Below are 576,716 nucleotides of genomic sequence, written 5' to 3'. Positions count from 1 at the left end.
TCAGTGTGATTCATGTAGGGTTCGTTTTCCTATACATGCCGAGTCAAGTTGGCCTAACTTTCTTTTCTCTTGAAAGACAAGTATGCTACGCAATCATTCAACAGCCCAAATCACCCCCCAAAACCAAAGGTCATCACAACTTTCTCAAGACCTGGCCAGTCACTAAACACGTGTCACATGTACGTAAAACAAATTGCCCCTTTGGGGATGATAAAGATACACCCTCTCTTTCCCATTAAGTGTATGTGCACTGTACTCAACTAATTGGGAACTTCTCAGTAAGTTGATATTATTTATCTTATGTAATATTCTTTTTTTTCTTCACATATAAGATAAACACAATATCATTTGAAACTCATATCCTTGTTCAGGATGACACCACAAAGCATTGCATCATTCTAATTAGTTCTCTATAGGTTGTATATTTATTTAATATTCTTAATTCAAAAGCATCATACACATTTTGAATTTGTTTGCCATGGCCAATCCTCCATACCCCTGTTTATGTTAAGATGTCATCTATAGCCAAAGCTTTCTCAGTCCTAAGAGACTGGAATTTTCCCAGATGCATTAGATGAACACTGAAAAAAATATCCATCTTGTAGTCCCAGTTGGTTATCGTAAGTACCCTCCATGCTCATTATCAAGGCTTAGTAGAGAATTTTGCCCTTTTAAGACAACAATACATTGCCTTCCAACTACTTTAGCTCCTATTAAAAGCATGCTCATTACTGTAGATCCCTCATTATATCATTAAAAAGCCTAGCCCTGCAAGGAAAACCCTGGCAATAAAGTAGAACAGTACATTTCGTATTTAATCTTAAAATGTATACAAGTAACAATTCATTGTTCTGTTTTCATTTTTCTATTGCTATGGAGACTTTTAAAACATACTTTCATCATAGTGTTGTTAAACCTTCTTTTGGTAAAACAATTGGAAGTGAAAAAATGTGCAAGAAGTGTTCCTTGTTCATTATCTTTATAAACCATCTGTTTGACACAGTACTAAAAAAAAAGTATTATTGTGTACGTGTATGCACCTGTAAAATTGCAATATGTATCTTTCTGCAGGGTTAACAGAGTATATTGAGTCTACATTATTGTCCTAAATGTAGAAATCTTTTGTGCCTTTTCAGCTTTAATGATAAGACAAAACCAAGACACTTTCTGTTCTCTCTTTTCTTAGAAGTGAAAGCATCAAATCAGCATTTCTGTTGAATATGAAATATAATAAAGATAATAGTCTTGAAGTCCTGGTTCAAAAGTATGGAAAAATAACCATTACCCTTTTTGAACATTAATATTCTTGCCTTAAGATCTTTGGCTTTCAGTCAGTTCTCGCCATAATACTAGTCAATCCCCTTTTTATCATCAGTAAAAAAACAACTTTAGAAAACCTACAATGGCCCCTGCATTTATTCTCCGCCTCTGCATGTATCCCATAAGGCAGAACAAATTGTATTTTACTATTTGTCTGACCCCATCCAATTGCCCACAAGAGAAAAAACAGAATGATATCTTAATCCCTCTGTCATGGAAGGTACACATCATAAACTGGCCGGACAAGCAAACACCAGGCAAAGGGTCAGAGGTTAAGTACACACTTTCAACCCCAGGGCCAGTGCTCCACAGCTCATTTAATTTGCTCCTGCTCTCCTGACCTATTGATCCAAAGTGTAGCACGCTGCCTGGGCATTATATGACACTTAGTACTGGAGATCATTTTTGTGATTTAAAATCAATAGAATATAGGAAAACATACCCTTCTCCTGAGCTTTTCACACCCCTCGCACTATTAGTTGGGCTCAGAGTGAAAGTGTAACATTACACCAGTGCGAACCAGGAAAACTGAGTGTGAATGTACTCACTCAAACAGGTATTTTTATTTCAGCTTTAAAAGGTGTAACTCGTTCACCCTACTGACCTACAGTGTTGCTCACAGTTGCTCTCACTTTGGATCGGTTTAATTTCGATGCGTGTGTTTATCGTCTCTTTCCTTCACAGCAGCTCTCTGCACCACTGGATCTGGGGAGCCGCGCTCCTGCAGGTTGTAGAGGCAGCCTTAAGTGGCCGATGAGCAGAGATGTGGAAAACATGTCAACTCTTCCTAATTAAGCAATTGATTGATCCAATGAACTCATTGCTACATCATCTGAAATGAAAGCCAGAATAAACTATAGTTTTCCAGGACCGGGGTCATAGACACTGCATCACAGAGCACACTCTTATGTGCATCAGAGTTAGACCTAATGTTATTACTGTATAACTAATACGTATAATATATATATACACACTGATATTACTATCAGTACTAATATATATATGGTATAATTAGCATATGGTTTGTTACAGAAATAGTACTGTCTTTAAACATGCTTAATCCATCAGAAATATTTGGGGCAAACTTTACCTAACTTATTTTTAGAAATCCTAACTTTTGTCAGCTTTACTCTTGTGTTTTTTTTCTGCCAGGCTTCCCTTTTGGATTGAATGAGTCACCCAAACATCAAAAAGGTAGGTATATGAAGTGTTAATGGTAGAGTGTGAGCTGTGTATTGCATTGTAGACAGTACAGTGCTAAAAGATATTTTCTTTCATTTTTTGTTTTGATATAGGATGTCCAATTATAGGAAAAACTCCAAGCTGTGCTTCTTCCTCAAGAACATGACAGTATTTATTGACCACTGTCCTCGCCCACATCTGTCAGATGGTAGGAAAGTCACTGCCGTTTTATAAGACAATCAGTTTTAAGTAACACCATCCATCACAAAAGAGAAGGGGAATGTGTAACATTTCCTCGTCTGCAATGAATTATACAAGGGTCAGCAAGCCGGAGTCGCGGTTGGCAACACAAACATTGGCCTCAGGTAGCAAACTCATCTCTCCAGCTGTTCTTCTCCATATGGGTTCAATGAAGTGCTCGGAGTCTAGTGGCCCACTCTTATTGATGGGCTTTCGGCTGTGCCTTTCTGTATTTTTCATCCCCCCTCACCGTTGTACAGCATCCGTCTAGAAAGGTGGATGCCATTCATCTAAAAATCATCTGGCAACCAGCTGCTAATAAATCTGAATCTAAATATATCAGGAAACAGCCATATGTGATGACAAGACGCAGGTGTGTTTATCTTAAATACATCCCAGGCCTGGGAAGCTGAGTGTTAGAAACTCTGGCTACAGCCTGATCTATTCTGTGTGTCTGTATGAGATTCAGGTGGGGGAATGTCTGTATGTGAGCTTAGACACATCTCAGACTCTTGCCATTTGCTTACTCTGTATATCTACACTGGATTGACATGAAAGGACTAATTATACTCACTTCAGCAATGTCTACTTTTTCTGCAAACACATTTAGAGTCTAAGTTTTGTGCACGCTTCTTAAAAGGGAAATGTAATGCTATTTTTATATTGCGGGGTCAGAAAGAATCAGCATTGATGAGTGCATTTTCAAACCACAATGAAAGTACAATGTACACAAGAACTTGTAAAACCTCCAATGTACATGACAAAATAAATTCAATTTCCAAGTATGTGCAGTGCCATATTCTGCAATTCAGAATGAGGCAACAAAACTTCCGGTGACATGAAGTGGCCTTATTACATTGTAAAGAATCAGGTGTTTGAGTACATCTCTTTTAATCCAACAGAAATATTGCTCTCGATTCCGAGATGGTTTTGCCGACAAAATCTACTTACTTGTTAACTCTGCATGCAGATCACCCTGGAACATTTCTGCAGTGAAATGTCTGCTGCACAATTTGTACTTATTTACTTGTGCATCGCATTACAGTAATCATTACAGTGACTAGTGAGCAGGAAGGGCCACTTAATGGCGCTATTCGCCAAAACTCTCACTCCCACCCATGGTGAGACCAGCGGTTTGCGACAACATAGTGACTCACACTACTTTCACAAAGATCACGAAGTTTGTGAAATGAAGTTTGTGCTTCATTCAAAATTTGTAAAATGTTTCTATACCAGAAATGAATTTATTTTGTTACCAAGACTTAATAACCTGTCTTATTACACAGGAATGGCATAAGCTTTCATTCTGACATTAAAATTGAAAATGAACTCATTTGTAGGAACTTTAGGTAGGTTTGCCCAGTACTTGGATTGTTTCGCATTATTATTATTGGTGGTAGAAGTAAAAGGAACAGTGGATAGTAAATTGGTAATTACACTCCCCAGATCCTTCAGAACAAAAAAGACTACAGTTTTATATAGTTTTAAAAGTCTTTATTAAGTCCTTTTCTCTAGATGGATACAGGTGACGTGTATTACCCATAGCATTACAAATATAATAGTAAAAACAATTAATGGATTCAAGAACCAATTACAGTCAACAATTACAGCTGGTTGGGGAGTCAGGGGGGAGGGGGGGCACGATTAAGTGTTTAAAAACCCTTCCCATTTGTTTACTTATTGCTTGACTGACTGAGTTTGACTGAGTTTTATATGTGTGGGATTTAGTTTGTGTGAGCTGATGAAATATATGTAACTTATACAGATGTGTTTGTGAGCATTTCGGAACGTGGTGATTTTAAGTTAGAAGAGTTCACAGCTAGGCTTTGTAGTTGTATGAGTAAACTACATCGAGAGCTGTCCAGGGTGCTGAATTGGTTTGGGAATCCCATGAAAGCATATACTGTAGAAACAGCAAGAAATACAGCTAACAACCATTTAAGGAACAGCAAAATACAGTGACAAATACTATAGTTAAGTCACTAGTACAGGACGTCTGTGATACTGCTGCAAACAGGATATGTTTTTTTGTTTGTCCAGTACTTGATTCTAATCATAAGTTTAGCATAAGAATGTTATACAAGTGTATAGTTTGCTCTAGTTTAACACAGGGACGTAGAAATGCCTAGCATTTGTAATCTTGACAAACTGTTCTGTAAAACGTTATCTTCATAATGTCTCTGACTGCATGGTTGTTTACTTCTGAAAAGCAAAACTGTGATAAATGTACTGTATTACACTCTGGGTAATGCTACTTATCTTTTTTAGAATTTAATTGAATTTGTACAAAATGCATTTAAGTGCTAAAATGAATTTATTCTTAATTAAGTAGTCCCTTTCTACAGAGATTATATGTATATAAATATTTTACCTAATGAATGTGGTAATATTGTCGAATAAGAATTGTTCTTTTATCATTTTATGTATAAATGTTAGTGTGTGAATATTTACAACTGATGCTTAATTTTGAATGTATTCAAGCGAAAAGAAAGAGAGATGTTACTTACCTTTTTGGTGTGTTGAACTGGGAACCACATCTCTGCTGTTATTACTTACATTTACATAATTAAGTACATTATGTGGAAAGAGACTCTGAAGACAGCACATTTTCAGTGGCTATTTTAATACCTTTTAAGCAGCTGAAGGCTTCAGGCAATCAGGAAGGGAACAATTTATTTCCTCAAGAGGCGAAACTCAGATCACAGTGTTTGAAACAGTTAATTCTGTCAACGGGAATGTCAACATAGTCAATAATGTTTGACAGGTGACTTCTCTTCTTTTCTCAAACAGCTTGAGGGATGAGGATGATTTACTATTACCCCTTTGAAATACATACACTGGGACATAGATTTGGTTCTTCTAATACTATTTTGAGTTAATTTGCGCATAACATCCATAACTTCAAAAACCTAGATCTTCAAAATACAGAACATTTAATCCAAAAGGCCTGAATTTGAAACAAAACACAAGTAACAAAAATTAATGTATTTACAGTTGTGAATACTGACACAATTTTAAATTATATTTTAAACAGCTTTCTAGCCATTTCCCTACTAATACAACACACACAAAAGCTTTAGAATGTTGAATGCTAACGGTAGCGATATAATTGTAGTGTGAACAAAACCAGGTTTAAACTTTTTTAAATATTTTACAGTTTGTCACCCAGAAAAATGTTTATGTTCATGGCTTGGATTAGCGAAAACATGGCTGCATCATAAACTAATAATGTATAAATTTTGTGGATTCTACTTTTCCAAAATCTGCTCCAAAAATAGTCATTAAAAGTGAGTTTTTTGTTAGCATGTTAGGATAAATCAAAATATTGAAATTGACAAGAACAATAGGGCAAGATTATACAGCATTCACTCAGATTGGGGTCATGTAATTAGTGGAGTACCGCAGGGATTTTATTAGGATCACTGCACTTCTTATATCAATGATTCATATTCTGTTATAGTTTGCAAAAAGGTCAACTTTATAGATCATACCAAACTGAGAGGATTCGCAAACATGTTTAACCTGCAAAGAGTATTATATAAAGATTTAGACAGAATTCAAGACTGGGAAAACAGCTGGATGATGACATTTAATGTAGACAAAAGCAAAGTGCTGCATGCAGGTAGTAAAAACAAAAACTATTAAAAATAATATGGAAAATACTGAGTTTGAAGAACCAGTCTATGAAAAACGACTTGGTTTTTATACTTACACAACATTTTTATCTTCTAAGAATCTGAAGAAGCAATGAACAACATACAGAGTGTTAATGCATATTGTGAAAAGTGCAAAATGTGAATCTAGATATGTTGTGCTAAAATTAAACTATGACTTCTTTTAGATACTGCCCACAAGTATGGTCACCATGTTACAAAACACATATATTACTGCTCTAGGTTCAGTCCAGAGACGAGCCAGTGGATATAGTCCTCAGACGTCTTGAAGATATATTCTGCTCTCCCATGATGAAAGAACCAAATCTTTCCTTGCTCAGAGGAGACTGAGAAGACCTAATTCAAGAATTCTGAATCTTCCAAGACACTGTCAAGGTCAACAAGATGGACACAGCTAGAAATTATGGTGGCCCTTTTTTTGGACAAAGGGTTGTGGAGGTTTGGAATATGCTGTGGAACCTCCACATCACCTTGCAGCTTCGACATGGTCCTCCTGTCTGAAACACACAAATTAATTTATTAATATTTTGCTTCGTGTCGGATAGCGTTTCTAATCTATACTTCATCCCACATTTTACATTGCAACTATTGTATCTAGCACCACCTGATGGTCATATAAAGCCATGGCTTTAATTGACTCATTTATTGAGAAATCGTAACGATTCATTCACCATTCAAATGTGATAACTGGTCATTTGAATGATGACATCGTTCTTGCTTGTTGCGGTGCACCAGCTGTGTATATAACTCCGGATTATCCTCTGAAAGAAACGGTACGCCTTGCTCTGACATGAGCTGTGGGCAGTCACCGCACATTCAGTTTGCAAGCTGTAGGCACTAAACCAGTTTTAACCTCCTTTTGATTTCAAGGTTTGGAGTCTTTTTAAAAACTGTTTCTTCCCCTTTGGTAGACGTTTGGACAAGCCTCAGGAAAGAGACAACTTAAATGTATTTCTTCTCCAAAAATGACCTCTTTAGGAAGAACTCTTTCTCTCCTCCTCCGTCTTACAGAATTTAAAAGGGTGGTTGAGATTCGTGAAGAGCTGCGCGTGCTTTATTTACTCTTAATTAATCATGCTAAACTGTAAACAAAGTGTCCGCTTTACTTGTGCTGACAATTATCTGCTTGTCAACATCTCCCTCAAGTGCCTCTAACAGCTGGTAAACACAGCAGAGCAAGCGAATCAAAGTGAACAGTTTGCCTAAGTGGATTGTACCTCTTTCATACTCGTCTTACCAGTCTCTTTAACTCATTATCAGATCAGATACTGAGAAATTGGGGAATGCGTGGGATTTGTAAAAATATAAGCATTTCTCTCTTACGGTTGCAGCTTACCGTTTACTGTCTTTTAAATTCCTTCCGTTTTACGTTGTATGTGTAATAATTATACATAATTATTTTGAGGAAAAACTGTATTTCCCCAGAAGCACAGATCGCGTCATTTTAGCTCTTTTTAATTTTTTATTTTAGAAGATTATGCAATGTTTTACAATTGTTATTAAATCTTGATTGACAATTTCGGGAGGAAAGGCGTTGTTAACACCTTAACAATTGTGCTTCACAGTGACTTTCATTAAAACCTCTCACAGCCGTTTCCGCGCTTTACAACGTCTGTGACTCAGTGTACTGCTGTTGAGAAAAAATAGTTATAATTAAAAGAAAGCGACACGTTGAACTTTTTTTGAAGCTATTGAGAACCCATGAAGGGTTTTAGATCGGTTGTTTTAATCGTTAGCACAGAATCAGGAGGGTGCGCGGGGGTGTTACTGAGACAAAAGCTAATCAATCTTGTGCTCTGTAATTGATTTTAATGAACTATTTTTTTCGCATTAATGATTGCCTTAGGTCTTTTCTCTATCCAAGCGCACCAAAGACGTCTTACTCAGTTTAGGCTTTGGCTCTTCAACGTCAAACTTTTTTTTTATTCTTTGCAAAAAAAAATATTATTGGTCACCTGATAGATAGTCATAATCGCCCTTTTTAGTGTAACCTTTTATGTCTTGTGTTCTTTAACATCCTAATTTATGCACAATTAATTGAGATATCTTATATACTTGATGTGTTCTAAAACTAATGCCTAATTTATGTAATTAGTCAATTAACTATAATTCCAGCATATGTTCAAAATGCCCAGAAGGTGTTCTTTTCCTAGGTGCTTATTTTGATGTCACTGGAAAGCAGCTAATTAATTTTACATGCATATTAATTTGGGATCTGTTTAGCGGCACCCCTTTGTGAGAGCAGATTTAATATTTATTTTTCTAACCCTTTTCTGGTAAATTGCACTTTTTTAGAATTTTTGTCTCTATTTTCACTTAAGATTTTATGTCTATATTTATTTAGTTGTTTTATGTTGCCAAATATATCCTGGTAACTAGATTGGGATTATGATCAGTATAATATAGTTACCGACAACTTTCTTTCTGGGTACATAGATCATTGTGGGAAAATGTGCAAGAAAGCAAATACATGAAATTCACAAGTACAATTATATGAGTTAAAGATTTTTTTCCGTTTCTTTCACTCTTAATTAACTTTTATTAAGAAGACTGACCGTGGTAGCCACCATGTTAAGATATAAGAAACAGAAAGAAATTCAGAATGACATCAAATGTTGTTAATTGAACATAAACCTATCCTAAAGTGTGTTGTGTATGTTATTTAATAAGGTATTATCTTGGCATTATATAAATAACCTAAACTTGTATGTATGTATTTCTGCAGGAAGGGGTGGGTGAACGACAATATATTTTTCGGGGCTGAGGTTAGTTTTCATAACACATCTGATAAGAATGGAAAACGAGTATGGTTTGTAGTTCCTTTTCCGGATTTCCGGTACATCTAAACTGCACTCTGACAGTATGTGCACTCTTATGTAGACATGCCGATATGAGCGATTACGCTAACCCCTAAATTTTCCTTTGTTACGGCTAAATCATAAAAAGTTACTTTTACAACTCGAGATTGAATTGACTCCTCTTAATTAATAAAATAGAACGGCCATAAAGAAGTCACGTATTAAAAATAGAAGCATAAGTGACCGGTAATGACGATGATAAAAGTTGGCAACATCTTAAGTTATCCTCTTTACGGGCAAATTAATGAGGATTTTTAATTAACGAAAATCTGAGGGCATTGTAAGTGCTATGATAATGAAGTTAAATGAGTGTATTGTAAAATCTTCGCTAAACCTAGTACATTGGCAACCCCCCCTTAATTCTGCTTAACACTAAAAGGGTTTTGAGCACCATAATGAGATCCCTCTGTCTGCTAATTAATTGACGCTCTCCTGAATATTCATACGCACTAGCACCAATACGTTCCTAATTGCACTGTGGAATGGATCTCAAAGGAAAGTAAATCGCCATAGACTTCATTAAAATAATATATTCCAGATACAGGATGGGAAATGAGTCATGTGCCATCAAACCGTAAGAGAGTGACTCCTGGTTTGGAAGTTTGAACTGGATCTGGCGCCGCCGCAGACGTACTTATAATAATGAGGATTTTAATTCTATTTTAACATGTTGAGATAACGACAGAAATTCTGTATTGGATTCTTTTTGTTAATAGATTAACTGGATTTCTTTCAGGTTATCTGTAATATTTGAAAAGAGTGATATACTTTTTTCACCGCCACAACGTTTAATTTTTAGATCATTGTGAAGTAAACAAAACAACAAGCGAAAGGTCTGTTGAGGAATCGTACAAATAATAAGATCATTTCCCTTATACTACTAATATGTAGAAAGTTATTTTCAAAATAAAAATGCTATATAGGAGGAAACGCCAGTAGTTTATAACTAAGAAAATAAACTGGAAAGAAGGTGGCTTCTGACGATTAAAGCAAATAGCAGTAAGGGTTTTCTACAGTATTAAAATCTGCACACTGTAATTAAACTTACAACAGCTCTCAGACACTTGCCAAAATCTTAATAGAGTAGACGAAATTATAATTAGAAACCTTTTAAACTAATTTTCGGTTGTATTCTGATATTGTGTTACCGTGATTTTGTAAGTACTGTTCTTAAAGACGTGCTCACTGCAGGGCCTGTCAGGTACAGTTGGCATACACATACACTAGATATTAAATGGGGATAAAATGTATGCGAATAATGAATAACAAATGAGTAACATATAAAGGTTTTCTAATTGAAAAGGCTGAAACAGTATTGAAAGCAGTACTGTACTGCAACTCTAATAATAATAATAATAATAATAATAATAATAATAATAATAATAATAATAATAATTCTGTATTTTGAGCACGCTTATCTTGTAAAATACAAAATAACATTCTATAACATTTCAGCAGCATTCAGGCCTTTCGTGGATTAAAAGCTTAGCGGGGTTTATTTAAAGGTTTTAATTGCATATTTATACAAATGTTTGCATTAACAATGTAAATTACACTGCCAGCAGTTGCAAGTTGTTTATTCATTAGTTCTTTAGAAAATCTACATTGCCCCCAGATACGGTAGGGAAATAATGCGAGGAAATACACACGCAGTTTACAGTGAGCGCAGCAGGGCTCCGGCCTCAATAACAAGGTGACATCAACAGGTTTAAAGCACAGACTGAGCTAGAGGACAGCCACTGGATACCCAAGACAGATAGAGGTGCTCGTGTTACAGCACTCCTGTTGACGTTTACTTTGTAGAAAGTGAACGTGACGCTATTCAGAGCAGGAACTATGCAGACGGTGAATATAATTCACAGTCTGGTTCGCATTATTTCTTTTTTCCTTTAAGTGGTTTCGTTTCACATGACAAATTCGAGGTTGTGTGTTGAAAAGACGTGTTTTACTTTTAGATTCATCACAAGCAAGTGTTAATTTACAAAAAAATATGTTTTTTTATATAATGTCGGTATGACTCGATTAATGTACATTTTTGTGTGGTTTTTTTTTGTGAACGGTAAAATAATGTCAGTTTTATCGCGTTTGAGTTTGTGTGAATGAGGAAAAAAAGGTTTCGTTTCCTTGCAAAATGACACGGATATCAGGTATTCTGTTGGGTTGCACAGATGTAGTCTCCCGACTGTAGAATCATCTGTGTCGTTTGTGTGATTAAAAATCACAGGTGCGCGTTCGTACTTAATAGTTCGTTCGCGCACAGATCAGTGACTAATCCACAATCCTTCGGTATTCAAATGGAGATTTGTTACACTGAATGCCGCCTCATTTAATTTTTGGCTTTATATATATATATTTTTCCCGGTGAAAAACATCCCCCTCTCCCCAGAGAGCAACTGGATTTTGAAGCAGAATCATCGTAAATTAAATGAGTAAATTGCTTCGTACAGTAATCGCAGTAAGTCTGTAGGAAATAACTGATATCAACTGGGGAAGCGGCATGGAGTAGTGGTCAGGGCTCCGGCCGGGAGGAAACTCTGTTCACATCCCGGATGAAACGCTGCTATTGTATCCTTGTGGATAACTCAAATTACTCCAGTAAACGTCTTACTGTATGAATGAGTGCTTTCCATGTCGTCTTTGTAAATGAGAATGTGCTCTCAGTTGACTCTTCTCGGTTATAAAAGTAGGAAATGTAGCTGTATTGATACAGAGTGTCCGAGAAGTTACTCGTGTTTTAATTGATATAAGTATATTCTTCTACGACAGCGCATCCGTTTACCATTAAGCTAATGTGATCGCCGTTGTGTTTCAGTCTCACGTCCCATTATAAAACCTGTTGATTGTGCCACATCAGATCGTGCAGGTGTCGTTATTAATGTCCTGGTGCCAAAAGTAGACATTTTTTTCTAGCAATGGTATAAACGAATGGTTGTATTTTATAAATGTAAAGACAGTAGGTGTTTGATATAAACATTAAAAAAAATAATTTTACTTAAGACCTAAATACGAATTTATTGGCGTTGGAAGAAATTATTTGGAAATTAAAATAGAAGCAACAGCATGAAATGTGAGCAATATGGAATAATATTCCTAGAGACAACATCTCTATCGCTCGTGTAAAAACATATCTTGCAGGGTAAAAATATGAACCAAGATGTATTCTAGTATTCAAATAACTTTAGGTTTATTTTTTCAGTATAATACTAACACGGCACCTTTCATTTTATGTAACACTTGAAAAAATATTTAACCAAAAAAGCCTGTTATTCCACAGATTCTTCTGTACGAAAAACACTAAATGCGCACATGCATAGGCCTAGCTTCGGTTAATTTCAGTTAACATAATTAACTGCGAAATGTAGACGGAGAATGTTAACTTTTATAATCGCTGTTAGTTTCTTTTTTAACCCCTCGCAGAGCTGTTTTAAGGTTTTCTTTTCCTGGTGCTACAATTCGGGGATCTGGGTGGCAGTGCATCGCAAGTTGATTCAGTTTTGACAATGTTGTTTAGCTATCATTTGGTGCTTTAGAATGAATGGAAGCAATCCTCTTTTTAACAACATTTGTTTCCTATTGTGTCGAGGTGCCGCAGTTAAGGACAGACATGTGAAAGTGGTTGTTTGATTCCCTTTTTCATCCCCATGACCTCAGCCTTTGTGCTCTCTCACCCTGGGAATGTCACGCCTCACTACTTTACTTTGAGATTCTTCAGAAAGTGGCTTTGTTTTTCCCCCCTTTTTTTTAAAGACACACACAAAATTGTCCTCTGTCCCCCCGCTGTAAAAGATACTTCAGATTGGAGCTTGGTTCACAAGTGCAATGCAATTTGGCTTAGCCCAACCTTTGTTCCGCTTGTACAAATGACCAAACAGTGCACACATTATGCAGTTGATCTACTGCTGCCTGAACACAAGAGTTTAGGAGTTGGGAGAAAGGCGAGTTAATCTATTCAGTATCAAGGTGGCATTTTCAGTGTGCCATTGGAGCAAAACAATAGCTCCTGCGCGGCGTGGAAGCACAACAAAACTAAAAAAATCAATAAACAAATAACCCAAAGCTACTCTTATCCCTTCCTCTCAATTAGTTAACCGTAAGAACTTAGCATGCTAAGTTAAAGACAAATTGAATCTCACGAGAACAGCGTGACCAGCGTTTCTCTAAAATCCCCGTTAAATTTTGACAATTGAAATTCACTGGGTGGTCTGGGAACTCAGGTTAGTGTTGCACTATTCTGCAAAACTGCTCTTGAAGACATTCTGACCCAATGTAACTGTTGGCCCCGGTCCCGACAGTGCGTTAAGTACCACAAGGCCACTGTGAAAATACTGTACACGAATGGAGTGGCACCCTACAGGCTGTGGGACTGCCAGGCTTACATTATTTTGTGAATTTGATATGAAGCTAAGTTGTACATGTGTATTTTAATGAAAAACTGGATTCATGGCTTAAGAATTCTTTTCAAAGTTGAAGCAAAATATTAAATCGCGAACCGATTTTGCCCACGTATCTCCGTCACAACCTCTACAGTCAGACTGCAGACGGAATTAATAAATCCGATCTAAGGACGATTATGCCCAATTAAACTTGTTGCTTCCCTCACCATTGCATTTTAATAACAGTTTTAACGGCTTCGCGATAATGATGATTAATGACATTATTATAATATACTTGTTTACTTTTAACGTTAGGCCTGCCTTTCTCATCAATTGGATTCTGGAAAAAAAATCTATGATACAGAGTGCTTTCTATTTACATATGCTTAAAATCAAAAAACACTCTAACATAATTTCAAAATAAATGCGTTAAAATATGCCAGTGCCCGTAGTCTTTAATTCTAACAATGTAATATCTGTTTGTATTTCACCTGGAAAATATAAACCCGATGCATTAACTTTAAAAACGCCTCTGTCACAGCAGTAACACACGCAAGCACACACTTCTGATTGGCAGTATAGTTTGTAAAACCTTTTGTGTAGAGATCTGATAAAAAAAAACCCGAAATGAAAGATGAGTGCTTTCACGCCACCAAAGTGGCAGACTTGGTAAAGAATACTTGCACTGTGACAAAAGAGCCTGCGTGTTTAACGCCGGTTCCCATAGGCAGCTGGATCACTTTGGTAAACTTCATGTGAAAAGCTTGGAAAATCGAAATCCATTGCCCCCTTTCTGCCAATACACGAACAGAAGAAAGAAAAGTAAAAAAAAAAGTAATTCGTGAAGAAGCCGAAAAAAAATCCGCGAGATAAAAGCTTCGAGCTCAAGACTCAGCGTGGAGTTGACTTTCTAGACGGGAAAGTCTGTTTTTCAGCCCGTTATTGTTTGGCAACCTAGGAAACCATAAGACGCTGGTTGGTACTTTTTCCCCTGTTTTGTAAATATTAACAGCTTTGTGAGACACAGCCCGTCTTTCTCCACTCCCTACCAACCGTGAGCAAAAGAACACCAGAAAGTTTCCTTTAAACTTCTCTACCTGGGTCTTGGGTTAAAACCCAGTGGCATCAAAATCAATATGGTGTTTGACACCTGTCTGCCTCCTTGCTCTTTTTCTGAATCGGTTTGAATGCTGGTGCAGTGAATTGTGGATTTATGTGTGGAAAATTAGCATAAATTATTAGCAAATCTGTAAACGTGTGTGGTCCTGCTTGTAGGAAGGGGGCTATTGCAAACTCGCCAAGCAGAAAGGTGGTCCTTGGCGGGCTTAAAAAGATTGAATACCCATCGCTCAAAATAGGCTTCCATTTGGTTTTCACATTCATATAATTGACTTATGGGTATTTTATACAGTTTTCACAACGCCACCCTAAAGACTTTATTTGCATTTTTCTCAAGTACTCTTCAATTTGCTTAACATAAACACAAAAGACCCTGGCTTTCCTTATGAAGTTTTACTTAAGTCAAGCTTTCGATTGCTTTTGTGAAAATATCCTTTTTCTTTTACGCAGTGTTTCGCATTGCGCCCTTTTCTGCTTAATACGACGAGGAACTCCGTTCTTTTTATTAGTCTCATATTGTTTTGTTATTTTATTAAAATTGGTTGGTAGTACGCGTTTTGTTCAATGCGTTAATTTATTTATATTCAAAACGATACTTTAGTCACCAAAAACCCTCAAAATTCACTTTATTATGTTATCTCTGTTAATGATTTATTATGATCTGAACAAAAGTACGTCTCATTCAGTCGCTCTCCTGCTTTATATATCAATCTGCTTAAAATATTTTTTTCTTCTTTCCACTGACCGATATCTCTTAAGTCTCATGCTTTCCGAATACTCTGGTGCATTTTATTTGTTTGTCATTTATTGTTTTATAACATTAAAGATAAGGCCTTTAATTACGTTCCCAGTAAATTTTAATGGTATCCAACATATTTATTATCGGGTTAATAATATAGAAACTAGAAGATCGATAAATCAGGTGTGTAGTCTCTGCAGTTGTGGAGAGGTGAATTATAACACTGGGTGTTTTTTTTTTTCAAGTACTTCAGTTAATATTGAAAAACGTGCCCATGCATTTATAGTGAGACACCCAGACCACCGTCTGGAGTCATTTTAATATTAATGAAACAGTTTAATCTCCTAAAATGTGCCGAGTTTAAGATACGTCTTAGAGAGTTACTGACCAGATGCACAATAGTGTGGCTACATAGAGAAAACACGTGAGACTTTTCCAATTTTATAAAGTGACTTTTTCTTATACAATACTCATAAAACCAATAGCAGGAGTTAAGCTTATCATCAGTGGCATATATTAAAATTATTATTAGCCTTAGTAATTCACTTAGTCATTTTATGCGCGCTTATTAATGCATATATATATAGGTTTCATGACTCAAAACATTTATCCTAAATTGGTTCCGTCGTGTTTTTAAAAATAGCATCCGTTTCGGACATATACCAGGAATGCACAAACATCCTTACAAAACAAGCATTTCTTCAAATAAAAACTAAAATGGTATTTTAAAAAAAAAAGTACGGTGAGATGTTCGCGAGATTTTTCTAAAACATTCGGTATCTGTAGTTATTTGACGCAATAAAAAGTCCCGCTTCCAGATTGTTAAAAAAAAGCAGTGACGTGACAGCACTAAACAAAAACTCAGATAACAATGCGGAACAAACAGAGAGCCAGTGCCCACCAATTTCCATGTCAAGCATCCCATTGCTCAGGACCTCCATTTGTAAGTGTGAATTGTAGACTAAGCATCCTGCAAAGTCCACAGAAAGGTTAGTGCATACCTTCACACACTGTTACTGGGTGCCATCACTCTTCAATTCCGGTTGCTGAGCCTTTTCACCCCCTTGCTCTGTCTTCAAATGGAAATGATTTCTATTGGCCCAAGGTGTCCATGTAAATAGGTGTAAATGAAACCAGATTATGCCTTTCTCTCAGCCCCCTCCTCCCAAGGCGATTGTCATGTGATAGCAAAGAAGTGGCACATTAATGAAGCGCCTCTACAGGGGTCTTTTCTGCTCATGTCACCACATAAAACTATCAGATGGTTAGAGGAAGGACATGGAGGTAGCTACTTAGCTCATCTTATCAAGAAAGGGAGAAGAGATCTGCTCTATTCAGCCGGTTTGTGGGAAAAAGAAGCTTACTGCCGCTTGCTTAAGTAAAGATCACAGCTCATCTACGAAAAGCAGACTGTTTTCTTAGGACGACTTACAAGACCCACAACCTCCAAACTCCGGACTTCCTACCTTGTAAACAGTGAACAGTTTACTTCAATTGCGAACTTTAAACAACTTCGAAGCTGGGACAGACGTTACCGTGACTCTCTCGAGAACGATAAACAAGACCTATGTATCAACAGATTTTCTGTTCGCCCACGTTCAGGTATTGAGCAAACAACTATTCAGTACAAATGAAGTTTTGATGTATTTATTTTAATGAGATTTCGCGAGAAGAACGGCGAGAAGCTTTCATTTTTAGACCTGTCAAGGATTAGCGCTGATTAGACGTCTTTCGCAGAGTCTGAAGAAGTACATACGAAGATGCCTCGACCAGGGAGAAACACGTACAGTGACCAGAAACCTCCGTATTCCTACATTTCTCTGACTGCCATGGCTATCCAGAGCTCGCCGGAGAAAATGCTGCCTCTCAGCGAGATATACAAGTTCATAATGGACAGATTTCCTTATTACAGAGAAAACACCCAAAGGTGGCAGAACTCTTTGCGGCACAACTTATCGTTTAACGACTGCTTCATTAAAATCCCACGGCGACCGGATCAGCCGGGTAAGGGAAGTTTTTGGGCACTTCACCCCAGCTGTGGTGACATGTTCGAGAACGGAAGCTTCCTGAGACGCCGCAAACGCTTCAAGGTGATGATGACATCAGACCATTTGGCACCAAGCAAGCCCTCTGATGCTGCCCATTACCTCCAACAACAGGCCAAACTCAGACTGAGTGCTTTGGCAGCCACGGGCACACACCTACCCCAGATGTCCACCTACAATTTAGGAGTGTCACAGCCATCTACTTTCAAGCACCCTTTTGCCATTGAGAACATCATTGCCAGAGAATACAAGATGCCCGGAGGACTCGCCTTTTCCACCATGCAGTCCATGTCTGCTGGCTACCCTCTGCACAACCAATTGACCACAGTTGGCACTGCCTGGCCCCATATGTATAGCACCAGCGTGATAGACACGGCAGCCCCCATTTCGATGGCCAGCAGTGATTACAGTGCCTACGGCGTGCCTATCAAGCCTCTTTGCCATGGAGGACAGACTTTACCAGCTATCCCGGTGCCAATAAAGCCAACCCCGGCCTCCGTGCCAGGTCTATCTGCGTTGCCTGCGCCCATTCCGGCTATCCTGTCGAACTCTCCGCCGTCGCTTAGTCCAACTTCTCCTCAAACAGCTACGAACCAAAGCAGTCCTGCCACCCCGAGTGAGACTCTGACAAACCCCTCTTCGGCCCTGCAGTCTGTGGCAGTGCACTGACAAGAACGGTTTTCCGGGGCTTGACACTGCAGGTTTTTATCAATTCCAAAGTTTTATTTTATTTTTCCATCCATGAAAACGAAACAACTTCTTAGAGGCATTAAGGCAAGAAATGTGCTGTTTGCATTAATGTTTATTTTGAAGCTTGGCTGGGAGTTTCACCACTCTGTTTACAGGAGTTTACGTACATAGTTACGGTACGTGGTTTTTGGAAGCACAAAGAATCAATAGCGTTTACTATTTGCCATCTGAAATGATAATTGTCTAGTGGCTTTGAAGATGGGATACCATAATTGTGGTTACTATAATTATGTATGTGGGAGCAAAGGCAATATAATTGTTTCAATTGTCGTCGAAAGCGTTTTTAAATACAAAACTCAATCTGAATTGCTAATCATCCCAAACTTCCGAGAGAATGTATTTCCGTTCGTCATTATTGTCGAGTATCGCTTTAGATTAATAATGAAACTATGGATGATCTTTGTTTATTCATTAAGTTAACGACCCACAGACGTATTCCCTTGTTGTTTAGAGTTGACACTACAGTGGGTGACAGCAGAGTAATTTAAATAAAAAAATAAGAAAGGCTACTTTTGTACATTAAATGTTAAAGACAAGACACATTTCATTCAGCATTCGTCCTGGTGGCTCATAATTGTTAAATAAACATTTTTGCAAACTCGGTTTTCTTTGCAAGGTTTATACATTAACACTTAAAGGTCTAAGAGTGCTTGTTGCTTTTGGTATACCAAATACCTAGTTATTAGATTAATAGTCATAAATTATGAAAACATGAACAATCACAGTATAACATTTCCTTAAGTATTCAGACTTGAAACGTAATGATATATGAAGACGTAAACGGTGCTCAGTGCATTGGAAATAAAGGTGTAAATTATTGCAAATAATTGATATTAAAATGTGTAAAATGCACTTTTTTAGTTAAATGTTTTAGAGTTTCTGTAGTTTACAGAAAAATGTTGTTCTGTGAACCATTAAGTTAAAAGCTGTGGTGACCATATGTAATAAATCATGTACATTTTTACCTTTTCTGTACAGATAAAGCATGCTATTTCCAAACTTTGTGTTGTTTTTTGCTGCAAGCATGCGTGCTTTTAAAAAGTGTGCGAAGTGTCTGCATTAAATTATGAACTTGGTCATCAAAATATTTTCTCATTAAAAGTTACACAAACCTAATAACATATCCCTGTGTATTTTGTAAGGATACCCATTACGTGTTTCATAATAAGAATACGTTTGTATCATAATATTGTAAAATTAATGCGTATGAAGTTTGAAAAGTTTAGGGTCAACTTTTCATCTGAAAAAAAAATCAAGATTCTTCATAAAGAATTACTTTATAACTTGCCTGGCACGTGGAAAATTATTTTTTTTTACCAAAGTATTTTTTATTTCACAAGTGTTCAACCGTGATCTGTAAAAAAATAACTACAAATGGGAGAAAAATGTATTGTAATTATTTTGTGTAGCGTATTCAGCTGTTGAATTTTAAGTATATAAAATTAACAGCTTTATAGTGCCGTACAATAAAAAGAAAGCATTTTCCTTTTCAAAAGTCCACTAATGCTGATGTTTTCGAAAATGTGATTATTCTTGGTGTTTTGATATGAGGAACCTTAGTTCACAAAGAACAAAAGTATTTTAAGACCCGATACAGTTAAGCTTTTTGCTACTTTGGAAATAATTTTGCTTCTACCAATTTTAAGTTACTATAACGGTTATTTGGAGGGGCACATATAATTGCAATAAACCTTCAAAAATAAAATTCTGCTTGTCTTCCAATTTAACACCGCATACCCGGAATAACTTGGTTCATTACTTATTTTTTATTTTCGGTATTTTGTCGTCATAACAATGCAACCAAATTATAATATTTTGAATCCTCTTTCTTTGAAGGATAAACCTTTCTGCTATTTACACACACCTGAACACAAAAGCTGTGATTTAGTTGAACTGTACGCAACTCAAATAGATGTTTTTTTTTAAATGTCATATATATATAAGAATAATCTGTACATAATTCGCGTTTCTTTAAACAGTATAGAAATGTAGCCGAACCGTAAAATAATTCAATTATGTAATTTTAGTGACTTGTACTGTTCCACCTGTTTTAGTTTTTGGGTCTTCGCAATCTTGTTTTTATCTTACGAAAGGAATGATCAATATCTTATTGACCTTTTTGCGGCGGCGCTGCCGGAATCTCGCACGGTGCCCTCCGAATCCCACACAAACACTTAAATGAAAGAGCGAAAATAAATGAATCAGCCGGTTGATTAAAATGCATGAAGTTACTGCTATAGTCACAGCGGAGACAACTGCGCTCATTCATCAAGTTCTACATACAATCAGCCCAACATACTCCAAAGAACTACAGTCTTTTCTTTAAAAAAAATCTGTAACCTGTGTATGTACATAAATATATCTTTATAGATAAATCTTCATAGATAAGCAACTAAAATCGTTTTGGAATATGTAATTTACGCGAAATAAATACATTAAAATAATGTAACAATTTTCCGAGCTTAATCATGTTTTCAGTAATCAGGGTGTGAGTGATGTGTGTGTGTGTATATATATATATTATACGACGTTGTTTTTAAGCAGTTAAAATGTGTTGTTTATTCTTTTAAACTAACAACAAATTATCTAATTAATATGTTTCAATTACAGCATAAAAAGAGGGGCTTTTGGACCGCCTGCAGTGGGACTAACAATACCCTCAGACCCCACTATCGGAATTCACAATTACGACACATCTGCTTCTCTTTCCCTCCACCATTTGCATGCAAACCGCTCTCGAGAACACTTCAAACATGGGCCAAGTTATGAAATATGCTCTCGGGCCAAAATGCGACCCAAACTTGAATCTTTGTCTGCTGTTCACTATACGGAAAGCAGAAGCCTATCGTGGAGTATTAAACAAATATATTAGAATTCCCTCACTTTATGCAATTGAGTTGATCAAATAAAGGGTCCCGGGCCACTTCATTCACCCTCATTCACTTGAATAGAAAACGCAAAGAATAGCAAACTTAGACTAGGCCACCGATGTAGATTTAGCCCCTTTTTTCTAAGAGACAAAAAGGCTGAATTTTCACAAACACATTGCTGACTGGGAGACTGGGAAACGAGTTCTGAGACCCCTTTGGAATTTAAATTCGTTCTGTTTTCCTTCCTTGCTTTCTCGGTCTGTTTGCACAACAGCGCAAGTTTTATTGGCAACATGTACAGCGTGTCTACCGCCGTGTGTTCTTCGTCGACGGCGGAAAAGAACGCGCTTTCTGTATCAGATACAAAGGCAGCGCGGCTATAAAAAATCAAGAAGAATCTTGCTAACCTGATGTGATTCTTAGTTGTTTTTTTTAAGTTTGCTTTTTCTCTCTCCAAATACCGCGTGGCGTATCCAAAAATCTAATTTTCAGAGTGAAGAAACGTTTTCAGATCTGCAGACGTTTTTCCTTTAGAAAACAGATATCCCCTTGTGTTGTTTGTATTGTTTTGTTACTGATTATTACGCTTTATATTACACCATGATGACTGTGGAATATCTCTCATATTTGTTTTGCATTTAGAATTTGGGAGTTTATTATTATTATTATTATTATTATTATTATTATTATTATTATTATTATTATTGACGTTGATGAGCAGTTATTTGTTTTATTCGGAGTTTGCGTGAATCATGTTACAATGACTTTTTAACCCCATAAAAGTTTTTTCTTTTGCGACCCTTTTTATTCACGTACTACAGGTAGCTCTGTTTTTTCAGCGTCTGAAATAACAGTACAATTGGTCGAATGCCTTTTCATAGTTACATTAACTATTATTTTTGTTGATAGTAGCTACATTTTGTCTAATGTGTCCCTCAGACTTCAGTAGTTCATAACCAGAAGAGCCCATTTCCATCAGTCTCCCGTGAAATCAAGTGAAATTACGGGAAAACACCAAGTGTTAATTTAGTCTACACCAAATACACCTTCTGAGTCTCTGATTCCTCTGAATTTGTCTTTTGATTTACTAGGGTACCTGACTGTGTGTGAGTGTTATCTTAAACGATTGTTCTCAACGTCTTGCGTAACAGACCTCCTGAACTAAAGCAAGAACTCGGAAAACAAGGAATATAAAAGCAAGCTTTGGTGAACAGCTGAAAATGATATTAATTTTAATTATTCTTCGTAACTGTTCGTTATCATTTCATTTCGTGCGGGCCTGTGCAGAGTTTAAAGTGCTAAGAATTTAGGAATTTACTCAGCGAGAAAATGATAAATGTAGTTTGAACGCACAGGTTCTGGCGTTTTGTGACAAATAAAAAGTGAAAGATCATGGTCTATGTATTTGTGTGTATGTATTGACAATATTGTCACCTAAAACTACCCAGACAAAATGTTTGAATATATATTGGCATATAGTCATTTTAATGCAAATTACCTTTTTTTTCTGTCAGGACTGCCATATGTAAAACTGTGCTATATGTAATCAGACTTCTTTTTAACGTCACTTGCACATTCTTGCTCTGCATGCCAGTAGTCTTGTTATACCTCAGGACATGAAGACACAATACTAGGGTGCTAGTAAGAACATGTCCAATCAGTTCACTGCGTAGACAACTAGATTGCAAACCAAACGTTAGAATAGTGCGTTAAACTGGAGCACGAGTTCAGCATTGATTTTGACAGATATCGAGCTACATTTCACCGGATAGGAATTAAAAAGGAAGACACTAAAACTGAACTCTTTGTTATTGGAACCTTCAGTGAGAGTCAAAGATGCTACAAAAGTTGTCTAAATAGTTTCGTTATTATGACTATTAATTATGATGATGATGGTGATAACGATGATTATGTTTTTCCCAGTACCTGGAAGTGATCAATAAAGTAATTTAAGGCATGGAGAGATAAATAGAGGGATAAATAAATACATGCAAATTAGATACAAAATTATACTCTATAGGACTACCTGTTCCATTTATTGTCACTCAATGAAAATGTATTTTATATAGAATCCCTCATTCTATTGATATATTATACAACACTTGACATGGTTTTACTGGCGGTGCCTTCGTTTACCTTTGTCCAATCAAAATGATAATTTAGATAAAGTGTGGACGGTGATGTGCATTATCCAGCAATATCTCATTATAATGCAAAATAATCAGATATTCACAGCAACTGTCGCATCTATTTATTGTTTGGTTACTCATCCAGAAATTTTAATACTTTTTCAGGGGCAGGGACTGGCAATAAAATATAGATCTATACATCAAGCCTTTAACTTGCAGCTATCATTGTGTGCCATAATACAGATGGAGTGGCCATCAGTTTTGTTTACCATATTAGTTTATTAACATTTCCATTGAAAAAGAAATCAAGGTAGAGAGTGACTTCGAAGGAGCTAGTACTGAGTCACCAGTAAAAACAATCACAGTCAGGCAAGAGTGTGTAAAGGTTTTAATAGTAATTGTATGGAGTATGTATGCACTTTCCATTAATATGTTCTTTAATGTGGTTTTTAGATGGAGGGGCACCAGTACACTAAACCTTGTTTCAGCCTGACCACACTCTCACTTTCAATCAAGTAAACACCCATGGCTGAAAATGGAAACAAATATTCACCTGGAACTATACATGGCTCTAGCAAAATCTGAAAGTAATAAATACTTTGTGGTGCTGTCCTTTGCTTGATGTAAGTCATCACTGATGGTGAGATCAGCATTCTTGGTCTACGTGTTTACAGCCCTGACATGGAATCTCTAGTAAAACCTTTGAAATGGTGTTTACCGAGTGGCTTTTTCACAGACCTTTTGAAGATTTTCACAATGGGGACTGTATCCAGGGACTGGCCAGGCCATGGTAGTTTTGTGATCCTTTCTCTCCTTTATATTTTTCTTTATTGCTTGCTTCTTAGTGGTGCATTGCTGTGATGCCACTTTCTGTAAAAGCGTATCCGTCTTTGGAAGGATGCCCCGTGGTGTAGCAAGGCAGGCATCTCTCCTGGCAAATCGTGATGCGTTACGCAGAAGTTACATTTTGTTTTGCAGACCGCCATCTCTACCGATCAAGTAGCCCATATCGCAGCTCCACAACGTGATGGACCACCCACCACAGTGTGTTGTGCCTTGTGGATGATGCAATGATCACAGAAATTAATCAGAACAAAATGGTGATATGTACAGTACGTTCGAAACATCCAGGAGGGTGTGGTAGCATCTATCAACAAAGAAAAATAATTATGAATGCTTACAAATAAGAAGAGGTGATTTTACCCATTTCTGCTTGTTTGGCTTATATTACATTATTGATCCAAGCGTCTCATCCAATCATTTCTTTAAGGAATCGAATGAAACATTTGCTCCTCACTGTCATTGTAACTTAGTTAAATGGGCTTAAGAAGCGGTCAGTCACCTCTTCTCTCCCACTTCATTTTGTGCTGTAGCGATCATGGTGATAAAGTTCTCTATAGGCTCCCATATACCTTCTGCCACACTTGCAGGCTATTGATGGAGTTTACAGCAAAAGTTTAGGTGGGATGACATCAGCCAAGTTCTTTCTCACCTCAAGTGCCATAACTCAGAATCACTCCTGGTGACATGTCCCAAGTTAAAAAAAAACATAAATATTGTTGTCAGCCTTTTGTCCTTCACATTCATCTTTTGCATCTCACCTTCTCCCCATCTTCCCCTCTGCAGCTGCCACTTGGTCTCTCGTCACTCTACATGGGGATCCCAGCCTCCTCGTCCTCTGGGCAGGAGGTCAGTCCTCAGCCAAGCAGGTTGAGCCATCTTTTTATAACTAAACGCGCAATGGATATTTTAATACATGTAATTCTTGAGTGGTGTTATTCCTCAGGGATTGGTGCTTGGTTTTCCAAACTCCTTGGGACTTTTTTGCCTTTGCCTTTGGGTTAGCAGCACAAGGTTGAGCAAGATCACCTCATTCACTGCTGGTCATCTCTTCAGGGCAGACAGTTCTTAACAGACTTTGGTTCAGGCATGGTCAGATTGCCCTGTTAATTTTCTTAAATCTTATAATCATATCTATCCAGAGCTTATGATGGCCTATCAAATTCCAGGAGCTGCCTGTTTATTTTTAGAAGCATGTGGTCCTGTTATTCAATATTGTAATTAATATTCTGAGATTTGAGATTAGTTTTAAAATCAAATTCTAATTATTGATTGAAATAATTCAACCCCACATCAATATTTAACAGTGTTTATGGGTCTGCTTATCTCTGACATTCAATCTCAGAAGAAGCCCAAACATCCAGAAATTAGCCACTTTCCCCTCTTATATTTTAATGTAGGCTTTTTTTCTCTATCACTTGGAAAACAGATGAGAGCAGTCATGGATTAATACTTAACGATTCAGATAAAATATTCTTTCTTCTGCTGCAGTATAGTGGAGACAATCCAGACGGCAGGGAAAATAATATTTTTACACTGAGAGAGAGAGAGAGAGAGAGAGAGAGTACATTTGTCAGGATACAAGTTGGAGTGCTCCCTAATTAATCCCAAAAGACGGGGATAGTTTTCAGCTTAAAGGCCCATCCTTTTCTGTCTTGTTAAATATGTACTTCATCTTTCCACCTATTGGTTTCCTCACATGTTATTTTAATAATCTTGCGGTAATGGACAGAAATAACAGTTGATTCACCAGTTCTGCGACATGTCTGTGCCTATATTCTTCCAAATGGCCCTTCACACCTTCCACATGGTCTTGCAATTTCACGCTTCCCAAATATTATTTTAAATAAATAATAAAAATACATCAACCAAACCTACTGTATATTTAGGAAATAATCTCAAAGCAAAAATATCAAGAGACTGTGAAATCACAGTTTAAAAATTCTTATCTCTTTTTTACATTAAGTCTCCCTTTCAATCATTTTAGCTTTGTTTTAATTTCCAAAGGCTCATCCAATGGAGACCTGAGAATAAAGAGTGTTTGAACGTTTCCAGTAATTTCGATTTTTAGCTGACCTGGCCTATCTTACAGTTGTAGGCTTGCATGGTACACTGAAGTAGAACAGTTAAACTTGTTCTTTATTGTTCACTACCAGATTTCTACCTGACTTAATGGGAATCACATTTTCACTGTAAGACGATTTTTATTTCTAAACATGATATTGTAACGCTTACGGCCGACAAGCACTGTGTGTAAGAGCTGGCGTACCAGAGCGGGTGACGTCACCGCCCTTCCCTGTGATAGCAGGACCACAGCTACTGGGCTGTAGAGAGATCTCTCTTTAGCTCACGGGGCTAGGTCGCTGCAGAGAGACGCGGAAGTCCCGGGTTCGAGCCTCCAGTCGGGATGGGGCCGACCAGATGCGGCAAGGGAGCCCCCCTGAGCCCCCGTTGCGTTACATTGGTGCCAGCAGTGGGGTGGAATAGCCCTTCGCCGGGAACGGCGATTTAAGCAGGGGAGAGTGTAACGCTTATGGCCGACAAGCACTGTGTGTAAGAGCCGGCGTACCAGAGCGGGTGACGTCACCGCCCTTCCCTGTGATAGCAGGACCACAGCTACTGGGCTGTAGAGAGATCTCTCTTTAGCTCACGGGGCTAGGTCGCTGCAGAGAGACGCGGAAGTCCCGGGTTCGAGCCTCCAGTCGGGATGGGGCCGACCAGATGCGGCAAGGGAGCCCCCCTGAGCCCCCGTTGCGTTACATTGGTGCCAGCAGTGGGGTGGAATAGCCCTTCGCCGGGAACGGCGATTTAAGCAGGGGAGAGTGTAACGCTTATGGCCGACAAGCACTGTGTGTAAGAGCCGGCGTACCAGAGCGGGTGACGTCACCGCCCTTCCCTGTGATAGCAGGACTACAGCTACTGGGCTGTAGAGAGATCTCTCTTTAGCTCACGGGGCTAGGTCGCTGCAGAGAGACGCGGGAGTCCCGGGTTCGAGCCTCCAGTCGGGATGGGGCCGACCAGATGCGGCAAGGGCGCCCGCCTGAGCCCCCGTTGCGTTACAATATAAAGGTATCAAAATCGGTTTCCACATAGTTTTAATTGTACAGTTGACTTGATGAGTAGTATAAATCTACAAATATATCTAGATATGCAAACATATATCTGCTGCAAACAGTATATTTGTGAATATGTATGTGATCTATTGTTCCTTCAAATTAGCTTTCTCTTGGTCTACAACAGTCTTTCCACTGATATAAGCTGTGTTGTGTAATCAAAAACATTAAACTGGTGTCCTTGTTCCTTCAGCTACATGATCCATCCAGACAAAGATGAAGGTTAACTGAGGCAGGGAATGAAATATAGATCATCCTGTGCAAAACCACAGTGTTGCAGTTTAATTAAAAGAATTCATTAAAGTGGTAGCCCATCCAAGGTAATTAGTATGCATAATTTATGTTTTGCTTAATGCGTGAGGGCAGTGGCCTGAATAATAAACTCAACTTAACCTTAAGTAGCAGAAAAGAAATGGACAGGCACTTATTATTTATATTGTGTTTACTGTGGCGCTAATGTCAAAAGGGTAAAAATTATTTCTAAGAACTTTAGCCAGGTTTTGGGTTGAGTAAAGGAAAAAAGAGGTTAATCGTTTTCTTGCTCATAACTGTAACTCAACGTAAAACATAAATTTAATTTCTTGACTTGACTTAGTCTGTTGCGAGCAATTTCATTTGAATATAAGTAGAGCTGTTGTAGTATTAACGATAACTTCCTGCTTTTGAGCAAATAAAAACAGGAAGTTTTCAAGCTTTTAAGGTAAAGGCTTCCATTTTCATATTTGAGGTCGATTTGTTCTGCTCAGTTTAATTTCTGCTGTGCCTAATTAGTAAACTACAATTCAAGCATAAAGCATGTTGACAACATGGAACATGAGAAAGAGAAGAATGTGATGCGCTTGCTAAGTAGTACAGGCAAACCACAGTACTCTCTCAGCACCAGGAACACCCACCAGGACATGATATGGGCCACGAATAATATACCCCAGGCCTGAATAAGCCTGACCCCATGTCACAATGGGAATTCCATCTAGAAAAACTTTTTCTAGGTTGAATAGCACACAGGTCCTCTTCCTATCGTATGAATGCATTAACACCAATGGGGCAGAGCTTAAATAAAAACGTTGATGAGGTATTTTGGAAAATCAAGGTTACTTGCACTTTTGTTTGCTTATCTCTTTCAATCCATTCCTAGAGAGTTATCAGAACTCCAGCGGCCACTTGCAAAGACCTAAAATAAAATGGCATCAAGAACTTGGTTTGTCCTTCTAAAGTGTTCTTTAGCCCACGGGGGTCACAGAAAACTGCTGAACATGTGAAAGTCAAAGCCCCAGTTAGGGGACGATACAGCTTTAATCATTGACAATGTGGCCCAGGCCTTTCAGACACACAGGGTTTTGATGTTACATCATGTTACACAAGCACTCGTTCATGTAAGTCACACAATTCTAGCTCTTTTAACTTGAAATGAGATTTGTTTGCATATGTACTCATGGACTCATGGAGTGTTTTAGGACAAGCCGTGGTCTTGGAGAGCTCCAAACTATTGGTCACCTTAAACCTTCTTTTCGTAAGGATTTGGGACATTTGAAAGTTATTGATCAATTAAGTAAGTACTTTGTTCAATGCAAATTAGGGCAAAACTATGTTCTGAATACAATAATTATTGCAAATAATTTAGGATAACCATCTAATTTAACACATCATCTTTTTAATTGAAAAAAGATTATTGAAAAGAATCCCTATTCTTGAAAAATTGAGAATTTAATGGTTTCCTATAAAACCTCTACTAGACAGGCACTTTTCAGAATTTGGTTTGATCTGACTCCTAGTCCAGGACACATTTCACAAATACTAATATAAACTATGCAGTATGCCACAGGTGAAGACAAGGCATCAAATCAAAGTACATATTTTGTTTTTCACTTACCTTACACTATCATTAAAGTGTCTTTTCCAACTTCTGTACAAACAAAGAAACCTGAATTTTTATACATGACTAACATTCTTGCAAATGCAATACTCCAGTCCATTTTAAAGTATTTCTTCAGCAGTTTTTAAATCAAACTGAACTAGATTGAAAACTTTTTTAGGCATTTTCTACACATCAGTATTGTCCTACTCGTTAGCTGTTTTAAAAATATTGTTAAACTCGTCGTTCACTTGTCATTTTCACTTACAGTACATACCTTTTTAAATAATCAGAGCCGAACAGGTTGCTATCTAAATAACTTCTGATATTCACAAACAAACAACTGCCTTCATTGCAACTGGGCCAAGTGCATTTAAAAAATTGACAGCATTTGCTGTTCTCTCTAGAGACAGGAGTAATATGACATTTATGGAGGTAATCTTTTATGTTGTTTTGATGGCTGTGGCATGATGAAATGAGAAACTGGATGATTCTGTCAGGCTGCTGAAACCACATAACACCTAACAGTACCCAGAATTGTTACCTGTCATCAGTCTGCATGAGTACTCCAAGATGACATAGTCTGTTTTACTTCCTGTGGATTTTTAGACAGTCTGTTTATAACAGGCTCCTTTGCCTTGTGTAGTACACCTGGGTCATTGAATGCGATCAGTATAAGGTTGGAGCCATGGAATATATAGTGGCCTTTATATTTCTAAAAATAATCATATAGTCCCATAGACCTGAGTCTCCATTTTTTCTCACACGAGTCTCCATTTTTTCTCACATGAAAATTGATGATCTAAAAGTTGATAAAATGGTAGAAAATGTAAGTAAAAGTAATCTTTTCTGCAAATATGGAACCTTGCGTTCATTTTACTCTTTTTAAAGTGTTAGTGCATCCATCTTCAGCCTGGTTGTCATTCCTGCAGGATGTTACATATGTTTTCACAGAGCTGAATGGCAGAAGTTAAAGTTCTTAGATCGTTGCCACAAAGTCTTGGTTGGCCTCCAGTGAGGACACCAAGGTCTTCACACTTTTTAAAGTGCACTGTTTTTACCTTGGTGGTAGTCACATGTACTGCAGTCTTTTCCAAAACAAACTGCTTGGTAATTTATTTCCAAATGAACAATGCAGACCCTGTGGAAGGAAGATGTTTGTGATTTATTTATTTATATTTTAGATCCCAAGGAAGCATGAGCCAAAATGTCAAATTCATACATCAGCCAATTACTTGTTATGTTTATTGTTGAATGTGTTTTTTATATATTTACTTTGGATGCCTGCAGGTTCCCCTCCAAAATAAATAAGGGCTATAATTCATTTTAAAAATCAACAGTTCCTCGCAGCCTCTCATCAATTTCCAGTAGCTTTAATGAGGAAATGCGCTGAGGCAGATATTTTCCCCATCTTTATTACAACTATCACCTACAGGACAAATCAAGATTAAGGACAAAGCAATGACACTTCAATTCCAAGTACTGCTGATTTCTTGTTAAATCAGTTTTACCTACTTCTATTAAGCTTTTCAGGTTGGTTAATTATTTTTTAATGTACCCATTCCTGTACAACTTTTGATTTATAATATAAAGTCATGATAAGATTTTAGTTTTTGAATTTGTATGTTGATTCTTTGCATGCTGATATCCATTATCTAAGTTTAAGCTTTGTCAAATCAAAAAGTAATTCACGTTAGCCCACGTTTATAAGTGGTATCGACTCCTTTATGTTAACTTTTTATAAGTAAAATGCAGTGGAATAAAAAAGTCAAAATTAAAAAAATCCTTTATTGCTTTCCATAAATCGGGGCCTTTATAGGCATTTTGATTAGTATATCGATGCTTAAAAGTGTTATCAACTCTAGGTTTAATGATGGTGTGCTTTTTTTGGAAGCCAAGGCTTAAGGAGATCTGCAGTGAATCAGATATGTTGAAGAGAGTCAGGTAGAGAGCAGGAGTAGTAGAAGTCTAGGAATCTGAGTCCAGCTCAGCCAAACACCCATGTGTGCATGAAATTAGAATGTCAACATTTGATTCATGCTGCCAGGCTGTGACTGTGAAACAAATTATGTCAGTGGGTGGCAATTGCAATATTAGTCTAAGCAGATAACACAGCTAAATGGCGGCTGTAGTTAACTTGCCTTTTCCCCTCTATGATTCTAATGTCAACATCATTAGAAATGGAATACTCTGATTTCTGTAGGCTTTAGGAAATACCACAGTAAACACATTTTGTTTTTTTGCTTTGACAGAAAAATCATATGTGCTTTTTCCAATCTGGTCTGTTCAATATTGGACCAAAGGTCATTGAGAAATACATTCTCCCACATCATCACAGAGCACTGATTTCAGGATGATGCTTTCACTGAGTTCAAATTGAGGAAACAGGATCAGTACTTAAGAAAACAACAAGACAATGTAGAAAAGCCTTTTAATTGAGTAGCTTTTTTTATTGCTGAAACACTTGTTCTTGTATTAATTAAAAAAGCTTATTTGAGTGTCCTACATTTGTAATCCATGTGAATGGATTGTTTTTGGTCACATGTAAGTATAACTGTTGTGTTTTGACTGAATTACTGGGTAGAATATTCTGCGTGCAAAGTACATTATTATTTTGCTTAATCTTTGAAACGACTGTCATTTTCATCTTTGAGTAATTACATCTCCATGTTTTGATTTTTCATGAGAATCTTTGCCTGCATTTAAGAATTATATATTTGAGAAAGAGCAGCTTGTGTACAGTATGTTTCTCTTTGAGCCCCTTTTTAAAATGATTTTCATCTGGCAAGCTTCAATCTTTAATTCTAGACTTTGTATTTGAAACACTGTGTTCCTAGAATTCAAATGTTATACCCTCTTCTCTCTTTACCACACTCTTAATCTACAATAATAAATAATATAATTCATGTAGTATTTTCTTTCCTAATACTGTAACTGGGTTTTATAAGTAGATTCGGCACACTTATGAAGTTCCTTCCTAACTTGTTTATTTTTCTCTGTCCTTTGGTAGCTACCACAAAAAAGAGAATGTCACATAAAATCTAATATTTTATGCCATATAGTTCCTAAGAACATGTTGATGATAGAGTTCCTCTATGCCACCGATTAATTCAGATGTTTATTTTTTCTTTTTGCAGAAGTTCTCTTTATTTAAACTAAAACCTTTTTATACAATACTATTTATATTTTGAATCATGTCTGTCATTCTCTTATACTTTAAGTAACAGAAGAATAACATTCTTTTAAAAATTAATACTTCAAGCTGCTCACTTGTGCAGTACATAGTTTCTCAATAGAAATGCAAGGACATCTTTTTTGTTATGTTTAGATAATTCTGTAGTAGCAGTGCAAGCTGAGTAACTTGTTATCTTGTACCTAGTACAATATCTATATTCTTTCTTCTCTCTGTAGAAATCAAGTAGCTTTGCATGAACATATTTGTTTTAGCAAAAACAAAAAAATGCACTCTCCTAAGTAAACAATGTTTGGTTGTGTCGAGAGCCCAGGAATGGCAGCAGGCACCGTCTGGTCAGCTATGGAGGATTACTGAGTTAACACTTCCACAAAGTCAAGACAATTGTGTGGAATCAGTGCATATAGAGCCTTTCAGTGTGTTGCTAAGTTACAAGCAGTGTTATCATAAAAATGTGAGACTCAGGCAGCATCTCCTTCCCAGATGTGGCAAAAGAAAAAAAAAACTAATAACGTTATTGTATTTGCTTTTTTTGTTTTTAGGAAAGTTAAATGAACATTTTCACTTTACAGTGCGTATGTAAACTCTGACTTCAATCGCCAACAAACACTTTGTGTTTAAGTCAGGAACCAGCCAGCAGGAGTACAATAGTGTGGCATTTGGTTAAGTAGGAAAGACAACACAGCAGGAGGCTTGCCAACATGCCATTCAATTGAAAACTTCAATTTCATCCCCCTTATGTTTAGAACAATGGACCTCTATAACAAAAAAAATAAGGGAAGCAAACATTGACGATGATTTACAGTTCCAGAACTAAAACCCACAGACAGTGGGGGTTAAAATAAGAATGAAAATTGTATGAGAGAATATTGTAATTTTGTCTGGTGGGTTTAGCAGAGCTATTTGTTTCCCTGGATGTCAGTTCAAGTGTCTGAAATCCATTTTTTCTGTATCAAAGAGTTTCAAGTCTCTTAACCCCACTAAGAATCGGCATATATTTAATGACATTATTATTCTGATTTTAACCACGATTTTCTGATGATTTTTTTCTGTTTTGAAAGTTTGCTGTATGTTGTTTAAAGAAGACAACTTTGCTGGCATGCTAATAATGTTAAAATCTTAAAAATATGGAAAGATTCATCTTTAATTCTTTAACCTTGCCTAATCAGATAGAAAGTAAATTTGGTAAAACAGAAGTTTAACTCTTAAAAGTCTGGGTAAAAAAATACTACCTTTAAAATTTCTTGCTTAATTGGTTGCTGTACAAAGAAGTCAAGACGTTTTGAGTTCAAATCAAAGATTCCAAACAAATGTAATTTGCAGCTTCAACAATGTGCATTTAAACATAACTATTCTATTGTTCAGCTGTACTGTTCTATTTCATCAATATGCTGTATTTGTAGTAACTACAATACAAATGATTAAAATTCTAATGATTGATCAGTGTTTGTGAGAAGCTCCTCATTGTGCTTTTAAGGAACTAAGCCATGGTTATTTGTAATTCAACATGGGCATGTATATTGGAACATGTGAGTGATGATGGTAGCAATTAGTCAAGCAAGTAGCTGAAATCCGTGTGAAATGAATCACTTTTCACTTCAGTCCCTGTGGCTCTGCTTGGAATGAGGTGTTGCCCTTTGAGACTGTCAGTTTAATATATACTGAGCATTGCAAGAAACCTATCACTCTATTCATGCATATATGGTTTTAAAAAAATAAACTATCCACATTTTAGATATTGACATTTTTTGGTGTCATATTGATTGTTCATAATTGACCAAGATACACTCGAAAAACATTGATTGTTGCTTTAAGCCCTAAATCACCTCATTAGTGAGAATGTTGATTGGACACAAGTGATGAGGTGATTTACCCAGTTGAATGTGAAACCTCGTAAAAATCGAGAGAGATAAAAATAGAAAGGAACCATGCTTCCCCACTTATCAAGTGAAGAAATACCTTCTTAATAATAATAATAATAATAATAATAATAATAATAATAATAATAATAATTGCTTACACTTATATAGCACTTTTCTGGACACTCCACTCAAAGCTCTTTACAGGTAATGGGGATCCCCTCCACCACCACCAATGTGCAGCCTGGATGATGCAATGGCAGCCATAGTGCGCCAGTACTCTCCCCACACACCAGCTCTCAGTGAGGACGAGAACAGAGTAATGAAGACAATTCATAGATGGGGATTAGTAGGAGGCCATAATTGGTAAGGGCCAACGGGAAATTTTTCCAGGACACAAGGGGTTACACCCCTACTCTTTTCAGGAAATGCCCTGAGATTTTTAATGACCAAAGAGAGTCAGGACCTCAGTTTTACGTCTCATCCAAAGGATGGCACCTTTTTTTACAGTATAGTGTTCCTGTCACTATACTAGGGCATTAGGACCCACATAGACCGCAGGGTAAGCACCCCCTACTGGTCCCACTAACACCTCTTCCAGCAGCAACCTTAGTTTTTCCCAGGAGTCTCCCATCCAGGTACTGACCAGGCTCACACCTTCTGAGCTTCAGTGGGCTGCCAGCTGTGAGTTGCGGTGTGATATGGCTTGCTTGTCATCTGTATGTCAGAGGTGGGACTTCAGACAGCATATTGGTAACCTGGAAAGGTGTTACAGGCAAAACCAGTCCTTCCAATCTGGGAGAACATGAGTCACAGTACCTCATTAAGATCAGTGAAATGGTCCGAGTGGAATGGTCTGGGAAGGCATGTTTAATACAGAACTGCTCGTGTAGAGATTGGCGGTACCCTGAACTGCATGATGCTACCGAGTCCCGGAGCCTCGCGTGCTGCAGGACCATTTCCAACATGACGACATTCCAGCAGGCCAACACACGCCCACATGCTGCTGATGTGGAAGAATGGCTTTCTTGCAACATAAGAATGTGACGGTTACACCACGGTTGCCCTTCTTGCAAGACTTGAACCCCCATTGAACCTCCCAGGCATGTGCTGGGACAAGGTGTGGCACCTAGGATTCAGAGACCGGAGGACCAACTGATTTTTGTTCAGGCTCTATGAGACAGAAACCCAAAAGACAGCATCTGCAACCTGGTGCAAAGCCTGCTTTCCAGGTATGGAGCTTGCAGAGCTTCCAACTTACACTACGAGCTTATACCTTTCACAATAGATCTGCTGTTGATGACAAATGTTCATTTAAGCCATATGGTGATCAAGTCTGGTCTCAAGTCTAAAATGTCAGTACACCACCTACAAACAAATGGTGTGGTTTTAGAGATTCTAACTTTGAGAATTGGTAGAAGTTATAAGTGATGTGGGGGAGGCATGGTGGTGCAGTGGTTAGGACCACTGCCTTGTAGTGCTAAGGCCCTGGGTTCAGTCTGCATGGAGTTTGTGGGTGTTCCCCTCATCTTCATGTGGGTTTCCTTCTGGTGCTCTGGTTTCCTCCCACAGTCCAAAGATGCATTGACATGTGAATTAAAAAAAAAACTGGTTAACTAGGAAATCTAACCCTGGTGTGAGTGTGTGCGTGTTTGTGTTTGTGCTCCTTGTGCGCTCTGTGGACTGGTATCCCATCCAGGGTATATCCTGCCTTGTACCCATTGCTTCCCTGTCACCGATTAGTGGATAAAGCTGTTCGAGAACTGATGGATGGATATAAGTAATGTTTTTTGTGCCTAGTATTTGTTATTTGAATTTGTAATAAGGACTCTAAGGACTCAGTACAATCAAAAAGGTCCCAATAGCGTGTAGGATATATATTTTAATTATTATGATTTTGGATAATAATGGTTAGTACATTTGAAAAATATCTCATGTGGTGTATTTACCTTTATGTTAAATGATTGTAGCTTATCAAATAGCGTTTCTTCTGCATTTTCTTTTAAAAATGACTCAAAATAGCAATACTTTTCTGCTATTGCTACATGTATGAAAAAGCAGACTTAATAAATAACAAGTAACACGGTCCAAGGGTAAAACAAACTGTATCATCTAAAAAAGGGTGTAAACTGTTGTTGTAACACAAGTATGTAATATTGAGCAGCATTTATTAATTTTTAAGAGAAGAACACTTATTTTCTTATTTGCTGAGAGGGACAGTGTTGACGTGAAAAGGCCAGTGATAATATTAATGAGCTATTTATGCATTTTTTCTTTCCCACACTGTTGTTCAATATGCAATGCTTGGGGGAGATGCCCTCTGGAGTTTAGTAATACAAGGTAAATTGCTTCATGGACACAGGCTTCAGATGTAATAAAGTTCAAAGCTTGTGAAAAACGACAGCATACCTGAGCCCAAGCATGCACTGACAGGGTTCAGAGCCTGCAGTCTACTGCACTTTCTGAAACACCCAACATACATCATTTCAGTCTCAGCTTTGCATTGATTTTCACTTCTAGAACCACCACACTTTAAATTCAATTTCAGTTGGGAGACACGCCAGGAAACTTCAGTATGTTCTTGAGGTTTAATTAAGGCCACAAGATAAATGAGATTAAGGGCATGTTAAAATAATTAATGCTTGGTATTATTAAATTGAAAATGACTATTTTAGCTATTCTAACAATATAAAAAATGTCCAAACATGTATGTATTGAACACCACAAATTCATTTGGTTTTAAAAAAATAAAAGAAAGAAAGAAGTCTTAGAAAAATACCTAGTCATTAAGGATGGATTTTAGATTTTAAATAATCATTGTAAAATATTATTGATTACCAGTTTAAGATACTGTTATTCTAGAAATCCCGATAACACACTAACATACATTTGCATTAACCTGGGGAAGTCCATCTTGAAATGAACTCCAAGTTGACAAGAAGCTAAAATCAACTGATACTTCATTTAATTGCCAATACAAACAAATCTCCTTAATGAAGGCACTTACCATATTTGACACAGAAGTGCTTGGTGTTAAAAGATGTCCATTGTTATTTGCTTTGCGAAAAAGTATGTGGCTAATAACAGACTTTGAGTATTTTACTGCCCTACTATTTCCCCTGCAACCACAGTGTAACAAGTTAATTTATCACTGTCTAGGAATCTTATCTTTTTTTTTTACAGAACCATAAACTAACACTTGCAAGACAGCTTCAAAGCTCTTCTTGGAACTAAAGGTGACAAAAGGCATGGGTTTGTTGTGAACAGGATCAACAGATAGATGAGATCTCACTGATTAGGTGCTTCATTGTAACTGAGGACAAAGCCTATAGCTGTGCAGCTGCAGCCCCTCATCCAGCTGTCTTTAGGTGTTAGTTGTGAGTGCGACACTGGCTTGTTCCTTTACATCAGGCCATTCAGCTGACCAATGCTTGCATGCCAATAGCTTAATGACCTGCGGATCTCATGTACCTGTTTTGTTGAAGAATTTCATGGAATTGGATTCATTTACAATGTGACAAAACTTCTAGCAGTCCTGTGGCACAAAACAGATAGGAAGTTGCCAGCAAATCCCATTCGATTGTGGGGAAACAACAACATCAACACCGTCGTTAGCTAACTAAATACAAGCTCATATATTTTTGTGTAAAACCATCTGTAAAGGGAGATTATACCCCAAAGCAGATAAGATAATAATAAAAAGTACATGTACCTGACATCACCATATTCTAAAGAGGTAAATCTGACTGAAAGATTTGCCCAGAACAGCAGACCCTTTGGATATAATGTGAAGGAAGTTTAAAAGTCATTCACTTGACAGTGTGAAGTTAAATCACTTTGTTTACATTTTTTAAAGAACTTTGTAACTTTGTGGTGTGGCATATCCAGACATTTCTGTCAGTTGCCCTGCATCTTGATGTTCCTGCTGTACAAACACAATCTGTGTAAAAACATTCACCCTTACTATGGGATTCAGTAGTTCGTCTTTTATTATGCAGTCTTGGTTATAGTAATCACATCAATTTATTTTTTTTTACTTTGTTCTTGTCTCTTTGTTTGCAAATGCAATGTAAAGTTAATTAGTGGTTGCTGCTGTGTCCTTCACTGAGGGATACCTGCTCACAGATTGTACCCAAGAGGTATCACCAAAAGAATGCATGTCTACATTAAACAGAAATGTTGTTACTGGCACAAGACACAGTGTTTGTGGTACCAAACTAGCATATCAGAATACTTGATTAAGTATTCACAAGGAGCACATTTGTTCCAACTATTTGTCATGATAAGGGTATGTTTCCAGTGTTTTGCTCTCTTTAACCATCCACCCTGTGATTTGGCTTTGTTATTCAAGTATGCTGTCTGTATTATGTATGTGAAAGAAGTACAGTACTTTGGCATCTTTGTGCGGACTAAGCAATAATTAACATTGCAGTCAGGAAAAGACAGCTCTAAAATATAGTAGAATCCAGCAAATAATTTTCAATCATTGTGAAAAACTTACAGATTTTCAGTGCCAAGTAAATTTAAATGAAGGTGTCACCACTCAAAGTGCTCCTAATTTTGTGATCCACAACTTTCTGCATTGTCTATTCGTCTATATTTCTGGCATCATGTGTTCGATCCTAGAATCCCCAGTGGCCTAATTTATGTTAAGTCATATACCTCCCCCATGGCTGTTTTGAAATTTCAGCATTAAGATTTGCTAGCCAGGTTTGTACTAGTGCCAGAGTCCCTTGTGTAATTAGTCTCTGTGGAAAGCACATCATATTGAAACCATCTGAAAGTCCATGGGGTGATTTTTGAAGAAAGAAACTTCTGGGGGGTTCCTCTGCAATCCAATTTCTCATGTGAAGCAAGTAATTAATTCAAATCTCACTAAGTTGATAGCTCCTTGGTTTCATACCATGCTGCATACAGCTGCCAATTCCAGAGAGGGCATTGTTTATCTTATGCCCTGGAGTGTTTGTACAAAATTTCTAAATAAAAATGATGTTTAGAATACTGTGCAGCCCTAGATTTAAGAGGTGATTATTACAGTCTCGAAGTGACACCAAAACTGCTGTGAAATACACAGATAGACATCATACATTCATTCACAGGAGAGCTAGATGTTAAATCCTTGATGTCTGAAGTCATCTCATTATACACATGTATTGCATTTGCTCTTTCTGTTATTCCGTCTTTTCTATATTAAACATTGGTTACACGGTGCCTGGAGCTACAGTTAATGAGTGTTTGTGGGAATGGGATGGTATTTTTTGTTAATTATTTCAAATTAGCAACACATTTGAAAAAGACGGCAATCTCATGTGCTTTTATACTTCTTACATTGAAATAAAGACATTTGTGTTATAGTAGCTGTTATTAAACACTCTACATTATATAGATGGAGGATTGGTGGTACCAACACATGGTCTAATTTATATGACTGTAATGAAAATAAAAAAACAACAAATACAACCAATAATAGGTTAGCTTTTTGTGTACCAACACAAAACATTTGCATTTTAAGGTTTATGTTAATTCATTGGTGCCTAACATACTTGATGTTACAGAAAGGACAAATTTATAGGGCAAGTGAGTGTACAATTGTACAGAGAATAATTCTGAGTCACGGGACCTGCTTTTCAAATATGCTTCTCAAGAATATTTGAAGCTTGACCTGAAATTTTGTAATTTGTTGCATGTCTAATGTTTATAGATTCCTATAAACAAATAAAAAATGTAGACTACCTTCATGATGACATACAGTAAATGATCCCCTTAGTTTAATTCACCCCCTTATGAATTAAAACTACCGCAACCTGGTACCACCTCATGGTATTTGCTGCACAGTCAGAAAAACACGATCGGTATGAAAACCATTTGATTTCCTCATATGAGGCTGCAATTTCTATAATCTCATCCTAATCCTACTGATGGATAGACACATATGGTTACTACATATAGCCTGGACATAGCACAAAGAAAACTGCAGGGATGTCTTAGATGGATAACAGGGAATAATGATAAAACTAGGGGGTGAATAAACTCCCTGTAGACTAATGCAGTGTGCAGGTGTATGAGCTGTGGATGACTGAGGGTGCTGCAGCCCAGCAGTAGCTGCCGGAATAAGCAGTGGATGTGTGAAAAGAAAACGACACTAATTCATTGGCAGTAAAACTGCTCCCATTCCTAAACTGCACTGGAATGAATACCACCCTGAGCTGCGAGCCATGGCTAATTGTCATACAACTGAGAAAGGAAATTACTGCTGTGATTACTGCCAGCCTCTGACAAATGTAAATAACTATCTAAATAACAAACAATGGAAGGCAAGGTCTGCATGTCAAAGTGAACTTCACAGCTCCCAGTTCAGCAGGGCAACAGGCACCTTAATGACACATCAGTGAGGACATACAGGAGGCTGCTACTTATGTCTTTTCTTTAGGTTGGTAAGGTGGCAGTGGAGACAGATGAAATGAGATGATGAGAGAGGCACTAGATGTCATCTCGTTAATAGGATGGGTAAATACGTTCATAGAACGTGATAAAAAAGTCCCATTCTCAGCTAACTTAAATGTTTTAAAAACTTAAACTGAAAAAAAAACAATCGCCCAAAAAATCCACAGTAGCAAAGTGGTAGATGGAGTTCAAATGTTGGTGTGAACCACCTGAAGTTGATTCAGGTGTTGGGATAGGCTTATGATGTGCTCAGGCACAACTGACCGCCTGGGTCAAGACTTACAGATTTGACAGAAAATTGCTCCAAGATAGGTACAAGGCAGGAATTTATCATGGAAGCATTCTCATAATTATCCACAAGCAAATCACCATACATCTGACGCCCCATCAATACTGGAGACCAACACCCTCAGAAGTCATCACTTCCTAGAGATGGTCCTGCAGGAGAGACGTTAAGTTACATCCCAAGACAAATAGATAGCCCATGCAATGGAAGCACCAAATATTCCTGTCTCCTTAGAAATTCTGAGTTCAGGCTTCAGCATGTGAGGTGAAAATAAAAGGGTTGCTCACCAGTTCCGAAGTTTGACAAAAACCTAAGGATGTCTGCCGAGGCAAAGAGTAAACCTGAAGTATTCTGTGTCGCTGTGACTGTTTGAAACAAGTCAATTAAAGATCAAGGGGAACCATGATGAAAAGTAAAAGATTTGTGAACAGAACTTCGCAAGAGCTCTTTTCAATAGGCCGATTTGCTCCGTCACATTATTCACCCGCATAGGTACATAACAGCAGGTCAACAAAATCAACACTAGCTGAACAAGTTGTTTAAATCAGATATTGGCTACATATCTGCTCGCTAGCAGATTGCTTCTTCATAAACCACCACGAAAACACTACAGCAACAAGTTCTGCTGTAAAGAATCTGATGATCTGTAAATACACAAAATAGAATTAAGAACAAATAAAAGGGAAAGAATATTGCTCTTTACTAATAAATAACACCTCTATTGCTATGCTTGAAATGCCTTGATATGTGTGAATATATCAAGTGTCCTGCCAAGATATTAGAGAATGACCACTTGCACTGGCAGTTACAGCTGCAGTGTTGCGGCCTTGACTCCACAAGATGTTCAGAGATGTCTTATCTCTATATGGGGCCACTCAGGTACCAGCAGTGTTCACCTGAGCTCTAAGCAAGATGTGAAAAATTGATCAGTAAGTATCCGGTGCCTGAAATCGGGTGCTTCATGTTGGATTTTTGTTTCATCTATGCCAGTGCTTGCAAGCCCTATGGACTGTGTGAATGAACTGCTGGCCTTAAGTGATGCCCCAGAGTCACATGTACAAAACTACATGGCTTGGGTAAGGCCCCTTACATCAGCCGTCTTTCTTGGAGCTCAGTACGCTGAGGAAACTGCCTACTACTAATTTATCCATACAGTTTCCATACATTGCAGGATATGTGCTGAGCCAATCTCACGACTGGGCAGGACTGGTCACACCTATGGAAGACATTATTCTCTAATATGTTGGTATGTCAGTGTATATACAGTACATTAGAATCCATATTCTCTAGAATACTTCATTTTAACAAGAAAAAAGAACTGTTTTCTTTTTAAACTTTAACGGAATATTAACATATTTGTATGAATGTGCCACCCCTAATTAGTGACTAGAAAAAAGCCTGGCATTCTGCAAGTCATTAAAAATATATGAGGAACACCGTGTCTCTTCTCTTTGGGAGTGACATGATTTATGAGCTATTTGATAACAGGCTCTGTAATGTTTTTTTTAATTTTAGGTGTGGGGAGAGCACTTCATTCTCACTACCTGTAGCGCAGTTGTCAGGGTCAAAAGTCCAAGCTCCAGATCCCCAGCTGAAGGATAAATCACAGGCTGTCACAGGCAAAGCTGGCTACGTTGTAGGGGTAGTCTGCTCTCCTAGTTTCTGTGAAAAGTTAAGCTTCAGGGAAATAGTGCAGGATTTCTGTATATAGATGACGGAAGTGATAATTCTGTTTACACCATATAGTACTATTCTATCTATAATGTGTTCCCAAGATGCGTGTGTCTTGTTCTGATCAAAATCTTTTATTTTAGCAAAAAGAGTCCAGATATACTAAGCATACTTCTCCTCTGTGAGTATAAACTGGAATTCATCTGGGAGGTGCTGCAATAAAGAGGTAATAAAGATGGGACACAGGATTGCATGAAACTCTTAATATTACTAATACTCACCTAATGATGTAGCTTTCAATGTATAATTTATTTTTATTTTTTGTTTCATTTTTGTTATTATTAACATTTTAAGATTTTAAATGAGTTCTGCAATTTGGAGCATGCAGTTCGATAGTCAGTTGAAACTAGTGTTTTAAGCTCCATTTTATTCTGTCACCTACATGACAGCTAAGCTGTGAACTTGTAATAACATCTCTTGATACATAATGAGAAGCATTAAAAAAGGGTATGCTCTTTTTGTTTTTCATAAAAAATATCGATCATTTTTATTGCTGCTCAGTATATGCATTTTAATATATATTATTTTGTATCCATCACCATCCTTTTGTTAGACACCACTGTCTTGTACATTCAGAGCAACACACAACACACTCTTAAAGGTAATGCTTAAAAATATGCTTGTCATTAATGACAGACTCTGTGATTTGATCGAGGAGCCTTAAATAAGCTTGACGGTGCTTTGGTGTTCTTCACACCTTGTCTGTGAACCCGCTGGCTGCAGCCCTGTAAACGCTTGCCTGAGTGACCACAAATCACAAGTGAAAATAGGCATGCATCTTCAAAGAGAGGGCTGCTTTAAAGTGATTTACGACCCCCTGTCGTGAACAAGTTAGACATGGGCTCTGTCCCTGCACCTGGGCCATTATGAGGCAACAAGGATGATCTCTCTCAAGAAGCAAAAGACATTCAAATGTACAAGTAGAAGATTAGGCTGATTCAATCTTCTTTCCGTAAAAAAAACCCTCAGACTTCAAAAAGGCCTCCCCCTTTCCTTCTGTCTCTCCAAACAGTGAAAGGGAAAGGAGATAAAACAGGGCCTTGTGTATTGAAAGTGCTAATTCAGAACTTATTCTACTAATGCACTCATGAAACACTTTTAATTGTCTGACTTTGCATTCAAAAGGCATGTTTGCAGCTTTTAATTGCAGGCTGCTTTGAACAAATAATTGAAATGCATGACTTGTGGGGCCTACTTAAACAATTCTAATGTGCTTTGCGCTAGGCGCTAGGTTTTTTATATTGCCTTCTGACAAACAGCCAGAATGATATTTAGAGCCGAAGTTAAAGCCTGCTAATTTGCTGCACACAGAGCTGGGGAGTGTGACAGTGGCCAACTATAAAAATACCCAAGTTATTGCTTGCGCCAGCAAAAATGGTTTTAATAGTTCAAATAAAATGCTAAGAAGACCTTTTCATTTCTGCTAAGCACATCCCAGAGGGAGTCAACCTATTTCTTTTTTAACAAACCTTTTGTTTGTCTGTTAGTTTTGCCTTTATACACAATTTATTAAATTCCAAAATACTATTCGAAATTGCACATACAAATATTTAGAATGGCATTAAATTCTTTTATCAACACAATTTACATTCACAATTGTGTTTTAGCAAAATAATTCCTCATTAGTAGCCTATTAAGAAGAAAGGAAATATTCACAGCGAATTGCTAGACAAATGAGCATGTTTTCCTGACTGATTTTAAACCTATTTTTATAGATTCCAGTAATTAAAAAAAAACTCTGCATTTCATAATTCTTTTTGGAACAAAAGATTTAGCATTTTTGACAGCCTCATAAAGCGGTCTGCAGTTACATAGTAGGTCAGAAAGGCTCGTTGGGCTCACTGTAGCAGTTATTTCTTCAATTTCTTAATGGTTCTGGTAGATCATGGGTTAAATGTGTGGCTTTACAGTTAGTGTGATAAGTTTAATTAATGTGCTGCATCTGTGAACATAGTGTATTAGCAGGATACCTTAGCGTGCATAATTTCAAGGAAGGAAAGCAAAGATAATTGATTACCAACACAACTTTTTGACAAGTACTAGGACAACTTCAGAGAAAAAGCTGTGGCTTCCAGTTTTTGATGCTTAATCTAGTTTAATCTGATTCCCTGCACTTGGTGTTTCATTGATAGGGTGTCCTCTAATAAAGAAAATTAAAGACTCGAGACTCAGATTGAAAAAAAGATTACAAAACATCAGGGTTTGGTCACTTCACAACTTTTTATCCGTCTTAACAACATACATTGCAAGCTGTGAGTAACACTTAATTTCAATACAGTCATCCACAAGAGCAAGTGCATAATACAGAATGTTACTGAAGGAAAAAAAATAGCTTTGCATATAATATGTCACATGCATCTCTGTGTCTCAAATGTCAACATTTTAGACTAAATTCTCCCTTTGTTAAGATGTGTATCATAGCCACCTCATAGGAAGTGGAATTAGCTTGTTTCACATACAGTTATTTTAATATTAATATGTATATGTTGATGATATATTTATGCTACAGAGGATTGGCATTCTTGACAGGTGCAGGATAGGCAGTGCTTTTACCTGCCTTCTGCTTATAGAGCAGGCCAGGCAGGGGCAGTTGTGTTAAAATCTCCTTTAAAATGTGTCAGCACTGCACGTTTACCCCACTGTGATGGGACCACCCACTTAGGGGTGAGAGGGTAGTTTCAAGGCTCCATGCCTGTTGAGTTCTTTACTCTCTGCTTTTGAGACATTTACAGTTGTACCGATTGTGCCAGTCACTGCATCAGTTTTTGCTCACTGAAGCTAAGCGGGTACTGTCAGGTTCTTTTTCTTTTTTTTTAATCCATGCTACACTTAGGAATTGTAGGAAATTTCCATCTTCTAAGGAGCAGTCATTTTGCATAAACGTTACTTTAAGTGAAATGTGTTGAAGACCGATAGATGAAACTGTCAGATTTTTGTATCTCTTTTCAGTTTCAGCTACTTCTGTTTTTTTTCTGCACATTTCCATTCACTAACTGCATGGTGTGGTGGGACTCAGCTGTGAGACATGACTGCAAACAAATTCACACAAAACTATTTCATTTTATTTACAAACTGTACTCCAAATCTGGAAGTTGCTGTGCGCAATGTCCTTTCAAGTAGTCCTAACAAATTATCAGCTGAAATGTTTTAGCCGGCACAATTTTCTCAGGTGCCAGCAGTGAAATGTGACATCTTGTTAAAAAAGTGATTTGTGCAAGAAAAAAATAAAACTGCTGCATTGGTATCCATTCACGAAACAGATAGAATAAACACTTCAGAAATTTTTAAATTTAAAAATTAAAAAAAACATTGAATGGGGTTTTCAATGCCTCTCAGTTCTTTTAGACTTACATCTGTTAATAGTGAATTCTAAGATTTACAAACTCTGCATAATAATACCAATCAAAAGATAAAAGTAGGTGGAATTGTTTTTTCTTATACATCATTATAATCACTTGTGATCAGTCCATGTACAAAAGCTCTTCGGTCTACCGGGATGTCTGTTACATTATCGGCATGGCACGGTGAAATTTGTATTCTGCTGTGATGACCTGTCTGTTGAGTCTTACCCCTGAAACACAGTACCTCACCATGTTTGCTCCTAGCTCTCAGTCTTCGTTTACAACCTTTTTTTATCATCTTTTCTCACAACACACAATAAAGACGGGGGAGGGGAGTAAAATCCCGGTCTGCCCCAAATCCCTACAACATTGTTGATAACCACATCGCATTTTCATTCCCAAATACAACATACAAACAGTCCTTTCCATGGGCACCGACAAGGGTCAAGCCGTAAACAAAATAAGGAATGCTTTCTTGGGGAAATATTGTTCAGCATTGACACAGAAGTAATTTGGGTCTTACTGAGGGCTTCTATCAGCTCTATTGTGGGCTCAAAATGTTTGACCCAGAGGTCTCTGCCCCCCCCACCCCCCCCCCCCACCCGTCCGTGCAGCAAAAGCAAAGCGACAGTCCCGGAAAGTAAAACATTTTACAACTAATAGCTGCCCTTTAGTGGCTTAAGTATAAATATTTAAGCTTTCCTCATTGTCCCTAATGCTAGGGGGTCTTCATGCTACTTTTGTATATAATACAAGTAGGAGAACAAATATGTATCAGCGTATTGGCACATCCTTTGCCTCACGTTTGACGCATTGCTGTAAAGTCTTGGAAATAAGGCCGAGCCAGATATGTTGAGGACATGATTCATTTCAACTGCTCGCTAACTTTTATATAAGCTTTAATTTCTAGAGAGGGGAATTTCTGGTATTGCCATTAGAGAAGAGAAGCTTCTTTGTAAATATTTATGCTGAATACTTGTCAGAGCTTGCATTTACAATTGTTGAATTTGCAACACGTTAGTCTTTAGAATATACCACAATAGTGACTAGTGATTAGTCAAATGATTGTCAATAAATTAAAATGCAAATGTTTTGAATACCTATTGTTGTAACCATCCCATGGTTACAGTAATATTCTTTTACACTGTTATTAAATACAGAACCTAATTTTAGGATTATTTTAGTATTTTATATATTTGTTGTTCTTCATTTGGGTTCAGATTATTAAAAACCTCTCACTGGTGTTGGAATGGGGTCAAATGTATTTGTTTATGCAGAAGTAAAATTAAGTGCTGACCATAGGTGCTATCATTTGACAAGCTTTGAAAGAGTATTTTCAGGAGCAAAGTCAATAAACAAGCCTGTTGAATTTTCTCCTGTCAAACTTTGGGAGTAATCTGAATTGATCCTCAGAAAGATATTTAAATGAAGACATTTGCACATCAATGGGTGCTATGGCAACTTTGTGTACATGCCTTGGTTTCAGGATGCAACATGTCAGAAAAGCACACGCAGCATTTCCAGAGCAAACAGAATATGTATTATTGTATTGATTGAGCAAGAAAGCTATACAAAATGAAATTATAAAAAAGAGGTTTTGGTATACTTATGGATGTATTAAGGACAAATACAGTGACATTTGCAGTAGCAGTAACAAATATTCTTTCATTGGTATTTTTACCTTTTCCATAACTCCGAAATGCAGCAAGCTCAGATAGCAACTTGCCTTAGAATGATTGTATTGATATCTCTTCCTGTGAGGGTCTTAATCTCTGTGTGTCTCTGTTCATCTGTCCAAGCAAATTAAAGGGTAAGTACCAGTAATTTAAACTTGTATATGTTCCTAGTTATCCTTTGATTGCATATACTTTTAAGACGTACTCTCCTGGTATGGTAAAAGACAGTATAAAAAATAAATGCAAATCTGGTGTTTCTTACTTGAAATAACTGCTGGGAACATTTCTCCCTCTGGTGGCTGGAAAGTTTGGTATCTTTTTGGTTACAGGTGCTCAGACAGCTGATATTGAAAGGCACTGTTGTACAACTGGTTTAACTAGAAACATCAGAGTAATTCTGAAAAGGCTGTGTACCATGTAGTCTGCATGTCAGCTCATTTAAGTGTTGCTGGGCCTGCTAAATTGGGCTCTTAAAATGTAAAATAAGAAGACAGTTGAGCACAAATGTTTAATTACAGCAATTCCATGCAAATACAAGTAGTAGTTTAATACTTCATTATGGATTATTTATTTCATTTGACATTATGCAATATTTTCACTAAGTCACTGGTAGTCTTTTTTAAATCATTGTTAAATTCCTCTGTATTTGGCTTCTGAGGTCCTTATATTGGTTTGACGGCTATATGACTTTGTGAAATATTTTGTGTGCAAAACATTTGGTTGGATACGTAGTAAGATCTATTTTTTTATCACAATATCACATTTTCCAATTCTATCATTTTGATTGTATATCTATTATGACATCAATGAATAATAATTACAAGACTATGCGGTTCATTTCCATACTGCAAAATGTATTACATTCTTAATATAGCTTGTTTCTTAACTTCTGGTCTGGAAATTAGATGAATTCATTCTTAGCTAAGAGGCACAAATATTAGAAAATAAACTTCTTTATACTGTTACAGTGTGAGCAGGATTTTCTAGGGCAACCGAAGTGAATTATGAACATTCTGTTGACTATATAGTTTGTTTAAACACTTTCCCTTAATTACTTTGTAGAAATCAGTACACTCCCATAACAGCAAGTGAATATTATTCAATATAAACCTGTATTAAAAATCAGCATTCAATGTTTTCTCTCAGTTTCATTTGGTTTCATATCCATGTGATATACTGTTTCCAAAGACGGTTTTATGTTTAATTCAGAGCAGCAAAGTTATTTATAGAACATAATCTATTGCTTTTCTTCATGTGTTATTTTTCTTTTGATGTTTATGCCATTTATCTGGAATGAAGCTTCATACAAGGACACAATGCTTTACACAATGAAGTGTATTCATGGAAATTGTTTGAAATGTTTCAGAATTAGGAGCATTAGTCATTGAATTTCACTGTTGAAATCATTTGAACCTTCCTTCCTTTAAAATAAATGGGAGATTCCCTCTACAATTGTTTTTGTCAGAGCAAGCAGTTCACTTTTCTCACATTGTTATCACGTTGTTATCATTATAATATTATTTCTTCATTTTCCCAATGTCTGTTTAATTGATTTTAAATAAACATGATTGCTCTAGAGCATACAAGAGGACATGGAATCTTTCCACGATGTACTAGTTCGCAGGTATCATTCTATTAAGCACAATAGAAATGTTGTTATTGAGTTACTTAACCTCTGACAGTGGTCACAATAATTGAGTGGGGAAAACTGATGTCATGACAGAGTATTAAAATGGAAGCCGCATAAAGGGTAATAAATATAATGGAAAAAATGTCTAAGTAATGCACTTCATAAACTTTTGTGGAATTTTTATTTTTCAATTTGCACAGGTTTAGCTATTTTGTGAAACTGAATTTTGCAACCTGTGTTGTGAAGTCTGGGTAAAGTAGAGAGAGGAAATGAATCACTGCCATCATCACACATTTTCACTTGAGGTAAACCAACTGTGGCAGGGGCGGATCACTTTGTGGAAGCAATTCATGGGCTTTAAATTGATAGCATCACAGAAATAGATACTGCAATCGCCATCATCAGCAGAAAATCTGCTCTAATCAGCAAAACAGCAATTAACAAATGGAGAAATGTCACTTTGCCATTTCAGTGAAATGGGGCTTCGAGCTGCTTGGTTCTTCCTGTACAGATTTGTCAAGACCTGCAGGAGTTTCCTATTCAAGAGTAACATGTCTGCGGCCTGTCTACCCATGCCTCAGAGAGGAACCAGAATGCCCAGGAACGAAACAAGAATGCAATGGACAGGTGCAGTTCAGAGAACATTTAAAAATACTTTATATACTGCATGTTTTTACATAATTTCACTCCCTAAAAAATGAAATAGAGTAGTTACATAACCTTGAAAAATGCAAAATGTGTTTTTTATTTATTTATAATTTTTTATCAATTATAGTGTATTGTTTCTGGCACATTGGCATTTGAATTAAAAGAACAATATACTTAACCTTCCACCAACTATACACCCCCACCTGATAAAACCAGCAAAGAAGAAGCTCTGACTTTGTAGACTTTAAAATGTATTTCTGATTTGTACCTTGATTAGAAAAGGAAAAAAAACAGGAAGCCAATAAATAGGTGAAGTTTGAGTTGTCTTTAACATTATTGAGAATGCTTTTTTCCAATGAAAGAGCATGCAGTAAGTGTACACTCAGGAAATTGCCTAATAATAAGTAAAGATTAAAATGATAAAGGCTGAAATTGGTAGAAATAATACATACTAAGAAGCGTTACAAATCTATCAAGTGAATATTTAAACCAACAGCATTTATTACTTTCTTTTGCCTTTGAGTATAGAATGTTTTATTATGCAGTATTTTGCACTTAAAAAACTGGTGCTCTTACAAAGATTTCATATTCCAAACATTTTTTTGGCTTCTAATCCCAGAATTACATTTCCAGAAAATATACCATGTAGGCTTGAGCCTTCACCCAGACACAAATAAAGCTCTCATTTTTTGCATAATTCACTTAGAGTTGTTAATAATAACTGTGATGGACTCTGTCCAGGGTCTTACAACTTACAACTGTTTCTTAACAGAATACGCTCTGGCTCCTCCACCACCCTGTATTAGATAAAGTGGTTAGAAAATGGATGGATGGAGATTAATTCCAATAACTTTATTTAAGAGCACTTATGTAAAGTAAGTAAATAGCACTACTGATTATTTCTTCATTTAAGCAAAAACTGAAATACAGCATCAGCGATTAAATCAGTCTCATTGCAACATATCCTTACACCAGATCAAGACCCAAAAAAGAAATAAATGAAATTGACATGCACACAGAAAGACTGACTGACAGATATAGGGTGTGCAGTTTATAGTGCTCATAGGTAGTCCTATATTAAAAATGTTCGCTGTTGTTCAGGTGACACATTGGAGAGGAAATATAAATCAGTGAAGTTCTTTACATGCAATAATTCTTAAAAGTTAAACATCCATAAAAGGCTAAAGAACTCTGACCTTCACAATCTAACTAAGCAGGAAAAGTCAATGGTGTGAACAAGGCTAGCTCTCACCATGGAGATTATGATAAAATATGTCTCAGCATAGCAAAAAATAACTGTATGTCTCCTATGACATATATAGGGCCAGTATTTCAATAAGACCCCAATTTATTTTGCACTAAAATGTTTTATTGTTGGCCGTAAAACATATGCAAAAGGAGAATAGAGGTTGGGATTGTCTGCACAGATCAGTCCATGATTGGTCCAGCTTTTCTTTTTACAGTTTAGGAAATGTATGGAGTTCCAGCTCACATTTTAATAATGCTTCGCAATCCTTTCCACTGAAGTACCATAAAATCTCAGCATCAAAACTTATAAACCTTGCCTTTCAGTATTAACATTGACCTCTGAAATTTAATTTTTGAAAAGATTGATTTGACAAAGAAAGGTGCTGGTTTCGTATCTATTTGCTTATTTTTCCGTGCTCTATTTGTGATTACGGGTCGAAAAAGAACACAGTGCGTGCAGTGTTTAAAGGACACATACAGTATTACTGCCAGATAAAAACAACCGCTGGAAAAAAGACACCACTGGAGTGAAGATATACAAAAAAAGGTCAAACAATAATGCACTAAAAACATTTTAGGTACTTAGCAGGTAAAAAAAGATAAAGCTATGCAAATAAAAAAATATTCTAACTGAATATGTAGCAGTTCATAACTTTTGCATATGTAAATGATCTTGCTATCCCTGTGGATATGAAAATCGGATGTAGTGACTTCCCAGTTTGGATGTGTCTATTATATATGACAATTATATTTTGTTAATTGAGGGATCCTTTCTGAGTGCCACTATATATATATACACAATCTTTCTATGAATTGATGTGAGTGTTTAACTTAGCGTGGCTTTAAAATATTTCAATCCTTATAATATTCTTAGACGAAGTAAAGATCTGTTTTGACTTACTGTATTAGTACTGCATTCTCTTTGTTCTCCTTAGAAAATGGCCTTTTTGAAATTAATGGATTGCCAAAATAAAGTACATTTATCCCTTTGACCCTCACTTCAAAATTTTGCTGTCAGTCCTCTGAAATACAGGAAAGCAGCTCTTCAAAACTGACATCCTGAGGCCATTGTCCCATGCTGATCGTATGCCATATGTTAGGGATATCAAGTCAAACTTGCCAGTGTGTATTTCTCTGCTGATTTGCCTGAGACTGGCTTAATTAGCACACACTGAAAACCCTTTTGAATTAGTTGTTGACCTATTTTGTTACTCTTCAAAGCTATGCCACTTTGTATGTCAATGGTATGAAACTATTTGACACCTTAATTGTATACAAGCTAAATAACTTTGTGTTTTGTGTTTAAATGGTGTCAGTGAAGGCCTCTGTGCCATTCATTATAAGGATGTTATAGGATATTATTAAATAAGAGTAGGCATGCACAAAATCACACAAAAACCAAGTCAAATTAAAATAATAACATGAATGTGAAGAAGACAAGAAGAAAAAGAAGATTAATAAGAAAGACTGTTCTTTGAAGAGAAGTGAAGTTCTTTAAAGAGATCTGTATCCCTTTATGCATTATAATTATGTTAAACACAAGACTTTCACTAAATGAAAGGCAAAGTAAATACAATAGTGCAGTTGGGAACCAGGGGGTGTTATATTAATACCTTATTGCTACAAGCAAGATCCCCATTATTATCTGGGGTCATTCAAATCCCATAATGTATTCAGATGTTGGGTGAATAATCCTGTGATAAATTCTTTTCCATGCCCTTCACAGTTGTCATAGCAAGATCATAAACAGCATTTATAACAATCTAGCCTTAGGAAAAAGGCTTCTAACGGTCTCTTTAGAATGCAGGAAATATTCAGATTGGATAGGCCTGGTTAGGAGCTGGGTGCAGCCGTGACGGAGCCCAGTTAAATGTACCATGACAGGTCTACAGTTTCTCTTCAATAGCAGGCCACCCAAAAAGTACTGCAAACCAAAGGTGCAAAAGAAAAATAGCTAGAAAAAGACCAAAGTCACGTGTCTAAGCTGGGCTTCGAGGAACGTTTTCGGTTTCACCTGTGGTTCCTGTGAAGGGTTAAAAATGAGAACACATCTTTCCACCTGTTCTGTCAGTCATTTGGATGAAATATGGAATCAGGAAAGCACAGTCTCCATGATCAAGATTAAAAACCATGTAGAGATATTGTTCTGAGTTATTTCTCGATATGTTATTCTATGCAGGTGCGCCCCATGTTATTCATAACATGTCTGAAAATGAAATAATTAATGTGATTCTCAATCAGCTCACTTTAACATTTCTTTTTATTAACATAACTGCAAGATTTTCTGTAGAAGTGCCCCGTGTTTGGTGTTATTTTTAGCAAGAGCAGAGCAGATCGATCAAGCCATGCCCTTAACACTGTATCTAAAGTTCTGCTGAGCTCCTCTTAGCACAAATTAAAGCAAGGAATCAAGCCCCAGATTTTCCAGGCTCGTCCATCTCCAATCCGCGCGGTACCTCAGAACACAAGTCCCAGTTTCAGATTAACCGCCTCGGCAGCTGCCGCTGTGATAATATTTAGCAAGCATATTTGATAGTAAACTCTATGAAAGCAATCTTCCCGGGTACGTGATTAATCATAATTAAGCGGCCTGTGACAGTAGCGCAGAGACAGGGATAGTGAGAGTCCCCCTTTTCCTGACACAAATTCCTCTAGGAATTCTCCCTTTCTTCTGCTCCCCGTGGATTCCTGTAGCACCGAAACAGAGGTGCAGCAGAAACAAAAAAGGGAAAAACATATCTAATAAGGAGCGTGCCTGCTGCTTCGAGACGCACTATTTCTTATTGTCAGGGGTCCCAACCTCCTACAAAAGGAGGCTAAATGGCCGCAGGGAGGGACAGTATGTTTTAGATTCCTGACATTGTTTCAGTTCAGATATATTACAATGTGCTTCACAAGGCTAAGTACCATTTAATTTACTTAAGGTCCCATATTTATCTTCTTTGGTTTGATTTATTGAATTTCTTTACGTGTGTCATGAACGCTTTGCTCGCTTAAAAAGGCAACACAAAAGCAGGCTTGAAATGGCGACAGCCCAAAATAACTAAGACAAAAATGTTGCCAAAAGCAGGAATATATTTTGAAGTTTTTTTTTTCTTTTTCTGAGTATATTTATACTCTGGAAATGAATCAGCAGGACTGTGTCATGTAGGATCAGTGTGATGTTTGACAGTTTTTGATTTAAAGCAAGAAGGCCCTACGAGTGAAATTTCATTGCGATTTCCTCATTCCCACTTTTTTTTATGGGGAAGGGACTTCTGTAAATCAGACTTTTAGTAGCACATTAGGTCAAAAAGCATGTTTGTCTATAAGAAATGGTATGTTTTTTCTTCAGGTAAAAATGAAAAAAGAGTTATTTGACATGATTTACTGTCGTGGCATCCAGCCATGTGGTTTAAGTAATACTCGAACATGTTTCAGTTAGATGTTTCTCCCCACCAGATCCCCAAAAACATTTTTCTTCTACTTAAAAAGGTCATTAACAGTATAGTGTTCAGCACAGAGTCCATTTCTTACATTTCAGACCATGCATAATGTATGCTGACTGCTTTGTAAAGAAAACAAAGGGCAAAAAAGCAATTAAGTAAAGTAATAAAAACGTAAGTACCATAACATGCAACATTAAATACTTATTGGAGTTCATAAATTACACCAAGCACCTCTACCATAGCCGCATATTTAATTTAGATGTTTACCCTGAGAAACTTTTGAAGTTTCATGCTTTAAGAAAACATATTGTCATTGTTTTATCTGTATCGTGTTTTTTTCAGCATTTGGGGTTTCCTCATAAGTAGTCTAAATGAATCAAGGCCTAAAGTAGTAAGAGCAATACAAGAAGTATTTATTGGTGGCTTTCCAAGGGAGCTGTGATAGGTAAATTTGTTGTAGGCCTGTAAGTTCTGGTTGTTACTGGATTATCTTGTTTTCTATGTACTGTATATGTATGGTACAGACCTCAATGTATTTATTCATAGATCGAAAACATCCATTTCTATGTTGATGAACAGGCTTATGTTTATGTTTGCAATATTACCGAATGCAGGTCTTTTCATATCTGTTTCTGAGCCATTATATTTCATTGACTCCCTGTCCCCCGGAGCAAACACAAAACACATCACTACAAATGATAAGGTAAACATAGTTCATGAAAAATCCTATTCATTCTAACTGTCAAACACAGCCTTCTTCATCATAATCTGTAGAAATGCATACCTTATATTCACATTCTTTTAAATTAAAAACACTCACATCACTGTGTTAATTCTTGACGAGTGACCAATTGTGTTTTCTTACACTCACCTGCTTCAGGGTTCTGCCAATAGAATGACGAAGCAGTGTGCTAATAAGGAAAACAATGGTTAAAAACATAATCCCACTCTTACTTATGGGACCTGTTCCTTACAATAAGTAACTGAAGAATTCTAATTCATTCTTATTAAGTGAACTATCATCCATGGAATGGAAACAATAACATCTTTTTATTTTTAAAGAAACACACTCACCATACAATACTGGCTACAGCAATACACGTTCAATACAAATACAAAATTGCACAGCTGAAAATCATCTCATATAGACATTTCTTGAAAAAAAAAACAGAATATCAACATCAACAGCCGTGGGCAAGCTTATTCCATGCTCCTACAGCCCTACCTGGAAAAAGAATCTGCTTTGGACTTTGTGTATTATCTTTACCCAGTGCATATTAAACTCTTCTGTTTAGAGAGGATGTACACTAGAGTGAGGATATGTATAAGCTGCAAAGAAACAATTGGATGTGCATTCCACTCTGAGTGAAACATTCTTTAGATGTATGGAGTATTCTTAGGGTGTATAGGCTCCCCACAAATGTCGTGTTGTTTCTTCTTTCTTTTAATTTATAGTATGGAATTAACCTCTTCTTGTTCTGTACGAAGTCTGCTCAGACTTAGAGAAAAAAACCCAGTTTAGAGAAAGTACTCAGTTATTTAAAGATAGCAGGATCATTGTGCTGGAGAAGCAAATTATGTACTTAAGGAAACAAGAGATGTTATTCATACACCATTAACAAAACTCTTCCAGCAGTCTCTCGAGACAGGGGTAATACCCACTGACTGGAAAATTGCTAAAGTAGCGCCCATCCATAAAAAGGGCGACAAAACTCAACCAATTATTGACCAATACGTCTTCCTTCTGTTACATGCAAGGTTATGGAAATAATAATTAGAACCAGGAGAGTATCGTCTGTGAAGTAATAGGATTTATTAAAATTAAGATGTATTGTAAAAGGAATAGTCAATTTGGATTTAAAAACAGTAGTTCTTTCTTAACTCAACTATTGTGAGATACAGGGTGCTTATAGCTGGTTTATTCAAACATAAATTACGAGAAAAGCAAATTAGGTGAATATTCAGGCAGCACCTTTACAGACTTGTTCCTGGTTCGCTGCAGGGGGCGCTACATTGCCTCAGTGTGAGCCATGTTTGTAACTTGGTACATGTCTGCACAAAGCAGCTCATTGTGCATTAACATTGGCAATGAGACCATACTACCCATGCATCTGTGTGCATGTGTATACAATATTCAGTATTGCTCCATGATGCACAGTTTTCACAATACAGCTGTTTGCAAAGGCCAACTGACTTCACAAGCATGCTTTATTATAAATTCAGAAGTACACATGAGTGCACAAGGTAGACAGTGAAAGAGTGAATAACAGATCTCTTAGATGAGCGTCTTCTAACAAACTAGTCCTTATCTAGACAGCACTACTTATTTCATTGCTTGTATATGGAAGGAAATCCAAGCGTTAATTGCCTTCCTTCAGTGAAAGAAAGAAGAGACTCTATGGAGACGTATGGAAAAATGAAGGAACCATCTGTATTAGACATTTACTGGAGGCGAAAAGCCCTAAAAACGTGAATTTTACAGTGATACCCCTGTGTGATTTAAATTAGGAATAATAATCTCTAGGTTAAATAATTTAGCCATTTTTATTTTTAATAATCAGCGGCAGCCAGAGAACATTCTGGTCCCATCAGAGTAAATATGTGAGGAAACTCTGGCATGAGAGCTAATTAGGGAAAAGTTTGTGGTGCGAATGGAGTAACGTTCGCCCTCGTTTATTCATCTGGTAGCGAATTGTCAGCACAGCAAACCTTTTAAAAGGTGATGATTCTGAGAAGGGCCACAACATTCTTATTTGCGTACTGCTCCAAACGCTTAAAACACAAAGCCAAAACTCTGTTAAAAATATGTATTTAAAATCTGGAAACAGTGGCGTGGATTTAATTTGTTGTGTAAATTAATGATAAGAACTCCTACAGCGTTGCAGCATGCTGTGTGTCAGATTGACGTCTCAATGCATAAGGTGAATTCTGATAGTATACTGTATGTGCTGGGAAAGGATAGATCTGAACGCTCAGAACTGGAGACTAAGAGAATACAGTGAAATCCCATTGACTATGTGATTCCTGGTACAATTCTCTTGTCACCGAAGACTCTCCATAAAGCTAAATAAAGTAAAGTTGTCTATGAAGAAAAGCTAATCAGTGTTTTTGAACTGAACTGCAAGCAAGAGTCTGCAGAACTTGCAATTGGTCTTGTAGATAGTTACAAATAATCTATCAGTTCACAACAATCTGATTATCTCAAAGTGTCCCTCATAGTAAACAGCCTAGCTCTGTTTGATTTCATAAATAATTACAGTCATCAGGGAAATACTTTGTTTTAGGCTTAAATATGTTGTTTACTAATGCCACATGTTAAAGGGACAGCCAGCGTTGTTGCTTCACAATGGGGACTCTTCTTGTTTGCAGAAACTGGGAATCTCACTCTGGACTCAAGTGTCTGCCATTAAAATGAAAGTGGCTCTTTCAAATTGTGAGTGTGAATTTGCACTGATCCAGAATAGCTGGGGGTGTCTTCAGTTCCCAGCTGATAGAGAGAATCCTAACAGTACATTATTTTTGCAATCATAATGAGTTACTGTCCTTAAGAGCTTATGATCAAAGATAATCTTGGAACAGATCATTTCTGCAAATACTCCATGTCCTCTCACATACCTTCACTTCTTCTGCTGAACGACATTAGTACAAAACTTTACACTAAACTATCAAACAATCAGTGAAAGATTCTTGAACTTCTTCTTTATTAGATAGGACTAAAACACCTGCAAATAATTTTTGAAATGAGGTATGTTTTTCAAGTTGATGAAAAAAATACTGTTGTGCCTCTTTTATTATTTTCTTTTTTTATAATCTGCAATGCTAGAGAAAACAGAAGTAAGCAACATATCCGAAAATGTTGTTACTTTTTAAGTGAAGAAAGTTTTTTTTAAAAAAAGCATGTATTTTTGTGATTTCTTTTTCTCTGTTTTGCTTTACACAAAAACTGTACCCAGAACTACCAAGACATAAAATAATGAAAAGCACATCCTGGGATGAGGCTTGTGCTCGTGGGCACTATCTGACAATGGAATCTTAACAAGAGGAAAGCCTGCTGGCAGTATTCGAAAGAGAATATTCTCTCTGCTCTTTTGAGCACATCTTTCAATTTGTTTTCATCTTAGAAGCTGACATTTCAAGACATTCTTCACCTGCTCTGTATGTCTTGCTTGCATGATGCATGATGTCTTTAAAAGTTTATCAAGAAAGCTTGCATGTTGTTTTTTAATATGCAAGCCTTTCAGATACTATGAATCTATATACATTAACATATATAACATTAACATGGTGGTAATTAAGCTTTGATTCAGCATGGCTTTGGTGTGTACAATAATTTGTATGCTTATTTTCAATAGGTTTGCCGTGGTGACTGTATTCTTTATGCCTGAAAGTATATCCTACATCATAGTTATGTATTGTATCAAAACAGTATGTACATTTTATATCTATATACTCAATATAAACTGCTTGTAATATTTTATGGTTTAAAGATCAGAGCCAGATTTCCCTTTATTCGTGCGATATTCTTAATGAGCCCAAACAGTTGTGCAGTCAGCCGTTATTAGTTCTAATTTGCTTGAGGAAGCAGTTTAAAGATGCTGGATTTTGATGTAATGTTGGGTCAGTGAAAACAGGACCTCATCTGTATTTCTTTTTATGGTAGAATGTAGATGCAAGTAAATTACCTCCAGAGAAGCTTTGCAAAACAATACAATTCATTGGAGTATTAAAGCATTAAAGTACAAAGTATTAAAATCTTTCTTAAAGATGGTACTCACTAAGTGATTCTAAATTATCTGTTATAAAATAGCATATATATTAAAATAGATCTCTTTTCTGAAATTCTAAATCAGTTTTAATAATTCTAATAAAGAAGTATTGGTCCATGTGATAGCTTAACTAAATTATTGCAAAACATTTTAAATGGTTTAGAGCAGCTTGTGAGAAAAAAGGACATTAGATATCACACTTAGTGTGTACATATTGACAACTTGCAGAGTGTTTTTTCATTTAATTTTTGCAAACTAAGCAATGAGCAAGACCAATCTCCATTTATAACTATTTTAAACATTGAATGTGTTAGTTATATAAATGTCCACAAAGAATAACAAATGTATCATAAATAGTACAGGAAATTTTGTAGACTCATTTCAAATTACCCGTATTATGTAGTATTCACATCAAGAATATACTTATAGCCCTGTTTTTACAGTTAGCTATTCTCTAATGGCAGTTACAAGTTTTTAAAAAATACTTTAATTTCAAATTGCATAGGATTTATTGAAAGAGAGCAGTTGTATCTAGTTGACAATGTTGAACTATAACCTCATGGGATCCGAGTGGAAGCAGGGATCTAACTTAATCCTTATCTCCTTTGTTAAAGGACTGAATGGAAATGCTCCATATTGCTTCAAACGGTGTGGTATTTTTCCGGTTTGGAAATGGAATATATATGCAAAACATATGTTTTCTGTGCTAGTCAGTTTCTGCTCGTTTTTCTTTCGCAGTTTTCATCTTAAATATTTTTCTGCAGGAATTCCCATGCTGATCCCTGGCTTGTCTATTTTTGCTGCAAAGTTTACAGGGTTCACACAACTTTCAGATGCACGCAGTTCTTCTGTGTTGATGATGTGTTTATCACTATATGGGTTTTGTCACAAGACAAATTGCATGTTAAAAATGGCTCTTGATGCCTCAAAATCCACAGCAATTAACAGCTTCTTATTCATTACAGTAAACAGCCATACATCTACATCAAGGGGCCCTACCACACATTCTCATTGTGGTGAACGGTACAGTGCTGCTGAGTTGCCATATTGATTTTTAGATTTATCCTGTACATAAAGTAACACAGATTAGGATGCCAGAGTGATCAAATAGTATTCAATGTATCTGCCTTGCAGTCAGTGTCATTTACAGCAGATGTTTTTTTTTCTAGCTTGTACAATGTACAGTTTTTGCATTTCAAATATTTTTATTCTTGTACTATATGTTAAGGGGAAATATACCACCCATATTCTCTTGTTGAAACTAATTTCCTTCAGGCTGGTTTTCAAAACCTATAACTTGATTGCCACTCAATTTTTTAGTTAGTGGAGTGTTACTTTGTTTCTCACTTACCAGAAAAGCCTGGTTAGTAAGTTGTGTTTTGTTTAGATTTGTAGAAAATTTGTTACTGAACAATAATAAATGCATTAGTAATGAATGTGTCAGGGAAATATAGGAGTGAAATATGCTTTCTGCATTCCATGTCGGTAATGATGTATGGATATTTGGGGAAAATGTAATTACAATTTTAAGTGTTCAAATTCTTGTTTATCTATGTATTTGCATTCCCTTTTTCTTCTTTATGCCCAAACACAATTCTATGTCCAAATTCTGCTGGAACTTTACACAAATACATTTTTTTATTGAAAGTAAATCCCAATCTGTATTTTGAAGTACAAAATAAATGTCCTTTTAACTCTATGAAACTGGAGAGAACACAAATTATGTTACTAACAATGAGTATCTGACAATGGGCCATTTAGATTTGATTGCTAAAGTTCTGGATTAGCTACTACAATACTTGACGTTTACTGCTCAGTAAAGTTTACCTTGAGCTGTTGTGATTACAACATGATGATCGTATAAATTTGAACAAAACCAAATGATGAGCAATATGAATTAAAGATTGCTACCTGACAAACGTGGTTTGTTCTCACCCTGACGAAACCGGGTAAAAAAAAACACAACATTTACATAATAATAGTGAAGTATAAAATTCAGTTCTCATAGAATTTATATTGTTACTCAGGATTGTGTCTACGATGTGTACAGCCGTTGCGCAGCAGTGTAGAAGCAGCAAATTAAAAGGCATGAAGTTATCATTTTCGTCAGTATGTTTTTACCTCTCTTTGTATTGGATTATCTTCACATTTCTCAATAATGTCTTGTCTAACACGATCATTGGTTACACAACTAGCAGTGTTTCCAGTCGTGGCAAACAAGCGCGTTAAATGAAAAAATAAAACAAGCAGAATTTTAATTTTACAAATAAATATTACCAAGAAAGAAAGAAATTGCTCATTGGGGTAGCATTTAGAAGCGGTCACATTCTTTTTATGGTGGAAATAGATCTGTATGTGCAGACATATTTAGTTCTGAGGAAGTTCAGAGGAAGAAACGGGCAAACATGGAATCCCTCTAGTGGACGCAAATAAAACTGCAGGCATCAACCCTCATTGCAGATTCTAAAAGCTTCTGTGTCTAAAAGCTTCCAAAAAGTCTGCAGTAATTTTGGTTCTGCACCGATTCATTAAAAAATAAAATATGTAGTTATAAAAGGAAAAATGGCATAAAATTCTGCCGTGTTCATTTTCTCGGACTTTTCTTTGACAGCGCTGATGACCGTATCGTTTCCGGGGTCTGTGATTGCAGAGGTAAGGGAGGAGTTTATTTAGTATTGTGTAAACTTGAGGTTGTATCTTCCTTCTGCTAAATGATCAGCACAAGGATCATTCTCTGTGTTTGCTATTCCATGTCTTTGACCTTTTTGCAGTTTTACTCAGATGCACACTTTATGTTGTTTCATGTGTATCACGCATTAATAAAAATACAACAGATTTATTGAATTGTGCACATTTATCTGAATATGTAGAACATAGAATTTGTTTTGTGCTTGCTTCTTTATTGGACAAACCAAATATTTTTATAGCATCAGATATTACGAAACATACAGTAGGAGGTAAAAAAAAATAGACATAGCACCAGTGTTAACCTACACAGATACAAGCGTATTGATAACAGGACTTTTTTGGGTAATGAAGTAGCTCCTCGTGTATTGATTTTCCTCATTTCTACATTTTATGTTCACCCTTTTAATTTAGAGAGGGAGTTTTAAGAATTATGCTTTCAATTTTTGTTCTCCTTGTTTCCCATTAGTTCTTTGAGCAGTGTAAATAAAAATTAAGAAATTATAACAGATTTCTTTATGACTCCCTGGTTTCTATTCTTTAGTTATTCTAGGTCGGTTCAGAGCCCGAAACAGAATAAGGCTACCTTCTATTTAAAAACATAGACCTTTTTATACCAGTCACATGACTCTTCCAGATACTTTAGTGTATTAAGTTATGATGCATTGCTTAGAAGCTACGTTCCTTTATGTTTTCAGAGTGTTTCAATTGTTGTTTGTGCAGGAAATCACACCTCTCAGAAATAAGATAAGATCGCTTTATTGGCCATATACAATTTCTTGTATTAGGAATTTGTCTTTTCGCAAACCCCAGCTTGCTCTCCATGAGACATACAGACAAGGGAGAGAGAAGCTTGGGATCAGAGCGCAGGGTCAGCCATTTATACGGCACCCCTGGAGTAGCTGGGTTAAGGGCCTTGCTCAGGGGCCCAATGGAGTAGGATTCCTCTGCCGGCTGCGGGATTTGAACCGGCAACCTTCCAGCCACAGGCACAGATTCTTAGCTATGGTGCGATGGGTCTGTGGCAATGGATGCAGTGGTGCTGTTAATTACATCAAAAGCCCCTGATTGAAATATTTGACATACTGTACTGTACTGTACACTGTCCTGTTCAATCCAGCCCAACACCTGTGCTAAGGGCCAGCATGGTGCCAATTAGCATGTTACAAGCAAACATATGCCCCTCCTGTAGTTTCTGATTAAAGTGCATATTGATGGTATGAATTACCTCAGAGTACAATACATTGTTCCACACATATATGTAAATGTTTAATTAACCCATGCCTAAATCACTGCACTGCTTTGGAGCAGAGGTATTAATCTACTGATATCACCAATATTATGTATCTCTAACACAAAGTGTTACTACATTTCTTAGATTAATTGAGGATACAGAGGTAGTTTTCCTCATTTCATTTGCATGCTAGTTAAACCAATTTATTACCAGCTTCCTCCGGCCTGTGTTCTCCACAATTTGGTGAGAGAGCTGCCCCTCTTCATTTCAGACTTCATTCTGAATCCAGTTGTACCTGCAGCACATATTTCTGTGAATCAATTATCACAGAAAAAAGGCCTCTAATGCAAGAGATAGAAGCTGAGATTTGTTAACAGAGTCAAAATCAACAAAATCTTTCAAATCTAGCAAAATATTCCTTTTACTAAATGATCAGCACTATTTTTCTGTTTGCTATTCTATGTCTTCTATGCCTTTTTGCAGTTTTACCCAGATGCGCACTTTATGTTGTTTCATGTGTATCACTCATTAACAAAAATACAACTGATTTATTGAAACGTGCACATTTATCTGGAGATGTACACTGGTTGTGGATCAAATTGGAAAGCAATTTTGAAACATTCCTTACATATCTGTAATTCTTTGTTTTTTCCTGCCCCAATTGTTTTCATTCATTATAATATAAATTCAAGATTAACCTAATCATAGATCAAGGAGTACTACTTACTCCTAGCTGTGAATGTGCTAAATGATCCCTGTAGTAGTTGGATATAAATTACTAGATTAGAAACGGATCTGATACCACCATTTGAAGATAATTTCAGGAGACAAACAAGATGCCTTAGACTTAGTCGGGTTTTAGAAGACACTAAGAGTGCAAAAATTTGCAAATTTACTTTGCTCTTTTTCCATAAGTGTGCCAACATGAGAAATGTTGCCCTGATATGTACACGTCTTTCGATATTTTCGAAGGACATAAAACAACCACTTAAACTCTGAAAAACAGTGGGATCTGCAGGAAAGAACGCCTACACGTCCACCACTCAGCACCGTGTTCTGCAGCCCTTGATGGACGGAATCGGGCGGATTTTAATTGATTCAACCAGGGTGCTCATACTCAGGGAGGCAGCGGCCCACCTCTGGGATGTCACTGCTGAAGATCACAGAGGGAGGTGTCGGCTCACTGGCAGAGAGAGCCCCTTCCCAAAGGAGCGTGCTGTTTTGCCTTTAAGGTAAGTCGGGATGCAATGGATTTTAAAATTAATCATCACGCGCCGTGTGTGTATTTCAAGAGATCGTAATTATTGTGCCTTAAACTTGCACTCCGTGCTCAATGACATGTCTCCCCAGGCTCTGCTGTTGAGACAGTGGCCATATCAGGGCACATAGTTGGAAGCACAGCCATTGAATATCACAGAAGCAGCCCTCACACTCCTATTGCCTCGTGTTTAAGTTTTCCTCTCTTGTTTCAAGGATAGGAGATGGGAAGAGTTGAATCTTAATTAAGCAACTGAAATTAAATCTTAATTTAAAATCAATGTTAATGTGTTTCTAAGATGGCTTATTATTAATTTATTTGGTTACTTTGTAGCTATTTGATTTTTACCCCTTCCGGAGACCCACATTAGATTTTGGCTGTTGTCCTACTGGTTTTCCAGAGTCTTGTTAAAGGCCATCATGAAAATTATATCGCCTTTATTTGACATTTTTGTTCTTAGTTAAAATAGAAAGCTGGATATTCCTTTTGAAATGTGTTGCTGATAGATCCTTATAAATAATTCTTTCTTACCTTTTCCAAAAAACATTATTCTGTTATATAAGTATTCTGTTCTAAAGAATGTTTTCTTCTATTTTATTTTTGCTTGGGGGTAATTACAATTATAATTGTAGTTAATGGTAAGCCTTTTTTACCACAGCATTCTCCTTCTCCTGTCTTCCCCTTTGTTAAGTAACAAAATTTGAAGCAAGGTATTTTCATCTTCATGTTTGAGAAAAGAAATAAACAATAGAATCTGAAGTGTTAGGTCTATGTGTTGTTTCATATTAGAATAATCCCAGACCTGGCTTTCAGATTGTGAACTACAGATCATTATATTGAAAACAAATGCCTATGTTGTTGCTTTAAATATTTGCAGTCTCCTTGTTAATAGGCAAATACCCTATTGACACTTCACACACAATGAAATGTGCATTAATATTTAATCGCCTTTAATATAAAGACTCTAAAGACTTGTGTATGCATGGTATAACAACACTGTTGTTTGTTCCCTCAGGAGATACCAACATTAAAGCTAACATCTCTGCTGCTAAAAAAAGGCCAATGTTATTTTGAGCATGCTCATTATGAGAAGGGGAGGGGGGATTTCTGAGCAGGGCTGAGCAAATAAATACCAGAGGTATCAACTTTGTTTTCTGAAATAAAGTATTGAAAAGAAATGTGTAAAATAATGGAAAGAACACTTTTTGATTAAGTATCACCTTATATTTTAATAGTATAGTAAACTACAGTAAATTAACAAACATGTCAGTTGTACCTTTTTTGTTGTATTTGAAATATTTTCTTTACTAAAAAAAATATTTACTAGATTTATTTTGTTTTCTTAATAACAGTTGAGTTATTTAGTTTTGTTTCCAGCTCCTTAAAGAAAGAACAAATCCACACTTCCCAGGAATGTATTTAGACACTAAAATAAATGTTTTAAAGCATTATTCTGTTGTTCACTTAAATTATACTACAATTCTGGGAACACATAAGAATGTGTGTTCTCTCTCTCTAAAAGCCATGGTCTGAAAAGTATGAGTTTTATAACTTTTTACATATAGCCATGTGTACACCTCATGTTAACTTTGAAATTCATTGGTAGTACTGTATATGTTTTTGCTCCAGATTGTAGAATTATATAATATATGTACAAAAAGGTTTAATTTAGTTTGAGCTGCTAGCATTTTCTGTTTTAAAGAAATTGTGTGTACAGCTCTTATTTCTCTCCCTTTTCTAAGATAACCTTTGTCATTACATTTGGTAGCCCTGTTGTTAGTTTAATAAGAGTCCAGACTTGGATTTACAGAACTAGGCATGACTGAAGATACTGCTCTTGGTCAGATTGAGGATTTTAACACTCACCTTGTCTGTTAATGACATTTTTATTTTATTAACCTATCAACATGTGCTTCTAGACAGTTTAGAAAATAAACTATATGCACGCTTTTTTATGTTCCAGTTTTGGGTTGAGATAAGCACCGACTTCGGAAACCTTCCTGTCAAAAAAGGCAGTCTAACATCCTGCGGCTGTCTTTGAGAGCAAAACATGTTCTTCACAGCGCTCCCCGAAGTAAGTCATATATTGCGAAAGAGTGCTACCCTTCCCTCTCTCTCCCCGTCTCGCCTTTTTTGTGCTCAAAATAATTCTTTCAGCCTACAGCGATCACTTTAGACTTTTTAACACGCGTCCGATCGTTACAGAAAGTACGAGTGATCTGCTCATCCTGTGTTTCGCTCGATGGGGAAAGTGACAGGCTCTCTAATTGGGACTAATCAGCTGGCAGCTCAGGTTGAGTGGCACTGCAGCGATCTGAAGAGTAATGGCATTGACCCACAGATATAGGTGCTGCCTTGGGCAGTACTGATATCCCTCCATCTCCCACCACATTACACACGGGCTCATAGCATATTCAAATTCAATGAGTGTCTTTTTTTCCCTGGTTCTTGGGTCAAGAACAAAAAACTCAACTAATCAAAAAGAGAAAAGAGAGAGAAGGAGAAAAAGAGCACTGCTTGACAATTTTTCTACTGCACATTAAAAGGATCAGGCTTGTTCTCAGCAGCATGCTACATTATTCTTTTTTACTATATCACTTACAGCTATTGCTTTGAATTACAGAGGAATCTCTGTTAAGAAAAGGGAGAAGGAATCAAAAATTCATCAGAAAGAGTTCTGGAGAGGGCGAGGAGAATGTGTTTTGTGCTGGAACCAACATTTGCAAAAGTTCCAGCTCCTTAAGCAATTATTAGCGGTGATAGTTTGACATGCTCAAGAGTTGTCAACAACTGGCTTTAAACAAAGTACAAAGCAGAAATAAACAGTGCTCCAGGCAAAATTAACTTGGGGACATGCTGCTCCATAAATTATACATGCAATCTTTTACAGCAGTGCATGGTGATATTATGAGGCTCCTGTTCGTCTGAATGCTATTGTATCAACACATATATATATGTAAAGCAGCAGGAATAAGAAAATGTAATGAGATAAGAAAAAAATGAAATGTTACTGTATAAGTCAGCTATATCATTGTCAGTGACACCTAATGAACAATCTTTTGTGGAGTTTTTGTTGTTTTTAACTTGTTTGCTTTTAAATAACTCTTAACTCGTTCATCCCATATTCCTGTCCCAGGGCCCCTATTAATCTAGCTAATTAGCCCATTGCCTAGAACATAAAAGAAATGTTTTAGCTCTTTAATCTATCTGCATCCCTTCCAGTTCTTAGAAACATAAAGAAGAGTAGGATTGTACAGATGCTGTTTTCCCTGTGTGCAGGATACAGTGAAAATAATTTCAGAACTTGCTTGTTTTAATTTCATATGCTTCTAGACAACTTACATAATATCTGCTTGTACTGAGTACTTTAAGCACACTGTATCTACATGCCATTATAAAAACTAAATCATACTCCTCTTCAAGAATAGTCTGCATCAGGTAAATTGAATAGTATTCTTAACTGATTGGTTACACGAACATGAACATGAAAGAGAAACAGTTTGCTCAGGTTTACTCATGAAAATACATACCGGTACCAGTAATGTTACAATTCAAGTTCTATGTAAAACTAATATAGCTAAATCAGATATGTTTTCATATAATATAGACAGATTTGAAATTATTCTTGTTCCCTAACTGGATAGATACACGAAGAACATTTGCAAACATGGGTTTATTCAATTCTTTATACAATTGTGGAGCCATTGTTATTCATTCCTCTGCTGTTTTAATCTAAAATACGTTCTTCATGATAATGGTATTACCTCTTAGGGAAGATGTATGGGTGTAATATGTCTTTACTGTACAATATGAAACAAAGTGGAAACTATGAAGTAACTTAGTTTTTATTCAATTTCTATTACTGGATAGTTTACAATTAGGAAACTTAATTGAGTTACATGAAAAAAGAAAGATTGCTTTCAGTAGTTGATATATTTTATATATTTCTTTACTAATTTATATTCAAATTTTGTAAAATCAAGTTTACATTTTTCAATCTAAAAAAATTAAAACAGCAGTGTTAACAGCACAAAGTTTCTATATAGTACATATTCCCATCTTTTTTGTACACACTTTTGTATTGTATATGACAGTATAGAATTTCTATGCAATCTTCCCTTACACTACTAGAGTCTTAGTTTTATTAAGAGTCATTGTATACAATAAGAGGACAGTATTTGAATCCTGGGCAGAACAACGGTATAGATATTAATTACTATTAATACTATAGGTATTTTCTATATTGGTAATAGAGAATACAATGGTATAACAACAGAAGAAAGGTGAGGACTAGATGGATAGGTACATGGATGCTTGGACAGGTAGAGAGCAGCACTACCACATACTGTATGTTAAATAAATTGGCGCATTAATGAAAATGCATCACATTTCATTCTAAAGACCTGCAGTAAATCTCAAAACGCTACATTATTTATGATGTTACCTACAGTATATACTGTATGTATTTTAACTAGGTCAAAAAAGACTGTCATACTGTAAAACAGGAATAGGAGTATTTTATTTGCCTGATGCCTTCAATGTGTTACCATTGTTTTTTTCATTACTCCTACAGCTTCACTATAACTCTCTGGGTCCAGGGAATGTAATTATAATGGTGTTGCTTCCTAGTTGTTCTGACGCATACCGGTTGTCCTGATTAAGAGAGAACGCTGGCCTAATCCTGTCCCAGAAATCTCCCCATAGAGATTCCCTTCTTCTTTTCATCTGCTGCTGTCGAGTCTACCTGGAAACAGTGCTGGCTGGTGTACGGATGCTTCTGTGCTTTCAAAAACATACAGCACCCTCATGGAGTCTAGCCCTGTCAGCTTACAAAACTCCCATGACTGTGGCAACACGAGGAGCTTGCAGACAAACATTTAAGTTCATGAAAGTGCTCTTTTTCCCATCATATGGATTTTACTTACTTTTGTAACACAGGCAAACAGAAGTTAATGATATAAGTAAATATTACATTAGTAATACATTAGCTACATACAGTATTACATTTTCTCATAATAACGACACAATCCCAAATTGCGGTATCTTTAAAACTCGAACCAACCAATGCAGTAAATGGTCCAGGTGTGTACAAAATGCATTCAAATGAAAATGAACAAGTAATAGGTTTATTCCATGCTGAAAAAAAGAAGAAAGAGAACACAACATTTCGGCCGTGGAGCCTTCTTCAGGTGTGAGAGAGACAGGGCAGTAGGCAAAGGTAAAGTAGCGGGAGAACAAAGGTTGAAAATATATTGGCCAAAATGTTTAGATATTGACAAATGTTCACTTTGACAATAAAAGTCGTGTTTTTGCAGTTCTGCTGGACTTACTTCTTTTTCCACAGTGCAGAGATTGAGGCTGCTTCCAATTGAATGCATAGCAATAATAAAGTAGGAATTCCTTTACACTGTGCCAGTACGCTGTTCATAGTTATATATGGTGTGTCTATAGCCTTATAAGCTAAAGTCATTTTGTAGAACTAAAATATGTCTGAGGTTTTCTCAACAATTTAGCAGTTGTCATTCAAATAACAAGCTGCCATGCAACCTGCAACTGCTTCAGTTTTATGATTAAATCAAATTTAGTTTCATTGGAACTGAATAGACATAAATCTTGTGATACTGAAAACTGCTTATTTTAAAGTACATAAGGTGTAAAGTACAGAAAACTGAAAATTTTGCCATTGATGATATAGTATGATGAAAGATTGATGAAATACAGGGACTGATTTCAGCTAGCTAACCAGGTGCAGAATTCAGTAAGACCCATGCTTGTAAAGTAGACAATATTTGTCTGGCTTTCTTTTCAACATACTTTACTTTCAAAAAGTAATTTTATTTTAAAAAATTCTCCTCTTATTGTGATGTGACATCAGTAATCAAATTACTAGTAGCCCATGAGTAAACAGAAAGAGCTGGCCTAAGCATATTTAAAAGGAGCATTTTAGCATGCAGCATTAAGTTATCTCTTGGTTATTTATTTCCTTTCCTTGTTATTAACGCTGAGAGCAATATTATTCTAATTATATCAGCCCAATCAGCAGTATTGCATGTCCAGGCCCATTTACATTATCAGGAGCTTTGTCTTTCACACTGTGATACTAATTCAATGAGACATCAAACATTTAAATCGACCCAGGACGCTGAGGTCAGCCGTTTTGGTCCTTTCACTCTATTAGCACTCGAGTGTAATTGTGTTTGTCACTCTTGGATGACTGATAGCACTGTAGTGGCTATCTGAGCACAGATGAACATCGCACTAATACATTAGTTTGCTCTATAATATCAATATGTGTTTAGTTCTGGGGGTGTGTCTGCCTTGTTTACTGTGCACTCTTATAGCTAGCACAGAATGAGTCGATTTCTGTTGTAAATGGTGAGATTCAAAGGCCACCCTGGCAATATTTTAGGCCCGCTCTTTAACAGACATGCTAAACAGCAGACAGATTTGTTGTCATGGTTGCCTCATTTCAGGTGTTCATTGCAACAGAGTGAACAAGAAAAAAAAAATTTGCGATTATTGATTGTGGTGTGTGAGGCTGGCATTAATCAAATTTCTTGGAGATCAGAAGCCATATTCTAAATCCTAAATCAATGTGTTACAGCCTTTTCAGGCTTGTTAAATGTTTCTTCTTAATGGTACAATGTAAGATTAACAAAAGGAACCTATAGCAGATATGGTAGAAGTTCTAAATAAGTATCACATTTTGGGTGAGTCTCCATTCTCAGTGATATCCCAATGCCTTATTTGTTATTACTGTTTAGTGCACAACATGCAAAGCTGTAAAGCTATTGTCTTGCACGGCTTTTCCTAATTAATTTGTATTATATAAGGTTCTCAGTGATGTATAATTCACACACAGGGAATATCCATATAAATAAAAAGCAAACGGTTTTCCTCAAAACAGAAGATGCATTTTAGTTTCACATCATTTACCAATCTCAGAATTCCAGAATGAATTCTGTAAGAAGAAATATCTCCTATTGTTTGTGGCAAGTGCAAAGAGACACTTTCACTGCTGATAATAGTGTTTAATTTATCACTTACAACATTGTCTGACCTCTGTGTGTCCCAACCCCTTCATCACCTTCACAGCTGCTCTAGTTAATTGTTAGAGCCAAGAGTAAATGAAAATCAACTGTGCTAATAATGAATGGAGCCCATTACTCTCAGCAGTGCGTTGACTTACAAAGGTTCATCAGGAAACATTACACTCAGCACCACAACCAACCCTGCCCCCCCCCCCCCCCCACACACACACACTCACACTTTGGAAATTGATTATTTTAGGACTTCTGTAAACTTTTGCTGTTCTGTATTTTCTGCCATGAGATTTATTTTGATCATTTATATCCTTTGTTACTGGTCATATCCTCCAATGATTTGGTCTGCTTTCACCACAATTGTCATGTTTAATGGATCACAAGCATGCATTCCTAGGTAGCCTTGTTATTAGCTCTGTAATGCAAAGGTTGGTGCTGAAGTAGTGAGAGACAACAATAATAAGAGATAAATGTATTGAAAGTTTCATGGTTTTGCAAGATATTGGCTTTGAAATTGGTGCCGTGACATGCTGTTTATTAGAAAGGTGTAGTTTGTGTTCACTGAGGACAAACAAATCAGTGCTTAACTTGTATGTGCCCCAGTGTGGATTTTGTTGTTAGACTGACGTTTTATTGTTTTTCACAGCTTACTGTCGGACATTCGCTGAGGTTTGACTAGCTAACAACATCTGGATGATCAGCAGGCCTTGTGCGACCTACAGTAACTCTGTAGGAAAACAAACTGAACTCAGTCTTGATGGGGAAAGGTGAGGAGTTTGTCACTTTGTGTGTATAACATGTACTTCCACTAACTTCATGCCTGTTCTGTGTTGTGGGGGAGAAATACAGCTGCACTAACAAAGCACTTCAGAGAGTTTATAAAGAAATAATATTTTACACAAAAGGGAATCATATTCTTGAGTGTACAATGCCACTGTGACTCTTACAAAAAGTAGTTGTGTAGCTGTGCTACACGGGCCCAGAAGTGTGCCCTATAACCATACATGGTTTTTCAATGGAAGAAGGGACTTTGGTATGTCATCAATCCTTCATTCTTCAGAGGCATTGCATTCATCAGCAAAATTAAAAAAGTGTCATGTCTCAAGTGATTTGTATTCTTCCATCAAAAACACACACCTTCAGAGGATTTCAATTTGCATATTCTTAGGATGTAATAATAACTCATTGGGTGACCTAAGTCTATAAAGAGCTGGGAGTAGATTAGTCCCATAACATATTATTTCAATGAAAATATGAAAGGATGGGGTGGTCAGAATTGATAAAAGGCTTCAGTTGTCTCCTGACTGAAGCCTTGTATCTTCAGCAGCTAGGGAGCTCCAGATTTAATAACCCACTTACACAGTTTGATTGGGCTCAAATAAGAAACTAAGATGGCCTCGCTTAAGGCCTTCACTTTCTACAATAATGTGCAACTCTGACTTCAAGTTATGCTGCACAGGGGAAGGTGGGGGATTTTACTGTGGACTACCTGGGGTGTAACGTTCTGCATTAGAGAATATTGGATACCCCTTTCTCATTGAAAAAGTCAATCCATTCAGGACAACAGATGGAATTTATAACAGAAGGTGAGGAGGATAGTCTTGCACACTTTCTCTCAGTATATACATCCCTCACCTAGGACTTCCCTTCGTGTTTCTCTTTCACATCCTTCCTGCCTCCCCATCTACACCCCTGCGGCAGCTCCCTGGCTCATTCCTCACAATAGTGAGGGGAGTTTGGGCAGCCTATTCCTTTGGCTAGGCTGCCACTACCTCAGATTGGCAAGTCACACCTAATATGCTCTACATGTTTCTTCCCTCTATCGCATTCGTTAAGATCTAGCCAGACTACTGAAACAGTGAAACAACAGCATTGTGTACACTACCTTAAAAAGATTAGCTTTGCAATTATCTAAATGATAAACAGAAGCCAAGTCTAGAGGAGTCAAAAAGTAAATTCTCAGTGTGACTTGTCAAAGGAACAAAGAGGAATAAATATAAACTTTTTTTAGTTTGAGATGCAAACTGCAGGTGAGGAGGGGGAGTGAGGAGGAGAGAGTCGAGAGCCTTGTTTTCCCAGTGTTGGTGCTGTGGGAAGAATGTGGCTTTGCTCAGCAATTCTGTTTACTTCAAAGAGCGCTGTAGTTTCCAATGTGTTAAAAAATGCAGTACTTAAGAATGGAATTTGCATACACACATAGTAATATACATACTTATGCAAAGAAAAACAATACTGCCTGAAGGCCTCCAACTTGCAATTGTCAGATGTTTCTAATTCATGCATTTGACAGGTTTTTGTGTGACTTAAAATAATATTAATACATACACTAATTGTCATAAGGCCTTATTCTGCTGAATTTTGTTCAACAGATTTTTGTACTTAGTGAAAATAATACAGACACATTTATGTTGACAAGGCTACTGTTCTGTGTGTATAATTCAGTAATTTAGAAATAACAGTTCAGCAAAAACGGCATATCATTTTCTGGGTAGAATTGCTATATCTGTGCACAGTTCAAAATTTGATGTTTGTTTCATTTGGTAATGAAGTAGATACATGAATCTATTTAGGTGTGTAGCTGCGTCAGCATGCGTAGGCTGCAAAGGAACAAGTAATAGGTTTATTCCATGCTGAAAAAAAGCATGGAATAAACCTATTACTTGTTCACATGAATCTGTTTCCTAGAGAGCTTACAATCCTATCGCCAGATCCTAGTGGATTTCAGAAGTTAAGCAAGTTTGGGCTTGCTCAGTAGAGGGACTGGAGATTTCTAAGAAAAAACACATTTTTGAAGTAAATGTTTTTTTGTTGAGCAGTATAGTTCCTCTGGACTATAATTTCCAAACCAATGTCCCAGTAGAGCTAGAATCCTTCAGAAGAAATGTTAAACTGTGGTCTTGTTAATTTGGTCATTAAGGACCCATGGTATAGTTCCTAAAAGCTGCAATGCTACCCTGGTCTCTTCTGCGTTTCTACCCTGGCCTACCTAAACTTCCCCCTTAAATCAGCTGGTGAGGTAATTCCTCACTTCTTTCCATCATCTACTTTGTGGTGAGACTGCTGCTGCATGTCTCCCAGGTGGGTGCAGCACTTCTGAGGTGAACACAGTGGGTCTGTGAATTCTACCACTGCAGATTGGCGGTTCAGTGGTTGAATTCTCACTCGTCACGCATGAGGTCTGGGATCGATTCCCAGCCAATCCACAAGTTGTGCTTTGGGTAGAATAAAGTATTTTGAATTGAATGTAAAGTATTGTTTTGTGGAATAATTTGGGAAAGTGCTACATAGATGCATTTATTTTTTTAAAGGAAAAAAGTAGTTGCTAGAACTATAATCAATATTTGATAATGATTTTATTTCTTTACATATTATGATAGATCATTTACATGCTATCATTATTATTTCAGTGCATTTATGGAGCTTACTGAAGTTGTCAGCCTTGAAAATGAATCAGATCATCTCTAGATTTCTGATACTATAGGAAAGCACACTGAAGATATGGCAGATGAAAGGAGAGCAAGGCATGATGAGGGACACTGACAGTGGCTTGCTCTGCATCACATTAGACGTCGTTGGAGGTGTAAGTGAGCAGATATAATTGTGTAACATGCCTTCAAGTTAAATAAGCCAGCACTCCAAAAGCTTTGCTGTCTTTTGCATATGTTCCGCTTACTTTGAGGAGATGAAGGAAACCTGGGTTCTAGTGATCTTCTCTGAAATCTTTGAGCCACTTTGTTTATTATTAAAAAGAAAACCTTGTTCCATTAACCATGAGGGAGCCACAGTAATGGTTTTAATGACCCCCTTCCATCACTGCACTTGGAAAAACCTGACAGCCACCTTTGTATCTCTTTGTGGACGGTTCTCACTTGATGGGGGATTAATAAGGAGGGGGGGGGGGGACGTCTCAGGTAATTACTTCATACATCTAGTTTGAGAGAACAGGATCTCCCTAAAGAGTTCAGTTATTTTATTTATAATTGCACCACACATGCCAAGGTCTCAACATTTTTGAGGTCACACAGGCGTTAAGCTTTGATGAAATCTCGGCTGCCTGACAGTGACATGACTTGACTAGATCACAGCTGAACCATAGATTAATAAATCCTGGACTGAGCTTTAAACATCTCATGAAAATCAGTACTGTTGTCATGGATTGTCTTCCTGTTTCTCTGTGTATTTGATATTCAACTGATCATATGGACAAAGGTATTTGTTGTGGAATAAACTGGCCAATAAAAGAGTGGAGTTAAATGCATATTTTATCCATATATTCAGTTTGGACCAACCATGCTGGTTAAAGCTATGCTGTATCCTTAAAAGAACAGGTATTCCACATTGTTTAATGTGTGTTTTTTCTCTGTGCTTCCTATCCTTAAACATTTTTATAGAGTATAAATAGGAGCCATGTATCTTTTCATGTATTACTCCTAAAGCACAGGCAACCAATACATTTCAACAAGTTGTTTTTTGAAAAAAAAAAAAGGTTCTAGGCTATATCAGTTCTATCAGCATTAAAGTTTTAAAGTTATCAAGATAGTATACTGGGGGGTGATAGTAGTAATATCAACTACTCTTAAGTAGTATTACGTATCATTGAATGTTTTGAATGCTTCAGGGATGAAATATATTTTATTTGAAGTATTTAATAACAAATTGCTAACAAATCTAAACTATTAAGAATTAAAAATGTTAATTTGTTTATTAACAGAGAATATGCCAGCTATTTCATAAAATCATATAAATAGTAGATCTTATAAATGCTGCATTAAAATTCAAAACTGTTTCTAAGTAGGACATCCATTTCAGTTCTATGGGACTTCCATGATTAATGACTAAATAATCCCCTGATAATAGTTTTAAGAAGCAGAGAGGTAACAGCTTACATGCCTGGTGTCTGAAGTAATATCAGTCAGTAACATACTGATGTCTCCTGTCCTTGCAAGTGTTAGAAAGGATCTGTTTCCAGTCAGCTACAATTCCAGGTAGAGTTTTTTTTAATTATGAGGGGGTACACATTTACCAAAGTGTGGAAAAGTACACTTTATAGAATCAGAATACTTTTTAGATTCCAGTTAATACTGACATTTTCGGAATCCTTGCAGCATGAGCTGGGTTCCTCTCAGCCCTGTACAGCAACACAAGCTCAGACGGAAAGATTAAATATTTATGCTAATTGTAGAGAAACTTCCCACAAAAGACAATCAAATGAAACCGACCTGTCAAAGCTGCTGTCATTATTAGAGGCATAACTACTGAGGAGCAGATATCAAAGCATCCTTTTTGATATGCTGCGTCCTATACAGGCCCACGGAGGTCTGCTCTCCTTTAACAATATTTATAATGAAGGGATGGCATCAGGAGATTGTCAGTCTAGATTATGAGCGTTGCCTTCTTCTGCCTGACTCGAGCCTTCAGGCTCTTTCATGGTGTACCTGATTCTCAATTCTCCCACAAAAAGCTAATGCTGAACTTGAAAGCAAGAAGCGGCTAATAAAGTTTGCATATTCCCTAGAACAAGAGCACACAATGTAGAAGAAAAGGAATAGTGTGATTAAACAAGGGTAGCACAGCAGGCGGGAAGGAATAAAAATTTTAAAATGCCAGGCCTTGCCTTCCCAGTTTAGAGACTCATTTGCATTGCTTTAAAAACAAGGGAGATATCATAAGCACCTGACACCAGGGACATTATAATACGGACTTCTAACTGAACATAATAAAACTGAGCTTACAGTCTTCTTTCTCAGGCCTACATAACATCATCTAGTACGTCATGATTTTTGAATGCAGCAGCTCTGATTGTAAAGCTTTTGGTGTTGACTTTCTGTCTAAAGGTTTGACACAGCAGAGTAAATGTCCTGGTTTGCTTAAATATACTGTTTAAGGAGATAATATTTTATACAATTATGTTATTTCATTTAATCTACTGTTTATATATACTATACATTTGAACTCCGTGTATCTATAAGTAACGTGCAGAAACGTACCACTGTATTAAAATGGCTTATTGTTTTAAGTTCGCTGCTAGGATTGTAGGAAGTAGTGCATAATGGCTCTTTCCAGTATTCTTTTAAATGCCTTCTGGTTCATGCAACTGGTAGACATGAGGTAATCTAGTCCCTAGTAGATCTCATACAGTGGTCAACATTGGTAAGATTTCCCCAAAGCGAGGGGAAAACAGAGCTCCAGTAATGACCATTTCTGAGTACTTGCATATAAATAGAATTTGATCAATTCAATTTACATTTCTGGAAATTACAATAAAAAGCTTTTGGAAAGAGTGTTTGTGTGCAGGTAGGTTGTCATTTCCCTGGACTAAGTGATGATTTAAATTAACAAGTCAAATGTATCATGAGAACTACTGTATGTGCTGCATGACAATTAAAATAATCGCAGGTAGAAATGATAATGGGGAACAGACTCCAATGGACATTGAAACTCAGTAACTTAATGTAGCATGCTCCCCATCATGAACATAAAGAGTGGCCAAAGAGAGCTGATGTAGTTCTGTGTCTCAGGAGTTTGCAATTGTTGTCCACACAGAAGTCTCCTATAGTCCTATAGGTATGTCTGCAGTGGTGCACAATATCCACAATACTGTTGTGTGAACAGGCCAGATAACTTTATAAGCCTCATCTTATAACATGTAACCCAGTTAAGCTGTACTCCTCGGTGGTGATTTAAAAAAAAATATTGATATGATTCATTCAAAGGCATGCATATTTACATTGTGGAGTATTGCAAAATTGGGTGCTTGCTGTTCTGTTTTTATGGCAGTTTTTGGTGGATTGTTGTTTCCTGCCTCCGGGTTAAGATATATGAAAACAAACTGAGTAAACAAGGGTGGATGGAATGAATAATTGGAAAAGATGAGCGGATATTAAATCAGTTGGAAAAAAAGAGCTTTGTAAGTACATGGGCTGTGTGATTAATTAACATGCTCTGAAAAGTCCCAGCAGTAGCTATATTTGTAGTGCTGACAGGTAAAGTATTTTAGCTGTGTAGAGAGCTTTAGGAAAGGAAAACAAAACAAATGTTATTCTTAATAGCTGGCTCTAGAGCTCTATTCCCATTCTTGGACATGTGTGCATACACAGAACCTCCCTGACATTGTGAAAAAGGAACCTTTTCCACCTGACTTCACTGTTGCTATTGCTATTAAGATGCTTCCTGTATATTTGAGTCTTAAATATAAGGAAATGCAGCATTTTTTATTTGTTAACATTCACTATTCAAATGTACAGTATTTGGTTTGGAATGTTGCAAGCAGAAAACCATGCTAAAGATATACTTGCATTTTAAATCACAGAAAACTGTATTTAATCTCTGATGATATCTTTTAACAGAGGGTGGAATAAGTGAAAGCAATCTAATACCCAGCTCTGATTCTAAAAAACAAGCGTGTAACATCTGAAATAAATGGACAATATGTGTAAATAGATTAAACTGCATTGAAGTGGATTATATATTTTACAACATACTGTAAAAGCCCATATAATGCCAGCAACTGGAAATTAAGCTCACACTTGATACTTGTTGCAGGGAATGCTATAAAAATTGATTCATTTAAGTAAGTAAGTCATCGGGTATGTGAAGAGAACAAAGTTATGCCTTTTATTACTTCATCTAATTATTCCAATCTTCTAATTATTTTTAATTAAAAAGTGGACACATATTAGAATGCAATTTCAGCTTAATTTATCTTTTCAATGATAGTGCAATGGGCGTGAGTCACATGAACACCTGATCCAGTAAAAAAGCCTTTTAAGTTCAAAAAGGATTCTAATATGCATTCTAATATTTTTTTACACAGTGTACAGAAAAATTATATATGAAGGGTTTATATAGCCAACATTTGTATAGAGGCTAGTAATGTTATCTGAAATAGCTGTATGTTTTATATCAGTGTGTAAACTTGATATAAAAATCAAAACAAAATAAAGAAATAACATATTTTGGGTTAGGTTTACCTCAAAACTAAGCAACAAAGTTTTTTTTGCTTCTTTTTGATGAGAGGCCTCTGACAGTCAAACTAACCTTGGTATCGTGTGCCTATTTTTCCAAACCTCTGTAGCACCAATACACTCTTATTATAACAGACCCTCACAAAAGCCAGTGTTCGGGAGGAAAGTTTGAAATGTACTGTAGCTCTGTGACTGTGCAGGCAGCATAGCAGGAACTGGGAACTGCTGTACAATGTTGTATTTTTCCCTGGGCATAGCTTTGATCAAAGACATATACCACAAGAAGCATCCTTGGGGTTATATTGCACTCACATTCATAAATTCTAATTATGATTTCAACCCTTTTAATCATGTGCCTCAGACAGGATTGAGATATGGGGGAAATAAATTCTACCTGACTATGGGAAATGTTTTTTGTGAAATTACCCCGAAGGTATGTTTGTGTCCTCCAACACATATAGCCCTGTTACATTACACAAGTCTAAAAAATTCAAAATAAAAGTGTTCCAGTATTGTGGTGAAACAAATAATTATATTTTGTTTCTTAAAATTGCTTCATGTAGAATTAGGAGTTGATCTCTTAGGTTATAGTTAGTCACAATTCTCTAACCTTAATATATCTACAGAATTTTGTAAGGTAAAAAATGTCATTTCTTTTCATGAGAGAGTAAGAAAGAAATGGTTAAATCGTAATTTTGTGTCAACTATATTAAATGCAAAGTTTTATTTACTTTTTTGCAGTATATGAAATATTTTCCGATTTAACTGAACTAATCAATCTAATGTTAAGCTAACAATTATCAGAATAATGTGACCACATTTTCTGCATGAACTGCATTGACCTTTTAAATTACCTATATTTTCCATTTCAAAGCAGGTTGTCTTTTGTTAGAAATGTTTTCGGTTGAAAAAAAGTCAATAGTTGTGTTTTTAATTTGAAGAAAGTCAATAGTTCAGTAACTGTGTATGGGAAAGTATATTTCAAGCAGTCCTAAGTGACCCACACTTCAGTTTTGTTGTTCTGGCTGATAACTGATTTTTCTTTCATTGTATATCTATGTGGAATTTCGCATTAAATGAATCCCATCAGCCAGCAGTTAGGTTTTGCAATGGTCTGGGAGTAGGAACAGCGCTAGTGCCCAGCAGTATGAAAACATCAGAGAAATACGCAGTGAACTGGTTAACAAAATAATTGCACTGGAACATCTTATTTTGGGAAGTTTAGGCAACATAATTGTGTTTTCTGCCAAAGGCACTTTTTTAATTTGCTTTGTATTGTCAAGCAAGTGTAAAAAAATACCATTTCCCTAGCAGCCAAAAGTAAAAAAGAGGAAAGACAAATCTTTCCCTTTTGTATGGAAGCTTTAGGCAATGACCATCATCTCACGAGCTATTCCCAGGCTGATTTGCATATCCAAGGCCACCTGAGGCAGACTGGACGTTCCTTTCCAGGTCTGCTGTGAGGGGGAAAAGCAAGAAGTCAAAGAAGGCAGGGAGATGACATCTTGCTGAGATCCAAGCACCCCCATTCAAACAAGATCCTGTCCAATCTCTTTTGAAATCTTCACTGGCAACAGACTGCAAATCATGTAATGTACAGTGGGAATGTAGCAGAAAAAAAAGAGAAAACAACGGTTATTTTTTCCTGATTCCTCCTCTTCAAAGCCTTCAGCTGTTCTCAGTGCCCTAGGGTTAATTAACATGAACCAACAGCAAAATGATCAGAGAGAATAAGAAATCTCCAAAGGTTAAGTGTCATCTGGGAAACGTGCTGTCAGCAGTACAGATATTCTTGCCAAAGAATCAAAAAGTGGGCCACTTTATAAACTGGCAATTTAAAATGCATAAATATTTGGGAACTAATTATTTTAGTTTTATTTGTAAGTTATTAAGAAATTATTAATTATTAAGGAAAATGTACACTAATATATTTAGGAACTACTTTCATTATTTTCCTAATAATCATCATTTATATTATATTTCTACCACATGCAAAATCCTTTAGAATTCAACAGATTGTTGTGATATGGAAAAAAAACCCAAAACATTGTTGTAAAACTAAACATTTGTCACATTACATTATCGTTGACACTAAAACTTAACATTATGCAGTATTATAGTGGTTTTGTAAATTGATCTATAGATTAATTTAGTAAAGATATGACACATTCTAATAGTTTAAAGACAAATATAAAAACAAAATCCAATACTTTACTATGAAGTATCTTAATGAAACTATTGACACTTCTTGACTTAAAACAACTTATATCCAGTGAAGCAAGATATAGGAAGAACTATCTGAATAACATGAAATTATTTAAATTTCTGTAAGAGGTGGGATAGTGTTCATGTCGTTTAATTACAGTTTTGTGCACTCATTTCTACATGTCTTCACGTTGACTTTTCGCTCATGCTTGAGTGCCTGTCTGGCTGATTTGCACCTCTTGCATGGAGGTGAAGGTTTCCTCCTCCAAAGTCGGCATGCAGTTTATGCCTTGAGGGAAGAGAGAACACAAAGCTTGTCTGGGATCTATGCACTAGGGGCTGCTCTTCTGAATACAGGATTAGGGTGCCATGACAATTCTGGATTATAGAGGTTTTAGAGAACCTGATAGCTATCGTAGGTTAAATTGAAACATTTTAAAAACATCTGTGTGCCAGTAAAAGAACCATAGTATACTAAGTGATTCCATGGTATTTTTTCACATGACATAGAAATATGTTTTTTATTTTGGTATTGATCATGTACAGATGTCTTTAAAATACTGTGTGATTATTGGAAATTTATCTCCTCAGAGATTACAAAGCATGAATACTGTAAACGCAAACCTGTTTTATTTCAATGGCACAGCTGGGAACATACATAATGTTATTACATTTGAATTAGTAAGCAAATAGATGTGCTCATTGTTTAAGTAGCACTGTTACTTAGAGTAGCAAAATACTGAGCTTAGGTCATCTGATTTTGTAAAAACCCCAGGTGCTCGGAGTCTGGTCTTTGAGTTGTGTTAGATTAATCCAGAACAATTTAATTAAGCCTCTATATAAATACCCATTCAAAATAACATGAAATAATGCAAGGGAAGAAGATGATATCAGGCCATGCTTCAGTAGTGAAGATTGCCTTGTTTCTATTGACATGATTGAAGTTGACCTTCAGCAGACTAGTCAACTGAAGGCTCAGTAATGGACAGGCCACATCCTGGAAGGCACAGGGTCAGCACTCCCGTACAGCACCATCACATCCATCTGATCCTTCTTTTTCAATCTGCAGTGGCAACAGCACAGGGAACTCCTATCAGAAAGGGTTATTCATGGTGTATATGAAAATGATCTGAATGATCAGAGCCCATCTAATAACAGAGGAAATATAAGATGGAAGAGAAGAGCATGGCAGATCGCTAAATGCAAAGTTGAATGCCACTTTTTCCTTTGACAGGTATCTCCAGTTGCATGAAACGCCCTGGTGAGTATGATGCTGTCTGCTAAATGTTTCTAGCCAATCGGTTGGACAGCGGTAGTGGGTCGAGGCAGGAAGATGTCTCCACTGCCACAAAAAAACAGGAAGAGCTGTGAAGAGTGTCACACTGCAGTCTCTCCAGACTGGTGTCCAAGTATGTGTCAAAACTACCAGGTCCTTGATTTTTAATATGCTTTCATTTTAACCGTGTGTCACATTTCATACCATAAACATGTGATGTTACCTGGGTTTGGAGGTTTGGGTGCATTTCCTGTGATTTTGAATGACATCATTGTTTTGAGTGTTCAAAACATTTGATGAATCCATTAGATCTAAGTGTTGCTTTTCTTTTGTGCAGAAATGGATACTGAGAAGTAATTATGTACAGTAGATACTATATTCTCCTTTATTTCTGTGCTTGTCAGTAAAAATGCTTAGCATGTTCTTTTTCATGATCTGCTCAGGAACTGCCTGTTGATTTAAATTTCCCAGTGGTCAAGCCTAGTTGCTCATCAGGTGAGAGGCAATCCCAGTTCCTGTAGTACTAGGCAGACTGGGAAAATGTGTGACTTCCCCCTGGATAGGAACTAGTCCATTACAGGATAACTGCCAGCAGTTTTGATACATTTATAAATTTGGGAGCACTGCAGCAATTGGACTAAAGTACCTGGCTCCAGGCTACAACAGCAGTGTCTGCAGTGGAGATTAAGGACTGATTAAGACCCCAGAGCCTTGACCAAACCTCTGTGCTGCCCATGGCTTTATTTCAGCTAACCTTAAAGTTAAGGCTTAAAGTTTAAGACTGAGGTATAAGTGTTGAAGAAATGTCTCTTGGTTATTTAAGATGCTTGGTTATTGTCCCACTTATCAATCTATTTTGAAAGACATAAATATATATATATATATGATACTCTTTTATAGATATTTATTAATATCTATAAAAGAGTATCATGACACTCTTTTAATATAACCTGTTACTCATGTTGTATGGTGGGTAGAATTGTTTTTTGTCATTGGGTTTCTTTTTCAGATAAGTTCCAAGAAGCATTTTTATGGTAGAAAAGGTAGAAAGAGGAAAAGAGAAAAGTGGTCTTGAAGTTGATGTTTGCACTACTTGATTGGCAAAGCAGGAATCCTTGCCTTTGTAAGAAGGCCTGCTTGTTCAGACCTTGAAGTTTGGTGTGTAAGATTAGATCAGTCAATGTCCGGTCTGTTTATTTGATTTGGAGACATCATCAATGGCTTCTGGGGCACCTTCTGTAGATGAACAACCTATGCCAATAAAAGCTGAAGGTTTCTGGCTTCCACCATAATATGAAGAAAAGCTATATGTGTTTCTAGCTTCATTAATGCTTTTTTGTACGGAAGTATATAGAATTCAAATATTTTGTGTATACTGTGTGTTGGCCAGCATCCTGGCCAAATTTCCCATTGGCCCTTACCAATCATGGCGGCCTCCTAATAATCCTCCTCTATGAACTGGCTTCATCACTCTGTTCTCCTCCCCACTAATAGCTGATGTGTGGTGAGAGTACTGGCTGATGTGTTATGGCTGCCATCGCAGGTGGGGCTGCACACTGGTGGTGGTAGAGTGGAGTTCCCATTACCTGTAAAGCGCTTTGAGCGGAGTGTTTAGAAAAGCTCTCTATAAGTGCTAGCAATTATTCATTATTACTGTGTTATATGAATGTAGGGCCACATGAATGCTTGTTTGAGAAGATGAATAAAATCAATTGGTTGTTTTGTAGGCTATATGAAATATTTCTATGTATATATAAAAGAAAACCAGACAGCAAGGAGGAGCAGAGATTAGCATTGCTGCCTGGGTTCACTTCTGGATCGGGGTTGCTTCTTCTGGGTCTTTTGGTTTCCTCCCACAGTCCAAAGTCACTGTTTTTTTAACAAAATAAACTTTATTTCACAATGTACACCAATCTTACAACGAGTACACATTCTAACATATCAAAAGGTTATAGAGTACACTTTCTGAAAAAGATCATTGTCCTTTTTCAATTATTTCACTGCGCAAGTGTTTGTTGTGGCTGGATTTTGCACGATAAGAGATTCCCTCCAAGCCTTACCACTCGCTGTATTCCGTGTTTATTTTCCCTGTCCTGGCTCTGTAACTGCGGTTGTCCAGTCCTTTGCAGGAGCTCAAAGGGACAGGTTTTCCCTCCTCAGATCTTTTAGAGGGCCCCCTGTCCTTTCCAGTGCTCCTTTGTCGTGGAAAAAGCCCACCTGGCTGCATCGAGCTTCATCCTCCTTCTGAGGTCCTCCAGGATCCTCTCCTCCTGCTCCCTCGCTCCCCACTCTGGGTTGTGCTGGATGAGAGGGTTCCTCGCCCTCCACAGTCCTTGTTTTGTGAGAGACACCAGCAGCCACGGCGGGTGCTGAGTCACTTTGTCCAATCCATTCAGTGCCAGCTCCAGCAGGGTGCAGTCGTGGCTGAGCACCATTCCCGCTCCCAGGAGTTGCATACTGTTGTCCAGTCTGCCCCACATCACTTTAGCAAAGGGACAGCCCCAGATCACATGTTCCTGCATCTCCTGCATGAAACACGTGTCCCGGGGGCAGTGTTCGCTCCTGGTGAGCGGCCTCCTCTCTGGCTGCTGGTACTGTAGGTTAATTGGCTTCTGGGGAAACTGGCCCTACTGCGAGTGTGTGCGTGTCTGTGTCTGTGTTTGCTCTGTGATGGGCTGGTGTCCCGTCCAGGGTGTATCCTGTCTTGCGCCCCATTGCTTGCCAGGATAGACTCTGGCTCCCCGGCAACCCTGTACTGGTGGTTAAAAAATGAAAGGATCTATCAGAAAAACGTACTCTCAAAGAGTGTTGAATCATTTTAAGAGTGCTAGATAATAGTTCCTTTAAAACTGGGTAAAAGTCATCAGGGAGCCTCGGAGGAGGAGGAGTGGTAGTGGGGCGATAGCTACCAGAGGGGCTAGATGTAGCTTCAGTCTGTTAAGACTCTGTAGCTGCAGAGGGGACAGGAGCTGCCAGCAGTATTAAAAACTCAGCATGAAGTTCTGCCCAGAGCACAAAATGCTGCTGAGCTGATAAACTGCAGAACAGTATGTACAAGTGTATGTATTAAAGTGAGAATTGGGGATAAACCTAACTAACAACTAGCTTTAAAACAAGTCTAGAGCAGTTACAGAGAGTCAAATTCATGATGATACAATGGCCTTTCTCTCTTAACATATCCTTTCTGTGCAGGAAAATCCTGTCCTTACAAGCATGTGCCAAGACGGTTTGCAAAAAGGAGAACTTCAGATATACACTGTTCTATATCATTGTAAATTAAGGCTAAGAGATTATGAACCAGGTATTAGTATTAAAAAGTTATAGTTAATGCACACAATGTTAACCCACAATCTAACTTAAAAAAAACACATTTATTTATTTGCAACCTCTCAAAATGCCAATCTGGATTATAGGGAGATCAAAAGAAAGAGAGAGAGGATATTTTGAGGACATACAGTAATTACTCCCTGAAGAAAAATAAAAAGATGTCTGTAGAATACAAAAAAGGAAAAAAAGAATGAGAAACAATATTAGATATAAAAATGACTTATTTTCTTATATCGTTTTGAAAATACGGATTATTACAGTTGTAGTGAGTGAACTCTGATGACGACTGCTTTGAAGTATTGTTCATTGTTGTTCTGTTGATGGACTTAAAGAGAAATATATATTTCTATCAAACAGAAATAACTTGAATACACAAGGACTGGATTTATTTTTCAAGAATATTGCAATTTGCATTTTAAAAGACATCTAGTTCCCCAAAACTCATCTGAATATTTAAGGTACACTTTGATGTACAGCCTTTTTTTTGTTATTTGTTTTAAATTAAGAGGAAGACTATATGTTTACACTGCACAAAGGAATAAAAGAACAGCCAAGGGCAGATCATGTTCTGTAGCTGGTACATTATAAAGAACTCACTGACCAAACAGAAATTACCCCATTACGTCACTTCCTGACTGCTAGCAGATGAGAAAGATGACGATACCAATAGACAGCCTTATTTTTGCAGTTTTTGTCCACTGTCTATAAAGAAAGGATCATTGAGATCTGCACATAAGCAAACTGCCTTTTCTCCTCTCTCATGAAAGGAGATAGCCCTGACAGCACCAAAGACAGGAAATGCTCTTGTTACCCAGAAAAGGGTATCTGTTGTTATTGCTCTGCCAGTGTGCCTTGGGGGCATTAAAGATGGCTGTAATGATGGTGGTGGAGGAGGGCAGGAAAGCACATCCTGTCTATTATTTTCAGTATATTCAGTATATTGGGCTTGTAACAAACTAGACTTTATTAATTTTTTCTAAAAAAATTGATGCATCTGGAGGATGCTGAAGATCAGGCAAGGGGAAAAAAACACCAGCAACAGGGAACATACAGTATTCAAACTTTCAAAGCCTTCTGTTCCCCAGTTTCAAAAAAGGAGCAGCTCTTCTAGCTTAGCCAGTAGGAACTTCCACTGACAGTGGCAGATCGACATACTCTCTTCGTGAGCACGGGAATCATGCAGAGGACCTCGATGGCTATGTCTATTATTAAACACCCTGTGGTATGGTGCAGATGTAACTCTCTCCTCTTAAGCAGTGGTAAAAGCCTGGATAAATCCTGTCCTTACAAGCGTGTGCCAAGACAGTTTGCAAAAAGGAGTGCCAGGCTTTCACTGTGCAGTCAGAGCCGCCGCCAACCCGTCTGCAGCTCAACAGCTGTGTTTTCAAATTTTAATTTGGTTGCTCCTCTCAGAGATGTACCTTGCCTGGGGCCAATCCAGATACCCGGCCAGCATCCAGTTTTCCTGCTAACTGGGACAGGCTACTTCGATAACAGTGCTTTTAGTTTCGTTTCATTAAAGGGATCCCTTTCAACGTTTAAACCCCCTTTAATTTGGTTAACCACTATTAATCAATTTATTAAAGCCTACAAGTTTTCTATCTGAGAAGGCAACTTATGGGTTCCAGTTTTAAATATAAAGATATTACCATAACTGTAAACAAAAATAGCATTCCCTTTCAGTGACCTTGCTTTTGGACAGTAGGTCTTGCAAATATTCCATCTTCAGTTATGACTTTGGTACTGAAGTGTAGTTCTACTGTACTGGTATGCAGTGTTGAAGATTTTGGTTTTATTGTTGGGGATACTCTTGTGTTATTATCAGTCCTTGCGAAGGCATGGCATTTCTCCTACAGCATTTTTCTGACACTACACTTGTGTTCTAAGCTGAAATGACTCTGAATCACAGGAGGGTTCCCTTCCTCTGTATTTTTGTCACTTGGGAGACCTTCAGGCATGTTCATGGCTGTTGCTCCAAGGACACAATTACTATTACTTTGCATTGAGTGGTTTCCTTCTGACTGAATCCTGCCTGAGACATGGCAATATTGTTTTAATGACTTGAAGACTTGAAGGTTGGTTAGACCGGGAAGAAAAATATTTTGTTTTTCTGTGTTCTATACTATTATTGTAATTTAATAAGATGTATTCTTACAGCCAGACATTTCTGATTATGTGCATACACATGTGGATGACCTGCCTTCTCAACACCCACCAAGCATTTTAGACACTTAGTTGCCAGTGTAGCAACAGCATTCCTAATAAGCTGCGAGATTGGTTTAATCATCAGCCTGGATGATTGTGTAGTTTCCACAGGCAGATCATCCTCTCTTTAGTGTTTATCAGTACTGTATTTACAGTTGTATGTTTTCGGTAAAGATATTTCTCCAGGAGTTTCATCCACTTGGCTTTTTCATCCACTTGGCTTGCAAGATTTCATCTTTGGTATTGGGATCAGATATGTATAGTTTCATTCCTCTTCTAATCCATATTTAGTCCATGGTAAAACTGAATACAGGAACACTCCCTGTACTAAACCTTATGGTACCTGATCCCAGGCACTTGTAATGAGAGCAGAACTTTCCGTTTAAGTTCTATCATATGGAAAAGAAACTGCTGTGCAGGGTCTCATTTTTGTCCTGCTTTGCGCTGATAAGCCCTTGAAAGTGTTCTGGTGCAGCTTTTCCCTAAGGTGGACTCTCAGAAGGTTTCTTAAGTAAGGGTTAAATCTCATTTATTTAAAAGCTTATCTTTGAATATCCCAGGCCTAATTATTCTAAGAACAGTCCTTATTATTTCTGCTTTGCTATGGTTCTTTTAACACCTTAATTAATCTTGAAGGTGATATCTTGATTAGTCTCCAATTTGGCCACTGTGAGTTTTGAATTGTCTGCATTGCAAGTGAGCTGCCTTCGGTCACTGGCACTGTGTTACAACTACACAAGGTAGTTAATCATCAGCTGTATTAGTGGATAATTTGTCTGATTTCTTCTCATCTTTTTTCATTTGGATTGCCCGCTGTATGATTCAACTGTTCAATTATCTTTATTTAAATTCTCATTTTACAGTTACTGTAGAATCTTTTGAAACTATCTGAATGCATGTAGACTTCCAGTATCTACAGGTAAAAGTGAATCTCTGGGTTCTGGAACAATTTTCCTGTCTTTTGCTTTTTAAATTTCACTTCTGTCTTAACAGTTACTTTTTGTCCTTTAAGTGAGGTAGCACTGACACTGACCACCTAATAATTCACAGCTTTGCAACTCTGACTCAATGTTGCCATCTAAATCATTTTTATTACAGTCATTCTCATCAGGAACATACTCACTGGATGGCCCCATCTACAGTCATGCTCCTTGATACAGTTTGTCTTCATTCTTCTTTAGCAATAATTTATTTATGTTCCAAAAGATCTGGTATTGACTGTTCCTTGAGCGTTTGTAGCTCGACTGCCATCAGCACACAAATTCATTTACATCAGCTTGAGCTGAAGCAAACTTTGTCTCTGTGCATGTTTTTATCTTTCAGAACCATAATTGCAGAAGCCTGTTAGCACGGCAGAGAAAGAAATATTTATTGCATTTAAACAAGAAAATATAACATTTAAATAAGATAATTTTGTGCCTAAATGAGATACTTATTGCATTTCAACGAGATACTCATAATAAACACGAGAGTGCTGGTAACACACTGACAACAGTCGTCTCTTCATAAATGTGTCACTCTGTTGGCTACAACTTGGGTGCCATCCTGGAATTGTTTTTCATTGTGTTCGACATTCCCATATCTCTTTATATTTATGTCTGTGCATAGTGGCGTTTTGCTGTGTAATTCCAAGTTCAAAATGTATTTGATATAAGCATGTGCTAAAAGCTTCTCAGAATTGTGTGGTTAACGATTCAATGATCCACTGACAGTATGGTAAACCAACAGTATGTATAGGTTTTGCTCTCAGGTCATAGTAAATGTATTCTGTTCAATGTTAAATGGTGAGGCAAAAATCAATGTACAGTACATGTTTCTGCAGTATTACATGAAGAATATAATGCTGTGTCATTTCTGTTTTTCACAGAAATAATGAAAAAACACTCAAGTAGCCTAGGAATGCTCAATCACAGGGTATACAAAAGACAATATACATGCTCCATTAGACTAGTTTGTTTGCACAAACAGGAGTGTGACAAAATTCTTCTGTGGTTAATGAAAATTCTACTTTGCATGGGACAATATCATTGCATTAATATATTAGGCATTATTGTTTACAAAGTAACTATCACATTTTAAGGTAATTTTTCTTGTTTAAACACAATAAGTGTCTAGTTTAAACACAATATTATAATAATAATAATTAATAATTGCTTACACTTATATAGTGCTTTTCTGGACACTCCACTCAAAGCGCTATGGCTGCCGTCGCATCACCCAGGTGGGGCTGCACACTGGTGGTGGTGGAGGGGATCCCCATTACCTGTAAAGCGCTTTGAATGGAGTGTCCAGAAAAGCGCTATATAAGTGTAAGTTATTATTAATTAGTATTAAATATACTCACACTTTACAATGATATCTGTAAAGATCTTATAAATTACTTTACATTGCTAGGAGAATTGTGGCCAAATACTCTTTGAATGTCTGTGAATGTCAGGAACTAACATTGCACAAAGTCCAATTATATTATTCTGTGGCACATAAAAGCATAATTAAAATGAATAAAAAGGACTGTGCAGACTCCAATATACTGCTTCTCTTAGTCTCTCATCACCCATAACTACCTGGTATGGTTTCTAAAGTAAACCATATCTATGGCTGAAGGATATATATATATATTTCTCAATTTGCTAAAGTCTGCTAGATATTAACTGTGCATTTGACAACTGTCCAATTTAACTTGCTGTTTTGTTTGAATGTCTTATTTTTCTTTCTACAGACTCTAATTGTAGGAAATTGTGTTGCTAATGTCAAGATTGTTTTAGAATGACCTTGTAGTTATTGTAGTTATTACAGGTTGTATCTGTTAATATTCTTCTTATGACTGGATTGTACAAGTCATTATGAACATCTTCCAACTATTCAAACTTAGTATAGAAGTATGATTGTGGTTAAACTATCCAGACTTTAATGTACAAGGTACATTTACATAGGTAATTTCATATACCTATGGCCCATGTGCAAATTGTATAGAATTACATATTTACATAGTAAATATATAAACATGGATGAGTTTAATGTATTTTTTGACATAATGTAGAACTCCAGTGCCAAGGTCCGCCCTATAATGAAGTACTAAGAAGCACTCTGCGTTGTTGCAATTGAGCAAAAAGTTACCTGGGACTTGGTGAAGTCCCAGGGGGCTTGTCTGTAACAAAGAACAGCATGTTGTACATGCACATAAAATGAAAAATATGGGAGGTACTCTCATCTTTATGACCTAGAGATTAATCTGTCAATGGATCCAAACATAAATCTAACCCCTGCTTTACAAAATACTATTTTACCATCCTTTAAACTATATTTTATCTTTTATAGGCAATAAACATAAAACATCACAAAGGGGTAATGTTCTCATCAATATTATTACTTAATGATAATAAATTTTAAGCCTTATAAAGTTCTGAAGGAATTTCTCAAGGGGCACACGTTAAATACTGCATAGTACTTCTGAGAGCAGATCTGAGACCATATATTTAATATTAATAATTGTTGTCTTAAAATAAACTCCAAGGTTATTTTTGTGCAAGTAGAAGGGGGAAGGGCACACGTGACTCAGATTGCAAACTCTTTATGTTACTTGTCTGAATACTCCTTTTATCTCAGTAATGAATTGGTGTTTAAACTGTTTCTATTTTATGTCTTCTGCATGACAATCTGTCACCCAATCAATTCCATACTTTCAGGCAAGATCTGCAGATTTCCAATATTTTTCAGAGTTCATATTAATGAACAAAATAACAAGTATGGTTATTATCCTTTGTATTATCCAATGTATTATTCAATACATTGATGAGCTGGAAGGGTCTTGATTTCATTGATTTGGAGATGAACAAGACTGAAATACAGTATATCTGTATATTAAGGCTTGACTTTAACAACACCAAAAATGAAGATAGGTTGACTCAATTTTATCACCCTCAGCCATGCAGTTCTGTCCACAAGAGTAAAAATGGTACCTCTTTCACATGACATTGCTAATGTTTCAAATTCTGTTCAAATGACTTTATTGAAATACAGTAAATTTCAATGAAGATGTGCAAGTTCTGCTAGCCTGCAAGAACAGTTCCTTCCATCCTGGGAGACCACAGACTAAACAAGAGTTATATATAGATGCTGTTTTGTAATATGCAAATGTTGTAGCTTCAGGTTAAATTAACATTTTTAATTAAAAAATTAGTGCCAAACAAACAAAGCAAAACACACTAACGATTAAAAAAATCTAAAGCGTCTTCACTGAAAAATGAGATAAGGAAAAAATGCTCTCAACCCTTTTCAGAAAATCTTTTGCTCTACGTGCTGTATGAAATGATTTATGATTTCTACAGATGTATTGCAAAGGAAAATCTACTTCACAGTTAATAAATTGGAAAAAGAGGCATATGAAATTTTAGTTTATATTTTTGGGATTTTAAATGGTCTTTTTATATTTAGGTAAACTTAGTTTTGGAGCTCAAGTCTCCAACCTTGGTCCTGAACAGCTCTAATCCTGTTAGCCTTATAGGTCAGAATAAAAAACCTTTCTAAAAGATTAGGGGACTTTTGTAAATTATTGGTCAATTAAGAAAACAATTGGTATAATTAAAGGAGCACTGGTTCTTTGGAGCTGAAGGATATTCTGTTTTGGGATTCAAGGGATCTCTAAATTACTTAATTTAACCACCTGTTTAATTATTAACAGTTAAATTCTTCCAGATCTTTAACAATTGATCATTTTGAGAGTGTCTGAGACCTGATGAAATCATAAAAAATCATAAAAAAACAACTGGCTAGGACAAAACAAATTGTATAAATTATAGAACTAGAAAGGTGAAAAAAGAACGTACTGTGATATAGCGCAAGTTTATCAATAATAATATGTCGATGATACTACTAGTAATATTAATACGTTTTGTGTTATTAGATGTGTATATCTTTTAGCCATCTGAAAAAGCGTATTACAGGGCTATTAACGAAAACATTCTGTTTCTGAAAATACTGTCTGAAATGCAGCCTCTACTGCAATATAATTGGTTACCAGGAATGTACACTTGCTGATCTAAATTGTAATAAGATCTGTTAACATAATGATAACGTAACTGTATATTTAAATAAATGGAACTCTTTACAATTTGAAATGAAATAGCTGACGTTAAAGACAAACTGTACTATCATTCAATGTAGCAGTTATGTATTGCTAGAAATGTCATTTGATCGCTCCAGTTAGTGCGCTATTGGTGGTAATGTAGCGTGCCAGTTGAAACGTTGTTTTCCTGCAAGTTTGTGTAATTATTTTCATTGTATTATTTATGAAGCTAAAGTATTGTGATATTGGTATTACATTTATTTTCCATAGTTCTTATATATGGCAAAATTGTCGAGCAGCTCCTTCGTGCAGTGTATAATATCGTAAACCAGTAACAATAATGCAGTGTTTTAAAACAATGTTAATTCTTTCAAGAAATTTTTAAAAGCGAATATGTCTCCATAACAAAAATACGTTGTATACTTTTTTGTTCACAGGTTTTTAGTTCCAAAGTATATTTTTCCTCGGGTTTAAAAAAAAAACAGTTGAAGGACAGGAAAACAGTTAAAAAAAACATAATAAAATGAGTCGAATTAAGAGTTTTCAGATGCTTCAACCTTTATAATTTATGCAAAATCTCAGACTCACACTTTGTATATTTAAAAAGGTCTAGATTCTGCGATATCAAAGAGATGCCACAGTAGGCAGTCGATGGTTTTAGGCTTTTTTCACCAATTTTGAGTTTTGCATTGTTCTAGCGCACTCTAGTGAGAAAGACTTAAAATGCACCACCACTCCAAACTCGTATAATAAGGGGAAAAAAAAACACGTATTTTTCTCAAAGATTTTTCTCAAAAACAGAAAAGCTCATTCTTTCCACATTAAGATAATGCAGTTACCAGATAAATTAATGCCACGACACTCTTCCCTGTATATCTGACAAAAGTCTGCTTCTTTAATAATGGAAAAACAGCCCACAGATAAAATGTCACGATGTTTCATTACCAACACAACAAATTATGAAGGTAAGACTTTGTACACATTTTTTTCTTTGGCATGTTTCTTTATTTTTTCCATCGAAACATGATTTGCTGTTTTTTAAAAATAAAAACACAAGTAATAACCCTAATACAGAGGCATGTCGGATTATAAATGAAGACATTGGAATATGCTCTGCAGCAAGTTGCGAGAAATACACTTCTTGGCGTTATTTGTCTTGCACTTGTTGAGATAGAGTACAATAAAGGCAAGTCTTGATATTGGCCTAATTTGAGGTGCGCAGCCTGGGGTTTGGATTAATCGTCCCCTCCACACAGGCTCAACAGGGCCCTCTGGTAATCTCCCTTGGTGTGCTCCTGGGGGAGGGGGAAGAGACACATAATATTTTAGGATTGCTCAGAAAAAAAAGAATGACAAAAATATTTACTTCCTTATTCAAACTTTTCTCAGTACTTCATTTTCTTTCTTGTGTTTCCAGTAATTTCATCACATTCCGTATGATTAAACATTCTGTATTCAGCAATTTCATATGCTAAACTAGGTACTTTGTTTTGTTCATGGCAACTGTATTACACTTGGGAATGATTGTGAGGTATTAATTCACATGATAGAAAAAAAAGTTCATTTAATTGATGATGATACCAACATTTATAGGTTCTAGTACATGAACTGTGCTAGAGGATCTACCGCTGTAGAGTCACTCGGAACCACCATATTAGCATAGTGGTGGCTCTGTGGCTAAGGATCTGTGCCTGCGGCTGGAAGGTTGCTGGTTCAAATCCCACGTCAGGCAGGGAAATCCTACTCCGTTGGGCCCCTGAGCAAGGCCCTTAACCCTAACTGCTCCAGGGGCGCCGTATAAATGGCCGACCCTGTGCTCTGAAAATGTTCTCTCCCTGTCTGTGTGTCTCATGGAGAGCAAGCTGGGGTACGTGAAAAAGACAAATTCCTAATGCAAGAAATTGTATATGGCTAATGAAATAAAGTGATCTCCCTTAAAGTGATATTACACCAAAAAACAAATTAGGAGTAATCTTGCTCAGGTTAGCCCCAGGTCAGCAGTAGAGCTGGGGCATCACTCTGGAGTCTTACAGTAACAAAACCCCCCTTTTAACAGGTGAGCTAACTGTCACCACTTGATAAGCCAAGACATTGGGTTGCATACAAACAGTGGTCAATCAGACATGAAAGTCATAGGTTCTATTCCAAAATATTGGTTCCTGGCAGACGTGGCACTTACAGCAATGGTCTGATAGAGGGATTTGCTGTACTGCTTCTTGAATTCCGCTCTGATCTTCATCAAGTCAACCTCGCAGCGGGACAGCATGATCCTGGTCAGCACCTTCTCCTTGGCTCCCTTGCTCTGAAATTAGCAGTGTAGGTGGGTAAGGAATTCACTGCTGCCTTATGTAAATGATTCAAATGTCATTTGTTATCAAAAGCATTTTCTGTTGATTTAATACAGTCTCCAGTTTAAATGATGGCAATGTTACAGGTCTTACAGGTTCTGTGAAACTGAGCATGCAGGACGTTTCTTGGATATATCAAAGAAAACAGATCAACTCGAGTCTGTTGCCTGCTGTCTGGAGCTCCTTAAAGGGCTTACAATTGAATGTAATAATTTCATGGGGGAAAAAAAATCTGGTAAGTAAATGAGCATTATAAATAGAAAAAAATCATCTTAGGAATGTAATAATAATAATAATTGCTTACACTTATATAGAGCTTTTCTGGACACTCCATTCAAAGCGCTTTACAGGTAGAGGAGAGCAGAGTTATGAAGCCAATTCATAGATGGGGATTATTAGGAGGCCACGATTGGTAAGGGCCAATGGGAAATTTGGCCAGGACGCCAGGGTAACACCCCTACTCTTTTTGAGAAACAGCCTGGGATTTTTACTGATACAGAGAGTCAGGACCTCAGTTTGAGGTCTCATCCAAATGACAGCATCTGTTTACAATATAGTGTCCTTGTCACTATACTGGGGCATTAGGACCCACATGGACCGCAGGGTGAGCGCTGCTGGCTGTGAATGTGAAACTTTTATATAAAAATAAACCATTTATACTATTAATTTGATATGGGTATTTTTCAGAATTTTCAGAACAGGAGTTTAAGCACAAGAATATCTGCCAAGCTGCTGCCGAAGCAGGGGTGGCAATATTCTCATTTTAAACAATTAATAATCTGGTCTTGAACATGTAGACAGAGAAATGCAAGCTTACATTGGAAGATGCTGGAATTTGTTACGTTAAGAAAAGTGGAGATTTGGATTTGGCTAGGAAACCTAAACCCATATTGTGACCCTGTTTTTCACTTTTTGTTCAGCACTGTAAATGGATGCTAATTGCTGTGGAAACAAGGGAATCTCTTCCACAACAGGGTGGCAGCACTGAACAGGCAAACAGCAAGGAAACAAGAGACATGCAGCTGCTTAATGTTACAAACGTACCTTCATGGCATCTTGGAGTCTGTTAGCAAAATATAACTGTTTGTTTTCAAAGCACTGAACTGCAGGAAGAGAGAGAGAGAAGCATATTTAAATAACCTGCTTTTTTCATATTTTCTTTGGCAGTTACCCTTGTACTCCATAAAGTGTTCCTAGTTAGGAGGGCGCCTCTGGTTCTTAGGCACCTATCCACGATTTCTTTGGGGGCATCCCTTGAAATCAAATGTTGTTTTTCTCAAAACAGCTTGCAATTATGTTTAATAAGAAATGAATCAACTGTTAGTAGAGTACAAATGGGATCCCAAGAAGGCAAAATGCCCCTGAGCCTTACAATCAGCTCATTCTGCAATTCTGAAGAGTTAGAGTGCTTTCACTGTGAAACAATCTTAAAGTCACCCTTTACAAAGCGTGAGAGCACACTGCTGCAAGGAGAGTACAGAATGCGACAATAATTCACAGGTTCTGGAGACAGACATGCATGAAGTTGCATGTGACAGGCTACTGTACATTAATAAGTTAGTAATTTATCCAAGGGGATAAACTCAATGATTTCACCATACCAAAAACTTATTAGACTGTACAGTTAATGTGCTGTTTATAATGTTTACATATTCACATCTTCAGAATGTTTACTATCACAATGAAATCACAGTAAAATTAATGTCTTTGTTAAAGCAATGTAGTTTCAGTGACTGAATTATTTGGCTCTATTTGACTAATACGTTTTAGGACATTGGGATACCCATGCCTCTGTATACACAGTTCAATATATACTGTAAGCACTGTTCATGTTAGTGAGTTTAACAATTTGGGAACATTTTTATTCCTGCTTTCTTCGTACCCCATTTTGAAACTGTTATCACTGTTAAAAATCATATATAACATAATATACCCAGTGTGAGGAATGATTTTTCCAGGTCTCCCTTCACTTCCTTCCGGATGCTTTCTTGCATGTCGTAAGGGCTGTAGCTCTTGTACCTTTCAAAGACTAGAAAGTGAAACAGACTGTAATAAAATTTCTGAAGTGGCATTTTGGTCCATTGAAGGTATTCCAATGCTACTCAACTTCTCTCAGTACTTCTGCACCGACTAACGCAACCTCTGGTGTGACAGTAATTCAAGACTCGCCTTTTTTTAGCGGGAAGTAAATAGCCAAACCCGAGCTCCCCCCAGGAGCATGGGCACACTTCAGACTTGTAGCACTGCACTGTGACAGGAAGGGCATGCCCTCTGCCTGCTTGAACAGTCCTACCTGAATATCAGTCGTGGAAGTGGAAATCGGCACCTCCACTTTCAGGTCCATCATGGTAATGTATGAGTGCAAGTCTCAAAGCTGCAGTCTAAAGGGCTCAACCTATAGCCTAGCCACAATTGCTGACTCAGTGAAACACAAGAGAACCCAATCTTTTCCAAGTTTACTCAAATAACGACTGCGCACGTACAGTTCCCACAATTATCATACTTGTAAAATATCACATGAAACTACGTTCCATCTTATAAAACTCAAGAAATGAACCCTTTTAAATGGCACGAAGAGACTGACTGGAAGCTTATTTTGGTGCCTGGAGGTTTCCACACCCAACCCGGAGCTCGGTTATATTTATCAGTAATGGTGTACCTTTCTGAAGGTGGGGAACGCTCCTTTCAGACATAATGGATATCCATGTGGCAACGTCTGTTCCCTTCCTTTTAACTCCAGCCTCATAGAGGGCCTGGGTGCAAGAAATTAGTCATTACTCCTAACAGTCCATCCTTGATGTTTAATAGGGATCAATGGGGATCGAGAACAATATAATAGAGAAAAATGAAGAAACAAGCATTAAAAATGCAATGTTTAATGTTTAATGCAATGCAGTATTTAAGTTTGGGGATAATTTGTGTGAGTGATCATCCTACAGAAACACAACAATCAAAAACAATTAACATATGGATGTTTCTAATGCTTGCAGGTAGAAAATAACATCTTAAAAATGTCTTGATTCTACTGGGTATGATCATAAAAGTGTTATAACATTATCATATATAACTAATGACTAAACATTGTAATAGAAGTGTTTGGTCTTTTAATAATTGTCGAGATACACTGTAGTAGCACAGACTTGTTTTACTTACTCTGGCATCCTGATCAATTTTCTCATAGTCCACAACACTGCTGGGCGGTTCTCTTATTGTCTACAGAATATGGGAGAGAGACGTTAAAGTGACATGAAACAGAAACAGTAAAACACACAAAAGACGAAGATGGGGGACTCTTGTCTAGCCAACACAAGCCAGGGCCTTTCCATTCCCTTTAGAGATGAAACTCCCTCACCTTCACCAGGGCCAAGAGCAGTTTTCCAAAATTCCCAGAGGTGTCTCCAGCCACGTCCTTCTCCAGGTCTTTCTTGTAGACTGCGGGGAAAACACACATGGAACGTTTTGTTCCTGGAGACAGCCTTTGTCCTTCACAAGAAGGTTATTTTCGGAATGTGGGCTTGTGACTTACATTCCTTGTAGACCTTCTTGATCTCTGCTAGCTCCTCACTGCTGCGAGAGCAGACTATCTCAATCAGGCTTTCCTCATCGGTTCCTAAACCCTGCAGAACAGAGAAAAATCCTACTTAGTTTGGAGTCCTTAGTCCTGAGAATTGAGTCCTTTTGCGGAGTGGATGATTTTTATGTCTCCTGAATTTGATGAAGATGTATCATGAGCTATTTGATGAGAGATTATGGAGATGTTAATATTCCTTTCTGATGTGTATTGTTACCAGAATTGTTTAATTATAACAATTAGAATTATGATAATGGTTATTTTGGTGTCTTAGAGCCATGAACTGATGACTGTATCTGCATTCCATAAGAGAGGACTATTACTCCCGGAAATACCCAAAAGTAAACAGATATATTTGATAATATTGATCTCAAGTAATTACCAAATATGAATAGAAATTCTATTTTATATTCAACAAAATATATACATCAGCTCTGTATGAACTATTATTAAGTTATACAGTTTGTGAAATAAATGAAAGGTCCTTTTTAAAACAGCAGAGGGCAGCAAAGATTTATCATTTTCTGCAGATTCCACATCATAAATTGTGCTGTGTTTTGTACCTTGAATACATGTATTTGTAATTCATTCAGTCATCTGACAGAGACCTTAGGCACGTCTCTGATTCATATTAATCAGAACATCAAAATATACAAAAATTTAGATTTACAGTGTCTAACGGGGTTTGAGAGTTTGCCATTTACAAGGCAAGTGACACGGCGTTTATTCAGAGATTGCTTTGGCAGCATACATTACTCACCTTCATGGAGGCTTTCAATTCGGAGGCGTCGTACTGTGATGTGCTCTTCATCAGCCCCAGTATCACTGTCTCCAGGGACCCAGACAGGGCACCTTTCAGAGCAGTGATCATATCCTGAAGACATGAGCGCTTGTTACTGCCTCATCCTAATAGACACGGTAGTGACAGAGCAACGAGACATGACTGCTGATTCTAGGATTGTTCACACAATCTTTGCTCCATTTATAATACTTCTCTCACAAAGGGTACTTTTAGGGTGCCACAATATTCCTACAGTATATGGGAGCTAATCATTTCTTAGCTAGTTTCACTGTAACTAATATTCCCTGTAAGGATATGGAAGGAATGGCAGTGGCGCTTTTCCATTTGGTCAGATGTAGCACCAAGGTGAATCTGTGCGTCAGCCTGTTCAGCCCTGCTCCCGTCTGCTTACCTTCTTGGCTCGCCTCTCGTAAGCGAAGGCAATGTCCCTCCTTTGCAAGTAGCTGCGCTTGGTCAAAATGTCAATAATGGTCTGCTCATCCACGCCTGAAAGAAGAGCAAAAGAGAAATATGATCTCACGAAAAGCCCTATTGAATGGAATCTTCCAAAATTCCACCGGCATCTATAATTGAAACCCATTAACCATGTACTACAGCACACTGCCACTATTTTAGCACAATGTAAATGAATTAAGAAAGAAAAGATGGAATGTTTCTAAGGCATTAAGATGCACTTGTGTCATAGGTTCTAAGGTTAACACAGGTTAAAATGTATTTTTAATGTGACTTTGCAACATTTCTCTCCTAACAACATTGGTATTTCGATGTGAAGCGTTTTTTTTATAATTTCTCTAACACTGGCAGTCTCTTTCTCTGGCTGCACAGACATTCATGTGACTCTCAGCTACACCACGTTATGACAAGAATCCAAATGACAACACTCCTGATTACTGTACTTCTGATTACAAAAAAACTGTAACTACTTTCACACTTTATTTGTGCCCTGTAATGTTTTATTCCTGCTCTGCTATTGCTCTTGTGAAGCTTGGTAAAAAATCACTATCTGATTTTTTTACCACAAGGCCTGTGGTCATGGTGTACTGTAGAACACGCCATGGTCTGAATCATCCTGCTGTTGGGCTGCTGCCCAGGGAACTGTTGTATCCTTGTGGTTAGGGCTGCATGTACAAATGCAGTGTCTCATGGTGACTCAGAAATGCCTGCACCACATTAATGCATTTCATTTTTACATCCTGAAACAGCCTTCTCTAAATTCCCACATCTTTCCATTCCCAACTTAGGATTTAAGTGAAAATTTCGAATCAAGGTTAGAATTGGAGTGCCAAAATTCATTCATGGAAGTCTGGCCCAGGAGCAGTACAGTTTTAAAGAACTTAGCCCTGGTTATAGAAGGGAACTACTGTATCTCTCAAAGCATGAAGGTTAGTGTTACACTGCTTCAAATGACTAACTGTGTGGTCTACATTTTGTCTCCAGACAAATTTTTATCTTCCAGCACTAGGCCTGTATCTCAAGACATCGTTTCTGAATGAATGTTATAAACCTGTAAGATTTAGGAACTGTGATAATGAGGACAGTACGTTTTTTTGAATAAATAAAATTATGTCGTCATAAGGTACCAGTATTCCTTCTTACCTTTTGTTTTGATAGCGGTTTCTATTCTGGCAGCATCCTTGTCAGCATCAAAGTCAGCGACTGGCACCACAGTAGGGCTTGTGGGTTCCGAAGACTGCAGGTGTAAAAACCAAGGTGAGGAGATATTCAGGGTAACTTTTAAATATTTTTGCTCAAGTGCAGTGTTTGCCTGCCCAGCTGTTTCTAATTCCAGAAAAACTCCAGATAATTTTCCGAAATTGAGATTAAATAGTAAAACCTCTAAATTACACATAACTGCCACCCCCCATCTGCACGTCTGTCCTAATTCTGATTGCAAGGCATGTATTTAATTATATATTATTATTATTATACATATATCGAGTATCAGATTTCCACCATAATGAAGTTGCAGATCAAAGCCCGACCACTAAAGGCTGCACTTGATGAGTGACGCCTGTACAAAATGCTGCTTCGTAATACTATGTGACATGTACAAATAAATATGTTTGAACATTCACATACACTGTAAATCACCATTCTTCAGCTGTTCATCTTGTACCAGGCCACAGATGCACATCTTAATTCCTTATTTTTACATTTGTCTCTCAAAGCTCTTAACAGATTAGTCTATTATATAATATTTATACAACCTGTGGAATATATAAACACTATATATATGTGCACTGGGGGGATATGTTTCAAATCAAACTCACAGCTTTGTTGTCTGATTACTGTGTGATCTTGTTTGTGAATGCAATAGAAAAAGTCCATTACAGGTTGTACTTATGTTTAATAGCAGCATTCACTTTATTTTATATATTTGTGCAGATTTACTATTCACTATTCACAGTGAATTCTAGATACTCATTAACTGTTGGTCATTAATAATTACTCTATTACGGTTACTAAATCTCATTGTAAAGCGTTACTAACTTTTTAATTTGTATAACGGACATTCTTTATGAATAGTTTTTTCCTATCCTAAAGCTCTAATCAAATAATAAGTCAATTTGTTCACTTAAAGCACCAGAGGGTTTAAATTCATTCTCAACTGGGACGCAACAGGGACTACTTACCCCACCAAAATTGAGAGTGAGTTGTCCCAGGAACTCGGACACCAAAGCCATGTTTGTGCTACTGCAAAAGACACCAAATAAAATCCCCTGGGTTATGGAAAAATGGCTGCCTTATAAAAAAAGCAATAATGTATGACAGCTGAAAAATGTGAAGTTTCCTAGCTTGACAACTTTAAACTCCTGCTGTTGACTTCTACCCATTGTGCAACAGCTTAACTTTAGAAGCCAAAAAAATCCAAGGGTCACCATATTTTCAGTTGTGCTGTTAAGAGTACTTTCTCCGTTCTCCCATCTGAGTTTTTAAAACCCAATATAGTGCCTTGAAGCACCAGTACCTATACACATTTCTTTATCATCCAAATGAATTGAATCAACCAGTTATGTTAAAGCAGAACAGAAACACAAGCTTGAAACAAATTTCCTAACCTTTTATGCCTACAGTTTTTTATTAAACTCAAAGAGCCTCAACAATTTAGATTTTAAAAGATAGTTCAAATGCCATTTTGGTAAATATTTCAATATAAACAATGAATGTGCCACGTGGCACATTCATTGGAGATGGCTTTTTTCACATCTAGTGGTTATCAGAGGCAGTGGAAGGCTCAGTGTGGACATGTTTGAGCAGAACTCCTGTGTGAGTAAACTGCCGCTGATTGCTAAATTGCTCAGTGAATATGCATGCTTAGCAACCAACAGCTTAGCAACTGATGTTTACACTATACCAGCGTCACTGCACAAAAAGTTTTTTTGCATTACGGATGAATCACACACACACCCTGGTGCAAATGGGTGCTGTTACAAATGTTTAGAACTTGTTAACTTGCACGCTGAAAAACAGTATGAGTTCTGAATAAAGGCTGTGAAAACAAAATTGGATTCTGGATGGAAAAAATAATAAAAACCACAAAATTAAATCCCTCTGACAATGTTGAGATTCATGGCCAGACAATAAATTGAGAGTGAATGATAGCTGGATTTGATTAATGGTGTATCACGCTTTCTGGTGATTCCATGATGGGGTTCCATCTTGGATATTCTTGCTCAGACACTCCTTGATACACCCTTAAAATGGCAACGCCCTGAGGTCTCTACAGCGTCCTGTGCATGTGAGCACTTACTGAACGAAAGCCTTCCTCTCTCAGAGAGCACATTTAAGCTTCCCTTCATATAAATAACATATTTTCCACACATCAGATTTAGCTAGTACTGTAATCATAGTCTTTAACTTACAAAGAATTAAAACATACTGCAAAGGAACTTAGTTTGCTTTGCAAACTAGTCTGTAAAGCAAAGAAAAAAAAGACAATGAGTTGTAGAGCTCATTTGAAATCAAAGTTACCCAAGATATATTTTTTGGAGAAGAACAAATCAGCAAAATTAATAGCATAAGGTTCAACTTCGTTTAGGTTCCAAGGTACTTTTTAGATTAAACTTTAAAGATAAAAATGAACTCTACTATCACTAGTTTGTGATACAAAACTCCTTCTCAGAGTAATGTTTCTTACTCTCAGAGTAAGAAACATGCCTAAAGGTAGCACCAAAGGAAAAAAGACTAATAAATTCTACTTTTTATATCCTAAATTTAGCCACACAATGTAATTACAGAATTTCATAACCAATACTTTTCCAAGTTGGTTCGTGTGTTTTGGAGCTTTGTGTGGCTCAGATAAGACTCTCAAAAACAATTAGTAACGTATGATAATGCATCAAGCTTTTGTTTGTTAATTCAGCTGTGCAGAATGAGGCCTTACCTCCGTGTGTCTGCCTGTGCTGCTCAAAGAATAGCTCCAGCTATGAAAGCTGTACTGGGTGTGGCGTTTAAATACCAGAGGCTGAAAGCTCATTCAGTTTCCTCCCACCTCCTGCCACAGCCCACTCAGTCGAACAGCAGCTCCTCCAATCCTGCACAGCTATTTAAGCCTCATGGTCAAACTTCACAAAAAAAAATGCCAGTGGAAAATGTATAAATGTGTACCAAACTTAAACCCAGCTGTTTTTATGCCTTCTTTTCATTTGGGGGACAGAACACAAAGGATGTTACAGTTTTGGAATTCGATGGCAACAAAGGAAAGCACATGAATGTCTCAGTTTCTTGTCTTCATGCAGAAAAAGGCCAGTTTCCAATGAGTGGAGGAGACAGCTCTTTCTTGATTTCTAATGATATACCTTCATTTGTGTAGACCTGCTGGATTTCATTCCCCACAGACTGCTGATATTCCAATGTTGATCACAGTCTTGGTCTAAAGCAGAGGAGGAATTTATACAAACTCCCACTGACTGAAAACATAAGAAAAATTCTGAATCACTTCATTAAACCTTTTTTGTCTAAGGAATATTTTTACTTTTTACACCCATTATGTGGAATCAGTTGTCGCAGCTGAGCCAGTCACACCTGCAGTCACATGGTTTAAGGCTGTGGTGTTCTTCCCGGGTCCTGGGAAATCAGTCTCTTCTGGGGTTTGCTCCAGTCAAACTATTGTAAAAGGCTGCTTTCAATTTTCTATCTAGGGTACATTTTTAAACACACCTTCAGCTTTTAAAGCATTGAATTCAATCTATAATAAGAATCATCCCTGCTTTATTTTGCGAGTTCAAGAACTCCCATTCTTTCAGGTGTCTTGCCTCAAATGTACTTGTTGCACCTCTGCAAAAGCAAACAAATATTAGGGGGATTTTTGAAACACTTATCTGCCCATCATAAATGCACAACCTATTAATGGTTGTTTAACAGGTTTGTGTTCAGGCTGACAGATGGATTCTGTTCTGGAACTGTGAAGCCTACAGTGTCAGAGTGGGCGGGCGGGTGGTGTTCGGGCAACAGAGATCGCAGAGTAAGAGGAACACTCTGGACTGATAGCTGCTAATTAGGGTCTCCCCGCCCCCAACATTACTTCAGTTCTCATTCTCAACCCTCAAGTTTATGTTTATTTTTACAAATTTAGTGACTCAATCAAGACAACCCACGCATACGATTCCCTGCTGGGAGGGGCACCTAGCCCGCTTTCCTTTGTATGTTGTTTCTGGCCAGACATTTTCAAATTGCCAAGAAGCCCTCAAGGGTGTTATATTACTCTACAGTTAAACTGCATTCACACACACGCTTGCCCCAAGATTCCTCCAAAGGAAAACCAAGATTGCAACAAACAATCCTTTAATACATCCTTCAATTTACAAAAGAATTGTACACCTTTCAATAGATAATACAGCTTTTACTTCAGCTTAATACTGGGAGACAACAGTCTTGTGGTTCTCAATGGCATCTTCAGGGTCATAACTAGAGACTGATGATTACAAAGAGTTAAGCATCTTAACTGGAAACATTTTGCAGTCATGTCCATCTGTAGCTGGAGTAAGGTCAAACTCAGCTGGCGTCAGAGGCACACGGATTCAAACTGTCTTAAACAGTGCAAAACATACCACAGATCTGGCACAATGTCCACAAGAAGCACAATTTCTTTAAAACCAAGGCAGAATTGTTCCCTTTCTGTTGTGGAACAAATAAAAAATACAACCTACATCATAAGAGAGATTACATATTCAGAATTAAACAAATGTTCGTCTCCCCATTTCCATGGGAAACGAACGGCTGTCGGTGCCCACCTATTGCAGAGTATAGAAACGTTTCCCACAACTTTTTAAGTTTGCTCTTCTTTAGGTGCATCATTTTTGGAAAGGTATCAGATCGGCTGACAAATTATTGAAAACAATCTGCCTCATATTTTAGCTAAATCTGACAAGACCAAGAACTTGATTTACAATAGCTGAGATTCTGCACAGACGTGCTTGCGAAATGTGTTTGCAAGTATATGTGAAGACGGGCTTCATAACATTCTCCAGAAGGTCAAGCCAAAGTGTCAACTGAGTAAATGGAGTCACATGAAACACGTTTCCTAACTTTAAAAGTGCTATTAAAAGAAATCACTTCCTGAACAAAATAATCCCTCTGTCTTTTTTTTTGGTTTAGAATTTAGAAACCCTCTTCTGCAGGGATGGGTTTCCATATTCAGCTTTACTTTTATACGCGCTATGCTGTGGCTTGTGCCTTCTGCTGTAGTTTCTTCTGCCTCCTCTTCAGAGCCCGATTAGCTCGCTTTCCCTTGTTCTTCTTCTTCTTTTTGGCTGCCCCGCCCGGCTGCTGGCCTGGCTGAGCTGGCGGCTCGCTGCTCTTTGTTTCCATGGCGACAGCCGTTCCTGTGCCGGCACTGGGCTCGCTGCCTTTGGCCACACCCACCTGAAGAAGAGGAATTCAAGGAACAGCGGAAAACAATGTGGGCTGGAGCTCTTCTGCAACACTGAGCAGCACACAGAACCCGAGATGACGGGAGTTTCAGGACCTGGTTAACTTTTCTGGATCTTTTAGTTTAAGGATTATAGTTCACTTAAAGCCAAGGAAACCACAATATTCTTTGTGTTGTTGTAGATCATTCTGTCTTTTAAGCCTTTGAATAGTTTTAAGGTAGGCATCTTGTTTGAGTCAACATGATAGCGATTCAAATGTTAAATGTGTCAACTAGTTTGATTTTTAGATCTGTGTTACATATTCATATTAAACTCAAAGCAGTGGAAATGCTTTTATTAAGGGAAGCAAAGCATTTTGTTGTATTCAAATAATGTTGTGACAGATACAGAAAAGCTTAGTTTGTGTAATGGAAATTCTCAAAGAGGCATACAAAAAACCTTCTCCTAATCTATTAAATACAGGGATTATTTTGTCTAAAACAGGGATCACAATACAGACAGGTTACAATTACAGGCATATGCACAGACTAGTAATACATAACAGCTGCAGTATGGCCATTCAAAGAAAAAATATAAAAAACACTTGTGGCTCAATGTCATTTATTGACAGAGAATAATTCAGAATTTAAAGGAAATTAATTTTCACTTTCAACTCCACAGTTTCCAGTCTTTCAGAGCATGCAGTATGGAAGTGCCACAAGAGTTAAACTGCATCTTGGCTTTGTTTGAGGAATGTCTCACAGTTTCCAGATTCAAGCCCAGTGACTCACACCACCTCATAAACTTTATCAGGGGCTGAGGCCCTGCTGGCTACTCAACTAGGCCTGATGACTGCTGATTTTGCAACAGGCCTCTTTGTGCATAAAAAGTTTAGTTTCTGAATCCTTTTCACTATGAAGTAATCATATGAAGAGAATGATTGCATAACAGCCAGCAGAAAGTATGCTGTAGGTCAAATATGTGTACACATTCTTAAAAGGTGAGGAAGCTCTTCATGTATTTTTATTCTCACTTGCTGCAAAGTGAAAATCAGACAAAGGGAGATCTGGTAGAGAGATGTGAAGAGACTAAATGGAACTGGATGGAAAGGTTCAAAAAGCTCCTGTTCCTTGTACTTTATGTCCCTGCTGCCTCTCTCTCTCTTCCATCTGAAAAGGATAGACAGCCAAAATGTCGTCCTTCTACATTTCAGTGTGGAATTAATCTTTACTGATTTACCTAATCATTGCACAATGTTTTGTAAAGTAGTAGATTCAATACATTGAGACCGACTTCATAATATGTTCTTTAATTTAAAAAAAAATGGACAGCATAGTGTTTTTGTTTAAAATCCTTTTTCATACATAAAGATAGATTTATCGTGGTATGCTAGGTTCAGTGGCTGATTTTCTTTAAATTGACTAATAGTCATTGACTATAATAATGAATTAACCAAAAAACATTTATTGGAGTTACTGCAGCTGTTTATCTATCTAAACAACTCAGCTCCTAACAACGCTGACAAATCACAGATTCACAGGGAGGGGTGAATCTATCATCATTTAAAGGATACACTCTTAGGAAATGTGCAAACAAAATTAAAGCAAAGTACAGAAAAAGCTGAGGCTACAGCAGTTTACACAGACTTTTTGGTGAACTAATCATTGATTGTTCTGCACAGGTTCCTCTTGGTGTTAAATTTAGGTAACATGCATACACATGTAGTACTCCCTGTAGTATTTTCCTCTCTCCCATCTGCAGTTATAATGTAATAATAATGTAATGTTTCTTTATTAGCCCTATACAATTTCGTGCATTAGGAATTCGTCTTTTTGCATACCCCAGCTTTTCTCCATGGAGACACAGACACACAGACAGGGAGAAGCTTGGGGTCAGAGCGCAGCGTCAGCCATTGTACGGCTCCCCTGGAGCAGTTAGGGTTAAGGGCCTTGCTCAGGGGCTCAACGGAGTAGGATTCCTCTGCCGGCTGCAGGATTTGAACCGGCAACCTTCCAGTCACAGGCGCAGATCCTGAGCCACAGAGCCACCACTCCGCCCAGCGGTGGCTTAGATAATGTGAATATGAATTTCAGACAGGAGCTCAAGCTCTGATCTCACCCATTCCCACCAACCGATAAATAAACATCACGCCTCCTGCTCTCTCCTTGTGTGATTTATTTTTGCGTCCCTCACTCTACCCCATCGTCTTCCTTGCGGCAGCTTCATTATGCGGGGCAGGTTCTCGTTCATTCGGCCAGGCTGTTCTTCTCAGCCGAGTTACCCTGCTAAAACTCACTGTGCATATCACACCTCTTCCGATTGGCCTCACTACAGAAACCAAAATTCTCAAAAACAAACAGTAGCATCACCATACCTAAGGCTCCCATTAAACCAAATCCCTTTTATATGACAATATGAAGCTCTGATCATAAAGGTGGCTCAGTCCTGTGTCACAGACTTTAAAGTAGCAATACCACTTTTAATGCCCAGACTCTGAAAATAACTCAAATATTTGCTACATGGTTTTATTTCTTCTTAAAGACATCAGGAACGCTTGCCATGGTAGACTACTCCTTTTTAGCAGGGTACCTAAGAGGGCTTCAGTGTCATCTCTGGAATACCTTTCACTCTTTCACTCAAGGACACATCCTGAACAAGCCTTTAATGATATAAATCAGGTTGCCTCATCAGCCAAACAAGAAACACCACATACTTCTCTCCAGCAGGGATTCCGTGGTAAGGGACAAGGAAATTCTAGAATGCCATGAATTGAATTCCTGAATTAATTCCAAATCTAATGGACACAATTCATACTTGCATATTACCACTACACACACAACAACGACACTGACAGTTAATTTTTTTTTAAAGTGTCACACTAATTTGCTAAACTAATAAGCAACATTGAACTGTTAACTTGAGTGTACAATCTTCAACATTCACTGGCAGTGTACCATGGGTCAGCAATTCAAGAATCAATACCCTGTACCCTTTTTCATGGATAATCAATCAGTGGAGTCTCTTGCAAGAAATAATCAAACTGGTCTGGGTCTCGCACACAGGGAGCTCAAAGGTTACCAGACATCCAATTAAAAGATTTTTCTTTAAGAATAAAATTAAATTTACTATCAGATTATTTTTCTTTCAGTACTGGAATTGAACACATCAAGTATTTAAAGCTTGGGGAAATGATTTATTTGGGTTCAGGTAGCCAGCAGCCATATCACCCTGCAACTATACTGTAAAAAGGGTGCCGATCTTCGGATGAGACGTAAAACTGGTCCTGACTCTCTGTGGTTATTAAAAATCCCAGGGTGTTTCTCGAAAAGAATAGGGGTGTAACTCCGGCATCCTGGCCACATTTCCCACTGGCCCTTACCAATCATGGCCTCCTAATAATCCCCATCTATGAACTGGCTTCATTACTCTGTTTTCCTCCCCACTGAGAGCTGATGTGTGGTGAGCGTTCTGGCGCACTATGGCTGCCGTTGCATCATCCAGATGGTGGAGGAGAGTCCCCATTACCTGTAAAGCGCTTTGAGTGGAGTGTCCAGAAAAGCACGATATAATTATATGCAATTATTTGTATTCTAATTGTGAATTCTAATTTATTTAATGAAAAGACATGAACAGGTATCGGACACTCACATTATGATGTGGTGTATTTCACGCAAACTTTCAACAAACCACAGATTCAACGGTGAAGTGAATTTTTTTTTTTACTGGTTTCCATTCAATGTATAATCTCTTACCTTGAATCTCAAACAACAAAAATGGCATACCTTGTGCCCCTGCTTCTTGGCCGCGGGCCGGGGTGGAAAGGTGCAGGGGACGCGGCCCTGTTTAACATGGAAGTCCAACACGCGAGAGGAGTCCACCGGCACCCAAGGCACAACACCGCTGGAAGGAGCCCGAGGCGGAGAGCTGTGGGCCTCGTGCAGGTTCAGAGTTGCGCGTGTCACCTTCATCCCATCACACGCTCTGGAAATGGTGACCAAAGCCTCTCCAGCTCTGTGGCTCAGCAGATACCTCCCCTCCTGCAAGCTGTCGAGGAGACTTACTTTCAACATTTCAAGCTCTTGCTGCAAACAAATGATCCTAATAAAACGCTCGCCCTGTAAAGTGAATTGTTTTATTTAATGCAACTTTCTTTGACACATTCTAATTGCTTTCTTGGCCTGACCAGGGGTTGAGACAGCTGCACCGTTTAAAGGAGTAAATAGTTATTGCTCCTTTTTTCAGGATCAAACAAATTTAATCCTAAAAGGAACAATGCCTAGATTCGCCTAAATTGTTCATAACAGGAGACATGATATATTTTGAAAAACTAAACTACCAATTTAAAAACAAGACCACAAAGGACTTTTTAGTACAAAAAAAAAGCTAATCTTGAGACAGAGGCTGTTCAAGATGGACAACATGCTGAGGCTTGGTGTGCTTGGTACCTGGTTCTGCATCCCGAATTACACTTAAGAATGCACTATCATCATCTGAGGACAAAACATTAGCTGCAGAAAAGTCCTGAACCTCCAAAAAAGAAAAGAAACCTCCAAAACTTCAGTTTATTAACACTGGAATTTGCATGATTTTAACAAGCCATTTAAAACCTTCATTTTGAGGTTGGATTACTACATAAACATGTATGTGCTCATAACAGAACTAGTCAATGGCTTCATAGTCACCTGACTTGCACACTACCAGCATTTATGTTAACAGGATGACTAAAATACACAATCTGTAAAGGCAAAACATTGGTATAAAGAAATTACACTTACCCAAGAATCTTGTTCAACAAATGGTGAAGTATGTTCAACATGTTTGCTGGTCTAAATACAGAGATACAAAATTAATACAGAATACTAATGAAAATGACCTCATTCAAAGAGACATTTCTTTTATTGATGACTTCAAAGAAAGAAAACTAGACTTGGATAACTGTAATTGTACATTGTGCACATACAAGTAAATTACTACAGTACTTATATGGACTTCATAGAATCAAGATCATACATCCTGATTTTAATTTAGCAAAACATGACAATTACAAATCACATAAATATAGCATGCAGCTATATTTGATCATCTACAGGCAATCAAGGAATATAGAAATTTTGAAAGGGAGAGATTAAAAATTCTATATTAAAATTGGACCATGAACATAGAACACTCTTATGGGAAGAAACACTTGTAAGACATTCAGGTTTTTATTTTCATGTATCAAGTCTGGCATCAAGACATATGGTACTGACTGTACAGAATACTCACTTGAAGTCAACAAATGCATTTGTACTCGAGTCTGGTAAAAACTCATCCAGCATAAACAGCTTTGATGTAAGTGCATCAATGTGTCCTGCAGAAGTTTAAGAGAGCACAAATACAGGACTGTAAACTAAGGTTTCGTAGCAAGAACAGAAATGCAGTTTTCAAGAATATCAACGGTATTCGTGCAAATGTCTGCAGACATTCTCCGAGCGATATCCTTACACAACCAACCCTTAGCCTTTAGCATTTTCCATCCCCAATTACATGCATTGTGTGGATTCAACCATTGCAAGTATTGTAGTCCACTTAGCTTTTTGCATAACCAGAGTCTAGTAGTTTAAAAGGAAATGACACATGCCTGCTTGACTGTGCTTCACAAGGTTTTGGATAGCAGTGTTGCTCACGGAGAAGACAGTACAAGTGATACTTAAGAATCCTTCAAAATACTGTACATTTTTAAACATTAATATATGGTAATACAAAACTTTACTACTGTAAAGATTCAGATTAGACATTTAAATATGAAGTCCTTTTCCCTGCACTGTAAAAAGCAACTTGTAAAAAAAAACTATTGTGTTTTTTTTTTTACATCAGTATTTGAATTCAAGCATTCCACTAGGGAGAAAAAAAAAGTTAACTGGAAAGGAAAAAAAACTTGTTGAGGCCTGTGTTCTGCATTGCGTCATTCTTGATACTTCACCGATCCACACCCTTGAGAGTGAAGTCAGAAATTCCTGTCTTCTTCTAAGGCTGTCATGACCTTATGTATTTAAGAAATTCTTTTCGACCTACAGGGATACGGTTTAAACAAATGCTACAACACAGGCTAGTATAAGTTCACAGGCTAGTATATTAAGCAATGAAAGAAAGTCAGTAAAATAAAATGATAATAGCTCAAGTTCATTTTTCTGTTAAAAATCAAAATTAAATCAACTAAAATACAGGATTTGTCTACCTTTAATGCCTTTGAAGGATTTTGTAATCATGTTTTAAAGGATATCTTTGGGTCAGTGTACTTACTAGTACAATGTGCAGCATGTAGGGTGTGTCAGGTGATTAGAAAATATCTTTAACTGGCGCTTAGATGATCCTGAGACCCAAAGGGTGTGTAACGTTAGCGTCACAACTCTCCCAGTCTCAACAAGGATCGTTTATAGTTCAGACAATTCATCAAAGTGAACTTGCAAATCACACACCCAGTTTAGTAGGAAAATTAGAGGAGGAGCTGAGCCCTTCACGCAACCCTTCAGATTTAATTGTTAGGTGCTAAAGTGATGTTTATACTAGATGAGATGGATCTTTCTACAGATACTTCTTTGCAACATGGTGTTTAGGCCAGGAATTCAATGTGAACACTAACAAAGGAACATTACTAAGATAAAGATCTTAGATAACTGATACTATGAAAAAGAACTATTGATTTAAAAAAACAATATTCCTGTAAAATCCAGACCATAAATGACGTATAGAAGAAGCAAAAAGACCGTAAGATTTTTCACCAAGTGCTTGAATTCCAGTGTAATTACAAAAAACTCTGTCAGAGCCCTTAATGGTAGAAATAATCTTGCCAGAAAAAACAAAAATCAGGGAGTTCACCGGCAATTATAATGGAAAGAAATAAGACACAACGGTGAAAAATGATCTGCGGTGACGAAAAAAAAAAAACATATCAAACTAGCAAAGAAATATTCAATTTACACATTTGGCAAGAATAAAAAAGAACGCTGAACAGGATGCTATGTAAGCATAAAGAAGTGAAAAATAAAGCAGACGGAAGCTGTTCTAGGCGTTGTGAGCAGTGCAGTGTCCTCCTATCTTTAGACTGCAAGTGAAAAACTGGCAAATGGCAGGGGCTGGCAGAAATCTAAGGCACTAGGGTAGAGTATCCAACACAGGAAACACAGGAACCCCGCCACACAGCAGGGCTCTTGGAATAACATAACAGCACTTTATTAACCCTTTACAATTTCTTGCATTAGGAATTTGTCTTTTCGCATACCCCAGCTTGCTCTCCATGAGACACAGACACACAGACAGGGAGAGAAGCTGGGGGTCAGAGCGCAGGGTCAGCCATTGTACAGCGCCCCTGGAGCAGCTGGGGTAAAGGGCCTTGCTCAGGGGCCCAACGGAGTAGGATTCCTCTGCCTGCTGCGGGATTTGAACCGGCAACCTTCCAGCCACAGGCGCAGATCCTGAGCCACAGAGCCACCACTCCGCCCCAATTCTGAACTACAGTGGAAAAAAGTTTAGAATTCTAAACTTTCTTAGAATCCTAAACTAACTTAAAATTCTAAACTAACTATCTTAGAAGTTGAAAATTCTAAGATACTCTAAAGACAGGAATGATTGCTGGTGTTGTGCAGCTCAACAAAACTGCTGTGCACAAGAACACATATAAATTGTGTACACAGCAATATAATTTAGAAAAACTAAAAATACGAATTTAGAACCAGTTTTAGGGTTTACATACTAAGACAGAACTCATTATGATGAGTTGTGAACTGTTGTTAATGTTTGTTTACACAGAGGAAAGTGTTAACATAAATGAATCCTCCCAATTAACACAAGTATTGTTTTATTTGAGGTTTACGCAATATCTTGATAAAGATTAATATGAATTTTTCTTGTGTAAAAGCATATCAGCACATAAGAAGATGATGTGCACAATAGCCACCAATAAATCTGCGCACGAGCTATGAATGTACAGTTAATATCACATTTGGCAGTGCCATCATACCACACAGGAAAAAGGATAACTCACTTCCTGCAATTCAGCTAATCTCCCTTTCAAGGTCTGACAGACTAATGTAAAAAACACAGTAGGTATAGCAACAATCTCAAACAAGCTAAAAACAGTCACAGCAGTGCAATGAGCGAGTCATCTCAAGGAAAACAATTGCAGTACAGCAAACTTTAGTCCTTGTATGTTTGATTCACTCAGATATTCCTGCTTCTGCTTGACCAGGCCTGAAGTCTTTGGTCTCTCCAATCTTGTCAACGATTACCAAAAACAGTGGAAAAGAACAAGGCTGCCTTCATTTTTCAGTGGTTTACATGGAAAAAATGAATCTCAAAAACACAGAAACCCGAGGCTTCAGCAAAGCAAAGCCACAAATCTGGCATGTGGCACAGTTCCAGCTTTTCATCACACTTTTTCTGAGAACAAAAATCAATCTGCCCACTACCAAATAAGGCATATGACCTTAGTAAACCCATTATTTCTATGAGATACTTATCCATTGTTTTGTTTTATAAAAAACAGACCATAAATTGTGGAAATCAAGTAATTACAAATAAACAGTATCATCCAATCTTAGTATAATCGTAGTAGTCCGAACTCTTGACTGTCATGAAGCTATGAAAATATCTGTAACCAATCATGCATGTTTTACTAGTTGAAGAGATCACAAAATCGTAAAAAGTAACTAATCTTGTCAATTCAAAGACTCCCAAAAGTATAATCAGCACTGGCAATAATTCCAAAGCCTTACCTATATAAAACATGGTGTTGGAATGCAACAGTTTTTCCACCCACAAGCGACAAGCTTCACTTTTTGTCAGAATTTCCACTCCATGGCCGAGCTGATATTCCAACTTGGGTAAAACATAAACAGGAAAAACCTGTGGGGAAAAAAACAAGAAAATAATACAGAATAAGTTGGTAAAATTACTGATTTTAAACTCCGTAAATCCGAATAGAAAAAAATAACCCATTTGATAACATGTATTAAAATGAACAATTACCATCCAGTAAATGTTTACAAGTATTGCATTTATTAAACTTACACATACCGTTTATCACTGCAGGATTTTGCCTTCAGAATTTAGGAACATCAAAATATAAAGTAAGCAGCAAAAATTTTAATGCACAGTTATAGCAGCCAGATAACTGGGATCTGTTAATTTCTTTAAAAATGTACAAAAAAAAACAATGACGATATCTGGTGATTATAACGATGCCTATTATATTTTGTACAGTGTGGAATCAATACAGCAAATGTAAAAATTGAAGTAAACTGTATATAAGGGACAAGTAATAGGTTTATTCCATGCTGAAAAGAGAAGACACCCGAAGAAGGCTCCACGGCCGAAACGTTGTTTCCTTTCTTCTCTTTTCAGCTGGAATAAACCTTTATTTGTTCCTTTGCAGCCAACGCATGCTGACACAGCTACCCACCTAAACTGTATATAGCTTTTCTTGTATTTGGACAATTCAATAGTAACACCAGACCACTTCTTCCTGTAAATAAACCTAATTACTTTATTTGCTTAAAAGATTTACATAATTTTATATAAGAATCTGTAATTACATGCAAAACATTTTAAGCATAGTTACAGTGTGCACATCTGCTTAAATCTTTAATCTGTACCACTTCATGATAGTCATCACTGCACTATGAAAGGATACAAAAACAAACAAAAAACCTTTAGAGGCCTAAAGTTGTTGATAATACTTAAAAATTCAGCACTGTAAATATTTCAAAACAATTTTACAATTTAAAGGACTGAAAGCAGAATTTAAGAGGAAGCTGAAAAGTTTCATGGGAAACTACATCATATTTGCAAAAGGGGAGTGGGGGGATGTAGATCGAGCTGAGCCAAATTTTAACAAAAGCTTGACTTATCGGTACATTAAGAACACTGTTATTTTTTCCCTAAAAAAAAACTAGAAACGCACAAGCTGAGACAGATTCTGCACCTTGGAAACAGTCCTTGTTCTGGTGTTACTTTCATCACAACATTAAAGAGCTACAGGCTCACGTAGCTCAAGTCCAGACGTTTGTTTAGAGAACTGATACTTCCTGCCCAAGTTTTGGGAAGGAAAATTTAAAGCACCGTTTTTGAGTTTTGCAATCTCCACACTGAACAATAAAGGAACAACTTCACACAAAACAACGGAGCGGAATAATTTATGGAACTGAAGCTGGCTTCAGAAATTATAAGTATAAGAAAGGCAATTTGTATCTTTTCATCACAGACAGGAGTTCTGTTCCAGTTCTCAGAAACCGGGTGATTTTTGGACCTTGCAAACGGAGACCCTCCATATAACCACCAGACAACGTAGCAGCCTGCTCTCAGGAACCACAAGATGCGAGCTGGCAAGATCTGGTGCAAGTTCACACACTGGTGCGTGAATTGTGTTGGCACCTTAGAACAGAAATACTGCGCATTCAAACACGTCAGACAAAACATCCTAAAACTAGAGAGTCTAGCTCATCAGAAGGAAAGAAATACAACCTTGGAGAAGCCCCGCTTAGTCTTGGCCAGGGCTGACTCGATGGTGCTCCTCACCAGCAGCAGCATATCCCCCAGGCTGTAGAGCTGGTACAGCAGGTTGCCCTCCTGCGGAGCCCTGTATTCTTGGTCATCCTCCTCCACTGCTGACAAGCTACCTTGAAGCAACCCTGTTAAGCAAAACACACGCAATCTTAACAGATACATAAGCTGACAAATCAGGAGACAACTCCACGCTTCCAATGATGAACTAGCTTTTTGGGTGAACGACTCCCATTAGAAGTCATCCATTATGAATGCAGCCACACTTTAATGAACGCACTACAAGAGCTAAGATTTTACATACTGTGTTGTCTAAAATAAGTGCAATATACCATGTACTGTACCTAACATTACTTTTCAAGAGCAATCATTTTTTTTCCCAAAAACCAAGAAGCCCTGTCTTCTTGTACAAGATTAATTAAATTTGAACATCCTCTTAGAAGAAGAAACAGATAAAAAATAGTTACCCTCTACAAGCAACGACTGTTATTTTATACATAATATAGTCATTCCTACTGGCCTTTTCATTTAACAAGCTGTTTTTCACTCTTTTGAGCCAGACTCTCATAAAGCATTGCCATAATTATTCTTTTCTTGCATCTTCTCAGATGAAGAATTTACTTTTTACTTTTTATTACATTAGAACTTCTTTATAATAAATGCTTGTGTGTGTTAAGTGCATATCTTACAGAATACTGCCTAATGTTTATGTACTGGCTAATGACTTCAAACATGTTACCTGAATAATTAACCAGGAATGTTAATGTTTTCATACTTAGGTACTGTTCTGTGCTGTATTAAAGTTTGGGTTTTTGAGGGAGCGTTTCTGAGTTGTCCAGACCAACTCGAGATTATAACATGGGAAGTAATGGGAATTTAATTTCTGTTATGAGTTCTCATTTTTTGAGGAACGAATTAAGCTTCTATAACGAGGGACTGCTGTACTGTTAGATCTAGAATTTGAAGTCTAATAAAAATTAATTTTCAGACATTTCCCTTGCATTCTTTTAGAACTCAGATGACTAAAAGAGTTTTAAAAATGAATGGTAACTGCACACCTTTAAGGGAGGAACTTCAGGATTAGTACGTTAATTAATGATCAGGATACTTCAAACCCGTTCTAATTATTTAAAACAGACCCTAAAGATATTTTCAAATGAACAGCCGCAGGAAAACGGCAGAAAGACTGATCAGCTGCAATTGTGAGCTGAGGATAATGTTACAGATGTTTGCATGATTACTAAAATCTGGAGGAGGTTTTTTTTTTATAATATCCAGCTGGTGTCAACTGGCAGAGTTTTATTTATGTTTTATCTCCAGCTGCAGGGCACAAAAAAAACCCTCCATCAACATTTAAAACTATCCAGGTGGAAACAATTACAATACTGTACCAGTAAGCAAGGAGAGTTCCAGAACCCAAATAATTCATTGGAAACATTTTGAGAAAAGACTGCTGTCAAGGCATCACAGTCGATAAAGAATTCTTTTTTAATATGACGGAAATTAATCCAAGAAAATATTTCCTCAAACAAAGAAATTCTTATTAATAAAAAGATCCAGCTCTTATTGTATAACAGCAGACATGAAGAATGAATATAACTTGGAGAATCGCTACTGCTTTCCTTGCCGACAAGCCATCGAAGAAGACTCCTCCTTTTCATCAGTTTTCTTTAAATACTTTTTTTCCCCACCCACTCTTTCTCACCCCATTTCAGTCTACAAAACCTAGTCCCGCACGTAAAACCAAGCATGGCTGCTCTTACGTTTCTGAGGTGGCAAGGCCTGAGGGCAGTCAGCATGTGGGGCCGCAGGAGCAGCCAGGGCAGCTCCAGTGGTCCTCTGGCTGGCCTCCAGGAAGGATGAAACACAGGCCTTCACCAGCGGCCTGGCGTGGCTCTGGGCCGTAGCTGGCAAGCTATTAGTATTGGCTTGTGGCGACATGGGCTCCTGTGTTGCCTTTGAGCTGGGCTTCAGCAACGCACACTGCATCTTGAGGATCTGCCCGAGCTGGTCACAGTCTTTTGATACACCTGTTTTGGGCCTCTTGAGTGCTCTCCTGATCCCTTTCGTGCCCGTCGAGGCAAGGCTCTCTCTCCCGTGCTCGGGAGAAGGGGACCTGGGGGTGTCTGGCACAGGCTCCGGAACCTGTGCGGGCCGCTCAGCACTTGCAGAGGCCAGAGAGAGGCTTTCATCGCCTTTCACCGAACGGGCGCGTGCGAGGGGATCATCGATCACTAGACGCTCGTCGTCAGAATCCGCATCAGAGGAGAAAAGGTTTGCCTTGGACACTTGTTTCTGCTGCATTACAGGCGATCTTGCAGAGCTTGAACAAACCGTTGTCGTACCAGAAGCATCGGGTTCCATGGTTTTGCAATCCACTTCGTCAGACTCCTTGCTTATACTTGTGTCGTCTAACGAACTGTCAAACGTCGAAGAATCCTGGAAATCAATCCAGGAGTCATCTTTAGAGGATGTCTTCCCTTTGAAGTCCAATTTAGAATCTGGGCTCTTGAGGTCTTCTGAAGTAGTCGCAGGGCTCTTTCCCAATTGTTTTGTGGCATCACTCGACTGGGACCCCTCCTGTGTTTTACAAGATGCAGTTGTCTTTAGATTCTTTGAAGTACTTTTGGAATTTGACATCTTGGAGGAAGAAGAAGATTCTCCAAACGTTTCCAGGTCTGTGAAGTCAGCCTCAAAGGTAACTTCCATATCATCAAAGGATACAGGTCTTCTGTCCTGGAGAAACATGCCAGATTACTTCAACAATGCACGAGGTTACTGAATTACAAAAAATGGTTATTTTCTCCACAATTAAATATCCAAAAATCTTCACAGTTTTAACATAAACCAATTTTATAAGCATGCTTCTGTAGTACACATGAAACAGTTAAAATTTGTTAATAACCCCTGAATGTGAAACTTGGATACATTATTTTATACAGCATTTACTATGTTGTCTTTGAAATCAGATTAAAAGTAACACACAAGCATTTATAAAATACCAAAGCTGGAATTTGGATTTTACAGGGAAAAAACTTAAGTCTTCTTCTGTCAGTTTGTACTATGTGTTTATGCCATTTTTATTAACTTTTACAAACATTTTAAGGTTTTCTAAAAAAACATACATAGATGCACTGAACCATGCACTGAACCATCTTCATAAAAAGCTGCAGAAAGAGTCTTGCTCAATATATTTAAAAAGGCTTCTCCCCATCTCCGTTAGGTTAAGGCTACAGTATGTATGCTTATGGAAGGCTGCCATCTACAAACAAAAGCAACCAAACGCGAGAAGATAAACTGCACTTACTGTCCAGGGAACCACAGGATCGAGAGTTGTGTTATTGAGCAGCACCTCAGAAACCTGCTTTAAAGAGCCACTCTTCAACAAAAGATGTATGCTTTCCTTGTGGAAAATCTGATTTTTCTCCCTCACAGTTATTTCTCTCTTCAATAAGGGAGAGTCTATAAAAACAACTTTCTTCACACTTTCACCTGGAAGACAAACTGGAACTCAGCTTTGTTTGAAGAATGCACAGTCTTCTCTTAAGATGTTTATTCATTCTTAACAAAAATATGCAAAGTACAGGCATCAAATTAAACTAAGAGTGTCAAGTTGTTAATAGGAAATAAAATGCATTCATTCTAGACACCCAGATGGGTTATCAGTTCTACTTTGTCTCCACTGGTTCATTTCTTACCTTCCCCAGAAATCTTCTTGACACATAGTGGTAACTCCCAGGAGTCATTGTAGTCTGGCCCATGGTTGTTCAGAAGTGTATAAAGTGCCTGACTTGTCATAGATACGTGAGGGCTGTATTTCATACAAAGACTTTCAGCATTCATGTCACTGCTGATGTCCTAAAAAAATGAATATTATTGTCTTTGCATTATAGTATTTTCACTGTATATATAATAATATTGTACAATAATGACTGTATTTGCATTTGTCCAAAGCTTTCAATCCCTGTGGATCTAAGCATTTTTACAAGCAGTGATAACTGAGATCGTGTTACAGTTGGGCAAGACAAAAGGCATAATATGCAAAGCTTCTACATTTTTTTCATTAATTTTTCAGACCAACACAAAGACTTTTTGAATTCTTTGAACCAAGCTGTCCTTAAAATGAAAGCAATCATGGAAATAAATCCTGCTAATTCGAAAATTTGTCAATCTCTAGGATATTTTTTTCCTTTTTTTAACCTCATTTCTTACTAACATGCATATTCCAACGTGCACGTTTAGTTCTAAAAATAAATGAAGATGGTTTTTGCTGCCCTCTGGTGGAATTTCTGCAGATCTACAGGTCTACAGCTAAAAACAGACACCAAAATCGGTGTAACAGAATTTACAATACAAATAAATGCTAAATCAATAGCCACCAACAACAACGTTTGGAAAAAGAAGAATAAATTCTTATTTTTACAACTGTATTTCAATGTTTGTTTTACTCTTAGACATCACTACCTCTACAACATTATTAACTGAAACTGATGAAAGAGCTGAAGCATATTACAAAGAATAGAACACAAATATAAATAAAATATGGTGTTCCCCTTTAGAGATATTAACAGTGAGACCATGTGATAAAGGGAAGGTTCCTGTCTCATACATACTGTGTGCGCAATGCAAGCTTTCTTCTCGGGAGGAAATTCTGCCGCCACACTCTCATAATCTGTTGCCATTTGGATGCCTTTGGCATTCAGGAGAGGCTTTGCCTTGAACATCTTTACCTGACCCTAGAAAAAAACGAAAATTACCTCTGTAATATCAGTGTACCTCTAAAAGCATGTTAAGAAAGTCCCTTTGGAAAAAATTAATGAAGTTTTTTTCCCCCTAACATTCTGTTCATACAAAATACCCCATTACTAATTGTGTGCTGTTTCCTGGGGAATCCCAGTCATAGTCAATCAGCAGTATTAACACTTTAAACCTCAAGAACAATAAGTAATTCGAGGATAAATAGAACCTTAATTTTAAGAAACATTATTCTTTCATTTCACCTAACATTGTCATTGTGCTTTTACAGCTGCAGTTGCACAGAACTTTCACAAACATTGACACAGACTTACCAGACTAAGAAGATGTTTTTCAAAATTCAAAGATAATTCTTGGCTAAATTTGCCTCCTGTCATGCTTGTCATTTCATGAATGACATAAACCTCCGGGTAATTCTTCACTTTCTCACTACAAGCTCTGAGATACTCCTGTTCAAGACAGGGGACAGAAATGCTATGAAACACACTGCAGTGAACATCGACAAGAAGGCATGTCAAAGATTACAGCACACAGGAAGACCCACAACATTCTGCGATTCCACGGAGCTACAGTATACCTCGGAGTAGCGGGCTGCGCCTTCTGAAATGCTGTTATAATCATCTTTGCAGATCCTTGCTGCGTTTTGCAGAAACTTCATGTACTCTGGCACTTCGATTTGCACGAGTTCTTGCAAGCGCTGGAATAAACATATTTCAAATGTTGAGAAAACAATGAAATTCATTATCGTAATTTCCGATATCTAACTGAGGGATGCACCTCTAAGTCTTCAGCTCCCTAACCTACATTTTAAATCGTGCTGTGCTTGAGTTTTACAACTGGGTTCAGTGGATCTAGATGGTTAGATTTCAACATGGGGAAACTGGCTTTTCTCATCAGAAAGACCTTATACTGTTAACATCCCACAACACATTGGTGGTGGTGGAGGGGAGTCCCCATTACCTGTAAAGCGCTTTGAGTGGAGTGTCCAGAAAAAGCGCTATATAAGTGTAAGCAATTATTATTATTATTATTATTATTATTATTATTATTATTTGTTTTACCACAGCACAGAACACCCTGTATCTCCCACCACTCTTCTAAAGCTATTCTCAGCTTTTCATCAGAAACAAGGTATTTTAATAGAAATATATTCTTGGCACAGGTTTCAGGACTCCCTTCTTCCTGCCTTATTCAAAGACAATGCACTTTTCAGCATTCTTGCATAAAACACCCTTGTAGCCACAGCAATATAACACTGAGATACGCTTAAACAAATGACTGCTCTTTTGCTTTTGCAGCAACGATAAGTCATATCAAAAACAACAAAACTGAATTCGATTAAATGGTTGAAATGCTACTAAAGCAGGGACTCGCACTTCAGCACAGGAGGAAAGTGCACAAAAGAATACACTGCACCTTGAAGTTTTTCATTTCATGGGGATTTAGTTTCTTGGATTTGGCCGTTAACATGTGTATGTACATCTTCTGTTCCACCTGGGTCAGTCCAGATAAGCAGGGATAGGGTACTTTTGGTTCAGGAAAAACATCTTTTGTATCAGCAGGAGCAGAAGTAGGAGCCTTTTCTTCTTGAACTGAAGATGTGGATTTGGGCTGGAGATCATTAGCTTCACATTTTTGCTCTTTTGTAGCTTCTTTAGCTTTTACTGGTGGACTGAAAGAAAAAAAAGATTATATTTTTTTCTGAACTTTAGTCTAAATGTCCGTACTTTTGTTGCTAGATAATATACAAATAACTTCACTCAAGTGACATAAGAACTCTTACAGTATATCTGTAGAGCAAATATCTAGGTCTAATTAACCTTACTCAAGTTCAATTATCTTCTTTACTTTAGCAGATTTGAGTAAAAGTTTCACACCAAAGATATTTACAATACTAATTAAATGAGAAAGATGCAGCCCTGTTCCTTGACTTTCCTCAAAATCCCTTTTGTGGACTGTTTCAGCCACAACAAAACTATTTAGAAAAAAGGAATATTTTGTCAGAAGACAAATATTTACCACACCTGAGTGCAACTGCCCAGAGTTCTTTTATATTCGGAGCCAAAGAATAATTATCATAAACCTCCCTTGAAAAAAACACAGTAGTGCCATTTTTAGGGGCCACATCCCTGTTGGAAAAAAATTAAAATAAATTAAAGCTTCGTCTAAAGAGCAAAACAAACACTTCATACAGGAAAAAAATATTAATAATGATGAATAATTCTCAAAAAGATAACGTGCACAAAATCTCTGTCGACAAGTCTAAAGTGTGTAATGCCCAGTCATAGAAGTTTAAAAATAAACACTTGAATTTTCAACATGCAATATACAAATGCAAGAATAATTTTAAGGATTTCACTATGTACATGTCGTGTGGATTTGTTAGGTCTAACATACAAAAGTGCTCAAAACATGAACTGTCATTAAAACACCTGATATACATAAATATACAGTACATTTAGAGAGGAGAAGACAACATGATCTCTTGCACAATTAGACAAAAACACTGAAAAACGCAAAATTAAAATGTTCCAACAGAATTGACTAAACGGAATTCAGTATTTCCTCCTTTCTCCACTAACCGGCTGGGACTGTCGTGTGCACCTATGGATCTGGTTTCGAACCCAGTGTCCCGGACAGTCTCGTGCTGTCAACATCGCTGTGTTTCTAATGTAATTCTGCAACATATAATTCAATTGGTCTTTTGACGATTCGTGCGCTAATACGGAACGGGTTACTTTATGCATTTTCACTATTAATTCTAAAACCTTGAAATAGTTCCTTCAGGTGCACTCAACTTTCTGCTGTAATAAATGTATTTCAAGGTCGCTCCTGCCTGTTCTTTAACCCAACACAGTAAACAGTGATGACTTTTTAGAAAACTGTGGGTCACTTGTTTCTGCAAATAAAACTTAAAAGGTCGTCACCTAATGAAAGAAAAAAAATCCAACGTTTGCTTACGGTGTATGACATAACAAATAAAATAATTTAATGAAACAGAAGAAAACTTACCAATTTAACTCCATATTTAAAACTTTGAAGTCAGATTATTTGGCTTTCAAAATATCTGAGCCCACGCTTCAGAGTGCAAAGGAAACGTGGTTTTTGTCACAATATCCACTAGTTGCATTGTGTGAGACAACGCTTACAGCTCAGGCTGCGTTCACAGCACGCAGACGTAGAAGAATCTGCACAGATCCTGCTCCACATCTTCTCCGGTTCAACATCTCCGCGACCCCAGACTGGAAACACTCCGCAAACTCTCGTATTCACAAGTTACAAGCCCTGCCCGCAAGCAGGCAGCTTCTCCAGAGCAGTCTGGGATTCAAAACAACAGATAAAGGCTCACTGGCAAAGAAGAGTGCCAGGCAACCAGAGAGAGCCCTCAGTCCATCTGCTAGCGCCACCTAGGCTGGAGGTGAGAAACACCCGCAAGTGCCGCTGCCACTGTCAAGTTATGAAATACAGTGGCAAACTGTGCTTTATAAGGGTGTTATCGCATGTATCATCAATGCAGGGGCTTGGTGTAGATTACTAATGTATACAAAATATATTGTAAATGAATGTATACAACGTAAGAGTGTCAGTTGTACACGCCAGTTTAAACCCTTATGTGCTGTGATACACAATCAGTAGTTGTATAATCACACGAGCGTCTTATTTAAGACTTTAGCAGCAATGATACTACTAAAGGTGAGGGGGTTTTGGAGAACTATTATGTCATAACTATTGTGTGTATTGAGTGACCTCAGTATAGTGCCTTTTCATACCACAGTAATGTAGACAGATACAACTTTCAGTGTTCTCTTTATTTCTCATGTTCTGGAAACAGCATCAGAACAAACATCAATGTCGTTATTAATGTTGGATTATATTAGAAGACCACTTGTTGGCATACGATTCTATGACAAGGCAGCTTTTATTTTCTATCTTTATCACAAAGATTACTTCTAATATTTCTATTGTCATCATATAGTATTGTAACGCTTACGGCCGACAAGCACTGTGTGTAAGAGCCGGCGTACCAGAGCGGGTGACGTCACCGCCCTTCCCTGTGATAGCAGGACGACAGCTACTGGGCTGTGGAGAGATCTCTCTTTAGCTCACGGGGCTAGGTCGCTGCAGAGAGACGCGGAAGTCCCGGGTTCAAGCCTCCAGTCGGGATGGGGCCGACCAGATGCGGCAAGGGCACCCGCCTGAGCCCCCGTTGCGTTACATTGGTGTCAGAAGCGGGGTGGGATAGCCCTTCGCCGGGGACGGCGATTTAAGCGGGGGAGAGTGTAACGCTTACGGCCGACAAGCACTGTGTGTAAGAGCCGGCATACCAGAGTAGGTGACGTCACCGCCCTTCCCTGTGATAGCAGGACCACAGCTACTGGGCTGTGGAGAGATCTCTCTTTAGCTCACGGGGCTAGGTCGCTGCAGAGAGACGTGGAAGTCCCGGGTTCGAGCCTCCAGTCGGGATGGGGCCAACCAGATGCGGCAAGGGCGCCCGCCTGAGCCCCCGTTGCGTTACAGTATATTTATAAGATCGCAAAGCTAAAGGATATTCAGTTCTTCTGCGACCGCCACAATCTAAAAATCAGTTTCACCTCAATGTCTGGCTCGGCTCCGAACCAGGGCACCTCTATAATAAAGCTGTCTGCCACTGGTAGCGTTTTGCACAGATTCAAGTCTGCTCTCTAACCTGTGAAAAACAAAACTCAAACTGATGGCACGTGCTTCAGCGCTCATCTTCCATCGAGGGGGAAAAGTTCTATAATTCACAAGGTCCGCCGTGATCATGAATCGTTAGTCGAAACGTGTATTACTGGAGGTACGCTCGCATAGAAGTGCATTGACCTGTTATATTCGGAAATGTCTGAGGCAGTCTGATCGCATTCAAAATTAGGATGTGCATAATATTTTTATTATTTTTATTTATTTTTACGAGTGGGTGTAACATGGAGCAGTGAAAGCACTTGCAAATAGGATCATAGCCCGGGTGACCGTATCCGCGTTTATTTACCGTGAGATTTTGCTGTAGGAAGAGAATTTTAAAACTGCATTTCAACGGAAAGATGTTCATTTGCTATTTATGTCTTTGTTGAAGTGAAAATCTAGTGAACGTGTAATATTGATTAGCTGTTCACAATACAAGTGTAAGACGAAGTGTCGATGTTGAACAAATTGGTAACATTATTAAGCTGTTCACACTGTCTCAATGGTGGTAGGAATTGTGAAGAGCTCTGGTTTCGTGTGGTGCCATTACACAGTAAGACTGGTGTCATTGAAAACAGGAGGATGGATAGAGCTGGTTTATGTTGTTAAAGGAAATACAGTATGTTGCTAATGCAAGGTCTCTTGGGTTTTCAGCTGTAGTTATTTAAGGGCACTACATCAGAATGTTAGGGCCGGTTTTGCCACAAATGTGGTAGCTTAAGTTGCAATATGCATACTGCGTAACAGTGAAAATCGTCATAAATCCTCCATATTTCAGTATTCCAGTACATTGTAAATTGTGCACTATTTTTCCATGCTGCATTGTGCAACACAAGCAAAACACACTTCTCAAAGCTGGCAAGACATAACACAGCGCACAGAGATTTCAGCTTTGCTGAATTTATGTAATCTTTATGGAGTACAACGTTGATCTTGGTAATTGAATTGGTAGCTGTACTACAATAATAGCACACTTCATTACTTTTTAATGGCAGGCTAATCATAGGCAGTTAAACCAGCTCAGACATACAATAAGGAGGTAGACAATGAGAGTCCCATTACAAGCTGTAATCTTTATTATGGGATAACAGCACATAAAGCACATCTAAAATCGATGTGTCCAATGCACTTTTAATAAAGGTAATATTAAAGGTACAGTTTCTAAGTACAATATAACAACATTCATATTAGAATGAAAAGTATTTAAAAGACAACATTAAATTTCTTATTTTCTTTACAGCTGTATTTACAAAATGAATCAAAATACTTATTTTTATATTTAGGAATCAGACAAGGAGGAGCAAAACTACTATAGTGAAGAGACTACTCCTAAAGAGAATTTAAAAGAGCTGGATAAAAAGTTATATGATCCTCTGTCCCCATTTTAAGATCAGTAGCAAACATCTGTTAAACCTATCTGTGACAACAGCAGTCCTGGCTGTTACTTTTCAAGACATCTTCTGCTTCAGTAAGGAAAAAAAAACATCAGTTGGTCTAACATTTAAGAGCAAATGGAGCTATAAGTCCAAATATATTATATGCATATTTTTACCTAAAACTTTTATACAAACACATTTGGATTCTAGAAATGATGCTTTAGTTAGTTTTCTCTATTTGATCAAATGTTTCCACTTCATCCAGACCATAGTAGATACTTTTTGAGTATAAGCTAAAAAAAACCCCATCAAGGATTGTCCTTTCCTTAAGACATCCACACAGCTGTGTGAATTAAGCTGACAGTCTTCTGTTTACTAGCTAATGTCAACCAGAATTTACCCCAAGGAAATCTGACGGTTTTGAATTCATTTTTGTCTTCATTAGAATAGTACAGAAAAAATTGTGTTTCATTATTGACACATAATACAGTACATTGTATTAAAAGATAATTTTCTGTTTTGTCAATGTATTTGACGGTTATACAAATGTGGCAAACATTTTCTTTTGCCAATAGTAAAGACAAAATACGAAAATATTTCAAAATCCAGAACAGAATTTCTTAAGTTGTGCAAACACACTGTCATTCAAGATAATGAAACCAATAAGAAAAAATAACAACAATTAAATATAATTTGTGCATCCTGCAACACTGAGAACAGATGGTTATTTATTATTGCAAGCATATTCTGGCTGATAATGGCTACAAAAAGAATGTCAAAATTGTAGAAAAGTTTCTATAGCACTGAAAACAATTTGTCTTGAAAAGTCTCGTATAATAACACTTATTAGACTGAGAGGTGTCTGCTTTAGAAAGCTTTTAGACTGTGTGCAGGCAACCTTTTTAAAACAGAACCTGTGTGTGAAACCAAGTGCCGCTGAAGCTGGACTTTTCTGATAAAAAGCTCATTTTTTAAAGGTGTTCGGTTTGGGTGATGAGGCCCAAAAAACGGCAATTTGTTTATGTTAAATTCTAGTTTCCCCCATGTGAGGTAAAGGACTCAAATTATGTCCAGTTTTCAGACACGCAAATACAAATATGGCCTCATTTTGTGTTAACTAAAGCAGGTTCACCAGCCCTCCCAATGATTATGTGCCTCAGCTTCTGCCAGTGGGTCTCACAGTAGGGACTGCACTGATGATAGAAACACAATACTGCTTTACGGTCAAAGTCAAATCAAGGCATTTTTGAAATCTGAAACACACAAAACACACATATTGCAAATCTGGCTTTTGTTAAACCGATCCTGCTTTGCTAATAATCTTAAAGTGAGAAAAAAAAAGCCTTATCCCAAGACTAGCACTCTGATACAGGTACTCGCTGGGTATCATCATAATATTATCATTATTTATTTTTTATTATTAATAGTACTAATATTAATAATGCATCAATACTCAGTGAAATTAATAGGACAAATAGGGTGGCCTAGTCTAGGAATCAAGGTTTTGTTCACAAAAGTAACTTACCTAGCACCACACATCAGAATAACACAAAATAAATTTCAGCACACCCTACCTCTATCAAACTAAGTCTAAAAGAGAGTAGTATACTAAAACAGAGATATTGTACAGCATGTTTGTATTTAATCAACAGATAAATATTTGCACTGAGTAGACGTTTATAGCAGTATTTACTTCTTACCTATACAGACAGAAGTTATAAAGTTAACTCTATACATGTGATCAATAATAACATTAAATATTGTGACTCAAAAGCAGAAAGAGAGAGAGAAATAAAGATGTATACAGGCCATCTGAAGTTCTTAGTTCTCAGCGAAGGAACAGAACTAGTCGCTTACACATATTAAAAACAAAAAGAAAAAATGTGATAAATAAAAGGTTGTATTTACATGCAGATGCCTAAAACCTATGCACAAAAGATATTCAACGTTTATATTATTGCTTGACATTCGGTTATGGCTAGAAGTTTTTTTACTGTATTTTTTTCTATTTTATTTTTCATAACTATGCCTGTTGAACTTTGGAAATGAGAGTATTGTTAAAAGGTGCCATGAGATGGACTGATACAAATAAAAAAAAAAAGGTACTAAAACAGGTAGAGACTTTACAAACTCACCACCGGACCCTGCACTTCTAAACTCCTTAAAGCCTTGTCTGGGGTTCGTCCTATGTCTTTAAATACACACACAAAACAAGCACGCTAATAGCTGGGAAACCAGTGGCCAGCTCATAGAAAAGACACGCACCATTCCGTCACAGGTCACCTGGCAAACAGCAAGCACAAACACAGGGAGCAGCCAAGTTACGTTGTTCCCCCAGTCAAAAACAAAAGACAACGCCATTCAGAAATGTTACAGTGCTAACCACATCTGGTGCTAAATTACAAGTTCCATTAAGTTCTTTTCATTGTCAAATTTGGCATTACAAGTGTCCTAGCAGCTGTTAATAAATAAATAGCTACTATGCTTGTAAAAGAATGATCTTTAAAGCTAGAACTAATAACAAACTGTTAAATAATGTATTTTAACATTTGTTGTGAACCTAAGCCATGTAAAATGTCCCCAAAATCCCAAATCTGGTTCAGTGACAGTGTTGACCATGTATTTCAGTGTATGCTCTGTATTGCTGTATAATACTCATGATGTATTTAACGCAACTGAAGTTGTTGCATTACTGTATTGTGCTGCAAATCTGGCAGTATGTTTTTGAAGCTAATAATATTAAGTATTATAAATATTAAATATTAAGTGAAGCTAAATTAAGTGAAGTGAAGCAAGTAATATTAACTGAATTTCAATATCCTGGGAAAAATATGAAGAATTCCCAGTCAAGAACTTAATTTTAGTACCAGATCTGGCCGCTCGTGGGCAAGTACTACATACAACAATCCACAGCTATACACAAGTACCTCCAGTTTAAGAGATGAACATGATTATGTGACTTATTTTAAAAAGAAGAGAAATCCATGCTCTGCTTCTTTTCCAGTTGGTATTGCTTTTAAGAAACTCTTTCTGTAACAATTAACACGCAGTCAACTTGTATGAAAGGTACAGTTCTGGCTTAATAACATACAAACCATGTGCAGGGATAGTAGGGATCTGACTGTCACTATCGTAGACTCGCACAGCAGAAATGTGCGTCACATTCATGTACTGAAGGAGACATTGTTTAGCACCAGATAATTGAGATCGTCAGAAAGGGTGTTCATCTCACTACAGTTTGTATAAAAGAGGTTCCACTGCAGATTGGACGACTCCCTAGAACCCGTATTAATAATGCACAGCTAATGCAGAAGATCAATTAGTATGAAAAGCATAGAGGAAAATTCATTTGGCACTAAGTATAGTGGACTCTTCTCCCTCACACATCCACCCGCTGAAAAAAGAAGACGACAAAAGGAGATCGTGGTTTTTAGGATGTTAAAAAAGTAAACAATAAACAAAAAGGTATTTTGACATTGTAAATAGAAACAAGAGCTGCTTTCGTTTTACTATATCCAAAAAAAGGTTCTGAGGTTTAGCTGCATTTTGTTTCTGAAAAAAAGGGTCTGTAGGTTTCTTAGATACAGTACTTTTAGAGAGTGGCTTTTTTTCATAGTGGAGAATCACTAATGCACTGGTAAACTGGCACCATACCCTAACATTTAAGTGGAACTGGTAACACAACCTAATAATGCTACCAATCCGTAAAATTAGGCTTTGCCGTAATTCATAATTTAAAGAAAGATGGAAAGGGCTTTCATCTTGCAATCCTGTATGCCAATATACCTTGGACCGGCCAGATTAACATGGAAAAGGTCTGCACTCCTGAGTTGACTTTAGCAACCTTTCAGAAGGTTGGGGAAATCAGAATCCCCAATGAAAACCCTTGGGAACCTGGGGCAAACAAGCAAACTCCACATCCCAGCCCAAAACTGAACACAAGACCAGACCCAAAAACTGTGAGACAACAGCACTAAATGACACACCCTCCATGCTGCCTATATGTAATTACATTATAATGCATCTTAATATCAGAACACTGTGACAAGTGTAGAATTTGGATGTGTTTAAGCTTAAGAGGTATCAAGTGATAAAAACGTGGCAGTTAATTATAGTCAGTCTCTCCTGTTCTCTGTTTGTGTCATTATGTTTTTCTTTTTTCTTAGGTTGTCAACATGCAAACCATTTAAAGCACATTTCAACACCCATATCAAGCACAGAAAACTGGAACTGAATTCAAGCTGCACTTATCATAAACAGTTTAAAGAAAATAAGTCAATGTTTTTTCTATAAAAGCATTGCTTTCTCAAGTCATAGCTAAACTTTACCAAGCTCTAAACTAAAAAAGAGGAAAGATTTCAGCTCAACAAAATCTGCATTACTAGATGGTGCAATAAACCTTACAGACCTGCTAAATGTTCATGCAGTATTACACAAATTGTATACCGCATTAAACAGAGAATTAAAAAAAATAATTTAATGAAGATCCTTCTGAATATGGCTGAATATTTTACTTAAAGAAATCCTTATCATTTCAACATCAACACAATGCAGCAAAATACATTTTGCCAAGTCCACTGTTACAATTTTGTAGCTAGAAACAGCTGTAACCTACTAGAATCAAATTGGCTGTCTTCTGCTTTAATACTTATTTAAGTTATTCTCCCTGAGCATAAATTTCATAATTCAATTCCCAGCTAAAACAATGGGCAAAATGTTCATATTTGTATGGATTGTCATTCACAGTTTTAGCATGTGCCTTTTATCTTTTGGATTCTTCAGAGAGCAGTGTCCATAAACTAACTGATGGTAGTGTAATCTCAATTAAAGGAAATACTGTCCACAGCAAACCACTTTTTCCTCTTTCAGCCTAGAACAAAACGGGGTATGTGAAGTATTTGGTTGCCTTAGCACCCTTTTCACCATAGCATCAAATACATGAAAGATTTCAATGTTTCTTCATACAAATTGCATGAAAATTGTTCTATTATTACAAGCTCACAGTACTGCCAGACATGAGCTGCAAGTCCCCAATACTCATAGAAAGCACATGAAAATGCCATGTAGGGAAAAATCCAAATTTGTTATCTTAAGTTATGAAAGAATTTGCATTTTTATTTAAATATGGTCTTTCATTGAGATGTTTTGCATGTTTTTTAGATATTGCTGAAAGAACATTATCAACCATTTTTTTCTGGGCATGCTGGGAAGGTTTCAGACCACATGGATTAATATTTCTGGGAAGGACTGTCTAAGAGCCCTGAAAAAATGCACGATGTGGAAAAATAAAATGATGCAGAAGGAATACTGGGGAATCAACATACCCCTGTCATCTGTCAGTGATCTTGTTTTGTTCTTAGAGCTTTGAAGACAATACTAGGAAAGACAGGTAGATAACACACTTCAAGAATAGCTTTCTAGATCCAGTCTCTGTCAGGGTGTGCAAAAGCCTGTTTTATAACATGTCCATGTGTTCTGAAGGCTACTGAATGCATGAGTTCTGGCTGAGCCATCCCAGTCCCAAAGAAAAGAACCCTAATAATACATAAACATGGTTCAGCATGTAAATTGTTTCCTGGCCACTGTATGAAGAAACCAGACTGAACTATTCAACTGACATTCCTTAGCAAAAACAAATAAGAGAAGACAATAACAACATAACATCTTAAAAAAAAACTGTAAAAATAACTGATTTTTGAACTTCCCTGAGGGATAACAGTACATAACGAGTTTGTTATGTACATATTGCACTACTGAGGAATGAAGGTCATGTGCAAAAAAAGCAACTGTGATACAAGCTTCCTACTCAAAACCCCTAACTCTGCTCCTTGTTTCCTGGAATGTCACAACACAAACACAACTCACTGACGGCAAACACTTAACACAAGCATCTGCTATGGCACATTCAGGAACAAATGAAAAAGGTACAAGATATTTAGACAAGACTCCGGCAAGGAAAAAGACAAAAATACTAACTAAAAAAAACAAAATATATATATATTAAGATAACATTACTTTCTATCATTGTCTTGCATTACAAAATCTGTTTTTTCACAGACTACTTCTATTTATTGCAGGAATATTGTTAAGTGCCATCTGTTGCCTCTTCCTGTGTTTTAAGGGTTACAAAAATAGAAACTTTTTCTTCCAGACAAGGCTTTGAATATTGTATCTCTTTCTCTTTCAACAGCAAAACAGTGTTTTACTGTTGACTGACAAATACTTGTCAATGGCTAACACCTAACTCTTGAGAAGCAGTCACGCTCAGAAACTCAGACATGCACGCGCACAAGGAGTGGAGAGTGAGATTGTAAAAAAAAATCACAAACTTTGATCACAAAAGAACAGCCAAGCTTTCAACCAGAACTAGGACTGCTGATGTTCACAAATAAAAATGTTCACATGTGTAACAGTAATAGTATTAGCTCTTATCTTGACACTTGTTTCCTATTGCCTTTGATAACACATTAAGGCTGCAGTCTTTTTATTTTGCCATTAGGTGGCACAATTGGATTTTAAAAAATACAGAACTAACGCACAGTTCCATCTGCTGAAATAAATCCAAGCTGGCATGTTTCTGTGCTAGACCACTCACATTGTGGGAAGCTCAGTTGCTTGCTTCTTTCTCTCACAGTCAGGATGTAAAATAATTGTTAACCCTTTGTCTGACAGCTCACCAAAAAGCTTGACACACAGAGTGTTAATGGTCTTCGCTTTTTATGGTAAATTATGCAATTGTCTTTTTGACTCCTTTAGTTTCTACTGCTTTTTTTCTGTAATGGCTGATCCCAGGAGTGGTGATTACATGGTTAATGTCTTGTTTGATTACTATGTGTGTTCTCTGTCATACTGGACTTGCAGACTGAATGTCAAAATTGATTTGTAATTTTACAGTACAATGTTTATTAAATTAAAGGTGGCTAAACAAGATGACTTTGTGACCACTACCAGCAGACTTCAAGCGGCAGGCCAGATGTTGCCAGAAGCTATTTTGCAGTTACCATGTCAGACTGAGAGGTTGTGGCAAAAGTGCAACTCGGATGGAGCCCATTGGTGATAAAAACGCAAGATTTGGGGACTGTTCCGACAAGCTGACAACAAAAGTCAGGCCACAATGATAAAATATCTAGTATATAAGAATGTCTCCAGAGCAGAACTTTAGTCTCAAAAGCTGAAGTGATTTCTTATTGGGGACTTTAAAAAGGTACCATGATATCAGCAGTGTAATATCTGCACAACATGCTTCTGTATCAGACATTTTTCCTGAACAGACTTAAGGGGGATACCTATAAGTTCACTTTATTGATGGGTTGGACAATCAATGCTTCAGACTTACTACCTTAGATGGACACATAAAAATGTTCAAACTTAACAGTTAAAAATACCAGAATAAGGTTTTTGTTACAAATCAAACCTTATTTAGAAAAGAAAAATGGCAATGCACATTAAAATGAATACTACTGTTATTTTGTTACCACCAGAGTACATAGGTAGGGGTCTAACTGAAATCCAAAGGATGCCAAGGAATGCAGAATATTAAGTTTGACCCTTATTCTCTTAAAGGTTAGCATATGGGGAGCTATTTCCAATAATTTCATAAATTATGTTTTTATAAAATATAAACTGAAGCCACTCTTTTGTTCTCTCCTTAGCGCATTTAATCGGACATGTATGTTTTTTGGCAGTGTTTGAAGAAAATGTCAACAGCCCTCTTTCATGAACAAAGGTGATGGATGAAAAAATATTGACGTTTCTGCTTCTCATAACCTCAACAGTATGCAGCCCTCTCAACACTGACACTGCAAAACTCAATGAATCAGCAGCATCAACATCTCTCTGGACTACCCTCCACAACTCTGTGGTTAAATTTGTATTTCTTGTGCACATGCAACACATCACTAGGTAATACACGAGTCTTAAATAAAATGAAGGTGCAAATGAAAGTGCCTTATCAATTCAACAATAAAGAATATTCTAACTACTAATATCATACATGTTATTTAAAATAGAATCTATAAACATTACTTTTTCTGTATAGTAAGTTCTAATGACTGAATACCCTGTAGCACATTATAAAACTGGTGTAATGGACCCTTTTTTTCTTTGTTGGTACCCTCAGTTTTACCAGGACACCTCCCCAGTGAAGGATTAATAGCAGATGGCCTTACATGATTTCACTATGCAACCATGGAGGATGGAGTCTTTGACAGCTAAATTCATTATGTTTAAACTAGAATTACCAGAATTCTACATTTCATTTAGACGATTGTCCATCGAAAGGTGCAGTTTATATCGTGTTCGCCAACAGGCAGACTCCACACCACAGTGCTCTTTCAGCTCTCCGAGTCTTTTTGAGTTTGCATCTGAGCACTGCATATACAGAAAAAAAAACCAACGGTTTTGAACCTGACCAAGAAATGCATATAGTTTCCATATCTTGATTACGTCTTTATTTGACATATCATAAAAGAGCCAAAGAATCCTATGCAGAAAAAAAATATTTGAAGTCCAGAAAATGTATAGATCCTGGGATAATACACAATTTAAACAACACAATTCCCTATAAAATAAGAACAAATACCCGATTTGGCCAAATAAACCCTGTTTTAGTGATAGAAGTGAATCTGTCATTTAGAACGTTTGGCTTGAATCTTGAAATACAGTCCTCCATTAAGAAAGAAAAGGAACAGCAAGTGACCATAGTGTAATTATTTGAAATTCCTTGGCCAAAAGAAAAACTTGAAACTCTAGGGAGAGACTTAAAAGAATGGAGGCAATTGAACATGACTTTAAGTGCTGCCACATTAATGTAAAGCTGTGTAGACAACAGCTTCAGAGCATTTCACGTCTGCCTGCTACTATGATTGAAATCATTTCCGTGAATTGGAAAGGTTAAACCAGTGCCTATCCTTTAGAATAGTCGAGATATTTGTTGTTGCTTTTTCTGGGATCAAAACAAGGTAAGCCAAATCCACATCAGTTCAATGTTCACAATTTCCGCAGTTAAGACGAGGAGGCGAAAAAGGACTACATGGAAACGATATGCATAAGGACAAGTTCAGTGTTGAGTAAGGTTCGGTAAGCTTTTGTTTTTATCTCCTCTCCGATTTCCCCTGCACTTCAGTTCCCTGCCCCATCCACAGAGAGAAATAAAAAACAGAAGAACGAAATCCCACAAATTGTGCAGCGTGTCGGCTCTCCTGATTTGCGCAGGGCACCGTAAAGTGTCTCAGATTCATTCAGCTCTGGTTCCTCCAACATTGCGGACAGCTTTCACACAAATGGGTGGCCGTTACCCATCGACAGGCATCGACTGCTCGAAGTCCGAACCAAAGAGCTCCTTATATAAGGGTGGGAAATGGGCACGCACAATGTCCGGGTATATTGCTTTGAAAGCTGTCAGCTTCTCTGTATGCCTGCTACACAATGCTCGCAGTGTAGATACTTTGCATATCAACTGTGAATTAAATACAAAAAAGAAACAGCATTTAGAGTTTTATACTTCAAGAGTTGATGGCCACATTCAGAGACATTTACAGTACATTTGTCAGTTTTTCTAACTAAGATTCATTCACTATGGAAATACTGCTTTGAAAATACAAATAAACCATTATCAAACTTATCAAAACAGACTTTTCTTTAATGACCTCTTTTCTTCTCACTGGCTTTGTTCAAAATACATTTTGTAATTTCATTAAAAAATTGTAATTCTAAGACAACAACGCTCTCATAATATGGTGAACTATAAATGGATATTATATATATATTCAACAGGAAGAAACATATCCATTGTCCTCAGTAAAACTGTTAAATGTAGGCAATAAAAATGATTGCCTACAGAAATACCATACATAAAATTAAATCTAAGGTAATATATTTCCAGTTTGAAATGCAAGGCATGCACTTCTCAGACACCTGCATGAATGGAAAGTGAATGTTTCCATGATGTCAAACCATTAAAAAAAGAACAATACCTTTGTTAATATCCCATCTTCTCTGTGGTTCTTTTGCAGAACATGCTGAAGAGCCAGCTGGATTTTCTGTTGGAGCTTTTCCACTTTCACCTTTTCTTGAAGCCATGACCGATCTAGCAACAAGATTCAAGAAATTTGGCATCAGGCCTATGGGATTCTTTATCAACATTTTGAATCACACTTATGGCTTGAGATCTTAGCTTTCAAGGCAAAATAATCAAGAACAGACTGAGTTCAAAGTGCTGCTTTTGGACCTTTCTGCTTATGCAACCAGTGAAGTTAGAGGAACAACATCTGAAACCTCTGAAAGGTCAACAGAAAGGCAGACCTGCTTATGAGTGTCAGATGGTGATACGAGAGAAAAACCGAAAAAGCCATGATAAAGGATGTCAGCAACTGATCATAAATCTGGGTGATTCTAAACTGGAGAGAAAAACAAAGAGGGAATTTATCTTTAGCTCTCTAAATGTGAAAAGTGTATGTTGAACGAATTATCCAGGTGAAGAGTGCAATTCACAAATGCTTGTTATGATGTTCCAGCAGTGAAGAGCATGGCTGAATCACACTACAAGTACTAAACTGTTTGATTGCTTAATGAATTGCTTACCTGCAGACATCAACACAAACGCGGAGAACAATGCAATCTCATCCTCAGACAGGTGCATAGAACACAAATTCTTTCCAAACTCAAAGACGGAGCTGATCAAGTCATCACAGCCTGACAAAGCAAATGCACAGACAGAGAAGAAACATGAACAACAAAGGCAAAAAGTCTTCCATTTCCACAGTTTTGAAGTTACGGTTTTAATAAGGGAGAGGTATCCTTGCATACAAATGATACTGCCTTGACATGAAAGAACAACTGCAGCACAGCAAGCATGTCATTTTACGAAATCTGTGTAGTTTAATCATATTTTGGCAGCCACTTCTTATTAGGCAACAAGGAATGAGGTCACTATTTCAACTTTTTTCTTGTTAAATCAATTATTGGGAATTCACAAAGACACAGGAAGAAGCCTTCATTACTTCCCTCATCTCAGAACCCATTCTGTACCACTCAGAACAGTGGAATGCTTGTTAGTGTGGCCATGCCACATGATATTTTATAAAAAAAGCACTGTTCTTTATCATCCAAGCCACACACAGAGAATCAAGATGTACCCAATTAAAATAGTGCAACATTGCTCAGAATCTGGCTTCCTTCATTCACTCAGAGCAGACAGACAGTGTAATGAGTGCTGACGCAGCTCCTGATGACGATGATAATAACGACAATAAATTGAAAAGGCTTCAACTTAATTGTCCCACTTGAGTTCCCTCTTCCAAAGCCTCTGTAAATCCTCATGATACAGTACATGTGTTTTGCATTAGTTATGCATTTTCATTAGTAGTAATAGTAGAAGTATTGGAAGTAAACAATATCTTTTTTTTTTCATTAGATGGTTGTGCTGCGCTGCACTATAAAAGAAAAATATTTCACTCAAAGAAATTAGATCAAACCTATTATTTCCCGGCATTGGAAATCATCAAGAACATTAAGGTTTATAGTACAATGTCTACTGATGTAATGCGTTACTAGAAGGAATTTCTTGAGCAAGGCTACAAAAACACTCTTTTAAAACACACAAAAAACATACAGAAAACTACAATTTCACTTTAACATACTGGACCACTGTTACTGAGCTGCATCGGCAGAAGTTCTTGTCAGCTCTTAGATCATTAATAGTGTCTTCTAGCATTTTCACCTGATTTCTCCCTGCCTTTCACCTGAAAGTATGTCTCTTTATTAACCATTGCAAATAATTGAGTATCTGTAATTTCATTTGCATGAAACATGGTACAGGATTATTTATGTTGTTATATTGTGTTATGTAGTATTTATCACAGTTATGACCATGAGTGTTTTTTAGCCTCACTCATGTAAAGCATGAAGAAAATAGACAGTGTTTAATTCAATTACATAAATATAATTTCCTTCCAAACATTTTTATTGAACCTTTTTTTTTTTCAAGCAAAGCACTACCGAGTTATATGGCCATTCAGTCATCTCCAGACTCTTTGACAGGCTATACAGTACTTCTAGGTCAAAGCTTTTACACGTGGAAGAAAAGAAGCTTGTCTTAATTGAAGATAAGAGGTAACTTAAAATCACTCATCACAGAGACATGGTCTATCATGTCTGGGTAAGAGCACAGCTGTCAGTGTGTTAGTTGAGCTGGTCCCTTTACAGTAGTCACAATCGCTGCCCTGCCTGTGTGAAGGTCTACACAAGACACATGATGAGTAACAAGAAGTGAAAAATAAAAACCTTGGAGTTTCACCCTAATCAAATACTCACCTAATGATTTAAAGACCTCCGGGCCAGCGTACTTTCCATCAAAATAGACTGTGTTGTTTTGTGAGTCAAAGGCACGGCACATTCTGACAAACACAACTTCCAAAGAACCTAAGGAAGGCGGGAGACATGGCATGATTAATATTATTTAATTTCTTGTTTCTTTCAGCATGAACAGCTGCAGGCCCTCCAGTCATATGGGCCAAAGACTTAACACAGTAATTTGCACTCCATGTTTTTTCAAGTGTTTCCATGTATTCTGTCTATTGTTTGCCTAACTTTATGGTAAAAGGCCATAATAATGCTGCCAAAAAACGAAATACTAATACTCCATATCATAGAGCACAAGACTGCAATCGTAAGCATATCAATGTTTATGTACAACCCATGTTGAGTTTTCAGCCACAAATGTGTACCAAATGTTTTTTCTTAAGCTCACAGGCTGTAGACAGCCATGTAAAATCTTAGTAAGTAGCAAGCAGTTTGAAAGCCATGATGAACTGTGGTTACTGCAGTTATGATGACCAATGAGACTAGATTATAATATAAAAAAGATGCAGTGACAACCACTGTATCTATGAGATTTCTGTGGTTTAAAATGTGAAGTTCAACTCTAGATATATGTCACTAATTCTTTATTTACATCACAATTGGAATTCTATTCAAATCAAGATTGATTTGAAAAATAACCACAAGTGTCACATTTTTCTGCAGCATAGAATCTTTTTTCTTTTGGCCTGATTCAAGCTGGTTCAAGACAGAGTGAAGGAAATAGATGTTGTTACAGAGTCAGCGGTTCAACCACTCTTATTTCCTTTGTTACATATCTTAAACATCGCTACGCCCTGTGTTTACTGTAAACAAAGAGACACCAGAGGATAACAGTGTCACGGTTTTTGCCAAAGTCTTCAGTACCCTCACATAAAATGACAGTGAATAATGTCAGGTGACTTTATTCAATAAATTTGAAAGGCTTCACCACAGAATCTAAACAGGTTATTTATGAGACAATCACCTGTGTAAGCCTTTGCCCCAGGCCTGATTTTTTATTTAATAACTACTGCTATTTTATTATATCTTTAGTAGCTATTTTATTTAATAAATACTGTTATAGCAGTATATTTGTATTAGCTATTTTTACAAGAATGCACCCAAAAGGTACAGGGCTGTAAAACCATGTCATAAAATCACTGTATTTACTCAAGTAAAAGATGGATTTGAGTACTATGCTATTTTGGTCTTCAAAGATTCTCATTCTTTTCTAAATGACAATGAGATGTCCATAAAGCCATGGTGCTGAACTTAATAGAAGACAATATAAATAAAAAATAAGTCTTTCTATGGTAGGGCATCAGCAGTATAAATTTATATCCTTTCAGGATAGTTTGTCCTGATGAATCTTTATAATAAAGTGTATGAGTATCTTTTTTACTTCAGGCAACATGATTATGAAGACAGATATGATTAATATATTAATTCTAACAGACTCATAGATAAATGTGGTGCTAAAGAAAAGCTACAGGTTTAAGATAAGAAAAACACGAACGAAACTGAAACCTCCAGCAGTACCTTCTGGAGACACATCACTTGCACAGGAATAGATCAGCACACTGTACCTGCTTTAAGAAGCACTATCTGATCATTCTGGCACAGCTCCATGAAGCCATCGATGCGTTTGGCAAACTCAACCACATACTGAATAGCCTCTGTTATTTTGATTGCACAAAGCTGCCACATGACCTCTCTGGGCTAAAAAAAAAAAAAAAAACAGCAAAAATATTTAATTAATTGACTGAAATGAATTGGTTAAACCAATGTGTGTTTCATTAGTGAAAAACAAAAAGAAAGAAGTAGGAGTCACAGTGTTTGAAAAGTGAGACAGAGGGCGGGTTTTTGTACCTTGTTTTGATAGTTCTCAACTTCTTCCTGCAGGTAGGCCTGCCAAGTCATCTGCTGGAGTTCTTCTCTTAAGTACTGACACGTTTCCATATGAGACTTAGAGATATTTTGTGCCAGATGTTCTGGAGGAAAAAAAAGAGACAACATTATTCAAACCATTAAAGACATTACATCAGATTATACTTTTACAAATAATTATTTTAAGTGTAACTATGAATGGGTTTATAGTTACAGTACACTTAAAATAACACTTCATTAATGCACTGCACCTGATATAAAATGCAGTTTACTGTATATCTTCATGAGGCGCCAGAAATTAAGAAAGAGCGGGGTGGATACTGTTGCGTTTTACGTATTGCTGTTCTCAACAAGGAAGAAAAAATGGACATTTACAATATATACACTGTCTTCGAGAACTGATCTTGTCAAAGGGGTAGACTCAGAATCCACATCAGTGACAAAAATCAAAATCCAAAGGGGTGAGGAGTTGCATGACATTGCCTCCCAGAAACAAAGGTCATTTTGGCTCTTGGAAGAAAAAAAATTAATCGTTTTTTTTTTTTAAATACATTTGTTAAAAGAAAAAGGATCTAAAGCACTAGGGAAACTGAAGAAAAAGGAGATTTCCCTCGACGTATGCCCTGTCGGATTTTGATTGGCCCTAATTACTGGAAACTAATTACAAAAAAACTGTTTTAATGAGTCTTTGAGATGAGTTTTCGGCCTCCTGCTATTTTAAGCCGTCTTCGTGTTATATACCCACCCCGGTATCCTGTTCTCACACGCTCCCCTCCTCTCGAGCCTCACCTAGCTCTGCCATGGAGACGGTGGGGGAGGTTTCCCCGTTCGTGAAGGAGCAGTACGGGAAGAAGCCCGAGCCGGGCGCGAAGTCGCAGATGGGCTCGGGCTTGATGCCGTTGATGTCCAGCCCGGACTGGTCGGGGGAGGGCTGGATGTCCAGGTAGAAGCTGCTGACGGCCGAGTCGGCCTTGCCGCCGTCCGGCGTGTGCCCGTCGATGTAGCTGCTGAGGTCGTCGTGCAGCTCCGTCAGCCCATTGGTGGAGAGGCCGTACGTGGGTGTCAGGGGCTCCGCCTCACCCGGCTGCTGCTGGTGGTCTCGCTGCTGCTGCTGCATCCGGTGCTTCTGCACCTCGGCGTACAGGCTGTCCCTCTGCTTCTTAGACATTCTGCCAAACTTAACCGCTGTGGGGTCAAGGGAGAGGTATGAATGCATCTGCACAACCTTTTGATTTCTTATCTCATTTGCTGGTGATAATAATTGCTCACACTTATATAGCCCTTTTCTGGACACCCCACTCAAAGCGCTTTACAGGTAATGGGGATCCCCTCCACCACCACCAGTGTGCAGCCCCACCTGGATGATGCGACGGCAGCCATAGTGCGCCAGTACACTCCCCACACACCAGCTCTCAGTGGGGAGGAGAGTAGAGTGATGAAGGCAGTTCATAGACGGGGATTATTAGGAGGCCATGATTGGAAAGGGCCAGTGGGGAAATTTGGCCCTTTGGAAATTTGGAAACCGGAGTTAAACGGTGTCTTTTAGAGAAATCCTGGGACTGCAGTCAGGATCTCAGTTTTATGTCTCAACTGAAGGACAGCACCTTTTTGACAGTATAATGTCCCCATCGCTATGCAGGTGCATTAGGACTCACACAGACCCACTTAACCTCATTTGGATCTGGTTACCCTGGGATCTGCAGAAGTTGTTTTGCTGACTGTCAGTAAGTGTGTATGGAACATCCAAGCAGTGCTCTCCCGAGCCTATGGAATACAATGTACTTCCTTTCACACTTCTGCAGGATTAGCCTTGATGAATAGTTTTACAAGTAACATTTGCAGGTACACATGGAATGAGAAACCAAATCCTAAGCAGAAACATCAACAGAGAATCCCTAAGGACACACGTCACGGGATATAAAAACAAGCCATAAATTAAATGACAGCAGATAAAGCTCCATAATGATTTTTTTAGTGGAAAAAAAATATTTTGAACCTCAGAAATTCCAATTATAGCTACTGATTGTTTCTTCCTCAGTGTCTAAGAAGACCAATCTTGTAATTTTGCCAGTGAGAAATACTCACTACAAGTGAGGAATACTGTGTTCACTGTAGCTGTGAGTCACCTTGCCTGTCTAAACTCTCAGACTGCCTCAGTCTCTGAAGGGCTGGCTTGATTACAACACAAGTCTGACCTTCACACCTAGCAACCCCAGTCCTACACAATGCACACCTTATCACACCACCACACTACTGAAAAACATTACAAAAAAGAAAACAACTCTGCTATAAAGAACCCCCAGGTTTCTGTGACCCCTTGTGAATTTCTACACAGGTCTTTCTGCCTCTCACAGGGTTTTGAACAGTAAGACAGTACCTAGTTTTACAGTTCAAACAAATCAGGAAATAGTAACATGTTGTTTCATTGCCCGTGCAGTATGCCACAACACATTATTGTCACAGTGTTTTGAAAACTTTGTAAGACGATTTAATTATGATTTTAATTAATTTTGACTCATTTAGTAACACTTCTAAACACAATTTTTCATCAAAAAGTCACTGGTGCAGAATTTGACAAGTTCCTCCACAAAAACATTTGCGTCCTTTCGGATTTAGGAAATTTTGCTGCTGATTTCTGTAGGGACTACAGTATTAAGAAAAGCAGATAATTTCCTGAGTAACAGCCAGTATTACACTTCTAAAGACTAACAAGAGTTTAGAGTGGAGAGATACATGGGAACAAGCAGAGGTTAACGCCACACCAACTTTTTCTGCTTTATTTTATTTTTCTACATATGCATTTCTATCGCATATGTGCAGCATATTCTGCATTTAGCTAATTTACTAAGGACATGGAGTAAAAAGTTAATAAATTAAACTGCTGCACAGCTGCATCACATGTCTGGAAGGGATTTATTATTTTAGGATTATTAGAAAAGTAGCAGCATGATGTTTTCTGCTAGCAATGCTACAGATAAGGCCAATAACACGGATTGCCCTGACTGAGACTGGCTCATGCTTTCTCCAGAGATTCTGAGTGGAAACAATTTTCATGGTGAGTGTAAGTTGTGGGCACCAAACCCCAGGGGCCACACAATGACGGGCGCCCTGCACATACCATCCCGTGACATGCCCACAGCCAGGCACTTCTGCAGCCGGCAGTGCTGGCAGCGATTGCGACTGGTCCGGTCGATCAGACAGTTTTTCTGACGAGGACAGGAGTACGTGGCGTTGCTCTGCTGACTTCGCCTGAAGAAGCCCTAGGGAGTAACCCGCAAGAATAGTGTGAGCGGCTCGGCTTGCCGGGACATCACAGGGAAGGACAGTAGTCACAACCTTCATGCAAAAGATCACAGCATCTGGCATTTTCTAAAAAGAATCAAATAACTGAAGGTCCATTCATCCGTCCATTTTCTAACTGGTTTATCCAGTACAGGGTCATGTGGGATCCAGAGCCTGTGCGGGAAAGCAATGGGCCTTAAGGCAAGACACACTCTGGGCAGGACGTCAGTCCACCGCAGGGCAGACAGGCAGAAACACACACACTCACACCAGGGTCAGATTTCCCAGAAGCCAATCAACCTAACAGCACTCAGAGGAATCCCACACAAGCATGGGGAGATCATACAAACTCCCCGCAGAGAGCACCCCAGGAACTGAACCCAGGGCCCCAGCACTGCGAGGCAAACCACTGCCACCACGCCACCCAGAATAATATTTATAGAGTTCAGAATTTAACGTAATTTTATAAATACCAATCGCTCACATTTGATCCCAAATAAAAATGGGTATTTGGGTGTAGTGGACATGAAGTCTCTTTAGATCACTTCTTCCTGCAGTTTGGCATTTAAAGTAACTTTCCAAAGCGCTTTCCATTTATATGCAGTCATCATGGAGGCCAAGCCTTTTGACTCCCAGAAAAATGAACCCCAGCTGCTCAATGCACCCCCACCGCTTTAGGTAGCTGTTGAATGCGAGGTGCTGAGCAATTTTAGGCGACAAATGGTAGAAGATGTTTATGTTTTGCTTTAGAGGCAGTCAACCACCATATGCTGTTATTTTTCCTTCTGCTGTAATCTGTTAAAAATGAAAGTGGGGGTAGCGAGTGATGTGTTGTGGTGAGGTCACAATTGTCATTTAACATGTTTCAGTCACTGCAGCGATGAGGGCTTGCACACTGATTTCATACTTCATCTTTTGACAATTTTGTACTTAATGAATTGATTCTAGCAGATCATTAACATACCCTATTCGACTGCTCGATACACATATGTCTTAATTAGTTGCTCATTGGCTGTTTAATTACAAGAAAACAGCTGACAGCTGCCAAGTTGCCTTCTAATGGCAACCATTATGAAACTGGGGTATAACTACTCGTGACAAGCAGGACTTTTTCATAATGCTATGATTTATGGTTAGAACTCATGTACTTGCACATATCATTAAGTGCTACTATGCCTGAAGTAATTAGCAATCATTAAAGATACATTTCAGCAGTTTATTCTGCTGCTTTCATTTTATTTAAACCTGTGTCTTAGAGAGAGAACAAGGTTTTGTCTGTGAAAGGGGCCCTGTCTTTCTCAAAGCATGAAAACAAAAGTACTGTCAGCTTGCTGAATGCTAATCAGTTGCTAGGAGAGCTAGCTATGCAAAAGGGAGGAAAAAATTACCAAACTTTCCTCTTGCATATTAATGTTGTTTTCATATAGGGTTAACAGAATATATTACTAGAACATAAAGGGTTAATCATTTCCTTTTGTTACTGGTAATTATTAGAATAATGACTCCAAAAATAAGATTAGAATTAAAATAGATTGCATTAAAGAAAACAGAATTTTGTGAAAGTTGAAATGAAAAAATGGAAATATTGTCATATGGGCACTGGGAAGCCTTCTTAAAACATTTCAGATCTCAAACACCTCAAACTGAATGGGAAAGAAATACGATAACAAAACTCAAACTGAGACCTGCGAATTCTCATCACAGCATAAAAACCTGACCGGTTTCATAATGATCTTTTTTTTTCCCCCGTTTCCACCCTAATCGCTCAGAAGTACTTTAAAATCTTTTCGAAACTCAAAAACTTCAAATCCAAGCAGGCGATGTTCTCAAAGCCGTTTCTGAGTCACACAAGGAGTGGAGCTGAGAGAACAGCAGAAGAGAAGTCAGAGGGACGATCACTAAAACTCTAATGACAGCATGTAGGAGAGAAGCCGCCCTCTGTTTCCAGGAGAGCCAGCTTACCTTGCAGCCTTCACATGTTATCACACCATAATGGATCCCTGATGATTTATCTCCACAGATCTTGCAAGGAATAATTTCGATTTGAGCTGGAAGAGAAGAAGAAAGAAAAAGTTTCAGAATCACATCAGATGCCACCTACCACATCAAAGAAACGCACATTGTTTAACATTTGAATGCGAACCGTTGTTCGGAAACTTCTGATTTGGTTCCCCACACGTTCTTCTGAAGTCAAAATCGCCTTGTTTTTTAAAGACATGTTAAACTTACTAGGGGAGTAGTTTCGAGTCATGATTAGGTCTAAGGTCTCCAAGCTAGAAGGCTGGGAGTTTCAACTCTTGGCAGTGACAGAGCTCCTGTAGTCTTGAGTAAAATATGTCACCTACAGTAAATTGCTCTAGCAAACGCTATTGTATAAATGGTGTGTATATATATACATACATGTGCATGACAATAGGTAATTGTAAGCTCTGTAAGTTGCTGTGTATAAATTGATAGTAAAAACTCTTCACTCATTGCGATAAGTGATGAGTCCTGTGGAATTTGAGAAAGAGGTAAGTAGTAACATAGACTCTTAAACATTATACAAAGGAACATCCTTTACTCTATAACTAATGCTAGATCTCAGAATAGGCTAACAACCTCAAACTAAAGGTCTATTCAAGCCTTGTGAAAGATCTGTTTCACTGAGAAAAGACGTTTATCCAATACCATACTTCAGTGCAAAGTCTCCTTTTTTACACTGTAATATCTTCAGAGTGAAAGATCAAATGGCCTTGCCAACATGAACCCCCCCCAAAATTCCCTAGATTAAGGTCCTTAAACTATAACCATTGTGAGTCAGAACACCTTTTCGCTGACATTGGGGGGTTGTCTTTGACTTTCCTACAACACAGCATACAAAACAACATTTTCATTTCTGTCTTCATACACTTTCGAGCATTAAATTCTGCTTTTTACTGACATGGATTTACACCATTTCAAACTGCAAAGGAGAGTTTTAATTAATTAAGCCCAAATCAATCTGACATTGAAACAGTACAACACAAGAAAAGTCTATACTGAACTTATTAAGTGATGTGAAGCTATATAGGTGAATCTGTGCAGCATTATCTACAGTAAGTACTGCATGTTTCTATTAGCCTGGAAAAGTTACACAGTTGACAGAGACAACTGGGGGGAATATCACCAGTCCATGACCTTCTATTCATAAAGATGTATAACTGCAAGGAAACTAATCGTGACACAGTGTTAGCTACACAGATCTATGCCTTTTTATTGAAACCACTGGCGCCCTATTAGTGAGTTGCTTGAGACATTTTTGAACAGCAAATCCTCCAAGAAAACTGCCATTTCGATGGAAATGTTGTTTCTGCTGTTGCTGTCGATTCATCGTTGGTTTTACAGTGGTTTGGCTCGGACGCATATAGTACATGGATGATTATGAACAGAGAATTACACAGTATGAAATTCTTCAAAAGATTCCCCTCAGCACAAAGAACCAATCAAAGCAACGTTTTAGAGTGGGGAATCTGTCTAGTGTTTTGTTCAAACCTCTGCAGTTATGGGATTAATACACAGAGCAGTTTACATGGCAACATCAGGGGCGTTTAGATTCCACAGCTACAGCTGGACACTGATGTGTGTTACACAAAAGCAGTGCAAATGCCAGTCTCAGTCATTAAGATCAATGCAAACATAAGCCTGAACATTGTAATGTCTGTGTTCATTACATTGCCATGTGCATTGTTCCCTGTTATACAGTACAGTAGCCAATAAGACAAACAGAAAAGTCCTTCATGTTAGGAACAAATGATAATCAGTCCAGATAAATGTACATACCATCATTCTAGGGTATAAGCAGATCTATTCAACCAAGAATCAACTGTATACAAAAAAGCTGTATAGAAAAATGAGGCACAGCTCTTGAACAATAAAGCCATCCTTGCTGAATACATTTTCATAACGTCCCAATGTATTAAAAAGAACAATTAACACTACAGTTAAGCCTTTCATGCAGGACTGACTGAACATATTCACATCAATACCTTTAGGAATCAAATCCAGTTGCCCGCTATCTGAGTGAATTTCCACCGAGGACAACAGCAGCAGTTCCATGTTCCTTGGGTGCACCTTGAAATCCAATCGCTCTAAATTAATTCTCTCAAATCAACTTCCATTCCTGAGCCTGAACCAAACCGCAAAGCCCATTTAATCAGCTGCCTGCAAGCTGCTGTTGTGTCATTTGGATAATGTCATTGTCCCTCAGGCATGCCTAAGGGATGTGCTTTGTACTGAGCGGCTGATCCACTAACCCCATACCAAGTGCTGCATAATTCACTCCGTTGGAATTGTTAGAGCCATTCAGCAATCTGAACTAGCTCTGTTTGCAGCAATAAAGTCACAGAAATCCGCCTGTAAATACTATATTAGCCTACATTTCAATAACAAAACGGTATGAGCGACAGGCAATACATTGCTATCAATTTCACACAGTATACAGCTTGATATTATGCCATCAAATAAATAAAATAAAAGTATTACTACCAATAGTAATTTATTATTATAATGCAAGAGAATTATTATTATCATCATCCCAATGAGTGGTCCAGAGATGGAGGCATTTCCAGACTCTTTTGAGCTATTCCAATCCTTTCAGTTCAATATCTATTTACATGGAAAAAATAATGATATTTTTCCTACAGTGCTTTTTTATTTTATGGCCTACTGTACCAGTGTTCCTGATGTTTGTTTGTGTGTGAGAGAGATTTTTTTGTGGTATGAACATTAACAGTGCATTGTATTTCTACTCCCTTAGCATTTTCAGCTTCATTACTTACATAATTTGTTCTGACATGCACTCACAGCAATTCAAGCATGCTGTAATTAAGCCTCTCTTTGACCGATTTCCAGGGCTGCGAGCAGGGAGCTTGGCCAGCAGGTGGCAGTACAGGGCCGCCACTCACATCCTAGGGTGCAGTTAATGGCCCTACATGCTGTCAAGCTTTAAGCTCCTACGGATGTTTTGAAGGCAAAAGCTCTGAGATGCCTTAATTTCCCCCACAGAAACAGGCACGGCTGAACACTCATTCAGGCCTGACAGAGTCCGTGTCACCTCAGGTAAAAGGGAAAAGACTGGAAACGGCAGGGCGAGACGTCTCTGGGGACCTGAAGCTGGCGTTTACGGATAGGGTGCAATGAAAGCAGAAAATCATTAAGTACAGTATTTGCTGTAATTGACTGCTAACAAGCTTTCCATGAGCAGGCCTCTCCGACAGCCTGGAAATCAAGTCAAGCTTAACTTCTAACACAATGGCTTTATTTACTGTTTCAAGCAATCTTTAAAAAGGATTTTATTTAAGCCCTACGGATTGAGCCCTACGGATTTCATTCCCCCCCGCGCCCTTTCATGTAGATACATTTGAAAAGGTGAAAAAAACATTATCACCCAGGCAAAAGGGCAAATCCACTTTTCATCCCACTAGAGCAGCCGATGTGGTGCCTTTTATTCCGAGACGTTGTCCTCAGGCTGAGTAATGCGGACTACAAAAAACACAGGGAGGGCAAGTCTTTTTAGGCAGCGCGTTTGTTTTAAGGTTTTCTTCAGAGCGCTTTCACAAATTCATGAATTAAATTCATGACTTTGGCTGATACGGATGTCTGTCTGTGAGAATAGAACAGAGTCCCTCTGCAAAATTATTTTCTGTGTGTGAAAGTTCAGCTCTGTTAAACAGTGCATGATGATTATAATGTTTATCTGGTAGGAGACACAATGATCTTGACAATACCTTGTTTTTCTCTCATTTGTACAGTAGCTGTGAGAGTTGGGTGTGTCCTGGAGCTTCCGTAGGGTTTTGAGATGCACTAGACAAGTTTCTGTTGCGTTTAATATACGGAATTACATTTTTCTGCTGGTATTAAAGCCTAGGGGCTAATTAACATAATCGTGAGCATTGTTTTGGTTATATATATATTTTCTTCATGGGTTAAGAAGCACAGTCAGCCATTTACTATTTGGTGCTGCATTAAAAATTCTCTTTGTAGAAACTCTTGAACTCTAACTACAATTGATATAAACCATATATGACATGGTTTAGAAAAAGCAGGCAAAGAGACTCCTACATATAAAGCTATATATTTGAGCACCCAGGATCTCTGAGTAAATTTCTGTTGGTATAAATATCCTCTGGTATGAGCAGTCGGCTACTGTCTAGTTAAAATATTCAAAGTCTGGTCTGTAGGATAGCTTTTGCATGACCTTCCCACTGTCATTGCTCTAATTCTGATGCAGAACCTCATCGATATTTGTTTAGAGATAGCCATACCAAAATTTCTGCATAAAAGACAAAAAATAATAACAACCAGACACACTGTGGCATGTTTTGACAGCTGACTTTTATGATTTTGCTTAAGAAAGCATCCGTTTACTTTTACTTTCCAGCACAGGTGCAGCACTAAGGAGGGCAATACACTCAGACGCTGTCTGAGAGGAGAGTGCAAGACTCCTTTCTAAACAGTAATGCATATTTGAAAGGGCAATACAAAATACTGAAGAACTGTCTAAAAGCTTTTGCAGTACAAATCAGCCAGATGCAAGTGCCTGTCTGGTTCAAGCCAAAAAGGCCATGACAGTTTCCTGTCCATTACCAGCTGACACCATTGACTGAGAACATAAAGCATGTGTCTCCACAAAGAAATATGCCTTTTATTTTGTATGGGAACTGCATTTGAGGAATTGTGTAGAATGTATTCCAGATAAGTTGGATTTGCTTTTGGGTAATGCTGTAAACCTTTCTGCAAATTTTGAATCTCCCATTTGTTTTAATTTTATACCCACCCGTGCTGGAATCACACATTTTGTCAGACCTTGTGGATGCAGCGCTTGTATCACACAGGGAGAACCTGCAGACTCACTCCTCAAATGCACCCACTTGTCAGAGTCATTCACCGAACCCATTTATCAAACAGCTGGCTGGTGACATGGCCCCAGCTCGTGTCTGCCTTGTCTTGCCTGGGCCACAGAGCTCCACCTGTGCTTGGGCACAGAGCCTTTACTACTTGAGCCACCCAGGCCTCTGGGACCGCAGGAAATTTCCACCTCCTTTGTGAAAACGTAAACTTTATCTGTAGAAAACATAAAAAAAAACATTCATACCTGCTACCCACCAATAAAAAGTGAGGATAGTACCTTTTAATAATGACACTGAATTGTCAGTCACTACGTTTGTAAAAGTTGCACCTATTTCGCATTTACATGTAATTCTATACAAACAGGATGTGCTTCCCCCCTTCTCTTACTATGGAAGGCCATCTCCCAGTACGCAAAGCATGAACAGCAAAATGCTTGAGATAGAAGGAGGCATCCAGTCCCTGCTTGGCCATCTTTGAAGAGCCATCTCATCTCCACCTCCTTCCTGTTCCGCACAATTACAATATGTGTCCAATATTCATTTTCTCCAGCAAGAAAGATGAAATAAACTAACACCTCAGCACTAACAGAAAACCAAAGTTCCAGTTAAATACAAGACAAATGCTTTAAATTACATACATGTACTCCCTGCTTAATACTTGCCTGTGAACTGTCAAAGCCTACTTGGCATGGTAGGATTTTTTTACATTTTACTGCTGACATCAGCACCAAGAAGCGATTCTCCGTGCGTGTGCATTTATTCTGTCACCTTTTAAAAGCAGCAAGCGCTAATTTGTACCCATTGTACATCATCTCAAAAGTACATTAAAGTGAAATGCAGACACATCAGGAGTTAAATAAATATATATATGCTATAAGTCTAAGATTCGACTTTCATGCTCAAAGCAATTTAATATGAAAGAGAGCTGATCTATAGCTGTTACCATTACCTTACTTGCAATCTTTCATTGTGCATGGAATGGAAAAGTAAAAGCCTAATACCATGGTAAGGGTTCATGCGATTCATGGCTCTTTCAATATTAAAACTATTTATACCATAATATTAAAATGTTGCATTAAACATTGTCATATTGAATTCATGACAGCTTAGTGGGTAACTTCCTAATATTCACATGGACATTTGTTAGTCTTTAAAGTTCCTTAGAAACAACCACAGAAATTCAGTCTGGTCATCTTAAAAAAAGGGAGTATCCAGTTTATTATATCCTACTGTATGTTAATATCATTGGGATGTACATGCAAAAATAATACCTGACAGACGATGACTCTGCCCTGAAATATACAGCAAACACCTTTTCTTTTATCAATGGCTTAGTGCGTCTTCCTTGGGAGGACAATTCAGAAGATGTTCATGAAAGAGCTTGTGCTGGCTACTCCCATTGAAGACTGAGCGACCTTGAGCCCCTGAACTATTGACGTAACCTTTCAGGGCAAAGATTATCCACCACATAATGTGCAAACATAAAAGCTACTACTGCAGTGATAATACAGAAGACCCACTTAAAGCTTAACCCATTACAGGTCATTATAATTGACACTGGGTGATTGTCCCAGACCAGGAACAGCATTTCCATTGTAGTGCAATTCCGACATGCTTGCTTATAGCATTTTTCAACATGTTGTTCTTCCTATTTCTATTATTCTCAGACTAGTATTTAAGGAAAGAAATACAACAAACAGGATGGCATGGTGGCACAGTGATTTGCATTGCTGTCTTGCAGCACTGGAGCCCTGATTTCAATTCCTGGGCTACTATCTGCGTAGAAATTGTACTGTATGATCTCGCCAGGTTCACATGGTTTTCCTCCTGGTGCTCCGATTTCCTCTCACAGCCCAAAGACATGCTGGTAGGTTCATGGGCTCTGAGAAACTGGCCCTGGAGTGAGTCTGCACATGCTTGCGTCTGTATGTGCCCTATCCAGGGTGCCCAATGTTACCAGGATAGACTCTGTGCCTCTGCAGCAATTAATTGGATAAGCTGTTATTGAAAGTACTGTGATGTGATGTGAAATATACCAAACCAAAGGCGCTTCAAGCATTCTGGCTGAGAAACAAAAAATGCAACAGGAAGACAATAAGAAAATGAATAATTATAACTGTAAAATCAATTGGAAGTTCACTTGAAGTGATGACCCCAAATTTCTTAGGAGTTTATATCCCTCTTCTTTGAACTGTGTTGTTTTCTTGCTGTAAGTTACCAAATGACACACTGAGCCAGAACCACATTAGTGCATTATGTAATAGATTGTTTTTTGATACTGTAGTCATGAACTGTGATGTGTTATCTGAAGTTTAACACAGTGCCTGGAATCCAAAGCATGGACTCAGTTTAATCAAATTCAGTAATGTATCACAATGATTACACAACAAGAATCTGTTAAGCATTCATTTATCACTAAGTGTTGAACACCACCTGAATTATAGTGGCATCCCTACTACAGTTTCAGTAAGATGTTAGACAGTAATTGCTGAGTGATCAGTTTTACCTTCATCTTGACAGCAAGGAAATAGGATACAAAGGTTTTGTGCTTGAGATATTTTCATAGGTTCTGTACTAGTATTTGCCTTGTAAACAACAACAGGAACTGCTAATAATAATTTCAACAACAACGCAATTTTGGTTTTAAAAGATTAAAGTGAGTTTTAAAAACAGAGGGAGGGGAATTCAGAAGTGAAACCCCCTGATTCAAGTTAATGTCTTGACAGTTGTCATTTCTTAAACACGTCATACTGGCACTTAATTCTTTCTCATTAAAACTTACTTCAACTTTGACTTTCAGCCACCTTGAACATGTCTCATTTCCTGTACCTTAGTATACATAGTATGTCATTTTTGGAAATTCCCAACTGGAAAAAAGGTAGAATATCAATTGCAAAAGGACACCCAACAGGAAAGGCTGAGCAGTGTAATCCAGTAACTCATATTTATTTATTTTCTCTAAGTCCTTAACCATTGAATTCGAATTAGTTGGCAAATCTGTCTTTTGGCTTTTCTAACAGTGGGTCCTTATTGCACACCACCGAGTGAAAGCAAGATCAATCTGTCTTTTAAATGGTTCAAACGAGTTTTTTTTCAGATAATGCATTCACCTGGGGGAATTCCGGCATTAGTAATGGAATAGTAAATCATGTCATTTTATTAAAAGTCTGTCAAAAACAAAAAGCTCCATAGATGTGGAAAAAAACAACACATTTTACGGTTTTCTGCAGGCACAGACCCGGTGAGCATCATGGGAAAGTTCTGCAGACCATCTCTGCGTCACTCTGAGCTGTTAACTCAGGCCAGAGAGCTGACTCCTAACCACATGGAGTCTTCTAAAGAAAGGGTAAAGCAATATTAAAATTGCATGCTGGCAGTTTTGAAATCAGTGATTCCTGTCAGACAATCAAATGACTCCACTTCCATCTAGGTGTGATACTAGCCTTGGGCAGCATTGGTATAGTGTCTGTCTGGGAGGTCATTAATATTTCAACCCTTACAACTGAGCTTGTGTTTAAAACAACGGCTTTTATTTATTTTGCTTTTTGACTGGTTTATTCAAATGTTTTGTGACACCCACAGAATGCAGGGGAAAATAAAAAAAAGATCCCAAACCCCCTACAGAAGATGTCTTTTTGCCAACTGAACATTAATTGGGCCTCTAATTGATGTGTTGTTGTGGTGCAGATTGACTAGCTTCCTGACTGCGAGTCTATGTGCTTGCACTCCAGGGGATACAACAAAATCCTGAGTTTACAAAGCTGACGAATATCTGAAACAGAACATCAGTGCGCACGCAACCAGTTTCCTCACCCCTGGAAGGAACCTGCAAGTTTCTTTTCACTGCGCCAGTTGACAGGTGTAACACTTCCCTTTGAGCAGCTTTTAAAGCAGGTGCTGTCTGTGGTGCCTCGGGATACAGAAGTTCAGGCGGTCTCAACTGTGGTTTATTTAGTGTAATTTCACAAGGAGACTGGGGTTTGAAGAGCAAAGCTCCATCCTTCTCTGCCACATGTCTCTTCCTCTGTGTGATGACAGAGCAACCAGCACCCATCGTATAGAGAAGAATGTCCTTAAGATTCACTGCATTTATAAGACTGTCCACAGAAGTCAGTTTTTTTGCAAGCTTATACTTACTGTATGCTAAAGGACTAAAATGAATCTGTTCTTCTTTTATTTATCTGCTTGTATGCATTCTTATTGATTAACCACCAGCATGTAACAGTGATCACTTCACAAGGAAGCCATAAAGTAACTGCAATAGTAAGACTGAAATCTAGGACTGGAAGTGTCACATGAAATTTGTATGAAATAAAGTGCCTTGTCAATTGCCTGTCAATGTGAGCTGACAATTTTCACAGCGGGGGCTTTGTGTAGTAGGTTTATGACTGGATGATCCACATACTGTAGACTACCAAATGAATACATTTGTTTTTCTTGAACAACATGACTTTTGTCACCCAAATGATGCACTGTATTACAAAAAAACAAGATTAATAAAACAGTGACTGCTGGGCAAAAAAAGCAATGGAACTAGGCAGAACAGAAAATTCCAAACATTTTGATTGGTCCAGAACATTTTAGAGAATTCAAGCGAATATATGTTTATCAAAATAAACGTTTCAAAAATGTACATAGAATAAGCAGGGAAGTAAAGGTATATTCATAAGATTTTGCTGAGATGGAAATAATTGTGCTGTTATGCCAACTGTCATACATGCTTAAGAGCATTCCTACATTGTGGCACATAAATTGCAAGTAAAATCAGTCACTGTGTTAAAGAGCATACTTGTGGATAATTTCAGATGTTATAAGGTGAAGGCGCTGTCTAGTTAACCTATCTACTGCAAAAGCTCTGTGCTAAAAACCAGCAGCAGGATATATTAAGACTCCCACAGGTTTGTAACAGTGCTGTGTATTTTAAAAAAAGGGTTATATCAATGATACTACATTAACTCGCTTACCTATTTTCATTTCCAACTGATAAGCATATAAAAACTGCTTAGAGCTGAGGAAGTGCAGAGTATATTTGTCTTCAGAGAGAATCAGAAAAAAACATTATTTTCTAAAATGTGGAAGTTTTTATTTTTTAGCAGGTAGCGATGTTCTGTCTTTACGTGTTTCATGCACTGGCCAGCCCATCCACAAATCAGCCCTGGTTACACTCAGATTTCAGATCTTCTGCAAAGCAGTGTGTTTTAAAGCAGTTCTGCAGATCCAACACTTTCCCCGAAGGGAAAGGCTCTTCCATCTGGGGAACTTGTACAGCCTCATGTTTGGAAGAGTGAAAAGAATAAATAGATAATAAAACCTTCAAAACACCCAACACAATTGCACAAAGAAATCTTTGAATAAAAGCAAGGTTTTTTTTATTTCACAAGGGAATGCATATAATTAGATACAGTAATACTACTATCAATGTAACTGAAACCTTAATATGCAATACTGTTAAAAGTTTGACTGCTACAGGAGTTTATACAATGTTCTTGTTCTTATGTATTTCCATAAGACGTGTTATCTCAGCAGCAAGGGTGATTAACAATTCACCATACCATGATGTAGATACACATAGACATATATGCACGTCATACAGCATACTGCTAGCAAAAACTAGATAGATTTATGAAGTGCTGCTGTAGGGCTTGGAGGGGATGTCCCTGCAAGATTTTTCTTAGTATACGTTGATGATTCATGAAGTACAGAGGCACCTGGACACACAAGAGGAATGGGGAGACCATTTCAACTGAGAGTAATTGTCACAATGAGGTCTCTACAGGAAAGCTTTGTTTTCAGCCCTACCCAAGCCAAGCTGCTAACACATTTTTAATTATGAGCTCAATTAGATACATTGAAGGTGAAAACTCTGGTGTGTCCAATGACATATGACTAAAGAAAATTGACCTAGAGTCCATTGAATTCAAATGAAATGGAATTGAGCTGAAAAAAGAAAAGAGATGAGTACTGTATTTCACAGGAGTCAAATAAGGGTTTATGATTCTATCCATGCCAATAAAAATATCAAAACAACAGGGATTCTTTCTGGAAGAGAAATTGGAGTACTCGCAGACACATCAGATGAAAGAACTACAGCAAGTCATTTTTTCTGTGCAACAAACTTGTCAATAACTCTTTACAATTAAGCTCATGGGAGCAAAAACAGCAGCATACAGAAAATTCAAACCTGTACAATTTCCCAATTGGGATTAAAAGAAAATGTCAGAATAACAAACACTATAGTATGAATGCTATGACAACTTACTATTACAACTAGTGAATCTAAAACCATCCCAAACATACACAAATATTTATTAAATTTTGCCCTTTGAGAGCCTGATTCATGTACCATCCCATACCAATGTGTGCAGCACCACATAGTGGATGAGTTGTGGGTTCAAGTCCTCACTGTGGACTATGTTGTTGTACCATGAGTGACCTTATCCAGTTGCTCCAGTCCACCCAGCTCTATACTGTAAATGGGGACTAGTGTTTCTGGAGGGTCCCACCTGCTGGAAATCACATGCTTTCTTTCTGTTTAAGTGCCACAGAAACCAGGATAAGCTCTGGCCCACTGAGATGATGTGACCGGGATCTGGAAATCTATCCTACCAATTTAAAACTGGCACAACTGACAGTCCAGCCCCACCTGGATGATGCGACGGCAGCCATAGGGCGCCAGTACACTCACCACACATCAGCTCTCAGACTGGTGAAGGCCAATGGGAAATTTGGCCAGGATGCCAGGGTTACACCCCTACTCTTCTCAAGAAACACACTGGGATTTTTAATGACCACAGAGAGTCAGGACCCCGGTTTACGTCTCATCCGAAGAACGGCGCCTTTTGTCCCCGCCCCCGTCACAATACTGGGGTATTACAACCACACAGACTGTAGGGTGAGCGCCCCCTGCTGGCCCCACTAACACCTCTTCCAGCAGGAACCTTAGTTGTTACCAGGAGGTCTCTCATCCAGGTACTGACCAAGCTCACAGCTGCTAAACTTCAGTGGATTGCAGGGTGATATGACGGCATTTTTTACTGTATGCTAAAAGTCACTAAAAAGTACTAGGACAAATCGTGATTTATCTTCAAACTGTATTGCAGCACTCCTTACAGTACACTCCCTTTAACTAGTATATATTCATCACTTGTTTCATTAATATCATCAATATCAAGTGTTACAGTAGTAGAAATAATAATAATAATAGCTACTGCGTATATATGAATGGTAAAAACACCAGAGAGGATCTCAAATATTGCAAGATTAGCAAATTTAAAAAGACAGTTATGTAAAAACACCAAATAACTTTACTATATGCACTTCCTGACTGATAAAAATAAATAACTCCCCTCAAAAAACAATTCAATAGCTCCAGAACATAAACGAATGGGAATGATTACAAAAGCAGATTGATTATATGATTTAAAAAGATTTGTATATTTGCTGAATTTATTATAGCACTAGATTGGTTTTAAGTTTGGTCTTCAACTGTTAAAATAATTCTTCAACAGTATTACTGTTCTAACATGGTGACGACTATTTCTAGAATTACTCCTCCTACAATGCTCCCCCAGCAATACTACCAGAAACGTCTCAAGCTTCACCTGCTAACTCATAGCTTCAGTTAAAAAAGACAGACAGGGCAAACATGAGAGATGGCATCAAAGAATAGGTCACATTTACTGGTTTTGTGTTTCAGATTAATTAAGGCATGTTATATCACCACTGTTAATAAAACCCTTGTTACAGATTTGGGAGAAAAAAAAATTCTCCATCTCTCACACAGCTTGCTTTATAGACCTGTTTCCGGGTGGTCATTAGCAATATAGCATTCACAGGTTTTCAGTTGCTCCATACTCTATTGCCACAGGAGTTCACAGTTTGTAATATTTATCTTTCTTATACAACTAATATAGTGACCCTGAATTGCTGTGGTGGTTTTTGTGCTTCATGCTTAAACGTTCGTACTCCGCAACTACAAACTGCTGCAATCTGACCACTTTGACGAGATATAAACAACATGCTCCTTTAAAATCACAACACACCGGTCATCTTTTTCAAGAATGTAAAGTCATTGATAACGTGGATCAGAACTGAGTGACATTTTCTATGCTGCAACCTACTGCTTGCTGATGAGCATTAGTGCAAACATTTTGGATTTGAAATCACTACAAAATAATCAATACAAAGGTTATTTACCATGCAATACTGTCAACCTACTCTTTGATAATTATTTTTGGTTTCATAACAACCCAAATCAATTCAAGAGCGAGAAAAACAGCTTAGTTTAAAGTATAAATCGAACCCACAGCTGTCTCTCTGGGCAAAGAAAGTATCTCCAGACTAAAAGTACTAAATCCTCTTAAAGAAACCACAGAATTTCTAGTTTTAAGATAATATAAAATGTATTTTCTAGAGTTTAAGCAAATAATGTTCTATGTGGACACAGAAAGAACTTTCAAGACATATAAGAGAAAAGACAGAATGAGACCAATATAATATTTAATTTCTATGCAAGCCTGAAAGTTTTGATTTCATAATGAAGTGTTTTTTTCCAGTCCTTAGTGTTGAAATTTGCCTGTGCTCCAAATTCAAGCTTAATTTTTTAATTTAATGTTTTCAAAAACATCTTTATTAAGCAACCCCAAAGCAGAGCTATATAGTGAAAGACAAGTTCACAAATTTATTTTAAGGGATTAAAAATAGTTTTCTGATCTTACTGTAGTCTCCTACATGTATACTACATAATGGATTTATAGTCTTTTGAATTATTAAAAAGTTTGAAAGAAACCCATTTGACACAAACTATTCTTTCCATAAACACAAAAAAGCCTGACCATCATATTTTAAAAAGCTTCCAAAATGCGAGTAGCTACCAATGGGATACAAAATCATCTTAAAACAGTCTACTCCATTAAAAGGAAGGACAAAACAGCTTCATGCAATCAATATAATGGAGAGAAAAAGAGAAAATCGGTATATGATCAAAAACCCTCGCAGAAATATGTCACCCAGGCCTCCTTTAAAAATACATAACTGGTTAATAATTTGTTCCTTATTTAGTTATATTAATTATCAAGAATAAAGGCAATTAGCTTTACTGCTCACTGTAAGATTACCAGGCTATACTACAGCAATGGTTTGAGTAATAAACCTTCATTTAACCTGAAAATGGAACAAATTCTCATTTCCAATGATGACCTGTAGAGAACCGATTCATTTAGCAGGGCACTTACTGGAGCAATCTCAGTACCTTTCTCAAGAGTGCAGCAGCACTGCCTCAACCACTTCTGACACAGTGTTTTTATTGGGTTTCCTGCTGAGCTCTCAATCACTTAGCTGAATACTTAATTGAACCAATGAATGGTTTAATTTGACAGTTTCAATTGTTTCACCCTGTTCTTACACAGGTGGAGATAATTCTATTAACGGAAAATTCATCCATCCATCTCCATCCATTTTCTGACCGTCTCAACCAGTTCAGTGTTGTAGGGGAGCTGGAGCCTCTCCTGGCAAACACTGGGCAAAAGGAAGGGTACACCCAGATGGGACACCAGTCCATCGCAGAGAGACAGTTCAGGAGGACTGAAAATCAGAGGGCACACTGGTTCTTCACAGGCCCATCAAGAAATGGTTGAATGAGATTATCCTATCAAATAGCTTCTAACAAAAAAATGAGCTAGATGGCCCAAAATTAATGATGGTAACACACACGGTGGAAACGTACAGAAGTAAATAGAGATATTTGCTGAGCACACTTAGTTCTAGCACTCACAAGGGGGTAGACTGCATGTAAAGCTACCTTTCATTGAACCTGCTTAGTGACTGCTTGTGAAATAGCTGTGGCACTCTAATCCACAGTAAATAAAGAAGTGCCAAGATTAATGATTATATAAACACATTTAAAAGCCCTGGTATAATAATCAGCTATTCTGCTTGTGTGCAAAGGCTCTTAGAGTCAGCTGACAGTTCTAAATCCCACCAGTTCTCCTTTACCTAGGCAGTTTCCAATACTTCGTGGCCTCATTAACACCAGAAACCAGTCAATACTTTCCACTGGGGACAGGCTCTGCATGAAACACTGCGAGGAGACGATCGAGCTCATTCTGCGAACGGGACTTCCAACATAATGCGGTCTTGCCCCGCTCCACAGCACCGGCGATTACACAGCACCCGCCACACAGCTTCACCCAGTTTCACCCAGGTTTTGCTCACAGGCAGCACATGAGACCACTGGAGGTGTGACTTTTTTTTCTGTGTTTGTGTATCAGGTATGAGCTGAGTAAGTTAACCACCTTAGGCCTGCTTCCTTTCAAATTGGGTGAAGCTGTAGAGTGAAAAAAAACAACAACATTTTGTGTCCAGTTTTAAAGGCTTTCAGATTTTTAAGGTTATAACAATGCTAAAGATTTAAACAACTAAAAGACCATTTTCACCATTACTATGAAATGCCTGCCATTTGTCAGTCAGTGCCATGACTGACACAGGCCTGTTCAGCAGACCACAATTCACCCTCTGAGTTCACAGAACCTAGGCAAGTGTGAAAGCAAGCTTAATAGTAAATATTAATATATTGAATTAAGGTAGAAGTATTTCAGGTTTAAAACTGCTTATTGTTTACTTTAAAACATGTTTCAAATTCTATTTATTGATTTTTTTTTCTATTTCAGAAGCATTCATTGCACAACTACTCTTTTCCAGTCATATAAAAAGTAAGGCAGGCCAGAAACAAAACCCAGCAAAGAGGGAGGAGTGAATCGAGTGGCCCAAGGAATGATGTTCTGTTTCTGAAGTATCTGAGGATGTCAGACAAACAATGCATTATAGCTAGGCCATTATAATTTACCTTGATTTCCTATATAAAACAACATTCTATTTAATTATTAAAGGAAGCTACTTCCTTTGAATTCAATGTATTTAACCAGACAACAGAAATCAGTTTTTAACTCAGCATCATGAAAGGTAAAATTCCTATTCCTACCTGGATTGTGTATAATACCAGTATTGACCAAAGGCCAATAAGACCAATAACAGAAACTCATTTTCTTTATTCCTCATATTTTTATAAGTTAATATTAAATACATGTTATATTAAAGATACCCAAACAAAGTCAAAATTCAAGAAAAAACATACATCTAAAAACCCATATATTTAATATAAGTATTCCATACCTATGAAAAATACTGGTATTAAGGTTATCTGGGCATGAGGTGACTTAAACCTAGAGTTAAAATCTACTTGACAGAAACCTGACTTAAATCTAGAGAGATTCACATGAAGGGAAAAGAGTTGTACTGATGTACTGTGGATTCGACAAGCAGTCCAGAAGAAATGAAACCTTTTTTTCCAGTCTATCAACATTTTTAGGAAAGCCCTTACTGTGCCCTTATCTAATGACAACATAAAAATAAAAATAAACATAATGAAGAATGAAAGACAGAACCTTTGGGATCCCTGAGGCAAATTCATTAGCAGATGAAAAACAGTTTCCCACAGAAATATTTGGCCAGATCGCAGACTAATTTAATTTAGACGGATCTAAAATGTAGCCTTATCAGGCGGCAAGAATCTGTAGACAAAAACACAAATTAGCGTTCTTATCGTGACATTTATTGTAAACGTACATTAGGTTAATGAAAAAAATACTTCAGTAGCCCTCAACAGTATGGTTTAGCAACCAAAAAAAACCTCAGCTTATTGAAAATGGATTCCACAGAGCTCAATGTCTACCAGATGAGACAAAGGCTGTCTGTGTTATATGTTATGACTGTGAAATAGACACTGGAACTAATTGTATTATTAACCTGAAGTAATTTAAGGTTGCATCACATTTGACAGCTCTCACTACATATAATAAAAAAGACCTTTATGGTGTGTAAAGCATTCATTTTGACCAGCTGGGCTCATGTGAGTGAGTACTGGCATAGAAAGGCAAGCCATGTTATACCACAACACCGAACAAACTGACAAGGAGGAGAACGTAGACGAGCCTTAAACATACGCATAGACTCTGAGAAAGGACATCTGAAAAAAATGACAACATATTGGATTTCAAAGTGGAAACACAGTGTAAAGTCAAAATAAAAACTGAAGCACTTTCTCGTAGTTCCAATACTATAGTTAGTGCCAAAGGTATCCAGGCAAAGGGAAAAGTTCATTCATGGGTTGACTGACATAGTTTAAAAAAATACCCATAAAAATACTTCTGAAAACATCAACTGTCAGCAAAGAGAAATGGTTCTGAAAGACCCACAAAGTCTTCAGGATAAAAAGTAAAACTAAGAGGAAGTGATTTTACAATGAAAGACAGAGGCAGATCCTCTTGTTGTAGAAGTCTGGAACATGCTACAGAACTATTCTGTTGAAGCCAATATCGTTCAAGAGAGGCTGGATGAGATCCTTGTATCACTAGGTTACCAGTAACCAAAATGAGACAGATTGGCTGAAAGGTATCCTTTCATTTTTAACCATTCTCATGTTTGTACTTGCACGGAACATATTCTAATTACGACTCTCAGAGATTAATTAAAAAATCATATAATCAATGAAGCGAGAACAATCTCCATAAAATATTTAAAGGCAACGATTTTGAAATTATTGGTCAAGAACATTTTGTAAGCATGACATCTCTGCTTTGGAAAAGTCATCCAAACCGAATTCTAGCCCTCAGCATTCAGCTCTCAATATCTGACACAGCATGTGAGCGTGTGGAGAGAGAAATATAATGATATGTTGAAGCAAAATATATTTCATCACTTGCATTCTTTCTCTGTCTTTATGAATCCATTTGTATTAAGAACAGAACAGTGCCTTGTGATATACTGTATAGTATGTACTGTATAACCAATCTCATGTAATGAGCATCTTCTAACCTTCAGGGTGTTAATCCCTCTAGAATTTGAGATTTGTACATCAAAGCACTCATTTCACTATAGCTGGTGCTCAAAATATACTTGAAACCTGCAATTATTTATCTGGCAAGTTTGTAAACGGACTCTTCTTTTATGTCTGCCAAAATCCCTTTGGGTTTGCATCTAAAAAGGCTTTAATCCACTCTGGTGAGAACCAAATATAGAGTTAACTGAAAACCACTATTCAGATTCCCAGCCAAAAGCTTCTCATGAATGAAGTAGAAAACTAATTGTTTTTCAAAGATTAGCTTGTTAGATATATCAGACACAAAACAGTCAAATATTAAGTATGCCAAAATCTAAAGTACTTAAATAACATCACTGCATTAAAATAATAATAATAATAATAATAATAATAATAATAATAATAATAATAATAATAATAATAATAATAATTGCTAACACTTATATAGCGCTTTTCTGGACACTCCACTCAAAGCGCTTTACAGGTAATGGGGATCCCCTCCACCACCACCAATGTGCAGCCCCACCTGGATGTATTACGTATCAAATGTATTATGAAAAGAGTTAAAAAAACAAATGTGCCTAATTCACCTTAAGTTAATGGCTAGTAAAGCTGTCCTGTTTCCAGCTCAGCTACTGTACACTCGTTCTGCACATTTCTTTACTGACTGAATATATTCTAATGATTCTGAACTTTAATAACCTGTTATAAACAGAGTCCTTCTCATCCAAAGTCCTTGCAAAAATATCATACTGTACACACAAAACAGTCTTCTTCGAGAATGCAGGGGAGAATAATTAAAATCTTAATTGGTGCTAATGAGAGAGCAACATATGTGTCAAAGACGCTCAGTGAGGAATATTACAGAGTGTCAGACAGTCTTGGACTTGATATCCAGAGACTTTGATGAGTCACAGAATTAAGTAAGCTTTTATGGCAGCACAAAGCACAACCTCATTTTCCCAAACATCTTAAATTGTTTTTGGAATTTTTTGATTATATGCACTCCAGATGATTGTCTAACAGTACACACCCTGTTAATAAAAATAAATTATTTTACTATTCCTTAACCCATATATACATGTTGTTCATCTTTGAAATATAAATTATTTGCTTACATAAATTACTAAAGTTGTCAGTCATTCATTTATCACTTAAATACAGCGTATTTAAAATGTATGAATTATAATTAAGATTTTCCTCTTTCAAGTAAATGTGTATTACAACTTTTACTAAAACCTTGGAAGTTTTTAATAATAAGTAAGGTAAATTTTTGTGTGGACAACAATAATGTAATTTCATGAAAATTCATACTTGTAACCTTATGACACGATTTTGTTTTCTAAAAAGTGAACAATGGATACTTTCTTATGATCTACAGGTATGAGCCTGCAATGAACTTAAGGCACGAACCTAAGTTACCGTTGGCTAAAATGGTATTGATTACATTTAAAAACACTAATATTAAAAGAGACGTGGTAGACTTTAAGTGGGAGAGCCACGCCTTTCAACAGGCCAGACATTAAGTATGCACAACTATGTCAGACAAAATGCAATTTCATGGACTACCTACTGGCACGTCAGGAGAAATAAAGATTCATACTGCTTTTAATACCTGTCAAAAACAGACTGCAGGCTGGTTTCATCTTTTAAAGCCCTCTTCCAAATTGTGCAATGATGTCAGATTTACTGTTTGATAAAATGAAACATCTAAAATGCTCTACGGATTGGATTTGACTGATAGCAATAACCTTGTTGGGCTCCTAAACAATGATAAATGAATTCAGGCTCAGATTGCCTAGCCGGGATATATGGGCAGCATGATACAAGAAAAAAAAAATACAGGCCAAACTCATAATTCAAATAAATACATAACAAACAATTTGCCAAACAATTCTACTACTGAAAATAACACATAATGCAAAACAAACAAGTTTTAAAATACTGCCCTGTGGCATGGCCTTGCTTGAATAGTCAAACTGATACAATTCACACCTTAGAAGCCAAATGATACACTTCATTTGCTGTAGGCGCAGTTATTTTTAACTTCAGCAGCTGTCAGAGAGGGGAGACTTGCTTTCAGAACCATAGCATGTGTTAAAAGGTTGTAAACTCTTTTCAATTTACCTACCCTTGGAGCCGTTTGAACAAATTAGAAAATGCAGATTCTGGGTTTCTTGCAGATTGGTAATGACTTCCTATCATGACCAGAGAGGCAAAGCTGTAAGGAAATGAAGCCTACCTAACTGTGGTCTGCATTATCCTTTGACACGTCTGTCCAATCAATTAGGACTATACAGACTGAAAAAGCAAGCAGCAAGTTTTCTAAAATACTTCATAAGACTTAGACGTTGCTTAGTTTTCTAAGCAGAAACAATGTTGCCACTTCTGCTCCTCTGATGGTAGTATTAATTGTTCAATGGTGAAAGACATCACTTTTACTTCAACAGGTAACTGCTGTTTTATTTTACAGATGAACAAAAAATATTGATTTCTAAAGATCTGTTATTCAAATGAACTTAAAAAGGTTTTTGTGGGGACCAGTGAAATTGAAGTCTGAGACATTCAATATATGGCAGAGGTAAAAGTATCATGGAATCAGTCAAGACGAACATAATTAAAAAATATTACTGTAACATAAGTAATATACTAACAAATTTCAAATATGGTGTGCCTGTGGCAAGTGACATCACACTTGTTTCCACAGGTGACATCACACAAACAGCAGCCCTGAGGACACATCCCTGCTGTCTGAGATCTCATCAGTGGGTGTGGTGTACTTGCAGCTTTCATGTTTCAACATCTGTCAATGAGTCAATGAAAAGAAAATGACTGGCAGGAACACGTCTGGAAGTATAATGCCATGTTTGTTTGGATCCTTCTCCCGTTCTTTGAATCCACAGAAACCAACAAATTAATATTCTCGAGATTCAGAAAACAGAAGGACGATATCCATTATTATGATTTACTGATGGGCTAAATGGGTTGCTGTCGCCATTAGCTTTTCTTGATTCCTCATCTTAACGATGATGTTCACCAACTGGATGTTTTAATAAACGCAGTTAACGCATTTGGCAGAAGTGCCTCAGGGCTATTACTCCGATGGACAGTGAGAATGCACAGGGCACTACATTTCCGAAACACACCCTGGCATCCCCAGCTTTTTTCCATGCAGTTGCTGAATGTTGCTCAAAGGCACCAGCTACTTCTCGTCACCTAGCGCGACCATATTCCAAATGAAGAAATCTTATAAGGAGCCAACTTCCGGAGGCTGCAAGACAGAGTGACAGAACGCAGACTCCGGCAGGCAGGCCATATTCTACGTACGCCCACCACACTACCGGCATCCAAAGACCACTATGAGATGGACTCCACCGGGCGGGAAAGGGATAAGACGAAGGCCAACGAAGACCTGGCGTGGATCCGAGAAGATCTACAACATGCCGGCATCACGTGGGAAGGGCTTGAAAATGCGGCAGCCGATCGTACACACGGGCAAACAAATCGCTGCCCGATGTGCCTAGTAGCACAGGAGGACCTAAGCTAAGCTAAGCTGAGCTTTAGATCATAGGATCAGAGTCAGTGCCAGCATCGCCCCAGCATGAAGGGGGGGAATTGAGCATTGTCAGTCCTGCCAAAATAGTGGGCTCACTTGTGGCACCACCCTTTTTTACGTGTGCTCTAAGAGACTATGCACTACATGAGGAGGTGAGATACACACCCCTGCCATCTTACACCTGCTCAGGGCATCACCACTGCCCCACTGGCCAGAAATGCAATGGGCATACTGTAGGCAGCGGCAGAGACCACGTATCAATCAAGCCCGGCTGGAAATCAATGATTTTGAGAAATTGCACGTTCTTGTAACATCCAGATAGAAGAAAAAACTCAGCTTTTTCAAATAATGAAATACGAAGGCTTATTAAGTGATGGGGCAAGAGCCAAAAATGTTGTGACTGACATGATTTAAAAATATGGTTAATTTTAATTTTAAATAAGGCCAGGTCACGAATTACCTACGGCCTATGTGATTAGATAGTAAGAAAAACAAGCAACAAGGATCAAGAGGCTCTTCTGATGTGCACCTTTCCATTTTAAATTTATACTAAAAGAATACACACATAAACGTGATAAAATAAGCCCTACAGTACCTGAAACTGGATTATAATATTTTATTACAGTAAAGGAGCATTAAACTACAGTGCACATAATGTAATATCACATAACATGCAAAGTCCCTTTTTGGCTGAAAATAACATTAGTGCCGATTTTTAAAAATACGTTTTTACAATGAATTGACTGCAGACATAAGTCAAAGGAATACAAACTCAAAATTAAGAAACAAATTGTTTACAATTTCCACAAACACGCAGCTAAACCACTTCAAATAATGCAAGGGGACCCTTTTGTTCTTTTTCATACATTATTTATGAATATTCTTTTCTCATAGCATCATGTTTGTGTTGTAAACCCACATTTGTAATACTCCTTTTTTACCTTAGATCCAGAAAAATGTAAAATGGAATAAAAAAATAACAACTTTGCAAACTGGTTATTTTAGAGTTAAACCCAGAATAGGAGAATTTGAACACTAAATCAGTTAACATGCTGTTATATAACATGTACACACTAAATAGTCGTCTGACATTCCTGGATATCGTCCATGAAAAAAAAAATCTGAATTTCATTGATGTAATCTACACCACAACTAATGGATCCCCCTACCCCATACCTGGTTAGATAATGGTTCCACATTAAATTACAAGCTTTTGTGAACAGTGTTGATAACGGGCTGAACAAACTAGTAACTGTAGAAACCTGCCGTGCATTACATTGCTGTGAGACAGCCATTGTACAGTATAAACAGCACAAGCCTGCAGGCGCAATGTTCATAAAGTTGTAAATTGATTTACAGGCAGGGGAAAAATGTAAATGAATCTTCATTGTCTCAACACCATGTATCACAAATCATAAAACAGGAAAAGTGAGGGCAGCAATCAGACATCTGGTGCCAAGAATGCACACTTCTTGAAGTGGGGGGGGGTTCAGCATATCAAAGAAACTATTATTACATCTTAGACACCTTCAAACCCATCATAATATATCAAATGGATCTGAATAAGTGTGTAACGCTTACAAAGTTGACATTTTTTCCTGCTTACGGAGTTCATGTTGGGGAATTATAAGTAAGAGTTATTGGAAATTGCAAAACCTCACAGACTGACTGCCAAGTTCAGTGGTCATCATCCTAAATCTGAAGCATTAGCTTAGCTGCAAATCTAGGCCTGGCTCTAATACAGACACAGTTTCACGTCTTGTAATGCGAGACATTGAGGACACAAGGAGATTTCCGGTTCATAACAGCCTAGTAGAAAAACTGTTTCAATGCCCTGTGGAAATGTGGCTGAATTGATTGCTCCTCTATACAGTATGTATATACTGTATAAAAATGGCAGATTTTACAGGAGTCTGTAAGTTCAGAACCAAAATGAAACACGTCACATCGATGGGGACTGTCCAAAATCTAAAGATAACCAGATTATGCAACACAAACAGAGTGTGACATCCAAAAGCTAAGTCATTTTATGGGCTGGGTGAGATTTAAAGTCAGCTGTCAGGATGCTCAAAATAAGCATGGCATGTAAGGATCCTGAAATACCATGACAAGGATTATACTTAAGCCACCCTTCGGGTAACTAGAGATAAATATCACGCTCGGGCCACAACCTGGGCTATTTGTACTTTATGTCTCAGGTGACTAGAAATAAGCATGAGATCCGAGGCCTATTGTAAGGTAATGATCTGAAATTTCCATTTCACACTCTTTTCAGTCCAGTGGGAAAAATTCAAAGATGCACCACTGCTTCCAACAGAAAACTGTGTGTCTGCTAAGAACAAAAGGATGCAAGTTCCATGTGGTACCACCTTTCATACCTAATGGTACTGATGTTCTAATTCAAATTATATATAAATCCAAACGGTAGACTGCACAAGATTGTAAGTGGTTATATATACTACTGTACTTGAAAACCACATTATAAAGAATACTATATATAAGGTATGTGTATACCTTTACAAAGATACAAAAGCAGTCAATTGACAAAATTTAATGCAAATATGCATCATTTTGCTAAATTAATTCAGCATATGCGGGTACCACAAATGAAGTTTTGACGTATTGCATAGGGCATTAGAACATTCTACCTATATTTTTCACCTTTTTCTCCTGAATTATAGATATACAAATCACTTTTTGCCTTACATTGGTATACTGGTATAACAGCTCTACACTTCAACACCATTCTCACAAAATAAAAGGTGCACCCCACAGCTAGGATGTAAACCCACATTATTTGGACTCAGGTTACATGACCTCACCTAAAAAGCATACTTTTATGATGTTGAATCATTCAGATTTTGTTTACAGTTAAAAAATCTGAGCCATGTGTTTTTTGTTAATGTTCTGGTATTAATAAACTTTGCCAAAAAGACTGTGTCAGAGATCTGTGTATATTTCAACACTGTGGCACATTATTTTCCATTAACCTCTAAAACAAAAAGCACCTTTGATAACTCTGCTTCTTAGATCCTATTTATTGGTTAGACTCTGGCTAACACCTCATTAAATGCTATGTGAGGAAACTGGGATGCCAAGTGACATCGCATTTTTTGATTCTTTGAGAAAAAAAACTACGATAAAAGAGTTACTTTCCCCATTCGGGAAGCCTATTATTAAAAGACCTTCTAAATTATGAAGCTTTCTAAATGTTCAGTTTAGTGAAGGACCATTTTCTACACATAATATATATATATACAGTGCACCACAAGAGGAATTATGCACAGCAACCATTTTTTTCTTCTGAAACATACCATTCTAATTACAATCTGTTGAAGGCTTCAAATGAAAAAAAAATAACTGGCACCTAACCTTCAAGAAAATATTGCTGTAGGACTTTCTAGAAATACTTTTTAATTTGCATCTAAACCAGTTAAATTGCAGAAAAGGTCACAGCAGGAGACTATTCTATTGCTCTGAGCAAACTATAGCAAGTCTTCTGGTGTATTTGTCAACAACACTGCCTAATGAAATTGGCAAAATTGTTGATTTACCATAAGCTCCCATGCAATGGAAAATGCAATCCATGTCATTAAAATAACATGTTCTTGGAGATGTTCCTGAAGCTATACATACAAGAGCTGCAGAAAGACAGTTCTGCTGATAAAATGGCTGTGTCTTATCTCTGCTATGCATATGAAAGGCTTATGCTGTCTCCTCAACAGATTCTGTGCTTTGTCACCCTGGGATTTACTGAGGTACATGAGAATAGAAAACGTATCAAATACACAGCCTCTCCTTACCACCATCAACTACCGCACTGATGCGCGTGAGAGAAAGAGAGCTCTCTTTCTCATTAGTAGCCAAAAAAAAAAGACACAGAATCGGTACATAGATAACAAAATATGTTGATTTTCTTATCTCTTGCTCTACAGTACTTCATGCTTTTCAACATTAAAGCAGTGACAGGCAACTTTGCATTCTATAACAAACCCCAGTCCTCCCTGTCACAAAAAGAAGAAAAAGAAATATCTGGTAAACACAATATTATCCATAATTACTGTAATAAGAAAGTACTTGTAGTGGCAAAGCTAATCATATGCATCTTTATTATAGCGCAATGAATTTTAAATCTTCTGTCACCTAGGAAGCTTAATTATGCATGTAAAACACTGTTACTTCATAAATATATTTCTTACTAATTCTTATGTGACTTTAAAAAGCATGGTGTTTTCTTGAGCAGTAAATATATTCATTTCTTCCCATAACTGTTTTCAATTCACATCTGTTTGCAAACATGGACGGAAAGTTGTGATTAGAAAAAGAAAATTGGTTTTAATCACTTACTGCTAGATGCTACCAACACTAACTAAGAATGTGTCAATTTAAATCCATTTCATGTCCAAATTTAATTGGAACAAGATTTCCCTACCATTTTACTTCCAGCAAATCTTTGCATTTTGAATTTCACAATTTTGGGCTTGAGATTCACACATTTTTCACAGTTTCAGATAAATTATTCCCAGTCCCTTGGAGCCTTTCAGTTTAAAGCAGACCCCATAGAAAAAGGAACTTCTGCTTTGTGTGGACTTTATTTGGTAGCTAGTCATGGGCAGTCTTTGTTTACCTACCCAACTGAAGAAGTAATAGCTCATTAATGATGTCTGAAAAAGAACAAGCTCTGTAAATCTGGTCTAGCCCCTTAAAGATGTGTTTTCCAACTCAAAGCCCAGAGACTCTGCGTTTTAGACTGCCTTACTAAAGAGACTTAATGATTCCTCTTCTGCAGGCTACAGTATTATTCATTCCCATAGTTATTTAATGCCTTTAATCCGAGTTGTTTTTTCTTTAATATCAATCAGAAGAGCAAGTCCTTGCTAACAAGAGACTTGCAGAGATTAGGATAAGGGGTCAACATTTTCTCTTGCTTTAATTATGCAGAGGATAACTCCCTGAGTTCATATCTGTAGACGCAGTATAAATTTAAGCACTGTTCAATCCACTAGTAAAGCTAGTAGTGTACTTTTCCCCCCTTATAACACTTAAAACAACACACTGTAGATGTGAGTATACTATGAAATGAACTGGGTCACTAGCAGGCTAAAAACCGCTGATAAGGTGGAAGAAAACAAATGATGGTAGTATATCAGCATGATATTTTTTTGTGATAACTGTTTTTTTTTATTTTATAAGCTCACACAAATCAAAAGACACATTTTAAATAAAATGTAAGTAAAAGCAAGACAGAGTGTTGCAGTTACTGTATAAAGTATATAACAGTAGTCTCTTGAAATACTAGACATAAACTGCATCTATTATTTGGTAATGACTAAAACCACATTTCACAATCTTGAAACCTGCTTTCCAGAAAGTCACACACTGCTGTATTGTGTGCTTGGGCTTTAAACCACAGCAATGCAATTTAATACAAAATTAATTGAATTCTAAACACTCAACTTTTTTTTCTTAGAATTTACTGCAGATTGCAGTATGCGTTTCTTGTGATTAGACCAAAGTTAATTATAAAAACAATCAAACCACTGCATTTTTAAGCAGTGAGCAATTGAGATAACAGGTTAATTTTAATCCAACATGCAAGTGTTTGCATACATATGAACTTTCAAGGAAAGTTGCTTAATGACAAATAAAAAACATACAGATGATTCCAGATACAAATGTAGGACACAGGCCAGCAATAGGAATCAGATCAGCGGTACAGTAAGACATTCAGTTTAGACTGGCTGCCACTCAGATATGGAATACACTGGTTATAATTAGCTCTGTTTGGACCCAGTAAGTAAGAACACAATCTTACAGCAGTAACACAGGTATATCTGAAATCCTTGTTAGGCAAGGCTGTCTTCCACAAAAGTTGTGTATGCAAAAGAAACCCTGCATCAAACTGAAGGAGATGATCTGCTCATATGAATTTATCTCATACAGTATATGACGCATTCAATTAACAAATCCAGGATCAATCACGAACATCATAAACGTTTTTCACTACTACTGCACATTCCACAGGTAAAACAGCTTGTCTTTTTTCAGCTAATCATTATCTTGTTTGAACGTCTTTCTGGTATGCACATATCAGCAGGATATTAAATTTGATGTAGTAAGCATATTTGCTTATGATGTCACTCTGTATCATGTTTCCCTTTAGGTATATCTGCAGTAATAAACACAGCAGCATATTAGCATGCTAACTGCAGGAGAATAACAAAGACCTAACAAAATGTGACCATGGTAATGTATTTTTTATACTTTTCTTGCTTTGTAAAAGAAGTGATAAACAGCCAGTCAGCTGCTACTGTTGTATCGGATCAATACGTGCTACAAAGTAAGACACTGGCTTAACTATGCAATACAAAGCTATCAATCTTTATTGCAAAATCACAGATATAAACATTTTTTCCAAACTGTACCTATGTAGAGAAAACAGTTAATAGTGCAATGTCACTTTCTTAGTTAACTCTATCATAATACAGACAGATGTAAGTTTGTTTGCTATAGTTAAAATAGAACCTTTAAAGAATAAATGTACATTGGCTGTCCTCATTGTTATAAAACCATGAAAAATAATCGCAAGTGAGAATTATCAGAGACCAGAGGTCATGTTTTCAATCTAATGGGACTCATTTTCCAATACTGTTAGCTCTTGTTTATACATTCTGGTTAAAATAAGCCAAAGTTGGATTTTTTGGAGCGTGTGTTCCATTACCAATAAGAAACAACTTTTCCAAAATCATTCTGTATATTTTCCTTCAAAGCCAAAACCCATCAACTTTAAAAGACCTCAGGAAATGAAACACCCTTATTCAAAACCAGCATCAGATATGCTTCGAACATAAAACATAACGTTTTCTTTGCCTTTTATCAAGAGCATCTTAACCTGGTAGGATTTGTGCTGTTTAATTCCATACTGCAATGTAGGCAGTCTGTGTCTAAGCTCAGGATCTACAGTACAGTATACAGTAGGTGAAACTCAGCAGATTAAGTTCTGAGGGGGCCAGAGTTATCTGGGATAATGTACTTACTCTAAAGAAGAATCATTAACTTTTGGCACATCTACCCACTTATTCCAAATCAACTTAACACCAGGATTCACCAAACACAGGCCAATAGCAAAATCTCTAATTTGATGAAGGGAAGCTCAGCACGTATCCTGCAGACTGGCTATGGACTCATATAATGTTTCCAAAAGACCTCGCTGTTCCATCACAATGTGTAGCCAAAAATGCAACACAGATGTGCATTGTAGGCATTTCAGAAAACTGCTAAAACTCAATATTCAACGAAACAGTAAAATCCAACAGTAGAACTCAGGCCACAAGTACACATTATGTTTTCCATTAACGTAACTTCTTCCAGAGGTACAAAAGTGGTTAAGTTTAACTTCGAGCCAAGCTGATACCAGCTAGTTCATGTCCGGACACTATCTGTTGCAAATCAAAACTATCAAGACATGACAGTCTGAAAAAAACCACTGCATACTCAAGGCACTGTCTAAGAAATGAAGAGCTAGTATATATTTGCAGATGAAACAAAATACAACAAATATGCGTGGCATATCTTTATTTCTGTGTGTCACATTTGTATCTAAACAAGGAGAGAAATACAAGTTATAGTTATATTATAGATCAGTAATTCATTTCTTTAGAATGTGCTGTCAAGCAACCAATGCAAATCTTTGGCACGCACGATGTGAATGAAGTGATAGTACTGTAGTACACATCTGAATTTCCAATTAGATTTTTTTTCCTTCTTTTTTTTACATGCTTAAAATGCACTCAGGACACCTTCCCACTTAAAAGCGTGCCAGAAAGGGGGGTGAACGAGAACAAGTAATTATCTAATCGCCCGAAGGCAGAAATTATTGAGATTATGGTGTGCACAGGGATGTTTAGACTAGTTAATGAAGCCACATGATCTGAAAACTGTGTCAGAAAAAGGACGTTCCTGAACAAGGGAAAAGAACAAAAGCTTGAACAAATTCTGCTTGACACTGTGGAGTTCCTGTGCTTCTGTCAGTCTGACCAGATAAAGGCTGTTACATAACATTTATGTGCTATCTCCTTCGGCACAGAATCACCAGCTCCTAATCACTCACTGCGCCTACTGTACAAATTAAACCATTAAATGATAGAATCTGTGATATAGCTAACATACAGTATTTGACTAAAGGTGGTGATGCAGTAGTCCATTTGCAATCTCCTGTTATAAGCTAAGTTATCGTGTGAAATATGCTCATTGTAAATATGAAACACATAGACTGCATGCAATTACTTCTTTTATGTTTTAAACTCTGCTCTCTCACTGAACTTATAAATGGTTAAAAGAGATCTTCTTTCTCACAACAAAGAGACACACTGACTTTCCAGCATGCCAATCAACTCTTAAAAGTGGGTGCTAACATTTTATTTAAACATGAGACCATTGACCAAAATGTATCTGGACAAGGAGGTAAGACTTCAACCACAGCATCTCTTTACAAAACAGAGTTACCTACATGGTATGTTTTTCAGAAGATATTTTAAATTTGAGAATTTAAGTATTTAAGAAAATTTAATATAAAATAATAGGGAACACATGTTTAATTGACCATTTTCAAATTAATAGTGTTTTGCAGTTCTGGCCATTGAATTGGATAATATTTAAGTATAAAACTCTATTAAAGACAGGTCTGTGTTTTTAATGTAACACTGATAAAGGATCATTAATGCACCTGATATGGGAATGCCAGTATGTATAGACCTTTTGGACAGCTACAGTACAGAAAACACTCAGAAACCTGCGTATATCAGTCCCATTCACAGCTCTTACTTGTATCCTGAGGATCTATCTACGTTTAAAGTATCAACAAGCACAAGAATATATTTTTTCACTCTTTGTGTCTTTGCTAAAAGAGCTCTCCTGTGGAAATGGATGGGCAATATGGAGCCACCCCACATGGAATGGATCAATGCAGTTGCTGCACAGTTTCAATATGAAAAGATCGCTTGTAGTCTGGAAGGTAAACAAAAATGAATTTAAATAGGTGTGGTGCCCACTAAATGACACCAAAGATAGACAAAGCTGTAAATATTGAGAGTTGTGTGACACAAAGAGGGGGGAAGGAAAAAATAGTAAGGAAAGCAAGGGAAAGAGCGATGTATAAAGGAAATAAAGGAAAAGAAGGGAAATATATCATTAAAAAAAGTCTCATGTGGCTCAACCAGTACAGACATTCCTGAGAATCCGGATCCATGCTATGTCATTAAGTGCCACTGACCTGGATTCCCTGAGTGCAGGAAAACTATTTGCCATGGTTGTTGGATGGGCTCACAGTCAGCTGAAGTGTCCTCTGCGTGCCACGCAACAGTGACATCTACAGCTTGCCAAGCATCATTGATCTTGCCGCATTATCAGTGACAGCTGCATCAGTCTTCCATGTGATACGTGATCCTGTTGTTTGCACTGTAAGGCTCCTCTTGAACTAAAGAGGGCAATGGTGATGTACTCTTAAGAGGGTGTTTGCAAGCAGACTATATTTGCCCTGCCCTGACACACAGATCACAGTGGTAAGTAGGTTGTTAAATAAGGGGTCATAAAGAGCAATGTTTTTACACAAAGTCAACCAAGCCCCTTCTAGTCCTCCAATGTTCTGAATATGTTATGTGCCAAGCTATTGGACTTGGTAACAAACTTGGTAAAACTCCATTCACAGTGTTGTCAATGTGAAAGAAACTACTTTGTATATGAAGTAATTCACTTGACCCACAAAACAAATTAAAGATAATTATCATTATGATTCACACACATTCCCTGCCAGACCTGCTAATTACAATTTACTGAAGACAAGCTCATTGCTCTTTATTGCTTCGACACAGAGTGACATGACGCTTAACTTGGGTCTAATGCAGCTATATAAACTAATGTACTCACTCAATTGTAACAAATACCTCTATGTCTGTAAAACATACATTTTATTAAGAAACAAAGCTCATCTTTTAATGAATGATTTAATGTGTCTTGCTCACTGAACTTTTTTGTCTGTATCTGGAAATGCAATCAAACATCTCAAGAAAACAAGTCTTTCTATAATGAAGTAGTTCAGGTGGGTATTTCTATAATGCTTTGGATTTCATTAAATTCAGTAAAACATGGACAATCAAACTTGCATAATAATATAAGAAGCACAAAAGAACTCCTGTCTTCTGACTGTTACCTAGCTCAGCAGTTCCATATAGAGTTACAAGAATTAAGTTATTTTAAAGGTATTTTATCTGGGCATCTCAGTGTATAAAAAACCTTTTTAAAAGCTTGACAACTGCAATTATATGCAAAGAAGAAAAATAATTTAAATAATGTGTAAAAATCCTAACTATTTAAAGGGAAACTGTAATGTTATTTTTTTATTTTGGGGTTAGAAAGAATCAGTATTGATGAGTGCACTTCATATGACAATGAAAGTAAAATGCACACAGTAATGTGTTAAACTTCCATTTTACATCACAAAATAGCCGAAATTTCCAGCTATGTGCAGCCCCATATTCTGCAATTCAGAACGAGTCCACAAAACTTACCGTGACGTGAAGCTGCCCTATTACATTGTAAACAAGCAGGCTTGTGAATACATCTCTTATAATCCGATAGAAAAATTTTGAAATGGTTTTGCCAACCAACACAACTTACTTGATAACTCTGCATGCAGATCACGTGGGAACATCTCTGCAATGAAATGTCGGCTGTACAGCCTGCATTTATTTGCTCGTACATCACATTAACATTAGTCATTAAAGTGACTAGTGAGCAGGAAGGGCAGCACCATGTTGCAATTCATGCGGACACTTACTCTTGCCCATGGCAAGACCAGGAGTTTGTGAGTTGACTATACAGTACTTTCACAGAGTTCACAATTTTGTGTTTAATTTGGAATTAGTAAATTTTTGCAGTACTGTCAATTATATTATTTTGTTGCTAAGATGTAACAACTGGTCTGTGAAATTGGGATTGCAGCTCCCCTTTAACCAGTTCAGACATATATTGTGTGAAATGGCATTCCGTACTGTAAAGTACAGAAACCTGAATATCTAGAAATGCACATCTTTGCTGATTATCATTTTAATTACCTTGGCAAAACTCAAAAAGAAGTGTCATTCAAATAAGAATTCCCTGGAGACAGAAGAGAGAAAGAAAGAGAAAGGCAGAAAACAAGAGAAAGAGTCAGTATGTAAAAGAGAAGGAGGGAGAGACACTTCACTTTAAATAGGAAATTGCGGCTTGCAAGCCCAGCATTTTGTATACGGCTGCGGCCGTGATTTGAACAGATTGCAAAGTCAAACCTTTCAGGGCTCCGAAGGATTGACACACCCACGGGGACACGAGGATACATGTGTATTCCCATCGGATTTCAGCGAGCTGCTCATGATGGTTGTTAGTGGGAGTCAAATTTGAGCTGCCGTCTCCCATAGCACAAGCCCATGATGCAGGGTCACTGCCAGCGACCTTCTTTTATTAAAGAAATACAATCGCAGATCTATCATTGTGAGACAGGGACAGGCGCAGATGCACATAAAGAATGACAGCACTGCCTGCTGCTCTCCATCTCCACATGGAAACTTCTGCTTCTGCTCTTCACAGTCACTCAGTTCTGCACACAACTGGATTCCCCCACCCCAGTCCATCTACTACAGGCAGCACCCCTTACTTGAGTCTTACAGGAGGAAAACAGCTCGCATTAATTTAGTCCCTAAAGAGCTAATGCATCTTTGGAGTGGAGTTACAGAACGAAGCAAAGCGATGCGTCCGCAGCTTGTTTAAGGATACCTTTGCTGATGGCTTTTTTAGAAATGCTCCAGCTTACTTTTCACTTAATTAGACACTTAATTTAAAATCAGGCTTTGATGATTTCTCTAGTAACACCTTGTCATGTTCCTCCAACAGGCTTCTGGGAACGTGATAATTGCATCCCTGTAGTACAACTATTTGGCTGGAAAGATGTGCAGAGCTGGGAATTGGGACCACTGAGGCTGGTTCTTGGATTTCCTACCCAAAATGTAAGCGGAGAAAAAAAAAGGGGGAAACTGAGGGTGAGGTGATATTATTAATAGAGTCACAAAAATGTATATTTACCCTTTTAATGAAGAGCCTTGTGAAAATATTTTTTGGAAATTATAATAAATCAAAGATTTCAACTTCACGCATTTGTTTTAATAGCCTTTCCATACTGCTATTATTTTCTTTGAAAGTGAGAAATGAAAACTAGGAGTCTGGATGTTTTCAGGAATTATTAATAGTACACTATCATCCCCAATGACCTTCAACAGTAGTTCATTAGTTTCCCAGCCTGTCACCTTCACATAGTTTCCCAGCATAACAGTAAACAAATCTTTGTATTGTGTTTCTACAACAAACATACAGTAGATCACAGGAAAAGCTGAAGATACTGTACTGTATTTACTGTATGTACTGCATTCTGTAATGCAAACTAGGATAGCAACTACAGAAAATAACTTTGACAACAAGTTTCTTAAGGTTCTTTAAAAACAAAAAAAATGGAATTTAAAGTAAATATGATCATATATTATCTTTCTAGAGGATCTCTCCAATAACAGATTTAGAGGTCTAATAATAATTCATCAACACACTTTTTAATATGGCATATACTGTATACACTGAAGATAGCCTCCTAAAAGACATTCTGTTACAATATAGTAAATATATTTATTGTGTAATATATATATATATGTTTTTGAAAGGGAAAAGGGGATATAAACTATCAAAATATTTTATTTCAGGTCAGGCACTGAAAATATTTTTTCCACATTAAACACCAAAAGAGATGTCTAGATATGAATCCTAATTACCCTGCAATAAACAACTAATCAGCCAGTGAGAAACAAAGAAAAACGAACCAGGGAAATGTTAACTTCTGTTTGAACGCACCACAGACTTGACAAGTAAAAAATGTCTCATTACGACCTATGAGAGAGCCTAGCTCAGTAACAAGCTGTACTGTATGTTAAAGACAAAAAAAATTCCCTCGTCCAGAATTGTACTTTATCAGATATTGAAATGCTAATATTACAGGAAAAGAGCAGACCAAGGAGCAGATGCATTATCAATTAATAACTGTCCCCTTTTGAAGAGTTCCACTGAATTAACTAGTAAGCTGGATTTATTTTTCCATTAAGGTGACAGTGTTTGAAAATGTCTTTGAAGATTTAATTGCATGACTTGAGAAGAATATGTGGGTTGCAGCAAGCAACTCTCTCTTTCAAAATGTGCTGTCCTAAACTAGTTTTTGTAAACCACCGATGAAGAGCTTCAATGAAATCTGCTGCTGCTTTTTTTAACCACTGCACAGACAGTTGTGATATGCCTGAAAAAGAGCAGAAATCATTTCATTATTCAGGAAGGGAAACCATGAAGTTTAATTTTATAATGCTGAAGGGGGTGGAAATGTGTTCAGAAGAGCACCCTCTCTTGTATTTTAACCCTTGATGAAGCCATAACCAGCCCTGCCTTTATTGCTCAGATACTTCCCATATCTATTTTTGCTGCTGGGCAAAGATAAACCTCCAAAGCACATTTCTAAAGAATAGGCTCTCACTCAGCACATGGGGCATTGAAGCTAATTAACAACTAACATGCCTGATAGTAAGTATTCTTAATTCTTAATAAGGCATTTGGGTGTTAGAATACATTACATCACTCCAACTGGAAGTACAAACTGCACTGTTACAGAAATTCATACCCCAAATCAATATTCCAACAAACAATTTTTAATAATCAACATTTTATTTTACATGCATATGTAATGCATATACTGTTTTGTGCTATCTTATATATAATACTATCTTCTTATTTTGTGAGTTGGATCACCTAAATGTGAGGTATTTTCATTTAGAAAGGCAACAAGTACCTCCACGTGTTTTATGGAAGCTTCTATAGGCCTTTTCAATTGACCTTCATCACGTTTCAAAATTCAAAAGAAAGACAAAGCTGCAAATGAATAACTTTCAGCGTCAGACAAATAACTTGCTCAGAAGACTATAAAAAAGAGAAATATTTTAAAACCATGCAAAACTACTAAACAAGATGCACGGAAGCTAGGATTTAAAATTCCTATATAAATAATGTTTGAATGTATTTACCCAATATTGCTTACAAAGCTTGGAAAATTAGGTCCCTTATGTATCAATTATTATAATCCCCAAACTCAAAAAAGAGAGAAAAAACATTGTTTAAGGCAGATCAAAGACCAAACCAGACTCTAATCAATGCCTTTAAAAGATGTCAGGGTTCAAAACAGAAGATTAAAAGCAAAGTGTTTGATACATTTAGTTCTAGGTGGATCGTTTAAGAAGTCCAGTCATATACTTATGTTCAGTTTTGTTTAGATTTCTTTTATTTATTGTTTATAGCTTTCATAACCATAGATATTCCCAGCAAAGAACTATAAAGGAGACTTGACAAAATACAGCTCCTTACGCAAATAAGAAAGGAAGCCATATACAGTATAGTATGGGGGTCAGACACAAACACCAGACAACCCAGTTACAAAAACAAACCAAAAAGAACAAAATGATACTGGCATTAACCATATTTTTTCTCCTTCTTCTTGGCAGATATCCATACTAAATTTAAAAGAAATTACTGGTCACAGTTTAATAAAACAGCCCAATAGTAAAAAACTCTGGAATTTGGGAACTTTCATTAAAGAAGGATGAGTACAGAAAGCCATATTCATAGAAAGTTCCACACATATTATTTAAATAATAGAGTATTAGAGTATATTTAACTGTCTGCAATTCCAATGATAGATATGGGCTGCATCATATTTTTTTTTCCATTGCCAAGCATTATACTGTAAGTCAAGTTAATTTTTTTTCCAAGAGAATGACTTTTTTTTTCTCACAACTGACTTTTTAAGTCTAAGCCTCACTGCCTCACCTGGCTTTAATTAATTATAATAAAGACAGCCCACAGTCAATAATCCCTATTAAACGATGGAGGAAAAATTCAGTTTGTGCTAATGCACCTGTTCTTTTAAAGCACTACATGAAGATAAAGAAACTTGTATCTGTGCAGATACAACTCTGTTCATCACACTATCAAGAAGAGTGAAGCACAAAGAATTAAACTTTTCCACATAATCTGGAGTGCATAGGTTCAATCAGTTAAATGTTATTCAGTCTCACTCTCCTTTCTAATTATTCAATGAAGCTTAAAGGTCTTTATTAGAGGCTCTCTATACTGTATGTGAAGTTCTGTGCTTTTCAGAAATAAAAGTGCATTCCACATACTCAGCTGTGTGCATGATCCTTAGTTAAGGCAACGTGACAGGTCTGCACAGCAGTGGTCTGCTCACAGAGCACAGTCACTGTGGAGTCAGAAAGGGCTGGAGAGCTATAGTGACATCGCCTGTTCACCTCAGGTTATATATCCTCCAGAGTCTGCAGTGAAGTCGGTGCACCAGGTCAGTCTTTAAACCATTCAGCCCATTTCTCAGTCAGCTGAGCCCTATTTATGAGTTATTAGCAGGTTGCCATTAGCCAATAAAATAAACCTCATATTAACAGTACATCCACGTAGCTCTTTTAAATTTCAGTTTTTAATACACTTGCTGGTGTGTGTTTATTCCTGACATTAGATTCCTCCCATCACTATTAAGTCACAGGAAAACAGGCTTGAAAATGTAGTTTTTGATGATTTGCTACTGAATACACACTTCAACTCCTAGAAATGAGTAAAACACATTAAGCATATCTATTAAAGACATACATTTTCATGTACTATTAAATTACTCACAAAAGGACCGGGTATATTTTTGGGGGTGTTGGGAAACCAGAAAATAAACTTTCTTTTGTTTAAATGTTAAAAAAAAAGAAACTGGTACAAAAGATCCCCTTGGCTTTTCTATTTCAATCAACTGGTTTTCCAAACAGAGTGCAGAAAACAGCCCCTACCTCATTTTTTTATTAATGCCACGACTAATCTTTTACACAGAACATATTTCCTTCATCAGTTGTGCAGTACATCACCTTTCCCATGTTTTATGGAACCAGAATTGAGAAGATAATTTTTAAGGAGTTAATAATGTCACATATGGAGCCCTCTGGAGTATTAGGCACTGATAAAGTAAAACACTGCTAACAATTATTTTTAATTTTTGTCTAATTTGTTTTCCTTATATATGTATATGTACTGTACATGTATATGTATATGTATGCATAAGATGCAAATATATACATAAGGAGCACTTACTGCATATGTGACAGGCATTGCGATGTTTACAAAACAGTGTCATTTGTATTCAATAAGGCATCTTATTTTCATGATGGCTGGTATTGATTGAAAGATAAAGCTGGGAAGCTAGATTTCTTCTATATTAATTGAGAACACTCTGTTCTAGTCATTTTTTTGCAGGCACCCTGAGTCATACAATGAAAGGCATTAATACAGTCATCATCCTCACAAAGCAGGATTGCATTTCAGTCCCTTGAAACTCTTTGATAAAAACTAAACCCATAAATGACAGTTGCTGGCATCATTGTAAGTTACAGATCCCTAACAGCAAACAAAGCATTCATGCAGGTTTTTCATTTGCTTCAATAAGCTGATATGAATTAAACAGCAAACCAACCCACTTTAAAAAAAAGTTAAAGTAAGCTTGAAACACTAGGCTCCTTTGAACAACAGAAGAGACACTGCTTTCAATGTACCTAAAAATTGGAAAATGTATGCCTTGAAGCTTAGCAGTGAGAGAAAAAAAACTTTTTTTGCACTAAATCTAATTATTCTGCTTAAGATTGGACTAATATAACTGAGAAATCAGCAGAATACAAAACAATATGTCAGCTAGTCATCCATGAGTAGTATTCTACTGTTGCTCTGTTTTTAGATGAAAAAATACATGTGAGTCAGCTAGAGTAGTCAAAGATCTGGATGTACTGTAGTTTTTGAAAGCACAGAACAAAAGGCACAGATCACACAGCAGGAAAAGCCAGCAAAAAGCAAAGTGATTTCTACCTATTCACTTTAACACAAACAACACGAACAGGAAAGGATTGTGGCTTAGGTAATTGTAACTACTCATGCCTATTGACAGCTATATTGAAAGCCTTATCTTGGACGAATGCTGTTTTTTATCAAACCCTGCAAAGTCCTGATTGCCATCTGCAGATGTGGAAGAAAGCTTGAAAATACTGTGGCAAATAATAATGTGGTCCCTACAAAATAGTACAAAAAAGTACATCATCAGAAACAGCCAAGCAAGTTAAGAGTCACTCAGCAGATGACGGCTACTATCTTCTCTCCCTTCAGAACACTGCAATGTTCTTTTTTTTCCAAAACCATTTTTTTGCTCCTGTTACACAGTGCACAGCTGTTTGACTGGAGTCAAGTTGCGTTGTTAAATCGAGTTCCTGAAATACAAGTTATAAAATAAGATTCAGAAACACGGTAACAACAAACAGACACTGATAAGTCTGTCTTCACTTCTTTTTTTAAATAACTGAATGCATCTTGTGTAGAGGCCAACAAACGAAAAGAGCACAATGTGGTACAAAGCATTTCTATATTGTTCTATAGTACATATCATCCAAATGCTCTTTAGTGGAAATTTTCTTATAACAATTCATTATTACCATAATGGTTTTGTGCTGAACCTGTTACACTTTCCTTGGTTAAACCTTCTTCCCTGGTGATTTTATTGCATTCGATTACTCTCTGGCAAGAATTCTTGTGATTTGCTTGTCTTACTCAACGCATTGGGACTTTCTTTATTTTTTTAATTTGTTAACAACAAAATATGTTTTACGATACCCTTTTTTCTTAATTCAATATAGTTTACAGAATACCTTAAACATAATGATTAACTATTTTATAACTGAACATCTCTTAAACTTATCAGTTTAGATATCAGGGTGAACAGACTTCCAGTCCAATCACCCATGTTATACAGCATCTTAATGTGCCACAAAGCATAAAACCTTGCTTTAATTAAAATTTTATTATTACATTTTTAATATCGTAATATTCTGACTTAATATGCAGGTGTTGTTAATTTTTCAGGAAATGTGGCTGTTTTGATCCAATATGATTTTTTGTACAACTCAGGGACAGCATTTTCAGCCAATGGAAAAGAGAGAGGTGACAAACAGGTGTTCACTGTAGTTGAACAAAAAAACAACAACTTGTCATCAATCAAAGCTAGCCATTCCCAATTCCTTTCACCACTCACTTGTGCCTCAACAACAACAAGAAAAGAACTATTGAGCAGAAACGCAAAGCATTTTTATACACAGTAAGAGTTCCATTATTCGGGAAGGACAGCAGGTTGCTTAAATAGCAAATATTTTAATTATAAAATTACCCAAATGCCAACAGTCCAGCCCGGTCACCCCTGCCTGTAACTGCAGGAGATGCTATTAAAATTCTCACTGTATCCCTTCCTTTTCAATGAGGGTCCTACCTAGGGTACAATATGTCCAGAGTTTTATTAAATAATTGCTTCATACCAGTCTTCTGCTCTCATTAAAATTCCATGACAACACTTTTCAATTTATTTCTTATATCTCCCCTACAACTTTGTAACTAGCTTGTTATCAGCCTCCATGGTTGTAGAAAAAGCGTCCATCAACTTTGCCCTGTAGAATCTCCACGCCTGGTGTATTTTAACCCTCTCAGCCTCCTTCTGTACCAGGATTGAGGCTGAACTCCTCCCATCTGTGTTAAAGGGGACTTTCCTTCACCACCTGTGTCTGCTAGTTCTGCTGAGCTTTTAAATTCATTTCCACAGCTTTCATCTTATCTCTCTTTTCACTGTGCAGAACAATCACTTTTAACTGTCAACAACCACACCGAACAATTGGGCTCTTTTGTACAACATTTGCAATGCCAATTTGGCCAGGGGTGGAAGAAATTTAAACATTTGCTCTGTCAATATACTTGTGTCCCCCTCTTAGCACAGAAGACATAGCTACTCGCTTACAGCTGGTATTTGACATGTTATTTATCTGCTTATGAGCTACTTATTCCATGTTAAAGCTGCTACTTAAATATCTACTTATTGTTAGAATTCTACTTTGATTGCTAAGATATCCAAAACTAAATTTATTTTTTTGTGTGAATATGTTATGCAACATATAAAGCAGACCTGAGAGCCTCTGCCCCAACAGGGAGTGAGAGATCAAGCTGTCCTACTGCTATTGTACCACTAGCAACAAACAGAAGTGGAACTACTCCCTTTGTGGCTTAATCTAGGAACACACTGGCTCTGTTTAAAGGCTTGAAATTGTCCATCTTGACTCAAATGTCTATAATTTACACACAGCTTGGAGAATTCTTCTCATATAGAAACATCAAGCAATCCAAAAAAAAAGCCCAAAGAGCATAAAACAACGTCTAATATGTGTCATATGTGTTGTGTTCCGTCTTTTCCCCAATGTAACAAGACTCATACTGTCACTCTCAATACAAAGTGTGTTTTATTTCACTCTAGGGTCATTGCAGATGAAAGAGAGTGATATCTCATAGCTTTCAACTCGCTCCCAGTGACAGATGTGTGTATGTGTGGGGGGGCTTTCCTCTTTTTCCAAGGTGCCAGTCAGTGCTTGCTGTGGGGCTGAGGTTTGATTGCTGCTGCCCTCAGAACCGGTGACATATAAATACAGTTGAATTCTTCTCCAACAAAAAATTCCTCATATAAGAGTCTGATGATTTTTACATCAAAAGAAATATAATTTATCATGTCTACGAGGGAGATAAGCATGGAAGAAGTAATCCAAGAGCTATATACAGCACACAGAGCTCGGCCTTACTAGACTCACAAACTTTCACAATGGGCAGGAAGAGATTTCATAGCACAGAGGAAACAAATAAACTGAGCCTCTTTATAGCAGAAAGGAGTCATGACTCATGGATATCAGGCACGAATCTGAATGTGACTTATTGTCTTAAAGCACACAGAGCTCAGATGTGTGTCTATGTGCAGTACAAAATACTCAATCATTACTGCTTATTTAGCTGAAAGTTTCTTTTAGACAAAAATATAATCCTTTCTTACCCTACCAATTTGCACTTTGATGAAACATGAAACATCAAAGGATAAGGGACTGTCCACCTGAGTAATTCCGAATGTTACAAAACACTCCTGAAACAAATGTACAGAAATAGTGGTTTGTTTTTAAAATCAGGTTTTTTTTACTTCAAGCTGAGCGTCTGCAAGACTGCCCTCTCCATACAACTTTTGTGAGCTGCTGAACTCGAACATCAAGCATTAGGTAAAGACAGAGTTTGTCTTTTACAGAATACTAAAGAGAACCATTCAGAGAAATTTCTGCAAATCCGGTCTACAGTATGTTGCCTTTAAACTGTCAATTCCATTAAAATGAATAAAAATAGCTACATGCAACATGCAACAACTAGAGGGAGAGTTCTTGTGTGATATAGTGTTGCCATCTTTGTGCAAGTCGGGTTACACCGATGGTTGTCCAAAAATAAATGTTCTGTTATACATTATTGATGAAAGCTAGGAAGATGAAATGAAGAGCACCCATGAACACCATAAAACACAGAACAGCTCATTTTCAAAGGGTCCTTAATACCTCAAAACTACAACACCAGGAATGCTTTATTCGATATCAGTAAATCTGCCAAAATAATAAGTTTGAGCATTATTTAAAACAAAAAATTAATATATAGAAATAAAAGAGTGGATAGAAGGGTGGGGGAGGGGTGACACAATTGACCTCACATCAGCAGCCTGCCGATAGGAGGGAAATATTTAAAAAATCTATGTCAATTTACCCTAAACAGCTGTAATCTGTAGAAGGAAATAAATGAAGTGTGTCAGAAAAGTGAGGCGCCTGTGGACCTCAAACGCCTAGCTGATTAAAAGACACTGAAGGATTATAAAGTGATTGGAAAGCCAAAACAGTGATTAGGGAATGCATTGTCCTATTATTTTTTATTAGGTGTGATTGCTTTCTTCATAACTAGATTGTATTGAAGACCCAAAGGTGATTTAAAAAAAAAAACATTCAACTTCTCTCAAAAGACCCTTTCCTAGTTTTTCTTAAACATCATAAATGCTCGATGTAAAACTGTCCTTGCACTAAGTACAAATATCTTTTTACCCTTATTGACCAAAACAACATGGAAGTGAAAATAAGGAACACTGCATGATTGTAATTTGTGAATACTGATGACTTGGAAACCCGTTTCTTATAAAATGATGGCTGCTTTCAATACAAAGCACACACAGCCTCTTTAGAGTAGTTTTGTAACAAACGTTAAGCCACTGCTAAATTAAAAATCCATACTTTCAATAGGCGAGTAAATATCTCATTAACTAGTCTCTTTACACCCTGGCTGGTAATGTATTTCAGTGTGCACAGAGAAGTGAGAGACAGGTACAAATGTCACCAGCCTTCATATTGTGTGGCAATGTCTGTGGGTTTTCCATGTAATAAGATACCATTCTAATAAACGTTCTAAACACACACTGCAACAAATTGCACTGCACCACAATGTAAATACTGTAAGGGAGAGAATATTTTTTTTTAAATGTGTTCCTTCTGCTTTCATTAACCAGTTTTATTTCCATGTAATAATACTTCATGAAAGTGGGAGCCTGAATGCTCTTATTCAGAATGCGAACCACTAAAAAGAAGCAAAATAAGTTGAAAATAAAAGCATTTTTAGATCATGCAAGGCAACTGGACCTTTTTTTTTATCATTTACCTGCATTGAAAATAATTTCAATTTTTAATCATGATGTCATTTCAAAATAGATCTGTATCTTGTCACATTTCTTTTCCTAAAGCATTATTCATCCTTGAGATAATATGAGATTTTGAGTTTTCAATTAAATAGTTTGCAAATACAGATAATCAAACTGTCAATTTTTAAGGGACATTCTCCAGATTTTAAACACAAATCTAAAAACTCTGGTCATTGCAGACACCTAGTATGGCCTTAGAGAATTATTTGTGATAACTATAGATACTGTATGTTAAAGATTTTTTATACCATCACCTTTTCTTTATTTCAGGAAACTGCTGCAGTAGAAAGCTGGAGACTAATTTATATAAAATGAATTGATTTAATGTCAATTAAATTGACTAATTTATAAATGAAATTAATGAATACATTTGCCAGTACAGTTAGATTATATATGGATTTATCACTCTGTTTTTTTTGTAAAGTATCCCACCAAACATACCCTGCATAAATTTCAGATTTACAAATAAAGTATTGATGTAAATATATTTGCTTAAAATGACACATTAGGCAAATCAAACACTTCAAATCAAAACCTGAATCAATATTTGAAATGAAAATGACCACAACTATGTCTAATTGGAAATATTTGGAATAGAAAGTAATTATTTTCCTCCAGATGTTTGAATATATTATTTTATTTACATCTCTGCTTTATCTTGTCTTCTGCAACAAAAGCTCCTGTTTTTTGTACGCATTGTTTCTTCTCTCAAAAAAAACATTGAAAACAAAGAAAACAAACAAAAAAGCTTTCAAATCTCAGCTGGCTGACAGCTGGGAATTCTTGAAAGTTCAAGGCCAACAGCTGAAAGTGATGAAAGGACAAAGCTGTGAAAAGGTGCACTGGCATATGAATATTCTCTCTCTGACCCTTTATTCATAAAGAAACTGAATGCAACTAAATAACTTTAACTCTTGTTTACTACTCGTCAGTTGTCTTTATTTCTACACCTTTTTCTTCCTTAGCAGTTGACTGCTATTTACTTGTCTTGATCTGCCAAGATTTTCTTTTCAGATGCACGACCTGAGCTGTTAACAGGATGAGTGCCAATCTTGCTGGGATTGCCTATAGTTTAAACAAAACTCTCCAGTTCAGAGAAGGAATGTCCTTCATTCCGTAATGGCTGTAGCAGGAAACAAAACACGGTGTAGCAATAAAGCACACAAAATGAAAGCACATGATTAATTCAAAAATCATAGTTTTCAATGAAAATCTCAAAGCAACGAATTTCTTTTTTTTTAGTGCAGTACCTCCCATCATTAGAAACCATCCTAGCAGGCTAGGAAACATTACACTACACTCACTCAAGCTATGCCAGAACAAATACACTGCTGAATGCTTTACATAAAGTTATGTAATTTTTCATGATTTATATTAAAATAATATTTGTGCATTAGGAAGCTAGCTTTGTTGTGATGAAGTGTTAATGTGTTTTTAAGTAAACATTTTTTTCTTTCAGCACATCAAAAAAGCTTTTTTTTTCTACCCTTAAATTAATGTAAAGAATATACACATTGCTTCTCCTGGGTAGACCAGTCAATTTGCATGCTCTAATGAGTGGGATGTTACCATTAAATGTAATTAGGTGTTTGAAAGAATGTTACGTGGCTGCAAGCCCTGTGAGAAAAAGCCTTTTGTGAAGTGTATCGTAATAAAGGGATATAAGGGGTAGTTAGGAGAATGTTGCCCAGCTGGAAGTCTAAGAAAACATCGCACATGCTATAATCAAGAGTATGTCATAACAAAGAAGTGCTTCTAACAGGGCTGATCTGGGTTGTAGATGCAGAATGACAGCGAAGACTACAATAAAAAAAGCAACATAAAAACTAAGGTAAAGGGTTTGTCCCACCGTCCCCTCTCACCACCAACACACACACAAACAGAATTATCATTGTAGTGCTCCGTTCTTTTTGAAAGCTTATAAAACTTATGAAGTGCAAAAATAAAACTGCAAAAAATGCTCTGTTTTAGATGTGACACACTTAGACTCAGAACCGGTTTAGAAAACTGGCCGGCCGTATTGGGCCTGAATCTTTAATAGGCGTGAGAGGTCAGAAGCAAAAAGCGGGTGGGAGATGTCCTGGAACAGGGGAGTGAAGCAGCTCTTTTGCAAAGCCTCTGAATGTGACAACCCTACATACTCAGTTGTGTTGTCTCCAGCAGTGACTATTCTTGAAGATATAGAGATAATATTTCAGATTCAAACCGTATCGTATTCTGAGAAAAAAGGATACTTTATTCTTTTAATTCTGGATTTTCACCTGTTTCATGCAGTTTTCAGGATTCCTATGTACACTTTAAAAAAAGTCATAACTCCATCCCACACATAACACTCAGGGGCCAGCGACTTACCTCTTTCTAATAGCTGAAAATTCAATTACAGAATTAGGCACCAATGATTGTTTTTTCTGTACCTTGCTACTGCAACTTTCTCTCAGATCAATTCTGAGATTTCTGAGAACTTACAAACATTTCATTTTTGTTGTTACATGCATTGGAATGACAAAAATAATCTGTGAATACAGATCTCCTCTGAGCCCCATTTGAGACTAGAAACTTAATTTGTACAGAATCCTTACGAAAAACACTCCCACTTCCCTTCCACAAAAACACAGTGTGATCAGAGAGACTCTGACAATAAAAGCCTGCATAATGTATTTATAATGACTATCACTATTTTCAGACTGAATCTTTTATCTTCAGATCCCTTATTCTCATACACATTCCATCAATCAATCATGCAGCATACTAGGTTTGCTAAAAAGGCATAGTTTTTAGTATATGCACTCTATTAATTTTTAAAAGAAGATCCTGAATATTTCATATGAAATTTGCTGAACATCCAATAGCATCTGAAATGCAAGTAGATTTTCTTATATCCTCTTATATCCTGTTTTAAGAGCAGGGTCATGCAATAAATTTGCTTTGCTGGTACAAATTCTCCAAAAAGCGCACTGTAAAAGTAGCACTGGAACAGCACGTTGAAGGTTAGAGAGCAAGGGAGAGATCTAACAGCCAAATGTGAGCAGGACGTCTACTAGGTTCAAGATAATGCATCTGAATCTTTTAAAAATACCTCTTGAAAGACGACAACAATAAAGACAAATATATTGTCATTTTTAAGAATTCAGTAAAAATTAATAAGCACCCCCTCCAGGGTCTACACTGCAATTTGCATGCAAGCTCTGAAGAATAGCACACAACTGCACAACCGCATCTTAAAACCTATGTATTCATATGTTCCCGCCACCCTTTATTTAACTGGAGATGACAAAGAGGGGTAGTTTCTGAGGTAGCAGGGCTGTGGGGGGTGCAGCGTGTGTGTATGGAGAGATTGTGTGTTTTGGGGAGGTGGTGGGGGGATTAAACTGAATCCAATGTGCTGGATCTGCTTAGCCAGGATGGGATAAACAAGCCTCGTTCTCATGGCTGTCCATGTGGATGTGCCCTGAAGCCGAAAAAATAGGTCAGTAGAACATAGCAGACCAATATCAGGCAATAGATCCCAGAGGGCTGCCCGTTTCAGTGTCACTCCGAGAATCTATAACATCATCAAGGGAAAAGACCAACACGCAAAGTTGTTATACAAGTCTCCTTTCAAAACAGGCACGACCTCTGGACTGGAACAACAGGATTATGCAGAAGAAGAAAAAAAAAATTCTCAACACGCAGATTATTCCTCAACTGAAACCAACGGTTAAATGGTGAGGTTTCAGTTTCCTCAGACACAGAATGGCTTGGGTTTTTTTTATATCAATTTATCTGCTGAGAAAAAAATGACAGACTGCACGAAGATTACATCTGTCTGAAATATACTGACTAGGATTAAGCTGCCCCAGCAAGTCTCTGTTACCTCAATGCCGTCCATCACCATCACTTGAAATGCACAACAAAGTAAACCCTATCTACAGTTACAAAAACAAGTTGCACAATTTGCCATTTGATATTTTATATTCACTCCACAGAAGCCCACAACCAGCCTTAAAAGATTGCCAACTTCATTACCTTACAGAAAAAAATGCTTGCAACTGATGCAGAAAAAGAGAGGTTGTCACAGCTTAATTCCCCAGTAATAAACACATTTAGAGGCAGTCTCCTCCTTCTCTCGCTCTCTCTCTGTCTGTGCCGCTCGCTCTCTTCAAGCTCCCGAAGATGGAGAGTTGGCAGATTATGAATACCAAACAGACACACTCCCTCAGTACTAACCACTTGTTACACCGCCTCTGTATAACACTATGTAACAGCATGAGTTCTCCTCTTACCTTTCATAGCTGAAATCACAAAATACATCATTAAGCTCCAAGTCCATAAGAGAACACTAGCACCAGAGCAAAGCCCTCCACTGCTGTCTCAGCAGCAGCTGGCCAGCACAGCTCTATCTCTGCCTCAGTGCATGACCACATGAAAATCCATGTGACTGTGACATCATCTGAAATATCTTTTTGCTCTCCGCCCACCAGCTTGGAGTGGCATACCAGGCAGCCACTAAAGCTGAGGCTCTGAGCACTGTGGAACAGCACCTGGACCACTTCCCACTGATTGCAGTACCAAGTCTGTGTCTGGGGCAGGTAGACACAGCACGATTCAGCTGTCCCTCTTTTTTTAACATTTGCAAGGGACAAAAAGTCATAACATTGGTTTTAAAAAGAAGGCAGGCATCTGAGGTTGTTATTGCTTTTTTCTCTCTTGCTCAGATGCAGAGAAACCTTGGGAGCACAGAAACAAAAACCAAATCCTCCCATTTTGGCCTGGTGAAAACCCTTCCGTTCCAAACAAATAAATAATATTTGCTGGGCGGATGAACCCTAAACTGCCTCCAGATGTTTTAAAGCACAAATACTCTACCCAAGGGCAGAATATGCTCAAATAGGTGGATTTAATCTCATGGTAGAGGGCGTATTGTGGTCCCGTTTGTAACCCCTTACTCCTAAAGTAGTCTGAAAAATTTTTTTAAGAAAAATCAATAGCTATCATAATTATGCAAGGCCTGCCCGGATTATATACACACACACTGCATCATCGTCAGGTGAAGAAGAGTAATTAGCTGAAAGTAAAGAAGGCTGCTTCATTATGCACAGGCTAATCCCTTGTGAAATGATGGCAGTCCTTAAAGTTACAGGACCTGTTTCTAAATGAATGCCAGTCCATATCTGCTACAGTATGTTGATGTCCACACAAAAGCAGCCTGCTTGCTTGCACATAAGCAGATCAGCCTTTCATCACAGCTGTCTCCTTCTGATACAATATTTCGTGCTTAGTGAAAGCCAGCTTGGACAAAAACAAGGATCCATTTTGAATTTCAATTAATAAGCTGGTGTCACACGTATTTAAGCCAGTGTAGCAGATCATGTTACCAAAGACAAACCAGCCTGCTTACAGTTAGTGGCTTTGCTTTCAAGCCTCTTTGCATAGACAATTTCCAGCCCATCTTTGTCTATTGCTACAATCCAAGGTCCATTAATTGGGATAATTGTTTTTGTTACTTTAAATAAGTTAGGCTTGTCTCAACAATAATCTTTTGTTTCTAACATTCGATATTTTAAATATATCCATGTATATCTAGAAGAACAGTGGGAGGAAAATAAATCTGTATAAATGTGAGTGTCACCTCCACATACAGGAATTCCAATAAATCAGACATTAATACAATAGACCTTCTGCTATTGCTTTAAACACAATGTTTGTCTCTTTTATAAACTCAAAAATAAGAAAATGTACTTCTATCAAATACCCTTTTTACTGAGCAGGACATGCCACATTTATATTACACGATTACACTAATTTCAGCGTGATAAATTTCCACAGCAATTTAACATTTTAGTATTGATCTCTTTGGCTATAAATTAAACATTTAATTTGCGTTACTATGGTTTACCATGGTCTGTACCAAGGTACGCTATAGCTTTTATAACTGTTATAAACCAGTCACTGCTTACCTATCTGACCACTTGGTGTAAAGTTTTTTAAGGCTTTTAAAACTACGGCTCCTCTGTACCGTCTATTCACAAATATCATTTAACATCATTTTCATCTGACTTCTTAATTAGTCTCCATTTCAATTTAAACAAAGCATCCTTACAAACAAAAGAGGCTTTAAAAAAAAAAACAAGCCAGGAGTGAGCTTTCATCTGAAACGCTGCTATGGTATATCGTTTTTCACTGCGGCACGCCACAAGCCTCTGTGCACTTGTGTGCTTCTGAAGTATGCATCCAGCGCCCCACACGGGATGAGGTTAAACAGTTGATTTCAAACTTGAGTGGCAATATGGCTTGTGTAGCAGGTGTGGAACCACCGAGCGATCACAGCACAAAAAGAGCTGCAAGTTACTTGCTGGCTTAGGTTTTGTTTTGGGGTTTGTTGACAGTGCTGTGCAAAAAGTGCAGTCGTACATACAGTATGTAGCGCCATTCAAGCCAGGTTGTCTTGCAATGCATTGGAAAAAAAAACAAACACCGCACATGAGTAAGTGCGATAAACACTGGTGTGTACTGTATATACTCTTACAGGTGTGTTAAAAAAATTAATACAAGGATAACAGCTTTGTCACATTGGCTGGAAAGGATTTCAGCACAACAGCTGAAGACTTAAGCACCAGTCAAAATGAAAGTTTCTGTAACTTCTAAAAAAATAATTTTCTTAGGGAACAATTAGGTTTGTATGAAATAAGCACGGGAAAGTCCCACGCCATGAAGAACCACAAGTTAATGAAGGTACTTTTAAATTCCGTTTAAAAACTCATTGGTAGCCCATATAGGCAGTGGGTTAACAAATTCAGAAAGAAATGAATAAGTTTTGGTTTGTGCAAATTTGCTTAACATATGTGCCTCAATACAGGTCTCATTTGCTTTATCTATAAACTGGGAAGTGCACAAACTCATGACCTTTCACTTTCATGTCATTCCACACAAAACGGTGTGCAGCATAGAAACCCCAGGGCTCATCTTTCATAACCTCACAATGGCCTAGAGATAAGATAAGCATGGCTTCAGAACTGTTTATCTCCAACACGTGTGTTTCTGTGAAGATCGGGGTATGCTGAATAAAATTTCGTTTGCATGTCTAAAGACAGGAATATGACAGACGACACTGTGTTGAAGCTGGCACCTTTGATGGCAACAAAGAGCTAACATTAGTTTTCACAGCAAAGATTATAAATGTCAGGGAGAGTCCAAGACCCTCATAAAGAGATAAAGGCATGGGTGCCTTTTTGTTCGTAGAGAAATAACAGTACCATGACTGACCATAAGTTGTCACTGTGGTGCCTTTATGATAGTGTGGATGTTTCATTCACAGACCCTGTTCATCAAGATGTAATCATACAAATGTTCTGAAGAGAATGTGATGGGTACCGAGAAGGTTAAAATGTAGTTAAGCAAGTGTGCAAAAGCATAAAAAAGTTCATATAGACTATATTTCAGCTCTATGATTGTATTTCACATTGAAATCTATAGCTCTAACGTTCCCTTTTCTGTGCTGTGGCCCGTAGCAGGATCAAATCGTTTTAGAAATTCTGGCAGGATTAAATTGCACATCTTCAATAGCAGTGAATATCAGCTGAGTAAATACAACGTGTTTATGAAAGCAGCTGCTGCCAAAAAGGTCACTTCCTGTACACTTGGCTGTCGGAATGTTTACACATGAATGAGAATCAGTTGATTATTTCTTTGTGGGCAACATTCCACAACTCTGAATGTCTTTATCTCACAATTCACAAAAAAAAAAGAGACTAATATCTCTACCAGGTCAAAATGCCGACTTATTTTGCTTTCATACAGACACTGCACTGCTCTGTGTACTTTTCATTTTATGCAATTTACAGTGCTGTCATTTTCAGCAAAAAACTAATTCTTTCTGACGTTTTCATTCAAGAGTCCTTGACTGCTTGCCATACCTACCCCTCTGCTCACCAAGCCATACTGATTTAGCAAGTTCATCAGCCTGTGGAGCTGAAACACATAACATCTCATTTTGAGGTTGAAGCCTTTTATTTCTTATTAATTTCATATTTTTTTTTGCTTTCCATGCACAGCATATCTATATATGGTGAAACACTGCATACAGATGGAAAAAATGGTTCCACAGTGGAAGCAATGAGTGTTACACTCTTTCTTCTGATGTTTCAGCATGGATTTGACTTCTGCTTGTTTCTACGTGGTTAACCTGCTCTGCCCTTTCCACTTATATATCATATAAATGTGTGTATATCTAAGATGAATATACATTGTTTGCTTCTTTCTACCCTTTTTTTCCCAAATTTAACAGAAAGTGTTAACTCCAACAGTCAAAATGATTTTTTAAATTAGGTAGCACCAGTCAAGGTACAAGTAATGACAGCTTTGACAAACAACTCCATGCTTGCTATGTGTTAATGAGTTCTGAAAGATAACACGCATAAAGAACTTGCTGTGTTACTGAATACAAGTGTGAATGAACTGAGGTCTCTGCACAGAGTCAAAGCAGGAATCCTTGTCATTACTGGAAGCAATGTATTTCTATAGCCAAATGTGGTTCATTAAATGGGATCAGTTCTTTCTGAGGCAGGTGTGTAACGAAAGCAAAGGAGAATTCTGCAAAGCTCCATTTACATAGCAACATAAGTGACAAAATTGAATAACACTTGACAGATCTGCCACATTGCAAGTGGCAGAAATTATATCACTTTTCAGAAACAGTTGTCTGAACCTGAACTGCACTTTTCTGTGTGGAAAAAAAAATAGCAATGAATAAAAGTTGACATGAATTAGTTTTAATTTTTTTAATTAGTTTCAGCAGATGCCAGCACATTTGTATCTGCAGTGATACGTTTTATCGCAAAACAGGACTCAATGAGAATAAATAACTGGGTTTTTATTTCTAACACGGGTGGCAGACTGACTAGTGTTGTATCATTAAAAGCTCTGTAAAACAACATGCTTTTTAATACTCCTTAAGGAACATTTGTTTTTAAAGAAAATACTCAAAGATTGCACATTCCCATTATACAATTATACCTATAGAGGTGAGCATTATCTGTTACAGAAATTACATAATGTATTTCTACAAAACTTTAAAAAACTGCAGTGGGGTGGGAGAGAAACCAGCCACACATCTGGTAGTGTGTTATTTTCTGATCAGCAACGTAAATAATTCCTGCTTTAAATATTCTGGAAGAACAAAACAAAATAAATAGTATGTTTGTAACAATACGAACTATGATTTACCTAGAGTGTTTGCAATATTTGCAATCAGTTTGCAATAAAACACAGAGAAATTACAAATAGGACTGTCTTATAACATCCAGATCCCAATTCCATACCACACTGTATAGGGCAAAAGTAAAAAGCGCTTTGTGATCTTTTGGGATGAAAAACACTAAAGAAATATTAAGGTTGTACGGTGGCATGATGATTAGGATTGCTGCCTCACAGCTCTTGAGCTCTGGATTGGATTCCAGCCTTTTATTTCTGTGTATTTTCTGTGTGGAGTTCGCATGTTGTCAAAGTTACACTAAGGTTTCGTTCCACCATCCACAGGCACTCTAGAGAATCTTGCATAACCTGTATCTCTAAAATGTCCTTTTTTCCCCATGTACAGTATATGTGTTTGCCCCACACTGGACTGGCATCACATCTAGAGTTGCTCACCACAGTCCTGTGCTTGACTAAGCACTTCCTGAAAACTGACATAAAATTTAAATTGTTACTAGACATATTAACACCACCCTAACAACACACTTGCGAGCAAGTGAGCACAGAGATTTGATGTATCCTGTACAGTCGTAACGGCATCACAGTAAGCTAAAAATATTTATATAAACCTGACATTTCACACAACACAGTCATAGGGCAGGCTCACATCTTTTAATTAAAACAAATTTATTTATTGTAAATAAACCCCATGGGATAAAATTCAATCGAGATGCGATTCAGGGCATCCAACAGTTCCCTAGAGAAAACCAAAGTACTGCAGCTGGTAAAAGCCTCATTAACAGTCTGTCACTAATCATCCAACAGAAATTGCAGATACCAAAAATCATATACTTTAACTCTTGCATCCTGTCTCAAACAGGCATTCTATAAGTGTAAGCAATTATTATTATTATTATTATTATTATTATTATTATTATTAGTCCAAAAGCCTTACCCTAAAGAGGATAATAAGCATCTTTTACAAAAAGTCAGCAAGAAAACATGAAAACAAACAGGCCTTAGGCTGCCAGCTAACACTGTTATGGAATTAACCAAGTTCTACAAATGTCTGATGAAAACAATACAGATCAATTTAATATAAATGCCAAAAGCATCAGGTGTAATATCAACTCTTTGCAGCTCCAACCAATGCAAGACAATCATAAACCAATTTAGAGCAATTTAAAGCAATTTCCTCAGGCTTCCACTCATGAGAGACTTCAATAAATCAAGCAGACAACACAAGGAATATCTTCTTCAAGAAAAAAAAAATCTGGTTTTCTTTTGTACTAAGAACAGGTCTTCAGAAACAATACTACCTTCTTACTGACTGCAAGAAGCACAATTCACATTGCATATGCATGAATCCTAAAATATTTAATGACTATTAATATGGTACAACTGTGAATTACTCAGTTTATTGTGTCTTAAAAGATAATTATGACAAAGTATTATATAGGGGCACTGGGGAATTGACCATTGGCTAAAACATAGGCAAAGCATAATATAGAGGAAATTTAAAAGCAAACGGAGCAGGAAAGCTCTTATTTTTATATATCCTTAGGGGTAACTGAGTGATAACTTGGCTGTAACACAACTGATTTGAAACAAAATGCTTTTGATGTATTAAATTTAAATTATCACACCTTTTTAATCAAGCTCTACTAAAGCCTTGTACATCAATATTTAAATATTTATCAATTTAAAAATCTCTACAGGCTTTAATCTCAAATTCATTTTGATTTTGTCTGTTAATACACTTCTGCTGATAGCTGTTAGAAAACCACAACTGACCTTTTAGTAAGTACAAGATACTGTCAGCCTGAAGCCACTGTTTGTGTCTAAATAAGAAAAAAGACAATCCCATTCATTTTAACTCTCCTTGTAGAGCAATGACTGGAGGTAGCCTCCTACATTTCAAAGGTGCTGACACGACTCTTTCTCAGTCTGAGGTTATACTGGAGTCACAGACGACTCGCCCTCACACTACCCTCTGTTTAAATGCAGTTGTATTTTGTGCTCTAAACCAGGTTATCCTATCTTCCACCCTTAAGGCATACCATTGCAGCCACCCTCCGGTGATTCTACAACCAAAGCCTCAATTCCTCAACATCTGAACTAATCATTTAAAGGAGAACTGCAGTCCCCATTTCTCAGACCGGTGACACATCTCTGCAACCAAATAAATGGTATAGAAAAAAATGTGCACATTTCAAATGAAGCACAAAACAGTGAACTTTGTGAAGTACTGTATGGTTGCAAGAGTTTGCGCAAATTGTCATGTGAGGCCTGTCCCACTCACTAGTCACTGTAATGACTAGTGTAATACGATGTACAGTACAGGCAAATAAGTACAGGCTGTGAAGCAGACATTTTGTTTGCAGAAATGTTCCAACGTCATGCATACAAAACCATCTCGAATCAAAGAGCAGTATTTCTATACGATTAAAAGAGCTGTACTTACAGGCCTGCTTGTTTACAATGTAAGAGGGCCACTTCACCTCACCTCGTTCTGAATCACAGACGATGACAGTAATACTGTATGGTCCTGCCCATCCCTGGAAATTCTGTCTATTTTGTGGCGTAAACTGGTGGTTTAAAAGTTCGGTGTACAAGCCGGAAACATTTTCTAATTGCTTCTTCCAATCTAGTGTCACGGGGGAACCGGGCCCTATCCCATCCAGCAATGAGCACAAGGCAGGATACACCCTAGACGCCAGTCCATCACAGGGCACACACAGACAAAAACACACACACTCGCACTAGGTGCCAACTTTTCCAGAATTTTTTCCAGAAACTAGTTAACCTATCAGCATGCCTTAGGACTGTGGGAGGAAATCAGTGCACCCAGAGGAAACCCCAGAAAACACGGTGAATAGCAGAAATATGCATATTCTTTGAGAATGACCAGTTCGCTTTGTTATACCCAGACGATTTTGGATTGGCCAGATGCGGTCGCGGCAATGAGCCCACAACCCTCACACCGTTTCAAAACGAGGAAGTGTCTTTAACAACCAGGCGTGCTCCGTATTTCCACACCGGAGGATCAGCACTGCTGGGAGGAGAGACACTTCCAGCACTGACAACACCGCAAACCTGCAGACACCAGTAGGGGTCGCTGTGTCTGCCAGCAGCTCTCATCAATTCAGCAAATGGTGTGCTGACGTTGGGGATTTCTGTCAGCCAGGGACATGAACGAGACTCAAACCCACAATACCTGGAGCACCGCCTCTGCTTGGGCTTGAGTTCAATTAAGGCCTCAAGGGTCAGAGCACATCCCTAACAATATAACTGACAAGAAATTGCAAAGCAGTTAGAAAGTGTAAGCATTTTATGTGTTTTGAAACCATCTCCGGCATTACTAAATTGGACGGTTTATTTTATTTTAGGAATCCCTCGGGGACGATCATTTAGCTAATTGCAAAGGCTGCCTTTGAAAAATTAAACAATGCAGTTGCCCTTAAATTCCCCAGCACTGTCCCTTTTAAAATAAATGAAATAAATAAATGTAGCTATGAAAGAAAACAGCGGTAGAACCACAGGCAAAAGCTGCCGCGGAACAGAGAAACAGCTTAGTGTCTGGCGCTAATAAAGAGAGAATGACAGTTTGAGCAGTGCTATGCTCCATTAATAACTGTACAGTTGTTTCCATATGTATAGCCCCAGGGTGGTTCAACCCAGCGCTTAAATAGAAACATATTTATAGAGCAATCAGGAAAAAAAACACTACGGACAATTCCCGTTCCACATTTCCAACAAATCTTGGCTGCTATCAGCCGTTCTTTCCAGACATGCATCTAAATAAAGAATTAGAGCAGGAGGTATAGGGAGACATTAATACTACAGCTACTGACAACATTGGGTTGCTGGAGTCCCGTGAAGCGTCTGCATGCTAACATCTTGAGCCAAAGTCTTTTTTCACTACTTCTAATAGCAGGTGCGGGTTTTCTGTATTTCTCCTTGTTAGACTGAGGATGACCAGAACTGAAGTAATTCAGCATCCTGAAATGTACAGTAGACTTAAAAAGACTCATAGAAATGAAAATGATTTCAAAGAAATAAAAGGGAAGAATCTGGACTACAGGCAGGTTAAGAAACATGAGGAGAAGTCATGAACAGCTATTCTTCCTGGTAAACCGCTGATTGAAACAGTATGTTTTACAAGGAAGTAACCTGCAATGCTGGTGACATATTGCAAGAATTTCCAACAAAATACATCTTTATACACTGCTAAGGAATGTAACCCACAAATATGTTCCTTGTCAGTCCTGTAATTCTTAAACTGCTGAAATTTTTACCTTTCTTCTCGTTGTAAACTCTAGCCATTCATTTTGCTGATTATAACAAGATAGAAAAATGTGTCAAAAGAGTAGAAGACCTTGCACAAATAACTCCGTAGTAACAGACATTGTCATAAGAGCATCAGTCCTGAACATTAAAACATCATGCAAGATTGAGAAAAGGTTATTTGCAGAATCGTCTGCATTCTCTCTGAATGGCTCTCCCAAGTCACATAATAACTTAAGACTACAGACAATACAAAGGAAAACAGGCTTGTGAGCTGTGCTTTAAGATATTTTGCCATTCATAACTCAGTCAACCCGTGACAGACTGAATAATCCACAGATGAATATCTCCAATCAAGGCCATATTTTAACTAGTTTACTTACAAGATTACTGCATAGAAACACAGCAGAAAATGCCCTGTGAGGAAATAAAAAACACGAAGAATACAGAAATGTTGTGTCAGGATTCTGGAAGAGCTCACGTTAAATACAATGAATACATGTATAACTTAGTTTTTATTAAGTCTCAACACTGGTTCTTGAAGCCTGTTCAATATATATCTGCAAGAAATGAAATATCTGGAAGAAATGAAAGTTTGTGACCTTCCTGATGGGGGGCTTTAGCAGTAAGCAATATTATAAACAATAAACACCTTGTGTACATCCTTGAATCGGAAGCACGGCTGCTTCTTGATGTGATTGTTTTTTGTTCCTGTTGTCATTGGGTCTAATCCTACTAATGCAGCTGGCACACCAGAGCAATTATTTTTGTCTGATAAATTTATTCTGAGGCTTTCGTTTACAGTATGGGAGATGAAGGATATGATAAAGCGGGTCAGGGCAGTTTTCACTGCTCACATGAGCAGTATGATTATGCTTTCGTTTTGTCCATGCAGTCAACTATACACAGTATCGTCTATACTGTACAGAGCTTAAGCCCGTTAACCTACCAATACGTATTTAGACAGCACCTGGAGGAAACCCACTCGAACACAGGAAGAACATACAAACTCCATGCCGATAGCACCTCAGGTCTGAAATTGAACCCGGGACCTTAGTGCTGTAAGACATTAATGTTAACCACTGCGTCACCAGCTATAGTCATATAGTATATATCTCTTTATTGAGTAAATCTGAGTATTTAGGATCCTTTGTTGTATTTCCTGCAGATTCCACATATATGAATGAATTCTAATTCTTCTAAATATTGTCTTTCTCAACGATTTCCCATGTACGTGTATTTACTGTGTACTGCTGTTTGTAGTTAGATTTCTTCAGTTCAGCTCTCGCTCGCAGCAATCTGTCCTGCTGAAAAGGAAAACCACATAGGGGATAGGGGCTTGATAACAAAAAGCTTTGCTCCCTGAGATTACGCAGCCTGTGCAAGCAGCGTACCCGTGCTCATGAGGGAAATGCGAATGTGAAGCAGAACCATGTGAATTATAATTAACCAGCAACACACCTCTGCTTCAGAAAGCTGATATATCTCTTACGAAGCAGAGTGATTAGGTACCATGGAAGCAGCTCCTTTGAATAAAATAGGGCAGGTCATTCCTTATAATAATTATGGTCATAACTGGGTATGAAGAATTGATAATATGACTGCTTATTCTTCATGTAGAGCGTTCACATTTGCCAGGCTGTCGTTTGAAAAAACATTTACTATTTTTTGCCACACAACTTCGGTAACAATTGCATTCCGCGTTGAAAAGGGCAACTGGAGAACGTGGCCTTTCTCAGGAAGTTAACAAATGAACTTCATTATAGTGGAGCATATGAGGTAGACCTCCTGGAGGGCATGATGTATTGCCAAATACAAATTCAACCAACTCTCTTCCAACTTTGCCATTATGGAGTTATGTCATCAATGGAAAAAAGACAACATGTAAACCACAATAGTTAACCTTTCAGCTACTGAAAAATAAAAGATAAACATTTTTTTTGGCTAAAAGCTTCTTCTGATTAGTGGTGCTTTCTGAAAGGTGTGAGCATGAGTGTGTTTTCACCCTACTAAGACATGTTCCACGAACCAAACACATACTGTATGGAAGTGATGTTAAACTACACTCAACATTGCCTTCCAAATACATGTAGAAATGAATGTGAAGAAGGAGACAAAAAAAGCAACAACCATGGGAATAATTCAAAGACAAGTACAGTAACTGGGTTTTAAATTTGTGAGAAAAATAAAATATACAGTAAAAAAAAGAGACTCTGTATGACCTTCAAATTCCTTAAAAGACAAAAAGTGGGTGCACTTATGCACAAGGGCAAAGACCAAGAAAATTCACATTCAGCACTTTATTTTGTGAAATATGATATGATAAGAATTATACATTGGTCAGTGTAACAGCTCCCAGGCTGTACCGAAGAGTGAAACAAAAAAATTTCTGGAAACTAGAATCCAAAGGTAACAAAGTAAAAACATTCTCTACAAAGATGTTTTATATAGAGCTCATTTTAAACATTGTAATTCTAAAAATATATCTATCTAGATTTCTTTAAATCCTATAATCATGAAAGTTGAATTTTCAGTAACATTAACAATAGTAGTAATAATGATAGAAATGTACAATCCTAAAACCTATAAAAGAATCAAGCTAATTTTAAAAATCATATTAAACATTCATAAAATGAGACCTTTCCGATGTGGGAGTACTTAAAAATATGTGTGATATATGGGCTATTGTTTGAATGTAGGAGGAAATCTGAAACAAAAACATTATATTGCTTACAGTTAATTCTATATATTTTACAGTTTACATTCTATTCAATCCACTGTATGTATAAGATCAGGAAAGTAAAAACATTAATCCATTATTCTGCATGCAGCTGAAAGCACACTTCTGGCAAAGGAGAACTCAGTGTGATTTACAGATCTTTTAAGACTCCCTTTGTTAAATTAAGTTTGAGCACCATCCCAGAGAGGTCTGCCGTTATCCCTCAGTATATTATGGTCATTTGTTAACATCTGGAGTGTCAACGAAAGAAACAACTTTGCTGGAGATCTATGTACTATAAAAAACAACTGCCACACCAGAGGGAACAACTCTTCCAAAAGATTGAGGGGGATCTTCAGGCTATTCAACACATGCACGCACTATCTTGCTTTCTTCCTTTGTTAAAGCAAGGTTGTCTCGCATTTTCAGTAATGCCAGCCAGACCCCTTTTAGCATGCTCTTTATACTTTTACACTTGACTTATGAGGATGCTATCATTAAGGTGTAGTCATTCATCACTGGGCCTGTTCCTCCTGCGCTATTTCACATTTGTAATGTGGTCCACAGAGGAGAAAACCTGTCAAAACTTTTTCCTAGAACCTTTGAACAAGGTAGGTCAACATTAAGCCTCGGCTCTTGGCCCACTTTTAGTCTTTCACAACACCTTTAAATTTCTTCTGGCACAAGAAGCACGAGAAGTGTCGAACCTCTCTTGCACACAAACCTCCAGATTTTGAGCTGGACGTAACGAACTGAGCCAGGTTTCTTGAGATGCTCTCATTAATCTTTATATCCCCCTGCCCCCCCCCCAAAAAAAAACTAAAGGACATAAACAAAAATCTTCCTTAGTACTATTAATATTATTAAAGGTTTTTAAAGTTATTGATACTGTAATTGAACCATTCGCTGTCTGCACTTTTTTTTAAAAAACACACCTTCACTTATAAATACCACTGCTACTACAGTATGTCTACTGCAGCTGCCACAATCACTGCAACTTTACTAACATCATTGATACTCCTAATAATGACAATAAATAAACTGCAGCTTTGTGATTGAAAATTCTTATAATTTCTGAGGCACTGAATACACCAACTTACAGAATACTAAAAAAAGAAATGCATCCCATTTAATAGCCTTTAGAGACTTGTAGCTATTTAGGGACTCAATTTAAGAGAACACTTAAATTATCAATTACAGTAATACTTTAATTGTATATGTTAGGCCTCCTATTAAGATTAACCCTCTTGAGGCAAAGTGTAATAACAATATTATATCTGGAAACATGGAGGAAGGGTATAGGATAAATAAGCACAGAAAAGCAAAAATACCTTTGAAACACCTTTGCATTTATGTAAAGACGTAGCAAAGAAAAGGCTTCACTGAAATAGCACACACAAAGACACCCTGACCCAGTGTCAACAGCGCTACCCTATTTGCTTTGGTAGTTCTCTTACAGGCTCTGCCTCACAGGATAAACAGCTCAGAGGCCTTTTGAGTCCTCGCCCTGCACTCTTTGTGCCTCATACCACAGCTTGCCAGTACATCCTCCTGCCCTGGAAATTCCTCTCCCTGCATTGCAAGTCTTTGCCCATAGCTGTATGGCCCAAAACATGGGAAAAAACAGAAATCAAAATTAGAGGGAGAAAGAAAATAATCAATGAAATAAAGAAGCTAAAAAGCCTAGCTCACTGTACATTCTTGCTCTCTAGCTCTGTGTGGGTAACTGAAATGCCAGGGCACTGTGTATCCAAGACTACTGGAAACTCAGACACAGCCCTGAACAGACAACCCTTGACCAGGATTTGACTGAGCAGGAAACTCCACTTCAATTTAAAAAAATCTCAAAACATGTAAATGAATTCTGTGGTTTCATCAAGGGATATTTTTCATCACCGACACTGGTTTCGGACTGAATTTATCATTGTAAAAGCATTGTAACAACTCTCAATTCCATGTCACTGAGACAGGATACAAGAATCACAGTGGTTGCTATGCCCTTTTGAGTTATGAGACATAGATATATTCCCAGATTTCACTTCATGATACATACATTATAAGTGGTGGCGTACCCTCTTTAGCTGACACGCAAACAATTAAATGCAACTGACATTTATTAGTACAATACTTTTCAGTCAAGGCTCTCAACAGCAAAATCTATGGGACTGTAGTAAAAATACAGAAAGAGCAGTAAAATTCCAGCCCTAGCTTAATATTAAAATTAGAAAAGCTATTCTAAGAGATGGCATTGTTTATACATTGTTTATTACAATATTTATTACTAAATGAAACAAGGCCTAATGATTGATACATACTGTACAACTACATACTACGGAAATAATTATAATTATTAATTGCTTACACTTATATAGCCCTTTTCTGGACACTCACTCAAAGCGCTTTACAGGTAATGGGGATCCCCTCCACCACCACCAGTGTGCAGCCCCACCTGGATGATGCGACGGCAGCCATAGTGCGCCAGAACACTCATCACACACCAGCTCTCAGTGGGGAGGAGAGCAGAGTGATGAAGCCAATTCAGAGGGGGATTATTAGGAGGCCATGATTTGTAAGGGCAAATGGGAAATTTGGCCAGGACGCTGGGGTCACACCCCTACTCTTTTCGAGAAACGCGCTGGGATTTTTAAGGACCTCAGTTTTACATGTCATCCGAAGGATGGCGCCTGTTTATTGTATAGTGTCCCCGTCACTATACTGGGGCATTAGGATCCACATAGACCGCAGGCTGAGCGCCCCCTGCTGGCCTCACTAACACCTCTTCCAGCAGCAACCTTAGTTTTTCTCAGGAGGTCTCCTATCCAGGTACTGACCAGGCTCACACCTGCTGAACTTCAGTGGGTTGCGGATGCAGTATACTGCATGTGTCAAGCCTTGTTCAGTAGAATAGAAACCTATTGAAATACAGAGAATATAAGCAATAGGCACAGGGTAACTAGAACTTTGATTTAATTTAAAGCCAGCAACAGTGCATGATTTTTAAACTTTTTATTTGGAACAGAAAAATACATTGCCAATTAAATTCCATTAAAAAATTACAATTTATTTGGAGGATATAAGGAAAATTGATTAGAATTATTATAATGATGATTTATTTTCTTAGCATATGCCCTTATCCAGGATGAAATAAACTATGGGAAGTTTACATTAGCTACACAAAAGATTGATTCAAAATGCATTTTTTCCTTTCTAAATTAATAATATTCATTTATATAGTTGGAATATCATAAAGGCAATGAAATGTGAGTAGATAAACTGAAGAGCTAATATTCTTTAACATCCGCAAGATTTTAAGAACACATCACTACCCTTTGTCACTTGATAACACTGTGAAATTTTAGCCTGGTATAGTTATTTGTTTTAAGGAGACATTTCTGTATTTGAGCAGGTCTTTCAGGGAAGCACTACAAAGGAAAGGTTATTTTTACAATCCATAAGAATGTGCAACAGATTCTTTTTTTTATTTCCAAAGCAGTGTACTCTAAAATCATATTGCAACAGAGAACATAACAGTTGGAGTATTTTGATTGTTTTTGTTTTGGGGGGATAACCCTTTTCTCATTCACAATTTGAATAATAATCTATATTATAAAATCTAACGACAAGGCAGAAAACCGAAATGTGAAGAGCAATAACAAGGTCACAATCATAATGGAAAATCAATTAGCATGAAATACACTGAAGTTTAAACACAGGAAATGCAATGATAAAGCAAAGTAAACAATGCTTTTGCTTTACTACAAAATGCAGTAAACAGTATTTATTTTTCAAAGACAACAAGTGCTCCTAAATATACCCAGATACACTGTTGCTGCAAACAGCTCTTTCATCTATGACTTGAACACTGCTAGTCCAATCTGAAGTATGCAGGTTGGCTTTTAATGACTAACACCAGGTGAGAAATGAACTTGATCTTTCAAGTTAACTAACCTCCAGAAATGCTCCACATCATTAAGGTAGCTGCCACTTAATCACAGGCTATCGTAGTTTAGCCAGATGTTAATTATGTTGGAGGAGCTTGCAACAAGAACAACAAATTAAGACACTTTACTTCATGAGGCAGAACAGGAGATGGAGGCGTACTGCAGACGGGAGTAATGTGCTTTTCCTTGTGTAACGTGCTTTTATCTGCATCACACACTGCAGTTTCTGAACCCTTCTTTGATGTTTGTAACTGTGTAAAGCTTAGGCGTGTAAAACCGCATACCCATTATCTGCTGAATCTTAATGATGGCTTTCTGAACAATAGGTTAACTTGTACCTTTTTTTCTTTTCCTTTCTCACACACTCCTGTGTTTGTAAAGCTTTTCCTGGTACCACCTAAAGCAACAGGAACACTCACCCGTTGCTTGCCTAACTGATATTAGATCCATTACAGGGGGCATCATTCATTAATTTGATGTCATTCAAACAGATCCATATTCAGAGCCATGGAGAAAACTTTCCTTTCCATTTGGAATAAAAGAAAGCAGACTCCAAATAATATAATGTATCAGACAAACTATTCAGATAGAGGATGCTATAAAGAAAGTGAGAAAACAATTAATCTTAATGCACACTCAATTAAAAAAAAAGCCCATTAACCAGCTCTGGATTTAAAAAGGACCAATTATGTGTGAACAGTACTTGTTATTTTTTGCAGACGTTTTCTGAAATCATGAATGTAACAATAAGCTGAACACACATTGTAAGCACACATACGGTAGCTCTTCACACAACACAAACAAGAAATCTATGTCTGTTCCATCATTATCAATCCACGGTCCTACTATACTTCAATCCTCTCAAAGATGTTTTTATAATTGTAACTGCTTGTTTATTTTAAGCTTGGCTGAATTTTGTCTTGTAAGTGCAGTACAAGGAGGTGTTCAAGGAGATTTATATAAACAATTCCAAGAGGCTGTATTTTATGAAGATCTGGGTTAACAGGTTTTAGCTGTTTTTCTCATTGTAATGTCATAATGGTGTATCTGACCTGTTGCTTTATTGTTTACAGAGTGTAAGACTAGACCACATTGAATCACAAAAGGTGCTCACTGACCAAACAAACGTTCATGCTTTTGCAAACCAGGAATAGTTTTTAATCTAAATTTATATTCTCCATTTGTTCCACCAGGCGGTGTGAAATATCACACCAACCAATGCAAACTGTCTTTACTGCCAGGAAGCATGAACAATAAAATGCAAACGTTGGAAAAAAAGGGGACATGGTCGTTTTTCTGACACCAATAATTAAGTTATACGTGTCTGTGTGCCCTTACAAAACTGACTCATGCTCTGTGTGTCTAAACATCATCTCCCTGGCTTCACCTTCTGCTCCTTGTAATTGATTAATGGTGTGGTTAATCAGTCTGGTAGCACCACAGACACAGCTCGCCTACAGAATGTCACCCAGGTTAACAAAGCACACAATCTATTTCATGGGCCCAGCTTGCCTTTAATAGCTGCCTGTCACCAAGTCATTTGTCTCTGGCAGAACGACTTTGTTTGTCCAATTTAATAACATACTTTTAATAATAATAATAATCCTTCTGGGTGGCATACTTCAAATATAACGCCTCTAATTGTGGCATATTTTTCAGTTGATATTTTATTTTCAGTTAATACAGTATGTGCTTAAATTGAACCTTTAATGCAATATTAATACAGTACATACTGTACAGAAGGCATTTTTCATATATCTGCAATCTTAAAAGCGGAACAGCCTTAACTTTGCACTTTATTATACAGTAGTACATTGTTGTCAAAGAAGAATTATAAAGTAACCTTTAATTGCTTCATGTTGTAGTGCTTTTAGTCAATGCAATTACATGTTTAAACAAAAATTGTCAAGGGTCAAGGTGGTAGCACGTATTACAAGCTAGATGCAAGAAACACTGTAATTGTTTTGGTCAGGTGGAGACCTCAAACACAAAGCTCTGCTTAGTAACTGCAAAGGCCTTAAGTTTCCCACATGCAAGCTGGCTAAAGGTGATCTTAGGCTAGCTGAGCTGTTTGTGAAAGACAAAGCTAATGATGGCACAAGGACACTTCATTATGATACCCATCTTAAAACTTCCCAGAGAATCCCATTTGGAACATATCTGGAGGTGAGCAATGACCTGCATGTCAAGCTAGATGAATCAAACATATCATTACACACTGAGGTTAATATCTTGTCTTATGTTTGACATACCAAAAAACTGATGAGCAACAAAAACCCCTTAAAACTGTCATGGCAGTATCGTGGCAGTGCCCAGCTCCCAACGCATCCCATGGGCGACTAGGTCAGCTTCATTAGGAAGGCTCATATCAGCACAAATGGACTGAATCCTGCCTCTCTGATGTGCTTCGCTGATTTACCTATGGCTATCTGAACATTAAACTGTCAGGAGTAAAACTGCTTTAACAGATTAGTGAATTTCAGCCACCTCATCAATGTTTTGTGTCCTTGTCACTTGTGTTTACTTGCCATAGCGACAATGCTTCACGACCATCACCATTCACTTGTGGTAAAATACAAAAGGACAGCCCACTGCAAGACTGGATTCAGACCATTCCTCTTCACAGAATCCCAACCAATAAACAGCAAGAGGAACACTAGCAAAACAAACAGTACAACCTAGTCTAATATCTGATACGTTTCTCTATACTGTATATTAGCAGATGACAGACACACTGTATGGGTCTCCAATTCTAAGGGAATTGCAAAGGCATTCATTGAGAGACAGGTTAAATGCCATAATAGGCGACAAAATCATCAATAAAGATGGAGACCAGAAGAAGCAAAGAGTCCAAAGGTTGTTGTTTCACAACAAAAGTGGTTAAAAATCAAACTGGCTCTGATTTGGTCTCCAAAAACTAACAAATACCCAGCAACAAATCACAGACATTTTCGTCCTGCAATGTTATTTCCTTTCTTTTTTTTGCTGAAGTTTGGAAAAAACTGTGTTGCAAGATACTGTGAGAACTAGTGCATGTGAACAGATGAGGATGAAAAGGCAAGGGTTCTAATTAAGTTCTGATAATAGATTAAATTAAATTTTAAAGCAAACATCCAAGGTGATAAATAATCTGAAAGAAACCATAAAAGAAGGTAATGCAAATAGTGAATATGTTAGAGTATTTTAAAGGATCTAAAATACTATTTATTAAAAGAAAACATTGGCTAAAAGACAAAACAGTGCTTGATATGGCTTTAATGTCACAATTCTTTCTCTGTATCATGTGCTTACAAACGGAAAAATAGAAGTCCAAGCAAATTCTTTAATCATAATGGGTGGAAAAAGTGCAGTATTAGACAAAAATGTGAGCTCAGAAATGATGTCAGAAATAGAGAAAACCTCAGTTAAAGGTGTGCACATACAATCATTGACAAAGCTTAAACACAGACCACATTTATATCTGCTCCCGAAACCTCCAAGAGCCCTGTCTGTAGCAGTCTGGACATTCTTTCCATCATGGTTTGTTGTTGCTTTCGTAATGTGAGACGAGAAAGTTTTTCATACAAATCACCCCAATATGCTTCACCTACGGCAGACATAGGATTAGTATCAAGTCATCTTTATATACTTGAAAAGATCATTTTGGAAAGAAGCATCAAAAAGGCTAGGGTTGTCCAGAATAGGACACATGGGCTTTTGCCAGCAGCTATTGTAAATTGTCTTTTTTCCCTCATTCTTCCTGTTACGAATATGTACTACACTTTAAAGACATTTGAACTCACTACGGACTCATTTGATTGTATTAGCTAAGAAGAATATGTCATTTTGGTAAACTAAATCTATTGTCCAAGACTGAGTGCAGCAATTTAAACTGAGGGATTTCTTTGGATGTTATTGTTATCCAAGGCAAGCCGAGTTAAAATCTGAAAAACAGACACTCTGGGAAAGAATGCAAGATGAGTTTTTTCCTTGTCCTTGAAAGAAACAACCGAAGCTATGCCAGCTGTATTACTTTTTTCCTTTGCTTCATGTCATACTGAAGACACTATCCATGATTCCTATTTGTTTTTAAGATCATGTGCCTCTTGCCTGTATGGCTGTACTGTTTGATGTCCTTTTTTTTGTTTGAACTGCATCTCAAGTGCTTTCCAGCAGCTGATAGTGCTGATCCTCTTCCTAACATAACAGGAACATCTGATACATTCGAGTAGATCAATGCTTTTTTTGGGGTTTTACAGTGGGACTGTAACTTTCTGAATTACTTTGTAACTGAAACTAACAATGTGCTTAATGCGCTACCCGCAAAGTAAAAAAAAACTAAAAACAAATCCATACTGTATAAAGTGAAGGTTGCAACATGATTAAGCAGCTTCATACTAAAGCAGAATTAATAATCATGCATCTGCATTCTGCACTCTTCTCAATCGAAAATTTGATTTAATGCTGTATTTAATTTTATGTACAGAATCCAATATGATAAAGCAACAGGCAAGCAACTGATTTAATTAACAGAAAAAAGTTGGCAGAATTTAAGACTATTTGCTGTAGGTGAGGAGCACAAACAACAATAAAAAGTTGCACAAGTTGGTTCAATTAATATGGTCATTTTTTTAAATACAGAAGCGCTACTTTTGTTGATTTGAAACAACCAGCTGTTGGTGTTTCATGTCTCAGCTCGCAGCTACTAACCCCACAATTGCATACCGGGGTGAATGAGAAAGTGTGGGCAGAGATCTCCAACTCATCCTTGAGCCTTACAACTTTTAACCTGTCACAGGCAGCACAGCCCCTCTGTAATGATCTGGAGAAGAGGAGTGTCCCTCACTCGATGTGTTGCTGAGAGCCAAGAAAACCATAGGGAATAGTGGCCACAATCAGCAAGTGCCTTAACCACTGGAAATCATACAGTATATACTGTACATATATACAAATATATTATTAAGAATTGTTCTCCTTTGTCAAGTACCAAAGGAAACAACCCCCATGCCCACTTCTGAACAACACTGTCAGTACTGCAGCTGACAGTCCCTGAGCCATCAGATGTTGCTTATAGACAGCCTCTCAAGTCTCGGCAGGGTAACGCTTCATGAAAGACTGCCTCAATCAATGCCTCTCCTTCCAGTGTACCAGCCTTTGCTCTTGTGGGAGACGCCAGTGCTTGCTCACACATGCACAAAGCTGCCATGTTTTCCAAGCACTCCTTAGACATACACAGGTTTTATGAACTCCAGCGGTTCAATATGTGTCATCTATCTAATCGCTTGCAATAAAAAGGAAAAGCCACTATATCAGGCCAATACGCTGCACAGTTTTACTTGACAGGCCATGCCATATTTCCAAGAGGGTTCTGGATGGGATGCAATGAGCTGCACTCACACAAGGTGTGCATAATAAAATCCAGCAAACAAATTAGTTTAATCAGGTTACCAAGCCATCAGTCACTTGAGGTAAGGCTGCACTGAGAGAGCACAACCGCACAACCTGTTAAATATTTGCTTCAAACATACAGTAGGGGCATGATACAGATCACTCACAACCTGATGTATAAAAGGGGGTGGTTGTATGATATATATAATACAAGCTTTTCATAATGAGGTCTAGATTTCCCATTGGCCCTTACCAATCATGGCCTCCTAATAATCCCCAACTATGAATTGGCTGCATTACTCTGCTCTCCTCCCCACTGAGAGCTGATGTGTGGTGAGAGTACTGGCGCACTATGGCTGCCGTTGCATCATCCAGGTGGGGCTGCACATTGGTGGTGGTGGAGGGGATCCCCATTACCTGTAAAGTGCTTTGAGTTCAGTGTCCAAAAAAGCGCTATATGTATAAGTGTATAAGTTATATAAGTGTAAGCAATTGTAAAGCAATTATTAAAAACACATATTTATGATTTATTATCAGCAGTATGAAGATTTCACAAAAGCACTAGGAATACTTTGAAACTGGTCTATTTGAAATTTACATTTCAATTTTTACTATCATTGGTTACTTAGTAACCACAAAATACAAGTTTGTAAAATGACTTCGATTATGATTGGGCCAGATACTAAGAGTCATTTAAAAAACAAATGATGATACTAATGTTATTAACACCTGGAAAGGGAAGCAATACAAGGTTTTTGATGGTGTCATGTATCATGGAAGAAAACGATGTCTAGATTCAGATTTAAACCGTTATGTGAATATCTCTGCAGCAGAAGCAGGGAGTTATCTAGGAGAGTTTTAAATACTCCATGTCGTATGTTGAATGATTTCCGTCACAGTGCCAGAGAAGGTATATTGCAAACACGCATTCAGGCCTGCTTTTTACATTTTGCCATCATTGTTGCTGTGAATTGCTATTTTATTTCTGACAACAATGTTTAGCTATCTCAAGGGCACATTTGGACGGGTTAAATAGTTATTAAAGCAACACGCTTGAACCAGTGGATAGAATTAGATTGGATTTTTGCCTTCCTGGTAGAGCAATTTGTGGCAGTGTTTTTTTGTTGTTTTCATCATAACGATTAGAGAGATACTGTAGAACATAGAAGCTGCTTTCTCTTACTCAAGAGGATTTATGGGGATTTGAGAGAATGCAAGGGAAGTCTTAGTGTCAGATAATCAGCTTTCAACAAAATTACAAAATGTTTACTAAACAGTTTTGATTAACCACTGTTTGGCTGGAGGAGGTCCTTTTGAAACATCACCTAATAATTCATGGAAAGCATAACAATTATTTTTAAAAATAATTTTATTCAAAATTAAAGAAAGTTGCCCAACAAGTGCTTAGTTGATTTTTTTTCTTGATCACTTGTACAAACCCTTCAGACAAATCTGAAACAGATTTCCATTGATAGTTACAATATATACAAGATCACATGAAAAAACAGCAACAAAAGGGAAATGCTGTTTATTCAAAGCTCTATCAGATATTTCTTTATTTTATAAAATCGTAACATTATTAAACATGGTATTAGAGACTGTTAATGTTTGCCTCAAAACACAGTTAAGAAGATACAATGAAGTACACCTAATAATAATGCATCCGTTTTCCAGCTCATTCTGAAAGACAGCCGTAGTCAATTTTTTTAACTGTTATCACACTTTTGATGTTCTCCAGGGCAGTCCTCTACCATCAATCCGCAAGAACAAGTGTGCTTAAACTTCTTTTTTTTTCTTGATCAGAGATTAACCATACAATATCCTGTGCAATAACACTGTATATCTCCTACAACATTTATAAGAAACATAACCCTAAGTATCTTCCACAATAAAACAAGCCTCGATTTCCTATGCATTATCAGTAAAAACTACATTCCTTTATAAGATACTGTATCACCTATTTCATCTTTAAACAATCACCCTATTTAAACAATTGACTTGCAAAAAACTGTGCTTTATCATAATTAGATGGGTTTTAAACTACTCAGATAAAGATATGGGCAGTGATGCTTAATACTTTTCTAGGAATATGAAACTTGCATAGTCGGTGATGCTTCTTGTGTTCCACAGCAATGCACTTTCATATATCGGAGGGGATTTCTTTCAGAAGTGAAGAAATCTGTTGTTAGCTGCAAAGGGAAATCTGAAATAAAATGTCAGGGTTCCCCAACAATAACCCTTCACCTCTTTAACTTCAGCAAACAGGTTAAAACAAAAGCTGGTGTGCTACTTATTAAACTATCAGTGTTGTTACATACTGTTTATCAGGTCAATGCCTCTGTTTTCTAGGGCACACGGAAACACATTATTCCTTGTGAAACCTGCAGTCTAGACTACTGTTCTTTGGAAGGTGAAAAGCTAACAAGCCAATATTTGTAAGTGTTTATTGTGATATGCCTTTGAGGGATATTTCCAATGCTGGCTGTTAACAATGAGAAACGTCTAAGTTTAAGTGTCTTTCTAACTTAAACTGGTGTTTTAAAAAAACTCAAAACAAAACAGATATAGCCTTAAAGATCTCACATTAAAACAAGCACTTTGTATTATTTACTGGAGCTTTCATGCACATGGTACTGTATATGTTATACCAGAAACTTCTGCTACAGGAAAATCTGGGACAATCTCTTACAGAGAACTGGACTATAGTAAGAGCAATGTGGCTAATGGACCTTCACAACATTATAGAGCCTTTAGAAAACTGAGCCCATTTTAAAAATTCTTTCCTGTGCTGAATGAAAGGGGTGATATGGTCACTAGGGCTATGCATGAAGTATTGGAAGCTTAGAACCATTATTTTACAGAATACTTCACCCTATTAACTTTCAGTGAACAACTACATCTAAGACACTTCTGCCAGAATACAGCTGCCCTTATAATTTATATTGATGAAGGGGCTGGCAAACTGCTCTGAAGGGCTGAATCAATCTTTCCAAGCTCAGTGAAGAAATGAAATACGAACACACCGACCACAGTTGCAGCATTTTCCTGCTACAGGGAGGAGATATTGACATCCGAGTCAGAGGAGAACTGTCTTGGAGTTTGCTTTTAAGGCCAAAGCTTGATCAGTCACCAAAGACTAGCAGCACATCCAATTACTCAGCTGTGACTGTAGTCTGAATGCTTGTAACAAGAGAAGGCAAGCCAAGCACATAAATAAATTGTATTAAGTACCATTTTCTTATGAGGGAATTACTTTGTCATCTTCCTCCTCTTCTGCGTAATTCTTATTACCACGCTTTTGCCTTTTTTAATGGTGTTTGAATCATTTTGTGCTGCCTCTTCATTAATGAGCTTTAATCACTGGACCTGGGTCAGGCCTTCTCCCTCTATATTTCAGCTAAATTAAGCAGTTCTGAGGAAGTTCAAGGTTGACTTTGATTTTCTTGTATGATAGATTTGCATTTTTCTGCTTGTTCTCATTTAAATAAAATAGAATAACAGAGTTTTCCTCAGCTTTGAACCCAGGCTTTTTAAACATATGCTTTGATTCCTTTCCTTTAACCTGAAAAGGTGTTGTGCAGTAGGCTAATTAAGGGTGCAGCAGGATGTGCAGCAAAGGAGAGTGTGCAAAGTCAAAGACTTTCATCCAAAGGACTGTTCTCAAATTACAGCTGTTTCTCGCACATGGTGATAAAAGACAGGTCAACGTGCTCAAAACTGTATGACCACAGCTTGCATTCTCCAACCATAATGGTGCATTCCATTTCGCTGGGTGTTGCTGAGCATATTCTGCAGTACATTCTGCTTCACAAGACAAAAGTAATAAAGCTGATAAAGAAACCACACCACTTGGGTAGGCATTGATAGCCTCTGTAAACATCCCCTTGTGAGTAGCTCACCAATCCAGCTCACAGTTTCTTTTGGTCTTAGAAACATGCTTATGAGTTAAGGAAACTACCAATGGACTCTGCCTGAAGCTGGAGGCACACAGCATACAAAAAACCCTTTTGTCAGCCAGCTACTTTCTCCTGTTGAGAAACAGCATCACATGTTCTCCAAGAAAATAGATTTGTTCCAGCTACATTCCAAGCTCAACCATGTGCACACAGCTCCAAACAACAAAGATCTGAACTTCAAAACAGGGCGCTGGGCCAGAGTTGCTTTCACCTGCAAAAACAGCGAAAATTGATAGAGAAAGAAAAAGCATCGGATTCATGGCTCTCCATATGGATACGCGCCTTTCCCATGAGAGGAGTCTAGGATTACCAATCAAAAATGATAACAGTTGACTCCCCTGGGGGCAAACGAGAAGTTTAAGACATTCAGCTAGCCACCACATCAAACCTCCCCGCCTCTCATCCCATACAAAAAAAAATGATAAAGCTCTTCAAAGCATCTGGAAAAGCAGCAGAGCCAGTAAACAAAGACAGTTCTGGGATACAGTGAACCCATCCAATATAGAGGATTACAGTTAACTCATATATACTGTATGTGTCCGTGTGCATGCCTGTTTAAAATTATAAACACGATTATATAAAGATATACTATGTGCCTGCAACAAAGTTGGTCTTTACATTATGCACAAAAATATGCAGCGATTCATGGTCTAAAATTCTTTTTTCCTCCCTTCAGTTGCCAGGAATGCAGGCATCTTGATTGGCAATGGGTTAATTACAGCTAATTTAGAATTCTGAAGTGTTGTATTTCTGGATTAGAAGGCATATTGGCTAAGCTTCAACTTGTGCTATCAGAGGATGAGCAGTGCACATGCAGTGCCATGCTGTGTCACATAATGTTTCAAGGTCTCTTTGGCTCATGTCTCTCAAACTTAGAAAAAAGAGCAGCCAGAGACAGTTCAAAGTTAAAGAGGCACTTTAGGGTTACAGTCAAACCACATCCTTGTGTTTCAAGTAGAGAGCTGAGCAGACAACAAAGTAGACAACAAAGAAAAGCATCAGCAAACTGGCTGGCATTTCTCCTCATGACTGTGATGTAGTCATATGAGAAGGAAGCTTAATTTACATTTTTGCTGTTTTATATAATAATGTTAATACGACAGTTACACAAGAAACCAATTGAAATGCAGGACAAAATTAAACAGACAGTGAAAAATCAGGGATGTATCTGTTCTAGCACCAGAAACTACTCCTTTGTTAACGTTGGTGCCCTTTTCATTTCATACATAAGCACTTTAATAATGACTGCATTGATACACTATTTTTGCATATCTAAAAAATGAAATAAGTTGGTATATTCAATTGATTTACAACATTCTATAAACCTATATACCATTTAATGGACATTTTACTCCAAAGTATTAACTAAAATATCCTGAAATACTCTGAAGTTTAAAATCGTTAATGTTTTTTGTTTTCATGTGAATAAAACAATTCAAAATATAAATTCTCTTACAAAAAAGCTAATTGCAGGAAACAGTCCAGTTTTGTTACATCACAAAGTCAACAACATAACATACAGACAGCTGCAAGACAACATTCTGTGTTGACTGATGGTCAGAGAGGCATTGCATGCAAAGTTCCAGTGCATTTAAAATAGCTCACCAATACCCATGCCTGCATTCTAACTGTGATTTAAACACCAAATACCTTCTTAACAGGTTGTTACAACACAGTGCGAAAACCCAGAAAAATCACACATGTCCTATTTAGAAGAAACTGACTTCATAGAAAGCATCATGATTTGAGAAAAGACTCCAGACAATTGAGTCTGCAGAGATACAAGGTGATCTTGACCCATTTCCAGTAATTACTACTGATAAAGGTCCCCAATTTAAACTAAAAGTGAATCAAAGCCGATAATTATGAAGCAGAACTATAGGATGATATTTCATATTATACTGTATTAATGAATTCACTTGGTTGGCCTCTGTTCTCGTGTTGGAATTTCTTATGTTATCATAGATTTATTTATAAAAGTAAATACAATATTAAAATAAGAGAATAGCCTTTTTCATAAACCACACTGTAGTGCTGAGCTCATTGAAGGACCAAAAATGTGAAGTAATGGAGAGATTTTTTTCTGTTGTTTTTTTCAAAACTTAAATAATCAAGTCAAGGTCAAGAAATTAATGTATTGGAGAAAAATGACACAAAAAATGTTCAGTAACTTACAAGTGTGTGTCTTCTTCGTAACTGAAATACCTGGGAAAAAAGAAAGAGAGAGGAAAACACATTAAATATGTTGCCAATTACTTTTATTGTTATTTGGTATGTAAAACTTCTTTCAACAGCAAAACCTGTCTGTCTGTCCATACTCCTGTAATTTCAGGCCATTAACTCCTGATGCTATTATGTTGGTTGGTATTCCTTTTGAAAAAAGTGATTTGAAACTGTGGGTTGAAACGGTTTACGTTGCTGAATAGCTGTATTTTATATTTTATATTAGTCAATCATAGTCGAATAGCAAATGTGGCTTTAAAATGTGTGAGTATGAATTTCTGAAGTTTGAACTGAACAGGAATTTCCAAAATGACCCCTGAAACATAATGTAAAAAATAAATAATCATGCTGTCTTATATTATCCATGGGCCTATAGCAGGCTCAAGATCTTAGGGCATAAATCTGTTTGGCTCTAATGACATGCTCCAGTGGTGCCATTTTCCATGGCACGCCTGGGCAAGGTCGCAGAGAGCACACGGCAGTCTGAGCAGTCCATCTGCATCCACAAAATTAAACATATCAGGGCAGCAAGGACAGGTCATTAGTCATGATATTTTGTATGGGGCTAGATAATTAAAATTCATACAAAAACAATTCTGAATTGCAATGAGATGCATATGTCTAGCACACCTCCTGCCTTTAAGCACTAGACACACGCTTGGATATGGGTACATTAAGGCCCTTGACCTTATCTGACTTCTTTAATGAAACCAACCCCCGCCCCATCAAAATACAAAAACAAGCTTTAGTCCTAATGAAATGAACTTAAGACATTTGTGATTCAGCTAATGCTAAGTTGTAGGTAAGTGTTACCTGTTTAAAGGGTAATTTATAATATTGTTGGATATCGGCTGACTTTTCATCTGTGAAACCCATTTAATGCCTCTGAAGCCGGATCTGAACAAAACTTGCAAAATGTCCCAAATCAATGCATACACTCATGCTCTACTGGACACTAATAATTTTTACCCATCAGGCAGAAACAATCCCTCTTTCTTCTACAACATACATTCGACTCAAGGGTCTGAGGCTGACATGGTTTATAATTCTCTGAAAAAGAACTAACAGAATCAAATTGGATTCAGTGTCATAAGAGGGGACCATAAAAAATGACCAATCGGTTCATGACCAAGACTTTTCTGTAGCATAGATGCACACTAAAATTAAAATCCAAGGTACGATAATGTGAAGCACAATTAACACAAGAACAACAACTCACACCAGAAAAAGACAGCATCTCTTAAGCACTTGGCCAAAGTAGAAACATGTATAATTGCAGTTCAGGGCAAATAAAGACATATGGTATTCTGAAAGGGTGAAATGAGCCTTAAAGTGACAGTGTCTTAAATGCCCCAAAGTCAAGCAGTCCGATTTAGAAGGGCTATAGTTAGTAATGACGATGGACTGACGTAGACAAAGGTGATGTGTTGCCCCTGGCATTTAGTATTGAACTTTTGCAGTAACAAACTGTTTTACCATTTGTATGTATTTGTGGGATTGTATTCATAAGTTGCAACACCAGTATTATCTGACATTACAAGAGAATGTGTTTTAAGTTTGCTTTCACTGAATCAGAAAAACAGGGGACTGATCAATGAGTAACCATGAAAAAGAAAAATACTATTCCGCTTCAAAATATTCTAGATAGTTTCTAAGTAAGAAGGCACCCTCCCTACACTCAAATCCTGATAAACATCACTTACGTATATGGGTAAAACAGACTCTTCTTATTGTACAACTTTCCACAGCTTGACAAAAGATTAAACAACAGGCAAGAAAGTAAAGTTTTTAATTACACAGCTGATATGGAGATGCAAAATCCACATGATCACATTTCAGAAACAAAGTGACAGGACCAATATCTTCCAATCAATGTACATGTACTGTACAGTATTTGTTATTTGTATTTTCAAATACAGGAGATGAAGCATTTACAAATAAAGTGCAGACCACAGAACCCAGGGAGATGGCACGTTGTCCAACACTCTGCTTTCCCCTTTTGACAGTTTCCAAAAAACATCAAAGGCAAAAGTGATACAGTACATGACCTGTCATCCGCCATCTGAATTATCGCAAAATGCTTCTTATATATTGTTAATGTATCAAGTGGGATTTCCTGTCATTTCTTTCATAAAGCCAAACCAGCCAAGGTATTTTTGAGTCAGGACAATGGAATGTCCTGGTAAGGTTACACTATATTATTTATTTGCTTAGCAAATGCCTTTCAATAAGTTAAATAATACTTAATACATGAAACTTCACACATTAAGGTTCAGAACGGTTTCACTTAATAGTTTCAGTAATGTTATTGAATAATGTCCACAGCAGAAACTATAATATTGTCTTCAAAGAAGTTCCAGAAACCATAAATGATATTACACTGTGTAAATATCTCTTCACAGTTCCTATCATACAAACCTGACCATTTGCTCCTGGCATTAATTTACTTTATTAGTTCAACTTTGAAACTTTTCAAGCCCACATTGCAATCATTTTGATGAAGTTAATTTCTTATTAAAATATACCTGTATATTCATTTATTGATTAAAACACACTGTGACTAAGAGAGCAACACGTGACATAACAGCAATGTACAATTTTTTTACTAGGACACGGTTTACTGTAATCAAGGATTCAACAATAATAATAATATAATGTAACTGTGATTACAATTATTTTTATCTATTCAACCAATACGTCAGTTTGGAACATTATCAAGGGAATTTATAACCTTTACTTCAGTTTATCTTCAAAATCACTTTATCAATTTCTCAAGTACATCTTAATTAAATAAGCAGAATTTAAAGTCATAGTCCTTCCTCTGCTTACTAAATGTGGTACAGAGGTCCTTCTCTGTTAAGTCTTCTTTTAATCTTTGCTGGAGTGATGAACCTTTGCAGAGTGGAATCAAATCTCCTAAATACCTCAACCCATAAAACACAGAATTTTTCTTCCAGTCTGTGCAACTGTCGTCATGAAACAATATCACAGAAAGTACAAGGGTATCTGTTTCTGTTACCAATTAGGACCACCACATAACTCATATTACTCAAAAAATACGGCATAAAATACAGTAGGACAGAAATGGTCCCTGCAGCATGCAATACTCTCTTATTCCCAATAATATTATTGCTCTTCTAACTGGATGCTGTTTTAATTCCTTGCAGCCCATCAGTGATACTGTATCATTCACCGCTGTGCGGTTCTCATGTTGAACCAGCTGGCTCCATTCCCTCCCCACACCACAACAGCTATTCCGTCAATGTCACTTAGAGATATGAAAACTAATCTTAACAAAAATTTACTTGCTAGGAAATCATTACTGTCAACTGTGATATGGGCACACTCAGAATAAATGGATTGTTGCTAGGAGAGAGGGAGGGGTTGGAAAAGAGGTGGGGAGGTGGGGAGGTGGGAAGGGGGGGGCTCTCCCTCCTCAGTGTATCGGTGATCAGTGACTGGAGAGGGGAGAGACATGAAAGTGAATTACAGGTCCTGTCGCCAACCAGGAGCAGGAGTTCTGCGCAGGAGGTAATGTTGGATGGGGATACCTGCTGCCTTATCTCCGTTCTGTTAGGATGAGGAGGGGGGTTAAAAGATCAACCCAGAGGTGGATCTGTCCTTGAATGATGGAGGCACTTGCGGCAGCCATCTAGCTATTATTAAGGGTTGTTTTTCCGAGGTTTAATGGTCCCACTGGTCATTGTGTTCAATTAAGGTTCTTTTTTTTTTAAGCAAGCAATTTGGACAAGATGTAATCACTTTGAGAGTCGTGTTAATCAATAGAAAGAAATGTGGTCTTCTTTAATGGAGAAGATTACTGATAATTAGTGTCACTCAGACAGAACTGAAGAATTGATCATGGCTTTCCTCTGAACATACTGTATGACTGAAAATAAAAGATCATAAAAAATATAACAGACTGTTTAGTGAAAGGTGCTGTTAACACATCCGTATCCTTGATTTTTCTGTTGTCCTGTGACACGGGACAGCAAATTAATTTGAGCAGTGTTTTCTTAACTCACATGCTAGGAATATCTGAATAACTAGAGGATATGTTGAAAACTACGTTATGCAAGAATACCAACCCTGTGCAGCACAAAGCTAATCATACGTTATAAATGTCAATTCCATTCTTAAACGCTGAATTTCACAACCTGGTGAAAGGTTGGAATAATATATTTGTAGCTTTTTCTTTCTCATTTGACTTCAACATGACTGTCACACTGTTTAGCAGCTGTGGGGTTTTCATATCTGTCATGGGAGTGATCTTCATTTTTGTTCTAGAGCTGAATTTGAAGTAAGCCTTATATTTAGATTCTCCTGCACCCTAAGAAGTACAATGGGGGCTTTTGAGACTTGTATCAAATGTGATACATATCTGTTTTGATGTGCATGTTTTTAACCTAATCCTACTCAGCTGCTGTGAATCTGAGCCTTGGTTTTAGCATGGCCATGCACTGCTTTAAAAGGTAAATTTAAAATAGCTTTTAACTTGTTAATAAGTCTATGCATTATTAAATGGAATGCAGTACAGCAGCACCCTGCTTGCAGATAATTTCAATATGATTTGGTAAATTGAGACTGCAAAAAGTTGAGTGTTTACCTCTGACCATTCTTATGAAGGTTAGACTGTAATCTGCAGTGAGCAAGACAAAGGTCTGCAACTGGACATCCATGCTGATGATCTCATTAAGCAATGTTCTTTTCAAATGAGTGATTGTGATACACTGGCATGGCTTTTTAACATTTTATATAAAAGACTGCCTTTGCCTCAGTTATTTGAGTGTCATATTGTAACTGCATGTATAGTATATTACTGTAAAAACCTGCCCTCACGGGGGTTCCTCTTTACATTTGAATAAAGAGGGGCTCTATTCATTGCACCTGCAACACTTGTTAAATGCTGTAAGCCAAATGAAAAAAATCAGTTTATTGTTTACTATACTGAAAGAGAAATGATTGCATGAGCAGGAGGAGGCAATATGCTAGTCTTGAGCTGCTCTGTAACTGACAGAGCACAAATTAAGTCTGAACCACACGCCAGGCTGTAAGTCATAATTCCAGGTTCCTTAACTTTGACAGCGAATGATTATCATAAATGGTATTGTCACCTTCCTCTCAGCTGCAGTTCCGTTTGCACCGTGACATTCAAAGTTACAGTCTCCTTCCTCTAATGGAGCTGTCCTCTCACCGCACTAATGGGAACGATTCATTTAAACTGTGCTAGATATATAGAACCAAGGAACTTCCTAATGTCGCAATTCCTAAGGGGAAATCAGCCCCCCCCCCCCCACTCCCGGTCGGGCCTTCCTGCTAGTTGATTCATTGACTGGTGCTTCTCACTTATTCTCATTCACTGTTAAGAGACAAAGAGGACAGAGTAGCTGAAGGGGCTGTATTCACACCATTGACTGTATACAAGGACAAGAAAAAAAGCTACTGTTGCATGATCCTTAGTGTAATCTGTACAGAAACGCCCGCACCCTGCCCTAACTACTGAGTGCTTTCTGTGAGCACTCTGAGGATTCCTGGTGCCTGTGTCCTCCAGCATCACAAGTATCTACTGGGCTGAACTTTTCACATTTACTGATAAAGTCAAAACAGGAAAGCCTGGTAAAAGTCCTCTCTTCCAACGGGATCTCTACCAACTTAAATGTTTCAGAAATGATCTCGCATGGGTCCTCCAAAAAGTTTTACCCTGCCAATGAGTCACTTCATTTCACATTCATGTTCACATGACCAAAATCCAAAGTGTTGCGCGATACTGTGACTAAACCACCTGGCAGTCAGTCCAAGAGGTAACACACAAGGCATAAAATATAAGCAAAAAAAAAAGAGAACAGTGCAAAAAGTTTCTGTTCACCAAAATGGCTCATATGTAGATAGATAGATAAGACTTTATTGATCCCGAAGGGAAATTGATGTGTTACAGCAGTCCAAGACAAGCAAAAAAACAGACATCAGAATAGACGAAAAATTAGAATACGTACTGTACAGTAATACAAAATAATACAAAATAAAATAAATAAAAATAAATACATAGCTGTGTGCAAAATATGATCATAGTCACTGTAAAAACAATAGAATATGTGCAAAATGTGCATAGGTATATACAGATTGAGTGTCCAAAAAGTACATGGAGATTGAGGGCAGACAACTACCCATTGTCAAATATATGATTAATTTCAGTTGACTAGTTTAATAAAATGGCAATATTTATATTTTTTCTTGGTAAATTATGGTTTCGTATGTATGTCCCAAATTAGAAATGAAATCTTATTCTTAAATCTTATCACATCAGCACTATTTTCTCTAAGAAATACAGCATATATGCTAAAAAGAAATGAAAACGTCAGTTGCAAATTACTAAGGGTCAGCAACATTAAGGAAGATGGAGAATACCACTGTTTTGTAAAGTTCAGACTTTTCATTGGAAAATATTTTCCACCAGTACAGGTTTAGTTAACTGTCCATCAGGTATCTTAAATGGATACATTTACATGATAACATACAACTTGCTGATGTCATATTCTTACCAAAAAAGAAAAATGGGTGTAAGATTTGATGGTAAATTTAATCCTTTAAATTTAATCCCATATAATCCTGATATGACAATGCAGCACTGACATAACTATCTGGTATGGTTTTTTAAAGAAAATCAGTAGGTCCTGCAAAACATAAACACAGAAATACACATTGTAACACATCAGATTATATTATCACAAGTGTTTAGAAATTTACAGTACATCAAACACCTAGCAGCATTTATATCTATACAGGTCTGAGTAACTATATATTATAAATACTTTAATTATCATTTTTCATTGCACAAACTGTTATTCAAGCAACATCTTGTTCAATAGATATCCATATGCAGCATTTGTAATCCATGAACTACAGATGCCTAAAAATATCAGCCTAATGCCTGTCATGACTGGTCAAATCATGTACTATTTGCACTAAGAAAGATGTCAGACAAACTCTAATGGAAATGGAAATGTTTCTAAGGCAACTAAGCAAAATATTTCTGTTCACATTACCAAAATGAATAACTTACAATCAATCAACCAGATTGGCTTTAAAATACAACAAAGTGTATGTTTCTCATAAAGTTTAAATTACAGACAGACCCCTTGATACAGTGTAATTTGTAGTCTGTATATTCCATTATCACTTATTCACTTTGGAATAAATCACTTTTGCACTAAACCTTGTTATCGCGCTTCCTATGTCCATCACCAGAACCCATCTGCATCCAAAAAATTATCCTTAATGTTACATCCCTTTACCCCTACACACTTGGGGTCCTAACACTTACCATGATTTAACAGACCTCACTTACTCAGTTGCTTAAAATGAATTAAATAGTGCCTTAAAAAAAGGATAATTTTTTTAAATCTGTTCAACGCTGCTGGCTCTTGAAAATTGGATGGACCCTGTCTAGCTGAATAATTTCTTCTCAGAGCAATGTTCTTTATCGCTTACAAGTGCTCATCAGGAGATTTCAAGTCCATTCAATTTGTTTGCTGATTGCCTGCATTATAAAGACACATTCAATACAAACCAGCTCACACTTGTAGATCTTTTTGTAGTTCAAGTGATAACTGCCTTAATGGACAAGGCTGTAACTTGACACCAAACTCAACCAACGTACGATTGGTTTCATCTTCCTTGACACAATTAGCACTTTTATAAACTAGAATTGAGAAATGTAATGATAAAAAATAATAATTCTCTCTGGTGGCCCCTTAATTTTTATAACTTTTTACTAATCCACAGAGAGACAAACCCCCTCTTGAGCTATCCAAGAGAAAATGATTTAGAAGCCTCCAGACACTTTTAATTTTGGCCATATTTTAATTGGTTTTACTTGTGTATAAATTCTATCTACCATTCTAAGACTCAACAAGTTATCTTCACTTAAGATTTCCAGTTAATTGGGAAGTTAAAGGAAGTGTACTTATAGTACCAGCAGATTTTGAAGCTTTTCAGAATCATTATTTAAAATGTAAAAAAACTGCACAATTATTATTTATCTATTGCATATAAAAAAGGTTTTCTTTTTCATAGGAATGAAGGTGAGCTAGGTTAAGTAGACTAGGTACACTATGACAATCATCCTGAATTAGCTGGGAATGACAAACACTATAATCATCAACTTCTTGTCTATCACACTATACAACTTAAATGCAGTTCTGTAATTATCCATTTAAGTGTTTTGTATCCTGGATTTTACATTATATACAAGTATACCACATTTCAGTTATATTACATGGCTGCTTCGTCTTATTGAACTGTGAGTCCCATGAGGTTTACCTTTGCAATCTGCACAGACATCAGAGTATTCGATACAGCTAAATGTACTGTCAAATGTTTATCACTACCAATGTCAAAATTCAGCTAGAGAAAGTCTATGCTACTACTTCTTACCATGTGATTGAAACTGATACCCTGGTGTCACGCCCTGTACACCTACAGGGTGCTCTGCTTCTGTCCTGTTCCTAGTTCCTTGTGATTATTCATGTCTCGTTGTGTAGCCTAATTACTTCCTGTGTCTGCTCTGCTCCTGGCTCAGCATTGAGGGTACGGCTGTCCTGAGACCTGCCTAGCACCAGGTCACTCCTGTCCATGGCCCGAGGGCAATGGTTTCTTTACCAACATCGTCTGACCCCCTGAGCCTGGGCTAACCCCCATGTTGCCCCTTTGACTGCTGAGCATAGGGTCTTTACTGCTCTCCTTGTCATTCCACGGCTTGCCTTTCCCACATCCGTGACTCCTGGCTTCTTTCAAGAAATGACTGCTTGAGATGCTTGGATCAATTAACTAGAAACTACTAAATGGGCTTAACTGGCTGAATGGCCTCTGCTCATTTGTAACCTTTCTTGTGTTGTTCACAAAGTCATTTCAAAACTTCTGTGAACTTCAGCAAGTGTGAACAAGCCGGGATTTAAAATCCAGTAACTTCCATTACTGCTCTGATCGTTGTAAACGGGTGAGACCTGGAGGCTGGGGAATTTGCTGGGGTGTCTCTAGTTGAGTCTTGATTTCTATGTTCCTTTTCTTTGATTGTGCATTGGGGTGAGGGGTTTATTAAGAGATTTTTAATTGTCCTTGGGAGAAGAGGTTTGTTAGCATTACTGTTAATGACAAGATATTCCAACTAAGAGTTATACCATAAAGAAAGGGTAAGCACAGCTTAAATAAAAAAATAAAAACTAAACTGTGGCAAATATATGACGATATTGGTGCTTTCATGGGGACTAAGGTGTCGAATAAATAGCAAACAAAAACAGAAGATGCCTTTTGTAACGTAATTCTGTACTCGGCTAAAATAGCTGAATTTAATTTAATTTGGGAATTTAACTGAGTCACAGCACCACCAGGTGGATGAGTAAAGGTGAGAGAAACAACAAAAAATAGAGCATGTAATTTCAAAAAAGAGGTGCTGGTTTAGGACTTTGCCAAGAGTACTGTGTTGTAAAAAAAATACATTCACTTCAGTCAGAACTTGGTTTTGTATTTATCTATATGCTATTATAGACATACTAAGCATCCATGTTTGATATTAAGGTCACTTACTTATTATTACTTACAGTAGCATTCATACTTATTTGAGACAAAAGATTTTTTCAAATAATTAAATGTGCAAAAGGTAAAGTAAAACATCTCTAAAATAAATGTTTAATAAAAAAAACACACAAACAGGTAACTAAATTAGCTGATGGTGATATGATGGAAATTCACAAGCCGGACCATACAGATTTCTGTAAGCCATGGTTCAAGAGTACACTGCACACATGTCCTTGTCCTCAGTTTAGTGTTTTAGGTTAGAAAAGCAGTGGTTTAGGACTATAATGAAAGAACTGTGTTAAATAAAAAGACATATTGTATATGTATTGTTTAAGTGCTTAAATAACTATTAATACAACCATTCATACATGAGAAGTATTCCGTTTAGGACAAAAACATGTATAGACTGATTGTCAGGTGGTGCTTTCCTAATGTTGAGCATTGTGAGCCAGATGATGCTTGTGTACTCAGTTATACGAGTTCCTGGCATTGATTAATCTCCTGTTATCCAGCCTGAACTAGATTCAAAATTTAATATGCGTCACAATTCATGGGAAAAAAATGCAAGTTAACTTCAATCTGACTACCTGATGTAGGATTATCCCCTAAAACAATTAAAAGCACACACAGTGGAAAAATTAAAAAGAGATCTTAAAAATGAACAGTTTTTGAATTTTATTATTTGCTAGTAAATAGCGAATGACTATCTCTTACTATGTACACATCACACATTGGCACAGTCGCACACAAATATTGGGGCTGGAAGTTTGCTGTTCTGCCTAGTGTCCCATGTCAGGCAGCAGTGTGCTCCTGCATTGTGTGGACATGAGTGGCAGTAATTGTCTGCTGGAATTCAGCCAGCACCCAGCACATATATTTTATGATGGAAGTCTAAGGAAGAGATCGGTAAAGGATGACTGGTCAGACAATGGCAGTGTTGCAATGCCAAACTGATGAGCTGCAAGTGCAGTGTCTGAGAATAGGCAAAGACTAAAAATCTGTGGATTAATCAAGGTTGATGCCTGTATTGAAAATGGGGATACTCGAGAGGATGTAAGAAATCAGTTATTTTTAGCTGGTAACAATACTCCCATAATCTCAAAATACATTAGTTCCAAAATCTATTAGTTGACACAGTAAATTGTAAACTACTATGTGGAAAAGGAAAGTTGAGCCTTTGTAAATCTCCGTAGATCTTTGTAAATTTAGTATACAGTATGTGTGTATGCATGTGTTCATATATACAAATACGTATATACAGTATATATCCTCCACTCAGTGGAGTTACCGTTGTATACAGTATATCCTATATATGTGTATACCCACGTGTTCATGTATATCCACTACTCAGCAGAGATGACATTCATAAAGTAAACCAATTTACAAGTATTGCCCCAGTATATACTGTATATAACAAGGCAGTATACCTTGCAAACCAATGGTACATCTGGCTCTGGTTTTACCCAGAATAGTAAGTACACAGCAGTATAAGAAAAGCTGTTTTGGACTGAGATTCGAAGGCATGATGGAGCACAAGACAGAGTGAAGAAAGCATTTGCCAATACCATCCCATACACAGCGCCCTCTTTCCCTCCATCGGATACTACTGTCTGGAATCCAGGCAGAACAGCACACGGCCAATTCCAATAACCTCAGCCTGCGCCCCCCTGAGTGAACTACCCTCATGTGGAAATTACGGAGACAGGTGTTCCTGACAGATAAGGCTATGTGGCGGACTGCTTAAAATGACTCCCTCACCAACTGTAAATGTAGAGGAAAGTTTAGTAATATGTAATTGACACATACAGTGGCTACAACCATTATTCAGCTTCCATACTGAGAATGACTGTTGCAAATAAAAGTGGTTCGTTCACATTTAGTAGTATAATATACATTCACTGGAAAAGAATTCAAGCTTTTTGCATTTTTTAAACTGTTTTTTTACCAGATACATTGAACGATGCAGACAGAAACCTACATTTGGAATACCTTTGCTGGAAGAACACAAACCTTCTAATACTTGAACCAAACAAAATAATTGACTCTGTACAAATTATATTTTGTTGAAAATAGCACATTCTTTTTGACTGTTCTTTTCTGGATACATGCCAGCTGAGTGCATTCTTTCATTTTATTCTTAATTTCTCTAACACCTTAACACTATATTCTTCAAATAGCCCATACCTATTTTTTTGTTTCCTACCTGGTCTTCATTTGAATGACTTTATGACTCTGAAAAAAGTTTTATATCAAGCTAGAATTTATGCGAACATTAAAAATACAGAAAGAAAATGGTTTTCTCACAAATAGAAACCAAGTTTTGAAAAGAAATATTGCTTTATAAATGTGTCATGCCATTGTTTCCCACAATATTTTATTCACAATGTAATGCTGTTGAGATTTTGAGAGGATAATGCCTTTTTCATATTGTGTACATAGAACATACTATAACATGTACATTCAAAGGGTAACGGCTATTTGTTCTTGTATTTATCAGAACATACAGAGGGAGAACATTTATGAATGCACAAATCTTTAAATACATGTAGAAAATCGAAATAAACTTAAACAGAGTTTATGGTTTTGCAAGAGAAAAAAATCAATGGTTTCTGAATGTATATACACCTACACATAATGTGCGCTTGTTTATATCAATGCCAAGGACATTTTTTTATCTTACACCTTTTCCCCTCATCTTACTTCATAATCGTTAACCAAGAAGTCACAGTTATCTGAAAAAACTTCACACTCCTTTATATGCTCTGTGTTTCATTTCTGATTTCACTGCCCCTTATTTTCTTCCTGTCTGACAAGAAAAAATGTATCATTACTGTTTTACAAAGAGACTTGTAAGCCCACTTATCACCATAAGTCTTACATAGAGTCAGATTGTTCAGCTATTAGCCAAACTCCTTTTTGTGTTTCCTTTTCAGTACATTATGTCACCATGTCTTTAGTTTTACTACAAAAAAAAACTGTTTTCAAGACAGAGTTTTACTCCTTGTATGTACCAATATCTAGCACTAAAGATGACTATTTTATGCAGATGGAAGCATGGGAGGAAAAAGGAAGGAAACACTTCCCATTTCAGAATAAATGATCTGGCACTTATTTTAATCAATTTTAAGCATGATGATGATCAAGTCACTAGCCAAGTTACAGCCCTGACGCGAAACCAAATACTGTAAGAAATAACTTCCTCGGCTCTTAGTCCACAATGCTACATATCAAGTGAGCACTCTTAATGCAGAGCAGAGCAAAGGTATCTTGGAATGTGTCCACAGAGACTTGATCTTTTCCTGCTTAGTAACCCATTTAAAACTATATAAATTGTTCAATATTGTTTCACAGCTTCACTAGTGTACACCACTTCATACTGAGTGTTTTTGCGAAAAAGAGAATATTGAAGAAGCTTTACTACATAAATAAATCTTCACTACACAAACATTTGCTTAGCTAAGGTATGGCAGAATAAAATCACTTTGACTTTAAATTCCAACCTGTAATATTCTCAGTTTATTCAAGCAATGTTAGCGATACAGATTTCTTTTTTTCTCTCTGCTGGCTACATTGTTGCATGTTTGTAATAGTTTGTTTGACAGCGAGAACCATTATGCCCACAGTAATCGTGAACATTTCAGAAAGCCACAGTTTAAATAAAAACAAAGAAAGAAAAAGGTCAGTATCTCCAGTCAGTTGCATTTTTTAGTTGCAAGTCCATTTGTTTTCTGCTCTGCGTGCCGAAGGCGTATTGGTGACTTTGTGGACACAGTTCAGGCAGGTTGGTTAGCATGAACTTTATTTGCAACTGTGTGACCTTTTCTTACCATGAAAACTGAATTCAATCAATTAATTTCCTAGCTCTCGGTTTTACTCATCAGCTATTTGACCTAAGATGTCCTGTTTCTCACTCTTTATCTTTGAATCAAGGCCAGATTACAATATTAATTCACTGCCTGCCCTTTTAAACCTTCTAAGCGAAACAGATGTGTTTACCTGCACAGCCGGCAGAGAAGAGCCAGTCAGAGAAGGCTGTGGTGTGGGTCTGCATGGGCAGGATGGGGGAGGGGGTGAAAGGGAGCTCAAAGCCTGTGGTTTGTGGCAATACAACAGAATATGGAAGACACTTAGTAAAGACACACAAAAGACTTCAAAATAATAATGGCCCTTTCGATGGAGGAGACCAGCTTAAATGTGAACTCATTGGCCTTGTCTGTAATTTACCTTTATGAGGAAGGCCAGAGAGATGTAAAGTAAGGGAACTGAGAAATTTACAGATTAATTAAACATTCTAGGGAACCTTATACCTAGAACAGGCTGATCTTCAGATAAGGTTTGCTTACAGCACATCTATTTTGCTTTCCCTTCAGAGCCTTCCTTTGACCTCTGAGTCCGAATGTTTAATCTGCCACACAAAGCATTTGCAGACTGTTCTGCTGTTTTTTTTTCACAATGTAATATTTAATTCATAGCGATGATGACCTGTGTACAATTTACAGCAGCCCTACTGGCTTAGACTGAGCATTTGCCAATAAAGCAAATTACTCTCAAAATTCTCTTATGTATATGGCTTCCTTTGAGATGAATTCAATTTCTGTCATTCCTCTAATTAATATTTGGAATAATATTCACTAGTTTGTAGCTCTCACCATGGAGAAGAAAACTGAACAACTGCCAACATAAGCACAGAGCAGAAACTAAGTGCTACCTTAATTTTCTAATGTTACAATGGCTTGTGTTTATTATTGGTCATTTTCTATTAATTTTCCAATCAGACTATATGAACTCTGTAAGAGTACCATAGAAGAAAAGATTAAAGACACCAAATAGAAGAAGAGAAGATTCACAAATAGAGAAGATTCACATGGAAAATAGCACCATATTATTCTTAAACCTCATGCTAATAGGAAAAGAGTATGTGTGATAATTTGTGACCACTGACTATACAGCTTTTCTTTTGTTGTTACACCATGAAAGTAATAACTAACAAAAAATTAAGACAGTAATGCTACAGTGAGAATCATAGAGGGTAGCACTGTCAGGCAATGTATATACTGTACTGTAGTCCACTTAGTATTGTTGACCACATCATTTCAGTATTCTCTTTGTAGCATGTCCTCATTATAGAATACTGAACTTCAACAAGTAGCTTTAGTAACTGCATAATATCTACAAAAGCTCCTGCTGTACAGTACAAGAGAAGTCTACAATGGCGAATAACAGGAAATAACTTAAAACGTTTGTAGTTTTATTCTACTGGAGAGGTTCACAGCTAGATTTCTCCCAACCTCCATTTCATATCCATGATGATCAAATGGTTATCTGCAGCTTTTGTATGGGACTTGTTTCATCTTAATTGACGTTAATTAAGGTTTTTATTAGTGGGCAGCCACTTGCTATGTCCACTATTACAATAATCAGCAGTGTGCCACTTGTTGCCATTTATTTTATTTTTGAGAAAAAAATATATTTAAAAAAAAGTCACAGACCTAAAGTGGAAAGGGCTCTGAAATAATCTAAACAAATGAAATGTGGATTCACAGACATCTTCATTAAGCTAAGAAGAAACTCTCTTGACATGACTGACATACAGTACAGTAGAGTTTAAAAGTAACTTGTATCATATAACAATCTCAATGAATGCACAGGAAGAAATAATGTACAAGTATTAATCACAACAGGCACTTTTCAACACAGTAGCAGTATTGCACTATCAACAAGAGTCTAGTGTCTGGTGGAAAAGAGAAATTCTATTTCAGACAGCATAATTAAGGAAATGGGGTGTGTTTATTTATTTATTTGTCCTATTGACTCCTAAGTAACACAATCCCTAAGGGCTTTTCATTTGAATACTCTTTCTATGAGACACTCTTTCCATCACTTCAGTGCAGCTCACTTGGAGAAGAATTCAATCCGCTTTTCTTGTTCTAAAATTAAGTTGCTTGCTTGGGGCGGCTCTGTTTTTTATTACCATTATTTGCATGTTGCTGAAGTTACTTGCTGAAGTATCACTTCAGCAGTGTGGTGTAAACTCATTTTTATGAGGAGGGGAATAAAAGTTAAAAATAAAACAGTTAACAGTCAACCTTCCAAACAACCAAAACTTTCTTGGTATTAACAGCATTTCTAGGAAGTTGCCTTATTTAGAAAAAAGATAATAACATTTTTCTTTCATATTTGTTTCTTGTTTCAGAGTAATGCTGTTCCATTACATTTATCAAAGTACACAGAATGCAATACCTGGCAATTGGCCTCTTCGTCAATAAAGTTATTTTATAGTTTTATCATTTTTAGGTTAGTATTTGGATGATATACTGGTTATTGCTCATAGTGTAGGCCTCTGGCCAGTGGACTCCATTCACACTTATAAATCAATATTGCATATCAAAAATAGGAAAACACAGTGAAAATCACTTGTATTTGAGACTGAAGTCTTTTAAGATGCTCATTAGTAAAGTACAGAATAATCCAGTCCATCCATTTTCTAACCACTTTATCCAATAGAGGGTGGTGGGAGAGCTGAGCCAAGCCAGGATACACCCTGGGCAGGACACCAATTCATTGCAGGTCAGAACCAGATACTTTTAAATTACAACATACAGCTGAATCAAGATATCAAAAAATTAAAATGCATATATCATGTTGGAAAACACAGTGGGTGAATAAAATGCAATGGTATGAGGTTCTACAAATCCACAATATCAACATGGAATCTTTATTTATTGGGCAGTGGTAATGTGCTAATTACAGTCTCTAAAGGCTAAGGACAACTGCAATATTAACTTTTAAACTCTCAGAATCCTATGGAAAGGTTAAATATTAAGATTATTAAATATATTTAATCTGTATCTGTCTATCTGTATACTGAAATTGTAATGCATTCCAAAAATCTATGAAATCATATTACTGTACTGTGCTCTAAATATTCATTTTTGTGTTTTGAACATGATGCAAGTTGAGTTCATTACTTATGTAAATGCACTACAGTGTTGTTAATCCCCATCATATTGCAGGTGCAAAACAACAAATGATAACTTGAAGTAAGGAGCACAAAAGAGATTTCTCTACAGCCCACATTAGAATATTATACAATCCTCTATATTGCATTTCTATGTAGTTTCATCTGTGATTAAGTTCTAAAAAGATACTGAGCACTCAGAGTCTCCCATTAATGCAAGAATGAAAGCAAAAGCTGGCAGACTGTGATCATGGATAGGTACTTGTCATTATGAAGCTGCCACATATCGCATTCTTCTTGGATCTAAATCTTAGTACTGGAGCAAAATATACCTGGCTTATCTAGCAACTGGTGATCTTAAATCTAAAGCAGCAAAATCTGTTAATATATCCAGGTTCAACGTCACTTTAATTTTTAATTCTTCATTGCCTGACTATGTACTGCATTTGTTTATCAGGGGATACCCTATTAAGATCTTCTCGCGAAACTGCTGAATCACTCACATTCCCCTACTCGTTTTTGCTCACATGGGTACTCAGATGCCTTTGTCCAGTCAAGACAATGGAGCAACACAAAGGACACATAAACAAATGGATCAAAAATCAGATTTAGATCCATCCCGTTTTTGATAACACTTTTTAAGCCATTTATCTCCTTTTCAAAACTATGCTTTAAATAGAGATCCTTTAGATTTAATACATTTAAAACCAGGCTCCAATATAATTTTAAATCACCTAGGGCAACTGATACTAAATGAAGTTAAGAATATTTCAGGTACTTCTCGTCCCAGGAAGCCATTTTGCTCTTCATGAGTCCCATTGAAAACCCCAGTATTATCAACTAAGTGGTCAAGTTGAAAATGTTTGCATATTAGTATATAAATAAATTCTTACACACACACTTAACTCTTGAAAAAAAGGTATAAGGTGGTATTTGGTTTGTGAGTGATGCTGACATTTTCCTTTCCAATTCCTTTTGAAATATGCAATGACAGTACTGGGAATTAATGTTGTTATTAAATTGTGGAAAACGGAAGTTTAATACTGAAAGTTAGTACTTCTGCTAAAGAACTGATAAAAATAGAAGATTATCTTTTTTCTAGTAGATACTGTGTGGACCTTAAATAACCACATACTGTACAGCTTACTCCAAACTATAAGGAATTTTAATTGAGGTATTTTTAGATTTGCTCTAGATATTGTTTACAATTAATGTTGGGGTTTCTTATATACAAAGCCTGTGAGCATAAATTAATATTGTCCAAAAAATCTCTTTGTTTTTTTCAGAAATATATATATATATATTTTGTTTTTCTTCAGCCCTAACCAGGAAGTATTAACAGTGCAGGGAATGGTTAATGCTGAAGCCGTGCTATAGAATCTGCCATAACAGACCACAATACAAAATAGTAATAACCGTGTAAAACAGCAATAATTAATGACAAAGTCTATAAGCATTCCATTAGGTGCAAGCAGCTGTCATAAACATCTTAATTAATTTAAAAAGCAAGCGACTGGGGAATTATGGTGCCATAAAAATCTGCTTCCTTCTGCTGCTCCATAGCACTGGAACAGATCGGGCTTTTAAATTTTTAAACACGCCTTTCATGTTCTCTAGAGCACGAAAAAGCCTTTGAACAGTCAGCTTGTTAGGAGATGCACCTAGAAGCCTCATACCTTCAGGTTGTCCCACAGATCTTTTAATACGGAGATAGGAGGTTTTGTTTCATACTAATGCCTGGGTTGAGATGACAGTGCTTGGGGAGGGGTCACCTTTTTTTTCCCTGTCTGCTGTCCTCCGGAATGTTTTTTTTCCTCTTTTGACAGCTATTTCTTTAACATTCCTTAGTTCTAAAACTGCGACGACACGAAACACTACCAATTCACTGTCATGTCATCATGTTATTAGCAGAAAGCCAGTTCTCAGGCCTCAGATCTTAACAAATTAACAATTAATAAAACAAAGCAAGGTTGTCAACCATAAGGGGACGATAAAATAACACCCTTTCACTGGTTGTGCTTTTTTGTCTAAGTGGTTGGACTGCGTTATGCACCTAGGCTTACAAATATTTTCCGAGTCTATTCAATTGTTTGTGTTATTCAGTAAGTTGTTTCATTATTTTCCATTCAGCCTTCACTGGAACATAAAAGGGGAGAAAGGCAATAGACAAAGCCATATTGCTTAAAGAAACAACAGCTTCTACAACTGGTTTAAGTAGATTGTCCCGGGGGGATATTTACTAGGACCTACAATACATTGACTATAAATGAGAAATAAGAATGACATATTGTCACATTTTATGGAGTTTTTCATAAGAGATGGATCCTTTCCAAAAATTAAAGAAACAAATACTTCCTTTTAGAAGAAGTCTCACTTTTCATTTCAGGAACCCTGTGGAAACCTTATCAGTGTGCTAAAACAGCTTAAAAACCATAATTGTTAAAAAGAGCATAGCAGCTTCTCAACACTGAAAACCTTTATGAGAGAATCATCTCTTTCACTGATGAATGCTGATGTCTCTCAGTACTCTGAAAAGCTCAGAAGCAAGAAAAACTGCATAGCTGTGCAACCATTCTGTTACAAAGGACCCTTCCTCTAGGGCTTACGGGAGATAGTTAAGCCACAGTGTCGATCTGATCCTAGCGTTTCTTCTGAGACTGCCGCCAACAGTGATTATTAGTGCCACTTAAAGGGTTGTTTGAGGATGAGCAGCAGACACACCTGAGCACTGTGAACAAAACTGTGATCTCTGCAACTCACTCTGCCTACTGCTGATCTGTGGCAATACCTTATGGGCATTACAAACTCATGGCTTCTGAATGTCCTTAATCTTTTTTTTTGGTGTTGCTTTCTATCCATGCCAGCTCGCTGAGCGCTCTCCACAAACACAAAGCTCGACTCTTCTCAGCAAATAGCAGTTGGGACCCTCCCCTGGTTTCCCAGCTCTCTGCCTCTCACTCCCTCTGTGACATTGCTTGGCTAAGGGTTATATAACCCTATCTAAGTCACAACACTCAACACTAAAATACTCTCAAGGCTAATGATCAAAGTCAGCAGTCAATCCAGATTAGAAAGAATTGGTCTGATTTTTCTAAAGCCCTAACCTTGTAGGTTGAATCTTGATATTTAACATTTGCAAAAGCCCTTAAAGATACAGTGCACTGCAAAACACAATAGCATGCATGCATTTCAAATAATAATTATAATTGCTTACACTTATCTAGCGGTTTTCTGGACACTCCACTCAACCAGCTTTACAGGTAATGAGGATCCCCTCCACCACCACCAATGTGCAGCCCCACCTGGATGATGTGACGGCAGCCATAGTGCGCCAGAACACTCACCACACACCAGCTATCAGTGGGGAGGAGAGCAGAGTAATGAAGCCAGTTCATAGATGGGGATTATTAGGAGGCCATGACTAGTAAGGGCCAATGGGAAATTTGGCCAGGAAGCCGGGGTTACACCCCTATTCTTTTCGAGAAACAAAATGACCACAGAGAGTCAGGACCTTTGGTATTCATAATGCACCTCACTGCATAAAGCCTTTAACAAAAGGAAGCATTATACCGAAGTAGTGAAATACTGCAATTGAATACATTCATACAGAAATCATTTTATATTCCATTGACTATAAATACATTTAGAAAAAAGATTTGTTGGTATGATTAGCCACATGTAGCCTATTGTATATACTGTACAGTAAATGTACCACCATCACAAATTATTTGAGCATTAACATTTTATATCAATCTCTGTACTCCTCTGTACGAAGTGATTATCTGAAGAAATTAATTACTGCATACTGCATAATGTACAAAACATGTTTTACCATGTTGTTTTTATCCTAAATTTAAAAGCTCAAACATGGTCATCATATTTAATACCTAAAGCATTATATAACTCTGAAGCCTTTTAAATAGTTTTACATTTTTTCAGGGATATCACAAATGCAAAATCTTATCTTGTGTTTTTAAATCAGGTAAAAAGGGCACAGAAATTAGTTTCAGTCTATGTCAGCATTGAATATATCAGTATGCTTGCGGTTCTTGCCATGTAATGTAGTTCTTTATATAGCAAAACCTTTAAGCCACAGCAGGAATAGTCGTTTAATGTGCTCCCTACATCAAACCCAGGAGGCCTTTTTTTCTCGCTTTCCTTGTTTGATACCCCTGCATGAACAGTATTTCAGAGTCCCGAATTAACTACTGGTCTGCTAAGGCCAGGGTGGCATTTCTGTCTCATGGTGGATGGGAAATGTTGCAGGAGCTGCTGTCAAACTGAATCGCCTTCAGTAGTGTGGCACAGTGACATACTGACCCACAAACAAACGGAGAACTTTGCCTGCCTTGAAAAATTTATCGATTTATGTAAGAGGAGCATTCCTTAAATAGCATTAGTCATCACTGAGAGGGACTGGCTCTTTAATTATTCCTCTAGAGCCAGACAAATTCGCTGCAGCATGAAGAATGGGTATTGATTTCTCTTTAACAGAAGGGCACAATTGCTGTGTGATAAGGCAGAGGTAAAAGGTGGAGGATGAAAAACGTATCACTTATATAAACCCTGAGAATAGAGAATACAGTAAGAAAGTACCTTCCTTTGAATACTGTAGCAAGGATTAGTCATTCTACATGAAAGGGGCTAAAAGTCATTGATAAAGTTCCCATGTAAACACCTCCCACAAGGAGATACAAAGATGTCTCAGTGTCTGAAAACGTACGGAAATTATGTATTTTGCTTTTGATAATAAAGCATTATGTACAAGAAATCGGTTTTGGCAAGTGGTTGATTTGTAAGTTCACTTATGATTGATCTGCACGGAGACTAGGTTTCATTTTGATTAGCTATGAGGCATATTTGGTCTCCATGGCGCAATTCATTCTGACAAGTGATACAGTTTACTGTTAGGCTTCCATCTACCACAAATATCTTTTTGAACGTCCCCCCCCCCCCAAAAAAAAAGTAAAAACAAACCTACATCTTATTTGAAGTCGGAGCACAGTGCTGTTTTTTTGAATCCAAATCAGCTCTTTGTAATCACTTAGTCTTTGAAGATTCCAAATCATGCAAATAAACCTTATTTGGCATGTTGTGAAATTTAGCTTACTTTGTGACAGTTAAAAAAAAAATCCCACGGCTTTCTGCTGAAAATTGAGGGGGTGCTAAGTATTAACATGTTCTGCTTTTTGTTAAGCTTCTTTAACGAACTTCTGATTCCCTGTAGGTGACACATGAGACTTCGTCCCTTCAGATTGGAAAGTTTATGTGAGTATTAAGATCTATGTTAAACATGTCACTGTTCCATTCGTGCTTTTTAAAAGCAGAAAACATGCACTATATTTGACTCCACTTCCTCCAATCCCTCTACGTTGGTAAACCCCACATTCAGAGAAGGTGCATTACTTTACTGGACCCACTCACCTACTTTGCATGTGTAGTCAGACTAGCCTGAAACCCTGGGTTAAAAATTCATTAGGCGAAAAGTAAAAAGAGGACTAGAAAGCTAGTAAAGGGAATTGCATTCCAGTGCATTCCTGCATCACTAGAGAGCTTGGGATCTTGCACTTACATAATTTAAAGGGCTAAGGAAAAAGGCCAGCAGCAGCAAACCCAGCGGGACCCCATGTCCAATCGGGTTTGAAAATGGAGAAGGATAAACACAGGAGCCCGCGCTCAAAAGCCAAGCCAAGGCTGGTTTGAAGCCGACATGTTAAGACGGTTCTCTTGGGCATTGATAGATAGGCAGAGTGATAGCAAGATTCCATTTACTTAGCAGAGCGTAATACAGAGGCAGGCGAGATGGTGCTAGTAGTCTGGGGGCATTAAAAAATCACTACTTCAGCACCACGGGATATTTATTTATTAATTAGTAGAGCTTAGTTAACTGCCTTCTTGTCTTCTCTCAGAAGAGCTAGACAGAAAGATCAGGTCGAGAATGTCAGCTTCATGCCGCTAATAACAGTAAGAGCATAAACACATAACAAGAAAGAAACTCACAGTATACAGTAAGGACAATTTAAAACAGAACAAAAGATGATTCTGGTACCGAATAATACAGGGCTTCGTTATGAAAGTTTGAAAAAGCGTACTGTATATGGTGAATCAAAGTGATCTTGAACTGCACGAGCACAATCACAAGCGTAAAAGCACATATTACATTTACACTTTGTACAGTACATATTACTGAAAATACATGTATTTATTAGACTTTAACATCTAAAACATAGTGTGGGGAGGGGAGAACAACAATGAAAAGGAATGAATATTTGAAAAGGTCATAAAGTATACTGTACCTTAAAAAAAAAGCTGAGTAATGTAGCATTTCCTGTTGTTGTTTATAAAGCGAAGATGTTAATGTATGTAAAAAGTATGTATATATGTTACAGATATAAAGTAAGGCTGACAGTACGGACACAGATTTACACTATATTGATCCAAATGAAATAAAACTGAAGTTGCCAAGGGGAATCTAAATCACAGGCCTTTGAATATCGCATTCTTATATAACTGTCTGAAAAGAAGAGCAACAAGCCATTTTATTATTAATTTATTTGGCTGATGCTTTTACCCAAAGCAGCTTACATTTGTACCCATTTATACATTTGTACAATTTTACAGAATCAATCTAAGCGAAGTACCTTGCTCAGGGGAACAACAACAGTGGCTCAGCTGGGATTTGAAACCCTTCTAGTTCCAAATCCAGAACTTTAACCACTGCTGCCTGTTGTGTCACACAATGTTGCAACAGTACCTCAGTCTCCGACAACTTATTGCAGAGCTTCAAAGGTTTCCTCCATAAATGCTGCTGACTAACAACGGAAGCATTTGGAAATGATTAAAAACATGCTGTCAGCAGAAGAGTAATGCTATAATGATCGTAACCAAACTGTTTTATTATTCCACGGATTCAATCAAACTTACTTGATTTATCAATTGGTTTGTGATATTTTTTAAGTGGGGTTGAAGTCACGTTAGAGACACTTCAAAATTTCAAAAGCTGAAACATTTGTATGGGATGTTGATATTTCTAATGCAGTAGTCTGTCAATCCAAAGAAAACTTCAAAGTTGGTGGCAGAAATTGAAATAATGCTTTTAACTGTTGACAATCAAATGCAATTATTAGTGGAAAGGCAAAAGCACTGTCACCCATTCCCGAGATCAGAAGCGTCGGGCAGAAGGAAGGGATGTTTTTTTTTTAAATTTGTTTGAAATATACTGTCCCTCTAAATGAATACATGATAATTAGAAAATATTCCAAATGAATTTAAAAAGGATAAAAAGATATATTCAAAAACTCTCTTTTTCTCCAGTCCTCAGAAAGGAGAAATTTATTTCTGCCTTCATCTCTAAATTGGAAGCAATTTATTGCTTCTGCAAAACTCATTTTTCACTTGCTTTTCGGATCCAAGCCATGGCAGGCAATATATATCTGCCTGTTTTTTTTTTTGGCCGTGGGTGCTAATATGTGGAAACTATTTATTGTGTCCCTGGGAGGAAGACCAGTAAAACGGACAGAAGAAAAGAGTCAACCATTAACTGGAGAAGAAAAGGGGTGGCAGCAGGGGAGGCGAGAAAAAATCAACAACATGGTTACTAGCAAAATTGTGAGCGCTGTCTTCTGACTGCCTTCCAAGGTTTCGTGAAAGAAATGAAAAGAGTTATATAACTGCTGTGTTGCCATACAGCCTTTTAAGAGCTGATTCAGTGCTGCAACAAACACTGGTGCTGACGGATCAGAAAAGGCAAGATAAAAGCCAAACTAAAAAGCAATCCCACTGCATTTCATTCCATACGAGTACATCGCATTGAGAATTTTGCATATACGTAGGCCCCATGCATGGTTCTGATAAGATGCTGGACACCAAGAATTCAAGGAGCTCATCATCTGTGGTTTAAGCTGGCACATACTGTAGCCTGTTGAATGCCACTGACACGAGAGTCTGCCATAATGGAAAAGCAGCTGCACAGCCGTGCAATGTCCAAATTCCTAAAAGGTTTTGAACCCACAATGTCCTTCCTTAACACATTCACAAGCACACTGAATAGCGTTTCCCTCAGCATAAGTGTAACTGAATAGTCTTCAAAATGCGACGCAAAAGAAATATGAGGAGTCTAATACTAATATCAGTTTCTAAATCTAAGTGACTTTACATGGATTGATTTAATTATTGAAATCTTTTCAATCACATGGTCTTGCTGTTATCGCAAACAACAAACTTGGAGTGCAGCTGTTCCGTTATATTTAATTTGGTTGTGTATCCTTAACCAATTACGGTCATACTTTTCTACAGTCAACTGGTGGAGAAACAATAACAAAGTGAAGCTGGCTCTGGGTGAATAATCGATTTCAAAGAACGTCATGCCCTAAAGGCTTCTCTTCAAAAAGTTCAGTCAAGAAAAATACTTTGCTCAATAAAATGGGAAAAGCAAACGTACCGACTGTATCAAAGAGTCCTTTCACTTTCCTGTTTTGTTTTTTTTCATTCTGGCTTTTAAATCTGATGATCACATTTTTTCCCCAGACCAGATGTTTGCATCCTCTGGCCCAGACACACATGAAGTAGCTGTGTGAACCTTTGCCTATCAATTACTTTCACATATTGAGCAACGACATACACGTTGAGAGCAGTTAGCTTAAGGTACATTCTGTCCGATGACCTTGCAGGTACACAAATTCAGAGCAATGAATAACTATCACATTTCTTTAGCAGACAGCTGACACCTAAAGGCACAGGTGATATATGAGACATGGAGACAAGCTCTAATTAAATGTAAAGGTAGTGGATGTAAAACAGCAATGAGAGAACAAATCCTAGCTGGGGAAAACAACACAGACCTTCTCCATTGACAGTATCTGAATCCAACAGATGCAGCACTAGCAAGAAAAAGTGAGTTTCTCTCCGTCACACACACTTGAAGGGAACACACATACTGTATACAGTACAAGCCACTCTGACATTTTGTTCATTAATGATACATTAAACAGGCTTAAAAATACTATGAACTTGCCGATATACAGTATATACCTTTTGCATGCTGTATGTGTAATGGCAAAGTCAGAATGTACTTTAAACTACAGTAAGACAGAATTTGGTATAGAATAGACAATGTCCACTGGTCTCAATGCTGACCTGGAGGGAAAGAACACTTTCAGAACTGAAAATAACGTACCTATTCTCTTATCTTTTTGCAGACCTCGCCCAAATGTAGTATTTTTTTTTGTTTGTTTTGCAAAGAGATGACTAAGACCATAAACTAACCAAGTGGGTTATATCCAGGAACATTACTTATTGATGAGATGTTTATTACTGCTTGAATGCATGACAAAGGCATTACCCCTTCTGTAAAAATCAAGCATGTGTGAAGCAGGCTACACACTGGAATCATGTTGAAAAGGATCTTGCATGTGGCTGCCTAGTTAAAATACTTTCAGACCTCCAGAGTGATTATTCACTGGGTTTGACTGTATAATGTATTTTCTGCTGTTATTGTGAACATTTTTTTGACAGAAGTGCTGTGGAATATACCAGGAAAAGTTTTGACAGTTGCCAGCCTGTCAGGCACCAGAAAAAGCCCCAGATGAATGTAGCAAAAAGAAAATAGTAGTCCAATCGTTTATAAAAGACTGCTCTTCACAGGGTATTCCAAAATACATTTTCATGATAACACAGAAACAATTAGACCCCTAGTGGGACTGCTGTATACATTTGTTAATCCAAGACCTTTCTGGAATGACTTTGATCCCCTGAGTCACAGAATGACAGCTGACAGCAAGAGAATCATATCAACAACATCATGGGTGACTCATCCGCAAGTCCACACAGACGCCAGTTGGCAACCCCTATGAAGAAGAAGCCAGCTTCTATCATCACCAAATCAGTATTTGGCCAGAGAATTAGGATCTGGTGTTCGAAATTTATACTAAATGTTTTTTCTTTTTTCTTACTTTTCTAAAATGAATTGTTAATGGCAAACTTGAAAATACCACTCAAACCATAAAACTTCCTTCATTCTCCTCCACCTAATGGCCCAGGTACTCACTGTCCCTGGCCATGCTGTCAGTTTAAATACCAAACCTAATCCTAATTATCTAGGCCTAATAAATTAATGCTAAACAACAGTAATGCAGGCTACCTCCAGCCAATGAAAGGGAATTCAACCCTGCAAAAAATGTTTTTGTATGAGTTGCAAAGCCAAGCCTTGGTTATCTTCACAAGACCGTAAATGATACTTTCTCTGTTTTAAAACTGAGGCATTACCAGGATCAGCATCTAAAAATACCAAATGGAATTTTAAAACCCAATAACATCTGGCTGAACAACTGTAGGGACCAGCTTCCGTGTAGTAATTGAAGGAGTGGCTTGTTCACTGCATTCTACAGGATTAGCAATACAGTACATTGCTTCAGTCCTCTACTGTTGGCGAAACCAAGAAAGGATTTGACAGGATCCCTTTTAAATGGGTAGTTAGAGAAAAGGCACAAAAAGAAGGGGCTGGTGAAATACATTCTCTCACTCTGAGGAACTGAGCTTTGTGATTTTTGATAGCATTCATGTAGATCACAAGGGTGAAAGATCTTCTTCAAGATAAATTATTGACAGGCTCTACAATTTCCGCACCTCCCACTACTATGATAACAATCAAGAACTGGGCATGTGGGCTACTAGAGAATTATTTTCCAGTTCTGTTTGAAAGCAGTCCAATTCAGTCCTTAGCCTCACCAACCAACATACTCCACAAGAACACTCTCTCGGTATTCTTTCAAATGTTCCATCCCTCTATTTCTGGCAGCCCACAAATCCGCTGATGTGATTAGAGCGGATGATGATTACGGTTACATAACAGCATCAAATTAATTTGCAGCCGAGCACAGCAGCAGCAGGAAATCACTCAGGCTCTCAAATCTCTCTCTCTCTTTCACAAGCTCGCTCTCTCCACTACCACCACCAACCCCCCCCCCCCAACACCCGCACTCAGTCCTCCCTCTCTCCCCGCCTCTCCTCTCTCTCTTTCCCTTTCCCCTTCAGTCTATTAAAGTGACATCGAGGGATTAAGGCGAAGTGGGTCAGTAGAGCACTGCTGGGAAAAAAAAAATGAAACAAAAAAAAATCGCTCAGACGTCAACACCGACCTTGTAAACCACAGAGGGGAGACATGGGAGACATTCATCAGAAAGGCTAGGTTATTGGGCAACTGCAATCAGAAGCACTGTGCTAGAGGTGGTGAGCACCTCTGGGCACACTCGCCTATGTGCCCAGAGCTCTACTGAATTAGCAGCAGTTCCCAGGGTGCTGGGAAGGAAAGCCTTGTGTACAGATTTGTTTAACATCGCAGTTTTGATCAAGCGCTGTAGGGGAAGTGTAGTCTCTCCAACGACTGATCTCAGCCCAGCAGAGCTAAGGAAAACTCAGTCTGTGCAGCATTCATGCATTTCATCCTCCTCAGGCCTCTGTGAACAATCTCTGTTTTCGCAGGCCACTGCAGAAGGATGTGTTATGCATGTGCTGGTTTCAGATGGGCTTGTGAACCAAGCACTGCAGGAAGAACAAGTATCAGAGTGACTCAATGGGCATTTCCTAGTCTTTGCTGTTTGGACTTCATACAATACTTACAGTATTAACACCCACAAGAGTTGGTCATTTCACAGCAGATATCATAAACCTGTCAAAAAAATCTGCACATAGCAGTCTTTGGTGTGAGAAACTTTGCAGCTCTCTCACTGGCAACAAGAAATAGCATTTGACTAATTTTTGTCACTTTTTTCAATGCTTTTTTATATGTAATTCCAGAAGGCTTTTATACAACAATAAAAATTTTGATGATGTATCCATATTTAAAGTTACAAGAAACACACAAAACAGAGGAAACAGAACGGATTGCAGAACATCTTTAAAGTTCTATACATCAAGTTTCAGGGACCTATATAAAATTGTGAACACTATACCGCTACAGTATACAGTACAAATCCCCAGGTACCCATATGCTTCTTAATTAGTTGAATCAGTAGCACTGCCGTGCTTCTATATACTTTTTTATTTTTTTTAATTAAACTTTTTTTTAAAGGATGTTAACAAAAATGTAAAACGTCTGCACTTTATAGAAATACCCTTGCAGCAAAGCAAGTAAAAACACATCTAGGGGTGAGAGTGTGTGATTAGAACTGCTTGCCTTCCAGCTCTCACAACACCTTCTCTCATGACCAGGAGGACTTATCCAGACAGATGCGGGCAGACTCTGAAGCCAAGACAGCTAGCAAGGAATCAAAATCCCTGTGTACAAGATATCAGATACTTCAGTCAGAATCCACAGTGGTGCCTCGTAACTCCAGTGATGTTGCATTAAGTCACACTCACATGTTATGACACTGCAGCATATCTCAGTATGTTGTAACAAAGCACAGAGTGGCAGATAAAGACTGAAGTCAGTCATATTTTCAGTACTCTACTCCTCTCTCCCTAATGACCATTAATGCAACTTAGCAGAGGAAATGAAATAATACTTTGACATCAGATAGCCTAAATACTTCCCCAAGCCGAGCCCATAATTCTGCAGCATTGCAGCCAGCCAAATGTTCTCCACAGTGACAAGGTTTTTCACAGAAATGTTAAGTGTAGCTAATTCAACTGTGGTTATTGCTGCCGCTAAAGGTGAAGTTAATGCATGCCACAAACATTAACCCAATATGAGTACAAAAGACACACCTTCCTCAGTTTTAAAACCTATGTTACTCTTACTCTCAATATTAAGCTATATTTAGAAATATTTTACACTTAAATAATGTAAAGTATTTTCATGAACATACAAATTATATCTATATACTGTAGGCGAGTATTTTGTTATGCTGGATTTAGCACAAAGGAAAAATGTCACACTATGTCACACTGCTTGATTTTATTAATAGCTGAAGCTGAACAAGAAAACCCACTGAAAACCAACAGTGTTTCACACATTTGCTGCATCTGCCACTCGCTGAAGTGAGAAGTCAACACCAGCATCCTCTTGAGGCTGTGGTCCCTACAACAGCTGAGAAAGTTTGGCATTGATCAGGAAGCAATGACACACTTTTATAGAACTGTGATTGAGAACGTGTTCTCGATAACAGTGCGATTTGACAATCCAACTGCCAGAGAGGGGACAGCTGGAAAGGGTCATACACACAGCATCCAAGATCATCGGACGTGATCTTCCTCTGTTGCCTCTATTTGCGACAGCCGCGTGCAACTGAAAGCTAAGAAGGTATACAATGATTCCTTCCTGCCCACCAGATCCTTTTGCAAACTTCTCTTTGGGGAGGAGGTTTCAAAACATTAAATGTAGTCCTGCTCGATTCCAAAATAGCACCTACAGTATCTAGAGGCCATTAGGCACACCATTATGTAAATCATGAATGTTGCATTTACTGAATAATATAAGAGTTATATGTGTTTTTGCTGTTTTTGCTGTTTATCTGGACTACACTGGAGCAAATTCCAATCAACTTTGTTGACACGACAAAACGGTATTGAATTGGAACTGTTTCTTTACAAATTCGAAACAAAAATCTGCTTTTCATTAAGACCTTCAGACCTTTTGTTCAGCACACGCAGGAGATGAAAAATGCCACGAAACCTGCTCATTTCACTACGGTATCTGTTCATATATGTTTTTCCGAAAGGTCTGATTAGTTTAGTCTTAGCAGTGTTTTCCTGGCTAGATTCAGCTGCAGGCGGGCTGATGTACTGCTTGTGGCAATTATTTAACTTTCTGCAGGAGGTTTAATGACAGGCCAACTAGCTGAATATTTTTCTCATTTCAAGCAGAGCTCAGGTTGGATAAACAGTATTTTATGTCTTCTCCAACGCTGATGGCATCAATTAAGCTCATAGCAATGTAAAATGTAATGGTGGGACCAGTTCAAATTCTCTTGCCAATACTATCAAACTTTTTTTCACACAGTTGCTAACCTTCAAGCCTGTATATTGTAAAGCAGCAAACAACGGAAGCAAACAGATTCTGAGGCAAATGTTAAAGTATTCCACAAATGGTATGAGAAGGTCATACAGTGGAAAAAGTCTCCGTCATCTACCATATCAAGCAATGCTGGCGAAGTTTTCGTCTTACAGGGAATGTTATTCATGTTCTATTCAAAGTGTCTTTCCTCAGTTTAACATCCACATAGTTTCCATTTGTTTCATGTTTGAGTGCTGATTCAGAAGTCCATTGCGTGGATCATGGATCACATGTCAATGCCTTTGAGGATTCTGAAGACTTGGATCTGGCCACTGTTAAATGGCTCATTGCAGTAGAAAAATCAATATTAAAATTAAAAGCTCTGTTTAACTTGTTTTATTTCCGACGTACTGTTTAAACAAAACCAAAGCAAACAACAATGCCTAATTCTCTTTTTGGAGTCTTTGCTTTAGATTGTCTCTTTTATCTGCTATAGGGCAGGATCAATTCTGGTTTACAGATTATCCCTGCCGGCACCTGTGATCAATTCCTGGATGTTCAGCAGTCATTTATGTCTGGCTCAGAGACTACTCTTGGTCCACATAAGAGCCAAAATGACCACCTTCAATGGAAGCCTTCCAGGGAACACCCCTCTGGCGAATCTTCCATCAGACTCCCTTATTGTCTCCTCATAGTTTTCTCTGTTCAGTTCTTTCAGCCCGGCCTTGTAGGACACTGGGTTGAGCTCAAGAAAGTATACGGTCACTCTTCTCCACACTGATTCAAGAGAAGCGATATCTTTTGTTTAACGCGATGACCTAAAATGAACACAATATTCCAAAGGACTTATGTAATTAGTGCACTGTATCATTCTAAAAATAGTCAAAATTACACTTTAAACTGTATAGATTTTGTTGGTCTTTTATGATGTTCCCACATTGACCAATCGATGTACAGTAAATGATGTGTCAACAAAAATACCAAAAATAAGTTATTTTATGCTCAGTCTTTCTCATCTATTTATAATATTTTTTCCCTACCTCTGCCTACATGTATCTCGCTTTGCAGATTTTAGGTAACTTTAAATTTGTTTTGGAGCATAGCTAATCCTGCTGTTTAAGTACATCAACAATGCCATGAACTGCAAACATGACTAAACTACATTTACTTAACCACATCAGAATCGAAATCATTGATAAAAAGAAAAGCTGTTCTAATAATACAGCTCCTTGAGGTTTCTCCACTAGCGTCCTCACTCCAATTTGAGCATTAAATCCGTATTTGCATTTTGTTTTCTATTCCGGAAACCAGTCAGTTCAATTTGGATGCCTTTTAATAACATTTTATAGGGAATGTTAACAAAGCTCCTGCCCAGAGCGTACCCTGCCTCGTGTCCATTTTCTGCTGAGATAGGCTCTGGGTTCCCCACAATCCTGAATTGGATGAAGCAGTTAGAAAGTGGATGGATGGATATTATCAGAAGCCATTTAGAAATATACATGTACTGTATTATATCATGTATGGTGTTTGTATCCATTACTGATGAAGCTTGTTCAAAGAAATTGAACAATGAAGTTAAGAAAGACCTATTTTTTAAAATCTATGTTGGCTATCCTACTGTCACAAAAATGATCCTTTTAGTTTAGTTCTAATTATTGTGTTGATAACCTTGATTTTAAGACTTATGGGTCTAGAATTATGTGGTTCAATTTTACGCTCTTTTTTCATAGATGGGTGTTACAGTATATTTACAGTTTTCCTATCCATGGGTATTACCCAGGTGTTGACTGTTGGAAGAGTTTTATTAATGGTCTATGAATAATATCTCATAACCTTAAGCGCAATTGGTAGGAGACCACCAGGCCCTGGTGACACATACTGTACTGTATCACACGTCTGAGGCTAATATTAGTTAAAATAGAACTTTATCTTTGCTCTGCCTGATCCCTGTGCATTTCTCCTTTGATAAATACTTGCGTGACATGTTTACTTAATTTATAATTACTGATAAAATATTACCTTTAACATATATGACAGCATTTCTATACTTGACTCTTAAGTTATTTTGATATATTATATAAAATACATAAAGCCGTACATGGGTGAAGAGTAGATTGAAACAAGAATAATGTTGCTACAGTAGATAATAAAATCAACATCATAATGGTAAAAAGCTCCTTTGCAAGAATTTGATAAACATCCATCACAGCTGAAAAAAAAGTCCGGAACACAGAGCCCAAGTACAACGAATTCATCTGTTGTTGGACACATACCAAGGACTAACACATTAATCACTGATAAAAACACAGTCCCGACATGCTGTACAACTGACACATAGATACATTATCAAGGCAAATTGCCAAGGAGTTCCTTAGAGTTTAGTCAGTAAGGCTGTCTCTAAGAAGTTCTGTGTTGGTCAAACAGTAACCACAGGCAGAAGGAACATCCTTCTTAAATTTGAAGAGAAATATTGTATGATGAAAACACTACTTTACATAACGTGTTATGTTTGGAACTGGTTTTGTGACACAGAAGAGCACATACCTGATGAGCAGGGACTGATAACAAGGATTAAGATATAACTGAAACAAACTTGCAATTTCATGGTTGAATCTACTAATGGATTCATTAGAGTTGCTTGTCATGTGCTTAAAATCATATGCTTCAAAGCCAATTATTAGAGTACAGTTATAAAGGATAAAGCATCCTTTCACTATTAAACTTTGCACAATTATCTCTTTATTTAGAAATGGAGAGAGCAGTTTAGGTTACATGATGTTGTCTTGTTGATGTTGTAGCTACATTACTTATGTATTTATATACTCTATAAGTACGAATGCATTAGTGACTACACTGTATTAAGATATGCATGTGGATAATTGAATCACAGTAATAAGGAAATGGAAGAACAAGTAGGATTTCAGTCTTAACTGAATTTCCCCACCTGGGGTTTAGAAACAAACTTGTGTCAATGAGTTGCAAACTGACAGACCGTGGCGGTTTGAAAACTCAAACATTTTCAAGGAGCAGTGGGAGAGAAATTATTAGTCACCATCTGTATCTGTGCTACTCAGAGACATGTACAGTCATGACACTAGTACCGGCATGGAGAGAGTTAAGCCATTTTCAGAGTACTGTAGATTTTAGAGCAGATACATTTTTCATTTGGCTGTTGCCTTTGAAAAACAAGCCCCCAGAGCTGCAAGAAAAAAAAATCAGTAAACATGGTCTTTATGGCTCTTTCCTGTCAACCACTGTTAGTAAATAATAAAATAGAGGATCTGTCTTGAAAATGAGTCCCTGATTGCTGATACACAAAAGCGTTCTCTAGACTGCATGGCAAACGGGGGGCTTTCAAAAGTCCCAGTTCCTGTTATTAAAAATATATATATATAAAAGAAGAAAGACAAAGAAGAGGATTCATAAATGGTTTTGTTCCTTATTTAAATCTGACACAATGTTTTAAATACATGATTTCTAGAAATATTTAATAACATTGAATTATTGATATTTAATGTCATTTTCCTATAAACTACATATATACTGTATGCATGCATTAATGAAGCATGTAGGTTTTTACATTCCTCATTACTTTTATTATGACTACTATCACCTCTAGTATTCATAATATAGTATTAATTTATGGGTAAAAATAAATACTGCCATTCACAGATGAATATTAAAACATCTTTTTTCTTCCATCTGTCGACAGTACACTGTCTGCTGGAAAGACAAAATACAGCCTGGAAATCCAAGGGAAATCACTTTAATCAAAAATAGCTGTGATTATTATAAATGCATACTTCTTTTTTTCTTTTTGTAATTGCAAATAATAGCTTCTTGCGAATAGCTTCTAAATACCTAATTCAAAATATCCACTAAAATGATGGAGATATTAAACTCAGACCTAAAAGGCTATACTAATGGGTTTTATCTAATGAAAAACATATTGTGTGCAAGGTTGATTAGGGATTGTACAATGCATCACATGGAACTATATTTTCCATAACTAAAATTAGATAAACTCAATGAAGTTAAAGACTTTGATAAAAGCACCAGATGGCTTCACAATTCAAAAACAAAATGTACAGTGTAGTAAATTTCATTTAGTTCCTTACATATGCCACATTTTCCACAAGTGACTAGAGAGACTTCTCGTAACAAGTGTTACGACTCACTGAACTGAATCTTTGTATAAATTATTGGCATAAAAAAGCTAGGAATCAAAAGGTGATTCCATTATGTTTTTTGTGTATATATTACTGTCAAGTGTACAGTATGTCAAGAACATCAAGCAACAATTGATTTATATTTACATTCTATGTAAATATATACACTTAATATGCTACAGCTAGAATTCTAGGAGTTTAGATTCTTAGTCACTGATTTTGCCATACTACAAATCAACCTTGGCCATCATGTTAAAAGACAAAATAACTGAGACACAATATGACCAAACTGATTTTTGTACATAGACACTAATCTTTTCAGGAGACAATGCATTACAGACTCTGTAGTGACCAGAAAACTGGTTACAAATGCCTTATTTGCGAATAGAAGTTTCTTTTGTTCATTAACATGAATTTTAGGGGACTGTTCCAGGTTGTAGGTAATGTCTCACAGCTCTTGTGCACTGGGTTTGATTCTGGAACCAACAGTTCTAGAATGTGTTTGTGATCATTTTCACTGGGTGCTCTAGATTGCTCCCACCTTCCAAAGACAAGATAGTGAGGCTGACCGATGTGTCATGTATGCGTGTGCTGGTCCTGCACTGGACTGGCACGCCGTTAAGGCTGTGGCCCTGCCTTACACCCTGTGCTTCTGTGATGAGATCCGAGTTGTTTTTCGTGATAGAGGCATGTCCTAGTTTGTTGTTGGCTTTTTATTCAGAAATTACAGCTTCATTTCTGAAATATTCCCAGCAGCTAAAGATTGTTGCTCATGATTCTCTACTGATTGAAAGCTGTGGTTTTCAAAGTCCACCTTTTTATGTACAGTAGGCATGTCACATGGTGAGAGAATGAAACAATGATCTCCTTGAGGATCTGCAGGATTTTCACTGTCTTCGTTCTCTCATTAAAACCATAATGTAATTTCAAACAGGTGTATTTCAAAGACATTATTTCAGGTATATGCATTCAAAAGCATACAGTACATACCTCAAAAGCACAATAAACCGTTGCAAGGAGTAATCAATGAACTGTTTTTACATTCTGTTAAAGAGTATGCAAAATATGTAAAAGGTATATCAAAATGATATACTGTGGATGCAAAGCAATAATCTTGCTGGCGTGATTAATCAATCTGACCATATCTTTAAATGGCTGTGACAGTGTGAAATGCCTTCAACTCACTTCTGAAAGGATAAAAGACTGAGATACGCACAGGATCAAATCTGCATCCAATGAAGAGGCTGCAGCTTTAATCTATGTATTGTGAAGGCAAAGAAGGGTGAGTCACATTTACGTCACAATTTGTTTAGTTTTCAGATGTTCCTTCCTGCTTCCTTTTTGTAACATGCCTTTAGGAAATGAACTGGTTTACAGTTTGGTAACTTATTTAAATTCCGTGGGTGGGAGGCGGTGTATTTCAATAACTTGTCTAAATATTTGCATTCACTTCATTTGACCCTTGGAGTGGCCTATTACTAGATACCTCCTTCCCACATCTTTATCTCCAGCCATCAATTATATGATGTTGACCAGAAACAAGCCAGAAGAATCCTTTATAAGTACTAAAACAGAGACATAGTCAAGTGCTTTTTCAGAACATTTGACTCAAAAAAAAAGCTTCATCCTGAAGAAGATGCTAAATGAATGAAGGAGAACGGACATTAAAATGGTGTGTCACCAACCACTTTGATAGATAAAGTCAAAGGATGAATAAATTGATCCTTATGCAATATATTTACAGTATAATATTGACCTTGAGCTTTTGTATTTCTCAGTGCATTGTGGGCAGAAAAGTGCACAATATGAAAGAAAAGGTGGTCACCCGAACATTGAGCTTTCTACAATCTGCTGAATCCGTCTCTTTAATCTCAGAAGAGACAGGGCCCCTGCATCTTTAATTGTTCAGAGGACTGGTGCCTCATCACAATTATAGAGCATTAAGGCAGCCTCCAAACTAATTTAATTCCTCTCATTAGGGAGCCAAAATCCACTAAACACAAATTCAAGTTCTGCTGCCTCCGGCAAAAAACATATTTTCTTTTGTCGAGATTAATAAGATAAGAGATTAAAGAATCTCCAAAAGAAATTAAAAACTATACATTGTTGTAGCTAAAATCCCTCTCAGCATGTGAAAATGTTCAGAGAGACAGGAGACAGCAAAGAATAAAGTCAGTCACCCGTTTGCCAAGCGGGGAACAGAACCCTTATTACAACAGTTATTCATGAAGAATTGATCCATTCATGATAGTTATTCCCTCCTGCATATGAAAAGGCTAGTTTCTCTGTATGACGTCTTTATCTTCAGAGATCATCTTAACAAATACAGTACTAATATTGCCCTTTTTCATGTCTGCTAAATGCTAGCAAGAGTTCACAGTGAAGCATCACAGTCTCCTCAGTGTAAAATGCTGAAAAAAACAAAAGTCTGTTAAACTGAGCGGCTAAACTAATAAAAAAAAACCAAATGTATTGCAAAAATGCTTTTCACAATATGTCATGATTGTCTACGTCTGTAAAATAAAATTACCCTGAGAGCCGAATCATTTCAGGTCATTGAGGCAGCCTTTCTCACCTAAGTTTCTATACACAGCAGCTTAATCATTCCAGAATATCATGTTATAATTTGTAAGAAAACCCTGTGGTACTGCTTATTTTATTCCTTTTCCATATTAATTTACACCATGTCATGCCAGACCTCCTCAAACCTCTAATTTAAAAACTCACTGCAGAACATGAGTAAACCATTTTCCCTTCTGTTGCGGCATTAAGACAAATGAAGCCCAGTATGGAGGCAGAGATGTTTTGCTGTTGTACTGGAAGCATGTACAAAATACAACAGAGGGGAAAACAGAGAAATACACAGGGAGGGGTGGAGTGTTACTGAAACTGCAGTAGGAAGTTGCATGTTTCTTCGTCTCCTCCAGGAATGACTTAGAAGCATGGAAATCTGTAGATGGATCAGGTTTCAATTAGATCACAGTTTATATTTACACATCATAGCTCTTGGGCTCCAGACAAAAACCCCTGTGGTTCTTGGATTGCGTAGGCATATGCAGAGCCCTTTAAATCTGAAGTGTTTGCTGAAGTTAATTCCAGGCGGCTATTGGATTAAACAGTCAGTCAATAGCTGATATCAAAGACATAACGTGCTGCACAGCAAGACATTCAGGTGTTAGGCAGTACAGGTGCATTTACTCTCCTCAGTTGCTATTGACTTAATATACCCTGCCAGCACTTTGCACTACTTCTCAAAAAAATTACATGGAATTTGATCATAAAACGTTTCCTGTCAAGGTTGTCACTTTCAGAAAATGCATATTCTCAAACCAAAGATAATGTACTGTATTTAAGAGAAGCCAAAATATCCATTTCCCCATTTACGAGACGTGGAGTCCTGATCTTTTTGTTAATGTTTTCAGTGAAATTCTTGAAAGAAAGAAATCTGAAGATTTTTCAGTGAAATTAGTTTTGCTTTTCTATTTTCTCCTACAGTTGATACAGCTTATTGGCTGAATGCTAAATTCTCAGAGTGAGACAACAATATACCAACTTCACTATTATGTACTCACACAGAAGGCAGTAAAGACTGGAAGCAGAACTGTCATGTTAAACATTGTTTTCCAAATATAAATCTGGTGTTGCATCACTATACAACACCTAAAACATTAACAGAAGCTCTCCTGGTTACCTTAACCAACACTATGCAGTGCAGCAGGGAGAAATGACTCCTTGAAAAGACCGAAGTTGGGTAATTTCTGCCCCAACTTCATTTCGCTTTGCTTCTTGAAATATAATATTCCAGAAGAGTCTGACATCTGCTCCTCTGTCATGATAAGATAATCTCTCTGTAAAGTAAAACGGGCATTTTCATTACACTTTCCTACTGTAAATTACAATACATCTGTTCGAAATTTTGTTTAAAAAAAAAGTGAGACCTTCTTTTCACTGCAATGAGCTGACACGCTCGCATTTTCTGTGGATTTTGGAAGGTGGAAAAAACTGTGAATTCTCTTCACAGCACTGACACCTGTGACCCCTTGATAGTAGGTTAAGCATCATGCAATACTGAACTGATGTTCCACCCTCCCTCTCCCTCCAGTAGACAGATCTGTAATATGAAGTGTACAGAAGAACTACAATTGCTTTCCAGCATTCAATGTGCTGAGCTGCCTGTAAATTGGAGTAAGTGGTTAGCAAAGGTTACATAACACCGCCTGCTCCAAGGCATCGCATAATCAGGAGGAACCCGTTCAGTTCTCCTCAGTGTGATGTAGAATAAAGAAAATGAAATTGAAAAAGAAGCAGTTCATTTGTTATTGAACATTGTTTCAAACACAATTCAAGAGTCTCAATAATTCTTTTTAACAAGGATTATTTATGCTGTATATTTGAAAACATACCCCTTTTCTCTGATCCTGAAATGGTTCAGTTTGGAAAATTGCTAATCTCCTCTTAAAGATATTTTAAATGGCTGTTAGTAACCTTTAATTTAATTGGTCTGCGGGTGCTGTGCTATCAAATTGCCATCATTTATAACAGTAAACATCCAGAGCAGTGACAAGTATCAAAGCTGCCTGTATCAGCCCTTCTGTAATCAGCTGAGTACTTCTGAACAGCAGCATGTAGTCATTTGTCTCCCTCCTTTGAGGAGCAACAGCTCACCCTATTAAAAAGGATAATACCCTGTGGGCCAGCTATCAGTGCCTCTATACTTTCCTTTCAAATTTCAAATGCGAATGAGTCATGAAAGAGCTAAATAGGAGCCAGAGGCAATGCATTAGAGTCTTGTTTTCCGGAGAACCCTCATGTACACACAAACACATATACCCATTTACTCCCCTACTGTTTTTCCCCACTTTCTCTTGGACAATTAAGTCCAGCCTCTTTTCCTGTCACTACACTATCTCTTGCACTAGCATTGCCTTGCTAACCATGCCTGAGAGAATGAACTGCCATGGTGATAAACTTATCTATATCCCCTGCCACAATGCAGCACATTCTGCTTATTAGTATTTTGATGTTCAACATCTGGAAACTACATCCTATCTTCACTTACTATGAAATAGTTTTATTGTAAATTACATCCTATCTCCACATTCTATGAAATGTTTTATCTGAGATCTTTAGAAGCTCTCATTGAATGTTTAGATAATCAGTACTAAGAACAATTCAAAGCAATTATAAGCTACAGAAAATTAAAAATAAAAATGAACATCCAGAGAACTTTAGGTCCACCAACATTCTTTTATTTTATTATTATTTCACATATATTTGCAAATATTTATGACCACATGTTAGTGCTTCACAGTGTCTGTCATAAATAAACTTGAACGTGATGTGTGTATTTCATGTAAACACACACAAATAGAAGAAGAATGAAAACACATTTGCACTGAATTAGGTTTCCACATCATTTTTACCCTGGCCATTTGTTCTTATGATTAAGAGGAAAAAAAGCTCTATTATTCCACTTCTATTTTCAATCTGAACACCAAGCACACATCAGACAAAGCACAGAGAGCTGCCAGAGTAAAGACATCTCACTGCAGTGCATTAAGCCACTCCAAGAACTATGTTCCTTCTAGAATTAAAACTAAAAAGGATTGCTGGTTCAAAGCCTTTTCAAGGACTGGAGTCTTAATAGGATTTAGCACTGGGGACACCTCCACACCAGGCCAACAGTAACAGGTGCTCGCCATCACAGAGGCCCCTTCACAGTGATTAAATGATCCATAGTCCCTCAGCCTTTCTCTGTGCTTGAGCAGAGAGTAAACTCAGAGAACACTCTGGGGGTTTCTGATTGTGAAAGCAGGATTAGATGAAATTAATAGCCCCCCTTTGGGATGGCCCAACTTCACTTTCCATCAAGTTAAATGAAGTACCAAGGGAAAACAAGACCATTTGGTTATACTCATAGAACATGATTTCCCATTTAAATGTCATCATTAGCTACCCTGTCAGGCTGATTTATACAGTATGATTAAACCATTACTTTTTACTGCTTCCTTTGCCTGAGAAAAATCTTTTTAAATTAGCCATCAGGTACACTGTTTTAAATGCACTTGTTTCATTTAGGCTTTGCTAAACCAACAAGATCATGTGAAACATTTTATACCTCTAGATGTTTAAGTTAATTTTTTTAAATGTTTCAGGATAACAGAATGGAGTGTCACTTTCAACCAATTCGGGCTCAAAATTGATCCAACAATCTAATATAACTGTAATGTGTGGTTTAAGATGCTTATGTAACTCTGTCAAGAAATTGCATAAAGAAAACATATCTATCTAATGGGGCACTAAATGCACCAACTGTGCATGTTGAGTAGAATGTAGAATAGGACTGGAGTTCAACATATACATTTCACTTAACTTCACTTACCAAACATACAGTAATTAAATTGAATGTAATTAGTTTTCACCATTTCACAGTGCTTGAAACAGAACCATCTACTGTAAATGGCCGTCATGTATACAAAATCAACGTTTGCAGTAATGGCCAGGTGTTGTCTTACCTGACATATGCAAGATGAAAAAAGCTTATAAAAATTGTAACTTAATAAAATTGGAAACAGAATTTTCCTAGAAACTTCTTTGTGCCTTGATAATAAACCACATCTCTGCATCTCAATAGACAATAGCAGACAGTAGGTTCCTCGTAACTGAAACACACATCCAGAGGATTTTTTTATCATAAAACAATGTCTGTATAGCAAGGTCAGTTTCTTTTTTACATAAATAAGAAACTGCCCCTTTCATATAAAGTAATGTTTGCAAAAAGCAAAACATTATTTCATTATCTATTAGCCATAAAGCAGAACAAGGTTTTAAATTAAAAACAACAGGCTTCTGAATTCAATGAAGGCCTAACTTGTCTGATATTTTCTGCTGGGTTTATTCTGCTGTGTAAAAAAAAGAAGAAAAAAAACTTCAGCTCTCACTTTGCCAGAACCACTATCCTGAGCATTACTTCTCTCCTGCACTCTAATTGCCTCCATTACTGTATCTGCCGTCAGATAAAATGCTAATTTCACACCGCATTAATTTCTCGAAGCTGAACACTAACCAACACAAAGCCTTCAATGCTTGGCTTTGCGTACACATTGTTGGCGCATTACTGAGCTGACGTCCAAAACCAAATGAGCAAGAGCGACATTATGCACGGGTCAATAAAATAAAATATTGATTCCACATATGAAAGAAAACAAATGTTGAGGAGCTGAGCAGCACAGTAGCGGGGGTGATTTATCAGACTCAGAGCTGCACTTCAACAGTCTATCGGAAACAGTTTGAACCTGCAATGGGAACCTCACCAATTGTTTTGCTTCAAGAGTGTTAATTATTTGGCCCTTTCTGAGACTACTCCTACATGCACCAGTGATTGCCTGGGCTTTTATTTATTTATTATATTTTCCTTGAATGCTGATGAATTTTAATTAAAGTAGCATGTATCAGCAGACGATCATAGTCCATTAAGATGTCACTGTATATTAACCAAATGATCTCAGATGCTATATGCCTGACTTATTTTTTTTCCCCCAATATAACATGATGTCCACGGATTAGCAAGTCAGCTACTCACTTCAGTAATCAAAACGTTTAATATTAATAGCCTTCCTCTTTGATAACTGCACAATGCTTTTAATTTATTCATCCCTGCTTGTTAATAAGCAATTATCAAATTCAGCTTAATTTCATCCTACTAGGGTATGCCCTTCAGGATAACTAGAAGACTACAACAGCAACGGTTGGTAGGGTAGTTAACCCTTTGCCTTGAGTGCTTCAAGCTTTAATCTCTGTGGGATACAATCATTATTTTAGGCAGTATTTTCTTCACCAAGTCACAGTTCTCTTGACGAACAAACCTGCACGTCAAAACTCAGAAGCAGCAATTATTCACACAATTCAGAATCCCATTATAGCCCTAAGCAAGCTAATCACAAAATATCTGACTGGTTCTTGTTCTTTTTCTGATATACTGTATAGAGTCACTTGGCAAAGCATTAAGAACCCTCAGTGAAAGGAACAAACTCTCTGGGTGGCTGAGAATGCATGGCTGGTCGGAATAAACCCCAGATGTCCAAACCAATGCAATCGCTAGAGTGTGCAGTTCAAACACAGAGAAGCTGGTACAGTAGTAGAGGAATCATGTGAGTCCTATCAATGTATATGTATAAACAAACGTTCATTAAACACAAATTCTGAAAGGTGTACAGTACTGAGACAGAGTGTTTTGAAGATCAATCTAATTCTTAAAAGGGCAAAGAGAAAGGTGTATTTGTTTATAGTTCACCCAGAAGGTAATAGATGCATTCCAAAAAGGGGCAAAATTGCAGTGAACACAGTCCTGCATTATGGATCAGGTTTTTAAATACTATATAGAATCATTTTAGATCTCATGCACGAAATTCTTTGCTTAACTGCTGCAGTCGATTCACAGCTATTTGTTTTTTATGCTAACAAAAATACAAGCTGCATAAGTTACATACTTTTATGCAACAGCATGTTTCATCCTTGAACACATCTTTGTCAAATACAGCAGCACCAACAGAATTACTGGCACTCGAAATGCACTGACTCTCATTCATGTTTTCCTAATGCAGTTTTCAGGAGTCCTTGTCTGCTTAGTGTCTTCCTAGCAGCTAAACAGCTGTAAGATATACCTGTTAACAAATTGTAAGGGTTTAATAATGTGAAAGGTCTCTACTGATCTTTGAAAATCACCAGCAGACGGAGCAATAATATTTTTGTTTACCCTCCTCTAATTAAAATATTACTGCTGGGTCTAGCAGATTAACGGTCGAATTGTGTAGCAATCAAGTATTTGCTGCAGCCAGGCAGCTTCAATGGGAGAGTCCTGGTCTCTTTCATCTTAAACGATGCGTGTGTCTCCTGTGCTTGATAGGAAAGGCTTTTTTTTTCCTTTTCTTTCTTTAAAAGGGTCCCGTCTGTGTCATCTTCAGAGGAAAGCTCACAAGATTTGCATTAAAATGCCTGCAGAAGCATCGCCCTCTAATCTGTCGGTAAATGTTGGAATTTCGAAGAATTTTAGTGCAAACAGCATCTATTCTCAACAACCTTTTCCCACAGAAGAAATCCTCTGATGAGCACCAGCAAACCTGGGTGACAACAGTAGGGTTATGGAACATCTGACCTAGACTGAATACTAATTGAATACTAATTTTTTGTTGTGGATGTTAGATTCAAAGATTATGCATGTGGTAGCATTAGAAGCTGTTTCACATTGATATTTAAACAGCTTAACTCTCCTTTTGTTAGTGTTCTATTTCATGTTCTTAACAGATTCTCTCTGAAACGTAACTGCTGAAGAATTTTAAATGGCCAACATTGTCACTGGCCTCCCCGTGAGGAATGGCATTTACACTGGATTTGCAAAGTTGAAAACCCTTTGTAGGAGTTGGCCTTCATAGTGATAGTGAAAACCGAGGCAGGAATTCCAACAAATCTCCAACTTCCTTGAACCCCAAGAATTAAAACTACCAGGCTGTCAAAGCCTTTCGATCACAATTTTACAAAAAGCAAACAAAAAGAAAGGAAAGGAATGAAAATTAAACAGATTACAAAAAAGTTAAAGCTCAGCAGGTCTCTATGCAAAAAACTGTGATTGTGTTGCTATTGCAAAGCAAATTCAATGATCTTGGAGATTTGAAAACAAATTATTTTTGATATCTGATTAACTGTTAAATCTTACACTGATTTTAATCAAGACAAGCTGGTGACTAATACTTTAAAATGCAGAGTACAGAATGATTAACCGGTATGAACAGGAGTGATTACTGACAGTTGAATGAAGTTTTGGGGGTTTCTCACCAAACTCTCTAGATTCGTTTCTTCAGTGTGAAAATCCAATACTCACCACAATTGTGGCAGCTAAATGAAGCGGGACTACAACAAAATGTCTTATTTTGCTCTCTGTTTTGCAGAGGGCACTGCTTTTCTTCTTAGTTTGTAAGAAATCAAATATGCACTTACGTGGCATATGGTGTCGATTTAATGACAGGTTTATACCCTTACCATTACTTCATTTTTCCTGCATTCCTGTGGCATGTTTCACTTCATATGGTTGACGGTCTGAAACCACTTTGTTTCAGTTTTCCAGTTTAAATGAAAATAAGATGGTAGAGTTATTGTAGGGGGCAGCATATTGTGGTCAACAGAGGTCTGGACTGCAAAATGGGAAAATGTAACCTGTAAGGGCAGTCTGATGTCCAGCGAGAAGAGAGACACACATTCACAAGATGTTTCCCTCTATGGGACATACAATATGGTCTTTTACAGACATATAGTCTACTGAATATGTATACTTCTATATACGGTAGGACCTAAGAAAAGCAGCCGGCTATAGAATCACATACTGTAACCATCAGGTTTCTTCTCCAAAACAGATTTTTTTCTTAAAAGTTTAAAAAGAGATGAATGAGATAAAAATGGAATTCTGCTGAAAACAAGAATGTGCCAAGCTCAACGGCAGGTAAAAGCAATAGCTGCACAAACATCTTATCCAGAGCTCATCTTTATATCTGACTTGCTCATTTGAGTATCACCTGAGGAAGGAAGTCTGTTTCCACATCCTCAGTAAATGTTGTTTTACATGCCTGCAGAAAGAAAACCTCTCGATAGTAATGATTGGCCTGTTGCTGTTACTGCAGAAACAAGAGCGTGTGTTGTCTCCTCATGTAGCACAATCGCAGATTGATAAAAGCCAGTCAGAAACGAAAGCACAGTGCTGCGCGGCACTCAGATGTCTTTTTCCGTGTGAAGTGTTTGCAGAATTTACAGCATCATCCCTTCAATTTTCTAGGGATTAGCAATGGAGACGAGTCAGAGCCAATGCTGTACTCCCTGAAATTGTGCGTTGTGAGATAAATCCAGTGAAGAGCCAGCCACTGCTTTTCATAACTTAATTTGTGTTTCTAACTGAAATCCTACTGTAGCAGGCGCGCAACAGAGCAGATGCAGCAATGGCCACTGGTTCACAATTGCATCTCGATGTTTTCAAAACAACTCCGGTACATCAGCTACACACAGCTGTTCTCAAGTCCCCATGGTCTTTTAAAAAAGCCAATAAATCAATCTAGGTACTTAATACAGGCAGGAAATTGACCAATTAAACTGGCCCAAGATGCTTATGTTCAAGCAGACGATTTTACAAATTGCCTTCTATTTATACCTAGGAATGGTACTCAAGAAGAAAATCAGCGTACTTGTTTTTTGCTCATTTAGCATATCTGCCAAGAGGTACATAGACATTCTGCAACACCACTGTTAACCACATATCACCACTTACAAACTGAATAGTTCTCAAGCTTTACCTAACTGCCATAACCACTCACAGTGGGCTTCCACAAATGTTTTGCCTTTCTTTTATTTGGGAGGGCGCACTTAGAGGCTCAAACAGAACTGCTTGGGAATGAACTCTACGCTTTCTCATATAATAACTTGTTAACCTTTTATCTGTTGATTTAAAGCGGGTTTGTTTACATGTGAAACTGAGCCAAAGCAGCTGTTCTGTGAGAATTGATGTAGTTACGGAAATAATGCACACATTTAAATTAAAGATCTAATTAAGCTTGCTCAATAAGTGTATTACAGTATGTTAGAAGATGTGCAGTGTCACTTAAAAGTTTGATTAGACTGTATATCTGTATATCCACAAGAGATGTCTGTCAGGCATACACAAAGCCCTTCATTTAAACTGGTGAATCATAATTAAAATTTATATCTAAAGCGCCCAGCATAACTCACTAGATAGCTAACCAAATAGAAAAAGATAATTGTCCTGAGCTATGGGCTAGCAAATAATCCCAGATGCTATTGCTAATGTAATTTAAGATGTTCGCTTCAAAAATCAGATGATGTTCTGTAAATCGAGATGGATACAAGACTGATTTTGGGAATGTTTTCTATTGAGATTTGATTATGTGAACTGTGAAAATACAAAAAAAAAATGCACACAGGAAGACTGCACAGCGCTCAGCTAAGTTATAGATTTTAAACAAATAATGTGATTTTTTTTTTTTAGATTTCGCTTGCAGCAGAAGATGGAGGTAAGTTTACTGTTCACAGGAACAGTGGAGCCCTCTGCAGTAGCAAAACAACTTCTCACGGTACTGCCGATCTAGAAAATTACATCCCGAGAGTCCCATCGGCTGCCTGCTAACTGCCAATTCCAATTCTGGATTGCATACTGATGAACTTTGTGGCACCCTCGTCTCAGATCTTCAGTATATAACGTTCATCTCTAAAGGAAATGCAAATCATATGGACTTACCCAGACCGCAGTGGGACATTTTATACCGTTGCTTCAGCATCACGTCAGTTACCTGAGACATGGTTGGCTTGCGCTGATAAGACTGTCATTTTGGTGCCTATTACCAGGCGCTTTGCAAACGTTAATGTGGTTTCACTGAACAGCAGTGAGTTTCAATGAATTCTTTGAACTGGGAGAAGCTCTCAAACTGAAACTGAAAAACCACACGTCCCCTGACTGGCTCAGTGACGCCTCCGGCAACTACTCTATTGCTACTGCGAGGACAGCGAATAGTTTCTTTGTCATTCTGCATATCTCTGCCACACTGGAGGACATTCTGTTTTGGGTGGGGTTTTTTTTTGTCATTGACTTTTTTGTAATTTCTAGCGCAGCACACACTTACATATTTAATTACACATCTAATAATGAACTAAAATAAAGCATCAACTACCTTCAAAATGCAATGTAATTGGGGGCTATGAAGGACTGAGAGTTTTTGGTGAAATATATTAAAAAAAACTTTAATATAAACTTATATTTATATATATTTATAGCCATTAACCAAAACACTGATCCTTCCCTAGGTACGATTTAGAATTATTTACATGTATGAAAACATGACAGTTTGAATACTTTGTCTCAATACATTTCAATAAAACAGACTTTTATAGCCCAGTCCGTAGGAATTGTGTAGGCTTGCTTTGGGAATACCATGTTCTCCCTGGCAAGAGTGCCCTTAGACTGCACAGGTCAGATTTGTTTAATGACTTGCAGAACATTTTCACACAGTGATTTATTCTTAAAAGTTAAATGTGCTTAATTAAAGCATTCATTTAAAAACATTTCCCGACAATAGAAGACCCTTAAATTTCTCATCTTAATTGTACAGTAGAATAAAAACCTGATCAAAGCTACAGCAGATGTGTCACGTTCATACTTGCACATTTTGTCATACAGCCTGCTTCAGCTGCACTCCTGTTCGACATATTGCAGTATCACACATTTGTCTTCACATTCTCTCCCTTTCATCTGCTTTCATTCTTTTTTTTTTTGCTCTGTCTTTTTTTCCCAGCTTGGCCATTCCAGGAATTCCTCTGAGAAGCCGATGATGGGCACGTTTGGCAAAGCTGCCATTTTTTGGAGGAAGCAGCCAGTTGCACAAGCACTTGCAGTGAAACCCCTTGTGAGTTCGCAAAGACCCTCCTTCTGCTTTGTTAACACATACTAAATGGCTGCACAAAATCCTTGTTTCATAAAAACATGAACAAAAACAGAGGAAATTCAAAATTGCATGTTGTGTCCTTTTAAAGACACTGTACACTGCTAAGGAAGAATTCAAATCCTTACCTTATTCTACACAAACACACATCCCCCTTTCACCTTCCTTTACTCCTGATTAAATAAAAAACTATGTGTTTTTTTTAATAGTAAGGTATCAGTTTAAATAACTATCCAAAAGAAAAAATAATACAGTATAATGCTACAAATTTGTAGCATTTATTAAGAAGATTATTTTAACAAATCATCACATAAACAGAAAAGGATGTACCAGTTTCTTAACCTTTTTATCACCATAACTTTAATCCCAAAGTACTAAATAAAAACACCTGAGTTTTATATTTAATAAAACAGCTAACTAGTTACTTAGAGTAAGACAGCCAATGTACTGTCCTATAGCAGTAGGACTTGAGTTCCTATAGCAATGTCAAAGTTCTGGCACCCTTTTCTAAGCAGCCATACAGTAACTGATTTTCACTAGTCCTGCCTTAAAGTAGAGGAAATGTATACATCATTCCTCCCACATGCTAATTAAGTCCTCTCTGCAAAGCTACAGATTGGTCAGGAATTGTACAGTACATTTATATGGGTTCTAAAATGCCCAGAAGAGTACATGAAGAGTACATTAGTTTTTTCTATTAACATTCTATGGATCAAGGTACCAAACCCACAGATGAGTCACTTTTTTATAACTTTGATATTACTTTATTTTGTAATTTTAGTTTATTAAAGAAAATCAATGAAGCTGGGTGTATCAATACTTTGGGTCACTCAGTTTAAATCTAAACATTTGTAAAGATTAATAAAGATCACATAGAGGGTATGAGATCAAGAGCTTACTATAACATACAAACATCTATACTGTACTGTTACGTCCGTGTGTGGTCTATGTGTGTTTGTTGTTATGTTCCACACTGCTGATCTTTGATTGTTCTCCCTCCCCCATTGGCCCACCATTACACCACTGTTCCATATGACATCATCATCATTAATCAGCATCTCAGCCAATCAGAGTGCATCTTATTCAGTATATAACATGGAGGTTTTCAGAAAGGAGAGGCCTTTTGTTTGACTTTGGTCCCGTTTGGTTTTGGTTATCGCTTCGCTTTTGGTTATTGCTTCGGCTTTGTTGGTTTGTTTGTGTTTGTGTTTGTGTTTGTGTTTGTGTTTGTGTTTGTCTCTTTGTACTTTCGTTTGTTTGTGTTTATCCTTGTTTTGCCATTACCTTGCCCTAACGTGTTATATGTTCAACCTTTGTGTTCTTTTGTACCCTGTTCCTGTTGATTACTCTTGTTTCCCTTATTTGTATTCCTAGTTCACTTGTGTTTTTGTGTGAACTTGTGTATAAGGTTAGTTTAGGTTGTTGGGTACATTCTCCACACTTAGTTGATTTTGTGTTAATCACACTAGTTTAGTATGGGTGAGTGCCATTTGTCTCGTATGGTTTTGGGTAGTCAGTGGAGGTTAGCTAGGGTGAAGACGCCGAAGACCGTGTGTTTCAGGTTTTCTTTTGCAGTCAGGTTAGCTTTCCCTCACCTTCCTAGCCAGCTCCATTTCGTTTGTTATTTTCCTGTCTTTGGCACCACTCTAGTTCCCTTACCCAGTCACTTATTCAACTTAAAATCATCACTTTTGTACCCACCCTTGTCATCACTCTTCCTAGTCCCTCACCAGAACCCACCTGCTTCCAAAATGTATCCTAAATGTTACACCCCTTTACCCCTACACACTTGGGGTCGTAACCTTTACAATGTTTATTTTTGGTCCTTTATTGTACTCGCCCAACCTGCTTCCCCATTTCACTTTCTTGCAGTAACGCAAAGTCTCTATAGCAGCCAAAGTGAGCAACATCTTCATCTCCCCATCGTTCCTATGGCAACGGGTAGACCCATCCCTTTTACACTTGTATTTCAGCCACCAATGAAACATTTACAGTCTGCCGAAAACATACAATAACAAAGAAAGGTATGTGATAAATATTTTAGGGCCTTCATTTCTGCTTCCTGACTCTTCCAAAGCACTGAACATTTTCAGCCCACTTGAAAATGCCTGAGGTGCCAGCTGGAATATTGAAAAGCTGAACATCTGAGATCCTGGCCTTTCTGCTTCCACTATGCAGGCATAAAACAGTTGAGGGAAAATCCACTTGATGTGAAGCAAAGACAGGTCAGCCTTTAACCAAGATATCTAGAGTATCTGAAGAGCTATCCATCAGTTGTTTATGCTTGTGAATTTCAAACACTCTCACCATTAAAGGAAATCCCCATTTCTTAAGACCAACAGAATTTTGAAGCAACAAACCTTCTGTTGTCCAAGTTTTGTAAAGGCGAACCTCTGTCATTTATTCTCACCACTGCATTTTTTTTAATACGGGAGCACCGTGCTTTGTGTTATGCTTGAGTATCTTAAAGACTGTGCAAAGCACATCAAAGATGGTAGCACAATGATAAACACCAAGTGCTGTAGTATAACAGCAGCATCAAAGCCACTAAGATGAAAGGATGGTGTTATCAGTTGAAAGTAGCCATTTTTTAAAGACATCCCTTTTTTCCTAGTGGGAAAAGCAAGGAAGAGCCAAATGCCACCATTTTTTAGTTGTGTAACTTCTGGTATTAATAATAACATCACTTTATTAACCTATACAATTTCTTGCATTAGGAATTTGTCTTTCCACATAACCCAGCTTGCTCTCCATGAGACACACAGACAGGGAGAGAAGCTGGGGGTTAGAGCGCAGGGTCAGTCATTGTACAGCACCCCTGGAGCAGTTGGGGCCTTGCTCAGGGGCCCAACGGAGTAGGATTCCTCTGCCGGCTGCGGGATTTGAACCGGCAACCTTCCAGCCACAGGCGCAGATCCTTAGCCACAGAGCCACCACTCCGCCCAGTACACAGTATATTAGTACACAGTATATACTTATATGCAAGTAATGTTGTAATTAGACAATGAGAAATAAACAGACAAGGAGCCGGAACTATTAATTGTCTCAATGGAAAAAATCCTTTTTATGCTGACTGTTTGCAATGTGCAAATAATATTTTAACCTACCAACTATGTCCTATCTGTATTTGGAGAACTATGATTAGAAAAGTCAAACAAATGTGTCAGAAAATAAGCTCATGCATAATAAGTAACAGAAAGAAACTGCCTTCATAGCAGGATTACAGCAGTATTAGAAAGTCCTGTTAGTGTTCATTTTTAAATGCATATAAAGCATACAGTATATTGTGCTTAGGTTTGTCAGTAACTGTGTGAAAGGATGTGTATCTTGTGTAGTGGTATCTAGGGTTGGGAAAAGGGAAATGGTCCCACTCTCAATGGCTCTACAAAATGATCCATCTATTTGTTATCAGACTTGTGGTCTATATTACACTTTAAAAGGAAAAAAAACACTCTTATTACACTGAATACATTACACAAATAATGTATGTAAGACTTAAGTGACTGTAGGAACTATTTAAAACAACCAAATGACTATAACCCCAAAACACTCAATCAGAAAAAAAGTACAGAATTTGTGCTTCTACACTGCAAACATGTATATATTCTTAAACCAGCAGGAGACAACTGCACACATTTCAAGCTCTGGACCTATTCACCTTTTAAATAACCAAACAAATGGTATATTCCCTTCAGCAGAAGACTCTGCCCATCTTACCTCCCTTCCTCACATTTCCACCCAGACAGCTATGGGACATTTACAGACCCTCTCTAATGCTACTAGAAAGGGTGGACTTAACAGCAACAATTATTTTTGCTAGAAATTCTGGGCTGCTGCCAGAGACCATCATACAGGTTGCAATCCTAGTGTGTTATTCCAAGTTTTCACCTAACATAATACATCACAGTGGACAGTACACTACAGCAGAATAAAAGGGACAACTGAGCTGGTCTATTAAGTACAACAGCAACTCATCTATAAAAGTCAGCATTAATAGGGAAGCCAGCCCTTTAATTTTTCATTTGCAATAAGGCCAATTAGAAGAGTTGAAATGAATCTTTGGAAGGGTGCCCATTTATTACAAGAGACCCTTAAGACACTGTGATATTATTTATGTGCCACCCCCACCAACAAACCAAAATTAATGGTCCTCAACAACATAATTATTATGGTTAATCTGGATTATTATGCACACATTCACAACCATCTCAGTCAGTCTGCTAAGCATATGCAACATGCCTGGTGTCCTTTGACTGCACAGGATTCGCTCTCTGTTTTATAACTGCACATTGCTCGCTTTAAAGTCAAATTACCGATGTGCAAAAGACATTCCTCACTTGGATCTAATGGATTTAGTCAAAGTTATTTTAAACATAGATGTCATTCAAAATCACAGAAAATGTGAACACAAAAACAGACTGATGAATCATTAGTTTTCAAGGCTGATATACGACACACAGCCCAAATTAAAATGTTTGACCTCCCTGAGTATTAACACAATCCTGGTAACACTGATGTACAGATCTGGCACATGGCTATGGAATTCTACCCCTCTTTCAGCACAGTTAGTAGTGTTTGGCTGTTCACAGTTGTCTCTTCTCGTCATTGATGAGTTGGTCCCATAGGTATTCTATTTGACTTAAGACCATGGGAAAAGGCTGGTCATGGCAAGACCTTGACATTGTGTTCTTTAAATCATGCCGCTGTAATACCGGTGCTGTGTGGACTTGCACTGTCATACTGGAAGACCATCGCTTTCGGACTAGCTCGCAGGCAATGGGAAAATACTGGCTCCAGGACTTCGCTGAAACATTGCTGAGAAGTTGGGTTGTCCTCAGTCCTCATATAAGGTCCAAAGGCAGATCTTCACTCACACCTATACAGTTCTACTCACCCCCTTCCCCCACACTGATTGGTGCAAACAGCATTGCCATCAACAGAATTCACCGTGGCATCACCACACACATTACCTTTTGTCGGGTCTGTCAAGGGCAAAATAGCATTCATCAGAGAATAAAACACTTCATCACTCTCTGCTGCCACCTTAGATGATCTGTAGTCCATTGCACACAGCACTTTTGCCCCTCATCTGTCAGCAGTACTCCTTAACGGCCTCCAAGCATGCATTTTTAAAGAAGATGGGAGGCTGCAGGTATTCTGCTGAAGTTATTTCTTCCTGGAAGTTCTTGTCATGTTGGCACTGCAGTCTGAAAACAACTGCCCTAAGGGCTCAGAAGAATGTGACTGTCCCAGGCCAGTGTGATGGCTCTGTGTACCAGGACAAGGCTAGTCACTCACACAACTAGTTTCCTGGTTTCTCCAGACTACTCTGTCGATTGTTCAAGCACAACATTTCATTCTCCAGGCAACTTTTCTCACATATCTTCAGTCATACCAATAATAACCTGCCAATCTTCATTATTTAAGTGTGTCATGTTCATATCTTTTCCTTTTTTTGTGTTAATTAAAAGTGTTTTTGTGTTTTTATGAATAGTTATTAATCAACTTTTAGTCATTTTAGTTCAACTCAGTTAACAAACACTGAGCACCCTTGCATTTCTGAAATTGCATGTTGACTTTGACATTTTGTTATCTCAATCAACAAATATGCTTAAGAATTAAAAATATAAATAATATAATGTACTGTATATTCAATTACTACTACTAATTAGTACTGTATATCCAATTTGCATAAATTAAAACTGATGTAACGCATAGTTTTATGGATTTTATTAAACTGAAGTTCGGGAGGGATGACAACAGCCACGCTCAGTCATTCCCAGCCATCAGCGATTAGCAATCACTCCCTTCGTCCTTCCTCCACCGAACACCATAAATACCGAATGCCATCTCTCTCTCCCTCGCGTGCGACTTCTGCATCCCACCTCACCCCAGCTCCACCTCTGCAGCTGCCCCTTGGTCACCTGGCGGGGGGGTCCTGGCCTCCTCGTCCTACGGCCAGGAGGTCGGCCCTCAGCCAAATATTCACTCCACAAGAGTTCGTTACGCTTCGATTTTGGGGGGTTGTCATTCCTCGTGAATTGTGTTTTTGATGTGCATCAGATTGTAAAGAAATGATTAGCAGTCATTTCGTGACTTAAAGTCATACTCATATAAACAGAAAACTGATATTTCTCAGACATTTTTAGAAAGCTCCAGGTCTTTAAATTGTTAGACAATCACTGTCAGATTGCTCAATTGAGAAAGCAAACAGCTTACTTCCAAGTAAGAGTTAGAGGAATGGCAGGCAACAGGCTACAATCATGTGGAGGGGTCTCCTGTATACAGTACAATGCAGTTTGTCCAGACATGAATAAATTTGTCTCTACCCTCGAGTCAATTCAGTTTACTGCTCTATAAATTTTAACACTACCCTACAGGTGTAGACTAATGTAATAAAGCACAGCACATACTCCACCTGTTCCAGTATTGATTTGGTAGAACATAAAATGCATTTTTTCAATTGCTACATTTATATACTGTCTTATTTTTTTTTACACCTTTGCAGTTCCCACCTGAAATTGTGTTGCCTTGAGACTCACTGCTCCTCAGGAAGGTCTTGGGAAAAAGGCTGTCTCATGTGAAGAGACAGTACAGCTTAAAAGAAGAAAGACTCTCAAGTTCCAGTGTCGCCGTTTATTGCTGCTGTCTTTATCCTTTTTTTCTCAATGACAAGTGTACAACTTCCTTATTATGTAATAGTGACACCTGCTGGGAGTGTAGTGATTCCATTCGCTGCCGATTCAGCATATCCGAATTCATCACAACCAGCGCAGAAATCTGCTCATACTCAAGCCCACTGTCTGCTTCTGTGCCCCTTGTTTTCTGTGACTGCCATTACTTAGTAACTGGCCAGTATGCATTTCAGTAAAATTAACATCCACTTCGCTGCTACATCATTACTGCCTTGTCAGACATTCACATGTACAGCAAGTAGACAAACAGAGCAGCAGAAAAGAAGGCTTATTCTGTTAGGGAAACAAAAACAAAACATGTTTTCACTTGAGTTACTGTAAAATCTTAATCCTGCCCTGTCTGAAGCCATGTCAAGCACTGATACAGCCCTCTTCGGGGGCCTGCTGTCATCAACATGGAGCTCTAATACAGAGAGCAGGGAGGGAGATGGAACACTCTTTAATTTGGTCCTCGCAGCACCATGAGGAGAACAGATCGGCCTGAAAAAAAAACATCACCAATTTTGAACAGCATGTTTCTTAATGTAAAATGATAGGTGGCACATTTCAAGTGGTCTTCAATTGATCGCCAGCTGTTTTGTAAATTGTCCACATTTCTAAAATCAGGTCAGCGCATGAGGCTTTAGGCATCCGAGTCTTGAGTACTGTTCACATGCACCAGTCAAATTTAAATCTTTGACGGGCATCAGTGTCTTGCAAAGGTGTAGCAACATAAAATACTGTAACTTTTAAGTCTTCATCATATATTTTGCAAGCAAGACTAAGACATCTTATAAAGTTTCTTAAAATAATGAGACTTGCAGAATCCATTTTAAAATAAATTACTTTTTGTCTTTCTTGCACCTATGAGGCAGAGCAATTAGTTATTTTATCATTAAAGTCTTTTAAATTAAAACTGTATTAAGTTTTAGACCATTATTAATTGAATTCTATTACTTTTTTGAATGACAGTACTCAGGAAGATCCTATAAGAAAAGAATGATAAATACTGTATCTGTCAGTGATTTATTCTTACAGAGGACAAAAAAAATCATTAAAAGAATTATGCATCTGGAGTGGGCTTTTTGAAATGTTTTTTTAATTTGAATGAGGACTCATGAAGTACATAAACAATATTCTTTAGATAAATGTTTAAGCTTTTTTAGTGACATTATTTTATTATGAAGGATCTTACAACAAATTAGATACCTTCACCTTACCTGCTGCTTCGCCTTTACAATTTAAAAGTAATTGCAAATGTATTATTTCCATAACAAAATCAATGTTGAAAAAAAGTACTAAATGAAACATTTGTAATTAGATGTACAAAGCAAAAGCACAATGTTTAATGTCATACCCTGTTATGATCTCGAATATGATCAAGTTTTTTCCACAAGGGTACACATCTCCACTGAACTACAACGTACTCCATCCACTGTCTTTATTAAGTGTCAAAAATGTTTTTAAAACAAAACAATGCCTCCATCATTTCTTGAAATCAAATCCTCACAACAGACATGTGCCATATTCTGATAACAAGAAGCCTGAGTGTGAATTACTGTATTTTTTATACACAGAATGAAAACTACTGTTAGACACATCCTGCAATAGCAATACATTGAGCATTAAACATCCCTTTATGAGATTTGATTTTTTCCAATTACGGAGAGGGGCAACTTGCACACATTTGCTCCGAAAATAGGTAAAATCTACAGCACAAAGAAACAAGCCCCAGACACTTACTCTCTTTAAAAGACTGAGCAAGAGTCATTATGGTGTGAAGAAGTGCTCATTTCATAAACTTCCATGTAGACATCAATAAAAAATGACATCACCTGTGCTTGATTTAATGCACACATTGAGTTACAAGTCTGGTTTCCATTAATCCAACCAGCAGGGCAGGGATGTATTTATGCAAGGGCTCCAGCTGTTTGCAACTGTGTAGTTACCTAAAATCCTGACATATTCTCTTCTGTTCACATTTAAATTTATTTATGTTAGTCAGTGGTTAGTATTCCAATTCAATATGGATTACTCAGCAGTAAACAGACTGTGATACCTAAATATCACGCAAAAATTGAACATTTCTTGAACAAATACAATGTTGAATACCAAGTTGTTTCAACCATCACCATTACAAAGTTTCTGTCTGAAAGGAACAGCTTTAGGTACAGTACGTTAATGCTCTCACAAGATGAAGTGATTTAGATGCATCTGATGAGAAAGGAATTTAGGAAAACCTTTCAGCACGAAAGATGGTTCATGTAAGCTCAAACAGAAAAGCAGTTTAAAAAACAAGTAAATATACTGTGTATTTGTGTGAACCACCAGCTACTTGCTTTACAGAATGTGGGTTTGGATTGCTCCTATGGGGATGGCTGTTAAAAAAATTGAAGGATTAGACCCAAATACAAGAGGAAAGAACTGCATACATAAATATTAAAAAAAATAAATTGAGCAACAAAACTTAATTTTTTAATGTAAAACTCATTATCTGTTTTATGTAGCTCTCAAATGATTCATTTATATTGTGTTCAAAAGAATTTGATATAATGTCTTATATAAACTGAAGTTTGGAAGAGAGGATGACAACAAAGCCCAATACCACAGCAGATCTACATCATAATCGTACCTGACATTATTTATCGAAGATACATATTACACAAATCCCTCTGTTTGAATCTTGTCTCATGCTTCACTTCTCCACCTCTCCTAACTATGTAGCTCCTCACTCTGTGTAGGGGTCCCAGTCTCCTCGTCCGATGTCCAGGTCCTCAGCCAAGCAGGTTAAGTCAAATATCACTATAATAATAACTGCTTACACTTACTGTATATAGCGCTTTTCTGGACACTCCACTCAAAGCGCTTTACAGGTAATGGGGGCTCCCCTCGACCACCACCAATGTGCAGCCCCACCTGGATGATGTGACGGCAGCCATAGTGCGCCAGTACACTCCCCACACACCAGCTCTCAGCTGGGAGGAGAACAGAGTGATGAAGCCAGTTCAGAGATGGGGATTATTAGGAGGCCATGATTGGTAAAAGCCAATGGGAAATTTGGCCAGGATGCTGGGGTTATACCCCTACTCTAATAGCCTTGATACCTACTGTAGATACTATGCCTAGATACCCCATAAACATCCTCAATCATATCAAATCCTTGGGTGTTGTTATTCCTTGTGAAATGTAAGTCATAGACTGATTCTAATACAGACAGCATTGGAGTCAGTTCCATTTCATTAGTCCCCACCATACAGTCCCAGGAATGGAAGACCTTCAGACTGTAGCAAAGGCTTCCTGTAGCTTCCTTGTTAAGTGAAGAGTGAAACTGCTCTGCATGAGAGAGTTTTAAGTACTGACTTGTAACCACCGTTTCACTGGTAGCCATTTTTCCATAGCCAAAATAGTATTTTCATTCTTTTCTGCTTGGTGTTTAAGCAAAGATGTTGCTCAGAATACATGGAAGTTTCAGAATTTTCACAAGCGTGAAATGTGAAACCAAGACATGAATCTGAAGAACGCCTGAGATTTTGTACAGATTTTAAAGACTCGTCAAATGCTTTAGGAGATTTCAGGAAATAAAAATACGTTCCTCAGAAAGTGTAACTCTCTGATTATGGCAAAAATACTTTCAATCAAGATTTCTGAAAAATAAAAAGATCTCTTTCTTACAGAAAATAAGTAATTACTCAGTCATGGTCATAATGACACTGATCGTATTGCTGAAAAGACTTTGAAATAAAAGCTTAAGTAGAATTTCTTATTTTTATTTTATTTTATAAGATGCATCTCTACCAGTCACATGAGTGGTGAATTCTTAGATTGTATAAGAAACAGAAAATCACTGTCTCTTAACAATTTTTGGATGGCAAATTTTGGATGGACATTGGTGTAATTTGAAAGTACTGTAGACATTTTTGATGTAGCAATTGTGACAAGTACTGAATAATCAACACCAGCTAAATGATGTAAAGGAAAACTTACATATTCTGTTTCAAATACATAATGAGGGAATGAAAAAAACACATTCAAATAGGCATTTCGAATCCATCTTTTCGTTCTTCTTTCTTTTTTTTTTGGCTGTCTGGCAAAGTATAAGCGTCATTAAGTAGTAGAGGCTAAGCTAATCCTTTTATCTAGATCCCTGCTGCAGGGAACCCCAAACATTTTCTGATTAAAAAGGGAAATGTGGGCAAAAGAACAGTTTAAGAACCATGAGCTCTAAAAAGATAAAGGCGTAACGTCTTGTTGCTATGGCATTGCATACTAAATGACTTACGAATGTGTGGCTCCTCATCTAATATATTCATATTATTTATAAAATATTTCATAAAATGCATCCTAAATGCTAAATATAAATCCTATGGAAATCCTATCCCTTTTTTCCCTGAGATTTACAATAGCAGTCCCTCTGCTGTACTGTATTGTCGTTCAGTATCTCCTCCATTGCCATTCCAAAAACTTATTCTTTTTATCTACTCCTCCTGTACGCAGCCAAACCCAGAAAAAATTATCCAGTGTCTCAATACTTAGAGAGAAATAACTAACAAAAGAGCAAATTTGATCTGTTCTGGTGGGAAATCAGATCTTTGCCTTCGAGATATTGAGCACACTCCAGGACAGAAAGGGTGGTAGCAATGGAAACAAATACACATAATGCGTCTGTAAGAGACAGGCTAATAAACAGAATACAATTACGAAAAATACGTGATAATAAAATAGAGATCAAGGTAGTCAAAATGCAAGTATAAACGAGGGAAAATACAGTATATCTACAGTATATGTAAATAAACACTGCTAAAGTACATGGAGGATGAATTGTGCAAGCTAGCGAAACACAGAATAACTAGTAAAAGCACAATACTGTAAACCGCACTAGAGCAAAAAATCCTCTTTTTCTAGTTTTTATTTAGTGTGACTGAACAGGACAACCGCCTGGCCATGTCTCCTGTCAACAGCCCCAGCATCCATTTTCACCTGGCTGACACCTTTTACTGGTCAAGGGAAGAATAAATCACACTTAGTGTATTCCCAGGGTAGTTTGACTAAAAAAGGATATCAACATGAAGGAAGACTGCAGTGTTTGCCTGTCATTCCTGCCCCTAAGGTACGGTGAAAAATTACAGCCAATAAAATAACATTTTTCAAAAAGCGACAGTGCTCTTTTAATTTATCTTCCACAATGAATGGGGTCTGGGATGCATTTCATTTCAACTGAACACAAACAATCGTTCAAAGGCTTAATAACAGTTACACAAATGAGCTTCATTAATTACCATGTAATGGAATAATGGCTTTGCCACCTTGCATGTTTTCACTACTGTGGAAAAAATACCGAAAGCATAATATTCAGCAAAGTTCATTAGTGTTTCTAAGCAAAGAACAAATAGAGACACACTGTGATCGCTCTAAATTAATTTTATAATAGCAAGACACTAAGGTATAAGAATCACAACATAAACGAACTGATAACATTACAGGATGATCTGAAAAAGAACAGCCAAGGGAGCAAATGTAATAACCTAATAACAAGTCTATTTAGTGCAGCACCTCAAATCCTCAAGCTCTCCCGTTGAAATGCTAGACTGCTGCTCGTTCATATCTCCAGTCAGTTCTTTATTTTTAAGAGACCAGCTACTGTAAGTTTAAAAAGATCATATTAAAATCAGACTGACAGATCATGCTAACGAGATATCAAACAGAATTTACTGTAATGGATGAAAGACATTTTCTTATTAAGAAATGTGCGTCAAAATAATTAAGATGCTACTGTATTATTATTAAATAATGTTATATCATACTGTACTCGGTTTTGAGTAGCTCAGTTATTTTGTAAGGTGCCTTTTCCCAAAATAATGCAGTACAGTATTAAGATTGAGCTTTGAAGTACAGTAAAAGAGTGACAGTGTTATGGTTTGTACACATAATGATGTGGATTAAAATAGTGCTAAACCCAATGTGAATTAGTGACTGAGATACTGTATATATTAGTTAAGTTCCTTAGCCAATGCTAGGATTTTATGTTAACCTTCAATTACAAAGTTTGTGTCACTTTCAGGTTTTGTGGTACTTATTCATATAAAATGACCAAACTGATTTTTTAGGTTTGTCAATTCTGATTTGTTAGTTTAGTTAGCTCACATTTTGTGGCCAACCAATTTTAAAATCCTAAAAGCTTCACAAGGCTGAATCTGTCGACAAATTGTTTTGCAGCAGATATTTCAGATGTGACATATGCTATAACTAAATATATCACCTTTTCAGTTACTTTACACTTTCAGCCCACAGAAAAAAATAACATCATTCTTGCCATGAAACAAGTTTTAGTAGCCCGAGAACTTATTGAAATGTATGTTTTTAGACATGAGGAATTTCTTTGCCCATCCAAAAGATAGAAAACAAATTGAGGAACTCACAAAGGTAGAGGCAGGTATACTGTATGAGACAGAGATTAAAATTCTGCTGAAAATTTTTATAAAATGCATTTCTTAAAATCTTTCTGCATCCAAAAGGATTAAGATTCCCTCACACTGACAGAACGGAATTCTTCTTTAAACAGTAGATGTATGAGGTATTTTGTTATGCTGTAATTGGTATCTAATGAAATCTCCAGCTTTACAATAACACTGTATTATGAATAATTTAACGTGAGGTCTGAAATAAAAACTGCAGCCTTGAGCAGATTTTGAGTGAATTCAATTAGATTTACTTTTCAAAACTGAGATGTGTCACACAGAGCGGTATTGATGTGCACTAAAACATAATTATTATTTATGCATGCCAGACACCACACGATTGCGTTTTTTTTTCCAGGAAATGTTCCACAGACATTTTCGAGCAACATGGGTCTTATAAGATATTAAATCAGACAAATTCAACACAAAGTCCTGACGAATGCCTAGTAATTCATTGTTAAGATCATTCTTGGAATTCAGGCAAAACTTCTGATTACTCACTCATTAAGTTATCCTTTAAAAAGGCAATACTGGGTTCATTACTTAATTGAGGGGAGCCATTCGTTTTTAAATGAGAAATTGGTTTATTAGCATATTACTGTCTTGGCACTTTAATTATATGTTAAGGATTCATAAATGGTTTATAATAGCTGAAGTTAAATTTTTCATTAAAATGACTAATTCATAATTAATGCATACCTACAGAAATGACTTTTTTCATAATTACTGAATTGTTTAATAACATGCGGTTATTAATTCATGTATTGTTGTGGGACTTTCAAGGCAGTATTACTAAAATATTACTAAATACCTTTTGTGCATATTCAAAACTGGAGTACACTGCAAGACAAACAGTGACTTTCACAATATCCTTTTGCCAAAATGCATGAGAAAACATGATAAGTTCAATTTAATTAATACATCACACAATAAGTTAAAAAAGAATAAAAAGATGCATTTTTTTCTTGCTCGAAACATTAAAGATTTTGCAAAGGAAACGGCAAAGGGATGGATTTCATCATACAGAAAAACAACAACACCATACTTAACAAATGATAAATTAAAGAAAAAACCCAGTGTCATAAATTTCAACAACATCATCTCGTCTGCCACATGATAAACAGCAAGCTCGGAACTGTGCAGCCTTCCTGTGTATCTTTCAGCAGCTCGCTGACACTTTATCTTTTAGATTCTGTTAGATTACACCTAGAGGGTTCAGGTGGGAATCCATCATTGCTATTATTACCTGAAGTTATGGGCTGCATCTATCACGGCTAAGGTTACCATAACCTCAATATTAACAGAGAAAACCTTCTAATAAACACCAGAACGGATGGCCCAGCAAGAAGAATTTCATCTTCCTTTCAGTTTTAATAAGGTACTCAGTGGAATAAAGATTACAGGCCATATTTAGCATGCAGAATGAATCAGGCACTTCCTCCTCAACACTGTTCATCCTTGTAAGTCATTATGAGCGTTGTGTTGTAGTATAGCAGCGTTTCCTGCTTCAGCAGGGTGTCCACATTACCCCATTTGGTATATCCTATAGACATTTCCTTTGGTGGACTATAGTCGCAGTTCCTCTGCCTTGCAGAGCCAGTTTGAAGTATGACTGTTTCACTGTTTAGTTCCAAGTGAGGGTCTCTGCTGTACCGTAGCTTTCAAAACTGATTTAAATGCAGGACCCAGGCCTGCCAGAATGTCAAATAACTGTTGGTGTTTGGGAATCAAGGCCCCACTGTGATAATGAACTGACTCTAGAAAAATCCACTATTACACAACAAAGACCCTGTAAAACAAGAAGTAAAAATGAAAGTGCATTAGGCTAAAATGGTTAAGCTTCTTTAAGGATTAATGGAATTTGGTCCAGCAGGACTCTGGGAGTTTGGCAGTTTATAAGTGTACATGAGGTCGTGGTGTAGTAGGGTAAGGCTGTAGCCTATAGTATCAGTGCCTCATTATGGTAAATATCTGAGTCCCTCACATTCAATAATTCAGGAGAGAAAATAAGCAGTTAACACATTCGTTTGAACTTTTTTTTTTGTTTTCTTTCCTGACATCTTATTCCCTCAGCAAAAGGAATCTTGCTTCTGTTTATAGACTATGACAGCAAAATACTGCATTTTCACACACTAAGTCTTCCAAACAGCCCTGTGACCAGAATACTGTCTTCCATAATGCATCCTGAATAATTACACTGTATGAGGATGCAATGAGAGACTCAGGTGCAAAAAGATAAGAATTAAAATCAATTTGTAATCTCAAAACTGGCTCTTATTTCCCTGAGTAGCAAAGCCCGATGACCACATTGCGCAGCTTCGAAGCAAAAGGAACATCTAAATATTTAAAATCTCCACAAATATATGAATATTCATAAAGAATTATTTGATGTTCTAAATAAATAATCACTTATTAAATAAATGATACCATAAATAAAAATTTAAAAGCAGAATCTAGGGAAAAAGATGAAGGACTGAAGTTTGAAGAATCCTTGAGCAAAAAAAATAAGTGTCAGAAATCACTCCGCCCACTTCAATTCCTTATGGTGGTTATGCAAAGATTTGTGCTAATTAAAATGGAGCAATCAATCAATTAGGTTTGGTTTCGGCACACCTTGAGAAATAAGCACTTGGGGAATTGGGAGAATGTTAGGAGAGAGAGTAGGGGGGCAATGTGTCTGTGTAGGAAGAGTAGGGGGGTGGGTGGTATATGGGTTGTAACCAAAACTACATTTTTGCCGTGTTTGATAATGTTTCTTTTGAAAAAAAGGCAGGCAGTTAGTTTAGCCCTACAGCTTTTCAGAACTTGCCAAAGGAAATTCAGCATTTTGGCCTTTGTCAGTTCTGTGAGCACTGTTTTCACTTTCCAAAGCATTTCTACAGAAAAAATCCAAGAAGGTTCTCCATTTCGGGAGAACTCTCTCAATCAGTTGTCTTTCTTCTTGAGGTTAATTTAAAGGAGATTTACCCTCTAAGGTTGCCATGATTTAAACCTTTCATTGTGCTAATGTGATGTTCAGGTATCTCATCTGTTAATGCATTAAAGCATCGTTTTAGGAGTGTTGACATTAATTATGCTACAATTCCTTTCTAACAGAAATCAGTAAAAACATCCAAAAAGAGTAAAAATAATACGTAGCCCTCGTTTTCTGTAAATCTTAATCATAATGTTACAACACTAAACATGCAGCTAATATTGGACATGAATAAATAAAAATGACAGTAACAATGGCAGACAAGAATTTAACTCAATAAATCAATACACTGACTTCACAGTTAATGTATCAATGGCTTTAAGAAAAAATCCCAGGTCCATTAAGTCACTGATCAGCATCATTCAAATGGAGTATTAACATACTCATCAGCATTGTCCTTTGCCTCATGTTGCCAGGGATTGAAGAGTAGTCAGGCTTGAGACAAAATCCCAAAGCCCTATCTCTAAATCTCTCAGTCCTTTTCACTAATATGAGAAATAATCATTTAAAACCTTAAAACTACCCCTTGGACACACACTAGCCCTACTGGTTGGATCCCTGTTGTGTAGCATGTTTCCATCACCAATAAATGGGATTTGCAACCAGTGTTTCAGACACCGGTGGCTGGTATTATTCTGCTGTGATTCTTAGGCAGACACACAAGTAAATGAACAGCAGTTCATTTAGAACTACACTTGCACTGATAATTTTTTTGTATTATCAAATTTTGCATCCTTCTGACAATCACCTTCTTTCACTGGGGGGTGACCCTGCTTCTGTTTTGATTATCCGCTAAAGTACAGTAATCCCAGTCTAGACATACCCCATTTGCTGTTTTGCCTCTGTCATGCTGTCCTCTGATGATTGAAGCCTTTATCCTTCAAAGTCCAGGGCTGTCACTGGCTGTGCTGGGAATGGTACTGGGAGACCAGGCTATTGTAATGTCTATGATTAATCTTTTATGTTGCCAGACACTTTAAAAAATGAAGATCTGCAAGCACCATTGTATTCCTATCTTATGAACACTCAAGGTCTATCCATCTCTTCCACATCATACTCATAACAATCCATTGATTATGCAGGGAAGTGCACTGCAAATTACACAACAGCAAAAACACGTTTACAATAGGCTATCTGTTTACTGGTATTTATTTGTCTCCTCATTCGTTTATGCATGTATGTATGCCTAAATACTTGGACCCCTCTTTGTTGCAGTTTATCTACTATTTCTCGACCAGTACGAAGCCAATCCTTTTCAGCTTCATAGCAGAAACTTTCTACCACTGCATCTAAAATATGCTCTACATTTTCTGATAAGAGGGCACAGCATGACTTAGAATCCCATGAAAAACATTGTCCACACACGCTGGCTGTCTTACAAAATTTAAATTTTAAACATATAGAAACCCTCTGGGTTATAAGCAGTTCCTTGAGTCTCACAAAACGCATCGACTTTCAGTCTCTTAGACCCTGCTGATACCCTACTTTCAGCTTTCAAAGTGTTGGGAGGTTTGCAAATTGGCTTGGCAATAGGTTTTTTCAGAAGTTATAATTATGGGTTTATTTGTAAGCTGTCACTTTCCCAAATACTCAGGGACATCAAAATAAGTTGAAAGGGGGAATAGAGGGATATGGGTCCATGTGCTACTGGAGATTCGGAGGACCCAGAGAATGGAAGTTTTCTGAGCAAACATAAATCTGTCAATAAGAAAAGTTTTGAGGACAGTGATTTTCTCATGTGACTTAATATAGGTAGTCGAGGGGGTCTTCACAAAAATGGGAACTCCAAAAACATGCACATTATTGAATTTTTCTGTTTTATTTTGCTAACTGTGTAGTCAAGAGACCTTTCATAAACAGATTAGATTCATACTGTACCTGTATGTACTGTGCTGATTTTCTGTCTTTTATGATCTGGGACCTGTTTGAAAGAGTTGGGGTGTTAAACTTCAAGCCCTGCCTAGATTCCAGTTTGGGCAATACAAGCTAGCCTCCATGAAACCTCCTTTTACTCAGCTGGCGACGTCACTTCCCTCTCCTCCACCTGATCTGCTGTGTAGTGCAGCTGTTTCATGTTCCCAAGGTGTTTATGCACTCCAGTGTAGGATGACGAAGGACCACTCCTATACTGTATATAAAGTGCTTTAGAATCTTTGTACAAATGCAAGGAATTCATCCCATTATTTATTACATCTATTCCTGTCAAGAAAAGGTAAAAATGATCACCTGTTCTAAAGTGTGACTGAATCTGTTCTATAAGAATATAGTTTTCTATTACATTTTTTCCTACAGGAAAATGATTCTATTCTATAGGAATCCACGTAACAAATCCAAACAACCTCATTAGAAGTGTTCTCAGCTCCATGAATGAATTATTTATTGACACCAACCTACTACGTCTGTACTCTTGACTAAGAAAATTAAGAAATTTAAGTTAAATGGAAAAGCTATACTGTAGGTTTTCTCAACAAAATCTCCACTAAGCACACATTTATGTTTACGCAATAAAACGGACTTGAAGAAAATACATTCTGTGTCTTAGTAAAGGCTTTTCTATTCTTCATTCTTCAGGAATTAATCAAAATAAAAATACATTGGAAAAACAACAACAACGCAGATATGACACAAAGCTTCTGCCAAAATACCACAAAGCCCAGAAGAAATGCAAGCATCACCACACTATGCAAACAAAATGGCCTGCTCTGATATGTAACCTTTATTATGTTTCTATGCTTCAAAAGAACAAAAAGTTCTACAAACTAGTGAACCATGGAATACTGAAGTAAAGTTATTATATTTCTATGTACCATTTTAAAAGGATGTATTACTGCTCCAAATGTTGCAGTTGCTAAATGAAAGATAAGCACAAAATAGCTGCTAACAGAGTGATTTCAATCTGCCAGTGCTTGAGGAAAGAGGGAACTCTTTAACTGACACAGGGCTGGCCCTGACCATTTTTCAAAATGGGAGTGCACTAATGGACATTTTTTAATTATTTTCACTTGTTGCTGCCAAGTCATTAAACAGATGCTCATCGCCTTTTTGGAACTTTCTCTGTCCTTGTAACACTGTAGTAAGAGATAAAATAAAATCACACACGTAGCCAGAAAGTATAATCAAAACCAAAAACTACTGCTGGCTGAAATAAAGTTGTGTATCATTTGTTGCTCTTCTTGACAGCATGTTGTTCAGTTTGCATGAGGATAAATATTGACATCTTTCCTTATATTTTTTTCCTGTCTTTCCCTTTTATATTTTGGGATGTGATTTAGGTTTATCACACATGACTAGCGACCACTCTTTTCTTTTGAGGGAGGTTTGTTGTAGAACACATGCCACTCAGTGGACAGAGATTGTAACTGTAGTCCTGTTTCAGCAAAAAAAGGGCATCTAGTCTGAATGGTCCGCAAGCCCAAACCATGTGTGAGACCCTGCAGCATGGTAAGAAGAAATACAGTCATCTACAGGTTTGTGGACTCACAAACTCACGTCTTTATAATGAGTAACCAATCCAAAAGATAGCCAATTGACTCAAGACTACATTGATTCAATAGTTTTAAGGTGAGCCATCGTTACGTCTTCAAAGAATTTTCAAGACTCTGGTTTCACTCAGCATATCTTCTGATAAGAGAAACATTTTGGGGGTTTTCACTCAGCCGCAGCTTGTCTCTTTACATGGTTTGGTTTTCCCACACCCACACAGGGCACAGTGTGCACCAGCGTATGCCAAGCAACTCACTGTGTGGTCACACAAGAGAAGGAGGTTGAAGGCTAAGTCACAGACAGAAATTACCTGCAGGTACCGACTGGGCCCTGATGAGTTTGCCAAAGCGTGAGACCACATATGGGCTTTACAGAAAAAGATGTTGTGCATTCTGTCAAAAAACTACAGGTGCATTTCCTGCTTGTATAGAGGACAAAAAATGTCACACTTTTAAATACAACTGGGTGGTAAATGTCACTTCGATACTCACAGTTACAGTCCATGGAAGCTAAAGTTGCAGAAATCAAAAGTTGAAATAACTAGTGCCAATAATATCCATTGTTTAAGAATCTGTGACTTTGGTGGAGGGGCACTGATCTTGAGAGGCTTTTATAAATGTATTGCTTTGTATATTTTATACAGATATATTTGTATACAGATGATGAAATTGCTCCAAGACAGACACTGTTTAAGCTCGGCCACTACAGTAGCCTAGGTAACAACAGTTATGTGGATTCGATGGGTGACTTCGCTAGCGGACAATCACTGAAAAAAATAACATGGAAATGTATTTCCTAGTTCAAGCTGGAGAGCAGGACAAAAGTGGAAATTGCAATATGTACAATTCTTTCATTGAAAGAGCTACTGTATAGCTGAAGTGCTTTAGTCTCTAAGGGCAGCATGCATAAATAAATTCATGTAACAAATTGAGATTGTTAAAAACAGTTGAGATGTTAAATACTACATCCCTAACCCATGCCATTTAATCCTTCCTTGCTTGGTATCCAAGATGAATGTTTAAGGTAGGTTTAAATCACACCACCTTTCGTGACATCTCAATTTCTATTTATGAAGGCAGCTTTAATGATGGAACGGTTGTTATTTAACAGGAAAGATTGCAGTCGATAAATCTAAAGAAATAAGATACTGTATGTGGCTGTTGTCCTAAAATAGCAGGCAGGTAGAAAATGACAGTCAGGAGGACAGTCTTTCATCACTTGGCTCCTGTCCTGGGCCTGGAGCGTCTTGCAAGGTCATATGGGAGTTTTCACGGCTGGGAGGACTGCCCTCTTCTGGTAAAGGGAGGAAGAACATCGTCTCGAATTTCCACAGGTCTCCCATTTCAGGCATCGCTGCCAGTTAAGACTCACTGGGGTATTTGTGATGTATGCCTGTGTTTTTTTAAGAGTCAGAGGCGGCCTGAATTTGTCACACAAGGGGATGACAGAGCCAGTGAATTGGAATGACTTTCACAAGCCTTCTCCCATAATTTAAGTACGTTAAAGATGTATTCCCCCACAGTATAGAGTAAAATCTGTGACTGAATAGTTTCCGAAAACTGATATCCCTTTCTGTACTAATTATAGAAGAGTGCAACTGGTCCTGCTCTTTCCAATGCTTTTTAAAAGTCACTTAAAAGCACAGAAGTCATTCTAAGTTAAAACCCCATCTACAATTGAACTGGTTACTTTAAAAATAACGTTACAATAAACTACTGAATGATCAAACAATAATATACAGTAGTGTACTGTATATGGTATACAATAGTATACAGTACGTCTGGGAAAGACACTCACAACAGTATGTTAAACACCTGGGTATTTAGCATTTAGCTGTTCTTAAAAAGAGCAGGCACACTGTAGTCTTATTAATAAATTGTATTTATATAACATTGTTCAGTAACAATCTAAAGATGCTGTAGAACAACAAACAAAACAACAAAATTAAGTGTGAGAAAGCGCCAAGATTTTCTGTCACAACCTGGGAAGAGCATTCCACAATCTGGGAGCCACACACAGCAAAACACTTGGTCACAGGAAAACAGATTTTGCAGAACACAGATTCGGAGCACAGCTCCAAAGTAAATCCATTAGATGGTGCCAAACCAAGTAACACCTTATATGTCAGATAGGGATTTTAAAGTCAACGCATGGCAGTCAACACATGCGGGAGTGATAAAACCAAGCAGAAGTTGTATGTTCAGATGATAAAATGTAAATTAAAATCTGTTTAAAAATGTTGCATACACTGTATTCTGTAAAGTGCCTGTGTAGAGCCGCCAACAAGCAGAGAATTACAATGAACTATTCTTGAAGAAACAAAGGTATGCACTACGGTAAAACCGAATTCAAACATTTACACTGTTTAATTCAATGTGCATTCAGCTTATTTGAGCAAATGCTCAATGCGCACGCTAACACTACGTGCTACATGACAAAAAAAAAAGTACCAGAGACAGCAAGAATACAGGAGAATCATGCAGCTGAAAGATGTCAGCCGTGCCTGGCGTCAATGAAATCCAAAAAGCATTTTGATTTATCTTGATTGCTGATAAAGCACCAGAGCCCTTTTTTCCTTTCCAACAGGATGATTATGTCCAAGAGATTGGCTACACGGCAGATGTCCAGACGGACACCTGAGGCCATCAAAGTGAGTGACAAACCAGAGAAAAATGTACGAGGCAGCGGAATTCCAGGCTATAATGCTGTGATAGATTTTATGTTATAGGAAGTAGGTGGATGCAAATTGAAGTTCTCTGGAGGCAAATATAATGGGAGATGGCAATGGCTACGTGTCGAAGGACTGGAACCAACAGTAAACCTTGTAATGTAAAATTTAGTCATTACAACAGTTCCACAAAGGTAACAAAAGACACAACCATCCCCAGAGTTTTGAAAGGTCATTGAAATATGCCTTGTGTAGGGCGGTTTAAAGATTTACCAGCTACAATGTGTCCCGTTACACCTGTGTCAAACTTGGGTTTTCTAGAACTTTTCACAATGGTCTGTTACCATTACACTTGTCCTCAAGCTAAATAGAGCTCATCAGAGAAAATGAGCTCGCCCCACTCCACTCTGGAATGACACATGACGGGCTAGGAGAAAGAAAAGCATGTTTATGTTTAGTTGGTAGACAGATATAAACTGGCAAAAAGTACTGTGACGTCAATTTTAATTTTTTTTTCCAGTGATACAGAACAGCTGTCTTTTTCTTCAACACTAATTGAAAACAGATATTTGGAGGCCACACCGTTAATTTCCTTCTTTGAACTTGCTTTTTTTTTAAGAGTTTGGAAAACATTTACCAAAGTTTCTAAAATCCCTTAATACCCCCTTTTTGCTTAAATCTGACTGATCCTAATCTTTTAAAAGAAAAGTAACAATGTACATAATATTGCATTTTCTAGCTGCCATTTACTTTTTTTCAGCTAAAATATTTACTTCAGGTCAGTTGTACCATTCAAAACTTCTGTAGAAATTTAACATTAGAACCCATTCATAACCACTGTACATAGTCTCCAGCTGGCCACACTATGAAAGAAACTTCAGCTTGCGGGCCTATGCAAAAAGGGCAGACATGTATTGTTATGCACTGTCAAGCTCAACATAAAACTATAAGATAAACTGAAGTTAACAAGAGCGCTGAAAGAATGACTACTCTGGCTTCCCAAAAATTCATCTTCACCAAATTTAAACACACCCACTATTCTGTATGCATCTGTGAGCTGAGGAGATTTTTATCTGTCAGCACAGGCCATGTCTTTGTAAGCAGGCCTCTAAGTAACGCAGAGAAGCTTTTATTCACCAGCAAGAAGGAGCCTAAAAGCAAATGCTGTCTTGTACAAAGATAAAATCTGATCAGTTGTGCGATGTAAGAGAAGTGCAGATTACCATCTCTCACGTGTTTGCCGCATCAAAAAAAACTGGAGGCTCTACTGTACGTACAGTACCTTGTTAGCAGTCAGACCGAGCCTGTATTTCCACAGCTAAAAATAAATCTGCCCATCTAGCAAAAGGGTTGGCATCTACTGGCTGGTATGAAAAAATAATCCTTTAAAAAGCAATAACCCCCAGCTAGCATCTGACAAGGATAGACCCATGCATTTCTTGTGGTAGGCCAGATGAATCCCTCTTGGAGGGGAAGATCTTGAGCGAAGAGTGACAAGACTGAACTGAACGGTCAGCCATGGAGTGCCAGACCCTTCCCTGGAAGAGGCAGGGTGGTCAGCAGTCCTGGTCATGATACGAATGTACAGCGTCACAGCATTTCTAAGCCTGTAAGATGGGGAACAGGCACGAGGCTGGGGTGATCTGGAGGCAAATCTAGGTGTTTAAAATCATTCACGCTACCGACTAGGAGGTGCTTCTGAGACATGGGAAAATATAAAATGGTTCAGTGAATTGCACTGTCAAAAGAAAACACATTAAAACAGATCATGCACCGGCCTAATAGCATTGGATAGTTATGGGCAGTACAGCAAGACTTACATAAAATGCAAGCCTGAATGAGCAACTGAGAACTGCAGGGTTAGACCCAGTGAAGTGGTTTCTTTCTGCCTGGTGTGATATGAAATCACCCCTTGCTCCCTCCCCCACTAACTCTGTGCTGCCACAGCACACAAAGCCCTCATTACAGTACCTTGCACGGCACTCGAATGGCTCTTTGAAGTGCTCTGAGGTACTTCATTGCATGAAACTAGCTTCGTTAATCCACTTGTTAATTAACAGCATGTGCATGTACTGGTGTCAGAAATACCCTTTCTCCCTGAAGAAGTGCAATCCTTGAAAGACCTGAACATTGTCAAGCTATCACACAAAATGTTGAATTTGCTGCATCAAAGATCTGAAAAGCAATTGAAGAACAACATATTAAAACCTTAGTTTACTTTACCTCTGAGTGTATTCTGAATTATAAACTATTTAAAACAAATAGTCTGCTGACTGTCACTGGGGGTTCAGAAAACTATAGAACAAAGTCATTAGACGCTAAAGCTAGTGTCCACTCACTTAAAGCGCAATCCTATCTTCATAATTATGGAAATAAGTTCCTTTTCAGGACCCGTTTGAATACATGAAGAGGGATTCACAAATCTTTTCAGGATGTGAAGGCGTTTAAATTAAAACCGAGACATTCAAAAGAAGAAAAAAAGGAAGAGTCCTCATGGTTGTCACCCTACTTTATTTTCTATTGTTGATGAAACCGTTCCCGATGCCCCGATGTGATTTTTTTAACTGAACAGGAAATGATCCGGAGAAAAAGCCTGCCTTTCCTCCTACCCCTCAAGTCCTTACCAGGCAACACGATAGAAGACTCGCAAAGTCTCCCCGCTGTGCCAACAAGTCTCCTTTTCAGTTCAATTAATGAGCCATAAATAACCCAATGAAGGTGTCAACAAAGAGCGCAATTTATCATCGCTTTCACGAGCACGCTTCATGTGAGGAGAATGCTCATTCGCAACCCACCATTCACTGAAAAAAGAAAAAAAAAGATTTATTCCTATCCGACTGCTCCAACCTAAAATTTATCTTGAGCAGGAACCCTCACAGGTGCGGTGCTTTGACAAATAAGCTGGGAATTCTGGGACCGAGCCTTTGTTAGGGAAGCAGAGAAAGAGTGGCAATAAATTTGGTTAAGAGCGAGAGACAACATGCTCATTTGGGTCCCTTGTGCCCAAAAGAAGCCCAAGTTAAAGGGACATCCTCTTTTTCAAACACCCTCAGTGAAGCTTTGGGCTTTTTCACTGCACAAGCAGTCTGCAGGTACACTAAACAGCATGAAGGTTACAAAAGTGCCTGATACAAAGCAAAACTATAACAGAATATGGAAAAGGCAACTAATAATTCACCATTTATAAATTTATCAAAGAATTACACAAACAAATATCAGCATGGAACAGGATTGATATACTGTACAGATTCATCAAATACCATTCAGTTTTTGACTTTATGCAATACTTCCAAGGAAGCTACAGCCAGAGGTGTTACAGTATATCTGTAATGGGGATGCAGAGATGTCAGTGTGCTTTTTCACTTGCAGTAACATTATGTAGCCACTTTATTTAAGAAAACACAATACAGACAAAAATACTGACATTACTCACTCCACGGCATAGAAATTTAGATTTTTGTAACAGATTTTGCATGATGACTTCCCTCATTTCTACAAACGAAATAAAAAGCACTAACAAGCAGCAGCACTGTTGACAAGGAAGAAAAAATCCTTCAGCCTTGAGTAATGCCTGAACTCAAGTGGCTATGAATCCTTCTAAACCAATTACAGATTCTCGTTAACCCACTCATCTTTGGAAATGATTGTCTTTTCAATAATAAAGCTGCACTCCACTACTCAAGCACAGAGCATCATGCAAGACTTTTAACAAAAAGCCAATGGCACTTGAAGCTGAGGGCTCCTTCAATTTTAGAAACATGTTGCACAACTCCAAGATATTACATAATAACTACTGTATTTCTAGAAGCCTTTTTACATTCAACACCAGCTTTCACACTGCCTCAATTTAGAAGATTTTTAAGAACTTGAGGCTCTTAATGGAGACCTCTGTACAGGAGCAAGAATTATTTGAGAGCGGTAAGGAAATTGTCCAGAATGTTTTCTTTTTGTACTTAATCTACAGTCCTCATATTTCCGATAATAGTTTCCAGATTTTTATTTTTTCAACTTCTTACATCTACAGTATTAACATACAATATTTTTTGACTTTTGTCATTGCAATTACCTGTATTACCTGAAGGACTCACTATTGATCAAATTAGTTGACAGCTTTGCTGTCTCACAGCACTGGAGCCCTGGGTCTGCACGGACTTTCTATGTTTGTGTGGGTTTTCCCTGGGTATTGAGGTTTCCTTCCAAAGGCCAAACAGATACTGGTAGGTAACTGGATTCTGGGAAACCCACTGGTTTCTGGCTGTGGTGTGAGTGAGTGTGTGTCTATGTCTGCCCTATGCACTGGCCAGGGTGTATCCTGCCATGTGCTCTTAGCTTGCTGGGACAGGCTCTGGCTCCCCTGCACTCGGATGGATGGATGCTTAGGAGATAATTCTACACTGAATTACATCAGTGTAAGAATATAAGAAAAGTTAAAATCAGAGGAAAACATCCAGCTTCTTGGTTAAATGATCTCAAGAATTCATTAATTCATTTCATGAAAGACAACAGGGTATCAAGTCTTCAAACAACAGGGCTGGCTAGTTTGTACCACTCCCTCATAACCATTTAGTCTAGACCTGCACAGATCTACTGTAAGTCGTTCAAGCTTTAAGTTTATTGTTTAGTAAGATCAGGTTATCAAACATCAAATTGATTTTAAGAGCTGCGTAAATATATCACAGTACGTCTTTTGGAATGGGAGGTGAAGGCTGAGGTTTAACACTCACAGATGAAGGTGGGATGTTCCTAAAACCAAACAGCGAAATAAATCCAAACACATCGCATTTTTTCTGCACCCTGCCAAGATCAAAATAAAGAAAAAATGGGAGGAACAGTGTTTCATAAAGCAGCAACTTCAGAATAAGGCCAGAGCTCTAAATATTACTTCACTGTGATTGTAGAGCACATGTAACTAAATCCACAAAAGTGCTAAAAATGTGATTTATTAAATTTTTTACAATGGAGTATTATGTTGTTGCTTTTTTTCTTGCCCTCCAGTGTACAATGTTTTGAAGTGCTGACCCTGTTAAAGTTCATCAACTTACATCAGGCTCCAGTACTTGACAGGTAAACTTTAAACTTTCATTACCTGCATTGACACCTTCCAGCCCTGTGAGTGACAAACAGGAGGCAAAACAGATTAATCTTGTTGGACAAAGATGCGAGGTAACATTTTTAAGACGTGACTTAACAAACACCAGAGTAGCTGCACGCTGGCGGAGTCTATGAAACTAAGCGCTGTTGATTAATCATCCCTCTCATGTGTAAGCAACACAGCGGAGCCCATCCGCTATCCGGTCACTTCCTGTATTGTTCTCCTGCCCCTGAGAGCAGGTCAGGCAGGTAAAGGCTACTGCTTTAAAACAATGGGAGCCAATGACCTTCCGGTCACCACAGAGACATTGTGGCCGGCGCAAAGTACCTTGTGTTGCACTAGGTTTGTGCCATTTCGTTCGTAAAAAAAACGCTGTAAAAAAAAACCCCCACAATTTTCCATGCACAAAGTCTCACTTTGAAGCTGAATTTAGATCTAAAACGATTAATTTTTGTTTGTGGAGAAAAAACAAAAACAGACGACCTAAAAGAAAATAATGTTGTGAACTCGACCCTGTCTCTCTCTTCCCACACAGCACTACAGAATAAATGGATAAAGACAAGTGAAACCTAAAGTGTATTATTAAGTTTTCAATGTTTAAACAATCACAGAAAAAAAGAGTCGGAGTTGGCAACTAAGTCCCAGGAAACTGTTAAATTTAAAGTGCTTACATATTTAGCTTTGGTTTCCTAGAAGGGAGCATTAATGTAACTTAAGGAATAAAATGCCAATCATTTAAATGTGAGTCTTGCCTATATATTACCTTACTATTATCAAGTTAAAAAAAAAAGATTTCCCCACCTGCACAGATCACGTTGTAACTGTGTTGCTGGTTAGCATCAGCTACGTAGCCGATCTGGGAACTGATGACATTAATCCTTTAAGAGTTCTATTAATTTACAGTAGCTGATAGTACGATACTAGCTAAATATCCGAATGTTCTAGCATATCAACTGGGTTTGGTTAAATTGGACTTACTCTAATTTCCTTTCAATGTCCTTGTCCTAAATTTGAACGTCCGCTGTGTTTCAGATATTGAATATTTAACTAATTTGGCGTTACAATCGTTTTTTAAAAGCAGGTTTTGGCAGGACAGTTTGCATAAGGTTTCCACGACAAATACTGAAATCAGTGAGAGGAAATTCTTATGTGATTCCTTTTCATACAGACATTACTGTCATCACAGTCATTCATGTACCACACTCAGGTTCACACCATCTCAATGGGAGATGCTGCATTATCACCTTGCAAACAGAAATTCTGATCATTGCAGCAAGCATCAGCAACAACATATATATTGGTAAATGTTAATAATAAAACCATATGACACACACTGCCAGAAATCCAAGATAAATAACATTTCTGAACACCACACTGACATTTTCCCTTATCGGGTAAAAGGCACCACTGAGCGAGACCAGGCTTGTCTGTCAATGCCAGACAGGCCTCACACCTTATCTAAGCCTTTGTTAACATCTCTTGAGTTAGACGTGGCTGGAGTCTCTGAGCTCCAGTGCTTCAATTTCCTTCCAGCCCAGCAGTGAGACTCCCATAAGAGCAAGCAAGAGCTATCCTTGGAAGCTGACGCAGAGCAGAAAATTAAAAATTTAAAGACCATAATGATAGTCTTCATTAAATCATGATTTAGAAAAAAAGGCCGAATACGTAAATAAGGGAATAAAAGAAAGAGGTTCTAAACTATGTTTGGAGAATCAGGGCAAAGTGTTGCAGTCGTGAAGGCTTAAACAAAACAGCCTGGGAGTGTGATGTTTATAGCTTGTCAGGAGAGTGACAGATTGGCAGATGTCAGAGGGTCATTTAATTCTCTATAAAGTATAGCCTGCAGAGCTGGTGAGCTTTAACTCTGCTCCAGAGGGAATAGGGATAAGGGCATGGGAGAGTACATCTGTCTTCATGCCCACCCTATCCTTGGCTCAAGTGAAAGTCATTCAGCTAAAGACACAACTTTGTTCTGAGACTGGTTTTGGTTTTCTGAATCAGATGACAAATCACACCGCGAGCTTGAAGACAAGCATAGGTAGTAATCACATAATGAGCTGAAACAGAATAAGCATTGCACGTCACTGAAGAAGTGACACTCTTCTGCCTTTTGTATCTCAATCCCCTCTTGCTCACCGATTTCAAACAGAGGACAAAGACAACCTTTCCCAGGCTTCTCTGAAATTGAAAGGCCCCTGTTTTTTCCCATCTGAACAGAAAATAAAACTCTTGAATGCCCAGCTTCTTACAGCTCATCTGAGGTGAAAACAGAGCTTAACACTATTATCCTTCATCAAATGTCACAACCTTGCATTAAAAGAAGACCTGAAGTACCCTACAGTATGAAGAGTACCTGGCCTTAGGCCAAAATGTGAAAGATTAACCGACAAATCTCCATACCAGATGTTGATTACACTTCTACATATTGCCCTGCCATTGTATCTGAATGCTCATTTGCTAAAAGCAAGTTGTTTTTTGTCTTTGTGCTTTACAGAATGTCATAGCAGATACTAATATTTCAGTGCCTGAGGCATTATTGAAAGTGTTTCTCTTACAAGCCTCTGACTAGGATCTAGAAAAATTGAGAATCATTAAACTTTTATGGTACACATTCTAAAATTAAAAGGCTTCTTTGTCAAGTTTACCTCATGGGTCCTGGAAAATACTTTTTTGAAACTGTTAAACTTTTTAATGGACAGACCCTGGTGTTACAAGCTGTACTCTTTTAATCGTTCAAACTGCCTTTTTTTTCGAGATAAAGGCTCCTGTCAAAGCCAGGGATGATGAAGTCTGGATTTTAGCTATGTACTAGCATTAGACAGTTACTGAGCTATATTCTGTTAAGTGTGATATTGAATCTGTTTTCTAAAACATAGCTGTTCCTGGAACATTTCTTTTCAACGTTTTATAGCCCATTATCAATAATTTAAGGCCTTATTTAGGAGAGGTAACAGAAAAAAATAAAACTGTTCATTTGACAATTCCTAAGTTCAGGCCGGTGAGGAGTGCGTTTTAAAAGTTCAAAGCCTTGAGTTCAAAGTGTAGAAGACAAATTGTAATAAACCTTTGCCCCTGTATAAACACACTGATCTTCATGAACTGTAAGTCTGTGTTACTGTTGCCCAGATGGTCTTTTTCTGCCTTTATGTTAGCTTGTAATGAAAGGCATTTCAGATGTTTATGTTTATGGCAGCTGGCTACGTTTCTAGCCATTAACAACTGTCCTTCACAAACCTTTGAATGGCACTCTTGCAATTCAAGTATGAAAAGGTATTGCTGCCTTTTCTTCTGTTCAGAGCACAATTGAGACATTTAGTTAGATCACTGTCAAACAAAGGTGAAGGAACCTATTCAGTCTGATGGATAAAACTTTTACAAGGAAAGAAAAACCTTAATAACTGAAACACCTGTATTTTCACATTCTCAATGGATGTCTTTCTTGCAGAAATGTCAGACGTATGATGTAAAATAATAGCTCCATGGCTGTAAAGTACATGTTTGAATTTGGAAAGCTAGAGCAACCTTCTGCATTGCAAAAGCCACAAAAGCATACTCTCTGTGGAATTACTGTACATTCACAGCCCCTTGGATTCCAAATCATTTTCCCAGGAATGTACAGTATGTACCTATGCACGCTTGTAGGTTCTTTCTCTCTTCCTTATGACAAAGATGAATGGACACATGGGTATGAAATCAAACTTGATGCTCTGACATGCAGTTAATTAACTAATGGTGCAGTGCATAGCCCCTAAAAATATCGAAAGATTTGAATGTGAAAAGAACTGTGGCTGTAAATAACTATCTAAAATAAAAATAATGTAGAGAAAGCAACCGTATAGTTAGGATTTCAGGTTCAAAATCTGTCAATTTGATTCAGTGATCTAGAGGCAAAATCTAAGTTAAATCCTACTTGGATAATGCCATACACCACATGATGACGATGATAATAACAGTAAAAAAGGAGACTGTACTGTATGTCATTTTACTGCATGCCAGTCTTTATTTTTGGCCTTTTTCCACAAGCAGAAACAGCAACAGAGAGATTCTCACTTGCAGCTAAGCTCGAAAGTGATGGATGACTTAACAAGATATAAATTACATAACAGCAGGTAAACCCAAAACACTCATTAGTTTTCAATGCTTTTTTATTCCTCCCTGAGAGTGGCTAATTGATGCCTTCCTATTTCCTTCTTTTTTCACAAACAACAGAAGCTGTGAAGAAAGTAACCCACACTCTACCACCAGTGCTTCGTTCTTGCAGCATCTGAAATCTGCCACAAGCACAAATGTTACTGCATTTTAAAAAAAAAAAGACCTTATGTTATCACAGGTAAAAAAAATCCTCCATATAAATGAATTACGAAGGGCAGTTTATACTCAAGATCCTCACCTCACATTCAAAGATTTTAGCTCTTCAAATCTTCATTTCTCACTTTCTTTTTCAAAGTGACATGAAAGTAAGGACAACGGACAAGGTCTGACCAAACAATACCGTTAACATTTTGTTACTAATGTACAGTAGATATCCCTTAACACCATCTGACATGGCCTTTAATTAGTGTTCACTACATAAATTGTGTCATATTCACAGTCAAATAGGTTTTCATGTAATAGAAGCTTAGGGGATTAACTTGGAATCTCCAGGTAGGGATCAGCATTTACTGTATATCCTGGAGTTTGCTGGGAGGTCTTGTATTTCTTTTTTTATAATTAAGAGAGAAGTCAACAGACAAGATTCGACTGAGATTTTAGAAAGAACACTCTTCCAGGTTAGGGTGAAAGTTAAGAGCAGCAGTTGCAATAAAATATGGCCAGAAATATTAATTAGCTCTCTGTCCAATCACAACTTCATAAAAGATTAGGCTATCTTCAGAGGTGTTGTGATTGGACAAAGAACCAATTAATATTCACAGGAATAATTCAATAAGATAGCCTTCTGTACTAATGTCTGTCAGGGTGTTGCTATGTTTGTGCCTACTACATTCTGAGGTTGCATTTCTGTTACATATTAAATAAATGCCAAGGCATTTCATTTTCAGTTTGACAAGGGTTTTATATTTATACACATTGCAAAACAGGCCCTTATTTTCTCCTATCAGGGAAGACTGCAACCAGCAAACAGATGTCATACAGACTCTATAACACCTAATGAAATCTTGGAGGCAGAATTGTGTTGAATTTATGAGCTGGTTGCCACTAAGCATCATTTTTGGATTTTGGTTTGCATTAACCAAAAGATTTGTGCCAAGTCTGGAAAATAACAAGGAAGCATTCAAAAGTTGAAGGGTTAATCAGGCCTTATCATATTACCTCATGTTAAAGTACATATACAGGATTTTTTCCATATTTAACCATTAATCAAGAGACATCTACAAACAGAAATAAGTAACTCAAATTGCTACTAATTAATTCTCTAAAGGGGACTTGCAGTGTAGAATAGTCACAGACTAAGGATCACGTTGCACAGTTAAAAACACTTCTTGAAAGAAAGAGAAAATGCTGGAAAATATTTTAAAACAGGTAATATTTCTGTCTCCTTGAAAATGTTAAGGGGGACTGCAAATCCTAAACTCTCAGACAGATGTTTTACTTCTCTCCCAATCACTCCAAATTTACATTTCAAGATAACCTGACAACTGGATTTGCCTGAGGCAGGAAAAAAATGACACCTCAGAGTCTAAATTTCTCCTATGGCCTCTATCATGAGGTCATCACAGAGACAGTGGACAGCAAACCCCTGAGAAGGTACAGATGTTAACTGAAGTGAAATTAACCTGGTGACCTAAACAGACAACTCAGTCCAGACTGTTGTACCTGACATGTGGCATCACCATCTTGAGAGAGAACATTATTGTTTAAAAGAAGTCCTGAGTCAGTCAAATTCAGTATTGGGTATATCCCAAGGCATAGACATACCACATCAGAGGACACAAAATTCAGGAAAAGAAATTGAAGCTCTTATAAGAAAAGCTCAGTTTTTTTCCCATTGGCATGAAGATAAAACAAATCTGTCCTCCACAGTTCCCTATTCAAAAGCATACAGAAAAAAGAAAAGAGTCATAATTCATTTTCTGGAATGGAATGCCACTAACCTTACTTCATTTAATGAAAGTACTTGCATTAATTAATCTTAATAAAAAAAAATATTTCAAAAAGCACATCCATTTTTTTTTCTTACAAAACAATTAAAAATATCTAAACTTAACTGCTTCAAAATCTCACAAACCTCAAAAATGAATCATTCATCGTGTAATGTAACAAAGCATGAACATGGTATGCGTTTATATTTATGGGCAGTGTCTGGGTAGCTGAAAAAACCTACCGTATAAGGCAAATTTCATATTGCTTCGATAACTTAATGGCATCGAGCTACTATAATGTGATGGCCTTTCTATACAGTATTTCCAAATGACAACATACTGAACCTCACATGCTGCAGCATTCCTTCAAGCTGCAACTTTAATTAGACAAGATGCCGTGTTGCTGTATGTCACAGAACCTCTAGCTTTAGGCCATTTTTTCCCCTCCAATTTGTCTTTTTCATTGGTGGGCCTCATTCGATTTCCTGCAATGAAGTCATCACCCGCAATGCTCCAAATGCAAGGAGACAACAAAACAACAGCAAGAAGCCTTTCATACCGTTCGGAGCATATGCTCTGCCATTTCTCTTTAAAATCCTTATGAAAATCCTCTCTAACAGTCTATTATTGGGAATCTGAGTTCGACAGACCCCACCTCGTGCTTCATTGGGACACAGTTCCCATTAATTTCTTCTGACTACCCACTCAAAAAGTATCTTCATTAAGTCCCAGAGAAATGAAATTAGCTCCTCCCCCATGCCTCCTCGCCCCTTCCTCTTCTGCCAACATAGTCTGACACACTCGTTCTCCAGGTACTGGATTACTCCTTAATGACAGGGGGGAGCACTTGTGTTGTTTGGAATGGGGGTGGTTGCTAGGGAAGTGAAATGCGGAGGGAGAGTGAATACGATAGAGTGAAGAAGAGACGTTCTGTTGAAATAATTACATGATAAAGTTAAATTCAAAAAGGCAATTAGGAATGAAAACAAACAGTCGTCACCAGAGGAAGAAACCAAGGCCTGGGCCTATTAAAGTAATCACCCTGGTAACCATTTTTATCAAAACAACAGCGTTTTGAACGGTTTACTGAGAATCCAAGTCATAAGGGAACTCCAGAAGCCCTGAAATATTTCTGCTACGTAATCCTGAGACAATACATTTTATACCAGAATGTAAAACAAAGAGTGGGTGGGGTCAGGGAGGGGTTTACCGGCATATTTCAAGAGTAGAGTGGGAGTGGGAAAGGTCAAACACCATGACTGCCACTAAATCAAATTGCATTAGTGATGTATCTGGCTGTCACAGACATCACTCAAGCAACAGCACAGCAGCAATCGGCTAATCGCCTTAAATGACAAGTCATAAAATTCCCCTACATGATTTCATTTTACTTTGTGTCTTAATCTCGGATTGAAGTGTTTCCAGATGCAAAATAATCCTCAGGAAATAATTCCCCGGTTATGCTGCCATGAAGTGCTATAATCCATCCATTTCACCATGCGGCCCACATTGTACTCCTTCTTAAAAAGAGGAACATTACACCCGTATATCAGGACCTGTTTGAAATTAAGAGTTTCTAATGACTAATCTGACCAGTCAGACAAAACAAAAAGAATTGTGCATGTTGAATTTACATATGTACAATAAAAGAGCATCCCATACCAGATTTGCTGATACAATATGTCCTTATTAGCAGCTTGGATGGTATCAATACGTTGCTGCTTACAGAGGTATACAGTATGTGTTTGGGAATGTGTGAATATGGATAAGTAGATGGGGAAAACAATCAGGCATCTGGTATAAACTTTTTCTCCGAGACATTTGAACTATTCTGTAACAGAAGAACAAATCATCAAATCATGTGCTGTTTCTAACTTGGATATATATTATTCTATATTTCATGTTTTTCCATCCATCACCATAAAGCTGCATATTTATTCCTGTTCAGTGCGAAGGCGCAGGGTACAAGGTGACACACTGTCCAGGACAGGACGCACTCACACACGCGGGGGCCAATTTACCCCATCAGCATGGGTGTGGAAGGCGAGAGGAAAGCAGGGGGTTTCTACAGGGGCAACCTGAACACAGAAGACACCCAGAGCTGTAAGGCAGCAGCACTGACCATCACAGTTAGTTTTGTTTTTTTAATTTAGATGAAATAACCCCATTTTGAAAAGTTGCACAAACAATAATAAATTGTTGAAAATTTAAAACTGAACATTTCCGGACATCAACTCGCTGGTTTGCTTTATTACTTTGAGCTTAGTTACTCAAGCAGTCTACTGCTTAGTTGCCTTAAATTGGTATTACAGTCCATGATTTTTCTTGAAAAAATACAGAAAAAAAACCCAAATGGCTCCACAAATTTTATGTTTCACCCTGACAAGGTAGAACTGTCTGGGCAAATTCAGATCAATGACTTTTCACTTTAAGAAAGTTTCATTTATTTTCTTTATACAAGCCTACTGTCACTTTTTCTTGGCTTTCCGACTTTACATATCAATCATCACTAATTAAGTCTGTCTCCTCAATATCACATAATCATAAAAAGATCTGAGATTAAAGTACAGTATATGCACAAATGGATGCAAATGAGGGGTATGTTAATTAGTTTGCTGAAGAAATGCATTGAAATTATGGGGAGTATAAAATCAACCTGGCTGGACATCAATTTGTACTAGTTTAGCAGAGAAGTTGTCATTACTCTGTGTTAAACACAACTGCCCCACAAGCTCACAAAAAATACAGAGAGTACTCTCACCACTCTTTTACTGCGACACCTGCGTGTTCTCCCTTTTCTCCCTGAATGTACTGTACTTAATGTTCTAAATGGGGCAGTCTTTAGGTCCTGCGTTCTTAGTTTTTCATTTCGCAACATTCATTAGCAAGACAAATTTCTTAAACAAAACTTCATTCCTTTTACACCCATTGAAGTGTTCCAGAGACATTTCATCTCCAGCAAAAAGCAGAAAGTCCAGCTTTTGTCAATTTAACAATATTTTGGACCAAACAAGCAGTTATACTGCACATTTCAAGAATAATTAGCTCACTAACATTACAATTTACTTGTCCACTGTTCTACTATATTATTGTTATATGTTATATTTCTTAGCAGCTCTATCCATGTCTAAACATTTCTTTCATTTTTTCACTGCCTTAGGGTCCTGGTAATAGGTACTTCAGTATCTGGTAAATGAAAAAACAGTTCAGGGGATTTCAAATTCTATCTACATTTTGACACAAAACGTCTGATGTGACATTCGCTTACTGCAAAGACGCCTGCCATTCTGTCCATTCAAAGTAATCAATACTTAATCTGAAAAAGTAAATTGTTGTTTGTCGTTCGTCTCAGGGAAATGTATCAGTTTTTTGATAACACGAAGGAAGCATTAATCAACATGAGGTTCAACAACTGACAACAGCTAAGTGAATATAGAAACATATAGCCTTTTGATATGCATCGTGACCTAGAATAGCTGACAGAATGTATCCTGTTCCACATCTTGTTATGGATGCTCAATTGGGTAACATCAACGGAGATCAGTTTTTCCTTGTTACATAAATGGAGACAATGAACTGAATATCTAAGAAAAGATTTAGATCCCATGTGTACTTTGTGAATAATACACTGTAACATGCATGGATGTGGTACTGTTGTACTTTTGACCTTCCTACATCTGACAGTAAAGTACTATTTTCCCATTTATTCTCAGCCCTTGTCTTTGCAATTACTGAGTTCCAATCTCAGTTCGTCCCTGCAGTCACCCCCAATACCCAGTAGGTTTACCAGTCTTTCTTCTGTTGCAGCAATTATCAGCCATATCTTTTAAAACACAAGCCTGGTGTAAGATATTACTAAATGTCAAATTCAGGTTATGTTTCACATCACTCCAAAGACACACAGTTTATTCTAGGAACACATACGGTAAATGCCGAATAGTTTCTGCATAATGCAAAAACTAGAAATTGTTTCCAATTTCTCACACTATAGCCCAATCAGAAATACAAGCCAGTTTGAAGATGAAGATTTTAAAATTCAGGGATTTGTTCAAGGATGTGCATTACCCTAGCTTTTCACACTGCAGAATCAAAACCATGCACTAAAACTCTCACCAATTTAATTCTTATGTGCAGTTAATAATGTTACTTATGAAATTAACTAAGGTACAAAAATGAGCAAAGAAGCATTTTGCTGCAAAAGTCAGCATGGACCTATTGTCAAAAACTTTTCATGCAATGCAGCAAATCATTCAGGTGTGTTAACTGATTTCAGTTTGAACCTCTACTGCATCAGACATCACTGGAACCTCAGCTCTGTGCAGTATTTGTATTGTAGTGAACATATTTGTTTTTATTATTTGTTTGCTTAGCAGGCAACTTTACACCCTTATCCAGGATGAGTTACACATCATTTACATTTGCCACATACACCATCCAAACACCATCAAAAGACATGAAGAGAACAGCAGAGATGGACTGTTAGCCTAACACTTCAATTTTCTTCAAAGGTTTTAACTGCAATGAAAATGATTGTCACACCTCAAATGCTTTCTTACAGATATAACATAAATATAAACATAACCCAAAGATAAAGTCTTTGGCAGAACAAAATGATAAAACTACGACTGACAGACCATGATGGGCAGATAGGAGAGACATACATAGACAATAAGATATCTACAGACATATACAGTAGGCCCGTTAAACAGACGTAGTTTAAAAGCTTCAGGGCTTTATACATGTATAGTAAGTGTGGAGGAGTGGTCAGGGTTTGGACTTTAAATGGGGACATTTGGAGGGGACATTGCTCTTACACCTTTGAACAAAACTCTTTACTCAGTAACAACACGTGTGCTGCGAACATTAAATTGGCACAGACACATTGATTGGTTTTTACTCTTAACAATTTGAATAGGTTAATCTCACATGGACACAAAACCTGTGGCATCTTGTTTAAGTACAGTAGAAAAAGGCCATTTCATGTTACTGGAAACAGAAAAATTAAACGTGCATATACTGTAAATTACTCAGCACTCTCTCCTAGGAATACACTAAGTGCGGACCAGTCCACATATGAGGTCAACAGGGGTGTGGCAATGGCCCCTATTAAAAGTCCTCTGAAGGTGGACCACTCCAAGTACAGCCGTTAAATACGTTGGCCGACCAGATGCCAAATTACTGTTTAGATGCTCACTGCCTAACTATGTATTAATTCAAATAAACAAGGAGAGAAAACTCCCAACTCCACTGCTCTTCATGCTTCCTAAATTATGCCGGACGTTTACTGAAGATTAAGCCAAGGTTGTGTAATGTGGAAAATTCTAGTAGCACAATGGCAAATTGATGAAAATTTCAAGACAACATCTAAAAATGTCCCTTTAAAATCCCAAATTGTCTGATTAGGATTTTGTTCACCTCTTTCGCATCATTACCATGATTATAACTATTAAACATCACGCTGTCACGGTGTGTTTTTTGCTAAATTGACACACTGCTATAATTAGCTGTTTTCCAAGACTAACACTTTTATACCCTGTCTCGTTTCAAATTAAAAGCAGTGTTACTGAGGTCATTTCCTTCTATGAAAACCAAACCAGCTTGCTCGGGGAGCACGATTGTAGTCTCATGAAAGGAAATAGCTCTGCAACAAAAAAATGCTTTCAATCTGTAAGTAGGCATGGCGTACAAACATCTGACGTCTGTTTTCTAATAGCTGAAGCCACTTTATATTTATTCAGTCTTGGTCACTATGGTCCAGGAAAAGGGTTACAGTTGCTATAGAAACAAAACAGGAAAACAGTTGTTGTCAAAAGATGTCTGACTGGGATAAGTAGATACCTCCTGTTTTTGGTGGAAACTTAAAGCAGTAGTATCTTTCTACTTAGTTCAGTTTCATAATTACATATTATAGGACTTGTTATAAAGCCACTTTATAATTCAATATAAAGTGTAACCAAAATTTGTCAAGCTTAGTGTCATGAACATTGTCATTACACTGTTCCAAAACTTCAGAACTCGTGAAACTGCACCAATCACTTCTTTTTAGTCAGAGATTCAGTGTCATCTTTCATTTCTACCAGCACTGGACAACAAACAAGAGGAAGTTACTCTTTATTTTTTAATGCAGCTGAAGGAATAGACACATCCTGGTATACTGTATTTTCCATTAGGATCAGAATAATTTTAGAACGCTTTATATAATTAAATTGACCATTTTAGAAAACTATGCAATTTTAAGAATACAACACTAGTCTGGAGGAATCAAAGTCTCCTTTTTGTTCAGTTTATCAGAAAGCACTGTCTTGATCTAGCTGAAATAAACATTGGGCAATGATGTAATAACCATTTAAAGTGAACTTGATACTGAATACTACTGTACATCTTAAAGTCCACTGATAACTACAATTAACTACAGTGGGAAATAAATTCAACTTTATGCTCAATTTAACCCCCACCCACCTCACCCCCCTCCTCTTTTTTGCAAGGCACTGCAGAAGACAGATTTGCATATTGCAGGTAAACGAGGGAATACAGAATGCAGATCCAATTAAACCTCAAGGGAACTAATTAGCCACAATTAAGTTTCTGCCTCACTTAACTTGTTGTACTGTAATGCATAGAACACATGTAAAGAATGTGCAGATATGGTAGTTTTACTTATGCAGTGCTTTCAGACACAATGTTGACCTTCTCATCTATTTCAATGTTACATTTCACCCTGTACTGGATGTTATATTTAACATCCATTAATAGTGTACCATTAATTCAAGGTATAGTTCAGGAGAATGTGTACAGTAGGACCAAAAGTTAACTGAAATATTTCTTGTTTGTTATGCACTACAGTATATCTATTATCTTAAAAGGGTTAACGATGCACAATAATGTCAACTGTTCAATATTTCTCCTCCAACTTAAGTGGTTCTGGTTGAATTAATGTAATTTCTACAATAATGTGTTCATGCATGAGAAAAAAAAACAGATTTTAAGATTCATTTACAAAAATCAGCTTTGTAGCTCATTAAAGTCAGATGCTTCAGACAGGGCATGTAAATTAGAATTATTATGTAAACAGCATAGTTAACTACAGCCATGTGTTAATAGCACTGTGTTCTGGTTAACCCTCAGACTGCATGGTCCTATCCCACCCACTTCAGTGGTTCCCTAATTATCTTGAAAATGGTGTTGTCAGTGTTTGAAATTGACCTTTTTAAAAAGTAAACAAATTTCACGCTCTGCGAAACAGGACGGTAAACACCATTAAGTAGCCTATGAGGGGGAAGTCTGGCTTTTTCACACTACGTTAGTGACACCACCGACTGCACGAAGGCTTGTATTAAGTGGGAGCCTTTGGTCTACTGCTGCAGGAGACTGAAGTATTGACATTGCTACGGAGGGTTGTGCTGCAGCATAGCAACCCCCACAGTCCATTCACACTCAGCGAAATGGCAAGTAAAGTCCTACTCATATAGGTATGTGAAGTGGCCTTTATACTGACATCAGGCATCAGTATTTATTAGTGTGTACACCGTGGTTTTACAGTAAGTGCCTCTTCCACTTACAGTAAGTGGACCATGATGTGGAGAGACTTTGTCCCCCTGATGCTTTAGAGCCTAATGAAGAAGACACACTAACCGAAGCCTGAAACAAATGGAAAGGTAGCACTGAAATACATAAAAATACTGTACATTGAATATGGCTGAATGGTCCACACTGTAAGAAAATCTAGCAATGGATACAAAGGACATTTTGACGTTTTTTTATCACATGTTCGGTGGACAACCAGCTGGGGGATGAATTATCTCACAGATGCCGCAACAATCCCAGCTGACCCAGTCTGCAAGCTGAGCAGGAGGAGGTCACTTGGAGTGAGCACCATCCTCCTGGGCTCCACAGTTTGTTGGTGTGTCAGCTTCTGCTCAAAAAGGATCTCACTAGGGAATGAAGTCTAAGCGTGCTCATCTGGCGTCAGCTTCCTTTAAGCACATAGAGTTTTTACTTGCCTTTTCAATCTGCGGAGAAACATGGGGTTAAAACATTAGACACAAGGCACTCCACCCCTTATACAGTACAACCCTGGGGAGAGGCTAATGTTGTTGGACTGAAAACTATTTAAAAGTCACAATATGCAAAAGGACGGGCTTTTTTTTACACCTGGTCATAATTAGAAGTTTTGGCATTAGCTAAATTACGGTAAATATGTTTGTGCACAGTGGTAGTGGTAACTTACACACTTACTGTAAGTCAAATGAAGAAAGAGAACGGCATTCAATCTGTGTGCCTAAAAAGCTGCCATCTCAAATCAATACATGTTTATTGGAGACGGCTGGCAAAGTTAAATGGAGATGCCCAGTAGTTACAAGGGATTTTGCCAAGTAATGTTTTTTAATTAAATCTAAAGTCTCAAGGAGATTTGCTGGCACACATGCCTGAAAAGGCTTAGCATCTTTCTTTCACCTCTGTATTCATTCTCCTTTGACAAAAAAGCTCTTTTTACTTATTATGACTGACTGTCACCGAAAGGAGAACAATGAGACGCTCCTGTCAAAACCATAGAAAACAGTAATAAATGAATTGAGTAACAAAGTTTACAAAGATTTACAATTTAAACCATTTCAATTTTGTGCAAAATTTTGAATGATATGGAATTGAGACCAAAACATTTTTTTTAATTCTGTTATCTGAATAAATCCTAAATTATGTAACTAGTACAGCTTAATATTCCGTACAGTATGAACTTTTCTATGAAATGATGATATACTGTATAAAAACGCCAGTTTACTTCCACAGTTCTTATACCTTATAATTTTCTACTAGGGCAAAGGATACACATTTATGCGGACTGCGTATTAACAAGTACAGTATTCTAAAAAGAAAACCTACAGGGAGAATATATTCTCATAATACAGTAATTTACTCACTCCTACAATTTGACAGTGCCCAGCTACTTTTTACTTTCACTTTAAAACAAAAAACTAAAAACAACATTAGCAGAAAAAACAACTCAAACCAAGGAGAACTGTAATGAATTGCAAAAATAAAAAATACTCTTTTCCCACCGTAAGACTCACACTTAAATAATCTGAGATTTTTAAAAAAATAATTCTATAAAACATAAACCTATTTTTTGTTTATAGTTGTTCTTCTCTAAATTGTGGTATTTTTTATACATAGTTATACTGTACAGCAACTGAATTTTTTTTCTTTGTCTTACATCAAGGGTCTTATACATTTGTAATGTCTTACAACATTTCTCAGTACATTATTATACAGTAGAACAGCATACAATTTTCAGATACTGTTTTCCCTGCTTCATATAGCTTCCAGGTGCAATACTGTATTCAAAATAGATATTTTCATCGCATCGTACAGTATGTCTAATTTTAAATATACACAACAGTGGACTTTCTTTGGCTCTCAGCAACAAAATAAGAGGCTTCTAAGAAAGAAACGGGACAGGTACAAAAGCAGACAGTTAACTGGCAGCTTGCAGAAAGTTCAGAGCAACCACAACATCTGGCTGTCCCATAAGATTCTTAGAAATCTGCATGACACTGTGTAGTACAAGTACAAGGACAACTTAATTAGGTGTTGGTATTTTGTTCTCTTGTTAATGACATGTTTCAGTAAATGGTGCATGTTTGTAAATATTTTTGTTGGTGAGTTAGAGTTAAAAAATACTTAATTAGCTGTTAAAACCAGACACATTTTTGTAATTTTAATGAACAGCTGCCTTGCAATTAGTTACAGTGTGCAATATTTTAATAGCAGTGAGCAGAAAAAAGAGGTTTTTTGAACCTACCTTTTTAAATTTGACAATATCAATTAATTGAAATCCACTGTTTAGAGCCACTTCACTTAAAAGCAGCCGTTTACATAACAGCTCTTTTATTTTATGAGAATAGTAGCAAAAGTACATCAGGACATCAGAAATCACAAGAGCGTGTTTATATTGCCGAAACACAGGACAACAAAGTAACCATCAAATGTTCAAAATATATTGGTCCAGTATATATTTGCAGAACTGTGTAACAGACTAAACCAGTATCTTGGTTATAAAAAACTGAATGGCTGCCTTTGTATTAGAACTTGCCGTACACTGAATTTAACTGGCACTGGCTGCCAGCTTCATTTTTCCTTGTTTTGGTTGCTGTTTTTAAAGGATTACCTGATCGTTTGATCTGATTTGTGGTAACACAAAAAACTCTGCCAGGGAATCACGCTCAAAATTCCTCCAAGAGTCTATAACAGAATGTAGATGTTCACAGAGAACATCTGCAGAACATCTATAGATATTCTGGAGGCTTAAAAATCCCATTGAATGAGTTAAGAACCACTGAAGTAAACCACAGCCAAAATTTTATATCCCCAAGTATAACCAGATTAAGGATATTTCTTTAGAATGTCTGCTGAGGAAATGCCCAAAGCATGTCATTCAATCAATATGATGCTGGTGTCAATGCACTACTGTAGATGTGATATTATCCTTTGAAAGTGTGAGAGGGCTTGGGCATGCGGTGATGGAGCTAGTGAGTGCAGCGTCGCTAAGGAAACTTCACAGGCAGGACAGAAAGACTCCAAACAACCAAAAGGAGGAAGAGATTATCTTCTAAAAAGCAAGGCAGTCATACATCCAATACATCACTGTGCCAACGAAAAGAGCTACAATGCATTTTCCCACAGGCAAAGGCTTTGGAAATACTGCCCACAGAACCTCAAGTGAAAAAAATAAGCAAAAAATCTCAAGAAAAATTTCAGCAAATTACTTTTTTAACCAGAGGCACCATCCAGTTATGGCCGTACATGAGACATCAAATTCGTAAAGAAAAAGTGAGAAGAAGAGTAATAAAAGAATAAAAAAAACAGAAATAAAGAATAAGAAGCCAAGTGATTAAGAAAAATGACACTCAAACTTTCTTTGTCCTGTGCTTCCCTTCTCACAGATGCACAGCTGAGCCAATGCAGCTGGCTCTCTGACAAATTTGAAAAAATAAGCCAATTTGAGCTGGTCGTTAGCAGTCGGAGCACAGTGCCTCAGATAAATGAGTGTCTGCCTCAGGTATGGCAGCAGATCTTCCTGAAGCATTCCTGAGAGACTCGCCGGTATTACAGCAGCCCTTCGCCATCAGGAGCAGTAAGAGCTCTCCCTTCGATCTGCCATCCCAGCACAGCAACAAAGGTGACCTTGCAGTCGGCTCTCGTACTTTGCTTTTCATTTTTACACTCACGACCCTCCCTCCTCTCCTTGTCTGTGTTTGTTTTCTTGTGTTAAAGAGATAGTACATTGGGTAAAAAAAATCCCAATCTTTTTGTTGTTGTGGTGGTCGTTGTTGCTGCTGTTGCTGTTGTTTTTAAAACTTCTAGGGGAAGAAAGAGAGAGGAAGGTGGCACACAAAACTTTTGTCCCCCCTCTCTGGTCTCTTTGGAACGGGTGAGAGAGGAAGAGCACTCCATTAGAACCGTCTGTGAGGGGTTGAGCTGAGTCAAACACTTTCCCTGGCGATTTGACTCAGACACTCCCCTTGCAGATGCTATTAATAGTGCCTGTTTGCCTGAGCCAGCTGCGAGAGAGTGCCAGGCTCTACCACATAGCCGGGACTTCACAGAACCTGCACGATGTCCCTTCAAAGTCGGACCAGATCCAAAAGCCACAAGCCGCGGCTGGTGCGCCACCTCAGGGTCAGTGAATGTGAGCTACTGGATGAAAACGTCCTCAGCAGATACTCTTTTGCAGGAACGAGTAATAATAATAATACTAATACTAATACTACTACTACTACTAATAATAATAATTGCTAACACTTATATAGCGCTTTTCTGGACACTCCACTCAAAGCGCTTTACAGGTAATGGGGATCCCCTCCACCACCACCAGTGTGCAGCCCCACCTGGATGATGCGACGGCAGCCATAGTGCGCCAGAACACACTATGACAAGGCATTGTCAAGGTATTGACAAGGTATTGTCATCTGCAGTTAAATACACAGATGGACTAATTCTGTCCATCAATGGTGACATTTGACCACTTACAAGAACAGAACGTCAACACACACAACATAGATATTTGTAGAAGGACAAGTATAAAAAAGGGTGAGAATACTGCATTATTAGAATTGTTCTGTACTGATTACAAATGTAACCTCAAAATGCAATGCTCGTGTCCTCAAGTGCACTTGTCATCTTACTTTGAGCGTTTCAGGCACCAGACAATAAACCGCATCCACAAACGTCTAAGGAAAGACACAGACTTCAATACTATGTGTATTTAAGAAATCAGTTACACAGAGTGTTATAATGTAGTGATTCCCAACCCCAGCTCTTGAGAGTTATAATCCACCAAGTATTAATGGCCAGAGGTTATTAGGTTATTACAGTTAGTATTAAGAATTGCATTTATACGTCAATATTTATCCCAAAACGCTTTAGAGTACATATTGGAGGTTACACTGACTGTAGGATCTGAACATTTTTAATCTTGAACACAGAAGATTGAGAAGCTACCTGATACAATATTCAAAATTGTTAAAAGGCATAGACAAAAGTCAACCCAAGATTTATTCAAATAAACAGTGAAGCAAGAACCAGATGGCACAAGTGGAAACTATGTGGAAATGCATGTAAAACTGCACATAAAACCGAAAATAGAAGTAATTTTTTACTTGTGTGAGTACTGTATGGGACAAGCTGCCCAGCCATGGTGTTTGACTCTACTGTAGAATCTTTCAAGTAACAGCTGGAGGAGATCTTTGCACGAGCTAGTTGGGTCAAATGCCCTCCTCTTGTTTGTATCCATACTGTACCTATGTTCTTGGATTTTCTAGTCTCAGTGTGCTTGTGATAATATTCTATAAGCTGTCCGTTTCTGTTCTTTTCTCAGAAGTAACAGGCATTATATTGATTACACTATAACCATCATCGCTGTATTTTGTTTGATGTAAGACCTTTGTAGAAAAACAAGCAAAAGAAAAGGTTTCGCCTCATGCCTTGTGCTCTTGTGAAAGCAGTTTGTTTTCTTTGCAAATAAAAGATGGCCCAGCTGTAATCACAAGAGCTCAACTGTAGCATTAAAGAATTTAAACTGGCTGTGATAATGACAAGTAAGAATATCCTCAGGCTGAATCTCATTCCTAGTATTCATTCCTTACCAAAACACACTTCAGAAGGAAAATAGTTTAGGTAAAATATTAATTGTACAGATTAACATGTAATTTATACATATCATTCCAAACATGTATCCAATCCAATACTATATTTTATAATGATGTCTCCATCTCATCTTGTAATTGCTGTATTTTGGTTTATACAGCATAAATCTGGCAGTAAGAATACATCTCACTCCTTACAATAAGGCAGAGTATCTCAAAAAGGGTGGTAGGGTACTATATTTCAAATTAAGTTTTATTGTGCTTTTTGTCTGTATATCCTTTCTTTTTAGAACTGGCATTTCAGTTGCAATTTTTGCTCTTTTCTGCTGTGGTAGTGTGAATCTTAACCTAAAGTTCATTGCTGTCGCTTCTTAACAAACTGATTTTTTGTGTCTCCCTGCTTTGTAAAACTCCCCTGAAAGCTGCTAGCTTGCTACATTCCCACAAATGTATCGTGCAGATCCTGTCATACTAGAATATAACCACCTGTTCCTGCACTGCAGAGCGCTGGGCTACACTTTAGCACTTGTTTGAAGCTCCACCACTCCAACGTGGTTATTTAATGCTTCACTAGCTTTGAAGCCTTCTGATTCCCAATTCCAACAAAGGCCTTTGAACAGGAATACAATTCTTGGATCATTCCTTTTCTCTTATCCCTGCTACAGCTTGTGAGATCTTCATTTCTGGAGTTTGTATTTTCAGTTTCAGTCAAAGCTGTAAACATAGAGAGAGATTCACATTATATACTCTATTTTCTTCTTATTACTGATTTGATTTTACCACCTGTACTCCTGCATAAGAAAGGTCCAATTATTTGACTTTTTGCAACACTCTGGCAGTATGTTCTAGTAATTTAGAGTATTTAGAAACATCTATATAGGGTTATTTGGTGAGACTTTCTTGCAGCAGAAATTAAATTGATGGGCTTCATTTGTTACACACTTGAAGTCATTTTCATCTGGAGAGCTTTAAGCGCCGTACAGTTGGGGCATATTACCCATTAACAATGCACTGAACTGGAGATGGGGGACAGTTCAGTATAGCTGCGTGAGATTGTAAAGTAAAAAAAAGTGATTTGAGACTTGCAATGTACTGCTTTTATTTGGAACTTTCGCCTTTAGGCTAATCAAATGTCAAACTATCCTCCACATCTTAATTATATACTCCAGCATGAAAGATCCTTTTAAAAAAAAACAGCAAAAAATAGAACATTTTTGGAAAAGTTTTGCGAGTTTAAATCAAGCGTGATTTACATAAAATAGAATATGGAGAAAAGGAAGTAATTGCAGAATACAATTACGTTGGCTGAACAAAATCAGAGGAAATCAAATCAAATTAATATGGAAGGAATGATTTAAAGCCTTGTTCCTACTAGCTATCATTCATCGATGCTGCTTTGACAATGCTTTTACAAAGCAAAGCATGGGAATAACATGTCCCCACTAGCGTGGGAGTTTTCGATAGTATTGGAGATACTGTTAAAAGAAGCTCAGAAGCATTATCCAGGAGAGGCTCTTGAAGAGCCACTGTGGGCTGTGACAGTTTATACTGTACATAGAAAACAAACCACATGCATCACAGAATGAGTTTGGATGCAGTCCATCAATTATTTGGATACAGCATGGAGATCTCAGTACCTTTAGCGACCTATAAGTAATGTGGTTTACTTGGTGAAAGAATTTCTCCAGTGGTTGAATTAAATCTTAACCCTCCAAAACAGAGAAAAAGCAGTGGCATTTTAAGGATGTTTTATTCAGCAATTGCTCAAATGATAATTCAAACAAGCCACTGCCTTGTGGCTCATCAGCATCTGAATTATCTCACAGACCCACACTCCTACTATGTTTTGGTTAAGTATAAACTTCTGCTTTCTATACAGTAATAAATGTGTTTTCTTTCATATACTGTCCACAGAGCTGAATACACAGCTCTTAAAGCGATGTCATTTCTATGTATTTTTATTTTGTGGTTATTGAGTCATGCCTTATTTTTAAAGCTCGTGTTTCTAACCAATGCAGTACTGACACTGGACACATTTACAATGCACATGCTGTTTCGGATCTAGATGAAGTGGTTCGGTACATTCGATTGAGATCAGATCTATGCATTTGCACGCTTAACTAGATCAATTTTTATTCTCCCTGATGGTTTCACAGCTGCAGTTAATGCAGAAGGCTGACTGCTGAATGGTTATATACTAATCAGGTTTCTGAAGGCCACAGGGAAGAGGAAGTTTGCATCATTTTTCTAGAAACAAGCAAAAGGCAGAAAACTGCATAAGCTTTTTCATTTTTTATTTTTTATTTTAAAACTTATTTTGTTTAGTTCAATAAACAAACATATTAAGATTATCAATATAATCCAAAAACATTTGGGACAAGAAATATAAAATGCCCATTTTTAGGCAGAAAAGCAAACACTTGATACTACCTTAGGTGGCACCTCAACAGATAATTGTTGTGCTCATAACTGTTAGCTCGTTCTGAACCTGCCTTTTAAACCCCATGGGCATTTACACTGCCACAGGGATTACCCTGACTCCCACCCTCCCTGTAGACAGGACATTTAAACTACAATTGGTATGTTAACAAAATGTTCTTTCAATTAACTAATTAACCCAGCCATCATAACTTTGGAAGGAGAGAGAAAAGCAGTTCACCCTGTGAAAATCCATGTGACCCTGGGAGAACATTCAGACTCCACACAGAAGGCATCTCAGTCCGCAGTTGTTCACGGGACCAAAGAGCTGTGGAGCAGCAGTGTTAGACATACTGTATGCCACCATGCCAGCCCTGCAGAGAACTGAAAAGCAAAACTGAACATATTGCCACAAGACGGGCAGCACAGCATGGAACAGCTGCTTTAGTCATTTTGTGTGTGTGGGGGTTAATTTCTCAGCACTGCTGAGAAGTGTAGGGTAGACTGCACTCAAACCACAGAGCAGGTACCACAAGTTGAGATGTGAGCTTCCCTGGAGTGTCTCAAACTTAGCCAGGAGCAGCCAGCTATTTAGAGGAGAAGCAGTTAATTTTCAATGCCTTTCCTCAGCTTCCAGCTGTCCCTCAGTTGCGCAATTTTACCTACGTGAAGACACATTTATTCAAATATTTTAAAAATGTTTCTGTGTTAGATTTGTTTTAAAACATTAGTATGTTTGATTATAATTTGAAGATGGTCTTAACGGATTTCCCCAACCTCGTTTTTCAATATTTTGATTATTTTTTCTACTTAGCATTGTAGAAAGGGATTTGTCATTGCATGCTTTAAAATCTTTATATGAAAAGAAAATTGATAAATTCTACTTCTATAAAATGCGGCTACGTTCTCCCATTTACTTTGTTTTGTGCCTCATTTTACATGTTTCCTTTCATCTACCTAATTGTATTTCTTAACTTTGAGGCTATATGCTATTCCTGTCTCTCAAAGTCCCTTTGCAAATGAAGCATGGGTCTCAAAGTGTATTTCTCCCGGAGAAAAAAACAAACCAAGATGGACTAAATTTAATCAAGTATAGCTTTAAGGTCAAAACCTGTTTAAACAATTTTCCCATGCTTGTCATTGATTATTTGTGCCTACTGTACATGATTATATTTAGTGTGGTGGAACATGCATTGAAATGACTAATGCATTTTTTTCTAGATTACTTTCTAAACTACTATGTTTTATTATGCAGCCTGGCTAGACCTGCATATCAGCAACCTTTATTGAACAAGCTTAGTTTTATTTTCCAGAAATACACAAACAATATTTACTTTGCTCAGTTTAATCGTAGCCTTTCCAGAAATACAATTTAGTTTTGTAAAGAAAAGCCTTATGGAACACAGCTCTCCAAAATTACCAAAACATATATAGAGAAAATTTTAAAACTCGAATTTACAGGTTTTATAAACAGCAGTCAAACTGACACTCACAGAGACTAAGCACTGTAATTGTTTTGAATACAAAATTGGAGGGGGTCTTTTTTGTAGTTTTTAAAAAAAAACATAGGTATTATAGGACCACTTTTGATCCAAACATTTCCTTCTTTATTCCAAGCAAACACCAAATTCATCTTCCCTCCACATTGTTAAATACCTTCTTTTGTGTTCAACTGCTGACTATGTAAGAACTCATCACTGTTTATAGATACTACCAACTTCAAAGTGAACACATATCCAGACTTTTGTACAGTATGTGAGCTAGATCTGTGTTGCACAGTGGTTTTATTACAATATAAACAAGATCGTGACTGCAGCTAATCAAACTCAACCTAGACATCAAGCCTTATATGTAGAACTTCAAAAACAAATAACAGATTGCAGATGAGCAATAGAATACCTGCTATAATTGTTATATGCTTAGACATCAACTTAGTTTGAGTCTACTATACATCTGAAGCATATGAAACAAAGGGTTTAATTACACAGCACAAAGATCATTAGATTTCTACTGTTATGGTACAATCAGGCATAAGAGTTGTATTTCGACTAATCTCCAACTCCCCGCCCTCTCCCCCGACAACAGTGTTGTGCCTTTTTCACAACATACGGTAGGCCCATCTTTGAATGATAAACAGAAGAGACTCCAAAAAGCCACCCTGGAACATCCTGAGAAGTGGAAAGAATTGAGGTGGGTGTAGAAAGAAGGAAAGAAGACCAATACTTATTTATTACATGCAAATCAGTAAGGTATGTGAAGAAGCGATGGATTATTAAAAGCATCAAAGGAAAGAAAAACAGTCAGCAGTGCTTCCATTTGCATTTTAGGAAACTGAAAACCTCTTACAACTGTGCACGCAAAAGCTCCGACGTTATGAACTGAATTATTGTTTTGGACTCATTTAAAATTGTGTTCGGTTCATTCCTTTCCTCAAGCACCTTCTCCTTCGAACCTCCGCTGGTTACAGGCATTTTAAAACAGAAATGGTCTGATCCCACGCCCAGTCCAGCAGTGGAAGTAGCCTGAGCATCCATCTAGGAGAGTGAAACGGTGTTCTACTTTTCATTTGCTCTGAAAAGTAGGATTTAAAAAAAAATGTATTTCTTCCTTATAAACTTACATTGCTACCCTTTCTCAAGGCCATTTCCACATTTCGGCAAAGTCACAGCTCCCAGTAGGCCCATCACAGAAAGCAGGAGGGGAGGCACAGTGAACAAGTCTGAGGGGAGTCTTGCGAGCCAAGAATTACACCTGTCAGAGAGGGAGAGGGCGGCCTGCAGATAAAGGAGCCTCTGGGACCGGGCAGCCGCCTTAACGCCACCTTCTTTGCACAGCTCCTGTCAGGTATTGATTTGCCATCCTGATTCCACCACGAAAATCCCTTCGAAAAACTACAAATTAGCTGTCGGGCTGCAAACAAACCCACGCCTAACAAAGGAGGACATCATGCGGTGGGGGGGGCGGAGAAGCAGCCAGAGCCGTAAGTAACACTCAGACATTTTTTTTTTCCTGTGGAAGCTACAGAACAGCAGTCAAAGCTGAAAGCATCTGGAACATGACCTTTCCTGAGGCGCGGCGAGACAAATTAAAACCAGACTTCTGAAGAAACAGAAGAGCAGCTCCAACCAAAAGCGTCTTGGGTAACCTCCAATCAAACGCTACGCAGCTCAAGTTCTACGGGAAGCGCAAATGCAGGTTTCTTTGACTTGACCCCAGGGCTGAGCCATACGTTTATTGGTTTATCAGCAGGGATTTCAAAATCTTCACCAGCAATGCGCAAACCTGTTCTTTTGCCCTCCAAGAAAATGTCACTGCTCATATAGCATCTTCCTCGTCTGAATTGCCTCTCAGTCCACATTCAAGGACAAGAGGCACAGGCAATATTTTAGGGAACGCAAGCAAAAGCTGGGTTAATTTTCCAATCGTTTAGCAGCCAGTCTATGTCACTCAGTAACAAGTATGCTGTAGATCGTCGAGAAATAGCAATCGAATGTGGCGATGTCATGAGATCACCCCTTGTTAAGATGAAGAGAAGCAGCTGTTTAAAGGATCTGTTTAAGATTGGCAGTGACTCTCATAAAGTGCACTTGAACACCAGAAAAGATTTTAGCTCCAGCCAGTTTAAGAGAATAGCAACAGTCTATTTCAGTGCCAAGACAAATTATTTACATTTCAAAGTCAATTAGGCATTTGGAACATCAGGACAGTTAAGCACCGCAAGCACAACCACCCTTGATGTACATTACTGTTGGATCGGATTTCAAAAACCTTCCACATCTGTTTCTGAACACACAACCTGTAATCCAGATTGTGTTACAAAACACTTTGGCCAACCTCTCCTGTTATTGCCGGAGATTATTATAAATACAGTATAAAGTATAGCATTTGTTCTTTACAATACAGGGTTTCTATCCTTAGTCATACGTTATTCAACCATCCACAGTTTTATGTAATTTTCAGTGATAGGCAGGGCATAATCCTTCATTCAATGTTTGTGATGAACCTTTGTTTCAACAACAAAAAGAGTCACTCTGTTACAAATTTAAAAATATTTCTAGGTGAGGGTGAGAGGAAACCCCCAGAGGTCTACTAAGACAAACTGGCACACCAGTCTCCTAAACTCTGCAAGTTGGACCAGTGCTGCTGCAGAAAGAAGCCCTTGCAAATACAATATTGTAGAATCATTAAGGAAGTCATCCACAATATGATTTATTTGATAATAAAATGCACAGGAGACCAAAGACTTGAAATACTTTATGTACTTTTCTGAAGCAGCTTAAGATAACTTTATCACGTCACGTGCAGCTGTTGAAGCTGTTTGACACCAGCGCTCTCAGGAACACTGTCACTTGCACTACAATATCAATATGCTTGCTTATCCTTGTAGCAGAGTGCATGCACAGCTGTGCCCTTTTACAATAAAGGGAGCGTAATACCCTGTTAAACTTTGGAGTGCTGGTTAAGTGGTTTGCGTACAGCTATAAAGAATTTACAGGCTTTGTCCACCTGCTTGCTTCAAAACAAAACATTTCCAGCAATTAAAGGAGATAAAGCATACACTTCAAAAATCATAAAAATAAAAAACATCATGTATCACTGTACTATACAGCATGTTTTAAAGAATTCTTTTCAAATACATAAAAATACCAAAAAGTTTTATGCTTCAAACCAAGACCGTTCCAACTCACTTCTTCTTTCCTTCTTTACACTCTTCGCTTTTTCCTCAATCCCAAAGTGAGTCCTGACTCCTGGGCAGCACACTGCAAAACTGCACTGAGCCAGCCGCGTTTTTCTGGAGAAATTCAAAAGGTACAGAACTATCCGAAACACAAAAAAACCCCAAGAAAGAATATAATGTAAATACAAAAACATTTAGTGCTTCTGACATATTGCAGATACAGAAGAAGTGATTTGCTGGAAAGACATTTTCATTGCCAAGTTCCAATTAGGCCTGAAAAAGCCAACAGAATAATGTCTCAAGTGTCCTAAGAGTCTATACAGCGTATTATTTTACAATTACCTGAAATCCAGAAAAGGGCTGATTATTCAGGTAGATAATACCACAACAGGATATTTGTAAGATGTACAAAAAAAAACAAGAGACATTCAGAGTAGAACAGATAACTATGAGTTCTGTGCTTTTGATTTTAAGAAAATAATTATCAATTATGGAAAGAAATGATTTGTCTGATTAGAAATAAGATCAGAAGATGCTCTGCTGGAATTTCTTGATACTAACCCAGTAACTGAGTGATTGTAATATAAGAAATGCTTAATCTGAAAACTAGACAGTGATGAATGTCTGCCTTTACATTATTTGTGATGTATTATGTATCTTGTCTGATCACAAAGTCTGATGAGGCATTTGATGGGAAAGCATGTTCATTCACAATGCCTTCTGACATTAGTTATATAAATTACTGTATCTCAGCGTTTTAATTTTAACAGCATGGGGTATACTAACAGCTAATAGGACTTGCATTAATAGGTTCTGACTGGCTTGAGCTCGGATTGGTGTATATTGTGATGTGCTGTAAATTGACAAACTCTCTTAACATGGGGGCAAACTCATGCTCCTTGTCAGGGTGGATTCTAATCGTCTGAGGCACACTGTCTGGAACAGCTAGCAGAGATTGCTCCTGACATCATCTGTCTGCGTCTACCTCTGTTCAACTATCTTATTGATAATGCCTTCACATCAACAGGAAAAAGGAGTATGCACTGTTTTGAAGATGCACCACCAACAACCCTGGATTTAACCCTACTGCTTTGACAGCACAGTACAGAATGTTTAAGGGTGCAGTTCACACAATGAAAGGGTGCAGGCATGCTGCACACCATCAGCTATTGTCTTTGTGGGACGTGCCTTCCCAGGAAAGGCTGTCAGAATTCAGTCTCATATATAGATTTTTTTTACCATTCATCGCAGAGTTCTCTCTAACACGTGTATTGCTCCTCTGTGACCGTAAACACCACTTGTTAATGGGATGAAGCAATATAAGCTTAGCTAGAAAAAGGTTACCCCCTGTGAACTTAATTTGGGTCTAACAAGTTTATAGTACGCCTAATTGAGCCATTTTCTCAGAGAAGGCCATTTTGTCAGACCACAAATTATGCTCAGAGATGTACTTCCAATTCAGGTCTCCAAGGGTCTGTCCACTTCACCACTTCCTTAATATAAAAAGAATGATCGACAATGGGTCAAAGTCATCGGCCGTAGAGCTAAACAAAGAGACACTTCACAGGAGCAAGAGTAAGAACGAGACCTGCAGACAGAGGAGACAGGCACATTACCTGCTAATTGGAAAAAAGCAAAATCAAAAGTATGAAAGGTGCCAGTTCTTTTTTCCCCCTTCAGAGTGGATACTTCTACACAGCAAAATGGGTAAATTGGCTCGGGAAGCTTTTGAATTGTGTGAAAGCTTCTCTCAGAGGTTTATGATTCAGAAAACCTCCACTATAAAAGCAGTTCACTTTTAACTATTATCTGAAGACTGCATTAAACATGGCACTCATGTGTTTACTATACAGGGAAACTACAGCCATCTTTAATTCATTATTAAAACATACCTCGTAGGAAGATTTTAAACAGAAAGTTCAAATTAACCAGGCACATTTAATGCTTTTTCAGTATTCAGAAAAGGCATTTATTAAGGGCAGTGTGGAATAAAAGGCTTTGCAAAAAACATGTTTCTTACAATGTGTTATTAAATGGACTCAAGCACGTGATTTCCATGTTCAAAGGCTGAACATTCCTCATGAGCGCAACAAGGATCTCCACATAATGCACATGCTTGTTTTGAAAAGCAAAGCCTCCTGTGCACATAGCCACTGATGAAGGAGAAATTGTTACTGCGTGGCATAACGCCTATCACACATCCATTTGATGTGAATGTACAGTACCACTGCCCTGATACCCCACATTACCCCAGTGGTAATGCCAAAGACCAGAAGCACCAACTTTGTTACAAGTGTTAACAATATCAGAATCAAAGGTAAATCAAGCTACTTGAAGGCAAGAAATATGTTTCTGAGAACCTCCTGTTTACTTCTGCCTAAAAGAGTGCTGACACGTGATTAACTTAAATGCCTCAACCTCATCCCAGAGAAGTTCATATTGATAAGCACTTTTATCTGTAATCTGTAATTTTGATTGTTCTTGAGAGACAAGTGCTGTTGTGAACAGCATCTGGGTTAATACAATGCTACTGAAAGGAACTATAATCGGAGCGATTTACTGTGAACACAGTACAAGGCATATGGACAAATTGTTACTTTTGACAGTGGGTCACAAAAGTCAGTCTGGAAAGTGACGGGATAAAAATGTACAGTATGTACTAGTTTCTGCTTTTCGAAAGTTAAGTGTGAATTGCAAAGTTTATATATGATATATTATATTAGGGTAAAATTGGTGCGTTTAGCACTGCCCATTCAACCTAAGAAAAGACAGCCATGTCATAATTTGTGTCCACGTGTACCGTATATGTCTATTATTTTCATTTTCATATTTTTCTTTAATGGAGCTTCTCTTGGGGATGTTTTACTCAATAGCACATAATACATCAAAATATTAAAGACAAGAGCCAACATTCACAAGAAAAAATGTTGCACTACACACTGCAGATGTGAAAAGGGATGAGCTGACCCGTTACTTGAAACTTCAAATGAAATATGAGACAAAAAAAGAGACCGCAGAAATGTTTAGACAGATTGCCAGTCTCTAAACGCTTTTAATGTACGGACACCGCGGACAGTGTTGCCCGTTTCACACTCGCGCTCAGATGTCTAAATCATGCTGTATGTCTTCAAAAAATGCCAACACTGTCTAACATCTGCTGGCAGAGAGAGAAAATGAGCTTCTGTGGGTTTTCTTGATAGCTTGATGCTGTATTAGAGTCCAGATGTTGAGAATAGCCAGGTGAACTGTATAAAGCACATGCTAGAACCAATGTGCCCCCAATTGGAAACAGAAAAACACTTGCAGTATCTCATTTAAATGTCATCATAATTTTAATTATTTCTAGGTTAGCCACCAATAACCATGGTTTAACTTCTGTGTCTGAAAATGTACTGTACTTTTATTCGTATGATATGTTAAAGATGTTAAATTATCACAATGTAAGGTTAATGTAAATAAAATACTGATCACCTTAAGACAAAGTGAGAGTGGAGTGGAGAGCATGGTGCTACATAATTCTACATAATTTGAAGAGGATGTTTGCTTAAGAACACAAAGCCCATCAACAAATGTGAATTGAAACTGCTGTCCTATACGCTATAGATGGATTATGTTTGCATGAGTTAGCTCTTCAACTGTTTTAATTTCCCTCATTCTGGAGAGCAGATCTTCAAAACATGTTGTTGAGAAATTAGTTTAATCTAGTTTAAGTGCAAATACATTTTTTTCTGCTTACAAGCTTCAATGCTGTGTGTTCCTGACAGGACCCTGGTGTGTAGGACTACAAAAGAAAACAGAAAAAAAAAAAGATTAGCACACTAAAGCACAAAGCTTGGCTGTGTGGGAAAGAGCCTATTATTCTAGATGCACAGTTTCTGTCTGCTCTGCTGTTAGCCCCTCATCTTTTTTCCCTTCCTCAAGTAATACAGTTCTAACAGAGAACAAGACAAAAACAAGAGAGATTTAGTCGTTTACAGGGATTCTATTTTCAGTCGGGGACAGCTCCTTTCCCAGTAACTGAATTAATCAAATCCAAAGGACATCATCTTCAAACTAAACATACCCCTAAAGGAGATCGTCTCATTCGGTATGCAGCAGGGGAAAGTTAACAACATCCTAAAAATAATGCGATTCTGGAAGCGAGGTGCTCACACAATCTGAAGGGAAACATGAATAACTAGCTTGCTCATGGGAATAGACAATCTGATTAGATGCAAAAACTAAGCTTTCATAAACAACATTAGTCTTTGTTAGACTTTCAATGCCCTATCCTTCCTACCCCCCCACCAACTTTATTCTTCAAGTCATGCGCTGTTGTTTCACAATATTGAGGTGTGTTGTTTAACCCTTGGTAAATGGAATTAGGCTTACCTGGAGCTCTGTTTGTATCTACCCTTGCCATGCAAGTGCACACATGTGTAAAGATGAAATATCTGCTATGTGGTGATTCCACCTCGCAACAGGGACATATAAAATAGAATATAAGAAAGGCTACAAACAAGCATAGAGGAGGAATTGCAGCCCATACAATTAGTTGGGTTCCAAGCAGCTAATAAATGAAAGGACCCCATTCACCCACTTCTTGAAAGACCCCAGGGTACCCACTTCCCACCCCATAATCTCGGTTTTACCATGCATTTCCCCCTAGTTTTCACTTGTGTCCTCTAGTTGATTTTTCAGTAAAGATTTTAAAGATGTCCACTGTGTTGATTTTGTCAACTAAAAAAACTAAAAAGAATCAAGTCTTTCAGACTGTCGGTGCAGGACATTCCTCTAGGCCATGGATCACAGATCATGGTGCTGTTCTGGACAGATTTGAGAGCTATAATTTCTTTTGAATGTGGTGAGCAAATTAAGCTTTACCACATAAGAAGACAATTCCTACAACATGCAAACTAACAACATAAACACGTAAGTCTTTTTTTTTTGTAGATAAGTTCTTCAAGCTGTTTCCCTTGTTTATGTTTTTTTGTATCTGGCATTTATCTGTCACAACCTATGGTTATAAAATGGTTAAGATCCTTGTGATGTAAAACTCTGAACTTGTCTACATTAAAAGTGTATCCAGGCTAGAACTAAATCTTTTTGAATTTCCTGAAGCTTTTAAAGAAAAACTATTTCTGTTAACCGCAAATTTCACGAATTTTCAAACTATATTAGAATCGAGATCATTGAAATAATTAAGGAAGGACACTGATCCTAATACAGATCCCTGTGGTACTCTATTAATTACATCACCCCAGTTCAAGTATTCAGTCTTTCACCTGTGCTGTTTTCTGTTCATTAAGCAGTTCATAATCCAAAGGATGTCAATTGCTTTAGAGGTACAAACTATGTAAAAAAATGAAACACACAAGCTGATGTAAAACCTTAAATTGATTATTTTCCTGTGTTCACACTCATAGAAAGGAAACAGATACATGCTTAGTACATAATGATCTGTTAATTGAATTTCAGTGATCTTTTAAAACATCTGTTAATTAGAGATGCAATTTAGAAATTAGGAATAATAAAAAATGTCATGTTGTTTTAGTATAAAATGTTTTGATGTCTACTTTAATTTCAATAAAATAGTACACCTTCTATTTGCTTTTTATTGTTCTTATCTTTTTATTATACAGTAATCCGATAAAAATGGAATACTAATTCTTAACCTAGTCAGATAAGGGACTGATCTGCCATCTCACATTCCTGGTTTAAACCAAGACATGGGCAAGAAAAATAACTCATCAATTTCCTTGAACACTGAATTAGCAGCTGAAAAAGAATTTTAGCCATATGAGAAAACTTTAGAATATCTTCCTTTTACATATATATACCAAAGACACGTTAGCCAATGCTAATATTAATGAGTGGTATGATATGTACTGTACAATCCATGATGGACTGTAAATTGGCTGTTTCCAAGAGGATAATGTTTCAGATTCTGGTACATTTTGGCTGTGCACACTGAACTGACGTCACAACCACGGCTGAATGAGTTTATTAGACTGGAGCTTGTCATTACCACTGTTTTGCCCTTTCCAGCCATGTTACCAAAGGTGACCAAACTTAAACAGTAAACTGCAAATGCACCAATGTCATTAATCATCACTTAAGCAATATTAAATAAACAGCCAAGTATGAAACCTCTCCTTAATGGTTTTATATATTTTTAATGTTCGATGCTTCAGAAGACGAATTGATTGAGGCTAAATCTATCCATTTTGAAACTTTGAAGCGTTTTCTTTTTTCAGATCATTTTTCTTAACCCCCGCCTAGGAAGACAGTATCGATCAGTGTGTATTACCGCCTGTCTCCCTCCCCCATCCTTCCTTTCATCGCCACCACCTGCTAGTGTGGGTAAGTGTTGTCATAGAAACGCGACGATATAACACAACCTGGATTTCAATTTCAAAAGGTAATGAGAGCAGATAATTTTGCACTCAATCACTCACTGTCAGCGCCGGTTATCAACAAATCTGTCATACTGTCAGTTAGTCACACTTTGGACTCCCCTCTTCTTAGTGTGCAAATGAAATAAAAAGGTTCTTCAAGAAATTTATATATATATATCCTGATTTACTTCTTAAACCAATATAAAGAGCTTAGAAAGGAAAAACATATTGTCTACTAGTGACATCAACTGTGTTTGGAATTGTGTGGTTTCGGGTTGCTTTAGTAAAGTACCAAAGACAACCAAGCTCTTCTGCAAAATTTAATGAACAAATATTTAAGTAATATTTCTGGTTAAGTGCGTTCACAAATCTTTACCCTTTCACTGTTGAGTCCAGCTGGGATGTAGACATGCCTCCAGTATGTGTGCCTGAAGCAGTGATGGGACTGAAGCAAGCCAATAGTACAGTATGTTGTGAGGGTGTACAGTAGATTGAGAGGTGTGGGCAGGGCCTTCTTGCATTTTTGCTTTGGGTTATGATGGGAGGTTGATGCCTGTGTGTGTGGGATGAGGAAAGAATTACTTCAGGATGCCTCGGGGGGTAGATATTGTAATGGTAGCTAAGGAGCACGCTGCCCACTGTACTGATAGAGTAGGCTGGCATTGTGGAAATAAATTATAATAAAGCATGGATGTACTGAAGGAATGCGGTCCCACGAGTAACTACAGGGGAAATTGACGAGGAACAGTTTATTATACTTCAATAGTTCTAGATGAAATCACAGACAGAGAAACAGTAATTGCTCTGTTAAGCCAACACATTGTAGCTACACATGTTTCGTCTATAGTAAGCTGGTGCACTGATTCGCAGTGTGGCGCTCCCTTCTCAAACCGGTAAGGGATAAAGAACCTTACCAGAAATGCAGTTTGATTTCAAATGTTTTTTTTAATTTCAATTTAATTTTAAATCTTTTTTTATTAATTGGCAATTATTTTATTTTTACCCATACTACACAGGGTCTCCAATGGTTAAGGAGCTCAGATTACTACTGTTTATTGGTTATTCAGGGGATATCTCCCCAGTCTGTATGGGGAGAATGAGGACTTGTACTTGCGCTCTCCAACACATCCACCTTTCAGAGCCAATGGTCATTTAATGCAGTAAGCTTTGCATTGCCACACAGGAGAGCTGATACAAAATGCAGAGGAGGTGCATCTCTTCCTAATGTCACTGTATGCTCATAAGCCTGTGACAGATCCTAACAGCTGCTGAGGAAACCGAGACCACCTTCTAACCTTGATGGAACTTCGCCAGATGTGCTGTGGTGACTGGGAAACCCAATAGCAGTTGGATAATGACAGTCTAGCCAGGGCTGAACCAGGGATGTTCAGATTAGAAGGTTAAACTTGCTCTTTCAGCAAATTCCTCACTGGTTGAATCATTTGGGATCCCTTAAAATTGAGAAAATCTATCATGAAACAAGTGCCTCCACACTTCATTTCAATTAACACCTCAAAGATCAGACCACTACATTGGGCAGCAGATGCTACAGATTTATATAGCTGGTATACTTTGTGCTACAGCAGGACAGAGAGGTATTCGGTGGTGCTGGTATTCTTTTGATGTCAAAGACAAATCAGAAAATATTTGGTACACAGCGAAAAAAAATGCTAACTTTTCTTCGTGGACTATAAATGAGACTCTGCTGCTGTGAATCAGTGGCATGATTGTGATTGGACAAGACACAGCAAAACCAGATCAAAGGAATCTCTTCTGTTTTGCCCCTTAGCAAAGTGTAGTGGAGGCCCACACTGCATGATGTGTGATTTAAGGATTAGACTCCTGGCAGTGGCCTTCTCCTGAGCAGAATGGCTTGTAGAGCTGAATCAATACTGCGGATTCTGACAGCGAATTTCTTCAACATTTTTCTTCACAGACTGGTGACAGGTAGACTTAGTGCTGTAAGTATGTGGCACTTGATTCCCTATTGACATCTTTTAAGGATAGAGCATATCAGGATGATAATAATAATAACAATAACAATAATAATAATAATAATAATAATAATAATAATAATAATAATAAATGCACTTCAAAAATCTGAAAGCTACATGAATAATGTTTGAAATATAGTCTTCAAACCAAATTCTATGAGAGACAATATTTGGGATTGCAATGGTTTGCTTTGCTTCTTCCAAAACCATTCAGCAAATCCTGAACATCACTCTAAATGAAAAATGTGCATCCTTTTGCAATTGTGGACTTTTTATTGACCATTACCGTTTTTTAAATGTGTTCAAAGAATGTTGCCTGCTAACATGAGTCACTTTTTCTTCTGGAAAAAATGATGTTACCCTGATGTTACTTCTCAGTTTAGATTTAGTTCATTAGGGGGGACAAACTCAATAACTCGATGCACACCACTGTGGCGACTGCATCCAAATGTTCAAAAGGAATTTTCATTTCTGAGGTGGTTTAGTTCATCAAAGCATGTCTGAGTGGGGAATCTTTGTTTCACAGAAATTCAAACCATCTGCACTTTTTAGTTATTGTTAGTAGTCCTGTATTAATTTTTCAAAAACACATTTCACACAGTAGGCTGGATAATATGCAGCTATTTTTATGCATTCATGTATAAGTGCATTCTGCACCAACTACAGAACGTTTACATTTTAATATTAACAAAAGTATTCAGGATGTGTAGACAGCTCTTTGCCAGCAGAAGATGGCTACTTTGTTGCAGCAATTGTTAGATTTCAGCACTGGCAGAAAAGTCTCCATAGGCTCGTGTGGAAAAGGGAACATTAGCACACCACTGCAAATAAATTCAATGTGAAGTATCTGAATTAATTCATTCATTTTACAGGCACTGAAAAGAAATGAATCATACATTTTCATACATATACACTTTTCATTTCATTTCTCTGTGGCACACAGCAAAAGAAAAAACAATATCTGGCTTCTTGTGAGCTGTGAGAACACAGTGAAAAACAAAATACTTCCTGATAAGCAATTGCATTTAAATACCAGCAAGCTGCCATAATGACATTTTGGTCCTGTCCTACCTGTTGTCAAACCCTTCCACAACTGTCACACGGTGACAGGGTTGCTAAAGAGCCTACTGCAGTGCAGTGGCTTTGAAAGAAACTTTAAAATCAGGGAATGTTTGTAAGAAGCTGCCTCCTTCTGTTCATCAGAACACATGTGACAACGGCCTAATGTCCCCACAGATACACTCCGGCTTTAAGAAACAGAGAACGTATATTAAAGGAGTGTAGATTTTTTCTTTGGTTTTAAACACATATGGTATCACATTCTCCAACATACCTGTTTATTCTTGCTGCAACAAGTTAGCTATGCAATGCCACCTCTTAGCAGTTTAAGAAGTTTAATGATGAAAATGACAAAATCAGCTGAGCGCAGCTGAAGTATAGAGTGTAATGTGGAACTGGAGCTATGTTCTGGTCCGAATGTGAATTACTCATAGCTGTTTCGGGGTGTCAGGTTTATGTCAATGGGTTTTAATCATGTCACCTACACACTTGGACAGGTGACATGACTGCAAAAGGCTGGGAATATCTAAAGAGATAAAGTATGCTGGAAAGCCATGAAACCGCATGCCATGAGTGGAAGAAGACTGCTGACAACCTCTGATGACACACTTGTTTTTTTTTCTAGTTTTCTCTTTAATAAAAAGAATAGGGGCTGTGAAAATATGTTTTGCCTCTCCAGATGGCATTCAAGAGTCTTCAAAGCATGTAAGCTATTTTTTATTGTACTCTGCCTTACAGAAAAAAAAATCTCTACAAATGGAAATACCTTGAGAAAAGAGGGAAAGAGAATTCCAATCTGTAAATGCTGAGAAGGTGCCAAGTACACAGTCAGAGATTATAGACATTGACAAACCTACAGGAGAATGCCTTTGTATCAGTACACCAGAGGAACTGCTGTATTGCACTGCATAGAACCAGCCACGTGGTTAACAACTCACAATATAACCACACATTACCAAATTAGCTTATGAGCTGCCCCCAGACACCTCACAGCATGATCTTTTTCATAACATTTGCCACATGTTGCTTAAGAATACTCCAGAACACTGCATAATTATACCGTACAACCTGCATAACCAGAAAATGCAGCTTTACTTTCATGTTAAATTCTACACTTGGAGAGGCATAATGGTTTTTCTAGGCGTTAAGACATCACCACAATTTAAGTCAGGGATCTCCAGTCCTGGTCGTGGAGAGCCCTAATCCAGTAGGTCTCTGTTAAATCAGATTTCTAATGTTTCTAAAAATGATATATATTAAGAAATTTGGGACTAAGATCTACAGTAAGTATACTCCATCTCTTCAAGGACCAGAGTTCTACATAGACGTTCTACAATGAGCAGATTCCATTCTCAATTCATCATTAACATACAAGTGTTGTCAATCTTTAAAAACACGTGACCTGTAAGATCAAACTGTACTGGGGCTGTTCTGGAGCAGCGTTGGAGACCCCTGATTCAAATCTTTATGCAGGTATTTGTCAATGCGTCAACAGCATTAAGTTCTGGGAACACTTCAGGTGGGGCTGCACACTGCTGATGGTGGAGGGTAGTATCCATTAACTGTGAAATGCTTTTGTGTGGGAAAGCATTATATAAATGTAAGGAATTGTTGTTGTTGTTGTTATTGTTGATAATAATAATAATAATAATAATAATAATAATAATAATAATAATAATAGGCATAGCGATGGTTCAAGTGCTTGTCCATGTTTCAGCTCATAGGATAAAAATGAACTGCCCTGTTTTGAATTGTAGTAATGTACAACAATTCAGTGGCTTCCTAAAGCCTTCAATACTAGCAATGAGTCTATGCCAAGAGGAGCCATAGTGATGGCAATACTAAATTACCACTTTTCACTGTTCAGGCCTACACAACTGATAACTGCACTGTTGTAAAATGACTAACAACAAACCTGACAGACTAGAATGAATAGTGTGCTTGGGAGAGAGATGGGATGTTTCTGTGTAAAGAAAAGGAATGTACACAGTACCTCTATGTGTGCAAGCATAGTATTTCTTAAAATATAACAAAAAATTGAATTTGTGGATGCCTGGCCTGAGCATTCGAGATGGAAAACACCCCTGATAAACATGAAACACAATGTGCATAGTCTCATAAAGCTTAACTGTGGTACATCATGGTAAAAGTAAAGTGTAATAAAGCACAATAAAATCTAGTGGTGGGCAACTTCAGCTCTTGAGGGGTGCAGTTGCAGGTACTTTACAATTTCGTGATTAACCAATTTCGTCCTAATTAGTAGGTACAACACAGATTATACAACTTTGTATTCAAATAATCACCTCAATGAAGTAATTATGATCAAGTATGGAACAAAAAAAACAGAGGCCGCCACACCCCTGAGGACTGGCAGTGACTATGGGAATCTTTGTCAAAATAAAGTCAACAAAATAAAATCACAGGAAAACACTTATGACAATAAACTTTCATAAGGATAGAATCTTTTATGTATTCAGTACTAAAGTTTTACAGCTTCTTACAGCTTCTCTATATTTAACTTTCATTTAGCTAGATCCTCATTAAGATTAATATTTCGAAAAATATATCATAGGTGTAACTACAGTATCTTAATCATAATGTAAAAATAACTTTACTAATGTAAAGGCCCAAATAAATGACTAGGAAAATTGTTATATTTAAGAAATGAAATCAATAAATTATTTTCCAAAATGGATCCTGTCCATCTAGGTTTTAAGTGTGCAACTGAATTGACCGATTTGTATCAATTTACAAATGAGAAGGTCCGTCTACCAAAGAAATTAATTTTGGCTTGTATTGGTCAACATCTCAAAATATGTGTCTCAGTACACAGAGGTCGTTTTGCTCTTTTAGTTTTCTATATGTGTAGTGTTTAATTATACTACACAGCATACATAAAATATTTATACAATTAAATGACATATGTAGTGTGTGTTTTACATACTGTATAGCATTTAATTATATACTGTTATACACACCTAGCCTACTGACATGCATGCAAACATATTACTAGTACTGAGTGACTTTCTGCACAGATTATGTGGGAGTCATGCTGGCAAAGAATTGCATATCAATGAGAAGGTAGTTTCTGATGAGAATCTCATCTTACCTAAGGCAAAGCAAACTGCTACATTTAACATAAATTCAGAAGTGCTCTAATCACTTAGGCAGTAAAGAGAAGTTCACACAGAATAATCCACTGCAGCTTTATTCACACACTTTCTGTAATTGCGCCAAACTGAAAATGAGAAATTCTCAACATGCTTGGAGCCCCCAGCCGCATCTCGGTTTTAAAAGTCCCCCCATTCCACCCCGTCAGAGAGATGGTATGTTAAGGGAAGGTGGCAAAGCAGAAGGAGGGGCTGCCTGGCAGTTGGAGCACTCAATTTGGCATGTCGGTTCATGTCAGGACATGCAATCCACCAGCTGCCAGTCTAACAGACTCATCAAGAGAGCCCTTATGTAACAGCAGAGACCTCGTGCCCATGCAAAAAAAAGCCTAGAAAGAATGCTGTGGAGCTGTATTCTTCTATGTGCTCTATGTGCACGAGTGTGGGTGTACATCTGTGCGTGCATTTCACTGAAATAGCCTTTGTTTCAAACTCATTGTGGAGTAAGCTTCATAGCCCACTATGACATCCTATAATGTTTGTTGCCCACAGGAATCGATGCGCACTTGTCCAGAGCATGAAAATCGATCTCACTATCCTCTTATCGACCGTTTTATAGTAAAATGATTCTCCCCTTCTTGTCCTCTCCAGCAGCGGTCCTATTCTGAAAGAGGTCTCCTTCAAAGCTTGAGTGCGATGGGCTATTCTGAGCCCGAGATGACGAAGATGCCACAAGACTTTGTGGTTTTCTTCCTGTCTGTGCACAGGTTTTTTTTCTCTCACACAAAGTGCCACGAGTGGAGACTGTAACTAGTTTGACTTGCAAAGTGCTCAAAGCCTCTGTGAAGCAAACGGCACAGTTTACCTGACACTGGACATTGAACTGATATACTGGATATTAAAAGATTAATATTGGAACAAAGCTGTTGATGTTTTCGATTTATAAACAAAAATAGCGCTGACGAAAGGCGAAGAGATTCTAAGTCTTTTTGTAAAGTTATAATATTCAAAAATGATTCAGTCTTTAGTGAACTTTGGGTTTCACAAATGGTTAAAATATTAAACCTGTACGATATGTGAAATCTCAGACATTGTTATTTTTCCATTGAATATTTTGCAGTGCTATCAGACTAGTACAGTTAAAACAGGGTAATTGAAAGGTAACGCATGGTCCCACTGTAAGGAATCCACTTTGATGAGATGCATACACAAGTCGACACACATAAGTACCCATAAGCCTAAGAATTTCAGAACTGCAAAAAGACATGCTGACATTTTAAATGAATGGACTGCACAATATCAGCAGCTAATACCCATTCTATTCCAAGTGCAAAACTGGTTGCCTTAACAAGTAGGCAAACTGTCACTGAAGATTAATGGTCTACCTTAAATGTGAGTTAATAATAAATGCAATGTTTACTCATTCAAGGGGGAGGCCATCGATAACGGGACCGAGAACCCCACCTTTAAATGCCAAAAAGATAAATTCTGGTTAAGTGGTGACCTGGCTGTTTCACAGTCGCTAGCTCCCTGTCATTATTTACAAAACAAAAGTATTATCCCACTTTAAAACAAGGCAAAGGTCTTTCTCCCTGCATATATGCAATAGTCACTATGCAGGCATGTACAGCGAAGGCCATGACCTGCACACTTCATGTTCTATGAAGGCTTGCTCATACCTTATGCAGAGGCATAAAACATGGACCGTTTACTGTGGATTTCCACAGATTATTACTTCACTAATCTGTAATGATTATTAACTGCTTTCTCAGCAGACACCTGCAATAGCAGACACATGGCACATTTTGCTAAGTGAAAGCAGGGAACTCAAAATGGTGGCGAATCACAGCTCCAACTGCTGATACATGCACAAAATTGTGATAAAAAATGGAAATGTCTGAAAGGAATGTCTCACTCTTTATACTCCCCAAGAAGGCTGGATTACACTTCAATAGGGATTTAGCTAATGAGCCCGGCCAGTCTCCACTGGGGTTGTCCCAAGACAAGCTCTCTGCACCAATTGGTTCCAAAGGGCTTAAATGAACCAGTTGCTGCAAATCTTCTATCTGTTCAGAAGATTAGTAAGTAATAAAATAGACTGCAGAAATGAAGTGTCAGGATAATAATGTTTTGCATTATTTGCCAGGATTCACATTAGTGGTACACCCATTCAGCAGAGTGCCACAATATTTTAATACAATAAGAAAAATCTGATAAATAAGCCCGCAGTCAGAATCCTTAACTCTATCAGACGGGGAACTTTTCAATCACATTATGTATACAACAAACCCAATGATGACATACCATAATAACCATGATCACTTCATTCCGTGGTCGCCAAGCAACTGCACACTAAATGGCAGTTGCAAGGTCGGAGAAGTTTTTTTCTTATTGTGAACCTCACGCTTCATCTAAGAAAATCCCTCAAGATTGTGGCGGTTTGGCTCTTCTCTAGACAGAGCATACTGTAGGTTCACACGGCACCTAAAGAGCTACAAAATAACTGAAATAAAATACAATTGGAGCAATTTTACTGTGATTATGGAGTTCTACTGCTGGATAAATTCCAAAATTTAAAATAATTTACAAAAGTGCTTTTTTGACATTCTACTGTACATCAATATTTTATTGGTTATGGTATTCACACAAAATAAAAAAACGTTTGCACACAAATAGATTGCCAAAGGTTTAAAAAAATTAAAAGCAGTGCAGCTTTTGGGAGAGACAAGTGCTGTGCAAAAACTGATGACATGTATTAACATACATGTAACACATTATAGGATTACTTCTTAAGACAGATGTTGAAGCACAAATAAGCTTTTAATGAGACTTTGAAAAATGCACTGGAATACATCTAAAATTGCCTGAAAAATCATGAGGTCTTTGGGAACTCAGTTCACCTTCCTTTGCAATGACTATTAAAATGCTATTCAATTCAATTCATTAGAGCCTATAGCACTGTTAAAAAACAGACGTGATATCTGCATCATTGTTCTTACTTTCCCTATGTCTGTGTTTCCACTATAATAGATTGGCATCGATCCTAATAAGGATTTACAGCTCTTCTGTGCAGAACTTTTTTTTTCTTCTTCTGGGAAGTGCAGTGGATTATGCTCAGCTCGGGAATAAATAAATAATATGGCTGGGACTAACTTGACTGGTCTCTGAATAACACGTTCTTTGTTTGGTGCTGGGATTGTAATTGGGTGCTTGGGTGTGGTTAATTACATGCCTTCATCATGACACTTGTGCCACCTGCTGGAATCTTATAATTACTGTAAACTTCACAGACCGTTACCTTCCCTAACAAAGGCCTCTGCAACTTCCCTATCTCCTATACAGGTGTGGCAGGGCCCGTGGCTCACTATAAAAGCAAGGAAGTGTGTTTGGGATCCTCCTTTTCTTTTACTCATTCTCTGTCTTTTTCCACAATCTGCTTAGAACAGAAAGCAGTTATTTTTTGGTTGTAATTTGATCTGGAAATGGATTCCCCTTTAGATTATTTATAACTCATTTTCAAAGCCTTCTTTGGAATCACTGAAGTGCGTCTACTCGCGAATAAAGAAGTTGATTTAAATGACAAAGCTTGTTTTCCTGACAACCATTTCAAAACACGAGTAAACGCCGAGCTGCCGAGCCACTCCTATTGTCCAAACAGAGAAAAGGAAGACATGCTCTTCAGTGTAAATGATACTAAATGAAACTGTACCATTTTAACATCCCCTCAGACCTGATTTTTAACTGTAATGCCCGTGGCATTATTTTTGAAAACTGATGCTTCAGATTGCTTCCTCAGACAAACAGAAGGGCAGATTACAGCATGAAACACTGTGGTGGCATCCTCTGTTCACCCCAACCTGTGGCTGCGGAGGGCCCGAGTGCTCAGTCTCCACAGATCTGGACCTGACAGTGCGGCTGTTTTAAATGACTGTTGCTGTCTGTCTCCCTGGAGCCTGGGTTCTACAGCACGTGCGACGTGCCGAAGGGGGAAGAACTAAAGCACACACAACTGCTTCGCTCTGTCCTGGGGTTCTCTGTTGCACTCCTCAAGCTGAAGGGGAAGGAAGACAGTATTCGGCCCAGGAATCAGTACACCCCTTATCCACGTCACGGAGCCCTTTGTCGCTCAAACAAAACCGGGGAAAGGCACACGAGTCAGGTTTAAGAGATGACTGACCCCTGTTCTGCTGACCCTGAGTCCTGTTCTGGCAAACGTGTTCTCTTATCTCCAAGTACGAAATGTTACTGAGCAAACCTTGCCCTCAACAGCTAATACTCAAAGGTCTGCCTAGTCATATAAATCATTAAGACAGCCATCTCCTTTGAGATAATCAGGTGATCATATACGTCTTCCAGTAGGTTCTTGATTTCTTTCTCTCTCCACAACAGTTTGGCTTGGTGAAGCAAAATTTAACCTGTGGTAAACAGTGGTTCTTTGAAGAGGTATAAGGGCTAGAAATCTGACGCCAAAGTGTTTTTACAAGCAACCTGGATACCAGTAAATGATGGATTCTTAGGGTCTATGTCAGGGAATGTCAGAACCAGACAAGATAAAAGACTGCATTAAGGTATGAGGGGTATAATTGTTCATTTTACAGAGTGGTGATGTGTCCATCTTGGAGTTGTTTTTTTATTATGACCAGATAACCAGAAAAACACATTGGAGGATATTATGCAGTTTCCTTTTATTATAAAAGTTGTATTTTATTAGTTTTCTTTGGATTTTTCTTGTAGTGAAGCTATGAACTATGCAAACATTGTTCATTCAGCAAAACAGATTCAGCATTCACATTTTTATGCCATTTCACAAGTTTGCTCACTTGGCAAGCATTTGCATTAAAGAGAACTATAAAATCCCCCTGAACAAATGTTAGCATGAAAATAACAGGGATGGATTCCCTGTCTAGGCAAAATGGGAACAATTTATGTTATTTTTTCTTACTGCTGTTGCAGCCTACAAAACATCATTTTTATAGCTGAGAAATGCACTGTAATTGCTTTTGGGCTTTCCAAGCCCACTTGCTATAAGTATACTTCAGTAAAATTACCAGAAGCTCAAACAGCCTCTGAGGCAGACCCTTTGAAAAAGGGTAATGTTTTTGGCATATCAGCTTTGTAAAACCTGCCTTTATCGTTTACCATACAATTCACAAAAACCTGTCATTTTTCATGTTGTTGTGACAGTTCTGTATACCAAAATGAAGAAAGGATCAGCTATAACCAGGTTTATTTATTCATCCAACTGTTTGCACTCCTTGTTAACAGCCTGTGAAATCACAGCAGCTCCTCAATAAACTTAACTATGGCTAATTAAGAAGTAATTTGCAAAGCACAATAAGAGACAATGGAACACAACAATGATCTTTCAGGAACATCTGCTTACTTTATTTTACACCACAAAACCACTGTAGTAAAAAAAATGATAGACTTTTTCATCTCTTATCTCCCACTGCTATTTGGTGTAGTCACTACATGTTACAGGAGAACTGGCACAAAGGTAGCGGTGGTTTAATTCATTTGTTCATACATGGATTCTGCTCTATAAGAGTCCAAAATTCATAAATGGATTAAACTGAGGCCATAACTACTTTGTGTGACCTCAATTCCAATTCAAGGCTTTACTTATTTCCTGTAAGCATGACATAAGGGCCTCTTAATTAATATGCCTGTTCTCAAAGAGACAGCCAATAATAAATCTCTAGATGTATAAATAAAGCCAGTTAATTCAGTCTCATTAAAGTGTTTAGGCAAGTGTCACCTCTGAAAATAGTGCAGCATTGCATGTTTTCATTCTGTATATACAAGGATGTCATTGGTGTACGGCTAACTTGCACTCGTACAAACTCAATCATCCCTGCGCCACAAGTGCAAATACAGCACAGCACACAGATTACCCAAGACTGGAGCTGTGGAAGTTCTTGTTTTGGCAAAATTTGCTACGTAATAATCTCATAAGAAACCATTACTAAGCAGAGCAAAGGTATTTTCAAAGTGCAATCAGGGGGGGGGGAAATAACTGGATGGAATGAAAAGAATTGCGACTGCCGATTACCCTTTTTCTTTCTTCATTTCATGTCTAATGCCAAAAGACATCGAAGGCAGTGATGCGACATTTGTGCGAGAGAGCACTTCAAAGGCCGCCCTACCAGAGGCTGCGCTACCTTTGAACGCAGAGGGTATCTGCCAGACTGCCAGCTCTCTTCAGGCTAGACACAGAGAGATCTGAGACTGCCCACCATGGTAGGCTCACATGCTCACACTCCTACCGCAGGCCTAATCCTCCCCATTCAAAGGGTTTCGCACTTTGCTACTGTCTGCTTCCACAAAGAGAACACGGAAATTATAAAGACAGAAAAATCGTATTAAAAGCCAGTGACTCGGTTATTAGACTCATCTGTAAAACATCTTTAAAAGCGTCTTCATGCAGGCTGTGTATGGCCTTTTGGAATGCCACAGCTTTTAAGGGAATGTCAAGCAATTCAATAAAAACATAAGCAGCAAAGCCACGCAATTTTCCTGCTAATTCACAAGAAAACGGATTCCAGGTTTAGACAAATCAGCATGACATCATACAGTGTTTCACAGACCTCTACAATCTTGTTTTTGTTCTGTATGTTGCCTCCCCTGCTTGCTATAGAGCTGTCTCTCTCTCTGAGATTTTCATTTCCACACAGAATGCTGTAGAAATGATTTATACTTTAACTTCAAGGTCAATAAACAATTCTGATTGCTGTGTTTGGAGTCTATCGCTGATGGGTTTTAGAAAAATTTCAACTTTTCCCCAGAAAAAAAACAAACATAAATCAATTACTAGTTTTACAGTATCACATCACTTCATTATGTTGCAGCAGAGAAGGAAAAATATATCCGAGAGAAGTCCTCTTCTGCTTTGCTTCAGGTTCCCTGACCTGTACCCATTGCTTCATTCAATTAAAGCTTGGTTTAATTTTTCACAGAAAATATTAATTACATTAATTATAGTTCACACTTTCCCTGTTAATTGTTCAGCGGTGGCAAGTTTCAGTGCAATGAAACATATAGCAAGGCCCCAGCTGAAGCCTGGGAGATGAGCATTGTGAGGCAGCCTCATGTGCTTCTACCGGCATCGGAGTGTAAACTCCAGCTGTGCACCCCACAGCCTGGCCTCTCTCCCTGAATCTGATGCCACATAAACTCCACACTCCAGTGCCCGTTTCTGAGTATGAGCACACACAGGCAGAGAGAATCTGACACTGCAAGACTCTCAAACAAAGGGCTTAATCGGGGACTGTAATTGACAATCCCCCTCCACGGGCATAACCTTTTTACTGTTTTTGTCCAAATGGAAAAGACATGTCTTTATATTTACAGTATAAGGATCTTTTTTTCCTCTGCTGTGTCATTCTACGTTTTTTCACATTTTTATATTTAACAAACCTACAATGACATTGGTAGAAAATGTAAGAGGAAATGGGGACTGCGAATGAATCCGTCTTTCATTTGTGCGAAACAAAATACAGTATATACGACAAAGATGACAATGATAGTACTACAAACATCACATAAAGTCAGATACACTGGCCTTGCGGAACAGCTGAACATGAAACTTTTAAAACTCATTAGCTCTAAATTCAATAAACATCAACGCGGTTTCGCTTTTTTTCTCGTTTTGGAACCTGTGTCGTGTGCTCAGGAAGGCTTATTACCACGTTCAGTTATTAGGTAGGACAAAACTCTTTAAAAACCCATGAGTAGGCAGTTTCCTTATCGCATGATCTCCTATACATTACAGCTGTGCCGTTTTAATGTACAGCAAGAGTCCCGGGTTTACAATAAAGGGATAATATTCAGTTCTATCTGTCCAATTAAACAGAAAATTATGCAAATGTAGCATTTACTGAGTCAGCGAGTGGGCAGCTTTCTACATTTCCTACTGGGCAAGGATGACTAGACCCTTCATACTACAGAACGGGTATTACAGTTCTTCCCTCCTGTCTAGATTGTCTGGAGAGACAACAACTGACTTTAATTATTGAAAACAAATCGTCTACAAGGAGAATGTCAATAGCTACAAGACGGAAATTAAATGCCCCTGCCAACAACATCTATAATTGCATTTAAATGTCACTAAATATGAATCCTCTCCCTTCAGTATTAACTTTTAACTTATGCTTTTTTGGTAGTATTCACTTTTAACTAAGATGAGTGCAGTGCTTATGAAAAAACAGTATTGTAATTGTGTATGACGCCAGATGTTATACCCTTGCAATTTTCTATAATTACACACTATTTTAAAAGCGCATAATGTAAAAAAATAAAACAGTGATTTAAAAACAACTTGCATTTATTACATTATTTGTGTCCTTTTAACCTGTATTTTCATGTGCTGGGTGCAAATATTAATTATTTTATATAATTAGTAATATTTCTAATTTTTCAGCAGATTAGCCAGCTCTACTCCGTCAAAGTGAGCAAAAATAAAATCCCGTTAACCAAAGGAATTTGCAAGAGACTTGCCACACTGCTCCATCAGAATGAAAAGAATACAATCTCACATAGTTCTGCATGCAAACCATTACAAATGCTAATGACATAGAAGAAAAACAGAGCTGACAGAATTTCAATAAAGGGTGTTTTTTTCAGAGCCAGATGTTTGAGGGTGCTAATCGTGTCTCCTTGTAAAAAAAAAATTCTCCCTCTCTCATAGTTCCATCTCTGCATCTGCTAGACTACAGCCATATCTGAATGAGAGAGCACACTGCAGGCCCATACTGGCAGCAGCACTAGAGACTCAAGGATTTAACTAGGCTCTATGGGCAAACATCAGAGCACTTTATTAAAACATTTATAAGACAGTCAGCTCTGAAACAGGGCAGTGCCTCTAATCTGTGTAGAGGGCGTCCTTTTGAAGATTGCTACACTGGAGGTATGCTGTAAATCGAAACAAGTTCCACCTTTATAGACAAGGGTTCATCAAGCCCTAGTTCACAGGCCTGGGGATCCTTTTGTTTGAGAAATGCAGACTTCACCCTGTTGGACTCTTAAAGTACGGCAGCATACACCATTGCTCAGGGTGCCAGATTTTCAGCAGTGTAAAAGCCCAGAGTGCTATCTGAGCCTGGGGACAGCTCTGGATGTAAAGGCAGCACGATTCAGCAGCTCACTCCCTCTAGCATGTGGCTGATTTTTCTCTGTGGCTTGGGGGGGTTGCTGTCACAGCATCCTGAAAAGTCAAATTAAATTTGACATGTTGGACCAATTTGACCAGTTACACTGGTACACATTGGTACGCACAATAAGCCATTCAGAGGCAGGAATATCAGTCTGAGGAAACATTTCATCAGCGAAATGTGGTTGAAATACAAGACCCTTTTTAAAATTAACCAAAACCTGAATTGTTCTTTACCTTATTTTTGATTTCAATAATGACACCAGAGCTGCAAATCTTTACTTCTCACTACCTGAGAATTTCAGATACATGCACCACATGTAATGGAAAGCCTTAGTTTATAATTCTCACATCCGAGCTCTCTGACGCTAAAGGAATTTATTCTGAGAATGTGAATGTGTGTGTCAAGAGTCATGTTAATAAAATGAATCTTCACAGGGTAGGTCCCTACCTCGGCAAATTCAGTAACTAGGCTACTTTATATATTTTTGGTTTCACAATTTTAGATATACTGCTGGCACACAATTATTTGAATGTCAGTCTTAATGTTCCTTATCTCTGTGATCAGTAGAAAGTCAGTAATTTCCCACACAAAACCTGAGAAACCTCTCTCAACAGAACCTAAAATCAGTAGATGACCTGCCATGACTTAGCATAACCAGCACAGCAATAGTGTTCAAAGGAACAGAGAGAATAGTGTCACTTGTTAGGGAAAAGAGCAGTTTTCTTATTACACATTAAAGTTCTTTTTTTTCTTTAAGTCTTTTTCATGAACACTGTTCAATCTACACTCCAAAGGGTTATGTGCAATGAACACTCAAGTGGAGAAGTTAGATTATATGGGTCCAAGCTTCATTAAACTAACTTTGAACCCATGGTCTTTTTTTTCTTTAAAGACACCAAAGCATAAGCTAAACAGGGCTCCTTTAAAAGTGTAACATACCAGAGGCAATTTATGACACCAATTACACAGTGTTTTAAAGCCTCTAATTGAAGCCCTTTGGCAAGAATATGTTATATTGCTGCTTTTGATACACAAATGAAGAAAACATGTTAAATAACTCTGTGATGCATCCATATAATGGGATTTCTGTTATTAATAGCAGCATTGGCTGCGCAGTCCTTGGATTTGTGTCTTCTTACAAAACCACCACCTCCTGGCTCTTTCAAATGAAGATAATCTTTTCTTTTTTCAGGGACAGATTGCAATGTTAATGGTACGCTACTGTATATTGTATCAGACAAAGTGTCTACTTCTCTGATTAAAAAATAGCTCTCAAACACAAATAAAGTTAAGGCTCCAAAAAAGTAAAAATTATTAAATGTGTGCAAAGATCACAGCTGCACTTGGCTGGCATTCATACGTTAGCCCAGCACTTTGTCACTGTTTGGAGCGACTACATTATTCTGCGCTCCCTGAGACAGAGACAGGATCGCTTTTTAATCAACGTAATAATTCAGGGAATTAAGATAACTTTTAAAAAATAGCACTACACCTTTACTAAGATTTATCCTGGTGCTAAATGAGTATTCACACACTTTGAATACTTATCAACCACTAATCCTGCCAGTGATTTGGCCACATTATCAGGGCTGCAACTTAGGTTTTATAAGGATTAACAAATGCCAATTACTTCATCATATTTGTCATTTGAAAAAAAAACAAAGACAAATAACAAACATGAATATTTACAATAAGCATATACTTCAGGAGAATTGTTTCTGTAACTGTTTCTCTCTTTAGCAAAGGCGCAATGTTTAAAGTGTTCTGGTGAACATGGAGTCACCTTATCACTGTTGGCTTTAACTGTTGCAGCTTAAAAGCACACCCACAGAACTAGTCAGACAGAGTAGTCATTAAAACCCCTGACTTACTAATGGTGGGTCATAGGTTCAAGTCCTTGGTGGGACACTGAGGTTGTATCCTTGAGCAAAGAACCTCACTCAGACTGCTCCAGTAAACGCCCATTTGTCTGAATGAGTACTCTTCAGGTCCTTATTATAAATACATTTTTTTTTGTTCTGGGTAAAGAAAACATTAAACAAGTCTTTGAAATTGGCATACATCCCTCCACACCACGTCTATCTGTACAGTATGTATCACATGCATACAGTAGTTTGACAAAAAATTGACTGACATTGTACCAACTCATGGCTCTCCTCCTCATTTTATGCACCTTTAAAATGGGTCACAATTCTTTTTTCTGGGGTACTCTACAAAAAAGAGTTTCACTATGGACTCATTGATCATTCCATCTTAAGGAACACGAGTTACAGCATGAAAGTTTTTAATTAAAAAGTGTGTTTGATCTCACTCACATAAAAAAATACATGTATTGTACATTTTTACATTTATCTGGTGGCATCCTACTTTGCTCCCCAAATGCACAAATGGTCTCGCATCAAGTCAGTGGTATTTGAAGGGTATAAATACTACAGCTTTTGAAGACATACCCAACAGACTATTATGGCTCTAACACTTGCAACTGATTTATCAGCTAATGAGATGCCTGCCCTGGTCTTTGGCAACATAAACATTCTACTATAAATATTCCAAAGCCTGCTGGCATTAAATTGTCTTGAGATCTAACTTCTTTACTGTATTTTATCTCATTACAAGCACAAAATGAATATAAAATGCAGAATTTTTAGAAGCAGGATTTTAAAGGAGCATGGTCTTTTCTGCACATCTGTCTACCTTTCTACAATGTGTTTGATTTAACACCTCATCTTTTACTGTTAACTTTAAATAAATGATTTGCACTTTGGTACAGTAAATGACAGATTGTACAACCTGTAGTGAGATAATAAGAGTTGAAGATTACAAGAGTGAGATTACCAGTGTTCAAACGGATAGGGTCAATTTTAGATACTTTTCTAATGGTTTTCTAAGAGAATAGCATGTTGAAACTCAAATCATTAAGAAGAAAGTAAGCTCAGTGAAGATATTAATGCCATTTACTACAAAACATGTATTGAATGTCTTGTAGGAATCAGAGTTTGTTCAGTATAATATTGTCTTAACTGTACAGATTAATGTTTATATAAATATTTTTCAGCCCTTGTAACATAATATCAGAAGATTATAAATCACTATACGCGAAATAAACGGAACATGCTTTTATGACTGAATCCTATATTCTTGAAAGTTCCCCATGTTCTTCTTCTTTCTGGTTCCCCAAGTTCCCTTTTCTTTCTGGAATTACACTTTTTTTTTTACAATATTTCTTCAAAAGTTTACAGTGTTCATTGATTAATTGAACATTAAAACAACATCAAATTTGCAATCGCTGTGAGAAGTGTAATAAGAAAAAGCATTTCATTCAGCTGACGAAAAGAGAGACTTATATTAAAACACAGAGGCATTGATTGTTTCCACACATTTAACAGCTATTTTCTCTCAACATCTAAGGTCATGCAAGTTGCATTTCAGCTTTTCTCTATCAGCAGTTAATGCTAGGTTTGCCCTTGTCTTACTGAATGCCTAATGGAATTGGGAGAGAACACCAGAACAGATTTGAGCTGCTGTGTGCTGTCTGCAGAAAGACAAGGATATAAACTGTTAATAACAGCAACAGCAACAACAATCAATCACCTCATATCCAGTCAGTCACCAACCGTTCACATTTGGTTTGTCAGTGTATTCACAGCCTAAGGCTTGAACTGACAAACCAGTTGTTAGCGTGTGGAAACCAAATAATGTCTGCTGTAAAGTCCCAGACAAGTATGTGCTTTCGAATAAAAATACAAAAATAAAAGGAAAACAAACAGGGGCCTTGAGGAAAAACAGACTGCATGTCTAACTGTGCAATTGGAATTGGATTGCTGTGAATTGCACAATATAGTTGAAATGCAATTTATCTAAACATCTGTTCCTTTCAGGAAGAGCAAGTGTCCATAACTCCTGAAGTGATTATATGCATTTGCTGTTTACGAGGCATTTCAATGAGAACTGACAACAGTGAAGGTTAAAGTTTATAAGCCAGCTTTCAAGTTCTTACTGCCAATGTTAAAGATATAGACATATACTGTATAATTTTTTTTAAAAAACTAATGGTCTTAGAAAATAATATTATTTTTGCTTTTGCGATTTCACAGGCTGAAGGTGCTCAGAAAAGAGTTTCTCAGGTGTGTTGGCCCATTATAATGGGAGTTTTTGTTTGTTAGAAAATCATGGAAATACCATTTTCATACCATACCACTTGACAGGGTATAAAAATATGTTGCCCACCTTTATAGTGGCACAATAGATATAAAATGGCAAGGAACCCCACTCTGGAAGTTGAGAATGAGAGTGCACGTTAGGATTGAGCACTCTGTGCACATCTAGAAGGGGGTGACGATATTAATGTGGAGGAGCAGGGGGGATTGAGGAAGAAAAGGGGGCGTGAGGGGCATCTGGGGTGGAAACAGAAAACAGCTGGGTCTTCTCAGCACTGTCAACATTAAGTCTTTTTTCACAGACTGACTTGCCAAGTATCAGCTGAAACCAATTACACTCTTCAAACCCCCATGGACGCAGTTCAGAGCTCCTTATTAATCCGCCCAGCAAAAATAATAATTTTATATATATTTTTTTTTAAATGGCCACAGAAATTGGCAGCAGCCAGTGGCACTTCAGTCCATCACGGTCGGCCACAATCGATTTTGACAGGGACTTCAGAAAAAAAAACAGTTACAGGGATTTCAGGTTCAGTGCTACTGAAAGGTGATTCAGACTGCTTCCAACACAGCCCATCTTTCCCTCAAGTCATTCTCTGTTTTAATTTCTCGTCTAATATCATGAAATATGTTCCCCTTAAGAAGGTGAAACCCAACATTGACCAAAGCTAAAAATAAGAAAGATAAGATGGTTCAGAGACTCCGGTTTGTTCTCTTAAGTCATTAGCTAAGACACCAATTACAGCCTTCCATTACCTGATTCACAAAGGTATGGCTGAAATGAAACAGTGCTCATTCCACCTCTGAAAGTCATTCTGAGAAGTTTTTCAAGAAGGATGACGTCTTTCAAAATGATGAATTGTTGCACTTAAGGCATTCCGAATATTACTAATGATTGCATACCCTATAACAGTCTTCGAAAGAGAAACCACAAGATGCGTGATAAAGAAAGTGGCTTCAGTGTACAGCATATTGTTCGAAACAAAACATTCCTTTCCTCAATACACCACATGTAGGAAGAAAATGGTCTTTGAGGAATTGTTTCGAGATCTTAAGGATGGATGTTCTTTGATGATGCCCCTGATTACAAAATGTAGTGTCAAGTCCCGCTCAATTTTATCCTGATATATTTTCCTTTTCTAAGGTAGAGCAGACACGAGTAACTGCTGACAGGTGACACTGTATCTTGTACAGTGCAGTGGCACTCAGCGGTTTTCTCCCACAAGTCACTTTTTGGTACAGCAGACTAAACATAACGTGTCAGACACGTCAGGAAACTTCACAGTCTAGCTTTGGCTTCCTACTTCAGTTACCGCAAAAGAGATTTAGCACTTGTTAACCTATTCTCATTTGAAAAGTTTAGCTAAATAACACAAATTAATTTGTGTGTTATTCGTGTGCTCACTAAATGCAATTCTAATAAAAAATAAGACAAAACCTGCGGAGTTGTTATTGTCACTGAAAATAGCTTTTTAAGCCAGGAACAACTACTTCACAGACACTGGAAACCAGAAGCCCGCATACCTGTTTCTGCCTGATACACTCAATAGCACGCAAATTAAAGACTGCAATATTACTTAACGAAATATTTAGCTTGGGAAGCCAAGTTGCCGGTTGGCAGCAACAAATATTACATAACTGATAATACAATTTCAAATTTTAAGCGTCACATTTTTTTGAATTTCTTCTGAATGTGCTCAGAAGAAATTATTTTGCACTGCAGGATTGTAGGTGCCTGAAGGTATCCAGAAGGAAAAATTGCATGTCGATAGTATTTCTTAGCCTCACCATCACCAGTGTCACACAAAATTAGGAAAAACACATTTGTGTCCCCCGCTTGAAAACAGGGATCATAATAAAAATTGTTCTTTTATTTACTCTCTATTATGCTCAGGTTGTGACAGATTAACAGCAAGGTCGCAATAAACCAAATGTATCTACAGTATATGGAGCTGCTCAGCTTTTCTTTCAAATCTTAATCTGAAGACAAGAAAGGGGATCAATAAATATAACTATTTGAATTGTGTTAATTATACTAGAATTAGGAACAAAACAAAAACAATCAGTTAATGTGTCATAAGATATACTATTACTACAGAGAGATTTTCACCGTTAGGAATTCAGAGGTCCTTATTTTCAAAAGTGTTCTGGAATTTATATAAGAGGGCAGAAGAGAAAAGCTATTGAAAGCATAGCTTTTACATTGAATTTGTCTTGCTGTCTTACAGTTTACATTACCAACCTTTCCTGTAACAAGAACATTCTGAAAGTACAAGACACACATACTGTATGTACTACATGCTCAACTTTCAAATACAGGACAAAGATTCTAACTTGGTACGACAAGGAACTCTTTTTTGTGCATTTCACAAGCGGGTTTCTTTTATATTTAAAGGTGTTTTATTTTCCCCTTTCAGTTACAGCGCTTTCCTAACACTATTTTACTCCAGGATTTTGGAAACCATCAGCTTCACACCAGTACCACCACTGCCCAAAACGACCTTGTTAACATTAGGATACATAACAAAGCAGCTGTCTTTTCACATTGGGCAAAACCCTAGCCTCCTACCCTCCACAGCACAGAGTGCTGGCAATAGACTGCACACAGAATGCTGGCACATTTTATTCTTCGAACCTCCATCTGCCACAACTCTGACCAAGGCCACTTCTTATTTTAGACCATCTATTCACGTCCACGTCCGCTAAGACCTCTCTCTCCTTCCCTCCATCCTATCTCCAAATATACCCTGCTTCGTCCCCATGGCTCATCCACATCTTTGTTACACAAAAAAGCACCACTGCACCACTGTCCTCCTTCTCAAACTGGGCTTAGGCAAGGACAGCCAGTTCACCCCATAAACGTCTGACAGACTCAGGCAAGATTAATTCCGGAGAATCATAATGTTTTGTAAACCAAGCTACATCCCAGACGTACTTCAAAAGGCATACAATCAAAGAACAATTTTGAAAATTACAAAATATGATAAGTATGTAATAGCTCAAACAGTCTTGCAGTGGCAGTGCCAGTAACCATGAGTGTCAGGTTTTAAAACTGGGCATTCAACAGGGAATTTAGTGTGCAGTAACATGAAACACTGATAGTAAAGAGAAATGGAGGCATAAAAGTTGCATTACATGTTGACATGAAGCGGTGAAAGATCTATTGTGCCTCTGAAATCATCATATATTAATAACACGTTTTAGAAGAGCGATTCTGTTAAAACTGAATTACTAAAGAATAACGAAAATAAATGGACTGCTTTTCCTGAGGAGGCATGTGGCAACCCAGGCCATCCTGAAGCCACACAGTGGCAGTCAGGACTATGAGGACATGACTCTTCTGCCCCTAGACAGGAGATGTCAGCCCATCACAGGGCCATAGAGACAACTGAGATTAGCCGATCAAACCTAAAAAGCTTATCTGTGGTCGGAAACCCGAGTGTCTGAGAAAACCAAGAAACTCAGAACACAGGGGAAACAGGCAGTCTCCACAGCGACTGGCACCTAAGTTTAGAATCGAACCCAGAACCCCTGGAGCTGTGTTGTTCTATTCACCCCTAGCTTATCTCATGAAAGACAAGGATTTACACTGTTGCAATAAACACTGTATTTATATCAAATCTTCTATTTACATGTGCCTTCTCAAACCTCATCATTTCAGCATTCATCTGTGATTTCCACAGCCTGCCTACTTCGAATCTTACAATTTGTCATCTGTAGTGCATTACTTCATACATGCATCAATTACTTTGAATTATTAATGATGATGATTATCAGGACATTGTCGTGATTATGTCAATAATTGTTTTCACCTGATGATGGTAATTTGCTGTTCTCCTGCTGTACTACATATTCTGAATCTTGCTTTGTGCTATATTTCTTATTTTAATAGGTTACAATATCACATTATTGTTACAATTTATTACGTAATTTAACTGATCAGTAATTTAAATTACAAAGGACTGTAAACATTGCCCTAATATAGTTTCATTATAATCATTTGTTATATAAATTGTGATTATTCTATGTGGCCCTAGGTAAAGGCATTAAAGAAAGGCAAGATAAAGGTAAACAAGATAAGTTTATTGAACAGACATAAGGCAGCTTATATTTAAACATCACATTTAAACTGCCATGACGTTTCAGCAGGCAATCTGATGAAATTACCATTTCTCATATGTAAGGCACTACATACTGCTGTAACATTATGACCAGCGTGAAATGTTGCAGCTGTCCCTTTGCAAAAAAAAAAGATTTGAACACCGACCACCTTAGTATATAAATATGCATTTCTAGCAGAGTATCCAAGGAGAGATTACAGTAAAATCTGTCTCAAACAAGGCCCCCAGAGACAAGGTTCATGGTACTGTTTGAAGACATGGAAGCTGAAGAGCAGAACAGCTGAATTAAAACACACTAGTAGCAGTCTCTGAAAAGAGGGTCATTATAAAATTGTGGTCCCTGTTTAAAAATGTATCGCTGCTTTTATTGCAGTGGGAAGTAACAGAAAGACAGTCCTTGAAGACAATGCAAGTGTTAGTAACAAATGTCTTTCTTGTTTAAGATACCTGCACAGAAATACTTAAAAGTCACTTCAGTGTATCTCCAAGGGAAATCTTGTAACATAATTTACTGCCAAAAGTAAGAACTGGGAGAAGGGCAGCCTGTTATTCCTGCTGTGCACAATTTACAGTATTGTGCAAATGTTAGAATGTGCAAAAACTAAAATATTATAAATGTATTGGAACACTCTAACACTTAAGTAGAACAGTCACCTGATCTTTTATCACCCTTTCTTAAACGTATCTTGCAAAAAAGATTGCAACATAAAACAGCTTTACAAAAAATAACTAAAAAATAACTCATTAATTATGCCTCAGTCATACAGTATGTTACGGACTGCTGAATCTTTTTTAACGCTTGCCGGTTAGTTCATGTACATACGACTGGAGAGATAAGCCTCGTCTCTGCCTTACAGAAGTTCATTCTTATCACTTGCGGAAGGATGCATTTAGGTAAATCCAGAACATATTGGCTAAGAAGTGTGATTTAACAAATAAATGGTAATTTAGTGTCAAATAATGCCATGCCTAGAAAGACAGGACATTTTCCCCTCGGCCGTCGCTCACCTGAGCACTGCACTTGAGATCCCTTCATGCACGTAAGGACTCTGGGATCCTTTGCAATGAAAAGCATCATATACTGTAAATGCAATTATTATTAACTTGCCGACAGTACTGTTCTGGCCATTTCGACTAATCACTACTATGGAAAATACTAGTTATATTATAAATACTAAAATATTAAACCTTACAAATTCCCTCTATTATTGTACCATGTTTCCCCAATCGTATAATAGCAAACGACAATCATACTTGGATATATAGAAATGCAACTGCTCATTTTAATGAGGAAAAACTTTAAAAAGGAAAGGGAGGAATGAAACAGAATCAAAGAGCACTTTACATTACTAAGAAATTACTCTTTCTATGCATAGTATTAATGATATAATGAGCATCAAAAGAAATCTATCATTTTATTTAGTGTACTGTTTCAGTAGCGTCTATTTAAAGTATGTGGATTTGGGTTATTGTTTAAATGCTTTGGTGTCACTTTGATTAATTGGTCGTTCATAACTGACCGTGATACGCTCAAGTGACTTTGACTGTTGCAACAGAACAAAATCACCTCATTAGTGAGAATGTTGATGGAGCACAGGTGATGAGGTGATTTAACCTGTTACACAGAAAGGAATCAATATGCTCTACGTATCAAGAAAGCAAAGGCTTTATGCCATTGGCATGTTGAAGCCTGAACTAAGTGAGAAGCCTGTTTTTTGTCTATCGGGGTGCTGACAACCAGCAGTTTGTAACATGGCAGGATATCACAACCAAACACAGGACATCAATGGAAGGTCACAATCTGGGAGACCACCATCCATGATGCCCTATCATCACGGTCTGTCTCCAAGATCGTTTGTGCACCACCAGTTCCACTGCATGAGAAACACCAGGTCACAACAGGTGCTTGATGGCAACCTGACTTGACCTTGCGGTTCACATAGCAACAGCTGTCTTCTGAAATGGGAATGTGACAGTCATGTTGTTGAACATTTGTGGGATGAGCTGAGATGACCTGTGGCTTCCAGGGACCTACAGCCCCTGTGAGAGGAATGGGACAGAATTCCACACGTCAACATCCTGGCCTAAACCATGTGTCACAGACGTACAGGTTGTGTTTCTACTAGTGGTGGACACAAACACTCCACGTCTGTGACGTGCACTGTATGTCCCTTATACTTTAACCATGTCAACGACACATAGTTATCATCATAATGAGTTTATCAATGCCATCTCACTTCAATACGACATTTCAATACACCAGCTACAATTCCCTTGGTCATTTTCCAAACAATTCACAATGTGTTCATTTGTTGCAGTTAAAAGTGATATGTTTCTTTCTGATGTTCAGAACATCAAATATACAGTATGTAGATGTTTATCAAATGTACACAAAGCCTGTTATAGTTATAGTTTAACAAGATAAATAAGATGTACTGTATACATTAGCTGTTTCTTTTTCCTAAAAATATATTGGATTTAGACCAAAGTGTTTTGTATATTAAAGCTACAATCTTCACACGAAGGTCATTAGTCTCAATATCTTCCACGCTGATAATGGTAAAACGATGGTTCTGTGAAATACCAGTTCTTATTCACCTAACATAACCCAACATAACAATAGTGACCCAGTCCCTCAGTTGGCTTTTCTTCCCAATACAATTCCTCCACTCTGTCTTGTGGCTTTGCCATACCTATATGGGAATATATACAGATAACATAGTATGTAGTTTCAGCTGGTTATAACAAAAATGCAACGTTTCTGAATTGTTCGGTACATTAAGATTACTCCCTGGAGAAAGCACCACAACCCAAAATGGTTTTGTTTGAATTCGAAGGAGTGCAGATTAATAAATCATAATCCCCAGTTGCTACGACAACCACAACTCTGCTGTCACCTTTATTGTTTAATCTTACACCTCCAGTCCCTGGGGGTGGGCATGGTAAAGTATTTAAGATTTCCACATCCGAAAATGAAAACAAACAGGTGGTGTAAATCTCGTAGGGGAAGCGCACGGCTTTGTGTAAGAAAAGAGGGGTTTCTGCCTTGGCCATATCAGAGCTGCTTTCAAACACTGCTCCAGCGCTCAAGTTTTTTTTTAAAGAGTGTGAGATGCTCTAAACAGTTTTTTTGCACTGTAGATGTAACAGGGTTAACCCTGTTTTACATGAAATATGATTTACTTTCTTAAGATAAATAACTACTAGCGGTCTTAAAGCCTTTCATTCTGAGAGGTTATTTCTGTATTTATTTAGGACTACATAAGGAACAGGCAGTGCAATTGTATATAATATATTTTATTTCCTTAATGCAATATTTTTTAAATGTGCATTTTCAATTGACACTGTTCAAATGGGAAGTTTTATACTCTTGTATATGTTACATATTTATCAATGGGTGGTTAATCCATCGTGTTGATTTTTTTGGGCAAATTCTAAAGGATTTCTTGAAAGCTAACAAATATTTTAGGGAAAAACAGGCCAGGAGGTAACAAGCTTCCAATCTTACAAAATAGTCTACACTGATGCTATCCATAAACCTTTCAGTACAGCCTAGCAATGCTTCAAGGTGCCAAGTTAAAGTGAGGTGCTGTCTGCTTCAAGGACATTAAGGATCCCAGGGTACTTGTTGAAGAAGAAGAATATTATTAACCCCAGTGGCACATTCTTATAGTTCTCTACATTTTCAGCAGCAAACCATCAAGTCATTATATTACACACATTTCTGCAAATGCTGAAAGCTAATTTGTCTCAGTAAATTGTCCTATATAAGGTCAAAACAATGCCTTGGAAAAAAAGGTTGAAATGGCCCATTTTAAAAAGGAAAAGGGATCTGGAAAGGTTTAAAAAGAATGCTTTTCTTTCTGGTATTGTACTGTATGTGAAGCAATAACTTAATCATGTTAAATGAACTGAAGGTTTTGTTATAGAAAAAGGGGGTAGCTGATTAATAAAATGAAATAACAAATCTCCCATCTCTTAAAAAATCATATCTGAATGACAAAAGATCGTAAAGCAAAACATATTAAACACATTGATATAAACTGTACCTCTCAAAGCCTGATCTACATTATCTATCAGAGTATTACCGAAAGTTTTGTCTTAGTTACATTTAGAAATTCAGGTGCAGAAACAATTCCTAGTGAAGACAAGAAAACTAATAAAAGAAAAATGCTGCTAAGCTCCAGAAAGTTACAGAAAACTGGCTATTTTGTTCTTCTTTTGATGTTTTATGACATGGAGTATTTTTATCTGGTCACATCAAAGGAGCTTCACTATTCCAAGGGAGCTGACCTTACTCTGAAGAAAAAAAAAGTTGTATATTTTAACACTTTATTTATAGCCCTGAAATTATTCACTGTCATATAAACGAGAGCGATTAAAATATATAAGATGTATTCAATTGGGAATGAAAAGCAATTCTTTTGCAGAACAGGGGGTGAGCAAATTTCTGTCATTTTCACAGCCCTAAAATTCTGGTGCAGGGCCCCGCTGTCTGTCGGAACATGAACTTTTTTGTTGATTCTGTTTTTTTTTTTATTACGTTTCCACTTTTATCCGACCGTCAATCCTTATTTGACACAAAATCATAAAAGTAGCTATAATCTCCATATTATAAAGCTTTGTACTGTAAATTCACATTTTAAGAAAACATACTAAAATCATAGCATGGCAGCATTACAAAACATATAAACAAAAGAGCCTGTGAGGAATAAAGCTGTTGAAGTAAATAAATATATTTAACATGAGAATTGAGAAAAAAACAGAAATTTCATTTGATTTTAAGAAGTGCAGAATACAGAGTTTTCTACACAAAAGAAAACCTTCTTTAATTCTGGCTTTGTCTTTCCAGGGCCTTGCAATACAACTCCAAACATTTCCAGCTTCCTCAGTGACACAAGACTCTTGTGATACACTATAATTAACCCTGGCTGTTTTCCAGTGCAGGTACCATAGGAAAGTATGGAGCCTGACAGCGTGGCTGGCAGACGGCGTTGATTTCTAAAGCCCAAAGTTCATCCTGCACAGAAAGGCGTTTGGAGAGCTTTGACACGTTCTCCAGCCACTACAGTGCACTTGACTGACTCCTTGTTTCGAGAAAGCTAACGTCCGTACAATTCTGAAAATTCGCAACAACAAATACATCATGCATGTTTTTAAACTCCCCCTGCCGAAATTGGGCAACTTACCGATTACTGACAAAAACAATCATGACTTTTCTCTGACAGCACACAAATCGAAGCTTTATTAAAAAAAAGCTGAACTGTGGCACCAGTAGCTAAAGGGGCAGTGCTGCAATAAAGAAATAACCTTCCGAAATGACATGAACCAGCAGGCAGGGGGACTGTGTCAGATAATACCTTCTGGATGTGAGTAAACATTTTCATGCACAAAAAACAGGGAGGGAATCCAAATGAGTGTTTCTTTTTTCTGTCAGCTACAATACAGAACTTCAGTATATGGAAGAAAGACAAAGAGAAGGCCTTCTGGCATAAGAGGGGCAGGCTAGGAGGTCTCTATTCACGTGCCAAATCTCATCCTGAAATTACGCGAACAGTCTTCTGCTCTCCACAAGCAGGAGCCGGAACATGAGCCAGGACAGCTTTTTGATGTGGGTCTGTTTGAAGGTACAACATACTGGAAGGGGGTTATTTCAGAAGGCTTCTGGAACATAACTGTGAAACCACATAATGGGTTTCCATTTGTAAAAAGGCTCTTCTAAGAGTTTTTTGTTGTTGTTGTTGAACACAGATGACAGAGGTCATAATGGGTGGCTGACAGACCTAAAAACATTTCGGCACATAGGCAGTTGAAAAAGAAACAACTGTCTCCTTTATAATGTGCATATTTCAATACACATCAATATATTAATCAGTTAAAAACAAAATACTCGCATATGTTATTTTTTATGAAGTCAGTTATTTCATAGTCAAATCACTTATCTGTTAAGTAACAGCCCTCTTCAGAACACTTATCTTATAAACATCATCTGAGGATGGTCTCTTTAAATAAACAGAGGATTCATAAGCCACTTATTGTTTAGAACGTAACCAGGTGCCTGGCATGCTGTCCAGGATTTAGCAGCCAAAAGCTTCTGGCTTCAACACAACACAGCAATTATTTTATTTCCCCACTAATATACATTATAATTTTGGGGGGAAATCAATTGTCTGGGACAATTGAAGTGCATTTTGTTTGAGGGGAGAAGCCAAAGATTTCAGAAACTGACTTGGCAATTAAAGGCTCCATAAAAACCCTAATATGAAATTATCCTTTTACAGTCCCCTAGATTCCTAATCTGGTGATAATTACTTGAAGGTGTCTACTCAGAGCAATAAATCACATGGTTCTATCACAGATTGACAAGAAAGGAGTCAGACTCAATCTGAGCTTGGTAAACTGTCAAATGAAAACAAGGGCATCGGTGCCAACAATATTCTGAAGCACAGCCTCAGAATCGCAGAAGGCTTCACAGAGAAAAATACCTTAAAAATAGCGAAGTGGTATTTGACTTAGATGTATTTCAAGTGCAGGGGATTAAGTCAGATTAAACAAGTTGGCCTGGTCATGGTCCAAGAGTCCACACTGTGACAGAGGACGCTCTGTTCAGCCTTAAACACACAGCTTTGCCGAACTGCTCGGTATCCTTAAAGGTTTATACCTCCTCCATGACGAGAGTATAATGGCAAATGCTACCGTGATGTACTACTGTATACTGTATCTCCATAGCAAACAAAGGTGGAAATGAAAAATCCCAGATTATGTGGAGTAAACCCAGAATTGATGTAAACACATTTCACGCATTTGAATAATTTTTGTCAATTGTCAATTTTTAACTCTTTTTTTAAGCACTCTCACCCTCTTGTTAATAAAACTACACTTTGTGTCTTAGGTATAATCAAAAACATTGTGTCAAGCATAATTCCTTTTATACTTGTGCTGCATGTTTATGAAACTAAATCCTGGATAATATCAATCAGAAAGATTAACCTGAACTGTAACCTGAGTAATAAAAAACATGTTTCAAGAGCGTACTCCTCTTAATTAACCCCTCTCCTGTGAACTGTATCGAAAACAGCTTTCTTTAAATACACTATTTAATTAAACTAAGTCAGAAAAATTACAGTTTTTTATTTTAATGTTCTGTTATCTTAATGTTTATTTATATTACTGTTAAGGCAAAACCATGTCTAAAGAGGCAAAAATGGACTTTCTGTACAAGAAAGTCAGAATTGTAGAAGCTTCTTAGATCAGTTAATCATGTACCCACCCAGGGCAAGATATCCTCTGCAAAACACATCTTTCTTTTCAACTCATGTCGGACTGGTGACTAGCGATTCTAGTGATCTGCTAAAAAAGCCTGAATATTAAGCATGAATCCACATGTAATAAAAAACAACTTAAATTGTGCAATTTGGTTATTAAGAATCTTTTATTTCTGCAATTAAACACTTTCCATTTTAAAGTTTGTCCCCTTTTCAGTCTTTATCTTCATATGAACAAACCCACCAGGACATTCAATATGAGGCAAGTTATGATGTTACGCACCAGTTCAGTTCAGTAGGAAAACACAGTCCCCCACACATTGATACAAGCAGGTTTCGTGTCTTTTGTCTAGTTTCCCAACTTTCCTAACAATTATTTCAACATCATATGAGGAAAAAAGATAGGAAAATACCCAGATGCTGTCCAGTGGTGCTGAATTTCACTCAATTTCATTCTAGTCTAAGATTTTCTGGTGATAGGGCAAGAGGATGTATGTTGCTGTTTTCGTAGAGAGAACCTCATTCATATGACAAACGTAAGCTTAAAGAGCAATACAGAATCAGAGAAAATCCATAATAAGATGTAAGAAAACCAAATAAAGAGAGGGTGCAGAACTAAAGTACTCCAGTTATACCAGCTATTCTACTGTGCTTCTGAGATCATGGCTCTTATTAACACCGTGAACAGTAACATGCTGCATGTTGAGCTGAATTTAAATGTGCTAACAAGCCTTTCCACTGACCTGAGCATAGAAGCTCTTCGCTTTGGATTTGCATAATTAAAGACAACAGCCCTATTTCGCAAACAAACAAAAAAGTATAATAAACTAACAAAGCAGGCTAATTAACACTAAGAGAAAAGGGGAATGTTTAGTTCACTTTATTTGTAATTTGCACAAGTGCAATGAAATGCTTATATCCTGAATGTATCCTGAAACATAGTGTCAATGAAAACAGGGGTTTGTAGAAGCTAAAGGCTTCAGGCTTTATCATTTAATTTGATTAATTGATCACTTCAATATTAAGACCAAACTGAAATTTCTAGTTTAGATTAAAAAGGCACTTCGTATCAAATGTGAATGCAGTACAGCAGCCATGCAAGTGGTTAACACTACATAATTACAGGACATCTACAGTATGAAGTTTTTGTGTTTGAAAAGGATGGATTTTTATTGATCAAAATAAAAAGAACTTCAAAATTTAGTCAGAAAACCTTGATAATTTTGGACTGTTCAGCAAATTTTCTTCTTTTTTTTGTTATCTTCAAAGACTTGAAAATTCCACAGTACTATAATGAGCCCCTAAAGATTCCGAACAGCCTTCTGAAGACATTAACTCTTAGCCTTAAATTCACATCAATATGTTTAATTCCTAACACGCTATCATTATCTAATGAAAACCTAATCAAAGATGAAACAGGAAAAAAACACTATTATTTTAAAAAGACACTTGACAATTTTACACTTTTTTAGAAACTGAATGTTCCATTCAAAATTCCTCAAAACTGTTTTTCTGCAGCTCTCAGCATTATCAACACAGCGAATCCGTATTTTATGATTTCAAGGCTGTGAGGTAATGAGTGCTTAGCAGAGTGCTTTGTGTACACCACTGTAACACAAAGAAATCAACATTCTACTAGGCAAATGTAAGAATGAATGAATAACAAATATGTGTATTCACCTGGTTTGAGTATTTTATTATCCCTTTGTCCTGTATTTTAGACTTACAATACAACGACCAAATATTCCTCCTCCAGAAAAACATCATTTCATTATGAAGATCACTGAAATAAAGTAATTTGGCCTTCAAGTCAGATTGGGATATGAGCCTGGCATGGTCATAGACCCAAGCAGCAAGTTGTAGGACTAAAACTATTTTAAGTTATTATTTGCTGGCGCAAATGCTACTCACTCATCTACCAGTATCTCCCCGTGTCTGTTCTTTAATACTCACTATTCTCATACTCATTTGGGCACAAAATAACCTTCTGTTCCCCCGTCAGCTCATGGTACCTTCACGCTATGTAGACAGATCATGGAGGGGAGGGAGGGAGTGAGGAGGGGGCACAGAGGGGTGAGTGAGGCGGATGGAAAATTAACCAAACCACTTAGGTGATTTCAACTAAAATTAGCAGCGCAGCCTGTGGGCTCCATCAATTTTCATCCTGCTCAAACCCTGACATGCAAAGAGGAAACTTTCGACTTCTCCTCCACTGTGTCGGAGGGTGCCTCACTCTCATCTCAGAATACGGCATTCAGAGAGAAAGAGGATCAGGGCTGGAAAAGAAAAACTCAAACGTCTGACCTCTAAAGAGCAAGGTCACACGTTCTGTAGCCATGGCCCAGCCTCAGACAGACTAGTATTCGCAGCCCATTCATTCAGAGTATGAAATGGCCTGGCTGGCAAATATGCTTTGTTTTTTTCAATAGCTGCTTTGCTTCACATTCTGCAAGGCAAATGACTAATGCTCTAAAGAGCATTTTAGTGTAGTTATACAGTACCATGAAGCATGCTAATCCAGAGCACATCAAATATGCACGCACCTTTCAGAATTAAAACCACCTTCCCCATCTAAACCTACTGTGAAGCTGTAATTGGGCTATACAAGGAAGATAATTTGTGTCTGTGGATCTGTAATGTCGCTGCTGGTAGAATATTTAAAATGCCGACATCCTTAAATAATTACAAAGGCAACTCCAGAGTACTCTGTTCTACGGGAGTTTCCACATTGTCAAATTAATTAACTTAATTTGATGGAAACAGGTTTGCTCTTCGTCCCGCCACTTGAAACAAGGAAATTCCTTGCTCTCAGCTAGCGCCGTTGCTAAATGATAACTTTATCTCGTCTTCACCCCCCTCAGAGCAGCAGCAGAAACAGATCAGGCTGGCCACTCTCACAGCAGCTAAAACGATCTGGGTGCTGCACTGCGAGCCCCTGCATCCCCTCATATGGCATCACTGTACCCTGTCCTGTCGTGTCTTTATCCTGTCCACCTTGATTTTCTGGTGCTTTCTACAGTTGAGATCCAGAGTGCCAGAGGGGGGCCAGTGGAGGCATGGAGAGTGCAGATCCTTATTGACTTGGGTAAATCCTTATTGTTTGAACTACCCGACTGTTCCAATTCAATTCAATACCTCATTGCCTTGTCAAAAAAGGTTGGTTGGAACTTGATCCAGTAAAACCCAGGTAAAAAAAAAATAGCAAATAAAAACATATATCACACATACTGTACACAGTACATATTATTCAATCAACATTCATATTCACAATTTACATACTGAGGTGCCTAATAGCCTCTAGATAGGTGCTATTTTTTATCTGAGCAGGCCTACATTTTATGCTCTGAAACCTCCTTCCCAAAGGGAGAAATTTATAAAAGGAACTAGAGGGGTGGGAGGGGTGTGTAGGCACCTTCTTAGCTTTCTGTTTGACACGTGTGTCATAAACAGTGGTTTTTGTTGGGGCGGAGCGGTGGCTCTGTGGCTCATGATCTGTGCCTGTGGCTGGAAGGTTGCCAGTTCACATCCCGCAGCCGGCAGAGGAATCCTACTCTGTTGGGCCCCTGAGCAAGGCCCTTAACCCCAACTGCTCCAGGCGCTGCACAATGGCTGACCCTGCGCTCTGACCCCAAGCTTCTCTCCCTGTTTGTGTGTATGTGTCTCTTGGAGAGCAAGCTGGGGTATGTGAAAAGACGAATTCCTAATGCAAGAAATTGTATGTGGCCAATAAAGTGATCTGATCTTATCTTAAACAGAGGCTACAGAGGGAGGATCGCGTCCGATGATCTTGGATGTCGTGTGGTAGACCCTTTCCAGCTGTTTCCTCTCCTGGTCAGCTGTCGCTTTAGGGGTTCTTTGATAGGAAATTTGGAACAGAGTACCACTCATGATGGGTAGTGGGGCAAGGCAGAAATCTTACGTTGCTTTTGTCCTTTATTTAAAAAAAACAAAGATCTAGCAAATAATGGATCACAAAAAAGTTGATTACGGTAATTTGGTCAAATGTACAGATCATAACAGTTGTAAATGAAGCTTTAGGGTTACCCAGCAATCACGTTCCTTTAAGAGGTTCTGCACTGGTGCTTTTACCCATTTGTGCCTCTAAATGTATAGACTTTTTACCCCCAGTTACCAAAACTGAAGTCATGACAGCTCTTAAGGAAATTTCTTTAACCTGATGTGGACTGAGGGTGCTTTATCTTCCAAACAGATCTGATTTGTCTTGGTTGCAATGGCTGTGGCAGTTTATGAATGTATGTTTGTGCATATGAGTGTATGAATGTAGTATTTTAAAGGAGCTCTGAAAACTTGGAAAATGTGGTTTTAGGTGCACAGATGAACTCATATTAAAGGATTCTGCAGAAATGTAGAGAGGTAACAAAAGCACTGAATCCAGACATTAAATGTGAACAGTTCAGTATATAGACAAGTATCATGTACAGTAGCATCGTACTAGTACAGTACATCAGAGGGAAAAACTGAAGCATAAGAATGGAATTTATTTACATAGAAGTCACATAATGATGACAATACAAATGTCAGGACTCATGAAGGGAGGACTTAAGGTTAAAATATTGGATAGCTCAGTGATTTTGTTTTAAAAAAATTCTGTACAAAATTCAGTGCAAATCTAAATAGTATCTAAATTGAACACTGAATCTTACCTACTGTAAAGTCCTTATAGTTTATTTTGAAAATGGTCTATTGATGATAATGGATCATGATCATTTGTAAATCATTAAATTGACATTTGTTTATTTTAAAAATAAAAAACTCACTGAACACTAATTAAACTGTAACGACCTGTCATGTTATATGCAGTGGGATTTTGGGATACTCTCAGATCTCGGAACTCTCATATACACTGATTCTTCAAAACATCCATTTTGAACATCGGAAGTCTCTTTGGATGAAAGCATCAGTTAAATAAATTAACAGTGCATAGTCACAGTTGTTCTCAGCTGGTCCGGCACCACACTTTTTCTGTTGCAGGACCACTAAGACTGACTAATCTAATCTGGGAAAAGAGAATGAAATGAAGATGGCAATCTAATCAGCACAGGCATCCTGACCAGCTTCTCAACAGTATCTCTGACTCAGCCATGCACAATAAATGCTTATGATGTCAGCATCCAAGCTATAACAATGTCCAAAGATTCAAAAACCACCTGAGCCACAGTATCACAAACGTATGAGCTGAAGGAGGAAAAACCTGCAGTCATAAGGGTTTTCAGTGTAAAGAAAGCATGACTAAAGACTTTCCAGAGCTGCACCTACTGTACCTATGAAATTCTCCTCCAGCAGGTGACATATGGGGTGAAAGAGCTACACCTGGTCCCCCTGGCACTTTTTTCCGAACCAAATGGACGGCTCCATCTCCCTCTCTCACCAGACAGGTGGCCAGCCTGCCCTGAAATATTAATTTTAGATTTACATTTAGTCTGTGTCAGCTTCTCTCTGGACACCTTGCAAAAAGGCTTGTTTCCCATATGGTGTCCCTAGTAAACAAATGCAAAGAAAATGATGAAAAATGAGCCACACATACTAAACATTTTACCTGCCAAATCTGTAATTAACCTGTATTATTCATATAGCCAAATTTTGACTCAGGATAAATTAACACGAATTTCAGAGGGACGCGTACTGGTCATCCAAATAGAATGTTTCCCTAAGGAAAATCAATTGGAACTTCATATCTTGGATATATCCTATTTTAAACCTTTATCTTACCGAAGCTGTGCTTGTGCTAATCTAGAAACAAATATTCCCTTCTCTTCCACCTATAAAATGCTCTTAGATCTTCATATACCATAGCATCCATCCAGAGCAGAAAAATCTCTTACAGAGCGTGGAATCAGAATTCACCCTAAATCCTACACTAATCATCTCATTATATTGCATGATATTGGACGCCTGCATGTGTTATGAAGCCAGAAAATGAGAAATAAAAAAAGTAGGTAATAATTTTCAACCAACAAAAATATCACTTGGAGGACATATTAATTTTGTCTTTCATTATATAAATATTAGCCAACAAGTACACTGTCAATAAAGTGCTTTACACAAGGTATGTGTATGTGTTTTTATTATACAGCACACCTTTTCCAGGCACTAAAAAAGTGAGCAGACAGCTGTCTGTCTGCACAACACTGGGACAGATTTTGCATACAGACTTTTAAACACAGACATGCACACATGCATATAAAACTGACTGCTCATATTTCATGCCTGAGCGGCTGACCAGATTCACAAGCCCAGAACAGACGAAGGAATTTTCATAGGATGCAATGCATTACTCCACACAGCCCAGCAGATTAAACTGACCTATTCCTTAATCGCCTTTAATGAAGACAATGTGTGCCTTTTGTGCCACAGAGACCCCAAGCAATAGCGCAGTCTCCTGACTGACTAGCTGTGGAGCGAATTAAACAAAGCTCAATTCTACTTCCAAACATTGAATTCTAAATCACTTCACTTTGTAGCTGCCTTTCCCCTACAGACATACACTAATTTGTCCAATTAATAGGAATGGTGTACCAATTAAAATGTCATATTCCAAATGAATTTAATTTGGGATGAAGATTATTAGGCAGCAATGAATGAATTAAACCTGAGCTATGCTTCCTTTAAAGAACTGGGGGAAAAAATGAAAGTAAATATTATTATTAATATTACTATTATTATCGTAATGTCTATATACTGTTAACACGATAATGAATATTAACATTGTTATTTTAATTTTACAAAAATATCAATATTAAGGTAAACATGAATTTGAAAATAGCACACAGATCACTGAAAATGTTCTTATAGATTGTCTAGTGTGTAAATAACTTTTTTATATCACCTATTCAGTGTCTAATTTACTGATTTACTTGTCACAATGAATTGTTTGGCAGAAGAATGTTGAAACCCTTTAGCACTCAGAAGGCTACTTCAACTTATCTGGAACAACAAACTGTGCTGCTGTAGCCCAGATCCAGACAGTACACCTTCCAGATATCAGGCTACTACAGTAAATGCACATTTTTCCTTGTATGTGATGCATACGTGTTGCCTATTTGAAGGTACTCATTTCTAAAATGTGCAGGATTACAACATGAGATTTAATTAAGGAAAGTATATTTTTTAAATATTGTATATCTAGCACTTTATATTTTCTTGCTTTGTTGTTCCCATCCCAAACTAACAAAGCAGTCATATTCTGAAGCCTTTCTGTTCACATCTGTACAGGAAATCAGTCTGGAGATATTGCTTTTTATACCTGAAAAGAGTGGTATTATGTTACTGTTATCTGTTGCAGGCTTGAACTTCTGGACATGAAAAAAAGCTTTAAAAAAATGAATAACCATGCCATGTTCTCATTCATTACAAAAACATACTGTATGTGTTAATGTCCAGTATTTATAGGAGACAAATATGAATGTCAACACTCATTAAAAGCACATCCTGGTGTTTAAGTGGTTGTTAGTATTTTATTAAATTCACAGTTGTTACCTCCAGCCTTTTTTTTCCGGTATAAAACAGATCAGATATTAAAAGAAAGAGAAAAAAAATCAAACCCAAAAGAAGGAGCGAAAAGGAGACTTCCAAGGACGCGTCTACTTCCAGGTGTCTCCAACAGCTAAAATCTTTGTTGTAACAAGGGGCACAAGGCACTTCATACATTTCACTGAGGAGGCCAAGGGCACCTCCAAGAACTCCTGAATAGACTGCTTACACCACATTAGCACTTTTAAGAATGATGCTTAAGGACTGAGCAGTATTACAACAGTCCTTAAACATATTGCAGTGCCATATGGAACAGAAATACTGTATGTACTGTAGGGATACACTGGAATAGAGAAAAAGACACTGGGAAACATAATGAATTACACATTAAAATTAATTATTTTTAATTAAAATGCATTTCAGACACACTTTGTATGTTTATGTCTGTTTGTGAAATACATCATGTTGTAAATGAAATACATTTATTAATATTTTTTAAACAAATCATGTCATTGTAGACTTTTTCTGTCTTTTTCTCTGCATTGCTCTCTCTCTATATCTGTGTAACATACTCATAAGACATATTTCTCTTGATTAGTATATATTAGTTATAAGTACAGTACCTTCTAAAGGAAATCCATTAATATAAAGTTATAGTAAAAAAAAGGAAGAGCTTCTTTATAAAACGTTAGATCATTTGTAAAAAGGATCATTTTTATATCATAACTAGTGTGTGCACAAAGTTAAACTCCAAGCACAAAAATATATCCAATGTAAATATTTCTTTTCCTGTAGTACTAAGAATGTTTTCATTAAAAAAGCTGTTTACTTGCATAAGAATTAAAACATTATCTTAAGAGTTCATTTAGAGGACACAAGAATCTAATGACATCTTGCTTCCATGACCCACAAATCTCTTTGGGGTTCTTGAATTATTTCCAGGTTGTCTAGAGACTTGTCTAGAGACTTTTAAAACAGTGTCGCTGATTTAACACTGTGCATTGGCTTCCTATTCTCCCTCAAATCTGTAGCTTGGTAGCCGTAGCTCATGAATGAAACAACTTAAACAAAGCAAAATAAGCTGCATGATAATTATATATTGCCCATAAACTGATACAACACATCAAAAGAATATATAATCATATTTTCACAAGCTTACTTTGTTGACTTAGGTATATTAGATTAGCAAACATAAAGGTGACTGAAAATTACAAAGAAGAAAAAGATGTCAAGAATCTCTGATGTCATTAGTCGGATCTACCTGCTGTGCCTGGGCTCCCAATGTCCATACCAAAGTGCACTACAAGCTGTTTTATCAAAACACAAGTGCATGCATCAGCGAGACAGAACCAGCTCCTTCGTCTTCCATCAGCCACGCTCCCTCCAGATGAGATACGAGTTCTGACATTGCAAACCAAACGCAGTCTTAATCAGAATCTATCCTTTGCTTTTTATCCTTGCTGATAGGCATGCATCTGTACTGCATGTAGGACTGCTGTGATGACTTCAGTACATAGGCCTGGGGTAGACTGCCAACACCCTAACACATGCGTGCAGACAACAGCAATGAAAGCCATCTCACTGCTTGTGCTGAAACATGTGGGAGGATATTCTGGCTAGACAGCGTGATAAAGCACTGTCATGTGCTAATGTAAAGAAGCACTTGACCTATTCAATTTTATCAGTCTGTTAGCGTCAACTTGTCTTCTTGTTTTTAACCTACGCTTAGAATGAATTGGATTCAGTGTAGTTGTCAGTGCTGCTTAATCTATTAAAAATCAACAACCCTCTGCATTCCATCTGGATAGCTCTGGACACACGGACATCACCCGGTTCTGAAGGTACAGTACATACTTATACTTCACTGCTCATCGTGAACCCTGAAAGCAAAGCTAACAAATCACAATCTACCACCAAGCAAAGAACACCCACACAATGTCAGCTAAGTGGTCCCAGAATAAAGACAGGGGACTCATTGCTAAAGCAAACTTCATATTTTTCACTACTGCACTTGACAAACAGCAAATCCTCTCTTTTCCCTGAAAATTCCAGTTATTCATTGGTCTTTTATGAGAATGTTTTAAAGTTTTTCTTAACCTAAAACTAATGTGCCTTCATTTTTTTTCATGAAAATGAAAGACAGACACTTGGAGCAAGGAGATGCCCCTTGCTGAACAGGAACTGGGCAGGACTGTAAAGACAAGCAGCCCGATGAATGCTCTGCCAGGCACTGCTGGAGCAAAGTGAAAGACACTCGTCCTCATGTAATCATATTGCATTTAAAATAAACCACTGCGAGCTCACTCTCTTACCAAGTGTCCCCTCAAGTGGGAATAGAAATAGACTGGGCAGCCTAGCTCTGGAACCAAGTGCTTACTAGAGAGAGGGGCCCTGGATCGAGAAGGCCTCAGCAGAGACTCACATCACGCTGCCAGGGTGAACTCAAATCCCAGCCCAACTGTCACTGCTTGAATTAGCCTTGGCCCGTTCAAGCAGAGAATTCATTATTGTTTTGCTACTAACAGCCACTTGTGTCCTCGGAGGTCTCTTGTACGAATCAGCCACGTATCGCACACTGCTTCACTTATACTGTACAGTATGTCTGTTGCTGCACAAAGAAAACATCCACCAATACATAGGACAAAAAATTACTTTTTTTTGCCAGATAAAAAGCATTTCAGATACAGTACATGGCTTTTTTTTTAACTGTACAAGTACAGTATCTCTTTTTAAAATATAGTTTTGCTTCATGGATTGATAACACAAATACTGCCCCTGAGCTATTAAGAAAGATCAATTCTACTTAAATTATTAAAGGAAGCCATATTTTTAAAAGCAACATAACCAATAAATGCACCGAGCCAGCACCTTGCAACTAAGCACACAGTACATCTGTAAAAGTAAAAGCTAATAAAACCATGTTCACAGTGATACTTAGCACACACAACATACAGTAATTATATGATTGTATATAAAATAACCTCTAGACAAGCAAATATATATACTGTATATATCCACAGCCTGAACACACAAAGGACTCTGGGTTTGCATCAAAACTTTCAGTCTTTCAGTCAGGAAATACAGTCTTTCCGGAATTAAGTATATGACCTTAGGTGTAATTTTAGGATACACCCATGCCTGCATTAGTTAATCCTTTTACAAACCTTTTCCTTTCACAAGAAGAGGGTCTCTCATATAAGAAAACTGAAAATGCAACAACAGGTCCTCTTAAAGCATCAGCATGCAACAAGGCTGTGTCATGTGCTTGCAGGGTTACTGGCACGTGAAAATGAAGTAGCAATCATAAAAACAATATTAACTACACCCGCAACAATAATAATGATAATAATAACACTGCAGCCTATGACTAATAATAAATGCTTTTCCAAAATGCTTCAGGCACTGAAACAGAGCACTGCTTTGCTGCAAGTTATTGCTGCAATTTCTCTCTCTCAATTGCCAAGGAGTGGCAGAGCTGCTGTGAACTGTGTTTTATGTCATGGCTTTGTTTCTCACCAAACTTTACACAGTGCTCTCATGCCAACAAGCACACTAGTGTTTGCTTTTAGAATACTATAAATTGATTTGTATTATCTTTTGGAACACTTCGTTTATTATTCATTTGACTGATGCCTTAATTCAAGATGATTTAGAGCAAATAACAGAGCTCTTAAAGGAACATAATAAAGTCCCAGGTAACTGTAAATAAATTATATGATGAAGCCTTAAGTAGAGGGTGCTAACAAACCGCAAGATGCAGTTTAAATCTAAATCAAACTGTTATACACAACCAGATACAGAAAGAACCAGCAAAGAGAATAAAGGAGAGAACTACAGTACACTAGCAAAACAAAAATTAAAGGAAACGTTGCTGAGCACTAACACAGTGCTCCAAACAGGCAACACAATACATGCTTTAGGGTCCAAATGAATGTTTGTTTCTGTAATGGAAAATGCCAGATAGCGTAGTTCTGATGTAAGTAGGTTGTGAGAGAAAGTTAACAGGAATTCCAAGCGCATTCTCAATAGGTGTGCTTTCAGGAGGTATCGGAAGGCAGTTAAAGATGTTAGGCAAGTCATGAGGTTCACAGCTACAAGTATCAGTACAGGGGTAGGGGAGTAAAATGACATTTTATTCAAATATATATATATGCATTGGTAAGGGTAAGGTATCTTCTATGAGTGTCTTAACTTGCATACCTGCTTGTATCTCTCTTAGCGAACACAAAGTAGTACAACCCTAAGACACTTTAGTGACTACGAAATAGTCTCTACGAGAGTCTCTGTAGCACAGCCATAAAACTTATTTATTTATCAGACACCCTCATCTAGGGTGACTTACAAAATAAGTAATTGCACATAATGTCAATATAAAAGAATATTATTTTCATGATTAGTTGATTAGGTGCTGAACTAGGCTTAAGCAAAACCAATGAGTTATGTAAAAATGTGATTAAATGTATTTGTTTTTTTTTCTTTTAACTCTCTGCATGTCAGGAACCAACAAAGGAAATGGACATCTTTCTCATTAAGCCATTCAAAATACTCAGTGAATGCTTCTGGTAGTTCTAATCACCTAATATTGTTATTCTGTTTTTTTGTACTATATGTTTGCCGAATGTGGCTCAGAACTACAGTTTATCTGTATTTCCTATTTTTAACCTTGTTAGACCTTAGGCACAGACATAATAATGAAGGAAAAACTTTTATTTTACTTTTAAATTACTTTTCTTGCCATTTCTGAAAGCTATATAGAAACAGTATTTGTTCTCCTGTAAATAGAATTTAAGTAATGCCAAAACCACGCAATTCATGCATACCTGTTGTTTCACAGAATCCAAAAGGTCTAGAGTTTCACTCTGGAACCTGATAAGTATTTTCTAAGTGACAAACCCATAATGTTCAACAGATCCAGGTGATCTCATTTAATTGTGAAAATTGAATTGATACCCAGTCGTCTCACTTAATTGTGTAAAATGAAGTAATTTAAGACAGAGAGCAGGCTGGGGTGTGTGGCAGGGGAGAGTTTGGCTCGGGAAGTAAATGAGGAGACAGAAGGTCACACCTCCTGCACCCTACTAAGGATTTACTGATCATACTCCATCGACTAACACACCCAGCATGCTTAGAAGAAAAGTTGAAAACAAATATACAGTAGCACCATACCATCTGCTTTGTAGAATGAGAACTTCTGGTCTGCAGTGGATGAGGGCTAGTTAAAGGAAGCACTAGTTATCACAATGTCCTGTAAATCGCTATGAAAAAAAGATAAATAACAGGTAGACCTGGACCGCACTATAGGATTATTTTGCATTTCACTCAAGAAAACAGTGTGAGTTTCCTTAGAAGAAGTAGGGTAAATTTACACTTGTCTTTTATAATCATGAGCCCAGCAGAGTGGCTGGCCTTTACTTAATATATTAGAGGAAGCCCATGGCAGTCCGACACTATCATCAATGAACTAGTGTGGTGTGTTTTGCTAAACTGTGTTTTAGCTCTGTGACCTATGTGTCACTGGCAAGGCCATGAGCAAAAACTGCAGGAAAGCAGAAAATCCAGATTGATTTTTTCCCAGTTGCCACAAATACATGCGAGTACACAAAACCCTCTTAGGAGTCCAGCCATTAGTTTGCTCTGTTATTTTGCAGACAGGCCTTTGGTCTACGAAAGCTGAGACACCTACTCTTCCCCAAGTCTGACCATGTACTTTAAAGACCTGGTTTTCATTACATTGTGCCCTCTTCTGGGGGTTGTGTGAAATTTCAGATGTGGCAATACTATATTACAACACCCCAGTTTCTGCCTTTATTTTACCTGCATTCATCTACTTGCGGAACTCTGAAGTGTTTAGAAAGAAATACCTTCAAACAAGTACATCTTAGTAATTGAGAGCTGTAAAGCCTGTCAAATATAATAGCTGTACAAAAGGTTTTCAACCCTGCAGGTTAAAAAGCATTCATAAGTTTCTGAGGCAGCACATTCAGGTTACTACTTCTCTGTAACGAAATGCAATGGTTCAAGTAGTGCAGGATTTTAAATTCCAGAAACCCTAACTTTCTGAGCTCAACCTTACTCAGAGCCTGGATACCTCAGTCGGTAGAGCATCAGACTTTTAATCAGAGGGTCCAGGGTTCAAGTCCCTGTTAGGGCATTTGTTTGACCAAAATTAGGGTTAAGGATGTGTGGTTAAGGATCTCTGTACCTGTGCCTAGAAGGTTGCCGGTTCAAATCCGGTGGCTGGCAGAGGAATCCTACTCCGTTGGGCCCCTGAGCAAGGCCCTTCACCCCAACTGCTCCAGGGGGGCTGTATAAATGGCTGACCCTGCGCTCTGACCCCAGCTTCTTTCCCTGTCTGTGTGTCTCATGAAGAGCAAGTTGGGGTATGCGAAAATACTAATTCCTAATACAAGAAATTGTATATGGCCAATAAAGTGATCTGATCTTATCTTACAACTTTGCAGATATGCCTGCAGAGCAGAGGTAGTGATATAAATGCTCAGCTACTTCCACAGCCCAAGTACTTACTGTACGAAATGTTTCAAGCAACATATTTCTTAAGAAAAAGCATCACATGCAGTAAGAGCACTTGTAAACACCATTGCAGCTGTGCAATGTGAAAATTCCTCCCTCAGGTTTAATCACTCTGTTATGGCGAAAATACCCTCTTTCTGATAGATGCAGAAGAAGCCATTCCTGATAAATGTTCGGAGATACAAGAGAACACATGAGCCAAGGCAACTTTAACTGCACAGCAGCATCTGTTCACCCATATGTGAAGAATAAGTTATACTGTAAACTTGAGCCATTTGCTATAGTCTTTTTATTTAATTTAAAAACATTTTTAAGTGATTCGATAATCCACAACCAGGAAAAGATGCTGGGTGTTCTGTGTATTTTGCAATCCAAATTTAAGTAGCACGGGAACAAAATTATTAATATTTTTGTACTCACAAATGGTTCATGAAACGTGAGATGCTAACTGCTCAGGGCTATATTGGCACAAACCTCCAGTGATAATTTTTTAATTTATGTCAAGCTTTGCATTCAAGAGGAATGTTTTGCAACTACTACTCACTGTTCGACACTTCGGAAGGGAGTGGAATAAGGCTATTCCAAGCCTATCAGATTGTAGTAATTGTAATGGATGTTGCATGTTCAAAATAAAGAACAGGATTATTACATGTCACCAAAAGGTGTCATAGCTTGAATTTTGGGTGAAATAGAGCTACAAGGAAATACTCCAAGGGGAATCCTTCCAGGTTTTTTAAGGACAATAACTTTGCATACTGTAGTTCTAAGGGTGAGACTTACAGAGCAATTCTTTGAGCTCTTGGGTGTAATTCTTTAGTATATTTCAGGGTGCATAATATTCAGCTTTCCATTTCCAACGTACCTGAAACACAACGTTTAATAAAATGAAGTTGTATAATTTTTTCCCGGGGGGGTTCGGTGGGTTGGGAGAGGTTTTACACACATACGCGTCTCCATACATGTCTCAATTTTAGATCTATCAGCTGGCACAGGTTTGCAACTGTTTCCTTAATTTTCGTGAATATGCTTCATGAGACGTGCCCTTAAACTGTGCATTATACTCGCTGGCCTTTGCAATGGTCAGCACGCTCAGTCTCTTAAAAAAATCGAGGATATTTCTATTGCCAACACAGACTGAATTTGGTAAGAATTCTTTTTCAATAAGAAACACTGTGAAGTGTCAAGTGAATTCTTTTTCCACAAAAAAAAAGAATTTTGATGAAGCACACATGAGAGCTGCCTCTGTCAGTTCTTTGTTTTTGCTTATCAAAAAATAAACAACTGTAATATAATATATGCATCATACCCTCTTTGTTGTATTATTAAAGTTGGCCTTTTCTGACTGTGAGCAAAATTAGTATTCAGTTGCTTTGCAGTTTTACACCTTTTATCATTTCTCATATTCTTTCTTGTTCAAGAATTAAAAACCACACACTCAGCCTCATCCATACCTTAGTATAGCAAATCCTCAAATGCACCGAATCAAAATACAAAGATACATCAGTTTAACTTTTGTTTAGGCAACAGAATAAAAATTGTCCCCGACTTTCTTCTGTTTTGCCCTCACCTCATCATATTTGCATCTACATCAGAAATGCATACTGCAGCATCACGGGAAAAGATTTCCTTGTAATTTGATCTGGTTATTTCTCAAAAAAGAACGCACACACAGTCAAAATAGTCCATGCTACAGAAACAACCAGGAAAAAATTTAATCTGCATAGAACTGATACACAAAGTTCTAAACTAACTTGGCAGTCTTTTATTGGTTCATTAGACTTACTATTGTAATTATTATTATTATGAAGCAAGAATTCTTTGCTGATATTCTGAGTACTTTTTGCATTATTGATTAATGACTTTGTCATATACACCAGGCACAAGATCAGTGGCAAATAAAATAAAAAGAAAACCTGTATTGATGCGTCTGCTGGCTGCTAATCTGGTCTTTGAGTGAAGGCTAGGTGTTTGAAAGGCACTTTGTCCAATTAGAACTGTGCAGAAAATTTCCACCTGTCCCTGACTAAGATGAAGTGACTCTTTCAGTAGATTCTATGGCAGAGAGCCAGGTAAGAGAGGCCAAACATTACTGTTGGAGCTAGCAGAAATTAATGAGCTCTGCAAGCAGCAGTCTCTTAATATGAAATGACAGATAATGAATATTCTTTCACAATTAAAACTCCAATTTGTCATTACTTCTTTAAAATACAGTATATTCTTCTTCTTTCCCAGTAGCTTGTTTTCCATGAATTGTGCTGCCCCAGGTTTCTGCCTTTTCATCAAAAGAGGAAAAAAAGATTTTCACAGAACATCATCAACAGGGAAGATCAGTCAATCAAGTGCCAGATGTGAACAAGGGAGGATTTTTTCTGTTGTATAATCTAAGAAAACAGAGCGTAGTAGTATCACAAGAGAATTTATAAACCTGCTCCATAACAACATTATTTACAGTGACAATAGATATAAACCCTCACAATGGCCTTGTATTCTTTAGTGTCATCGCCTTTCACATTTTTGCAACAAAATGTGCAGTGTCTCTATTCAGCAGCACAAAGTTATTATTATATTAAAAAATTATTTGTTCTGTACGAGTAAAGAAATTAAGAAATCTAATCTAACTAGCTGACCCACTGATTTTGTCCGGAATTTTATTGAAAGAAGCCAGATTATCTGCTTCAACTACATGACTGGGTAACTTGTTCCATACTCCCACATCCCTTTGGGCAAAGAGCTGCATCCTGCTGTCATTTTTCACACTAACTTCCCATTAGTTTCCATTTGTGTCCTGTGGTGCATGTCTCAAATAATTAATAAGATTCTCAACAAGTCCCTAGTTTTGACTTTATCATTGCCCTTCCAGATTATTATTACTTGAATCAGGTCCCCTCATATTCTTCTCTATAAAAGGATTTAGCTCATTTAGCCTATTAGAATACATCAGGACATTCCTTTGAAAGCAGGAATATGTATCTGCTTATTCTTGTCAAACGTTTTGCAACTGGATGACCACAATTGTACACAATATTCTAAATCAGGTCTGAAAGTTGAAAGACCTTTAGATAAATATCTAAATATTTTAAATGGCATCTACAACAGGATTAATGCAAAAGATCTGCATTTTATTCGGTATTATATTACAAAGGAATCTGAAAGAATTCCAGCCCCTGTAGCTGCTGACATCTCTAATGATTTAGAATACTTTAATTGATTGTGTGGTCTGGGTAGTGGAGCTTGCATAATGAGTAAAGAACAACAGTAATGGGTAATTATAGCTTTGCAAGACAATTTGAAAGATATATTAGTAAGTCACCTGTGCCCTAAGCACAGTATATCCAGCCCATTCAAATTCTGTGTCACCGTGCCTAGATTGGTGCAATGTGAAACGCACTTTGTTTGTTAGGCAAAGCTATTCATGGTATAAAATTCCCACCTGGTGTAATTCAAACTCAGAATCTCCTGCCTTTCTTTTCCCCTGTTTCATTTTTTCACATAGTGAGGTAAAAAATATTTAATTACCAAACAAATATGACTCAGTATTGCACAAAGAGCCTAATACCTTCTTTCTGCTAGACACTGTAGCGTAGAATCGTTAGACAAGATGAGAAGAAGATGTCTGAAGGAAGGCTTGGGGTGGCAATGACAGACTTTGATTACTGAAAAGGAACTGTAAAAAGTGCTCATGCTATTTTGTTTCCAAAAACATCCAGTAGCACTATCAAAATACCTATTACTATTAGAAACTACCTGCATTCCATGGATGCTATTATAACCATTTTCATCTTGCCTGAGTTCCAGTACAATCTAACACATTACTATGATTTCTGCAGCTTCTTACCAACTTCAGAGTCTGAATTTTTGTGAGAGTCTGGGCTAAACAGAAGATGTACAGGAATCCAAGCAGGGGACAGTCTCCACTGTATTTTCTAGAATTACTGTCTGTGCTCTCAGGTGATCCTACTACTTAAGTAAGGAGTTAAACCAGAGCTAGTCCTTTTCACAGAAACTGAAGATCTTGTTTCATTCCTTTGTGAACAAAAAGAACATTCTCTCTCTTTCATGGCGACATCTCAGTTACAGTGAACTCTTGTCTCCTCGACAAGATCCATTTCTGAAAGTTCCTTAACTGTGCTTCCCAAATCAATGCTGTATGCTGAATGAGAGTTTATTCTTAACTGGTTTACTGGTATAGCAATATTACCGAAGCCCCCGTGCACTGTTAGGACTTAAAGCACTCAGAAACTCACCATTCAGGTAAACCAGTTATTTCAGAGGGTGTAATAAAAGAGAGGATTAAATAACTCAGTGGACTTGTGCCTTTCATTCAATCTTAGATCCAAGCACTCAGCTGGGAGCTGGTTAGAAGGCACTGCAGAACAACCACAGTTATAAAAATACAATTTTACTTCAAATCTTATTTATTGTCATTTCCAGTGTATTTCCCATTGAGCTGCTAAGATTGCTTATTGTGGTATAAAAAAAGTATTTGGAATTTAAATCCATCATTAAGATTATTTATTAGAAGAAACATCTCCAATCACAAACACAAAACAATTTCTGTTATTTTATATCTAGACAACACAAATGGTAGAAGCAAAGAAAACCAAAGCTCTTAGCAATATGCTAATATGTCCATTTATTTCTCCTATACTAAACTGTGAATTGCATTTATTTATTTATTTATTCATTCAATCATTCATTCATTCATTCAAAAAGCCATGTAAATTATTCTCATACCTCTACAGACAAAGGCAGACATTGGGAAAACCTAAATGGTCCCAAACATTCCTGGACAAAATTTCAAACCCCTCTTCTGGGTTAATCTATAGGTAAGCAAGGAGACAGAAAATAATATTACTCTTTACTGCATTAGGCATTCTTGAAATTCAGTAGAACATCGCAAGATTTTAATCAAGTAACTAAAATAGAATCTGATCACAATCTCCGTTCAAAAGTCACCAGGGTGTTTTAAAAATCAGACAAGCCTCCAGTGTGAAACAAATTTGATTAAGTGTCTACAGTATCTGGAAGGGGCTTTAAAAACGCGCTGTGTCTGTATAATTTTATTTAAAGAATTATAATTTGCTTGTTTAAAGAATAATCAGATACATAAAGCTGACATTTTACTGATCTCTAAATATATTAACACTTTGCTTTTTATGTGTCAGCTTACTTCGCTTATTTAGCCTTACAATTTTCAAATATTAAAGAACTTAGTATATCGTACTGCAAAATAGAAGATTTGATTCTTAAATAACACCTACTGTACAGCTGCATTTTTTATAAGTCATATACTGAGGTAAAAGCTTGAGTAACTTGGCTATAAATACTTTGCTTTACTAGTATTCAATCAGAAATGCATATACGTTTCTACTGTTCAATTCACAATAACATAAAGGATTTTAAAAATAGAACAAAAAGCTTTCTCTTCAAAACAAGGCCTTCACTTTGAAATCTCCTTCAAATATATTTGTATGAAGGTGTCAATGAAAGTGTCAGCAGCCCAGTTACATATCACTGCTGACCAAATACACTTTCTTTTTCTTTAAAAGAACAATAATACCGGTAAGTCCTATGAGCCCGCTGACAGGCCAGGGGCACCACTTCACTCCAAGCACTTATAAAAAACTCTGCCAGTTCCTGTGAAACGGGTTGGAAATGACTTTTACCTTTAGGGATTCGATCTTTCGCTTTCGATAAAAAAAAAAGAAAAAAATGCTACAATGGCCATAATGATGAATGAAAACAAGTTAATAAAACGGACTAGTTCCGAATCTCATGTGAATTTTCTGAAAATGATTTTATTTCAGAAATATGTCATATTTTCATAAACATACTCACAAATATTTATATCCAGTTGTTGCACACTGGAAAATAAAGTTGAATGTTAAAAACTTAAAATAAAAAAACAGTCACAGTGGAGCACAAAATTTGCATCCCTAAGCAGAAACAGTCAGACCTTCAACATGCAAGGGAGATAATGTTGTCTTTTTGTCTCCCTACCTGGTAGGTGAACTGTTATCAACCTTGTTCTTATCTATCAACTTTGCAACATTTCCTAAGCAGTCTCTAGTGCACCACTTAAACACAAGCTGCTCAACCTCTGTATTAAATAAAAAGGACAATGATTGTCAGGGTCTAAAATACAGACACAAAATGTCTTTAAATCTTTTTAAAAAAATACTTAACTTCTGAATCACTATACTGTATATTTTAAGCTCTCCGGTTCAAGAGTAAACTGTTAAATCTTTTCCCTGGAATTACACAGTAGTGATTTACATTATGTTAATTTTACCACCTGATATTTTGAAACTAAATTAAAATTAATTTTCGTAATAAAAAAGACAGACTCCTAATATTACAAAAAATTAAAAAACTATTTATGTTTTAGAAAACTGGTGTAAATTTAGAGGGATGGTAAAGGTTTTACAATAGTGTAGCATTTGAGTTGTAAATGTTCTTTAATCAGCACACAGAATCAGCTCATGTTCTATCCAGATGTGTGCAAATGTAATTAACAATGTAATAAAAATTGATATTTTTATTGTCAATACTTAGGATCAGGACATTTGAGACTTACAACGTAGAATCTGGAATCATGGCACCTGTCAGTTTTGTTTGATTGGAGAAAAGCTGTCATCATGGACAGTAAACTACAGTAAGTGATTGTTACGGTAGGTTACTTTAATGAAATATTCAGTTCTGTAATATAAGACTACTGTACATCTGCATGGACAAAATATATATGGAGAGCTAACGGAAAAACTTTTTCAGCAGTCTTTCAGAAGTGAATTGAGTTTTTGATACCTACTTCCATTGAAGTTGTACTTTTCCTTGAGCTACTCAGTGGCAAAGTTTAAAGCTTCAAATTAAATCAACATAATTATGCATCTAGAGTATTTACGTTCATTACTATTTCAGATGACTATTTCAGATATTAACTTCTGTAAATGGGACAGAGATCTGAGCTCTGTCTTCTATCACTGGAGATTTAACATCAAATCTAGCTTCTGTCACAAGCTGAGACATGTTCGCCAGCCCCAATTGTGCCCCTTGTGAGCTGCACTCCTAAATAAACTGTCCCATTTGGATCAAACTTTCAGTTTTGTTTTAAAAGAAGTTTAGAAGCTAAAACAGCCCCTTATAGTCAATAAAGGGGGTCAGTTATTAGCAATGAAACAATCTCAAATTTATTTCATACAGACCTAAAAACACCCAAGTCTTGTTTTTCACAATGCATGCCAGAAAACAGCATCTTTAAACAATCATTAAGGTTTATTTTTTCTGTTTCTTCATAGTTTAACCTTTTATGGCATGCTACATAAATATTATTTACCCTAATTACATTTTTACTATTCTAGACAACATACTGACTGAATATTTAGTAATAAATATTACCGTGCACAATACTTTTGTTTTTTCACACTCGGGCATGTCAGGAAAAACGGACTGGCCAACTAAAAAGCTGCTTCGCTGTTGCTTCACTAACCTACGCAGTTAGGTTCCCTGTTAGGGATTTTTCCTGCACTGGGCACAAATGCCACACAGGAAGGTTAAGCAAAAGGGAAGCTATTTTATAGCTCCACTGTGTCTGTGAGGCACTTTGGCAGGCTTTTGAAAAAGAAGAAGAGTTTGAATCATTAGCTGATCCTGTCAGTCTGAGAACTAAAAGAACCAGTCAAGAGAAACTTGCAAACTACACCTGTTGTGTCACAATGCTCTAATAATCACCACAAAGTCATTTTTTTAGAACAAAACGCTTCAGACCCACAAAAAAATTCACTGTGAAATTTCACTAAGGCCATCCATAAGGACATCTGGAGTTACAGAACTCTCCAAATGTACTGTTAAATGCTAATGGAGACATAGAATGTCAGCAAACTTTTGTGTTTGTGATCACTTTAGGACAGTACAAATTTACAGACTCTATCATTTATTAACACAAGATAGACATAAAATGTTCCATCATCCTACAATACATGCACAAATGGATTGTCAATACATTAAAGAAATATCTTACAGCTGCCACAGGTCACAGAAAAAGGTGACAGTTCTTTTCAGTTACTGTATTTAATGAAAAAATACCTGCCTTCTCTTTTAAACATACAGCAGTGTTCTGTTTGAGACCATCTCTGCTAACGCAGGCATGCTGCAGTTACTGATAAACCACTGATCTAAAGATGTGTGATCTTTAACCCCTTTATACCCAAGAGTTAAAACACACATCTTTCCTCACAGTACTGAAAGCAGAAGTCCAAATAGGCAGCAGATGTCAGCAACAGCAGAAAAAAAAGTTCAAGGCATTAAAAGCCCACCAAATGAAGCTGAAATACCCCAAAGAGCTGAGATGAAAAAAGCAGTCCCAGTGCATAATTTCTCAGTGCAGAGCTGCTGTTCAAAAAAGCTGTGCATTCGAATTAGATCCAAACAGCTTCTTTCATTAGCAGGGAACCATGAGGCCTAATCTAGCTGTCAAGAGAGCTTGGACAGAGACCTGAGGCTACAATCTAACCAGAGGGTCCTCAGTTCTAAGGTGTATACATACACCAGAGCACATATAGATACAAGCACTGAGATTACCCAATACCAGGGTGCTGACACTTGGATCTGTGCTGTATTTCTCATGGCGTATCTGTATAAAAAAATCATCCCTTAATGCCTACAGTTTATTTTTAAACACAGTAAACTTTAAACTTCAGATGAAAATCTTGTGATGGATATTTTTTTCTCTTGCAGTTTTTGAAAATACACTTTCCTGTGCCAAAACAAAGGCTCATCTTCATGAAATAGGTACACGCAGAACTAAAACATAAGGACTCTGACCACCTGCAGATCGGTGGATAATTTGTTATTCATTTCACAATGACTCTGTATTCATCAGGGAACGAGAAACGACATACTAGAACTGTAGGGTATACATCTAAGGGTGTACAAAGTTCTGTCCATCCATCAATATTCTAGCTGCTTCCTCCAATTCAGGGTTGTAGGGGAACTAGAGCCTATCCCAGCAAGCAACAGGTGCACAGCAGGGTACACCCGGAACGGGATGCCAGTCCACCACAGGCCGTATGTACACAGACTCAGATGCCCACACACTCACACCAGGACCAATTTTCCCAGAAGCCAACAAACCAACAGCATGTCTTCGGATTCTGGGAGGAAACCAGAGCACCTGGAGGAAACCCACATGAACATGGGGAGAACATACAAACTCCGCACAAACAGTACCGCAGATTTGTAATGGAACCCTGGGCCCCAGGTCTAACCACTGCACCATTGTGCTGCCCCCGTGCAAAATTCTTAATTTTAATGTAAAGCGCATATAATTTACTAAGATTTTTATAAGATGATCTGATTATCCTAAAAACCGTATCTTACTGCACAAAATAACCAAGGACTTCTAGTGAAAGGGATGTAAATCTAACTAATTAAGCTACTGAGATAGTCTTGGAGAATCAGTCTTTCAGAACTTCAGTGTCAAAATTTAGTATTTAGTATAATAAATTGTATTGGTGTATTTTTGACATGTATTTCTACAATAAGCATAAGGATTTTAGCAATATTTCAATAGACTTTATAATAATCTCACAAATACTCTAACCTTTTAACAGAAATTAAAAGCTGTGGCCATGTGAGCAAATTTAATCTGATAAAACATTTTACTCAAGAGCAACACAACTTTTTCCTGACCCACAACTACTTCACAAGAGAGCAAGAGCAGGGGAATTGAACACAAAAACAGGAAAAGACTTGGAAACATACATTTCAGTAGTCTGGCCAAATTCTAAATAACTCAATGAAACAACAAAGATAATAGAAGGGCATGCTTGATATTTTAATGTTGGGCATTTTGTCACCTGGCTACAGAAATGACAGCCAATGGCAGTAAGGTCAAGGCAGACAAAAACCCCCAAAAGATTAATGGAACCCCAAAACACAGATGCAGAGTTCTCCAGTGATAGGTGTTGCTGTTTTTTTTGATTGGGTCAGTTAAGATATGCAAGGATTCACATGGACATTAATCTAAGAACATGCACCATGTTATGGAGTGAATGGAACCCACATATTATGCAGGTGACAGAAGGAAATTCAGTGCACAGGTGGCAGTGGACAAACAAACTCTAGATCTGTAGAGATAAGAATTCTGTGATGAACTGTGGAAGATCCAAGGTTGACCTGGAAAGAGTAGCCTGAGGTCATCGTCACTGATGCAGACGTATAGGAGGATACAGCTGTGAATGTTTGCGGGGCAGAAGAAGAATCTGAGACCAACACCACATCACTTGGACACCAGCAGAGGGGGGAGGGGGGTAAGAGGGTTGGGGTAGTACAATCGTATCACGACTGGCACAAACACCAGGGCCAGCAAAGGTTGGGAACGAGGAGCTCAGTGCAGACTGACGCCACACACTCACACAATCAGGGTGGAGTGAGCGTCAGCGATTGGAGGCACTCCTATGGGAGGGGAAATGGATGAAACAGCGAAGACAGGATGGGGCAGTATACAAGGCGGGTACATGGAAAGAAAGGGGAAGAGGCAGTAGAAAATGAGGAAAAGAGAGGGGAGAGGGAGCGGGAGAGGAAACGTCCCTGGTTGCTCTGGAGTTCCAGTGAGGGGTGACGACATCAGCAGACTGGGAAAAAAAAAAGCCGACATCATGGCAGATGCAGGAAGCCGCGGAGAGGCTGAACCCGAAGGGCTGCTTTTCAAGGTGGGAAGAGAAATCGACTTGCGTCCCGGCGTGGAGGAGGCGACGGTCATCGGATTGTCAAGTTTGGCCGTATCAAAAAAGGTGAGCAGGAGGAGGAGAAGAGGTGGGAGTCAAGTGGGGAGTGTGGGAGAGTGTGAGACACCTGTGTTTGACAAGACCAAAACACCAAATACGAGAACAGAGGTGCTCAGCCAGTACAATATTAAAGCATAAGACAGCGGAAGTGTGAGATTACAACATGAACTCTTCCTGAACTTCTGTTTAACTACTCCATTTGTCGCTCAAGAATATATGTTTTGTTTCCTTTTTATCTTCCTTAACGATAAAAAGGAAACAAATGGTAGTTAATGGTAGCACAATTTAACTACCATAAGGCGTAAAAACTGAAAAGGGTGAGGAAAAATGACAAAAGGGAGCAGTTATCAAATCAAAGAAGGCCTGCACGTCCCAAGATTGACGCTATTTCTAATGTGGCGCTTTTCGAAGATCTGCTGTTGCAGTCTTACAGGTAACTGCAGCCTGCCCTCTCCAGTTACTGCAGAGAACATAATCCCTGGTATTTGAGAATGTCACAGTATAACTACATTGCCGCTGAAAAGACTTGCATGTGCACTGTGCCAGCTCTGGGCTTTTTGAGGCTTTGTGCAAAACCTTGTTTAGAGGCCTCAGCTCCCCCATGCCCCATCCATCTTCTGTCACTGTAGTGTAAACATGTATGCGTCTGAAACCCACAGAGCTCCTCATAAATAGAGTTGGTGGTGGTAAAAGTCCACTTAAGTGCTCAATAACGGCAGGCTGCACTGTGATTTTTAGGAACAGCAAAACCCTGCCAACAATAATAAGTTACAAATTTTGCTGTGTTGAAAAAACAGTTTTGCTGCTTCATATGGAAAAATATGGCATGAAGGTTAAAATGCACAATAGGAAATCCAGACTTCAGCATGATTCTGGCACACATGCAAACCCATGCATTCACTCCAATGAATGATCAGTTGCTAGGTAGCAGGCAGGCAGACAGACAGACAGGTGTGTGTTAACATCTCACCCCGTTAATGGTTTAATAGAACTGGATAGCTGTCACTACTGTGGGTTAACCCCCTGCTGGCAAAGCCTATGAAATTACACTACTGTGTCATATTAAATTTAAAAATCTGTTGTCTATGAAAGCACAATGTATGCCTCACAAATAGTTATTATGACTGCGCTTCAACATCATACTGGCCAACTGTCACGGTACTTCAATCTTCCTGCACTGCAGTGCACTAGAGTAATTATGTGAAGTCAGGAGGTATACAGTATAAGTTACTACAAGTTACTACAAGTCTATCTCCGAACACACAAATAACAAGATGAACAAGAAAAGCACCCAGTGCTGTGCCCAGGGGACACGACTTTGAGCTTTGTTTTAAAAAATGCCATCAAATTATAGCTGTGAATGTGCAAATACTAACAGAGCGGTGGACAGTTAGACTCCTCAGCAGTGAAGGCTTGCTGTACTAAGCTGTACTGGAAAGATGTTATGCAGGTACGAAAATTAGCATAAATGAGGCACCAGGGCCCTCATCAAGTCTGGAACTCCACTGCTTTGCTAGTAATTGCAAGGCTTCTTCACAGTCCCCGCAGAGGGCATCTACTTACATAACCCAAGCATTAATATTGATTGTTTCAGAACTTACTTCTCATGAACGAAGAGATACTGCAATATGAAAATAATATCCTTTCTTCTCCTTGTTAATGACTTCCACAGTCGGGCCTTCTCCCAGCCTTGCTCCCCTTGTGCAGTTTATTTTGCTGAAGTAAGCCCTTTATTTTTAAATAACATTACGACTTTAATGTTTCAAGACCACCAAGTCACAATGCACAACTCGCCTTCAACCCCCTGAATTAACTCCTTCAACAAAATGGTTGGATGTGATTACAAAGCAACTGCTCCAGAAGGTATTTTTTCACAAATACCTAAACAGAATTTCATGACACAAAAAATATGTTTTTCCCCAGTAAAAAGCCAATATTATTTAGTATTTGCCATTAAACACATTTAATGTGTTGTGTTCTGTAATGTTGAAAATATTGGCTACATTCATTGCTTTGCTTTTAAAAGATTTTTCAGGTGTTTTCCCTTTGCTTTGTGATGTACTCCACTGCTTATCATAAACCTTTATTTTTTGTTTATATTATTACCTAAGCAGAGTCACTGTATTTCTAAAAAAGATCAATATGACCACATAGCAAACAGCAAACAGATTGTTTTCTTATTCAAAAGTATAACAATGTCACCTTGCAAACCTAGTCCAGTAATTTCTCACGCATTGAAAAACAAAATAATTTTAGCAGAAGGGAAGAAACATGTTAAGAGTATTTTTCAAAATTGAAACTGTGATCAATTCAGAATCTGTTACCGAAGTATTTTACCCCCTAACATACAGTATAAGAAGCGACCAAATTTATAAATTTGGTCATAAAGCAAACCTTTACAATATCAAAAGATTTTAAAATATGTAGCCTTTTCAACTTTTACCACTGTTTGCCAATGACTTTAATAGCTTACATCTCAATCTTGTTTTAAAACAATATCCTTCATAACTTCTGCATTACCCTAGGCTGACTTTCATAATGGTTTTGAAGGCCACAGAGAAGAACTGGAGAGGTAGCCTTGAAAAAGAGTACAGGTCAAGAAATCCATTATGTGAAGAAAAAAAGAAATCTGTTCAGTCTGTTGAATAATGTGTTGAAGAAAATAAACACATTGTTCTTAAAGGACCTCTGAAGTAATTACTAGCTGACAGTAATAACAGTTATGAGTTCTTGCATGTTGTTTCTGTCAGAATCTGGTAAAGAGACATGTTTTTAGCACACCTCAAAACCACTTATCTTGTGTGGACATAAACACACCGAAAAAAATTAAACGGTCATACAGTACGTAGACCAACTATCATATTACCAATTGTACATTATATATTACCTTAGGGTTAAGAAGAAAAAAAAAACATAAAGCCAACATTCATTACATGAATTTACAACCACAATTAAGCAGAAAAACATCAGAAAAAATGTTTAATAAGTAACTTTTCATGGAAATAACAATAGTATAAAATATGTAATTGCTTTTTTATACTGGTATACCTTTAGGAAAAAGCTACATTCCAGACTATCACTACATTTATTATTTTTAAATGGATAATAAATGCATTTTGCCACATCATTTGTGCTCCTTGTATGCATTTGTAAACAAAGAATAAAACATTTTTTTAACAGCACTTTTGGAAAGCAAGTGCGACTTCGCAAGTCACTGAAAGCAAAAAATACTGTTTCTTAGAATTGTGAGTTCCAGAAATATAGAAACAAAAATGAATAATGTATGTAATTAGTCAAAAGTACAAAAACAAATTTTGACCTTTTTACTGCAATATTCACTATACATTTTAGTTAGTGGTAATTTAAAATTTAATGGTTCTTCATTTGCATTCCAAAGTCGATTCTAATTCTTTAGTTTAAGTCACGTTTGTTGTTTTTGTACAGCTTTTAGGTAAGTTTAACTTTGCACATTTAATTTCTCCCATGGTAGGAAATTTTTACAGAGAAATATTTGAGGTAGCATTTTTTCTACTTGACTTGGTGCACCACATGCTCGAAACTCAGTAATGGATATTTTTCATTAATCTTGATGCCACCAAAAACATCAAAAATGCCCTTTACTTTTCGGGAAAGAATATGCAGTTCTTTTAAATACACCCCTCTCCCGGCATCCCTGTAAATACTGTATAACCCACCTTCAAATGACAGAACTAGTACAATTTTTATATTAAAACTGTTGAAAATTAAAAATACCTAAAAAATAATGCTTTTTGTTGGTATTCACTTACAGATGTTTTTGATGTTGTTTTTTCTTGAACTTTTGAGATATTTTAATCAAAATACAAACAATTCTGGATTGACCAAAGATTGGGAACGAGCTCATTCTAATAAAGAGCACTTTCAATACAGAAATTTAAAAAACAATAAAAGAGGATATTTTATCCTGCTTTGTTGTAAGGAGGAAGGCCACGTTTGAATGGATGCGTCAATGTTTTACCAAACTCATAACCTCGGCAAAAGTTAACCGTCTGCCCCGGTCTCTCCTACTGCTGTTTTTCCCACTAAATAACGAGTTACATAACAATGTGAAGGCGTTCATATCCCTAGCCTTTTTTTTTCATTGCGCTTAAATCCTATACAGAAAGGGTGAAAATATGGGTCACCGGGTCAGGAGTGTCAGAGCCAGAATTCAATACAAACGCCGTGAGATCAACCTTAAAATTTTCAAACAGCGAAATGCCTTTGTACCTGCCTTTGCCCGGTATTACATAACCCAGGGATTTCTCCAAACTACCAAGTTACCAAGTGAAACAATGTTTTCTTTCTATAGCAACGGATCAACACAAGTCTTGCACGCTTCTATCCCCTAAAATGCAACCGGATTTGCACATTGCAGAAAGTTACATTTTTGTTTGTATCTGAGGATATGACTTTCAGCGGCCGTCTATGCAAACCGTACAAGAATTGCAGTGATTTTCCCTGCTCTCTCCCTCCCCTGTTTATGGCTAAACCTGTTACATAACCAGCTTACATTCCACATTCAACGTATCAGACTCTAAATATACTGTACGTTTCGCTGGAGGAAATGCGATGGAAGACGACCGCCCCGTGTTAATGCACAGAATGAAATTTTAAATGCACAGCGGATCGGGTGAACACTGGCATCGCTCGCTACTTTATTGTAACAAGTTTCTTTAGTATATAATCATTTTTTTCCCCCCAACTTCACTTGCATTACGTGAATGGAGGCTGTCTGGTGGGTGTGGCTACAGTACGTACTGTCTGTACTGTAAAACAGCCAGCCATATTTCAGCTCAAAATGCAAGAAACAGACATTAATAAAAAAAATCAGACTCCTACACCCGAGGAAATTATTGTAATAAAAGCCATCTGCCCGCTGTTACGCTGCTGTCATGTGCGTACTCCCCGGATCCTGTCTTGCAAATGCAACGTGTGAGCACTTTGACAAAATTTGCGCCGGTGTAACAAATATTTTGTGGTTCTTGAAATATGCGCCTGCTTAGTAATTGAACAGCGCAGTTAAAACAAAATCGCCTGCCTTTAAACATCAATTCACACAGAAGTTACTTTCAAGAGACGTGAAACACCTGTCATACTTTTCCAAAGTTCGCACAGACTACCTTGGATTTCATATTTTTGACAAATGTCGGCGGCCCTCCCAAATAACAATATCCAGTAAAGAGACTATCACTTTACAGTGCCCTGTGCTTCCTCCCGGTCACGGGCTAATTTATTTAATTTTCCGTAATTCCTGGGGAAAAAATGTCTGTTTTGTGTCTTCTTTACACGCTCGGCTCTCCTTACTTCAACACCAGTTATGGCTGGTGCCGTCAGAGGGCTGCCGAACGCGCTGATACAGTAGCACTTGCTAAGTTGCAGAATTAAAAACAGATTTACAGCTGTAAAAACTTTTATTTGCTGAAAAACGGCTTCACGGGTGTTTTCAGCGACACCTCACATATACACAATAATCGTTTAAAAAAAAGGTTTCGTGATCCCTTAAAAACACACACACACACATACACACACCGGGAGCAGTCTGCCTTTTCAAAGTTGCCTCTGATATTTATTTTCCAGTGCCTCTAATATTACACAGATGTCTATAAACATTAGCAGCTTACCTCTGTTGGTACTGGAGCAGCTCTGCCTCCGAACAGGGGCTTGATGGTCAGCTTTTCGGAGAGTCTCCAGGTTTACCGGGGTGTCCCTTACCGGGGTAGCCGGCTCCGAGGAGCTGTTGCCCGGGTCGCTGGCTGGATCTGGAGCGGACTCCATGTTTAATATTTTTTTAGGATTATTATTTTTAATTATGGTGATTTCGCCGTGGATGGTCTATGAATGGCGAGCTCTGAGACTCCCTCTATCTATTTTACAGTAGAACTATGAAATGTGAATGTGCGGGTCTCGGTAGAGGTGGGTGTGTGTGTGCGACTGTCCACTGGCAGCGCTAGAGAGAAAGAGCACTGTCTGTGAAATTACCCACGGAGCTGGCCAGGGAAAATCTGTCAATAGCAGAGAGAATAGATGGGGAAGGCTTTTTAGCATGTGCCTTGCTCTGCCCAGAGGTACTGTATTACAGAAATGCATAAATCAAGGCTTCCAAAAAAAAAAACCGCTCCCAAGTTATAAATGACGTTCCAGGAATATATTTCCACGGAATGAAATGACGAACAGAAATAATAACAACAAAAAGAATGTATTATTACGTGATGGAGCAAACTTCACAGAATAATATTTGCCCTTGTTGTTTTTGTTACCTGCAGTAGGAGTTTCTTTGTTTTAATTTCTGGTCGCTGTGATATTTTATTGTAATTAACAGTGTCTTCAAACCAACGGCAGAATTTGAATTCATTGAATGCACAAACGTTAAAGATTACAATTAACAGTCCTGGAGAAAAAAAAGAACTGCCGCAGTACTTAGATGTTCAACCGACCTGTATGTTTTGTAAACCATGCTAATCAGAAAGATAACATACAGTATTTAACGCAATGAATGGAGCTCAAATTCAATTAAGCACTCTTTCTAAATGAATGCCCATACTGTACATCATCTTAAAACCTACGGAGCACCGATGCCTTCTTTCTTGTTGCAAAACACAAAAAATATTTACAATTTATTAGGCCTAAATAATTACAAAAATCCGTAGGCTATGTAAGATAAAGTGCCTAGTAAGAACAGGGTAGAAAACACGCACAAAACGCATAACTTGTACTGGGTCCGCTGGGTTAATTAGAGTACTTCCTATTTTCGAACTCTTATGAAGACTAGATATTTCACTCTAGATTTAAACTGTAAACTGTGGAGATGTGCACACTAGGTGACGGATAATTCAAAATCTCGAGCGACAGCTGTTTAGCTTATGTCCACTGAAGAGCGCACAGGAAATACGATCCAATATTATTTAAACAAAATGTGGTTAAGTGGGTATTTCTGTAACATCGCAGGCAAGAGTATGTGATGTATAAAAAACAACAACTTATTGTTTTTCTTTATCACAATTCATTGTTTGCTTTTGCAGAATATGATCTTTTAATTAATTCTAACGCTTTCAGTATTTTTAAAGAGGTTATTAATAAAAAATCATTTTCTTGTGCAGGAAACAAACACTGACATACTGGAAGCTGCCTGATTTTATTTTTTTATATATTTTGTCGGGTAACTCAATACTTTTTCTTAAATGTTCTTCATTAAACACAAGGAATCAGGTTCGTGCTTTTAAAAAACCTGATACGTTGAACTTTTTGTCACTGGATTATGTTGGTCTGAAATCTGATTGACTCTGGCAGCTGATCAAAACGCCGGGGCCAGTCCTTTAAACTGAAAGTCCGGGGTTACAAACTTTACAAAACACAACTCTTATGAAAGGGTTGTTTAGGTGGTGATCGCCTTTAAGGTTACTATCGTCAGTTGTGTGAACACTTTCTGCGCCTAAGACATCAAAAATATCAGCCAGCCTTGATGACTCCATTCCCTTTAATTACAAACACCATGCCTGTTGCATGTGATCACTTTGACCCTCCGGTGACGTACTAAACCAAGTCTCCGCCCCCCCGAGGCCGCACGTGGATGTAGGCATGCATGTGTAGCTAAATATACGATGTGTCAAAAAGCATTGGGCATAGCCAGCAACTTGGGCATGGTATTTTTACAGAAAACTGTGGCGTCTTAATGTAAAAGGAAAATTATTATCATTATTGTTTCATGCTGTTATCGTAAAGTACCTTGAGGTGTTGTTATTATTATAGTTCGTGTTCTTTTCTCATTTATGGAGTAACACCTTTACTGCACAGGCAACAGTATCTATAGAAATAAATGCGACAGAGAAACGGTACACCGGGCTTGCTTTTTTATTTTAAAGAGCGTAAGTTCCATCCAAAGGACAAACAATTCGCATGCATATAGCTGTGTGAATGTTTCACTTAATATTTTTGAGACACACCTGAAATGCGTTAATGCCCTGATTAGCATCACATTCCAATGACCCTGTGCCTGTAGCTATGGCAGAATGCAAGCTGCTCGCCTGGCAAAGATTCGGCTCCAGAAAACTGTCAGAAATAATAAATGACTTCATGTGCCCGATTACACTCATATTTTCACTTACACATATTTCTATTGATACTTATTAAAACTCATTTAACTAGGAAAGAAACTAGGAAAGTATACGTACTTCGGATGAGTTTGCTGTCTTATGGTGCTACAGTACCTTGATGCGGTCTTCACACAAACCTGCTTTGATTACGGACTGGGTAAAACCTCATTTACTCGCCACGTTGATTGTTTATGATTGTCATTAGCGCTCTGTAATACAGAATTATGTTTTTTTTTTACTGTATCTCAATTTCCAAGTGCAATCGATAAGAAACAAACTACTGGTATTTCCACGTGCCTACATACACATTTTGCAAGAATCTAGAGTTGAATTACTGTATATCGCAGTAGATAATTTGTGATTATAATTTTGCTCCTGAATTTACACGCGGTTTAATAATGAAGTGGTGATATTAGAAAATGTGTGCTTTACTAGTGTTGAAAGATGGAAAACCACTAATCAAGCCACGTATGAAAATGACGTAGGTGATCATGTTGATATCACTTTCCTCTTCTAGGCAATAAGCAGAAGCAAATAAAATGATATTTGGAAAAATGGTAAGTGTGTTTAGAATTGAAAGGTCACAAAGAAGAACAGGCCTTTGGACACATCTAGCCCATTTAGTATATTATTATATTTAGTATTATTATTATTTAGTATATATATATTGCCATAGTGTGTTTCAGAAAAGGCTGAATGGGATTTTCAGATTAACTACTGTAGCTATTTGCAACTGAATGACTTTGATGTGCCAATGGGCTTCTGTTGTTTTCTAACATGGTGTTCTTCTGGTTTTTCCAATCATTGGAGCAATAGTATAAGGTTTTGGACAGTGATAAAATGTGAAGGATTCTGTCTTGTTACCTCCAGTACATTTCCAGAAACAAATCCTACAAATGCATATTGTATGCAATACTAAATAATTATATACAGAAGTTCTACAATGTGTTCAATCATCAGTTGTTACAAGCAAATAAAATACATTTTGGATTAAAGCCTGTCATTAGCAAGAGAAATTTAGATTTATTTTGTCTAGTTTTGGAAAATAACATATACCTATATTCAAGAACTCTTGGAAGAGTGAATTGTTAAAGCTCGTCTCTAGGCTTTTTGACTTGTGAATTTAAAATCAACTAAGTTTGTCTTCAGTCAGCTGTTTTTTGCTGTCTTCTTTAAGATTTCAAGTCTGTGTTTGCACTGGTGATGGCCCACAGCAAAATAAAATACAAGATCAAACTTCAAACCACTGCAAGACTTCAAGAGCTTTACTTTCATTCCATGTTGCACAGCTACCTAATTTTCACAATAAGGAATCAAGTTTGACATGCAGAATAACATTTCTTTCATATCCCCTCTTTCAGGAAAAAAAAAACTGCTGAACACTATCTTGCAAGATGACAATTGTTGTTATTCCAGTCAGAATTTGTTTCCACATTGAAGGGATTACTAATAAAAAGTGACAGTGAAATGAAGAAAACAAAACAAAACATCGAAGGTCTAGATTTCTTAACAACAGTGGTCGACTGCATTATAGCATTGGACCTATAAATGCAAGAATATTCCTGGCGTTTCTTTGTCTTTTTAGACAACAGTGGAAAGTGACAAGGCAGAGTGACAGGATCACACTATTGAAGGAAAGAAGGAATGCATCATCTCTAGAAACAGAAAAGAAACCACACCTGACATCCCTGGTTCCACATTTGCACATAAAAAAAAATAGACGTGTGAAATAAAGTGAGGTATTTACATTGTCTTAAAAAGTATTCACCCCCCTACAAAGTTTTCACATTTTGTTGCTAACTGAGCTTGTAATCATGACACATTTGAATAGCACTTTATATTTAGTCTGCATAATCTGTCCCAAACATATAAAGCTAAAAAATGCTGACATTGGATTTGTAAAAGAAAAGAAGAAGTTTCTCAATTTTGTAAGTAGTCAAGCCCTGTGTTACAGCAACTGTAATCAGTTCATGTGTGAAAGAGTTTGGAAGGGCACAACATTAATGTTAAGTTGTGTGACATTGTGGTATCAGATTGATTTAACTGAACTTTAGACAGATCTGCCTTAATAGGTTCCAACTTCATAGATTTTGAATTTGAAGCTACAGTTCACTTAGTGATACAATAAATCTACCATGTAGACCAAGAGGGTTTGGAAGCAAGTTTGAGATGAAATGATAGATGGGCATATATCTAGAGGGTTACTTATCCCTTTGACCACTGTGAAGTCAATCATTAAGAAGCTGAATGTACATCGTTAGACTCAGACACTTCCAGGATTGGACTGACCTTCCAAAATAAACAGTAAAACAAGTAGGAAACCAGATAGAGATCCAACTGTGACGCCAACAGATATTTTGAAAAATCTGCAAAGTTTTAAGATGGGAACCACTGTTCAAACATTGGCCATATCCTCATCCATACTCAATGTTGACTTGTATGGGTGAGTGGCGAGAAAGAAGACTTTAATGAAAAAGACTCATCTCAGATATACTGTACTGCAGGCAGGTGGCAGAATGCTTTCTGATCTAAATGCAAAGTCCAAGCCTAAAACAGCACATCACCCTGTCAGCACTTCCTCAGCTGTAAAACAGTGTGGTGGCCGCATCATGTTATGAGGATGTGTCTCATCAACAACGACGGGGAAGCTTGTCAGGACTGAGGGAATAATGAATGGTGCTCGTGAGTCCTAGAGGAGCACCTGCTTGGGTCACCCAATAATTTAAAACTGGGTCAAAAATATACATTTCAGGAGGACAATGACCTGAAGCACAAGGCCAGAGCCACACTGTAGTGTGTCTGACAAGAAAAGAGTGAATGTCCTTGAGTGGCCCAGTCAAATGTCTGACTTGAATCCAATAGAAAATTTATGGAGAGGCTTGACAATGGCAGTCCATCAACTATCCCCGACTAATTTGTCAGAACTGGAGCAACTTTGCCAAGAAGAATGGACAAAATTACACAATCCCACTGTGCAAAGCTTGTAGACACATATCCCCCAATACTGACAGCAGTAATTGCTGCCAAAGGTGCTTCTATCAGCGCAGACTTCGGAGGATGAATACTTTACTGCAATCAGGAAATGTCGCTTTGTATAGCTTCTTCGCAGGTTTTGCAGATATTTAACCTCCTTTGCATGCAGTGGCTCTCAGCTTGATAATTACAGTTGTGAATAAAAAAGCTAACTTGAGAGCAATTCACTACTGCGCCTCGATAAACCAGTATGTGATATACAGTAGGCTGTGTGCTGAAAAAAGATGTGATTGAGGACTCTTCGGGAAGACCAAGCACAGATGGAGGAAGAGAAGAAAGACAATAGAGGTCAGGGGCTCTGGAGCCATGCATTTTCCCCATTTTCTTCTATGGAAGATAAGGATTATTTCCCAGACAGGGTGAAATTACAAAGCGAACTATTATTTGGTCCAAATAAAATATTACAGTATTTTATTGATTTGGTAGTGCTACAAAAATAAGCACTAAAAATGTTGGACCCGACTCCTTTAAATAGTTTTAAATATAACCTGTTTTTTTTATTCATATTAAAACATTCAATTTTCTAAACAAACATATTGTCCCCTTGGCGCTTGGCTTCCAATTGCCAAAAGAGGGAAAAGGATGTTTGGGTGAAGAAAACATTCTTTCCTCAGTCTGATAGTGAATGATTACAAAATGAATAGCTTAACTGGCAATTAACTTCATTTTCATTTAGTTGCCTACTTTGCACAGTGCTCCTTTCTGCTAACAGCAAATCATTATGTATTTTCTTTGCCCTGCTTGTCTTGTCTGCAGCAAAACTAAGTAGCATACTGTATAATCCTATAAACATTACTCTACAGATGAAGACCACTTGTTTAATTCTTAAACGAGGAAGCTCCTATTCATTTATCTTTAATTACACTTTGAAATTATCCAGTGACCCATTTACTGTGTTATTTACTAATAAAAGACTTTATTAGGAAGGTGTAGCTACATTTCTTTCTTTTTGTCACTGTAATTGTAACATATTGCTTCTCACAAGCATGGATGATTAGTTAATCTGTATATACTCAGTCACTACTCTCCAGTTATGATAAGTAAGAGTATCTTTGGAATCTGATTCTGGTATTTTACTTCTGTCAATGTATGCATAATTTTATTTTTAAGTAACAAAGTGTCCATCTTAACGTTAACCTTTGTTGCTCCACAAACCTATTATTTAAGGTAAATTCATTAAATGAACAGTCTCCCTGGCAGTCTTTTGAAAAGGCAATGGGTTATGTAAACATGCTAAAAGACAAAATATTGCCATAAACTAAGTCTACTAATAAGACAATAACCCATTTTAGGTGGTAACAGAGAAAGAGGGAAACTCTCCAGTGTAATATCAGATACCAGTCCTTTGATGTCATAACTGGAAAATCTTGAATTGCTAGAAGCAAATATATTATTGCCATTGTTTGAGATGTCCTTGCCTTGTTGCAATACCTGTAATATCACTGTGTTTAGGGTGTCTGTGTTTTGCAGAACTCATTTTAAAACAATTGCTAAGGGTCCTAGATAAGGAAGGATGCTTTAATGAAAGTCTTTCTTAAACTGAGGCTAGGTTATTTGAGAGACTTAAATCCAAATAAATTATATATTCAAAATTCATATTTTTTATACATCTGAGATTATACCTATAAAGCCCCCCAAAACCTTTACAGGACAGTGTTTCAGTCAAAAATGGTACTTCTCCTGCCTGTTTAACATGAAGGTATTGACATTGGTGCAAACTGAAGACTTACAAACTCTGAGTTCATCACATATTAACCTCTTACTTTTCTATTCAATTTCACACATATTGATAATGGTTATTTTATACGCTGGACCATAAAACCTAATAGAACAATTTGTCTCAGTCTCATACAATGGTTCTGCCTCCTGTTTCATGCCTTTTCTTTTTCAAATTATATTTAACATTGAGGAACGTGTTACATTAACTTAACAGGTTTTCATTAATAGCCAACAAAAACAAAATCAATTTTCTGGAACTCATTATTATAGCTCCTGAGTTCTCCAGCCATTCTCCAGTTTTTCAGTCATTGCTTGTGAGGTACAGTACAGTTTACAATCCAACAAAAGAAAAACCACCATTTTAAATGGTTGGTGCAGAAAGACCTTTTTTAATTTACACCTTGAAATGAAACTTACATTTAGAATTATTGTAATGCTCTAATTTTTTTATATAAAGTTCTAGTAGTCTAATTAATCTTGTTTATATAAGATTAAGTATGTTTTATAATTCTTTGAATTTTGTCCCAATCTGTAAAGAAACATAAAAGACATTTTCTGTACTATTACTTTGGGATGGTTTTGCAGTATACTGATGGGCCTCTCTGAGTGGCCCAGCTGGTAAAGAGGTATGCCCAAGCACAAGTTGAGCTATTTCATCCAGGTGTTGCAGGTTCAATTGGCTGAGCATCCCCGAGGGAACAGCTGCATGAGTTAAGATAAGATCACTTTATTGGCCATATACAATTTCTTGCATTAGGAATTAGTCTTTTCACAAACCCCAGCTTGCTCTCCATGGGACACAGACACACGGACAGGGAGAGAAGCTTGGGGTCAGAATACAGGGTCAGCCATTGTACAGCGCCCCTGGAGCAAAACCATTCATTAAAAAAAAATCGATTGGCAACTATATCACCTCCTTATTTTTAAGAGATCCCAAAGAAAAAACTATCAGAAGGTTTTCTTTTACCTTAACTTGCATGAATAAAGGATTAATGGGATGTTTTTCTTTGTTCTTCATGAAAGCCAATTTCATTTTCTGCCACAAGCTCTTTTAGGAAGGCAAGCTCTGATCCCCAAAATATGCAGAAGCCTTTCAGAATGTTATGTTTCATCCACAACTCCCAAAATTTTACACCTTTTCTGGCCTTTTCATTTTTGGATACGTGTCTTCAATTAAATCAAGCTCAGAAATTCTATCTAGATACTCTGATTATCTCTTTATTTTATTCTCAGGTTTCCAGAGATTAAAAAAGCAAAAAAGTTTTGACCTCAAATGTAAAAGACTAAGACACCATGTATGCAAGCCGGGGTATGTTCAAGTAATAAAAGCAATCACATGACTGCATGTACTTTATGTATTATTGCAATTATGTTTGTACTGGAAAAACATTTTCTGAAATACTGGAAGCTATTATCAGATGTTTTCTTAATAGGAATGTTTTTACATATTATTTGTGACAGCAAAAAAGAAATATGATTTCACTTGGAGTCATTTTCATCCATTTTAGCTGTAACAGATCATTTTCAGTGTAGTATTTCAGGTAAATTAATTCAGGAACAAAACTAAATTTGTAGTTTTGTCTTGTGACAAATCTTACAGCACCTTTCCAAAAGTGACAGAATGCAGTTTATTTTCTCACTGTCTGACTCTGTACAAGGTTTTTCAGCAGTGTGACTAAACTCACATTCTTTGATTGCATGAATCACACAAACATATATCTGATGTGACTGAGATTCAGGAATTGGGGTGGTCAGGAAAGATATATGAATATCGGGACGTTTTTGTAGATGAGGACTGTGCTATATAGGCAGTTTTCACAATTTGAAGAAAGAAACTTAATTCCTTTGAGTCACTTCACAGTGGGTTTCAGCAGGCTTACTAGCAAGACTGATTTGATATTGATCAAGAAATACATTAAGGGCAGATTTAAGCTCTTGAGAATTATCTATCACCTCTGTTTTATCAAGATACTTCTTAATCAAATAAACTGACTGTCTTAAGTCCAAGAAAACAGCTGCTGGGAAGTGGCAGAAGGACATTTACCTTCTTCTACCAGTACTTTTATACCTTAGCATGAACCACTGGAGAACACGTACTGTACTTGAAACTGTGGATCAGCAGTAGTGAGAAACAGGTTGGAACCTCAGTAATACACTGCGATTCTCAGTCCCTTTGGTTGAAATGATTGCATGGTGCTCATGGAGCACCTATGTATGGTTTGTTTATTTTAGTTTTGATCAAGAATTCTGCATATTTGACAGATATTTGACAGATTAGCAAAGCGTGTAGAACTTTCAGCATATGCAGACCCTACAATGTTAATTTGCATGTACAGTACCCCATCTCTTCATCTGATCTTTGAAAGAACAAGAGGCATTACATTTTATTTCTTTTTTTTATTAGAACAGCATGCTGAATAGTGCTGAATGAACTTTTGCACATATGATATTCAGTGCTGCAGCACAGGGTTTAAAGCATACCATTTAATACTTTTTACACATTGATATATTTAATATGTATGAGCAAAAGTCCACTCAATGCTAACAGTCTTTACTGTATATGTATTTTAAATTAGATCACTTTTGGTAGCAAGTCCCAATACCTTCTATTTCTATAACCCACAGATAAATAAAATCAGGCCTCATTTGAGCAAACTTTCAGAAGAATCTATAAATGCTATGTATATCATAGCAGAAGCAGCCCTAGAAATTGATAGTAAACAGTTGTTTTGAAGGGAGCTCAAATTAAAAAAAGATTTGAAGTGCTGCTGCTTTGAGTATCGCTTTTTTAAGTGGGCACTGGTTTACAAATATTTACAATTATTACAGTAAGGCTGTAAACTCAGTAGATGAAGTGCTATTTAGAGACTTGGAGAATGTTGAGTTCATGCCATTTTTTGTGTGCTCAACAAATGTACAGTGTATGCAAAGTGGATTTTGCCATAGTCAAACATTAGAGTTGTCTCATATGAGGTCTGTATCAAAACAATATGAGGCCTTCTTAGACTAGTTTCTCTGGTCTTGAAAATAATTTAGACAGAAGAAACAGAAGGCTGCATCTTGAATCGCGTCTATAGTATTGCCAATGGTCCACCCTGATGATTAAAGTTTCTAGTAATAAGAATACAGATTTATATTTCCATACTTGATTACCATTACAAGTGCTAAGTCCACAAAATCCACCGCCCCTTCCATGCAGCTTGGGCAGAACTCGGCTTTCTAATCAGTAGGCATTGGCACTGGAGTAGGAAAGGCTGCTTGAGGGCTGTGAGATGTCTGTGGTCCTTCGAGGCATAGCTATGGGCTTTGGCACCACTCATCTCTAAGGAAATGTAAATGAGAAAAAAATGTAAATAGAAATGACTGCCTTCTCCACTTATTTAAAGTCATACATCAGTTTCACCTAGTAGTCTATTTCATAATAATTGCATACATGAGGGAGAACTGCCTTATAGCCCCACATACTGTACAAAGCTTACGAATCCTGTTTTTGGAATTTTGTGTGGCCAAAAACATAAATGAGTTTCCAACTGCCCGGCTAACAGAGACCTATCTATTAATTATAGGAATGCAAATTATTTATCACCATTTCACAGCACTGAAAAGCAGGAGCATCTGAACAGGCTTCCACTTTACTGTATATGAAGTCAAAGTTAGCAGCCATGGGCAACTGTTATGCACTAATTAGAGCCTCATCAATGGTGCATAACATTATCCAGTGAACTGGTAAATATACAGTATAGGTGTCTTACAAGGAACACTCTTGAGTTATGGTATTTTTCAAGAGCCCATTTCTTTGGATGTAATTCATTGGGTCTTTACAGACAGTATCTCCTACAGTAAGGTTCTTAGAGGCTGAGAAAGCTGAAGCCTTCTTCGTGCATCAGCAGAATGACATTAGTTCACTGTCTGCATGAAAGTAATCTGTGTGCTCAGAGAATGAAAAAGAGTCACAGCTGAAAAATAATATTGACATGTTCTGTGTGCCAAAGAATATCTGAGGTGGTGTCAGAGAGAGTGGTGGAACATTCTATTCACAAAGAATGTTATTTTGTCCTTGACAGACCTGATAGAACACAATGTGTGTAAATACATTGTGGTAAGTGTTATGCTGACTGCAGTATTGATAAAGCAAACTGGTGGTGTGCTTGGTACATGTATGTGATGTTTTCATGATTAATCTTCTTTAACACAAAAATGCCTTTCATAAAAACTAAGGGCGATCTTCATTTTCAGAAACGTGTAAATAAAATTATTCTGCCAACTTATTTTATTTTCCTTCAAGCTAACTTAGAAGTGTTGATCTTCTAGCAGGCCAATACAAGACTACAAAGTTCTGGGACTACTATATAATGGCATTATTTCTTCAAGGAAATAATTATGAGGATTGTAATTGTAATGGCTACTTTGCTTCTCATCTCAGTTCTAGGGATCATCTGTTGGATCAACTTATAAAAGCCATCAACAGGAGCCAACAGCAACAGACTAACCTTCACCACAAGAAGACGGACCTCTGCACAGCAGTCTGTCCAGAGGCTGATCAGGTCTATGAGTCATTGCTGCCAAGGTTGTGTTAATTTGCAGGGAGGTAACCCCAGTAATAATAAAGAAGTATGTAAATCTTTAATTATGACTGTGTTCTGTTTCATACTGAAAAGAATTAATGATTCTTTGGCCAGATTTTATGTTCACAATTTTTGGAATCTTGCTTAATATCTGTGTTTAAAATATTTGATTGAGTCCATTGGGCCTGAATGTATTATTATTTCTGTGCATCAGCATATAAAATACTATGATGTTTAATAGATTGCTGATCTTTGCTAAATATAAATACTTAAAGGGAGTAAGACATATTAATACATTATTAAAATCATTACAAATCTACAAGACCATCAAAAAATACGGTTTGAGTTCCACGTCCTTTGAGATTGGACTCTGTCCACCAAAGCTTGAACAGATACAGGAATCAGACTCAAAACTAAGTAGAGCACCCTCCTCTGTTTCAGAGATTTTCCGTTTCTGCATTTTATTTAGCTTGTTTGTGCCTAGACAATACAAAATTGAAAAGTGGAAAGTGTTAGTCGAATGTCAAGGCAAGAGTCATGGCAGGAACTTGTTGTGAAGTACCATTTTTTGTGCAAATATGCATTACTTGATCTTTGATATTAGGAATACTCTTAATTCCAAAAAGTATGGGAAAAAGTCTAAGGGGAAAAAACAATCTTTCTTTTTTCTGAAACTTGAAATTACTTTACATAATGTGAGAAGTTGATTAAATTAATATGTGCAGTTCTGATTTTCCATATACTGTATGTGTTTATACTGCGGGGAAAAAAAATCCAAGGCATGGAATATACTGTACATAGAAGAGAAGAAAGCTCAATGTCAGTGGAAAGGAAGGTTATTGTTTTCATTTAATGGTCTTGAATTTCATGATCTTTAACAAACAAAATGCTTGAACAGTCTCGACCAGCGACAGGCCCAATTTGCAACATGTTCAAAGTGTAGATAATAAGCTTGATAATCATTTGACTCCCACAAATGAAATTGCATTAAGTTGATTTTAAAGATGCATCTAACAATACAACACCAATAAAATAAGAGGAACATCCACTTATTACATTGAAAACCTGTCCAAGTGTGAAATGATGCCAACCTCTTTCAAGCACCTTAACTCTACCCTTAGAATGCCACAGCTGATGACATTTATACACAGTTATGGTATAGAATAATCCCACATACAAGGTCAACAAGCAAGCCCAAGGTTTTCTTTGATTATCCAAGTGGAATCTCCCTGAGGTTTTTCTCATGGACTTGAAGATACCCTTTGCACACAAATGCACAAGCAAGAAGACATGCCATTTGGAATTTTTGGAATTTTGCCCGTTTTGGGCAAAAACCTTCATATTCCGTTAGAAAGCCCAGATTTTTTATTCTGTTTTACTGGAAATGAATGGGAGGTTTTATGAGGGAGCTAGCTGGAAAATTAGCACTGTTATCTTCAAACGAGGCTGGAATGTGGCAAGAAAAAAAAACAATTTCAAGACATTTGTTAGTTTTTATATGGTAAGATTAGGGAACACATTTTAAAAAAACAAAGGCACTGCTAATTTTATTTATCATTAGATCAATATAATTTGTACTTCAATATTAATATTCTGGAAAGAACACAAACTAATGGGAACTGTAACAAACCAAGTTGATCCCTGAAATGTATTTTGCATTGTTTTTTGTAAATTAAGCTGCAGTAGACAAACTAAACCAGATCCAAGATTTTGGGTTCCAATGTTTTATACAGTTCTGTACAAAAGAAATGCACACACAAGCCGTATTAATTTAATCAAATATTTTAAATATAGAAACAAAATCACAGAGAATTTAAACCAAAGAACTGGACAAAAATAATGATAAACTTTGAGGATAAAATGTGACATAGTGCGAGAATCCAAACATTCCAAAATCGGTATGGGATATGACCTCCCTGAGCATTAACACATTCTTGTCAGTGATGAGATGGTTTTACAGGTGTTCCGCAGTACTGAGGTCAAAGGAATAAGCAGGCCATGGCAAGACCTCTGTATTGTCTTGAGGTTGTGTCATTGTAATACTTGAACTCTGGTCTGGCACTGTCATGCAGAAAAATCAATATTTCCAGATCAGTTTGCAGGTGCTGAAGCTGTGTTAGCTCAAATATTTTAACAATCACATAGAGATCAGTTTTTCCTCAATTTTCACCAAAGGGTGTTCTTGTGTTAATTGAGGTTCCATTCCAAATCATCACACTCTCACCACCCTATTGGTTATTTGAATAATACTATCGACATCATAACGCTCATCACAACATCTCTGCACACATTTTCTTGTCATATTTGTCAAGATCAAAATAGATCTTTAGCAGCAAATTAAACATTCCTGTAATCTCTTTTATTGCCATGCCAGATATAACCTGGCCGAAAGAAGGTGACAATTAAATCTCTCAATTTGTCCATTATGGCCTCCAAGCACACTGATCATTTTCACACACAGAATGAGCGACAGCTATGCTGCTAATGTACAGGTCTTTTTTTCTTGGAATTTTTTATGCTACAGCAACAGCAGTCTGCAAACTACATATAAATCAGAAGGCTGAGAGGGTCTTTTGTTGTTGTGGTGAGCCCTCAGCCTTTAACGACATGATCTGTTTCTCTTAGAGTTCTTCCTGGTTCCTTTGGAATAGCCAGCAGAACGTGTTATTCTCCAGTCAACTGCTCACAGACAGGTCACCTTCACTCATGCCGATAGGAACTAGGCTAACTTCATTCTTTAAACGTGGTATGGTTCAGTCTTTCGCTGGTCTAGTGTTAACTAAAATGATACATTTCTGAAAGTCCGTTTAGATAGATCCCTAATCAACTTACTGTATTTTGGCAATTGTAACCCCTGGCATTTGAACTCATTATTTTGTTTAAATCAAGTAATAACACACCCATTCAACAAACCTTTCTACTCACTATTTAAAATGGAAAAAACATCATGTATGTGCCCAGCAAGCTATTGATTAGAAACCTTTTTTGTGCATATACAGTACATGTCAATTTTTTACAGAAGGTTGGCTATTTGTTTTCGTAACACACTTTTAGTCATTGATAACCACCCACACAATCGCAAGACCTTTCCTGGCCATTTCATAAGTTCAGTTTTTCATATATGTTCACAACTATAGAACTCAAAGTCAGACCCTCCTGAGCCCTTACCTGGAAGGAGGTAAACACCACATTTAGCTTTGTTTTTTAAACAATTAAATGAAACTTTTTTTTAAAAAAGAACCAACGGGTTGATACAAAAAGAGAGCAACCTCATGTGTCTTCATTTCAAGTCCAAGGAAGTTCTTACTTTTCTTCCTATTAGACACACATCCCTATCTTTCCCTCAAAAAACAAGATGAGGCAAGGACAAGTTTGATGCTGCCGGTTTAATTTTTAAGTTATGATGAATTACAGCTGCCGTCATAGACTGGAGCACAAGAAGGATACAGCAGATCTGTGCGCTGCAACGCTTCATGCCTGCCTGTGTTTAAAAATGATTGATTAAGCTGACATTAGCTCAGGAGTGCACCACTGCGCCATTTTTCTTCCTCATTACATAAGACAATATTTCAAATCAATAGAGTACGGTACAAGAAAGACTCCAAAGGTACCAGAACATCCTTCAGATAAAGTTTAAGCAAAATACAATCGAGTCTTATCAATTATTCAGCTCTTATCGAGGCCAAGGAGTTTTATGACATGCCCAAAATGAAGGTATTTGTCTCTTGTGAGCACAGTTGAGCATCAGAGACAGGCTTTTCCCACTCTCCTGCTGACAGGCCAAGGGTTATCCAGTTGAAGATTTCTTTTGAAGATCTATCTAGATGGCTGTCTAATTTATAAATTGCTCAAATTTGCCAATTACATTTCAGCTGTGGGCCTTTTATCTTTAACAGTTACATACAGTAATTGTTTTTTCAAGCCTGCAATATTTTCATGACGTTATCACACTTTGAGGCTTATTGCATAATTAATGTCTGCACCACTAAAGAGGAAAGGCAGATTTTGTGACAGAAATTAAAATATGTTCATTTGACAAAAAATAATGAAAGCTTTAAACAGAGACTTCAGAGTGAAATTTGAAAATGTCATCATTGACTTTTTTCTACAAGATAACAATTTTCTACAAGATAACAAAATGGAAAAAAATCCATTTTACTGTGTATACTAGTTATCTTTTGCTTAAAGAAATGCTTAAAAATTTTGTTGTAAGACTCACAATGAATCATCCCTATTTATCTGTCGCAAGATTATTTGTTTGCCTCTAAAATAGCACTACTCAGTTTAGAAATGTGGTCTTTTCCTCCTACACATTTATAATTAGAGACCAGTACATTGAAAGCAAATAATGAAATCCTGAATCAAAGGTGAGCAATTTATAAGTTAAAGATGGACTTTAAATCTCCCATTAACAAACAGAACTGATAACCGTCATGCAGACAGCAGTCACCAGACAGCAGTATGAGAATCAGTGACATTGGAAATATGAAGTCATACACTGTACTGTATGAACATTTTGTCATTGGGCCATAGCTCGAATTTCTTCTGTCCTTTCAAGCTCTGCTAGAAAGAGTATCATACAGTACATCACATCTTATTACTGGTTTTACACTATTAACTAGATTCCTGTAGTCATAACTTCATATGATATGTTCTGTATGTCTAAGTCTCTATGATAATCTTTTGTTTTCCTGTTTTCAACTTGTAAACCTATGATTTGATATGTGCATCACATGTCAACTGTGCTAGGTCCCTGGGTGAGATCTTAACATGTTAACTTCCTGTATGGTCCTGATCTACAGCTTCTATTCATTAACCTTTGGCAAAACATAAAAAATAAGGGATAGTGTGTATGATATCTATGTATGTGAAAAACAGCAAGGTCCATGGCCAAAAGGCTGTTATTGTTATAATTTTATTTTAACCAGCTCATGTAACTTGCTTTAAGCCATGAGAATGTAGAGTGTTATTCCATGAACAACTATAAAAAGACAAATTGATCCTTTGAGAAACGTGACAACCAGCCTCCTATATTTAACTGCAGCAAATTAAAACTAAACCTTTGTCCTCAGGCAACTATCGTTTAAGAGGTTACTTGCTGACCTTTGGCCATTTACGCAGGGAAAGAATCTTGCTTTACAGTGTTTTTAAAATGGATGTTTAAAGAATTTCAAATGGTAGTTTCTGGCATGATGCCTTACCAGTGCAGACATCCGGTATTATTATCGAATAACTATTGTGAATAGCGCCTTGAAGATCTATCAAATACAGCTTTTCTTAAATCTATAATGTCTCACTGTTAAACCCACCTCTTGCAATCTGCTCTTGTCAGAGCCCTGCATTGTCCAAGACATTAAGAGCAAATTCTGATGCTTTACTGCTGAAGGCAGAAGAGGAAATATGTGCTACCAGTTTGCTACACATTGGTATTTCCCAAAATGAAGAAATATGAATAGAGGAGAGATCTATCCAGAACTGTGCCAGCATTTTAACATGCATAGAAAACAAATCTTGTTAGTAACATTACAGAACAAGTAGCTTTCAGCTGTGGAAAGGTTTTCAGCTTGTAATTTCACAACCAGAGTGCCTTCTTTGCACATTTGTCTTACTGACAGTTTTTATTTAAGCACAAGTATCTAGTTATTGAAGAATATGGAGAAAACTAAATTTTAGTGGAAAGCCTGTACAGTATATCAGCTGTATTGCACAAGTCGGTTGCTGAGTTCATTCAGGACATGGGGAGTTGTATGAAATAAGAGCATGTCATATCTAATCAAAAATTAAAATAAATTTATTGCACCTTGCACCTGGGGGGGTCAATTTGGAAGCTACACTGCTTCCAATAAGGCAGAATATTTGATAAAGTGCAGCAAGTGCCAAAGGAAAAAAAATGCCTTTTTTTTCAAAATCATATGCTGTTCATTTGTCTATCTCTTTAGTGAAACAGCTGAAATTTTAAAGCAGTGCCTTAAAAAATTACTTGACAGGGTCATGATTCCAAGTATTATAAACCAATTAGGCAGATTACATCTCTAGTTGCAAGCTCCTGTATGATCAGCATTGTAAGAATAATTAAGATCTTGAGTCTGCTGTATTGTCAGATTCCAACAAGGAAAGATGTTTTATTTAAAAAGCATGGCCAGTTATAGATAAAGCAAAAAAATAAATCTTTCATCTTTTATGAAAACAGTATACTGTATCTTCTAAATCCCATGACACAAGTAAAGCTTTACAATTAGCTGAATCAATTCCTGGTATTTTAGTTATAACATTATATATCCCTGAATTGTACAAAGAAATACATCTGGCTTCAGGCCTTGATCTCATGTAATTGAAATTAATAGATTTATACAATAAATTCATCTAATGAAACACAATTATTAGTTTGGAAAAATGAAAAAAAGTACATTTATCAGATCAAAACTGAAGTTGCTTCATACTGACTGGATCTATTCAGTTTGTTGCACAATACAGTCCAGTATATTCTCTTGCAAAAAGTATGTCAAATGAATTTGTCCAAATGTGTCTGTAAGAAAATGTCTTTATTAGTGGTATCTATGACTTATGCACTGTCTTTTAAAGGACAAAGTATAAAATGAAGCACATAATCACAGGCTTATTTCTCCTTTGTAATGTGTGGCATTTTACTATGAGTAGTGTGTAAAGACATTAAGAGACTACTGTATTTCAAATGTTAATCTGACAGAAAAATCAAATATGAAGACAAAATGAAATGCTGGTTATCTAGAAAAAAATATCAATACTCAAAAATTGGCTAACTTGCAATCACCATTGAAGTACCATTATTTTGAAACAAGAGTCATTTCTATGTCCGTCACAAAACTGCTGCTGAAGGCACACAATAAGTGTAAAATATTTTTTATTAAAACTGGATAATCATTACGTGATCGATTAATTAAAGATGAAAAAGGTGTGCAGGTGACACTCCTGTGAAGATTTGAGTCTCTGACAAAACCCACCTTATTACACATTAATTTTCAACCCCATTCCTTGCATGTAATAATTCTCAAGGGTCTCAGTACTGCAAATTTATCAGGCTACACTGGTGGATGAAAAGGAAATCAACATTGTATTTTTCACAAATAAGAAGAAAAATTACCATTTCATTTTAGATTTGTCATTAAGAAAAAAACATTTTCCAAAATTACAACATTTTATATAACTTTTTTAAAACTTATTTCAGAACGACATACCACGGTTGATTTTTGCAGGTTATAACAGAATGTACAGTAGTTTTCTCAACAGATTGAACAGTTCAGATGCAGTTCTTTAGTCACAGGCCTTAAAAAGAGTCCGCCCTTGAGCTGTCTTGGCTGCATTCACGGATTTTTCATTTCTTAACTAAACAGTTAATAAATGTTAAATTCTTAAAAAACAACTGAACGATTTATTGATGTATACTGTAGATCGAAGCTGTGTTAAAATGCTATTTGGAAAGTGTGCTGCCTAACAGCGCCACCTAGCAGCGATCAGTAAATGTTTTATTTGTACCTTTTATTTTTTGTGCTTAGTTCAATGTGAACTCCACGTCATTCAAATCATTATTGTCAGATAACATAAGCTAAATTCTGAAGAGCTATTATACTTTTTGATATTTAAACGATATTAAAAGTTGATTAAATTAGAAATGTTTTCATTTTCATGACAGAAATAATCCAAATCAAACCATTCCTTCTTACCTCTAAATGACATGCTATAAATGAAGTCAGACAGTACACCTCAGATAGAGCCAAGCTTCTCAAAGCCTTTTTAGAAAGTAAAGCTTAAGCAATGATTTGCTCAAATCACAGCAATCACAGTTAGAAAAACATATGTTTTTAAATATATTTATTGCAGACCAAAACAAAATGAACATTTATGCACTTTATTTTCTGCTTCATTGATATTAAAACATTTCAAACAGGAGAAGGTTACTTCAATTCTACTTTAGACCTGTACTATATTTCCTACATTTACATATATATCCATATTCTTAGGCTCAGGAAACATTTTATAGAAACTATGGAAGGAGAGAATTTTCAATTCTACTGTATGTCTCAGATACTGTACTTTCTGCATGTTTGGTTTTGATGTGAGTGTGCTTGAAATACAAAACATGCTCTTGCACTGATATAGGACATCATCTCTTGTCTTAAACAGTAAAGAAAGACTAAACACAAAATTAAGACTAAGAGCATGTATATTTATGATGAGTTTGTATTTTTGTAAGACTGCAATATTTAAAAACCACTTTAACCACCTATTAGATGGTTGTATAATTTAACATAACTTCAAAGATAGCAAATATATCAGAAGACATGTTAATTAATTTGATTTCAAACTTAATTATAACTATCTTTCCATACATACCAGTCCCCAAATCGTAGATTTATTATTAAGAGGAAATATTTTTTGTTCCCTTAAAACGCATGTAAGTCTCCCAGCATAATAACCTCTTGACAAATAAGAAAGAGAGCAGACAAATAATATTAAAAGGCCTTCATTTTAAACCATCAGAAAAAAATAGATTTGTTCATGGAATTCTGCTTCATACCTTTCCTAACCTTTTCGAACCATTTTTGCTCAAATTGTGAAAAGAATTCAGGTTGTTTTCAACCCTTCAATTTTCTCTGATTTCTTTTCCCTAAAAAAAACAAACAAACAACGGAGTAGTCAAAAGCACAAGAAAAAATGGGAAAACAAAAACGACAGGTGAGGTTGAGGAGAGTCAATATGAACACCAACTGGAGTGATTTTCTCAGTAAAAAATTAGGAGGTGAAAAATGGCATGGTTATTTGTACCTGACAGAAGTTAAGAGTTTCTCCCTGAGGCAAAGAAACTCCCTGCAGACTGGAGCCTTGCTTCTCCTCCAGCCTCATCTCACCTTGCGAGAACATGCTGAGGAGCAGCAAATGTTCACACAGATTATCTCTGTGCATGAGCTGCATCGGTTAACATTTTATTAATACAAAGCCGTGGCATTGGGAGGAACACGAGTCTCCTGATAACTAGACTCCTGAGAATGCCCAGCCAACCCTAGGAGTCGCTACATTTTGCAGTTTGACCTTGCTGGATGCGTTGTATCAATAACAGTGATGGGCGAACGCGCTGGTGGTGTTGTTCCACACTCTGCTCTGGATCATCTCCTGGAATGTAAAGCACAGCCAGCACTGAAGCAACACTTCAACATTTGGAATTTAAAATGCACCACTTAATAACAAGGATGTCCAGCACTGGCCTTTTCTTTACAAACCAACAGAGCTGCACAACCTCCTGCACAAGGGTTATTCTTTATCCTAAATTGGGGACTGAATACAGTACAACCCTGTCCAAGCTTCCAGATCGAATGGACTGCCATATGCAGAACTGAATATGAAAAAAAACACTTCAAACTGAGCGTGGTTCATCAGCTGCCCCTTTTTCCCTTCTGAACGAAACCATATTCAAAGCTGACTTTTGTATAAAGAAACGTTCAATATAAACACTAAGATTGGAAATTCAGGAAGACCTGCAGCACAATAAAAGATATTAACATTTATTATTAATAATAATATCCCCCATTACCAGAAAGCTCCTTTATTATGCAGTCTGTGCAATCTGTCACCTATTCTGGAAACAACACAAGGCAGGAATATAGCCTGCATGGGACACTAGTCCATTGCAGGAAATGCACACAAGCACAGATGGACAATTGAGCGACACCCATTATTCCAGCAAGCATATTTTTGGGATGAAACCCAGTTTTGTGGCAGTGCAGCCTCATAGCTCTTGGAACCTGTGTTCAATTCTGAAATGCGGTAGAGTAGGGTTCTGTAGGGCTTATATACTTTGCCCATGGCCATCAGGTGTTCCAGTTTCCTCCCATCTTCCAAAGACCTGCTGGATAGGTCTTCTAGTTTCTCTCTATTGTGACTGTGTGCATGTTTGAGAAGGTCTCAGGGACTCTGTGACCCTGCCCAGGAATACAATGGCCTCCTGACAATGAATGGATTATTTTCTTGTCTCATGAATCAGATTCTGGACCTAAGCAAGGATAAGGAAGGGAATGCACACGAAACAAGAGCAATCCATATGAATGGTCAAATCCTTGCTCTTAATTTCTAATAAACACTAGCTTCTGACAGGAATATTCCAGGCATAATAATGAAGCGCAGAAAACAACAGGGTCCAATGCTGACTGGGGTATAATTAAAATATTCGCCCTACATAATTTTGCAGCATCCCAGAATCCACTAATGGGATTAGTTGAAAATTGATGGGTATCCTAAAAAAACTCAATATCCTAATAAAAGATGATGATGGATTATCTTTTTTTCCCTGTTATGCATAGGGTGCTCTTTTCTTCACTTTCTTAGATCTGTCTTCCTTCGTGCTGATATTCAGGATGTCTAGGTTTTTGAACGCAATCAGGGCGAACCGTGTTCAAGTGCATTTTGCACTGACATGATTTTTTCTTGAATTAATGAATGATTATTCCCCTACAGGTGAAGGCAGTACTGTTGTCTCAGAACTTGCAACCTGTTCTGAGACAACAAGAAAATCTATCTCTACAACGATAATAAACCTGGTCTCAAACTAATCATAGGAAAAACAATTCCAGCAACAAATCATCCACTGGAGTCACAACGCGGGCTGAGTCCCACACACTAGTGATTGTTGGCTTTCGTCCAGTTTGCTTCAATGGTTGTCCCCTGACTAGACTCAAGCGATCCCTCTAGAAAGCCTTCACTTACAAGGTTCCCTCCAGTCTAATTGTTATCAGTACGTTATTGACCTCCAGTTGTCACTAAAAACATGCTCTTGTTTTCTTTGATTACAGTGTCTTAGTGGAGATGGGTGTGATTGTCTTCTCTCACAGCCTGTAGTCTGAGCTACTGTGTGTACTGTATGTGTTTTGGGGGAAAAAGTAAAAAAGAAACAATTCCTGACTCTGAAGTCTTAAAATGTAAAACACCACTATGCTGTTGGTACCAGGACCAAGTTTACATAAGGGCTCCCTCATCTGACAAAAAGCCTTTAGAGTGACAACTGCTGAATGATTAAATATCTTCCCTTCAGATCCTCACGAAAGAAAATTAAAGCAAGGTGCACCAATTGAACTACAAAAGTGGAATCTGTGTTGTGCATTACAACACTGCTTTCCTTGGGAGGATCTACCAACAGCTGTTGCCCAGTGGGTAGCTCAACCCTCGGGTGGAATAGAATATCAGGTGTTCAGTTTCCCCATGTAAGAGATAAATTTCACACACCCATGTGTTAGGCTTTCCTTTTTTTAAACCAATTAGACTCAGAACATTTCATTCCTTTATTGCGGTCACAGGGTTCACAGCAGGTCCTGCTCCAGCACACTGATAAACCAAGGTGTACAGGAGCCTACTGATTGGTTAGTGATCTGTGACAAATTCAGGCTATTGGAATTACTCCGGTGTCTGAAGTTGGAAGTGAGGAGAAGGGCTGCTAATTTAGCCTTTTGCTCATAGGTACATCATAACAATCAGGAAGACAAATGTCAAAACCTGTTGCCAGACAGTTTCTTGGGTTAGACGATTCTCCTTAATTGGGTGACCAGGGAATGGGTTCACTGCCCAGCAACTCCCTCTGTCTCTCATTCTGCATTTTGGATGAAAAACGTATAGCCCAAAAAATCGTTTGTATTACATGAAGGAATTGGAGTGCAGCGAGTCTAGAATACAGATGTACAGTGTGTATGAAGAGCTTTAATTAGCTTGTTATTTATTTTCTTACTTCTAGACCCTTTTATGTGTCCTTCTATTTTCTTTTCTCATTTATGCTTTAACAAGTACTTATTATCCAAACAAACACTTCCTGAACTAAGAGCTCCTGAAGAGGCCTCTCCAAACTGACTTTGGCCAAACAGCAAAAAAGCTGCAGCATTTTGGACACCATAAGCAGATCCTGGAGCCCGAGTGCATCTTCAGCACTGGTGTGACTCTCCACCCCACTTCCATTTACACCTTGTTTTTTGCAGGAATATGTAAAGAAAATCCAAAGACCACTAAGTGCTAAAAACACAGGTATCAGGATTTAATTAAACTGCAAGCAGCTCAAAAATAAAAAGGAGACAGAAAGCTGTTTGCTGTTCTCAAAGCTGGGGGACAGCTGCATAACATGTAACAACTTCACACATCCATCTGCTTTTCTTCGGCCATCATGCTCAGCTTTTCAAGTCTACCCAACCCAGCGCTAATGAGCAGAGCAACGCGAAGGTAAACAATAGGGCATTGGAAAAGCATGGGCAAGGATTCAATATCGGAGTTGTACCATTGGCTTTAATCCAGTTTTTAAACAATGGCTTCACTCCCTCCCGTAAATCCATAAATGCACTGCTCTGTCCTTTCTTTTAAAGTGTTTCAATTAACATAATGTTTTCCAATCAATATTTTAAGAAATGTGTGCCAGAAATAAATTATATTAGATATATTAGAAGTATTTTACAATTGTTATCCTCAATGCAAGCAATGCAACTTTTTGGAATAAAAGTAACAGCTTCTATACATGCAATTCACCATTAAGGCAATTTCACATCTGCATACAGTATCTAGTGCAAGTAAGGTTTTCATGTTTTGTGGACTTTCATGAGCTCTAGAGGAAAACGTTAGGGCAATGAAGGCCTATAGGTTGAGCTTTAACATATTAAAGGTGCTCTCTGTGGAGTGATTTAACTTTTTCTGTACAACAGGACTAATGGGGCTTAACACACAGTAGTTACCTTCCCTCCATATTCTGTGTCTTCGCCTGGACTATAACCACAACAACAACAAAAAATATCTGCCTGCGTTGTTTTAGCTGGACCCCATAGTGAGAAGCTGGCGCTTTTTATTGATCAACACAAACTCCCAAATATATTAGCTGAAAATGAAAGTTATGCTCCATGGAATTCAATGTAACCCAAGCTCTTCAGGTTGCCATCAATTTTAATCACATCCCTAATGAAGTGGTTCGTTTCTGGTGAACGCACATAACTCATAATGCAAGAGTATCTTCACAGGCTAAATCACATCATTTTTAAGTTCCCCCTTCAATACTGCAAAACCCTTACTTTTAATAAACTATGCAGTACCTAATGGTGTTAGCAAATTATTACAGATTAACGCCTCAGACTTCTTTGTTCCATAAAGCATGTGCAAAAGGCAAAATCACAAATAGTGTTGAATCAGTGTGATCATAATGCCTTTCTTGTATTGAATACAGCAGTATAACCAAGATAGGTGATAATATGGTGTTTTTGTTCACCTGCTGAATGTGTTTTTTGGAGCTTTTTCTGCATTTACAGCAAAAAGTTTGTGGTGTTTTTATTACACAATATTATGCAACTTAGGTTGTACTGAGTTTAAAGGAGAAATAAAGCTGTTTTAATAATAATTGCTTACACTTATATAGCGCTTTTCTGGACACTCCACTCAAAGCGCTTTACAGGTAATGGGGACCCTCCTCCACCACCACCAGTGTGCAGCCCCACCTGGATGCTCTGCACTATCAATGAGCAGATAGTGATACAGAATTCGATACAGATAAATTAAGTGAGCATATGTGCATATGTGCCTCACAAGTATAAATTATATATAGGGAACAATTTATTTGTTTTTTTGAATTTTATTTGATCAGAATTCTTAAAATTTGTTGATGTGTTATGAAGAACAAAGCATGTCAGCGAGTGTTCGTTATTGCTTTAAGTTAGCCCTTCAGTGATTTCATGCAACCCTGTGGCCATCCTTATGAGTGTTTCAGTACTGTTGCTCTAGGGCCTTGTTCCTTTTTTTCCTTTTGGAATAAAAAAGGTTTCACCATGTAAACATGCAACCTACAGAGAGAGCATTTATTTTTATGGTATATTTGGAGAGGCTCTTTACCAAAACAGCTGTATCATCTTATTCCTTCACCAGATCCTCTCTTTCAACCTCTTCCTACACATAACTCAGCATTGCTGTGGTCTAATCAGGGTTCTTCTGTTTTATGAAGTGAATAGTGAATAGCTGATTGTTCAGTTTTCTGATAACATGTTTTAAACCCCTCTTTTAAACATAATTGTTTTGTGTTGATGCCCCTCCCCCCTTTGGTGTCTGTCTGATTTGGAGTCTTAATTGCAGAAGAAGAATGTGGACGTGTGCCTTAAAATTGACTATTATCTTTATGAGTCTTTTGAGTGTCAAATTGCACATCTGCAATCAGAACAGCAACACCAATCATTCCTGCGTACAGTAATTGGTTTTGAATAAATCAGTGTGAACAGTTAGGTCTTTTTCACATATACTTACTTTAAAGATGCACTTCGTTATTCAAAAAAAGAACCCTTTCCTGTGTGATAAACCTACACTGCAGCTTATTTCCTATAGAAAGCACTGTGAAGCTGCTTTTTCCATTTACTGTAAGAAAAACATCTGCTTCAAAAAGGTAAAAAAGTTAACTTCATTACTTAGCTTCTGAAGGATTTATAAATTATGACTACAATTCTACACTGAGTGAACAGGCATACTGTATATTTAATGTGTTTACAAATTTCATGCTGTTTTACAATGTGTTACTGGCAATATGTTCCTCTATATTCAATATGTAATTTTTTATTTGCTTTCATTCCTTAAATTTCTGTTTAGAATCTAAAATAGGCTCAACCATCAATCCACTACTCTTTTCCTAAAATTGTGCATTCTGAAGTATCAAGACATCTCATGTGCTGAGTTCTGGGCCATTATGTCCTTCAATACATTCGACTTAACTCTTTCTCTGACACAGTCTAGGCTTTTCCTAAACAGACATATACAGTACATCTACATCCATATATGTGTGTCAGTCTAGGGTTGATACTTTATTAGGGGGTGTGGACTTTTGTATATCACTCTTTCCCACTTGTCGATCAACAAGGAGAAAGAATCCACATCCCTTTCTGTTGAGCCTCTAGGCATAGCTGTTCGAATAGATCCATCAGAGCCAGAGGTAGTGTTTGTTAAGCATGCTGCCCATTGAGAAATAGTACAGGAGTACTTCAAAAAGCCTCTGAATATGGAACAGTGATCATTTGGTGATAAACTAAACAGCAGTACGCACTAGCAGAGCTCAGCCCCAGTGAAAGAAAAGTAAGGGCAGCACAGCTCTTTTATTGATTTTATCATGAACATCACTCTGCTTACTTCCCCATGGCCTGTTTTATGGCTGGGTTTTCCTGGTCAAATTAAATGAAATAAAAAGATGTTTGTATACAGTAAATAAAAACACTTTCTGGATAAATCTAAAATATGTTTCTCTATTCCACATAATGCTGCTACTACAGAAAAGAAACACATGTTTTCCCATGAGAGGGACCTCTACAACATGGCAATAAGGAGACATGGCAATTCAAATTGTTCTCTTAACATTAGCCAGGTTTTCTTTGCTCGGTATTCTTAAATGCTCCTGATGATTATTTACCAGTGATGGCTCGCTAGTACACTGTTCAACAGTATTGGACAGCCTTAACAGTCTAAATGTACTAGCTGCTTCATTTGAACACCTTGAGCCTTTGAATGATGCCAAAATGAGAGTCAGAATTCAGCAAATAAAATCAGCTTTAAATTTGATTCTGGTGTTGCAGGTGCCAGCTACAGTGTAAATCTGGCAGCTTTCACAAATCTTACCATTGCAGATGATGATGAAAAAGATTATTATTAATTGCAAAATTAGCTAAAAATGGTAAAAATGAGTTACCAAGAAAAAAGAGATCTGAGCCTTGTATGGTTTGAAATATCTGTATATTTTTAGGGCTTGTAAAACACAAGTGCTCAGACATCAAATATACCACAGAGCTTTTATTCAGAGAAGCTGCATCCTTTCTGCACTAAGAGCAGCCCATTCCTTTACAAGATAGGGCAGACGTAAACCTATCTTGACACTGCAATTTATGGGGCCCAGATTTTCACACAACCACGAGCTTTACAGATATTCTGCTCTGTCCTACCTAGTCCCCCCATCATTCACGCCCTTTGTCAAATAACTTTAAAGTTACTGAGAAACCAGAACTCTCCACTTTTATTAAAATCTCATATTTTTCTGCTAGTGATGGCGAGAATCTTTCCTCAGCATCTGGTCTAGTCTCAGCAGGTAGAAAAAAATCAATCACTTTCCCATGGGATTTGCATAATCTTCCCATGGAGGTGAAATGTGCGGCTGCTATGCTATTTGTTGCCATGTTTTGGGATTTCTGCTGTCTTCTCATATTCTGATATTTGATGCCACTGTGCGAGAAAGTTTCAGATGGGATGCTGGCCTGTGTTTTCCATATCCCTTTATAAACTTGCGTACAGACTGCCCCCTCCATGGCTCAAACTGCACTGCAGTCTTGCTGTATCGCAGATAGTCCAAGCGTTCATTGCATCTATTTTCCACTTTGTAGAGATTTATTGCATCCCTCATTGCAAAATATGTTGTCCTGTGGCAGAAAACATAGAATTGACTCTTGACTTGACATTTATGTCACTGGATTGTTGAATGAAGGCATAACAGGACACACAAAAGAATGGCGTGCTCATGGAAGTGCAGGTAGCCATTAGTACTATCCTTAATCGCACAAGCATGATGGTTATCCATTGTACTTTCACATAGTGTAAATGTTTTGCTTATATTGTATGCAACCCAGCAAATTATTATCAATAAAGATGGTGGTATTTCAAGCTGAAAGTTCACTATTAATAATTCTTTATAGCTGTACACTTTGTGGGAGTACTGCAGCTTTGAGTGAAGTCACTCGATGCCAAAAATGAAGATGAATTGAAAACCCAGAGTTGCATTATTACATAGCTAAAGATGAGCTTGAACCCTGCGCTGTGCTGTGAACTCTTTGAGGTAGAAGTTTAAGGTTTCATAATGTTGTTTCAACTGTTCCACAAGTGTATTTATTCTGTGGGATGTGTCTCAACATCAGTGCCGTGCGCTCTCATTGTAAATTCTGTAGAAATGTTAATTGTGGAGTGTTTTAAGGCTGATCTCAGTCACTGAGCACCGTTAGCAGCACTGTCACATCAGCAGAGGACTTGGTTAATAGACTGTGAGGTGAAAGATGAGATTCTAATAAGTGTTTCCTGATTCCTCTCCCAATTTGGTCTTTCTCATTATTTTTCAGAGCCAACTGCGTATACAATCCCTGCGTAATTTGGGATTCCAGCCAACCTAGATTTGTTGTGCTGGCAGCATATCAGACAAGATCACTATCAGATATATAATCTTTCCGAACACCCTGCAATCATTGTACGCCTGAGACTGAGTGAGTGCTATTTATTTGCCACTCCATTTATTTTGTTGTTTAATTTGCACATTATGGATATATTTTAAAAGGCTTACGTGTGACACAGAATAAATTATGTTCAGTACACTTCCAAACTAAAATTAATAAGCATAAAGGTAGAAAAAAAACAGGGCTAATTTCAGGACTAACACTCCAAAATATTGAGTTATAATATCATAAAAGGGTGTACTTCCAGTTAAACAACTGTACAAAGAGAATTGTTATTCTCTAACTCCTACTGGCTCACTTCTAGAAAAGTGTCAATGTAAACTGCATTTTAGATTAAATTACATGCATCATACATCAATCTTGCACATAAAATCTTAGATGACACGTCTTATCCACTCGTTTTAGAATATATTCTCCTACAATCTGGGAGGAGATCCCCTGTATAAAGACTAAGACAGCATTTACTTCCTTTATACCTAAAAATGTTCAATTGCTGAATAATGAAAACATTGTTTGCAGGTAGGGATGTTATTGTTATTATTGTTTTTAGACTTTTTATGAGATGATTGTTTTTTAACCTTTATGGTACTGGAAGAGCTCTGATTGAGTGATGCTGTTGAATGTTGTTGATATCATGGGATTGTATTGTTGTTGTATTGTATTATTGCAGTTATATGTTTATGAGCTTTTTGTCCTTAGGGACAATAAAGGTTAATTTGATTCAATAATCAGAAGAACAGTCCAATAATTTTAAGACATTGCAGTACTTTTGATTCACCCCAAAGTGTAAACATTTTTTCTGTTTTTTTAACCCTCAAAAAGATCCCTCAAGCCTACCAATTGAAAGAGCAAGAAAATGTTCTTGCATACAACTCTTCAACATGACACTATGCAACGTTTTTTAAAAACAGACACGAGAAGAAATACATCCTTAAGAGAGACAAATTGACTTGACAAAAAAGAACTCAGCTTGTTAGCCAAACAGATGAACCAGTGGTGGTAATGTGGTAATTATCTGTGACAGATCTTCACTTTAATTATCTGCACCCACTAAATTTTAATAATGGGCTCCTTTTTCGTAAAAAAAAATCTATACAGAAAAGCATTACTCTTCACAGATGTTTATGGGTATATCCAGGCTGTGGGCTACATACAGTACATCATATTACGAATTTAACCAGTCTTGTGGGATCCTTTTGGTAACTGTAAAAGAATGTTCCCAGATTGTTTTTTCTTTGTAGTTGCTAACTGAGATACAAAAGCCAGACTAAAATGATGCAGGTTTTTATTTTCCCCCTTTTTTACTGGAACGTGTTCAATTCACTAGGATTAACAGTGCGCTAGTATGATGATTATTCATGTTTGATCTTTAATTTCTGAGGAACACATGGAGCCCTCCCTTTTAAATTTCCCATTTGCATGCGTTTATGCCATTTGCATGTACATTTGTTTTTGCCTGAGGCCAGAGTCTGCTATCCTGTTTGGGCAAGGGGCCAAATGATGGATAAGTGGGCTTTAATCTATACAGCTGGGACGAAGTTCTGATGTTATCACAAGAGATCTTGTGCAAGGTACTGTACTCTATAACCACGCAGAGCTGTGGAGTCTGTATTGGTGAAGCGTGGAACCTTCATGGAAATTATGCAAAGCTGTTTTGCTTTTGGCGGACACTGTCAGATTCTAACAGGGGTTGGGTGTATGCCTTAGAGGCTGTAATTTTGGACAGTACTGAATATGCATAACACTGTGCCTTATTGGTGTTTCTGTGTGTTGCCTCAGACAACTCAGTTTAAGGTTATTGAACTGATTACTTCAGCGTTGTGGGCACGTTCTCTTGGAAACCCAGCTGCTCATTCTTATTTTTCCTAAGGAAGTCTTTCACTGTAATAACAAGCTTGGACATTTCACAAACTCCTCAGTTGGCTTACGGGGAGAGTCCCAGTGAGTTCTGTTGCTGACAAGTCTTCCTCCAAACCACAGGCAGTTATAATGCCTGTATTAGTCATTGTGTGAAGAAAATACACTAAAACCTACAATAAAACTTTAAGAAGCATATCACATCTATAGACCTCATGGAACTCATCAGATATCAACTGACCCTTGTCTAAAAGCTTAAAGAGATAATTAGAAATTAAGAAATTATTATTATTGCTCCATCTCCCACTTTCCTTTTGAAAACAGTTACCTAGTCTTTGCTTCATCTATTCTTTATGTAAAGATGCAGTTCCCATGTAGGAAATTAAAGCAATAAGCTTTCCCATTTGAATTTGAATTGACTTTTGGTTTCCATTTGTTGTACATGCAGTTATGTGTAATACTACACAAAGAGGAAATGAGTAAAAGATTATTTAAAGCTAAGATTTCCAGATTCCTTAGCTAATTGACTTTCACTATATAAAAACATTGTTTAGAAATAAGCACAAAAACACTGATTGTTTTAAACACAGAATTGGCAACAGAAAATCACTTTCCAAATGAAGGTGGAAAATCCCTAAACCTTTTTCTTATACCATCCTTAATGGGAAAATAAATATGTGGCAAATATAAGTAAACAGTAGCAAACATTAAGATTTTTGTAATCTGTTCTAGCACTAAGGTTAAGGTTTTGTAGACCAGTCGCTTTGTCTAATCTACGTCTGTCACACCCTCTTCTTCTTAAACTTACAGTTTAGTTGCAAACTAAAAAACTGCTTGTTTATTTTAATACCACCTCATTTCCTTTTTAAAAAGCTTATGGTACATTTTTAGTTTTGTCACATATTTTCACTTTTTCATACCTGACCTTATTCATCCTGGATGGTTTTAAACACTGGAATTCTGAAGTAGGTAAACATCATTTACTGTCCCCTGATGAATGTGGCATTACTGCACATTGCATATCCTGTTGAACTTTTTTATTATTATTGATCAAACTAAACAACCTGATTGCAGTGAGTAAAAGTCACCTTCACATAATTCCAGCAATCAATCTTTGAGAAACCACTTTCAGTCTTGTCTGGCAGTACCATTAACACTGGTGCCATGGTTAGGGGAAAAAGTGCAGAATTCATGGTGATTTACATGCGGCTAGCCCTTAATTATTGATGACAGAATTCACAATATCCCATTTTTCCATTCTTTGGTGACTAATTTTCCATGGTAGGTTGATCTTTGCATTATAATAATATTCAGATTAGAATTTAGCATATATATATTTTTAAGCCATCCTCCCAGACTCGGTATTATCATAATAGGAAAATCTACCATGGAAAATGAGTCAAGAATGAAGGTCTAAGAAGCTCAAAGATTTCCTAAGCTTTTTTCTGCTAAGTCCTATAGCTAACAATAGCCCACAGTTCAGGAAGCGGGCATAACTTATTCCTTCTAGGTTGAGTTCTCCAAATCCCAGGATCTGATCCAGGCATCAGGAGACAAATGACTGTCCTGGTTCAATTAGTCAGAATTGTGTTTCTTATTCACTTTCATAAACTTCCACTTCCTTTTTACTTGCTAGTAAAATATAGTAGCAATATTGTATCACAAGTTTAAAACAAATCACCTGTTTTCAAGTTCTAGGCATTACTGACGCTGTCACAGGTGCACCTTTTAAGCAGGAAGTGGAAATCAGGAATATTTCTGAAAAGAGTTAGAACAGTAAAAAAAGCCAAACTAATATAAACATTTAAGAAATAAAACAGAAATAAAGTCCAAGTATAGCAAAGCTGAAATATAGCAAAGTTTTGTTGTAAATCTTTTTTAACTAAAAATTACCAGCTTACAACACCTCACTATGAAGTTCAGAGTGCTTTTAAAAAGTGTTGATTATGTTGCCCAAAGGTGTAGTAGCTAATATTTACACTGCATAGCTAAAGCAGCACTGTGACTGGTGACAGGTGTCCAAGGCCCATCACAAGACAAAGAAATGTCTTATATCTAATGGATGAAGCACAGTTTATGATATGATCGGAAAACATAGATATGCAAATGAAATATCTAGTACTTTTGCTGAAATGAATTCTAAAGGGCTATACATAACTAGTAAAGAAGAGACATTTCTGACTTTAGATCCACAGATGAAGTCTCCCTACTCCGTGCAACTTTCTGAGTGACTAGACACCTGCTGGCTCAAGAACTTAAGAAAAAAGCTCAGGCCTTTTTCTTTTCCTAAGTTATGCACAAGACACAATATGTGAACCATGCAGGCCATGTTATCACTGTTTCTCCAACTTCCAGACTGGAGGAATAGCAGAAATACTCTGGCAAACGCCTTATTTCAGAATTGAGACTATGGGAACTGCCCTCTGCTGTCAACCTGACCACAGCTGTAATCGAGCCTTGGCTGGAGTTTGTAGAATTATCCATGTTGTTTAGCTTTGAAAGACATATGGCTCTACATGCTGGTTATGTAACCCTCAAACTACACCATCTGCTTCCAGGCCCAGGTGTGTAAAATGTGCAGAAGATGTGATAAACCTGCCAGGCAGTACCTGGAAGAACAGCCTGCAGGAGTTTTACTAAGTATCGTCTTTTCGTCGTTCATCATCTTTTAATCTTTTTCTGACACTTGACTTTCCTGCCCTGGTTGTCCATATAAAAGTGAAGACGCAACTCAAATAATTAATGGACGCAGCATAGGCAGTCATCAACAACGAAAGAAAAGTCGTTCTGAATCTTTTTGGAAGGCAGCAGAACGAGAGCTGGATATTTTTTTTAAGTCGGCATTTTGTGAAGACCAGCATTCTGGGAAGGAAGGACAGGATTCTTATGAAATTATTCTGAGCAAACAGTGCTCTCATTTTATTCATTGATGTTTCTTGTGTAATAAAGTTCTTTTTCATCACCCTCAAATGAAAAAAGTTCTTTTTGCCCTCAAATGAACTGTTTAATGTCTCAATTTTTATTTCCTTTATCTTCTTTTTAGCAATGTTTATACAAATTATTGTATTTCTTTTAAGGCAAATATTTCCTTCCCTTTTGGCCTCCATGTGGCATATCTGCAGTACATGACAATATCTCATATAAAGAGCTGTTTACCAATCACAATGATTTTTATGTGCCGGTGACATATATATCTATGTAGTCTGAACCTTGTAGTGCAGGGTTCGTTATCATGGTTCTTGCTTCAGATAAACAAATTAGCAGATTATTTTTAACTGATTTATTTTGGCAATTTCAATTTCAATTTCAATTTCAGCCAGTATTATTTTATGTTGTTTGGTGTAAACTAGGAGATGTATTACTTTTGGAGCAATTCCAAAAAGTAACTGCCACTAACCCATTGGACTGATCACGCACTGACTGCTGTTTGATCTACAATGGGACTGTATATGAGTAGAATGTTTGGAGTTTGCCTAACACTATTAGAAAAGAAAACTTATAATATTCTGCAGAGAGTTTAAATTGTGGTCTGATTACAATTGGGCTATAATAACATTTTCAGACATGGATTCAAAACTAAACTGGCTTTTTACATTAGTTAGTTAAAGAGGTTCACACACTTTGGGTCTGATCTTCCATTGCGAAATGCCCATATTATTAATTAACCATGGAGTGAGTAGTCCTGCCCAGTTTTCTCTTAAGGAATTAATATAAAACACCCCACTACAGTATAGAAGATTTCTACAAAAAGTCAAATTTACACATTATCAGTCACTGCATAATATGAAATAATAGAAATAAGATTTTGAAATATAGAAATATAGAAATATAGAAAACAGAAAGCAAACAAACTTGTCCAAATTAAACTATTCAGTTGTATGGCATAGATGTTATAAATGTTAAGCTGTATGAAGTACAGAGCTTATCTACAGAAAGGTAATGTACTGTATATGACCTCTATACCTGTTTGTATCAGGGGTGGCCAATCCTTGTCTTTAGGGAGACCCAATCTAGTAGGTTTTAGAGACCATAGATGTGTTAAGTTATGTAGCCTGGAGATCAATGGAAGAAAGTTGCAGCACCATGTGGCTCTCAAGAAACACAGTTGGCAATTTCTTACTTATTTGAGCCAATTAACTGACTAAATTGATCCACATATACAGTATACATTCAAAAGTATGAAGTGGTGACCTATAACTTACAGTACGTAGTTTTAAATATCAAAACTGCCCTGGGCTCTTGGAATTCTAACATGAGATCTTCCTCCTTACTTTACTGATTCACTAGAAAGCATCTTAATACTACATGGTTAGTGATGCCCACTGAGATCTGATTTAGCTTGTAAGCTCCTCACAGCTACATGACAGGTGATTGACTCTCCCATAACCAAGCTCTCTTGGCTCGAACCTTTACACCAGATATGCCACTTTTACTACAAGTAATAGAAAAGGGATACTTTCTTTGATGAAAGCACAAAAAGAAAATATAGCACACAACAAACAAATGTGAGTCAATAACATGGTAATAAAGGGATTCTAGATATTGAATGCTGGGTTGTTATTGTGGGCATCTGTTACTTTATCTCCTGAGTGAACAGCACAGAGATTACTGACTAAATTCAGTGGGAATTGATTTTGGTTTGATCTCTTGTCAGATGTCACCAGTGTTTCGATTTAAGGTTTAAAAGAGGTTCCTCAGGTTCCTCTGGTTTGCACTGAACACAGTTCTTCAAAGTGTTTTCCAGTGTTTTAAGAATCCTAATTCAAAAAGCTTAACTTAGCACAAAACCTCTGTGGATGTCTATTGAAAGAAAATTGATTGCCATAAAAACATTCAGCACAGCCATTTTTTGCCATTATGTGCGCGAGACCGTAGAAGCACAGAAGGGAGCCTGTATTATGACTGTCAAACAATGTTCATTGTCAGATTTAATAATTGCCATTCAAAATTAGCATAAAGTCTCAACTAAAGCAAAATAAACCATAAGGGACAGTTGTGTTACACTTCTCTGTGCAAAACACGAAAAGGTGTTTCTGTATTCCTCAAGTGGACGTGACTTCTCATATCTTTTACTGACAGCATCTGCCTCTCTGTTCTAATTCCTTTTTTTATAGATACAACATTATGCTAAAAAGTTTTTTACCTCTTCTCAACATGATAAAAAATTAAGGTCACAGAAGCAACCGAAAGCTCAGTCTGTTACTTTTAGAAAGTTGGTCTTTTAATTTTGGATAATTAACTATCCCAGTTTATTTATTTTATCTAAGATGAAGAGAGCTACAGTAGCTTTGTCTTTTTGTTTTCAATATTAACGTAAGAAGTTAACTTTTGACGAAAAGGAAAACTAAATGAATTCCCGCTCCACACTCTAAGATGGTAAATGTTAGCGCGCCTGCTGCATCTGACTCCATATCACATTGCCGTTATGAAAAATAGTTTGCTATTTTGGAACCCCCTGGCAGCCATAGTGAATCACCAAGGACCCAGAGCTCATTTGTCTTTTGTCAGAGATGAAGCCAAACTAACGCCATCTCTCGAAGCAGCTAAAGAATGAGGAGAAACGCGAGGAGGTAAAAATAAACCACAGGAGCTCAGGTAACTACAAAGATAAGTCACTTTACCAGTAATGTGTGGCTTTTTAAAGTGGAGCTTCCAAGCTCCTACAGCAAATTAAGCTGTTTTTTTTACATTGAAACATCTCTATTCAAACTTTTTTACACCTTACTCAACATTTGGAGGGATGTTGGAGGGGAGAATGAGAAGGAGCTCTTCTTTAAGGTATTTTTGAAAAGCAATGCCCCAGAAGTAAATCTAATAAGTGTACTGAAATAAAAATTACGCAAACATGACATAGGTTATTTACATTACCAATTTCTTCACGTACACATTTAATTGGTGTGTTCTATAAGTCCCTGTAGCTGGACCATAGATTGGATATATGGAAACAGACTAGGACTTTCAGTATTCCTTGCAATTGCAGCTAGTTTTTAAATTATTTGTTTAGCCTTTCTCTTCCTATTATTGCATTACTTAACACATAACCTAGTGTATTAAATATCATTGTGTTTTCTCAGGAACCTTTCATGAAACCTGAGACAAGGGTTGATAAAGAACAAACAAGGGGGACTTTATCAGTAAAACATATTTTTATGATCTCATGTAAGATATCTGGATATATTAAATACTCTGGCTAAACATGCATGAATATATGATTAGTGTAGTAATTACATGCTTATTACCAGGATTCAATTACATGTATTTTCAGCACAGGGGCAATCAAACATACTGTATGCTGGTTACTCTAAAAGTACAGTATGACTTCCCATGAGCCAATTATCTTATGATTCATGAGCCATGATACAATATTGTAATGATTAGAGGTACTAAATAGAAGTAACATCATGGAATGTAGTCTAACTATTAATCATGAGCAGTTTTACATTTTATTTTGTGTTTAAAGTATGCATAACAAGTCATATCAATTAAAGTCATCCTTCAAAACATTTTGAGTAAACAAGGAGAGTTTCTTGTCCTCTAATGCTTAAACAAAAAAGACCCATTACCTCTGGATGTAAGGAAAATCCTTCAGTGACTTGGCAGCTCCCAGCAGGCTGTCAGTTAGAGAGTGGTAAAACCCCCACAGTGGTTTTCACTACAGCATAGCTCTCTCTGATTGCCACCGTCTCATGTTGTGAACTCTTGAGTTCACACATTAGGGCTCAAAACCTGTTTAAATGCAGAAGTCTTTGAACTAATGCTTTCTGAATTTAAAATGATTCCTTTCTCTCACAATCTTCTGGTACACTTGCCTGTTTCTTCCCAGTTGCTGTTGAGCCACACATGGCTCTGTGTTCTGAGGATCAGGCAAAACAACAAACAGAGTAAAGGGCGAACAGGGTGCACCAGGTAGGTAAAATGCTTTTGTGCAAAGATAGGTGCTTATTTTCTACACAATAACTTCAATGTAATGTCCAGAAACTTTTTCCTACGGACTTCACAGATACACAAGATAAGCTACTTGCTTACAGGGCTGTAGTCTTATTACAGATAAAAAAATATCTTTAGTTTAACACATCGGTTACATTTTTATTCCACTGCAGTAAATAATATCATCTGTCTTTGTAATGGCTTCTGCAATCCTGAGAATATAAAGAATATCTTGATATATCTTCATATTGTCATCAGCTTTTCATACCATTATGGAGGAGATAGTACTCATCTCATCCACTTTATGAAATCAATAATCTCAAACATCCAACACTTTAACATAAAACAGTGACAAAATTGATCAGAATAATATCTGTACTGTATGTGACTGTTACAGTATTAAGTGTCCACTAGACATTGAAACAACACAATTACCACTCAGTTTATCCCCAATTCAGAAACCAGACCATGGCAGCCGCAGTTCAGTCAGGCACACAGCAACATTTAACCAGTCCATATGCTGGTCCATTCCAATACTTTAACTCCAGAATGATAGGAAATGACTGCTTTCAGGTCGAAAACCTCCATACTGAAAGCATTTCTTATTGCTATAATTATTCAACAGTTCAATAAGTTCCCAACTTTGAAATTTGGAAATCATAGTGCGCATTCATTATTTCGTTTTAGCCGTGAGGATGTTGGGTGACGGTTGTATACTGGACAGCATTTTTCATGCCGTGCTTGAAAGAATGTAGAAGCACGTCAGTATCACCTCATTGTTCCAGCCACTGTTCATCCAGGCACAGAGCTTCATCACTGCCTGGCAAGTATGTTGGATTAGATAAGTGGAAAGGCAGGGTGTACTCTAGAGGGAATTACACTGTATTCTTGTCATTTAGAACTTGATATACAAAAACCCTGCATGAACAGATAGTGTTTGAATGCATGAAGTTTCTCAAAGATGGCAAATGTATTGCTAAATGTTTGAAAAGCTGATGAGTTCTCCAGAACCAGCCAGCATTAAATGAGAAATCAACAAAAGGATTCACAAAAGCGAACACATTGTGTAACTAGCCAAGGCTGAATGCCTTTTCTTTCTACATGGGGATTTTACTTTTTACTTTGTTCTTTTACAGTTCTTTACTGACATTCTTTTTGGACGCTTTCCTTTGAGTTCATGTGAAACCCAGTCCTCTCTATTGCAGGTTTTTAAATTTGCAGTTTCCCATCACCAACTCACAGCCATGTACAGGTTGTAAGAGTGATTTCTTTTCTCTGATCCACTTCTGTTCAAACCTGGGATGACAACGCATTCAAAACAATGTGTAGTTTACAGCGTGGCCTAGATGAAAATGTCATTTCACAAGTAAAATTATACAGAATGTCTCTCTCAAAATATATTTATATGCGATCAACTTCAAATTAATTCTTGCCCACAATGAAGTTTAAGTGAAAGTTGATTCAGCATGAACATTCAGGGAAATGTAATATTTTTCTACAGAAAAAAAAAAAACCTCTAGGAATTATTTGAGCTTTCTTGTGAATTATATTAGAACACTCATCCATTTTGATCCTCTCCAGACATTGGTAATTTGATTTTGTTAGTTCATACAATACTTAAGTTGGGGCATTTAGACAGAAGGTACCTATTTTTGGCTGAAATACTCTGGTGAACTTTGTAACTCTTCTGTTTAGCCATGGCTAAATTCACCCCTGTTTTTGTGCCATTCAGCTTACCTCTAGTTACCTTAATGAACTGGTGTAACATTTTTTTTTGCATTACCATCTGAACTGCTGTGCAGTGGAGCTATAAAAAAAGTGTGCAATATATTACTATAAAAATATTTTATATTAATAATAAGAAAACTGGTGAAAACCGGAACATTGTAACTAACATTGTAACACTGTTTGAAGTAGTATTTAAGTGAGAAAATGAATTCAATTATATATGGTGTCAATATTTATATCTGCAACTTTAGGTATGGATATTTAAACAGACAGGCAATTAAAACTGTAAACGTAGTGCAATCCAAATATCATACGCCACGTGTGTAAAGCAATAGTCTAAGAAACTAAAAGTTTAAAATGTTCCAAATCTCAGAAAGACCTGTACAGTACACCTTGACTTTGATCCAAATTTGCCATTTAATAAACTACCAAGCTACAACTCCATTACAGAGAGCAGCTCCCAGCATGCACTTTAGAGACGTGCTAAGTTTATCTTATATATTCGCAAATGGGTATTCGGTACTTTCATATGTGTCTCTTGTAATGGTTTCGTCTCCCTTGCACTGGACCCATTTCACTTTTTAGCTGCTGGGCAAGGCTGCTTAATAGAATTTGAATTCCAATTTTGACTCTTCTGCTTAGCTGCCTTAATTTGAAGGCAGGATGTCTGCAGCCTCAGAAAGTCGATTGCAGTTCATTTGCACAGGCTGTTTTGCATTGCCTTTGTACTCCGTGGAGTAGGGCACAGAATTTCAAGTGAAGTTCAAAACATAGTAAAATAGCTTATTGTGCTTTTCCTTATGGGATTGATAAAGGTAGCCTTGTCTTAAAAAATCGTTTTTCCATTTTTTTTGCCAATAGCTTTGATTTTGTCGTGGAACGCCCATTGTGTTATGTGCCTACAGAATATTCAATAGCTTCCATTAAAGTCAACGGGCCAACATTTTATTCTGTTTACTCAAGACAAATGCTTCTGACAAAGTTTTGTTTTTCCCCTTAATCTTTTTTAGCAAAGATTTTCTATATACTCTATATTAGATTTGGAAAAGTAAAACAGCACAGTCATTGATAAATTGAAAGCCATATTTTTCATTAATAGGTTGTTTCCTGGAAAACTTTTTCAAGGCATCTACTGTGCATGTGCTTCAAATGAGTCATGAAGAAGCAACTAACAAAGACACCAATTCTTCAGAAATCTTACACACACAGAAACCTTATCTTTTGTACAACTGTCCAGCATATGTTAAAGCAGTTTTTTTAAACAAGCTTCATTTTGGCCTCTTTTTTTATTCCAGACATGGTGGTTTTTCAAGATCCACTTATGCTGCTAATGAAGCACTAGAATATTGATTTGAAGAAGACAGAGGGAAAAAAAACAGAAAGTAGAGAGACTAGTTTTAAGTCAATTAAAACATGAATACTTGATAACTTGTGTTTTATCCTTCAAGTAATAAAATAAAATGTTGCTTTGCAGTCCCCCCAGACCACATTGATAAAGGAGATGAGTAAGCTCAAGGGTCTTTCCCCGCATTAATATTTTAATTAAGTTTATTTCCATTGGGAGTTAATGAGTTTCACACAAGGAAGACACCGAGAGCTAAAAGGTAAATGCTCAAAATCATATGCTGCATCAGGCTTGGCAAGAGTTCAAATTTAAATCTGTCATCACTAGAATACTACAGTGCACCCTTGCCTCACTACAGTATCATGTTATTCTGTATTTACAGTTTCATATGGACAGAAATACAAGTGTTAAGAAATAATTTAGCCAAATCTACTCTGAGTATTTTTAAACGTTTTTTTTTTACACAACCTTGTTTCAAACGTTTGGCATATCATGTTCTCTTTCTGAAAAATAAATTTACTGAGAACTACTCTTGATTCTTGATTAAAGAAAAAAGGATGTAGGGGCTGTCTAGTATTATATCCAGTGTTTTTCATTGGTGGTAATTTAAGTTAATAAGACCTGGAGCATTTTTACTACTGAATTTATTCTACTGAATTTATACTACTGTCACTACAAATATTAATTGTTGTTGCATTGTTGAATGGAACAGAGTGCAGATTAGCAGCAGAGAACACAACCTAGCCTACAATAATACTTAACACAAATCTCACTTAAAACAGACCTTGATGTTGATGGGGGACATAAATTGTATCTTCTGGCTACTTTTCCCTTCTGCCTTCCTTATACTTTGAAGTTTGTGGATGGTATTTGCCTACTAAGCACTCTCTCCAGATTATCAATAGTCTGCTTAGTTTTGTATTCCAAGAAGCCTCTTCCTGGGGCAACAGCATTCACCTTGTTCTCTTCCAATCAATCGATTTCAACACAGCCTTCAGCAGATTACAAGCAAACTGTTTATTTTATTGTTTCTGTTTGACTACTCATTTCTTCCCTACACTGTCCACTCCCAGCAGCTCTCCCATAATTGCAAATAGACAGGTGCTGAACACACTATACACAGAATTAAATTAATCTCTTAAGGCAAATTACCGTTGTGCCTGTCTATAGGTGTACAAGCATTCCTAAATGAATCTTCTATGATCAGTGATTAAAAGGATTGGTAATACTGTATGTTATTCTTCTGCCCCTCGCATAACTCTTTATCATCCCACCTCCACCTGTGTAGCTGCCCCTAGGTCTATCCTCACTGTAAGGGGGCCCAGCCTCCTCGTCCTACAGCCACGGGGCTGGCCCTCAGCCAAGCACCAAATTATATTGTGACTAAAGCAGTCCACAAACCTTTCAATATGCTTTATTCTTAGGTGTTGTTATTCCTAGTAAATTCATAAAAGGGAAACTCTTTGTATCCTCTTAGCCAGCAGCCATATCACCCTGCAACTCACAACTGGAACCCACTGAAGCTAAGCAGGTGTGAGCCTGGTCAGTACCTGGATGGGAGACCTCCTGGGGAAAACTAAGGTTGCTGCTGGAAGAGGCGTTAGTGGGGCCAGCAGGGGGCGCTCACCCTGTGGTCAATGTGGGTCCTAATGCCCCAGTATAGTGACGGGGACACTATACTGTAAACAGGCGCCGTCCTTCGGATGAGACATAAAACCGAGGTCCTGACTCTCTGTGGTCATTAAAAATCCCAGGGTGTTTCTCGAAAAGAGTAGGGGTGTAACCTCGGCGTCCTGGCCAAATTTCCCATTGGCCCTTATCAATCATGGCCTCCTAACAATCCCCATCTATGACTTGGCAACATTACTCTGCTCTCCTCCCCACTGAGAGCTGATGTGTGGGGAGCGTTCTGGCGCACTATGGCTGACGTCGCATCATCCAGGTGGGGCTGCACATTGGTGGTGGAGGGGATCCCCATTACCTGTAAAGCGCTTTGAATGGAGTGTCCAGAAAAGCGCTATATAAGTGCGAGCAATTATTATTATTATAATTTTTATTATTATTATTATTATTATCCCAATACATGCCATGGTACCACTCCAAGAGTTTTTTCCTATTGCAGAAAGAAAAACAAGCTTTAATTCCAAGCTCGTTCTGAACTTTTTTTTCTAACAAAAACTGGACCTGCCATTTTTTTTTACATTATATACCCATCCAATCTGGAATGACCAATTGTTCCATAGAAGTCACATCACTGGTAGGGACTCCTGCACTCGGAAGAGAGAGAAACCTATGCTGTACATCCCCCTCCGTCTCGCCAACCTACAGAACCATCTATCAAAGGACGCATGGTGAGTGCCATAGGAGAGAATGCTGAGTGGAGGAATGGTGTAACTGTCCCTGACATCCCTGACAACCCTCCAATCACCTGGCAAGACACGGAAGTCTCCAATTACCAGGAAGGCCAGAGACCCACCTGGAAAATGCAACTCTGCCTTAACAGTGCTCTGTCTGTTGTGCACTGCCTCTTGGGGAACCCCTTCCACAGTCTTGTGCCGGACTTCTAAACCAATGTAGATGCTGCAGCACCAATATCACTCACCCTTCAGCAGAAAAGCCAACAATTGTGTTGTACTGACAGACGATTGAAGGATCCAGCTCAGTTTTGAGCCCGTTTCACATTAAGGTATGTATTTTTAGGTACAATACTTCTGTGATTTGTAGAAGTATTAATTTCGAATGTGCCGTCTATGCTTGTAAACAAATCAACGTGATAAAGCAGAGTCTCATGCGGTGTCTCTTGTCAGGGCAGATTGACATGTGACAGAAAGGAACCTGACTCTTATGGTCTGTCATGAGTATATTTCCATATTCACCATATCTACAGTACGCTTCCTTGACTGCTAATCTGTTATCAGGGAAAAAAAAACATTTTCCCCTATTAAAGCAGTGTGGAGTGTAATTAAGGTAATGTACACAGTTTTAAATTGATAAGTGCCATTACCCTTATAATATGATTTTAAAAATGTACAAAGATTAACCTGCTCTTGGGAGTACTGTATGTCACCAAACTTCAGTAGTTTTTAGTATGTCACAGCACAAAATGTGAAAAGACAATTGCATCTTTTCAAACTCCAAGGTGGTCATTCTTTCTGCCCTTTGATAAATCAAATTTGCAAACCAAATCTGCAGAACACTTTCTATTTTTTTTAATGAAGACACTTTCAGATGGAAAGGACCTGATGCAGGAACGTTTAAATCTTTGCTAAGGTGAACTTCCATAATATTGTACTGCATCAGCCATCTGAGTAAAACGTACTGTAGCTCTTTGAAAGGGCAGTACTAATTATTTTTTCCCAGAAACTCCTCAATAAAAACTAATTTATTATACAAATAAGTGATAGTATAATATGAAATAAGAGTCCTTAAACTCATAATCCTAAACCAAAAAAAATGGAGATTTTAATTAGAGCTGCATATGGAATGAACCGATAGCTGATCAGCCCATTAACAAGTATGTAACCAGTAGGTCCTTGAAAAGCCCTTTAGAAAATAATTTTAAAATACTTGATACCACTAGCCACGGAAACTGTGGGTGGCTCAGTAGGGCGTAAAATTAAAATTTGTGTGGTGACACAACAGAGCAGCTGTGGGCAGATTTTTAATAATTATACAATCATGGAAGTAGATTAGTGAGAGAAAAAAGTTTTGAAATTAATAAGAGAAATAACTGAGAAAATCTGTGTCTTATAGCAGCAGAGTTTTAAAGTGGTCACTAATAAAAAGAAAGAATCTGCCCTCATCAATGATGTATTTTCAGGTGTAGTTCAAGAGTATATTAAATATCTATAATAAATGAATGTGATATATAACTTTATAGGTTAAAACTGTATTTTGTCCAAAAAATTTTCATGGGTAGAAAAATTGTATGAAAGTTTTTTTTAAATAGCATGGACTGACATTTTTGTTGGATCATTCTACCTTTGGTAATGCAGAATATATTGCTTTGGTGAACAGTTATATCTTTCAGTCATTGCCCAAACTTAACCAAAAAGGGATAGGGAAAAATGCTGGGTGTCCATGGAAAGGAAAATGATGTAGGGAGACTAATGACATTCAGATGCCTTACTCTTCTGTCAAGCAGCTGAAGTGCTAACATTCAATCTGGCAAGGCCAAGAGCACGTGTTGTTTCTCACTGTACAGGAGACATGGGCAGAGACAGAGGCAGTTCGGGTGATATGAGTGCCCTGCTTCTGAGATCCTGCGCTGACCTACGTTCACTTGTCCATTCAGAGCAGTTTGCCGGAGCTCCTACGAAACTCTGTAAGCGAACCCCAGCCCTGTCTCTCACAGCAGGTGCCGTGATTAAGCAGCTCTGCTGCAGGAGGCTTTTGATGGCTGGGGTTGATAAACAGGGAAAAGTGCCAGTTAATAAAAAACATAGCAGAAATGTATTTGAGAAAGCTGGGCCTCAGAATGTTCAGAATACTCGTCATAACATGCTGAGTTTCGTCCTGTGCAGTGAACTTGTAAGTCATACATTTTCCAGGGGTTTTCTTTCACTGGACTGGCAATAACAATGTCTCACAATAATTGTCACAGTGAGAAATAGTATGGAAAGTAGTTTTATAGTATCGAAAGGAGTTTTTAAGTTAATGTGTTTTGTTAAAATACTGTACATTTTCTATTAAAAAGTCCTTGATTTCTTCATTATAAAAATGTTAGCTAAACTTTTCTTCTTAGAAAGCTTTGTCACCTTATAATTAGTAAATTGTGTTTTAAAAACATTGGAACTAATATCTGAATCCTTAACTTAGTAATTATAGTTGTTGTTATTTTTGCTGTTTATTTTAATCTTGTTCTGCCATATTTTTACAATTAGCAATTAAACCTTCTTTTTACAGAATATGGTTCATTACTGTGGTGTTCCTGCCATGACAATTCATACAAAAGCCTCCTCCAGGTGGCTTTACCATCTGGAGCAGTCTTCTTGAGCAGTGCTCTTGTGTAAAAAGTATTGTATTGCATGTGTGTAGCCTGCATGATGACATCTTATAAACCCTGCTTTGGTATAGGAAACACAATGTTAAAAAATTAACATTGTTTCATAATATGAAAATAATCCACTGGCTATGAATTCTGTTTTGTCATTAGCATGTCTGGTGCAATCATGCCTTTAACACGAATACATATTTTATTGAAATTTACATAGCTCAAAAGAAATTATAAGGGGATGTAGAAAAAAAACAGTTCATGGTGTTCCATGAAATGCAAGGTTTTTGAATTGCCAGTTGAGTCCCTGATTACTGAATGCTTGCAGAGATTTGTTGGGAAGAAACTGAGCATAATGTTATAACCTCAGCACAGAGGACAAATAGCTGATTTACCAGAGTGACTATGGAAAGCAATAAGACATGATTGTATGTAAACATGTATTTTGAAGAAGTTCAATTTGTAGACTAAATGGGTAGAGTGTGAGGCAGATCGGCAAGGTTATGTTTATGTCTGAGGTAGCTTACTGTATTTGACAAGCCTTTTTTAGTTCAAAATTCATTTTAGCACAATTTATAGCATCAATAATCCCGGGGTTAGCTCATACCCTTGTATATACTGTACAGTATATCAAAGAATACAGAGGAGCAATAGAAAACAGATTCATCACGTCAGAAGCCTAGCGCTTGCTGAACACAGCAAACCCCAAGTTAGAGGAGAGGTTTAGTCTGTCTTTTTAAAACTAGATGTACTGTAGCAGCAATGACATTGCAGGTACATGACAGAACACCAGAGATTTGATATTACTGCAGAAAAAGGACTAGGGACTTAATTGCTGTAGATTTTTAGATTCCAGCTAAATTAAGTTGTGTGCACAAAAAAAAATGTGCAGGACTTTCCAGAGTGCCAGGCTCGAGTCTGGTGTGAAGCACAAAGCTGCCGTGACTACAGCTGGGAGATCGGCCGTGCAGCCTGCTTAATGAGCCTCTCTCCTGCCCCGGAGAGAGCCACCCTCCAGGGAGGATGAGGGTAATTCAGTCTCCATGCCCATCAAACGCTTGGGCTCTCTGAGAAATGGTTGCAAAAAAAATTGCACAAATTAATCCTAATCATGCTGCAGGTTTAGTTATATTCATTGAATAGAGATTCCCCAGACCCAAGTAACTCCTTTCTCCATCTGCACTCTCAAGAAAACACAAAAGCACAAAACATACTTTAAAAATATTGAATTACTGGAGATACAGCAATACCGTTCCAAACATTAAAAAAACATAGCCAGTGTTATCATATACAGAAAGAAGTCAAAATGTTAGGGATGTGGGGCCATATTAATCATACTGTCTGGAATCTAAAGGTATATCAGGCATCGTCACCACAATAATTCTTGAAGAACATGAGGTTTTCATTTCTAAATAGGACCTATTAAATTGAAAATTCTAAAACTTCCAACAATGCGGAAGCAATTCGTAGTCTGTGTCTCAAAATAATTTACTCATATGCTTGGGAAAAGCATCAGTCTATGCCTTTAACATACACTACCAGAGCTGTTTAATACACACAATTTGACTTAGTCATGGAGTCTTCTGACATAAGACTTAAATTTCTCATGCTTTTAAAAATGAAAAATTCAAGTTTCGCAAAATAAGGTTTTGATCCTCCCCATGTTTTCCAATTGGCTGGCTGTGACCAGTTATTGAGCAGCCTGGACCTTAAACGCATCTAATAGTGTTCATTAAGAGAAAAGGGAAGAGAATAATAATTGCTGATTTTAACCTATAACATGTATAAAAGTGCAAATTAGAGGTTGTCATTGGCATTGCTGATGGACAGGATGAGAACATGGTAATAAATCTTATGAGAGATACTTAGTAAAAAAAAGTTAGCGGCAAGTCTAATTATTAGCAACCTATGTGCTTAAGGTTTTAAATTCATTGGTAGGCCATGGAGCCCCTGTGGCATTCTTTAAGTTAGAAAATCTTGTCTAAATGGTCTTTGCTTTGTGGAGCAGCAGTTAAGGTTTTCCAGCGTACATGCATATTCTCCAGACAGTTGTAAATTCCAATAAAACGTTCACGCCAAAAGTGAGTTTAAGAGTTATTTTTTGTTAAAGGAGAAGAGGTATTACTTCAGTTTCCTATTTCCATTACTGCTGCTCCTGTGCTTAATGGTCTTGCCATTCTCAGCTGAATAAATGTGTACCCTACCATGCAAGAAGAGAATACTACAAACACGGAGAATCTTGAATTGGCAGGGATATAATGATGTATTATTACTCTAGCTTTTCACCAGTGTTTGTTACAGGGGCTCTCATTATAAAAAGAGGTGATTCTAATTAGTTTTAATGCAGTCCAAAGGACTTATGTCCAGGCACTCAGAGAGATAGCTTTCTAATGAAAGGGGGGTGCATATTGTTCATATTCCCCTATAAAAATATTTGAACAGTCTATTCAAACACAGCTAGGCCTGTGGCAGGGAAGGCTGCTGCCACTCCTGTCAGGAACAGGCAAGGAAGCCTCTAAGCCAGCTTGGAGTTTTTGTCATGAATTGCCAGAAAAGCTCTGAATAGCTAAAGAGCTATTGATAATTTATTCGCTCATCTGCTTCTTTTCTCAACCAAGCCAAATAACATATAACACAGGCTAACAGCTATGATACTTTTGTCAACATTAAGGAATCTTAATATTTCTTTTTCTTAGAAATAGGCTTTGAGTGGTAAAACAATTCCAGACACATCCTCCAGAATGAATTAAAATGTGTTTTTTTCCCTTTTAAAAGGTATTTTAGCCTCTGGTCCTTTTGTTTGGTAAAATAATTCATAATACATGCTAACAGGGGAGTAATATTGTAAATAACATTGATATGAAACATTTTAAATGTATACCTTGCAGTCATAAGAATTCCCTGAACAGAACTGAGCTCCTTTGCACAATGTAGCATTAAAGATAAAATTAATTGTCCTTTTATAAAAAGAAAGAAAAACCTCCATTAGGATGGGCGATCTACAGAACCTAACTAAGCTTTCGTTGCACTTTCATAGATAAGATAAGAGCAAATAGGAATCTGGTGAGAAGCATAATAATACGCTGATGTAAAGTACAAATGCATATAAAAGTCTAGAGTTATAGTATATACATAACGGGAGGAAGCATTAATTCTGCATCAAGCCCTGTAGCTTTGCCTCTGTGCCTCCTTCCCTCTGTTGACCCAGTGCCTTTGTTTTCCCCAATTACAACCCCACCAGCTCTATAGTACCTCCCAGCTGTCCATGGGCTCCTCTACTACTTGGTAGAGCACAGGCCTGGCGTTGTGCACTCCCGCATAAAGTAATAAGATCCCATGGGCAATTAATGTCACATAGTCCAGCAACAACACATCTAAAACTGGAGAAAGGAAAGCCAAGGCACTCGAAACATTTCAAATCAGATATTGGGCTGCAGCTACGTCCATGTGGTCTTCAACAGCTGTCATTTGCAATGGTACTTTGCGGTTACATGAAAGGTACAGTATAAGTTTGTTTCTTTTTTTCCAAATGCTACAAATCAGCTTCTTGTCACTTCAAGGATATTTAACAGAGCAGAAGCCTAGCTGATATTCCAGGGGTCACACGTACTGTATATTCTCATATTCCGTGAAGGCAGTGACACCTACTTCGTGCTCCATGCACTCTTGAATGCCGGATTTTTAAATACACCGGGGGAATCGGAGTCGTGTTCTGTTGATGGGCTCTGCAGTGAACATCAATAGAATATTTTTTCCATATTTTGCCCATTTTTCATACATCACACTGCAGAACCATGCCACTCATTGCACTCATTTGCCTCTAGTAGACCTCTGTGGATGAATTCAAATAACTTCTTTACCCAGATACAGTACACATCAATGCCCAAAGAGATCAGAGATCAGAGACTTTTGAGCCAATCTTTTACTTCTCAGTGGTGGAATCCAACATGAAGGAGATTCTGCTTTGCTCCCATTTACCAAAAAAAGAGGAGCATCCCTCTATTTGGCTTGACGGCTATATCTACGTACTTCGTCTATTCAAAAATGAAACCTATCTTCATTTGCCAGGAAGAGGAGCTATGGTACTAGCTTACACGCCTGTCTGTGGGAACATACTTTTATTTAAATTATTCATTAAGAAGCGGTTCTAAATTATTTAACTAAACTGGGAGGCTTTTCAGTGGAATAGCACTTCACATACGGCTGATGGATCTCTGGGATTCAATGCCTTTCACATTATGTAAGCTAAGGAAAACTTAGGGCATATCTGTGTTTTCTTTTATTTAATTCACTGCTAAATTATTCAGCAAACTTTTAAATAGTGTCCTTTGCTCTGGGAGGCCAGTATTACAATGAAGACACATCCCATGGATTTTTATATTTTTGAGTGAAATGGGGACTTCCTTCAATTAAACTAAATTGAATTAAATCTAATAGTGTAAGATGGAGCATGGTAAAAAAAAGCAGAAGTGACCTACAGTATACCCATTTAGTGATGCAGAACCATGTCACATACTATAAATGGGAATGCTTATCGAGAGGGATTTCATTTCTCATCTACCAGACCAGGATAAAACAGCATGTTTAAGTGCAAATATTGTAGTGTGTAAATATTTAGGATTGCACATCCTCTTCTTTCAAGACAGCCTGTGCAGCAGCAATTTGTGACTTGCAGAAAGTTGTGTTGACAGTTTCACTTATCTTCGAGAAGGCCTATCTGACACATGTACAGTGATGGAGACATACTCCTGAATACATAATTGCTCCTCAATCAAAGCTGGTAGCACAAAATGTCCCTCCCCATTCTCCAGCTGTTAAGTCTATGTCTAAGGAATGTGCAAATCCCAATATTTTGAGAGAAGAATGCTGAAGTGGGAGAAAGTATTCTAACTGCTCGTGTGCTTCAACATCTGGATAGCAAACACATTAATTGAAAACATCTGCAGGAACAAGCGCAAAAGCCCCTTAGATAAGAAAAGGATCTTATGGTGTGGATTCAGTGAATCTTCTGAGGACAGAAGTGAAGCCAAACATTTTCTAACATTCGGTAGCTGTAAATACAGACAATGAGGATTTTAAAAGATTCTAGATGCACAAAGACTAGATATTCCTTACATAAGTAGAATCTGTAATACTGTATCCCACTGGCAACCGTAAGATATTCAGATAATGAAAAGAAAACTACAAAGTCTTTGTAGGGACTTGCTGGAGAATTATAATGTTATATGAAAGAAGCTATCTCCAAAGAAGGCAAATGAAAGGAAGGCTGCACCATCTTCCTTAGTGTAACTCTTCATTTCTTCCCTCTAAAAACTACCTGTATTTAGAGCTCAGCTGGATTTTTCAAAAACTTCGGTCAAATATAACAGAAGATTAAATATAGCACATACCTGATGTGCAGTGTTTTCAATGTTTATTGTTTTCTTTGGGGAAGAACATATATTTGTAAAATGTATCTGCACCATTAGTGGTGTTGGTCAAATCAGTTTGTTTGGATTAAAGCAATGATTTTGTCACGCCCTCTGCAGCCAGAGGGCGCTCCTTCTCTGTCCTGTCCCTAGTTTCCAGTCTGCTGTCCTTCCTGTCCCTCTCTTTCCCTTGGGCTATATATTTCCGGGTCTTGCACTCTGTCCTCGCTCAGCATTGAGGTTCGGATGTCCTGAGACCCGCCTAGCACCAGGGCGCCCCACGTCCGCTCCCTGAGGGCATAGGTTTCTATACGCCATTCCTGAACTCTTTGCACTAATGAGCCCGGGCCTTTTTCCCGTCTCGCCGCTACGCATATGGGTCTTTTTCCGCTCTCCTGCTCCCCACGGTTTGTCCCTTTGGTCATCCGTGACAGATTTTGCCGCTTCTTGTGATTCTCTTCATTGTCATTCCCAGTTTTGAAACTCTGTAATGGATATGCTTCACAAGCGAATTATGCTCTTTTTCTTGGTGCTTTATAGGGTTTTTTAGAAATATATGCATATCTAAATTTTCAAGTTTAAATTTCATATAATTTACAGGGGAAACTGAATGAGTATAGGAATGTTTGGGGCCCATTAGAGACATACTTGAATGGCACTGGATGTTAAGAATATTAGTAGGACGTTTTTGAATTATTGTTTTTTGTTATTGTCTAATAAGAACAAAAATGAGACAGTGAGAAAAAATAAAAATAAAGAAGTCCTCCAAAGTTGGGGGGGTGGAGGTGGGTTAAAAAATTTGTAGAAGGAAATGGATTACAATAACTGATCTCCTGTGCTGCAGAATAACCTTCTGATAGGAAAACTATTGCATGATGTTAGTAGTGTTGTTGGACCATTAGGTGGAGCTATTCCCACTAAACCAGAGTTGCGAAAGCCCAAGGGCCACCGTGCTATAGGAAGCGTCATCCTTTGGATGAAACATGACATCAAGGTCCTGTCTACTGAAAGAGAACTGTGTGAAAGAGTAGGACGGCTAACCTTGGAGTTCTGGCTAAATTCCATTCTGCACGTGCACAGCCTGGCACACCTGAAAGTTTCCCCCTAAACCCATGGCAAAGTAATTTCTCACTTCCCCACCTGATCTGCTGTGAAGTGGGACTGCTGGTACAAAATGGCTACTGCACATCGCCCAGGTGGATTCTGTACTTCTGTGATGGATGAAGTGGGTCATCTCCTGTGTGCAAAGCACTTTGAGATCCTGACAAGATTGCAACTGCCAGAGTTCGTAAACAGTGACCTCTAGGCCTGGAAACTGAGAACATCGCAAAATATAAACACTGTTCAGCAATTATGGCCAAAAACCAGAATAAAGCACACTGAAGCCCCACGGCTCCAAATATCTCCTTATTTCTCTCTGGTTTCCTGTTAAAGGCAAATCCAAAAAGGAATGACAAGATCATAATTCAGAGGCTTCCCACCAGTGGCATTAAACCAAACCTGGTCTGACAGCAGGTAAGTCAGTGCTCCTCCAGCTGTTTTATAAATGTCAGGCAGAATCCTAAAAGGCGCTGCTTCTAAACCCTTGCTGCTCAGTCACTTACATTTTGTAATGTAGATGGTCACACCTGCAGAAGACTGGAGAGTAATTTATATATTCTAAAATGATTTCTACTTTAAAACCTGCAACCAGAGTATGTGTGAGACTTGGTTCAGCTATAAGCCACATTATACATATATTTCTAACTGAAAGAACTGTGCGTCTACTTATGTTTGTACATTTACTTATAAAGACAACCTGCAAAACACAGAGGACAAGACCCTCATCAAAAAACTTTTGAGACAAGCTTGAAGAATATGACAAAGCATGTCTGCTACAGAATTTAAACTTTTTGTGTTAAAGGTTTCTGACTGTACATTTACTTTATGGCAATAATGCTGCCATTGGTAAAAATATACAGCCACATATTGCACATACTGAAGTCTAAGATACTGTATACTAGAGTACAACATTTACAGAGATGAAATATATTAGGAAGAATGTAAAGAAAACACAAAGGATTTTCTTTGTTCTTTTTTTCTGTCAGAATTTGTAAAGCACATCCTCCTGGCACCACTGTTAGTCTGAATTTTTCATTATAAAACTTAATGTTTAAGCAGTCATGCTGGTAAAATTTTAGTGTTGTGCAGCACTTGTCTCATAAATGTTCATGGACCACAGATCTCCGATCCATTGTCACGGGATAGTTCCAAGAGTTATGTCACATGTTCTTCCTTAAGGTATAATTAATATCCCTTTCACCGAGAACAAAAACCTACTGTATGTGAATGTGCATGAAAGAAGAGAATCTGTCCAGGCTTTGTCTTGGTGCAAACAGAGAAGAAGAAACTTGAAATAAAAGATATCAGCCTGAATCAGAAGATGATCACATCTGTTAAAAAAGAGGAAAGGAATACAAGGAAATGATTTGTTATTTTGAATCAGCCTGTTAAAGAGTGTTGTACATTGTTCAGCACTTGCGCTTGGGAGATGAGAAAAAGCTTAAGGCCAGAAGATGCTGTTAATATTCAGAATCAGAAGAACCTAATACACAGCCACTTGGAGGTCAAGTTGAGCTTTGTCTAATGTAATTTATAACACTGTTGCCTGCCTAAAGCAATGGAAAAAATGTGAACAACTGTACCTCGTTATAAGACAAAATCTTTTATGATGTAACACTCCAATGAGGAATTGTCTGGGTTTTCCAGCTGCTCTGAGCGCATGTGGTGAAAGGTATTTAATCTTGAAAGTTACACACAGGAGTCTTCACAGTTTTTTTCTAGTGTTTCAAATTATCTGTTGATTAAAATCTGTTTCTAAATCGGAATTATCATACAGCTAAAATGAACATGGACTCCAAAAATGTTTTTTTTTGTAACTGACAAATGAAGATGTTCTGTTTAGCAAATTAACTCATAAGTAGGTATTTAGTTGGGTTTTTTTTTCAGTGATGTTTCTGAGGGATTTTCCATTGACAGGTTGTATCAGTTTTACACTGATTTTCTAAATTAAATCTTCCAAAGTCTTCCTGTGATCTCCCTCTAATTGTGCCTGAACAGGGACTGACATTTCTTCATCCATTGAATATGATTAAAATCTCTTGTTAAACACTACTTTGCATTGGTTACATTTACACATTGGTTGACATCTTCTATAGCCAATATGTTTGGTCAGCAAAGTTTGGAAATTTTACAAACTGCTTGCTCAGATAAAACTAGCATGTTGAGCAAGAGCAAGATCGCTCAGCAACAAAACAATGACAAAATAAAAACAATATATTGATATATGATATTTATACAACATAAAAAGGACTTCTTCCTATGAAAAATATTTTACTTTTTATATACAGTAGCTAGTTTACTAATCATACAAGGATTCAAAGGACAATAATTTTAATGGTGAAGATATTAAAAAGATCTGAACTCTTTTAGTCATGAAGCGCAGAAATCAAATAATCTGGATGGGCAGAATGCCTTTGTCTGCAACCTTTCTTATGTCCTATTGGCCACCCTGTTTTCAGAGAACTCAGTTCAAAAGATCATATTGACACATTTCATTATAGGGAGAGGACGGTAAAAAAGGCAGCCTGAACTTCCAATGACATTAGCATCATATCGAAATGATGACATTTGGAAGTACAGAACCTGTTTAGATTCTAACCTGATATAGGGAAGGTAAATTATTCATAAATGCAAATAGAGTTTTCAGCTGGAAATCAGCTATACCACATCTTTTTTTACAACGAAGGGAAGGCAATTAAGTAGGAACACATTCAAACACCTCAATATCAGCCAAAGAGCAAAGCGTGTCTCATTGTTGTGAACATTTACACACGGACGCTAAGAAAATGTTCATGTAGTCATATAGTCATGGGGTTGCATTTGTTGGCGTATTCTACAGAGGTACAGTAGGTGCTAGCAGGCAACAAACACCTAATTTGTGATTAAGCTTTCCTGTGATGTGTACTTTATTCTCATGGGAATTCATTATAACCAGAGGTTACTTTTTCTTTTTTTCCTACAGTGAGGATGATTTAATTGTATTCTCACGGTAATAAAGGAATGAGGAGTGTGACAAGAGATACAGTGAATAAATTATCTTCTTTTCCCAAAGAAAATGTATAGTTGCCGTATGTGAATAACTCTGCACACAATGCACTTATACATCGGTTAAATTGTTCCTTAGAATTAAAGGCAAAAACAATGCAGAGAGAACACTTAAAAAAATATTTGCTTTTCATTAGAGCCATTAAAAGATACAGAAGGTAGTACTCAGAGCAAGACAGTAGTTGTATAATGTGTGTTTTTTATAATTAAATATCGAGTTTCCACTTCACATTTACAGGTTTTTGAAAGGGGAATGCATAACATTTTTACTGGAAGTTTATAGTAATAATAATTTTGACACCCTTAAATGAAACCGATCTTTTCAACACGTCTCATCTGTGATCACTAACATACCCAAACTATTACTTTAATTTATTCGCCGGACAGACATTGCTCAAAACCACAAAATTAAACCTCACTCTTTCATTAGCGAAAAATATGCCAGCAACACAGGCACTCCAATAATTAGTTTTGACTTTAAAACGGGCAGGTCTTTGTCTTGCACAGAAAATGTTACAACTAAACAATTATTCTTCTGAAAGGATATTTAATTTAGAGAGAGATCTTGCGCACTTTCACTGTTACTCCATTCCTAAGACTCACTTCCAGTTTATGAATTCAATCAATGGGATGATTCTGGAATGCGACTGCCTTCGTCGGCAAAAACTCCCAAACGCTTGAAACTTCTGGCGTTTTGGTAACAGATGAAGGAGATGGCCCTGGCTGAGTCATAAAAACAGTCTTGCTCAAAGTAATTTTTTTTCTGGAGGATTTATGTGCAAAATTGTTTCAGAATGGGGTGCACCATCTGTAGGAATGGCATGCGCAACTGTTGCTTATTAAATTAGCTAGCTCCATCATCGTGATGTATCCATGAAGTACCTGGGCTTCTGGTGACCTTTCTCTATCCCACAATCAAATCCTCCTTTCTACTAATATAGATGCAAACTCAAGTAGGTCAAGCACCAGGTATAAATCTTCCTTGGCAAGCACAGCAGCTTATGCCAAGTGTACACTGCAGGCTAGCATGACAGACCGTGAACAGGGCTTTGGTTAGAAGTCGTGGCATGTGTGTCTTTCCTCATGCCCGTGGGTTGAGCTCAGCTTGCTATTGGCCAAAGGGCCTATCCCCTGCTTTGTGACCAGTTGGTTGCTACCTCATGTTTCTGAGAGCATATATTTGTTACTGGAAGGAGCAGACGGCAAATTTTACAGTATCTGAAGAGGGACTGCCTGAGCACTGCCTGAGCGAGGGCTAAAAAAATTAAATGAAGTCCCCCTGGGCAAGAAACTAAAAAAGTCCATCTAAAAAAGAAATCCTTGAGATGTGAAGAAATTCTTGAACTAGGCTGATCAGCGGTGCTGGTTACAATAATAATATAATAATACAATATATAATTGTACACACTGATTGCCGATTTTATGTCAAACCAAGGGCAGGAACAAGGACATCACCTGCAATCTCTGCCTCTTAGATTAAATGCAGAGATTACCTCTGTTTAAGAGAAGAAGAGTTAAAACACAGTGCCCTCAGGGCAGTCTTTAAGTCCAGCAGTAAGTGCACAATTATCTCCTGTCCAACAGCACAATAAATTCATTAGTTTGACGTATTAAAAAGGGAAATTGTCAAATTGAATCAGTGACTGTTTATAAAGATGTCGAGCTGGCGTGTTTTCAACAGTTTAATCAAATAAAGCACATGGTTGTGATCAGGAAACAGGGTCTTCTTATTATTCCTGAGAAATGAAAAACAAAAACACTGAAAATTAAGTCATTGGTGCACAAATTTGCTTTTGACACAGCTGAGGCATTAATGTGGACACAACTAAATACTTAACCACTAATTAGCATTCACATTAATAAGAAAGACTGCTTCAAAAATACATATTATTGGTCATTTCCCCCAGAGACTTTTTAAGACTTTTGCAATCAAGTTCTTTCAGATTGAACATTCCCTTTGCCTGACACTTATTGGCTTTGCAGTGTGCAGGCTTGCTTCTATACCTCATGAACATTAAAACACACCATGATATTCATGTTGACCTACCACCCCAATAAAGGGACCATCTTAAAACAGAACTTCAAATTCTTAGTTACATCCCATTCTACTCTACTGAATAAAGTGCAGCGCTTAACAGGAAGTTCTCTGAGTTGCACAGCCCTTTGCTGAAATATCTGTAGAATGATAGGGAATTGAAATGCTAGTTTTGAAATTTATAGTTATCTCAGTTTAATTTTACTCATTTTTAATTTATATTTCATTTTGTGCCTGCATGTCAGTCTTTGCTACAGTAATTAAAAATGTCTTTAGAGTAATGGCAGAGGAAACGTGTTGTCTGTGCAAACTCAGTGCTCAGCTATGGTGTAGAGGTAATTGAAGGTTTTGACAGTTATTAAGAAAGTTATTAAGAAAACTGACAAATATGACCCCTACTTGCATTGCACAAGACCACATTTTTAAGACCTTAACACTCTCTAAATCCACATCTTAAAAGTGTGAAGGTGCAACAAATATTAATGTGTTAGGTTGCATTTCATCACAGCTTGTGCTAATGTGGACATAACATGTATTCCTTATTTCTGGAACAGTAAATGTGGCACTGCACAGGAACCTGTCCAAAAAGCACAGAATTTATGCACTTGGTGATTCACATACTGTATTTTTATCAGGATTGATTATACAGGATAGAACATCTGGTCCAAATAAGTGACCTAATCTGAAACACCCCAGTGAGGTAAGAAAGGGTTTATATATAAAACAACCTGAAAACAACTGCATTAGGCATGGAAGTTAAAGAATACATTTTGAGTCGCAAGTCATTTTAAAAGGGCCTCTGACACGGTGACAGGATTGAAACTGACATTTTCAGTGACATTTTTTCATGTATTGTTTTAAAAGGCTGTGTTTCCTTGTAGTGTTAAAGAGGGATTAATTCTGCACCCAAAGGGCACTACAAAAGCCATTTTTGGTAGCCAAACTCCTTTTCCCCAATCTACACAGGCACTGTAGTTTCCAATTCTGCCACACACCTGCTATTAATGTACGCCTTTCTTTCTGTTTTCCTGGTTACATAACTGTTGTTACAAGCCCCCAGGAGGGATGAGGTAATGTGTTACAAGTGCTAACTGCATGTGCTAAATGGTTTGAACTTTTTGCTCTGCCTTTACGACCAAGTGCGAGGTCATTGTTTTCTCCCCAGTCTCCTTCAATTATGCTGACACTTCATGTCAGTGGCACGAAGAGGATTGTTATTTTAACACCCTGTAGCGCAGCGTGCGTTTAGGGATCGCAGAGACACAGAATAGACTTGAAAGCAATGGGTTCCGAATCTTCAAGGAGTAACGTTGCATAAAAATACACAGCGTTTTTTTAAACTCATTTGTATTTTCCGTTTTTTTCTTTTCTTTCTGTATTAATTCTGTATAGTTACTGGATGCAGTTCACTGTGTGTTTTGCACTGCACAAATTCCATTTAACTGAAAGTGTCACCTAATATAGATGCTTAACATTTTCTGCAGGATGGCAGTATAGAAATCTTTTCACATTTTAGCTCTTCAAGTTGCTCAGGGCCATTTATGACAAGAGGCTAGAAAATGAGAGAAAAAATGATTGTTTTATTAAATGTCTTTCTCTAAACGTTTTGCTGCTTGCTCCAGGTCTCGAGAAATGAAGGAGCTGTCAGCTTTTGTCCTTTAAGGCTCCTGGGTACTCTGATGGTGACCATCACTTACCATTGCCATTGTCTGGTTGCTAATAATGTTAAGGAGCGAGCAAAAAGGACAATCTAACATGGGACTCTACTAACACAAGTGAACCCACTGCTGCAATCGTGAAAAGGTCAGACTTCCTTATGAGCCTGTCTTTTCCTGATTCTTCTAATATCTTCCCTTCATCTCCCTGCAAAGGTCAGTACATAGCTTAAACACCCTAATCAAATGCATTGTCATGTTTAAATCTGTCATCTAAACAATTTAGAAATTAGAAAGGACCTAAAGTTGAAAGGTTAGCTTTGCCCACAAAATGAATAACCAGACAGCACAAGCCTAAGAGAATTAAGGAAGTAGGTGTTGAGTTATTGCATCATATCTCTAAGGCACCTTGGCAAAGTTTTCTGTACATGTAGGTTTTGAAGTAGCAGTGAGTCCAAGCTCATTTAGGTGTGAGGTACTGTACATGTATGGTGCAGCAATCGGTATTCTCAAATCCATTTTAAAGGCTCTGCTTTTCTTTCTTGACATTATTATTTTAAGAGGTGAATTTAATTAATGCTGCACAATTTCAACCAGTGCTGCAATTGCAATATGCATAGTTAATCAAGGCCTTGCTTAAGACAACTTTTTGATCTTTATGGAAATTGTTCTATGCCAATTGAGAAAATGTTATGATGTTTATTTTATATTACATCTAAACATTTATTTTTTAAATAGTTACCAGTGTATCAACTCACAGCCTCACTTCTAAAACCTTCTTAATACAGCACAGTATAGACCCAGCCTGCTGTGAAGGAAACATCTGGTTCAGAAATGATTTCTTCTGGCAGTATGTCACACCCCCTGCTTTCAGAAGCACACAGAAGGTAAGGCCAGCAAATAAAATCAACTTATAAACCATCTTCAGGGATGCAAATGCAATGCTCCTTATAAACTCAGTGGAAGTAAGCACCCCACATGTTTAGTAGCTACTCTTCAATGAGACAGAATGTCATGATAAATGATAACTTTGAAGTTTCAAAGCAGTTTTTTAATAAAAAAGATTGTACAAAGTGGATTCAAACAAATAAGTAAACTTACAGTAACTCTCGACAAATGTCAGAAATTCACACATAAGTTAAAAAAGCATTACCTGGGTAGTAAAACAAAATGTAGATTTAATAGGGTGCAACACAATGCCAAGTGTTAGTGCATTAAAACAATGTTCCAGATACAAAGAGACAAACTAGACAAAACAAAGAACAGTAACATAAAGGCAGTGATTATCAGTGTTATCAGTGTCATTGTCTTGGCACAGTAGTTGATATTACACCTCAAATGGTTTAGATTTAGTCCAGGACAAGCATTTCTTGATTGCCAATATGTTGGAAATCACGAAATGTTTTCATTAAAATTTGTATGAGCCATTATATTTACGAAATTAACAGCTTTGTTCAAATGAATTGGTTAACCCCCCCCCCCAAACACAACAAAACAAAAAGATTTTTTCAATGAAATGGAAGAGCTTAACTCAATGAAATCTTTGCATGCTTCAGCAGAAGCAGTTGATAGAAAGTACCCAGATGTATACTTTTTCTCAAGGCAATAAATCTTCCAGTATCATCCCATGGAGCTTTCGATATCCTTCTTCCATTCCTTCCTCAAGAATCCTTTAGTCATGAGGCACAATATCAAGGATGTTCCAATGCATGCTTGAGGAAAACTGTGTAAAATATGCATTTATTAATGGAAAATCCCCATACATTTACTAAACTACTTAAGGGATAAAAATGCTTGAAAAATTAAAGTAGATTTTACCCTTTAGGTGAAATGATATGACTACAGCAACAGATAATGTTGCAGAAAAAAGTGTGCTGAGTGATAAACAGGTCTTGCAGGTGTTGCAGGTAAACCCATTCAATTGTGTACCATCTACCAGCTTTAAAACGTGTCTTTTGGGTTTTCCTGTTCATAAGAGTGATGCTTTTGGCTTTGAGAAATAAGCCATCCCTTGGAGGTTGGACTACATCTTTTTAAACTGCTTCAGGGCACATGCAAGCTAAAGGAAATGTGATCCAGTGAGTTTCTCATGCAAAATCTGCATAATTCATTTTTGAACATTTCCTCGAAACTATATCGTCATAAAGAGAAGGAGTGGAACACATCCAATTGCATTAAGACTCCTGAAAAGGAATATCACTTGATCATTAAATTGGTGTTTTGGTAGTTTTCCATTAGTAGTCACAACTGGTGTTTTGCCTGTCTAAACTAGACTACTTTGTCTTCAAATGGGCAAAAATGTTTTTGGTTTTACATTTTCTTGTGGACCTGGTCTGAAATTACTTCTGTGTGTTCAGGTACTGTATAATAAATCTGGTTTTCCTCTAATGTATAACATCATGCACTTGTGGAGTAGTTCCATGATACTTGTTGATCAATGAACAGTTGTTTTTATATTTTATGAATCCTGTGACACCCCTCCCAAGGCCATGACAACTAAAATAAGATAGTTATTGACATAGTCTAAATATCCAAGTAGGAAGCTGCGTCAGCACGCGTAGGCTGCACATGAACAAGTAAAGGTTTATTCCAGCTGAAAAGAGAAGAAAAGGAAACACAACGTTTCGGCTGTGGAGCCTTCTTCAGGTTTTTCTATTCTTCTCTTTTCAGTATGGAATAAACCTTTACTTGTTCCTAAATATCAAATGTTTTGATTTTCTTTTTGAACTTGTTGAATCACTATAAAAGACTCTTTTTCTTTTTATGTTTCTGCATAGTACTAATCGATCCAAAAAGGCTTTGAAACTATTTGCATACAGAAACACTTAAAGTTGTTTAACCTTTTGGACAACAGATTTACTACTAAAACAAAAGTGTAGTCAGTTTGCCATTTTTTACAACACCATTTCTTTAGAATTGATTTTTGTTAAAGATGGAAAGTCAAGGGACTTTAGTTAAAATTATTAAGTTCAATCATGCCTTAAAAATATTTCTTAGGATAATACTTTTGTAAGGAGAGATGTTCAAACCTACAGTACTTTCAGATACAATTCAAAGAGAACATGTATTCCTGTGTTATACTGCAGTGATATTGTGAATGGCCATCACTGCATTCATTCAGTTAAGCAGAATCTGGCTATTTTTGCTTTGCTTACACAGCTGTTTAGAAAGTTTGTTGTAGACACCATAATTTTTAAAACAACTTCTCTTTATTCATGTGTGAAGTTCAGAATCCAAAAGACTGAAACTTTTTGAGCCCACAATAAGCAGTTTTTAAAAGACACTTGCACTTGTAATAAAATATTCTCATTCTCTTTGTCTTAATCAACAAACTGAGACCCCGGAAGAAGCAAGCTTGTTTTTCCCTAAGCTGATCAAATGTTTCAGCCTTTTTGTTGTCATAAGTCTCTCCAGAATCATCCCGCAAATATTATATTCAAATTTGCTCTTTCTTATCTTCAGGATATTTTATCATTATTTCTGTTTCCTAAATTAGATAAAGTATACAGTACAAAACCTCACTAACATCCCATTTCTGTCTATGTGGAGAACTGCTCAGAGCAGGTTACCATAGAAACATTATGAAAGTTTTACTGGGTTCCTCTGCCAGAAAAGTACAAGGGTTTTTATCCTTTTGTTTTGTTCCATTTTTTGCCTTTTAATAGAATGGTAAATAAAAAACAACAGTTTGCACAGAAATATAATTGCATACACATTGTTTATATATATGGGCCTGCACCCCAGTTCAGACTATTCCCCAAGAGCCAGGAGATGAAGCAGTAGTGCTTATTTCTACCTTCTTCATAAGATAAACATTACAACCCAAAGTGTCAAATGAATTCTGTTTAATAAACACCATTTTTTGTAGTAATTAGATATGTGAATGGTATTGTTGGAGACATAAATACAGTTATTGCACCTATACCCATAAAAATACAAATTTCACCTATATGAAGATATTAACATAACATTTTTATGAACAAGAGAATAAAACACATTTTAGGGACTTTAGAATATTGCACAGGCTTTTTCTAAATGACTGTGCTCTGCTCTGTAGCACCATCATCAATAACAGGACATGAATAACTCAGTAAATTAAAAAAAACATATACTTGAGCACCTGCAAAAGATTATAGGTCGAATTCATAGCATGGACATTGACTAGACCTGTGACCGAATACAAGCCTAATCTATCTTGAGAACTTTCTCTTCGCACTTTTTAAAATCACCTGCATGAAACAAAAAAGGACCTTGAATTATTCCAGTGCCGGTCCTCATTCATTACTGGAGATGTTCAACTTAGAGCTTTGTGTTTAGTATGATAGTAAATCACCATGATTTGTTTGCAGTACGTACTGTGTGTTTTTTGTCTTTTTTTTAAGTTTTCTCTAAGCACCCAACCAAATTAGATACGGTTTGCCCACACTAAATACAACGATATCCTGGTGAGCCTTGCTAAAATTAGCCAAAATTGAGACCTTGCTGTTAAACTGATACAGAGCATGCAATAACGTCCTCTCCATGGTACTCAAGACAGACTATCTGTCCTAGTTTGAAACAACCGTGTTTAGTTTTAAAAGTTTGACTTAAACTTTACATTCTGAAATATTCTAGCCCAAAGGTTTCTCTAATATACAAATTCCTAAAACCAAATAATGAATAAATCCAAACAGGTACTCAGCTGTTATATGTGTACCAACAGTTCTATGCTACTATTATTATTACAATAATAATTTTACAATAATTGTAAGTCTACAATGACAACACAGAAATGTTTAAGAAAAACCTCTAATGTTGTTTTCCTCAAATCATTACACCTTAACAGCTTGTCTAATCTTAACTGTGTGACATCAATTTACACTTACAGATTGCCTCTCTCAGTGTCCAACATTCTGATGTCATGGATTAAAATAATCTGCACTAAAGCAAATTCATTTTCGATTGCTCAGAACACAGGCTACAGTTTGGATGCTGGAATTAAAAAGGAAGGCTCCTTATTCCCTGAGAGGCATTCAGGTAAAGAACTTACTGTGTGAACTATGGATTCTTATTATGCATACAAAAAGGCCAATGACATCTCCAGTCCCAGAGGGTGGAAATATTTGTAGGTTTTGTTCCTCCTAAAGTCATGATTATTGTCTTAACTGAGCTAATCTTTAACTTAACTTGACCAGTATAAAAAATTTGAAAGGTGTTTAGCTTTCTATCTTTAGAAAAGCAGCTGGATTGTTGCCGGAAAGGGTTGGAGTTTTTCACCTTTAAGGTATAAAAAGATAAAAGGTAAATTATCAATTACCATACGACACTTTGAGACAGGCTGGGATTGCAAAAACTGTCCTTAAATTGAAATACATTAATTTGTAAATTCAGCATTACACCCTTCTGTGATTTTAGAATAAATATGTATCATTGACAAGTATTGGCTATTACTGTTAAGGAGCAGACAGCATGGACAGCTTTGAACAACGTTACTGTTATTTTGAAAATACTGTAACTTACAGCACATTGAGCACATCGGTTTCGTACAAATGACACTTTCCTACCAGAACTCCACCCCCTTTTAGGTGACATTATCCGATAGACTCAGATGAGAAAAGATCCTAGAAGTGCAATATTCCCTCATGCTTATGCATTTACAATGGCAGTCACAAGCTACTGTCACAAAGTTTAGTGAATAGCCCTAGATTTAGTCTGCGAAATGGGGAAGGGAAAAATTAAAAGAAAAGAAAGCCCAAGCGGGACATTTTGCCTGAGGTAAGACACAGGTGGATGGAGCCAAGAGCAGGGTCACAGTAAAGATTTATATTATGTACAAAGTAAAGAACGGAAGAAAAATAGCCATTCATGTTGTGTCTCACTGAAGCGAGCGAAACAGCTGTTCACAGAGTGAAGAAATGGTCAGGTAAGACAGGCTGGAAATAATAATCACAGGGCCATCTGCTGACCTGGGATTGCATACCCCCAGGGCTCCAGGCACAGTCCTGCCTTATGGAGCACGCTGCACAGTTAAAGCCCTGAAAGTTATGCAGTGAAACAAGGCCTTTGCAGGCCATTAAAAGCGCTGTGTGCTCCTTTATAAAGGTACTTGATACAGTCATTGTGAAATGGTGGTATCACATACCTCTTTGTGCAGAAAAACAAACAGGAAAGGCTTTGAATCCATTAGACTTAAAACAGCTCTGAAGGAGCTGTTATAATATCATATGTGTGTCTGTTGCCTGGAACGAGTCATTTTTAGTTACAGCTCTGTCATTTGCATAGAGCCAGGTTAGAAGCTGCACCTTCAAGGCTCATTTTAATACAAACACACACAAAAATGAACAGAGAACTTCATACTGTTAAAGTAACCGTGAGGAACAAAATGTAAGGAAATCTAGAAACATTAAAATACTCTAGCTACATTTAGATTATTTCCCAGTCATAGAATACAGTTGTAACTAGATATAATATATATTAGTAGCTAAAATACACTATTTTTATACTAAACATTTTTACCCAAAATATTTTTTAATTAAGTGTTTGTGAATATTGCTAATTGAAATGGCCAGAAACAGCCTTATGCATTGGCAGCAGAAGTCATTTAATTTACCTGTTTATACTGCAGTTAATAATAGCACAAGATGGGATTCTAATGAAAGACAGGAATAAAATGCATTTATCATATTACTCTGCATAACAGTGGTTTCCACCTTGTTGTTCTGCTAATGGCTTTTCTTGGAATAAATCAATATACTGTAGCCTTATAATTGACTGATGGGGCTGAAAAAGTGGGGAAAGTTGAATTACAAATTTTAATAATTCAGGCTCTTGACTTGTAGGAGATGAAAACTGAGGTTGTTTAAAACGTGATAATAATAGTCATGCATGGGTTGCAGGTACTGACTTGTGAAGATTAATGGTGTTCCTAAATGTCTTCCCGCTTACTGAACACCTTCTATCCATCCTTTTTGCTTTAACCCCACTTAACAAACTATATTGACGTATATCGACATTTCACCCTAGATTTGGCTACCAATTATGAACACCAAGGCTCATTAAAGAAAGTCAATGAGTCCCTCACCACGACTTCTAGTTAAATTCAGTCTTAAGGCAGCTTAAAGGTTGCTTCGTCCTGTTTTAAGGATAATGCTGGTTTGCTGCTGAAGCACAAAGCCAGCAGAAGATGTGACTAATGCCAGCAAACACACAAACCATAAATCACACAAATAAGATCAAATCTGGGGCATGTATAAGGGGCTAAGAGCTCAAACCACCTTTGAAACCATATCCAGCTAGAAACCATTGTGCAAGAAACCTCTGCAAAACAAAGTTGAGAAAGAACAGCTGGTTAACGGGCTAAAATCTTAGACACATATTTTTTATCTGCAATTTTTAGCGAATGCTGGGGAGTATTAGCACAGCAACACCACTGTGCATGAAAGAATAGATGCAGCTAGTTTTTCTTCGCATCCACTTTGTCTGATAACCTTGTAATGGGACAGGGATCAGTTCTGCACAATGAATCACACGAATAAAGCCTGTGTATTGTGAAGTGTTGGCCGCTTCATAACAGGGCTGCTGCCATTGCTTTCCTGATTATATCCATAGGATTGAATGAGAAGAGATCAACTTTACCATCACCTGTTTTTTGTTCAGAATACAAGAATACAAGAACAAAAGACAGGTTACCGATGAGAAGAATTCGCCAATTTCTTCTTGCTCATTTGGTCTGCTAGAAGCTGACTGATCCGCGGATCATATCCAACAGCTGTTTAAAAGATCCCAGGGAATCTACAGTACAGTATGTCAACAGAATGGTTGAGCAATTTGCTCCAAACACCCACAATCTACATATACTGCAAGCCTATCTTACACAAACAACCCTTTATAACTCATGCTTAGTAAAAGTCTGCAAGGCCACAAAGCAGACAGTCTTTGGTCTTCCAAAAAAGCTTTTCTTTAAAATGTAAATTAAGGGTGTATAGCAAAGCTGCGGTTGAAAGTACGAGTCATCGAGGGGCGGAGTCGTTTTTACCAGGAGAGCCACATTCTTCGGAGTCTCAGAAGTTAATCACGGTGGCACCTGCTGACTTTAGCTTCGCTATACAGTATAAGCGGTTCCTGAGGCAGTCAAAGGGTGCCTCTCCACAAACCCTTAAGGTTTTATGAAGCAGTATAGCAGGATAAGGTTGATCACAACCTCGTCGTTTCCCTGGTCGGGACGCCGGTAAGTAAGGAGACGGTTAATGAGCGCACCTGGCCAACCGGAATCGACCGAGAGGTTATCGCCACTGCTAGCTGGGAAGAGACGGATACAGGTGATGGAAAGATAAGCTTACGGTTCATGTGGAACCCCCCTGGCCACGCTACACAATTAAAAGGGGGATAATCCACAGGGTGTAAACCTAGCTTAAGTTGATGTTAATTTTTTAAATACGGGCTGCCTTATTAAAATGATTTTATCACTTTGTAACACAGTGAACAAAGTTATACAATAAAGCAGGCACACGTATAATAATGTTAAGAATGTTTCTTTATTAGCCCTATACAATTTCTTGCATTAGGAATTCGTCTTTTCACAGACCCCAGCTTTTCTCCAAGGAGACACAGACAGGGGGAGAAGCTTGGGGTCAGAGCACAGGGTCAGGCATTGTACGGCACCCCTGGAGCAGTTGGGGTTCAGGGCCTTGCTCAGGGGCCCAACAGACTAGGATTCCTCTGCCGGCCACGGGATTTGAACCAGCAACCTTCCAGTCACAGGCGCAGATCCTGAGCCACAGAGCCACCACTCCACCCACGTGATCCATTCAACCTGATCACTATGTGCTCTTCTCCCTTAGTGTGAAGGTAAATGGCAATGCTATATGTTAAAGTCATTATGGTAGGATATTTTAGGTGTTTTCGACTAAAATATTTCGTAAATCGCAAACTAAGGTCAGTTCTCCAGACTTGACGATCAGAACAGTTAATCGTTTCTGTTTCATGGTTAACAGACATCTGCAGTGATGGAGACCAGCAGTGTTATTTTTGTAGGTCAAATAAAGTTACACATCAGTAGATTCAATTGGTTTAAAAAATCTGACCCCTGTGATAAAACCAATATAGTAATTAAAATATATTAAAACACATTTATATGCCCTGCTTCCAGACTGAAAATATTGCCTGACTTGTTCCTTTCTTGCATTAATTCCATGCTCTTCCATTAATTACAGTAACCAATTATCACATCAGCTAATTATTCCCAGTATGGGCTCTACAAACAAATCAAAGAATCACAATTGCTGTAGATAAAACAGAAATGGGACAAAGAGAAATCCACTGGCATTATCTTCTGTCAAAACAACCTTTTGCAATATAGAAAACCAGTAAACATCACTGATAGGTAGGATTGTTACAGTATCTCTATAGCAGTTTCTGCCAGAGACAGCTCAAATTGGTTTTCTTTTATGCACCGTAGCTACTGTATGTAGATATGTTGTAAGCAAAGATGTCAGTGATAATAATGTTCATGTAAACGGGGAAAAAAGTAAAGTTTGCTGATGATCACACTTTGAAATGCATTCAGAACTTAGCAAAGCAAAAACCAGTTTTAATTGTATCAATTCAGCTCTGCAAATGTACTGTATACTCCCATCCCAAAGTGTCAACGTCAGCTATGTGTCTTCTTCTGCATGACGGGAATCAGTGCATTTTGAAAGCCGTTGCTTCTGATTGTCAATAAATAGAATCACTGTGGATGGCTTTGCTTTGTACACTTCAGTGCAATTCCAGACGTCTTGAGTGAAAAAAGGCCTATTTAAAGATGATAAGCTTCACAGCTGCAAGACATTAAAGAAAAAGTTTGACTTCTTTAAATAAAATGATGTGGAGAGATTTCTGTACTTGTTTTGTTTTTTGGTGGTAGTGGGGTTTTAAGAAAAAAAGCTTCATTTTTCTCTTTGGAATAAGCAATTTATTATTATTTTGTACCTGACACATGACAAATACTTAAAAAGTAGCTTGTCAGGTAGTGTTTCATAATAAAGAACATTGGTCAAATCAACCTCCAATTATGCTTGTCAGTAGTGCAGGAAAATGGCTTTTGCATGATGCGGGATGGTGATTATTTTCTGTTTTTCAGCTGTAGATAGCTATTATGCCAAGAGCTACCCTTTTATCATGTGGTTTCTGTGGAGAAATAAAATCACAGCCTTTTACCGAAACAAAAAAGGAAAAAAAAAAGAACATTTGATCTTGCAAAGCATTTTCTTTTATATTCTTTTGACATGTGGACTGCCATGGTTTAAAAACAATGTGATTGTTGTTTACGCAGTCATTCCAAAGAGTGCCCTTTTAATACTTTCAACACTGTTTAAAGAGCAGTTACTTTGATGGAGTATCTTTTCAATGATGTCTTAAAGTGCCTGTCATCTAGAAGGCCTGTAGGTGGCTTAGCTGGTAGCAGGTTGGTCATTACTGGATGGAGGGTTAGTAGTAAGAACTGTCCTTACAAAAAAAAAAATTGAAACACATTGTGTTTCCCATGAACACAGCATGCATTTATAAAAAAGCTCAAGGCTTTTGTTGTGTTAAAGATGCGAGCTGGAAAAAAAAACATTGATTCAGCATGCTTTTCCTACATGAAAAGATTTCTATATGTTCCTACCTTTGTTTTTCTTTTCTCTTGTTCCTCCTTTTTATCTTTTTTTCACACATCTTAGTAGTCCTGCTCTGTTCCATTTCCAAATCTAATTTTCTTTACTAAAGTAATTATATCAGGAAATACAATAAATTACAATAAAGGTTGTGACTGGGTTAAAGCTACAAAAAAGTATTTAGATTGCATGCTTTCGTGTCTGTTTTAAAAAATGATGTTTACAAAATCTTTTATATCAAACAAATGCATCTTTTAGTGTATACTTTTACTCTACATTCAACCCAGTAGCCAGAATGTTCACTTAATTCTTTTCCAGTAAACATTTTAGAATTTTTCTGTCAATTAATATCTATCATAACAACATAAAAAGCCAGGGACCATCCATCCATGAAATGACTATTCCACAACAGTGGGTTGATCAAGTTGCAAACCCAGTCACTGATATAAAGCAATGTACTAAGATATATATTTTTAGATAAGCAAAAAACATAGATGCATTGCTTTTATTCTGACAAATGAAATGATATATCTAACATAATTATTACATCAAATATTGCAGTGAAGAACAATTAAAATACAGTATGTAATTTCACAAGTAAAAATAATTGTTCGGCACAATACAGCATTCAACCTACAGATATTAAAGAAAAAAAATTAAAAGAGTGAAATGAAAAGCTATACTAAAGTAAAAAATATTTTTTTTAATCTAGTATTATTTTGTTATCTTGCTCCTAGGCTTCATAACAACACTGATGTCTATTCAGCAGAAACCTTTCGTGCTGATAGTCTTCATAAGAACCTAATGTTTACACTAATTTTTGGAAAGATAGTAAAAAAAAGAAATGAATAAAAGTAAAAGAAGTGAATAAATCAACGCACAGTAGGAAATTAAACTTGTCTCCTTGTTAAGGTTGATTATAAGCAGTAGTGTCATTCCCAGGCCAATCCAGATAACAGCACTAAAGAATAATCCTTCCATCCTTCCATCGATGTGATTGTTACTGTCTGCCTGTTTGCTTCAATCATCGTTCTATGTTATTCATAGAATCCATGGAATGCCACAATGTGAAAAAAAAAGAAATTCTCGGAAAGCATTAAAAAGGTTCAAAATGTTTTTGGTCTATTTTTGGTATACTTGTTAGCGTTCAGTGAATCCTTGATTTGTGCTTCGGATTTAGGCTGTAAAAAGTAGCGCGTTGCACCTACAGTAATTTTTTTTTGAATGACTTGTATTTCATGGGAAAATGAGTAAAGACAGATGAATACAAACTGAAACTGATGTCACAGTAAGACAGCACAATAAAAGAATTGGATCTTGCAGATTTACTGTCCCAATCTATCAGCAGAATTCTACAACAGGAATCATGGGCTCTAATCAGCAGAAATAGAAATGTGAAATGTTGTTGCTTCTGTTCAAAATCACTACCATCCCACACAACAATGTTAGCTAGAACAGTTATTCAATTTCTTCCTTGTAACAAATGTATAACATTTGTCTCTCTCACATAAAGCTGTTTTAAATGATACATGTTCTTTTACAGTGTGTCCCCAGGCATGAATTAGTTCCCACCTGGCTACATGTGTTATACAGTTAGCAACTGGTTCTAAGCATAATTGCTATAAGCTAATGTCTGAGGCTTGTGAATGTCACTAGATTCTGATGGCTGGGAGGGGTGAGAGTATGGTTGCCCTATCAAGTTAGCAATTCTGACCCTAAGGTAATAGCCTAGAAAAAATGCTGTTATCATTTGTTTTCTTGCAACCTTTTTTTTCTTCCTAATGTGTACAAGATATCGCTGTTGTTGGCAGTTAAATGAAAAATGCCTAAGAAACACAGAACATGTCTTAATTCCCTAGACTTTTATAATGACACAGTCTCCTTTGTGGCATGAATATTAAAAACTGCATTCACTGGCTACGTTTGAATGCATTTTTTTAAAGCAACTGTTACGGAATTATGTCAGTGCAATTGGGGCTATATAAAAGTAACTTTCTGAGGAAATTCAAGGTTTGTATATCAATAACGTTGCACAGCAAAGCCATATCTTGGCAGCAGATGTTTTTTTCCCATTGTACGAGCATGTTCATGTAAAATGCCTTGATATTCCAATAGCAGGCAGCCCTAAGTAAAACATTTTTTACAGTGACAAAGTGTCGCACGATTTCCATTCTCCAGCAATCCTCACATGAGCAAAATGCCCTCCCAATGTTACTAAATTTCAAATATTTGCCATAAAAATAAAATTGTTGTCCTGCCAAATTTGAGTATGGCTGTGATATATTTCAGTAGCTGCCATTTCATCTCATTGTTCTTTTGTGTACTAATTCAAAAAAGGAGAAAGGGACAGTTTCAATTTCAGCAGGTTTCCTCTCATAGTTACATAAGAACTGCTCTTTCATGAGAACCTCTCCTGAGGTAAAAACAAAAAAAACATATGCCTTAAAATGTATGATTTACGCATTTTCTGACAGTCCACCACAAATGGAAAGGCACAATAATTTGACTCTGAGCCTCAATTACCTGTTTGACAACCATATTCAAATCCTACTGTACAAGACAAGAGCTTAAAACAGCTCTGAGGACTGCTGCAAACTGGAGAGCGTTTTTAATCAACTCCAAGTGTCTGGACCTGCATGTAAAATACTTATTTTTGAACTGCACTTTTCAACCTTCCTCCTAAATAGTCACAGAAGATTCATGAATCCTTCTGGACTGAACACATTCCTTTTAACATAAACTAGCCTTGTTGACCAAATAACCCCTTCCTCTTCCTCGAGGTCAGGATCAAGAAAAGTTTGAGAATCTGTTTGGTTCAGAATTAAATACCCAATAATTCAATGTTACAGAAATATTAGAAGGAGTTGAAAAATCTCATTCAAGGTCTTTATTTTTTCTGGCTTTTAAATTCTTCTTTGCTTATGGTCCTTTTTTATTTTATAACATTCACTTGTTACAGGTGTAGGCTTGTCACAAGGGAAATAAAATTGCCACTAAAATCTACAGTTTAGAGACAGGATTAGAAAGAGCAGCTCACAGCAGCTGCAGCAAAAGTGTACCTTTTAAAATCCATTGGAACACAGGAGCCTACAGGCTCTTTCAGTACTGACCATATTATCATCCTCTTCCTTGCAACAGAGATAGAATATATGTTTATAAAAACATTTTGAATTAAAGAAAAAAGTCAGGGAAAAATTTAATTGGAAAAGAAAGCTTTGTTTTTCATGGCAAACATATGAATCTGACAAGATTCTGTTCTCCTCTTTGTATACAGAATGGTGAAACCCTTTGTTCAGCATCCTACTTGTAAATACTGCATTGTACTTTGTTTATAACTTGATTTTAGCTACTAATACATCTGTCAAAAGTGTATTGCATCAACAAAAATGATTAAATCAAAAGCCCTTTTTTTCCCCAAAGACAGGAATCACACTATCTTGTGTTTTGGGTGAAGGGGTATGAGGTACAAGTGGAAAAAGGGAGGAAAGTGAAAGTATATGAAATTAAATACAGTTTCCACTTTGAAAATTACTCTTTAGGGTTATGAACGTGGGTAACATTTCACCAATGAGGCCAGACCTACAGACATCCAGAAGCATTACATTCCAAATTGCTTATTAAGCTTTCAGCATGTTGATAATTGGTCTTTGAACCCTCAAAAAACCTTTGATTTTTTTAGTCCAGTATTCCCCAAATGTTTTTTAAATGGGCTTTTGGGATAGCCTTTGAGTCTGTGTACAAAGACTACCAGAAAATGTGTTCAAGTAAACCACAAACTTGACATTGATCTCTGTGATCTAAACTGTTGTCAGGCAGAGTTAGTAAATAAAGGTCTTTTGAGAGCACTTGAATACAACCGAGATTACTTTTGAAAATACTGTACCACAACAACACTTTTGCTATGGCCTCTGAAAAGCACAATTAATTGCATTTGGGATTTCTTTTCAGTACGACCAAACATGCAGCCCAGAAACACTGGTGAATTAACATGAAGCAGCCTGAAGTTGCAGTTCACTGCAGCCCTGACAGCACTTTGTTCAGAATGATTGCACTTCAGAGGATGAAGTAAGAAGCGTCTTACATAGAACTGTTTCAAAGCAGAAGAGATAAGCTGCATCTTCAAACATTCATAAAGGATACACCTTTTCAAAAAGGACAATGATCCTTAACAAATAATCAATACAAGGTGGAATGAAAATACAACTACTCCTTCATTGGTATTGTCTTTTGATGCTACCTGCCAGAATAAAATAATAATATTATAAAAGCTAAGTTAATAGTTTTAACAAGTCACCCCCTTGCATCAATTTCAAGTTTGTGTAACTATAGTGAAAGTTGATATTAATTTAAATAGGACACATCTGTTTTGCTAGTGCAGAGACTGACTTATTTAATGAATTCTCAAGTTGTTGTATTTTTAGGTTCTGGAGTTTGTTTTCTGTTTTTCTTGTTTGTACGAATAATGTCAAACATCATTTCTTTATTCACATAGCTACACAGGCAATAAATAAGTAAATAAACATGCAAAAAAAAGTTAAGACATGCAAATACTTGGGTATCAGGCACCATTTTTGCTCTTTGACATACCAATATACTCAATAGTTTCTACTCTAAAAAACATTTTTTTTAATCCAAGTGAGCTCATTTAACATCAAGAGCATTAAGAAGATTTTCTAGCTCCGTTTAATCACTCTTTAACTGTGCAGCTGAGTTGCTCCTAAAAGTGATTAGTGAAACAGGATACTGTATTAGGCTTTTAATAGCCATATTTTCCAGTTAGTACTAACCTCATTTAGTAAGGTCTTATCTCTACTCAATTCAACAATGTGTTAATTACAATACATTTTGTCATATACTGCTACTGTATGTCCTGCGTTAATTTTGCAAAACAAAACAAAAAAAAAAGATCTACAGTACTTAAAAAGCCACACCCCTAATGAGAGACAACATCTGGTTTGCATTGCCTAATGAGTCAGGTTGGGTAGGACAACACACACATTGGCAAGACCTAAAGGTAATGTTTTTGCTGAAGCAATTGGGGAAAATGGCAAATCTAAGAAATAATTGACTTATTAAAACAAAACACCAGGAAAGAGCAAAAACATCAGGAAATGTTTATTTGAACAAATAATTACAGGTAAAAAGACTTCATACAAGAAGTTACATATCCAAATCAGTTGGATGCGAGTTTGGAAGCAATTAGCTATAGCACCTTAATCAATACAAATGGTGAACATGCAGACAGTTTCAATACAACTTCTTTCATTTGGAGGTTTAATTAATTTGAATCACCCTGCAAAACACTCAGAACACGGCTCTGAGTGAATGTCGTTAGCCGTGGCTGTATTTAAAAGCACGCTGAACACAGATCACGTTTGTTAGTTTTTCCGTTGTAAAGCGCATTAACAGCCTTGAGAATGCAGGAGAAAAATATTGCAAGTACTCACAGGGAATTAATTGCTCTTGTGAAGGCATTGAAAGGGACAAACACGGGGGTGTCAGAGGTTAAATATAAAACAATATTCTCGTCTTTCTCATTAGATTTCCTGTGATTTTAACCTGTACATGTAAGTCCTTCCACTGCCTCTGTCAGTCTAGGAATACTTTAAAGTCATTACTATTCTCGCAGCACTTGGATTCAAGGTCAGCCCAGTGTTGCACAGAGCTGAAAAATATCATGAAAGCCAAGCTTATAGCTGGTGATAAAAGGGGGACTTTTATGCCTGTATTAGGGTTGGAGGAAATAGCACCAATAAAATGTTTGGCAGTTTGTGTCCAAGATCAATTAGTCAGAGCCCCGGTGCAACTGCAGCTGGGTGGGTCCCATTTGTCTTCGGGAAGCATCCCACAGTTTTTCCACCCACGTCACCCCTGGCGCTCATCCATGCCCAGTAAACAAACACAAACCAAATTGATCCTAACGGAATGCTTGAGAGCGATCCGGCGATGCACGGCTAAGACTTTTTCAGGGCTTTGTCTGAGTGTCCTTCATCACTCATTTCCCACAGTGTCCCGTAATTACAAAAAGCATAATAAACTAATAGATATTGCTATTATTAGCCTATCGTCTGAAGTATTTTCCTTGGTCAGATGGTCAATGCTTGGGGGCAGTGAGTCACACTACATGGGCACCAAAGGTAGCCTGTGGAAGCCAATGGAGTTTGCAGAGGACCAGGTGCATGTGCCACAATATCTAATTGGCTTCAATCCCCTTTAAGGGGTATGGTACATGGCGCTTAATCTGCTGCCGCCGATTCACTGGGCTCCATACCTCTAGTAAGTACCAGTTCAGTCATCCAGTCTGTTTCTTTAACACATGCCAATTGTTATGACTGCTGTTGACTGTTTTAACTTTGTGCTCCTGATCTCCTTGAAGGAGATCCCTAGAAAAAGCTTTGAAGGTTTGGCCATTTAGATAAGACATTGGTAGACAATCTAAACACCTTACATCCCCTGCATTCACCATCACTTGTTTAAACAAAACTTCATTTTTGTGGGGTTTTACTATTTACCTCTCATTGCAGACTGGTTCCACTTTCCACTTTTATTTCCCTGGTAAAATTATCAGGGTAAATCATAGTAAGACCAGAAACAAGCAAGGGGTCTTCATAAATAATTATTAAAGGAGGCTTAGCATATAAGGAGTGGTGAATATTTTGGTATTGTATGTTGTAGTGTTTTCTTTTGTAGCAGTGATCACTGAAGCTGCCAAAGGAGCTGATATTCAGTGTGTACTGTAAGTATTTAATCAATACACGAACTGTCAAATCAGTGTCAGAGGTACAGCACTACTGTATATGATCCATGAAAAAGATTTTTTAATATGGAGTAGCTTAAGCTTCCTCAGACCTTGTGACAGAATCACCCCTGGATGCAATCAGGACAAATTGCAGTTACAGTTACTGTAAAAGCATTGATAAAGCAACAAGCAGAATAGTCAAATGCCCTGCATTTTCACTATGATTGAATACCGTAAAATGTGACTTTTGGTGGATTTATCTTATTCACTGTTCTTTTATGGGGAGAGAGAGCAAGCTGGTGATTCCAAGCCAAATCTTTACATAATGATGTGAAAGGAATGTTAGAGAATAGCCAGTGATTAAATGGAAATCTAACAAGTTCAACACAATTTCATGTGAAAGTACAGTCTAAATGAGTGTGATGTATTACACCAGCTGGAGTAAAACAGTGTCCATTACAGAGCCCTCCATTTCCAGAATTTGTCATATTGAACTCTGCAGCACATGAGGTCAAGCATGTACTGTTTGCCCTCCTGCATAAGTAAATATTAGATTTTTTTTGTCCTATTGATTTTCACCCTGCAGGTTATTAAAGCTAGAAAAAATAATTACAACTTAGACTGGGTTTCTAGGAGATGCTTCTAATCATTTTAAAAAATCACACAATTGGAGAAGACTTATACTTTAAATAATAAAAAATAAATTTCTTACCTAGTCATAATTCCATTTGCTGAGATGAAGCTAGTTTTACTTTTCTTTCTCTTTTATCTTAAGTTTATTTAGCAGGAACTCTGGGAAAGGAAGTCCCACCTTAGCTCCAGAGTGAGAAGTACTTGTTGGCCATTATCCATTTTCGCTATTTGGAAGATATACAGTATACTGTACATGCAAAATATAAAAATTCCCTCTCAATGATTTAATTGTAAAATTTTCATCGATTAATATTTTGTAATAGAGTACATGTTTACACCATTTGTGTTGAAATATCTTGTAAATCATGATCATAAATACTGTACATTGAAGCACATTATTATTTATATCAAATACAAAAAGGCATATTACTTACATTTTCTAGCTGTATTATTTATAAAAGTGACAAAAATGTATTTATAATATGCTACTACCTATGGTTGACATTTCAGAAATTCTGGAACAATATGTAAGAAAATATAGTGCTTGTGCATCTTTGTGTGTGTCCTTCTGTCTTAAAATATCCATTACTCTAGTTGTTAGCGTCTTTAGGTATATATTAAAAAAATGCCAGAGATGTTTACGTATATTTTGTGTTTTAACACTTACACATTACCTTAAGTTTTAAAATATAATTAATATAATTGAAAAATATGACAATGTACAGTATGATTGACTTTGTCAGATTGCAAGTGCATTGATTAAAGTAGTGTTTGTTATAGGCAATCCAAATTGCTTGCGTAAAATACTTCCTATGCAATTTGGGAAGTGAATACGGATGGTATAGGAACAGACGATGCATCTGAGAATTCAGTATTTGTTTTCTTTGCAGGATTTTGTTGCTCGGAAAACTACACGCAGATCTAGATCTGTGAATGCAAGGCTTGGAGTTAATTTGTCTTCGCCACTGTAGTGTACATTTGTCAGATTAATTGGTAAGGTCATAATATATGGTAGACTAGAGACATTTTTCACTTTTGAGAGAATTGTGTTCAGCTTTGTTTTGTTTTTTTTGCCTGTGTTTGGGAGAAACCTATTTTTTTTTCTGGTCAACGCCAAGCCGAAATGAGCAGTGACTTCCATAAAAAAGTAAATTTATGAGTGCTTCAGTTGGTGTCTGATTTTAAGATAAAGTTTTTGGGACAGGGCAAAATACTATGGGCAGCCTTGCTGAAGCCAAGTCTGAGATGACAAATGACCCTTGGCTTCTTAATGCTGCATATTTTGTCCTATAAAGTTTAGACAGATGGGTGTAGAAAACCAACAAGCTGTTACACAGTAAAGGCTGCAGCTAAAAGCATTTTCCAGCTAAAATCATAAGGTCATTAAATAAAATTTATGAAATTATGTTTATTGAGAGTAAGCCAGAATTATTTTGTGGGAATAATAAAAATATACCTTCAAAGGGATTTGCAATGACAGTGATCATTGACGCAGATATGCAATCATACATTATTACTGCATTTTAACATTTTGTATTATTGCTATGGTTAAAATAGGGATGAGAACAGTTGCTCTTTTTCATAAATATAGGCACAACCCATAAAGAATTCTGATACATCTAAAATCAGCCCTGGTTTTCCCTGTACTTGCAATGTCTGAACTTGATGTCTACAAAAAAGCATGATTGCTTTACTTCTGTTTTAAGAAATGTATCTAAAAGAAACAGTTTTTGAACCTTAACGAGAGCTACAGTACACCTGACAATCTTAACAGCAGTGCTTTCAGATCTACTATATTTACAGCCTGTTTATATCTGTATGGGGAATGACAGAATAAAAGAGCATGAGAAATAATCAATCAAATGAACATACATGTATTGTGCATTTGCTGTTACTAAGTAGTTTGCATGGGCAGAAAAATGTACAAATTAAGACATACATCTCAAAGTTCACTCTCTCAAAGTCACCTCGGCATGTTTCATCCTATTATTGTGAACTTCTGAGTAAGTTTCATACTTCTTGATGACAGCCCTTTTGCAGACTTTAATACTTAATCATGGCTTTGTCGAGCAAAATTGCATTATACTTACAAAAGATCAGAAAGTATTTAAATATATATTTAATTGAAAAAGAAAGAAAAAAGCACATGGAGTTAAAGATATCCCTGCAGCTTAAGCTTCCATTAGGAAAGTGGGTGAGCACAGCAGGCTCAAACAACTGCGTTTACTGCCAGGCACTGTCAGGGGTCAGATACACCTTTGCCCTTTTTTGTATGGCAAGGAATAGCAGGCACGGCGCTCTGCACCATTATTGGCCTTTGCTCGACACCAAGCTCCTGGGGGAAATTCAGCTCTTGAGAGTTTTGAAGCAAGTTGCTAATGGGCCATGGGAAAAGTAACAGTGTGCCATCTTAATATCTGAGCCAGAAGCACAAAAGCAGTGCAAGCATTTCATTACAAGCTGATACACTCGTACCTTGGAACGGAGTCTCTTTTTGATGTTACTTCAAAAGACCCCCCCCACCCCCTCACCAGCTCCTCACATTTTTTTTCACATGCAGTGTGACAGGGAAGAGAAGGGCTGTAGTGAGATTTTTTTAGTCAATAACTCCATCTTGTGGATACTTAAAACACCCTTAATTAACAGATACGTCTGTGTTCTTTGATAGAGCGTACCAGGAATGTCTAGGTCTGAAAAACAGCTGTAGACAAAGAATCGGTTGATGAACCTGATTTTAAAATGCTTTAAATACAGTATTTCATGGTGGTGGAAGAAAGCACTACCCATTTTTGGAAAGCATTTTTGTAATAGTATTTTAAAAATTCAATTAACACATTCTTGGTCTCTTACTGCCATTCCTTTAAAATATACTGCCATGACAAGAGAGCTGTTCTGAGGCCAGCTACAGTATGTAGACGCTGTCGTATGTTTGGCCTCAAGCAATACTCTTAATACAAACTCCTCAACAACCCACAGAGCAATGCTTAATCATTTTCTAACTTTTAACTGTTTTAACTGTTTTTTGGGGCAACATGTTTGTAAAATTCTGGAATCATCTGCAAAAACAGGAGCTTAATTAAAAGTTATTAAAAATAACAGGGAGTTATCCATTTAGAAAATACAGCACATCTTTTGACTTTTTGGCAGACATGACCAATAACAGCACTGGGACTAACACTTCAAAATGACAGCAGGATAGGGGACAGTCCAAGCAGTCCTTAAAGCTGGTGCTTAAGTCGTGACGTCAAAGACTCCATCAGAAAATATGAAAAAAATCCAAGCATGGGAAAAAGTGCAGGACTGTCTTCAGTGCAAGACAGCTGTCAACACTGATGAAAACACACAGAACCTGGAAACAGGTACTTGGGAGTGGTGTAGATGTTAACCCTCTTTCCAGGGAGTATCTGTAAGGAATGGGACCAGACACAATAATAATAATAATAATAATAATAAACTTTATTTTATATAGCGCCTTTAAAGGTGGCTTCTCAAAGCGCTTTACAGGATGACAATAACAATAAATAAGAAGACTACAACAATAAATAAGAAAAATTTCACAAGACAGGACACAATTATAATTACAGCAATACAACAATAACAATAGAGGAGACCGTGGAAGATGGTATTAAGAAGAGCAGAGGGGTGAAGAATGGAACCAGTTAAGTAAAGGCTTTTCTGAAAAGGAGGGTTTTGAGTCTGGATTTGAAGGAGTTTAGAGAAGGTGACTCTCTAATATCCTTGGGCAAGGAGTTCCAGAGCTTGGGGGCATAGCAGGAGAAGGCCCTGTCGCCCATACAATGTAGACGGGCTTGGGGGACAGTAAGGAGGGCAGAATTTGAAGAGCGGAGGTTGCGAGGTGGGGAGTAGGGCGATAAAAGTTCAGACAGGTATTGAGGTGCCAAGCCATGTAAAGCCTTGTAGGTGAGCATGAGGATTTTAAAGTCTACGCGGAATTTGACCGGAAGCCAGTGCAAGGACTCCAGGATAGGAGTAATGTGAACACTTGCACTAGATCTGGTCAGGATTCTGGCTGCTGAATTTTGGACATACTGCAGCTTGTTCAGAGTAGAACAATGCTACAGGCCTGCTTTGGTTACTGAATATGATGACCTTTTCCTGCTTCAATTTTCTCACACATACAGTAACTGTTGGAAGTGTGGCTACAGACAGTACCTCAAGGACTATGTAAAAATAAAAATTGATTTAAGCATTGGTCTGAGGTTTAGTTGACCAGCACTTCACTAAATGTTCTTTTCTCGGTCACCCAGTATTTGGAGGTGCTTGAACCTCTGAAACACACATCAGTCTCAAACAGACATCAAAGCTACAGCGTGGCATAAGGAAAAAATGACTAGAAGGAGAACTATGTATAACAAAACAAAAGTCCAGAAATTGTATTCATACCAAAACCACTGCTCACAAACTATGCGCTGTAAGTCTAGCTGTCTGTTCTCGACATTATTGCCTGTTCATTTTCTCTTCACCTGTTCTGCCTCAGTTTTCCTTTTTTTTGGATGATATTCATCCTCCACACTTCAGTTACCTCACTGGATGACAGCACAGGTGAAACCTGGGGAGATAATGTTTTTTTTTAAACCACAATGCTTTTAATATACAACATCTGTGCACATAGTGTATTCCAAAATGGCTCCTCCTTGGAGAACATCAGTAGTGTCTGCTCCAACTTCATCTGGGGTTGGTTATTACTGTGGAGGTTTACACAGATGTTAGAACAGGCAAAGTCATTTAGTCCTTAGCTGGAGGGCCCAGGGGGGGGTTAGACTATTTTTGGGAGATCCCAACATTCTTATTCAGTTTGTAATATTTTCATTATTAATCAAAGTTGAGGGCAGTTATTTTTCTGAATCATACAGTACTTATTTCAATAAAATTTCACTCCTATTTTAAAAGCTCACATTGTCCTGTAGGCCACTATCACACAAAACATTTTATGAATTAATATACCTTTTGTTTTAGCTTTTAACAGGGCCACTGATGAATTTGCAGCCACAGACATTTTAATTTTTAAAGTCCAACACCACTACCATAGTGGCACAGGCAACCCTTTTTGTAGGTGTCACACTTGAACTGTACTGGTACTTTATTGTATGACCAAATATATTACTAAGTGAAATGATCTGTCTGCTTTTTAAAATTTCATTTAAATGTCAGATTCTTATCTATGTGTTTGTATATTTTATGTGGATTATTCTGTAGGTGTTTAAAATACAAAATGGGAACAAAGGCTACTAAAATGGTCCAATGCTTCAGTCATGAAGCCTGCTTTTCATCTGGAGAGCGGCAATGGCCTGACTGAAGGGTAATACAGTTCTAAAGATCAATGCTACAGTCTGATCTGTGCGATTGTGAACACGGTAGCATCAGTACCTCTGTTATTCCTGTAAAATCTTCAAAGCACAAGTGGACTAACTGTGATTATTCTATTGCGTTCTTTTTTGCCACCTACACAATTAAATCAAGGAATCATGAAATTGGAAACTACACAAGCTATTGCTCCTTTGTGTTGATCTCAGGAAGGAAGGATCCAGGCAGTTGTGGGGAGCTGTGGAAGACAGACCGAGCTCATGTGCAATCCGGTTTCAGTGAGAGATGGCGAAAGGCATGAGGCAAAGATGGCGAAGCTCCATTATGTAACGTTCTTTGTTACGACTGTGAAGCAGCACAGGAGAAGCTCTCCATGGCGGTATTGAAGATTTTTTAAAGCACAAAATGTTTTTTTTAAACAAAGCAGACAGGACCTTACAGGGCCTTACCGTCTGAATTAATTATTACTCTCAAATGAGGGGAAAAAAAATCAAGTAGATTCTTAATGCATCGCTAACGAAAAAAAAGACGTTCATATTTAATGTTCGTCATGTCTGCTGGAGCTGAGTATGGAAGATGCTTTTGCTATTTTCCCACACCCCTTGAGCCAAGTCCTTGTGACAGCTCTCTGTTGCATCCTAGCAAATTATCCGCATGAATAGCCACTAACAAAAACAGTACAGTGAGGGAAGCAAGGCTGAGCTGCAGAAATCGTCTCGTGATGGGGATGCATGTCACTTTGCATCAGTTCCATCATTGCAAAGCACATCAGTTCAAGTGGAGAAGGACACGAACACTTAAGAAGGCTCATGCTGCTGAATGAAGCTCACCAGCCATTAAGACTTCATTTCAGGAAATACAGACATATGGGCACCATTCTAGTTACAAAGCAATTGAACACACAAGTCCAGTGAACAGGTTTGAAAAATGTCTAGTCTCCTGGAACCCAGGTCAACCGATAATTAGTAGTACCATGCCCGAATCTGCAACTGCATTCTCATTTGTAATGGCAACCACCTTTAATCCAGTGCAACAGGCAACCCATGTGTTAGGTACCACACTAGTCTGAATTGACTGTATGAAATGAAAGAAATCACTACGTACAGTATGTCACATGATCCATCCGTTTCAGTCCTTGTATCTTATTTTTAGAAATACACCCTGCTTTTTAACGATAAGCTATTCAATTCCAATCTTTATTATATAACATACATGTTTTTATAGTTTTTTTTAAAAGGCCCAATAATTCAACTCGGAGTGGGTGCGTGCGGGAATCCGATGGTAAACGGCACACGCCGGCTTGACCTTTCAGGATATTTTGAAAACAAATCTCCTGCGACAAGAAGGAGATTTTGTGTTGTCATATATGAGGTGACAGGAAAACAAACATGTAACGATCCCCGAGACGAAACGCACAGCGTCACGGCCCAGGTTCACTTTGACATTTTTGTGTCGTAAGCAGTCCTGCACAGGCTAGGATCAGCGCCCAGTTCCTGGATTGTGCCAGCTTGCAACTGGCTATTTCTGGCTCCATCCTCCATCGTGGAAAGCTGGCATCTAAGAGAAAATGTGAAGGCCAATGTGTTCGTCATGCTTTTTAACATGCAGTACACTACTGTTAGAAATAAAATAGTAAGAGATTAATGTTATCCTTAAAAAATCACATCTTGTCTGGTTTATCAACCCCCTTCATAGACACTTCCCAAGGGTGGCATATAGGTCTGTTTTTTCTTCCTTTCTTCTCCTTTAGTGCATGTTGACATTCTTTATCTCAACGGTTTGATCCCTCTGCTGAGGCAGCCCTTTCTGGATCTTGCACTTCCCAGAAATACCTCTTGTGATGAGCCCAGGGAGTACACTAGACAGTGAACTAAGTTGCACTTCTATTCAAGTTTCAGTCGGCTGTATTGTTCACTGCATCTTGGAACGGTTATCAACCTCTCCCCTACAGAAAAGCTTTTTTGTTGTTGTTGTACCACAGCATTCAGAGGAAATGCTTTGTGCTGTTCTGCCACTCTCTCAGCAAAGTAACACTATGCCATCTACTGGTGATCATTATCTTTGCAGGGCAGAATTGCTTCCTTGCTCCTCGGCAAGCCGTCTTCCATCTTCCAGGTTTTTAAACCCCTTTTGGAAACTCTTCTTCTGTCCTCTTTCTCAAGGAGACACCTTGACGCATAAGGAGACTTGAAAAATTGAAGTTTACAAAAATAAACTTGTCGACTTATAAGATGCATGTGTACTAAGCCAAAATTGTCCTATTTAAAGCACTGTGTACACTAAGGAGTTTAGGTTTTAGTGACTTGCAAAGCACAATGAGGACTAAAAACTATCTTAGGCAGTGTTCTTAAATTAGTTTTATGTTTTCTATTTAGAAAATTAGGCATCGTTTAACTTTTTCTACATTTTTTATGTCAAAAAGGTGAAAATCCCATGGTCACTCTTTAAACAAATCATATGTGTGATAAAATACAACACATTCCGAATTTTACACAGTTAATGTAGTAGTTCTTATTTCTAGCAGTATTACTAGGTCATGTCGTATGTCAGTATGTTATTTTAGCAAAATTATATCAAGTTACTGTATGCATAAGACATACTGGTTTCCCAAATGACTTGCAGGGAAAGACATTTCAATACCCTTTGAAAATGTTGCAAACAAGAAGCCTCATTTATACACAGCTCTCTTTTTGAGGTATACGGTTATAAATCTTTCATAAACATATTTTTTTAACTATTTGATATTAAGTACATACTGAAATTCTGATTTAAGCATCAAAACTTTATTTTTTGAATCCCTCATTAAGCTTGCAATGTCACATACTGTACTCTCTCCTTGCCAGGGAAAATACTATTTGAACAGTAAAGAATCATATGTGATCAGACGTGTAGTTTAAAGACATTTGTTCTTTAATTAATAAACCTTTCTTTGGTTGATCTTATCATCCTTGATTGGTATTCCATGCCATCACTTCCCCCATAAAAACAAAATCTTTAAAGTAACTTTCAGATAACCTAAAACATTGTAACAACAATTACATGCCAGAAACCCTTTATCATGTAAACAGAAAGTCATTAAGGCACACAACATGTTTATCACAGAAAGCCCAATACATTAATCATGACTGGCTTCCTCTCCTGATGTATAATCACATACAGTACAAAGGTGTTTTACATCACTTCTTTTCAGAAGAATAAAACAACAATGTGTACCCAGTGACTTCTAAAATTAAATTCCTTGGTGCAATGGTGGTTAGATTAGTCCACCGTTACAGGGAAAGAAATTGAAGGAATACAAAACTTGTGGGGGTACAGTTTATCTCTCATTTACCTATCCAATTGATGATTCACATATTGAACACATTTAATTGAGAGATGCCGGAGAAGCACGAGTGTGTATTATTCCTAAGTAGTACATCCTCCAGTTACACAAACAGCACTCCCAGCATAGCTGAACTGTTCTTTCCATACTTATTACTACTTGTGCAAAGCCCCGATTTACTAAAGCAGCACAGCAAAAGATGCACAGGCCTAGAATCACAAGAATGGCTCATCTGTGCTTTAGAATTATAAACTGCAATATAAAAAAAACATCCATTTACGTATTGCAAACTTCTAACGTACAAAGACACGACAGCGTTATGGAAAGGTAAAATAAAAAAAAGAAACATACAATCAATCCATGTCAGTTTAGCATTGTTCAGAGCATTAAAGTGGAAATTAAGATTATTTAGGTTGGTATACAAAAGTGCAAACAATCAGGACTGATTTAGTGCAAATCCGCATGGGGCAGTACTGGGGAGAGCCCGATTCATTGCTGACTGCTCAGTTTCAGGAATCTCTGGGATTTCTGTTTTACCATCTGAGTTTGCCTTCTGGATACCTGGGCATCTTCGATTGCATTGCAAAGTTTCTGTAATGCAAAGGAGACAACAGACAAAAGTTAATTCCAATATAAGTCACATCCTGAGCTACTTAGTCTAACTGGGCTAAATTAAACGGGCTAAATTAGAGATCTGATCTGATCATTTTATTCCAAAATGAAGTTAATAGTGCTGAGAATCCTCCCTATGTTCTCTTAAGAGATGAAGATTTCACAGAAACCAAGCTGCTACTGTACTTCACCTGGGCAACACTGGGGCTTTTGAGCTGCACTTTTCTTATTATTTCCTGGCCATCCTTCTTCTGGATTTTCATCATTCTTTGTTCCTGTATATTTCAAAGAAATACCTCTTTAGCCATGTTCAATTCTTCCACAGGTCAGCCTAACTAATACAAACAGAAACCTGTGACAGATAACATCGAGGACCTCGTTTCTGTTAGTATGACTAATAAGTTTCTAATTTCCAAAGAAATAAATTTACTAATAAAATAATTTATTTCAAATCATGCATGGTGAACAATTCAAAGAAACAACCTTTGAGAAAGCAAACTTGCGTCCAAACGTTTTACTTGTGCCTTTACTGTTTGGATGCGATTAAATTTAATAAAAATAAAAAAAAGTTAAGTGATCTGAATACTACTGTACATAACACTTGAATTTTCCAATTACTGATAAGCTCTCTGGAGGACTGACTGTATATACTATATACAAACTACAGATATTCTCATACCTTGCAGTAGATCTCCAGTTCGCCTCCATTTACACAAGGAGGGCGGCTGAAATTTTCAAACAGGTACTCCCACTCTTTACTGAAGTGGCCCACAAAGTCCATCTCCTTCACACACACCACCCGTCTAAAAACAACCAGAAAAATATGGTCAGTAAGCAGCACATTTCATAATGGCTGTTGCTCCTGTACAAGAATACATTTAGAAGACAAAATGTGCAAAATGTTCTACCTACTGTAGAAAGACCTTTTTCCTATATATTAAGAATTAAACTAGTTTCACGTGACAAAGATGACATTTCTTATCTAATCTTTTTTTAACAAGACATAAAGTGTTCAGCTCCAAGGAGTGCCTAAGAGACAACTCCACACACCACACAATAAGCCAATTTTAATGGACAATTACTACACTAAATTCTCATTACAAGTTCAGCCTCCAGTACAAGTATGGTCAATCACATTTACAATACAAACTTATCCTTACCTGTTGGTCACAATGATGTTTGTTTTCTTACTTCCTGGATAAACACAGTGGTCTCTGAATAGCTCGCCATCAGGCAGTTTTAACTCTGATCTCTGAAAAGAGCACAGGACGTGTGCTTGTATGAGGTACATAAAGACACAATCACCTTTGAGATACCTAAGATACTAAATTCCTGGTTGTGAAATCATGTATTGAAGAACCCCCAATAATATTTGACTTTTTTTTGCAGTTAATTCTTGACATCCAATTTTTCAGATGCCACTCAATTTAATCCCGTTACTCACATTATAATGTTTTTTTCCCCTCCTTACAAACAATGGTAAACGTTTTGTTTTGAATTACTCTAGCAAAATGATATCTTAATGTACCTAGAAGAAAAAAGGCTTTGTAAGTTAAAATCTTGAAATAAATTTGAAGCGACCCAACAATCCATGAAATAATATAATGAATATAATGCATTTAAGAGACACACTAGTCCTAACAGGATGTTCACATTAGTTTACAATAACTACTGTTTCATCAGATAGATATACTGTATATCTCATTTGCACTAATCTATTAATACACCCCGATTCTCCTTCAGTGCACTACAAAGAAACATCACATACAACATCAAAATCAGATGGACTGGTTTATTTTTATGTTACTATTCAAGATGACCTTAAACAGGATGTTAAATGTACATTATAAAGTACATCAAAAATACAGTATTCACTTTACAAGATTATGGTATCACAAACAAAGGTTCACATGCATTAAGGCAATGAAAAAATGCTTGAATTTCGTTCTAAGGAAATGTCTTATACAGTTTATTCCTAAAATGGATTTAGACTTTTCTACATTAAGCTGAAGTCATTCTAAAGAAGACCGTTGAAAATAAACAGATTCAGAAATCTTATTATCTTAAAAAAACATGCTGTAGTCATGCTGTTTATGCTTACCCTTACAACCTTAGATTCTAAAAAAGTAAGAAAATAAAATTTTAGCCTTTGATTCATTAGTATACATTTATTTTGCAATCCTAATGTTATGTATATGAGACCTTTATTGGAAACTGCAAGGAAAAATAAAATACTCTTCGCAGAATTTGGTACAGATCCACCTCAGTCAGTTCTTTGATTTACTGAAAACTGTATTTAACAACCCATTATAAAAACTATCCTTGTGCCAAAGTATCACACTACCAATACTACTAACAGTAAAATACCTTTTCTAACATTAATGCCAATGTGTATTTTAATAGCACTCTAGACAATCACATTTTAGAAGAATCTGCCCACAATCTCTTCATGTGTGCCTGTGAAGAACATTCCACAAATTCACCTCTGCCACAGAATAACTATGATTCAAACTAACCACACCATCTCTGATTATATTTTCAGTCAGGTACAATATTAAATGCATACTTGTTCTGAAACATATCTGTTTCATTTCTATATAGGATTTTTTATTAAACAAGCATTGCTTAATTTTTTAACAAAAGAACAAGATACAGTATGTAAGTATGATATGTATTTCTTAACCCTGTGAATGTTGGTGGTATTCTTTAGACCAGCAACTTTACATACTGTAAGGTTAGTGTAAAGAATATTTTAATTGTTTGTTCATTCTACAAATCACAATAGGTTTTTTGTCAGACAAAGCACATTTGATTTAAAATTAATCTGAAAAACCAGTCAATAGAAATGCAATATAATTCTTTCAACAAAAGTCAACTGACACTCAGCAATAAGTTAAAGCCATCTGGCAACCATAAGCTTTCCAATGAACTTTAAAGCAATTTGCAAAACATCGTGGAACAGTGTTTAGGGGTAAAAGCTTTATTACATTAGCACAATATAGCATTACTAAAAATATTTTATAACCTACAATACAATTACTTAGCAAAGATTATTCCATTTCATGCTGCATGTGAGAAAAGAAAAAACAAACAAAAATTAGACTGCAGAAAGAAATAGAGAAAATTAGGTGTTACACTCATTTTATCATTTTACAAAGAATTAATAAGGAAAAAATATATGCAAAGCTTGCAAATACTGGAGTTATGGAACTCAGAAACATGTCAGTTACTATGTTCAACCTTTTGTCAGCTGATGATCCTTATGAACTCTTCCTGCATCTAATGCAAACACACCATCAAGTTTCTAAGTTGCAATTTCCTGGACAGAGGATTGCGCCATTGATTTAAACTTGGTCCAACATGCATAAAACAAACAAACAAACAAACCCCTTTTCAAGTCCTGAAGTTATTCCTATCGAAATGTTTCTGGTAGTTTTAACAAGTGTCCAGCCGAAAACCCTTCAATGTGAGAAGCACATTCCCAGGTAAAATTTTATTTTTATTATATATTATTGTTCTTAAAAAAATGTATTTCCACTACAAAGTACACAATAAAAGTAGTTTTTGTAATGAGTTTGAACATTTTCTCTCTTAAAATACAAATGTTTTAATCTTTGGGATACCTCTCTTAAGGAACTGTACCTGCCTCTGGTGGTTCTACAGGTATACTGGGAAAATAAGACAACTGCTATCTGCAGAAGTATATTTATACTGTTATATTTTCTTAATCACTTGTTCTCGATGATCTTAAAAGCTGATCAGTCAAACCGCTGAACTGCTACTTGCACATGTGCTCTGATAATGGGCTGTTTCCAGTTCTCACTGGTCCTTCTCATTGAATACATTGTTCATTGTAAAGGTCCCACAAAGGCAGATCAATGTTAATTGTTTTAAAAACTGGTGTCTAACTGCTTTGGATACTGTACATCTTAAACACCGCGCAGAATTCATAACTGACAAGTTCCGGAGGTAACATTCAAATTACTTTCAATTTCCCGTGTAAACTGAGGGTAACTCAGGAAATGAAAAGTGAAAAGAGAAATGAAAAGTGAAACATACAACAGAGCTATGCTGCACCAACTACAACTCACACACAAAACAATATGATATGTAATAAGACCAACATCTGAAAATGGCAAATGACCCTGTCTCTGCGTCGTGATTAACGGTAAAAGCACTTGGCTGGATGATAAATGAAAAACTGAGGTGCTATGACAGCAGCCCTCCAAAAGAAGAAGGCACTGGGGCAGGAAAACAAACAAAAACAAACAATAAATAATGCAAGTTAAGTCCGATTACGATGGTAATTACCTGGAATAAGTCATATCCTTGCGCGTCCCCCAGGTTGTAAGGCCGAATAATTCCATCTTCACGAATGAGGCGAGAGGGCCGCAACTTAGTGACGTCTTCAGTTGCCTCTGCCACCCTAGCAACCAAAGAGAAATCCCAGAATCCTCCTTGTCATTCCATTCAAAAGCAGGTAGTTCCGTTGGCAATGAGGACTAGATCCAAAAGAGCTCCAGTTCAGCTGTTTCCCTTCACTATTATACCTCATTTCTTTGTTGGTCTTCTATTGGTTCGTAGTAGTTTCTGAATTAACTAAGAAAATTCATTCTTCCTTTTTCATGTTAGCATTTAAGCAATGTATAACTGTTAAATTAAATATAAGATTAAATATAGCGTCTCATATCTATGTGAGCAGGTTTAATTTTTCTGCTACGTGACGCACAGTTCTGTGACTGGTCCTTGCAGATTTGCTTGAACAGTGAATGCGTACCTGACCCTCCAGTAAACCTTTGTATATCTTTAAAACAAAATGTAGAAGAGGCAAGTGGAGCGCTTTCTCCACTGCCAGTTTTACAATAAGCTCAGAGCCTATCAAAGCCACTCAATCACAAAAATTCTGCATTCTGGAAATGTACAAATATTTCATACATGGGCCTTTAATGCTTGATTTAGTATCATTCATACCACCATATTTTTCTAATGAGATGCCACCCCCAATTACAGAAAACAAGTTACCTTTCACTAATTATCCACTGACCATGATGAAACACATCTGTTAATTTGCAGGATTTTTTTTCTGCAATCATCTAAAAGATTTGAATAATACTTCCTTTAAGGGTAACGGCATGAGAAAAATAAAAAATTATGCAATTCAAAACTGTAATTCAATAATCATTTAGACGGACAAGAATTTAATGAATTAAAAAACTTGAAGATGTGCTGCATCTCCAGAAGCTACAGTAGCTCACCTTCCATTACATCTATTTTGACAGCATGGAATAATAAATTTAGTGGGTTATTTACAATTGCATTGCAAAGTTACAGGAAGAATGGTGTGTAATGATTGAAGGAGAAAGGACCATATAAAGCTGAATTGATTTTGCACTACAGGGTTACCAGGAATGTGTAGAACTGTGACTTGTTAAACAGAGCAGCAGGGAAAGCTCATGACAAAAGCAAAGACTGCATGAGTATGTGCAAATCCTAAATTGCTGAAAGCAGAACTCAATGGACGTCAAAGAATTAAGGCCCCTTTTTCACGTCCATGTGAGCCAGCAGCACTAGAGTAACGTGAAAAAACATAAACCCACCGCACTCTTCCAGTAAACGGCAAGTTTCGTTCTCTCTGTGTACAAACTGCTCAAGTGCCCCATGGAACTCTAGCATGGCACCTGTTTGGGTTCATTTGGGATCAGTGCTTTGCACCAGGCCACAGTCTGCCTGGTGGGGCAGTGCATCACATGCAGAAGGCCCAGCCGAGAGAGGAGAACAGTTTTGGGGAGATGGCTGGATAGTCTCGAGAACGGATCCCTTTACTGGCTTTCAGAAAACTGCCAAATTAAACAAAAAGAGGACGTAAATTTTGCCTCCCAAATTAAAAAAAGAAGAAATTGGTAAAGAGGTAGACTGTAATGCACTTCCACAGACCAGTGTGAAGTATGGAAAGCAGACTTATCAGGATTCCCCAGATCTGGACTTCCAGTTTCTCACTATTCTCCCCTCAGGGTTGGGCTCTGGGCTCAAAAGTGCTCCAGGCAGGGAAAGGGAAACCAGTTGTGATGATAAATGGAAAGGCAAATGTTTTTAATTGATTAGTTTCGACTGAAGTACAGTACAGCACATAATTGAAATAATGCACAGTATGATGGGTCTGTTTCATAACACATTACTCACCTCATAGTCAGAAACATCTCTGTCTGTGCCGAAGCCCCCACTACATGACCCCAAAAGCAATTTTACATTCATCACATTAGTCATGACCCTATCCTATTAACAATCATTCCTTTCAGATCCAGATCAAATTCTAAGTGATCAAACACAGGAAATATTAAAAGTTCCACAGTAATCCGTACAACTGCTTAATAAGCTGTTGAAGAAAAAAGGCAAAGTGTAAAACCCAGTCATAAATCTGATTTATTTAGAACAAAACACAACAGACACTAGAGAAATTTAGAATCTGCCTAAACATTCGGCTTTCAGACCAGACTCCTTCTGGAACTGGCAATCCTGCTGTGTGAGAAGACCATGTGAGAATGTGCAAAGGCCAAGAATCCATACCTCTGTATTCCCTGGAATGTGCTGCTGGCCATGTCCACGATGCCACCAGTGGGCCGGGCTACTACTCCCACCAGGCCTTTGCCAATCCCCTTGAAGAACCCAGCTGCGCCTTCCTTCTTCGCACCTGCGCCAACAAAGACCGGGTCAGAATCTGGAAGCTCTGCGCTGAGAAAAGGACACTTACACTTCTTTTAGGGCTGAAATTATTCTGTGCTAAACCACCCCTTAAAACTAAACCATGTTGGGGAAAAACTACACAAAAATTAACTGAAATTGTATAAACACATGGATATCAAAACATAAATTATGCCAGGCCCTTTTGTTCAGATTGGCTTCCATTTGGGCTCACAATATCAAAGCTAAAGTTCTGAGTTTCAGTTCTTTACTTTCATAACAGAAAAGACAGGGAATAATCCATCTTTTAGACTATTTATTAGATTGATAAAATGACATTTTAATAATAACAACAATTTTAATAATAATAACTTTTATTAATAAAGCACCTTTTCAATCCCAAGAATGCTGTACATTATGAATAAAAACAAGACAACAAAGTGGGGAAAAATGTACTGTAGGCAATCAGATGTAGACATTGGTAAAAAGGTAAGTTTTAAGTTTACATTTGAAGATAGTTAAAGATTCTCTCGTAAAGCTTGTTGAATGTCACTCCACTACACTGGAGCAGTGACAGAGAAGGCACGGTCCCCAAAAGCCTGGGACTTAGTCCTGGGGACAGTGAGTATAGGACCGGCCTGGGAGCCTATGGGGTGGAGTGTAAACATGGAGGAGTTCAGAGAGGTATGACAGAGTCAGATTGTTTAGAGCTTTGAAAGTCGGCAACAAGATCTTATATTGAATATAGTACACGACTTTATAGGGAACCAATATAGAGACTTAAGCGTAGGAGTGATATGCCCACCAGTAAAATATCGGTCTTGTCACTATTGAGCTTCAGGGAATTTGATGTCAACCAGAGTTTGATGCCACACAAACAAGAGATACAGTATGTGACGGAGGAGGGAGACCAGAGGGGAAAGAAGTTTTAACATGAGACCATGCTTGCGTAACATTTGGCGGAGAGGTAGTATATAAATGCTAAAAAGAAAAGGGCCCAAGACTGAACCCTGAGGCACTCCGTGATTGACTGGGGCCATGGGGGATTTATGAGAACCATGGGAGGCAAAATGCTGCCTGCCAGTCAGATAAGAGCAAAACCAGTTAAAAATGGAACCAATGATAAACAAAAATGTTTGCAAGCAATTTAGCAATTTTAGAAGAACTTAACTACAAAAATACCCATGTAGGTTAGACTACGAACAAGCTATTATGTTTGTAGAATGTGCAATTCAAAGAATTACTAAAATGCTCTAAAAGAGCAAATTTACCTTCAACAGGTTTTGTAACGATTCCCGTCACTCCACCAACAACCCCTTGAAACAGATAAGATGTGGATGATTAGAGTTACGCAAGACCACTGGCTTAGGAAAAGAATTATAGGGAAGAATTGTTCTTTAAAAACATTTAGTATGAGCACAGCAGAGATTCCAAATTCATTCTGGTGTCCTGTAGGATTGACTCTACAAATGGTGTAACCTTTTTATGTCACCCATTACAGCAAAAAATCTCAAGTTTATTAAAAATCACACTGATTTAGTTTTATGGCATTACCATATCTCAAAGCACGACTCTCCGGTACAGTGGAATAATCGAATGCCGTTTGATACGTTTTTTCTTCCCTTTGTGGATGTGACACAATATTGGAAATTGCTAATGAAAAATGGTTTCTTGTTAAGAAGAGATGTTCTTGTGCTTTTTGAATGCTCAGAAGTCTGGAGCAGGTTGAACATCTTGTGAATTTTATGTTTCTTGTTGCTTTATTGTGAAAAAGACACTTGTGGATGATTTTTCTACCCTCTACACAAATGTAAAAAGTATGAATATTTTGGATATATTATAAAATATGAATTTCATTTTTTACTCGTCTGTTGGATTTATAAGGGGAGCTATGATGTCACACTGTCATCACGTCTGATTATCTGTATGTAAGTGGATGAATTTGTTGCACTGAGCTCCTTAATTTTATTCCTTTTCAATTTCCACTTGTGAGTCTGTGTCCCTGTTTGTTGCCGAGACTAAAACAGTTCCCCATGTTGATCTTATTTATACCCCTTAGGATTTTATATTCTTGGATCAAATCTCCTTTCAATCTCCTTTGTTCTAAAGAGATCTAGTTCCTTTAACTTATGCGATAGCAACCCCCTAAAACTAGGAATAATTCTTGATGCAAGCAACATAGAATTTCTCACAATAGCAATGCTACTAAATGAAGCATGCTTTCAGCAACAGCAGTGTATATTATTCTTCCATATTTATGAAAAAGAAAAAAAGTCTTAACCTTCTCATACCTAATGACAGACCTGCCTGAAATACAGGACACAACAGGCTTGAAAACTCCACTAAAAGTTGAAGTCATTCCAAATATCTTTAAAGCAAACCTGTCCTACATATTAAGCTTATAAGTTTAAGAACAAATCAGTTCAGCAGATGTAATTATTTTACGTTTCTTTATTTGGTTAACCAGGTCCAGTTAAGTTCTGTTAACACAAATACTGAACTAAATTAAGCATTTTTTCAAAATTATTCAGAGGCTTTGTAACATCTTGGCTGTTCGGAATAAACCAGGTGCTTCAGGCAATGTTCTCTCAGAAAGTTTCAGTACCTGTCGGTGTGCATGTTATTTTTAATCTAAAAACAACACACAAAAACAGAAGCAAGGCGCATTGTTTATATTAACATGATATTTACTCTTGAGCTTTTGCTGGGTGACATTTGCATTGCCTAAAAATAACATCAAAATACAAAGGTCTCACAGAGCACACTCTGGTATTCATGATTGTATTCCTGCTAATTGGTAGAAAACAAACAAGCTGCTTTACAAGAAGGGGGACAAACTGCAGCTTGGATACACAAAGTAAGCAATCTAAATATAATGTTTAGGTAGTGGCAGCTATAATATTTTTTCCTTTGTTAATTAACCAAAACTTAACATGTTTGTGTTTTTTTCTGCATTTACAGATTTCTGTTCGGAAATCACAGTGGATTTCCGATTTCATATTTTAGGAATTTTTAAACCATTACTAAAAAATGATTTTATTCCTTAAATAAGCAGCTGCAGCATCTGCAATCACACAGTCTGGGAATTTTGGTGTATCACATTTTAAACATCTGTTACTTTAACCGTAACCAAAATGAATCAATCCTTGAGGGACATTTTAAGATAAGCGTATAAATTCTGTAAGGAGGAAATGACCCTGTACATGACCTTGGCAGAAGCTAAGCAGGACTGGGCCTGGTCAGTACTGGGATGGGAGACCTCTCCTGAAAAGCAATCTGCTGCTGTAGCTGTTGCTTGTGAACCAAGATTCAACTCCAATGCTTCAGTATGGTCACTAGAGACTCTGTTCTAGTATGTGCCATCCTTCAGATGAGTGTTATGCCCAGGAGGGTGGTGGCTCACAATCTTCGGTTGCCCTGGGAAACCGGAACAGGAGGGATTGCGAATCTCCCATGGAGGCCTGATGAGGCTACCAGGCAACAAGTACCCCATCATTTTGCCTATAAGAGCCTGCTTCCCTCTAGGTCATGACAAAGATTTCTCTTCCTGCACCTTGAGAGCTTCCAGACACCCAGCACTTTGGCATTTGTTCGGGTGAAAAGCTCTAGTAAAATGTGAAAACTGATTATCTCGTCTCGTTCAGGTGTGTGAGTCACACTGCCATTTATTTCTAGTGCTACATAAAAACGCCGAGAAGAGACTTTTTTTGTCTTCACCTAGAACATTCTATTCAAACACAGAACACATAATATATTCCTAAAAGGCCATGGTTTTGCTGGCAATGGTTACCTTAAGGAAGCCTTTTCCTCCTTTGGCCAGGCTCTCTCCAAAGTCCTTCGGCGGGCGGTTCATTTCCTCTCTGCGCTTCTGCTGATACTCTTTGTCCATGGTGATGGCCGCCAGTCCTTTCCCAACTGATCCGGTGATTCGGGAAACCATCCCGGCTGCACCTCCTATTCCGAAATACATTGGCGGACAGAAGACTTAGCCCAGGGGTTTGTGACCCTGCTGAGATTTCAGTGCAAAACAAAGCAACTAAACACATCCAAAGAGAGAAAAGGTAACTGGAATATTAAAAAACACCTTGTTTAATTAAAACATTCATAATATCAATTAATTACAATGGTGTGAGGTATTGTATTTAAGTTTTTATTTGAACAGACATTAATGTCAGTAGCACAAAATCAATGTCAAAACAGCCCTGTGGGTTCATACTGCTGTAGACAAGGTTCTATGGGAACCCAGCACTGTGCTGTAGTGTGAGGTTATTTTTCATGACTCGCACACAGTTGCATAGAGAAGCTAGCTATTTACACGGGAGGCAATCCTTCAGAAGATCCTTAATGGGGAATGTGGGTCTGGATTCAGTGGATGCATTTTATTTATTTTTTAAGTCAGGAGGTCAGCCTTACCCACAGTGTGGCTGAAAAGACTCCGCACTCCTATTACGAACCCCTCTGCGAATTCTTCTGGTCCCTGAACCGCACCCTGAAGTAACAATAAAACATGAGAATACTTTCGCAACATCATGTAAAAAACACTACAAGGCTAAATAGGTGATTGGGGTCTAGTAATGCCAGCTTTTTTATTCATCTTTTTATATCATTACGAGTGGGGATACATAACTGTCCATGGTTATATGACCAAGCTATTATTAGTACACTAGACCTACTTAACACCTTTGCCCAGTTCTTTAGTTGCAGGAGGGAGAAGCCTTTAAGACTGGAAGGGAGACTATGTGATGCTGCTCTAGTCACCTGGAAGGGCTCATAGAAGAAGGCCTCCACTCCCTCCGAGAGGCCCCTGATGAGGCCGAAAGGGTTCCCCAGAACATCCAGACCCAGGACCAGAACATACATCTGCTTCAGGAACTGAACACAAAACAGAAACATGACACGACACCGCATTAAAGAAACAGCTTGATAGTATCTGAACATTATAGCTTAAAGCTTCAAAGTCTGGAGGACTGCATATCTTATTATTTATTAATTTATTCTTTCCTGGATTCTTGAGTTAATAACCGAGTTAACTCAGCTGCTGGACTAATCAAAAAAAGCTCAACCCAATCAACCATTCCACTCCATGCAAGATACGATTTGCTTCCTTCTGGTATTTCGTCTCGATCGGGATATGACTTCTGCAAAGCTTTCATGGAGGAGTTTTACTGTATTTCCCAACTCAAAAAATTATTCAATGAGTGACACAGAATGATGTAAGGCATACTGTACTTTCACAATATATACAACAACATATCTGGCATGCATAAATGAACATCTGAATAATTATTATTCAATTTTCAGGCCAAATCACAAAGCATTAACAGCTTTTTCCTGATAATGTAATCAATACTTAAGTGTAGATTAGCATAAATACCAATTAAAAAATAAAAACCAAAGAAACATGTAAAACATTTTTGTTGTACTTAGAATCTCTAAAATGGATTTAACAAAGGAAAACAGTATTTCTTCTTCACTTTTAGTTCAAAGAAAAGGATGATTAGGTAATTATCTGAATTAAGTATTATCTGAATTATAAAATTTTAGTACATTTTAAAAAAATATAAAAAAGAAAAATTAAATAGCCTCATGTGACTATACATGATAAGTATGACAACAACTTACTTGTTCACTATAATGCCTAATCACAGCCCACATTAAATTCCCTTTTCTGTAGAACTGGTACTTCACTTCAAAGAAGGCAAGTCTGCAAAAATGTAAAGAGATGCGAAAAAAGGAAAAAAAACGTCTGTTCGTCAGTACTGAGAATCAAATCCAAAATAAAGAAAGAAAATGATTGTACACTGTAATGTACTCTAGTTCTCACTGTTTTTCGCAGATGTCTCTAGTACTCTTCAAATGTAAATTGTATTGTTGCTTGTTTCCATCCAGTTACTATTTAACTTTTGAAATTGTATTAATGCTTATTTTTGCACAACAGAGAATCCCTCTATATACAATGGCAAAACACTCATTGGACTTCCACATTTTTGTGGAACTATGGTATAGGTAAGTGGGATTTTTTTGCCATTTTATTTTACATTTCTTTTACTCCCTATTAAAGTTTTGTTAAGTGGATAGGGTCATGGAGTCATAACAGGAAGGCTGTGGTTCCAATTCCCACTCAGGGCACTGCTGTTATATTCATATGCAAGGTACTTCACCCATTTCACCTGAATCACTGCAGTACAATACCCTGTTGTATACACTAAATGGGTCTCTTTGTATGAATGCATCAGCTAAATAGATAAGAAATGATTGTAAGATTGTAAGTCTGTATTCCAAGCTAGCAGGGATTATTTGCTTTGAATTTTGCTATGCTGCATTAAAATTACTGTAATGATAAGTGGTTTATATAACACAAGGGATTACTCACTTAAAGATGATGTCATCAACATCTGTCAGGGTGGCCCCGATACTTTTCAGTAACAGATTGACGGACTGAATAGCAACCATGTCCTGCTTGTCAGAATCCTCACCACTGGAGCCCAGGGACAGACTCAAGTGCAGCTGCAAATACGGCACAGGAAGTCTCTTAGTGAGACAGAAAGCTCTCAAGCGAGGAGGTGGGATGCTGTTAAGGTGCAAACAGCCCAGTTCCTTGATCCTTGATCCTTTATCCAATTCAGGGGATACTCAGGGCAACCGGAACCTATCTTCCCAAGCAATGGGCAAAAGATGGATATACCTTGCATGGGACACCAATCCATCACAGGGCACACACAGGCAGACTCACACTCACACTCACACCAGGGCCAATTTTCCCATTTGCCAATTAACCTAGTGTACCAGTATGTCTTTGTGTCACACGAACACGGGGAGAACACATTGCGCAACCTCTAGGCAGATACAGTAGTACCCCAGGACTTGAACCCAGGGCCCAAGTGCTGTAAGAGAGCAATGCTCACTACTTCACCACCAGTATGTAGTACTGTATATGCTTGCTACAGGGGATCTTTGGTAACTGATCAGGGCTTCAGCCGAAGGCAAGCAAGGCATGCCTCAGTCAATGGACGTCTAACCTTTATGGCTCAACTTGCTTTTCTTTACAGTTTGGACCATTCAGGAAGCAAGATCATGTGAGATTCTAGCGAATCCAGGGTACATGTAGTGGTGATACAATGACAATGTACTGCCAAATAATAAAACATATTCTCAGTCAATAAAAATATGAATATGATTAAAGAACCTGTGAGATGTTTAAAACTGTAGAAACTGGATATGACTCAAACTCACAAAGCTGTGCTTTAATGTCAAGAGTGCCACCGAGCTCACGACATTTTTGTCAGCGAGGGCTATTCTGTGTAAACACAAGCTCCTGAAAAAGTGCCAATGATCTAATTATACAGCAAACTCACCTTAATAGGAGAGATGTGGAAGTGCTCAAAGAAGCTGAGTCCTGACGTGTCTGTTATTGATGTCTCCATGAGCTCCGCTTTTAGGGCTTCAAGATCCTTCTCGATGAGCTTTGTCTGCAAGCGTGCACATGTCAAACACATGTCCCTAAATTAACGCACCGCCCCTCAAGTGCTATCATATCCTCCTACAAGTGCACCCACACTTTGTGAGTAAGGCCTTACATTTCAAAGTGCTTGGGAAATGACGGATGTCTGCCTGCTGGAGAACTGACCAGGCACAGGAGGAACTTAGTGAGATTCTGAGAGAGAAGTTTTGTAGGGTTTTTTTTGGAAACTGTGTGAAGAGATAGAATTGTGTGTGTGAATTGTTTGTTTTTGTGATCTGTAAGCAGTTCATCAGCTTGTGTTAGACAGGGGCTTCTTGAAGACCTTTAGGCACAAACTTGATGAAGAGCTTAGGCTGTCATTTTATTGTTTTGGGTGTGTTGCTTTGAATTTCCTGCAGCATAAATAAATTATACTAGGGTGTTTAAAACCTTATTTCTGTGCGTGTGTGTTTGTCGACGTGGTCCTGACTGTTTTTAAAAATCCAGTTATGACGTCCCTGGCTATGTCACAAGGTAAATAACTATATTGAGGTCAGAAGTGCTCCTCAGATAAAATAAAATAACGGCTGTTCAAAAAATACACTGCATTGATCGACATCCTGTTCAATAACCTTCACGTTCTTCACAATGTTAGTAGGGCGGTGGCTCTGTGGCTCAGGAGCTGTGCCTGTGGATGGAAGGCTGCCGGTTTGTATCCTGTGGCCAGCAGAGGAATCCTACTCCATTGGGCCCCTGAGCAAGGCTCTTAACCCCAACTGCTCCAGGGGCGCCGTACAATGGCTGACCCTGCGCTCTGACCCCCAGCTTCTCTCCCCGTCTGTGTGTCTCATGGAGAGCAAGGTGGGGTACGTGAAAAGATGAATTCCTAATACAAGAAATTGTATGTGGCCAATAAAGTGATCTGATCTTATTAATTCTCTCCTTTCATATGAAATCAAAATATTCAACCCCACAAAATGAGAAAACGAATGAACATTTCTGCATAATTGTGTCACAAAGTAATGTTTTGAAAATATTAGAAGAGAACTTAGTTTCTTTTAAAAACAAAAAATGGTTCTAAGAAGATGTTCTGCATTTATGTCTGAATAAGTGGTAGGTCTTAAGTGAATAAAGAGTGAATCATAATTATACAACATCACCTACTCAAGCAGAATAGGGATTTAAATAGTTAAATGATATTACAGAACAATTAAAAAAAGGTCTTAAAACTAGTCAAATACCAAAATAAAAGCATTAAAGATTACATTAGAATACTTAGGCAGTACAGACTCGAGGACTGCAATTTATTAGCTGTGAATACAGCACGAACAGAATAGTTTAGATTTATCAAACTAATTTTAAATTTTCATAAACAGCAATTCTGGGTGCTTTTGCTAAATGATGATTTGGATCTTGACCTCTCATGGCAGCAGAAACTAATCTGATAAGGTGGTCTCATCTCATTGTGTTCTGGTTTTGAATTCATAAAAGCAGGTTTACAAAAAAGCCAAGTTAAAATAAAGTGCAAGAAACTTTACAATACTTTTTTTGTAGACCTAACTGCTTGCACAATACTACTACTTTTCACAATTCTTCTTTCTTTTTTTCCCTAAATGTTAGGACATTTTTGTGCAAGCCTGAACTTTTGTAGTTCTCTAATCTGACAGCAGAGGGCAGTACTCTCCAGCTTTTTTCACTTCGTCACTATATCCCCAATACTGACAGAACCCCGAGTGAAAGGTACCTTTTGCTTATCAGCCTGAGAGTCTGTGGCAGGTGTAAAAAGGGCTACGACTGCTCCCAGGAATCCCTGATCAAGCTTCACTGCCATTTCTTGCACAAGTGCCATAAAGTACCTGAAAAAAATACAGAAGTTCAAAAGCAGGGCTGTCAGCGGTAGAGGACCGATCTGTGGCAGCACAAGGGAATCCAAGAATACGAAAGCAGTCTGTTCACTGCCAAGTCCTTCGTCTACATTTAAAAGGGGCATGGCACACTTACTTGAATTGCATTACTTGGCTGTGCTCATTAAACCTAGTGATGATGCAGACATCAATAAAGGGCTTAGGTTCTGTAAAGAAAAGGGAAAAGGTCAGCGAACACATTGCAACACACGATACAAAGAAAGCACTACTGATTTCAGGAGAGTTTGTTTTGGTACTTCACCTGAATCCAGGGCAATTGACTTGGGAGGAGACACAGGGTGAAATACTATTGGAAATATAGCGCCTGGGAGCTGGTTGTCCACCTGTTAAAGGAAATGACACAAATCTCACAACTGAAGTGAAGTCGGCGAGTCACTGGAAAATGCTTTGTGTTTGCCAGCAATTCTGAGGCACTATCTGGCAGGGTAACGACATCCACACACCCTTCCATTCTTTCAGGATGAGATTTAACCTAGACTGTATTTCCTTGAGAAGTTCTGAAAACAGATCAGGCCCCCTAAGCCTATGGTAAATGCCTCAGGCACTGGGAGTGCTTACGAGTTTTCTTGATGCTCCTAGCAAATTCCACATACAGAAGATCCAACCAACTGTCCCAGCTTTAACTATAAGAGGCACTCAGCATGTCGTGTAATGCAGCACACTGCAAACGTAGGAAATGGGACCACACTGCTGTCAAGTCTTTCCAACTGCCAATCGGTACCTGGAGCCAGTGCAGCTGAGCTCGAAGACTCCTCTGGTGTGGCGACTGCTTGAACTCCACCTGAATTCCAGACAGGAAGTTCCGTCTAATGTGGCAAGCAAACGGGAGACGCATGACCATTGGCACCCTGCTGAAGTTCACCTGGTGAAAGGTTCATATTGTTATTAGCGAAAGTCGATTAAAACAATATAATTTAATTTACCTATCAGCAAATTACAGAGAAAGAATGTAGCTGTGAAGATACCAATTATTAGAGTCATTTGATCAAAACACATGATGTGCAAGTATGTGTAGACTTGTGTTTTCTAACAAATACGGAAACACTGTTTTTTTCTGTCTGCATGTGCTTTTTCTATTCGAATACTGTTGATTTATCATTACTGATTACTGTTGTTATCTACACTGTAAAGTGCTTTGAAATCTATTGTTATGAAATATGCTATTTAAAATTAAATGGATATGATTTTTAAGTAGTGTACTTTAGTGCAGAAGGGTGCAAGCCTCTCTTCTTAAGGATTAAAGGTTATGCTGGAGTTTAGTCATGTTCTTATTGATTAAACTCAATCAATTCATTACCTAATGTAAACAGGGACAATTCCTTCAAGCATTTAAATGCTGAAAGTTATAAAGATCCTGAATAGCTAGGGGTTAAACTGCAGATACGGAATTAAACTGCAACAGCAATGGTTCCCTTGTCAAACACAATGTGGAGCTGGTTTCAGGCTAATCTGCATCTGGCATTTCCCTCTGAGCCCCAAACTTCCAAGATCCTGGGATCTGGATTTAAGAGTGCACCTGCATTTGCAAATTAATACATAATATACAATACACGAGATGTACTGTAAGTCACATACCTCTAAATTGTCTATCTTAATCCATGCAGGTTCACTACCTGTAGATAAATGCTTCTGGTAAGCTTTTTCTAACAGGTTAATGTTTTTTTGCTTGAAGGCTTTCCATCGGTTCTTTGGCTTCATCTCCCACACTACGCCAGAGCTGGAAACCATGAAAGACAAATCATTAATTGTCCTCACACAACACTCCCAGGACAGACTTTTCCAGCAGTCTCCTTCAAGACAGTTAAGGCCTCAAGATGTCAGGGCTTAAAAAATGTTTGGTAATGATTCTGTTCAGATTTAAATCATAAACGTACAATTTATAGACTTGCCCTTGCATGTATCTGCTGATTTACAGCATGCATATTACAGCCCACAGCCCTGATTTCACTTCCAGATCCAAAGATACAAATGCCTTTATCAAAGAGATTAATGAAATAACTGCAGAGATGTAACATTCTTTTAACAAGCATTGTTTCACCTGGTAATTCCAATATAGGAGACTTCCTGTCTGGTGTCATTGTTGATGAGAGACAGCCCTAGGTTTTGAAGTGACATGCTGATCTCTTGTTGAAACTGCTCCATTTCCTCTGCCTGACGTGCATTAGTGACAACAGCCACATCTTCAGTGAAGAGCAGGACTCTCTGACGGCCATCCAAGAAGGACACCCAGTGAATTTGAGTCTGGCTATCATAGGCAAACTGGCCACATTCATCCTAGGAAATTAGCAAAAAGATGTTATTTATCAACTCCTGTCTGAGACTGTTTTTCTTATTTTGTTCTTTTTAATAGAAAAATCTACAGTGCACATCACGATTTGATGACTTCAGTACAATACGACCACGAAGTTCAACTTTATTTCTTGATAAAAGCAATCCAGACTAAGACACTCTTAGGAACAAGCAAAGGTTTATTCCATGCTGAAAAAAGAAGAAAAGAGACAACGTTTCGGCTGTGGAGCCTTCTTCAGGTGTCTCTACACTCAGGGGTAAGATACTCTTAGTTAATATTAATATTAATGATGGGTACCTTCTATTTAAGGTATATTCATAAGCAGAAAACAGAAACAAACAAAGATGCTTCTGACACATTGTCATTCCTGGGCATCAGAACACATTAAGATCTAAGATCAGGGTCACCTTCACTAGGTCCAGCTCTCCAGTTTGTTCCTGGCAGCTCCAGCTCAGTTTCCTGACACCAGCTGGATCATCCCAGGCAAAGTGCTGGACCTCTCCTGGTTTCAGCACTCTCTCTTGAGACAGACCACTGAGGAGAGGAACAACACAAAGTACTATTGTAAAGAGACATCCACATCCGGGGTACATTCAAAAATTAATTGAGCACAACCAAGTTAACCTTAAATACACTGTTGTCCCTATTTAAATCAAAATGGAGCTTTCTGAACATAGTGAGAACACTGTATTTCTCTTTTAATTTTCCAGAAAAACAGAGGAAACCAGAGAACTCACAAGGTTTTACGACTGAGCCCTCAACAAGTCAGCACAGTAACTTTTTATAACCACATCATCCACAGGATATTGCAAATCTATGAAATTGTATTACCTGTACTGCAGTTGCAAGCAATATATCTTTTAGTGTAGTGGTGGATTCAGGAAGAGGACCAGCTTCAAGGATGAGAATATTATTGTTCCTACCTTTGTTTGTATTTGATTGTGACCCAAGGAGTGTGATTTACAACAAGTGCTGGGGCCGCTCCTTCATAGTAGTCAGCAAAACTGATGACTGTGGAATGTTCCGAGATATTCACATCCACAATGAGCCCTCCACACTGTTAATACACAAAACAGGACTCAACGAAAATGTGACAATGTTTTTTTTTAGACTTGCCTTGATATGATAACACTTTTTACAGGCTGAAGCTGAAGATATTAGATTACAAAGTGTGGTGGTGTTATTCTATGACCCTAAGAGCTCAAAGACAATACTTTCTGTAAATTGTGTTTTGAATCAAGTTTTGAATCGAGTGAATTACTTTGAACTTTTTTCCTGTTTGTTCCAATTGTGTTGTTTGAGATAGGAACCATTTACAATCTCATTACACTTAGCAAAGTTCTGCTTCGGAAGATTGCCTACAATGAACAATTAGGAATCTGTACTGGCGTGCTGCGCCATAATGTGCTTATATAGATGAAAAAACCTACTTCGTCCATCCTTAGCAGTGTGCCATTATCCTGCTTATTGAAGAAGAAGGACTTTGACGATGCAATTGAGCCAACAATCCGGACACACAGCTTGCCAGTTGAAGTTTCAGGCCACAGTGGAAGGCACTAAGGCAAAAAGAATACATTTGCATAAACATTTTAAATTTCAGGTCATCGTGCTGTTTAAGACAGGCTTTCTGGCCTAAATGTACATTATCGGGCTTGGAGAGATTACTTATCTGAAAATAAGGTTACTTTAGAGTCTGCTAGATCCACCTACTTCTCTCACATCATTGAAAATCACCAAAACAACCCCAGACATCTTTTCTCCACCATCAACGGACTGCTCAAGCCATACTGCCCCACCACATTACCTGCCTCATCGCAACTTCGCAACACATTCTTAGATTTCTTTAGTTCTAAGATTGACAACATCCGGCATCACATTCTTTCCACTGCACATATCATTTCCATACCTCCTCCCACCTCATCCAACTGCTCCGGTTCCCTTCTCTCCAGCTTCTCTCTTCTTGACTCAGCATCCCTCAATAAACTAAACTAGTTACACGCATGAAACCCACCACATCTATTTTAGATCCCATTCCCACCACTTTATTTCAGTCCTGTTTCTCTTCTCTCTGTCCCATTGTCCTCAATATTATACATGAATCCATTAGCACTGGCATTGTACTAACGGTCATTACCCCCGTGCCAAAAAGCCTAACATAGCTCTTGACAATCGTAACAATTTTCACCCCATCTCCAACTTACCCTTTCTTGCTAAAATTCTGGAACGTGCTGTCACACTTCAGTTACATAACCACCTCATGACAAACAACCTTTTCAAACCCCTTCAATCTGGCTTCCGTCAACTTCACAGCACAGAAACTGCCCTGGTCAAAGTCACCAACGATCTCCTAATAGCTTCTGATTCTGGTTCTCTTTCTATACTCATCCTTCTTGATCTCAGTGCTGCTTTTGACACTGTTGACCATAACATCTTGCTTTCTTGTCTTGAGACTGTGTTTGGAGTTTCTGACACTGCTCTCAAATGGTTCAAATCTTACCTCACTGATCGCTGTCACTTTGTCTCTCTTAATGGGTAAAGGTCTGAAATTGGTCTTGTTAAGTCTGGTGTTCCTCAGGGCTCAATACTGGGCCACTTGCTCTTCAGTATTTACATGTTCCCAATTGGTCAACTTTTAAGATCACATGGCCTCAGCATTCATTTTTACGCTGACGATACTCAAATATACATCCATACCAAACCTGACACTGATGAGGCTGTCTCTATTCTATCTAATTGCATCTCTGACATAAAACTTTGGATGGCTCAAAACTTCCTTCATCTTAACTGTGACAAGACTGAAGTCATGCTTATTGGCAGCCCCCATCAACTACGTAAAGCCAGTCCTGTAACCCTATCTGTAGATGGTTCTGTACTTGAGCTTCAATCAAAATTGAAAAACCTTGGGGTTATATTCGATTCTGGCTTAACATACGACCCACATGTGCAGCATACTGTCAAAACATCTTTTTTTCACCTTAGAAATATCGCTAGACTACGCCCTATGCTATCATTAACTGTGGCTGAAATGCTGTTCAACACATTTATGTTCTCTCGAATTGACTACTGTAATGCTCTACTCGCTGGGGTCTCTAAATTTACTCTGAACAAACTGCAGTATGTCCAAAATTCAGCAGCCAGAATCCTGACCAGGTCTAGTGCAAGTGTTCACATTACTCCTATCCTGGAGTCCTTGCACTGGCTTCTAGTCAAATTCCGTGTAGACTTTAAAAAACTCATGCTCACCTATAAGGCTCTGCATGGCTTGGCACCTCAGTGCCTGTCTGAACTATTATCGCCCTACGCCCCACCTCGCAACCTTTGCTCTTCTAATTCTGCTCTCCTTACTGTCCTCCAAGCCCGTCTACATTGTATGGGTGACAGGGCCTTCTCCTGTTATGCCCCCAAACCCTGGAACTCTCTCCCCAAGGATATCAGAGAGTCACCTTCTCTAAACTCCTTCAAATCCAGTCTCAAAACCCTCTTCTTCAGAAAAGCCTCTACTTAACTGGTTCCCTTCTTCACCCCTCTGCTTTTCTTAGTACCATCATCCACAGTCTCCTCTATATATTGTAATTGTGTTTTATCTTGTGTATTCTTCTTATTTATTGTTGTTGTAAAGAGCTTTGAGAAGCCACCTTTAAAGGCGCTATATAAAATAAAGTTTATATTATTATTAGGGTCAGATTTGCTTGTTTACTGCTATTCTATAGGTCAGTCGTTCCGCTTACCTCCGTTGATCCAATGTAATGCCACTTGCCCGTCATCACAGTGTCATCAAACTGGACTTCCCCCACCTCCAGTTCGTAGGCTGACTTGTTGACCAGTGTGTAAAAGGGGCTCATGGTCACTATCCGAGTCAGGTTGAAACTGCTCATCTGGATACTCACTCCAATCTGTAACAGAGCCACGGCTGTGAGGACTGGCTGACTGCTAAATGCTGACTGTAAAAGCGATATCAAACAAAACAGGTGGACGGTTCACATTTTATGGACAAAAAAACAGCTTACCAAAAACTCCATGTTGCTTGCAGGACACTTAACACATCCATAACTCCCTACAGTGTCCAAGGAAAAGGCACTGGACCATGTACTAGTGGAAATGCAGAGCTGAATCTGTGATGGGAAGAAAGATTTCAAAAGATCTCGTTAGCAAAACAACAATAACAGAAAAATTTGTTTTTTTCCGGAAACCCCTGACGCTTAAAAGCCATACCTTGTTCTTACTGAAAATGTTCTTCTTTTTAAAAGAGAAAAGGATGACATCCCTGAAGTCAGAGGGGTGTTTGACATGGATCTCCTCAGCGCGGTACTGGAGCACTCTGGATGTCTTGTTAATGATCCAGTAGGGGCTGAAGACGGAGAGGACCAGGCGGCCACTCACACGGGCCATGTGAATGCTCAAGTCCAGAGTCAGGGTCTCCATGGAGTCGGCAGTGAAACACACAGGGAAGAACTCCGCCATCCCCTGATCGATCTTCACGTGCCCATTCCAGTTGCGACCCTGATACTTCATCAGCACCAGCTCCATGATCTCTCCTCTGATCATGGCATTCAGCACATCGGCAGAGTTGCCTTCCTGCAGCTCGTGGGTCTCTGCAGTCCCCTGAGAATAAAACGCTTTCACTAGGCTTCAGCAAGCACCATGACACCGCACAATGAGGAGACTGATGCTGAATGTGGCATTAGGGGCCACATTAAACCACAGAGGAGAGGCATGAACCTCAGCTTCTCATATTGCACCACAAAGAAAACGAATTATAGCAGCCTTTCAAAGTCCTTAAAATATTGAAAAAAACAGGCATGTTGTATATACAATGGGAAAAATCACTACTTCATTGGCAATGGATAACAGTGTTTACTAGTTACACTCTAACACAAAGAAAACATGTTAGGCCCCTTCTTTGGAGCCCTGGGCAGATGACCATTAGAAATTTCCAACCAACCAGTTTCAAACTGCATGTCCATTGTGCATAGTCCAGTAGGCAACTGGATATTATGATTATAAGCCCATTTGTTAATTCGAATGGACAACACGAGGGTAGTATTAGATTCACATTGAATAATCTGAATATTCACCTAAGGTCTACTGGCTAACCGTGGGGGCAAGATGTTCTGTTAATAAAAGATGCAAGATGACTTTGCCAGCGCAGGTAAAAGTCACAAGAGTCCGAGCGGATGGTGTGCTACATGGTTCCCACCATGCGCAGCGAGTGCTGTGCGTTACCTCCAGCAGGAAGCGGATGGAATAGGGCAGCAGGTTGCGAATAGTGACGGAGGGATGCAGGTGGATGACGTAGGCAGGGTCCCAGTCCTCCTCTCCATGGCTGCTGATGAAGCTCAGGTCATCAGGCACTGCCACCGTGTTGACCACCAGGGGTCGGAAGCTGCAGTCGCTGGCCGGGCACTGCAGCACAGAGCAGACCTCCGAGCTGCGGTGCACCTCTTCCTTCCAGGCAATGTAGGTGGTGGACTCCTTGTACTGGCCCTTGAGTCTCCCTGCAGGCTGGAGGAACAGCTGGCACCTGCCACCGGACACAGCCCAGAGGAAACAGATCAGCTCCCGGGCCTGCAGTACGTCCCACAGCCTGCTCCCTCCCGGGCCTGCCCAGTCTTACTGTTTGGCTATCACCCCGGCTGGCACTTGATTACTTAACTGAACCTTTAACTGTAGCAACAATATACTTAATTTGAAATAATTAACTTTTTCGCAGCCTTTCAGAGCTGGCTATTTCAAGTTAAAGGCAGTCATTTACAATTAATTGGATATCTGCATCTTTTTTTACGCAAGTGATTTTAAAGGTCTCACGAAGCTATTAGCTCGATTAACTATTAAGTTAACCTACTGAGGTGCCCAGAGACACTGAAACCATTAAGGTACCAATCCCCAGCCTTCAGCTACAGCAATTACTGGAGATTTCAAAGCTGTTGTGCTACATAAAAGTACCCTTGAGATCCATAATTATGGCACAGGAATGGTGTTTTATTTAGTTGCACACAATAAACTAGCAGTAAAAAATGAAAACACTGCAAACATGGATGCTTCACATATAACAAAGTATAAATGTGTATTAATAAGAAAGGGAAAATGTGTATTTATAAATGCACTCACGGATTTGTACTTCAGAGCAAGACTTTTTTTTGTTCTATTTACACAAAAGTGCAAATAGAGATCACTCACAACACAAAAAGGATAAAAATAACATCTCCCTTAAAAGGACTACATATTCATTCTGTCAGCACAAGAAAACATTGAAAGGTTTGCAGTTTAATAGATTCTCCTCAGATAACAAATGCTTCCATTTTTTTAAGGTCAGTATTAACTTTATCGATTATAACTGTGTGTACAGCACATGTACAGTACGTTCTTTGAAATGCAGTTCGTAAATTAGCTCTTTAAAGATAGAAATAATTATAACGGATCCAGTATTTCTAAAGTGTCAATTATCCACCCAGCCTCACATCAGGTACATGAAAGAGATTCAGCGCTGCGCTCTGGTCCATCCCCCACCTGTATGAATCCAAAGGCACGTGACATTCCTTCTCAGGCTCGGCTTCGCCGACGAGCTCCAATGAATTGCTCTGCAGTGAATACTTGTAGATGGAAAATGGAATGAAGAAGTGGTTCTTTATCTAAATGGATGGGTGAAAAAAGGCAACAAATGAATTATATGATATTTAATAATATAATCAGACCTGTTCCTATCTTCATTATAATGGCACAAGCAGCAGAAGGCATCAGGAAATACAGTAGCTGCTACAGCAGATGTCAGGGTACCACCAGTGTCAGCAGCTGTTACTGTAGATGCCTTTCAGGTACCACCTTAACTCTTTGGGAAAAAAAAACTTTAAACTCTTAAGTCTCCTATAAAATTTATAATGAAATACTATGGTATTTCTGCACTTCATTTAGGCACATGGTTAAATGTCTAAGCCAAGGCTGTTATATAATGACAGGTATTAAAAATGCAATAAATGGTCAATAAAACCAGTAGCATTTGTCACTTGTTTAATACCTCTCACACCTCAGTACCTTTCTGTATGTCTTCTGTTCATATATGTACAGTATAGAGTACACTATATACAGCAAGCAAAGTACCATACAGAAACACAGTGAATTTAAGTACTGTATATTGTCATACTGAAAATGATGATAACTCCAAAAATCTTAACGCTCTTACCTGGAGAGGTGAGCGAACAGTTATAACTTTATTTCCGTCGGCAGCATCAATCTGTGTCAGCACTGAAACAGCCTCCTGGAGCATAGGGCCGCGCACGTTGAAGAGTCGCCGCCCTGGTTTGTCCACAGGAACATTTGCTATTTCACTGTAGCCAGAGGGAACTGCGTATTTCAGGAAACAAAAACACCACCCAGTGAGTGGCATTCTTCCCTAAATAGAGCCCAAGTTTTCTTAGTTCAGGAAGCAGCTACACCTGCCTCTGAAAACTGCAGGGTCTCCTTCCTGTCATCTTAAAAAAACCTCAATCAAAACCTAAACCAAATTGTTTGGAAAAGAAGAGAAATCGGCTTTTCTTTTAGGTCAGAAACAGTTGCTAATTGAAAGTAGCTTTAAACATTTACTGCTCAAGCCTGCAATAGCTGATATTGCCCATTCCTGCAGAAAATGGGAGAAAAGGACTTTTATTCCAGTAAGAAAGCTTTACTGGCTGTATACAGTAGGTGCATTTTTAAACTACTTTCTTCACACTGTCACACTGCTGAAACTACACGTACTATATATATTTGAACGGGACCCTAAAATTTCAGACTGAAATCCCAGACAAAGATGTAAAAGGCATCCAAAGCCCAGTGAGATTTCATGAACAGCTAATGACAGAAAAGAGCTCTGATCGGAACACGGACCCATGCTCAGGTTAAAGAGGCAGCTCTCCTGGCGCTGCAGGGCAGACAGCTTTCCTCTGTGAAGGGGCTCGGAGGCAGAGTACTCCAGCTCCACGCTCTGCCCCACCGCCACCTCGTGGAGCTTGCCCTGGGTGGAGGGGCCCAGCACTCGCAGGTTCGAGCTGTGCTGTACCACCAGCGGGATGCCTAAGGCGTTTCGGATGGTGAAGGGTGCCTTTTCTTTCAGGGAGTAGTCAAACGTGGAGGTGGTTCCTTCAGCGAAAGCCTTAACGCATTACAGAAAAAAAGGGAGATTAAAACAACCTTTTTTGCTTGTTTATAAGAAAAGGGACACAGAGACTCAGAGCACAAGTCTATGAATAACAAAGACACACGAAAAGCGATGGGGACTTTTACATTTGACATTTTACTGTAGGGAAACAATTTCCTGAATAATGTTAACTCTTTTGCAAGACCATTGGTCTACAGTAAAACAGTAAATACAGTGTATTGTATACAGTATTCAATTATATAAGAGGTCCAAGAAATCATCTATAGTGGAAGACAAAATTATTTTCTTGCGCTCCAAACTACATAATACTAAACTCTACCCACACTTCCCTGTCTGCTCAAAATATAATTTTAATTGTTTTATGCTTAGAATTGAGACAATGTGATTTCAAGCCATGCAATTAACTGATAATTACAGCACAACAGCCCATGTCATAAAGACATTATTGTGCATCTGGCATTTGTTTGGCATAGCTTGCGCATTGGCATAATGCCAGGGTATTATAACACAAAAGCATAAAGTCAGGACTTGATTTAATTAAATCACCCAGAGACGAAGATTTTTAAAATATCTCAGGAGGTCAGGAGATGGATTTGCACGGCATAGGAAAAACAGTTAAGTGAATGTAATTTTGTGGACATACTGTATATATCCAAGTGCAGGTTACTTAAATTTAATGAAGATAATTACACTAACAATCTGATACAAACTCAAATGCCGTTCTCCTCCTGCAGCTAGCCTAATATAAGTGACAATCTTCTTGATTAAACCAAAGAAATTTTTTTTACCTTGGCTAGGTTGGTAAATACATTGAGACAGCATTTGGATATGGTTACATTCAGCGTGTCCTTTGAGCAGATACTGATCGCAGTCTGTGGTTCCGGGAGGGAAATGAAATCATCCCCAGGTACAGGGCTTTTATCCTGAATGGGATTGTTCTTCATCTACAGAGAAAGCAGACACGCTGACTGCCCAGCTTTAAATGCAACAAACTGTAAGAAGCACACGCATTTTACAAAGCCCAACATATTTCAAGGCCTTGACTATACCCAGTTCATGGCAAAAACTTTCACACATCATACAGAAAAGCAAACCACTGAAACAGACTCAGGAAGCCTAACAATGCCCATGAAAATCAATGCCATATACTGAAAACACCCTGTATAGCAAAATGAAAAATAAGTACAATATAGTCTTGCACTTACTGTAAGTAGCAAACTGAAACCTATTTAACATTAAACCAGCCTCCAATGAACTCATACACTGAAAACAATTAACTCGTGCCATTACCATGACAGTTATGTACAGTAACTGTAATGTAAAGGTGAATCTTCTGTATAAAAAATTATACATGTGTGTGAGTGAAAACAAATAGGCATTTAGGCCAAGTTACATTTTCACTCAAAAAACCTGCCTCTTACAGTAATGTACAATGTTTTCATTCAATAAACTGGAAAGCCTTCCCAAAAGACTTTTTATTATCACCGCTGACAGAAGACAAAATACTGTTAATTTCTAATTCTTTTATTTAGACTGTTTTCCGTTGCTGTGAAAGATGACATGAGAGGAAAGCATACCTTCAGTGTCAAGTTCCATCGACGTGTACCATCTTCCACTCTTTCAATGAGTGGTTCCCATACAGCATGGGTTTCATTGAAGTAATTTACCTAAAACATAGAACGTGTATTTAAATCAAATGTTTGTTATCAGCATTATACAGGCAACTACTTCAGAATAACTGAAATTTAACTGTCCTAAGAAATCCACTGTCCTTTCATAATAATACATACTGAGAGGCAAAAATGCAAATGGCTCCAATTTTAATTATCTCTAGAGTTAATTATTATACAGTGTTGTCATGCGTTATCTTTACAGGGAGACTAAAATGAAAGCAAATGCTTCCAAGCATGTAAGTGCAAACCCCCCCACCTCCAGCGTCACGTCTGCGTCGATGGAAAGCAGAGATGACCAGTTCCTGGCACTTCCTGTGAGGGACATCTCTGCCAGTAGCAGAGGCACAGTACGGTGACCCAGGCCCGACTCCATGGTCACCTGTACCACTTTGACATTGACAGAAAATGTCTCCCCATTGCCTCTGTAGTCCTTTTCACTGAGGGTTTCTGTGGCCTCTCTGGCCCTGTCCACCCCTAGAAACCAGTAATTGCAGCTGTAAATGTTGTGAACAGCCCAGAGCTGGGTGACATCTCCAGTCTTCTCCTGGGGCGTATCTTCCTTGGGTTTGAGTGTCATGGCTGCCGTGATGGTCATGACAGTGTTGAGAATCATGGGCGAGATCTGAAAGGCAGATGAAAGGTGGACATCTAGATAAATCTTGGGAGGCAACCTGAAAGACTAAAATCATGCAGTACAGAGTGTTGACCACGAGACAAAGCATCAGGAAAACTCTTCAAAGATTCAGGAGCATAATAAGTATAATAAATAAAACTCCAATCCACCCGCCAATCACAATTCCAAACCTTACTGCTCGACGGAGGCTTTCCATATGCTTGAGGGTTACCGTTTCTACCACTGGAAAACCAGCAATAATAAATGCATGTGGGATGTGAAGTATATTAATTGAAACTGGGATTTAATGTCATTTACACCTATGAATATACTCTGAGCATAACAGTATATATCGTAGTGAAAAGCTAAAAAAATAGAACAAATTATCTAAGCACTTTTTCATAAAAATTATAATTTATCAGATAATGTTCGATAAACAGGTGTTCTATTTTCTCTTTTTGAATGAAATTTTCTGTAAGGCCAAGTAAAACTATCAGGAATTGAGGCAGAATAATACTCTTGATTGATGATGAAGACGCAAATGAATGACACCAACCTTAATAATCACTTCCTCCACAGTGACAGACCCCTGGAGCGGCTCAGATGGATCCATTTTTGTTTCTAAGAACACTGAACATGGTCGCAATACCTGAGACATAAAGAGACATGTTTCATTTTAAAACCCAAACATGCATTCTGACTGTTTTCTGATCAGACCGATTTCGCCCTGCTTACTGTAGTGACCGCCTTGTCTTCCTTGTTTCGAATGAAAGGACATGCGAGAACTTTGAGGGCCTTCACGTTGGCCGTCATTATCTGGGAGTCCTCCTCAGAGAGCAGGGTGAAGTCACACTGGAAAGAGGCGACAAGCGCCGGAGCATCGGCCCTCATGAGATTAGCAACAAACACCACCTCCGGGTCGATGACAACAGCATGGATTCTCATTCTGGGAAGAGAAGGCTCTGCAGCAGAGAGGATGCAACAGTGATCTCAGAAACACTGTATGTTTCACAATCATCACTGCAAAAGCACAAGGCTATACCAAAACCTACTGAGTGATCCTGTTTTTTAAAATTTAATTTTTTTAATAATTCTTATGCCCACCCAGGTTTGAATCTGCTAACTGTTTCAGATGTGGCTCTCCTTCAGTGACTCCAGGAAATGCTTGGGACAGAACCAGACATGCAGATACACTTCTCTGACATGCCCATCCGCAGAGGCATTCGACTCTGGGGAAGGAGTTGCAGCGCCTAGTGGGTGAGTCAATGCTGACTGGAGGAGTGGTGCGTCTGTCTGTGATGTCACTGGTAATCCCACTGGTTCTCGGCAGGTTCCAGGTTGCTTCAAACTTGAAAAGAACTTTGGCCATCTAATCTGGACCACATCCAGGTGGGTCTGCCCCTTTAATACCGAATAACATGCAACACTGTCTTTCCCCATGTCTTGGAAGAGCATAAAAATCAATAAAAGTTACAAACCCTTCTCTGAGCTGGTCTTGGGCAGTGAGACTTGTTTCAGCTGCAGCTGGTTGGATTTCTCAGGCAAAGCAGGGGGATTCTGGGGCATGGCCTTGATAAAAAAATCAGCCACTGCCATGAGGAACTCCACGCTGGCGCAGAGATAGAGCTTCTGTAGCACGGCCACCACCGATCTCTCAAGGTTGCTCTGTTTAAAAGTCACTTCAATCATGACATCGTCGCTATCCTCTGTCTTTCTGCCAACCATCCTGGAGGGATATTGAAGCAGGAAAATGAAATGTAAGCAACAGGAAACATTGTTCCTTCAGAGGAACACTGAGCACTATCAGGTGTTTTTATCATTATCTATCCATGAGTCAGTTACTGAACTACTAAAGTGCATAACACTCACATATGACTAAAACACTGCTTAACAGACTTCACATGTTATCAGATAAATATACTTTCAATAGTCTCTTGCATGAATCACTGGATGGCTTCACACATACATTTTATAGTTCTGGCAGACCTTAAGGGCATAATGGGTAACGAGTATACTACAAAAACTTCAGAAAGTTTTTGAAAGGTTTCATTTACAATAGAGAGGGTTCTGTATCAAGGTCAGCATGACTCTGAAGACAGTACATTCAAGTCACATGATCAGCACATTATCTCTTACCTTGAAGTGACACGCTCTACCCCTGCCCTCATGTCATCGAGGGTACAGGAGGTCAGAGAGGTGGAGACCTCTAAATCACCAGTACTGAGCATTTTCCCTGAGGCCTTTATTAGATGCAAAGTGAATTCCCCAAGGCTCAGACCTTCCTGATGCTGGCAGACTGGGACTTTCTACAGAGAGAAGGTCAGAGAGTAAATTCCAACTGTCTACTGTAAAATATTACATTTTACCAATATTGTAGAGTAATTCTAGAGTACATTTGCTCTTGGTCCACAATTTACACCTATTTAACAGCAACTAAAGACAATCAATTCAAAATTAAATTAAAAAATAAACCAATTTAAAATCTGATAACAACTAAAAACTAAATTTGTATTTAATATACCTGATATTTTATATGCAATTTACAGTACATTGCTCTAAGATTCCTTAGAAAAAAAAAGTAACAGAGCATTCTGCTGTACACTTGAAATGTCTTTAATATTAAATACGAAAGGTCAAGCGAAGATCTTAGGAAGGGGTCTCCCAGTCTTGGTCCTGGAAGGATTACATGTCTACAGGTTTCCTCGTTTTTTTTCAAAGCATCAGCACGTGAAGAGTAGGGCAAAGCTGTTAAATTGGTCCAATCAAGCCAAAACCGAGCTGACTCATGTTTTTTGAGAGTGTAGTTTTACTGACAGCCTGTAGACACACCGTCACCCCAGGGATAGAGTGAACCCCTGGGGGACCCCTGTCCCTGGCTTTCTAGGAGACACCGGTTCTCCTGAATGAACAACATGGCTTTTCATGTCAGCCCTAGCCGATTTGCCAACCTCAACTGCTGCAATTAAAATGAATTACAGCTCTTATATTGGAAAGCGCTCTATACAGCCAAAGCAGAACAGTCTCAGGAATTCAGCAGTGCTCTTCAGGCCAGAGATAAAACATCCCCCCCAACAGATTTACATGACATTTCATAACAGAACAGCAAGGTTACATAAACACTCCTAGAACGGAAACATCAAAGAACTGGAGAGTTGGCAGAAAACTCACTGAGCGAGTGAGTCCATGTGGAAAACACACATCTCCACTCCTATCACCACAGTGCAAGAATTCACATCAGCAGTGTTTTTTTTTAGATAGATAGATAAGACTTTATTGATCCCAAAGGGAAATTGATGTAAATGTTCCACTTTTCCACTGATACTTCAAATATTCAAAAATCATCCCATTTCCTAGTTAAAAATACGTTACAGCACATTCACTTTTTAACTTATTACACATGGGTGATGATGTTATTTTTTTAATATTTAAATTCAAAAGCTATAGAAGCTGAAGATATGTTTTTTTCTTATTTTTAAATAAATACTTCAGCTTATGCTCAAAAACCTCAGACATGTTTTTTATTCTCACTGATGAGGAGCAAAGCCATATAACTTCAAATAGGACATACCTCTTCAGGATTGTCATTGTACAGGGCTAAAGACAGGGATTCAATGCTGAAATTAAACTTCACAGTTTCCAATGGATCTTTAGAATCCTGCTTTTTAGATACATCTTTCTGCTTCTCGATGCCTCCTAAGGAAACATAAAACAAGAGCACACAAAAGTTGCTGACAATAAAACCTGGCCAAACACAAAAGACCATCTGACTCAGAGGTATCCTTAATGAGAAAGAAGAGATTTGAGCTGGGTGACCTTTTTACAGGCGATGTAGTCGTAGGGTGGCTTTTTGTCTTGCATTACTTGATTAAGGTGAAAAAAAAACACATATGGGCTAATATCAGTTTTAGAATAATGTTAAAAAGTAAAGGTCACCAGATGTACAGATCTAATTCAGGCAAGCTCAGTACGTATAGTGCAATACTGTATTACAACTAAGACTCACATTGCAAATCAGTCTCTGGGAAAGAAAATAATAATTGCTATTTAAATATGTAAAACATGTTGTTTTAAAGAAAAGCAACTGTAGTAATAGAAAAATAATTTTCAACAGCATGAATATAAACCATTAAGATTAATATTGTCGTGAATTCTGTGTTGTTCATAATGACACACTCAATACTGCACACTGTGGGCCAGTCTATTGATTATTCTGCATTGCTAATTCTTGATATTTTGTACTTTTCAATGTCAAATCAAAATGCAAGTGAATTCACAGCAGTCCCAGCATTGAGAGCTGATGAAAAAAGGTTCCTTACAAAGCATTATCACTTCAAAGACTGCTTGATCGAGCAATGGGAAGTGAATGCTAGTTTGTAAGCCACACTCATTGATATTCAGTACAATGAAAGCACCCATGTCCTTTCAAATGCACTTCTCTTCAGGGTTGTGTGTGTTCCACCTGTGTTAATGCCACAGGGCCCTACCATCAACAATGTCTGGTCCAGTCTGTGCTGCCTCATGCTTTTGCACAGCAACTGCAGAAACCTGGGTCTCAGCCTGTAGACTGGCTGCCTCTCCAAAATTTTCCAGCAAAATCTTTAATAGCACAGAGAGGTCATCCTGACTCAGAGCAACCTGGAAAAAAAGAGGCATTGAAAGAGATGACACGCTAATAAAGAAGGAAGATGCAACAGGCCAGAGAAAGCTCTTTTCAGAGCTGTGTTCTTTATTCTATTAACATTTTGAAATGGTAACTATGTTTTTATTCACATCCTCCCAAACTGGAACTGCTAGCTTGTTAAGCAGCGCCAACATATTACTACAACCCTCTTACTACACAACTTCCCTCTTAAGTTGTACAGGCAATAGGCAAGACGCAACCAAGTAAGCTAATGGCTGCCAAGACCCAAACCATCAGTACAAAGAGTATAATAACCAAGAAAAAATTATTGCTTTTATTGGCTGAACCAGTCCTCCTCCTTGAATTGCTTTTCAATAAAAAAACTGCATCCCAGAAAATGTCAATGGAATTTGACTAAAAAAGTGTTTTAAAATGGAATATCAACTGATATTTGATGAAGAATGACACCTACATTATGCAGGAAAACAGGGATTTGATAACACCTTTTATATATATATACAGTATACCCACTCAGTGAGGAACTGGAAAGTGTTTTAAAACTTAACTCTCCAGATGCTACTATTGTATTGCACAGCAGGGAATGAGACACTGTTCTTCCAACATGCTTGCATGCAGAGCCATCTGACAACTTGTGTCATTTAGAGATGTGATACTCCTGCTGTTGGCACTAACTCTTCTAACATCACTGCAGCCCACAGGCAGACAACAAGTCACAGTAAAAACACTCTTTTGCTGGAAAGTTGAGAGAGCCTTATAATATTGCCAGCCCCCCGCATTGCAAATCGTACAACAGTGCTTGGAGAATCCTGGTCCTTATCAGGTAGTGACATGACCAAGGGTCATGTTAAGATCACACAACTCAGATCCCAGAAACCCCAGAAAATTAGTAGCTAATAATGTACTCAACATTAACGTCATGTTGCAATTGTTAAGAGTTAACGTTATCACCTTGCATTTATGCTTATATAACACTTTTCGAGGTCCCTATTAAGAAAAACGTTTCTGCTGTGTATTAAAGCATTATAAGCACAGCCATTTCCAATGTTCTTAACGATTCCTTGAACATTACAACAGTTAGTCGTAGTAGCATGAGTACTATTGCAGGAGCTCTGTTTAAAAAGCAGACAATACCTTCATAGGTTTTAGATCTCCATCAATTTCAACTGCTGGCATTTTGTCAAACCAGGGAGCTGCGAGGTTTCTCTTGACTGACAGCAGGAAGTTGACAGGTTGCAGAAGCTCAGTACTCGGCTGAACGGAGCCTTCCTGCACATAAATTCTAAGACAAACAGCAACATCAAGTAGGCAGGTGGACTCGTAGGGAAAAAAAATAAAGCATCAATGTAATGCTGAGTTTTCTTTTAGAAGAAAATGAGTCTCGGATATTAAATTTAAAAGAAATGGCAGTGTCCAAAGACATAAAATGTATTTTTCCTTTAAAGCTATCAAGAATAACTTTTGCCAAACATCAATGGAACTGTTTTGTGACTTTTTATTCTGCAAGACACCTGTCTCAAATTCAAAAGACATTTCACCTGGACAGTTTCATTTGGGTCAACTGCATATCCATATGGTCAATGACAGCTGGCAGCGGGTAGCCCTCAGCAGAGAGAAGGCAGAACTTGTTCTGCACGGTGATCAGACCCAGGTCAACCTCCAAGGCATTCTGGGATGTGGAGGACTGAGGTATGATGATGACTGGGGCCTTCAGCCTGATGTCCATCAGGAGGCGGAAGCTCTTCTGGGCCAGATCCCTCACGCTGGAGGCTGCCTTTTCAGCAGCCTGGGCTGTGGCCGCAGACAAGGCCTCCTTTGCAGTTTGGAAGTTGTTAGAAAAATTCTGAGAAAAATATAAGGTAACACTTGATGTGACTGATTCTACACTGAAAGGTTACCTGAAAAGAAGGGGTATTTATTTATTTAGGGCACTTAAAAGGCTTACCAGCAGCGACATCACAAATTTGTGCAGATAGATCATTTGAATGCAGCCCACTCTCAGATTCACATTTCCATCAAACTTGGAGGTGTCTGTGTACCCAGCTCCCTCGGTAGCATTGGGATACAGCCCCATTGTGAAGCTGAACACTTCATCTCCCACAATAGAGATAGCCTGATATCATTAAAGAATAAAAACCTCATTAGAAGGCAAGTCTTTGATCTCATAATTAATTCTCAGCACTTCCACATTTAATTAGAAATAAACAGGAATTCATTTTTTTTTTTAGAAAGACAACTAGCAAGGCAAAAGGAAATAGAACCACTTAACTGGTAAGCAACAAATTGTGATATTCATTTCTCCAGTACAAACTTTCACACCAGAACCGTGCAAGCACTTGCCTTTTTATGAACAGTATTTGAGTCAGCGTCAGTGACGATAAAATCTCTGAGCCGGGCAGAAATGCGTGTTTGTGTCGACTTCATCAGTAAAGACCCATCAAAACCTGCACAACAGATAAGAAATTCTTCCTTATAAATATAGAACCCATGATGTTAAATCTTATTTTAAAGTGATCTGTAGTACATAGATCTAAAATAAAAGCAACGCATCTGAATCAAGTATTTTGCAACATAGCGATACAGAAGTGTTGTTTATTCTAATTCTAGATTACAGCAATTTTCAATTACATTTTCAAGGCTGCCCATATAATAGAAAGTAGCTTATTGTTCAAGTTTTGTTTTATGTGACAAGACCCTTCACAGATGATAAGAATGTTATGACAAATATTTAATAATACATCATTATTATGAAGCTATACTACCAGTACATGCTGAACATATATGAAAAATAAAACTTAATAAATAAGGAGAATTAAAATGATCATTTTCAACCAAGGGAAAAATCATTAGTCATTCCCGCAAGATGGTCTCTTACCCCGAATCTTAATGTCTGCGATGCTACATTTTTCATCGCACACAAGCACATTGAAGGCACCAAGCCTGGTGTCAACTTTGAGGTCAATCACATCATCATCAGATTGTAAACTGAGAGATGCTGCAAGCACACAGACATAATTGTCAGCAGGGGGCAGAATAGCAGCATGAACAGCACAACAATCCCCTGCTGAATTTCACCTGCACTGCAGGTAATATCTAACATGCATTTGATCCTTTGTTAATCAGAAACGTATCTACCCCGTCTCATGCAAGACATGAAATGAAAAAGTGGAGGACACTATCGATAAGTACGAAACTCATACATCAATGCTATACTGTACATTACATTTTACAAACTGTTCCATGACCTACAGGTAGGTAGATCTAGGACCCTATCATTTAAGATCACAATTAAAGAGAGGATCTCACTGTGTGTCAGAATTCAATATTCAGATTTTTCGAGAAATGGCAAAAAAACCAGAAAGCAAAAGTTCAATATACAGCAATACCTGTCTACAGGTAGTCTAGTCTACAAATATAAAATAGTATATTTTTATCCATTGCTTATTCCAAACCTGTCTTGACTGTGACTTATGATAACAGAACCCCTATGCAGAAACAAAGTAAAAAAGTATTTATAATTTAAAAAGTAAGATACTACATAAGAATAATAGAAAAGTTACAAACAAAAGGAGTCTGTGGGTACCTCTAGCTTGTTTGGTAATTATTTGTTGATTGATCTGGGGATTCTTGAAAGAAGCTAGGGTATTAGTTTCAACATAACAGCTGGGTAGCTTGTTCCAGGTTTGCATGAAAAAACCCATTTCTCCATGGAGGAACCACACCAGGGTCTCCTGCATGTGAGGTGGGAATGCTCAGCACTGCACTAAATCTAGAGTTGAAGGACATGGCACTGAACTTCATTACTGCTACAGTGCACTGGAGGAAATCGGGTTTTTACAACGCTTTCTTCAAATCCCTCCCCCTCTTCCCTGAAGTTTGATTTCACATAAAAACAAGCACTATTATTAATTATATTGTGTCCATTCACCACTGTATCACTGGGTTTCACTAAATATGTACACACTGTGTGAATGCGCTTTGCACGCAATCTAAAATCAACAGAGGGCCATACCTTGATAAGGTTAAGTGCTACTTATAGACATGGGTTTATCTTTGTGTACTAAACTAAAATGGCACAAAGGTAAAAGGATCACAAAATGTTATTAAACCCATCTAAATCATTTAACAAAAATAGAATATTTGTTTTTTAGTCAACTTGTATAACTATAAGATAATGTTAGAACATCTACATATTGTGGGCTAATTAGAAAGTCAGATTTCGCTTTAGTAAATATACACACTGGCTGCAAAGAGTTGTTATAGTTTCATCTTAGTCCACACAATCATACGTATCATATTTTCAGATTAACATGTTATTATTATTTTGGAGAAGACAATCGTTTAAGTATAGTTTTCCCCTATGTTTAGGTTTACTGTATGCTCTCCAGGTGTCCACATTATGTTAACTATCACTGCAAGTAATATAATCATGGAAGATTAATGATCAAATTACTTGTCTGGGCTTCATAGATTTTGATTTCTTCCCCTGTTCCAGGAGTCACTGTGGGCTCTCTGTCAGAGGAGGTCAGGTTTCGTGCAGACAAGGCAGTGGAGAGGAAATTAATGGTGGAAAGCAGCGATTCTGTGTGCAGCATCAGGTCAAGAGATGTGAAGGTCACCTGTGCATGAAATATAATCAGACAGTCTGCTGCTGTACTTGCTGTTTAACCAAGTCTCACATTTCTAGATGACATCCAGACTCACTCAGATGTTGAATCTAAAGAAAGCTAGATCCATGATTGATCTTTTGGCAAATTTTAAAATTTAATTCACTATTGTTGAAGAAATGGAATGAAATATGGAAAGAAAATGACTTGCTTCTTACACACTGAAACAAATGAAATGCTGTTGTTTTCTTTTATTTTTGTTAATTGCCTTTTCTGCTTATGATGTAGTCACGGTTCCTAAGCATTCAAAACAACACTTCACATGCTGCAGAAAAGCACGCTGACGTCCTGTACATTTATTGCAGATTCTATGCTAACAGTAAAAAAGGCTCTGTTATGATATAAAAACAAGCTTTCACAGATGTGAATAGAAGAACATGCAAAATGAAACTGGGAATGTGTTGGCACTTTCCTTAAAGGAAGAACACTGAGAAAACAATACGAACTTGCTGTAGAAAGTGACTTGTGGGACTGAAGAAACCCAGCTCTGTCATTATAACACATCAGTTGAGCCACAGAGCCCATTTTACTCACATCGATCATCTGCTCTGTTTTCTTGTGAATGGTTTCAAAGCTTGGCCCGTTCCTGTCAGCCTGTTGGGACAGAGAGTAGAAAATCTGTTCACCTAGTGCATATAAAACTAGATCTTAATAACTATAAAAACTACATCATATGTTACAAAGCATATGTACTACAGTAAAGAGTTAAATATTATTCTACAAACAAGCCACAGAAAGGTGTCAAGGAAATACATTAATATTTTTTCATCTGGCACACAAACCTAGTACAATGCTTCCAACGTACAGTAATCTTATCTTTCTTATGTTGCCTGTGCCTGACACTACAGTTTCTTGCAAATAATCCTAAGAGGGGTAACTATTTATTAATGACAGCTGTGTATGGCTGCAAAAAGCAACAGTCCTTATCTGTTAAGTGCTTCTGGAATGAAAGCGTCTGTAGATTCTTGTGTTGTTCTGACTTCCAGGCCTGGTGCCTGGCAATGAGAGAATTCTCAAGGAAAAGGCTTTTGTTGGGCCTCCATTTTACTTCACTCTTGTGCTACTGCTCTGAACAGGTGGTTGGCTATCTACTTTGCTAAAGTCCAACAAGGTTCTCAGAATCTGCAGAGCTTGAAATGTATTCCTGAAGATGCTGTCACCAAGGAATTAAAAGTATGAATGTTAGCTTCTACCGTATCGCAACTCTTTGCGGACAAACACCTCTTAAGTCCACTTTTGTGTGTCTAAAATCAAAGTTAACAGCCACAGTCAGTTGTTTTGCCCTTGAATTATGAAGGATGAAACAGTCCTTGGCAAAATTAAAGATTATAAAATGCCACTGTCTACTCAGTATCGTGAGGTAACTAGAGTAACCCATTACGCACAGCAACTACATGCCCTTAAAAAGTCACCAAAACTCTGAAAGATGCTCCTTTTAGGACACGTTTATACAGTGAAATCACTGTTAGGTGTCTGGTAACTGATTTTATTTCACCTCCCATTTTCTAATCAGGAAACGTCTAGCAACATTATTAATATTTCAAGAATAAACGTCAGGCGTACAGTTAGGTGAAATTAAATGCTATAATTTGAACACAGACTCTACCTTGATGTACTGCACTTTTAGAAGTTCTGTACCGGATTCATCATATGAACTGATTAGATGAAGAGGTTCACCATTAGAATCTAAGAAACAAAATAATAAACAGCACAACTAAATCACTTGTGTTAAAAATCTGCAGGTACAGCAAAAAAAAAAAAACAGGTGAAAGGCAGTCTTTCATACAATTATACAAATAAAAAATATACAGTATATATACAGAAAATGTCCAGAAACATTACTATTCACATCCAACTTTTGTACCTTCAAATGCAAAAATAATTGTGAGAATAAAAATATTGAAGTATGACTTTTGATAGTACATGCAGCTCTTTTTAAAGTTTAGAATTTGGTTTTAATTATGAATGTTACTGAACTTAAACCTATGATTTATTTTTTGAGGGATAAATGTTAACCTGTAGCCTGTACAAACCTGTAAACTCAAGGCACTTCATACTGATCTTCCTGAGGTAGGTTGTAGCACACATGTCATAGTTTCTTATTTTGGTCTCAATTCCAACCTGGGATACTTGGAGCACAAGGAAAGGACATTCCTTCTGGTTTTTTCGCTTTTTAAGTTTCACCAGTACCTACAAGAAACAACATTAGTGATTCATATGGCTTCTTGGTGACTACAGCTTTTCCCTAAAATCAAACGACATTATTTTCTTTTGTTCATGCATTTGTTGATTATCTATTTTTTAATTCCAGCCTCTAGCTTTCTTAAAGACATGCTAAGGAAAATGAAGAAGAAACCCCTATACTACATATTTGCCCTCACACTCTGGATTTGTGCAGTGAGACTGCTACTCAACACATTCACTCACAGTTTCAGTGCCTTTTCCAAGGTAACTTTAGCCATATTTGTTATATTTCCAAGCTACTGCTTGCTGGTTTATTTATTTTAAAAGGTCAAATAAAATAACATAATGCTGTGCCTGGGCAAGGTTGTGAAAGCTTCACAGCAACACACCTCCTTGATTTCAAAGTTGAAGAGCACGTTAAGAGTGGTTTCACTGATGCTTCCTCCGACACTGGCCGGCTCACTCCCCACCTCAGCTGCCAGAGAGCTCTCCGCCACTTGGGTGTCTTTTCCTTTAGCTGACAAGACAAAGAAAATGTTGATTCCTGGTAGGTAACTGTTCGATTACACCTGTAATCTCCTGACCTCCTACCTTCTTATACACAGCACAGATCCATTGTTCCTGATCTGCTACTGTACGCTTCACCTGGGACTCTCTCTGGAATTCTTAGATTTATTACATTCCATACTATAGTTTCCATTATCTTATTCCCTATAGTCTCATAACTGCTATAATCAGGAAAATAACAGTAAAGTACTGATAACTATTTTTTAAATCGCTTAAAAGGAAACCAACACAGAGGGCAGAAGCAGCAGAGTATACAGTAGCTTTCACTCTTAGTGACTTCCCGTGATAATGTTGTATAGGGCAAATCACCTGCGAATTCTGTTTTTTTCACGTCACACGCGCTCAGCTCCTTACTGCCTTCACCAAGGTTTTCAACAAGGATTTTCATTAGAACTGCGAAATCATCCTCGCCCAAAGCAACCTAAAACAAGGCAGGTAAACCGTAAATGAACATCATATTCCCTGATAGAAAAACACAGGCCTGACAGTTCAGTTTACTCTTCCACAGGAGGCCATAACCCATACTTTTTAAATGGAAGACTGCAAGACCTACGGAAAAAAGAGAATTAGTTTACATGTTCTTGGAACACGACTGTGTGAAATGTTTGATTAAGGCAGCTCAGGTAAGAAGTGTATCTGAGGCAACGTCTTCCTTTAAAATGCAGGAACACATACAGAATGTTTCAGTACTAAATATCTGTACCTGAAAACTGATACACAATGGGCTGAGCATGAAAATTTCCCAGTGGCAAAAGTACAAGGTTCAAAAATGGTAATGCAGATGCATGTTTTTAGCAGTTCTCAGTTTAACTACGACATCTATCTGACACTCCATAACTAGTTTCATGAGATAAAAGGCGTTTTACACACTTCAGACTGACCCATTCTAAAAAACACTGTCTGCTGTTCTTTACTAAATTGTCTATGTGCAGGTTCCTACACACCGTATTTCAGAGGACGGCTCAGTTTAGAGATCACACAGCCCTGAAAACCAATTCTAACAATATGATCTGTATCAACCCATTAGATCAATATCATTGTATCATTAGATATAATAGGTGGGCATGAGGATGTTGAGATGGATGAGGATGTTGAGATGGATTCTGCAGATTTCAATGAAGGATAAGATCAGAAATGAAGAAATCCGTAGACGATGTAGGGTGGTGGATGTGGTTGAGAAGATGCGAGAGGCGAGGTTACGGTGGTATGGACATATCATGAGGAGGGACGTTGAGGAAGTAACAAAGAGGGTAATGGAATTTGAGGTGGAAGGTAACAGAGGAAGAGGCAGGCCTAGAAAGAGATGGATAGTTTGTGTGAGAAAAGATATGGAGGTATGTGAAGTGAGTGAGGAAGATGTGCTTGACAGAGACAAATGGAGAAGAGCAACCAAAGCAGCTGACCCCAGGACAGTCTGGGACTAAGGCTGTGAAAAAGAAGAAGAAGAAGAAGAAGAAGAAGAAGAAGAAGATATAATAGGTGAAACTTTGTGGCACCTCCTGCATTACAGAAGATTAAGACCCCAAAAGTTAATGAGAAGCATTGCTTACAGTGACATCGTTATTCAAATCCTACGTTACTGCACTGGCAGCCAAAAGCACTTACATTCATAGCCTTCAGGCTACCCTGGATCTTCACCCCTGGGATCTCACTGTACCAGGAAGCAGCCAGATTGCGCATCACGTCCAGCTGGAGGTTGACAGGCTGCAAAATCTCTATATCTGGCTGAGAAGAATCTCCTCTCAGGACAGTCCTGGAATAATTCAGCACATAATAAGTGAGGAATGTCTGCCAGGTTTGTGTTTAAAGATTTGTACTATTTACTATTCATATTTCTAACATTGACTCAAAGATTATAAAAACAAAGCCTGTGAATACTGAAAGGGTCTGAGTGTATCCTCTCATCTGCAGAGATCATGGGAGATGGGAGTGTATGAGAGGTTAGTAGTGTAGTTCACCTGGACAGCTTCAGCTGTGTGAGCTGGACGTCCATTTGGTCAATGACAGCTGGCAGGGTGCAGCCCCCCACAGGATGAAGGCAGAACTTGTTCTGCACGGTGATCAGACCCAGGTCAACCTCCAAGGCATTCTGGGATGTGGAGGACTGAGGTATGATGATGACTGGGGCCTTCAGCCTGATGTCCATCAGGAGGCGAAAGCTCTTCTGGGCCAGATCCCTCACGCTGGAGGCTGCCTTTTCAGCAGCCTGGGCTGTGGCCGCAGACAAGGCCTCCTTCGCAGTTTGGAAATTATCGACGAATTTCTGAGAGGAAAGAAGACCACGTGAATACATAGTATTGGTCAAAGAGATTCCTCTTCTATCCATTTCCACAGCCATGGAGGGAGTAAGCGCTGTTAGAATGGCGTCCTTGTGTCATTTTGCTTCACACTGCTTGTTAGTAGTTGAAAGCCATGCAAGAGAGTAGCAGACGCCAGCTGATCTGGCTTCCAGTCAAATTTGCTTAAACCAAATGCAAATTTGAAGTAATGGCTGGCTGGAGCCATGTATTGTGAATTCTAAGTGCATAAAAGCAGGTTACTTCTCAATGGCTTAACTGCTCGTTCTGGACATATGGTATTTCACTCTTCACACTCTGCAATACAACCATTCCAGCTGGAAGAAATCTCAAGTTATCACCTGTTATCTTGTTACCGCACAAAAGCCAGTAACAGGGTTTAAATTTAGTGGTCAGGAATGGAATGGAATGTATACTTTGATTGTAATCCTTGTGCATTTGGGCATTAACAAAACAGAGAAAGATTTTGATCTCTTATACATTATTTTTCATGTCAAAAATACTTGAGATTTTGAAATAAGTTTATAAATATTATTGAGTGAGGCATTCAAAGGCGTTTTACTAATTTAACACATCATGCATGTGCTCTTTAAAACCTATTAGATGAGTAATTTATTAAAAGCAGAAATCTCATTTGAGCATAACAATGACATCTACAGAGATGGAAGACAGTGGCTCTTAGTTGCATAAAGGTTTGGCATTAAAGCAAAAATGTGAAACTGACACAGACCCGTAAACTGGCATTTGCTGTCAAAGTGTAGCAATTAAATTATATTTTTTTTATTACAAAAGGAAACAGAACCTTTTTTATTTTTTCACTGAAATAAAAATAGCCAGGCTACATTAGCATGCCTCCACTGTCACCCAAACAGAAGGAACAGCATTTGTAGCTTCATTAACACTGCATTCTAATTCGGAAGTAGGCGTTTTCATTTTTAAATTGTGCAGGTGAAAAACAAAGAATTTTTAATTTTATATTAAATATGTTTTTTTTCCGACCCCATTATGAGCTTTTGGAATTAAATACGAATTGATATGAGTACGTGAAGGCTCACACACCTACATACAGTACATCCCGAATTTAGTAAAGAGCTCATTACAAAAAGTGGGTTGCAGTAATGGTTCTACCCAGACATACAGTAGCAGACTCAAAGTGCATTGTGTGCTGTAAGTGAAGCTGTCAAGGCCAACAGTGCACTGTCTGTTCAAGGTTGCATGCCATAGCTTGTACCTGGTGAGGCGAGGAGTACTGATAGCTAAGAAGGTCCTGAAAAGAACAACAGGGATTTACAGTAGGAAATAATGAAAAAGACAGAGCAGGAAAGGAGACTGCAAGGATCGTATGAAAAGAAGAAAAAAATATTCTAAACACATAGCACATTTTACTCCAGAGACTCGGCTCAAATTAATTTATAGTCTAATGTACTTCTAATAAGCCAAATCACTGTATTTTAAACTGTAAAGGAACAACAGGGAAAGATTAGTATTGGTCTTCCTTTTCAATTAAAGTAACATCAATCCTTTTAGATGAAGTAATGGAAACTAATAAAATAGAAACAGTTTAGAAACAGTGTGCCAACATCTGTGACCACTAAATACATAACAGAAAACTTCTGATCCTGTAATTAAGAGCAACAGAGAGAAATGTCACCTTCAAACAAGGAATGAGCTGAAAGTGCCACTTCTGTGAGATTACATGCATAAATGTGTATTTTGTAAATCTGGAAAATCTCCACATAACGTAGCTTTTTTATAAAACTTTTATAAAGATAGTATAAAGATTCTCTCAAGAAAAGGCTAGACGAAGTCCTGAGATCAACGAGCTACTAGCAATAAAATCAAGTTAAATTGGCCAAACTGTCACCCCTCATCTGAATTCCATTCTTATGTTCTGAAGTAGTGCAATAAAAAACTCCTTTACTTCTTTATATTGGCTATAGGTGACAGCATTAGGCACTTTTTAAATTAATAGAAACGTGGAAATCCATGGTACTCACTAAGAGCGACATCAGGAACTTGTGCAGATAGACAATCTGAATGCAGCCCAGCTTCAGAGTCACCTTCCCATCAGCCTTTGAGGTGTCAGCATACCCATCGCCTTCTGTGGCATTTGGATACAGCCACATTTGGAAGCTGAACACTTCCTCTCCCACAATGGAGACAGCCTACAAGAGAGAGAAAAAGGTAACTATGCCCCACCGCTTGGTATCATACATGGAAAAAAACGACCTAGAAAAGGGCACTCCTCCAACACATCCATCTGTCAGTGGAATTTTTCATTTGGCTTGCACTTCGCAGTACCATAGCGGAGAGTTAGCACAGACTGGGAGGGCACTGCATTGCTCACTGAAGTTGCTATATGCCAGCAGCCACCAAACACATCTGCGGACCCACTGTTTCACACTAAGTCAAGGGAACCCCAATCAACTAAAAGTCCATCTAACCTCAGTATTGCTTGTCCAATTGTCCAGATGTAGGCTAACACGTGAGCACTCCCAGTCAACTGCTGACATAGCCCAGGATCAAATCAACAACATCTCTGGTATTATTATGCTAATTATTTTTAATATATGCCAGCCTCTGTGTACATCAGGCTCTGTATCGTGGGCACAAACATGCTTGTGTATAATCACATTAGTCAGTGCAACTTGTGGAAATCTATTCATAACTGATGCATGACACCACTCTGCATTGTTCAAGGTAGCAGTTTCCGCTGAAAACAGCTCTGCTGGAAATGCAAACAACATCATCAACAATCAGTCTTTCACACAACAAAAAAAGAGCAAGAAGTAGCTCTCTTTCAGTGCTGCTAAATTAGTTACCCTTTGTGAGTTGATTTAGAACCATCAAAATCTATTAAAATACATATTTTAATCTTAGGGTAAGTAAAACAAGAAGCAAACATTCTTAAATGAAATACACTCAGAGGCTTTCAGGGCTATGGAATTATTAATCACTCTCCTGCATCACTAATTGAGCTGCATCCTACACATGTGTGCTAATAAAAGGAGAGAAATTAATTACTTTACAAAAAACTGAGCAATATGCACACTAAACTGTCTTGCAAGGATAGGCTTCCCTATGACCCCAAACTGGATAAAGAGGTTAGAAAATTCAATTTTCAATTTTCTAGAATTTGGTCAGACTTAGTTATTTTCTGTTTAGCAGTGATGGTTCTCTATTTAGGCTATCCAATAAATATTTGACAGCTGAACTTTTGAAAGGATCCAAGACATCCATTCTGAAGAGAGGAAGCTGTTCAAGGAGCACATGGGTTATAGCAAGGCACCCGAACTCCACAATCCTACAATAATTAATCCTACAATTAATCATGAGATATAACTACAGTTCAAAGCAAGGTAAGGTACAGTATCTTACCTTTTTGTGAATGGTTTTCGGGTCGACATCTATCACAACAATGTCCCTAAGTCTTGCAAAAAGTTGGGTCTCATTTGCTTGGACAAACATTGATGCATCTATGCCTATAAAACAAATTTATGTAATGTATTTTAAAACTCTAATGTTTAACGTATTTCAATATAAGCAATATCAATTTGATTCAATTAATAATGGTATACTGCATATTTAATCAGAAATGCACTCAACGGGTACTGTATTTCATTCTTGTTTACCTTGAATTCTGATGTCAGCTATACTTCGTCTATCATCACAAACCCCAACGTGGAAGGAGCCCAGCACTGCAAAGACCTTGAAATTATAGATGTCCTTGTCCTTTGATCCTTTTGACACTGTAAACAGGAAAAATGTTAAATAATCAGTATGAATCAACACACAATAATACCTCCACCACAACTTCAGGTCGGATGGAATATTTTGACAAGTGCGTGCTGCACTACAACTTCGTTTTGTGCATGTCCACTGAGTAAAAGCAAAGCTTATTTAAAAAAATACAGAAGTGTCATTCCCCTTGCTTTGCATACAACATGAACGCCATTTAAAGAGTGAATTAAAAAAGACGTTGCCTCTTTTGCCCGACGTCTCTTTCTCTGCATGCTTTTTGGGCTCGGTCTCTCCAGAAGCAGGGAGGCTCGGAGGAATGGCGGCAGTGAGATAGTTAATCGTGGACAGCAGGGCTTTGGTATGCAGGAGGAAGTCAAGAGATGACAAGGCCACCTGAACAGGGGTACAAAAAAAACCTCTGTTGGAGTGTTCTTTAGAAACAAAAATATTACAATTGTTCAAGACCTACATCAAAATATCAAACTACACCTACCATAGGGAAGATCACCTCAACAAGGAGCTAATAGGTCAACTTTTTGGGTGGTTGAGTCAGAAAATTGTAATGTAACAGCAATGATCATGGTGTGCAGTTTCTATATTGCAGCTAGGGCAATGGTGATGTAAATGAATGTAATGAACACACTTACCAAGCAGTGGAATTCAGTATATATTCAATAAGTAAGTGTACTGTATGTGACACAATTAAGAATGAGATTCATTAACAAATTAAAACCAAGGCCTTAGATCTTAATTACTCTGAATGTCAAGGCACTATAGTAATTGCCAAAGGAAGTTATTTAGTACACAGGATTTCTAAAGAGTATTTTTACAGGTATATGCAAAGAATATTAAATTATATAGAAAATACTGTTATCTAAATAATACATGTAATATGTACATTAGTGAAGCAAGCAGGAATACCAGGATGCTCTCTGTGAGCACTAACAAGAACAAAAGAAAATGGAAATTTCTTTGAATGAAATGAAATCCTTTAAACCAATCCATGCATGAGCATGTATAGTGCATCTTCACAACTGTTTATTGTTGTTGTCTGTATTCTTTCATTACTATACAGCTATACATTTTTGCCATTTGTTTTGTGTCTCTAAAATAAAGAATTAAAAGAACTTAAAATGTTATATTACTATGAAGTCTAATCCCTGTAAAAAGTCCTTAACCTATATGACACATAACCTATATTTATACTACACAAATTGAGTGGAAATTGAGTAAAATAATATTGTTGCTGGATCTGAGCATATTAAAGGTGCTTAGATAAGATTCCACACCTCCTCAGAAATGTAATGAATTTTATTAATGTTCAAAACACACCCCTGTATTTAGAATATTCATATTCTTCGCACACAAAAAGAATTAACACTTATACTGTATCTCGCTGAATAAAAGATTACATTCTTTCAATTTTAGTACGAAATGAAGAAAAGGTGAAGTTAAAATGTAGGTTCAAAAACCTCAGATCACAAAGCTCATCACTTCATCTCACGTCATCATAATACATATTTTTTCATCATTATTTTCATGCTGAAAAGAAAGTTTTAAACAAAAATTGTTCTCTGATGATTTACAGATGATATCATGCACTTCTTAAATTATTTTTATACTGTAGATAAAAAATATGAATGTTTAAACAGATTATTGACAATTAATTTTGAAAATAATTCAGCACTTTTATCTAATATTCACAGATTTCTTTTAAATTTCAAACATGAGTTTGCAAATAATGAATATGCAATTTTAAAAGAAAAAAAAATTATGGATAATGCTACAATTTGTCATAGCCAGAACCGTACCTATAACAAAACAGAAATACACATTATGCACTCCTAGGTTTTAAGAAGAAAATTACAAAATGACACGCATCTGTGCACATTCATAAATGAAGCAAATAGCTTGTTTTTTGTGAATGTTGCCTATTTTCAGAAGACAAAAAATTCAAAATACAGTATAATATCTTACCAAAGCACTTTTAACATCAGTATTATTTTAAATAAATTTAATTTTTTTGGTTTAAACATTACACATAGACCACAATGAAAGAGCAGATGAAAACAGTGCTTATTATTTCTCCAGTTCTTCAAAGGTAAAAAGGCAAAAGTAGGCTTAAAGCCTACGTAAGATAAAGCTTTCAACGTTATCTAAAAATAACGGGCTATTATTTTACCTACTAGGAGTTAATTAAGGAAAATATTTTATCTGGAACTTCTTCCTGAGCCGTAAGAGGCATTAAAACTTGGGAAACGCAAGGAAATGCAAACAGTTGGGGTTATTGCGTATGATATCTGTTGGGGAAAATGTCATACTCATGTCCAAGCACACATCAGTGGTTGCCTTGGTCTACCACAAAGACAAACAAAAGCACTGCTCACCTTTAGTGACTGCTCAGTACTATCAAACACAGTTTGAAAGTTGGGTCCGGAAGGGTTAGCCTACAAAAGCAGAAGAGAATGAAAACACATACTGTATATATGGGTATCATTCTATATATTTTTTTCTATTTCTCTGTGTTCATAATAAGACTAGAGCTAGATTGAAATATTTGCATTGGTAGAACAATTACTTTTCTATGTAAGACAGCTGGTTTACAAACCCAGATGTAACATGCTATTTGTTTCTGACAATTTTGCTAAAAGACTAAGTATAAGTTTAAATTCACCATGTGATGTACAGTATTATAATCTCTATCAACAGAGTTTAGAGTTGATATTTTAGCATGGAAGAATATGTTTTATTTGTATGGAATGACTAGTGATTAGGTGGGTTATCCAGTGACATAAAATATGAAGAATTTAGGAGGGGAGCTTTTTTTTGTCTTCAGACAGCGCAGTGGATCACTGTTGTGAAGACTGAGTGATGTTTCCAGAGGCCTCTGAACAATAACTTCTGGAAGAGGTCAGCCCTTTGAAATAAGAGGAATTTTGCAAACAGAATTAACCTACAGCTTACACTGCTTGTTAAGTAATGTGGAAAGAAATCTCTGCATCTAATCAGAAAAGAAAATGTACATGTGTAATCTTTGTGCAGCATGGAAACTAAAGATAGTTACAGTGAACACTCACCTTGATGTATTCAACTTTCAAAAGGTCAGAACCAGGTTTGTCTGAAGAGCTAATTAAATGAAGGGGCTGATTTTGGACATCTAAAACAAAGAACATGATGTTTAGCAGTACAGTATGTTCAAGGCTTACATTTGACATATTTAATATTTTTTACACTTTGAAACAAGCTTATTGGCCCTAATCTACAGAGAACAACAAATAATGGGATATGCAGATACTGTACTGTACCTCCACTGCATTAAAATGTCCATGTACAGTATATTGAAAAAACCCACCTAACCAGATATCAGGATACTGCATCAACAATCGTGGTTTTTTCCTGCACTATTACTTGGCCTGTAAGTGAAACTCTTTGAACTCTTAAACCCCAACAAGCAATTAACTTCTAAAAAAATTAAATCATGAATACTTTTAGAGTATTTGCTCTTGATTGCAAGTAGCATATTTCCTTTGTTTCACATATCCAATTGTGTTTGATTTCATAAAGAAGCAATTGTGCATATTACCATATATTTGAAATTGTGTTATGCACATTTGTGTAATCTGCTTGTCAGCGACTCTTTAATGCAAAACATCCCCATAATAATTGTATTACATCTATTCTGCATTTCTGATTTACTAGAAGGATCATTCTAAATCCTACGTGCATAACAACAGCACACTCATTGATCTGTCTGGCTCAAAAATGCTAAAAAAAGCAACTTAGTGCATTTACTTTTTTCTGTCCTAAATAACAGGGCACATGTGATAATACATTCTGTGACCATTTTAGCTGAACTCTAGCCTTTATTTTGAAACAGTCCCTTTACTTTACTTGTACCTTGCATATAATAACACACAACAAGAAATCTGTAAAAAAAAGGCACACCTTTTATTTCACAGTAATCCAAGCTAATTTTTCTCAAGTAGGAGGTAACAGTCAAATCAAAAGCTCGAAGGCTTCCTTCAGCACCCAGCTGTGAGACGTTCAGGGCTAGCACCGTGCTTTCTTGCATGCCGTGCCTTGTAAGTTCAACCAAAACCTGAATGAAACAGGAAGCAAAGTGTTACTCCAATTCAAGGCACTTTTCCCAGGTCTTCATCCTAATCATTTTGGACTTTGGTCCCCCACAACTTAGTCCTATGACAGCAACATTGCTATCCTGTAGCCTGATCTTGTCAGGTCTCAGAAGCTAAGTAAGGCTGGACTTGGTATATACTCGGATGGGAGACCTCCAAGGAAAACTATTTTGCTGTTGGATGTGGTGTCATAGAGCTCTTCCCTCTGAACCAGAATTTCCCAAGTTCTTCGGAAGAAACAATTAACTGAAGGCTTACCTACTTGATCGTGAAAGAACCCTGCACTATTCAAAAGAGTAGGGCTATTAACAACTGGATAAATTCCACTCTGGGCTTGTACAATCTGTCCTCCCTACATTCAGCACTTCAACTGGTGAAATATTTTCTGACTCATAACCTGATGTGCACAGAAAACTAGATAAAGTGGTTCCCGTTATACTGTATATGTGTAAAGAACTTTGGGATTCTTTCAGGTGAACACTGTATAAATTATTTAATACAATTAATTCTGATTTTTTCTAATAATAATGATTAAAAACATGTTTATTGTAATACATCCAATAGAATAACTTCATTTTTAGATGCTCACATACTGTATGATTTCTTTCAGATAAGTACTGGAAGTTATTAACTATTAAATTGATTCCCTTTTGCTTATGGTCTTCAGTACACTCAAACAAGTCACTACCCTTGAGCCTCAGACACCAAGCTTTACCTCTTTGACTTCAAACTTGAACTGTAGGTCAGTGAGCTCCTCTACAGGGGTTCTCTGACTGTCCTCTCCTGCGGATCGCTCACTGGTATCCTCATCAGAATCTGAGGGGAGACATCACAACCATCCCACTTGAAGCATTCAACCAGAACCTCAGAGCCAGGATGAACGCTGTTTAAACAATAAACCTGTCTCTTCAAGTTCATTTCACTGTTAAAAACTAGAATGCAGTTTTGACAGTCAGTGTATGTTTTATTACTTGCTTACCTGCAAGCCCTTACATTCAGTGACAGATTCTTAATTCTGTCTGCTACCCCCTCCTTTTCAAAATTAAGACAGGGTTTTCTGAGTCCTCTATGTGCTGAAGAAGGGTGCAGGTTATCTTGCCAGATGCCGATTAATCTGAACACCACAGGACTAAATTATCATTTAATCTTCACCCCACTGCCCTCAGGCAAGAGATATAAGAGCATAAGGACACTTACCACTAGATTCTTCAATAGCTTCTATCCACAAGCAGTGAGACTGGTGAACACATTTAGCCATCCCCCTCGGACCACACCTACACCATCACCATCTACCTCATTGGAATTTATTTATTGTACGTCTCCAGTCATTGTTTACACTTCTGTATTGTTTACATTCAAACTGTCTGCATGTTTACTTGCACATTGTCTATTGTTTGTTTGTACATTGTCCTGATGCACTGTTTGCACCTTGTTTTGTTTTTTACACTTGTTTTATAATCGAGAGACTTTCTGTAAGTAAGAATTCCATTGTACCAGTACCGGTTACATATGGCAATAAAGTTCAAGTTCAAGTTCATTTACTTACAGGTAAGTGTAATGAAGCTGTGAACCCTGGAGTATTCATTACGCTTAATAACCTAGTGATGTTTTTCCCCCAAACATGATCTGAGTTGTTAGGAGGTAGATATTTATGCACTTCCTTCTTATTCATATATCCCAGCTTTTTTTTTTTAATTATCACCCGAAATTGATTTTGCTGCATGCGGATTTCCTGACCACAGCAATCTCTAGCACTTTCCCCAGCCCTTTCATATCCCCACCATTATGGGATTCTCTTGTACAACTGAATTGCTCGACCTGTTTCTCTGCAACAGCCCATTTCGTCTAGCCAAAACTTCACATAGTAGAAGCCCTCTTGTCAAAGAAGAAAAGAGTAAACTACAGCAGTCAATGACTCATAAATCCATTAGTGCAAGAAGTACTACTAATGAAAATCGAAATGTATGTTTTCAAATAAAAGACTCTGTGGTCACGATCATAACTGGTCATGGATGTACTTTAAAAACAGGTGAGCAACTGAAAGTTTTACAATCCCCCGTATGCAAAACAAACCTAATAGAACCAACACAGCATTATAAAGATGGGTTTGTTCATGATTAAAGGCCACCCACCTGTTGCCCCAACATCTAGAAGAGCTGTGGCATCTAACCCTTTCTCGAAGCGGACGCCAGGAATGGCTTCCATCAGCGGGATAGCCGGCACCTAAACCAAGCACAGAAACTTCAGTGCACTTTCACCTGCAGCTTTCAGATTCTTCTTGCATCTGATAGGGCTGTACGGCTTGCAGCAGGGAAAATGAATAAAGCCAGGCTTTAAAAAAAAAAACATTTCAAGAAATAGAATCACAGGCCATAAATATGAAAACTCTCAATGCACATGAAAGCCCCAAGACAGAACTAACAGCTGTGACATAATATTTATAAGATACACCATGATTATTAAAAGCTGTTTTTTAAAGTAAAAGGGGCTCATTCTTCAAATGCATTAAGCCTTATAATAAATGCCCAGTTATGAGTGCTTTGAAGGCATGTCCTGCATCAATGCCAACCCAAAAAATATGGTGAACAAAAATTATATATAGTACTTATTTTTTTCAAAACATGTAAAGTGCACTTGCATTTTGTCTATTGTTTCCATTTGACAACCTTCTCCTTGTGAAAACAAAACATCATTATTCATATGTGTGTGATAAACTAAACATTAAAATCAGAAGGGTTACAATGCTTTAAAAGCTCTGTGATAAACTGCTACTGTTTCTCATGTTCCAGTTGAGAACAAAAAGGCAACAGCAGCATTCATTTGCTCTTTAATTGTCTGTTTTTTTATTACGGCGTCTCTCACTTGCTGAAACACTTACATTTTTAGCTGGGATGGTTGGCACAGAGGCTGTCTGTGGTAGGGGAATGCTGTTTACAAGGTTAATCACATCTTGGATTTTCTGGTCTGATGTCCTTACATGCATCAGGGGAAGTTCTCCAGAAACCTTAAACCTGAAACACAAGGCTACAAAGTCATTCTGGAGAAAATAATACTTGACCACTTCCAAAATTACACAATTGATGTTCAATAAAATATACATGGCACGATCATAAATTCGTAATATATATTCTAAAATAAACAGCACTTTAAAAACACTAATAAAATTTACTCCTTAAAATGAAATGTAATCACCAATTGTTACATCGCATTATGTTGTTATTTTTCTTTGGGAATTCTGTTTTCTAAAACTGTTACTAAAAAAAAAAAGTGTCATAGTGGTCAATTTCAAAGACACAGACCCCTTCTTTGGTACCTCACTAAGGTGTGGGTAACACTGCATGACTGGGTAACTTGTGGGACTCTGCTGTAACATGGACATGTACTGAATATGTTTGTATTTTGTCCTGTGTGCTTCCTCCTAAATTCCAGACAGCTGGTTTTTAGAGAAGAAGAGAAGAATCTCATACGTACTTGGCCATTCGGGCATCTTTGTCCACCATGGCTTTTGCCAGCTGGACCTTGATGTCCATAGGCTGGAGAATGTGCTGCTTCGATGAGCTCTGTGACAGAGCAGCTTTCCAGTCCTCGCCTGTAGGCAACAGTCAGATACGGCTCATTAAGGCCCAGGTATTCAGCCCTGGTTCTGGCCCGTGGCTTCTCCTTTCCATCGCACCCTGGGCTCTTGATGGCTTCACCTGGTCTATATTACCACCGCTCCCAGGTCTTTATACACTGAAGATTACAACTCTCTTACAAAGCCTGGGGGACTGTGGCCCTCCAGGACCATGTGTGCATCACTAGATTAATGCATCTGCAGCCATATCACCCTGCAACTCACCACTGGCAGCCCTACTGAAGCTCAGCAGGTGTGAGCCTGGGCAGTACCTGGATGGGAGACCTCCTGGGAAAAACTAAGGTTGCTGCTGGAAGAGGTGTTAGTGGGGCCAGCAGGGGGCGCTCACCCTGCGGTCCATGTGGGTCCTAATGCCCCAGTATAGTGACGGGGACACTATACTGTAAACAGGCGCCGTCCTTCGGATGAGATGTAAAACCGAGGTCCTGACTCTCTGTGGTCATTAAAAATCTCAGGGCGTTTCTCGAAAAGAGTAGGGCTGTAACCCCGGTGTCCTGGCCAAATTTCCAATTGGCCCTTACCAATCATGGCCTCCTAACAATCCCCCTCTATCAATTGGCTTCCTCACTCTGATCTCCTCCCCACTGAGAGCTGGTGTGTGGTGAGCGTTCTGGTGCACTATGGCTGCTGTCACAACATCCAGGTGGGGTTGCACATTGGTGGTGGTGGACGGGAGTCCCCATTACCTGTAAAGCGCTTTGAGTGGAGTGTCCAGAAAAGCGCTATATAAGTGTAAGCAATTATTATTATTATTATTATTATTATTATCGGTCAATAATGTAACATACTAATTATAGTTCAGTTGATCTTGGCTTGCCAACCCAATGAACACTGAGCTGCCATTTAGGTAACCCTTCCCAATATGTGCACATTTACTATAACTTTCAGCACACAGTCCTGTGTGGTTTCTTAATGTGTTCATGTTGAATGGGTATAAAGGAAGTAGCACATGTTCTTCATTTATTCATCTAATTTCTCTCATTAATTATAACCAGGAATTAATCATGAACTGCCAATTACAAAGTGTTGCTCACATGGTTCTCTCTCAGGCACTCACATCTGACACCTTTTCAATATGTGCACATGTAAATCAATATTCTAGTGAGAACTTGGAAAATAAAGCAGATATCCATATGAATAAAACAAGCTACTGTAGGTACAGTATAAACTCATCACTTGTTATTGAATAGAGCAATGAAGAATGCAATGGTATATTCCATAAAGGCCTTCAAATTGCATTATAAGAGGTTAAACAAAATGTTATTTCAGAAGTGAATTAAAATCCAACAGAAGAACCAAGAGAAGGAGCTGAGCGGGCAAAACACAAAGCATTTTTATCACAGACACCCTAAACCCACACAATAGTTAAAGGGCAATGAGTGGTACTTTTAAAGCTCATTTAAAACTCCTTTAGGCTATGTTCATATTATTTTATTATTAAAAAACTGACACCGTTAAATGTCAAAGTTGAAAAATTTTAATGAACAGAACATTTTTGAGTTTTCAAGGAAATGTAGCTTTTACTCTATAGTACATGCTGAAGGAAATCAGGAGACCTTGAACATACCTGACTTGCAAAAAACAACCTGGACGCTTCTGAGCTCCAAGCTGTATCTTTCATAGGCCCTGTCCATGATTTCTTCCAGGGAGGAGAAACTTCCAGATGTCTGTTTGTAGGTTCCTTGATCTACACTGTTCAGCTGTAAATGACATTAACAGATTCACATCCCCAGTACCAGCAAGTACTGAATAATGCAAGGACAGGTGTACACAGTGGTAGGAATGGGTACATGCAGTAACTCACCAGCTTGGCATCATGATTAAAGTGCAGCAGAGAATGTTAAATGCCTACCTGCAAGCTGCCAAAATCCAGGATAATTAGATCCGATTTCTCACTGTAGAAGCCTGAACTCGGCACCAACAGCTTTGAGGGTTTTAAATCGATTCGGAGATCAAGCACCTTACGGGTTTCAATGATATGCGAGAGACCTGCGAGAGAACAATGCACAAAATTAATCCATACAATCGTGACATTAAAGAAATACAACTATGGAGAGCAAGTTGGGGTTAGTGATCTTGTCTTATCTTAAATACAGCTCATGCTAAGATTTAAAATGTAAAGCAAAGAGCTGCATTTCTCACGTATCTGTTGTTAACTCTGTTCACAAAACCTGACTTCCCCTTAACATGCATTCCGTTGAAGATAAATGTAGCAAATGTTTTTTTTTATTAGCACACAGAAACAGAAAAACAACATTTCAACCCTAATTTGTGGTGAAGTCTGGAACAGTCAAGAACCTGTGCAGGTTCATGGTCTGGCTCTTAACACAAAACAAGTAACTTCAAATACTTTGCAATACAAACAATACCAATACACACAAAACAATGATCAATTCCAATATCCCACCTGTTGCAGTCTTCTCTTTGATCTCTTCTAATTTCATCAATGTTGCAGAAGTCAGAACCTCCAGATCTACTCCTTTGTCAGTTTTGAAAAACTCTGCCAGGCTGTTCACTGTCATCTGAGAGAAAGCATATATTTATATGAACATTAATGTTGAAATACTGTAATTCTGTAAATACTGTATTATACTGTAATACTGTAAAATTAATATGCAGTCAAATATTAAAACTTGTATGAGTTCTAGAATATGATAAGAAGAAAAATAACGCTGCTACATTTCTCAGCATTTTTGTACAAACATTGTTCTGTAAAACACTTATCAGGTAAAATGATTCAGATGAGATCAGACTTTTGATTGACTGATATATACCTGTGCTCACATTGGACTATACTCACATGCAGTCAGAAACCTGCACTTCACAGCCTTTTTTGTATGGCAAAATGCAGTTTACAAACCTGAATGCCAGAGAAGACACTGAGCATCCTGTTCAATCATATATTTGTGCGGCGTTAACAGTTGATTTAAAAGATGTGCCAAATTTAACTTACTGTATGAAGTAACATGAATAAACCATTCTAAGGCTTCATAATGTATTTAATGGAAAAAAAATATATGCATTTGGTACAAGCATTAGTGACAGGTTTTGTTGTTCTTCATCTTCAATACCAATGCATTTCAGTCGGTTTGTGTGTTATCTTCCTCTTTAGGCAAACTGCCCAGCTAACACAGCAGGTAAGTGTGCAGAGACAGCACCTTCACACACCTAAGAGCTGTAAAGTACAAAGAATGTAGAACACAGTGGTTCATATATTTACAGCATCGTAGATGATCTCCACAGGTTGGGACTGGACCGTCAGCATCTGGTCAGCTGTGCTGCCCTCTGGGTTCAACTCAAACAGGATGCTAAGCAGCGAGGACTTGGAGTCGCCTACAGAGGCCACGAGGGAGGGGACGACGTCGTGCTGCTTGAGCCCTGTTACGTACCAGTGTTCCAGTTTAGCCTCCATTCTGAAAAGCAGCCCAGCACAAGCCAAAGTTAATTACACACTGGTCACTGTAGGGTTCGTCTTATCTGAGCTTCTTGCAAGACAAACAAAGGATCAAACTAGGTCAAGGGGCTTGTGAGAAGCTACAGTACGTGTAACAAGAATTTATTCTTCCTTGAAATGATACAACTCCAACCTAAATGAATTCTCATTCTTGTTTAATTATTTTTAATGAGGACAGATTCCTACTTCACAATTTGATGTTTTTATAACTCCAGGGAAACTTAATCTTGTATAGTATGCAATGTATGGTTTTAAAACAAACACCATTACTGATGCAATACAAATCCCTCTTTTTACTGCATGTCTGTTCTTTTCGCCTGCCAAGCAGCGGAACTTTTTTTGTTGCCTTCAAGTTTGAAATTACCAAAACATTGGTTAAGAATACAGTGAAAGCAGGTCAATTTACAGTCATGCTAAAGTTATGTGATTTTTTAAATTTAGCAATAATTTCAAGGCCAGTTTGTTTTGTACAAGTATTGATAAAATGGATCTAGAAACAGTTTGGAATCAAGACATAAACAACTCTAAAAATCTAACTTCATATTTCTGTTTTCAAGGTACAGTATGCATGCTTTCTCTCTTAATTTTAAATAATTAACAATTCTTTAAAACAAACAAAACAAGAATTAACATGAAATGATCAGCTGTACTAGAAAAAAAATAATATAAAGAGTTTTATTGTGATCCTATATTTATATAATTTTAGATCCTAGTTTACAATTTACAAGGTCTTCAGGTGGAGACCATGTGCATAATAAGCATAATAATGCAGATACAGCAGGACCGGCAGTTTCAGCACTCTGCATGGGCATAGACGACTGCAGAAAGATATCCGAATGCAAATAGAAGCACTTGTGTTGTATCCAAAGCAGCTATTTAATACATCATAAATTGGATGACTAATCAGACAGTATTACTTAGTATTAGTATTAGTCAGGTTTGCACTGAAATGAGATGTACAGAACGTAAGGCCCTTACAATTTGGCAAAAAAGACAGAAATGCACTTCTACCTATTGTACAGAACAGTGGAACACTGGCTCAAGTGAGTAATTAGTGGCAGACAAACACTGAACAGTAAGGTTGCTTTTCTGTGAAGCATTTCCAGGTGTGCAAGATGGCTGTTTACACAGGTGTGAAGCAACATCAGGTGGTAAGCAACAGAGGAACAGGTGAAGCTCAATTAAAGTGTTTAGTAAACAAAAAAAATGAAATTCATTTTAGCGATGCCGACTATAAAAATACAGCTTACTTGACAGCCTGAGCCCCAGGCCTCTGGGAAATGCTGGTGCTCAAATCAATCATCTGCACCTTCAGTATCTCTGGCACACCTGGCTTTTCTCGGACAGTGACCGACGTGCTGAAGAGCTTGAACATTATCACTACAGCCACATACTGCAACAAAAGAGGAACACCGCAGCAGGATCGCATCAGCAGGCCTGCCCTATGTGATTAACACTGTGTACGCACACATCTATAAAGCCTTCAAGATTACAAAGACCTATAAATTGATACAACCAAGAATCAAAAGAAACGGCTGTGTTCTCTTTTCCCTACATAAAGAAAAGACTAACTGCTTACCTGCTTGGGTAAGGAAAGATTATGGGAGCTGCCACTGTATCCGATAGCAGTGTAGAGTTTGGCCTTTTCTTCCGCAGTCATTAACTCATCAATACCTAGAGAAGCACAAAAAAATCCAAGTAAATGACACCTTTTAGCATATTTTATCTCTGCATCCATGCAACATTGATTTCCTAAAACAGTGCAAGTGACAGTGAAGGTGCTGAATGTAGAAAAAAGCACAGAAGCACTAATCTGGGTGCAGAATTAGAAGTACTACAGCTTAGCAAAAGAGCTGGACGTGCCGTTGATGTTGGACGCTGCATGGGACTTCCTCCAACAAGTATACACATGATCATTAAAAATACTGAAGACATTTTAAATTCAGTACTACATATCTTACCGTAGCCCATGGTGAAGATCGTATAAATTTGTTTCAAATGATGTTATGTTAAAATGATTGGTAAGTCAAGATAAAATTGAGTGATAAGAGTAAAAAGGGTTTATAAAGGTTACATATAAATGGTTTATAATACACAGTAGTGTTCTGTACTCTACTTGGTTAGACACACTTAATCTAATTCAATGTCCCTAACCTTATTCTATTCCACTGTTTCTTATGGGAAAATCCTTATGGGAAAATAATATTCACAAAATAATAAATGATTCTAATGGGAAAAGCTTCATTGAATTAAGCTGCATGGGCAAAGCCGACACGCTTATGGTCTCTAATTCCCATATTTCCATTGTTCTTACGGTGAAAAATTCCTTCAAAAAATGCAGTGCTGCTCTAAGTCACAACTTTCAGGTCTTAAACCCTGATGTGTATCTGGGACCCCCCTGTACCTCATTTTCTCAAGTCAAGAGAAGGGTATCTCATTCCCTATTCAAAAGAGAAGTGCAGAATGTCTTACTTTCCAGTTCTGTGGAATCCTCCTGTACTTTTTTCTTTGATTCTTTCCTTCCAAAAAACCCACTGAAGAACCCTCCTCCACTCTGCTTCTCTCCACTCTGCTTCTTTCCCACCAGCTTCTGGCCAGACCTGACCAGCTGAGGAGAAACAGGTCACCAGAGACAGACCCACAGGGCGTGACAGGGTGCCAGAAATCAAAGACATACTGAAAGACTAAATCAGACACTGGACATGCCCCTGTAAAAAAAGCTCTGACACCCTGTCTGAAAGTCTTTTGTGTCTCGGATGAATGGCAAGTCATTTCTGCTGGTATGTGCAAACCGGAGAGTTAAATCTAGAGAGATCTTTAAAGGATTGAGACTTCCTAATTTTGCTAGATAACATTCAGCTCTATAAAAAGAAATAGATACATACCTCCATTTGTGCCTGCTGACGGGCCAAGGTTATATTGAAAACATCAAGGATTCTCTCCAGGTCCTAGGATCACAAAAAAAGAAATATACATCTTAAAAATAGACTAAGTGTTAAAAAGAGCTAAATTGAAATATGCAGATTACAAAATAAGACAAATAAGACATATTTCACATTCACATACTCTTCCATCCCTATTTGAAAACTTTAGTACAAATCCCTCTTTTTGTGCAGTTTGCATAGCAAAGACAGTACTGACTGTTCTTAAATTACAATAGTGTTCTTAAAGGTGAACTGCTTTATTACAGCTGACAAATCATTAATTTTGGGAAGGAAATGCACAAGTGTAATAAATTCATAATTGGGCTATTTAATAAATTCAAGCACAGATTAACTGAGAACTCACCTGAATTTGCTTTTCTATGTCATCTTTGAGCTTGCTCTGGGTTAGCTTCATTTTGTAGACTGCTTTGTAAACCTTCAGAGTCTGCCTGTGCCTTTTGATGTGACGCCACGACCACATCTGGTTGCATCTCCTAATTTGAACCTCCAGCACACTGGTGATGCAGTAATCCCACCTGGAAATAAACATTGAGAAATGAACACTGAGCCACTGCTTGAACTGTGCAGCTCAACACTTCAAATATTTTAAATGTCAATCACTCAAGGTCTCCAAAACCCTGAAAAGTAAAAATAGAGTGGTGTGTAGTGCAAAAGGCACAAGAGGCACTCAAAAACAATTACTTTTATCTTTAACAGAAGTTCTCCAACAGTCACTAACAGGTGTAACAGGGTGGTAAATAGTCCCATATTAGCTGAAACGTTCCATATACCAAAAGTCATTCATCTCACCCTGGGTCTCATTATTCCGATTTTGTCCTGAAAAGCCTTAACAGCCATTAACGAATGATATGCATGAAAACGGTTCTTTGCACAACAACCACTAGATGGCACTCATGTGTGAAACCTATCATTACTGGCTAACAACACTTCCCCTTCTAGAAAACCAAATAATGCCATGCCTGGTTTGGCAAACCATAACCATACAATTTTTTTTACATAAAACTAGCTACTTTAAGAATTGATGGAATTAATGAGTTTTTTGTGTTGTTTTTCTTACTTTTTGTATGCAATTCATTCAAATTCAGATTTGATCTATTTTTATTACATGTAAAATAAATGTAATTTTGTAGTAACGTCTACAAAAACAATTAAGAATTAGAAAGGTTATTTGAAAACAATGGCATTAATGGATGAAACTGTACATGACATGTAAATTAAAATTCCTAAATTGATGGTGACAGGCATTCAATTCAATGCAAGTATTTGGTTCAGATAAGGATGAAATGTGTTCTTAAATGCAATACATCAAACACTACTTGCAAAGGGGTCATATTCAACTCTCAATATAATCATTGTTGAAGCTCCCAAATGAGTCAATATAATTAGACAGTTTTCCAAACATATTCATTCTGAAGGACAATTTTAATTAATTTCTAAATGGAAACATGGAACTGTCACTTCCTGAAAGAGCCAAACCATGACCTTCATATGAAAAAGACCTTCCGTGGTCAAGCACACGAAGAAATAAATCAAAAACCTTTATTTACAGTCCTTCTAGTAATTTATTAAAATTTTCTTCTACATGGGTGTGTAATTAGCAGGTTGTCAAGTACTTTTGTGCATTTGGATCTATCCAGAAAGCTTAGATGAATTTGGCCTATGAAAGGACAGCTGTAAGTTTACACTTACTGTATAAACTGTTTAAAGTTGCTGTCCAGAATGCAAATTATTGGAACCCATCAAAACCAGATTCAATTAACACATTCAATGACACATAAGACGTGGTATTTAATATTATTTCAATAGACTATTACATCAATTGTTTAACCAATGGAAGAGATTACCACATCTAACAGATGTCAGATGGATCTCAATGAATTCCATTCAGTAATATGGTCTTGAATACAATAATAAATGAACAAAGAAACTCCTTTGGTTTTTGCAACATGAACCTAGGTTTTATTAAACACTTATACTAGCTCACCATTTTTTGACGTTCCTGTGAACAGGTGCATCTGGCCTGTATTTCCTGTATGGGGCATTCTTTACCATACAGTCGATAGATTCAAGTAAGTCCACCATAGAAAGATACTGCAAAAAACATGGAACGTTAAAAACAGCCCTTTATACAATGGTATTCATAAGAGAGAATATGCAACAACAGGAGCTTGCGCATTTGTAAACGTGAGTATTTCGAAAGAAAAATATATCAAGCAAAATGCTCAAATATTTGACTGCTCACACATGGCAGTAAACATTCCCATTTCAGAAGACAGATGACTAAAAGCCGTGCCTGGCTTTCTCCAGCAAATATCAAATAAATTAAGTCACTGACATCACATGCTAAGCGCTGGATCGACAGCGAATAAATATTTCACAGGAAAAATTAAACTGTGCGTAACATCAAATCCCACGCAGTACATCTGCCAATTAAACAGAAGACAATGTCTCTCTGCAGCCAGGCGGGGGAAGTCTCACAAATCTATGGTTGAGCATAATGAAGGCAAATTGGTCCAAATATTTAAAAATGCAGTTATAAGCAGCTGAAGTATGCTCAAAATATTACAGGCATGCAGGGAAATGAATGGGTAAACATTTAAAGCAAAACCCCTGATAACTGATAACAAATATCAGTTGATATGTATATATCAATTTGTTTAATACAAAGATACATTTTTTGGCAAATGTAAAAGGAATAAGCCTGTGCTGTGGGATGAAGAGACTAACAAGGTCTTCAAAGTCCTGATACCTCACATCTGATAATAACAATAACAATAACAATAACAACAAATTATTCATATTCTTATTATTATTATTCGAGAGCACAGTAATGAAGGCAAGTCATACTGAAGCACAACTCTATATGGCCTGAAGCTTTGTTGACACTAAAAAAGCCACTAGCCTGATGATAACACATACAATAGGTTCTGGGCCTTCTTACCTGTGGCCTGGTCATTTCAATGGCAATATTCTGCACAGCCAAATCCAGACAGACCTTTGGGGACTTGAGTTCAATTTCAGCATGGGGGTCAATGCAAAGCCTTGCCGAAGCAAAAATGGGTCTGAAAACTGTATTAGAACAGAGAAAGTTTGCATTATTCTTCAAAGCCAACATTCTTTGGTTCTGACTGCTACCCCGACTCTGCAGTCATTGCAAGAGGTCTTCTGCAGTCAAACTATTTCTTGTTATGCACATAACAGTAAAATAATAATCTGAAGTCTTTCAGTTCTCTAAAACTTCTTTTAGCTGAGATTCAGGAGGCTAGGTAGGATATACAGTCTGTGGAAGTGAGCAAGGACACTGGAGGGATTTTTCCAAGAGCACTCTGCCGAGAAGGACTAAACCTGAATTAATAGCTTTCTTCCTTATTCTCTGTGTACCGACACACTGCCTCTTTAAACAAATTCAAGACCAGAAATCCAGAGACGCTGCAGAGTCGAACACACAAATGAAAGTCTCAGACATAATCAGAATCTATTTCAACATGTGCAATGCCAATCTTCAAATAAACCGTAAGGGTGCTCGCAGTTTCAACAATATTTTTCCTTTCCTTCTTACACAAACAGAATGGGGAGGTAAACAAATTCATCATCAGGGGAATTCACACATTTCATCTAGTATTACTGGTAGTACCTGTACAAATACTTAATGTTTGCTGTGCATATTAATATTTACAATAGGACTGAAGGCAAAAGGTTTCCACTGTCCCTCCTCTCCTACTTCTCAGAAATGTTCAGTATTGCAGAAATCATTTTTGCATATCAAATAGCATCAGCTTCTAATGTTTTTTTTTTGCATTGAACAAATGTTAAATTTGAGGACGATTATTTGTTGAATCTGAGTCAAAGGTAGTCATGTTACACAGGCTTGGTGTTCTCCTGCAACAGAATTAAGCTGCACAAGGCCCTTTTTGTAATTAAATGACAGAGTGTTGACCAGCAGAATTCATTGGCCACTTCACCTTCTAGACTGAGCTTTAAATGCTCGTGGGCACATCAGATAGATACTGGGTTGTTTTCTGAATGCCAAAAAAACAAATAATTGTGTGGGAGTCTGTCCCAAGATAAAAGCAGTGCACAGATAAAGAGGAGGATTTCCATGGTTTCCCTTTCAGCCTGTTTTTGCTGGCATGGAGAGCAAAGGGAATCTCATAAAATTAACAAGAGAAAAACTCTTTATCCCCATGCTAATTTATGTCTGCTTGTTCACTTCTGCTTACGTACTGTATTGATGGTCTTTGAGCTCGTCTTTTTTTGTATTGATTCCATCTTTAAGCTTCCACTGTAGAGACATAAATAGAAGGAGGTTAAGAGAAAATAATAAACAATTAACAACAAAGAAAGCAGGCAGCCTGAATGATTCAAAAGCATTTTCAGGAACCTGCAAAGTCCTGTTTAACAAAAGGTGTACATCAACCTTCAAAAAGGCTTTTTTTATGGGTTGTACTATATTTACTATAAGGTATCATGTATCTATATAATAAAATGTTTGAAATACTTTACACTGACAAGCTTGACTAAATATCTCAAAGAAATTAAGGGAAACTGATGTTTTAAATGAAATTGAGAATAAAGTGCCAATGAGAATTTAAAACCACCCACTTCTAAGATGCAAAACATTTCCAGATATTCAAATTCAGTGTCTGCACCACCCACATTTATTTAAGAAAATACATATAATATATATTTATACAAGACAAAGTATTGTGCCCAATAGCAGGGTGAGTGCTGGGGCTTCTGGTGCCTTCATGAAGTCCATCTGCTTATTTTCAATTGGCTTAAAGTATGTTTTAATTCTCAGTGCTCATTTGCTTTTCTGACAGATCCACAGGACTCAACAAACTTTAATTTTCAAACGTGGATACACCTACTCTACAGGAAACCTTACAGTTTTTGACATTTCCATGTACAAAAAGGTGTCATATTTGTACAGACGTGCATGACTGTGTCAATATGGAAAGTCTTCCAAGCTCAGCTTTTTTTAAGCGAGATAGGTCTTCATTCCCGAGACAGGAGGACCACAGATTTAAATATCCCACACAAATAAGTGAGAAAAGCAACAGGCGAGGCTTTGTTGAGCCTGGACAGGCTGGTCTGCTCGTGCTCTGCAGAGCTCAGGACACATCGCAGACTGACGGCAGCAACCAAGGACTACTGATGTTCAGTACCTATCACTATACAGAAAAAAATGTAAAGAAACCATTTTGGAGCCTTTTAGAAATAGCTGCTCCGGCGCTCGCTCACCTGTCATAATAATCTGGATTAAGCGCAGGAGTTCTCAACCTCAAGCAATTATTATTTTTATTCACAGTCTGTTTAATCAGTACAAAATGTTCAGACCTTTCAGAAGTGCAACTTAACAGCCTTACTAAATTATACAATATATGCTTACACAATTTTAAATTGAAGCAGCGCCGAAGCACATACTGTACAGCATCAACACAAAAACTGCCTTCTGTAGAAAATGAACTCAAGGAATGTACAGTAATTCAATGGTATTTGCATATTATTTCCATATCCAGATTGGGTACACATTACAAAATATAGAAACAGTTTTTTTACTACAGAAGTCTCTTGGACTTCTAAACCATGTGCTCTGTAAGCTTCCAGGTTAAATAACGTCTTAATGAACAAAAGAGTTTAAAACATTTTTTAAATGCAGAATAGATGGATAATCCTTATCGTTTCCCAGAGAGAGAGGAATACCTTGAAAGCAGCAAAAAAAATTAGGATTAAATTGATCACCCTCTTACTGGCCTTCCTGGGCCCGACAAAATAGAAAGTTAAACTCCAAAACTGCCACTGTGCATTAAAAACCACAATCAACAAAAAGTTAACATTTAGAACTTATTTTATGCCATTTTGCTTTACATACATTTTAACATTTTGCTTAATGTGAAACTGATGTAATTTTGCGAATTTTCCTATGTAGCATACTACACAAATTCAAGCAACCCTTGCTTTTTTTAAATTGCTGAATTATTCATCACCAAGATATAACGACAATAGGTACCACTACTTATGTGACAAAAGTATTTTTTTAATCCTTTATGGGAAAGCTAATTAAATCTGGGAAAGGAAGCTGGAGAGGTAGTTATTGTTAATCCAGCTCTAAAAACGAGCAGCTTGTTCGACCAGTTTCCTGTTACGTGACACTCATTTTTGTCTCTTGCACACCTCAACATATGGTTTATGTTGACTATTAATTAGGAGCCATGGCTATTAAACCTGTCAGCACAGATGAATAAGGCAACCTGATTTGCTAACCGTGTCATTTCCTCTGGTCTCACTTCCTGAACAGACACTTCCTGTATAATATTAAACAAGTCAGAGTCAGGATGCTCTTTTCTCTTATTAATGTCAACTAACTAATGTTATAGTAGCAAAAGAAAAGCTAAGCTTTTAAGCTTAAACAGTGGAAGATTAAAACGTTTTATTTACATAGAGTCTGAAGCAAAGTACTTAGATTGAACCAAGGAATTTCACTGGATTTCTTCAAACATGTATTCTTACAAAAGGTTGCACATTAAAAACTGCAATTTATGAAAATGCACAATTGACTTTAATCTATATATTTTATACTTTTGACCAGAACAAATGACAAACCACTAATTCTGATTTCAGCATTACAGACTGTTCAATTCTATTTCTTGTTAATCTGCAAATTAAGCAGCATGTTGAACTCTATTTTCTGTTAGATGTACATCTGCCTTTAATGCAAATCATTGCAATGCTGCAACTTTTTTTCAAGATAAAGGAAATGGTCCCACACCATCAATCTTAATTATTCGCAGCAAACCAAGCACCATACATAGCAAATATGTGAGCAGGCTCTTTCACTACTGCAAAAATAAGATAAAATAAAGATAAAATAAAATAAGATCACTTTATTGGCCATACACAATTTCTTGTATTAGGAATTTGTCTTTTGCAAAAATGGGGACATTAGCAAATCACTTTGACCACATATAAAAATGTGATTTAGGTTTTGTGTTTTTTGTGAAAGCACAGAAGGGTAGTAATAAGGATTCGATAATGTCCTTCCCTTCATGATGATCTGACCAGATTCTTAGAAGGGATTTGTAAATCAGAAATTATTTAGAAAACAACATTTTTTGAGAAACAAAATGAAATGTTATTATATTGCATTACCTGTCTGAACTGTTTTCTATTTTTCATTTCATTTTTTCTCCACAAAAGAGAAACAGTAATAACATATATCCATCTGATGCCCATTGTTGTTCTGAGGGAACTTATCTGTTATAAATGACATACGTACAGTAGGTGGCCTATGACATAGTGTGCCAACTGAAAACAGATCAGCCTGTTGATCCCATCTGCTAAATGCAATTAAACATCTCCTCAGCGTCTTCTAAGAGCCACCAGCAAGCAGTTCAACCAGCTCCTGAGCTGATTCATGCCTTCCTCCTGAGGCCTCTGTCCCATCTTAAGTGCACTGAGAGAGCTCAGATCAACGTTCTCATTGGAGAGGTAAGATGCTTGCCAGAATCACTCATTCATAAAAAAGGCCAGGAATACACCAAGATAAGCATCCAAGTGTGGGAGTCCATTCTCAAATAGGCCAGAAACAAAGAACACTAATGAGCTTTACCCTTACAGTCCTTAAGTCCTCCACATAAAATTAAACATGCATATAAGCACACCACACAAATTTAGATCAACAGCCCTCATAGCACTGGTGATACAACTAAACAGTGAGCCAGTGTTGGGGACCGTGTAGGGACTGACAAAGGTGCTCAGGTAGAAGATGCTGTCTTTTGGTTTTATAGAATGTCTTTCGGTGGAGTGGGAGCAATTATTTGATTAACTGCAAATAAAAAGTAAAGAGCAAAATGTCTGTGGAGACTACGTACTCTTTAAAAAGATATTATGCAATGATGATATAAATCACCGTCAATTCATGGACAAAGCAACTCGCGGTTCACTGAAACTTCCTATCTTGTTTGCTGCTGCTATGAAATCCTAGGCAGGAGTGGAAGGTACCAGTCAGATCTGGTACGTGCTCATACAGCACACTTCCTTCTGTCTCTGTCAACTTCAATGCTACTCCACAATAAAGCACTGTATCCGAGGCCTTTGAAGACAGGCAAGCTGATCAAATTAAAGAGATATAAAGCTGATCTGTTAGGTAACCAAGACTGGGTAAACATCCTGACAGAGGATGTTTGTGTTGTGAGATTTTGATGATTTCAACAGCCTGTTCCAGAAACCTGATTTTCTTCACCAGACGTGCAACTGATTAAAGTGATTTCTCCACTTTCCAGCACCACAAAAGAGCTTATATCAGCTTCTGATCCATGACACTGAGCATCATCCCTCCACTGAGTGTCATGTTTGTTTACACTTCTTCTTGGGTAATGGGTTATTTTTAATTTAAAAAAAAAAAACAATTACCTGCTCCAGAGGTAGATTTCGCAACTGCTTTCAACTCACCACAGGGCCAAAAAAAAACAGGTACTACTGTAGCTCTAGTTAACACACTAAAATAACAGAGCACTAATTTTAAAATGGGTTTGTTTTTGACCGCTTCTTTACATTTCATGTTCAACATGATCTTTAATTTTGAAACCAACTTTCTGCGTGTCATTCGTTCATCCAGAGATAAAGAGAAAATAAATCACTCTCGAGGATTTCTTTTTTGTTAAATAGCTGAAAATTAATAATAAACATTAAAACTTTAAAAAAAAAACAAAATGCTGGTTACCCTGCATTTTAAACTTAAAACACATGGCCACGGTGCTGGTTAAAATGCTTACACTATCTATAGGCAGGTAGGTTAGGTCCCCTTTTCAGGCCATCAAGGCCCAAGGGGATTGGGGGGCAAGGGCCACCATTGTTCTCAACCATCCGACACTGGAGGTGGAGGTGATGTGGTCAGCATCACGCTCCGGCCAGCCTATTACCCCCGAAGGGTTAAACCTGGGATTGAACCCAGGACCTTCCGGTCAGGAGCCAGACCCCCTTGCCATCGGAGCTACTGTACCACGGCTCCCACACTATATGTACTGAAACAAAATATAAAGACCTAACACAAACTCTGAGTGAGATTATAGAACAGTTTCCTGTGGTTTCTTCAGATCCTCTTTGGTAAACACACAAAAAAAAAAACTTTATATTTACCTGAAAGGAAGTTTTCTGTTAAGAAAGGTTTGTTTACTTATACAAAGTGTTTAATGTTTTAAAGGAACTATTGAACACAAAACTGCAGTCCTTTTTAACACCTACTTGGGGAACACTATGAAACAGTACATTTGCTTTTCGTCACAATATTGGCAGTTAACAAGCAACGTTCTGCTTTGATGGACCTAAAATTACTGAAAAACAATAATAAAACTGTCTTCTGTATATTACTGAGAATTCCTTCTATTAAAACTGTCAACACTAAAAGTTCTAGCTCAAGAAAAGATGCTATTCAGACCTCATTAGTCACAAAATCTGCACAGACAAGCACAGGGCAGCTTTTTTCATTTTATGCTTGAAAACAAAGCTTAACAGTTTGAATACGTTTGTACTTTTGATGTTTCAGGCACAAATAAAGGAAACAATAAGAAATATCAAACCAACTTATCAGAGCTTTAAATAATACTTTCCTACTTCTCTTCCCAAAACCTCGTAACCTCTTTTTCACCCATGAAAGATGCATATACTGTAATCCTGATAAAAACAACTCCACCTGCCATTAGCTGAGGAGCAAATCCTAAATAATTAATAATAATGTAATCATTATTATTATTATTATTATTATTACAATGTATACTATTCATGCAGCCATGGCTATTTATTACACAGGATACCGTCAAGATATACAAAAGTTATGTAATTAATTTCCCTGTGTATTAACATAAAACAAAAATCAAAAACTAACAAAAATTAGAAACCAATTATGAAGGTTACCAATATATTGTCCCAGGATCCTCGGTAGAATATCTGGCTGTTAACATTCCAGTAGGCACACAGGCTTTCCAAACGGACCAGCTAGAAGACCAAGTTTAAAAGATCAGAAAATCATCCATTCTGTATTTGTCCATTCACAGTATTTTTAGCACCCCAGGGCATTTTCACATTGTAATTTTCACAAGATCACATAGAAGGACAATTAGCTCAAGGCACGATACATGAGCAGAACAGAGGATGATTCATGGCAGCAAAGAGGAACAGAAAGACAAAGACAGGCACTACAGAAAGCTAAAGAGACATTTCCTGGACAAGAAACAGAAGATCAAAAGCTAAAAAATAAATCACTGAAATACCAAGAATACGTGGAATGTAGAAACTATTTTTTTTCTTTTGTTTAATAAGTTCTGCAGTTCGTGGTGGCATACTGTATGGTGCATTAGAAGAAATGCAACACACTTCACTGTTAAGTATAATTTGTACGGTTGGATTTAGTATTACCTTATAGATGATCTTGACTGTTTCATTTAGTATGCACGGCTTCCAATTCTCATCCGAGGTCTACAAAAGAAAAACAATCACATCCTTCTCGTCAGTCTTCAGACGTGTCAGACTTGATCACGTTCGCATTTTCATTGCCCTTTTTACTTTATAAGGTGTCTCATCATTTGTGTTTTTTAAACTGCAATGAGACATGAGCACAAAAACCTATGTTCAATAAATGTTGCCTGGAGAGTTTTTTGTGCGTGAAAGGCTCATGCACCTTCATTATAAACAAGCCACATACAGATGACACTGTGGAACATAAACCCATTAAGCCATCACAATATTAATGGGCCATTGCGGATATATTTTTAGTCACAAAATGTTAAAATAAGCAACATAACCTACTGAAATATGTATAATACTTCTAAAAAATCCAGATATTTCTCCTACTTAAGTCTGAAAAGAGGTTTTATACCAATGATGTTAAACACTCGGTAAAGCAGAAAAGGTTTTGAGAGCACAGCATTTACTGAAGACTCCCAGTGTTTGCTGATTCAGAAAACAGTGACTGAATTGGATCTTTTTCGCTTTGATCCAAGTAGGCTCTGAGTGCTGCACGCTAATTAAAGCCTTCGACCTGCGTATTAGTGTGACAGGTCTTCAAAGAGGACATGGTGTTCTCTCAATCAATGGAAAAATTCATCACAGAAAATACAAGGAGGAAATTTCCCTGCCTCTTTGCAATGCAAATATGCAGTCCATCCAAAGCTAATCTAACATTTCTTATTTGGTTTTGAATTATATATACACACACTTCAGGTTTCTACAGCAAGGGAGCAAAACTCATCTGTGTTTTTACATTGCTTTTTTATTTCTCCCCATAAATGATAACTGCATCAAACCTTTTCACATATGTTTTACCACCAAAATGAAAGAACATCATGGTCCTCGGGAGGAAAGAGGTATGGCAAAACATATTTAAACTGTGGTTTCCTTTCAAGACCAGCATTATTGTGGTATAGCTTTCATACCCCTATTTAATGCTGAACCTATGCAAAACAGCAGAGAAACAACACATTTGTTTTTAATTTGGTTTTATTTCTCTATAGTCACACTGCTTGTGCAAGGTGCACTAGAAAAAAAAAGTTATTGAATCGTCTTGAGCATTCACCTGGAAGGTGGCAAGGGAAATTGCACCAGCACCACACAGACGGACAGCTCGAGCTGGAACATAAACCAGGGCTCTGAAGCTGTGAGTTACTGTCTCTGTGCCCCACTCTGTGCCTCAGTGGGTGTTCCCTGTCTTCTCCATAAGGAACAATATGTTGGAATAATGCCTTCCATAAGACAAGGATAATTGCACAAGAGTGAAGGTTCTAATTCCACAATTAAAGCAGGACAGAGAAGAGCAACACTCATTGCACTCATTGTGCTGTGAGGACCTCAATTGTAACCACTAAACCACACGAACTAACACCATCCATTTATTTTAACTAATCTGCAATGATTTACTTTCGCTTCTATTTTTTATTTAACATAAACCACACTTTTCAATTCATGTAAACCAGCTAAGCAGACAGTTCATTCCTCATTGCTTAGTACAGTAGGTTCTTGATCTCCAGTCAACCTACAAAGGTTTTCCCGAGACTGAGGAAGCAACCTGCACCCAGATAAGACTATCGAGATGCTGTGACGGCAAGTTATGACTCTAAGGGCTGCAGAGATTCTGAGAAGAAATAACTGTGCTGCCTTTTCAGCGCCAACATCTCCCATGAATGAGTCAGACTAGCCCATGTTTGTACGTCCAGAGCAAACAAGGCACAGTACAGTAGCTGACCTCATCCTCTCATCACTCGCCTTGCACACTAGTGATGAGGTGCCGTTTCTGTTCAGTAAACTGGAAAATGGGTTTCACATTCAGTCCCACGATCACAAGACATGACGTACAGCACATTGATATTTACCTAACATTAATGATATTGTCTCTTCAATCAAACAAAAATGTACCCAGATCCGCATAAGTAAACAAAACATTCACATTTTCTGAAGTTGAACAGAAAATAACTATGCAAAATGAAATGTGTTTCAAAGGCTGACAGTGAAGTACTGACACATTGGTAATTTTTATTTTTCTGTATTAACGGTATGCTGTTCTGCTGTAAGAAAATAGTCCTTTAACTTTAGCAGCACAGGACATCTAATGAAAACTTAGAAATAATGCAGTAAACCAACAATTTCCTTAACTTCAGCTGTATACACCCAGTGCAATCCATCACTTTACAAGGAAAAGGTGTCTTTACAAAATGAGGCAGGTCACTCTATCCCTGCCAAAACCAGTTAATCTCTCCAAAGAAAATCTACCATACCGTACCACTCTGCCATATACAGTACCATTCCACTGTATATATTATACAGTACCTGTAAGCTGAGCTCTCCAAGAGTGACACCCATAGAGATAGGCCGGTTTGGATCAGAAATCTGTGAATAAAACCAGAAAATACATAATTTGTGCCATCTTAATGGTTTTGAATAGACACACGTGGCAAACATGACTAGGACTTATGATACTCAAGATTACAAAACACAATTTTATTCTGCTTAAATTACAATGTTTGAAAAACAGATAACCAGCTAGTGCATTTCAAGAACCTTTCAGAGCTCAAAAACTGAAAAAGACACTTACATCATCTTCATATCGGATATGAATGCTGGTTATTTTGACCTGCAGGTTTTTGATGATTTGTGTTGCTAGCTTTTCAGCAAATGTGTCCTTCTTTTCATCTTTGGATTTATCTGGAATTAAAGGACACATTCATTCATGTAGCTCAGACACTGACCATTGGAGTATGAAACAATTTCACTTTAAGCTCATGCCCCCAAAATACCCTTTTTCTTTGCCATTGAGTAGTACGATGTCAATATTAACTTTGATTTAACACTTTTTAACAGTATTGATGGAAAAGATAGTACAGAGATAACAGAAGGAATAGACAGAAAGACATAAAACAGTTCAACACTTTAGAATTCCAACATCTTTGCATCTTTGCCCCAGCGGTTCTGCAAAATTGGCTAAATGGCCAACTGTTAGGGTTAGTAGTAGTCAAAGATCTCTCAGGTTTCTAAAAACCTGCAGATTCCGCAACATACCAAAGACCCACAGGCCTGTCGTGGAACAGGCAAGAGGTGCAATGCTCCTCCAGTTCGTGCTTACTCTCGACAGGTGTTGCTGAGCGTGGCGTGCCATACGGAGGCAGGCATGTTTATGTACCCATATATCAGGGGTTTCACCCAAGAGCTAAGCAGGGTTATTCAATGTCATATTAAACAACATTTTGTAAAAACACACTAATCACCATTCAAAAATCATGGGATGGGAGGATACTTTTTGAAATTTGAGATTGTCCTGAGGTTTCTAATTGTAAAAGGGAATTATGCTCCATAAAAATGACAGGGATTATCTTTTACTGTTTTAGCCAAACAATAGTGTGAAAATAATGTGACGCTTAAGTTAAGGAGTAGGCAAATACCTCTGTGGGTCATCAATATAAACTTTCATATCAAAGAAACTATTAGGAGTAAACTAAAATTTCATATTTTCCCACAAAATTGCTTTTACTATCACTGCGCAGATGTTTATTCAGAACACAGATGTATGGTGGCATTGTCTCGTTGAACCAATACGGTAAGACCCAGCCCTAAACCAATAGTTTATTAATATCTTAAAAGATCAGGACAGAAATCTGATATGCAGCTGATGTCAATGCTGTATTAAAGGCTTCCTTTTAATACAAGTATCAAAAAGCAGTAGGAGTGTCAATATAGGTCTGTAGAAAGATGATATACCACAGAAACAAAGAATATTGGGTCATATTGGGCAGTTCAGTACATCAAATAAATTCAAGTCCTCTTTTTATTTACTGCTTTGTTCACCCAGTTACTACAGTCCACTTTCCTGTTAAACGAACACTAACTTTAATGAATGTTAAATTCATTAAGAAGAGACAGTCACTGCGTGGAACAAGTCTCCTAGCAGAAGTTCCAAGTGAAATGACGAGCATCACACATACCTACCTTGCTTGTGATCATGTCGCTTAGATTTCTTAAAGTGTTTTTTATACTTTTTATGCTTACGTCCTTTTATCATTTATTGCAAGCATTAAAAAAGAAAATAAATGTTAGTAAAGAAAAACATCTAAAGCACAACAGAACAGAACATAATTCAGAGTAGCACACAACAGAAACGGTTATTAAAATCACATAAAATGTTCTCTAACAGCAATCTGATGAAGAACAAATTCCCAACATTCCACAACACACCAAAATTAGAGTAAAAACTATTAACTATGCAGCTAATTAGAAAAAGAGACCATGTTCTTAAGGATGGAAAATATGACAGCTGTTTTATTTAATCACTGCTCATTCTTAAATTTACGAAAACTGAATAGATCTGTTTTGCACCTTTTATTATTACTATAAAGGTAAACCACAAGAAAATGTATTCATATTATTCTAAATCTATTAAGGTTAGACAGGTTTCTGGCTGTTTGGTTATGCTTATACACAGTCATGATCATGATAGGTCTGACTTGTTAAATAATAACTTTTAACAGATTAAAGGCTTAAATAACACCATGACCAAATATAAATGTTTGTTCTTCTTGATCATGGTGGGGCACGCATAATAAATGTTTATTGAACTCTTTTCCCAGTAGACAGTAGTAGTCTAATATCCATCCTCATCACTGCATGATAACAGCTATCTGATGATACTGAATCTATAAAATATAAGAACCAAAAAGTTCTCAAACTATTCTTGACCTTCGGGATTTCTGCATTAAAACATATTTTTAATACGCAACTGGAATTACTTCTGAATTAAACCACAAATTAAAAAAAAAAATCCAATGCAGGTCTGTGCCAGGACGACCAAGATATATCATGATGTATAATTATAATATACGTCATAACAAAAGATTGTTATAATTGTTATAATTGTATAATCAACATGCAGTTCTACTCCTTATTAAAGCGAGTCCTCAAGACAAAAATGCAGACGAGGAAAAGAAGATTTATAATGTGTGCCAGCAATCCGCACTCTATCCTTCTTGCCTTCATTTCCACACTCCTCTGTAATTGGCTGTGTTGTGCGGCTCTGTTTGGATCATCCTACCATTTACAAAATCAACTATACAATCTGAAGTCAAAAAAACAATGGTGGCTGCAATCATGGTAGAGTGTAAAATTGACAGAAAGATTGCCAGATTTCATGACAAAAAAATCCCTTTGTCGAGGAGCAATTCATTCATCATTCCCAATCAACATTAGTCCTAGTCCTATTTAAAAGAAACTTTCTAAAAATAAAAAATATGTCACAAAAGACAAATCCAATTCCTAGGTTTTTGATCATGGTAGAAATAATACAACTGTTACTGAACACAAGAAACAAGTCGTATTCATGTAAAACAACGAGAGTTACTCAGAACAGCATGGTGAGACGCCTTGCAAAAGTCATTTTTGTACTGATTGGAAGACTGGAAAAAAATGGTCACATGTGGAAGGAATTTAAAAAAATTAAGGCTCTTCACAATCCGTGCAGGTTTTAAGATGCAAAGGAACAAGGTTTATTCCATGCTGAAAAGAGAAGAAACAAAACCTAAAGAAGGCTCCACAGCCAAAATGTTGTGTTTCTTTTCAGCATGGAATAAACTTTACTTGTTCATTTGCAGCCTATGCATGCTGCTGATGCAGCTACAGTACCTGCAGGTATTAAGATGCATTTATTCCCCTAAATGTTTTCACTTAACTACAGGGTGTAAATTTGGATAATTGACTTTCTTAATAAATACCAGTTTTTTAAGACAACATATACCAAAAATCCGTTCTTCACCAAAAGGTGGTGCAAAAATAAAAAAATAGCAGGCTTTTGCAAGTCCTTAATGCTATTATTAGTAGCATTACTAACCAAAGAACCTTTGATGACAACTGGCCAGTTTTTTTTGTACCTACCATGCTTTGGTTCCTTGTACACATAGCTCTCCAGATTGAATAAGAAGTCTCCTGACTGAGAGCCTTCATCCAACGTTGGCAAAAAGCAAATAGCAAAACATCATACTAAATTATTAAGCCATTAAGATTTTTAAAGGAACAGAGCAATGCAAAATACTCACAAAGCTGCAATCACTGTGAACACTAGGTTCTTTAGTCAAAAATAGGAAAATGGTGCATAATAACCTACAAATATGGATTTTACTACTGCCTATTCAGCCAAAAATTCTACTAAAATGTATATAAATGGAATGCTGCGTGATCAGAAATAAACACTTAAAACATTTACTGCACTCAGACAATGACTGCGATGGCGTTTGGTGTGCCAACACATACTGTATGATAACTAATGAGAATATGGCATGTGTAAAATACATTTCTCAGGGACTGAAGGACTGTTTTGTTCTTTCACAATGAGCACACGTCATGAAGGAAATTTTGCTTCTTCCTGACTGAAAACACCACAGAGGTAGAAGTAAATTAAATTAGAGGGCTAAAGGGCAGCAGTAATGATTTCCAAACAAAAACAGCAGTTCTGAATTTCTTTACAGCACATAAGTGGAATGCTTACTGTATGGAATATGGAAGTTAGTACACTAACAAAACTTGGAACAAAATAAGGACCATTTCAAGTCTACGAGGATGTCTCATAGAATAGTCTCTCTAACAAAACATGGACTTAACTTGTCAAGGATATGTGGAAGTCTGTGTCACACAATGCATTTTCAGAGCTCATGATACTACAGATGTAAAAGATCATGTTTAGGAGAAAAAAAATGACCCACAGTTCCCCTTTTCCTGCCTTCAGTTGACTTTAAACCTGGATGCCTTCCACAGTGAAACTATCCTTTACTGAAGTTCATCATGCAAATAAGAACAATGCCAAAAACACTGAGAGACACTTAAAATATAACATATGAGTATCTGAATCAATATTAATTATATTGAAAACAAACTAACCTTTTGATAATATGTATGCAGTAACTTGATGTGAGTAAAGAAAAACACTTAAAACACAGCATTGAATGGAAATGAAAGTCCCACCACATTAAACGTGGAAGTACTTCAAGAATTATTTATATCATTTTTTTTTTAAGTTAACCGTATCTCTGTTTTTTATTTATGCTTAGTGTGCAGCAACAAATCCTGAGGAACAGGCTGAGGATTAAACTGATGAAATGAGCATGAGCTAATAAGCATGAGTAATGAGCATGAGATCATTACTGGAAAATGTTTAATCTGATGAAAGTCTTTGCTGCAAACTCACACCTCTACAGTGATTCCCCTAAAACCTGTGGAGTTTTCCTATACTGTATCAGACACTCTATGCTGCAAGTATGGTTTGTTATGATGATTTAAGGTTAAGATTCCCATGATTTATAATAAATTACCTTCTGAACCTTAGCCCATTTTTTTTTTTACAAATGCAGAAAGGAAGTAGAGGGGAAGTTCAACTTTGAAAGTCTTTTATGTCATGAAAACCTGTTTCAAGACATCCTGTTTATTCTAGTTGAATAAACAGCACGTTTGGCTGACTGACATGTCTTTTACAGATCAGACCCTTTTCAGAGTTTACATTAAACACACGGAAATGTTGTTTCCAATAAGAAGTTCCAATTTCTTGTAACCCAGCGTCCAGTCATTAAGTAATTAATATTACATTTAAGTAAAAAACATTGTTTGCATCTCCTATCCCTATTCTTTAGTGCTGTCAACAAGAATAAAGTTGCTGTGAATCCAGGATACAGTTAATCTAGATGGATTTATTGTGTGTTAGATAATAAAAACATTAGTGTTTAATGAAATACATCAGTGAAAAGGAACAGCATAATCAAATCTAAAATGATTAACACAGAGTCAAGGTTTTTTGATATTACAAGTGTCAGAGTCCGACAGTACAGACATAAGTATTATTAAAATTATAATAATTTATAAGCAGCAAGGAGAAGGGAATTCTGGTAAATTGATAAGAGGGATGAAACACAAACAGCCTTTATTGTTTCATTACCTGCTTCTGCTGTCAGTCCAATTACAAATGATGGTTTATTAATACCCTTGTTTTTTAGAAGCTGAACAACTGGCCAGTTTTTTTTGTGTTGTTTTTCACACATTTGCTGACCGTAACAATAAACATGACCAGATGGCAAGAGTCTAACAACATCCTGTCCCTTTATGTTTACATGAGTACCTCTCGGTCACCTGTAGACAGCAAGGTGAAAGGGCATGCACAATTTATCTCTCAATAAAAAAAAAAAATCAAACAAACAATGCCTTGTTCTTGCAATCCAGCAGTGGTTATTACTATACAGGCATATACCCCTACTTTAATTGTTTCTGTCGGGTCAGATTCAAATCAAATGTTACCAATGCCCTGTGATGGAGACTGGGTGCAATAAATCTTGCTCCTGACGTCTTTGCTGTTGAAGATCTCACAGCACAGTTCATGAGACTAATGGTGTTAGTGGTGTACCAGCTAAGTTCCACTCTGAGCTTGTACGCTGTGGCCTAAGGATCTTCCTCAATTTAAATGAACTGAACACTGAAAGTTCATTGAATCATTGAATCAATTGCCCATTTGTCTGCTTTGCTTCTCCTATGTGGGTGCTAAGATAAGATCATTTTATTAGCCATATACAATCTCTTGCATTAGGAATTTATCTTTTCGCATACCCCAGCTTGCTCTCCATGAGATACAGACACACAGACAGGGAGAGAAGCTTGGGGTCAGAGCGCAGGGTCAGCCATTGTACAGCGCCCCTGGAGCAGTTGGGGTTAAGGGCCTTGCTCAGGAGCCCAACAGAGTAGGATTCCTCTGCCGGCCGTGGGATTTGAACCGGCAACCTTCCAGCCACAGGCGCAGATCCTGAGCCACAGTGCCACCGCTCCGCCCCCAACACGTGCACGTCACTACACGTCAGGTGTGGAAGAAGTGCATCTTTCATAGGTAACATTCAGTCATCCTTTGGGATGAAAAGTGCCACACATACACAAGCACTACCCATTACAAATGCAATTGCTTACAGAAAACTGGAACCAAAATGAAAGCCATTTCAGTGTAACATGCCATTACATCAATTAGTGCACAGTGCCGTTTTCAGCTAAGAGTTGTCAAAGCTGATTACATGACATCCAGATTTTCAGACTACTATGAAAGACTTACGGTAGGTGTTTGTGTTAAAAAAAATACTGCAACCACTGGAATCAGTCTGGAGAAGAGCAACCAAATACCTTCCAGGGTTTAAGGAAACGTCCTACTCTGACAAGCTGAAAGAACTGATCCTTTTAAGTCTTGAACAGAGAACACTACAAGGGGACACAATACAAACAGTAAAAATCCAAAGACATTTGAAATACAGTGAAACCTGAAACAGAGGACACAAGAAGAAAAAACATGAAATTGCATTAAAAAAACACTAAAAGGGATGTAGGATAATGGAACAAGGAACCCAGCCATGTTTATGTATCTAATAACCTGATTTCTTTCAAGAAATAGATTAGATCATTGGTTCTGTTAACTACTCACAAAAACAAATGATAGATAACGGAGTTTTCTTTTGCGCTTAATATTTTGTATGCATTTAAAATTAGGGTATAATTGAATTACAAAAAGCAAAGACAGAAACCATAAAGAAGAAGGATACATTCTTAAATGAAGAGGTAGTGGTAAAGCATGCCCCAGTAAGTCACACTTAGTTTTTTGCAAGATGAAGACACATTTCTGAGTAACTCTGGGTAATGCGTGTTGCCACACAACCAGTGGTGATGAATGAACATCACAGACATGGAAAGGCGCAGGACAGAAGATGGAACAGGTTGAGCTGAGAAAGACTCGGATCTTAAGCACAAAGACATCTGCATTCACTGTCACTTCCAGAGCGTCGAGCAAATACCTTTCTGTGCTGCAGCCAGCAGGGCCTCTTCAATCCGAAGCAATTCTTTCTGTTTGGCCTCTTGTGTGTACTTTTCCTCCTTAGCTGCATCATACTTAACGGCTATGAAAAAAACAGAAACCTGTTACAGATATACTAAACCTAGCAAGTGTTCCAGAGGGCCTTCCCAGGTTGCCATTTAATGGCTGAATGGAAGTTCTTAAGGAGAAATCATAAAGAGCTACTGTAAGAGTCCTACATCTTAATAATATACTTGCATCGATGTATATAAATGGCATGGGATTCTTCATGGAACCTAAGAAACTCAGATTAACCGATTCACCTTAAACAGGAGTTTATCTGGAGCCTACAGTGATGAGGCATTTTACTAAGGGCAGCTGTGACGCCTGAAATCCTGTTTAGAAACTTGCTCCTGAAAACAGCCATTAACCCTCATCGGGTGTAGGGATGGGCAACACTTACTTGTGTACTTGTGCACGCACCAACACATTCACCCCACTGATGGGCTTGATGTGCTGCATAATGACATACTGCTTGCCAACAGGGAACGTCAAAACTACAGAATAAGTCATTCCACACTTGTTTGGATAAGCATCCATTTCTGGATCAACCAGGTTTTTTAAGCTAGGCATGGCAAATTCATTTTTGAAGAAAAACAAAACAAATTATATTTTAAAAACACATTTACTTTTTTGAGCAAGCAGGAAGCAAATGTGCTCATTGGTGCTTCCTGTTAGCCTCTGTTATTTAAAATTGAGGCAGGATTCAATTTAATAGTTAAAATAAATAACTTTTTGTCTTCCTGGTAATTCTTTAAAATAGCAATTTCCAAAATCTTACATCTTTTTTTAGCATAAATGCTCCTTTTACAAAGCAAAATTTACTGTAATTGTTCATTAGCTGCCATGAAGAGGTACAATAAGCAGTTTTCAGTCTGTAGGTTTGCAGAGCACCTCCAATTGTATCAAGTGATGACAAACTTGTTCTCATCAAGAGTGTTTTCCCAGTGGGTGGATAGAGTTAACTTTAAAAACAAACCAACAAAAATAAGATTCAGAATTATTCAATTAGCAAGACGGGTGCAGCTAACAATATTAGCAAATTAAAATTCAATATGCAACTCTGTCTAGGGCCTGAAGAACAGAGCAACACCTGTGCTACCAGGCAACTGCAAAACAAAAGGCCTTTTTTGAATATTCTGCTGAGCCATACCTTAAAGCTGAATGCCTGCAATAAATATATTCAAGTTCATGAGGACCGGCTGCCTCGCAAGTTAGAAATTCTTCAATATTCACGGAGCTAAGAATGCCTATGATTTAATTTAATTTCCTTCAATTACATAACAGCAGTCTTACAACACAAAACATTCTTTTTCAAATAATTGGCAGAAAATGATTGCAGAAAAAAGGGGCTGTGATATATTATTCTTAGTGAACTTAATGAAACCCCAGAACATTGTGAATTTCAGAAGGTCAATGTGATTATTTTGAATTGCTGGTGTTTTTCAATAACTTCTGTATATTAAGTGCTGGGCTTTCAATAATAAATATTGAACAGATATTTTTCAAATGTAAAAAGTGTTCCCAGGGATTTTCTATCACATTTTGGCAAGTGAAATAAAGTCTTTGACCAAAGGAAGAACTTCATTGCCATCAATCCATGCGCAGCGCTGTTCTCTTAGCAGACGGACTGTCACATTAATGGCAGAACCTCAGAGTTTATGGTTGTTTTTGGTCATGCACAGTCCTTATAAAACCAACAAAGGACTGGCAGCTTCAGAGGAGAACACTATCCCACATTTCAAACTCTTATCAATGATAGCACACCTTGAAAATGTGTGGGCTTCCCTCTGGTATCAAAAGAGACTGCAAATGCCACGGCCTATCTCAGTGATTCCAGAGAGGCCCTTCATCAGCAGAAAAACAAAACCCTTGGGAAAACATTAGGCAGCAGCAGGTAGGCTGAGCTTTTACTAGTTAATTGCTGATTGAGATATGCAACATTTGCCATTGGCTTTGAAATATTTGTTCTCTGCTAAGCAACAATCACAACTGTCATTAAAATTAATCAATGTATTTCCAAAGACTAGAGGGCCGGGAAGCAATGTCTTTGTATTATTTTTTAAAAACCTGCCAATGTAAAAAAAAAAATCTAAATACAGAGGAAAGGAAAGTTGATCCTACATTTTTATGTGTGTTGTCAATGATGTAGTTGGATGGTCTGCACTTCCTTCTACTCGCTAGTATGGATGTGCTAAATATGCCACCATGCTGTGTGTTGGGCTAAAATGACACGGTGATGACTTGTCACCCTGTTGTAAAGTTTCATTCATCTAAGGCCCTCCTAGCTGGTCACAGCTGAGCAGCTTGAGAAGTTCAGTCTTTTTTACAGGGTAATGCTTCCAAAATCCATGTTTAGCACATGAAAGGAAATCAGAATTGCCTGGGATAAGTTACACGTTTTGACTTCATTTAACTGAATGTAGCTTGTAGGCATATGCTTATTGAACACAACGTCATATTATTTCAAATGAAAGAACTGTAGCATGGATTTCCCCCATTAAAAAATCTAACATTTATTCAAAGATAGGCCAAATGTATCTTTGTGCATAGGGCATTAATTAACTTAAGAAAATAATCATTAACACATTGTGTTGTGTTTATTACTGTAGAGGGATTATTCTGAAATATATATATTAATTTTTCAGAAAATGGCTCTAGATTTGCTTCATATTACATTATTCTGTTACAATGGATGAATAAGAATTTTAAGAAATAAGATGAAAAAATAAGTAAAAAAGGTGCTTTATTTTCTGGCATTAAGCTTTTCACTTCTGTCCTTAAATTAACCTCAACGTCCACCTGAAAAGGCTTATGGAACCCATTCATTGTTTTTAATAAGCAATTAGTGAAGAGTGTTTCTTTCAAACATTCTCACAATTCTGACAGCAAGCTTCTTCATCATCATTTATGGCTAGGTGTAAAGATGTCTCTGAGCATACATAGCTGATGGTTATTTTCAACAAGACTGCCCATCTTTTAAAGAATACTGCATTGCATTTTAAGAGCTGTGAACAGCAGGGCACTGCTATCAAAGGTATGCTTATAGCTTCCAAAGGTGGTAAACTTCTAACTTTCTGTAAATTCATGTTACTGAATAAGTCTCTGCTGAACAGGCAGATGGGCAACACGGACTCAGGCCATGTGAGAGAAGATACGTACTGAGGGGAACATGAGGTAGGCAGAGTAAATAAGATGAAAAAAAAACAAAGCCTAAAATAAAAGAATAAAAAAAGATCAACTTGTTGATTTTACAGCAACTTGGCACCATTGAGTATTTTTGTAGAATTGATTTACCTTCAAAGTAAGCAGTCCACAATGACTGAAATCCCCTCAATGCCATCAGGTGACAAAAGCCAGTTTCAATAATAAGCCACATTGAGACAAAATGTTCACAAACAGGTGCAAGAAAGAGTGGGTAGACAAATCATGGCAATTGTTAGATGTACTATGTAATGGCACAGCTTTTTTTATTTCTAGGAAACAAGAGAACCTGCTTTGTAAATACGCTACATGTGGTTCAGGCCTATAGTAGCAGCCACTATCAGCTCAGCAAGGGCTTTATCAGTCAATGCTATAAAGAGGGTTCTTATCACACATGTTTTACACGTGCCAGACCACACACTGCAACTCCAAAAACAAAGGAAAATGTCACAAAACACTTGAAAATACTGTATATTCAAGTAGAAGTACAGTACAATAATGAATGAATCGATTCATCAATTTACTTTTCCCAGTTAAATGGCACAGTACAGCTGTACTGAGCAATAGTGTTCAAAACCTCAGACCAATCAATTCATTTTCAGTATTGCAAACCAAAAGGCTGCAATACAGAGAAATGACACCCAGGAACCACTTACTTGCCCCCGGGACGACGAGCAGATAGAGGCCCTCGAGCGTCGCGACCACAGCCTCGCTGTACAGGTTCTTCCAGGGAATCTTCAGCGTCAGCTTCCCTGAAAAAAACCCAACCACTTAATATCTCTCGCTGCTGTGTCTGTCCGGGAAGTGCATCATTCCTGGAACATGATGAGCAAAAAAAAAAAAGATTATATAAAGTTCTTCTTCAACAAAAGCAAATACTTGTCTCGAGACCTCTCGTTAGAATACCAAGATCAGCCTCAGCTACTTTATCTGTATTTAGTTATGGTTAGGAACACCTGCTCTTTTTTTCATTTACAGGCTTAAAATGGACTCCGTGGCCAAGGAAAGGGCACTTCAGCAAGCAACCTTTTAGTCAAAACACTCACTAGTTCACCCATTATGTAATACCATAAAATGTCAAAGAAAAGCAGACTTGGAATCTGACAGTTTAAACCTGGTGGACAGCTTGTTTTCTAAATGTCATGGTAACGTATCATTACCAGCTTAACATTTGGTGCATATAAAGTCAAATTACACAGTATGCAATGTATCCTTTCAAAGCACCATTCAAATGCCACAGTGAACAAGAAGCATTTTCTGATCTTCTGTGTTGCACTAGGTGAGCTGTGTGGTCCTGTTTTCCTTGGCAAATCCAGCACTATTACTGAAGGGTAGTGTAGCTCTGGCTATATCCAAATACCATGAAAGACATGTTGAAACCGCTTCACTGTAAACTCCTCATGGCTTCACGATGTGGGGGACAGTTAATTCACCTGTAAGGCCATGTCCCCAGAAGGGATTGCAGCAGACAAAATCTAAATGTGCAGACCTAAGCCAGTATGAGCTCCGGCTCAGACTGCAATTAATGGGGTTGCCCAGCAACCCCCCCACAAGACTTTCCTGAAGACTGGATGAATGGTTTTATCTATTTATAACACTTGCTTTGAGCAAATTTACTTTTCATGTTTAATTTTTTTAATGGTGCAGGAGGTCTGCTATAGCAGCTCTGAAACTCCATCATCTAGTCTTATTAGGGCTGCCTAGCCTGCCTGAAGGGTAGGCATTTTACGGCTTTTATCGGATTTCAATGACATCACGGCTCACCAGGCAGGAGCAAACTGGCTCTCAAAGTCAACAGCTGTGAACGTCATACAATTAGGCAATTAAGGAGCTTCAGGCTGTCTTTTGCTTAGAAATAAATGATGGTGAAGATCAATATGCTTTTGTGCTCTCCTAATTGAGGCTCTTCCTTCATGTCACTGAAATCTGGTACTGAGAGAGGCGCTCCAATTTCTCACAGATTTTACAGGACAGAAAGTGATATTCTGTCACCACTTTATCGTAAGAGATGTCTGGTCCAGCTAAAAGTGCTTGTACTGGAAGATGCTATGGCTGAAAACCCATGTCATATTTTTTCCAGGTACTGTACAGCTCTCAAGCATACTGTTTGCGTCTAGCAGACAGTAAGAATGCTTTATCAGTTAGCATCAAAATAACAAGGTTGTATACAAACCTACACACAATGAACCTGAATCTAATCACATTGCCCACAAAACACAGATAAAAAACCTGTGCTGTAGACTAATAACCTAGTTAGACCTGCTCCAGCCCCCATTTCTGTGAGACATTCTGCTGCTTATGGCTACAGCATAATAATCTTATTTTCTAGATGTTGTTTTTTGCTGTCTGGAAACAAAAAACTGATATGAACTACCCTTCCTGCTGTATCTATCTGAAGAAATATACAACATGGATAGAATACTCTCAGTGAAGACTCCCATAACCCAGGGACAAGTGAATATCACCATGCATCAGATCCCTGATGTGATCAAGTGAATATCACCATGCATCAGATCCCTGATGTGATATGATGCATAACCCTGGAGGGATGCCAGAGGAAGTAAATGGTGGCGGAGTTTACCTCATTCACAAAATGCAAAACAAATGCTTATTCTTCGGATTTTCTAAATATTAGATATATTGTAGAATATGTAGATGTAGAATACCAACAACATAAGAAAGAAATGGTTGTAACTTCATTGCACTTGACCCAATGTCTCAAGTCAAACTCCATCAACCAGTGATCAATACTCAGTCTGAGCTGTTAGGGTCTAACAATTCTCCTTCTGGAGAACTCAGAATTCATTCAGTTGCTGAACTCATGTTTTTAAACTTCAATTAAATAGGTTTACCATTTTTACAGACAGTATTTAATTACAGCTGATATTTAAGACACACTCACAAATAACAGTTTTTTTAATGTGAAATATTCTCTATTATGAGCATATCAACAAAACAGAACCTGTCCTTCCAAAAAAGACCCACCTGGCATTAAACATGAACAAAATACTCAGACCATGTGAAGAAACAACGAATAGCTTAGGTCACACAAATTAGATGTAATTTGTAACAATAGATCAGAAGAAACTGAATCTTAGGGCCAAATCATATGAACTAAAAAGAAAAAACTACTGATGATTAATCAGGGACCTCAGCAATAATACATTAATTATATGATATGTGTGAAAGTAAAGATCTAAAAAAATCCTTGTTGCACTAAAAACCATGATTAAACCTAAATGTTATGAGATCTTTCATCCTTCACACTTCATTGCAAGCCAGAAGGAAAAATGCAAATATGCAGTATAATTATTCCAAAGAAACGCTTGGAAATTTTAAAGTACAAAGCTTCTTCGATGTTCAAGATAGGCTTGACACTGGGACAGAATGACCTTCAGATTGTCTTGACAATATGCATGTGCATACAAATCCACACAAGAAACAATCAAGTTTCTGTAGTGCAAGGAAGTAATTGTATCATAGGTTTGCACTGGCACACAATGTTATTCTCAGGGTCAGATTGTGCTCCACAGTCCACAGGCAGATTAAACAAATATTATTCTTTTCACTTCTTAAAATAAATGATGTGTAAAAACCTTTAAGGGCCTGATGATTTTGTTGCTTCACGTATCACCAAGTTTTACCTCAAAAATCTTGTGTAAATTCTCAAAATGAAGCAAAAGGATTACAGTAAATAAACTGATGTTTCTAAACTTCAAGACTAGGATCTACTATTCTAACTGAAATAATATTCCTGGAAAAACATTCAAAATATAAATTTAAAAAATGTTATTAAAAAGCTCTTACTCTGCCTGACACTAACATTGTGTCAGGAAAACTTTCTCAAAGTCGGAGACTATAAACCACGTAAAGACGAAACTTCTGAGTGTGCTTATTTTACTCTTCACATGCGCTTAAAGGAAAACCACAAAAGATAAAAAGTCATGCGAGGAGTACTTCAACAATTCAACTAAGGAGATAAAAAAATTGAGCTCATTATTCAACGCCTATATGTAGCAGCTACTGTGCAAATCTGCTTCATGCCAGTCCAGGAAATGCCACTAGAAGGTTTTAGAAGTGAAAATTAAATTTGTTGAAATGAGAGCTCAAGTAATAAGCCTAAAATCCAGGCAACGTCGCAAACCAGTTTAATCACAACTAGATCAAAATTTGTCAAAATTAACTGGTCCATTAAAACACCAAGATGTAAAGTGTCCAATTATCTACAACAGAAACAGTAAAAATCAAACAGAGCTTGGATTAAAACAGAAACAAATATTGAAAAATACTAATCTCATCATATATTTGTTATCCTCATAACAGAAACAAAAATATTCCATGAAGGCATCATTCTGCACCTCGAGGTCTAACTGCTCATATCAGCCTACATGCCCTTCTTGCATCAGTTGTCTCCAATGTATTAAGATATTCCAGAAAATAAAAACTGAAGGTTGTGTTATATGTTATGCCAAGGCCTGATTTCATTCTGATCAGACTCTCAAAATTAGAACAGAACTCCAACAGATCTTTTTTGATGAATGATACTACAGTAAATCACCATTCTTTGGCAGCCTTGACCAATGAGAGCTGCACAATACAAAAAGAGATTCCCAGTCAATAAAATGAGTTCAGGTTTTGGCAAAAAAAAAGTGGTGTCCAGTGGTCCATACAGATTCAAATTGAGATTTACAGTAAAGGACTCTGTTGGAGGGCAGCTCTAGGTATGAGTGTGTACGTGTCTGTGTGTCTGCCCTGCAATGGACTGGTGTTCCTTTCAGGATGTACCCTGCTTTGCTCCCGTTGCTTGCCAGGAAAGGCTCTGGCTTCCCTACGATCCTGAATTGGAAGAAGCATTTAGAAAATGGGTGGATGGACCCTGTTATATTGCTCAGTATCATTCACACTGACAGTATCACTGTGTGCATTTAGGTCTTTGTAATAATAGAACAATGGCAAAATCATAAGGGGCTGTTTCTTCACTGGAGACAGATATACATTTTATGCATCATTAGCATTAGTCGCAAGAAGTCACAAGTCACTTCTGTCAAGATCCATTAACCTCTTGCTGGAAAACCAAAACAGCCACCTGCCCTCCTTGTTCATGAGCGTTTTGTACCACTGAAGCAAAGCAATATGGGTATCGCACGTCACAACATTGTGAAACGAGATGTGCACACAAAAAGAAAAAAGAACTAATGTCATTCTGCTCACAGAAATTCAGAAAGTCATCTCACAGCAGCAGCTGCTTATTATGCTACCCAGGGATTTTTTCACTATCAATAAGAATTGTGAAATATTAAAAAATATGAATGTAGTATACTGATGATAGCTGGTAGCATAAAAGGGTAGAGGTAAAAAGTCACAGTGTTGAGACAGCAGGTTTAAAAATGTACCGCATGCAGTCCAACTAGTCTTAGTCACTCCTGTTAGAAGACACTGAAGGATATTGTGTGTTGAAAAAGAATCTTTCATTTGGAGAGAAACAGTTTAATTACACAAGCCTATAAGACACCGGAACTATAAAAACATGAAGATCTTCCAAGAGTCCATGAGCTGCTGTAATAAAATGAAAACAAATCAGTGCACAACACCGCAAGCTAAATAAAGCCGATTACAGCACAGCAAAAAATTTTAATACATCTCAGAACATAGGCCACATGAGCATAAAACTCTACATCCATACACAAACTTTTCTACAATTCTGATACACAAAAGCTTTTGAAAAGCAGGAAAACAGATATTCCTGCTCATACAAATGTGGTCTAAACTATTCAGATGAGAACATCCCCTTTTCTCGAACTTTAATCTTACAGACTGTAAGAATTCAACCATTAATGTGCCCCCAACCATCAAAAACTTAGTATTGTGCTTTATGAACTGTATCACATTTAAATTGAACTGATCTGTCTATGTTTACATTTGTCTATGTTTACATTGAAGGGCATCAACTCTGCATTTTTATGCATATTTGATTATAGAGTGCATTTTTATGTTCTGTATTGTGTACTGTCTCTCATCATCCTGCATTTTAATAATCTGTACTGTATATTGTCCATTCTGGTCCTGTATTTATATTCTGTATGTTATTGTCATGTGTCAAATGTCTGCAGCAAAGCTGTACCAACAACGATTTCCACCGGCCTCAGTTTCTAAGCTATTAAAAGATTTTTCCATTCGGGACAGATACGGTACTTGAAAAAACACAACAGGTGAACAGAAAAATAAAGCTTTGTAAATTTCTGGTGTACATACAATTTTCACAAATTTCTTCTAATAGGCCAGAAACACCAATCTGTTTGGCAAGGTTCTAGAACAAGATTTTGACCTCTCTCTTATCACTGCAATAGCAAAGCCACACACCAGAGAGAAGACAAAACACCATCTTTGTGTATGCATCTCTCTCTTAAATGACAGAACTGTAACAACTTTCCAAGATTTACCTGAATCTTCAAACAACACGAGTAAAACAATAAATTGAAGTGCACCTGAGATCGCATCTGATCATCATGATTTCATTCATCTGATTCCTTTTTTCTATTCTTTCAAATATCAGCTTACGTGGTAGTTAACTCTGAAAGTCTCTGGTATGAGTTGGTGTTCAGAGTGGCCTTTTAACATAAACAGTGACACTTACATGGAAAATAATGGCTTAAAAGAAACAGCTACATTTTTTAATCAAGTGATTTTAAAATGACAATGACTGCACTGTGATATGGTTCCTACAAAGTAAGAAGTGTACATCTTACTGCTCTACAATGTTCTGGAAATACAGTACAGTGCTGTTGAAATTCTAATAGAGATTTCTCTTCTAAACATCTCATTCGGCTTTTGAAAAAAGAATGAAATGAAATGTATGGAGAATAAAAGGTCATGTAAAGAGTGCTGAACATCACTGCATTCTTAAAAAAACAGCACTACCACTTCTTTTCTTTACATTTTATGCTACCTATCATCTTCAGTATACTACATACATATTTTTAATATTTCACAATTCTTATTGATCGTGAAAAAATCACAAAAGAGATGTACAAAAGGCAGGGAATGCACTACAAATATAGACGTCAAAATTAAAATTAAAGATATTCTCAAAAAGATATTGTCTCTTTCAGCAAGGTTGATATGGACCATCACGTTACAAATGTACAGTGACCTTCAAAAAGCTCACAGCAGGAAATGATCAAAGAACAATCTACTGTACATTTGTTGCATACTGTACACTGAAAGTGAGTCCATTATGGCAATATACTGTACTGTAATCACACCAGAATAGCCTTGAATTTTCTCATGACAGGAGTGCAGCCTTTTGGTATAGCAGAATTCTCCACTGCTTGAGGTGGTGGGTGACCCGAGTACTGGAACATTATGAAGGATCAGGATCCACTCATAGCAGGGGAAGAGCTAGACACACGTTGTCACTATTTCACTTGCGGACTTTGACAATGATTAACATTAAGTTAGCCAAAGGGGAATTTCATTTCACTGGAAAAAAGTTCCAATGTACTTATTATGTGTAGTGCTGGTATTGTGTGACCAAAAACTGCGGTCTGTACTTGTCTAAAATCTGTCAAAGTAACAGGACAGCCATACTCACCAATCTGCCCGGCCTTAACTTTGAAGGGAACATCTAGCTCGCTCTGTTAGAGAAAATAACCAATATGAAATAATTAAATAATAACAAGGGAATTAAATATCATGGTCATATAACAACAAATACATATCAAAGGAGTGTTATTATAGCTGAAATTTAGTTATACTTATATAATAATCTCTATAGGTATGAAGATCAAGGTTGCAGAGCAAAAGCCTGTTTTATGAAGGACATCAATCTTTCACGTTTTTTGCCAAAATGGAAGGCAAAAAGACTAGCTGTAGCAATAATCCCTCTAATTAATTTTCCAGAGCCACTCCATGACTTGTATTCAATATCTGACTGGCAGTGATTACAGCACTGATGCTCCCAAGACCACTGATCAACTCAAAAGCAAGCCTGCAGCTGAGTCATTCACTCCAGAGTGTGCTCTCAAACAATCCCACTCCCACTTTACATCAGCAATGTTATCCTTCTCCAGTTAATTTATCAGGCTTTTTTAGTGTTCTATTTTAGGACCTCTGAGCAATACAGGTAAAGCTGAAAAACCTATCACAACTACAGTGAAATTCATGACTCAATTAACCAGAAGTTTCCCCCCACCCCCCAAGACTGACATTATAAAAGAAACCATCAACTCTATAATCAATAATTCATTTATGGTACATAGACCAGACCCATTAGTAACAATGGGTCTATAGTAACCATTTATTGTTGCATGGTTGTTGGAACACTGCTTGACACGTACACCTTCCGATCACCGAGACCATAGATGTCTTGTAAGCACATTTCAATCACATGGCATTTCCGTTGTTCTCAGCCACTGACATTTACACAATTCCCTGCATTTCTCATTTCCTTAATACACACCTAGGTTAGCTTTCCAAAAGTGACTTCAACATGCAGGCTTCATAAAAATTCTACATCATAACCGTCTCAGGTTCCAGCTCTGCTTCAGAATCTTGAATTAACACCGAAACTAGGGTTGCCTTGCAGGAATACTGAGTCATAACCCTTTTTGTGCAAGAAGCCTTGTGACATATTGCATCAGACTATAAAGAGATTACTTTGTATTAAGTTCTAAGAGTGGAAGGAATGTGTTTTGCTTCCATGCGGCAACAGTGTAATGAATGTAAAGTTAGTTTTTTTTTTCCCAGAGAATGCACTTTCACACACCCATCACTTAAAAACTTGGTACTTACCAAGGCATTTTCTTTAACTTTAAGGTTTTCAAGAACCACATTACCTGCAAATAGAAAAAGAGTAGTTTATTGGCTTTATTGCATGTACTCAACAGACCCTACTGCAGTCTTGTCATAAAGAAACTATTTAAAAGGTCAGGATCAAAGTACAAAGTATATTATCTTAGGCACACTGCATATAATGCTGTTAAAGGTATTTCCATTCATTTAAAAGTGATTATAAACATCCCAGGATCAATTATACAATCAGAACAGTTCTGGAAAAATCCATACCCATATACTGGCTTTGTGAAAAATACAATAATAAAAAAACAGTAATCACCTTATTACAGTTTACAGAGCATGATAATCTCCTATTCCTTCCATAAATTGCCTTAACTTCAATAATTAATGGGGATTATTCACAGTAATAAGTATTTTCTTTCACATTTAGCTTTGCAGGTCGAAATTACCACCTGATAAAAGAAGCCCTCTTAACCAGCCTGGACCATAACAATTAAATATTACAGTCCATCCTGCTGTAAAGGATCTGATCTCCACAGTAAAACAAAAGCAGTTTCACACAGCATGTGCCTAACAACAAAAGTTTCTATCACAAAATGACTCCCACCATACAATAAGATGCTGCAACATAAATACTGTATTTATATGAAACTTCATGACTATTTTCCACCAAACACCTGAATTATAGAAATGTATTAGACCATCAAGGATAAGACCTCTACATTGTTTTACTCAAGTTTTTCCAATGTAATCTTTGCTGCACTTGCCGACTGCATTATTGAAATCAGCTCCAAAGGTTGGTCTACTGACATAGAAGATTGCATGTCTGCACAGTGACACTTCGACCACACCCCTGACTGGTTAGAACATTGTAACAATTTGCATTACACCCAGTGTGACTTTGCTGTCTTTATCAGGTCTGTCCAGCATACATTGACGGTAGAGAGATTGTTGGAGTGCATTATTCAGCACCACAAAGACACACTGTCATCTCTAGACAACATTTTAGACAGATAGACCACCTTGAAATCACAGAGATAGCAAAGAGGCAATCTTTATTACTCAACTGGAGCATGGTTGTATTTTCACTGTTCTTGCATTAAATAAATACATGTCTTTTTAAATGGCTACTTATACACATGTTTAACGCATGCCAACCTATTCTGATAATATTAACTCAGAAATCAAACATTGAGACTGGTATTTTGTTATCCCAAGGGATGAAGCTAATCATACAATCACAAAACCTTTCTGCACGCTATTTAAAAATGACAATAACATTATGCATGTGTCCAATCAACTTCTGAAATAAACCTTTAAAGACTGTTGCATCTTCATTGTGCACAGATGAATAAAACCTTGTACTAGAGGAATAAATATTAACTAACAAGTTAATAGTTGCTTAATTAATGAGGACATTTTAATCTGTGGGCAATCACTATTAGACAATGACAAGGTTAGAATCATGTTAATTTGTAAAGAAAATTGTCCACACAGGTTTCTGGTGTCCATGGTTATTGCTAATCACTGTGAAGGTAGAGAATATAACAAGCTTAATAAAAGCAAAAGACAAGACTTCTCTGAGTTCACCAAGTGCTTTACTTTAAGCAACACTAATAGGGATATTTTGTTTAACTTTTTAGACCAAAACAAAACTGTGGCATTAGCAATTAGAAGATAATGGGTGGGCAGAACCCAAGTTAATGATTTAGACCCGATTTCAACCATGCACAGATTGTGAAAGCAACACAAATAATGATGAGGTAAGAGCTGTTTCAAAAGACATGACCAGTGGAGACCTGGGTGAATTTGTGGTAGATTTTTCTTTCTTCTTTCTTGTTTTACAGAATTGTCTTCAATAATTTAAACCAATTTACAGAATCAGAAAAGGGAATGAAACACATCTTCCCTAAGAAAAGTCAATGACATACTAGACAACATTCTTACTCTTAATGTACTGTACTGTAGCTCTGTCAATGTACAGCATAACAAGACAAACCAGTCTAGTTTATCTAGGGATTTATGCAATACACTGTAGACGTTCTTCCTCTAAAAGCTCCACTGTGCAACATTCATTTTCACTACTGTAGGAGTTAATTAAAAGTACAAGAATTCAGTAGTAGAATAAAGAAAACAGTATACTGTTATACTGTGGTTGACTGAGTCATTTCATTACTGAAGTGGAGAAAGAAGAATGAAGATACTCAGTACCTGAAGTTAACATTTTTGCCAACAAAATGACTGTTTCAATGGGATTCTTGTAGGAGGTTAATAACTGAGGAGAAATAGCTAGCAACCAACATTTTAAAACTGGCCTCCATGACCGGACCTGAAAATGTTTAAAGAATATCTGTATAATACAATCCATGTGAAGGAAAAGAAGAATAATGATTGTTTTACCACTGTCTAGTTATACGTCATTATCCATGACACTGAAACACCCATGAACATCAGCAATGTCAGGTGTGTCTCTGCACATTAATGTGCTTGAAACGGAGTTACTGTCTCACAGGGAAACGGGTCACAATTTTGGGCACCTTTTTATTGTGGCAGAACATGGCAAAAGGCAATTTTAGAAACACGTGCTTGGCTTCCAAGAATTAAGCTCCTCCCATGAAACTACTCTACTCAGGCCTTTCTAAAGCCTTGAGAAACAAATGCAACACTAGAGTCCATCCCCAAACATATATTATTCAACTGAATGCCATTCTATTGTATTAGACAAAGAATAACAGATGACAAATATTTTATGGACAATGTCACAAAATACTGTCTTGATAGATATTTCAGACACTACAACATCGTATGAATGGTCTTAAAATTTTGCCTTTTGCCATCTTTTATATACTGTACATTAAGTACATCGATATATCCAAACTTCTTTAGGAAAAAGCAGAAAAACTAAGTCTAGAAATACTGCCCAGTTATCCACCTGGTTATATTGGCTGCTATTAAATCCTATTTGCAGGATTAAACTCTCAAACACATATCATATTGACATCATCTATCATTACGTTTTCTGCACAAAAATAATTCATTAGAAGCTTTGTCTTCATCTCAAACTGGTTTTGTCACATAAGTGAGAGCAAAAAAGAAAATGCTGTCGGCTCCAAAAGAACTGTGGACAATTCCACTCTTCAAAAATAAGTCAAGACAAGATCACTTGCCCTGGAGCAGTTAGGGTTAAGGGCCTTGCTCAGGATTCCTCTGCTGGCCACAGGATTTGAACTGGCAAGCTTCCAGCCACAGGCACAGCCTCTTAGCCACAGTGCCACCACTCCACCCAAGTTATACACCATAAAATGAAGTAAAATGAATTATATTTTAATTAGAAATAAGAGGTTTCTTAATATTTGGATGCCAAAAAACGCAGACCGCCCAGGATATTTCAGTTTCTCATTTAGCATTATTTATAAACAAGTAGAGAAGAGTATTATCAAATCTCACTTGTGGCTTATCTCTCACATGCTAAAGACTCCTTCAGAGGCGTTGATTCTGATTGAGAGGCGACGTTAGCATTCATCAAGACACTGAAAAACACAAACCTTGCTGGGCTCGTACACTGTGTACAGCACCCCCCCTCCCACACACAGCAGTGTAAACATTAATTATGGACGTGTACACAGCTGGGTAACCGTATACTGTACACCTCAAATGCGACAATCAACACATCTGTACTGCGTTGAATAAATCAACATACTGCAAACTTAAGACTTAGGCATTTTCGCTCGTCATGTGATGTGTTTTGTAATACACTCTTGTTCGCTCAGTTGGCTACAACTGTCGAGACTGACATGTTTTGGCCCTGAACCATGAGAGTTACTTTCCTGATTCCGTCTTAATAGCAATAGCTACAAAGCAGTGAAAACGTTAACATGCACGCAGAATCCTACCTCCCCAAATGCCAATCTTCAGCTGAGACTTGTCAAGATTTTCCACATAGTCGCCTATAAACCTGTTTAATAAATCGCTGACCAGAGACTCAAACACCATGGTTAAACAGCGGTGCACCCTGCCTCCGTCTTAAAGAAGCAGCTGTCTCGATGCAGTGTGAGCAGCACAATCCCGTGATGCCTGGCTCATCCCTTTTGTAGTACAAGTGCTAAACCGAAAGGGTAGGATTTTCTGTAATCAACTGGTTTTGCCTGAGCTGTACAGTATACTGGCGGCGGACACCGTCTGCGGATGCAGTCAATCAGTGTGACCGCAGCGGTATTACGGTAATTCAGCCTGCGGGTGCAGTGGTCACCCTGACCTTTGAACCGACTGTCATCGAGCTGTTTGCAAAGGTTTGACAAGTTAAATGAAAACGATTAAGAGTTTTAAGCTAATACATTTATGGCGCTTATAGTCACTGCAATAAGATATCTTAGTGTGAACCCAGGTAAATGAGAAGTAATTAATGACTTAGAAATATTTTAATATATGATGTAATAATATATATTTAAGCAATTAACAGCGAAAGAGCTGGCACTTATCTAAAATTAATCTTTTATCAGATGTGGTTGTTTCGTATATTCAATTCAAGTGTTATGCTGTGATACTTTATGTTCTGTAAATATGTAACCTTGGAAAGAATATCAGTTTAAGAAGAGGAAAATATAACATCCTATACGCTTGATTTCCTGCTTACTTCTTACAATCTTTAAATGTGTGCACTTTATGTTACTCGTCGAAACTACTAAAGTTTGTTA

At 37.5% G+C, this 576,716-nt stretch overlaps 5 protein-coding genes, 1 long non-coding RNA gene and 1 other non-coding gene across 14 annotated transcripts; 3 read left to right on the top strand and 4 right to left on the bottom strand.

Moving 5' to 3' along the window:
* Positions 1-16,666: 16,666 nt before the first annotated feature.
* On the top strand, positions 16,667-19,299 carry foxb1a (forkhead box B1a). The gene has a single exon (XM_015343421.2). It carries the CDS (start codon positions 17,266-17,268, stop codon positions 18,217-18,219), a length of 954 nt encoding a protein of 317 aa, XP_015198907.2. The 5' UTR covers positions 16,667-17,265; the 3' UTR covers positions 18,220-19,299.
* A 75,238-nt stretch (positions 19,300-94,537) lies between these two features.
* LOC102691870 (annexin A2) lies at positions 94,538-104,819 on the bottom strand. The gene is made up of 13 exons (XM_015343682.2): positions 104,722-104,819; positions 102,971-103,031; positions 101,934-102,027; positions 100,729-100,823; positions 100,296-100,409; positions 99,491-99,581; positions 99,317-99,396; positions 99,118-99,177; positions 98,624-98,717; positions 97,898-97,993; positions 97,009-97,067; positions 95,796-95,918; positions 94,538-94,911 (listed from the first exon to the last, which is right to left on the bottom strand). Exons 2-13 carry the CDS (start codon positions 103,019-103,021, stop codon positions 94,852-94,854), a joined length of 1,017 nt encoding a protein of 338 aa, XP_015199168.1. The 5' UTR covers positions 103,022-103,031; positions 104,722-104,819; the 3' UTR covers positions 94,538-94,851.
* A 1,285-nt stretch (positions 104,820-106,104) lies between these two features.
* ice2 (interactor of little elongator complex ELL subunit 2) lies at positions 106,105-125,823 on the bottom strand. The gene is made up of 15 exons (XM_015343681.2): positions 125,495-125,823; positions 124,507-124,611; positions 123,899-124,154; positions 123,060-123,179; positions 122,797-122,931; positions 122,341-122,463; positions 121,426-121,585; positions 121,035-121,219; positions 119,491-120,463; positions 117,689-117,855; positions 115,942-116,071; positions 112,454-112,538; positions 111,964-112,014; positions 110,971-111,232; positions 106,105-107,201 (listed from the first exon to the last, which is right to left on the bottom strand). The coding sequence occupies exons 1-15, from the start codon at positions 125,506-125,508 to the stop codon at positions 106,995-106,997; spliced, it is 2,973 nt and encodes a 990-aa protein (XP_015199167.2). The 5' UTR covers positions 125,509-125,823; the 3' UTR covers positions 106,105-106,994.
* A 2,329-nt stretch (positions 125,824-128,152) lies between these two features.
* roraa (RAR-related orphan receptor A, paralog a) lies at positions 128,153-392,577 on the bottom strand. 4 transcript variants are annotated; one of them, XM_006628912.3, is made up of 11 exons: positions 392,270-392,577; positions 222,752-222,781; positions 148,030-148,115; positions 145,904-146,045; positions 143,575-143,970; positions 142,768-142,889; positions 142,485-142,617; positions 140,872-140,979; positions 139,141-139,251; positions 138,534-138,646; positions 128,153-138,016 (listed from the first exon to the last, which is right to left on the bottom strand). In XM_006628912.3, the coding sequence occupies exons 1-11, from the start codon at positions 392,421-392,423 to the stop codon at positions 137,852-137,854; spliced, it is 1,560 nt and encodes a 519-aa protein (XP_006628975.1). In that variant the 5' UTR covers positions 392,424-392,577; the 3' UTR covers positions 128,153-137,851. The 4 variants fall into 4 exon arrangements, with proteins under 4 accessions (XP_006628975.1, XP_015199181.1, XP_015199183.1 ...); XM_015343695.2 differs by lacking the exon at positions 392,270-392,577 and adding an exon at positions 269,725-269,929 and having other exon boundaries at positions 128,154-138,016; XM_015343697.2 differs by lacking the exons at positions 222,752-222,781; positions 392,270-392,577 and adding an exon at positions 195,401-195,522 and having other exon boundaries at positions 128,154-138,016.
* Positions 375,391-375,463, top strand: trnak-uuu (transfer RNA lysine (anticodon UUU)). Its single transcript has one exon. It is a non-coding gene; the product is annotated as a tRNA-Lys (tRNA).
* Positions 392,578-428,628: 36,051 nt separating the features above from the next.
* LOC138239160 (uncharacterized) lies at positions 428,629-430,040 on the top strand. The gene is made up of 2 exons (XR_011189590.1): positions 428,629-428,729; positions 429,958-430,040. It is a non-coding gene; the product is annotated as an uncharacterized lncRNA (long non-coding RNA).
* Positions 430,041-477,568: 47,528 nt separating this feature from the next.
* On the bottom strand, positions 477,569-576,194 carry vps13c (vacuolar protein sorting 13 homolog C). Of its 5 annotated transcripts, XM_015343621.2 has the most exons (86): positions 575,916-576,192; positions 572,020-572,063; positions 570,821-570,863; positions 563,886-563,981; positions 559,967-560,068; positions 556,038-556,100; positions 554,103-554,165; positions 552,715-552,824; positions 552,450-552,509; positions 550,047-550,106; positions 549,546-549,626; positions 543,855-543,912; positions 542,572-542,699; positions 541,615-541,721; positions 539,974-540,145; positions 539,571-539,633; positions 539,158-539,293; positions 538,265-538,359; positions 537,936-538,078; positions 536,452-536,644; positions 535,639-535,753; positions 535,084-535,220; positions 534,799-534,931; positions 533,069-533,186; positions 532,476-532,608; positions 531,730-531,820; positions 530,313-530,413; positions 529,407-529,560; positions 528,539-528,618; positions 527,849-527,908; positions 525,704-525,854; positions 525,353-525,469; positions 525,099-525,202; positions 523,718-523,885; positions 522,952-522,987; positions 521,382-521,686; positions 521,029-521,176; positions 519,733-519,844; positions 519,246-519,373; positions 518,706-518,862; positions 518,279-518,358; positions 517,207-517,266; positions 516,459-516,624; positions 514,881-515,000; positions 514,346-514,449; positions 513,951-514,118; positions 513,544-513,848; positions 513,140-513,287; positions 511,851-512,001; positions 510,935-511,059; positions 509,503-509,672; positions 508,845-509,092; positions 508,102-508,328; positions 507,923-508,015; positions 507,010-507,375; positions 506,658-506,747; positions 505,869-506,024; positions 504,810-505,074; positions 504,127-504,287; positions 503,457-503,578; positions 502,173-502,470; positions 501,162-501,551; positions 500,957-501,061; positions 500,678-500,842; positions 498,380-498,505; positions 497,873-498,006; positions 497,357-497,483; positions 496,698-496,933; positions 496,235-496,376; positions 495,381-495,521; positions 494,901-494,982; positions 494,736-494,805; positions 494,479-494,590; positions 492,649-492,762; positions 491,667-491,800; positions 490,916-490,997; positions 490,052-490,165; positions 489,707-489,782; positions 489,084-489,247; positions 486,565-486,610; positions 485,180-485,303; positions 482,927-483,041; positions 479,776-479,867; positions 479,295-479,418; positions 478,807-478,890; positions 477,569-478,594 (listed from the first exon to the last, which is right to left on the bottom strand). In XM_015343621.2, the coding sequence occupies exons 1-86, from the start codon at positions 576,013-576,015 to the stop codon at positions 478,493-478,495; spliced, it is 11,289 nt and encodes a 3,762-aa protein (XP_015199107.2). In that variant the 5' UTR covers positions 576,016-576,192; the 3' UTR covers positions 477,569-478,492. The 5 variants fall into 5 exon arrangements, with proteins under 5 accessions (XP_015199107.2, XP_015199108.2, XP_015199109.2 ...); XM_015343622.2 differs by lacking the exon at positions 522,952-522,987; XM_015343623.2 differs by lacking the exons at positions 554,103-554,165; positions 556,038-556,100 and having other exon boundaries at positions 575,916-576,191.
* Positions 576,195-576,716: the final 522 nt, after the last annotated feature.

Source organism: Lepisosteus oculatus, chromosome 5, assembly GCF_040954835.1.
Source record: "Lepisosteus oculatus isolate fLepOcu1 chromosome 5, fLepOcu1.hap2, whole genome shotgun sequence".
Taxonomy (NCBI): domain Eukaryota; kingdom Metazoa; phylum Chordata; class Actinopteri; order Semionotiformes; family Lepisosteidae; genus Lepisosteus; species Lepisosteus oculatus.
The sequence above is the reverse complement of the archived record's forward strand: the minus strand, read 5'-3'. Positions and strand labels throughout refer to the sequence as shown.

Coding starts and splice junctions, on each gene's coding strand:
- foxb1a (XM_015343421.2), top strand. CDS start 17,266: ATGCCTCGACCAGGGAGAAACACGTACAGTGACCAGAAACCTCCGTAT.
- LOC102691870 (XM_015343682.2), bottom strand. CDS start 103,021: ATGGCTTTGGTGTCCGAGTTCCTGGGACAACTCACTCTCAATTTTGGT. Junction 99,582..100,295: donor AATTGAAAGCCTCCATGAAG/GTGAGTAATGTA, acceptor TCTGTTCTGCAG/GGTTTAGGAACCGATGAGGA. Junction 95,919..97,008: donor GACTCCAAGATGCCATGAAG/GTACGTTTGTAA, acceptor TGCTAATTTCAG/AGCAAGGGAGCCAAGGAGAA.
- ice2 (XM_015343681.2), bottom strand. Junction 112,539..115,941: donor CAACACCATGTTTTATATAG/GTAAGGCTTTGG, acceptor AAACTTCTGCAG/GACACATTGATGCACTTACA. Junction 107,202..110,970: donor CCAAGAAGCAGGGGCACAAG/GTATGCCATTTT, acceptor CCTCTTCTTCAG/GTGGGTGTGGCCAAAGGCAG.
- roraa (XM_006628912.3), bottom strand. CDS start 392,423: ATGGAGTCCGCTCCAGATCCAGCCAGCGACCCGGGCAACAGCTCCTCG. Junction 142,890..143,574: donor CGTCTCCATGGCAGAGCTAG/GTGAGGCTCGAG, acceptor TTTTTCCTCCAG/AACATCTGGCACAAAATATC. Junction 139,252..140,871: donor GGAGGTCTTTAAATCATTAG/GTGAGTATTTGA, acceptor TTGCTTTGTCAG/GCTGTGATGACTTGATCAGC.
- vps13c (XM_015343621.2), bottom strand. CDS start 576,015: ATGGTGTTTGAGTCTCTGGTCAGCGATTTATTAAACAGGTTTATAGGC. Junction 538,079..538,264: donor ATCTTTCCTTACCCAAGCAG/GTAAGCAGTTAG, acceptor CTTTTGTTGCAG/TATGTGGCTGTAGTGATAAT. Junction 536,645..537,935: donor CCTGGGGCTCAGGCTGTCAA/GTAAGCTGTATT, acceptor GCTGCTTTTCAG/AATGGAGGCTAAACTGGAAC.